We start from the raw sequence: 576,716 nt of genomic DNA on the forward strand, positions 1-576,716 counted from the left end.
TTACATTCTTGGTTAGGTTGATTCATGAGCATTTCATTTTTTTAGATGCTATTGTGAAAGGTGATATTTCCATAATTGTAACCTTGGGTTTTTATGTTGTGTACAAGAATGCTATTGATTTTTTAGTGTTGACTTTGTATCCAGCTACGCTGCTGAATTTATTACCTCTAGTAGTCTTTTGAAGTTTTTTGGGTCTTCTATATAGAGTATCGTGTCATCTGCAAGTAGTGATAATTTTAACTTCTTCCTATCCTATATTTATTCCTTTTATTTCTCTCTTGTGTAGTTGCCCTGCCTAATATTTCCAGAACTATATTGAATAGGAATGGTGATAGTGGACATCCTTGTCTTGTTCCTGATTTTAAAGTGAAAGCTTTCAGTTTTTGTCCATTTAATATAATGTTGGCTGTTGGTTTTTCATAGATGGCCTTTATGAAATTGAGGTAGACACCATGTATTCCGAGTTTCTGAAGGATTTTTATCATAAACTTGTGTTGGACTTTATCAAAAGCTTTTTCTGCATCTATTAAGATAACCATGTTTTTTTTTTTCTCTCTATTGATGTGGTGTATTGTGTTTATTGATTTGCAAATGTTAAACCATCCTGCATTCCTGGAGTGAATCTCACTTCGTTATGATGTATAATCTTCTTGATGATTTGTTGTATTCTATTTGCCAGTATTTTATTGAGAATCTTTGCATCAATGTTCTTGAATGAGATGTCTTTCTCTGGTTTTGGTATCAGAGTAATACTTGCCTCCCAAGAATGATTTAGAGAGGATTGCTCCCCTTTCAATTTCATTGAAGAGTTTAAGGAGTATTAGTGTCAAGTCTTCTCTAAATTTCTTGTAGAATTCAGCCATGGATCCATCAGGACCTGGAGTTTTGTTTGTTCATAAGTTTTTAATCACATTTTCAATTTCTACAGCTATTATTGGGTTATTCAAAATCATTATCTTCTTGATTGAGTTTTGGTAGATCGTATGTTTCTAGAAACTATTCATTTCCTCTGTTTTTTCTACCCCATATGAGTAGAGATTTTCAAAGTAGGTATTCATGATCTTTTGAATTTCAATTGGATCTGTAATAATTTCTCTCTTTTCAGCCCTTATTGCATGAATTTGAGTTTTTCTTTCTTGATAAAGTTGGCTAGAGGTTTTATCAATTTTGTTTATTCTCTCAAAAAAACCAGCTCTTTGATTCATTAATTCTTTGGGGTTTTTTTTTTTTTTTTTTTAGTTTCAATTGCATTAATTTCTGCTCTGATCTTTACAATTTCCTCTCTTCTATGACCTTTGAGTTTTAGTTGTTCTTCCTTTTTTAGACACTTGAGATGTTTCATTACGTTATTTGTACTTGTTCCATTTTATTGATACGACATTTTATGGCTATATATTTCTCTCTTAGGACCACTTTCATTGCATCCCACAGGTTACAGTATGTGATATCCACATTTTCATTGAATTGTAGGCATTGCTGTATTTCTTGATTAATTTCACTTGTAATCCACTGGTTGTTAAGAAGGTTGTTATTTAATTTCCATGTATTTATGCAGGTTTTGCAATTTCTTTTGCCATTAGTTTCCAATTTCAGTGCACTATGGTCAGGTAATATGCATGGGATAATTTCAATTCCTTTGAATTTACTTCAGAATGTTTTATGGGTTAGTATATGGTCTATTTTGCAGAATGTCCCATGAACAGCTGAGATGAATGTATATTATGAGTCGGAATACTATATAAACATCTAATGAGTCCATTTTCTCACAGGTGTGATTCACTTTAATTATTTCTTTGCTTACTTTTTGTCTAGTTCATCTATCTCTTTATGACAGTGGGGTTATGACAATTGTGTTCTTGTGTGTTTTGTTTTTCATGTCCATTACTATTTGTCTTGTATAGTTGGGTGCTCCTGTATTTGTGGTGCATATATATTTATAATTGTTAGTTCTTCCTCTTGAAGTTTTCCACTAGTAAGTATGTAGTGACCTTCTTTATCTCTTTTAATCATTTTGGGTTTGAAGTTCACATTGTCTGCAAACTGAATAGCTACCCTTTTTTTTTTTTTCTTGGCTTCTGTTGCATGGAATACTGTTTTCTATCCTTTGACTTTTAATCTATAAATTTTCTTTGAGTCAGATGTGTTTCTTGTATACAGCATTGTGGGATCCTGTTTCTTGATCCATTCTGTCAATCTGTTTCTTTTAATAGGTGCATTGAGGCCATTTACATTGATTGATATAACTGATATGTACTGGCTCAACTTTGTCATGTTTTATTTCTGTTGTTGGTTTTCTGCTTTTTCCTCTTGTTTGTTTGCCCTGCCTGATGGTTTCTTTCTGTTGTTGTTCTGGAAATTGTAGTCATTTTTTGTCTCTAGTGTGTCTTTCAGTATTCTTTCTAGGGTTGGTTTGGTGGACATGAATTTCTTCAGTTCTTAGTCATCGAAGTATCTTGTTTCTCCATTAAATTTGAAAGTAAGTTTTTCTGGGTATATCGGTTTGGGTTGAAAGTTGTTTTCTTTTTTTGTGTGTGTCTTTTTCGTTTTTTTATTGGTACCGGGGATTGAACTCACGACTGCCTGCTTGCAAGGCAGGCGCTTATGCCACTGAGCTAAATCCCCAGCCCCGAAAGTTGTTTTCTTTCAGGGCTTGAAATACTTCATTCCAAGCTCATCTTAATTTAAGGATATGTGCTGAAAAGTCTGCTGTGATTCTAATGGGCTTGTCTTGATAGGTGAGTTGTGTCTTTTCTCTAACAACTTTTAGTATTCGGTTTTTATGCTGTATTTCTGGGATCTTAATTATTATATGTCTGGGTGTAGACTTACGTTGTGACTGTTTGGTGTTCTACATGCCTCACTTAACTTCATATCAGATTTTTTTCCCATGTTTGGAAAATTCTGCTATTCTGTGAATAGTTTTCTGATGTCATTTGCGTTGACTCCTGCATCTTCATTGTCTTATATTGTTTCTCTTGGCATCAACTTGAAGCTGGTGGATTGTCATTTCATGCTGCTTTGTTTCTTTTGTTTCTTCTTCTTCTTTTTTTTTTTTTTTTTTTTTGGTGCCAGGGATCAAACTAGTGACCTCATGCTTGCCAGGCAGGCACTTATGCCACTGAGCTAAATCTCCAGCCATTCATTTGTTATTTTAAAAAGTTCTATCCTTTCATGACCGCTAGCTACAATGCTCTCCTCAAGATCCGAAATTCTATATTCAGCTTCATTTAAACGGTTTTGGCAGCTTTCAATAGAATTTTTTTTGTTTCTTAGATGTCTCTCTGTCATGGTTTATGTCTGTGGCCCCCAGGCCGCAGGAGTTTGCATTGTGCATTTGTGATTGGTTCATTGTCTAGTGCTTGGATTGATGGTGTCAGTGCTATACCCACAAAGGGGTGGAGCCAGGATGTAATGTAAAGGCAGGAAGAAGGTATGTCTTGCTCTTTTGTTGGTTTTGGCCTTGCTGTTTGCAGCTGCCATGAACTATGGCCCTGCCATGTCAGCCTGCCTTTGAGCCAACTAAGTGTGGACTAAAACCTCCAAAAACTGTAAGAAATGAACCTTTCCTTTCCCAACTTTGGGCTTCAGGTATTTTGTCATAGCGATGAGTAAAAAGTAACTAAGACAGAATTTGGTACCAGGAGTGGGGCCGTTTGCGGTGACTATACCTGACCATGTTTTTTGAGAGGCTTTGGAAATGTCTTGCAGGCAGAGTTTAAAAAGGTCCAGATATGTCACCTGGATGCATAGCGCTGGAGCAGTTTAGGCTGTTCTGTATCAGAGATTCTGGTCAGAGCTCAGGAGACCAGAAGGCTGATAAAAAGCCTCATGGTAAAGACCAGGCTTGGGAGATTTTTGCTGGGAAAAAGGACTGTATTGGTTGTTGGACTCCCCATGATGTGTATAATGGCTTGGCAGAAAGTTTGTCTGCATTTTGCTCCTGCCCAGAGACTTTGCCTGAGACCAAAACAAAGGGCAACAAACTGATTAATCTAGAAAAAGGAATTTAAAAAGCAGTAGAATATTGAGGCTGTGGCATGGCTATGGTTGGGAGCTTTTAGCCAGCTTTATGTTGCAAATCAAGAGCAAAGAGCCCAGCAGGATAATTTGCAATACTGTGAGTTTGGCCAAAAGGAAAATTCCAGGAAGGCTGTGGATTGTAAAGACAGAGTTGAGATTTTTATTGCTGAGGAGAAACAGATATAAAAAGATGGCCCCGGGGCATCTCAGAAAATGGGTCCCCTCCTTTGTAGGCTCACTGCAAAGGTAAAAGAAAAGTGGCAGAGCACAGTGCTCCAGAATGGCGATGGAGGCCACATGAGGTTCCAAAATGACGGCAACATAGAGAAGCTTTTCTTCAATTTCTGAGGGTAAGATAGCTTCCACCTCAATTGCAAAGGGCCTAGGAGGCCCAGCAGTGTGCCCCTGAGAGGGCAATTTGTAAAGATGTAAGGGTGAAGCCTAAGGTGCAGTGGAGACCCCAAAAGTTTGAAAAAGCCAAAAATGTGGATGATCCAAGGAAAGTTGCAAAAAGCGAGCAGAGAGGATTTAAGAGAGAAGCTGCAGGAGCTGAAATCCCTAGAAGTGCCGAGGGGGTAGAATCACTCAAGGCTTTTGGAGCTTGTAACCAGATTGCTTCAGATGTTCTAGACTTAATGTTTGTCCTGCTGGATGTTAGACTTGCTTTGTTTCCCATGCTTTATATTTCCCTGTTTGTAACTTTTGGATTGGTAGTGTTTATCTTTGTGCCTTTGCATTTCAGAAATGTTTAACCTTGTTTCATTTTTACAGGGAGTTACAATTAAGAGTTTAACATAGATCTTGGAGGAGACTTGAGACTTAGACTATTCAGCAATGCTGAAACTGTTAGGACTTTGGCAACTTTGGCAGTGGACTAAATGTCTTGTTTAAAGGATGTATGTGAGTCTTGGGGGGCAGGGGTGGAATGTCATGGTTTATGTCTGTGGCCCCTAGGCCTCATGAGTTTGCATGGGCATTTGTTTTTGTTTTGTTTTGTTTGTCTTTTTCCTTTTTATTGGTACCGGGTATCGAACTCACAACTGCCTGCTTGCAAGGCAGGCGCTTATGCCACTGAGCTAAATCCCCAGCCCCGCATTGTGCATTTGTAATTGGCTCATTGTCTAGTTCTTGGATTGATGGTGTCAGTGCTATACCCACAAAGGGGTGGAGCAAAGATGTAATGTAATGGCAGGAAGAAGGTGTGTCTTGCTCTTGCTGGTTTTGGCCTTGCTGTTTGTAGCTGGCATGAACTGTGGCCCTGCCATGCCAGCCTGCCTTGAAGCCAACTAAGTATGGACTAAAACCTCCAAAAACTGTAAGAAATAAACCTTTCCTTTCTCAACTTTGGGCTTCAGGTATTTTGTCGTAGCGACGAGTAAAAAGTAAGACACTCTTTGAATTTGTTTCATGGATTCTGCGCATTTTCTATCTTGTTCATTCAAGGTTTCAATCAGTTTCCCATGCTCCTTTACTTTTTTTTTTTTATCTATTTCTTCTCTAGCGATGCTGAGCAACTCCTTTACTAAGGTTGTTATTTCTGTTTTTACATGATAAATTATTTCTAATTTGATTTCCTCTATAACCTCATGGATTTGTTTCTTTATTTTACTTGCTATCTTTTCACAGATTTCTGGTGTATGACTTTTAAAGTCCTCTATTTCAGTATCTCCTATACTTTTTTTTTTATGGTCTAGATGTTTAAGTTTACATTTGGTTTTTTATTTTGTCATTTTCACCTTTCGGCTAACATTTGGTCTTTCAATCCTACTAGTCTCAACTATTGTTAGTGTATATCTTTGGATTCTACTGTGTGGTTGATGTTTGGCCTACTGTGTTGATGTTTGGGTACCATGATGGAAAGGTGGGCCAGTCACCTGAATTCTTCCTAAGCTGATTAGCCTAATAGTATTGATGTAAGTCAACCTTTAGTCCCTGCTGTTACTATGTCTTCTGGTTGTTCCAGGTCACCAGATCTCCCTGTCTATAGTGTTTGTCTCAGCTGGTACCTAACTGTGTCACTGGGTGTCTCATAGCCCTTTTAATTTTCTCCATATTGAGGGAGGCCTTATTGGCACCCTCCTCAACCAACCTGATGTTCTGTTTGTTGAGGAAGGAGTCACCCACACTCTTGCCAAGTGCACCAAGGTCCTACAGCTAGAAGGAGCGTCACCACTGCTCCTGTTTACCCACTCTAGACCTCTATTTTAAGGGCAAACTCACCACATGGATGGAAGCCTGCTGAAGTCCTCTGTTTGAATGAGGGGTTACTGAGTCTCCCATGCTGGGTTGATACCCAGCATGGTTAATTCACTGCAGTCCAGGTTCTGTGAGGAGGAGAGGGAGCCGAAGATCAACAGCAATTCTAGATCCAGGAGGTGAGGAGTCCCTGAGGGCAGGGGACAGCAGGAGCATGAAAGCAGTGTAGCCAGGTTTGGCCAGCCCTGATTGCCACTGGAGTATGCTGCTGGAGGTCTGCGGGTCCAATGTATTTTATGTTGTTCTTTTTTTATCTTAGGACTCTCAGATTGTTTTTTCGTGTTCCCTTACTGTTTTCAAGAGATCTTTTTGTGATTGCTAACCATGATCATCTCTTCTAGGTCTGATATTCTTTCATACAGTTGGTTTTGTAAACTTTCTTTTTTTTTTTTTTTTTTTTTTTTTTTTAGTTGTAAAGGGTTTCTTTTTCCCTACAGAACCAGGAGCATTTTTTATTGGTTGATATATTTTTTTTTAAAAATTAAATGATTTTTTAATGAGTAAGGGAGAGGATGAGATAAAAGGGGGCATAACAACATAACAATACAGGTTAAAGCATAACACTTGCAGCAACCTAGTGCTTCACCACCAAATAACCCGACTTAATAGTAGTTAGCATAGTCTTTTTCTTTGAAATATTTGAATATAACTTCATATGCTATAGCATCAAATATATCGACTGTGTAACACCATTCAAGTGGATGAAAGCATTGTAGAGTATTTAGAACCAGCTAACAGATAAAAAAAAATGATCAATGGTTTCAATATTATCTCTTTGCCTATGGCAATTTTGTTTATACTACCACATACAATAAAGTCCAGCAAGTTATAACCTAATAAAATCAATGGAGACAAAAGAACCATAGTTTGGTACGGCTTTAAGACAAGATGTTATTAAATCAGCACTAGATGTTATTATCTTATTTTCTTCAAAGTGGCTGTTCATTGCATCACCGGCCATGATATCAAACAGCCCAGAATAAAGCCATTCCAAGTAATGAGTGAGAATTTTATAAGGCTTCAAGGCCATATAATGGGGAATCATGGTTATCACATACTTTTATATATTTGATTCATTTCCTACACTAGGGAAACTATTCGGAGTTCACAGATGAGAGTTTGATTTAGTTCACTTATGAGTATGGTTTCAAGCTGCACCCATTTATTGATAAATACCTCAATGTGATCCTTCTTTATAGCTGAGGAGTACTCCATTATGTAGAAGTGCCACAGCTTTTTTATCCATTCCTCGGTTGGTGGACATTTGGGTTGTTTCCATGATCTAGCAATTACAAATTGTGCTGCTATAAACATAGGTGCGCATATATCACTTTGGTATGATGCTTTCAGTTCTTCTGGGAAGATGCCTAGTAGTGGAATAGCGGGAACAAATGGGACTTCCAATCCCAGCTTTTTGAGAAATCTCCAGACTGACCTCCACAAAGGTTGTACCAATCTACACTCCCACCAACAGTGTAGGAGAGTTCCTTTTTCCCCACAGCCTCTCCAGCATTTGTTGTTGTTGGTTTTCTTGATCCTGGCCATTCTTTCAGGAGTGAGATGGTATCTCAGTGTGGTTTTAATTTGCATTTCCCTAATAACCAATGATGATGAACATTTTTTCATGTATTTATTTGCCATTTGTATTTCTACCTCTGAGAAGTGTGCATTCATCTCAGATGCCCATTTTTGGAATGGTTCTTTCAATTTTGGGGGTCTGATTTTTTTTAATTCTTTATATATTTTAGACAAAAGTCCTTTGTCTGAGGGGGAGTTCACTAAGATCTTTTCCCAGTTTGTGGGTTTTCTTTTCACTATGCTGGAGATTTTTTTTTTTTTGACTTACAAAAACTTTTTAATAAGAGGTAGTCCCAATTATTGATTCTGGGAAGTATTTCCCATGCAGTTTGAGTCCTGTTCATGAATTCTCTACCTACCCCTATGTCTTCAAGGTTTCTACCTAATTTGTCTTCCAATAGATTTAGTGTTTCTGTTTTAATATTCAGATCTTTAATCCATTTAGATTTTAATTTAGTACATGGTGATAGGCTTGGGTCGTTTTAGTTTTCAGCCAATGGAGAGCCAGTTTTTCCAATACCATTTATTAAAAAGACTGTCGTTCTTCCAGTGAACCTGCTTGGCTCCTTTATCGAAGATAAGGTGGTTGAGTGTGTTTGTAGTTGTGGTTGTATCTTCTAATCTATTCCATTGATCCTCTGCTCTGTTTTGATTCCAGTACCATGTTGATTTTACTACTGTTGCTTTGTAGTATAACTTCAAGTCAGGGATTGTGATGCCTCCTGCCTTGCCTTTGTTGCTTAAAATTGCCTTTGATATTCTAGGTCTCTTCTGGTTCCAGATGAACCTTAGGAGTGATTTCTCTAGATCTATAAGGTATGTTGATAGTATTTTTATTGGGATTGCATTGAATCTGTATAACAGTTTTGGGAGAATGGCCATTTTCATAATGTTTATTCTTCCTATCCATGAACATGGGATCTCTTTCCATTTTCTGAGATCATCTTCAATTTCTTCCTGAGTGTATTATAATTTTCCCTTTATAGGTCTTTCACTTCTTTTTAAGAGTAATTCCTAAATATTTCATTTTTTTGGTTGCTAGTGTGAAGAGTGTGGCTTCTCTTACTTCTCTCTCTGTTATTTTGTTGTTAGTGTATAAGAATGCTATTGATTTCTGAGTATTTATTTTGTACCCAGCTACATTACTGAATTTATTTATTATATCTAAGAGTCTTTCAGTGGAGTTTAGGGGGTCTTCCATGTAGAGTATCATGTCATCTGCAAATAATGACAATTTAATTTCTTCTTTTCCTATCTTTACCCCTTTTATTTTTCTCTCTTGTCTAATTGCTCTGGCTAGTACTTCCAGTACTATATTAAATAGGAGAGCTGATAAAGGGCATCCTTGTCTTGTGCCTGATTTTAAAGTAAAGGCTTTCAATTTTTGGCCATTTAGTATGATACTGGCTGTTGGTTTGTCATAGACAGCCTTTATTATATTGAGGTAAAGACCATCTATTTCAATTTTCTGTAGAGTTCTTATCATGCAAGAATGTTGGACCTTATTGAAGGCTTTTTCTGCATCTATGGAAATGATAATGTGATTCTTACTTTTGGCTTTATTGATATGATGAATTACATTTATTGATTTACGTATGTTGAACCATCCCTGCATGCCTGGAATGAATCCCACTTGGTCATGGTGTATAATCTTCTTGATGATTTGCTACATCCTGTTTGCCAGTATTTTATTGAGGATTTTTGCATCTGTGTTCATTAGGGAGATTAGTCTGTAATTCTCTTTTTCGGTTGGGTCTTTCCCGGGTTTTGGTACTAGAGTAATATTTGCTTCCAGGAATGACTTGGGAAGAATTGCTTCCCTTTCAATTTCATTGAACAGTTTAAGGAGTGTCGGTATTAGGTCTTGTTTGTATTTCTTGTAGAATTCTGCAGTAAATATGTCTGGGGGCCTGGGATCTTCTTTGTAGGTAAGGAATTAATTACATGTTCAATTTCATTGATAGAGATTGGGTTATTCAACAGTTTTACATCCTCTTGATCTAGCTTTGGTACTTAATATGTTTCTAAGAATCTATTTCTTCTGTTATCAAACTTTTGAGAGTAGAGGTTTTCGAAATAGGTGTTGATGATCTTCTGTATTTCTATTGAGTCTGTAGTGACTTCACCTTTTTCATTTCTTATTGCATGGATTTGAGCTCTTCCTTCCCTTCTTTTAATAAGGTTGGCTAGAGGCTTATCAATTTTATTTATTCTTTCAAAACCAACTTTTTGATTCATTGATTCTTTGGATTGTTTTCTTAGTCTCTATTGCGTTGATTTCTGCTCTGATTTTTATAATTTCCTCTCTTCTTTTGGCTTTGGGCTTAACTTGCTCTTCTTTTTCTAGCTGTTTGAGGTGTAATATCATGTTATTTATTTGCATTCGTTCTGTTTTCCTGATGTGGGAGCTCAGTGCAATAAATTTTCCTCTGAGGACAGCTTTCATTGCATCCCATAGATTCCGGTAAGTTGTATCTGTATTTTCATTTGTTTGTAGGTATTGCTTAATTTCTTTTTTAATTTCCTCTGTGACCCACTGATTACTCAGGAGTGTGTTATTCAGTTTCCATGTGTTTGTGGGATTTTTGCAATATCTTTTATCGTTGATTACTAATTTCATGGCACTATGGTCCGATAGCATGCAAGGGATAATTTCAACCCTTTTGCATTTATTTAAATATGTTCTGTGAATTAATATATGGTCTATTTTAGAGAATGTACTGCTGAGAAGAATGTGTATTCTGTTGTTGTTGGGTGGAATATATATATATATATATACTCTGTATATATCTATTAAGTCCATTTGTTCACATGTGCAGTTCAGTTCTTTTATTTCTTTATTGATTTTCTTTTTGGTTGATCTATCCATTGGTGTCAGTGGTGTGTTAAGATCTCCAGTCAGAATTGTATTACTACTAATTTGGTTTTCCATTTCTGCTAGTACTTGTTTTATATAACTGGGTGCTCTGGAGTTTGGTGCATATATATTTAAGATAGTTATATCTTCCTCTTGTAGTTTTCCCCTAACCAGTATGTAGTGACCTTCTTTATCCTTTCTAATCATTATTGGCTTGAAGTTGACTTTGTCTGCAAACAGAATAGCTACCCCAATTTTTTTTTTGGGGGGGGGTCCTGTTGCATGGAATGTTGTTTTCCATCCTTTGACTTTGAGTTTGTGAATATCCTTTTGAGTTAAGTGGGTTTTTTGTAAACAGCATATGGTTGGATTTTGTTTCTTGATCCATTCTGCCAGTCTGATTCTTTTAATTGGTGTATTGAGACCATTTACATTAATAGTAAGAACTGTTACAAATTGGCTTATTGTTGACATACTATCTTTCTGGCGTTGCATGTTTATCTTTCTGCTCTGTTCAACTGTCTGCTTTGTTTAGTGGTTTTTTCCTAAATGTATCTAGGCTGTCTTTCAGTATTCTTTGCAGGGTTGGCTTGGTGATCATGAAGTTTTTCAGCTGATCTTTGTCATGGAAGTATCATATTTCTCCATCAAATTTGAAGGACAGTTTTGCAGGGTACATCAGCCTAGGTTGAAAATCATTTTCTTTTAGGATCTGAAATACATCACTCCATGCTCTTCTTGACTTTATTGTTTGTGCTGAGAAGTCTGCTGTAATTCTGATAGGTTTTCCTTTATAGGTGATCTGTCTTTTCTCTCTGACAGCCTTTAATATTCTATTCTTTTGTTCAATTTCTGAGATGGTCATTATTATATGTCTGGGTGTAGATTTATTTTGGTTGTGACTATTTGGAGATCTATATGCTTCATTGATCTTGATACCAGTTTCCAATCTCATGTTTGGGAAATTTTCAGCTATTACTTCTCTAAATATCCTCTTGACATTCTTTATGTTGTCCCCTTCTTTTTCATTTATCCCTATCAATCTTATGTTGTTTCTCTTTGCGTGGTCCTGTAGGTGTTGAATTGTTATTTCCTGATTTCTTGTTATTTTTAAAAGATCTTTTCTTTCCTGTTCACTTGTTGCAATCTTGTCTTCGAGGTCTGAGATTCTATCTTCACATTCATTGAGGCGGTTTTTACAACTTTCAATGGAGTTTTTGATTTCCTGTATATCTCTTTGCATCTGTTTTGTGTATTCTGTTTGCTTCCTATACTGTTCATCCAGGGATTCTACCCTTCCATTTAGTTCCCCTAATTTTTTAATTGCCTCTTCTTTAGCTATGTTTAGCATCTGCTTCATTTCTTTTATCAATTCTTCTTTCATCTGAGAGAATATTTCTAGTTTGAATTCCTTCAGGGCTTCCCATACTTGCTTCTTTATTTCGGTTACCATTATTTCAGGTATTTCAGTCAGGTGGCATGTTTTTTCTTCTATGCACATGGCTCCTGGGCTTTCTTGGGGTGAGCTGGATGTTTGAGATTGCATTTTAGACTTTCATTTTGTCATTTTCCTGTATTTGGTAGCTTCAAGTGTTGTTCCAGGTGTGGGAGAGAGATCCACCAGCCTGGGATGGGGTACCCTGCGATGGCCCCACTCACTGGACCCAGCAGGGAACTATGGCCTGCTCCTCAGGCCAGGAAGAGTGTCTCAGGCTGGTCGGAGCTCCCAGCCGCTGCTGCCACAGTCTCTGATCTGGCCTGGTCCCTGGGTCTGGTAGAGACCTGGCCTGGGTCCCCAGGTCATGGCGAAAGTTCCCACAGGCTGGGCGGAGCTCCCAGCCGCCGATGTTACTCTTACCCTTCTGGTCTAGTCTCTGGTCCGGTGGGGAGCCCCTCTGGTCCCCCAAGTCAGGGAGACCTGGCCTAGGTCCCCAGGTCAGGGCGAAAGTTCTCACAGGCTGGGCAGAGCTCCCCATCGCAGTTGTTACTCTCACCCTTCCAGTCTGGTCTCTAGTCCAGTGGGGAGCCCCTCTGCTCCCCCAAGTTAGGGAAAAAGTTCCCGCAGGCTGGGCGGAGCTCCTAGCTGCAGTTGCTATAGTCTCTGAACTGGGCTGGTCCCCGGATCTGGTGGGAAACCAGCCTGGGTCCCCAGGTCAAGGCAAGAGTTCCCCCAGGCTGGGCGGAGCTCTCAATCACAGCTGTTACTCTCACCCTTCCAGTCTAGTCTCTGGTCGAGTGGGGAGCCGGTCTGGACCCCCAAGTCAGGGAGAAAGTTCCCGCAGGCTGGGCGGAATTCCCAGCTGCAGCTGCTATAGTCTCTGAACTGGGCTGGTCCCCGGGTCTGGTGGGAAACCAGTCCCCGGGTCAGGGTGAGAGTTCCAGCAGACTAGGCAGAGCTCTCAGCCGCAGCTGTTACTCACCCTTCCGGCCTGATCTCTGGTCCAGTGGGGAGCGGGTCTGGTCCTCCAAGTCAGGGAGAAAGTTCCCGCAGGCTGGGCGGAGCTCCCAGCTGCAGCTGCTATAGTCTCTGAACTAGGCTGGTCCCGGGGTCTGGTGGGAAACCAGCTTGGATCCCCAGGTTAGGGAAAAATTCCCGCAAGCTGGGCGGAGCTCCCAGCCACAGCTGTTATTCTTACCCTTCGATGGGGAGCCAGTCTGGTCCCCCAAGTCAGGGAGAAAGTTCCTGCAGGTGGTGGTACAAGCGCCTCCGACACTGCTTTGGTTTTGTAAACTTTCAATGGAATTTTTAATGAATATCTGGATAGTGAATTTCTGGATGTCTGTTTGACTATGTTTAATGGATTATGTTTATTTCCTATGTTAGGCATTCATGGCTGCCATTTTCCTGTGATCCTCAATGTTTTGTTGTTGTTGTTTGTTTGCTTGTTGGTTGGTTGGTTGTTTTTATGTCTACTCTAGGTTTTCTGAATTAGTCCTTCATTATGGTCATCTCTCTTTTTTTTTTTTTTTTCAACATGGGAGACTCTTCTCTGATTTCCTCTGTAGCTTCATACTTTTTATTGTTGCTATTGCTCTCATTCCAGAAAATTCAAGTGGTTGACTTGTAATCGTCTGTATTACTTTGTCCCCTAGATTTGTCCTTGGTTTGCTGGAGATATGGGGTTGCATTTTTGCTTCTGCATCTTGTCATTTTTCGATTATTTTATTTTGTTTTCTGTGTTGGTGCTCGCAAATTTCTTACAGTATATAACTTTATTACTAGTATCAAGGCTTCTCTGGGGAATGTCTCTTCCTCAGAGAGGTCTTCGAAACATAAGTGATTCGTGGTTTTTGTGTCTGTCCCAATATTCTACCTTCCCAATGTAGCTAGTTACTCAGTACCTGGTCCTTCAGTAGTGGACTATGATAATGATTATGACCCCTGTCACAGTGTTTTTATTAAAGGGAAAACAACTGATTACAACAGATATGACATCCTGCCTAAAGCAGTACAATTAGCAATAGCATCAAGCACAGCGTAGAGCCTTACAGTCTGTGACAATTATTAATTTGGTACTTGTAGCTACAGGGCTAAGATCTACAGTTGTATAACAAAATTCAACATTAATCAGGAACTTGCATGCAATGTTTCCCCTTAGTAGTGAGATTTTACCCAATGATGGGGAAATTTAAGAGGGATAGGCAGAAAAACAAATGAAGAGAAATACAGTAGAAGCAAGGTTGGGAAATAAAGGATAATCACCCAAGCTTTTGGAAACTGGCAAAGGGTGTAGGAGAGAATGAATGATGCAGAAAGCAAAAGATTATGAAAAGGAACGAAAGACTGAAGACAGTGTTCACTTACATGAAAATATAAAGTCAAGAAAGGTAGTTGTGTAAAGAAGGAGATGAATAGAACACCAGTAGAATAAGGATGAAGACCTAAACAATGCAGGAAAGGAAAAACAAAAACACTTGTTTGTGTCTCAGTTGCTGAGGCATCCTCAGACTGAGACAGCCCAAAGCTGCTTGTTCAACTGATTCCTCCTCTTCTCTGTTCAGGTTCCAGTATCATGACTCTGCTTATGATGCTTATTGCAGGATGGATGGGATGGGGTTCAGTGACCTGACTGCTGCAGAGACAGCCAGTCCCTCTTCATTCTCCTCTGCCATAGATGGATTGCAAACCTCACACTCCTCGTTGTGCAAGATTGCTTAAATTCTCTCAAGTCACTGGTCATAGGGCAGGAGCGGTTGTTCTGTTCTACTCACCATTGTTGCAGTGAAGCTGCTGCCAGCACTGCTGTTGTAGTGCCTAACTTACTGACTCACTGGTTCTTCTGCCCACCTTGCAGACAGCTCAAGGCTGCTGGGTCGGGAAAAGTCTCTTTTCCAATGGGGAAGGGGGTAGGTGTACTATAGGTGTTTATGTTCTTGCATCTGCCTCCTCACAAGCTACTAATTGCAAGGCAGGAAGGGTTGTGGATCAAGTCTGCTGAGTTCCCTAACCTTGTCACTAGGGCTTTCAGTTGTATGAAAAAAAAAAAAAAAAGCTGATAGCCTATTATGAAGAGAGCAGTACCAGTAAAATTTGATGCCAAGCTGCCACATCCTCTGTGTAAAGTAAGGCAAAAGAGACACTGAGTGCAGTGAACTGCAAGGCTCTCAATCTTCCCAGGGTGAAGACTGTAAAGAGCAGTGAGATGGTGAAGAATTAAAGACAAGATACGGCTATCTGGGATCAGGTGGAGTCTTCTGATGAGACGAAAGGAACTGATCAACCATTGCAGTGTGTTTATTGATACATTTAGCAAGTTAATGTCATGCAACACCCCATGCCTGGCAGTCTGACTTCATGGTAACCTAAGAGCTTGGTGTTCTCTGGACTGGAGCAGCTCATTCACATGGCTTGCCTCAGGCACTCTTTGTTCTCCAGATGGCCTTGCTCCAGTTCCCATTGTGTCATCAATCTCCAGCTTCAACTTCTCCCAACAAGCCTTACATCCCAAATCTATCTTATTTGACTTGAGTTAGCCACACTTTTGCAGTCCATTAGTTTCTTGGAGAATTCCCAATATGACAATTTTTGCTCAGCATGTAGGAACCATGGACTGGTTCACCAGTTTGTAAAGTCCTATATCTATGTTTTGCTTTATTTACAAGTCTCTTATTTCAGATTGACTTTGGCATCAGGAGGTTTGTCCCTTCCTTTTCTCCAAATACCTGTGTTTTCAGTTGATCTTCTATGAGTAGCTCCAGCAAATACACTGAGTTCCTCAGAGTACTCAGGTTTTCTGCATCTCTTCAGTTTCTCTGAGTAGCTCCAGACTGGCTCTTGTTCTGTTCACCTATATTAAATCATCTTTCTCCTTCCTAATATTTTTAGCATAACCATGCATCTCAAATATCACAAAGGCGTATTGCTAAATACTTGAAATATTACTTTAATTTCTCATTTTAAATGTCAATTCAGTAGTCATATTCTCTTGTAACACAAATCTCTTTTTCTTCCAATCATCTTGACTAAGTTAATATTGTTTAAATATGAGAGTGTCATTATTTAAACTGGAGCCAATAAACAAGTGGTTATGCCAATTAGTACTATACGATGCACAAAACAACCTTTATCCTTTAAAGAAATGCTTTGTGTGCACTTCATTCTATGAAATGCTGAAGGTCAAGAGCATAACTAAGATGTTTCAATTACTGCCCTGCAACTGATAATGCTTACTTGAAAAAGGCTAACATGTACACAGTAAAAACTTAAGACAAAAAGAAATTACTTGTTTTAATAGAATTTTTGTTTATTATGAACGGTGCAGAAATGTTAAGGAAGCTTTTTGACCACCACAAGTTACATAGCTGGCCATTCCTTCTTATTTTTCATTGTCCCTGGGCTTAGAAGGAAACCTGGTAGAATATAACCAAGAAACGCCTTGTGTTTTTGTAGAGAAAAAGCAAGTGGCAGTCAAAAAAAATGTATATGGTGGGATCTCGGAACTGAACAATGTGAAGTACTTCTGCTATATTTCTATGAAGTACAGTAATATTCTTACAGTTTTTTGAGTAAGTACTATTTCGGCTTTTCCCCTTGTATCATAGGGAGATTCATTCTTACTCTTGCCATTACTGTTTGAGGTAAAAAAACGTATCAGTCATTGACTCATATACTTCGTGTAGAAGCATTGAAGAGTATTAGACTGCCCAAGTAATACATACCAGTGAAAAATTATCTTGACCTGTTTTACATTTTAAACCTAAAATTTGTTAGTGTCTCTAATGGTCATTTGTGATATTTATGGATAACATCTTCTGAAAATCTTATGTATACTCTAAGGACAGTCATTAGAAATAAAGCTGTATCATTTACTTTGTCTTGTTAAGGAGTTAAGGTCATTAATTCTTCCTTAACATAGTACGTGGTGTTCATAAATGTGCTTTCCTTTCATTCTTACTATATTTAATGTAAGATAATATCAATAAACCCTTCATGTGCAAAAGACAGATAATCCCTCCAAGTTGTGACAAAAGGAGTTGATGTGCATTCCACATGGATTAGAACTGTCTCTATGATTCTGTTAGTTTATCTCATTTTTCACTCATTCGTATGTATATTATTTCTTTCCACTTTATTCTTTTCAGTGTCCAATTAAAATTTACCACTTCCTTTCCATTTCAGATGCATTTTGAACAAGTTTTTATAAGTATATTGTTCTAGTTCTGAGCTCAAAATAACTGAATCACCACTTTTCTTCAAATTACTCTAAAGTTGCCTGAAAGTCCTGGACTCAATCAATCCCCCCGTCTCAGCCTCTGAAGTAGCTAGACTCTGAGGTGTATGCCACCATGCCTGGCCTGAACTGTCCATAAAGTGGCTGTCAATGAAAATATGACCTACTAGGAACAAACTTTTCTAGTTTATGTTTCCCATTATTGAGAATTATCAGTATGGAGAAAGGTGGGTCAGTCGGTATAAGTTATAGAAGAAGTAAGTTCTGGTGTTCTTTTGCACACTACTGTGAATATAGATAAAAAATATATATATTTCAGATGTGTAGGAATTAAAAAGAAACCAAGTACTTTTTATGAGAGAAGAAAAGAGATACTTTGAGAGTACCTCAGAAATTAAGCTAAATTCTACCCATTATATACTCTCTGTGTCTAACAGTGAGCAAGATGACTGACAATGTTTTTCTGCATTACTGGACTCAATTTTCTAATATCTTCTTGGGGATTTGTGTGTGAGGCTCATGACAAACGCTAGTTGGTAGCTTTCTTGTAACATCTTTGACTTTAATAGGATACTTCTGGTCTTATGAAATGAGTTAGAAACTATTCTGTTTCTGTCTTCTGAAGAAATTTGGCAGAATTTTTTTCCTCAAAGGTTTGTTAGAATTCAGTATTAAGAACCCACATGGAGTTAATATGTTCTGCTTCTGTAATATTTTTAATTTTGGATTCAAATTGTACTAATTATGTATTTAATGTAGTTGCTTTATTTCATCTAAGCTTTCAAATTTGTGTATGTAGAACTTTTCATTATTATCCTTTTAATGTCCATGGAACCTTCATCATGTTCTCAGGGATATCCCCTCTTTCCCTTCAGATATTAGTAATCCTGTTGTCCTTTTTTCTTAGCTGAGTAAAAGCATATTCATTAATCATTTCAAAGGATAATAAAAATATAATAACCAAGACTATTAATCAGCCTCCCTTCCTCTATTTTGCTAGTGGCCAGGAAATAATAAAGGAAATACAAACATAAATATGTAGACAATTTTTCTAAGTCTTTAGCAAACATATTTGAGCTAGTTAAATGAGACTTTTTTTCAACAGGAATTTTTTCTGAAATTCAAATGTATTATTAACAAATGACAAAAACCAAGGAAAAATCCAATAATTCTTTTAATGTTTTAAAAATACTACCTCATCTTTGCCACAAGCTAAAAAATTTTCAGCACTTTTAAGGAAAATTTATACATAGCTTTCAAGTTCAAGAATTTAGAAACTAAGTTTCCTTGTTTTATAGCTAATAGCTTATCATAAGCACCGGTTTATGTGGATAGAGGAATATCACAGTTGATCATGTTTTATGGTAGAGACAGAGCCTGGGTAGAAAGATCCATCTGAAGAAAAATTATCTAGTGAGGAATCTTTTGCTTCTAATGAGTTTAGTCAACTTTCTTTTCTGGAGTAAAAAGTAATTTAAAAAAATACCTGACTCAGAGCCCTGTTAATGAGGCAGGTCAACAAGTTCTACTCAGATGACTGTGTAATTCTGTTCACTCGGTACCATTGGGGTTGAAACTCCATATGGGTTGGTGACAGTAAAAATGGGCAGGGCATCACTAGAGCATGTTTTGTAAATCAAATACAGCCAGTCGGTACATAGATGACAGTAAGGTGGAGAAAGGGCATGAAGGGTGAGTTCAGTGTACTACAAGTCAGGAACTCTTTTAAAATTTGGCTTCCTAGCATAGTGCTTTTAATCAAATGAAGGTCATTTGCAGTTACTTCTAATCAGGGTCTAAAAAGATATAGTCAAAGATTAAAATTTAAACTAAGAAGTAGTGTGACTACTCATACCTTTTTGGATCCTAGGCACATAATTAGTCTCAATAATACAGTGTTAGAGGTCATATATTTAGTGAACATGGGAGATCAGATGGTATACTATTGAAAATTTTCTTGGCCCAAAATTAATCTGACAGTGCTAAGCTGACAGATCATTTATTATTAAAGGAGAAATGTTATTAAAAGTAAACATTGGTAATACTGTATGAAAATATTTTATATACAGTTATAGTATAGTGTCAAAATTAAATATACACAATCCATTAATTAAAAAGCTAACATATATTATTCTCTTGAAAATATACCTCCCAAATTGAAAACTCATTAAGACAACTTTTATCATACATAAATGTCAAAAGTAACTTAGTACAAAGGCTTAGCATTCCTAGACTAAGAAATTTCTACCTTCTGAAATGATCCATTATTTCATTTAAAAATATTTGTTATACCATTTATTAAAGGCACTGTGTTATATATTCATATTTAAATGTATTTCTTAATCTCTCCTAAATATTTTTGGCTTCTTTATGTTGTTGCTTCTTTAAAGTATATACTTCTCTTGTCTTCACGAGCATTTTTCCATCAATGTTAATCCTAAAACATCTCCAGTGTAGATGATGTCAATCTTTATGCCAAATACAGTACACTGACGCATGGTGGACCGTAAAATTCTTCTGATAACAAAATGATGCTAATTTAATCCTTATTACCTTTATATACTTCATAGATTTGATTTCTTCTGAAATATTTAAACAGGTTTTACAAGCTTTATTGCACATGATACTTTATGTGGATTGTCTTGCAAAATCAGTATAAACTTAATACTGATTGATATATGTCCACATAGCTATAAAATAGTTTTTTCACCACAATACTCAGTTTCCATTGTTTATGTCAGTTTTCTGGTACTACAATGTCAGTTTCACAATTTTTCTCATTATTTTTACTAGGTTGTCTTCAGTAACTTCTAGGAGGCTTTCTACCCTCCAAAACTGCATAAGCAAATTATTGGAGGATGCAGCCAGTTCATATATTCCACTCATATTTTCCAGTGTTCTTTAATGCCCTCTCAAAATCTTATTCCAACAAGTTTTTATCTTTTGTAATAGTGTCTTTAGGAAACACTGGTCATTCTTTTTCGGTTCCTTTGAAACAGTTTCTTCCTAGAGAAATAGATTAAACAGTTATAATTTTATAGTTTTATCTGCTTAATAATCATATAAATTTGATTTCACTTTGTTTTACATATAATGAAACTGAGCCTCAAAAAGTATAAACAAGCACCAATGTCACATGGCGAATATAGTGGCAAGACTGGAGTTTATCTGTCCTATTTTTAATTTAATCATAAATTGAGATCACTCTTAGCTGTATACTTAGCAACCCTAAAATATTTTAACTAATACCAAACATTAGATTAGAAACAAGCAGGAAAATTTTCATATTATTTGCAGTGAGAGTTTGAGGACATTTATAAAAAATACAAACTGAAGTTTACTTGACTTAGTAGATGTGTTTGACTAGGAGAAACACAGTTGCTCCTTTATGTCTGTAGTTGCCACATCCTCAAGTTCAACTAACAACAAATTGAAAATATTTGGAGGGGCTGGGGGTTTAGCTCAGTGGCATAAGCGCCTGCCTTGCAAATGTGTGGTCCTGTGTTCGATCCCTGGTACTGGTAAAAAAAAAAAAAAATTTTTGGATAAAATGCACTTATACTGTCTGTGTATGCACAGTTTCTTGTCACACTAAAACAATCACAGTGCATGTATAAACTATTAAGGATTATAAGTAAACTAAGGATAATTTGAAGTATGTGGGAGGAAATATGTAGGTTATATGCTATATTCTTTTATATAAGGGACTTAAGCATCCATAACTCTTGGTTCGTGAAATGGAATTTCCAAATTAATCTGCCATAAATACTGATGTATAACTGTATAGATGTAAAAAAAAAAAACCTCAAAAAGTCTTGATTTTAGGTGTGGAGTCCTGGGAACATAGATGTTATCACACCTGTCTATCTCAACTTTTTGAATTCTTAGTCACAACCTTTTTGGGTTTTTGTTGTTGTTGTTGTTGTTGTTGTTGTTGTTTTGGGTTTTTTTGTCTTTTTCTTTTTTTTTATCGGTACCAGGGATCAAACTCACACTGCCTGCATGCAGGCGCTTATGCCGCTGAGCTAAATCCCCAGCCCTAGTCACAACCTTTTTGGAACTTTTATATTTCTTCTAGCGCATTTCAGATTTTCTACTTCCAGTGGAATTTCTCTGGCTTCCTGACTCTTAGAATGTAAAAACTCATCCTTCTTTAAGAATAATAAGGAATTTTCATGTCCTCTTTTATCTACCAATCAACAACATAATAATAACAGAAATGTACAAGAACCCAGTCACATTTTGAATCATTTTGCAGTATCCCATTCTATTTAACACACCTTTTAAAAACTTAATCAGATTCAATTAAGACTGCCTTTAAAATTCATAAATATGTTCCATACATCTGTATAATTTTGTAATAGTTCCTAGTAACTCATATATATATATATAATAGAATACTTATATTCTATACAAGGAATGCACAGTTTTTATAGTATACTCCATTGGATATTCATTGGATTTTTTATTTCATAAACACTAGCAATTATAGCTATTTAAAAAAAAACTAACATAAAGGCACAAAATTGTAAATAAGCTTGGGAAATACAAGACACCAAGAGGAGACTGGCCTTCATCAAGTAAATAAAGCAATGGTAAAGTTGTTCAAGTTATAAAATCTGCTGTCATTACAGATAATCTTTTCCTTTTACATTTTGTTGGAAACTATTAGTACTCAAGCAAAGCAAAACAATTATTTTTCATACCATAAAAAAATTTTTTAAAAGGTTCTTAAGAAACAATTTGTGTGTCAGCTGGTAAAATCCTTGAAGAGGGAGACAATAGCAAGAGTAATAAACATTATTTAAGCATTAAAAACCCTTTAGTACTAAGCACATAAAACAAATTAAGCCATTAAATCCTTTTAGCATCTATAGTGCAGATTTGCAGATGAGAAAATCGCCTAACATCAGATAATGTCTTTCACTTTTGATTTGTTGTTTTTAATTCACAACTTTTAGTGAAAAATAAGGAAAAATTTACCATATTACTATCAAAATTATTAAATCAAAACAAAACTGATGGAGTTATATATACCTCGGTTTAATACAAAAAAAGTTATAAAATATATTTGGTTTCCTGTTTTATTTACTAGGATGTATACAATGTAGACATAATATGAATTGCAGTAAGTTATACAGATAAAAAAAATAATTTACTATTTCCCCTACAATTTATTACCCTAACTTCCTTGAAAATGTGACAATGAAGAAATTCATTTATTTTCACTCTCACAAACTGTTCATTTCCCTTAGTCAGGGTATAAATACATACTTTGCAACAAGTGGAGATTTTCTTCTTCTACAGTAAATGTGCTTCAGCTTTAAGTGATCACAAAACTTAGAATTCTATAGTAATGGATATTATATGGTATCTTAGCACTAGTTTACATTTTTGCTAAACAGTCCCAGCTTACCTTGGTGCAGTTTATCAGTTTTAATGTGCCCTGTGAAACTTTTAGTAAGTGTAGCTCAAAATCTGCAGTGATATTCATTTTAACAAATTGCTCCAACTTATAAGCAGCACGATTTAGAAAAGCAGCTTCCTATTAAGGGACAAAGAAGAGCAGTGGTTGAAATAAAATATTAAGAATATAAGTTGTCTTAATGATCCTAAAGCCAGAACTGTATTATTGCTAAGTAATGCCCAACCTCCTTTCCAGCACTCTATTCCTGTTAATCACGTGACTGACAAGTAACAGGACTGAAACTGTTTAGCTCCTAGGCAACGGCTTGAAGCGCTCAGAACTTGGTTTAATGACTATCTGACTCTTAAAGTCTTTTTTTCTAGTCTGTGTGACCTTATCTTTCATGAATGAAAACATTACAAAGTCTATTCAATATAAAACCAGGATGACTAAAGGAGACGGCTTCTGGAAGCAGTGATGATGAAAGGTATGTGCATTTTTCTTACATATATTACTTTTGATCCTTTAGAGTCTGGGAAATAGCTGGTATTTAGAAAATAAAAGGGCCAGATCGACTAACATGTAAGCTTTTATATAATTAAAGTAAGCAATTAAAAGTAATGAATTTAAAAATATGAGATGCCATAAAATAACTTTGCTTTTGTGAGTTTGAAAAACACTATCCAATAGCACAAAAATTCTCTAGAAAGAAATAAAACAAATTTTGGACATTTTATACACTAAAATATTATGCCAACTAGAAATAATACTGGTTTAAAATTAAGGAAATATTGAAAATATTTTTCAAGATGTCTACAACTAAATTATATTCATGACTTATATATGTGTAAACAATCACTTAAAATAAATCTTTCCCTGCATAACAAATAGTAGAGAAAGACATGTGGTTTTGAATGGAACAGTCCTGGTATTTTCAAGGTGACATTATAGCAGAAAAATAAAGGTATCTATTAAGGATAAAACAGCAGTAAAAAGGACACAGAACTATAACTTTATAGATCAGTAGGAATTGTGTGGTTTAGAACAAAAGAATGTTATTAATATAATTAATGTCTACCAAAGGAACAAAAAATACAACTAAAACTTTCTATGAGATTTGAATGACAAACTCCAAGTAATTATCATTATTACCTTTTTATCAGCACATGAATGTTTTTTAAAATAGTTTGGTTCTTTTTTCAGGCAATTGCTGTCAATGTGTAGCATTTTGTCCTATAATAAAAATATAAAATGATATTATTAAAACTGAGGACTTTCCTAAAATATAATAATTATAAAATAATCATATGATCTAGTATCTATGTGTGAATTTTTAAAATGAAGAAATTTTTGCCTTAGTCCGCTTACTTGGCATGAAGAATAGTTTTCTGTAGTCTAAGAAAAAACTATGAAGTCTGATAGAAATATACACTAAATATTTTCTCCCTCAAAATGCCTTTCCATTCCTGCTTCAAACACACTTCTCCTATCATTCTTGCTGTTTTCTAAAGCAATGTTACTAAGTGCCACCCAATGGAAAGACAGGCTCATCAAAAAGATTATGGTATGACCTCAGTCACCTTCTTCATCAGATCTCACACTTGAGACTTCTGGCTCCTCCCTGAAGTTAAAATAACTGTGAAAACTAAACATTTTGAATTGATTCAGGATATCCTGGAAGCTAAGACAGACAGCACAACTTAAGACACAAAACTGCTTCAAAAAGTGGCACAAATGATGGGATATGTGTTTGAAGTCAGGAGTACTCTGAGAGACATTAATGGCATGTGTCTTTTACTGTAATACATTTTGAAAAAGAACCATCTATCGTATTTTTCAGTGACACCATATATTCACTTTGTATGTTTATAATGCCTGATTCCATAAGGTAATTAAAATAATTAGCTGAGATTGTGGCTCTTGCAAGGAAATAAAAGTACCTATTTTAGAAGGTATACTGTATTGATAAATATTATAAATTTTGAAATTAAGAAGCTGAAACAGAATTAAGATGTTATTTCACCCATTCATGGTCTCACAACTCTTCAAATAGGAAAGAAAATTTACAATGAAGGAAAAAAACATCTTGATAAAGATAAGGTTGAAATTCATTCTTCAGCATTTATAAGTAATCTGATTTGTCTAGTATGGTGGAGGTGGAATTCTGATGTGAAATAGTGGGTTTGAGTACTACTATACATTATAAATGTAGACCGGGAAAGCAGACCATTACCAGTAAATGCTTTGTTTGTTTGACTGTTTGCTTGAGACAGGATCTTGCTACATAGTTCAGGGTAGCTTTGAACTCACTATGTAGCCGTGGCTGGCTTTGAACTCATGGTGATCCTCCTGCCTCAGTCTCCCAAGTGCTCAGATTACAAGTGTTCACCACCACTCCCAACTCAGTATATTCTTTTTCTCGTTTGTAAGGAATGTAGAGTAAAAAGTCAGGCTTACCTGGATCAAGAATTTAGCTGATACAGTAGGAAGAACTTTTCTAAGAGTTAAGATTCTTTCATGCACAGGATTGGACCAGCAATATCCAGCAACCTAGCAATTCTATGCTAACATAGTTTTTAGGGAGATTTTAAGCAATATTAACTGACAGGATATCATCAAAGGGTAAAAAGTAAAGAACAATAGCAGTTCTAAGGCATAGCCTTTACATCTTCATCTACCTGTCATAAAATTATGCATCATTCCTGTCAACTATGAAAAGCATATATGGATACTATAGTTTAAATCTAAAATGTCCCCCCAAAACACTCGTGCCTAAAGGTGGGTCTTTTTCAGGTGACTGGATTATAGGAATAATATATTCTTCAGTGGATTAATCTGCTGATAAGTTTATTTCTCAGTATGTTGTTAGGAGTTGGGACCCATTTGGAGATGTAATGGGAAGGGCATGTTCTTGTTGCTGGCTGTTTTCTATGTGTCTGCTTCCTGGCTCCCATGGGTTGAATGCTTTGCTCTGCCAGGTCCTTTCTACATGCTGTTTGTGACTTGGAGCCAGCCAGCCATAAACTGAGCCCTATGAAAGTGTGAGCCAAATAAACCTCTTCTTTAGATTTTAAGTGTCAGGTATTTTTGGCCCAGTGATTAAAGTAAGTCTCTGGACTTATCCTGTCTTTAATACCTATACAGTATTTGTTTTAACTGACATGGAAATGATGACTAAGTGAATAATTTTTATTTAACCATTCAACATTCAACAAAAAACCATTATACAAGGTTTTCTGCAAAACCTGATATGGAAACCGAGAAGAACACAGTCTTAGTTTTCTGTGCAATTTAGTAGAAAGGGTGGTCACTGCATCCTTTGGGTATGTTTATATTCTTCATACCTTTGAAAAAGTATTCTTTAGGACATTGATTTGTTGGTACCAACTATCTAACTCATACTGCAAAAGTGTCAAGTGAAAAAGATACATTTAACCATCTTTAAGTTGCCGTTATACACATTCCTAAAAATTGAGTGCAGAATTAGTATTTGTCAAAAAAGTAATTTTTCTGCTGACTTCCATTTAATCTTAAGAAGGACACTGAAACATCCATCAATTTTTCTTTGGTAAAATATGACTAATTTTGCGACGATTGTAGACTTTATGTAAATATAGCTAATCTGCATAATTTTTTCAACACACCAAACAGTATTAGAATGTGACAATTACTGTCCATTTTTGAAGTATTTTATCAAATTACACAACACTTGAATATTTTAAAAACTTTGTTAGTCTTACCAGTACTCCAGGTGTTTAATAAGATTTTTTGTCAGATCTACAGAAACATAATGATACATCAGTTTACTAAATACTAGACTTGCTTTATCAAGTAGTTGTTGCAAAATCTAAACTTAATATTATACTCTTCCAAGTTCATTTTATATCAAGGTCACAATTTTTATTAACTACCTTATTTTAATACAGTTTATGAGTATAGTTAACACAGGACTCCGTGAGTACCACCAACTAAAATTTTTGTAGTTAAGTCCTATGAGAAAAGCAACTCAGGAAGAACCTTAGGTAGTCATCGCTTGATTTAGCAAAAAGTAGAATTGCTCCGTGAATGTCAAGATAATATTTTCTTACAGGAATCTAATATAAGTGAAGATTACTTCAAATTCATTGTGAAAATGAAAAAGAAAAGCCAACATCATATTGACTATGAGCTACATTACTTTCCATAAAACATGGTGCTGTCATTCCTAAAATATGTAATGTTTTTTCAGTTTGGAGAATTAGGTCTTTAACATCAGCAGTTTTCTATCTTTGAAATTTTAATTATTACACACTTAATTCTTTTTAAAAACACTAATCTTGTATAAAATAGATCTTCTATTTCACTTTAATAATCATCCTTTTTATTTTAGTTCTTTGTTACATGTGCATAGTATATTATTTTATAGTATAGTTTAGTACAGTCTTTATGCGGTAATAGATAATGAACACAAGCAATACCAGATTCTTATCTTCATGTTGAAAGTCAAGAGTAAAAGGGGCCAAAAACAGTTGTGGGAATATATTTCAAGCCTCTGCTCTGGTTTTTATATGCTTATTCCTTGTGGGAAGTTGACACATGTACATAACACATCTTAATTTCTTTTTTTAATCCATATATATAGTGTATAATGTTTACATACCTTGCATGGAATATATATATATATTCCAAACTTTTTTGGGGTCCTTTTGTTAGTATCAATACATAGAATTTTCTTTTTGATTTTCCAAAAGAATGTTCAGGCAAATTATTATTCAGCTAATTTTAAGATCTCTATACCTCTAATTGGTTGAATGCATTCATTTCCCAAGGCTGCTATAACAGATTATCAAAATCTTCATGATTCAAAATAAAGATTTCATTGTTTGTCTCTCTTGTCTTCTGGTGGCTTCACCACTCGTTGGTTTCTTGTCTTAAGGACATACAGCGTGTCTTTGTCTCCATGTTCACATTGCTATTTTGGTGTCTCAAATCTCCCTGTGACTTTCTCTTAATGACACCTGTGGTAGCATTTAGGGACCACCTGGATAGTTCAGGATAACATGTCAGAATGCTTGGCTTTGTTACATCTGCAGACTCTTGTACTTTATAAATTCCAGGAACTAGAATTTGATGTACCAGGTAGCCGTTAGTTAGCCTACTACAGAGAATACATTTCTCTGGCCCTAGATGTTGGGTTTGACCAAAGAATTTCAACAGTGGATATTAACAGGTTATACAATAAAACAACAACATTTATTATTATAAATTTTCTGTGGGCCAGGAATTTAGGAGCAGCTTGACTAGGAGCTTTCAGATTTTCAACTTCCATAAGGATGCAGCTAAGATGTTAGCCTTGTTTGTAGTCACCTTACTGGGAATAGAGTATCCACTCCCTCTGGGTCTCTGTCATACCCGTATTGGTAGAATACCTCACCACGTGAATCTTTTCACAGATTATTTTAGTGTCCTTATAAACTGGTGTCTGAGTTTTCCTAAAAAACGTAACACAAGAGCAAGGGGGAGGTTTTATGCCATTTATGGCCTCGTCTTAGAAATCACACATTGCCTTTTCTCTCTTACTCTATTGCTTTGATTTAAATCATTAATATCAGTCTACATTCAAAGAGAAGTAAATTAAACTTCATCTCTTGAAAGGAGAAGTGTCAAAAATTTGTGGACATATGTGGACATAAAATTACTATACATGAATCAGAATGAAGTACAAAGGTTGTCAACTTTAAGTAATTATTATACATGTGAGAACATACATGCAAAAATCCTCAGAAAATATTAACAAATAAAGTAGAAGAATGCATTTTCTTTGCTGCATACATTTCCTGACACTATAAGATTAAGAAAGTTTTAATTGACTCATGTGTTCAGTTGGCGTTTGGCTTACTCCAAGCTAGAAACACCATGGGTGAAAGACAAGGAAAAGCAAAGCTGCTTAGATCATGAAGGCCCAGACACAAAGCAGGGAAACACTTCCAGACAAGAACAGATGATAAAAAATTTATAATGCCCAAGGTAACACTATGATGACTCAACCAGATACATTTAGTGAGCGCTAATCTGCTGGGCATTTTTTTTAAAACCTAATCAAGTTGATACATCAGGATTAATGGTAACAATCTACCTCTTAACAACTTTAAACCCAAGCACATTTCCTTAAACCATTCTTAATCTATAAAAACAGAAGCAAGTTTATAATCCTACCTAACATAATACTGTACAACTACCCACATATAATTGTAAATGAAATAATCCCTCCTCCAATGTCTTAACAGTCCTAACACCACCCAAAAGTCCAATTAAAACACTCTTCTGGCATTCGGCACAAACTCATTGTGTAAATTCCTGTGAAAGCAAAAAACAGGTTATAACTAAAACAGCACAAAGTAAATACTGTATTCCAAAATAGAAGAACATGGGATAGAAAAGAGACCAAAGTAAGACTGAAATCCATCAGGGCAAATACTAACTTCTGTAGCTCTATATACAGTATGTGGAACACATAGTGATGAGCTGTAAGTTACAAAAGCTCATATGGCCCCACTCCTATGGCCTTGTTGGTTGTAGCTTTCATAGAAACCTAAGCCTGTCCTTTAGTTTTCACATTCCTGCCAGCATTCTAGTCTTCTGAGCTCCCAGAAGAATCTCCCAATGAGTTCTTCTTACAGCATCCTAAGGGTTCTCTAGCCTCAATCTACAAACCTTTCTAACTTTCTCCCACAAAACAGTTCCAAAGGCTTGTAAACCACATAGGTACAGTCATAGTAATAACCCCACTTCTCTGGAATGAATTTTTGTATTAGTCATCTTTGTCTTTTCTGGACAGATGTGTGACATCTACAATTTAAAAGAAAAATTGTTTAATTAGATGATTTTTCAATATGTTAAAGGCTGGATCCAACCCACAAACATCATGGGAGAAGGATGTGGAGGAAAAAAGCTATTTAATTCATGGTGGTGGGGTGTAGAACAGAGGAATAATGACAGAAGAATGGATGATCATATATCGCACTCAAGACCACACCTTAACCTATCCAGATACACCCAAGGAATACTTTCTAATCTATGTATTTCTTAATTCAGTTATGTTGAAGTATCAAGATTAATGGTCATAAATATACACCTAGCAAGTGGTATTTATTCCAGGTATGCATAGTTTATTCAAATTCAAATATCAATTTATGTTTAATCATATCACCAAGTTAAAGAAAAGGTACATTATCATGTCATTGTATGTGAAAAGAACTTTGGCAAAATACAATCTCACTGTATAGTAAAACCTCAACAATCTTGAATGGAGATGAACTTTCTAAATTCACTAAAAAAACCTAACAAACAATTTACATTTAAAATCATCCTTAATGGTGAGAAATCTAAAATTTTTCTGCTAACATGGTACAGTTTCCCCTCTCACTACTGTTTTCAATGTATTATTGGAATGTATAGAAAACATGCATAAGATCTATATGAGAAAAAAAACCTCTAAAAGATATCAAAAAAGAAAAAATAAATATATAAATATTCCATATTCATGGATAAGGAGACTGCAGTATCAAGATGCTGTTCTTTCCAACTAGTTCTAGGTTCATCAAAATCCCAATTAAAATCCTGGCAAGTGACTTCATAGGTACTCACAAAGTGATCATACAGATTATGGTGAGAGGAAAATTGCTGAATAACAAACAGTATTGAAAAAGAGAAAAGTTAGACAGGTGAAGCTACCCAACCTCATATTTACTATAAACTTAGCCATCAAGATAGTATAGTAATGGGGGAAGAATATAAAGCAACACAAAAAAATTACTTAAGAGGTGTGGGTGAAATAACTAAAATACTGAAGTAAATAAAAACACCTAAGAAAAGTAACATTCAGATTACTTTTCATATGTCCAAGGGTTCAGTATCTAGAAATTGCAGAGAATGCATTATGAATATTCATTCTTAAAAGAAAAAATGATAAACTCTATAATCAATGAATTTATATTTAAAGAAAAATCCTAGGTCCCTTGTTTAGAGAATAGAAAATATATCTATACTTACATATTTAATATTAAAAATGGCAAGATTCATATCTTTTTATTTTAACTAATGCCTAGCTTTTTAAAAGTATATTTAAATATTTACAGTGCTAGCTATAACCTGGCAAAACAGATAAAAACAAAGACTTTTGTATCTCTCAAACCAAACACTATACTTTTTTCTTTTCTTTTCACATAACCCAGGGTGTAAAAGTTACAGCATCTGTCATCTGTTTTTTTATTCAAAATCTACACAGAAAACATAATACCTTCTTACTCAAAAGGTATGTATTAGGCATTCGTGCATATAAAATATATAAATATATACCTACATAGGGTTCATAGGGTATTTTCCTTTTCAGCTTTATTAAAAAATCATACTATACTCTTCAATTTTATTATTTTCACTCTGTATGGTGAATCGCATTTTAGGTCAAATACATCTAGAACAAGTTATATATATATATATATATATATATATATATATATATATAACATGATACTGTACACTGTGTGTTGCCACATTTGATTCACACTTCTCGTTTATGAAGACAATTATTTGCTTATACAAATAATATTTGCTCATATAATATTGTTATCTTTATATGTGTGTATGTGTGTGTGTGTGTGTGTAACTTTTTGCCTGATGGTTCCTTTTCTGTAGAAATAGTTTCTAAAATTGAAATTGGATGAATAAACTAGTATATCAATTTTTAAAGTGATCGGACTTCCACTAGCAATTGAGGGAACCTATTATTTTGTTGTACTCTTGTCAGTATCAAAGGCTGTCAACCTTTCACATTTTTGCCAATCTTGATATGTGAAAAATTTTGTCTCATTATATCTTATATTTGCATTTTCTTGACAAATAAATTATCATTTTATGTTGACAATTTACATTACCTTTGCTATAATAGCTTGTTCTTACTTGCTATTTTATGTTGTCTCTTAGTGATTTTTGTGAATATTTTATATTAGAAAATTTAATTTTTCATTTTAAGTGTATTAGTTATATAGAACATACTTATATGTGTGTACACATTTTTAATTTCAGAGTTTAAAAATAATTCATATTTTCAGATACTACAATTTCTCTTTTTCTTTTGTAATTTGACATGTGAATGGTAGCATTTTATTTTCCTTTTTGTGTTGTGATTTGAACACACTCCATAGATTCATTTAAAAACCTTTTCCAAAAATTTACTACAACTGTATTTCCTATCAGCCTTAATGGGTACACACTACTCATGACTGACATAAGGAGGAAGAGATTTTTCATATTTCACTTAATCTCAGTCATTATTTAACTACATAATTTATATATTATTAATTTTAGGTAAAACGTTGCTGTTGTGTTCCTGTATTTTACACATTCATATAACCAAATATTTCAGCATTTAATATTGGCTGTACTGTATCACCATTTCTCTACTATGAATATTTAGTAAGATCTTTTTCACTTGTAGTAATCTTAGAATCAAAATTTTTTGTATTATTTTGGACAAAAATAGTATTCTTGGTAAGTCTGTATATTTATTTTCTTTGCACATCACACAAAAACTACCCAGGTCAAGGAATGTGAACAATCACTAGATATAGTAGTTATCAGAGGACTCAGTAGAGACTTGTTCACTGGAATTAAACATTGGTGAATAATTGAAGGTTAGTCTAAATGGAATATATCTCCCTTCTTCTACAAAGATGACTTCATAAAAAATCATCTTGATATATTGTCTTGTTTTTGACATATATATCAAATATATATCAGGTATATAAAATATCAATATATATATATAATATCAAAACAAAATATCAAAATATATACACTGTCAAAAATATATAAAATATCAAAATACATATAAAATATCAAAATATATACACTATATATATTTTTTTTTAAACACAAGAATCAGTCTCTTCAATTCTGAAACGTTTGTTTCTATTTCACTGGTTATCTTTTTTCACAAATATTTTAGTATTTAGAGATAAGATTCCTGTTCTATCTGTAGTATCATTACCCTTCTCTTAACTAAAAATATACATATGCACATATATACACATATATAGGGAAATTGAAAATAGTATATAAACATAATTTTTTGTTTTTTCTTTTAGTAGACTTTCATACATTTTTTTATCCACTGATTACAATATAATGTCACTATCATACATTATTGGAAAACTTTAACTTCCTATTTGGTGGAAACATTAATAAAAGCATCTGTTATATTTGAAATTTCTCATACTTTCATCTATTATGTGTTCTGCAATAAACTCTGTAGGTTCTTTCACTTAGTCTCTACAACTTGCTGTCATGATCTAGGTATCGTGACCTTCATGAAGCCACTATTTTCCTGGATAAAGCTGTTTTTCTGATGAGAAGCACTAATGTTTCTATACCAGTTGTGCTCCTATTCCAGACCAATCCTATATGTCAAAAGAATTTTCTTGGATACTGTCAGGTTGGTGAAACTGCAGCTACCTCCATTTTAATGCACATTATCTTACGTACTTTTTATCTCTTTTTTTGTTTCATAGTCATGTGTTTTTTATGGAATTTAATCTCATTCTTGGCTCTGGGTTGGGATCTGGTTGATCTGAGACCTAGATATTAGATTAATAGGAATTATCTCATTGCCCTTTCTGGAGCAATTTGTTCATCTAAGGACAGTCTAGAGCAGTCTGATTTGGTCTTTACTGGCATAACACTTATTTCACAATTCTATGACTGTGATAATCCAGGAACTTGGTTAATTTAGGCAAGTAAAAAATATGTATATATATATATATATATATGTATATACATGTGCATATATATGTATATATACATACATGTATACATGTACATGTACATATATGTACTTATGAATATATATGTATCTTAGTTGACTGCTGTATGTATGCACATGTACGATATGTACAAATGTACATATATATATATATATATGTATCATGGTTGCTACTGGAAAACCATGACAGAAGGCAAAATGATACATGAAGAAATTCAGACCCAAAGGATTTTTAAAAATTGCATTTCTGATTCACAACTGAAGACTCAATGGCGGTACTTTTCTGTTAGAAATGCCAATATTCAGTTTTGTATGTACTTAGAAATATCCTGAAAAAGCACACTGTCCTGGAGTGTTTCATAACTGATTCCCTGGGTTCTGTCTACTCTAAAAATGATCTCTCCTGTTGCAGTCCCTAAGACCAGTGAAAATCTATGGCCTGCTCCCACCTCACTTACCTTTATAGGCCAAGCGTTCACCCATAGCATTAACACATTTGGTCTTTAGCTCTTAGTCTTTCAATATACTCTGGGAATTACTAATTTCTAGAATCAAGGAGAATAGAAACTTCTTTCTCCTACTTCTAAAAAAATTATTACATTTCCTATTTTAAGAATCATTTCTCCTCAAATCCCTGACAATACCAAACAACCTGTATTACCACCATTTCTTTCTATAATACCAAAAGGAGTAGATTCACACACTAAATGGGAAAACTAATTCTGGGCAGAACTAGCACAAAAACATGTTTACAAAGTTCATGGTTTTTCTACTACACTAAGTCTGACATATAATTAATGAGAGCTTGATGAAAAAGATTCAGTCCATGAAGTTTAATAAGTATTAAGAATATAAATTGTATAGCAAACAAAAAACTACTTACACCAAAAAGAACAACAAAAAATGAAACAATATTGTTTTCTAAATTATGAAACCTGTGCATATTATATAGCTTCTGGTACTTTTTAATATACTTATTCATGCATGGGTATACTTTATAATATTTACTCGGATTTTATGCCTCAAATATAATGATACCTGCCGTAGTAGAAGCCAAGGTAAAATGCTACATTCAAAAGATTACACTTGACTGCTTTCTTAAACAAAGTAGGACTTAAGCCTAATTTTAAATGGTACTATATTTATATTTCAGTGTATAAATAATTGAAATGAAAGACTGGGGAAGTAGGAATTCCTAGAATGGAAAAGCACAGAGCAAAAAGCACTGTGATACAAAATGTAAAGCCTGTTTGGGAAATACTAATTAATACAGGTTTATTGTGCTGTTAAGGGCTTTATGGAACAGTACAGAGTAGTAACAAAGTTAGAAATACAATCAAAGAATACATTATGTTTCTCAAATGACTCTGACAAGGAATTGGTCCTATATTAAGTAGACAGTATATAGTAATGATGATGATCAGGGAGATAGCATGATCTTCATCCTGCTTTATGATGATTAATAAATGTCTGAGAAGTAGTCATAATTTATTTCTGACTTAGATGCTAACCCATTTTGCCTGCAGAAGCAAAATAGTGATGGGTAGATATGAAGTATGAGAGGAATAGAGGATAAGGAAGAACAAAGAGAGGAAGTAGGGGAAGGCTTTTTATAAAAATTTTGCCTCACTGGAAGTGTACAAGAGGTATATTCCACCTAAAATTTGCTCCACTTAGCAAATATCTTATTAAGTGAACAGACAGCCTTCAGTTTAGAATAGTCATTGTGAAACAAATTATAAAGTAATCGACTTCAAACTTTTAAACCATGTTCTACCAAACAATTCAGAAAGAAAAAAAATACATATTGATACTTATGAGATGACTTGTGTTTACTTTGTCTAATATTTTGAATTTCTCCATAATAAGTCATCCTTAATGGATGAGGGTTGAGGGTAAACAGCAAGTATTTGCAATGATTAAGACAGCAGCACCTTGTCAATCCCCATATTCCTTGGCTCTTTCTCATTTAATAACCTATATTGCTAAATGAACAGGTGCAGAAGGGGGAGTGGCTGGAATTTTGGCTTTAATATTATTTCTTTGTTATGACCATAAATATTTATTTTTGATATGCAAGAAATGTGAGATAGTGAATTTAATAACCTAACATCCCCAAAATATTTCCTAGTAAGTTTTATGCTGAAATTCTAATATGAATATATAGTACTAACAACTTTAATGGAAACTTCAAGTAAACAAAAATGTGATTGTGTTTCTTAAAACAGCATACGTTATATTGTATGTCTCTATACATAAGCTTAGAGAATTAAATGGCTTAACAATTGACTTTGATAATAACTTTCTATGCACACCATGAATAAAAGATAACTAGACTAATATAATATTGGAAATGACTATATTTTCAAATATGATATATCAGATAAATATCATCATATAGTTGTTCCCAAAATGCTTTTATGCTGAATAATTTAAAAATACTCTTGAGATGTTTAGTTTCTACTTGTGAAAATACCTATATAAAATTTATCCAATGAGGCTCAATTTAAGAAAAATCAAACACTTTGTAAATTTCATTGGAAATATTAATAGTGTAGTATAAGAACAAAGGAAGATCTCACAAAAAAAGCAGTGAGTAAATCTTGATTTTTAAACAAAGGTTTTATTCGGTATCAAATTGTATATGCATTGGATTACTTTATCTTGGAGGTAAAGGTGTATTTTCTAGTGGAGAGATGCTTCTACAATGTATCTTAGATACTCAGTGTGGTATTTCTTTAATTTTTGTTAAGGTGTGGTTATGTAAGGTTAAAAGTGTTGCAGGAATTATATGATTCAACAATTGGCAGATTTCCATAGATAACAGTGTTCATATCAAATACAGACACTGCATAATTATGGAAGACCTGGCAGCATATCCACCTGCACTTGGAACTGTGCCACAGATCACCAAAGTATGCGTATCCTATTCTGGGTGTGTAAAACTGTTATCCTAAAATACATCAGGACATCCGTTCCCAGGACCTTCTAAATAAGCTATAATCCTACATGAGAGTAATGGAAAGAACATTGAACTAGAGTTTTTGGACAGCTGTTTCCACCCTTGAAGTGGAGTAATTTTCTAGTAGGAATAGATCTCAGAGGTTGCATAAGTTCAAATTATATATTAGGAAAGGGAGGACGTGATGATTAACTGACTTGCACAAAACCTCATGTCCCAAATAACACAAAAGCTGGGTCTCTGACTGTAGCATTTTCATTACAGTACAACTCTTTGTATTATTATGCTGGCTTAATGTAGCCTCTTCTGGAATTTTCTTAAATATAAAATGAATATGTTGGACAGAAGCAATGCTTGTGACACAAAGTAGCCCATGGTGTAGTAAGGTTCTACCAGTTGATTGGAGGCCACTTAGAATTGGGCAGTATGATGCAAGATAGTCAGGAATCAGGCCCCACTGGAGATTCATGTAGTAATTTCAGAAAATTCACAACTAAGTAAAATTCTGAAACAACAATACTTCTATATTCTATAAATGTAAAATCATCTTCTGTGTTTAATTTTAATAGACTTTCACTCATAATTCAAACATTCACAGGCATTTTTGACTATACATTTTTATTTTCATTTGTTATTAAGAATGTGGCATAAAAACATAGCTTTGGTATATACTTATTTCTAAAATAAATAACATTATACCTGTCACCTATTGAATGTTTATTAAATTCCAAGCACTGGCCCATGAGCCAGCACTTTAATCCTTATAATAAACCCACGAAGAGTGGGTATTTATGTCATTCTTATTGTAGAACTAAAGAAACAAAAGCATTGAAAGTTATTTTATCCAATGTAACACAGTTATCAATTTGCAGATTCAGAGTGAATACTGAGATCCACAGAATCATGACATATCACTATAAGTTTCTCATCTGCATGTTAAAACGTATCTATTCATTATGGTACCTAGAAAATTTCCTACTCTCTAAATTACATTTCTACTTTCATGTCACTCAATACCAATAATAATCTTTAAATTAATACAAGAGCATACATAGCAATTACCATAAATAGAAAAGCAATGCAAAAACAAATATTAGCTTGATGGTATCCACCATGTCTGGATCAGTTATATGTCTGAGATTCACACTTGTGACCATATGGTAAAGAAGCTAGATTCAAAACAATTTGCTAATGCTAACGAAGGTATCATTTCAAAACAAAGATTACTAGTATAGTGGTTCTCATAAAATACCTGTTAAGTCACAGGAGTATTATATATATCACTGTACTAGAAGATGAAGACACTGACCTAATAAAATGATGAGTAGGTGTAAAATGACCAGTCTTGACAAAAATAGATGCCTCTAAACAAAGAATTCTATTGGAGACAGTCTTGCTATGTAGTTCAGGCTGGCCTTGAACTTGTAGCAATCCTCCTGCCTCAGCCTCCCAAGTGCTAGGATTACTGGCATGAACCATCACACCCAGCTAAAAATGAACTTTTGAAGGAGCCTTCCTTTGTGACAGTCATAAATTTCATAATTGTATTGAATCATTGGCATTCACCTCATTTCTCCAGCCTAGAAAGATAATATTTTCCTTTCCAGATGCTAAGGGCCATTTCAGTCTCATCACTCCTTTTAAGAACTCTACCCATTAAATTATTATGTATTGTTTTATTTATTTGATCTTAGCATAAGAACTTCATTTTACCAAACTTCAATTTTTTCATTGCATTTTCATATAATAAAAATGACTGATTAAATGACAGTATCACTCGCCACTTCCCCTGTAAATTTTACTACAGCTTTCCAATGTTAACACCCATAATAAGTCAACAGTATCTTGGTTCAAATGTGAATTTTAAAATAATCTCTTTTTTTCTGAATGATTCCCATCTCCAATTTATTTTAGATGATCCCTGTGAATTATTTTTCTGAAAGTCCTATCTAATTCTACCACCCTCTACTTAAAAAGCATTCAGTGTCTCCCTATTACTAGATCAATTCTTCAGCCTGGAAGGTAAGGGTTCCAAGATCTGATCATACCCTAACTTCCAGTTTCCAAACAACGCATTTCCACCTGAGTTCAAGTGATGTAAATATAGCTACCAAGTCTCCAAGTCAGATTAGTTGTGTTTCCCAATTACTTTTAGCCACAGTTATCATCATTATTCCATTGTAATTGTGGATCTTTACTTCAGTCTAGCCTTGCTTAGAAACTTTGAACTGCTGGTCTTGAATCCAATATAACAGTTTTTATACTGGTGTATATTAACAATTTTATACAACTACTAACAGATATTTCATAAATGTATGCAAAGTTGTATAGAAAATACAAGAGTCCAAGTTTTGACTCAAGTATAAAATGGAATTTTTTCTTTATTTTCTGATAAAATGAAATTTTCTTCATTTTTCCCACCTTAAAATCTGTTCATTTTTAGTGTATGTTAATACTGTACATGTCCCCTTAGTCATTAGAGTTCTTGGAGAATAGAATGTATTCATCTTTGAATTGGCTTGTTGCAATTAACAGAGGCTTAATCGATGTTTAATTAGCTGAACTAGTAGGGAACAAGTTGCAATTTATAGTGATCTAGAATTGATTACAGACCTATCAACTTCTACTTGCTGATCATTTTAGTAGACTTTAATCACTAATCAGTCTTCAGGCTAATATGCAGTAATGGTTGTATATTATCTTAAAAGTCTAATCAGAAATCAGCAAAAGTGCCAAATGTGAATTTGTAATCAACAGTGCTAACATGCTTTACTTTCTACCTGCTTACTACTATCCTGAACTTTATAAACTGATTTAAGTTTTAGGAATCGTTGGATTTTGTTGAGACCATGTGAGGAGCCAAGTAGTAGAGTGAATATATTCAAAGATTCTGTTGAGATGCACTTGGATAGTTACAGTCAGGAAAAAAAGGTAAAGATTTACTGAAAAGAGATGTCAAGCAAAGCAATACAGTGAACTCTGGTAGAGCAAATTGTCATGCAGAATGAGAATGGAGTGCTGAGACAGAGAGTGTTTTAAGAGCATAAATAACTCTTCCAAGCTGCTTCAGAAAGTTGCAAGAATGATGGGGAAGTGTGTTTGAAGCAAGACAGAGTATTCTGAGGAGAATTAGTGGTGATGTGTTTTATATTATAATTATTTTTTAAAGTTCAAACATTCCCTGTATATTTTGACCATACCTCATATACAGGAGTAAAGGAAGAGACCAGTATAATTCTGAAAGTGAGCTTATGCTCATTAATAGACTTTTAGTACATTTATACATCTTTCTGTTTTGGATTAAAAACTGGTGGCCAACTAACACCAGCTGAATTAAATCAGCATGGTGGTGAGTGTAGATGTTCCACCTGAGGAAAGTTGCCAGGCTAGAGATGTGGAGAAGAAGAGAGAGGCATTGCGGGTTCTCTTAAGTGTTGCTGTTTCAAGCCACTTGTTCTGGAGGAGCTCCTCACGACTAGCTTCCCCAACATGAGTTCAGCCATTATCATCAGAGGAGCTTGGGACCTTGTTAGTGAGAGTGGCTGTGGTTCACTTTGCGGGAGCTCTGGTGCTTATACTAAGCATGGCTTCCTGGCTCTGGAGAGGAAGATGTATGCTGTTTGATCTCCAGGAGAAATTGTCACACTGGCTTCCTGGCATATAGTCGACTATTCTTATCTTCAGAGGAACTTGGGATTCCCATGTCGCTGAGGATGGCTGTGGTGCTTTTCAGAGCATCTTGGGTCCTTGTTTTGAGAGTGGCTTCTTGGCTCCAGTGTAGAACTCTCAACCTACCACCACGGCTCCTTCAGCCCGCTGGCACAGACTTTCTAGCTTCCACCACTGACCTTTGGTCCTTCCCAGTGCAGATCCATAAAACAGACTGGCATGAGTCCTTCTCATGGGCTCTAGACCTCCAGTTGGACTTGTGAGAGGCACTGTCATGGCTCTAGGTTTTCATCTGGACTCATGCAGGACATTCCTATGGGATCCAGGGCCTTGGCTAAATATTCTGGTCTTTAGTGTTGTGGACAGATTTCCTGCACTTTCTGGTGTTTAACTCTGTGTGGACATCATAAAATAATATTATAAATTCTGTGTCCTGACTGTAGTTGTTCTCACAAACCCCTGACTACAACTCTTTCTTTGTTAGAGTTTATGTCTGGTAGGATGCCTTCTGCCTTTTTTGGTAGGTATGTCTGCCTTCTGCCTTTTTTTCATTTCTCTTTCTTTTCCTCCTTACCTCCCTTTCTCCCTTTTTTCTTAAAAAAAAGGTTCATGAGTGTTCTTTCCTGTGCATTTTGACATGCATCATCTTCTGCCCATGCACTTTATATTTGGACAATCTTGCTAGGTACAAAGCTTTGTCATAGTCTATTCTCCACAAAATAACTACCTTTTCTTAGCGATATTCTCCTTTTTCTTGAATTAAGCCATTTTACCAAGATATATCTTACAATTATTCTGCATCATTTTTTATGTTTCAAAATATACATTTCCTGGTAATTTTTTGTCTTCATTTAGTAGAAATAAAAGGCTATTTTACTCTCCCATTTGATGAGTTCTCTTTTGCAAGAACAACTTGGCAAATTGGTTTATTGTTTTCTCTCTTTTATTATTGTTTTGGGAAATGTTTGTCTTTTTACTTTGCATTTTAGTGACTACAGAAAATCTTTTATTTCTTCTTCTTCTTCTTTTTTTTTTTTTTGTCTTTTTCGTTTTTATCGGTACCAGGGATCGAACCCAGGACTGCCTGCTTGCAAGGCAGGCGTTTATGCCGCTGAGCTAAATCCCCAGCCCCCTTTTATTTCTTCTTTATCTTTCAAATGACTTGTAATATATTTGCCACATCTAAAATGAGAAGAGTGTGTAGTTTTATATTTCAGTGTGTTTCCTTAGCTGTATATTATCCCTTTCCAACTCATTCTGTTTTTATGATTTAATTTTTCATCAAATCCATTTTAACTTTAAAGAACTATAGTAAGATGTATTAAAAGATATTATACTTGTTTCTTAGACTCTATTGCCTTCTAGAATGAATTCTTTTAGATTCAGATTTACTTTGCTATGATATATCTGCATAAATGTCATGCTGTTTTCATCTGAAAGTAAACCCCACTGTGCTGACACTTTGACCCCATGATGTCATCTCACTGATGAAACTCTCTGCTCAGAACTTTTGAATTTTTTTAAAAAATTGGCAGATAACACTTATCATTTAAAACATATTTTATAGTAAATACATTGTGTTAAGATTAAATCTAACTGATTAACAATTCATTACCTCCCATAGATATTTTTGTGATAAGAGTACATAATGTTCACTCTATTTACATTTTTCAAGAATATAATAAAATGTCCATTACTGTAGTCATGTTGTTGACAAAAGATCTCTTGAATTTATTTCTCTTATCTATCTGTAATTGTATATTCTTTGGACAATCTCTTCCCAGCACTCTTTACTTTCTTCTTACTCTCTAGTAAAAATTATATTATTCTGTATTTATATTAAATCAATTAGGTTCCACATATAAGTGATATCATGCAATATTGTCTTTCTGTGTGTAAATTATTCAACTAAATTCATCAATGTCACAAATGATAAGATTTCATTATTTTTATTATCTAAGAGTATTTCATTGTGTATACATACCACATTTTCTTTATCTATTTATTAATGGAACTTCATTTGATCCTATTTCTTGGCTTCTGTGCATAGTGATGCAATAACTTCAACTTAAAAATTTCTTTTTTTAAAAAACATACATTCAGTGGTGGGAATAATGGAATATATAATACTTGTAGCTTTAATTTTTAAAAAAAGCACATGATTGTTTGCTAAAATGGCTGTACTAATTTACAACTCAAATGACAATATATTAAGTATACATTTCCTTCACATTCTCTTCAACACTTGTTATTTTTTCTTTTTTATATTAGCCATTATGACTGGAGTGAAGTGGTACCTCATTGTGGTTTGATTTCTATTTCTCTCATGATCATTGACAATTTGTATGTCTTTTTCTGAGAAAATCTATTCATCTTTTGTCCTTCTATTGAATTGTTTGTATTTTTGCTTACTGAGGCCAGACTATGACATATTCTACCTGATGTTAAAAGCCTAGGAACAGTAGTGTAGGTGAAAAGGGAAATGTGGCACAGGGAGGTGGGAAAGCGATGAATAATTGTGGACACAGAATGACTTTCTCAAGAATATTTTAGAGCAACTTTCAATTCAAAAGAAATGGAAAGGAAGGTAAAGATATTTGTTGTAGTTCTTCCCCACCAAACACGCACAGCCTCCTCCCTTATCAACACTGGACACTTTTATCAATGCCGAGTTCTCTTGTTAACAACTTATTTTTTTAAAGTATGTTACTGGGTGTAGAGAGCTGATGATGAAACAGTCATCACTTGGCCTTTGCATTTCCTCCCAACTGAGAATACTTTGCTTCGGATAGAAGGGATCATACTCAGAGAAGCATTAGCCCAGGTTACTTGCATTGCATTTACTTTTGCTGAAGTAAAGTATTAGTGAGACATTTTTTTCACAATCTGTATGAATTTCCTGTGATTGAAACAAATCTTAAAACAATAGAAATCTAGGGGCTGGGGATTTAGCTCAGTGACATAAGCGCCTGCCTTGCAAGCAGGCAGTCGTGAGTTCGATCCCTGGTACCAATAAAAAGGAGAAAAACAAACAAACAAAAAAACCACAACAACAAAAAAAATAGAAATCTATTTCATCTCTGAGACTAGAAGTTCAAAACCAAAGTGTTGATAGACTACTTCCTTCTGGAAGCTCTGAGGGAAATTTTGTTCCATGCCCTACTTTTAGCTGGTAATGGCTGTTGGTAGCAACCACTGGCACTTTTGACATCTATCTGTAACTCCAAGCTCTGCCTACGACTCCACATGAGCTTCTCTATTGTGTCTCTTCTCTGCTCTTCACTTCTAATAGCATTTATTACTGAATTTAAGATCCATCTAACCCACAATGACTAATCTGAAGATTCATAATTAAATATAAAAGACCCTTTCTCCAAATAAGGTAATAGTCAAAGTTTCCGGGTAGCATCTTTTTGGGGCACCATTATCAATTCACTGTGCTGACTATGTTTTATGGGACACTTTACCATGTAGGTTCTTAGAATGCTCTCCTCATTCTCTGGGCATACTTTTCAATGGGTTTGGGGACAATAAAGTATCTTTTCCTTGATTTGAGTTTCTATTTTATGTTTTTGTTAAATTTAAGCTTTCAACTTGACATCATTTATGTATGTTTTAATCTGTAATTGTATATCAACAGCCCCCTTTAAAACATGAAAAAAAATGACACATACCTACGATGTTTTGTTTCTCCTATTTTTGGCAATTAAGAATAAATGCCATAAACATGAGCTTAGAATTATAACAAGAAGACTGAAAATGGAAAGAGGAGTTAAAATGTGAGGAAAGAAGGTAGGTGGTATGGGGAAGGGAACTATAAAAAAGAAGCTGTATTATGTACATGTACCTACTCTCCATCATCGATGTAAACATTATGTACTGCAAACATTTACTAATATAAGAAAACAATAAAGATAAAGCATGGGTTAAGTCAAAGAAGAAAAGCATATAGTTTCTATGACCTTAAGTATGCAAGCTTTAATGTATAAATAAGTTTTCTGCTCATCTGAGTAAATACTTAGGAGAATAAATTACTGTATTAAATAATTAGCTAATTTATCTTTGCAAAACTTCAAACTTTTCCAAAGTGACTGTACCATTTTGCATTCCCATTGGCAATGAGTAAGTATTTCTGTTCTGTTTCTTTGATAGCATTTAGTACTGTCATGCTTTAGATTTTAGACATTCTCATAGTTATATGTTAGCTCAATGTTTTAATTTACAGTTCCCTAATGAAGTTGTTTTCTCAAATGCTTATTTGTTGTGTATATATCTTTTAGGGAGTGACATTTATTCAGATATTTTTACCATTTTCATTAAATTATTTTATTATAATATTTTAGTTTACCAGATCTTTGGATATTTTGAATATAGATTCTTTATCATGTATATACTTTACAAATACTTTTTCTCATTCTCTACCTTTACTTTGTATTCTACTTACAGTGATTCAGAGCAGCATATTAATGAAGACAAATTAGTTTTTTCTTAACAGATTTTGCTATTTGGTTTGTATCTAAAAAATCATTGTCAAGTCTAAGCTCATTTTGATTTTTTTCTATATTATGTTCTGTTGATTTTATAGTTTTAGGTTTTGTATTTAGTTCTGTGATCCACTTTGGTCAAGTTTTGAGAGAAGTATGCCTAATTTGTATGTGTATGTTCAACTATCCCACCATGACTTACTTAAAACACTATCATTTCTCCATTGAACTGCCTTTGATTCTTTGTCAGATACACTGACTTGGGTCTATGTTGCAGTCTCTATTTATCCCTATAAGCTGTGTATCTTTCATCAATATCACAGTGTTTTGATTACTCCAGCTTCAAAAAATTAAAATTTTGGCAATGTCAACCATCTATTTTTGTTCTCTTTTTAATGATCAAGTGGTTGTCTCAATCATTTGACATTCTATATAAAGTTTAAAATTAGATTGAACATATCCACAATATAGCTTTCTGGATTTTGATTGCAATTCCATTGAATATATAAATCAATTTAGAAAGAACAGATAGCCAATAATCCCCTAAGGTAGATCAAAGGAGATTCTAAATTAATAAACATTTTTAATTAAAGACAATGCCAAATTTGAATTTGGAAAAATAACTGAAATGTTAATACAAATGACAAATTTATAGCAAGGCTGGGAGATTAGCCAGGAGCCTATGAAAAGCCATTGAAGTGGTCTCAGTGATACCCAGTGACTTACCTGACTTGAGACGGTAGAAAAAGTAAACAGAGTGAATAATTCACGTAGATTTTACAGAAATATACTAAATTACAAGATTTGAAAATAGATGAAATGAAGGAGAGTGAAGATATTAGGGATGATTCTCTGCTTTCAGGATGGGATGACTGGGTAAATGCTGATATCGTTGACTAAGCTAGAACACATTAGCAGTAACAATAGCATGATGTGACACAGTACAGATGGGTAGATATTGCTACTTGATTTTTGAATTAAAATATTTCCAAAGAAATATATCTTCAGGAACAAAGTGCTTTATCAACTACTTGAAACAATTTCTAAAAATTATGGTGTTGATTTATAATTCATATAATATGAATTATATGAAAAAACAGGCACATATAATGTTGAACATCCAGTTAGACACAAAGATGAATGAAACATAAAATTGTAGTTAAAATGCTCATAAACTGATATAGAGAAGACAAATGAAGATATATAGAGTACATAAAAATCATAAACCATTTAAAATGAAATTAAGAAAGTAATTCCTTTTCAGTAGCATCAGAGGTATAATATACTGAGAAATAAATTTAACAAGAAAAGTATAAAATTTATATTCTAAAAATCACAACATGGTTCAAGGAAAATAAAGGTCTAAATAAAAGGGAAAGCATATATTCATGAATCATTTTTAAGCTTTTCAGAAACATTTTAAAATAATACTCATAGAACAGTACTCCTCAAATTGCTTCCTTGGTACAACACAGTCCTTCTCAGCATCTCACCTGGCCTCTTAGTATAAACAGACAAACTGATCCTGACTTGCAAACTCATTACACTATGTAATACAATTATAGAATCAGGAATAAATATATGAATAATCTCTTTCTCTCTCCCTCCCTCCCTCCCTCTCTTTTTTATTTTTCTCTCCACCCCCATTCCCCTGTCCCTCCATCTCTTTTCCTTTCCCCACTCCCACCTTATGAATACTAAGCAAATACTTTACTACTGAGCCTCTCTTTGGCCTAAATGACTCGTGCATCTCTGGTCAACTAATATAAATCAGAGTGCCACACATCCAAGGGGAAAATTATATGAATGAGAAATTTAGTAGAGACAGATAACATAAAACAATCAAAAGTCTTAAAGTGTAACATTTGAATCAGTTATGTAAAAAATATAATGTACAGCTTCTACAACAGACTAGACCAAGAAGAAGAAATAAAAACTTTCTAAATTTGAGAACAAAACATCTCAAACGAGAAAAGAGAAAATGAGTGAAGGAAACAAGCAATGAAGGAAGGAAGAAAAAGAAAAAAATGTGAAGCAAGTCCATAAGACAAATGGGATAATATTAAGTGAACAAATACTCACATTATGGAAATTCCAGGAAAAGAATAAGGAAAAGCATTGAAATCTTATTTAATGAAACATTAGCTCAAAATTTCTCAAGTCTTTGAATTTAGATATGGACATCCATATCCAAGAAATTCAAAGAACTTCAAGTGAACTCAACCAAAAATAATCATCTGCAAGGAATTTGACATAATAGGTCCAAAGTATAAGATAAAAGGAAAATTATAAAGACAGTACATGACAAATCACTTAAAGAAGAATCCACATTAACAGCAAATCTCTCAACAGAAAACTTACAGACCAAAAAGTAATGAAATGACGTAGTTAAAGTCCTAAAAGAAAATCCAGCCAGCTGGAAATATTATTCCAAAACTGTTCTTCACAAATGAATGAAAAATTAGTTGGTTTACTGAAAAGCATAAACTAAGAGAATTCATCACCTTAAAAACTATGGCAGATGCTTAGAGGTAGTCTTATACTAGATACAACATGGTGATGACTGGGATCATGAAAATCTCACTAGCAGAGAAACAGGGACAGACAGAGATGAGAGAAAGAATTAAACTTCACAATGACAGAAAACTACAAACCTCAAAAATAAATCATGAGGAACAATGGAACAAAGAACATACAAAATATTAAGAACACAAAACTGATAAGATTACATTTATACTTATTAATAATATCATTGAATTAAACACATTAGCCCCCAATCTAAAGACACAAGCTAGCTGAGTGGATAAAAGAAAGCAATACCTAACTTTATGCTGCCTGTGATAAACATTTCACTGTTAATAATATGCACAGGCTGAAAAGAAAGGTTGGAAGGCGTACCATACAAATAGAACCCAAAATTTCGTAGAAGTTAAACTTACATGAAACAGACTTTAAATACTAAAGTATAAAATGAGACAAAGATGGTGATTATGTATTGATAAAGGGTAAATTTAACAGAAGACATAACAAATGTAAATATATATACTCCCATCAAATATATAAGGCAAATAGTAGATCAAAAGAAGAGATAGATTCTAATAGAATAATAGTTGTAATCATCAACACTCTGTTTCATGATGAACAAAAATATATAGACAGAACATGAACAAAGATCAAATTATTAGCAACATTTAATTCAATCAATGTCAAAAATATCATGAGATGTAAAATTGACAAATTACTCCAGTTCATACCACCCTGAAAGTCTTACACCTCTCCATGATGTATATCAATTTCCTAAGACATTACTCCTTTGCAATATGATTATGTGGAAGAGATAGAAGGAAATAATTTAACCAATTTTTTCATCCTATGAATATTTGGAAGGCCTTTTTTATGCCACATAAGGTTTCAACTTGACTAAAAGGGGTTAATTATCTGTTGAATCAATGTCACATTGTATTGATACATCTCTTAAAATTTGTAAGAAAATTAACTTTGGACAATGATATGATTGTCTATATACAAAATTCCAAAGAATCCTCAAAATACTTGAACAAATAATGGACTATAGCAAGGTTTCAGGATATAAGATTAATATACAAAGCCAACTGCTTTTCTATATACCAGTTGGAACAAATGGAATTTGAAAAAAAAAACAGCATTACTTTCAATAGCATTAAGCATGACATATTTAAGTATAAGTCTAATAAATTATAAAGAGGGTTTATATGAGGAAAAGTACAAGATTGACCAAAGATACAAATAGATGTTCTGTGATTATGGCAAAAAGATACTATATTGTTAAGAAGTTAGTTAAGATGTGAATTTGTACATCTCAATAAAGAAAATACATAGATGCAGTAAGAACCTCAAAAATTACTCATCATTATATATCATTATGTAATTGCAAATTAAAAAAAAAGATGAATAGGACACTCCTATTATAATGGCCAAAATTCAAGCCTTGATGCCTCCAATTCTGGAATGGGTAGAAAGCATTGGAACCTCGTTCATTTCAGCCAAGAACACAAAATGTCTTCTTTGGAAAACAATTTGCCAGTTTCTTACAAAGCTAAACATAGTGTTACAATTTAGTACCAGGCTCCTAGGTATTTACCCATATGAGTTTAATACTAATGTCCTCACACAATACTGTACCTGAGTATTTACAGAAGCCTTTATCATTGCCCAAAGTTGGAAATAACCAAGATACATCCTTCAGTCAGTGAGTAGAGTATTGAACAGAATATTATTCAGCAGTAAGAAAAGTGAGCTATCAAGCCACAAAAAATTTATAAGAAAAAAATTATGATACACATTTCTAAATGAAATAGTCTAGTTTTTAAAAGGTTACATACTGCATGATTCCAACCACATAATCTTATAGAAAACAAGGCTATGGAGATGGTAAGCACATTAATTCTTTCCAAGAGTTTGGGGAAATTAAAGAAGAATAGGGAGCACATCGGATTTTTATATCAGTGAAACTATTCTATGTGATAACATGCTCATGGATACAGAACTTAATATACTTATCAAGATCCAGTGACTATGTAACACAAAGATTATTACCTAATGTTAAATATGAGCTTTAATAAATAATTGTGAATTGAAACTCATTCATCAATTATAACAAATGTACCACACTAATGCAAAATGATAATAATAAGGGAAACCACACAGAGGGGAAAAGGGTATATTGAAATTCTTTACCTTTTGCTCAAATGTTACACAAATAAAAATCTGCTCTAAAATACAAATCTGTAAAAAAAAGTCATCTATAGCAAATAAAAAGTAACTTACAGAAACATACATCATACACATGTACAAAAAGGCAGACACACATAATACATGTATTGGCACATATTCAGATAAATACACATCTTTTTTCACCATAATTTTCATATGTTATATATGCTGTTATTTTCTCTTTTCTAGTGTAATGAATGTATATAAACTAATGTAAGTGGGAATTAAGAAAGTAAATGGAGAGCTGGGGATTTAGCTCAGCTGCATAAGCACCTGCCTTGCAAGCAGGCAGTTGTGAGTTTGATCCCTGGTACCGGTTTAAAAAAAAAGAGAGAAAGTAAATGGAGGAAGTGGTGCTGAATCATGCTTATATAAGTTTTGGTTGTAAGGGAAACAAGGGATATGGAAAAATGTGTTTTTAAAAGACATAATGAAGCCAGCTATAAAAATGAACACTATGCATAATATTTCATTTCATTTTATCCTGTAGTTGCTTCACTTTATTTTTTCAAGGATTATAGATGGATACTTTGTTATAACAGTGCATACCAAAAATATATTTCAGGTTTTCCCAAACATTGAAAAGGTAAAGAAAACGAACAAACAAGCAAACAGAAACACGTACCAATTCATCGATGCTGACCAGTATAACATTCTTATATCCTTTACCTTCTTTGTCTTTAAGATGACAGTTAGATGAAGTTACTGGTAACAGAACAAGGATCAAGGGAGGAATTCCAAAGATATACCTAAAAGAAACTAAATGCAACAATAAATGAGAATGAGCTAAGTATGATGCATGTTACATTTGATTGTGCTTTATCAATGGTTTGGGGCACTTCTAGTGATTTTTAAAGTGTATCTCAGTTCTTGAATAATGTAGGCAGAATCCTAAAATTTTCAATTGTGTACAACCAATGTGGGCAACATTTTGGAGTTCAGATTTCATTTACTTTTTTTTCATAGAAACTTCTCTGAGGGAAACTGTAGGACAGGTGTGATGAGATCAAAGAATACTTCTGAAAGACATGCACATGTATCAATATCTTAGCCAATTTAGATTTTTGTTGAACATACCTATAAGACAAGACAACACAGCTATTTTTGTACTTTATGTGTGGCATGTGGTTGTTATGTAAAACTTTGAAGGTAGCCCATGGATGGAATATCCAGTTCCTTTCTGGCAGTGGCACTTTGGAAAGTTTATCTGCACTATGATATTCTTTCTTTTAAATAGTGGAATTTAAGGGGTTTTCCTTTCCCAAAATTCTTACAAAGTTAATCACATTTTGGAGCTCCCTTTCCTGTCTTTCACGCTTTTGTGTATCAGTATGCTCAGAAACCAGGTTCTGCTCAGCTTCTTGTCATGTTAGAAAAACCCAAGAAGCAAGTTTACATCCTTTAAACTAACGATTTGTCTTTCTAACTAGGGACAACTAACCAATCAAAAGAGTGAAGTTATAAATGGTATCATTTAAGATGTAAAAACATACTGAATGGAAATCTACTGATGCCTAGAAACATTAAATCTGATTTATTTCTTCATAAGCCTTCCACAGAGTCTTGTTTATAACGTTCTGTGAAACCCGACTTATTTTATTTTTTATTTATTTTATTTTTTGGTACTTGAGATTTAACTCATGACTTTGTGCTTAGCAGGCAGGCACTTGTGCCACTGAACTAAGTCCCCAGCCGAAAATCCAAATTATGTTAACAATATACTCCCAGTTCATTTCTCAAATAAATTTTAATTGTACTTGTTCCATGCAAAATTTCTCAAATGTGTGTCTTTTCTACTTAGAGAGTACAAATAACACTCTCTAAAACCCAAGAAACTAATATCGTGACAACATCCTGTAGACTGTAAAGATTATTATAAAATTTATAATAATATTGACATGTTATATGGTTATTATTATAAAAAGTTATATATTTCCTAACAAAGAGTCCTTTGTCTACATTATTTCCTAACAAAGAGTCCTACTGTCTACATTCATACAGTGACCCACTGTATGAATGTAAACAGTAGGTTAGGTAGCCATTATGAGAACAAATTTACTTCTCTTTATATGTGACTGACACTTGTTACAGAGAATCAAAAATTTAGTATTGAGGCATGCAATGCATTTCTAGCTTTGCCAATAAATAGCTATATACAGGATTAGCAAGAACTCATTTAGCTTCAAGATTAATAATAACTGATCGCAATAACCTTTGATTCATTATGTACCTTGTGCCAAGGACATATAGGTGATCCTGGATGCTAGCCTGAGTTTGCCACATCACCAAAATTTGACCAGTAATGGTCATAATATTTTGGCAACATGTAGTTGCATTGGTCTTCTCAATGAAAATCACTTCCCTATGATACTGTTTGACTCTCTCTCTCTCTCTCTCTCTCTCTCTCTCTCTCTCTGTCTGTCTCTCTCTCTCTCTTTCTGTCTCTCCACCTTTATCCACAAGATCAGCAAACAGTAGTCAATTGCTAATTATTTATTGTATTTTGACATTATATTGGATCTGTGTAGACTGTATAAATCAGGGTTTTTAAAATATTTTCTCTGTAATTTTCCAGGTGACCAAAAGTTATACTTTGGGAAGAACATATAACAAAAAAAAAAAAAAATAATTGCAGAACATACACCTTGAAGTGAACTTTAAAGAAAATATAATAAACATTACTGTGAAAGGAAAATATTTTTATTATTATCTTTAATTTTATCTCAAAATGAGTTTTTTTTCCTATGAGCAAGAGTTGTCTTCTTCAGCTCAGTTGTCAATCAATGCTCCTAAAATCCCTCTCAATTTACTAATTCCTTGGAAGGCGTTTTATCACTACTTTCTAATGGTGGTTTGGTGAAAATTCAGCCTTTTTGTGTACTACAACTACTATCTCAGTTCTAAAACAATTTACTTTGCTTGTAAATAAGAGTGTTCTGTTATCCCTACTTTTGTTGAGAAAGTGAGTGAGATCAGGAATACAGAAACTTGAGAGTTTTTGTCTTGGTATGTCAATTAAGCTTCACATACCAGATTTCTAAAATAAAATCATGTAATATTTCTTTAGCATTCAAGTGCCTCAGTTATAAGAATCTGCTTGGTTGGGGGCTGGGGATTTAGCTCAGCGGCATAAGCGCCTGCCTTGCAAGCAGGCAGTCGTGAGTTCGATCCCTGGTACCAATAAAAAGGAAAAAGACCAAAAAAAAAAACAGGATCTGCTTGGTTACCTAAATACAGAAACTCTTCAGATTTGAAATTTTATCAGAGACTGTTTTTTATACACACGTAAGGCCAGGGAGAAACCAAATATCATAGGCTTCCAACTTTGTCATTAATGATGTATGGTTTTGTAATTGCAAGTGTTTACTTCCATACCACACACAAAATATGTATAATATATTAAGATTGTATGGTTTGAGCACCACAATGGGAAAGGAACTCAACTTTCGTTTTGTTTGTATTTGTTTCCTACTACACTGGCAACCACCTCTCTCTCTCTCTTCATGAACTTTTCATTAGGTCACAGAAAAGACAAACCATAATGAACAATGCAAGACAAGTGTGGGCTTGTGGAATTGTCTTTAAATCTCCTGAAGGAATTGAAACTGGAGAATTGTTTTCAGTAGGGAATTTGGTTAAACCAGAATGATGGCTGTCTAAAAATTCTTGTTGGTTTTTAATTTAAGCCAAATAATACATTCTATCCTCAGTTGTTTAAGTTATGGGGTCAAAGTGAACATAAATAAATTGGTTTTTACAATCCACCAAATCCAGACTTTTATCAGTGTTTTAAGATTAGCAAAGGTTTACTGAACATCTATTACATAGACTTACTTTCACTGGGAAGTTAGTGTCACAACTACTTTATGAGGTACATACCTACATGGTATTTACATTTTGCAGGTGGAGACTCTGGGACCAAAGAACATTTTCCCAATATATATTGGGTTTAGTAAGAACTAAGATTCAAACCTAATTTGATCAGGTTAAGGATTCTAGAAACTGAAGTACTACTTACACTCACTGCTTTTATAAAAATAACTGTGGATATGTAGTCAAGAGAATAATAAAAAAAATCCTCTGCATGAAACAAGGTACTTCTTGGCCAAGCTCTGAAGTTGTATCATATGTTCTTATTTCAGAGAAAGAAAAAAAAAAAAAAAACACTAAATATCTGCTCTTACTACAATAGGTAGTAAGGAATAAAACTAGTATAAAACCTTACACAGATGAGGGTCATTATACATGTTGGTCTCATAAAGTAACACCTTTTATATTTTTGTTTAAGATGAACATTGATGTGATGCCATTTTCAATTCTTTATAACTTTTCAGGTTTCCTAATCACTCCCAGTTCTCTGCTTTTATAACTACTTCATTTTTCATCCTCAAATATGATGAAATTACACAAGCTATATATAGTACAATTCAAGACCACATAGTGGGTCCTGATCTTCCTAAATACCTAAATACCCTAAAGTAATAGCAAAAAACCAAACAGTCCACAGTAATCCTAGCACAATCTTGATGGAGCTTAAACATCTAGTGAAATCTCTTGGAATTAAATTGCCGAAAGTCAATCATCATAACAAATATTAAAACTTTAGAATTTTAATATTTCATTCGCCAATCATAATTTATGATGTATGACTCACTATGTCAGCAGATAAAAGTCTCAGTGTTAAAAACACACACCCTTGCTTTCTTTTGTCTTTTTACCTCTGGATCAGATAGGTGCAACCCGGGGTGGACCAGAAAAGTAATGCAACAGAATCAAAGGTGTTGAGAAGCAAACAAGAACATGTTCCACCTCTAATTCAATATTAAGCTCCTGGAGAACACCCTTACAAATCTTCTGCCATAACTGTCTTTCTGCTCCCCTCTCCTTCGTTTTGTTACTGAGCTGGGCTTCTTATTATGACAATTCTTGGCACTTTTATACCTGTGAGAGGGGAAATGACTCTGGATGTAACAGTAGCCAGGGAAGCCCAGGGACCATCAAAAGGAAGAGCAGATGGCTGGCTCCCTTTCCGCAGCACTCTCCCCCAACAGGGCTCCTGTTGAGGAAGTATTTATTGGAACATTCTGATTTCCCTGAGCAGCTCCTCTGCCCTCACATCTCTTTCTCTTTTATTCCTGTAGTTTTCAAAGCTAAACTCGCAAATGGACCGCATGATTCCCAGTGGAATTCATCTCACACCAATTCCGTCCATTTCCATTTTTTGTCTTTGTTCTGCGCAAATAAAATACATGAGATTTCACCAGGCACCTAGAATTTTAGACGTTTGTGTATTTAATCCTGACTCCATCAAGGAGTCAACATACATAAAAACAAGGCCTGGCTTTTCTCAATGCTCGTCCCAGACTTGGGTTCCCAGCAATCATTACAAGGTACAGCCCTAGTCGGAAACTCCCAGCATTGCTCAGGGACAAAAACGGGGTTTTCCAGAGATCTGTCCCTTGGGGTTTAAAAGCGCGTCCCCAGGGAACTTCGCTTTCAGTTCTCTAGGAAGTTTGGAGCTGCTAGAACCCAGCCACTTGCTGAACGCAGGCTGCCCGTGAGTAACTCTGCGCAGTCAAGAGCACGGGAAGGATTGATCGGTCGTGCTGTTGCTGGGGGGTTGCGCTGGCGAGGGTCAGACACTGCGCTGCTTGCCTCTGATTCCCGCTGTGACCCAGCCGCCGGGGAGCCACACCGACCGACGCAGCCGCGCTGGGGTTAGGGACCCAAATGGGCGTCAGGTAGTTTCTCAGTCAAGGTCAGCAAGCCCAGGTGCAAGTGGCAAGAGCCACGTTCCTGGGGCGCGGGTAGTGCCTGACCAAGGAAGAGGCTGTGCTCAGAGGCTCAGAGCAGGTCCAAAGTGCGAGGCCGGGCTATTCCCGGACGTGCACGGGCGCGGGGGCGGGGGGCCGACCGCGCGTCCCGGAGTCCCAGGCGCGCCAGGCGCGCGAACTTACGCGCCAGGGAGAGGAGCGCTTACCATGGAACATGGTCTGCGGGAGGCTGGCATAGTCATGATGACCGCAACTGCAGCAGGAGCAAGCTCTCACCACCCATAATCACGCCCAGAACCCTGGTCTTCTGCGGGCTTGCCAGGAGTCGATGCTGGGCAGGGCAGGCTCTGCAGCTGGTTCCTCTCTCCCACGCGGCCCCTGCCGGTTCATCCATCCCAGGGGCGGCACACATCACGGCCTGGCTCTGCGGTTTGCTTTTTCCATAACTTCCGTAGGATCACCCGGTAGTGTACTTTCAGTTTCTACTTTGCGCTTGGTCTGCAGGTTCAATCTTTGGGTTTATCCTCTGGGTTTCTTCGCCATGCACCTGTACCAGGACCTGAGCTCGGTGCAGATTTTCGGAGTACTTCAGGAGAAACCAGCTGGTCTTGTGAATCAGTGTGATTCGGGCTAAAAGACTTTCCTGATGACTTCTCACCCCCTTGGCAGCTCTGGGCGACTGGAAGCTAAAACCACCAGTTGCTAATATGTCCACGGAAGCCACAAATATACAAGGCAAAAGCTGGGCTCTTGTAAGTGAACGCCACCAAGGAGGCGTCGCCGCTTCTGCCGCGGATGTGGCAGACGTTGCCAAGTCATCTTGTAAAAAAAGGAAGTGAAGAATGATTAAGAGGTTCACGCCCTATGCCCCTCCAATCTCTAATCAGTTTTTTTTTCCTCTCTGTCTTCTGTACATGCACCTGCTCAGGTGGGACCTTAAAGAAATAGAGTTTTGTGGGTCCACCTCATCTGGTAGGTAAGTGCTATCTTTGGACAATCAAAAGCCTCCAAAATTAGTGAGAGACATAGAAAATTAACTGTAGTAACTATGACTCCCACATGTGAATTTAACTGATTTGTCTAATAAATCAAACTGCATTTTGAGTGTGTGTCCCTGAACAGGGAGTTTTAGCTAGGTCTGAATTACGTACATATTTTATTTTAGTTTGGTTTCTTACATTCCGTAGAGACCTGCTTAGATGAAGGTGGATATTAGAAGCCAAAAACAGAGATTATAATGGCTATAATTTATTTAGCATGGGCCATATATTGTTGAGTGGAAAACTTTCTATGAAGTAAATCGTTTTCTTATCTGCACTTGACAGATGTGGGAGCAGATTTCCTTAAGTAGCACGACATAGTTCACTTATCTGGCAGAATTAGAACAAAATCTTTCTGCATTTGGCTCCAAATTCTATGCTTGGAAACCCTGTCTTATAGGACTTTGTGAAACAATGTGGCAATATATTGATTGAAGAAATTGATTGAATAGGTAGATAGAATATAGGACGTTGGTAACTTAGTGTGGAGATCTCAAGAAAGGTTCCTGGAATTTGTGATTTCTAAATTGAAGCTGACCAGAGAAAATTTGGAAGTGGTTAAAAGTCTTCTAGATTCCGTGAGGATGTAACAAATAAACAGGTAGAATGAAAGAAGGCAGAAAGGGAAAGAGAACAACGATAAATTAAAGAGTGAGACAAAGGGGTTCGAGCCAGTCCACAGTCTTGCCCAGTGACCACCAAAGCTAAGTTTTACCTATGCCTCATCCTCAGAGCAGCAGGATGTCTGGTCACCCTTCCCTCTATCTGGCCACTTGCCACTGTGTACCATGTCCGCAAGGCCCTGCGTAATCAGGGTCCTGTCCCCATTCCTCACACCTACTTGACTTCACCGTCCTGCTGCCACTCTGGCCTTTCCGCAAGATTACTTCCATTTGGAATGGTCCAGCACATCGTTGGCACTCAGTACTGATGAGTGACAGAATGCAGTACAGCAGGGACATGAAGACTGTGTGGGAAAGTGTGTGAAAGCAGAAAGAAAACAATAGGAAAGAGGAAGAAAACGAGTAGATCAGGAAGACGGAGTGGAAGGAGGGAAAGCCAAATGTTTCCATTTTACTGGAACCCAGATGGGAAGGTGGAGAAAAGAGAGAGGTGAAGATGCAGTGACTGTTAATGATAAACTCTGTACTCCACGTGACCTGAATGGTTGTTTGCTTATGTAGAATCTCTGACAGGGGCTTTGAAGTATGTAACTGCTCATAGCCTGAACTGATTTTTCTTCTTTCTGTGGTAGAACTTTTCAGGGGCAGAGTAAAAATGTATCCATCAACAACTTTCACAAGAGGAAATCCTCCTTCTTCTGGTATGCAAACACCCTGAAAGACAGTGAAATAAAGGCTTTTGCATAAGCTAGATTTGGGGGAAAATGAAGGGAAATTACTTAAAAGTCAAGGAGAAGACATAAATGCTTCACTGCACTTTGCACCTACATATGAAGAATTTCTTTTGAAAATGTTCAGAAAGCATTTGGAATATTTATGGTTATATGAAAATTAATTCATTTTAACTTCCTCAAAGTTGATTGTTCTATGAGAAAATTAATGTTGTTTAGAAAAAATTCTAATATGAAATTTAAATTGGCTCTTGCTATTTTGATACACTAAATTACTTTTTAGTCAAAGTTTCAAAGATAAAATGTTTTTTCATTTTTAAAATGTTACTGATTTATGATTGTAAAATGAAGTGGTTGACATCATACTTCCTCATAGAACTGACTGATTGATGAACCATGCAGCCAAGCCAATAAGGAGGCAAAATAATGTAAATTTCATGAATTATAATCAATAAATATTAAATGAGAAGATAACATTCTCAGAATGATCAGTACAGCAGGACAGAGACAAAATGAAATAATATGTCAACATAAACAGTAAATTTTCCCTAAAATGTACAATCTTCAATCAAAATAGTCAATTATAGCTAACCTGAAAATATTTTCTTACCCAATTTAAAAGCCTGTTTTTATGGTCTGAAATCAGATGTCTACCTAGTATAATATCTAAGATAGTTTCAGAAGTTTGTATGATTTAATTTTCCCCCAAAAAATGTTAGACTTGTTTGAAACACACTTACACACATAAGCACACACACAGACATTAGTAAAGATATGTAGTTCCACAGGCTCCTATGTTTTGAAGGGTCCGTGGTTGGTTTGATTCTCTTCTGTGACTGTTTTGGAATTCTTACTTATTTTTAGATAAGGATCTCATATTTTCACTCTGCACTGGACTCTCAAATTCTGTAACTTGCTGTGCAGTCACACTTATTAAGTTATGCATTACAGATAGTAATATGTAACTTTAAGGTGATTTCAGTTTGATAGACAAAAGAGATAAATGAATAATTTCTTCAAAAGGGAAAAGGATCAAGAGTAGCAAGGAGAGGGAAACGAAAGGAAAGCAAGGAGATTAAAAAAAAAAAAAGAATGAAGATGCATTATGTACATGTACCAGCTTCCCGTAATGAATATAATCATTATATACTGCAAATATGTACTAATAAAATTTTAAAAACCCTCAAATAAATAAATAGACAACTAAAATTAAGGGGAGAGTAGGATAAAAATATTTTACATATAGAAATTGCCCCCTCAAGTGTGAGATCAAGGTAGAGGATGGAGAAGTAAAAGGAGTCAAAGTACACTGTATGTAGTTACAAACCTGACAAAATGAAACCTATTCATCCATGTAACCAGCATGCACTAGTAAAAAAGATGTGAATATATTTAAATAAAGAATGAAAATATTGTGAACAAGAAAGAATGATATGCCTTTAATCAGGGATTTAAACTAATATAGAACCATTTGTAGTAGAGATTCATAAAAGGTTAATGTATCTGTCCAATGGTTAAAAAAAGTCTACAAGTAACTAATTTGTAATTCTAAATCAGATCTGCTTGATTGCCTAGTCTGAAATTAAAATTTAATTTTTAATTTCATCAAATGACCACTGACCATCTATTTACAACATAGTTATGGTTTTTATCATTGCATTCCTTAATAAACCATACATTTGTCAAATGTAAGTTGTCAATATTGAGATTTTACAGTTGTAATGTTTGTTGTTTGTATTATGTTCAACTGGTTTGAGTTGTTTTGCACATTTTTTTCTAGCATCATAAGAGGAACTGGGAATTGTGTTGCTTTCTAAATGTCTACGTGTAAGCCTTCCGTGAAATATTTGTTTCTGGAAGACTTACAAGAGTCCAAAAGAGTCCAACATAAAGAGTCCAAAACTAAAGCATAGTTTTATGAAATGAAATCCAGCAGTAAGAGTAGACTCTTAATTTTGATTATTATAAGACTGAAAATAGTTCTGTAAGATTAATCAAAACAACCATATCAGAAGGTCAAAAGCTCTGTAGCAGATACATATGTTAGCAAATCATTGATGGCTACAGCCGTGAAATTACTCAATTTACATATTCAAAGAAGGAACTCATGCTAGGAGGAATCTTGAGATGCAAGCACAGGGGAAAAGATTGCCCACCAATAAAACAAACAGATTGTGGCAGCAAAGTAAGAAAGTTGGAATTCAGAGCCCCAACAGGCAGTGGAGGACAGAATTTCAAAATAAAGTAAGTAATCAGTGTTTCAAAAAATCAAATCTCAGAAAGACTGAGTAAGATACAGATTGGAAGGTGTATCCACTTGATTTGGCAAAGCAAACACTGCACATTATCTTCAAATCAATCGATTGGGAAAGAGGATGTGGGAATAAAAAAAAGTAAGAGGGGCGTATTTTTAGAGACGTTTAATAGAAAGGAATGGGTGAGTGGTTTTGAAACACAAATTACAAGTTTTGTTTTTGAGACATACTTGGGCATGTTTATATATTAATCAATAAAATTAGGTCTGTGGTAGGGGGATTGATGTAACCAAGAGGATGGGATGGATTTATTGCCCTTATACTCCTCATTACCTTTGTTCTTTAATTTCATTTCTTAAGCTGCAAATGTAAACATTCAGAATCCATTATATATTTAGTGCCTAATTCATACTCCTTTTTGAAGAATTCCTAATGATACTTACTTGTGTAATATTGGAATAATGGTTGACTTTTTGAAAAGAAAACTGTAGTATGTCCCCAAATGCTTTTCAGATTCTTTACATGCTGATGGGCGTGTTGTTGGCAATCAATACTTACTCTCCTATGCTAGACTTTGCAGGGATTATGGTTTTAACTACTACCTTTATAAAAGATTAACCAGAGAAGCTTTCACCTACAACAATTTTCTTCAATACAAAGTGTCTGAAGAAATTGGAAAAATGTTTTGCTTACATCCCTGGATAGATTTTCTTTATGTTTTCAATTACTATAGAGATAGTGATTAGTTCTTCAGAACCCTTGGACAGCAGGAACTGTGTCTCACTTAACCTAAATTCACGTCAGTGCACAGAATTCCTTTCAAGTTATAAACTTTATCCAAGTATGACTGCAAAAAGGGAAACATCAGAGTACATGAGTTTCGACTTTTCTTACCAAAAATCGTTGCTCTGCATGGAGCTATGTTAACATCCAGGAAGGATACACTGACATGTACTGATTGACATTGATGCCCAAGGTTCTAGTAAGCTCATTAGAATTCTAATATTTAATAGATAATTCTAATATTTTCTTAATACAGACGAGACTGTTAAAAATTTGATTACTGTCAGTTATCAAGTATGCATAATCTGCCTCTCTTTCCAGTAAACTAGGTTTGTTCCAGTAAATTAGGTTTGTTCCAGTATACGTGTTATGCCGTGGACTCTATACCTACTAACATATAGATATAGATATAGATATAGATATAGATATAGATATAGATATAGATATAGATATCAGCTGTAATAAAGTTAATCCATAATCTAGAAATATCTTATACATCCCCATATTTCTACAGTGTCAATCATTGCTCTGAACAAATTATGTGTTAATTAACTGGCATTCTAAAAACCTGGAATAGCCATTAATAGGAAAACAACACAATAATTGGATTTTTGAAGAGACCAAAATACTAAGCCACTAGGTTTGGTGTGACAACGATTTTTTTTCAAACAATACGGTATCATACATTTCTTGACTAACATGTCCTGTTAAATGACAGTTGTATGCTTTGATTTCTTTTTTTTTTAATAAGTGAGCACTTCTAATAGTTAACCAAAAAGTTTTCTAGTCACATCTCCCTTATTAGATTTTTTAATGGCCAAATTAGTTTTTTTTCTGTAAGATATTGCTTTAATCAATGGCATGAAAAATTTTGTTTCTAATTAGTTGCCTCTTTTCAAAATGATATGAGGTATCATATTTAGTCTCTGAGCTGTTGAAACTTCTATCTAGATTAGAGAACTGGAGCTACTTTAAATCTGTTTCTTAACTAACCTAAACTCTTAAGTTTTTATTGTAAAATATTTTACAAAATTAAGACCACCAACTGTGAATATATCTTGATATATGAATTACTTTGGATTATATATGTATTATATTTTAACTCCCTTATTTAGATGATCTTATGACCAAAAATAAAAAGAAACCAAATAAATACTATTGTATACATTTCAGTGATTTGACCACTGAAGAATGATTCAGATTCAAACTATAAGTTTTTGTCGTCATTCTTCATTAATAATCAGGTTTAAATTGGTGACTTTAAAATGAAATCCAAAGACAATCCATACAAAACAAGAAAATTGAGGATTTTTAAGAGTTACACGAATTACTGCCCAAAGGCTAAAGAACAATTCAATTTCAGAATATTGACTCTAGAAAAGTCCAAAAAATATCAAACTGTTCAAATTCATGGTTTTGTTGATATTGATTTAACCATGGTTAGTTTTTGTTTCTTATCTACAATTTTAATTTTTCTGATTCTTTTTTAGTCACTGAGGTCCTTAATAAATTTGTATTTTATTGGCTGGAATTCAGTTTAGTACAATTTCTTCTTTACTTCTTCCTGTAAAATCTTATTGACTACCAATCTCTTGAAGGATATAAATAAACTTTATTGCAAACCTGTTCCTACAAGTAGACATCTGTAGAAGTTCTATTTTGGTAATTTTCCATTGCTCAAGTGCAGCTAATTCAATATACTGTGTAAGTAAATGAAGTTAATTGTAATTTTGCTTTTTCACAAAAGGAAGAACTGACCAAATAGTGTTTCTGAAGTATGTTGTTGCCAAAGAAATGCATTTCTTCCACTGAAATGCACCATGAAAGTCTTTTCACAGTTCACTATTTTGGCAGCATATATCACTAGACATAAGGGCGACATGGTGAAGACACACAGTGGTGTTCAATTTCATTCTTTCACTGGCTCGTGAGATTCCCTGAACAACTTTTACCTGCTGTATACAGAATATACATGTACTCTATACATTCTATGAAGATACAAAAAAAGTGCATAAGGATTGATTCTGTCATCCTGAACTGCATCATTCAGGTTCATTTTTCTCCCTGAATAATCAAATTCAGACTTTTAATGCACTCAAATCCTTCCCAACCCTGAGGATCCCTTCTTTTAGTTTAGTACATAGTTAATCAAGCAATACTATGTGTCAAACGTTACTCTTGCTACTCAAACTACGGGAATGTAGAAAAATGGAAAACAATTTCTGTGAACCTTCTTTTGCATATTAGTGGAAGAATTAGAAAAACAGAATAATAACTAAAAGTCATTTAAATATTAGAAATGTGTTAAATTCAATGTAAAAAAAATCACAGGATCCGGGTAGAGGATTTGTTCATGGGAACAGGGAAGAACATTGTATCTTTAAATTAGGAGAAGGTGACTTTGGAGCAAAGACTTGGAGGTGAATGTGTGACTGTGTGCAGAAATACCTTCTGGAGACAGGAAAGCAAACTGGAAGGCTCTAAGTTAAGGACAAACTTGAAGATTTGCAGCTATGCACCACTCATACCTTTCTTGTTCCTTGCTAATGTACCAGACTCATGAATAGCTTACAGTTACTGTTTCTAGTACTGCTCATTCTTTAACCCACTGTGCTCTGGTTTCTCACTTGTGCAAGGCCAGCAACAATCAAATTGGCTCATTGTTGACAGCATTATCACATAAATAGACTTTTTATAATTATAAAAACACGACATGTAATGTATAAATATTTTTAAATGGAGAGAAACAAAATTTTAAAAAGTAAAACTTCATCTAGTTTGCTTGTGAGAATAGCCCCCGCTCATTCTACATAATTTCTATCTGCTCATATAAATGAGTATGCATATGTATTTTAACCCAAGTGAGATCCTAACATTTATATAGTTCTGCAACATGCTTTGTTTAGTCAATAGTCTCCACACTTAAATTTTAGTAAGTTTTTTTCCGTATCTCTTACCCAGATATTTAAATTTCCAAAATCAACCCTAAATTTATCATTATAGTTGATCAGCATTTGTTTCCCTTAGTGGCTTATTATATTAGAAGCTAACATCTGAGGCTTGGCAAGTTTGCACATGCCTGGAATTCCAGTATTCTGGTAGCTAGGTAAAGAGCATCACAAGTTTGAACAAGCTTAGGTAATATAACAAGATCCTGTCAAAAAAAGATGGAGACGGCATAGGGATATAGCTCTTAGAGTGAAGACCTTGGGTAGAATTCCTAGTATCACGCAGACACACACACACACACACACACACACACACACACACACACACACAAGCAACCACTAACCATTGAAAGTGTTCATTAACGGCAAAGCTATTTTAGTGGTCATAACTTCATAACTAGAATAAACTATGGGTTTATATTGCTCTTTCTGGTTACATTTTAACATTTTGCCTCTTTTTCACTTAATTTCTTCATATTTATAATTTTGTTGATTTTCTCTGCCACCAAGAATGTTGAATTGTAATATTACTAGCTAAATTATATTTTAACAACTAGGTGCTTATAAATAACTCACTATAATTATAAATACAAATATTGTATCAAACAATAAAACTTCTAAGGGAAGCTTAACCTATTCTTAAAATTCTTTCTGTTTCTTAAAGCAGTCTTCAGAGAATACGTGTAACATCAAAATGTTGTTTCCTACAATAATTTAAAATGAATCTTTTCATTAATGATTCTTTTACTGACTTAATACAAAAATCTTCCAAACATCTGTCCCCCAGGGTTCTGTTCTTCACACTATCCACTCATGATGTACTTCCCATGTCATCTCACCCATGCAATAGTTTTAAACGCAGCTCCTGTTTGCTGGTTGTATCTCCAACCTAGTCATATGTGAATTCAAGGTTCAACCTTGATTTATAGTAGAGTGTGGCATACTCTACCCTTCTTAAAGGTATCTCAAACTCAATGTGCTTGAATGGGTACTGGTTTTCTATTATCTTTCTTCTCAGCTATGCTTTCCACAAATGAGTACTTTATATTTGCATTTATCGCGCAGGCTCTAACCTAGAAATAATATTACTATCAAGCCCTATTAATACCAACTGTTTGGTTGCAATTGTTATCTCATGTATTCTTGCCCCCTTTGTTTATGTTCTTCCTCCCTCTCCTTGAGTACAAACTCCCCTTAACAGAGGTTTTTGAGAAAATTAACTGCCACTCTCAGCATAAAGTTTTTCAGTGGCTTTTTATTTTATAAGGGTCCTACCCATGGACATTGCCTGGCACACAAAATTCTTCAGCCTTCTCCTACCATCTTCAAATTACGAAGTCCATCAGGAATCTCAAGCCCTCGGTTGGCTCAGACTTTTACATTCCGCCTGTCTTCACGTACTGACTTTTCAGCCAGACACCTTTCTCACTTAATCCTTTAGGTTAAGTTCAGTTTTTTTGCCATTGGGGATGTTCTGTTTAATGTCTTTGTATAGGATAAGTCCTCATTTTGTCAAATGCTTGCTAGCTATATTGGAATTGTTTTAACAACTGATTAAAATGTTGTTAGTAATATGAAGTGGTGAGGTTTGCTTCAGATTTTTGTATTTTATTTAAAATATTTTGATCGTTTTAAACCCTATTACTCCTTTCTCCCTATATACCTCTCTCCCTGGACCCCTTCTCAAGCTTCCAAAGTCTACCTTCTATTTTCCTGATGTCTCTTCTTTATGTTAACTCACTAATTAGGTTCTTAGTTTTCTCATGTAAGAGAAAACATGAGATATTTAACCTTCTGAGTCTGGCTCAGAAGGTTTTTTTACTTTACCATTTTATTTTCATGATGGTTTTGAGTTCCATTCATTTTCTGCAAATGGCAGGACTTCATTCTTCTTTATGGCTGAATTTCATACATTTTCTTTCTCCATTATTCTATTGATGATCATCTAAGCTATTTACACAACTTAGCTATTACGAATTTTGCCACTATAAATGTGAGTGTGCATGTATGTTTTGTATGTTGTAACGTATGTTGTCAATGTTTTGGCAACATATTAAGTACAGCTAGAGCTGGATAATGTAGCATTTCTATGTTTTTTAAAGAATAGCCATACTGATTCCATTGTTACTGTGGTAGTTTCCATCCTCATCTTATCTACACAACATGAGATTCTGGAAGGTATAGACCTCTCTTTCATTTGTTATATCTTTTGAGCCTAATATAGTGCTTGTCTTATATTAGGTATTTGATGTGTGTATGCTGAATGGATGGGTTTGATTTTGAATACATCATGCATATCTGATATCATCAATGATAACTAGTATATGCTATTTTCATACTATAACTTTAAGTGTAAGGTATATCACTGGCCAGGACGAGCCCACTCCAACACACTATTCAGTAACCACAGACCTTATATGATATAGATAGGACGTGACTGTAAAGATGAAACAAGACTTTCTTTATGAAAAGGTCTCTGGATGAATTTACTATAATATCAAGAAAATATGGAAGGTAGTTTAAATATGGAACAGCTTCTATGAGATGTTAATTTAAACATTACCTTTTAAATAATACAATCACATTGCAAATGTTTTTATTTTTATTGTAAGAAATATTACTCCCTTATTCCTGCCCAAGACAAACAAATAAGGCATTTCAAATTGAGGAGAGTGACTTTAGCAAGCATTCCAGAATTCTTTACTTTTGTTTGCAATATTTGGTCTATGGAAGTTATTTAGTTTTAGCAATATTTATGAGTGGTTTCTAGGTGGCATTGTAAATAGAATTTTCTAAGTGTCTTGGCAGATGGAAGGTTATGTTGCATAATTTGAGTCATAAAATATGTTTCATATACTAGTGTGGGTGTTGGATTTGCTGTTGGTTTTGAAGTTTATTTGTGTATCATGATTGTGAACTAAATGAGTTCTACCTAAATTGGATGAATGATAATTTGACAATTTTCATATCACATTCACTGGTGAATATTTTCATTTATTTGTAATTAATTTGGTTAAACTTCTTCATAATGTCCAATATGTTTTGAATGATTTCACAGCCCACCATGTCACTCATATTTCATATTTTAGAACTGCTGATAGGGTAGTAGCCAGAGAATGAAACTATGCTTTAAAACAATTCATGTTGGGACACATGCAGGTGGAACAACAATATAAACATCTGTAATGTACATACCTCAATTATTAATATGATGTCATGAATATTTAAATACACTCAAAATTTTACTTCCTCATATTTTTACCTTCAATATATCTTGTAAATTTATTTGTCTATTTTATACTCATACTACTGACTCTCAAAATATTTCTTGGAAGCCTATCTAAAAGTAGTTTTTAATGTCTTCAGAACATTCTTTTAAACATATTTTTTGGGGTTTTTTTTTTGTACTTTTTTTTTTATCGGTCCCAGGGATCGAACTCATGATTGCCTGCTTGCAAAGCAGGTGCTTATGCCAGCCCCAGCTTTTGATTTAATAATGGATTTGATGTTTAAAAAATCAGTTCAAAAGCAAAAATGATTTTGAAATTCTAAAAAAATATAAATTTAATTTTGGAAGGATCACAAATTCAAATGCCCTTTGGGTCCATTCAGGTGATGTAAAGTGAGTGCCTAGAGCCTGGTGGGCTCTCTGAGGGCTCTCTACAGACATTGGAATGGAGGATCAACATTGCCTGGCCTTCTGACCCTCAGCCTAGGCTGAAAATTTGCATATTTTACTAAACCAGCTCAGTTTTTAAATAGGGTATCAGTTCTTTAAATACTTGATTCACAGTCTATGCTTTATAACAATACTCCTTTATAGAACTTATATTCTATACAAGGTTACTAATTTTTCCTGAATTCAGATTTCTTTACATCAAGTATCTTCTTCACTAATTCATCTACAGTATAAGGCAAAGAGTGAGAGCAGAATAAAAGTTACCATCTGGTGTCCCCATATAAATACAATTTACCCCTATGTTATGCTCATATTTTTCTCAATAGCATATATCAAGCAAGGTGGATTAAGCAAAGTGGGCTGTATCTTTACTCATTTATTGTCTTTTGTCTCACCAATATATCGTAAGCTCCATGGAGAGTTTTCCCCCCAACGTTTCCCCAGTTCTTAGTAATTATAAGCAAATAGTAGACTCTTGGTACATAGTCATTAAATGAACAAATTTTTCATAGATAACCAACTACATGGGGAAAATAACCAAAGAGATTATTGATAGTTAACATTGCAAGAGAAACTTAATCAGAAATGCAACCAACAGTAAGTGGGACTGGGCTCATCCTGCCCTTTGAGAAGCCATTGTGTGCATCTTCTCTCAGTTCTGAACTTGGAAATTCATTGCCTGAAGTCAGACATGAAGGAATCCATTTCATAAAAAAAAAAATACAACTATTGTGTCATTTACCACCATCCACTAGATATAAGAGTTAAGAGGGGCTAGGGATCAAGTTCAGTAGTGTAAGCACCTGCCTAGCCAGTGCAAGCTCATGAGTTTGATCCTCTGTACAAAAAAAAAAAAAATCAAGAGTTATGGGATATTTGCCATAGGAAACACTTTCTAATATTTGGAGTTTTCCAACAATTAAATGGCCTATCTGACATAGAAATTTAGTTCTGCATTGAACAGTCACTTTTTGATGCTATAGGTTGTATAACTTACATTGCTGCGTAAATTTCTAGATCATGGATCATGAGATATATTGTTCCTTTGAAAAATGACCTGTCCTTTTTCCTATGGCTGCTTTAAAGATTCTTCCTACCATCATTGGTATTTTTTAAAGTTTTAGTATCCTATGTCTAAATATGGATTTCTTTCTGTTTATCCTACATTAGATTTGATATCTTTTAACAGTAGAAAACCTCAGCTATTTTTTCTTCAGATATTTTCTCTACCACATTCTCTGTATTCTATTGTTGAGCTGTTGTACATTGTCACTGTCCACTGAATGTCTCTTACCTCTTCAGCATATTTTCCATCTTTTGGTATTTTGTAATCTTTTTTTGGTTTGTTATTATTTTCTTTAACTATGTCTAATCTAGTGATAAATCCTAGACATTTGTTTCAGTTGTATTTATCTGTACTGATCTTATATTTAGTTCTTTTCAAGTCTTATATGTTAATTGTTATAGTCCCCAGCTGAAATAGTTCAGCTTGATTTTTAATTTTTTAATTAAATAAAATTTTAGGATTATAATCTTAAACTTTATTATAAAATCAATGTATCAAGTATTAAGTATATGTTTCTTTCTACTCATTTTCACTGATATTTGTTTCATATCACCTAGTGTACTGGACACTGTTTTTTAACCTTTATTTGTAAAATTAAATGTCAAAAAAATACTTGTTACTTGTTTTTCCCATGTACAGTAATTTAAAGGACTTCCAGTCTGGGGCAATCTTAATCTGAGTTCATGCTTTGACATTGCCTTGGTCACACAAATGACGAAAGTCATGCTTAAATTCTATGCAAGGATTGATTTACTTGGTTAAGACTTACGAACTTTAGTTATTTCTACTACTACTGAATGTTGCAGCTGCTGCTTCTGAATGTTGTGAAGGCACAGCTTCCTGGTATTTCAGTTTGAAATCATGATTGTTCAGGCTGTTTGTGTTTGATAGGACTCAGATTTTGACTTTAGCCTTACAGGCCGATGAAGTCACAAAATATTCAGTTCACCCTCAGCATACTTTCTTTGCAGAGTCAGGCTTACTTTTTTTGGGTTCTTGTCTTTTCTCTGGATTTGTCCTGACAATTATCTTTTTTATTTTGTGTTTATAGATGCTATTAAGATTTTCACAACATTTAATTCAATTTTTAAAGTTTTCCTCATTTGGAAATTATTCTGAATTCTTAGTTTTCCATTAATCTAAGCCAAACAGAGATTAGTATTTCAAGAATTTGCTTTAAAATAGTCTCATTCTTCCTTAACTCTTAAGCCTAAGAAATAGTTTGACTGATATATACTCTTACGTGGGAAATAATTTCCTTATTTGTTGTAGGTATTCTCTCTGGGCCTCTAGATTACAATACTGTTGAGAAGTCTAATTCTTATCGTGGTTCCAATAGTTTGGATGTGACTATTTCTTCTCAATGAAAGCTACTAAGATCATTTCTTCATCTCTAATATATTAGAAGTTATCACTGTATGAGTTTTATTTCATTCATTATGCTCTAGTCCCTCTAAGTGTCAAGATACATATCCTACAATTGTGGCAGACTGTTTTGATATCTTCTTACTCTTCATTTTCCCCCTCTGTCTCTCTGGATCTCTCATTAATTAGATAATATACTTCTTGGGATGGTTTTTAAAACTTTCTTACAGTTTCTCTCCTATTATACTTGCTTTATGTTTTATCACATGAAGATTTCCTTGTTATTTTTCTCTTTGAATGAATTTTAAATTATAATTTATAGTTTTAATTTCAAAGAGCTTTTTTGTATAGCAGCCTGCTTATGTTTTGTAGCTGAAACACAGTCTCTTATTTTAAGTCTAATGTTCACTTTCTGCATATATTAACTTTTTATTTGAATGAGTTTGTATTCTATTTCCTTATTTTGTTCTCTATTTCTGTTTTTGACAGCAGAGACATTTTTCCAGTCTCTGGAGAGGTGGTTGGCATAAACCAGACTACCTAGAGAGATCTGGAAGCCTTAAGTCTTCTGCCTGGAGGCTTCTCCCTAACATCCCTTAATTCTGCTCCTTATCACAGAGCATATTCCACTATGCTTGCTGTACTAAAGTTTACCTCTTCAGGCTCTGTTCACCCAGAAGATAAAATTGCAGACCCTTGTTAGGGAATGGGAAGATGAATGGAAACACTGACATTCTCTCTGTGTGGGAAGGTCATGGACATGAATCAAGCTAAGGCTTTCACTCCTAGGTACACTTCTTACTCCCACTATCTCCAGAAACTAAAAAGTGGTTTCTATTAAAAATGGTTTCTGGTCTCTACTGACTTATATCAGTATTTCAGGGACATTTGATAACTTCATTCACTCTGATAAGTCAGGTACCAGGCCTCTACATTTAAAAAACCCACCGATATGTTTTATCTGTTATCTTTCCTACTGTTCTTATTAGTGTGGCATTTTGTAAGTTTTATTTCTTTAAACGTTGGGGAGTTTCTAGTCACAGAAAAAAATCAATATATGTTTCAGTCTGGCATACTTTCAAAAGAAGATGAAATTAGATTTTTAAATGATTTCTAAGGGCTGTTACCCATTGTCATATTTTTTTGTTTGTTTTTTTGGTGGGAAATGCATCTTTATGCTTGTTTTCAGATCTTTATTTCGAATTTAAATCTCTTTTCTATTTCATTTGTACTACTAACACTAACAGCTATTACTGGAGATAACATTAAAAACAGATATTTAAATAACACTTGATTACAACTCATTTTTCTAAGAACTTGGTATATTTTCTCATTTAGGCATCAATCTTGTGAAATAGTGATCAGTCATCTGTTTTCACAATGATGCTTCATAATAAACCACTCTAAAACTTAAAAATATAAAGCATCGAAATGCTAGTCATTTGCTTTTTTTGTGAGTCAATATTCCAATTTAAGCCAAGTCCAAAGACTCCTCCGTTGTGTGCATTCAGGAACTCCTCAGATGAATCGAGATGTCCAGGATGACCCAGATAGGACTTTGTGACCCATTGCCATACAGGCTTTCACTTGTCAGAAGGTAATTCTGGGCTTATTGCATGGTCACTATAGAGAAACAGTGGAAGTGTGCAGTCTTCTTGAGGCTCCAGCTCATACAGCTCACTACTACTTACTTCTTCTGTAGGGCAAAGCATGTCTAAGCACCACCCTAAGGGTGAGGACAGGGAATATAGGGAAAGCTACAAAGATACAGTATGAAGTGAAAGAGTAGAGAAATGAAGTTATTTTTGCAATTGTTTCCCACAAATAGGTACTATAATTACCCACATTTTAAGAGAAACTCACATCTGGAGACATTAAGTAATACAGTCACTGTCATGACCTAATAGAATAATGGTATTAGTGTTTGAACTTGGGAAGCTGAGTTTCATTTTGCCCTGTCAAATCCTATAGTGTCCTGTCTTTTGATTGGAATATTAGAAGAATGGTAGAGAAAAGACAACAGATGCCAAAAGGTTTTTCCAGTAACTCAACAGAAAGAAAGAATGAGAAAGCCATACAAAAGAAGGAAAAGTAAATGTTATTGCAAAATGTTCCTAAAATTCTACTTCCTTTGTGAAACAAGAAAACTTTTGCATGTAGGCTATGAAGCTTTGAAAGCGAGGAGAGATGCTGTTGATTGTGGTCCACTCAGTGGAGACTACCTCTTGAGAAGACTTATATTTTCCTATGACAGGAATGAGGCCACAATATATGTCCTTCCCCATATGTTCGCATGGATCATGGTATGAATATTTGGGAAAACGGATTTTGCAACTTCTCTAAGTTATAATAACTATAAATTTGTAGTTTGTTAAATTGGCTTGTATTTCATTTTTGTACATGCATACATGAGAAAATGATCTTCCCTTTTTGAGCAGGTATCCCCAATGTGTTATGTAGCTGGCATTTGTAATTTTTAATCCATATTTTTACTATTTCCTATATTAGTGTCTTCCTTGATTCCCCAGTTTCTGGTTTGGTTTTGTTTTATTGTTTATTTTTATTTTTTTAGCTTTACTTTATATAACACGCAGAGTAACCCATCAAACTGCATATGCAATCTTCCAAATTCTTCTGTTTAAAAAATCTTTAGTAATGCCTATGAACTTCAGAGCAATGCTTTAACTCCTACTTTAAATCATTTCTTCTCAGAGCTTTATAATGAAAAAGACCTTCTAAAATAGGATAAACTGGTTTTATGATTTCTTAATTTTTTAAATCAAGAAATTCTACAATTGGTTGTTATTTATTTTGATGCACATTATTTGGTAGAGAGATCATTTTGTAATGAAATCATCGCCTTCTTAGAACTTGGTTGGCTCTTTCTTTTAATGAAAAAGACAGTTTTGGTACTTTGATTTTGAGTTATCCCTTAAGATACCTCTTTGGCTACTAAATACACATTTAGTGCTTTCAGATAACTTGACCACTGGGGACTCCCCAGCAGGTCTGTTCACTAGAGATGTGGACAATACCAAAGGAGAACTTGAGGAAACAGGCCCTTCCTATCACAGGGGAAATACACTTCGTGGTGTAAGTGGTCTATAACTAGAGTGGGGAAAAGTTTTCTTCCTCAGTAGCTCTTTAGCAAATACTCAACTTCTTTATGTTCCTGTAAAATAGATTGAGGACTGAGAAACCTTTAATGAGGTTAATTAATAGGAAAAACTCTTAGCTTTTTTTTGTATCTTTGAATGTGAAACAACCTAATAATTTATAATTTTGGAAATTTTTAATGTGCTTGGAGACAAATATAAATAAGAAGCAATCTCACTATTTCTCATGTTATTTATTGTAAGGTTTATACTAGGATGTGATAATACTTATCTGTCTAGCAAAGTACATGTAGACATTGCTACAAAGGTTTGATGAGGATCACAAGATCCATAACAGTCTACAGTACTAAGATTTTGCTACTTGCCATCAGAAGTGTGTGTCTGAGTAGTGGTGGAGGGGAGAAAGTGCTGTGTGTTTGAGTGTATGAATGTATGTATGTATTTGCAGGAAAGAGACAGGTGGAGAGACAGGAGAGCGAGAAGAGACAGGGAGAGAGAGAGAGAGAGAGAGAGGAAGAGAGAGAGAGAGAGAGAGAGAGAGAGAGAGAGAGAGAGAGAGAGAGAGAGAATATCCTGGCCAGAGTCAGGTTTACTTATCAAGACAACTTCTGCTATCATAGCTGATCTTCCATTTTCATGAGATGGATTCCTCCCACCCTGCCTGCCTTTTCTGACTTGCCTTGGAAAGACTCTCTAGTGATTCTGGGCTGCAACAAACTTGGGAAAAAGGGAATATGGGTCTTCCTTGTACTGCCAACATAAACAGTTGGTCACAGAAGCCTGAATTTGTAGAAAATACTAGGGATTCCAACGTGACTTCTAAATCCTACTTACTACCTTTATAGATATCTCAAGAGTAGCCATTGAAACTCTATGTGGAATTGATCTGTGGGTTTAATATTAAAAATAACAAGATAATTTTCATTAACATTATTGTTTTTTGAATTCCCTTGTATTTTAACACCTGTAAGAAAAATTTTAAAGCTTTCATGCATAAAGAACATTATATGCTTTCAAGGCCAGTTTTCTAAATATTGCCAAGGTCACATTGCTAAAATTCTCATGACTCAGACCACTTCTTTAACTAATTTGACTACATATCCCTAAGGTTATATATTTAAATACGGTTTATTGATTACAAATTATCACTAGGTAGAGTTCTAGACAATGGTAATATGGCATCAAGCAAAGTAGCAAATATCTCTGTCCTCAGGGGAGCTTTTGTGCTGCCTGGAGAGGTAGACAACTAAAAATGGTAAATAATGAAGTTGCATGATATATAATAAAGCTCTAAGTACAAAGACTAAAAATAAAGTATCGGGTTTTAGACTATTCAGAGATTTAGAGTTCTTATACCAATGAAGGTAAATTTCACTGGTAAAATGATATGCCAGCAGAGAGTGAGCTTTTAGGTATTTGTGTTAAAAAGAGGTTAGACTCTGGAACTAATTTGAGGTAAGACACCCCATTTGCTAACAGATTGGATGTGGGATGTGGAACAGCAAGTGAAACAGCCCCTTACCCACTTCTTCCAGGAACATCAGGAAATCCATGTCAACTAAAGCAAAAGGATTAAGGGGAGGAACAAGAGAAGACCACAGAGAGAGGATACAGGGCTTTAGAGACAATTGTAAGAAACAACCTTTTAATCTAAAGTAGGGAGCTATTTATTTCAATGTTATTAAGCAAAGGAACAATACAAATTACATGTAAAATGTTTGGCCCTGCTGCCTTGTTGAGAACAGACTGGAGTACAGTTAAATGAAAACAATAAAACCAATTTGGAGGACATAAAAATCCAGGTGAGAGAAGTCAATGTTTAAAAACAATAAGTGTTAGAGAGAAGTTCCTTCCTCTATATAATACAAAGTTAGTCATAAAAATTTGTTAACAGATTGGATACAGGTATGAAGAGCCAAGAGTAAGTCTAAAGTTTTATATGTGAACACCTGAAAGTATGCATTCCGTTAAGGGAGAGGAAAAGGGGAAACAGCTTTTGAAAGAAAAGAAAAATCCTGCTTTGGACTTTTTAATCTAAAGGGTAGTTGTCATGTTAGACCCTCAATTTTGTGCATATTGATTTGAGTAGAATTTTGAGCTGCAGATGTAGTTTGAAAGTTATATATGAATGGATGAGAGTGAAAATTATGAATCAAAATAGAGTCATTTTTCCAGTGAAGGAAGTTACAGCAGAAGTTAAAGGGCTGAGATGTGAAGTAGCTAGGCACTAACAGGTCTGGGGGCAGACAAAAGGCTCCAGTGGAAACTTAGAGTAACCTTGAGGAGGGAGGAAATGAGGAGCATGTCTTGGTCCGATTGCAATGCTTCAGCTAATTAAATGACGTAAATACTAAGAATCTGTGGCGCATTATGCTCTGCAGAACTTGTAAGAGACTTTATTCTAAGCATGGTTCTGCAGAGGGAGAAAGGCCAAGGAACAAGGAGGTACACAGGCAAAATATGGAAGGAGAGATCCTCAAGAGAGCTGAATGTATGTGGTCTTAAAAAATTAAATATGGAAAAACAGCAACATACTTGTGTGCTGACTGGAGGATCAGGACTAAGAAGAGACATTTAAGGCACTGTTTTTCTTGGATAAGCTAGGAAGAAGGCATTCTAGCCCACAGTGGAGGAATTGGCCTTAGATGAGAATGCAATCATTTGATCTATTCTAACAGCAAATCAGAGTGCATGAGGGTGTTTATGTGGCATATACAATGATAGGAACCTGTGGGAGTGCCTTCTGATTGGCTCTTTTTTTTTCTTCTTAGCATTCACACAGGAAGCATAGCAGGATAGAAGGGGCATTGGAGGCAAGAGGAAAGAGAGAGACACTGCTAAGTCACCCAAGAGAGCAGGTGAGGGCTGGGAGATGTCCTAAGCACTGCAGCTGAGGGCAGCTTAACACCCTGAAACTAATCTATCATTACTTCAGCTCTACCTGTTGCCTCTCTTGCACCTCTGCATCTTGAGGAGGCCGGCAAAATTAGTGTTCTTTTCTCTGTCTAAACTACACAGCTTGCATTTGTGTAGTTTGTATTATAAGCCCCTCACTAATTGTTTGCATGTTGCAACATAATCCATTATTATATGAATAATTAATGTTGACTATGGAGGCTATGTTCGGCTAAGCTCGGATTTATAATTAAATTTTTGAAAGACTTGTTTGTTTCTTAATGAAATTTATGGTCTGGAAATACGGATATAATTATTTTATTAATAAAGCAGTATCTTTTATTCTGGATAGTTTCATGAATGAACCAAAACAATATATATGCTCATGAAGGACAGAGGAAATATCTTCTTTAGTGGTTTTTGTTTGTTAATGGAGAAGATGAAAAATAGAAGCCAGAAGGAAAGCTGGAAAGGAGACTATTTTTCCTACTGTTAAATTTGTTGGTTCAGCAGAAAATATGATCATGAGGTTGTAGCACAACAGCCTGTATTCAAGTAAGAAAGCGACATGCAAGAGCTTTCAATACTAAGTTAGACTGAATCCCAGAATGTTCACTGATGGATCCTGATTCCAAGCTCAGAGTATTAAAGTTGTAAGAGTTTTATTAATGCTCTACAATATCTCGGATTAAACAAAAATTGTAAGTGCTGAGTATAACTTTTTAGTATAAGAAAGAGTGGAATAAATAAGAGAAACTGAGAAAAACTAAAAAGTAACATGAAGTCTTAAAATAATGAATAACATTTCTGAATTTTAATTGGCTTTGTAATGGACTAGAGACCTTAGATTACAGCTTATGAAGCTGTAACCTTATCTGCAAATGAGGGTTTAAGTTAAAAGGCTCTTCTAATTGTAAAAATATTCTATGAAATATTTAAATTGTATCAACTATCAAAATGGTAAATTTTGTTAATATTCTAATGTGTTTTGTTTTTGAAATGTTAGCAAAAATAGGTCTGGAGTTTTGATAATAAAATTAATAAATTTTTTAAAAGCACCTTAGACAGGGTCGGGGATTTAGCTCAGGGGCACAGAAGCCGGCAGTGTCTGGCAAGCTCCAGGTCATGAGTTTGATCCCCAGGAGCACCCCTCTCAAAAAAAGAAACAAACAACAAAGAAAACAGTCTAGACAGCTATAAACAAAAAATCCACTTCACATTTCTCAGTAACAATATTTTGGTATCTTGTAAAGCTATTGTATAACAGCTGTTATAGTAAACATAATACATTTATTTTATTTTAATTAGTTCATTCATATATGAAATTAGATTAAAAATATCAACTTCTTAACTGGCCGTATTTGCTGAGGTTTATTTTAAATTATTTTTAGCCAATATTTTTTTTCTTTATCTGAAAATAATATTTACAAATTACAACCCCTTACTTATGTATTGTCTCCTTTCAATTAACTACAGTTCTTAGAAATAATTTTTCAATAATGTTTGCATTTCTAGAACAATATTACTAATAATGTTGAAAGAAATTCTGACAAGTCAAGCTTATTTTTTAAAAAATCAAGCTACAAATCTTTGTTAAGAAGTTAGGATTATTGTATAATGTATGTTTGGTAGGTTCTGGATACCAGTAATCATGACAGAGTATTTTTTCCTTGATTTCTTTGCGGGAGAAATTGTATTATCAAACACTCTTGCATTAAGGTATTGTTAAATTCTAAGAATAAGTGTCAATTGGTCGTATAATAGAATCTCAGTAGCACAATAAATTACAAATGTTTTCATGTCATTATTGATCTTGGCTGTTATATTACAGTCAGATGGGTTTATGGTTTCACTATTTTTAGGCCATTTGGTTAGGTCATTTTATATAAATTAGTATAACAATGAAATAAACCTAACCAAATGGCCTAAAAAATTTCATTGTTATACTAATTTATATAAAATGCCCTGAATCTTTCCTTCTCCCTCCAAGCTCATAGAAACAAATTCTTCCTTAAAGCCTGGATGAACACTCGGGTATCATGCTGTATACAGTAATGGCTTTGTCAGTGCTTTATTTTATGACTGGTTTTGAGACAACTGGTTCATGTATCATTTTTAAGGCAGAGTTGCTTTCAAAGAGACTTTCAAATTTGCAAGTGTATGACAGGATACTTTTTATAAAGTAAAGATAACTTCTCTGGGAACTTGAAAAGAAAGACAACTTCCTATAAATAATAACTACATTACTGTATAAATTTATAATTCCCATAACATTAGAGTTTCTCTAAGTTTTTGTTCTTTTTGGAAAGTAAATATTTTTGGAGATAACATGTTAAGTCTATGTTTTCCATGTTTTGCTTTTTGTCATTCTTTTTAAAACTTTTTTTCTCCCTTGTATTCATTTTAGACCAAAGATTGTGCAAAACAGATTTCACTCTCAAAATAGTGAGGGTAGTTATTTTATGCTTCCCCTTCTGTTTCTGTGGCTGCCATTTTAACCCATTCTTCCATTCTTCAAATTTACATATAAATTCAATTAGGCATCACCTGAGGCAGGTAGAAAAAGAACAAAAGAGCAGTGTGATGAAAGGCTTTATTGGAGGAAAATGTGTCACATTCAAATATAATATTTTGTGTCAACCCTGTGAATAAACTGCCATAGTGGGGCAAGCAAGGGGTGTTTTCATGTTCTTCATTGATCATTAGAAGGAATCCCTTTGATTTTGTATTAGCAACCTAATTTAGCTAGATACCTAATTTAGGTTGGAACACAACTTCAGAGTCCAAAGATTCTTAGTTTAGTGACCTACTTTCTCCTTTCTATATCTTACACAATCAGGTTTTCATTTACAAGAATTGCTCACTCTTGCTCCTGAAGTATTGGGATTGTGAGGAACACTTCGCCACTGCCATATTGGAAAAATATGTTACACTTGACAAGTGTGAAATATGGATCAAACAGTGACAGCGTACTGAGGAATGGCTGCTCATCTGTCTGTGTTTGCGTAGCGTGGGGCAGGGACAGCTCATGGCAGAAGCCCGTCTTTTCCAAACTCTGTATTTCTAGCCTTCTTCCCCAATTACTCACTGTTAGTGAGAAATGGCAAAATGTGTTTTACTTCCCTGAAAGCTTCACATTTTCAGGAAAGGAAGTTGTACGTGAACTTTTGGTGTTTTTCTTTTCTCTGATTCAAATTTACTGCATTTGGTAGGGTTTGCTGCCAAAAATTTAGTAACATATTATTGGCAGTATTTACTAATTCAAAGCTGAAAACATTTTCTCAGTTTTATTCTTTTTGGTTATATCTTGGATATACATATCTCAGTTTCTAGAATAACTTCACAAGAGATTTCTAATTTTTTCTCTTTCATGTAAACAAATGTGAAGGAAACAATCTATAGAACACTTGATTATTTGAACTGTGAGGAAGATAACATTTTATGCAGCTGGTCTAAAAACATGGTCCTCAAAAGTTAGCTCCAACTCTTGTTAACTGGACTGACAAGAAAAATCTCACTGGTAAATAAATGTTAGTAACACAAGTAAAAATAAATTAAAACATGATTGTTTCCTGAAGAACTTTTTCTGGACAATTAATATGTAAAAGATCATTGTGATTTTAGAAGACAGACATAATATGCAGTATTTCCCAGGACTTATTTGAGTTCATTATCTTTATGAATTATTTTCTATAAAACATCACAAAAGAAAACTAAATTAGTAGAACATATCTTGGAAAATACTCATTTAACAGCATCATTTCCTAATTGTAAAGTAGTTGGGACAGGACAAATTCTCTAAATGTTATTTTTGCAAACTAAACCCTGATGGCTATCTCTCTCTTTTTTCCTTTGTCCCATTATTTTTCTCCTCATGCATGCAACAAATGCTTTGCCTATTACACAGAAAAGCTACTCATACTTTTCCATGGAAATGGACAGATTGCTTGATTTGTGGTCTCATATAAAAGTGAAAGTAATAATTACTGTAAAGGAAATAATGTTTATCTCCGACTTGAAAGAATAAGTGTAAAGACAACTGGGTTTTAGCTCAGTGGTGTAAGTGCCTGCCTGGCAAGCTCAAGGTTGTGAATTCAATCCCTGGTTAAAAAAAAATAATAATGTGAGGCTTGAATGAAGAATACACTAAAGTTCTATAAAAATTCCATGAAAGCTATAGAGCAACACTTTTAAAACCTGCTCTTGGAACACACTGAGAATTCTGAGAGTCATTGTGAGATATGTTGCAAGTTTCTAGTGTTTTCTGGTTTGTGACATTGTATAGTTTTGTAAAGACAAAAACATGATGAGTTCCAAGTTATCTTTATAATAGCATCATTGTCACCCATTTGATTTCTGATCTGGCTTCTCCATTCTCTTAAGAGAAACAGAAAAAGGAAAAACTTTCAGCTAATGTCCTGAAATGGAACATGTGTGTTACTGCTGTTTGGCATCTTATGTGATTTGGATGAGCCCCTCGAAGCTCATGCAAACTTATTTGCCTGTTTACAGTGTTAAGAGATGAAAGATTTTAAAAGTGATTAGACCAGCAGAGAGATGTACCCCATGATCTTATGGAAATGGGTTAATCATCATGAGAGTGGGTTTCCTAAAAAGAATGAGTTCTTCCTTCTTTCTTAGATACAAATGCATTGTCTTTCCCTTCCAGAATGGGATAATACAGCAAGCAGGCCCTTTACTAGATGTCAGAGCCTTAATAGTAGATTTCCAGGCTTCCAGAACTATAAAAATAAACTTCTGTTCTTTATAAAGTTCCTAATCTCAGGCATTTTGTTATAGCAGGACAAAAGAACTAATACATAAAATTGATACTAGAGAAGTGAGCTGTTGCTGGAACAAATACTTGAACATAAAGCTGGAAATATCTTTGGAAGTGAGTAATGAGCCAAGCCTGGAAGAATTTGAAGAGTGCTATGAGAAAAATTTAGTGAGTGTTGAGAAAAAGAGAACAGTTGTAGGGAAATTCTAATCTTAGCAATTATTTAAATGGTGAAAAATGAACAGTAAAGGCCTTTCTGGTTTCTTAAGTAGAACTGAGGAACAAGTATTGTAAACTAGCATAAAAATTATCTTTGTTACAAAATAACTACAAACTTAGCCAAATAGTGTCCATCCCTGAAGGTTTTATGGAAGGTAGAATTTAAAAGCAATGAGGTAGGATGTCTATGGAAGAAATTTGTAAAGGAGCTTCTGGCTTTTTTGAATTGCATGTGATAAAGTGAAGCAATGATTGAAAATAAAATTTATAATTAAAAGGGAGACAGAATGTAAAAATTTGAAGAATTTGTAGCCTTGCCATCTAAAGAATAAAAGACTAAAAATGGGAGCGTAAGGATACATTCAAATGACCCTTTGAAAAAGAGATCAGCACAGTCAGAAGAAAACCAGGTGGCATTCATCAAGTCCACAGGAGAGTGACCCTAAAGGCATTTCGGAGATATTTGAGCTGCCTTTCCCATGACCCGCCCAGAGCTCTAGGAAGCCAGAACGATTTTGGATTCGGAGCTGGGGTGCCTTCCATGGGCTTGTGGCCCAGCACTCGGTCCTAGGACTCTGCACTCTGCATTCTTGCACAGAGCTCCTTCATGCCCCAGTTGTAGCTCAAGAGGCCTCAGCGGCAGATTGGGCAACTGCTCTGGAAGACACAAGTGTTAAACCTTGGCAGCATCTGCATGGTGCTCATTCTGCTTGTTTTTGCCAGATCCTTTCAATCACATCATCTGTGATGGTGACATTGAGTATGGCAAAGATTTTAATAGAATCCATTTACCATCATTTTAGTCATCCCCCTCGTTATCCTCACCATCATCACTAACCACGATGAGCAGCAGCATGTGTTTAAAAATTCCACGAAATTTCATACTTCATAGAAAGATATTTCAATGTAGATTGTAGCCTTTTACTTTATTTAAAAATTTTTACAAGGCAAAAATGAATATTATATTATGTTCATCCACCAGAGGGAGCCCCCAAATCTGTCTGAAAGGAAAAAAAGATTAAAATAAATAAGAGGAAACTTTGTACATTTTGTGGTTGATAACAAAAATTTTAATTAACTCTGTCATAGTGGTGCAGGCTTACATATCAGCTCTTTTGAACATAAAGTGTCTAAAGTCTTTTTCTACTACGTATACCACTTCATTTTAATTTATGGTTCTTAAATAATTGTCTATGTTTTTGTCTTTTTCTGACTTTGTAGTTTGAGTTTTGGTGTTATTTAGCTGTATACTTTAATACTTTAATTTGGGAGTCAGATTGACAGATTCTATGCCTTGAAAGTGTAATTATACTAGCTCTTCCCTTCTAGGTCCTAGTTTATCTTAAATTGTATTTTTATATTTCTTTTTTCTGTAATCTGAGAATAAATTCAGCAATCACAGCATCTTCTTTCTGTTTCTTTGTTTTGATCCATTATTTGATTGGCTGGATTTCATTGTCAAATACTTTATTTAATAAGAAAGGTCTTTGGATTCTTGAATCCTGGATATTTTTCATGTTTGGAAAGATTGTTGCTTTAAATATATATAATAAAGAGATTGGGTATAGTATTGTCAGATTATATTTCTTTCCTTCATCTATGATTTTCTCTTTAGAATCAAATGTTTCAAACGTTTCAAACTCCACAAATATAATATGGGTGTGGATTAGAGAAGGAAATCCAGCTGTTTTCTGTAAGCATAGCAAGTTCCTACAGAGTTATCTCTCCCCATTCCTCAAGGGTCAGTCTTAAAAAAAGATCCTTTTGAGTAGCAAATGCCTTGTAAGTGAGCCTAGACCACACCTCCTTATAGCTTTCTGGATCTCTTTCTGTTTCTGTCTCTCTGCTTCCCTGTAGGACTTGATTGAAATATAATTAATACATTAAAACTTATACATTTGAAAGTCTGGACACAAGTACATCCATGATACTGTCACCAAAATCAAGACAATGAACTTATCCATTATTTCAAAAGTTTTTTTGTGTCACTCCCTCTGCTCACACATTTTTGTACCTTCGGTCTGAAGAACACTTATTTCTGTAGGACAGCTGTGGATAAGGGTAGTTCTTGAAAGAGCTCTGTGTTTATGCATTACTTCTGTACCCCGTTTTAAAATATCCCCAAGTTTTCTCAGTAACATAATTAACCCTATTTTGTGGCTGTGGAAATTGTGCACAAAGGTTGAGGCAATAACCCAAGGCCACGAAGCAGATGAGTGAGCCCTGGAGCAGGTCAAGGACACTACACTGCTGGGTGACATATTGTCTTGCATTATTTCACATGACTAGGAGCTGGCCTGCGTCTTTCCCTCACATTTAGTTAAAGTCAGCTATTTTAATTCCCAGTTCTGAACGAAAGTCAGCGAGGTTTCACTATCATTAATAGAATGTTGTTTTGGAGAAAGAAACAAATTATAAAAATGAATAGAGACGAAATAGATTCATTCAGAGTCAGTATTGATACTTTTATTCTTCACTTTCTTTAACCTCTTATTCTCAACAGCTGTTTACAAACATATTCAGTGTGTTAACAAAAAGTCTTGATAAAGACACTGCTTTGGCATGAGATCTTAGATAAACATTGTTTGATATTTGCATAACTTTGTACTTAACTAAGTACATACTTTTTTCTGGGTATTTTAAAAGCTATTATTTTAAAAGCTATTTGTTAATAAAGTAAAATATTAAATATAGAGAAGTTACCTTTTTGACTTGTATTTTTCTTCAAAGCACAATTTAATTTATCATTTAAGTCTGGTCTTCAGTGAGACAAATGGGGTCACTTCTCTTCTTGCTGAAGAAATCTAAGCAACAGTGTTGTCTCTCAGAGCTCCTGCCTAAATGTGATTGTTCCCTGAGCCTGAAATTTTCCAGTTGTTCTCAGAGATGCTCAAACACATGACCCAGCCAGCCCCTGCGATGCTGTGGATCCTACAGACGCATGGAGCCTCCCATGTGTTATTTTCTCTACTCTTGCCTTTCTGTTCTCCTGCCACATGTCCCGAGAGAGCCACAGGAATGGCTTTTACAGGGTTTCTTCACAGGCACATCCGGGGCCTTATATGACTGCTGCCTCCTCAACTTACTACAGGGGGCAGACATTGACTGAAAAAAGTGTTCAAAAAAAACATGCTCTAGGCAAATTCAAAAATGTAAAAAGAAAACAACATAATACAATAAAATAAATTTTTAAAGCATGTTTCTGTTGCCACCTTTAATCGTACATCTTTGAGAAATGGATTTTGTCCACTTATTCAAAAGTAAAACAAATCTTCATTAATGTTGAAAATGTATGGGTATAGAATTTAAAGCTAGGATGATTTAAAATTTTTCTTTAGAAGACTACATCTAGGTAGTATTCATATGTTTTTACATTTTGTATTTTAAATTTAATAACTCTGCAAGTATATTTCACTCAAATGTCCCAGCTTTATACCCCCACCTGAATAATGCATTGCTTGAAGAATGTCCTTCCTAAAGGAGAAAGCACTGTGAACATTAATTTTAACTTCCCTCACTAGCGAATGGTTTGTGTCATTTAAAAAAAACCCTGCACAAATGTACATAAAGCATTGCTACTGTTAATGAGACAAGCTACCTTCAAAATTAAAAACTCTCAAGTCTATGGAAAACACTGTAAAAAAATATCACTTAAGAGATGGCTGAGCACAATCTTGCCTGTCGTATGCTTTTTTTGAAACATGGTAGTGGCAGGTATTGATCCTATTGCTCATCTTTTAGACTCTGAACTTGGGCCTCCCTATGAATTATTATTTATTGATAATGCATGCTATAAAAATAGAAGTGCATAACAATTTTTAAAGTAAAATAAAACTTTTTTTACAGTAGCACTATTCTCTAGGGTAATATTTCCATACTAATAATAGAATATTCCCCCCTACTCATACAGAATACTTAGGCTAGAAGTATATATACAGTGAGATGCATCAGAGAACTACCTAAGACTCAGTTTTCTCATCTACAAAACGGTTACCATGACTTTGCTTTGGTGTCTGAGGGCAGCGGAAATGGCACATGTACAGTGCTTAGAAAAAGACCTTTAGGCACTTGATAAATCCTCAGTGATAAACAGAAATAACTGTATGCAAAGTTGTCACACACAATTAAACAAATTACATGAAAATTCAAGATGAAAATAACTCAGAAACAAACTGCTATGAAAGCCAGATTGTTTTGACCCTTTATTATTAGATTCAAGTTAGAAAAGTTCAAATCATGTTTTTTAAAATAAAAAATATACTTAGAGTTTCTGAAAAATTTTCTGGATTCTATAGATAATTCTTGACAATAAAAATATCAATTTTAATAATAAATTGCTATTTACTAGCAAAGGACTTGTATGGAGATTGTTAAGGTTTACTTTCATGCATAGAAAACAAATTGAGATAATTCTATACTTCTTACATTTTGTGTAACTTAGTGGTAGAAGAATAACTACTCATAGTTTTGCTTGTGAACGTGATTAGAAGAAAATTTAAAAAAACGTGTCTAATTGTAAGTCTGTTACTGAAATGTGAAAGGCTGTAAAATTGTGTGGTGCAAAGCAGTCACTATCTTAATTTTAATTGGATATTAGTATCACATAACTATGAATAAACGGTAAAATTCTCCCATTCATACACTGTCATACTCAGGAATAATTTTGCAAATATTTATTGTAACTGCGTTTAGTCATCCATAGGCAATTACATGTAATTGAGAATTGCCTTGGTTCTGGTGAAAAGTATATTACAATACAAGGTTTGACAGCTGATAAGACAGGTTGGGCTTCAGCATGTAGGTTCTTTGGGATACAAAGGTCCACTGAAGTGTGACATGGTGTCTAGAAAAGTCTCTGTAGTGGCCAATTGGAAATGAACTGGCCCTGATACCAATGGTGGCAGTCAACATGCAAGTGGTATGTGTATGTAGACCTCTGAAAAGTATTCAGTGAAAAGCACTAACTCCAAAGAAAGCTATCTAGCTTTTTATAGACATCATTCAATCACAGAATCTGGAGTTTAGGGACTTGGTGCCTCCAAGTCTATGTGGATCACAGAGGACAAAACAGAATGCAGACCTTTTGGGAAGGAAGTGACCACACTAGAGTGGAACTCAGTTACTGATGCTACTTTATTTATTTATTTATTTATTTATTTATTTTTATTAGTACCAGGGATTGAACTGCCAACTGCGCACTTGCAAGGCAGGCATTTATGCTGCTGAACTAAACCCCCAGCCCCAGCTTTTTTTTACTGACGCTAATTTATAAGAGTGGCCCAATTTAAGGATTAAACACGAGAACAGTATTTAGCTTCCATACTTAGGGAAAAAATAGATTTGAAACCTAAGTAAAGCCTACACATACAGATAACAATCTAGCAGTACATGATGGACACTATCTTCACCAGTATAGTGCAGTGGATAAATGTATGAGTATCACAAAGAATTTTATTTAGTGTTCTTCACAAAAGCAGAAGGCATACAAAACCACAGTAGGGTTTATTAAAAGTCAAATGGGGCCATTTAGTTGGTATTCAATGGATTTATTATGCTAAGGAATTTTTGTTTTGTACTGTAGTTTCCACATAACTATTCTTGAAAAGAGCAAAAGTTGTATTCAGAAGTAAACCTGAATATTGAAGTCTGTTAATTAGGAACAAAATATTTTCCATTCAGTAAATCAGGTGATTGAATGAAACATAACCAAGTTGTAGCACATAAGGAGCATTTTTCTAGCTTGCTTTTCTCTTTTTGAACAGATGGCTTTATGCTCCAGTGGTAGAATTAGAGGGAGGCAAGATTTTCCTCTGGCACACATAGTTCCAATCAAGAAGAAAGCAGGCAAAGCAAAGAATGGGTCTTGATCCAGTGTTCCGGTGGAGTCATGTCTTCTGCATGCTGTGGGCAGCCAGATAAAGGGTAAGCCAAGTCTTTAAAGACTCATTTCTGCAGAAGGTAATGTAGGAGAAGAGCAGGCCTGACAAAGACTTTGTGTGATTATGAAAGGTTCTACTATTCTCACTCTTCATCCCAGGACAATGGGACCTTCTAATATTTTTTCTGATAATCAAGATTATTTAGATTTTGATATCGGAATTGTTCCTCTATGACAAAATATCTGGAAAAAATGGAATAGATATTTTTCTTTTTTGAGGGAAAATGTTATCACTGAAGATCTCTACACTCAGTCAAATATTGGTTATATGCTTGGGCACCAGAAAGTTCTCTTCTCACATGCAAACTATGAGAAAATTCACTGACTGAAGAAAAGCAATCATCAGTCAAATCAGACATTAATTAAAACAGTTACCACACAATGAGGAAGTTATGGTATGAAGAGAGTCAGTAGGCATTGAAATTAGTTGGATATCATTTTATTTAATCAGCTGCAATAATCCAGGTAAGTATTAGGAGATTAATTCTTTAAAGAGAAAATACATGTCATGCAGTAATAGCGTATTAGACCTAAAACTTCAGATTATATTTAATTGTAAATAATCAGTAAAAGAAAGTTGGTGAACAAAGGAGAGGAGGAAGCCAACGGATAATACTTCAATACTGATGCAGGACATTATAGAGACATATGTTACAATATATTTTTTAAATGTTAATTTTAGCCAATAAATAGAAACATAAAAATAGAATGGTTTTTATGTCATTTCTGAAATTAAGCAAACAAAGTAATTATATAGGAAAACAAAAGAAACAGAAAGCTTAAAATACTCAGTGCATGAAATACAGTGCTGTTCAGAACTAAATATTTCTCATGTACAAATACAAATTAAACTCACTATGAACACACAAAGATTAAAATTTGGCCACTTCAGAATATCTAAATAATCACACAATCAGTAAAATATGGACAAAGTGTATTCAGCAAGCAACAACTAAATAAAAGGATGTGACTTAATATCCTCTAAAATACAATTCCAAAACAAAACTAGTGTATAGAGGAAAATGAAATAGCCATACATACCCAAGATAGATATATAGTGCCAAACTCTAAATGGGAAATACTATTGTTTACATCAGCAGAGCAGAAACTGCTGGAGAAAAAAATATATAAGGAAGTAAAACAATGGAATTTGTGTGTGGGAGGGAGTACATGTCATCACCATCTCCAATTTTTGACCAGTGATTTGTCACAATTTAGAGACACAGACACTCTAAAAGTGTTAAGTTTTAAGAGTAGAATATATATTCCTTCATGTTTCCCATTTTAAAAAAATTTGTTACATTCACAATTTTGTAGAGAACAAAAGAAATCTCAATAAATTCTCCATTGGAGAAATATTCAGGACAATATTTACAAAAATACAAAACATCACTCACAAGTTTTTAGAAATTAAAAAATCATACTCTAAAGAACTTCTGAAACAAAAATGAAATTCGATTTAAAATTCCAGGCTTGCTATTTATATGACCTTGAAAAGTTGTAACACAATGTACATTCTATGAAGGTAAAATATGATCAGTGATTTTTAGCTCCATTATATCATATGGATCTCTTTGAGGTAAAAAAACAGTGAGTTAGAAAACTGATTGGCTGGCCCTGTATCAAGGCTGGCAGCTTCCTGACGCGGTTGGTTTCAAGCAGGAGCCTAAAGAGACGTCTTTCTATGGCCTGTTGGCCATTTCAGAACTTGGGCAGTGAAATGATCAATTCATTAGAAAGAAGCAGCTTAAAGTAACCACTTCCCCTCTGGTGAGCAGCTGTGAGCTGGCAGGTTATGGCAGCTCAGGATGGGAGGAGCTCCAGGAAATCAAACACCACCACTACCACCACCCCTTAAGTGGCTGTGAGCCTGGTGGGCTGTGGCAGCCCAGGATGGGAGCCCCTAGGATTTACTGGAACCTGCCACCAAGCTGGGACCTGGAGCACAGGGAAACCAAGCAACCCCTCCCCACCTGCCTGTCTTGTTTTGTTGAACTTCAATATACATCAAAGTATGGACAGCTATTTTGAAGAGAACCAGAGACTCTACAACAGCCATTAGTGACTACTTCCCTATTGTCTGGTTTTGAAGACCCTAAAACCCCTTTCTCATTCTGTTCGGATCACTATATTGTTTTGTATGAAAATTCTCTGCATGCGAAGACGTGGACAACTATTTGGAAGAAAACAAGAGACAATATGATAGACAGTGAAGATCTCAGGTCATCCAGCTTTGAAATTTATATCTCTTGCATTGCTTTCTTATGTCCTATTTTGTTCTGCTTAAATTTACCCCCTTTAAAATAAAAATTTTAAAAAGTTAAAAAAAAAAAACTGATTGGGAAATAGAACCAGAATTCATAACCACCCTGGAGAATATTTCCATTAAAACAGGAAGAATTCTCAGGAGACCAGGCTTTGCACTTAAGCAAGGAGAAACAGATTGGAAATAAAGCCGTTAAAAAAAAATGAAGCGAAAAAGCCTGAAATATTAGAGAAAAAGTATATGGAAAAAATAAGCAGAAAGAGCTGCTACCATCACAGGAAAACTTCTTGTGAACAAAGGTAAAAAATAAAGAAGTCTATTTGTTTTGGCTATTAAGTTCAGAGGGTAAACAAACGCCAAAGTTGCCACTAAGAATGGGCAACCACATCAGCTCAGAGTTCAAATATAAACAGTGTGTGTGGGTTAGGGAACCACAATCTGAGACATGAAATAGCAAGCAAAATACGCACAGTGAAAGTTAAATAATATATACCAGAAAGGATAAAATCAGCACCATGAAGTAAGATGCTGTCTTATATGGGAAAAAAACGTAAATCTTCTGAAAATGGAAGTATCTTATCTCAGCCAGGTGAAAATTCCACAGAGAACGTCCTCTGAGTATAAATTTACAATAAAAATCAAAATACATAAAAAGTTAACCACAGTGAGAATAAATATAAAACAGAAAATATAAGAAATAAGACAATATCTCATGTTTATATCTTGTACCCTTACTAACTATTCTGAAGATAACAATATGCAATGTATTAATTATTTTTATTCTCCTAGTATCTTGTTTGAAATTAAGTTCTATTTTTCCTTCTTTTTATAATAAAAAAGCATAAATATAATACAAAAACTCAAAAGGCTTTGTAATGAAAAGTACAAATGAAAATGTCTAATAGGACTTTTAGAAGAGGAGAATTGAGATGAAGGAAAGGAATGATTTAAAAAGATAAAGCCTAAGATTTCCCTTAATTTATTAAAAGCATAAAATCTTGTCCTCAAGAAACATACATAAATTTTAAGCAGATAAAATGAAGCTAAAATCAATAGTGTGCTACAATTTCTTAAAAGTGCGCTAAGTGTGCTACAATTTCTTAAAAAAATACCAGCAATAAAGAGATATTTGAAAAACCACAGAAAAAGACCCTATCAATGAATACGCTCAACAGAACATGTTTTAACAACAGTGGAGAATTACTATTAAAGTACTGAAGAAAATAACTATTTATTTTTACCCTCTTCAAATACAAAGGTGAAAAATATGAGTATAAAAGAATACATGAGTTTATCACTAAGTTCATTCAAGGATTTCGCAAAGGACGTAGTTCAGAAAGACAGGAAATTACCTTAGGTAAAATTTGAAAGCAAGGAAACAATAACTACAGGCTAAGTATGTAAGTAATAAAAATAAGCATACATAAGTACATGGGAAAAGAAAATACAACATATTAAATGCTAAATAATGATGTCTATATTTTGGAATAAATGATTTAGACGTAAAGCCCTTCACAGAGATGGCATGAAAGATGCAATGATGTTGATTAGTGGTAAAGTTTTACAAGATTTCTCTCCTCGTTGGAAAAGAAAGAAAAATTTTTACTTTTAATTTCAATACTGAAATGTTGAAGATAACCACTGGAAAAATAGAAATAGCATATATAAATTTTAAAAAAAATATGGGATAGGAAGTTGGAAAAAAGTCAACCTTATAGAAGATGTAAAAATGAAGAAAGAGGCTATAAAATCAGGATAAATAGTGAACATACATCAACATGGAACAAAACATCAAACATGTGTCTGTAATCATAACATATATAAATGAGTAATTCTCACTAGTGTAAATAGATTTATACATTATATTTACAAATATCTGCTACATGCAATTTAAACAATTTAAGGATACAGAAAGATGACAAGAAAAAATATACCCAGGAGATAAAAGAAACAATGCTATCTTAATATCAATAAATAGTATTCATATTTTAAGGTAAAAAATAAGAATGAAAAGAACCACCACTAAAAAAGTAAGTGCTGAATTAGTCAAGTTACTAAATTATGATTTCCTTGTGTGCAACTGGAATTTAATATACCTTTCTTTTTGTCTCTTGTGTGGTTGATGTTTATAGAAATGTTTTATACTAAATTCTAATCATTTATAGTTAAATCCACTGGAAATATTTTCTCCTAGTACATTTGTCTTTTCAAACATTTAGATTGCCTTTAGAAATTGGTTTAGATTTTTTCTTTGAACTAATTTTGAATGGAGTATTATGATCCTTGCTTAGAGGAAGCAAATTTACATTAGTCATAGCATGGTATACAGTAGCATATGATTAGAAAGGTTACCTAGTTTCTTGTAATGAAATTCTCAAAGCAACCATTTGACTTCTGTGGTTAGCTCTTATCACTGCAATAATGACAAAAACCCTATGGCATAGGATGGGTGCTTTGCAGTGCAATTAAGCTCCTCAGAAAGAAAAAGGGTCTGAAGTCTAGGGTAATTGTACAGTAGAGAAAAAGAAGTATCTCAGCTTTTGGAAGCTGGCACAGACTTCTGCATATTCAAAATACCAATGTGGAGTTCAAAATAATGCAATTATAAATGGAGATATGTACTAATTTTAATCATTTTGTGCCCATTATATCCATGGACCCATTTGCATGGTTACCCTTTTATTCTGAATATATGAGTGGAATAGATGCACATGCGTTTGGCAAAATCCATTCTTTGGCTTTCTGATTCAGCAATAGAAATGACCAGTGGAAGCTGCTGAAATTTTCCCTCCCTGCCAAGTCTTTAGGCAGAATGACGAACCTATTGAACCAAAAGCAACATTGTGCTCATTATACTCCTTTGGGGGAATTTCAGTTGGGAGGACCAGCAGGAAAGTCTTCAAAGACACAAGGCAATGATGCTAGTCACATCCCATTGATTGCTTTCTAGTTTTTGGTGGAATGGAAGAGGTGATGGGTCTTTTAAAAAGGCTTTAGTACTTCAAGTGATAACTTCAGTTGAAGCTTCTGTTCCAGATTTGGAAATTTTTTTCTTAGAAACTGTAACCAGCCATTATTTTGAATAAGCTGTTTTATAGGATAGAGCAGACTTAATATATAATGAATGTGGATTTGAGATGTCAAAGTCTAAGGAAAAAGTGAACAATATTGATAGTGTGCCAAGAGTCTCTCAAATCTTTACTCTTTAATTCTATTATATTTTTTACTGCTTTGCATGCCATGGCTTTATTGTGAGTTTGGGTCTAATCATTTTCATTTGTGACATTTATTTTTGTTTTACTTCCTTCAAGATATTGGTACCTGTTTCCTTTGAATAAATATCCAGAAGTGCCTGGGAATTTCTATTTTCCAGCATCTCCATTTATTGCCAAATTTCACAAATAAAGATATAAAAATTTTAACTTCTCTGCTGTGAGTCTTGGCTACATTCTAAGGTTCTTCGTGGGGTTCAGATAGAAGCTACCACCTGCAGGGCTTTGTCTAAGATTGAACTCTTGCTTGGCTTTGACTGTTTCTTTGCAGTTCATCTCATTCCCTTACTGGTTTCCCTGGGAATAATCCCTTAATAAATTACCTGCACATAAATGCTTACCTCAACATTTGTTTCTGTGGACACCAACCTGTTATATCAGCAAAGTAAATATTATGGAAAAAAGATTTGACTTACAATAAATTGCAGTGAAAATTATGAAATATCATGACTAAGACCATCACATAACTTATAAAATGTTAGTGTGCAACATTAAAAAGACTTTACAATAGAAAAGGTATGATTTTATGGAGATTAAATATCATGTAAATACTTTCTCTTAAAAATGAAAGCCATTATTGAGTAATTCTGTAGCAAATTTTGAAGGATTATCAGTCAAAACTATTCACACTGAAAGTATTATAACAAAACTTTGACATTAATTACTTATAATAAATATATCACTTTTAAAAATATATTTATGGCTAAACGTATTCTTTATAAATTTAAGAATAAAATAACTTCAGAGAAGCTCATCACTAAAAAATGTAGAGAAGTATGTTGTCTTAGAATTATAACAGCAAATGCATATTTAGAATCATATATACACATGAATAGTATGCATATATATTCATATAGAAATCCTCACAACGTCTTTGAGATTTATGAACAGATTTATATAAAGGGAAATCTATATATAAGTGGCTAAAAAAGCATGTTCATAGACATATAAGCAACAGTTGGCAGAGTTGGGAGTTAAACTCTGGTATTTTTGACTCAGAATCTTGGTTCTTAGTCATTTTCACACACACACACACACACACACACACACAGTACACTAGCAACAGCAGCATCCACAACATCTTACCAAAATCAATAAAAATTATGACTCATCCACAACAGGTAAACTTGTCATATGGAAGATGCATTCCTGACCAACGGAAATATTCCACACTTCTTTTGAGCAATGAGAATTATATAAAATGCATCTGCTCAGAGCAGTAATCCTGAGAAACAGCACCCACATGGATGTACAGTTGCTGGGTTTCTGAAAACATTGGCTTCAGGATCTTGTGCTGTATCAGTTATCTCTGTGTCTTCTGCTGACCCACTGTAAGGTTAGCACTCAACACACGTTTCAGAACAAGAATGAGAGTTAGTCTTGGCTCTTCATCACTGATCAGATCTTAGAATACCTAACAACATTGACATTTATTGTTTTATTAAAATTTAGATCAAATAACAGATGGCAAATGTCTTACTGAAAAGTTTTTCAGTTCCTTTCACCCCAACACAGAAGCAGAATTGCTATAAAATATTTCCATCTATTTTGTTATGCTGTGTGCATTGAGTTGAGTGTCCTACAGAATCACTACAGACATTAATGGGTTTCTCAAATGAAGTGGATTCTGGTATAAAAACCAAGTTAGATTCAGGTTCTGAATTTTAACTCTTCATTGATAACCTTTAAAATCACATTTTCCAAAAAGACAGCACCTTATTCAAGATATGCATCTTGATAATATTTTTCTTTTAAAAATACTTTGACATCAGGTATTATTTATATGCTGACAATTATTATTCTTTTTAAATAGGCTTTATACCTATGGTTAAAAACTAAATCATCTTTTAGCATATGCATTCTGCTGAAAATAGTGGAAACCATAATTCTATCAATTGATCACAAAAATTATACTTAAATACATACATTTCCTTTATGTACATGGTGCTATTCATGTTTATTGAGATCAAATATTTTTTAATGTCAGAATAGGCTTTTTCTTGTGTATATTTTAGAAAAATAAAATAACAATAAGTAATTATTCATCTTTTTGTATATCCATTTTATTGTAACCTGTGACTAGAAAGAGGTGAGACTAATTTACATCAAGTCTCTTTATTGGGTCAGCTTACTCTTAAAGCTGATGGGCCCTAAAGAGAGAGAAAACAGAGTTAAATATAGCAACAGATACATGTTTTTATTTGGCATAGTGGGAGGATTACCAATGAGCATGGTGACTGTGCATCTCTTCTGATGAAAAATTGCTAAATGGTGAGGAGTGAACATTCTGGCAGGAACAGGAAGCAGACACATAATTCACAAACCAGACAGTGAGGGAGAAGTCCCTGAATAAAAATAAGCACGGATACAGCTAAAAATAAGCGTGGATAGCAGAATGCGGTGACGGAGGCAGCTGACCAGCGAGAATCCAAAGGCAGGCAAGCTCTGAGCGGATACTCAACAGCAAAGTAAAACCTGGATGTCTGACTAAACAAAAGTGATACAATTATTTCCCAGAAGAAGAATTAAAAGAGGCACATTAAAGTAGGAAAATGTATCTTCACTTTTTCCTCATGCATATCCAATAAAAGCTAGAGCTATTCAATAAGCTCTGGCATTCAATAAGAAGAAATTGTAAAAAACTGTTCTAATCTATGATCATTAGACATAACTGTAAAGGAACTGAGGCCCAGGAAAATTGAAGTGGCTTTCCAAGGTCCTGAAGTTCAGTAGCAACACATTTAGTTGTCAGTTTATGTACAGTTGTTTGTACTTTGGATCATAATATTCTGCTTCCACAGTTTAATACCTGTTAGAAGTATTTCAATTAGGAATTTGTAATATTACTGAGATTTCTTCAACTACAAACATTTATTATACTGCCACTAGGTGCAAACAATTTGTTAGGAAGTAGGAAGTTGACAGAGATATTGTTGTTTCATTGAAAAAAGAGGTCGTAAATTAAAGGACCCTAATATAGAAACACATCCAGTCTGCTGATAGCATGTTTTCAACTCAGCCTGACCATGAAACTTACCTCTTTGATAGTAGAAATTAAACCCAAATATGAGGTATTTGTACTGAGCTACACTTAGCAAGTTTCCCAGGCGGGGTTTGAAATTGTGATCCTCTTACCTTAACCTTCCACTGTGCTGGGACTACAGGAGTGCACCATTATACCTGGATCATATATATTTGTCTTGGAGTCTCAAATTCTAAGGTCTGAAATAGAGGCTTTTCAAATTACTAAATAAGTATTCAAGACAATTATTATGATCCAGCAGTTTGGGAAAAACTATTCATAATGCTGAAATTTTATGCATATCAGAAATGCCTGGAGAGGCACCAAGGATTTAGCTCTGCAACTCAAGCACTTGCCTGATAAGTGGGAGGTCGCAAGTTTGATACCTGGTTAAAAGAAAGAAAGAGAGAGGGAGAGAGAGAGAGAGAGAAAGTGAGGATCAAGAGATGGGTGGAACAGGGAGGGAGAGAGAGTGAAAGGGAATGAAAAAGGAAATTAAGATATGTTGATTAATTATTCTTGAGTTTGGCCTTATATATGGATTTTTTGGTAAGCTACCCTCCATTTTATTCTAAGATGAGAATTTGAATACCACTTCATTATCCCTTGTGGACATGATGCTCAAGGAAGATGTCACAAAATAAGTGACAACCTATAAAATTTTAAATTAGTACATATTGAAAACCTACCTTGGAACTTGCATTTTTCATGTGCAGGATTATTTATTTTAACCTTCAAATAAACCTATCAAGTTAACATGATAATTACCTACATTTTGTAGATAAATTGTAAAATTTAGAAAATTTACTCAAACTCATAGATTTTGAAAGTATTTAAAACTATATTTACCTAAATCTGGGTCATGAGCATTTTCCACTTGGTCAAACTAGCTTTTGGATAGTTTGAAGAGTAGAAAAGTTTCCAACTGTCAGAAATTGGTGTGAAAGGTATTCTAAGAAGAGACACCCACGTCAACAAAAGAAATCTAAGCACACAAGTTGGAAAACTGGTTTCAGATAATGGAGGCTTTGACTTCATTGAATGCTCAAATACTCAGGAGACAATCTTTCATTAATTCAGCACATTATTTTATGACAAATATTATATATTAAAGTTTTAAAGAAGAATCACCTTTGGATTATGAATTCTAGGTTAAATATTTACTAAGACTTTAGAGGTTAAACTTGTTTCAATTTTTATTTGCTTGTTTCTGTTAATGTATTACCCAAAATTATAAAGGAAACATTGAAGTTCATTTCATAATTGCAGGCAGAGTATTGAAAAATATAGAATAATCACTTTTTCTAGAACTTTAAGAGACCGAGGATATTTTTTTTTCCCAACAAGTGGAATTCCAGAGATTTCTAGTCTAGACAAATTCTATAAATATTTATCCCCAAAGAAAATACTTCTGATGGGTAACTACGTCATATATACTTGCCTTTATTTTTGACACAGTTTGAGGTGTTTTTTTATCAGCCAAGTGAAAATGTTGGTTATCTAAAAATACCTAATGTTTCTTTTCACAAGAAAGAGTTTTCATGGAATCTATAGACTAAAGGAGCCCTTAGAAAGGAGTGAACATTTGAGAGTGAGAAAAAGAGTGCATAAAAACTCTGAATATAGAATCTTTGATTAAGAAGAGTTTCCTGAACACTGAGTCATATTTTCTATGTCACCTGTGGAGTTGCTGTCATTTACATGAGTCACATGCATAGAGGGGCTGCAGTTTATCTCTAAAATGCGTGGTATTGCAAATTTATTCTATACAATTCTATTGTGGATTACTTTTTCTATTCAAAGGAATGAAATGTTCATAGTATTATGGTTTTAATGCTTGATGCTATGTTTTATAGAATTTAAAATTTTGTATGTGCATTCCATTGTGTTTCATTCCTCAAACACATCTTAGGTATCTATATCATTACAAGAAGTGCGTACTGTGTTAAAAGGACACAAAGCAAATAAAAGAGCACATTCTCTAATCACACAATCTGCTGTGAAAAGCAATTGAATAATCTTATAAACATATAACCATTACATGTTGAATCTTATTTATTATTTATTATTTATTATATTATATGAAAAATACAAAAGTGACCCTATTAAAGAGCTCTCAGTTTATAAGAATACATTGCAATTGAACATTTCATAGGCACAAGATAGACAAATACATAAATGGTTAAGATTAGAGATTCCCAATTTAAATAAAAATATTTGTAGAGAAGTAATAGTAGAATTATAATCTAGTGGAAAATGTTGATTTATTAATAATCTTGACATAATTATGCTTTTAAAATTTTTATAAAACATTAGAAAGCCATTTAAGTTAACAAATATATAGAGAGGTAGATGTTCTGGGTACAAAAATGAAATCATCACAGATTTGGAGGCATAAAAGTTCATTTTCAGATCACAATGAATAGTCTGTAGCATCAGAATGGTGGAAGATTTGCATTAGAGTTGTAGGGCACAGGATACAAGATAGGGGTCAGATTTTAAAGACACTGCATACCATGCCAAGACACTTTGAATTTATGTCTTAGACATAAAACATTTTGAGTAGAAAATGCTGAGATCAAGTATTCATTTTAGGAAGATAAACATGGTGGGAATATAGAGGTAAAACTGAAATTGATCAGAGAGATGAATGAGAAGGCACTGGCAGAAAAAAAGGGCCCACAGTGTCAAAAGGAAGCATACATTGATTGAAATAGGTGAGTGATGAAAAAAAGAAAACATAAAATCTTGTCGAGTCTCCCAATATAACAGACAAGGGCAACTTTGTTATTAAAAAAAGCTGGAATTTTAGCTCGAGCTCTGATATGAAAAGGCTATTGCTTAATTATTTATTTAGAAATTGTATGGGTTCATGTAATGCATGAAATGTAAATTCATCTATGTTCTGACATGTAGAACTGCAAGTAAACTAAAATTATGTAAAGGTAAGCCAAATTATCTGTACATAGGATGTGAACAGTGCTTTTAGCACATTGTTTGGTACAGATTGGGTAGTTCTGTAGAGCCGCTGTGATCAGGAAAGTGATCACTTTAGGTCCACTCTGTCTCTTAGCATTGCTATTAGATATTTAGTTCAATTATTTGATGGAGTAGGATAATGAGGAGAACACATAAGAACTATTTTTATCTAGCTCTAGATCTAAATGACACACATATAGATCATTTGTTAAATGGCATTAGTGAATTTAGTTCAGATTAAATGGATTTCTAATTTGCAAAGAAGTGGAAATGCTTTACCATTCTACTGATGTCCATTAGGTAGGTAGATTGTTTTTAGTCAGTTAAAGGTTTTATTTTTTTTAATTTAACCAATACAGTGAATATAGTTATGGAAAAAACTTACTTATAAAAAGCCATATTTGTAACCTGATTAAACTCAGCAATCAATATGGTATTTTGTTTACCCAAGGTTTTGCAGACATAGTATAAAGCCGCCTTCCAAGATCAAGTTTCTTTGTGGATTTCTAGGGAGTTTCCATAAAACAATCTCCCACAAAAACCTTTCAGGCAGGTTGTTTAACATTAAGTGTAACAGACTCTACACTTGACTCTTTATCCAGCATGGAGACGAGATGGCTTCTGATCTAGTATTACACTAATAAAAACATGTCATGGGTCAGTAAGAGCAGTTAAATTAGATGGAGGACTTGCTGTGTGTGTGTGTGTGTGTGTGTGTGTGTGTGTGTGTGTGTGTGTCTAGGCACTAGCTTTATGATTCAGAAATCTAATCTGCAGTGTTCAGCAACTTATCATGAATGCCCTGAAGCTATAGTTAATGGAGACCGATATTTCTATCTTAAATGTGTTACAGTATACTTTTGCATAGCATAGTGTAACAGGATATTTTCAAGTTCTTTAGTTGTCAAAAAAAGATTCTGATTAATCAGTGGGTTATTAAACTCTCAGTGGGTAAAAGGAAGGTTTTTAAGAAATAGTAGAAAAGTAATCATAACAGAACTGATAAAATAATTAAGCTTAAAAGCAAGTAGTATTATGAAATTAAATTGTCTTGCCACTGTGAATTGAAGATGTCCTGTTTCTTTAGTGATAATTATGGAAGTAATAATGCTTAAAATGTTTCCATTATAAATTTCCCATTATGAAATTAATACAATCTTGTCAAACTCCTAGAAATAAAATAGATGCAGCATTGCCAATTTTTTCATAGCAGATTTTAAGAATGTTCTAATATTATTTCACATTCAACCTCACAAAATCTCACAGCCAAATGGCAGGTGGTTAAGGTTGGGTTATCAAATTGGAGGCAAATAATACATTCCTCATAGATTTGGCCCTTGGATTTTCCCCTTATTACTCTATGGCTGTTGGTATTGTTAGGATTCTATGGGAAACTCTTTGATACCTTTAATGAGTAGCTATCTTAGGTCTCCTCCTCTCTTCCCCTCTTTTTCTCCTTCTCTTCCTCTATTTCTTCCTTTTTTCCATCTTTTTCTCCTCTCTCTCTTCCTCCCTTCCTCTTTCCTTTTCTTCCTTCTACCTTTATTTTTTTTTAATTTTTGCCTTGAAATAGTTTAAGGTTCATCTCACTTCCTTTCACTCACAACAAAAATCTTGGTTATGAAAAGGGATTGAAGTTAGGCTCATATTTATCACCTCATAATGAACTAAAGTTAAAATGGTTCAAAGATCTAAATATTAAAACTGAAACAACCTACTGGAGGATAAGGTAGGTAAAACTAGAAGTCATAGATGTAGGCAAGAACTTTTTGAACAGGAACCCAAATGCACAAGAAACAGTATAGTACTAAAAACCAACAAGAAATTGGGATTATATCAAATTGAAAAGCTTTGTATAGCAAAAGAAATAGCTATGCAGAGTGAAAGACAATAACAAAATCATGGCTAGCTGCACATTTGTCAAAATAGTAATATAAACAGCATCTTAGTTATATTAATATGTAAGCACAAGATTCTGAGCTCTGAGTTTGATTTCTAGTACAAAGAGTTCTAGGTATTGTTTTAATACCTAAAACAATAAAGAACTCAAAAATATTAGACCCCAAGAATAAATGACCCAATCAAAAATACATAACAAATGAATACATACTTCTAAGAATTATGAGTGACAAATAAATAGATGGAAATATACTTGATCTCACTGGTCCTTAGAGAAATCCAAATTAAAACAACATCAAGATTTCATTTTATACTAACAAGATTAGGTAACATCTAGAAGTCAAACAGTAATAGATGTTGACCAGGCTTTGAGGGATCCTACATTGTTGGTGGAGCACAATTTATAACAGCTAAATATTGGGAGTGGCCTAACTGTCCATCAACAGATGAATAGATACAGTAATCATGATGTTTATATACAATAGACTATTGTACAGCTACAAAGAAGGTTGCATTTGAGTCCTTTGTAAGAAAATAGATGTTCTTTGAATCCATAATAAGTGAAATAAGTCAGGCACATACGCTTAAATATCATATGGTTTCTTTTACATGAGAAACTCAAAGAATAAATTAATTTAAAAGCACAATGAAGATACACAACACAAAAGAGGGAGGCAGATTTTTTTAAAAATGGGAGGGAGATTAAGAGATGTTGATGGGGAACAGGATGTGGAAAGAATTAACATGTGTAATGTATTTTTTGGCACTACCATGATGATTTTATCACAGTAGCTTTGGTAGTACAATTTCAAGTAAGAAATAGTGATATCTCCTGATTAGCCTTTGTTGCTCAGAATTGCATTTGATCTGAGGATCAGTGAAACAGAATGGAAGATGAAGACACAGCTACACACACACTCAGCCACATTATCTTTGATAAAAGGGTCAAAAATTCACTAGAAGGAAGAGTGCCTCTTTAATAAATGGTGCTGGGAAAACTGGCTCTCTTCATGCCAAAAACTACAACTGGACCATATCTATCACCATGCACTAAACTAAGCTCAAAATGGATCAAAGAACTAAATATAAAACAGAAACACTAAATGTACTAGAAGACAGAATAGGTAGAAATCTTGAACACATAAAGGTAGTCGAAGATGTCATAAATAAAACCTCGACTGTATGAGAAAGAAATGCTATAAAGAATCAACAAATGGGATCTCACTTTACTAAAGGGCTTTTGCACAGCAAAAGAAATCACCAACACACTGAAAAGACAATCCACAAAGTAGGAAAAAGTTACAGTCACTGATTACTCAAAGGACTCAAACTAACGCCCATTCTATATTGGGCATATAAAATTTTTTAAAAAAGAGATTACCAGGAAACTAACGCCCATTCTATATTGGGCATATAATTTTTTAAAAAAAATCATACCCCTCAAATTCAAAGGCCCAATGCAAAAATGGGTATCTAAGATGAACACACATTTTTCAGATGAAGAAATACAAATGGCAAATAAATATATGAAAAAACATTCAATATCATTGATAATTCAAGAGATGCTGATTGAAACACTGAGGTTCCATCTTACTCTAGAAAGAATGAGTATCATTAAGAAATCAACCAATGACAAATGCTGGAGGGTCTGTGACAAGAAAGGAGCCCTTCTCCACTGTTGGTGAGAATGGAGACTGGTGTAACTGCTGTGGAAATCAGTGTGGACAATCCTCAAAAAGCTACAATGAGAAGTCCCATTTGACACAGATATTCTCTTTCTGAGTATCTTCCTGGTAAAATTAAAAACATCATACCACAGCAATATAAGTGCTCCCATATTTATAGCAGCACAATTTTTAATAGCTAAATCTTGGAAATGACCCAATTTCATATCAATCAAGAAATGGGTAAAAAAGAAGTGTCATTTTTATACAGTGGAGTACCACTCAGTCATAAAGATGGATGAACTTGAGGCTTTTATAGGTGAATGGATGCAATTTGAGACCATACCCATAAGTGAAATCAAAAACACCTAGCCAGTGGATTCAAACAAACTGTAACAGACAGAGAGAGAGAGAGAGAGAGAGAGAGAGAGAGAGAGAGAAAACTGGGCCTCCTACATATGTTTGTATGGAAGGAACAAAAAGTATGGGAAAAGGGAGTAACAAGAAAGGGTCCTCAATTCCCAATCCTGAGAACATTGATCCAGGAAATGTAAATGCAAAAGAGAATGAAGACAGAAAACATGCAATATCAGACACGGCACCTATAGACATAAAGTGGTATCTCCGGAGCCTCATAGACAAGTTCAAAAATGAAGTATTTAATGAAATAAAGCAAGAAATAAGTAGAATAGTTAGAGAAATGCTAAGCACCACCCAAGAAAAAAACAGATGGTGGAATAGAAGAACAGAAAACAAGGGGAGAATTGTTTGATGGAGAAAATAGAGAAAGCATAGAATACAGGAAGCAGGTTCAAAGAGATTACCAGGAAACTAAAAACTCTATTGAAAGCTGGCATAACAGAAAGAAACTAAGGATAGATTATCAGAACTGGAGGACAGATTTGTAAGGTAGGAGCATGAAATGAAAAATTTCTTAAAAATAACAAGAAAACAAACATACAAAGACTAGAAGGTGATAAGAGGATCTATAACTTAAGAATTAAGAACTTAAAAGAAGTAGGGACTCAAACAAATGAACTACAAAAGTTATTCACAGAAATAATCCAGGAGAATTTCCCTAATTTAGCAAAAGGTAAAGATACTCAGATGTATGAGGCATACAGGACCCCAGCCACCTACAACCCAAACAGAGCTACACCCAGGCATATAATAATCAAAATTCCAGAAATCCAATATAAGAACAGAATATTAAAAGCCATCAAAGACAAGAAACAGATCACTTACAAGGGAACACCCATCAGAATTACAGCAGACTTCTTGGCACAAACCATCAAATCACAAAGAACATGGGGGGAAATAATTCAAGCTTTGAAAGATAATAACCTCCAGCCAAAATTGATATATCCTGCACAACAGTCCCTAGAAATTGATGGAAAAACAAGGTGCTTCCAGGATAAAGAGGAACTAGGAGAATTTGCAACCACCAATTCAACTCTACAGAGATTACTGCAGGATATTTTAAAAATGAAAAATACCAAGATTCCAGAAAGAGTGGCAGAGCGGCCACAATGAATGGAGCAGAAAGTGAAATGAAGAGGACAAACTGACAACTAATGACAGAAAAAGAGCTCAACAGAAATGAGGCAGAGAAGGTTGGATGGTAGGAACAGCCATTTTGGAGAAAACAAAACATCATAATAGGTAGTGCTGATTTAATATCCTCTTGTTTTAAAGTCCCATCAAGCTTTTATTCTTCCATCTCCATTGATTTTAACGTGTTGTATCTTATTGGATTTTATTATATGTGATAATATAAACAAAAACTTTTATAGACAAGGAGATTATACAGAAACCATTGTTCATTTTCTGTTAGTTGATTCTAAATACCCTGTAATACTGTCATTCTCTTGAATGGTTTTACATTGTCTTGATATGTTTGATGCTACAGTATACAAAGTTATACCCAAAGATTTTAAGGGAAGAGACACTATGGTAACTACTATTATGTTGAGATTATCTTGTGGTGAAACACTATTTTGCTTAAATGGCTATGTTTTGACCTGCGCTGTTTTGTTATTATGCCCTCTTTTTTAATCTCAATCTCCTTTTTATTATCTACTTTTTCATTTTCCTTTTAATTAAGGGAAAAATAAATAAAAATAGCAGGATATATTATAGTAATCCACTTTGATTTCCTATTAACTTGATTTGAAACTCTGTATTGCTCTCACCATCTTGTTTTGACTGATTTTCCTCTATTCTGTTATGCTTGATAGTACCAAGTTTGAAAGTATAGGCAACAACTATGAAGACAATAAGATTTGTTGTGACGCCCATTCTGGTCGACTGTTATCTTCTTTTGAAGTCCTCTAATGTCTCCAATGTTTTGGTTTTATTGGTCTTATTCTTTACTGTTTTATTCAATTTTATTATAACTGATGATGTAGGCAATTCTTTTTAAGATAACAAGAGGCATTATGGTAACCATTGTTGATCACCTTGTATTTTGTTTTTACATTATGTATTATGTCCATCCTTTTGATTTGACTGACTCTGTCCTGGTATGTCACATTTGGTTTTACTTTCTTCAAAAAAAAAAGTAATAAGAACTGTGGGAGTATTAAAACCCAAAATGTGTAATTGTCATTGTATAAAAGAAAGGAAAAGAAAGTTCTCTAAAAGATATAACTTCATATATATTTAAGTGTATAAGATAGATAACCATATTACTGAGTTTTGTTGGATCATTGAACAAAACTGTTTGCAGTCTCACTGTTTGAAATTCCCCTCTATATGCATTAATTTTGCAACTTCAACAGCTATTTCTAAGATGACAATATGTAATTTCCTACTGTTTATTTTTTCTGAAATTCTGTATAACTTGTACCCTTTTTCTGTTTTTTTTTCTTTTTTCTCCTTAAATAAAATTTAAAAAAAATCAGGCTCACTTGTGTAAACATCATATTGTCTCCCTACTGTGAGACACTGAAAGGGCAAATAAGATACAATCAATATTGTAAAATGGGAAGAAATTGTTGTTCAAAAGGAAAGAGAAACTGGGATGAGAGAAAGGAAAAAGGAAGGAAGGGAAAGGAGAAAAGTATACATGATAATTAAGATCATTATGCTACTAGTTCATTGAAAAGAAATGTTTGTGGTACTACTGTTTGGAGAAGTTTTCATACCTATATTTTGTACTCTGCCGAGTATATCAATATACAATGTATTAACTATTATTGCTCCTACTATCTTGTTTTGAAATTTTGTTTTTTTTCTTTAAGAAAAAAGATGTGTAATGTACATGTACTAACTCCCTACAATGAGTGTACCCACAAACTTGCACTGATTTTAAAAAGGAGGCTGTTTATTATATTTGTGAATATCAAAATTTAAAAAAATAAATATATTCATCTGAATTTCCATATACAGAAAAATATTAGTAAAATCCACTCAAATTGTCTCCTTTACTTGTGTCCAAATTCCTCTTTAGGACTGTCCTCCCAGGCCTCCTGCCAGTGTGAGATCTCTCTAGTACCCTGGGTCTATATAGTTTATGACTTGAATATCATACCAGTCTCCCCATCAACTCTCCATCACAGCACATGTCTTTTTGTGTTCATTTCTCTGTAGCTAAGGAAAACCTATTAGTTTCATTAGAAAATGACTGAATTTAAGGAAGTGATTTTTGTATCAATGAATAATCATTTTGATAAATATTGCCACCAGGGCTGGAGATATAGTTCAGCGACTTAGTGTGTGCTATACCTAATAATAAAACAAACAAAACAACTCTAAAAGGTGCCCAAAGGAAATCAAGTAGGGATTATGAATTTTCAGATACCTCATCTAGAAAAGAACTGAAATTAGAAATCTGAAAGCATTATTTAAAGACTTTATGACCTTTAAAGTTTCATAATTTTGACTTTGCTTCTTGCTTGTTCATATTTATGGGTATTGTTATTTCATAATGTAAAGTGAAATCAAATGCATTGATCAATATAGCATGAAAGAAAGTTTTTATGTATGTAAAGGAACTTTTTTTATTATGTATGTAAAGGAACTTTTTACATTTTTAAGATATACTGATAATTATTAATATCTTCATTTTGAAGAGAGCAAGTAAATATACGTTTGCAGAATGTGTACTTACATGATAATATTGTAATAAAGTTGTACTGAAACTTAAGACACGCATTGGAGTATAGGAATAAAATGACTTCATTTGTGGGATCTGAATTTAGTTCCAAAATTTCAAACTTCAGTTTTAAAAGGAAAATAGATATTCATGTGGAGGAGGACAAGGCTCTGCAATTGGCAAAGGTAAGGATAGGTCAAGTGGAACTAATTAGTATTTCAGTAGAACGCATCATCCTGAAGGTGATCTGGGCTTTCCACCCCATTCTTATTTTCAACAAGAATGTTCCATGGAGTTTTACCTTTTATTGATTATTCTTTCTAGATTAAAAAAATTCTCTCTACACAGAAATCAGAAGGTTTCCATAGTTTTTAATAACCAAAATAAAGCAAATGGCCCTATTTTCCCTTATCATTAAAATAAATAATCTAAACTAGTATTTTGTAGTTGTGCTGATTTTGGAAAGTACGTGCTGTAAGCCAACTTGTAGTCAGAGATGTCACGTGGCAGGACTGCAGGTGGTACTCCTCACGTGGCACTCAGGGCAGCCCAGATTTGATGAGTCAATACTTTAATCAGTTCTATCTTATTCTTATTGGAATCATCAGCATCCAGGCCATTTACTAAGCATACCAAGTTTAATTTAGAGACACAGTAATCATTTCACTATGAGAGATACTAAGATTTCCTAACGACTCTTATGAGTATCATTTCCATTTTGGAAGATGAATTAGTCAGGAACCAAAGTGAAATTTAAAAAATAAAGCATGAGTAGTGGGACAGAGGACATTATAACAAACTATTTCCTAGACTGAAAAATATTTGTTTGAAGAATCATTTTTCTTTGAAGGTAAACATAGAATAAAAGTTGAAGTAAGGGATGCATTCTTCCTTCAAAACTTCTCATGAGTAAGAGAGTCCTCTTTGACTAAATCTTCTTTTAAACAGTTCTTCCTTGACCAGTCTACATTAATCATTGGTTACTTTTAATCTACTTAGTCTAGATTTTTGCTTCCTTTTAACTGATGCACAATAATTATACATTTTTATGGAGCACAATGTGATGTTTTGATATATGTATACATTGTATAATAATCAAATCAAATTAGCTATCTTTTCCATCACTTCATAAATTTATCATATTTTTATCTATTCATTCAATTTAATATTTAATTCTCCCCATAGAATATTTCATAATCCTATGGTTTTGATTCATTTATTAAATGATGTTCTACTAAAATAAGCTGTAAAATTATGGAAACTTTTATGTTCTTTATTTCAATTGCCTCCTTAATATTTAGAATAATATCTACTATAGAGAAAAGTGCAGTTATTTGTTCAATGAATGAATGAAAGTAAGACTTCTAGTTGCCTTGTGGAAGTCATACATTGTAGTAACTAAGAGCAAGTTGACCATAGAACCAACAACCAAGCAAGATTATTTAAATAATTCACAGAGCCTAATACAAAATCAAAGTGAAGCACCTCATGTTAAAATTTATTAAGAATTTTGCATTAATAGCAGTTAAACATTAAATCAAGTGTAGGCTTTTGAAAATTTGAATCTTTCCATGTAACTACAAAGGTGGCATTCTCTTGTTGCTGGCCTAAATGAGGTGATTTACCTTTCAGGAACTTTCTATGCATATCAATCATATTTCTTTGTAGCATTGCTTTGAAAATTGAATTGATGTATGTTAAGCTTTACAGTATGTGATACACAAAAAGCAATATCTAAATCTTTGCTCTTGTTATAATAAGTATTGTTGTAAATAACAATATTGCTATTGATACAACTTATTCCTAAAATATCTACTAAACACCAGAGATTTAACAAATTGTGTTGCATATAAAGAAAGAGAAAATTTTTTATTGTATGGAGACCATCCACATACGTTTATGGCATACTGAGTCATAAAGTTTAATTTCTTTTTTAATTTTTATCAGTACCAGGGATCGAACTCATGTCTGCCTGCTTGCAAGGCAGGCGCTTATGCTGCTGAGCTAAATCCCCAGCCCCTAAAGTTTAAATTTTTTCAATAGTATTTAGTTAGATTCAATTGTTGGTAAGTATAAATATGAATCATGTTACATGTCTAACTCAGAATATCATACAGATAGGAAATTTTGAATAAAGTTTTTGGATAAAGCTTTATTTACTAAATTAATTAGTTTTAATATGCAAATACATACATAATTATATGAACTAATATAAAATAAGTATCTGGTAGTAACACTACCTAATAGAAAACTGATGGGTCTACTTTGCCATTGTCAGATGAAACCAAGAAGATATTTGTTTTTTCTGTTTCGCTTTTGCTATTTCTCTTCTTATCTTGCTTTTTTCGTGTCCAATCCTATTCTTTAGTGTAGATATTTTCTTGAAAAATAAACTTGAATTGTTATAAAATTATGATCTTTAGTATTGCTACATCAACTGTATAGGATTTTAAGAAATGCTAGCAGGTTACTAGGTGTGGGTGGGTCATGGAGATGTGGCCCTGTGTTCTACAGCTACTCCTTAACCCCTTCCTCTCAGGTACTCTTCCTCTGCTCTGTTTCCTGAGGGCCATGAAGTAAGTAACTTCCATCATGATGTTCAGACTTGGGGCCAGCCACCTATGACTGAATCCTCCCAAAGCAAGAGCTAAATTAAACTTTTCCACCTTTAAGTTGTGAGTGTCTGTTTTGTCCAGCAATGGTAAAGCTAACTACTATGGAAAATGCACAGAAATTCTAAGATGACAACATGTAAGTTTATCAAATTTAAATTTTGTAATATTTGTTTTAGACCTAACAACACACAGATGCAGTAAATTCAGCCATTCAACAGCCATTCAACATTTTTATTATATGCCAGTTGCTAAATTGCAAACGATAAAACAAAATGGTGAACCAATATCCCCACTTCCAGCAGATTACATTCTAATGGGGAGAGTAAACCAATCCAAGCCAAGCCAAACAAACCAAACCAATCAATTGTCAGTCCAAATAAATGATATGTCAGGAATAAGAAGTCCAATGGGAAAACGTATACAGAACAAGGAGGAGAATAGCAGGAGAGACCTTAGAGATAAAGATGCCTAGGAGAGTATTCTCTGAAGAGGTGGCTGAGGAGGTTCTGGAGCTGAGTTTAAGACAGACAGCAATCCATGTGGCAGAGTGTTCCTAGAAGGTAGAGGAGTAAATTCAAAACAACCATATATATAAGGGGAACGGGGTTTTGATCATTGAAGCAGCATCAAGGAGAATAAAGTTATAATTATTTTCTAAGAGACTTAGGAAGCCAGTGAATGCTTTGATCAGGATAGTAGTATGATTGAATTTATCTCTACAAAGAAACAAGTCTCACTGCCAGTTAGAGAACAGTACCAGACAGGCACAGTTTGAGGCAGGAAGATGAGGAAAAAAACTACTACAGTGGTCCAGGAGGAGAGGCAATCACAACCAGGGTGGCTGTAAAATATGTAAGCAATGACTCAACTTCACAGGCATATTTTTATATTAGATCCAAAAATTGACTGATGTATTGGATGTAACATGTGGGAGATAAGGAAGAGTTGGAGTGATTTCCAAGGACTTTCGTTTGAGCACTTGAATGAGTAGATTTCTTATTATTATTAAGTAACTCTTAGAAATCCTGGGAAAGGAGTAGTTTTACAATTTAACGTTTGTGAGGGGCTCTTCAGAAAATCTGGTGTTTGGTTTTAAAATACTAACTTTCAGAAAGTTTCAAAGGAGCTCAAAGTTTAAAATTTCCAGAGATATTTAGAAGTGGGAGCGTTCCTTTATAAACTAGAGGAAATACCTTTTACTTAGCCCTTATTATTTCCATAAAAATAATGTTTACCTTGCCTATGTTTAAACTTAACTTGAGTATCATACTAGATGTATTGTACTGCATTTTTCTCAATATTTTATCATGTAAAACTTATCTATGTTATATATGTGTTTATTTCATTAGCTTCAGTGACAATATATCATGCCATTGAATGATTAGTATTAATCTCTTCTAATGTTATTTTGCATAGTCTTTTTAATCATAAAACCTGCCACAAATATTATTGGATATGTATTTTCGTGTTTATGTAGTAGAGTATCTTGAGGAACTATATCTAGGATGTAAATAACTAGATTTGAATATGTGTATTCCTTTGGCCAGGCCTAGTCAAATTGCCTTCATATCTGTTGCCTCATTTCATTCTCCCATAAACTCCATGAGAATTCATTATTATTTATATCATCATCAACGTGATTTTAATATCATCAGACATTATTTTCTTCTGCTACTTTAATAGATACCAAACCAAATTATTTTTATAGTGTTTTATTCTGCATTTCTTTGATTTCTATTAAGGTGTATACTTTCATAGTCTTTTCATGACTATTTTATTATTTGTTTTTTGTAAATTTTCTGTTCATATAATTTTCTGATTTTTCTAGTGAGTTGCTTAAGTTTCTTAATGATTTATGAAAGTGCTCTCTCTTTTCCTCTGGATGCAAATTCTTGATTAGTTATTGCAAATAATATCTATGAGTCTTTTGCTTAAGTTATATTTGCTGCAATAATATAAAGTAACTTAAAACTTTATGAAAACGACTTAAATATGTAGAATTTTCCATAAAAGAAATGGGCTATTTTGTAGAGGTTTTTAAAAATTTCAGAATATTGGTATGACAACTTCTTGGTAAATATATTCATGAGAATACTTCAAGATTATTTCAAAGATACAATTTCACTTGTGGATTATACTCATAACTTGATTCCCCTTGATTCCAATTACTGATAAGCAGGAATGTATTTTTTGAGAAGTTTTCTCATTTATTTTTTTACCTAGTAAGTAGTTTTTTGAGGGAAGATAAAAGGTTTTAGTAAATTACAGAATCACACAGTAAATGCTACATGTAACTATCTACAGAGTACCAGGGAAAGAATATTGAAAAATAGCATTCAGAAGTAAAATTCAATGAAGCAGAGAACGTGAAGTTGTGATTTGGTCTATTACAGGGTATATACGATAAATATTAGTAGCAGAACCAACCAAGCCTGGGCAGATGCACTCACATTCTGTCCCATGAGTTAGGGTTTCTTATTCCATCCAAATCCTGAGGAAAACAAAGGGTCCTGTGTGCCTAATTATGTCCAACAACTGTTGTTTGGACTCTTGTTTGAGCTTTTGTTTGTTACCTCTGGCTGTTTTGCTATATCCAGGTTTCCAAAATTGCTCAATGTTTCTGAGGTCATGTCTGAGAGTAAAGTAGAAAGAAGAGAAAACAGGATTCAGGACTGGATGAAAGAAGAATTGTTATATTTTCTTTTGTTTGTACATCCCAGAACCAAGAAATTTGTCACAAATTGTTTTTAATTAGCCTTAAGACCCAATGGTTCTGTGGTAGATTACCTCTCAGTAGGTGACTAATGCTGTTCTAGTCTAGGTTAAAGCATTAAATTCACGAGAAAATCCCTTTTTCTGACAGCACACAATCAACTATGCATCCTGCTGAAGTGTACTGCAGCCTCCAGCATTCCACAGTCTCTTTTAACATTCACCTATCCACAATATGTGCCATTCACAAAACAGCATGAGTGATTTTGACATAATCTTGTACTTAGAATTGAAACCCATCAGGGTTGCTTTCTGAAGGATTTTCATCCTGTGAATACAAGTCCACCTGGGCCAAAAGATAAAGCTCTTCATGCATCATGAAAATGACACACATAGATTCCACTCCACATTTGTCATTAAAAGTACCAGTTTGTAGCTCATTGTCACCCAAAGATTGTTGCTGTGACTCCTTAGAGAATTAAATTGCAATTTGAGAACCTCAATAAGCCAGTGTTAAGTTAGTATCTTCATTTGCTTTTTCTTCATCTTGTCACTGGAAGATTAATGTGCAGTGTTTTCTGCACCCAAGGTAGCCTGTCTTACAAGTGTGTGGTGTCTAAACCAAATTCCATTTATAGGCAGAGAAACTTGCTAGTGTGCAATCCTGATCCTTTCACCTTTCCTCTGGTTTCATCTGATTTCAATTTTTTTCCTAGCAAGCAAACATTTAGTCCTGCTTAATCTTCCTTCCGCAATTTTCCCACCCTCTGATGTCAAATCAAACACAGGTTTGATGCCAAATCTGACACAAATTGTGGGGAAAGAATTCTGCAAAGGTAGAACCTAAGACAAAACACCTGTAGGGTCACTTTTACAAATGGGATCACTAAAGAGCAATACCCCTGGCTGGGGTAATAGCACAGAACCTTTAAATCACAGAAATTAGACACAGGAAACCTGCCAGGTCACCTTGTCTACCACTACAGCAGATTTATGTATTTCATGTGAAATGGCATGAGCAGTGAAGCATTTACAGTAGCCCTGGGGAGACGCTACTGCTTGGTAATACATCTCCCTGTTGAGAAAATGTCCCAGGAAGCAGTCCAGCTTTTCTTTTGCTTAATTTCACATTGTTCTACAGTGCTGTATAGCCTTTTAAAAATGTAGCCACGTTTTCTTTTTCTCCTTCACCTTTAAAACCTACAATCTTGCAATACCACATTATTATTGTCTTCCTTTGTAATTATTTGAGCCACTCTACACAAGTTTGAATCTTAAAATACCACCTTATAAATTACTTCCATTGCTAAATCTGGTGCTTTTCTAAAGAGCTGCTCATTACATTCCCATTCATTCAGATTGGAAGCCATTGCTTGTAATTTCATTTTGTGTGCATGTGTTTGCTTAATTCTTATAGAAAATGGAAGTGGTGTTCAACCCAGTGACTGGAACTTGCAATTCCATTAAAATCCAGTGAAAGTTATAAGTTCAGCATCCCACAAACCTAAATACTCACTGGTCGATACAGCTACTTGTGTGTATGTGTGAAGTAACACTGACTGAGATTGAATGATTTTTGCTCTGCAAAAAGCCTGAGCATAACTACATGACTGTTCCATTTGGAAATGTTCTTCTATCTACATATATTTAAAATGCTATGTCTCATAAAATCTTCTATAAGATAAAATTCTATGTTATGAAATTGATCAGGAGAGTGAATATTCACTCAGGGGGCTGGACTATGCAAACTGAATCTTAAAGACTTGATTTTGTTCCAAGATTTTCTGCCTTGAGAGATGATGAGGGCCTTGTATTCACTCTTCCTGTGTCCACTCCAGTAGCCAGACCCTGTCTTGTTAGCTTCACATAGCTTCCTGATTCTTGCTTAACAACATGAGCGAATGTATGCAGCCCTGCCCATAGTGTCCAGGGGCATGATTGTCATTTTTAGGTAACACATTAGTAAAGGCATTAAGCAACGAAGGGACTTCAGATTCAGAGGGTCTGAGATGCAACTTACAGCTTGAATTCTTAGAATTTCAAGTTTCATCTTCTGCTAATTTTTGGTCTGTCTCTATTTACGTATTTTTCTCCATTCATGAGTCCAAAGTATAGGCATTATGATGTCTCAGATTTAAGACTCTTTTGACCTTAAGAAAAGTAATGCTAAAAGGGTTACCCCCGAAGACTTTGTGAAAGGTAGGGACTAATTGTATCATTAAACAATAAAGTTTTACGAATTTTTGTCTTAGAATCAGAATCCTTTTGAACTCCTCCTCAACTCTGAAAAAACAACCCCAATTTCAGGAAAGTTTCTCACTGGTAGTACACTAGAAGGAAGAGAGGATGGAGAGCAGAAGCAGGGAAAGGGAGGAAAAATAAGCAAAAGAATTGTTGGTGGAAGAGAGAGGGAGGAGAAAATTATATGTTGAGTGCTTACCATGCAGAATAGTGCTTTGTACATTACCTTGTTCACTCATTACCTAAATGATGTCTAGGTAGGTAAATTGAAAACAAGTCTGTCTCACTCCCTTGGCTCATGCTCTTCCACCCACACACACTGCACTATTTTTCAAAGACATGAGGATTAATGAGACAATAATGTTGGTAAAGTGTTATAATTTCCTTTGAGAGAAAGGGCTATAAAATTTTATTGTTATTGTTATTCTTATTATTGAAGCTCAATGAGTGCTTTAGTAGTGCAATGGATGTAACTAATATTGCTCTCATTTATTCCACTTATGGAAGAGGAGTCTAAAATAAGAGCAGGCAGATTTACTGTGTTTTAGCTGGTTATTTAGTGAAACTTTCTAAATGGGGACTTTGAGGGCTAAATGTGTAACTAAAGTCACAGATGGTCTAGGGGGGGAAGTTAAGATTGTAACCCAATGCGTTCTCTTTCTAATGCTTGGCTCATCAGGGGGTAAGAAAAAAATGGATTAAGGTGAAAAGGCTTGAAACATTCAATCTTTTCACTCTACAAATATTAAAGAGAGAAACTGACAATAATTCTACTCATTTGTGGAAATAATGAAGAACTCGTTTCAAATAATTGGCTTTACCAGGAAGACATAGTTTTCTCCTTTTCATGAAAGAGAAATAGTTGTCTTAAAATTTAACAACTTATGAGCTGGGGATTTAGCTCAGTGGCATAAGTGCCTGCCAGGAAAGTGCAAGGTCATGAGTTTGATCCCTGGTATCAAAAAAGGAAAAAAAAAAATTAACAACTTATGTAAAGGACAGAAAATCATTGCAAAAAGATATGGACATATACATATTCAAGTACAAACATGAATTTTCATAAATAGGTATATTTTGGTCATTTTTAAAAGTTTTTACAGTCAATTAATTCAGTGTCTTCCTCCTCGGGAATCACCAGCCTGAACTGTAATTTAAGAATGGAAGAATTATAACTCAACCTGAGTTGTTATGAAGCAATTACACATTTGATTATCATTCATCTATGCTTGGATTTTTATTGTGCTCTGATGTTTTTCAGTACACACTATATTTTTTTAATTAGTTGAATTCTATACTTTATTCAGTTCAGGCATCTAATTGAAGCAGGAAAGAATGCCCATATGATAGAACTTCTTTATTTTTAGAAAAACAACTAAAGCCTAATTTACACAAGTTCCCCTGTAATGTATCATGATTAGTTAGAAGTGCTCAGAATTAATCTAGTTCACATTTAACTACAATATTATTCCCTTTTATTGATTGCACATTTGTACATACAAGCCTTTGAGTAAATTTATTTTACGTTGATTTTCTCTAATAGTTTCCCTACAGAGTCAATACAAAACTAAAAGAATTTTTTTCCTGGCTTTCAATTGGAACAGGTAACATGAAAGGACTCAGGAGTCTTTGTGACTCTTTTTTCTGTCCTGTGTGCTATTCCTGTGCAAAAACAAAACACAGCCTTTGCATTCTGTTGAGATGCACATATATTTAGGGGTTAAATTTCACTGACTGATGCAAAATCTACTACAGTAAATTATTCCTTTGTTATAATCTTCATCTCTAAAGCTTCTCCTTTGCTGGCCAAGTCTTGTTTTCCTACTAAAATGGTCTGTCCCCAGAGTTAGGGGAAGGGATGAGTACAGGAGGGAAAATATAGGAAATGTACAATAAGAAAGAAAAATAGACATCATGAAATGATTTTCTTTTGAAGCATTTTTGGAACTAGATATCTCAGACTGGAAACAAATTTATACTATGTGCTCTTCATGGTCCCTGCTTTTTTTTAAAATTTAATTTTATTTAAAGAGAAAGAAAAAAAGCGACTCAGAAAAAGGGTAGAAATAATACATAATATTAAAAAAAGTAAGAAATCACTAGTTGATAAATTACATATTGTCCTCTTAGAAATAATTGTTCAAATTACAAAAGTAAAGCATACAAAGTGGACATTAAAACAGTGACTCTGCAAATAGTTCTGTTCAACAATCCAACAAAAACTTAGTAATATGGTTATCAATCCTACACATTTAAACATACATGCAGTTATATCCTTTAGAGCACTTTCTTTTCCTTACTTGTTTACAAGAGCAATTACTCATTTTCAGTTTCATTACTCCTCCAGTTTCTACTAGTTTTTAAACTAGAGACACAATGTGATATTTACAAATACGATTCTTACTGATTTCACTTATGAGGATAGTCTCAAGTTGTCTCCATTTGCCTATGAAGGCCTCCAGATCATCCTTTTTATAGCTGAGTAATATTCTATTGTTTAAAAATACCACATCTTTTTCTGTGGTTCATGGGCCTTTAGGATGTTTCCAAGATTTAGCTATTGCAAATGGTGCTACTATGAACATGGGTGCACTGTGACATGACCTTTTTAGTTTCTCTGGAAAATACCCAGGAGGGGAATAGCTGGATTGAATGAACTTCCAATTGTAGTCTTCTGAGAAATTTCCACACTGATTTCCATAGTGGCTACACCAGTCTACACTCCCACCAACAGTGGAGCAGTGTTCCTTTTTCCCCGCAGCCTCACCAACATTTGTTATCTGTTGATTCCTTGATGGCAGCCATTCTTTCTGAAATCTCAAAGCTGTTTTAATCTGCATTTCTCAAATGACCAGTGATGGTGAATATTTCTTCATGTATTTATTTGCCATTTGTATATTTTTATCTAAAAACTGTGTGTTCATCTGAGATGCCCATTTTTGGAGAAGGTCTTTGAATTTGGGCGGCTTGATGTTTCTCAATTCTTTATATGTTCTGGATATAAGTCTTTTGTCTGAGGGGTTGCTGGCTAAAATTCTTTCCCATTCTGTGGGGTTTTTTCTTTCTGTTGGTGATTTCTTTTGAAATGCAAAAGCCTTTTAATAACAGGAGATCCCAGTTGTTGATTCTTTGAAGCGTTTCCCATGCAGTTTGGATTTTGTTCATGAATTCTCTGTCTACCCTTATGTCTCCAAGACTTCTACCCAAATTTTCTTCCAATAGATTTAGTGTTTCTGTTTTAACATTTACATCTTTGATGCAATTAGATTTTAGTTTTGTGCATGGTGATAGGCATGAATCTAGTTTCAGTCTTCGGTATGTCGAAAGCCAATTTTTCCAACACCATTTGTTAAAGAGGCTATGCTTCTTCCAGTGAACATGTTTAGCCCCTTTGTCAAATATCAGGTCGCTGAGTGTCTTTGTAGTTGTGTTTGCATCTTCTAATCTGTTCTATTGATCTTCAGGTCTATTTCTTTTCCAGTATCATGCTGATGTTATCATCGTGGCTTTGTAATATAGTGTCAAGTCAGGAATTGAGATATCTCATGCCTTGCCTTTGTTGCCCAGAATTGCCTTTGCTATCCTAAGTTTCTTCTGTTTCCAAATGAATTTTAGGAGTGTTTTCTCTAGATTTGGGAGGTATGTAAATGGTATTTTGATTGGGATTGCATTAAATCTGTGTAACAGTTTTGGGAGTATGGCCATTTTCATAATGTTGGTTGTTCCTAACCAAGAGTAAGAAATATCTTTCCATTTTCTAATATCCTCTTCAATCTCCTTTTTTATAACGTAAGTTTCAGCACATAGGTCTTTTACATTCTTAGTTAACTTGATTCCTAAGTGTTTTATTTTTTAAAATGCTATTGTGAAGGGTGATATTTCCGTAATTTTTCTCTCAGCGAGTTTTTTGTTTGTGGACAGGAATGCTACTGATTTTTGAGTGTTGACTTTATCCAGCTACTGCTGAATTTCTTTATTACCTCTAGTAGTCTTTTAATGAAATTTTGGGGTCCTCTATATAGATTATCATGTCATTGCACATAGTTATAATTTAAATTCTTCTTTTCCTATCTTTATTCCTTTTATTTCTCTCTCTTGTCTGATTGTCCTGGCTAGTACTTCCAGAACTATGTTGAACAGGAGTGGTGATCATGGACATCGCTGTCCTGTTCCTGATTTTAAAGTGAAAGCTTTCAGCTTTTGTCCATTTAGTATGAGGTTGGCTGTTGGTTTGTCATAAATTGCCTTTATAAGATTGACGTAGACACCGTGAATTCAGAATTTCTGAAGGGTTTTTATCATGAACATTTGTTGAACTTTATCAAAAGCTTTTTCTTCATCTGTTGAGATGACCACATAGTTTTTGTTTTGGCTCTGTTGATGTGGTGTATTACATTTATTGATTTGCGTATGTTGAACCATCCTTACATTCCTGTAATGAATCCCACTTGGTTATGATGTATAATCTTCTTGATGATTTGCTGCATTCTATTTGCCAATATTTTATTAGAATCTTTGCATCCGTGTTCATCAGTGAGTTTGGCATGTAGTTCTCCTTTTTGTTTGGGTTTTTCTCTGGTTTTGGTATCAGAGTAATACTTGCCTGCAGGAATGATTTAGGGAGGATTGCTTCCTTTTCAACTTCATTGAAGAGTTTAAGGAATATTAGCATCAAATTTTCTCTAACTTTCTTGTAGAATTCAGCTGTGAATCCATCAGGACCTGGGCTTTTCTTTGTTGATAAGTTTTTAATTATGTTTTCAGTTTGAATAGCTGACAGTGGGTTATTCAAAATTGCTTTATCTTTTTAGTTGAGTTTTGGTAGTTCATGTGTTTCTAGAAATCTGCCCATTTCCTCTGTGTTTTCCACTCAGTGTGAGTAGAGATTTTCAAAGTAAATATTCATGATCTTTTGAAATTCCGTGGGATCCGTAGTAATTTTCATCTTTTTAGTCCTTATTGCATGAATTTGGGTTTTTTTTCTTTTCTTTTTTTTTGACATGGTTAGCTAGAGGTTTGTCAATTTTGTTTATTCTCTCAAAAAGCCAACTTTTTGATGCATTAATTCTTTGAATTGTTTTTTTAGTTTCAATTGCATTGATTTCTACTCTAATATTTATAATTTCCTCTCTTCTTTGAGCTTCGGGTTTACCTTGCTCTTCTTTTTCTAGAATCTTGAGATGAAGCATTAGGTTGTTTATTTGTGCTCATTCTGTTTTCTTGATATGACAATTTATTGCTATATATTTCCCTCTTAAGACTGCTTTCATTGCATCCCACAGGTCATATAGTATGTTGTTTTTGCATTTTCAATGAACTGTAGGTATTGCTTTATATCGTCTTTAATTTCATCTGTAGCTCACTGGTTGGGCTAGAGATTTAGCTCAGTGGCCTGAGTGCCTGCCTGGTCACTGCTTTTTATTTGTTGGTAGTTTTCTTCAGTGGAAAAAAAAATCTTTATCAATCATATCCTTTCCACATTTCTGGCTATCTCCCCAGGAATCTTAGTCTCATTAAAACTTTACTGAGTCAAATTTTTTAAAAAAGGAAGAAAATCTTTTGGTTTTATAGTTTGACTTGTGTACTTTAGATAGTGGGGTGTTTTATTTTTCCAATATTCTAGTAAAATAACTGAGAGTAGGTACATAAAATGTCTGTTAAATGGATTCACTGGGTTGGTGATCAATTTAAGCAACCATTTTTGAGTATCTCATGTGGTCAGTCTTTGTGGGTCAGGGGGACACAGTCTGTGTGATAGAATTTACTGTAGTCTAGTGGAAGTTGCACATAGGTAATAAATGTGACATGATAAGTTTCACTAGGAGACAGAAATGGAAAACATGGAGACTCACAGAGGAGAGAATGACAAATCCACATTAGGATCAGGGCAAGCTTGAAAAAGTGCTAGCACTAAATTGGTTCTGAAGTATAACGAAGGAACCCTCACACCCCCAACGCTGGCCAGGACTACAAGGAGGAAAAAGCTTCCAAGCTTATGTAAAGACTTCAAGGTTACAGGAACTTGGTACATGTACTAAACAATTAACACTTCAAGGAAAGTGGTATAAAATGAAACCAGCCTAGGGAGTTTGGGTTTTATTCTGTGGTTATCAGCAACCAACAAAAGCTTTTAACCTACCTGGAAAGTAACATGCTTGATGTTTTTTCTCTTGAAAAAAATCCTTAAAGATGAGTGTTATAAGAGTCTTGTCCAAGAAGCCACTGCCTGCAACTTCAGTAGCTAAGGGAGGTACAGTCTTTAGTTCACACTATTAAAACAATGTAGCATAGGTTGGGTGGTTTGCAAGAATGTATTTCTCAGCGTTCTACAAGACAGACATCTGAGATCCGGGTTCTAGCACAGCTTCCAGGATGCAGACTGCTGTCTTCCTGTGGCTCACATAATGAAAATGACCGAGCCAGTTCTCTGGTTCCTATTCAACAGAGCACTAATTCCATTCCTAAGGGCACAGCACTCAGGACCTAATTAGCTCCTGATTATCTCTCTGGTAACACCCCCAGATGTTACCATTGCAATTAGGAGTTCAACATATGAATTTTTTGAGCACATAAATGTTGAGTTTCTTGTCGATATGGTTTACAAGGACTCTCAGAAGTAGTAGAGATAGGAAGCAACAATCTTTAAAATAGACTCAGCAGACTGTGATGATTGATTCGTTACAAAGTTGATAAAACTGAAATTCTTGTACTCATAAGTCATTAAATTCGGAGCACAAGATGTAAATACCATTTTTATTTATTCAATACAGCTTTAAAGTGTCTTTCATGTACCAAGAGCTGTATAGGAATTTGAGAGAAGAAATATTTTTTCCATTAAAGTGGACCTGTACAATAACAAAGTTTGTTCTAGTAGATAATTAAAATTTTTGACTTAAGAGTCTACAAAATACATGAAATTAAAATCATTGTTGGAACTTGCCTATAATTAAAGTTAATGAAAATATCTCTAAGTGACAGTATTTGGTCCAAAATTGGAAGGTCTTACCTCTGGGAGTCTTTAAAACAGAAAAAGCCACAGGATTAATAGATAATGGTTAGAATATAAGACAAGTATCAGGATAGTTTCTAGACAGAGAGAGGCAAGGCATGGTGAACACTGCCAAGTGTTATAGCCATGTTGTATAGTTCTAAAAAAAGATGATTGAATTTAGAAACTGGAATAATATTGTTGATTTTGGTGAGAACATTTTGTATTGTCTGATAGTGAAGACACTCACATTTAAAGGTCTGGAAATAAAAGGTTGTGGCAAGAAGGATTCATAATATTTTCTTGAAGATGATAGTTTAGAGAACAAATAAAGTTACCATCTGTTAATGTCACATTATCAATAGAATTTTGGAATTAGTATGGAGGAAGGAAGGGGCAGAGTAGATCTTTGCAGCTACCATTCTTAAAGCAGCCAATGGGAAAATAGATTGGCATGGTGCCTATTACATACATTTCAATTATGTCATACAACATCTTAGCAATGTAACCATAATGCAATTTTAGTCATTCACTCATTGATTCATTCTTTCATTTGTTCAACAAAAATCATGAAGCACTTGATAAGTGTTATACACACAGATGGTATCCATGTTCACATGTCTTGTGTGTTTAGGGGAATGGGAGAGAACATTAGTGGGAAGAGAGGAGGCTAATATAAAAAGGCTTTCAGATGCAGAGACTAACATTAGAAAGCTGGAGAGGGCAAAAATTTATTTCCTGTTCATCCAAGTTGGTTAAGTACAAAGAGGCTAGTGTGTATAGTCTAGTAAGGTTGGTAAGTTACTATTATTATTAGTGTGTATGGCATTTAAAGCAGGAGAATGATAGAGAACACTTCTGTGTAAGTCTGGGCAAGTTATGGAGGTACGACCCTGGATACTGTATCTGATGCCTCACCTTTTACTCTCTGGTGTTGCCCTGCCCTTCTTTCTAGCTGGTAAACTAACTACTGTATCCTTCCACCATGATGTTCTTACTTGGAGCCAACCAACCATGTTCCGAATCCCTGGAACCATGAGCTAAATTAAAACTGTCTTTGAAATGGCGGGTGTCAGGTATTGTGTTACAGCAATAGAAGAAACAACAGCTAATGCAATAGAAAGCCAAAATCAAGAGTTGACTGTAGAGGAGGTTTTGCAACAGATTTTTTTTTTTAATTTAAAACTGTGACTACATCAAGATGTAGAATATTAATGGTAGCAATAGAAACATCATATCCTATATTTCTCTCTCTGAAAATATACCTAACCACTATATTTTCAAAAGTGTGATACAGATTTCAAAAAGAAATCATTTCATTAGCAATAGCACATTATGAAGTTAATATTTAATCTTATTTATTTTTTGTTGATAACGGTGTCCATCATTTATGAAAATGACATTAATTGAGTATTATTCCTGTACAAAGGTATTGACAGAGATGGTTTAAAGATAGCAGATTTCTGTCTGGAGCTTCATCTAGATCATTTTCAGTTTTGAAAAAAATTGACTGTGATGGTCTGGAGAAACAACCTAGACTTACATTGAAAATAACTATAAACTCTTTTCAGCAGACATATTTGGAGGTAGGTGAATTGAAAACTAGAAATGTCATAAAAAGGAACATAGTATTAGTGGAAGTAAGAAAAAGGCTGGAGAAAAGGAAGATAGAGAGAGAGAAAACAGGAAGTATTAGCAAAATCTGCAGGATGAAAACTGTTATAATTCAGGATTATATCTTTGAATAAACTGAATGCTTATTTTGTTTCTGGTTTACCTTGTGTGACACATGGTGTTAATGTATTGTATAGGAAAACACACGAAACCCAACAATGTGTTTTGTTTAGTTTTTCTGTGACATTCTTTTTTTTCCTAAAGACAGAAATCATAGGTGTTTATCATTTACTTTAAGACAATAAGTGCAAAACAACAGAAAGTTAATGCAGAATCTGTTTGTGTGATTGCTAAATGAGAACTTTCCTTGGGAAATATGGAAGAGAAAGGTAAGTGACATAGGGGAATCACCTTGAATGCTGCCAAACACAGCCCCAGCTCCACCTGGAGATGGCAAAGGTGGTGGTTCCAGGTATACTCAGACATCATGAGAACATCTTACAGTTTGCCATGTCTCTGATTTGGAGGATACAGCAACAAGTAATTTCCTAGCTGGTTTCTATGTCAATAACTAAGAGTCCCTATCGGGAGCCAATGAGGACTTCACCAATTCCCACTCAAGAAGGCTTTCTGCTAGGTGGAAGGAAAATACTTCAACGTGAGACCATGGGCAGATTCCTAGATACAGAAGCTCAAGGTGATTGGGCTGTTGTAAGCTGCTAACCAGTTGGAAGGAGGCATTATCAGAGGTCCCTACTGAGATAAATATTTCTGAAAATCCATAAAACCATTTTATGAGTGATCCAGAAGACCCCATTACAGTCCAAACAGTCTCTGAGAACTGTTGTTATCCTCAGCCTTTGTGTGATACCCTAAGTTTTTCATCCTGAAATGCCCAGAAGCAACAGCAAGTAGGGGACAAACCACAAACCAGTGCCTTGCACCTGAGATGAGTCTACACTGAGGGATCAAAATACTTTCATTGTGTTTTAAACAAATTTTGTTAATGTATGTTTGCAATAAATAATAAACACATTTATCTGAGGAGCCAGCGATGTACATATCATATTTTAAAACTTTTTACTTCTCCTCCTCTCTGTCCTTCTCTTTTCCTCCATCTCTAGATCCCCTTCCTACCTGCCAAAGGTCTTCCTCCCTGTTTTCTATTATCATATTTTAATTTTTCTTTAAATATTTGTACCCTGGCTTCTTGAGAGAAATCATGTAGTATTTAATCTTTTGTGTCTGCTTTATTACACTTAGCTTTATGGTCTCAAGTTTCATCCATTTTCCTAAAAATGACTCCAATATGTCCTTTGTTATGGTACAGTCATACTGTATTATGCATGAACTCCATATTTGCTTTACACATGCATCTATTGATGGCTAAATAGATCGCTTCCAAGATTTAACTATGATGAGATGTGCTGCTATTAGTAGGGGCATGCATGTGTCACTGTAATGTGATGTCTTTTAACTTTGTCACGAATATATCTAGAAAAGGAATAGCTAAGGCAAATGGGATTTTCATTTTTAGTTTGTTTCCACAGTGGTTATTTTAGCTTACATGCCCACCAAACATATAGAAGGGTTCCTCTCCCCACGCTGTAGTCCATCCAGCATTGGTTGTTTCTTGAGCTGCTGGCTGTATTAACATTCTTTCTGAAGTAAGAAGAAATTTGTGTTGTTTTATTTGCATTCTCTGATATAGCTGAAGATGCAGAACATGTTTTCCTGTGCTTATTGGCCTCTTTTACTACTTTCAAGTTACATGTAATTAACAGAAAGCTCAGAATTTTCATCTTGGACTTTTATGACCATTTAAATAATTATGTGTTATCAAATAGCTGCTATTAAAGGGATAGTTAACAAAATAAAATTGCTTTATGTTAGTATCTTACAAAGTCTATTTTATATTATAGGACATTAAATCATCCTTCTCTTATGATATCAGTAAGCACATGATGTTATATCTGAGAAACAAAAAAAGAGTGGCATGATGGTAAGTTTCCCCAAGTTCTGTATGCCAAATATGAGAAAGGGATTGGAATTTGACAGCTGTATCTCTTTGTCAGCTTTACTTGTTAGAGACTTAATTTTCCTATATGTAAAACAAAATCACAGTTATCTTATTTTAATGAGCATCATTTTGCCTATTTTCAGATTTTCTCATCAATGTACTGATATATGTTAGCACAAAACATTTTCTTCTCTGTGATGCTATTTTAGATGGTAAATCTTCAGTTATAAGATCTCATCTATCAAACCCAGCCTCTAGTCTCTTTATGTCTTCTCTTTTCGTGTCAATCTACTGTATTTGTGTTTTGGGAAATGTGACTCTATTTTATTAAAGTCTATTTCTGCATGCATCTTCTATTTCTTTGAATTTCTAATTTTAAAAAAAACTAATAATTTAGACATTTTATCAAATCATTCTTGAAATGACAACAGTGGTCTTTGTCTCAGCCTCTGGCTCTGTCACCGTCCCTCTCTCTGTCTCTCTTTTTGTGTCTCTCTCTGTCTCTGTCTCTTACAGTATTTTAATCTCTAAATTAGTAACGTGCATCTGTTTATCTCCTCCCTCCCTCTGGTGCTACCCTCTCACTCTTTCTTCTCCAATTTTTTTGCACCCTGTTCCTTCAGACTCGACATCTTTGACATTCAATGTCATCTCAAAGAGCATAAATAAAATCACTTGTTTTGTTTTTTCTTATTCTCCTTTTATGTTCTTCTTTTGGTCAAATTCCCCCAATTATTCTTCCAAATGATGTTGTAATCTGTCTACCCTTTCACATCATCATGTCAGCTCTTTTGCTCTTACCTAGGTTATCATCATAAATCTTAAAGGGCATTCTCATCACTTGGCTTTAACACTTCAAGCTGTGCTGTTAACTGAACTTTCTGAAATCCATATCTGGTTCAGTCATTTCCCGGTAAAAAATCTTCATGCTATCCCACAGTACGACTTGCAACTTTCCACTTAGCATTTTGAGACCATTTACAACGTCCGTCAACTGCCTTATCCATGTCGCCTCCTATTCTCCATATGAAGGCTGTTTTGTTCTGTTGTCGTTATTTTTTCCATAATTAGTCACACAGCTTCACCCTGCTTAGTTATATGGATGCTGTACCTCCAGAACAGCCTTGCCTTTCTCATCCAATTGTTAAATCTCATCCCTCACACTCCGTTCACATATCAAATATTGAATTCACTTCTATAAGCAGCTTCCTGTAGAACTCTAAGCAAATTATCCACCCCAAGTTGCACTTTCATATGCTCTCCTATGTTCTATTTTCTTTAGTTTGTGGTCTGAGAAATAACCAGTGCCTGATGGCTGAAATTTCCTGATCCTTATAAACCCCAGTGAATAAAGTGAGTGCTCTGGGTTAGTTATTAAAATAGTTAATGGAATTTCAGAGTACGCAATGCACCAGGCACTAGATGCTTTACAGACATTTATTTTATCTAAGCCCAACAACCCTACAATTTTTTTTTTTTTTTGTAGAAAGACACTAGGTTTATTCATTCTAAGTTCCCAATGTCTAGAACTGTGCTGGCCCCTGCAGAAGCTCAAGAGCTCTGTTTAGACCAATGGAATGAATGAATAAATGAATGAATGAGCTCTAAGGAAGAAAGCATCACCACAATTTCAACAGAGCATGTAACAAGTGAAATTAAGCAATTTGACAATTACGTATAAAACATAGTAGTTGAAACCATGTCTGATAACACCATACTCAAAGCCTTGTAAGCTTAATGTAATACTGTTTTATCAAACTGGGCTATGAAATAATTATTTAGAATCAGATTTTGGAAAACTCAGTGTAGAAATGAGTCTACATGAAGTAAAACAAACATCATTAGGGATGAAAGACAGCACCACTGCCAACAACGACATTTTAGTCTGAAATAAGATTTAAGAGCCGCAAGAATGTTTAAGTGGATTTAATTAATGCCTACAAAAATTCAAAATCAGAAAGAGGTGTTTAAGGAACTCCTTGCCCCAGTACTAAGAAAGAGTGTTTTATAACTCAAAATAGGGGAAAAAGATGTGTCAGGTAAAGCCTGGGCTTCATAGTGGGAGCAATTGTACTTTGCATTACTGTGTAAATTATATCATTGTATTTTTGACATTTACAGTGAATACATTAAAGGCCATTTTATTGTGTCTTCAAATATTCTACTCATTATCTTCTTCACATACTAGGATTTTCAAGTGAACTAGTAGAAATGCTGTTTTAAAAGTATCTTTAAAGTGTATGGACTCTCTCACATTAGTAGAAATACTTAAAGTCTGAAGAACTGAACAATACAGAAAAGATAATTTTTTGTTTTAGATTTGTAAAAAATCAAACCAAAACCAAGAACACTGTATTTGATTATCAGTAAAGCATTCTCAGTAAAAAGTTCTAGCAATTAGGAAATAATAGACTGCTGAGGTATAGAAATTTCCAGAAGTTTTTTGAGAAAGGCCAGTTCTGTCATCTCATTTTAGCTCTCCCGCACTCTCAATGGAATAATGGAGTCATTAAGAAAACACCTCTAGACCCAGGCTACATTAACCAAATCATGGCTCAAGTGCTCAATAGCTGCAGTGTCTTGCCAGTACTTGATAAATCAGTTGATCTCTGAGTGCCTTAATTGACCACTTCTGTAGAGGCAAGGACACAATCTCATAGAGTTGTTACATAATAAAATGCAAGGCATTAGAAAAGTAAAAGTAAGATTAGTTAATGGGTTGTGTGTGTGTGTGTGTGTGTGTGTGCGTGTGTGTGTGTAATAGGAAGGTAATGCCAGAAAGAAAATAGATGTAGATCTTATGACAACCCAAACTCCAATGTCTGCTTTTACATAGAAAGTTTGTTTAAGTATTATAGTAAGTAAGTAAGTAATATAATTTTATCAGCAGTCCATTATGAAAGCCAGAGGGCCTGTAAAAATGAATAGGGAATGGGCTTTGTCTTCAAATGACAAATCATATGGACACAACAATCTAAAAGCAGATAGACTTGAAATTGTTTATTTTTTAAAAAAACATGAAATGCTATCTCTTGACATGAAAACAACATTCCACTAACTTTGATAGAATTGAAATCTCTTTCCTCTTCCATTCACCAGTCAAGGCAATGGAGAGAACATGCACTTATGCTTTCCATCAGCTTTGTTCCTTATTTAATTCCTGTCTCCATAGAAAGGGGGCACTTAGCCAGTCTGAATAATAGCTCTAAAAGCATTGACGAAACAGTCTTCAACTAAAATCAGAACTTCTATCCATTTAGAACAAAATATAATTGTTTTTGCAAACCTCCAGCAAAGCAGGTTGGTAAATCCTATATTTTATCTAAAACCATCACTTTTGTCTTTTAACTCAAGGGGATTTATGTGTATTATGCATCCTCATTTGAATGTCCTGTCATTTCTTGCTTTACATTTATGACAATAGCTCAATTTGGTGAAAATTTCAATGTGGTTATGTTTGTAGTTTTGATTCATACTGGGTTTCTTGGCAGTGGAGTCCATCAAAGGAGTACATTTTGCTTACTTGACAGTTCAAAGAGAGAATTTAGATAGAATGCTTTTACTCTAAGCCAATGGGTTTCAGTGATGTGCTCTTTTCTCCAGTAGGCCAGCTTTTCATTTGCTCTAATGTTCATGAATGAGGAACTAATGACTGTAATGGTGACCTGTGAAAAAACTTTAATGGATTATGTTAAGTACATTTCCTTCCTCATTCTTAGTACATTTTATATTAGATCTGCTATAGTTTAAATGTTATCTTCTAATCTTTTTATCCTTGGTATTTTAATTGGTTCAGTACTCTGTAATGTTACATTATATAGTATAAAAATTACACATTTCTGTGAATGTGTAACTTGGTTATTTTGCAGAAAAATAACAGAGGAACATGGAACCAAAATATGCTAAGGCCATCCTAAATAGTCCTTTACCATGAAAATTAATGTAACCATCCATCAGTTCTCCATAATAATTCATTCAGCAGAGCAGCGAGAAGTCTCACATTTCATATTTAGCTATCACTGAGAATGTGTTAAAAGCTTTTTCTCAGACACACTGTCATTTCTACAAATGTCAGGCTTACAGACATGACATGCTTCAGAAGCTCATTTTAATTTGGATAATAACTAAGAGCTTGTCACATGCTAAGTCACTGGAACTATTTCCTACTCAATTTTCTGGTAAAGAAAACAGTAAGCCCTCCCAAGCTTCTTTAATTTTCCTTCTCAGCATTCACCAGCAAAACATGCTATTTTCTATTATTAAAAAAAAGTTTTGGGTATTTTAGGTCTTCTGTATTATTATGTGTCATTTTATTCCTGTTATTAGAGGCTTCTTTTGACTTGTTCCTTAATAGCAACTTCTTATTAGAAACTTAATTCTGCATCTCTCCTGAGAAAGAATGAAATTACTGTATTGATATTTATTTTTCAAGGAGAAACAAAATTTCAAGAAGAGCCTGTGCCAGCACAGAATGTGCAGAAGCTCCTGGGTATATCATCAGCTTCCATAAAGTTTGATGCTTCTATCAAAATGGACTCTGAGAGACTGTCTTAAAGAGAAGATATCTTTGTTTATAGAAGGTGAAAACTAAATAAGAAAACAATATTGTCCCTGAGTCTATGCTACTGAGAGTTATGGTTTTGCCTTAATTAAATATGTTTAATAGAGAAATAAATACTTCCTAGTCACAATTATGTATGCACAGATTGATTTATCTCAAAACAATAGGTAACTTGTGTTCTAGGAGTGTCCCGTAGACATTGGCTCTCCTCCATTGCCCAGATCTCTTCAATGTCTTCATCAAAATCCCAAAACTTAGGAAAAAGCTGAATTTTTAAGGATGGTGTGAACATTGGTGACAGATGGTATTCACACACTGTGAGCATTTGCAAACAGGACTTTGAAGAAGGATCTGAACCTGACCAATTGGTATTTTAACCTCATAGTTTGAATTGAGATGTAAAGAATCTAAGTGATACAAAGAATCAGGGACAAAAAGATTATTATTCCAGGGACAGTGGAAGTGGCCACAGGATCTCTATTTAGCACCAGAAATGAGTTGACCTCTTGAGGTGTAATGTTTGATTATATGGTAACAATATGAGGAATGACATTATTAGTGCTATCTTTATGAGACTGAATCCTTATTTTGGTGGTGAATCTGTTTCTAAGTTTCCTTTAGTTCCCAATAGTTATCAAAGGTGAAACTTCATCCTTCTTATGAATTCCAGGAACCAGTCTAAATGACTATAAACCATTCCTTTTCTGTTACAAAAATATTACAGCAGATTCGATCAGATTTACTTAAGCAAATTATGTTAGTTTTTTTTAAAAATTTCAAATGTGTCAAAGCATGATTTTTCATTAAATTAAGAAAAATATTTGGAAAGTAAAGTTAAGAAAAATTACATAGAAATCTAAAGTCCATTTGTTATTAATAGATTCAACAAGTAGTCAACAGAGTGATCAATCACCATTTGACTAGTACTATGGCAAGGGGCCAGAATGTGACTCTGCGTCACTAACATAATTCTTGGTAGTTCATAAATAAAAGAGAAAGTGAGAAGGAAAAGGGAAAGAAAAGATAAGGAGAGAGAGACAAAAGTTGAAAAGTCATAAGGAATAAAGAAATTGAAACCTTGAACCAAAACTAGAAAAGATACTGCCCTAGGAACCCCAGGTAAATCTAAGTGATTTACTTTTTATAACTATGACATGAAAAATCATATTGTATTCAGTGTATGTGTCTACAGTACTTTGGGTGCCCTCATAAGTTTAAAGGTGTATGATACCTTTAAACCCATAAATTTAAGGGTATATGATAGTTGTCTACATGTTTTTGTTAAGATTTAAAAATAATAAAAGAGCAAATCCAGAATAATGTGTCTATTTTATAGGAAAGTACATTGTCAAGTACATTTCTAAACATGGAAAAACACACCAATTTTAAACAAATAATCCAGTAAACTAACGAGTGTTTCACAGAGTATTTTGGAAGCAAGCAGCAGTAGGAGTAACTGCCATAAAAATGGCAGAGCTTACTAGAAATACGGTGCATTATCCCAGGACCCTTACCTCAAAAATAATTTTTAAAATTGCTCTTACTCCCTCTTTTCCTGGTTATAAACAAGGAGTTTGGACGTGTGCCTTAAAGTAGGAAAATATTGGTAGTCTTAATATTTATATAGTCATTCTTTTGATTTCTTTTTTTGTAACTGTTTCTCAATGTGTCTTACTAACAGTTTTAAGGAGACAGCTCTTCACTGTCCAGGAGTGTGATGGCAGGCTATTTAGTTTCTCTGTCTCCAGAAATGTTAAATGTCAAAACAAATGTATAGTTATGTGATTGCCAGAGTATTTACTCATAGATTTCCAAGCACCCCATTGGAAAAACTTTTATTATTCCTTTACTCTATACAACCATCTCCTTTACGTACTATTTATGTTTATGATATCTATATAGAGCTTATTATAATATTTGTTATGTCAATGCTATAATAAACTCTATAACTATTTTACTTTATGTCTTTCCAAAAACTCTGATTCATATATACTTCTTTTCTTTATGTTTCAGTTGAGGAAACTGGATTTACAGATGTTAGATAAATTGCTGAAGTCAACAGAGATGGCAAATGTTTAGCATTCACATGAAAATATAAGCATATCATAGTCTAGACAAGCAGATAACCTTTGAAGGACAGCATGCTTCTGGAAAGATTAGTGGGTTTTCCATTGCTGCAACAAAATATCTGAAGCACAATATTTTAATTTTTTTTTTGTCTTTTTTCTTTTTATCAGTACCGGGGATCGAACTCACGACTGCCTGCTATCAAGGCAGGCACTTATGCTGCTGAGCTAAATCCCTAGCCCTCAAGCACAATATTTTATAAAGAAAAAGGATTTATTTAGATCAGTTTTGGAGGTGGAAAGTCCAGTTTGTAAGGAGCTGGCCCCTGCAAGGGCTTCGTGGAAGACAGCATTACAGTGGAGCCATATGCAACAGTAAGAGTTCAAACGGTAAGACAGGAGTCTAAGATACAGGAAAAGGACCAGCTTTAGTCTTTTATAACAGTTTTCACTAGGGAGGTCACCAGGGTCCCATGAAGACTACATTTTCTTTCAAGGGTGATGTCTCCAGGTAACCCAGTCACTTGGCACTAGACCCCGAACCCCACCTCTTAAAAGTTTCACCTCTTAAAATCATTACTACAGCAAGGAACAAGTTTCCAACATATGAACCTTTGAGGGACACACACAAGCCATAGCCAGAGCACAGTAATGCAGAGGATACAAGCTGGGAAAGTAAAACCTTCAGAACAACCCCTCTGATGTCCTTAATTATCCATATGCCTTAACCAAAATGCATGGTTTTCCTGTGAGCTTGGAACTCTCTGCTACTTAAAGCTTTTGGGAATCTAGTAAAGCACTGAAGTAGTGAGGAAAGGTCTGCCACCTAACTCAGATTACAATCCTAGCTCCTCGCGATTTTAGGCAATTTTATCAAATTACCTTGTTTCTGCTTTTTCATTTGAGAAATCGGTATAAGACTATGGGGAACCACTTAGACTGCCTCGTAGCTCAGGAGCTCTAAGGATACCCGAGGACGTGACCCCATTTGTGTAGCGCACATGCACAGGGGGATACAATTAGGTAACCACAACAACACAGGTAAACATGCAAGCACTCGTTACTGCACTATTTAACAATGTAAATATGAGTTAGCAGCCTGCATAAGAATTGCATAATTAAGACTCAGGCAGCTCTTGCTGTCTTGTGCTCTGCTCTGCTCCTCGGTACTTATGGTTATTGCTAATGTCATGCACACGTGTCTTCTTTAATCATGGGATCTGACTCAAGAAAATTTCTCTTGGACTCCCAAGCAGGCTAACAAGGGGAGAAAAAAAGTGAATGAGGAGACACATATAAAAGAGAGAGTCTGGAGGCACAGGACACTCAACATCCCATTCTGTAGAAGAAGTTTAGAGAATTCTCTTCCCTCCATCTTAACACCAACAAGCCTCCCTATGTAGCAGTGAACCATAGTTGAAAGAAAAGCAAGATACTCTCTTTAAGAACAACTTAAGGAATTCCAAAAATAATACTTCCCAACCCATGTTATAAGGTCAGTATCATGCTCACATCAGAAGCAGAATAAGGCACTCAAAAGGAAAAAAAAAAAAAAAAAAAAAACACAGGCAAACATCTTTCAGGAACATGAATGTACAAATTTTCAATAAAATATTTTCCAGTCAAAACTATTAAGGTACAGAAGATTGTATTCTAACCCAAGGTGGGATTTAGTCTATGTATGCAGAGATTTTTAAAACCAGTAAATGTATTAAACCATATTAAAAATCCAAAGAATAAAACTCAGGAGATTGGGAAGATGAAGCTCAGGACTAGAATACTTGTCTGGTATGTGCAAGACCCTGGGTTCAATCCCAGCACATAAAGGAAAGAATGAAGAAAGAAAGGAAGAAAATTTATTGTAATATTTCAACTGATGAAGAAAAACAATTTGAGAACTTCAAAACTCATACATGATAACTGTTCTCTTATTCTACTATGAATAGAAGAGGAAGCTTCTCAGTTTGATAAAGCACATCTATGAAGACTAGAATTATATAACATTTAACAGTGAAATGCTTGTACTTTTTTTTTCCTGTGATGAGGAGCAAAGGATATTTTTTTTTTACCAGTCCGCTCAATATTATATTGCAGGTCTTAGGTAAGATATTCAATGAGACATGACCAATGAATAAAACCTAAACATACTGAGGGAAGTATTAAAGCTGTCTTTATTCAAAATAAATTTTGAAAAGAAAAATTCTGTAAATGATAGGTATATATAGAAAGATAGTATGGTGCAGCAATAATGCAAACTTCAGTATTCTTGTATTGTTTTCTTGTATTCTCAAAATGAACAATTTAAAATTGAAAAGAAAATTACAATAAAATTAAAGAGTTAATTAAAAATAAAGTTAGGCAACGATCAAACAAGTATTGGTAGTTTACATATGTAAAATGAATAAGACATTAATTAAAGAATAATTAATAAAGAGGAAGACATTAATAAAAGAATATGTAAATAATTGAACAGATATTTTGTGTCCATAGGTTGAAACATAGAAAATCAATATTGTATAATTTTCCTAAGTTAATATCTATGTCTATAAACAAATGTAGTCATATATATATATTTGAAGTAGATAAATACAGTGAATATTTGAATTAAAATCATATTTACAGTAAAAAATACATTATCACTAATCTCCCTCAAAATGGTCCCCATTGCTTTGCACATTCCATCATTCTTGCTGCTTTTTTGTTTGTTTTTGTTTCGTACTAGGGATGGACCTTGTGCAGGCACTTACACAGCTGAGCTAAATCCTTGGCCCCTTCTTGCTGCTTTCTAAAGCAGTCCCAAAGTCCTTTTTTATGAATGTATTGTTATGTCTTTTTTGATGTCCTGAATCAATTCAAAGCACTACAACAATTTATGCCAGATAAAAACTTTACAATACCTCCTCCAACTTACTCACTGAATCTGGCACTGTGTGACTCGTGACTCTTCTCCAAAGTCAAAATAATCATGAAAGGTAAATAGTTTTAATTGATTCAAGACATCAAGGTAGTCATAACAGTGCAACTAAAGATACAATGAAAGATTTCCAGAAAAGCTTCAGAAAATGGCAAGAAAAACAACATGTGTTCGAAGCAAGGGGAATATTTTGAAAGGATTGATAGTGATACAACCTTTCACAGTAATAAATTAAAAACTTTTTAAGTATATGAAGTTAAATACAGTCAAAACCCCAGCAAAATAAGTTCAGACATCATGAATCTGATTCTAGAATGCACATGGAAATTCACTAGACCTAGAATGACCAACAATATGAAAGGAAAAACAGTTTATAGGAAAACTGACACCAATTTTGAGACTTAAAAGTTTCATTATTTTATGAAAAAGTAAATGCACACAAATGGAAAAAAATAGAGTCCAGAAACAGGCCTATACAAGTGCAACACAATTAACTTGTGTTTTCAAAAAACGATTAAAAAGAATCATATGTTTTCAACAAAAAGTACTGAAGTATTAGAACATCTCTGTCAGGACAAACAATCTTGAGACAGACTTTTCTCAACAACAAAATTAACTCTAAATGGATTATCAACCCAAATGAAAATGAAAAATGATGACTGTTTTAAAGGAAAATAGATAACCACAGGGTTAATTATTATTTTTCAAATAAAACACCAACATTATAATCCACAGTGAAAAAGAGTTGAAGAGATAAATCGTTAGTTGAAAAGCATTCGCCTTACTTACATATTGCATTGTTAAAAGAATGAGAATGCAAGGTGAAGACTCAGAAAACATTGGCAAAACAAAATGTCTGTACAGAGCTTGTATTCAAAACAGACAAAAAGTTTAAAGATTCAGCAAGGAAACAGCTTACTTTAAAAAGTAGTTCAGAGCACTGACTAGACACTTGCCAAAGAAGAAATACAGTTGTCAAAAAGCATATGAAAAGATGCTTAATGTCTAGTGTCATTAGAGAACTGCACATTGCAATCTTAATTTAATGTCAATGTATTCCTACTAGAAAAGCCAAAATCCAAAATAACCGACAACTGCAGTGGCTGGGGATGGAATAAAAATTAGGGATTGTCATTCTTTTTATAAATAAAATATTACAGAAAATTTGGAAGACAGTTTGGCAGTTCTTTTCAAAGCTAAGCAGTTTTATCATATTTAGCAATCATACTCAACATGTTTATCCAACTGATTTGAAAAATTATATACACATAGTACCTTGCATAAATGTGTGACTGGTGACTTTATTCATAATTATCAAAAACTGAGAATAATCAACATAAAATTTAATAGGTAACTGATCAATACATTGTAAAAATTTTTAAATAAATAAAAAGTAAACTATAATACATTCATATAGTGAAACAGCATTTAGTGAAAAAAGGAAATGAATTCACATTCATGTAAAAACATAGATCAGCCTTAAACAAGATTTTAAAGAAAAATAAAAACCAGTCTGATAAAGCTGTGGAATATATATGATTCCATTTTTATGAATTCCTGGAATAGAGAAAAAAACCTCTTGAGGCAACAAATAGAAAATTGTTCCAAGGAATGTGAGGGAGAAAATGTGGAACAGGAAATGCCTACGGTACTATTTAGGATAGTGAACCTACTTTTTGTGATTCAGCGATGGTGGATACATGGTGCTCTCCATTCATTGAGCCCCGCAGAACATTGTAGTACAAGGGTGAAACTAATTTGTATGAAAATTAAAAATCCTTCAGGCAACCAGTGATCCCAGGATACAAAGAAAAATGTGATAAAAGAGTTTAAACATGTTATAGACCTGAAATGTGCCCTCACTGAGTAGAGTAAGGGAACATTTTTGTCTTGTATAACTTTGAAAATTAGTAGAAACTGTGACAAAGGCAAAAGGAACTGTACATACCAAGGATGTTCTAGCTGATAATGTTTTCCCCTCTAGTGGTCCAGAAAAACAATTCTGAAAGTGCGACCTATAAATGTTTACTACAAGTGTACAGATTTAAACAAATGCTTGATGGATAGTGTGAGACAGATTTCTCACTAGAGAAATAGGAATTCACACACATTTAAAGGGAAAAGTCTAGCATGATTCAAATGGAAATGAATTCCAGTTTAAATTATCAGTAAGAAACAATTTAGGTTGATATATAGACTATTACTATCTTTAGTTAGTAGCTGAATAGCATGGAAATTTGTTTCTCACGGTTCTGGAAGCTGGAAATCCAAGAACAAGGCATCGACAGATTTGGTGTCTGAAGAGAGTACACTTCCTGATTTATAGATGTCTTTTTGTCGAATGATTATATGGTGACGGGACAAGACAGCTTCCTGAGACTTTTTTTTTCTTAACAAAGGCACTAGTCCTGTTTATGAGGCCTCTGCCTTCAGGATCTAATCATTTCCCAAAGTCTCCATTTCCTGATGTCTGTATGTTGGTATCAGGTTACAACCTATGAATTCTGAAGGGACATATTGTAACTCTGTAAGTTGCATATAGAAATATTTGTATGACTGAGTATAATTTGTATGTCTGAGTATATACATGGATGACATGTACACATTTGTTTCTTTATTCTTTCACGTCTGAGAACCTAGGAAAATAACCTTAATGCAAAAAATATATCTAATTTCCAGATTTGTTTTCTAGTGCTGCTTTTCAATAAAGTGAAGCAAACATCACTCGAAAAATTATTGATTCTAGAACTCGAGCAAGGGCTAAATAAGATGAGCCAAATGACATAATTTCCAGTGATCACGGTTAAAACTATCTGAACAACAGGGCTGGGGATTTAGCTCAGTGGCACAAGTCCCTGGCAAGTGAAGGTCGTGAGTTCGATTCCCAGTACCAAACAAACAAACAAACAAACAAACCAAAACCTATCTGAACAATAAAGCAAATGAAGTAATACTAAATTATAACTCAAAGTATAAAATAAACAATTCTGCAGGTAATTTTTAGAACATAAGAAGGAGTAGACAAATTTCCTATGCAGATTTACACTGAATAATTCATGTAGCCATTATACCTTCCAAGAGATGGAACATAATTTCTTACTCTATAAACGTGAACTATCTCTAATAACTTGCTTACAGATAGCACAGTGTGGAGAGGAGTATGAGAGGCATAATAATGCGGTGTAGAAACAGCCGTGTGGTCGAGGTTAGTGTCAGTGGAGACAGGTCATGTTTACAATGAGCATCCAAAATACCTGAAGTCAGGAGAATCACAGCATTTTTGTGTTCTTCCCCCAAATCTATGATCCGAGAGTATCCTAAGAAACACTTCAGACAAATCCTGAGGGACATTCTACAATGTACCAAATCAGTATTGCTTAAAACACAATGTCATCAAAGACAAGTAAAGGTGAAGAACTGTGTTGCATCCTAGAGAAACCTAGAGAGAAACAGCAACTAAGTAGAACATAGGGTCTTGGCTAATAAAAAGGAGAGTAGGCAAAAACAAACAAAATGTAAGCAAATAATGAACTTACTTCATAACCATAATCATCTACCAATATTGATTCGCTCCAGAGGTCCGTACATATTTTTAAAATTTAAAACTTAAAACTATTTTTCAGATTCAGAAAAATTTCATTTGGCACAAATCGTGATTATCACCTTCATCCCACTTTATTGCAAATATATGTATATGTTAGTTTGGGATTATCATTCTATAGCTACGCCTGCAGTCACACCCTTTTAATAGGGTTACAAAACATATGACATATATAACATCACCTTTCTAAATTCCAAAATATTTAGAATTTTGGAATTCTATTTTCTCCAAAGGTTTTTGAGAAAAATTGTAGATCTTTAGTATCTCTCCTACAGTGCATTGTGAAATTTACATAAGATAATTCACAGGACAGACAACCCAAGATTTGGAACGTAGCATATATCAAATAAATTATAATTATTATCATCAATTAAATTTCCTAATAATCTCTGAATAAAATTTTCTATTATATTTCCTGAAATCCTAGAAGGTCCCAGTCATTTGGAGAAGGTGAAGGAGTTCTGGTACCCAAATTAGGAAAGATATTTTTCCAGTGGAGATCCATGCCTCTAAGTATAAATACTTGCATTATGAGTAATTAGAAAGAGAATAGTTTGTACTTGTGCATTTAAACTCTTAGGCTATTTGTTGGATCTGTGCAAGAGTGCGATTGATTGTTGGCACTGAGCTGAAACAAAGAATGTGCCAACTCTGTGGCTTAATTTCTTTGTGTCTCACACACTGTGCGTGCCCCACATTCAGATTTAATGTTTTGGTGCATATTTGTTCTCAACTTGTGAGGTTATTATGCATAACACAGGTCTTTCTGCTTATGTTTTTAACAATATAGTTGTGTACTAACAGTTTCTTTCCCATAAGAGTTATAATCAGACAGAAAATGGAGTGAATCCACCTCTAGATCATCACCTTGTTTTGGGGATGATCCAGGTGGACAAGATTTGTTTTCATTTAGAGATAACCAAATACAGTGAGGACATATATATTGTTGTCTCTTCTTGGCACCTGATTCACATGCTTCCTTTTCTTCCTGTTTGCAAGCCTGGTGTTCAGGGTGACTTAGTTATGATCCAATACCTGGAAATCTTGGTTCATGTGATTCTTCCTGCCCTGAAAACAAAATTCCTTTATTATGACGCTTTTATTTCTTCCTTTTTGTACATTTCCTTTTCATTGATCTTACTCTCTTTCTCTTGTTATGAAGTCACATTTTTACTTCATATTTTCCTCCATTTGGAGGGAGCCATTGCTGTGTGATACTATGAAAATAAAACACGATTCCAAGTAGTTCTTGTATTTTCTGTTAAGAAAGACTTTGACGACATATGTGGTGGGTATCGGTACTGGTACTGGCCTGTTTCTTATATCTACCTAATTAGAGGCAAAGATGTAATTTACCTTTTGTGAGGTTGTGTCCTTCATGTCTTTTAAAATGAATTGTAAACCCTAACATGGAATTGTACAAGGTGCTTACTATGGCACTGAAGTGGGTATTTGACTCTAAAGCAAAGAATATGGCAATGTTTGCAATGTTTTCAGCTGTGTGTAGCTATTGTGGTTTCAGATAGCTGTCTATAAAACTAAGAGCAATTACATGGATTAATTTCCACCTCCCAGCCTTAGCTCTCTTCTCTCATTTCATGTCTTAAAGCTCAATCCACTTTGTAACTAAGAACCTGAAATTCTGCTCATCGAACTTTAGCCTATGGCTCTGTGCCCTCTTATGAGTCACTTAACCTTACTAGGAAAGGAGGATTCAAAAATAAGTTGTAAAGAGTAGATGAAACAATGAATAAGTAGACTTGACATTACTAGGAAAGATGTAGTAGTGGAACTGGAGGACTATATCTTACTGTTTACTTTGTAATACTACATGAATTTATACTTTCCCTGACACTTACCTGTTATCTGCAAAATTTATCCCTTCCTAATTCCAGTTAAGAAAGGAAAAGAAAGAAAAAAGGAAATAAAAGAAAACACCACTGGGCAATGAGACTGGATCTATTTCTAGAGGGACAGATTACTTCTCTTTTGTCTTTTAAAGGAAGAAATTTTAAAATTTCACTGTTACACTTGTAAGCAGCTGAAGTTCTTAAAAATACTTTAAAATGTACCAGCAATTAAGCCTGGGTGTAACTTTAAAAGGTGTGGCTAATGATCATATTATTTTTGTTTTTTTCTTAATACATGTTTGTGATTCTTAATACATATTCGTGATGCATAGTAAATGTATTAGCTATGGGAACTGGTAATTTACATATTGCATTTTAATCCTCTTACTTCCACTCTTCTGACTCTCCCTTTTATTTCCTTCATTCCTTCCTCCCCTTCCCATCTGCACAAAGTTTTGCCTGTTTGTTATGATCTATATTTTATTTTGTTATTTAAATTACTTATACTTTGTGTTTCTCCTATACAATATTTAATCATCTGTATCTAATTTATTTCATTTAGCATTATAGTTTTAAGGTTCATCTATTTTTCTATAAATGGCTCAAATTTATCCTTTCATATGATAGAGAAGTTCTCCATTGTGTATAAACATTTTTAAATCCATTCATCTTGATGGACACATATGCTGCTTCAAGATTTGGCTACAATATCAGATGACTTTGATACATCTGGGGCTACCTCAGTGATTGGTAGGGTAGTCACTATTTTATTAAGCCTTTTTATCCATCTGACATTATTCCTTTCTGGAAAGAAGACAATATATACGCAAGAATTTCTCTAAAAATGAAGCTGAAATAACTGATACAATTGCATAAATAGTTATCCAAATAACTCTAGTTAAGGTGCATGTGAATGTTATGATTTATTAGGATAATGACCAACATTCCTTTAATTTTCTGGATAATTCCTGGTGTTCACTATATGACATTGATTTTTTTTATTTAAAGAGAAAAACGAAAGGAAATAAAAAACAAAGCAGTAAAAGGGTACAAGTAATACAGAATTTCAACAAAAAAATATACAGTAAGAATTCACTAGTTAATAGGTAACATATTGCCATCTTAGAAACAGTTGTCCAAGTTATAAAGTTAAAGCATATAAAGTGGACATTCATACAGTGAGATTGCAGACAGTTCTGTTCAATGATCCAAAAAAAATCTCAGTAATTTGGTTTTCCATCCTACACACTGAAACATGCATGCAGTTGTATCCCTTAGACCACCTTCCTTTCCTCTCTTTTTTACAATAACAATTACACTTTTTGCATTTTATTACTCCCACAATTCTTATTACTTTTTTTTGAAGAGAATAAAACCAAATGTGACTAAACAAAACAGAGTCAGTTAGAACAGAAGGATGGGCATAGTACATGATGCCAAAATAGAATACCAGGTGATCAAAAATGGTTACCATTGTGCCTCTTGCTATTTTTAAAAAGAGTTGCCTATATCATCAGGTATAATAGAATTGATCAAAACAGTACAGAACAGAACCAATAAAATCTACATTGGAGACCTTACAGGACTTCAAAAGAAGATAATAGTCAAACCATAATGGGCATCATAGTAAATCTTATTGCCTTCAAAGTGGTTGCCTATTATCCTCAAACTTGATACTATCAAACAAAATAGAATATAGGAAAATCAGACAGACCAAGATGGGGAGAGCAATACTGGGGTTCAAATCAGGTCAATAGGAAAACAAAAACGTTACTATAATATATCCCACTATTTTTTAAATTTAGTTTTCCCTTAATTGAAAAAAATAAGAAAAAATAGATTAATTTTAAAAGGAGGGGGGGAGATTGAGATAAAAGAGGACATTGTAACAGAACAACACAAGTCAGAACCGAACAATTTAAGCATCACTGTGTTTCACCACCAGATAAACTAACACAATAGTAGTCACTATAGTGCCTCTTTCCTTGAATTATTTGAGTATAACTTCATATACTATAACATCAAGCATATCAAGACAGTGTGAAACCATTCAAGAGAATGAAAGAATTACAGGATATTTAGAACCAGCTAACAGAAAACAAACAATGGTTTCTATATTATCTCTGTGCCTATAAAAAATTTTGTTTATGCTATGCATATAGTAAAATATAGCAAGATGCAACATGTTAAAGCCAATGGAAACAGATACAACAGCTTGATGGGACTTCAAAAAAAGATGATATTAAATCAGCACTAGCTTTTAAGTTGTGTTGTTTTCTTCAAAATAGCTATTTGTACTATCACAGATACTAAAATCAACAACCCAGGTTAAAACCACTGCAATTAATGAGTGAAAACATTATATGGCTTCAAACCAATATGATTGGGAATCATGATTACCACATACTTTTATGTATTCTTATCATTTCTTACACTAGGGAAATATTTGGTATTTATACATGTGAGTTTGATTTATTTTACTTATGAGTATGGTCTCAAGCTGTGGCCATTTATTTATAAATATCTCAATGTGATCATTCTTTATAGCTGAGTAGTACTCCATTGTATAAAAATACCATAACTTTTTTTATCCATTCCTCAGTTGATGGACACTTAGGTTGTTTCCAAGATCTGGCTATTACAAATTGTGGTGCTATAAACATGGGTGCACATATATCACTGTGGTATGATGCTTTCAGTTCTTCTGGGAATATGCCTAGAAGTGGAATAGCTGGGTCAAATGGGGCTTCTAGTCCCAGCTTTCTGAGAAATCTCCAGACTGACTTCCACAATGGTTGCACTTGTCTACACTCCCACCAATAGTGCAGGAGAGTTCCTTTTTCCCCACAGCCTCTCCAGCATTTATTGTTGGTGGTTTTCTTGATCTTGGCCATTCTTTCAGGAGTGAGATGAAATCTCAGTGTTTTTTAAATTTGCATTTCTCTAATGACTAATGATGATGAACATTTTTCATTATATATTTGCCGTTTGTATTGACATTAATATTTCTAATCTAATTTAATATTTCAAAAGACTTTAGCTCTGGATTTAAAAACCATACAACAAGAATCATGTTAAAAACTAAATTTGATGATATAAAAACTTTCAAGTGTTGCTATGAAGGACAGATTGGTAAATCTTAATAGGAAAAGAAATTTTGGCCAATGCAAGGAAGGTCCCATCAGCATCTGTTTGGAAGCCAACCATCTGTTCAGTTGGTTCAGTTTCCTTATTTTTAGAGCTACCAAAAAGTAACTTTTCTTTTTATATGAAAGTTTTGAAGTTCTTAAAAGATCAATATTTCTGTCTATATGTCCTACAAACACTGTATGTTCAAAAGCCAAAGTTTTCAATATAATTACTACACAGCAATACAACATGCAAGCCCAAGGTCTTCGGTTTGATTCCTGGTACCAAAAAACAAAACAGAATGAAAATAGTACATACTTATTGCTTTAGAAATTCTCTTAATTTTACAAAAAAACAAGTTTGAATCTCAATTATATCAAAAAGAGATGCCAAGATTAACCACTTTTGCTGCCACCTGCTGTTCCACCAAAGAATTGAATCAATTTTAAATTTTTTATCCAGCCAAATTATTATTTTCAGCATTATAATGTAATTAGGCTCAAGACTCTTTTGTACAGAGATTGTTTTTTTTTCCCTTAACATTTGGAGAAACAGGTTTCCCACTACTCACACATGACCACACAGACGTAGATTTTTTTTCCTTGACATATGCAGTAGACATTTGAGAAAACTGAAAAGAAAAAAACGAAGAAAGCCTATGATTTCTAAACAAGCTCATGATATCCAAACGGGTTCATAAGCTCATATTTACAAAGGAAAACCACTTAGCTCAACTGTAACACTCTTAGTTGTAGAAGTAACATTTAAATTCAAGACTCTTCCTGTCCCCACTATCTTAAGTGCTATGTACTGAGCACTTTACAAAAGAAAACAACCCTGGTAATTTAGATGTGAACACAGTGTGGCCTCTGCTTTAGAGCAATTCAGCATTTACAAGAAAAAGATAAATTATACTGTAAGTAGGAAGTTTCTTGCCTATATTGATACAGTTGTATTGCAGATGACTTAGAAAATCTTAAAATATGAGATTATGATAGTTAAAAGGGGAAGATTGCTGACAGCGGTGGAGAAGAGACTGGATGAGACAATTACAAGGTTGAGACTTAATGACTGAAAAAAATTGAAGAAAAGAAACAATTACATATTCTGAAAGGATGTTGGAAGGGAGTGGTAGTTGACAGGAGATAATGTTTATTTTATTGAAAAAAGGTAACAGAAATTCATAAAATAATAGGAAAATAACAATAGTTAATACATTGTACAGTGTCATCTTCAAAGTAGTTGCTCAAAGTATAAAATATGTCATAAAAATTCTCCAGTGGATATTAGCATGAACCTTCCTTTTCAGTGAACTAAGGGATGCTAATAATTTAGCTGATTTACATTTTTTCTTTTCTTATTCCCTCCTTTTTCTACTTAGTCTTTCTAGTCCTATTTCTGTTTAAATAATTACTTCTCATTTCACAATATCTAGTGTACATTCTAGACCTTATTTACTTTTTCTATTTGTAATACCAGGGAGACAATTTGATGTTTAAATGTTTGTTATTTCACTTTATTATAGTCTCAAATTGCATCTATTAATTTATAAAAGTCTCAAGTTTATACTTTTTGTGGCTTAGTAGTATTCCATTTTGTAAAAAAACTACATTTAAAAAAATCTATTTATCAGTTGATGGACATTTTGGATTGTTTCCAAGATTTAGTTATTACAAATTGTGCACATATATTGCTGTGATATAATGTTTTTTATTCTTCTGGGAAGATACCCAGGAGAGGAATAGCTGAGTTGAATGAAGCTCCTAGCATTTTAGGGAATTTCCATACTGGTTTCCACAGTGGTTGTATCAGTCTGCACTCCTACCAACAGTGGAACAGGGTTCCTTTTCCCCTAAAGAACCTCCAGCATTTGTTATTGATTGACTTCTTGATAATACATATTTATACTAGAATAGTAACTCAGTGCTGTTTCAATCTACATCTCTCAAATGACCAATGATGTCAAACATTTTTTCTTATACTTATTTGTTATTTTTATTTCTTCATCTGAGAAATATGCATTCATCTCAGATGCTCATTTTTGCATTGGCTATTTGAATTTTGAGAGTCTCATATTTTTCAACTCCTTCTACTTTCTGGATAAAAGTCCTTTTTCGAAGGCACAGCTGGAAAATATTTTTTCCAAATTTGTGGGTTGTTTTTTTTCACTCTGTTGGTGATTTATTTTGTTGTGCAAAAGTCTTTTTAATAAGATGAGATCCTAGTTGCTGATTCTTTGAAGGATTCCCAGTACAATTCGAGTTTTGTTTATGAACTATCTACCTATACCTATGTCTTCAAGATTTCTCCCTATTTTTGTCTTCCAGTACATATATTGTTTCTTTTTTAATATATTTATATCTTTGGTCTATTTTGACTTTAGTTTGGTGCGTAGTGATAATCTGTGGCATGTAGAAAGCCAGTTTTTAACCAACCATTTATTAAAGAGGCACTCTTTCTTCCAGTGAATATGTTTGGTTCCCTTGTCAAAGATAAGGTAACTGAATGGATGAGTGTGTTTGTAGTTCTGTCTGCATCTTCTAAATGTGTTCCACTGGTCCTCAGGTCTGTTATTTTAGCCAATACCATGCTGATTTGTAACACAGTAGCTTTGTAGTATAATTTCAAGCCATGGGTTGTGGTGCCTCTTGCCTTGCTTTTGTTGTTCAAGATTGTCTTTGATATTTTATGCCTCTTCTGATTCCAAATGAATTTTAGGAATATTTTCTCTAATTCTGTGAGATATTCTAAAAGTATTTTGATTGGGATTGCATTAAACCTGTAGAAAAGTTTTGGAAATTTGGTCATTTTGTCAGTGTTGGTTCTTCCTATCCATGAGCAAAGAGTATCTTTCCATTTTCTGATATCTTCTTTAATCTCCTTTTTCAGAGTACTGTAACTTTCAATATCTGGATCTTTTACTTTGTTAGATGAATTCCTAAGTATTTCATTCTTTAGGATGCTGTTGATAAGGGCCTTGTTTCTTTAATTTCATTCTCAGTGAGCTTATTGTTTGTGTGCAGGAATCCTATTGATTTTTGAATGTTTGTTTTTTATCCAGATACATTACTAAATTTGTTTATTAAATCTAAGTCTTTTGCTTGAGTTTTCAGGGTCTTCCATGTAGAGTATTATGTCACCTTTGAATAATGGCAATCTAATTCCTTTCTTTCCTTTCCTTATTTCTTTTGTTTTGCTCTCTTATCTAATTTTTCTGGCTAACATTTCCAGAACTATATTGAATAGAAGTGGTGATAGTGGACATCCTTGTCTTGTTCCTGATTTTCAAAGGAGAGCTTTCAGTTTTTGTACATTTAGTATGTTATTGGCTGTTTGTCATAGATGGCCTTCATTAGATTGAGGTAAAGACCATCTATTCTGATTTTCTGCATAGTTTTTCTCATGAATGAGTGTTGAACTCATTGATTTACCTGTATTGAACCATCCTTGCATTCCTAGGATGACTCTGATTTGGTGTACAATTTCAGGATGATTTTCTGCATTATGTTTGCTAGTTTGTTACTGAGGATTTTGCATCTATGTTTATTAAGGAGATTGGTGTATAGTTCTTTTTTGGTTGGATCTTTTTCTTATTGCTTTTGTTTGTTTGTTTGTTTGTTTTTTGTTTCCTGAGTCAAACTCAGGACTGTGCACATGCAAGGCAGGCACTTATGCCACTGAGCTAAATCCCTGGCCCATCTCTCATTTTTGTATTACGGTACTACTTGCCTCCAGGAATGAATTAGGGAGCATTTCTTCACTTTTCATTTCATTAAAGTATTTGAGGAGTACTGACATTAAGTTTTCTCTAAGTTTCCCATAGAATTCAGCCATGAATCCATCAGGACCTGGGCTTTTCTTTGTATGTATGTTTTTAGTCAAGTTTTCAATTTCATTAACTGATATTGGGTTATTCAAAAGTTTTTCATCTTCTTTATTCAGCTTTAGTAATTCATATGTTTCTAGGAATCTGCTCCATTTAGGGTTAGTGTGCTCTTTGGGCTAGTTTATGGTCTGTCTTAGAGAATGTCCCAAGTGCAACTGAGAAGAATGTATATTCTGATGATGTTGGGTGAAACACTGAAGACATCTACTAAATCTATTTTTTTTTCACAAGTTTGGTTCAGTTCTGATATTTCTTTGCTGCATTTTTGTCTAGTTGATCTCTATGACAATGGAGTACTAAGTCCCTCATTACAATTGTGTTATTACATATATGAATTTTCATGTCTATTAATATTTGTCCTATATAGTTGAGTGCTCTTATATTTGGTCCACATATATTTATGATTGTTACTTCTTCTTCTTGAATGTTTCCCCTAACCAAGCATGGAGTGACCTTTATCTGTTTCAATCATTTTTAGCTTAAAGTTCACTTTGTCTGCAAAAAGAATAGTTACCCCTGCTTTTTCCTGGGTTCCTGTCACATGGAAAATTGTTTTCCATCCTTTAACTTTTAATCTAAGAGTTTCTTTGTGATGTATTTTTTGTATGCAGCATATTGTTGTTTCTTGATCCATTCTGCAAATCTATTTCTTTTAATTGATGAATTGATTCCATTTACATTCATGGTTATAACTGATACATATTCACTTCTCTTTATCATGTTGTTTTCCTGTTGTTGGTTCCCTGCTTTTCCCCTTTAATTTCTTGTCCTGCCTGGTGCTTTTTTACTGACGATGTTCTTGGAATTGTGATCATTTTTCTCTCTATCTAGAATATCTTTCAGTTTTCTTTGTTGGGTTAGTTTGGTGGTCATGAATTTCTTCAGTTTTTCTTTGTCATGGGAGTATCTTATTTAATCTAAGAGTTTCTTTGTGATGTATTTTTTGTATGCAGCATATTGTTGTTTCTTGATCCATTCTGCAAATCTATTTCTTTTAATTGATGAATTGATTCCATTTACATTCATGGTTATAACTGATACATATTCACTTCTCTTTATCATGTTGTTTTCCTGTTGTTGGTTCCCTGCTTTTCCCCTTTAATTTCTTGTCCTGCCTGGTGCTTTTTTACTGACGATGTTCTTGGAATTGTGATCATTTTTCTCTCTATCTAGAATATCTTTCAGTTTTCTTTGTTGGGTTAGTTTGGTGGTCATGAATTTCTTCAGTTTTTCTTTGTCATGGGAGTATCTTATTTAATCTAAGAGTTTCTTTGTGATGTATTTTTTGTATGCAGCATATTGTTGTTTCTTGATCCATTCTGCAAATCTATTTCTTTTAATTGATGAATTGATTCCATTTACATTCATGGTTATAACTGATACATATTCACTTCTCTTTATCATGTTGTTTTCCTGTTGTTGGTTCCCTGCTTTTCCCCTTTAATTTCTTGTCCTGCCTGGTGCTTTTTTACTGATGATGTTCTTGGAATTGTGATCATTTTTCTCTCTATCTAGAATATCTTTCAGTTTTCTTTGTTGGGTTAGTTTGGTGGTCATGAATTTCTTCAGTTTTTCTTTGTCATGGGAGTATCTTATTTTCCATTAATTCTGAAAGATAGTTTTGCAGAATACATCAATCTAAGTTGGCAGTTTTCTTTCAGGACTTGAAATACTTCACTTCAAGTTCTTCTTTTCTTGAAGGTTTGTGTTGATAAGGTGGTTGTGATTTTAGTGGGCTTTCCTCTATAAGTGATCTGTTTGTTTTCTATAACAGTTAATATTCTGTTTTTGTGTTGAATTTCTGTGATGTTGATCATTTTATGTCTGGGTATAGATTTATTTTGGTGATGGCTATTTGACATTCTACATGTCTCATTTATTTGTATGTCTGATTCTAAGTAGTACTCCATTGTACAAAAATATCACATCTTTTTTGTCCATTCCTCAGATGATGGGCATTTTCATTGTTTCCAAAAGTTAGCTATTACAAATTTTGTGGCTATAAAAAGAAAATAAAGTTGAGGCTTTTATAGGCAAATGAGTACAACTAAAAACATACTCATAATTGAAATAATTTAGATTTATGTATGTAAATACTGTATTGTCACCCTAGTGTAATACACTGAAAGAGTATATAGGATAATCTACAATAGACATGGTGAAAGGGAAAGAAACTGCTCAAAGGGAAAGAACAACTGGGATGGGAAAATAAAGAAAAGAAGAAAGAGGGTAAAAGTAAACATATATACACAAGATGGCTATGATAATTGTACTATTATTTCTATTAGTTCATGGAAAGAAAGTGTACTTATATTGTTTAATCTGTTTTACATGCCTGTATCTTACAACCTGAGCAACTATTTTGAAGATTATATTATACAGTATGTGACTATTATTAATTCCGTATCTTGTTTTGAAATCCTATATCATTTTTATCACTCTGTTTTGTTTGTAGTGTTTTGTTTTCTTTTAATCTTGTTAAAATAAAATGAATGTTAAAAATAAAAGATTCTCTTCCTATACCTTGGAAGTTTTCTGCTGTCACTTTTGCAAAAAGTCTTTTTATGTCACTTGTGTTGACTCCTGCTACTTGATTCACACCTATTAGTCTTATGTTGTTTTTCTTTGCTTCATCTTACAGGTATTGAACTGTCATTTCCTGCTCCCTCGTTATTTTAAGAGATCTTTCTTTTCATGATCCTCTCTTCAAGGTCAGAAAGTCTGTCTTCAGTTTCATGCAAGCAGTTTTGCCAGCTTTAAATGTAATTTTTAATTTCATCTGTTTGATTCTATTCCATGAAGTCCATTTTTGCTTATGTTGTTTATTCATGGTTTCCATCATTGTCCTTTGCTCCTCTGTCTTTCATTTATATCTAGTCTAGATTTTTCTAAGTAATTCTTTCATTACAGTTGTCACTTTTTTCTACCTAAGACATTATTTCTGATCTGATTTCCTCTATAGTCTCATGGATTTGTTTCTTTACTTTGGTTGCTATCATTTTGAATATTTCAAGTATATGTCTTCCATTTTCCTCTATCTTGAGGTCTCCTTGACTTGTTCTGAGTGGGCTGGAAACCTGAGATTGCATTTTACTTCCATGTCTTGTCATTTTCTATTTGTAAAATTTTCTGCTTTGTTTTCTGTGTTGGTCTTTGTAAGTTTTTTTAGTTGGTAGCTATATTACTAGTATCAAAGCCTCTCTAGGAAAAGTCTGTTATTGAGTGATGTTTTTTGTGTGTAGGAGGTTCTTGGTTTGTGTCTGTCCCAAGATCCTACTCCCTCAATTAATTTTAATGAGATGTTGGTATCTGGCTCAGTTTCTGGTCTTTTGGTGTTGGGCTGTGATAAGGTCATTACCCCAGGGCATACCAGTATTGGTACAGAGCGGAAAACATCTGATTATGATCTCTATTACCTCATAGCTAAAGTATCACAGTTAGCAATAACAATAGAATCTAGCCAGTTAAGAAACTGACAAACTGTGGTAAGCATAATTTTGTACTTTGAACCATAGGAGCAAAATCTGTAATTACATAACAGTACCACTCATAAGTTAGGAGCTTGTATGCAAAATGTTTCCTTTGGTAGAGTGATTTTACTCTATGTTGGGGAAATTAAAGAAGGATAGTGTAAAGCAAACATAACTGAAAAGAAAATAGAAGCAAGACGGGAGGACCATGATGATCACTCAAGTTTTGAGAAACTAGAGAGGGGGCAGAAAAAAAAGAATGAAGGAGTGAGCAAGGGGTTATCTGAAGTTGATCTCTGTGTTTGGCAGGTAGGATTAATTTTTTGTGGCTGGAGTGCTCCCGGCTGCTTAGAAAAAAGAAAATAATAATTAAGAAAAATAAAGCAAAAAAGAAAAAGAAAGGAAGGTAAAAAAACAAAGTAAGTGGGATGACCCCTCCCACATGCTTCTAGTCCATGAGTCTTTGCCCCGAGGCACAACACTAGTTCACCTAACTTACCGTCTGTTGGTTCACATCGTTGATGTGGCTTTGGACTTTTCCTCCCCACTAGTGCACTGTGTGCATCCTAGTCAGGGATGTGGCTGGATTCCTCAGGTCACCTAGTCTAATCATTTAGGGCAGGAGGCAGTCACCTGCATTTCTCTAATCAGGCTGAGTCCTGGATTCTTCCCAGGCAGGTTAGTGAGTCCTACGATACAGATTTTTTTTTTAAACTGTAGTTCATCGACAAAGAACTCTACGCAACTATTGCAAGTATCTGAAATATAACCTACGCAAGCACCCCCTAACTAAGTACAATGAATAAACAAATAGAAGTCATATTAAACAGTTCTAATGTAGGTATGACAAAATATCTTAAATTAGTGTCATACAAATGCTAGATTATTTTCAACTCTTGTATGTTAATATTAACAAGAAGCAGAATATTAGGATGGAACAAATTTCTGCTTTGTTCCTTACTTTTGGTAGGGATTGTTTCTTATTTGATTATCTTCCAGTCTTAAATGGCCAACTCTATAAACTTATGTTTTTTTTTTTTTTTTACTATTTTATGAGTGCTGAACAATAACCATACTCTCAAGATGTTGCTCTCCTTTTTCTTCTGCTTCACACAAGAAATGAAATCTTTAGAAAATAATTCAGTTTCTATTTCACCCCCCGAATTCCAAGGTGAAGTGATTCAGACTTTTCATTCTCACACGAAGAGATAATATCTGAAATTATATTTCACTGCTTTAGTAATCATTTTAAGACTTTTTACACAGTCTCAAACATCCTGTTATGATCACTTTAGATATATCTCTGTGAAAGTTGATTTGGATAGTTTGTCATCTGTCTTTCTTTTGTGTTTTTTTCTGAAATTCATGCACTTTTTTCCTACTTGCACTAAAGAGATCTTACATGACATGTCTAGGGATTTTGTGTGTGTGTGTGTGTGTGTGTGTGTGTGTGTGTGTGTGTGTGCATGTGTGTGCGTGTGTGTGTGTGTGTGTTCATTAGAATTGCCAGTGGCAGTACAAGTTGCACTCTTGTGCTTTTTTGATGCTACAGTTTAGGATTGTTCTCTCTCCTATTTTTTAACTTTATTCTGATAATTGCTTATAAATTGTGCCCCACTGATTCATTCGGTCACACCAACTATATGCTTATTAAATCTTTTGGGTCTGTTCTACTCCTCATGTCTTTTTACTTCTTAATTCCAGTTCTACAGACTGTTATTTTCATTATTTAATTCATTCATTCATTCATTAATCCTTAAAAACTCTTACTGGAATGCATTGTTCTTTTTTCATTTTTTAATTTATTCATCTAAAAATAAATTGCATTTATAACTCTAGAAAATCTTTTTGTAGAACTATAATCTTTATCTTTAAGGACTCCCCTTTTCTCCCAAATTGCCTGAAAATTTTGTTCATCTTCTCTACATATTCTGCTTCAATGGACATTACTAGTCTTTGCTTTCCCAACTTGATTTTCTTCCCTTCAGTGAAATAATTCCTTATAATAGTCCTGTATTGTTTTAGTTATTAACTGTAGGTCAAATTCCTGTAAGTGGTATAGATCAAGGAGTTGGCCTCTTTACATGCATAGAAATAGTAGCTATTTATTTTCTTGTGGCTGACTTCATGAATACAGATAGTTCCCTCTCTGCTGACTCTTAGTAAGCGTGTGCCTATTCAGTTGATTACTGTGTGTGGGTTGGGTGCTATCCAAAGATAGATTCATAAACGGCAAATGGTCAAGAAGAGCTCTTCTAAAGACCCTGAAGAATTCTACAAATGTGAAGTATGAAATTATAGAGGGAAACTGAAAGAAAATATATCAGCAAAACAAAAATTTTGACATACAGTACTAGTTTAAAAAGAAGATATCCTCCAATGTTCATTAAGAATACTTCATTAAAAGTTGATACTTCCAAGTTACATAGATTTCAAAATTAATAAAACACAAGAATGTGTAATCTAACTGTGCTGTAAATAGTTCAGCTCTTCAACTTGTAATAAAATTTTAGCTCCCGTTGTATAAAATGTCTGGAAAAAGTCTTAAAAAGGAATATTTTACATTGATCATGGAACAATATATATTAAGAATGCACATAATTTCAATTGCTTTTAGGCATTGTTTAGGTGATTTATATAGCATATTCTGTATTCCTCACCTAAATATTATTCTTTTTTTTTTTTTTTTTTTGGCACTGGCAATCAAACTTAGGACTTTGAGCTTGCCAGGCAGATGCTGTGCCACTGAGCTACACCACCAGTACCCTCATCTAAATATTAATCTTTGTATGCCCACATCTATATACCTATGCATACACAATATGAATGCACACATATTGAAATATTACACTGCACCTCAGTTGTATGTACAATTAATAGATAATAAAAACAACATTAAAAAGATATATTCTATTGTCTGTATTTTATACTCATATTACTCATTTTTATAAAATGTCCGATGCTATGGTTTGGCTCTTTAGTCCTACTCGAAGGCTTGAGTCTCCATCCTGGGCACTGAAGGAGTCTTTGAGTGGTTCCCAGTGGGGGAAAGTTAGGACATGCCGTGGAATTGGGTATCAGGACCTTGGTTCATTTCTTCACTCTTTTTGCTCCGTGGCTACCATAATAGTAGCAACTTTCACTTTCAAACACTTCCACTGTGATATTACTGCTTGCCACAGACCCCAAAACAACAGCGCTGAGCACCTATGGATTGAAACTGCCAAAGCTGTAAGCCAAAATAAATCTTTCTTCTTTTTTACCTTCATTACTTAAGTACTTTGTATATTAACAGAAACCCTAAAACCCCAAAATGGGGAAAACTGTTCTAAAATATCATGCACTAAATTAAAATTAAATTACTAGGTCATCACATACAAAAAATAAAAATAAAATATACATAATACCAATGATATTAGATATTAGGCTCACTTATAAATAAAACAATGTAATATACTTTCTTAACAGTTTCAAGATATTTTGCCTTGGTTTTAAAAATAAGCGAACTCACTTGATCCATAACAATAACAAAAATCTGAGATACTAAATCTGTGTATATCAAACATTCATAAAATAGTTCTTGTTTCATTTAAAAAATCCAGTCTGCGTGATTATGAGTGTGCACAGTTATGTACATAAGAGGACTCATGAAAGTATACTAAGCATGGGGCTTCACACAAAAATTACTATTAAATAAATATCGAGCCAAGAAAACATTAAAGAAACTGTACAGAGAGAAAATAAATTCATGAAAATCCAGTCCAAGCCTGCTCAGTTAGATGAGATCACTAAGTCCAGGTGGTATGGCCATGGGGTGGGCTGCTCATTTAAAAGATTCCTATTGCATGGGGAGGCCTAGAAACCATGGTAAGGTTTAAAGAAATTGTACATTTAGATTTCTAATGCTAGAATGCTTTCCATCAGCCGTTTCTTTTGCCCTGGAATTCTGTTTCCATTACCGGTTTCAATCTGCCTTTCTGTGATGTATTCGAACTACTTAAATTTCCCAGGAGTTGTTATAGCTGAGTAGACTAATAGCTGTTTAGGAGTTTAACCATGTCCCATTACATTTACTGCATTGCATCCAATTTGAACAAGTATAACAGATATAGATGTTGACTTGGATTAAAGCAGGTGATAATCATGTCTAAAAAGGAATAGTGCATGTGTGTGTTGCATGCTGTAGGCTATGTGCTGTGTGTGTGTTTGTGTTTATGAATGAGAAGAGTGAAAAATTGAAACCCAAATGAAAATCTTGGTAAAAATCTATTAAATAATATATTTTTATTTTTACTGCACATTGTAGCTAAATATATTGATTCTTTTTTTTTCATAAATCAGTATGTGGTGAATAGATGCTGTTGTATAGGCTATGTTCTCTACAGTTCAAGCTGGCTTATATATTTTCTACTCAGCAGTACCATCCAAAAATATGCCTCTTGTAGCTTCCTTCTGGTGATATTCTGTGACATTATGTGATGATTGATTGATTGACTGATTGATTGATTGCAAGTCAACTAAGAGAAGCTCAACTAAATCGGCTCAGCAATCTATACCCGAGGGCGAGAAAGACCTACCTGTAGGCAGTTTGTCACCTGAATAGTATAAAGCGAAAATGAGAAGAGATCTATTTTCTGCTTCTTGGAGGAACTCTGGTCTTCACCTTCACCTTGGACATCATCTCCTGGCTTCCAGTGCATATTCTTCAGCTTCTAGAATAGATCCTTCAGACTTTTGGTGTAGTATTCAGCCGTCTATTGCAGACACATTGGCCTCCTGATACAGATTCACACAGGATATTGCAGTGAGCTCTAGACTAGACCTTTAACCGGATCCTTCAATCTCCTCTGTACTCTTCCACATCTAACTATGTGAGTGGTCACTGAAACCAATCTTGTAAAGCCTTATATATTTACATATCTTATATTATGTCTGATTCCCTGGTAAACATTGGCTGATACACCCTCCAAAAGCATACCACCTGTACTCTGACTTCTGAAGTTACTGTGAATTAATTTTCTCATCTCTGCATCACTGGATTTTGAAAGAAAGAGATTTATTTTTTTAAATATTTTAAAAATTGAAATATGTTATGTACATGTAACAGTCCCCTACAATGAACATAAACAATATGTACTGCAAACATGTAGCAATAAAAATAAAATCGATTTTATTAGCACCTTTGCATTATTATGTTCACAAATCATAATCAAACAATATAATCTAATCACTTAGGGTGGTTGGGCTTTGCGTATTCTATCTATTGCTATTATGTATACTAACATATATTCTTATTCCTAAGCAATTAGATTTCTACCTATTACTGGATAGTTTAATTTTATCTTGAAAATATTCAAATAATTAGATCAAATTGTATTTATGATTGTAAATATTATATCTTTGCAATCAATTTTTTTGTGCTGGAAATAGAAATTTTGTATTTAAAAGAATATTTCTTTGTTACTCTCTTGTCAGTGTTGATAGCTCATTTCTTTACCTTGGAATTTTTCAGTCTGTATCTACTACTTTATTTTTTAAATCAACATTCCAGTAGAGAGTCTACTTTACTTTTTTAAAAATTTGATTTAAAGAGGAAAAAAGCAAAACAGAAAAACGGGTAGAAATGATACAGAATTTCAAAAAAATAAACACTAAGAAATCACTAGTTGATAAATTATATACTGTCATCTTAGAAATAGTTGTTCAAGTTACAAAAGTAAAGCAAACAAAGTGGACATTCAAACAGTCAGATTGCAAATAGTTCTGCTCAACGATCCAACAAAAACAGTAATATGGTTATCAATCCTATACACTTAAACATACATGCAGTTATATCCTTTAGAGCAGTTTCTTTTCTTTTTTACAATAGCAATTACACATTTTGGGCTTATTATTCCTACAGTCCTTATTACATTTTATACTAGAGAAACAATGTGATGTTTATAAATATGATTCTTATTTCATTTATGAGGATAGTCTCAAGTGGCCTCCATTTACCTATGAAAGCCTCAAATCATCCTTTTTATAGCTGAGTAATATTCCATTGTATAAAAATACCACATTTTTTCATCTACTTTGCAGTTGATGGGCATTTTGGCTGTTTCAAAAGTTTAGCTATTACAAATTGTGCTGCTAGGAACATGGGTACACATATATCACTGTGACATGACCTTTTCAATTATTCTGGAAAAAAATCCAGGAAGGGAATAGCTGGATTGAATGGAGCTTCCAATCCTAGTCTTCTGAGAAATCTCCATTCTGATTTGCATAGCGGCTGCACCAGTCTACAATCCCACCAACAATGGAGCAGTGTTCCTTTTTCCCTGGAGCCTTGCCAGTAGTTTTCTTGATGGTAGCTATTCTTTCAGAGTGAGATGAAATATCAATGCTGTTTTAATTTGCATTTCTCGAGTGACCAGTGATGGTGAGCATTTCTTCAAGTATTTTTTTACCATTTGTATATCTTCATCTGCGAACTGTGTGTCCATCTCCAATGTCCATTTCTGGAGAGGGTCTTTGAATTTGGGGGGCTTGATGTTTTTCAATTCTTTTTATGTTCTGGATTTAAGTCATTTGTCTCATGGGTTGCTGGCTAAAATTCTCTCCAATTCTGTGGGGGGTTTCTTTTCATTCTGTTGGTGATTTCTTTTGAAGTGCAGAAATTTTTCAATAATATGAGATCCTAGTTGTTGATTCTTTGAAGTGTTTCCTGTGCAATTGCATTTTGTTCATGAATTCTCTGCCTACCCATATGTCTCTAAGACTTCTACCTACCTTGTCTTCTAGTACAGTGCTTCTGTTTTAATATTTAGATCTTTGATCCATTTAGATTTAGTTTTGTACATGGTGATAGGCATGGCTCTAGTTTTAGTCTTTGGCATGTGGAGAGCCAATTTTTCCAACATCATTTACTAAAGAGACTACCCTTCTTCCAGTGAACATGTTTAGACCCTTTGTCACATATCAGGTGGTTAAGTATCTTTGTAGTTGTGTTTGCATCCTCTAATCTGTTCCACTGATCCTCAGGTATATTTCTTTGCCAGTATCAAGCTGATTTTATCACCGTGGCTTTGTAATATATTTTCAAGTCAGGAATTGAGATGCCTCATGCCATGCCCAGAATTTCCTTCATATTCTAGGTTTCTTCTGTTTCCAAATGAATTTTAGGAATATTTTCTCTAGATCTGTGACGTATGTAAGAAATATTTTGATTGAGGTCACATTAAATCTGTATAACAGTCCTGGAAGTATGGCCATTTTCACAATGTTGGTTCTTCCTAGCTAAGAGATAGGAATAATCTTCCATTTTCTAATATCCTCCTCTATCTTTTTTTTCAGTGTAGCATAATTTTCAACATATATACCATTTACATTGTTAGTTAGGTTGATTCCTACGTATTTCAATTTTTTAGATGCTATTGTGAAAGGCGATATTTCTATAGTTTCTTTCTCAGTGAGTTTTTTGTGTACAAGAATGCTATTGATTTTTGAGCATGGATTTTGTATCCAGCTATACTGCTGAATTTGTTTATTTTCTTTAGTAATCTTTTAATGAAGTTTTTTGGATCTTCTATATACACTTATCATGTCATCTGCAACTATCTTTGCAACTTTCCTATCTTTTTTCTTTTTATTTCTCTCTCTTGTCTGATTGTTCTGGCTAGTATTTCCAGAACTATATTGAATAGGAATGGTGATCATTCCTATCATTGTATTGTTCCTGATTTTGGAGAGGAAGCTTTCAGTTTTTTTCCTTTTAGTGTAATGTTGGCTGTTGGTCTGTCATAGATGACCTTGTCAGGACTGAGGTAGACACCATGTATTCTGAGTTTCTGAAGGGTTTTTTTTCATGAACCTGCGTTGGAGTGGTAAATTAAGATCCAAAAGTTACAATAGGTATATTAAAAGGGAAAGAAACTGTTTAAAGAGAAATTATATTGCTCAATCAATCTTGCATGCATATATTTTGTAGCCTGAGTAATTACTTTGAGGATAATATAGCAAGCATTGTTAAATTCCTGTCATCTTGTTCTGAAATCCTATACACCATTGTTTTTTGTTGTTGTTTTTCGTTTGCTTGCTTCTTGATTTTTTTCCATTATTTTTTAAAAATCAAGGCAGCTTCCTTTGTGATGTTCCAAACTCAATCGAGATGCCATTTAGTGGTAAAATGGTTAAACAAGCTCTGATACTTCCATATCATGCAGTATTATTCAGTAGTTAAAAAAAGAACAAATATTCATACTTGTGACAATTGAGTAACTCTCAAGGACAATATGGTAAATGATAAAAAAGCTAATCTCAAAAAGTCAGATATTATATGATGCTATTTATGCAGTATTCTTAAAACTTACAGAAATGGAAGACAAATTTGTTGCTATGGGTATGGAAATGGCACTAGGAAGATGGGAGTGACTAGGAAGAGGTAAAACAGGAAAAAGTCTGTGGTGATGAAATGGTCTCACTTTTTGAATACAGTCATGCCAAGAGCAAACTCATTGTTAAGTGTGTGATTTTTGAAGAGAATAGCACAAACAGATAATTTCCCCAGCTTGAAAGTTAATCACCGAGGCATTAAAATTATGAAACATTAAACATTTAGGTTTTTTCTCTTTAATTTAATCAGACAGCCATAATAGTAGAGTATAAGTGCGAAGTTCACCACATAGTTGATCCACAGCCAATAAATTTTCTTTTCTGTGTGTCCGCCTTTTTGAATAAAGATATAGTGGTACCTACATTAAGAACTATGTGAGAATGAAATAAGATTCATATAATGGACATAGCAGAGTCACTTGCATATTGTAAATCCTCAATATGTGTTGGTATTATCAATTATTTATCTTTTAGTGAGTGATATATCATAATTACTAAAGTTTGACATTATATTTCTATAAATAACATCTATTTCATAGATGTAGCAATTAGTTATAACAAATGACCATTATCTGTGGCAGGATTCAATAATTTTAAATAATACTTTATAAACATAATAATTTAAGAATAGATACTATTATCCAATGTAGAAACAAACTTTTCTTATATTAGTCTCACATATTAAAACTTAAGATTTAGCATTTATTTAATGGATAAAACTAAAAATATCTGAGAGATATACGTACTTTCCATTTCATAGTCTTGGAGGTTCAAGCCATTTTTTTCATAGTAATTGTCACATTAAATAAATAAAATCTGTGATCCTTGTAATTAATCATCTAAATATCTGGAACAGAAAGACAATTTTCTGGGAATAATCTTTATAAATCAATATTTCTTACATATAAATATATGTAATATTAAAAAAATTATTGGCCCATGTTTACAGTACTCAATGATTACAGTCCTCATGGGCACTTGCTATGTGTATATAACATCTTAATTCTGTTTTTTGACAAGTCTAATATAAGGAGCAATAAGATACCAGTGATGGACCAAGGATGTAACTCGATGGTATAGTTAGTGGTTCCCAGCATTTGTGTAAGGTCCTGCATTCAGTCACTAGGAAAAAAGTCATGATATTAGTTTAAATCAAAATATTTAAATTAGAAAAGTATAGATAGGTTTTTTATGTAACATGTGGTAAGTTTAAGGGATTTCTACCATCCACTAAACATTCTATTTAGAAAGAATAAAATAAATTAAATTATGTAAAAATAATTTTTAACTGAATAACTTGATTAAGATCATACTGTTCTTATTTTAGTGTATGTTCGTAATTTGTAATTGTTAGGTTTATCTTGATAAATTAGTATATGAATTTAACCTATTGGGACCTTTCTTCTCTATTTTCTTTTCTCCCTTACTTCCCCCATTCTCTGATTTTGTGCCCATCTCCAAAGGCCTACTGTGTGTTTAAATGGTAATCCTGTGTTCAGTTTTTTTTGAAGATCCTTCATAATGATTTCAATAGTAGCTTATATTCCCACCCAACAATAAAGAAGAACTCATTTTTCTGACATCTTCACCAGCATTTTTTGTGTATGTGAAGATGTACCTAGTCAATATCCTTCTGACTAGGATAAGATGAAATCTCAATTCAGTTTTGTTTAGTTTTGATTTACATTTCTGTAACTGCTAAAGATGTTGAACATTTTCTCACATATTTGTAAGCACCTTGTACTTACTCTTTTCAGAAATGTCTACACAGTTCATTTGCTCATTTTCAGCTGGTTTACTTTTTTGGTGATTAATTTGAATGCTTTATATTTTCTAGAGATTAATCCTCTATGTGAACAGTAGCTAATGATTTTTTATCTATTTTATAAGCTGTCTTTTCATTGTTGTTTCTCTCACTATGCAAGAGCTCTTTCATTTTATGAAATTCATGATTCTTTTCATTGATTAATTTTCTTTTGGAGTCTTATTCAAGAAGCTTTTGGCTGTGCCTATGGCTTCAAAAGTGTCCCTTACGTTATCTTTCAGCAATTTCACAGCTTCTTATTTTGTATCTAGAGATCACTGACTCATTTTCATTTATTGTAGTACAGACTGAGAAATACAGGAATCTATTTCCAGTCTTCTGCATGGGTATATCCAGTTTCTCTAGCAAAATTTATTAAAAAGGTTTGCCTTCTCCAGGGTATATTTTTGGCTCCTTTTCCAAAAATCAGATGGCTATAGGTGCACAGTTTGTTTTTATGTCTTCTGTTCTATTCCACTGGTATATACATGTTTTTTCTATGCAAATAACATTTTTGTCATTATAACTTGTAGTACAATTTGAAATCTAATATTGCAATATTGCAATGCCTCTAATATTGTTATTTTTCCTCAGGGTTTTTGTTTTGGTGCCAAGAATCAAACTCACCATCTCCTGGCCCTCGTCGGGATTTTTTTTGAAAGTTTGGGTCTCTCCTGATTCCATGTGAACTATAGAGCTATGAACTATGAGCTATTTTCTTGAGTTCTGTGAAGTATGGCGTTGGTATTTTAATAGGAATTTCATTGAATCTGTAGATTTTTGGTAATGTGACCATTTTCACAATAATTGTTCTTTGGATTCATGTAAAGGGAAGTCTTTTCATTTTCTTTTCTTTTGACTTTTATGTATTTTTCAACTTCTTTCTTTAATGTTCTGTAATTTTTACTATACAGGTTTATCATCCCCTTGTTTAGATTACTTCTTATATATTTAATTTCTCTGAAGCAATTGTAAATAGAATTGATTTGCTGATTTGTTTTCTGGTGAATTAGTTTTAGTATACAAGAGAATCTTTGATTCTTATGAATTAACTTTGTATCTTATTACTTCACTGTTTTTTTTCATGAGATCTGAAAGTATTTTGGTGCAATTTTTGGGTCTCTTTGTAAAGAATCATAATATCTACAAACAGAGATGATATGACTCCTTTTTCCATTCATATCCATTTTCATTCTTTCTCTTTCTGGCTTGCTCTGCTAGTCTTTCAAGATCTATATTGAACAGACATGTTGTTTCTGGTTTGAAAAGTAATTCTTTCAGTTTTTCCCCAATTACTGTGATGAGAGTAGCATGATATTTTATAAAGTATTCTATGGTGATTTAGGAAATTGCCCCCATCTAACATGTTGCTGGATATTTCCACTTAACTAGACTCACAACGAATCTCCAAAAGACTCTCTAGTATCCAGTGAGGCAGATTTTCTGAATCTTAGCTTAGTGATGAAACATATATCAAGTGATATTTGGTGATTACCAGATATCAAGGATTGATTACAGAGCAGGTGAACCTGCTGCAGAGCTCTACCTTGGCATTGGTTCTACTGAAAACCAGCAGCATTTTGTGTCATTCAGTAAATAGGTTGAAGTGGTTCACTCTGAAAGCAGTTCCTCAAAATCTAAAAAAGTTCAATAAGCAATGCAGTGCCTTTTGTGGTTATGGAAGAGTAAGATGTGAAAACTTAATCTTCACATTACATCTGTTTCTCATCATTGACCCTTAGAGTTTTCATTAAGATAGAAAATCTTTTAATTTTCTACCTTTTGAAATGAAAATGCGTGGGTAAATTATTATTTTCACCAGGTTCAATTAGCCTAATATCACTAATGTAGCAGAATAGTTTGATATATTATTGCAGGGAAAAGCAATCAAGGTACCTGTGGATTAAATTATGACAAAATTAAAGAATTTATCCAATAAGTAGGACAGTAAAAGTGTATTGTTGGCTTTCCCAACTGAAATAAAACTGATTTTACTTTTCTTTAGGAACATAGTTCTAAAGTATCATTTTTTAGGTGAATAGCTGTAAACCAAAAGCCAAAGGACATCTTAATTTTCTCAACAATAAAATCACATCTGGAATAGTAGCCACAGTTGGTGGTGTCACCAGACTATTCACACTAATCAATTGTGATTCTCCCAGATCCATGTGTTTTGAGCACAGGCCTAATGGATGTATTGAACAAGGATGTGGTAGAAAGTTTCCATTTTTTTATGTCCTTCAGGACTGCAGGAGTACAAGTAGAGACAGTTACAGTGGTTTCCACTTTATCTTTCCTTTCATAACATTCCTTATTTCATAGGCCAGGAAACATATAGAAATTCTCCAATTTCTGAATACGGCTAGAAATCAGAGAAATAACCACAGAACAGATTTGGGAACATATTGGCTCCACTTTGGGACAGACCTCAGCTAAAATTTTGTTGGCCATCTGACCTCTATGAGTCTCTTCTTCAATTTGTTGACCATTGTCCACAAGAATTAGTGTTAGTTCACAGCCAGTGTCCAGTAATCTCCTGAAGTGTGATTATTTTCCACTGTCTAAAGCAAAATCACATTAGTAAATAGCTACAGATCCCTTTAAAGAAGACAAAAGTTATCTACGTGGAATTTTGACAGTGCTGTAAGATTTTCCTCGAATGTTTCTAGATAGTCTTCCTTTCTTTTTGATACAGGGTCCCACTCTAGCTCAGGCTGGACTTGAACTCATTATGTAGTTTTCCTGCTGGCCTCAAACTGGTAGTAATCTTCCTACCTCAGAACTGAGTGCTGGGGGATCAGGTGTGCGAGCCACCACATCGGGCCAGTCTACTTTCATTAAAGAATGAAATTTTTAGGAATATAAATTGTGACAATCTGCAAATTTCTCTGCTTCACTATTTTGGTGACTTAAGGTAGAGTTCTGTCCACTAGACTTTGAATTCTTCCAAGTAAGAATTTAGTAGACTTCCCATCTATTTGTTTCTTAGGATACCATAATCAATTACCTAGAGCCATAGACCTCTGGTGAGCTGCAGTATTATAATCACTCTTTTGAGTCTGCTGTTCAGTACAGTAGGTTTATCCATCTGAAATTTGATATCCAATGTCAGTCAACATCTCTACCCTTGCTAACACTTGACCCCGACCCCATTATGCCCAGTTCACGTAGACACTTTCATTAAACAGTGGCAACGTCCATTGTAATTTCTGATTTACAGCCAAATATGAACACAGATCACTCAAGGGATGCTAAGTCTCACTTTATATCACATCACAATTTATTTCTTACAGTTGTATTAAAAGGTCCTTGGTGCACATCACTTACATCACAGTTCTAACATTATAACCTTTCTACAACTTTGAGTCTTTTAATCTACAACATCTAGGCAGTGCTGGCATTTTGACATAATTGAATTTCTGTCACCTCTGAGGTCTTTGTCACAATCAACAAACCAAACAAATTGCTAGAACCCATGAAGCCCATCAATCTTCTAGAGTCCATGTCAATAAGTTCAGTTACTCAATTTTACATTCCACCATGATGTCATACTTCTAAACTCCATGCCCACTTATTTCTTTATGTATAAATTCGTGCAAATGAGCAGTTCTTTTCTTGTGTGTTACATTTTATACATTACTGTTCTGAGTTCCAAATCTAGTTCTAGACCTTAAATGAGAGAAAGAACATACATCTAGTCATAATCTAGATGCAGAGATAGCTTGTGGAACCACTATCTCCTGACAGTAATCATGGTAATCAGCAATGCTCTGCAAAGCAATAATGGATTATTCAGAAAGAGCAGAACCAACTTCCTTAGATAGAGGAGGCATGGCTGCTTCTATTGGCAAAGAAAACTTTTCAATAATTAAGAATTTGATATTCTCATTTTCATTGGCTTCTATATATATGGTATAATCTGATTTCAGTTTTCAGGATCCCATTCCTTCCCAATAATTTTAACAGAAGATAACAAGTGTTGAAAATTCATTTTGTATTGTAATTCAGTCACTGAGGGTTTAATTTTCTGAAATATGAATTATGTGACTGTAAAAGATAGGGATTTATTGCAAGGGATGAGGTGAAGCTTTCAGGTCATTTATGTGGATCTTGGAGTGGAATTTGAAATCTTGAACTCATCCCACTTTCCTACTACTCTAGAACATTCAAGACTAATGGTCCAATTCCATTATCCTCCTTAGTTTTACAAAGCAGACATAAAATAGCAAATACATGGTAACTTCTGTACTCATTTTCTACAAATATATTATTAATAGTGTCTTTTCTATACCTCTTTGCCATATTATTCCATGGATTGTTAATGCCTTCGTCATTGGAAATAGTCATTTGTTGTAATTTTAAATTTCATTTTGAAAGACAGAATATCATTCTGAAAATTATGTACTTTTAAAACAATGTCCAGTACCAAAAATCTCTGTTAGAGTTCATCCAGAGAAAGAGAAGTAGGAGATATATGTAAGAAATCATTTTTTAGGTGAATAGCTATATACCAAAAGGCAAAGGACATCTTAATTTTCTCAACAATTGAAGCAATGGTTTATATGACTGTGGGGACTGACTCTACAGAGCAGGACATTAAACAGCTCAAGCTGGAACTCTTGGATTTGGAATTCTGTTGCAAGAAACAGAGAGAATTGCTTGTGTCTGAAGTTTCACCACTGCTTTTAGGCTCTTCAAATGATTGATTAAGAGCCTACCAAACTGTCTAGGACAATATTCCTTACATAAAATTAACTGATTATTGACTTCTTACATATTCAAAGCACCTTCACGTTAACCCTTGGATTAATATTTATGTGGATATCTCAAGTCTGTAGTCAGTGAGGTTAGCACATCAAAAAGTCTATCAGAATTCTACATCATAAAACTTCATTTTTTAAAATTTTTATTTTGAAAATAATAAAACCAAATGAGAAAAAAATTGGGTCACTCAAAATGAAAAGATAGACATAGTAATGATTTAAAACCACAATACAAGGTGATCTACAATGGTTACAATTATGTCTCTTGTTATATTAAATAGAATTGCCCATATCATCCGGTACAATAAAATTGAACATAGCAGTACAGAATAAAATCAATAAAAACAAAACATTGGGGATGCTATAGGACTTCAAAAGAGGGTGATTGTCAAACCAGAATGGGTATCATAGTGAATCTTTATTGTCTTCAGAATAGTTGCCTATACACTCAGACTTGATACTATCAAACATTACATATTCAAATAAAATCAGTTAAGACAAGAAAGCAATCAAACAAAACATTCAAATAATATCAGTCCAAAAATGGCAGTGAAAGCAATACAGGGCTTCAGATTAAGTTAATAAAAACTTAAAAATGGTTACTGTAGTATATCCTGCTATCTTTGGAATAGCTATCTATGCCCACAAATATAGTACAAGTAGACAAATTAGAAGAGACTATAACCAAACAAAACAGAATGACGAAAACAATATGGATTTCAAATCATGATACAGGATTAACAATGTCCTCTGCCTTTCCCTTTTCAAACAATGCTCTTCTTTTTTTTGTTTTTTTTATTGTTTTTGTTTTTTATTTAATTTGTTTAGTTTTTTTTCATTTTAAAGAGATTAAGACAAAAGAGGGCAAAATAAAGCATATCAGAACAATGTAAGCAACACAGTACTTTACCACAGGACAACCCGATATTAACAGTAGCTACCATAATGTCTTTTTCTTTGAAATAGTTGAGCATACCTTCACATACAGTAATATCAAACATAACAAAATAGTATAAAACCACTGAAGAGAATGAAAGTATTACAGGGTATTCAGAACCAAATAACAGAAAGTGAACAATGGCTACTATATTATCTCATTTTCCATAAAAAATTTGTTTATACTATTACACATATTAAAATCCAATAAGATACAACATGATAGAACCAGTGGAAACATAAGAACAAAAGCATGGTAGGACTTAAAAGCAAGATGATAGCACTAGCTATTATAATCTCTTCAAAATATCTGTTCATATCATCACACATAATAAAATCAAATACAACAGAATAAAACCATTCCAACTAATGAATGAAAACATAAGGCTTCAAAGCAAAGTAATTAGGAATCATTATTACCATAAAATCTTATGTACTCTTACCATTTCTTACACTAGGGAGACTATAAAGTATTTATACATGTGAGTTTGATTTATTTCACTTATGAATATGGTCTCAAGTTGCATCAATTTATTTATAAATATCTCAATGTCATCATTCTTTATAGCTGAGTATTGTACAAAAATACCATTGTACAAAAATACCACGTCTTTTTTTTATCCATGCCTCAGTTGGTGGACACTTAGGATGTTTCCAAGATCTGACTATTACAAATTGTGCTGCTAGAAACATGAGTGTACATCTATCACTGTGGTATGATATTTTCAGTTCTTCTGGGAATATGCCTAGAAGTTGAATAACTGGGTCAAATGGGACTTCTAATCCCAGGTTTTTGAGTAATGTCCAGACTGACCTCCACAGTGGTTGCACCAATCTACACTCCCACCAACAGTGCAGGAACACTCCTTTTTCCCCTGAAGCCTCTTCAGCATTTGTTGTTGGTAGTTTTCTTGATTCTGGCCACTGTTTCTGGAGAGAGATGAAATCTCAGTGTGATTTTAATTTGCATTTCTCTGATGACTAATGATGCTGAACATTTTTTCATATATTTATTTGACATTCGTGTTTCTTCATTTGAGAACTGTGTATTCATCTCAGATGCTCATTTTTGGGTTGGGTCTTTAAATTTGGGGGTCTAATTTTTTTTAATTCTTCATATGTTTTAGACAGAAGTCCTTTGTCTGAGAGAGAGTTCTAAGATATTTTTCCCAGTTTGTGGGTTTTCTTTTCACTATGCTGGAGATTTCTTTTGACATGCATAAACTTTTTAATAAGACCTGATCCCAGCTATTGGTTCTGGGAAGTAGTTCCCATGCGGTTTGATTCTTGTTCATGAATTCTCTACCTACCCCTATAATTTCAAGATTTTTAGCTAATTTTTCTTCCAACAGATTTAGTGTTTCTGTTTTAATATTTAGATCTTTGTTCCATTTAGATTTTAGTTTAGTACAGGGTGATAGGCATGAGTCTAGTTTTACTTTTTGGCATGTGGAGAGCCAGTTTTTCCAGCACCATTTATTAAAGAAACTGTTGTTCTTCCAATGAACACGTTTGTCCCCTTTATCAAAGATAAGGTGGCTGAGTGTGTTTGTAGTTGTGGTTGTATCTTCTAATCTATTCTATTGATCTTCACATCCATTTTTATTCCAGTATTCCAGTTGATTTTATTACAGTAGCTTTGCAGTATAACTTCAAGTCAGGGACTGTGATGCCTCCTGCCTTGCCCTTGCTGCTTAGAATTGCCTTTGCTATTCTAGGTCTCTTCTGATTGCAGATGAATTTTAAGAGTGATTTCTCTAGCTCTATGAGGTATATTGATGGTATTTTCGTTGGGATTTCATTGACTCTGTACAACAGTTTTGGGGAAATGGCCATTTTCACAATATTTATTCTTCCTATCCATGAACAAGGGATGTCTTTCCATATTCTGAGATCTTCTTCGATTTCTTTTTCAGGATATTATAACTTTCCCTGTATAGATCTTTTACTTCTTTCATGAGATAAATTCCTAAGTATTTCGTTTTTTAAATACTAGTGCGAAGGTGTGGCTTTTCTCATTTCTCTCTCAGTGATTTTGTTGAAGGTATAAGAAATGCAATTGATTTTTGAGTATTTACTTTGTATCCAGCTACCTTGCTCTTCTTTTTCCAGATGTTTGAGGTGTAGCATCAGGTTACTTATTTGTATTCGTCTTGTTTTCCTGATGTGGGAACTCAGTGCAATAAATTTTCCTCTGAGGACGGCTTTCATTGCATCCAACAGATTCTAGTAAGTTGTATTTGAATTTTCCTTTGCTTGTAGGTATTGTTTAATTTCTTCTTTAATTTCCCCAGTGACCCACTGATTCTCTAGATCTATGAGGTATGTTGATGGTATTTTAATTGGGATTGCTTTGAATCTGTATAACAGTTTTGGGAGAATGGCCATTTTCACAATATTTATTCTTCATATCCATGAGCAAGGGATGTCTTTCCATTTTCTGAGATCGTCTTCAATTTCTTTTTTCAGTGTATTATAATTTTCATATATAGATCTTTCACTTCTTTTGTGAGAATACTTCCTAAATATTTCATTTTTTTGGTTGCTAGTGTGAAGAGTGTGTCTTCTCTATTTCTCTCTCTGTGATTTAATTGTTAGTGTGCAGAAATGCTATTGATTTTTGAGTACTGATTTTGTATCCAGCTACATTGCTAAATTTATTTATTATATCTAGGAGTCTTTCAATGGAGTTTTGGGGGTCTTCTATGTAAAGTATCATATCATCTGCAAATAATGATAATTTAACTTCCTCTTTTCCTACCTTTACTCCATTTATTTCTCTCTTTTGTCTAATTTCTCTACCTAGTATTTCCAGTACTATGTGGAATAGGAGCAGTGATAAGGGACATCCTAGTCTTGTGCCTAATTTTAAGGTAAAGGCCTTCAATTTTTGGCCATTTAATATGATGCTGGCTGTTGGTTGGTCATAGATGGCCTTTATCATATTGAGGTAAAGGCCATCTATTCCAATTTTCTGTAAGGTTCTTATCATGAATGAGTGTTGGACCTTATAAAAAGCTTTTTCTGCATCTATAGAAATGATTGTGTGATTCTTACTTTTGGCTCTATTGATACGGTGAATTACATTTATTGATCTATGTATGTTGATCCCTGCATGTCTGGGATGAATTCCACTTGGTTGTGTATAATCTTCTTGATGATTTGCTGCATCCTGTTTGCCAATATTTTATTGAGGATTTTTGCATCTATGTTCATTAGGGAAATTGGCCTGTAATTCTCTTTTTTAGTTGAGTATATCTCAAGTTTTGGTCCTTGAGTAATATTTGTTTCCAGGAATGAGTTAGGAACAATTACTTCCCTTTTGATTTCATTGAAGAGTTTGAGGAGTGTCAACATTAAGTCTTCTTTATATTTCTTGTAGAATTCTGCAGTGAATCTGTCTGGGCCTGGGCTCTCCTTTGTAGGTAAGGACTTAATTACATTGTCAATTTCATTAATAGAAATTGGGTTATTCAGGTGTTTTACATCTTCTTGACCCATCTTTGATAGTTCATATGTTTCTAGGAATCTGTCCATTTCGTATGTCTTTGGTATCGACCTTATGAGAGTAGAAGTTTTTGAAATAGGTGTTGATGATCTTCTGTATTTCCACAGAGTCTGTAGTGATTTTATCTTTTTCATTCCTTATTGCATGAATTTGAGCTTTTTATTTCCTTTTTTAAAATAAGATTGACCAGGGGCTTATCAATTTTATTTGTTCTTTCAAAGAACCAACTCTTTGATTCATTGATTCTTTGTGTTGTTTTCTTAGTCTCTTTTGCATTGATTTCTGCTCTGACCTTTAAAATTTCCTTCCTTGTTTTGGCTTTGGGCTTGATTTGCTCTTCTTTTTCTAGATGTTTGAGGTGTAGCATCATGTTGTTTATTTGTGTTCATTCTGTTTTCCTGATGTGGGAACTCAGTGCAATAAATTTTCCTCTGAGGACTGCTTTCATTGCATCCCACAGATTCTAGTAAATTTGTATTTGTATTTTTGTTTGCTTGTAGGTAATGTTTAATTTTCTCTTTAATTTCCCCTGTAAGCCACTGATTGCTCAAAAGTGTATTATTCAACTTCCATATGTTTGTGGGGTTTTGCAGTTTCTTTTATCATTAATTTCTAGATTCATGGCACTATGATCTGATGACATGCATGGGATAATTTTAACTCTTTTGCATTTACTTAAATATGTTCTGTGGGCTAGTATATGGTCCATTTTAGAGAATGCCCATGTACTGCTGAGAAGAATGTATGTTCTTATGTTATTGGATGGAATACTATATACCTATCAATTACGTTTGTTCATAGGAGTGATTCAGTTGTGTTATTTCTTTGCTGATTTTCTGTCTGGTTGATCTGTCCCTTAGTGTCAATGGGGTGTTAAAGTCTCCTGTTACAATTGTGCTATTGCTTATTTGATTTTTCATTTCTGTTAATACTTGCTTTGTATAGCAAGGTGCTCTGGAATTTGGTGCATATATATTTAAGATTATTATTTCTTTTTCTTGAAGTTTTCCCCTAACTAGTATGTAGTGACTGTTGTATCCCAAAAATGAGCCCCCAAAATGCTGTCCAAAAATGGGGAGAGATGTCTTATTTATCCTGGCACTAGCAACACAGTCAAGTTGGATTTCGCAAAACTGTGTAACTAGCTTATAATTTTGAAAGACTTTTATAGAAAGGACAATTAAGAAGACTTTTGTTTCCCTTTGCTTGAGGATGGAGAAGTTTTGCAGGATTTATAATCTTTGGTCAGCTAAGGAATGAGGAAGACCTTTGTTTCTCTTTGCTTGAGGACAGAAAAGTTTCACAGAAATTTACAATCTTTGGTCAGCCAAGGAAATGAGGATGACCATTGTTTTACTTTGTTTGAGGACAGACAAGAGTCCCAGAAATCTAGTCCTTTGTCAGCTAATTTTAGCACTTAATTTTAGATAACATCTGTCCTTTGCAGAGGGGAACAATGGTTAACATATTAATCAGGTCACCCAGGAAGATGGAGCATACAGAACAGTCTGAAGGTGCTACAGTTATTTTATAACAATGTGGTCAGTGCCCCAGGGTGTCCAGCTGTAGAAAATAGTTGCATTTGCAAAGGGAATTAACAGGTAATTTGGTCATATAACTTGGGCATTGGCAAACATAAGAAGGATGACAAAGCTCTTTTTGCTAGTGTACAGCAGTGACCTATATCTCTTCAGATCATTTTTGGTTTGAAGTTCACTTTGTCTTCAAACAGAATAGCTACTCCCATTTGTTTAGGAGGGGTTCCTGTTGCATGAAGTATTGTTTTCCATCCTTTGACTTTCAGTCTATAAGCTTCCTTTTGGGTTAGATGGGTATCTTGTAGACAGCATATGGTTGGATGTTGTTTCTTGATCCACTCTGCCAATCTGTTTCTTTTAATTGGTGAATAGAGACCATTTACATTAATGGTTATAACTGTTATATATTGGTTTACTGTTGACATGTAATCTTTCTGCTGTGGCATCTTTATCTTTCTATTCTGTTTAATTGTCTGCTTTGCTTAGTGGTTTTTTCCTATGTGTATTTAGAATGCCTTTCAATATTCTTTGCAGCGTTTTTTTGTTTGTTTGTTTGGTTGGTTGGTTGTTTTTTGTTTTTTGTTTTTGGTGGTCATGAAGCTCTTCAACTGTTCTTTGTCATGGAAGTATCTTATTTCTCCATCAACTTTGAAGCACAGTTTTTCAGGGTACATCAATCTAGGTTGGAATTCCTTTTCCTTTAGGATCTGAAATACTTTATTCCATGCTCTTCTTGACTTCATTGTTTGTGTTGAGACATCTGCTGTGATTCTGATATGTTTTCCTTTAATGTGATCTATCTTTTCTCTCTAACAGTTTTTAATATTCTATTCTTATGTTGAATTTCTGGGATGGTAATTATCATATGTCTGGGTGTAGTTTTCTTTTGGTTATGGCTCTTTGGAGTTCTATATGCTTCACTAATCCTTATGTCAGTTTTAATTCTCATGTTTGGGAAATTTTCAGCTATTACTTCTATAAATAGCTTCTTGATATCATTTGTGTTGTCCCCTTTTTTTTCATTTATCCCTATCAATTTTATGTTGTTTTTCTTTGCACTATCTTGGACCTGCTGAATTATTTCCTGATTCCTTGTTATTTTTAAAAGCTCTTTCCTCTCCTGTTCATTAGTTGCAATCTTGTCTTCAATGTCTGAAATTGTATCTTCACTTATGTTGAGGCAGTTTTGACAACATTCAATGGAATTTTTGATTTCCTGTATATCTCTTTGAATCTGCTTCATGTATTCTGTTTGTTTCTTCTATTGTTCATCCAGGGATCCTATTTTGTTGCTTTGTTCATCTAATTTTTTAACTATCTTCTTTAGATGTGTTTTATCATTTCTTGTTTTACTTGGGATATTATTTCTAATTTGAATTCCTTTACAGCTTCCTAGAGTTGCTTCTTTATTTCAGGTACTATTATTTCAGGTGTATGGCATATATTTTCTTCTATGTACATGACTCCTAGGTTTTCTTGGGATGGGCTGGAGGTTTGAGATTGCGTTTTGGTCTTTCATCTTGTCATTTTCCTATATTTCCATGTTTCAAGTGATTTTCCAAAGCTTCCCTGGGGTGTGCTGGAAATCGCCTTCTATGCCCTCAGCTCCTGGGACTGAATGGAAGTTTTGCTGAGCATGGCTTAGTCAGGCCCACAGGACCTGCCGCACCACCCCTGTGTTCCAGGAAGCTGGACAGGCTCCTAACCACTGTGGGAGATGGTCCAAATCTCTCCCCAGGCTAGCACTGCAGCACTGGAACTCACCTCATATGCCCTCAGCTCCCTGATTGAAGAAGGTCCCTGGGAATGATCTAATCAGGCCCACAAAACTTCCAAAGCCTAGTCTAGTGTGGCTGGAAGCTGAGTGGGTGCTTAACTGCTGGGACTGATGATCTTAAATTCTCCCAGGATCCGTGCTGGTGTGCTGGAACTTGCCTCAGGCAGCCCAGTTCCCCAGATTGAAAGAAGGTTACTGGACATGGCCCAGCTAGGCCCTCAAAACCCACAGAGCCCAGTCTAGTGTGGCTGGAAGCTAGGCGGATCCTTAACCACTGGGGGCGATAATCTTAAACTCTTGGTTCTGCTGTGCTGGAACTCATCTCAGGCAGCCCAGTTCCCCAACAACGGCTACACTTTCACTTTCACAGGGCACATTTTCCATCCCACTAACTCCTTTAGTTTTTAGATTAGGAAGGCAACTCGCTAATTACCTATGTGGTTTTGAACCTTTTTACCCCTGAGTTTGTTCTCAAGTTGTGTCTATTTACCTATAAGAGCCTTAAGATTTTTTTTCCTTATAAACTGAGTAGTTCTCCATTCTATAAAAATGTTATGTTTTTCCAACCAAACAGCAGCTGATGGGTGAGCTACCCCATTTTTTCTGGTTCCTTGTCACATAGAGCATTATTTACTCATCTTTGACTTTCAGTCCATAAACTCTCTTTCAGGTTTATTATATTTCTTACATAGAGCATCTTGATGGTCTATATGGTCTATCTCCTGATGTTTCTTTTTATTTGTGTATTGAGGCCATTTATGTTAGTCATTATGACCAACCTTCTCTGCCTCATCTCTGCCGTGCTATTTTTCTGCCATTGGTTATGTACTTTTCCCCTTCATTCCACTGTCTGTCCCATTCAGTGAGCCCCCTCTGCCACTGTTATTGAAACCATGGTCTTTTTTCTCTCTCTGTCTCTAGAATGTCCTTCAGTATCTTCTGTAGGGTTGGATTGGTGGTCACGAACTCTCACAGTTCTTCTTTGTCATGGAAGCATATTGTTTCTTCACTAATTTTGACAGATAATTTTGTGAGGTACATCAGTCTGGGTTGGAGGTTTTTTCCTTTCAGGGCTTGTGATACTTTGCTTCAAGCTCTTCTTGATTTAATGGTTTGTGTCAAGAAGTTTGTGATGATTCTAACAGGTTTTCCTTTATAGATGATGCTTCTTTTCTCAGACATCTTTTAGTATTCTGTTTGTGTGTTGGATTTCTGGGATCTTGATTATTTATATGCCTGGGTGTAGATCTATTTTGGTTATAGCTGGCTGGAGTTCTGTATGCCTCATATATCATGATATCATTTCCTTTTCCTAAGTTTGGTAAGTTTTCTTTATTTCTGTAAATAAGCTTTGTATTTCATTTGTGTTTACCACTGCTTAGGCACTCACATTTTTTAATTTTAAGTTATAGATTCTCTTGTTATCTTCTAGCTTTTGCATTGTTACTTCCTTGTTATTTATAAAAGATCTTTCCTTTTACAATTGCAGACTGCAAACCTATCTTCAAGGTTTGATAGTCTAGTTTCTTTCAAGCAGTTTTTCAGCTTTCAATAGAGTTTTTAATTTCTTGGTAATCTCTTTTAATGTTTTATGTATTCTAGTTTTTTCATATTCTTCATTAAAAGTTTCCCTCCTTTTCTCTGCTCCTCCATTCTTGTAACTATGTCTTCTTGAGAGGTGCTTAGCATTTCTTTTATTATTTTTCTTATATCTTCCTTTACTTGTATTACTATTTCTGTTTTGAGTTCTTTTATAATTGCATGAAGATGTTTTTTTTTTTTTTTTTCAAGTTCTGCTTCTTCAGAAACTGCAGGTTTGCAAACCCTGATCTCTTCTGTGTTTACCTCTCCTGGGCAAGTAACCTTTGGGTTCGAGGCTAGAGACTTTCTTTTATTTCTTCCTCTTGTCATGTTTCTGCTATCTTCCACACAAGTGGGTAGTGGGTGTCCCCAGCCCTTCTTGTACTGGTTACAATTACTCTGTAGTGTGCTGACTGGGATTTCTGCCCTCCACAGTCTGCTGGTGATCACTGAAGTACAAACAGAGCAGGACAGGCTGGCCCCTCCCTTCTGAGCTGGTCAACCCCTGGGAGTCTTCACCATGTTAGTGTGTCCAGATGGGGCAGTTAGGGGTAGTTTCAGGGAAACCCCACCCTTACCCATTAGATGGCACATGGGGCGCAACTCGTCCAAGGAATTCTCACCAATCTGCTCTGCATTAGAAGGGGCTGACTGAAGCCACTGTAGTTCTGGTTCTGGGATTATCCTGCCCAACTCCAAAATGGCACCCAGCCAATCACCCACTGCCACAGGAGGACTGAATTCACTGCATTCACAGCGAGACAGTGCAGATCTCCGAGCCAGTGCTGTTCTCTGCTCTGCCGCTCCCCTCCACTACTGCATCCTTCTGCTAAGGCCCTTGGGCTTGCCAAACCTTACTTCACCACAACCACAAGTCTTTAGATTCCAGCAGCACCTTGCACACTGTGGGACTGGCTCCAGTGAGAGAGTCTCAGGCTAGTCTTTTGTCCATTTTTTTCCTTTCCTTTTCTTTCCTTTTCTTTTCTTTTCTTTTCTTTTCTTTTCTTTTCTTTTCTTTTCTTTCTTTCTTTCTTTCTTCCTTTCTTTTCCACTTTAGTTTCTTCCTGGGTTGAGAGGATCCATCTCCTTCTATCTGGTCTTCTCTAAGATTGTATATTCCATTATCTGAGCAGCTTCTCTCAGAGAGACTCTTTATTTTGCTGCTTACTGATCTGCCATCTTCCCAGCTTCTCCAAAAGTTTGTTTTCATCATAAAATGAGTAATAAGCAACCCACTAGTTGGCACCATTTTTCTTGTTTTAATGAATTGAGTTTTCCTTTCGGTTCTTAAAGAAACTCCCACAAATGGCTACATATTAGTAAATTTAGTGCAAGAGAGTATATAGCATAATTAAGTTAAATATCTATAGGAGAAATGCTATTCCAAATGTTAATGATATGTAGATATTATAATGTTAAATATGACTGAAAAGTATTTCATATTGCATGCCTATTATTATATTTTATAAAATAATTGAAATGTCATAATGCTAAATGAAATAAAGCAAGAAGGAATGTCTGCATGATTGAGCTCCTTTATTTTGTAGAAAAAATTTAAGTTTAGATAAAACAAGTGCACATGATAAGTATACAATTGCAGATTCACAAATAATTGCAGTAATTTTGTGTAAAATGTGATATAGAGGAAATGTCTCTAAAATCAACTTTTAGTGTCCCCTTAAAGCATATAATAGCAATTACATTTTTAAAAATTTGTGCATTGAAAAACTGAAAAGGTTGTAAATACTCATTTTTAATTGTTCCAGAGAACATATTTTTCTCTTTTTCGCTTACTTTTGACTTTTAAATTGAATTAATATTTTTGGTATTAAATTTAATTCATTTTACAGTGAATAGATGTTATAAACATATTTTAGTTTTCATTTATTGAGGCATATCCATTATTTTCACATATGCTTAAAATGTTGAAATTATTTAATTTTGGCACATTCTTAGTTTATTTAAAATTTTCCTATAAACTCTGTCTAAAATATGTATTAGAATTTTCTTAAAGAAACTGGTTGACAATGTTTTCCTCATCAGAAGGGATTCATGAGAGTGACAGAAAATCAACTCATGCAAGGAGGTTCTATCAGGAGATTTGGAACATGGAAGGAAACAGATATTGGAATATGGAGTTTATTAGTCTCTTGCCCATTACTCAGACTCAAATCCTCCTAAAACTTAAAGGAGGAGAGACTATGGAAGTGTGTATTTCTGGTTCCAGTCATGCTCCAGTGACCTCCCACCTCCAACAAGGCCTACCTCTGAACATATAAATTAGACAGAACATTTCAGTTTATTTCATAACATTCTCTTCCTAGTCCATTAAAAATTCATGTTCAGTCTCATTACATTAAACATATGTAGTCTATTTCTAGAAGTTGTCAAAGTTTTAATAGTTTCAGGAGTGCCAAAAATTCCAAGCCTAAAATCTCCAGGTGATGAACAAGGCAAACTCTTGGCTGAAGGCCTCTATAAAATAAAGCAAGTTTATATATCTCCAATATACCATGGTATAGGGTAAATATTCTCATTCCAAAGTGGAAGAATAGAATAGAAAGAAATCAGACTCTATCAAATCAAAACCCAGGAGAAAAAAGGAAATCCTGTAACTACGTGTCTAGCACCCAAGCAGGCTGTGGGGAGAGGTAAGCACTCTGTCCTGCTGATGACAGTCCACATAACATTTCTTTGGGAAAACACTGCCTGTTTTTTTTTTTTTTTTTTTTTTTTTCAGCAGCTATGCCACATTCATGTGGCATCTCTAACATTCTGGGGTCTAAAAATGCGACTTTGACATCACTTTACACATCAGCTTTAGGGTCTTTTGTCAGTGACTCTGATCTTACCACTCAGGTTTTGTCTGTCCTTCTTTTGAAATCTGGGTGGAAGTTTCCATGATCCCACATTCTGCATTCTAAATATCTTGAAACCAGCATCACATGAATGGCATCCAAGTCTGCCTTCAGCTTGAGGAGGAGCTCCTTAGACCATGGCTGCAGTGGTCTCTGGGGGAAAACTTCCCTAGGTGGTCCTGAATAAGCAGGGTACCTGGGACTCTCTTTTCAAAACAAAATCTTTCAAAAGAGATTATCTTTTTTCATTCTTGAGTTTGGAAAGGATGAGATCTGACCAATTCCTGAAGGATGCCTTCACTATCTTTTGTAAAAAGTACTTGAGTTACTTTTAATGCTAATCTTTTAGTAACTGTTCTCCTTGGATCCGATTTTTCAGGCATTTCCTTTCTGTTGAAACACCAAACTTTTCACATCTTTAAGCTCTACTTTTCCCTTCCAATTTATACTATAATTATAGCTAAAAGCATCCAGCAAGACCTGTACCACAGCCTAACTGTACGACTGCCTTGACATTTCCTGTGCCAGAGCAATTAGACCACTGCCATTAATCTCAGTCTCCTGTAAAGTCTTAGACATTTGCAAAATCTAGACAAACTCTGTGTAACACATATGGCCTGTAGTCTAGTTACTAATTAGAGTTCTTATTCCCAGCTGAAACCTAATCATGGCCTCTACTACCTGCATTCCTATCACCATTCTGATCTTATAAAATCTAAGTAGAATTTCCCATAAGCTTATAGCATTCTAGGGCCTCTCCAGCCTACATCTCCAAACCTGCCCCAAACTTCTTCATGGATCACTTCCAAAGGCTTCTGAACTACATGGTCAGGGATAATCACAGCAAAGATTCCATTATGGTATCAAAATTTATATAATTAGTGCTCCCTAGAGCAACAGAATTGATAAAAAATATATGCATAAGTATGGAAGGGGAGTTATCAGGTAGTCTTAGTGAATCATAGACAGAAGAGCTCTCAATGGCCCTTGGTCCATTAGAAAGCCAGAGAACCAAGTAGCTGCTCAGTCCAAGAAGAACATACAGTAAAAAAAGGATCCAGGATGAAGCACCAGTTCAAGACTGAGGTTCTGGAAACTCCTTGGAGAATCATTAGTGCTAGTAACTGTTAGAGGGTTGAAAAAAATGGAGACTTGTAGTCTGATGTCCAAAGGCAAAGGCAGCAAAGGGCACAACTACTGGGAAGATTAGATATCTATAAAATGGGTGTGCTTTCTTCTTCTTTTCCTTTTGATTCCATCTAGGCCACAAGCCTACTGGTTAGTTCTGCCGACACCTGAAGTGCATCTTTCCTCCTCAGTGTGCTGACCTATGTGTAAAATCTCCCTGTGCAGACACACTCAGACCTGTGCTTTACTGACCTGCCAGGCTTTGCATACTCCTGTGGAGATGACATGCCAAAATGAAGAGTTATACTGAGATTTCTTTTTTCCCCATCATTCTACTGTTCCCACTGAGGAAATGTGTTAAACACAATGTGTTTCTTTGAGTTCTAATAAATTCTCTTCCCCTTGGCCACTAAGCTTATTGTTAGTAATTGATAAATGCAGTTTTTATTTGCCTTGGAGTTCTTCATGATTTCTTATTATAGTCAATAAATACTGCCCTGAATTTTATACAAAAAGTAATTTATATAAAAATATATTTGTTTTCAAATTACCAAAAGAAAAACATGTTTTGAAATTATCAACTGATAATTGGTAATATTTGTAGATCTATGAAGAAGATATTAAAAATAAGACTATGGACTTGTGTTGCTTTCACACTGGAGGTGTGCAGATTGCCTTCCAGCTGGGAGTAGGAGAGTGATAAACTATATCATGCATTAATAGCACAAACAGTCTGCATATTGCTGGTGAGAACATGGAATAGATGAGGGTGGAAGACAAACTGCTGAGGGATAAAATGACTGGATAGCTGTTATAGAAACAATAATGGCGTTTGAGATTATGTATGTATCGAAATTCTTATGACTGCCCTAAAAATTTGTGCAAGAAAAAGTGCAAAAGGCTACAATACTCCACTTCTAGTAATGAGAAAAAAATGTGAAAGTCTTGACAGTGGTTCTGAAAAAACTCTCATCTCCTTAATGCTGGAGCAAATAAACTGAGAACCAATATCGAGACAGGATTATGAAAGTTACAGTTTCAAAGTCCATGAGAAATGCAATTTCATCAGGTCTCATGGTAAGAAAAGGGCACTGCAAAGGAATGAATGCGATTCCAGAAAACATGATGGAAAATTCTGGCAGCTAGAAGACTGATAATTTTGCATTTCAAAATTTCCCTTGTCTTTCATCTTAGAGCTCTGTGATTATACTCAGCACAGCGAAATACCATAGCTTACTCTTGTCAAGTGGAACTATTGATAAATTTTTTCTCCCTTAATCTCAGATGAATCATGTTCAATCACAAGGTCTTTCCTTTATGAAAGTCAGTATGTGAAAGCACATAGACCAACTTTGTTTAACTGCAAGAATATCTTTACCACTCAAGTTTTTCCATTTGAAAAAGAAAATTCTAAAAATATTCCTGAGAGTTTAACCTCACGGTGCATAATGCATAATGCGTAATGCTATTCTCTTGAATAGCTTTATTACATGAAATCTGATATTTTACGATTTAATTTAAACCCCCAAATCAATGGAATTAATCAGATTGGGATTTTCTAATGAGACTTGATCTACTCAGGTAAGCTCTTAAAAGGGTATAGAGTAGGAAAATGCGAAGAGTTAGAGACAAACTCTGTGCAGCTTTGAGGATAAAAGCAAATAATTATAGATAAATTACAACAGAAGGAAGTCACATTTAGAGTCTGAAAGTCTCAGCACTACAACTGCCAGGAATTGCATTCTACCAACAATTGGAAAGAAAACCTCACATGCCAAATGAGCAGCCAGCCCAGCTGATGCATTAATTTCAACCTAAGAAGTTGATGAGACAACACAGCTGAGCCATTTGTACTTCTCACCTATGGATCTATGAGATAGTATATGGATAATGCATGTGTTGAGCTGCTAAATTTGTGTTGGTTTATTTATTTTTTTGTACCAGGGTTCAAACCCACAACCTTGCACTTGCCAGGCAAGCACTTATGAGACTGAGCTAAATCCTTGCCCTGTGTTGTTTTATTATGTAACAATAGAAAACTCATTCAGTGCCTGTGATGATCTGTCCTAATTCTGTGGGAGATGATACAGGGTCATTGTTTAGCAATGGGTTGTTAGGTGATAAGACTTTTCCACTTCAAAAAGGCTAAATGCCACACAAAAACCACACCTATATTTATAGATACTAGAATTTGAAAAGCTGGTAGAGATCAAATATAGCCTCCATAACTTTATGTGAGGAAAAATGGGTATTAGAATAATTAATGAGTTTGTTCCAAATTATGCATCCAGCTAAAGGCCAACATACATCAAGATTTCAGTTAGAATTTTTGTTTCTTTTAGTCAAGAGAAGTAAATGAAAGGGAACTGAGAGATAAAGGGATGGGAGAAGAACAATCAGAAGAGGGAACGAAATAAAATAATTAAGATGTGCTATGTACACAGACTAACTTCCCATGATGAATGTTAATTTCTGTGTGCTGCAAACATGTACAAATAAAATAAAGAGAAATAAAAAAATTTTTTAAAAATATTTCTAAAGTTTACTAAAAGCTAAAGAATTAGTGATATGCAGAGAGTGACTCAGATACTGTGATACATTGCCCTGAGTCCAATAGCAATAAAGGATTTGTTTGTCCAGTGGCTGAAAGTACTTCCAAGAGCCATACTTCAACTTCTAGCCTTCCCAGATACTGTTTCTCTGAGCTGGAGAAACTCATTATTTCTCACATCGTGTCTATTTCTTCGTTGGCAGCCCAGACCCAGTGACTGATCAAGGAAGAAATCAGAAAATGGCTTCCTCCCACAACCTGAGACAAACTTCAACCAAACTGAACTCCCCTAAGGTTTGACTGTATTTTTCACTGAAGCTAGTCAAAGCCTAACTTCTCTGTGTGTCCAATTTTATTCTTCTTTGCATATATGAAACTGTAAAAAAAATACATGACATATTTTACGTTGATTATTCAGGGAAGATATAGACCTCAGCAGACACAGGAATGATTTTGAAAAATTTTCCTTTCAGAAAAAGAAACATCTATCTAAATTAATGAAGTAAACAAGTGATGTAGACAAGAGTCTTTCTATCTGAAGCTCCACTTTCTACCTAAGAAAAATATTTCACAGGAAGAAAAGATTTGAGATCTGATGGTTGGCCCAGAAAAGAGATGACCACTAGAGATTGCAACCTTGGTGACCTCATCTATGTAGTTAAGATCTCCACCACTACCTTCGATAGCTTCATTGTGCCCTGGAAATCCAAGCTGCAATCCCTTTGTTTAGCTGCATGTAATTTTCAGCTATCTCACCTTTCTTGGAGTCTCATACAATATGTGTGTGCCTCCTGTGCTTAGGCATATAAAATATTCATGTGTTCTTTTTATCTGTCCATGGTCAGTTTATTGCACAGACTAAAATTATTGAAACTTGAGACAGAAAATTAAATTTAAAACTGTTTTGTAAATCCAATAATACACCTTAAAAATATTCTAGATTTTCAGGGTGTATTTTCTCACTTCTATTTTATACATGAAAGGACTAGATAATCTTTCAATAATGATGGAAGCAAATCATTTTCTTTATATTTTCATTGAAACATACAACCTGAAAATATTAATTGTGTTTTTGAAAATTCCATTTCCAATTGGAGATCTCTTTAATTTCAATCAATTTAAAATGTGTAATATCATATTAAATACATGGATGGGATACAAATATTTAACTAATAAAACAAGTTTATTATGCTTAAAAGTATTCTGGACACTAATGTCTACTTCACAGTCAACTTTTCAGGGGACTCAACCTGTGACGGGGTAGACATGATAACATCTCTAAAATTGATAATGTGAAAATTATGTAAGAATGCATTTAAAATCACTTTACTTTCAAGAAAATTTCCAAAAATGAGTTTATTATAATTCATAAAAATGAACTTGAACTAATATTTACATAAGACATAAATTGTTGTGCTAACAGAGACATTACTTCAATTATTAACTACAAGAATGCATTATAGACAGGTGTAATTCCAGCACTCAGGCTAAGGCAGGAGGATTGTTGCAAGTTCAAGACCAGCCTGGGCTACAAATTGAGCTCAAGATCACCCTGAATGACATAGCAAAACTCTGCTGCAAAAAAAAATTTCATGAATGTGTATTTATTTAAAGAACAACTCTAATAACTCATTGAAAAATGGGTATACAAAGACTATTACTGGTCAGACATTATGCTCATCTATTATCTTCATGAAAAAATGTTGTGGCCATGAGAACTCTTTTTCTGGGGGGGGGGGACAATGATGAAAGAATGAAGAAAATAAAGATAGAAAGCTAGGGTCAAGTTGAGCCCTTCCTCCGAATGGGAGGAAAAGACTACTCAATCTCCACAATGTGTTTATTTATACATTTGTCATATTACACCACTTTGCTTAACTAGCTCACTCCTTTTACCCCATTTTCTTGGGGCTAGAACACCTGTTTGCCTCTAGCACTTGGTGCTCTCAGGGGGCTTTTTTGGCGTTCCATGCCTTTTGGGCTCTCCTCTGCGCTCTGTGCTTTCTGCTCCACACGTGTAAGCAATCACTAACTCAGTAGCTACCAACAAAAAATATGTTTTATACAATGAAAATAGCATATCCATAATTCTGCTCTATGCCTGGCTTACAACTGTTGTCTCTGTGTTCCAAATGGCTTGGTGTCTCTTCTGTATTTTTCATATTTTAAGTAACTACTTTCACTAATAGTTTCCTTAAGATAAACCAAGATGGTTTTGGTGAATGTCCACTTTTTACTGTCAGGGCATTCTCAAATAGTAGTATGTGGTACATATATTGTGAGCCATTTTCAAATTGACAAGTGGTAGAGTCACAAAAATAGCAATAAATTGCTTCATTTTTCTTTATCCTTTTTGATGCATTTTAACTAATTTCTCACTTATACAAATAATATTCATTTAAGATGTCTGGTAAAAATGTTTCACATTATATCTCTATACAGTAAAAAAAAAAACAAGAATAAAAAAGCAATAAAGTGCTGTGACATGGATGAACCTTGAAAATAGTACGAAAAGAGAAGCCATTCATAAAAGATCACATAGTGTATGCTTAAATTTATATGAAATTAACAGAATAGGCCAATCAAAAATAAAAATGTTAGTAGTTTTATAGAGTGAGGCCAGAGAGAGGGATGAATCTTGTGGATTTGAGTAGTAATGAGAGAAACACTGGGAACTGTTGCTCCTAGGTCATTTGGTGACCTTACTCATGGTACCAGGGCTGAGAGGCTGCCACTTAATGTGCTCATTGGAAGAAATGGAAAGTTATCACTTGGATTTGTGGGAAATATGTATTGGGAGATAGAGAATGAATAGTTCTACTGTGGAATACATAAAATATTACCTTAAAATGTTTTTGTTATTTTTATATCCTTTGATTCAACATGTATTCATCCTTTCAACAATAATAATAAAAGAAATGTAAATATAATAAAAAGGTAAGAATATATTCCCAATGTTCAATAAAGTTCATAAGTATAACAACTGAAAAATATTTATGTATACTTATTATTACAATAAAATATATAGCTATTCACTGATCACATGAACAGTTGCTGTATCTCAGCCAAAAAAAAAACTACTACTAACTACTTCAAAGACTAGCACTTATCTTTAAAAGACTATACACCAAGGCGATGAGATGATATATGTAATTTCGTAATATGTATGTATACATTTCATTTTTGAAACTGAAGTTTCATTAAGATCAGATGATTGTTCTTCTAAAGCAATATACTTTACTGGTTTCAAGGATTCTTGCATATATGAAAGATAAGAACAACCACTCTTGATACATAAGTTCCACTAGCAGATAAACTAGCAGTTAAAGAATTTCATTATTGTTGAATACCTCGAATAGAAACTCAGTTCATTTCAATGATAGATTGTTTTCATCTAAGTTACGGACTCAAAGTAAAACTTTCAAAGTTCACTTCTGAATAATAGTGAATGATATTGTAAATTGGCTTAAAAGTTCAAATGAAAGATTGTTGTTTTCTCTACAATAGTATGAATATAAAGTTAGATAAATATAGGATGTGGGATGAAAACTATAATCCTACTTACTTTTTGAAGCAGAATTTCCCTTGGAAGCTGTGACCACACATGATTCATAATTAACATCTCATTAATTATAATAGGAACTTAGTTATCAAGGCTGATTTTCTTCACAAACACACCCTCAATCATGGAGACTCTGCAGTTCCCTTATGGTGGCCATTGTTGATTAAACTTAGCTTTGAGAATTAGACTTACTATGTGATTCAACTTTTATGTATTTCAGTATGATGTCAAAATTATAAGAGATTGCATCAATTGGAAATTTTTAATATCAAAGTTTGAAAACAGGAGGAGGTTGAAATTAATCAATTTGTCAGGAAAAGAAAAATTGAGTCAATTACATGACAGCCCAAACAATGAAAACTGTTTAAATTTTTGAAACTCTTGTATTAGACTCCAGAATGTTGCAACTTGTGGGGTATATTTTAATAAAATTCCTAATATGAAGTACAAACTTATATACTAAAAAGACATGCAATTGAAAGCACATTTAAGATGATATGAACATCATACATTAGTGCAACATCTGCAATGACTTACCTAATAAAATGTATGTTGAAAAGTACACTAAATGGGAGAAAAATGATAGTAACTTTTATAAATTTGAACAAAAGTGTGTATGCATTTTAATTTCAAAGGAAAATTTTTAAATGTAATATATGCCACATTAAGCAAAAAGTTTCTAGAAATTATCAGGTACATTAGTATATGTAAGGAGAATATTTTCTCAGCTAAAAATACTGTGCCTTATAAAGACCAATCAATCATGAAGCATAACTCTGAAGCTTGCCAGAAGTTTTATGCAAAAGTTGGAAGCAATTTGATTTTTCAAAAATATTTTTCCAGAAGTAAAAATAACACAGTATTACATATGAGGCTAACAATTTATTTAAACCATGAATATATAAGAATAATAATCATTCTGCATATATGTTTTAATATTTTTATGTAATTATACAAAGATTTTGGTTTTAATGAACACAAATTATTTCTTAAATACTTTATTTTAAAATATTTTATTGAATTTTTATAGGTCTCAGTTCCCCTTGTCAGGAAATACCTATTTTTAAAATGTACAAAAGTATAATTAAGATTTTTCTTTTTTATTTCAAAAGTATTTTATGTGTATCTCTACATTAGAGACAAATAAGGGTACAATAACATTGAATTGCTACATGAGGGTTGAGAAAGTACAAGATTCTTTAGTAATACAAAAAGAAAAGTATTTGTCACAATTTCTGGTATGGGAAAGGTCATGGGATGCTGTTTTAGGAATGACTACATTAAAAACCTGAAAGATAAGGAAGTGTTGCTCGAGTGAATAGACAGGGAAGCATACACAGAGAGGGTCAATACCAGAAAACTGGCTCAGAAGCAAATCAGACTCTGTTCTTGAGATAAGCAAGGCCTTTAAAGTTGCACAAAATAATTTAGAATTAAACCAAATGAAAGCGGAAAACCATTACAGTATTTTAAACAGGATGGGGCCTGAGGATGATATTCTGAAAGTTGTTTAGAAAACTTCTTTCAAAGTACCTAAGTTCCCTCGATCTGACTCATAGATTTTCTAGTCCAGCCTGGCCACCAACCTTGTGTTCTCTTTTTCTGAAAGGCTTCTCTCAGCTTAAAAATTGCAGAGTTCCACTCTCTAAAATTCTGGATAAAAGGTTCCCTTAATATTGGGTCACTTCCTTATGGCAGTTTGCAGATATAAATAGATTATTGTGTCTATACTTTTGTGGCTTGAGTATCTTGGGCTTAATGAAGCTAAACAGACTGAAAGGATGAGCCCAAATTGGCAAAGCAGTAGGAAATTTTTGAGAAATATTGAAGTTGAATTTGCATGGACTCAGTTGTTCTCTAACAAAGCCTAACACAGTGTACCGTACACAAAAAGTACTCAAGTATTCATCAAACAAATACAGTCAAAAGCCTTGAATTTGTCTTAGACCTATGAAAGAAATTTTAGAAAACCACTGTTTTATATAATTTTCGTTATGCTTATTGTGATTGTTTGGCTTTAGTGAATGACGAAAATAATGCTTCCCTTAGTTGAGATTCTTAGAAGATTTTATGAATATTTATGTAGCATGCTATTACTGAGTCATCACTAACAGTTAGACAGAGTAGTAATAAAAATCATGATTTTCAGTGGCAATAAAATACTTGTAGTTTTGGGATAAATGTTGATCATCGTTGTTGTTGGTTTGTAATCACTGTATTTGGTGTCACCTTGTTCTCAGTGGCTCATCAATACCCTTTCCATCCTGCAATCCAAAATAAATTTTTCTGAGTTGACAAAGTTGCATCACCTAATGTATTAGATGACTGGCATTAGATAACATTCTTAACTAAATAAAAAAATAGTACATTGTTACACTTGACAAGGGACCATGTTCTGTTTGAATGAGCAGAAAATGTGAATTAGGTAAGCAAGTGGCACAATAAAAATGTATCAAATGAGAGAATTATTAAATTCTTGCTATTTTAAGTTACCAGTTCTTTGTTATGGCAATGCTGGAAAACTGACACAATATACTCAGGTAGTATGACCCTCCCAAGAAATTCTAAGTATTAATAGAAACTGTAATATAGACAAATCTGAAAAACATGATAAATAAAAGAAACCAGATACACAAGAATATGTATCATATGATTCCATTTATAACAGAATGTCCAGCGTACACAAACATGTAGAGACAGAAATATGAGTAGTTGTATAGGGCAGGTGTTAGAGCTGGGCAAAATAGTGACTCCAAATGAATATGCAGCTTCCTTATGGGATGGTGAAAATGTCCTAGAAATCAATTGTGTATGGCTTTACAATTCCGTGATTACATTATTGACCATTGAATTACATATTTTAAGAAACATGTCCTATGTGAATTACATCTTAATAAGTATATTTTTAAAAGAAGATAATTGTAGAATACAGTTATGATTGTATTAGTGGGCAACAGGCTATCAATGAAAGAGAGCTTTATGGAATTTCATAAATATGACACAAAATATTAGGCTGTTCACTCATACATTTCTTCAGTCAAAGACATTTCCTGACCCGGAGTCAGACATTCTACTTCAAATATTTAAAAAGAGTTGATAAGACTAATTTGAAGTAATAACGATTAATAGGATTCAGGTAGGATTTCTAGGTATTTGAATGTACTACAACAGAGGAGACCTCTCAACCAACCCTCCTGCAATTTGACAAACTTGCCACCAATAGTGATTTGGGAGCATCAGTACTTAATTTTTTCTATGAAAATTTCCTTTATCTCCCAATATTAACTGAAACATAGTTTTCCCTCAAGGTACTGTTTCTCAAGAGATTACTATATTTACTTCCATGTACTGAATTTCAACAGAGTAATGAAAGCTAACTTTTATATTGTTTATTTTCTTCTAAGACCTACTCTAAATAGTAGAGTAATTTAATAATGTAATTTCCTTTCCTTGCTTATGAAGACAATTTTACTAATATTATATTTCACTTTTTTAAATTTCCATCAGAGAATTCCATATTTTTAAAACAAATTTCAAATCTCTTTTAATAATACATAAACCTAAATTTAGACAAAATCTTATTTTCAATAAAAATGAAAATATTAACTAAAACTACTGTGTAAATATTCATTTCTCCCAATTTAAAATTTTCAGCTATCTCTTCTTCTAGCCTCATATTCTAAGGCTTTTTCATTTAAAAATTGTTTTCTTTCCATAGTATTATGTTTTATTTTCTCTCAATACTAGTGTACATTAAGATCTTGATGCATGTTGGGTTTTGTTTTCACATATTTACATGTGTTATTTTTGCTTTGTGAAAGAATTGCCCTTTCCTTCTATATTCCTGAAGCGAAATCCAGATAAATTATTAGCTCAATAAAAAGTCTTTCCAAATCCCTCATAAATACCTATATTTGGGCATCATTGTCTTCTTCATCTATAAGAATAACTACAATAATATTGATTTAATAACATTATTTCACATTTTACCATGATTATATGGCTATTACTATTCAGAAAAGAAAAGATGGTCTTTTTATCAGGTTTTCAAAACCTAACATGATGTCTGGCATACATATGCTCCATAAATATTGATCAAAAGAGTAAATAATTGAAACTATGAATGAATGAATGTATGAAGGAATGGATTCAAATAGAATAGCAACAAAAATCATATGCCACAAGCCATTGACACGAAGAATTTAGGCTTGATGTTTGAAGACCAAGAATATACTTCTGATTTTTCAAAAAATAAAGAATAAAGTAGCATAATAATTCCAGAGAACAGAGGTATGAGTCAGAGAAGAGAGACAGTGACTCAACAGAAGTGTGTTATTAGGAAAACATGATTACACAGGACAAAAGCATTAATTTGAACACTTGAGAGAGACAACCAGTTAGGGGCACACCCTAGCCAAGATGGACAGATGGAATGATGAAAAGAGTATGTGAGTCCCTTTGTGGTTGCCTCCTAAGACCAGGCTGAATAGCATTGTTTAGAAGAGTGACCTCAGCTTTATTAGCTGTTAGTGTGTGACTAGAGTACAGATCACTGGAATCGATGTGTGATTTCACCCTTGATTTTCTCTCTTAATAAGCAAACAAAAAACTGCTCATTAATTGTTAGCAACCAGAAAAAAACATTTTTCTAACACTGATTCATTTCTATTGAGAAAGTAAAATGACTGTTTGTCTTTTGTTTGCTTTGGAAGATTGGTGCACTCCTATCTGATCATATGATTATCCATAAATGTGTGCACATATATATAATTTGATACAATAGAAAGTGTGATCACAAGTGTTTTATTCATGTTGCATTAAAATTAAGTTTATGGATCTAAATCTTAAAATTTAAAAACTGAACAAAAAACTATACATCCTGTATAATCATATTACTGACATCACAATATTTAAGCTCAGTAAAGAGAATGTGGAAATAAATTTCTTCTTTGACTAATTTTATTACTTTATATGAAAAAATAAAAATCTTTTTATTCAAATACTTATGTATCAAATTATAATGTGGTAATTTTAAAATAATTTTAGAATAGTGAATTTCAAAACAACATAGAAGACTTTAAGGCACAGAATACCTTTACTTTTTTTTTAGTGACTGTCTTTAAATACTTCATCTTCTTGATTTAATCTTACAATGATTTTTATATTTTTATTTTATTGTCTTTTTAGATATAATATGCAATGTGGTGATAGATGCATAAGATACAAAGTAGAATCATAAATACCTATAAACTCACTGCACACCATTAGATCTACATGATATTGTCAGAGATTCTTTTCTAAATACACTTGAACTTGAGGAACATGTTTACAGGGACATATGGGCACAGTAGTATTGTCTTCCACTTTTCATTTTAAAGCTAGATATGGCTGCATCCTGTGTTCCACCTACCAGTGACCTATGAATGGAAATGATGGAAAGGCCAGTATAAGCTTTCTCCTCTTGGAAGGATAATTGTGGAATCTTCTCTTTATTGTGCTGGAACCTTGGTCAGTTTAGGTCTAAAATTGTCTACCAGGAGCAGACAGCCCTTACTGACATGCTTTACACACATAGTGATAGTGAGAAACAAAATCTCTTTTAAATGATTGATTCTGGAAAATTGTTTTGTTACCAGAGCTTAACTTAGCCTATACTAATTTATAGTAAGTGGATACAAGTGAGAATTTTTTCTATATTATATTGGACATACCGTGTTCATGCTGTGAAACTCTCTGTATGTGTTTCATCCCAGTAGTCATCTATCAATGAAGCATTACTTTTAAAAAATCTCAGAACTGTGCAAACTTTGTATGCTTTATTTTTTAGTGTTCTTCAGTATTTTGTAACATACTTCCTTGATCTTAATCTCCAATTTACCAAGATTAAAACAAAAGAAGAAGAAGAAGGAGGAGGAGAAGAAGGAAGAGGAGGAGAAGGAGAAGAACGAGAAGAAGAAAGAGAAGGAGAAGAAAAAGAAGAAGAAGGAAGAGAAGAAGAAGACGAAGAAGAAGAAGAAGAAGAAGAAGAAGAAGAAGAAGAAGAAGAAGAAGAAGAAGAAGAAGAAGAAGAAGAAGAAGAAGAAGAAGAGAAGGAAAAGAGAAAGAGGAAGAAAAAGAAAAAGAAGAAGTCGTCAAAAGTGAGTCTGTTAAGGTTTTGGATATGAGTTTGAATTTTTTCCAAAAATGATCTAATAAATTTATAATTTCAGCAGCTTTGAACAAGCATGCTTATTTCAGCCCATTGTCGTCAACACTGATAACTACTGAAACAATCCTTCACAATTTAAAAAATGGCAAATAACTGAATTATTAGTGATAATAATGTTTTTTTTCCTAACTTAGTGGTTTGCATTTCTATTTTTATGAATCTCATAATTCATAACTTTATTTTTCTTGTGAATTTGTGAGATTTTTTATTTATTACATATATTAACTATTTTCTAGTCACTAATTTGAAAAAATTATGACAATATTTCATTGTGTTAACTTGATTTATGGTATTACTTTTAATAAACAGAAATTTAAATTTTTATGTGACTAAATCAAATGATTTTGTATTTGTGACATCCCTGGGCTTTTAAAACATAGTTACAAATATATCTTCATGTTGAGATTCAAAATATCCTTCCATATTCTTTCCCATTCTTGTGATATTTTTTTTAATGTTCAAACCCTTGACACAGCAGAAACATATTTACCTTTAAGGAGTGAAAAAATGTATTTTGCTCCAAATATTTAAATAACTTTTTAAGAAAATTGATCGACACTTGTATGTTAGTTCTAATGTATTTATAATGTTCTCTATAAAGTACTTATAACTGTATTATATTATACATTTTCTAATTACATGAATATAAATGTCTTAGATAATATATGATATCATAACTTTTGTATAATCCTTTTAACATTCTTGAAGCTATCTATGTATTTAGTACTTTACAACAATAGAAAAATCTTCCAAAAAATGTTTAGTAGCTATGATGGCAGACATCATTTAAGTTTCATGACTTTTTGAGAACTTTATTTAATTTTAAATATTTTGAGAACTACCAGTGTCTTTGGACCTGGGGACACACGAACAAGAGATGAATGTCCTTTTCTGTGAAATTTAGCTTTTTATTGGAAGGAGATAACAAAAACTAGACAAATTAGACAAGATAATTATAGGCGGTGGCTGGACATATGTGAAAATAAATTAATGTAGAGACTGTGAGATGCTGGGTGACTGAGGAGCAGCTTTGTGGTTTCAAATGTAAGGAGAGGCTTCCCTAAGAAGCTACCCTTTAGGAAAGATAAGATGTAAAACAAAAATGCTGGGAAAAGTGGAAATAAATTAATAATACCTTAAGACCATTAAGGCTAATAATATTAAAAAACTAAGAGGATGATTGCTATGTCTGCAAATAAGGGGGAGAGGGAAGGAGCCATGGGGGGAAAGTTTAAGGTAGTTTAATTGGAATAGACTTGAGGAAGTTTGCCAGGCCAATCAGAGGACTTAGGTGTTTTGCTTACAGTGTAAGGCAAATTCTTGATTATGATTTACATCTGCAGAGAGGATTACTCTGGATGTTGTACTGAGAATGGCTACATTAAGTTGAGGGAAGCAGGGAGGTCACTGCGATGTATGTTGGATTTTAACTGAGCTACTAAGAGGCATGGAGTAAGGCGGATGGACTCCATATACGTTGAAGGTAGAAGTATCATGACTTGCTAGTTACTTTCTGATTGTAGTAAAGGAAAAATAAAAATAGTGATTTCTGTGATCCAAGTTAAGAACACGTAGAGAAATAATGCAGCAAGATGAGAAAGATGTGGATAACAGATTTGATGCTGACCATGCAGCTGTGCACTTTGAGTTTAGTACATGTCATCAATTTGATAGTATAGAGTATATACTTGTGTATAAAAATTTAGACTTTGGAGGGAATTAGGGCTGGACATTAAAATGTTTTTTACTGCCTTTCTGGAGGGCATAACTGACTGTTAGAATACTTTCTCAGTATAAGTAAGGCCCAGTGTTCAAATCTCAGCACCAACAAAAAATATACTTACTGTCTTAGGTATTTCACCACTAAGAATGAAGCTTGTTAATAGGTAAAACTTGACCTACTTAATGTAAAATTAAATATTTAAAAACATTATTATATTTGCCAAAAAATATTATTGGTATTTTTCTTCTGCTCTTTCTTCTGAGCTGCTGAGTAGGAACTTAAATTTTTTCCCCGAATTACTGATTTATTAAAAAGGCTATGTTTCCATGAGTACAAGCAGTTTTTCTCAAAGACCACCAACACTTTGGCCTTACATTTCACAGATTTTTATATAACTTTATTTCCCCTCTAATCATAGAAACGATAGTATTTATAAACAATGTTATTGGTCAACGTAGAATTTGTAGCATGTCTTTTGAATTAACCTAAGTCTACCCTGATGCCTACAGTGTAGAAAGATGTGTAGCGTTGGTAACTTACAGTGTTCCCAATTTCTTCCTCCCATCTCTTGCAACATTGTCATTCATTTTATTTAATCGTATGATATAATAATCCATTAATTTTAATAGTTATTTTCACGTCAATTAACAGTAAGAAAAATCAAGATTTTATTTTCCCTTAATTTATTTTTTCTTCAACATTCTTTATACAGATCTGATTCTTTATAATTAAGTTTATTGGTATATTTTAGACATATATGATTACATTCATCATAGACAATTTTTATTTGCACATGATATACATGGGGGGAGGGTCAAACTTAGGACATTGCCCTTGCCAAGCTTATGCCACTGAGCTATATCCCAGACCCACATGCTGTATTTTGATTTTTTTTCTTGATTTTTTCCTGCCTTCAAACCATCTTCCCTTGCCTGGTTACCAAGCTTTGTTTCCATTTTATTATTTTTAATTATTTTTTCTTTATCCCTTCTTCTCTTTATCCCTTCCCTGAACCTAATTCTTCTTTGTTTTTGAACAATTTCATCTCATTTTACAATATCTGTTGTACATTTTGGTCCATATCAGGGAAACAATGTGATGTCTGGTTTATTTCACTTTAGAATATGGTGCTAAGTTACATCCATTTACCTAGAAATGCCTTAAATTTATCTTTCTTTATGGATAAATAATGGTCCATTATATAAAAAACCATGTGTTCTTTATCCATTTCTCAGTTGATGGGCATGTGGGTTGTTTCCAAGATTTAGCTATTAAAAATTGTGCCACTATAAATATGGGTGTGTATGTAATGCTGTAAGATGTTTTTAATTCTTCTAGGAAAATACCCAAAAGATACCAAATAACTGGGTTGAATGTGATCATAGTCTTGGTTTCCTAAGAAATTTCCACATTGATTTCCTCAAAGATTGCATCAGTGTACACTTCCACTACCAGGGGAGAAGCAGTCCTTTTTCTCAATTATTATTGGTTGATATTTTGATGATAATCGTTCTTTCTGGAGTGAGATAAACTCTAAGCATTGCTTTAATTGCATCTCTCTAATAACCAGTGATATGAAACATTTTTTCGTACATTTATTTGCCATTTGTATTTCTTATTTTGAGAAGGATGTATTTATTCATCTCAGATGTTCATTTTTGGGTGGGTTCTTTAAATTTGAGGAATCTGACTTTTTTTTTTTTTAGCTCTTTCTAAGTTCTAGATATAAGTCCTTTGTCTGAAGGACAACTGACTAGAAATTTTTTCCACTATGTAGGTTGCATTTTCACTGTTGTTGATTTCTTTTGTTCTGCAAAAGCCTTTAATAGGATGACATCCCAGTTATCAACAATTATTCCAGTGTGATTTGGGTTTTGTTCATGAAATCTTTGCCTACAGCTATGTCTTTAAGAGTTCTGCCTATTCTCTCTTCCAGCAGATTTAGTGTTTCTGTTCTAATATTTAGATTGTTGATCCAATTCCATTTTATTTTAGTGCATGGGTCTAGTTTTAGTCTTTGGCATTTAGAATGCCGGTTTTTCCAGTACCATTTATTAAAGTGACCATCTTTCTTTCATTGATGGTGTTTGGTTCCTTTGTCAAAGATACAATGGCTGAGTTGTCTTTGGAGTTGTTCCTGCAGCTTCTAATCAGTTCCATTGATTTTCAGGTCTGCTTTTTTGCAGTACCATGTTTTTATCAGAATAGCTTCGTAGTACAATTTCTAGTCAGAATTGCAATACCACCTATCTTGCTTTTGTTGCCATGAATTTCTGTTTGTATTGTAAGTCTATTTTGGTTCCAAATGAATTTTAGGAATGTTTTCTCTAGTTCTGTGAGGTATGCTAATGGTATTTTGTTCAAGATTGCATTAAATCTGTGTAACAATTTTGGGAGTATGGTGATTTTCACTATGCTGCTCTTTCTATCCATGAACAAGGGATATCTTTCCATTTCTTTTTTTTTTAATTTATTACTTTATTTGTTAATATTAAGATAAAAGGTAAAACAAATTGTCACAACAAAATAATGAAAAAGTAACAATTGTTGATAAATTACACATTATCTTTAGTCACTCAAGTACAAAATATGGGCATAAAAATTACTTCAATCAATATTAGCACAACCTTTCCTATTCAGTGAACTAAGTGACACTAATGGTATAACTAACTCACATTTTTTTTCTTTTCCCTTCTATCCTTTCTCTTTTCCCCTATCTTAATTTCTTCTTTTTATTGAACAGTTTCCTCCCATTTCACAGTGACTATTGTATATTTTGAACCTTATGGTTTCACATATGTCACTGTGGTGTGATGTTTTCCATCCTTCTGGTAAGATACACAGAAGGGGAATACCTGGGTTGAATGGGACCTCTAATCCTAATTTTTTGAGGAATCTCCACACTGATTTCCACAGTGTTTGTACTAATCTACTCTCTAAGGAACAGTTGTAAAGGGTTTCTTTTTCCCTACAGAACCAGGAGCATTTTTTATTGGTTGATATATTTTTTTAAAAAATTAAATGATTTTTTAATGAATAAGGGAGAGGATGAGATAAAAGGGAGCATAACAATACAGGTTAAAGCATGACACTCTCAGCAACCTAGTGCTTCACCACCAAATAACCCGACTTAATAGTAGTTACCATAGTGTCTTTTTCTTTAAAATATTTGAATATAACTTCATATGCTATAGCATCAAATATATCAAGACTGTATAACACCATTCAAGTGGATGAAAGCATTGTAGAGTATTTAGAACCAGCTAAAAGAAAAAATGATCAATGGTTTCAATATTATCTCTTTGCCTATAACAATTTTTGTTTATACTACCACATACGATAAAGTCCAGCAAGTTACAACATAATAAAATCAATGGAGACAGAAGAACCATAGTTTGGTACAGCTTTAAGACAAGATGTTATTAAATCAGCACTAGCTGTTATTATGTCTTATTTTCTTCAAAGTGGCTGTTCATTGCATCACCGGCCATGATATCAAACAGCCCAGAATAAAACCATTCCAAGTAATGAGTGACAATTTTATAAGGCTTCAAGGCCATATAATGGGATATCATGGTTATCACGTACTTTTATATATTTGATTCATTTCCTACACTAGGGAAACTATTCGGAGTTCACAGATGCGAGTTTGATTTAGTTCACTTATGAGTATGGTTTCAAGCTGCGCCCATTTATTGATAAATACCTCAATGTGGTCCTTCTTTATAGCTGAGTAGTACTCCATTATATAGAAGTACCACAGCTTTTTTATGCATTCCTCGGTTGATGGACATTTGGGTTGTTTCCATGATCTAGCAATTACAAATTGTGCTGCTATAAACATGGGTACACATATATCACTTTGGTATGATTCTTTCAGTTCTTCTGGGAAGATGCCTAGTAGTGGAATAGCGGGAACAAATGGGACTTCCAATCCCAGGTTTTTGAGAAATCTCCAGACTGACCTCCACATCTTTCCATTTCTGATATTCTCTTCAATCTTCTTTTTCACAGTATGTGATTTTCAGTACATATTTTACTTCCTTTGTTAGATTGATTCATAAGTATTTCATTTTTAAATGCTATTATAAAGGGTGTTGCATCCCTGATTTCTTTCTCAGTGAGCATGTTGTTTGTATACAGGAATGCTATTGGTTTTTGAGTGCTGATTTTGTGTACACCTACACTACTGAATTTGGTTACTAAATTTCAAAGTCTCATTGGTCATGTCTGTGGGTCCCCACCAATGCCTGGTTGGTCCCACCTGCTTGCGTGTATGCCGATGCCTAGGCCTGACCTTTCTTGCTTAAATTTAATTTTTTTTTTTTTTTTTTTGGTTTCAAGTTCATAGAATTTTCTCAAGAAAACAAGTGTGGTGGCTTAATTATATACCTAGAAAGGATGACATATATAAGCAAAAAGTCATGTGACAATAAAAAAAAACTGGATTAAAGAAATTGTTAAAAATATGTGAAACATCTAAATTTCTATTTTTAAGTAAAACAGCATTTTCAAATTAATGAACTAATTCTTGACCTGTACTAACTTTTATTTTTAGCTAATATTCTTCAGTACTTCAAAAAGGGTATGTTAGTCTGCTTTTCCACTACTAGAACCAAATATCCCATCCCTGCAATTTAAATGAAAAAATAGGTTATTTGAGTCACAGTTTGAAAGGGTTCAGTAGACGGTCAACTAGCTGCGAGGCAAGAGTAATGGATTAAGTGTGTTTGAGTCAAAGGAGGGTACTTTGAGGAGGTTAATAACAATGTCTTTTACTGTCATTTAAATATTGCTGTATTTTTTATTACATTCTCTACTTAGCTGCAATCTCAGTGATGGTGCATGCTTGCAGTTTCAGCAGTCTGTGAGTATGAGACAGGAGGATTCCAACTTCAAGCTCAGTCTTAGGCAACTTAGTAATTTATCAAGATAAGTATTGAAAATAAAAAGTAAAAAGGGCTACAACTTAGTATGAAAGCTAAGGGCTCTATTCCCAGTACCGGAAAATAAACAAGCATGTTAGGAATCCACTGTTAGGAGAGAAGAAGAATTCACTAGTATTTCACCTGGTCATTTAGGTTTCAGATTTTTTTCACACACAAAAAAGAAATTGGATACATATATTTTGTTTATGTTCATGCATGATACAAGATGACTGTAGCCTTTTTAAAAATTTATGAATGTCTAGTTATTCCAACTTAATTTCTTCCACATTCTAGTTTTCTATATCTGTAGATCTGCTTCTGCACGCTACCATTAGTCAACTTGTCTACTCCTATAACAATATGCTCTTTAAATTGCTTTAGATTCATATTAATTCAGATGCAAATATTCCTTCATTATGTATTATTAAAAATAAATTCTACTTTTGGTTTTTCACCTAGATTTTGAATCATCTCATTATGCTCCATGATGAATCACATATATTTTTATTTATTTTGAGAGAAATTTGGAGAAAATTGTAATTTTTTGGCAAGGCATTTCTCATTCACAAATTAATCTTTTCATTATTCTGTTTGAAATATTCTTAAGTATTAATATATTTTCTGAAGTATTTCCTTAGGATACTATTTTCTGTGTTTAGTATTATCACAGTTAGGTTATGCAAAATCCCACTGAATTTTACATATTGAGCCATAATATTATTGAACTCTCTTATTTACATGGATTTAGTATGCTTGCAATCATAGAATCTCCTATTAATGAAAAACACTTTTCTCCCTTCGGACCTGTATAATGTATTCTATATCCTTGCCTTAGTGCATTGACAATAATTCATATGGAATATTTTCCAAAATTACAGTGGATTAAAATGATGTAACTAAAGGAAGAAGGTAGAAAGAGAAAATGCTTGAGGAAAAATTGAAGAGAATTTTGTATTTAGGGTGTCAAAAATGAGCCAGAGAACAAGATCAGAAATAAATCTGGATATCATAGTGCTACGATACTAGGGGGAAGGCTTTCAAGCAAAAAGCTCTCATACACAAGACCCAAACTTGCAAAAAGTCAATCTTTGCTGAGAAACATCTGGTAGATTTTGTGATCCTTGTTCATCAGGAGGACAGTTTTAGAAGACTGGTTAAGATAAAAGTCAGCTTCTACTAAATAAAGTACTTTTAAAAAGTAGAGTCAAAGGTAACAAAAACAAACAAACAAAAACTCTTCTGCATTTTTCAAAAGAAAAATAAGAGAAAATGGGACAGTTACTTAAGGGATAAAATTGTTGAGAAGGGGTTTTCTTTAATTAAGGAGTACAGAGGCTCAGAATTTACCTAAGGCAGAAAGGAAGTAGTTATTGATAGCAATACTAATGAGTTTAGTTTAAAGAGGATGAAGATGGTATCAAAACACAGGAAAAATTTACACTGATATAAAGAAGGAAAGTTTCTTCCTCACACTCTTACAAGAAAGGAGATAGGAAGAGTGAAGACACAGAAATGTTAAGAGGATTTGAATAAAAACCTCTGAAGGCTCTGGAATGACTGCTGAATTAATGTAACCAAGAATGCTATATCAAGAGGATTCTTAAGCACAACTCCCATATTCTCATGATCAAGACACGCTACAAGAAGGACCAGCTACTCGATGGAAACTTGGCTCTTGTAGTACCTTTCTAGGAACTGGGAGCACAGGATGCTACTGGTAAGTTAAGCAAAAAAACTCATAAACTTTTAGAACAAGAGCTACAAACCCAAATGGCAATGATATTAAGATAGCTAAGGACAAACACGGAAAAGTCCACTTGCAATTTATAAACATTCAATTTCAACACTCCTAAAATATCTCTAAACATGTGCGACAACAGCTCAGTAACATCACAAACGACAAAAGCCTCAAACTGGATATAATCCAGTGTCACTAGTTTGTAGCCATAACTCTGAAGGGAACAGCGCCTTGGCTTAGAACTAACAGCAGCATTCATTGTTTTGGCTTACCCATATCCTTCGTATACCCATATCCTTGTACAGAGTCTCTGTTCCATGCTATCTCCCTGCTCAGTAACCAAAGCCTGAGCAAGTTGGAATCTGCCTAACAGATGGAATCAACAGTTGTTCTAGTATTCTCCGGGCCAGGCTCTCTGTGGGGAAGAGAGAGGTTTGAAAAGGAAGTGGGTTTATCCAGACCAACATCCACAGGTCAAATAGAAACCAACCTCAGACATCCACTTAAAAGAGTAATACAGAACAAAATAAAGCTCACACATGTAGCAATCTTTGGAAATTGAGAGGTTCACATCATAGAAAGCATACAGTGCTCAGGATGGGAAGTATCCCATGTGGAAGCCTAGCTAAGCCACTTCAGAGAATATTCTTCCATTTTCTGGCATTTAAAAAGTGAAGCTGCTAGGGGAGAGATAGTATCTTGCTCAATATTTTGGGTCAACATCATTGGATCTTTGTCTTTGCCCCAGAGGCTTGACAGCAGGTGTCTCTGCTCAAAGAAGACCAAGGAAGTGCTGAACCAGGTTACATCCTGAGGGATTCCCAGATGTAGGAGAGAAATCTGAGAGGGACGCAAACCCCAGAAAGTGGGAATAGTTGGAGAACAGTGCTACTTTGTCTCCAGCTTAACACCAGGAAGCTGTGCTCTGGAGGAGCAGGGATGTACTTTAACAGGATTTAGAAAAGCAAGTTAAGAAGGTTGTCTTGAAGAATGGATTCATTATAGTGGGGGAACATTGCAAAGGAAGTAGAATTTAAGTAAGGGGAGGGGATTGCTGAACTAATCTTGCCTTTGGGTCAGGTAGGGTTTTCCAAGCATGTCCTGCTTTGAAAATTTTGTTTTTGACCATACTTATAGGGAAGTTCTAGTTTTCTTAGATTCTATTAAGCATTGGATAATAGGAACCACTATAGAAATCACTATATTAACTCTTATAAGAGCTACAATAATATCAAATGAAAAAATGTATAAAAAGTGATTGAAATATTATAGAAATTTGATAATTAATAAATATTAATACTATTGCTAAGTATCATTGTCACCAAATTTAAACCTAAACTGAAATTTTGGCATCATAAACTCACAACTGATCCTCAGCTCTAAAGACAAAGTACAGAGCTTTTCATATAATTACAATTCAGTAGAGATTTGCTATGTTAGGGAATTGTGCCAGCAATAATAGTAATCACTCAAATGATTAGAGACCACAATAGACAGAAAACAAACTCCTTGGCTTTTAGCATGTTACTCATTAACAGCGTGATTTGTGCTTTTTCCCCCAAGATATTCAGGGACTAGACCTATAGATACCCAAATAGTAGCTAAAAGCAGAATATCAAATTGACCTTCCTTTTATTAACTTAAAACTTTAGGTTAGATCCTGTAGCTCTGCATACAGGGATATTAGTAGTTAAGGAATGCTTGTTCTAAGAACTGATAAAACAAAGTTGACTGACCTTGAATTTATATAACTGATTTTGTCCTCTTTCAAGATGAAGGACAATAAAATCAGGGATTTCGAGGGACATTTAACTTTAGCCAGAGATCTCTAGTCATGCCCTCAACTAAAGTCACCTTGGATTCAAACAGAGGTTAACCTAAATAGAAACAATGACCTCATGGAGACCAAATGGCGCCCTCAAGCAATAGGATTTCTCCTGGTACCGATTTGCACAAATGGAACTGCCCACATCTACTCAGCCACAGGCCAGTCTGAACCTCTTCATCAGAGAGCATCCTAATACAAGCTGCAGTCCTTCCCCTATTTTCCCTTCTTTCCTAACTTTTTCTAATAAATCTGCCTGTGCCACCCAGTGATGCCTCTTCCATTGCTTTTCTGTGACCAAAAAAATCTCTGCGAGATGAAGTGAATTCCCCATCTCCTCTCTAGGAGAAATCCTCAGACCCTATCCTGTAGTTATCACCAGGCACTACCTATTTTTCTGCTCTTCTCAGGAAACTGGCAATAAGTCAGGACTATATCCGTAGTTCTGGCAAGTCCTGTATTCAGACTTGATTTTTGATATACAGCATAAAAAGCACACTGCATATTTCTAACCAATCATTGGATTTGGTATCATGAAAATCTGTGAATAACTTGATGAAACAGTTTCAAAGTAGAAAGGAGTTGGAGACAGAATATACAAAACAGACAATTTTTGAAGAAATTTTATTGTAAAGAACAGAGGAATGGATAGCGGTAATTTGTGAAAGTGGGATCAAGAGATTTTTGTGTTTTTTAAGAAGACAAGAGAAACCGAGAAACCAGGGCTGGGGATTTAGCTCAGCAGCATAAGTGCCTGCCTTGCAAGCAGGCAGTCATGAGTTCGATCCCTGGTACCGATTAAAAAAAAAAAAAAGACAAGAGAAACAACATGATATAATCTAATGAAAGTTATCCAATAGGAAAGAGACTAATATAAAATAAAAGGAGGAATTCCAGAAGCCATATTCTTGAGCAGCCGTGAGGGGTGAGCCTAATGTCCAACCAGCTGGCTTAGCATTCAGAGTACCAATTATCTATCTATGACAGGAAAGGAAGGTTGAATATATGGTGCAGATGCTATTCAGTGAGAACACATACCATGTTTTGAGTATGCACATCACTGTAGTAGTTAGTAATGAGCTTGGATGATATTCTTTCTTTTTTTGAAACAGGGTTTTGCTACGTAGTACAGGCTGGCTTTGAACTCATCTTGTAGCCCAGACTGGCCTGGAACATGTGATGATCCCCCTGCCTCTACATCTGGAGTTCTGGGATTATAGATGTGATTTAAAATACCCAGCATAGGCTGGCAGTATCCCTGGCTTTGATGATATTTTAAAAGATAATTTGATCTACACAAGAAAACAGATTTAAGATGTAAAATTAGCTACCAGTTATACCTAAGGAATCTTTGTTAGAGCCAAACTACCGTATTATCTTTCCTCTCCAAAAGAAAAAATTTCAGAAGGAAAAAAAATATTTTCTTCCCTTTCAGAAGGAAAAATTGAGCAATATTAATAACGTTCTTTTTAATAGTCATACTCACTGGAAAAGCATTTCCAGCTCTGTGTTTGCTGAATAGTCATGGTTTGGAAAACTAGCATTTGGGTCAAGTTGCCCTGTCATCTGCTTATGTAGATAGAAGTTTTTGGAATTCAGTCTGCCAATTTGATTGCTATTGTTGATGCTGCTTTCATGCAACAAAAGGAAAATTGAATGTGGCAGAGACCTTATTTTTTGCAAAGCTAAAAATATTAAGTATTTAGCTTTTCACAAAGTAAGTGTTAGAGTCATGATTAAAAACTATTGGCTCAGTAGCTCCTGAAATGTGATATAAAAATAGTATGCTCCATTAAAATGTAATTTTTAATTAAAAATAACTTCAGTTGAATAACTCTTAAAGCAAAACACTTCGTTGTTTCAATTTCACTTTTTAACTTAATGATGTTTTGCTGTTTTGGTGGTGGTGATCATAGTGGTAGAAATATGTGTGAGAATGTGTTTTCATGTGTTTGCCTTAAAATTTATTTCTTTTGCATTTTGTTTCGTTTTGTTTGTTTTGGTGATTTGGCACTAACATGTTTTGGCTAGAATGAAAAGCCTTGGACAGTAAATAAAAATGTTATCCAGATGGTGGTGTAGGTGACACATCCGTCTTCAATTTTCTTTATTTATTTTATTCTGTAGACATGATTCTTAAAGACATTTTCATAGAGAAATTCTCCAGAATGTACAGAACACACACAGCTTGAAATAAAACCTCTTCAGAGATCAACATCCCATACCAAAGTGATACAAATACCAATGAACCTACACAGACATGTCATTATCAGCTGAAGTCCAGAGCTCATGTGAGAGCTCAGTTTTAGTATGAATAGTCCATGAATTTTGACAAATGTATGGTCAAAATTCTATACAAGTGTATAGTATTTACTAATTCAGTATCATGGTGAATAATTCAGTGGCCTAAGAATCCTCTGTGTTCTGTCTAATCCTTCTTCCCCATATTGCCTGATGTTATGGTTTGAATTTCTTATTTGTTTAGATATGATTAGTATTTTTAATTGTTTTACATTTCAATTTTTATTAGTACATTATTACAGCACATGATGCTATAGTCCTGTGTGGAGTTGATACATATGCATAATAGATCTTAATTCTTTTTTCATCCTGGCCCCCTTCCTTCCCTTCTCCTTCCTCCATCTCTGGATGCCATTTGAGAAAGACTTATCTCTTTACTTTTTACTATCTATCCTTTATTTTTCTCTTTGTACTTTGGATTTCTCATATGAGAGAAATCTTGTGATATTTGAGCTTGTGTTTCTGATTCACTTCACATTAAGGTCTCAAGGTGCATTGGTTTCCTACAGGCTTCAATATACGGAGTGCTTCTACTGAACCCCATATATCTTGATAAGTTGTATTTGATAGAACTGTGGGGGACCAGCGGCGGCTGAAAAGATAAGAAGTATGAAATATAAATGACCTTTATTTTGAGAATGCGGGGAGAGACACCCCCGATCCCCTGAGGCACGGCATCTCCCGCCCAGGTCCATGATCTCTCCGTGGAACACGTGGAGTGGAGGCATATTTGTAGCTTAGGTTTGGGGTGGAGTCTGAGGGGGCATCAGGGATGCACAGGTAGCCCATTGGTATTCTTTTGGCACCATAGGTAAATTTCTAGGGGTGGGGGAGATGGAGCTCCTTGGTTCTGCCTGAGGCTTTACCGGCTACAGTGTCCTGTCTGGGCCAAAACTCTTTCAGTATTTTTATTTACACTTAGTTCACAATGTTTTTAATTTTTGCCTGCACTTTCTTTTTAACTTGCGTATCATTTGGAAATGTGTTTTTAGTGCCCAAGTATTAGGGGATTTTTAGCTATAGTTCTGTCATTGATTTCTATTCTATTTCTATTTGACTCTCAGAATAGACTTGCATAATTTCTATTATTTTAAATTTATTAAGATACATCTTACACTCAAATATGTGGCCTATCTTGGTGGGTAGTTCATGAAAACTTGAGAAAATCATATCTACTTTTGTTGGCTGAAACAATTCACAAATACCAATTATATCTGTTTGATTGATAATGCTACTGAGTTGAACTATGCTCTTACTGTTGAATCTATATGATTCTTAAAAATTTTATTTTTAAAAATAAGTATTTCTTTCAGATTAAGAAGATACGATATGTTCATTCCCATGCCATTTAGTTAGTAAATATTAAATGTTTAATATGTGAAAACAACTTTGAATAAATTCATGAACAAAAACAGGAAAGGTTTTGGGTGATCTGGTATGTTTTACAGGAAACACATGTGACCAAATATAGTTTGTTATATAGACAGCAGTAGATTCCACTAAGTTCAAAGTTCTTTGAATTACTCTCTCATGAAAATTTCATGCATTTCCTGATAGCATACAATAGTAGTCTTGAGACAGTGACCAAAAAGGGTATTTTTCAATGAATTGCTTTTATAAATATGACTTCCTTTGGAAGAAATATACAGTTTCTAAGACACCATTTTTCACTTCCTTAAATTCATTCTGATGATATTTCAATATGAAATTTCTGAAATGTCATTTCTATAGATTTTTATGTCCATATAACACACTGTTATATATACATTTTCTCTCTTACCCCCAAATTTATTAAGAAAAATGTGACTTAATTAAAAGGAATGGATGAAGAGAGAGAGTTATTTCAGTTACAGTTTAAGCAAGATATTTTTGGTGACTTTTTATTGATAGGATGATTCCTAGAAGGCAGGCCAGAGATGGAGAAGGACAAAGAGCTATATGCCAGTGTTCAGCAATAGGCTGATTTTTACCTCTCCTCATGATTACTCAGGGCTCCTCCAGGGTAATGACAGGTAGAGATGACAGTTAGACAGATAGGGAGACCCAGTGACCTGAGGCTCTTTAGTCTCCCTGGACCACCTGGGAAGAGGAATCCGAGTTCTGGAGCCTCTGCCTCCTAGAGTGCAGTCTCACTTCCAGTAGCACCCTTTATAGTCAGCGGATGGCTTGGGGGTCTCTTAAGGTAGTCCCTCAGAAGGAGCCACTGAAGCTGGAGGTTGATCACATGTGTGGGGCTAAAAACCAAGACCAGCCCTGAAAAAACAGAGAGCTGAAAACAAGCCATGTAAACAAGTTGTTCTAGCACCAAGGCAGGCAAACATGTTGTGAAGCAGTGGAGTTGAAACTGACATTCCTCTTTGGAGGGTGTATATAAACTGCTACAGTGGGTGAGTGGTTCCTTCACTCGCATGACCAGAGTAAGGCTCTGCCTGACCCCAGGTGTGTCTCTTCTTTACTTTCTCATCCTCTCATCACCCTTCCCCCTGGGAACATCTAGAGCTGCAGTTAGTCACTACAGTCCCTCTTAACATGGCCTGGCTTTCCACAGTAGCAGCAGCTGAGTCTAGTGATTGAGCTCTTCTTAGAGTCCCGAGAATCAGACTTACAATCTGTTTCTTTTAAGGCTACAACAAGGGCGGCTACTTTTTGGTCTTCTTGATTTCTCTCTTTGGCTTTCTCCTTGTCCTGATCCTGAGAGATTTTATCCTCTCTAAATACTATAATATATACATCCAGGTTACCAACTATTGATATAGGGGAATGAAACGTGCAGTCCACTAGATGTCTGGTATAAATTTATGTTCTCAAAATTCAAAGAATGAATTTTAGAAATAATGGAGGTTAAAGGCAGAATATATTTATTGAGAGAAAAACAGCTTCTGTCTGAGATAGAGGCAGAAGGGATCCTGAGTGAGTTATCAATGATTCTACTTTTTCTAGGGGTTTTTGTAAAGAAAAACCATGAAGTGAGCCAGGTCTATGGCGGGGTAAAAATGGGAACTCTCTTTTTTTTTTTTTTATTTAAGAGGAAAAAGAGAAAAACACAAAACAAAACAAAGCAGTATAAGGTTACACATAATACAGAACTACAAAAAAAAAAAAAAACATAACAGTAAGAAATCACCTGTTAATAGATTACATATTATCATCTTGGAAATAGTTGCTCAAATCACAGTATCAAAGAATACAAAGTAGACATTCAAACAGAGAGACTGCAAACAGCTGTGTTCGATGATCCAAAAACATTAATATAGTCAGCTATTTAACACCCCTAAACACACTTGCTGTTATATCCGTTAGAGCTCTTTTTTTTTTTTTCCTCCCTCTCTTTTTTACAACAAAATTTACACATTTTGGATTTTATTACTCCTTAGTTCTTATTACTTTTTTGGGGGGGGGGAGAGAATAAAGTCAAATATGGCAAAACAAAGCTGTAAGTCAAAACCAAGGCTAGACATAGCACGTGATGTAGAACAGAGTACAAGGTTATTAACAATGGTTATCAACGTTGTCTCTTGTTTCCTTAAAAGGAATTGTCTATCTCATTAGATATTATAAAGTTGGACAAAACAGTAGAGAACAAGACCAATAAAACTTAGGCATTGTGAACATTACAGGACTTCCAAAGGAGACAATAGTTAAACCAGAATGGGCATCTTTGTGAATCTTATTGCCTTCAAATTAGTTGCCTATACCCTCAGACTTGCTACTATCGCACAGAATGGAACAGAGTCTAATCAGTCAAAACAAGATCGTGGGAGTATTACAGGACTTCAAAACAAGTTAATAGGAGATCGAAAAGAGTTACTATTATATATCCTAATTTTTTAAATTTTTCCCTTAATTAAAATAAACATAAGAAATAGCTAAATAATTTTTTTAAAAAATAGTAGTTACCATAGTGTCTGTCTTTTTCCTTAAAATATTTGGATAAAACTTCATATACTATAGCTTCAAATATTTCCATATCAAGAAGCCCAGAATAAAGCCTTTCTAATTAATAAGTAAAAATTTTATAAGGCTTCAAGGCCACATAATGGGGAATCATGATTATCACATATTTTTATATATTTGAATCATTACTTACATTAGGGAAACTATTCGGTATTCATACATGCGATATTGATTTATTTCACTTATGAGTATGGTCTCAAGCTGCGCCCATTTATTGGTAAATATCTCAATGCGATCCTTCTTTATAGCTGAATAATACTCCATTGTATAGAAATACCACAACTTTTTATCCATTCCTCAGTTGATGGACACGTGGGTTGTTTCCAAGATCTGGGGATTACAAATTGTGCTGCTATAAACATAGGTGCGCATATATCCCTGTGGTATGATGCTTTCAGTTCTTCTGGGAATATGCCTAGAAGTGGAATAGCTGGAATAAATGGGATTTCCAATCCCAACTTTTTGAGAAACCTCCAGACAGACCTCCACAAAGGCTGTACCAGTCTACACTCCCACCAACAGTGCAGGAGAGTTCCTTTTTCCCCACAGCCTCTCCAGCATTTGTTGTTGTTGGTTTTCTTGATCCTGGCCATTCTTTCAGGAGTGAGATGGTATCTCAGTGTGGTTTTAATTTGCATTTCTCTAATGACCAATGATGATGAGCATTTTTTCATGTATTTATTTTCCATTTGCATTTCTTCATCTGAGAATTGCGTATTCATCTCAGATGCCCATTTTTGGATGGGATCTTTGAATTTTGGAGGTCTGAGTTTTTTTAATTCTTTATATGTTTTAGACAAGAGTCCCTTGTCTGAGAGAGAGTTCACTAAAATCTTTTCCCAGTTTGTGGGTTTTCTTTTCACTATGCTGGAGATTTCTTTTAACATGCAGAAACTTTTTAATAAGAAGTGGTCCCAGTTATTGATTCTGGGAAGTATTTCCCGTGCAGTTTGAATCCTGTTCATGAATTCTTTACCTACTCCTATGTCTCCAAGGTTTCTACCCAATTTGTCTTCCAATAGATTTAGCGTTTCTGTTTTAATATTCAAATCTTTGACCCATTTAGATTTTAATTTAGTACATGGTGATAGACATGGGTCTAGCTTTAGTTTTCGGCAAATGGAGAGCCAGTTTTTCCAGCACCATTTATTAAAGAGACTGTCATTCTTCCAGTGAACCTGCTTGGCTCCTATATCAAAGATAAGGTGGTTGAGTGTGCTTGTAGTTGTGGTTGTATCTTCTAATCTATTCCATTGATCTTCAGCTCTGTTTTGATTCCAATACCATGTTGATTTTACTACTGTTGCTTTGTAGTATAATTTCAAGTCAGGGATTGTGATGCCTCCTGCTTTGTCTTTGCTGCTTAGAATTGCTTTTGCGATTCTAGGTCTCTTCTGGTTCCAGATGAAATTTAGGAGTGATTTCTCTAGATCTATAAGGTATGTTGATGGTATTTCTATTGGGATTGCATTGAATCTGTATAAGAGTTTTGGGAGAATGGCCATCTTCACAATGTTTGTTCTTCCTATCCATGAGCAAGGGATGTCTTTCCATTTTCTGAGATCATCTTCAATTTCCTTTTTCAGTGTATTATAGTTTTCACCGTATAAGTCTTTCACTTCTTTCGCAAGAGTAATTCCTAAATATTTCATTTTTTTGCTTGCTAATGTGAATAGTCCAGTTTCCCTTATTTCCCTCTCTGTGATTTTGTTGTTTGTGTATAGGAATGCTATTGATTTCTGAGTATTGATTTTGTATCCAGCCACATTACTGAATTTATTTATTGTATCTAAGAGTCTTTCAATGGAGCTTAGGGGGTCTTCTATGTAGAGTATCATGTCATCTGCAAACAATGACAACTTAACTTCTTCTTTTCCTATATTTACCCATTTTATTTCTCTTTCTTACCTAATTGCTCTGGCTAGTACTTCCAGTACTATATTAAATAGGAGTGGTGATAAAGGACATCCTTGTCTTGTGCCTGATTTTAAAGTAAAGGCTTTCAATTTTTGGCCATTTAGTATGATGCTGGCTGTGGTTTGTCATAAATGGCCTTTATTATATTGAGGTAAAGACCATCTATTCCAATTTTCTGTAGAGTTTTTATCATGAATAAACGTTGGACCTTATCGAAGGCTTTTTCTGCATCTATAGAAATGATCATGTGATTCTTATTTTTGGCTTTATTGATATGGTGGATTACATTTATTGATTTGCGTATGTTGAACCATCCTTGCACTCTTGGGATGAATCCCACTTGGTCATGGTGTATAATCTTCTTGATGATTTGCTGGATCCTATTTGCCAATATTTTATTGAGGATTTTTGCATCTGTGTTCATTAGGGAGATCGGTCTATAGTTCTCTTTTTTAGTTGGGTCTTTCTCAGGTTTTGGTACTAGAGTGATATTTGCTTCCAGGAATGACTTAGGAAGGATTGCTTCCCTTTCAATTTCATTGAATAGTTTGAGGAGTGTCGGCATTAGGTCTTCTTTGTATTTCTTGTAGAATTCTGTAGTGAATCCATCTGGGCCTGGGCTCTTCTTGGTGGGTAAGGACTTAATTACATTTTCAATTTCAGTAACCGAGATTGGGTTATTCAACAATTTTACATCCTCTTGATCTAGCTTTCGCACTTCATATGCTTCTAAGAATCTGTCTATTTCTTCTGTGTTATCAAACTTTTGAGAGTAGAGGTTTTCGAAATAAGTGTTGATGATCTTCTGTATTTCTATTGGGTCTGTAGTGACTTCTCCTTTTTCATTTCTTATTGCATGAATTTGAGCTTTTTCTTCCCTTTTTTTAATAAGGTTGGCTAGGGGCTTATCGATTTTATTTATTCTTTCAAAGAACCAACTCTTTGATTTGTTGATCCTTTGGATTGTTTTCTTAGTCTCTATTGCATTGATTTCTGCTCTGATTTTTATAATTTCCTCTCTTCTTTTGGCTTTGGGCTTGACTTGCTCTTCTTTTTCTAGCTGTTTGAGGTGTAGCATCAAGTTATTTATTTGTATTCGTTCTGTTTTCCTGATGTGGGAACTCAGTGCAATAAATTTTCCTCTCAGAACGGCTTTCATTGCATCCCACAGATTCCGGTAAGTTGTATCTGAATTTTCATTTTCTTTTAGGTATTGTTTGATTTCTTCTTTAATTTCTTCTGTGACCCACTGATTACTCAAGAGTGTGTTATTCAGTTTCCATGTGTTTGTGGGATTTTTGCAGTATCTTTTATCGTTAATTTCTAATTTCAGAGCGCTGTGATCCGATAACATGCAAGGGATGATTTCAGCTCTTTTGCACTTGTTTAAATATGTTCTGTGAGCTAATATATGGTCTATTTTAGAAAATGATCCATGTACTGCTGAGAAGAATGTGTATTCTGATGTTGTTGGGTGGAACATTCTGTATATGTCTATCAAACCCATTTGTTCACAGGTATGATTCAGTTCTGTTATTTCTTTACTCATTTTCTGTCTGGTTGATCTGTCCCTTGGTGTCAATGGCGTATTAAGGTCTCCTGTTACAATTGTGTTACTGCTAATTTGAGTTTTCATTTCTGTTAATAATTGTTTTATATAACTGGGCACTCTGGAGTTTGGTGCGTATATATTTAAGATAGTTATCTCTTCCTCTTGGAGTTTTCCCCTTACGAGTATGTAGTGACTTTCTTTATCCTTTATGGTTATTGTTGGTTTAAAGTTCAGGTTGTCTGCAAACAGAATGGCTACTCCTGCCTGTTTTTGGATTCCTGCTGCATGAAGAATTGTTTTCCATCCTTTGACTTTCAGTCTGTGAGTATCCTTCTGGGTAGATGGGTTTCCTGTAAACAGCATATGGTTGGATTTTGTTTCTTGATCCATTCTGCTAGTCTGTTTCTTTTGGTTGGTGCATTGAGACCATTTACATTAATAGTTATTACTGTGAAATGTTGGTTAATTGTAGGAATCTTATCTCTCTGCTGTTGCATCTTTATCTTTCTGTTCTGTTTAATTATTTGCTTTGCTTAGTGGTTTTTTCCTTTGTGTATCTAAACTGTCTTTCAATATTTTTTGCAGGGTTGGTTTGGTGTTCATGAAGTTCTTCAGCTGTTGTTTGTCATGGAAGTATCGTATTTCACCATCTATTTTAAATGATAGTTTTGCAGGATATATCAGTCTAGGTTGGAAATCATTTTGCTTTAGGATCTGGAATACTTCACTCCATGCTCTTCTTTACTTTATTGTTTGTGATGAGAAGTCTGCTGTGATTCTGATAGGTTTTCCTTTATAAGTGATCTGTCTTTTCTCTCTGACAGCTTTTAATAATCTATTCTTGTGTTGGATTTCTGGGATGGTGATTATTATATGTCTGGGTGTAGTTTTATTTTGGTTATGACTATTTGGAGTTCTATAAGCTTCACTGATCCTGATGTCACTTTCTGATCTCATGCTTGGGAAGTTTTCAGCTATTGCTTCTCTAAATATCCTCTTGATATCCTTTATGTTGTCTCCTTCTTTTTCATTAATCCCTATCATTCTTATGTTATTCTTCTTTGCATCATCTTGCAGTTGTTGAATTGTTGTTTCCTGATTCCTTGTTATTTTTAAAAGATCTTTCCTTTCCTGTTCACTAGCTGCAATCCTGTCTTCAAGGTCTGAAATTCTATCTTCACTTTCATTAAGGCGGTTTTTACAACTTTCAGTGGAGTTTTTTATTTCCTGTATATCTCTGTGCATCTGCATTATGTATTCTGTTTGTTTCTTATATTGCTCATCTAGGGATTCTATCTTTTTGTTTAGTTCCTCCAATTTTTTATCTGTGTTTTCTTTAGATATATTTAGAATCTCTTTCATTTCTTTTATCATTTCTTCTTTTATCTGGGATATTATTTCGAGTTTGAATTTCTTTAAAGCCTCCTGGAGTTGCTTGTCAACTTCAGTAGCTATTGTGTCTGATATATGAGGAGGATGGGATATATTTTCTTCTAAATACATTCCTCCTAGGGTTTCCTGAGATGGGCTGTAGGTTTGAGGTTGTAATTTGGTCTTTCGTTTTGTCATTTTCCTATATTTCTGTGTTTCAAGTGTTATTTGAAAGCCTCCTCAGGATCTGTTGAAAATCCCCTTCTATGTTTGCAGCTACTGAGACTCTGGCACCACTCTACCCCAGGCCATTGGGCCTGCAGAACCGATGGCCCTCCTCTGCTGGTTCAGAACTCCGGGGTTCCAGACAAGCTGGGCCTCAGGGACACTGTGCGCCCACCTGCCCCTTGGTAGATCCACAGCTCTTGAATCGCAGCCAGGTTAGGGTACTCACCACAGGCCTCAGTGCCTCAGGAGCCTGTGATCCCTCCCTGCTTGCAGAGATATCCACAGTCCTCCAGACAAAGGAAGGGCCTTCTGCGGGCACTCCGGATCCGCCCAGCTGTTCCTCTGCACGCAGATGGCTAGGCGCGGCTGGGCTGGGGGGGGGGATAGTGTAGGCCCGCCCACCCGGTGAGCTCCGCAGACCTCCAGGTGTAGCCAGGATGGGGAGGCGGCTGTAGTGGCGTCTAACCCACTGCTCCACTTCACTGCACCCAGAAGCCTGGGGGGTCCGGAACAGTCTGAGATTTGGGCAGACTGTGCTGGCCACTCACCACAGGCCGAGGTGCCTCAGGAACCTGGGATCCCTCCCTGCTTGCAGAAATATTCCAAAAATGGGAACTCTCAAGTTAGACATAAGGTAGGACAGAACTATGGACAACCAATAAAATTTATTGTTCAGGTAAAATTGACCAAATCAGGGACAAATGGAAAAACAAATCACAAAACAAGTGGGCATTGTTACAGAACAGTGTGAGTCCTTCTGTAGAGGGTTGGATGATGACTTCTGGCTTCCCCAAGGTGACCGCAGAATATTGATCCCTGATGTCTATACTTAGGGTGTGGTTGCATTTGTTTTGCCTTTTGTCTTGAAATTTGACCCACATTAGGAGGTGTCTGTCTCCTCCAAGATCACAAGACATCTCCTTTGGGTCAGCTCCCTGGAGGGCCTAACCCTGTCTGACTGCCTATAATATTTCTATCTAACGCAGTTGCCAATCAATCAAAATGATGCTGAGACTAGTTTTTACAAATATAATACATATCATTGTTCATGTACAAAAATTTAAGACAGTTTTCCATTGGTCAAAATAATGTATTAATCTTGTTCTTCATAAATCATCAAAAATTTAGAGAAAATTACCACTGGAACTACAGGGACTTATGACAAAATGTCAGACTCCCTCAATAAAGGGACCTAAGATGGGTTACAAGTGCTATCCCTCAAAAATAGTTCCTAAACTTACCTTTCAGCTCTAATGCTTATGCTGTGATAATATATACCTTTGCATACATACTTTGATTATTCATGCTTTTGTTAAAATTTGTTCTTGCCTAAAGGATACCAAACCCCAAGCAATCATACAAGTAAAACCAATAACAAATATACTAGATTCAGTTTGGATTCCTTTTACTGGGATCTATCAGATCTTGTCCAGAGAAAATATTATATGGCACATCTCAAGGCCTTAATTAAATATACTTGACAAGTATAAATGATACCAATACTTGGTCTCTCCCCTAAATAAAAAATAAAGCTAAGGAGACAGGCTGTCCTCCAAAATCATGTAGCATTAGATATTCTAACAGCAGCAAAGGGTGGTACTTGTACAATTGTGAAAACTGAATGTTATATATTCATTCCTGATTCTTCTGCTAATATCTCAATAACTGTGGGATATTAGATGACAAATAAATGACATGTCAGATTCTAAACTCCCCTGGATCTTACCCTTATCTTCCATATGAGAAGCCATTATTAGCTCCTCTTGGTGGAAATCTTTCTTAATTGTACTTAAAATTATCCTGTTGATTCTATTATTTGGCCCATGCACACTTGTTTCTTTGGCTTTGTCTCTTGCAAATTTAAAGCTGTAGACCCACCCAAAATGAAACTGCTGGGTGCCTATCCAGGGCCTTTAGATAGACTTTCTGTAGAGTATCTCTGTCTGCCTATGAACAACTATAACCCACTTCAGTCTAAAGAAGCCAGAACCCTCAGGGCAGTTGAGATCACTTCTTCAGAGGGGGAGAATGTTATACACATCTTAAGTTAGATAGACTATTATAGGCAGTCAGACAGGGCTGGGCCCTCAAAGGAACCAGTGCAGAAGACCAGATACCTTTCAAGTATGGAGGAAAACATCTCAAGTCAAAGACAGAACAAATGAAGCCAAATCCTATGACCAAACATCAGGGACTGTATTCTAATTAGGTATGCACCACCTTGAGGAAGCCAGAAGGAGCCCTTAACCCAATCCCCTATAGGCAAAGGCCCTATTCCAACTTGCTACATGACTTGCTTCCCCATTTCATCCTAATTTAATCAATTTCAGCTGAGCAAATACACTTATAATCTTATTGGTTAATAGTTCTGTCCCACTTCATGCCCACCTGGTGAGTTTCCACTTTTCCCCATTTTAGGCCCTCCTTGTCTTTTGGTTTTGCTCTATAAAAATCCTCAGAAAGTAGGATCTTAGGCAACCCACTGAGGACCCCTTTTGTCTCTCTTTCAGAAAGAAGCTTTCTTTCTCTCTGTAAATATGTTCTCTTAAAACAACAACAACAACAACAACAAAATGACTTGGCTAGAGTGGGACAAACAGAACTTGCTCCTGCTCCATGTTTGTTCCATTCCTGGAATGGGAAAGTTATTCTTGTTCACAGTTGAGTGTTGGCCTGTTGAACTGAGAAAAAACTAGTGTGCACAATGCACATTTTTTTAGGAAGAGGAAAGCACAGTCTGCCTTACAAGCACATGTAAGCTCACCTCTTATCTCTTTCACAGGCATTAGAAGTTGAGCCTAAGGACAAATGCTGTCTGACTGATTAGCAGCATTGGTCATCAAATTTAGGTAAACATGCACTTTGGTTTTATTATTTTTCTTTGTTATGCCTTTGAAGACCTACTTATCCTATCCTAGTGTGCATGGAGATTCTAGGAGCTAGGGCTCGGCAGTGTCTATCTTAACAAGTTAGCCTAATTACTGCCTGTCTCTGACATCTACACTGAAGTTAAAAATATTTCTGTATCTAAGGGAAGAATTCAGAATCAGGTACACTCATCACCTATGAATCATCACCTATGGAAAATTGAATTAGTCCCATTATACTTACTTTGGGGGAAAAGTGAAAGATTAGACAATAGCACAGTTAGCAAAGGACTAGTTTTAGATGATCCTTTACCAATCTTGCCACTAAGTGTCATGTTATTATATTCTATTTATTTTGGCAAAATGGAAATCATTTGAATTTTGCTAGTTAATCTTTATAACCTACATAATTAAAGATTCAATTCATCAAATGTCTAAAAAGTGAGACAGGCATTCAGGAAAATAACCTGTTCTCTTTTACTCACCTATGGAATCCCAGTATTCATAGTGAAACATCTCAAAATTTTTCCAGAACGCATCCTTAATCATTAAGCAGATATCAAATTGTCTAAGGAGATATTTGACAACATCATAGATTTTTCTCAGCTTTGTTTTGAACCAACTTATGTCCCCTGACAAAACTGTCTTTTAATGATACAATAAGTTCTCCAAATTTTGTTATACATTTTACATTGTGAAAAGGTGTGGTGTGTGTGTGTGTGTGTGTGTGTGTGTGTGTGTGTGTGTGTGTGTTATGGATTAAAAACTGGTGGTCAATGACATCTGAATTAGCATGGTGCTGAGCATAGATGACCACCTGAGGAAAGTTGCCAGCATAAATAGAGATGTGAAGGAGAGGCTAGGTATTGTGGGTTTATCTAAATGTTACTGCTTGAGCCATCAGTTCTCCTGGAGGAGCTTGTCATTAGCTTCCCCAGTGTGAGTTCAACCATTGTCATCAGAGGAGCTTGGGACCTTGTTGGTGAGAGCAGCTGTGGTGCACTTTGGGAGAGCTCTGGTACTTCCATATAGCATTGCTTCCCGGCTCTGGAGGGGAAGATGTGTGCCTTTTAATCAGTCAAGCTGGCTTTCTGGCATGTACTCCACTGTTCTTATTGTCGGAAGAGCTCGGGGCCTCCATGTTGTTGAGGATGGCTGTGGTGCTTCTCAGGACAGCCCTAGTCTTTGTTGTGAGTGTGACATCTTGGCTCCAGCATAGAACCTCAACCTATCAGCACCCCGCTGGTATAGACTTTCTAGCTTCCACCACTTTGGGCCTTCCCAGCACAGATCCATAAAAGAGACTGGCATGAGTCCTTCCCATGAGCTCTAGACCTCCAGTTGGACTTGTGGGAGACATTGTCATGAGTTCTGGGTCTTCATCTGGACTCCTGCAGGACAATGCTGTGGGATTCAGGCCCTTGGTTGAATATACTATGTTTTTAATGTTGTGGACAGATTTCCTACACTTCCTTGTGTTCACTCTGGATAACCATCGTAAATAATGTTATAAATTCTGTGTCCTGATTCTGATTGTTCTCCTGCACAGCCCTGACTACAACAGGGTGTTGTTCTAAATATCTGTTTTTCAAGTTTCTAAGTTTAACCTAATTTAATTAGGTAAGGCTTTGATGAAACAGTCTGTATTTACTTTACACAGTTGTCCTGGTGGTCTACATTAAGTAGTAACCTTATCTTCTGAATTTCAAGATTTTCAGGAATATAGAAAAATAAGAGCAGTTATCACTATTGAGTAAAATACATAGTTATTCTTGCTTGGAGAGGTCAGTTTAACATTATGTACCAAAACCTAACACATGTGAATCATTCTTTAGGCCAGGTGATTGCAATTTTAAGAATTCATATTACATAATCACTCATACATGTTTAGACTAAGAAATTTATTCAAATAAAAAGAATGCCCAATCTAACATTTATGTACATAAATAAATATGGTGAGGTAGGAAGAGCTCAAAAATTAGTTATGGATAAAATCAAGCAGGTTATTGAGAACTATTGTATGAACATATAAGAAAACATTTATTTATTTATTTTTGGTACTGAAAACTGAACTCATGACCTTGCACTTGCCAGGCAGGTGCTTATATCACTGAGCTAAATCCCCCGTCCTAAGGAATCATGTTTATATTTACGAAATTCTTGCAGATTAGAAATGGGAGTCAGGGAAATATTTTATGTTTAGCTTAGAAACTTGAATGACAGATAATTAGAACAACACCCTGTTGTAGTCAGGGGTTGTGCAAGAGAACAATAGAATCAGGACACAAAATTTATAGTATTATTTATGATGGTCATCCAGAGTTAACAAAAGAAAGTGCAGGAAATCTGTCTACAACACTAAAATGCATATATATTTTTTCAATATATATGTATTATTTTTTAAACACACGACTTTACTTTACCAAACATAAGAGTCTTAATCCTATCAGAGAGTATCATCAGAAGCTTTAGTAATCAACCACCTCAAATCTGACACTGTTTACTAGGTTCCATTGATTGGTGAATCCCCGGATATTTTAATTGCAAATAAATTCTTAATACATTTATGTAAATTGTCATCAACACCAAGAAATTTTAAATTCAAATAATTATGAAAATACCCAGTTTAATTATTTAAAATTAAAGCCATGGGGACATTTTATTTTTAAACCATACAATTGACAATTAAAACAGATATATTAAGTATTACAATGCCCTGGTGATATGCAAATTATCACAACATTCTGGAGGAGATATTAAGCATAGTCAATCCAAAAATTCCCAGGATAACTCAGAGAAAGGCAAAGACTTCCCTACAAGACTTTGATCACATTTTTATTTGAAAAATTGGTTAATTAAATTATATTCTTAATAGGATTTACACTGAGCTGAAGAAAAACTTGCATTCAGGAAGGGTCTGTGGCTTACTAAGGAAATATTCATGATTAAATGCTAAGTGAAATAAGGAAACAAAGTTAAATACATTATGATGTGAAACACAAAAAAAGACAATAGTATATGTGCTACATATCAAGCATTCACATATGTATGAATACATGATATATGTACAGTCCTCCACACATACTTACCCTGTGTTATAAAAATCTAAATTATATATTTTATATTTAAAAAGTAAAAGAGGGCCGGGGAGTTAGCCTAGCAGCATAAGCACCTGCCTGACAAGCAAGAGGTCATGAGTTTGATCCCTGGTATCAAAAAAAAAGAAAAAAAGTAAAAAAGATTAAAGGAAGAAATCAATAATTTCAGGGTGGTGCATTGGATTAACTTTTATTTCTGTTTGTATAACACATTTTCTAAGCCTCTACATAATTCATAAATACAGTTTCAAAAATCTACTATTATGACCTTGACTTTTGTGGATTCTACTGTGTATTTTTCTCTTGGCTTCTGTTTCTTGGATCAATTGCAAGAATTTTTCTCTCTCTTGCTCTGTACTACTTATTCGTGCTCACAGCTGTACTTTCTCTTTGGTGTGAGGACTTCATACTCAGGAAATGCAGAGCCCAAGGTCAGCAAACTGAGTGGCCACAGGCTGAGCTCATAATTACAGACCTCCCTGCCTTGATGGGTTCTGCTGACGTATTTGACATACTCAGTCCAGCTGCATTTCCTGCACTGGCTCTCTAGCACCTACGCTCCATCGTATGTGCTGGGCTCCAGGCTCTGTTCTCTCTACATCTCAGGATTTGCCTACCTCCTGTAACAGAGCTGCAAGCCTGCTTTTTTTAGCACACTAAATAATTTTATATCTTGATACATTTAAAACAAGATATACCACTTTTTAAAAAAAGGAACCTTTTTTTGAAAATAATAAGCACCTTTCTCTGAATTTTATTCTACAGTCATTTTTTAATCTTTATCATCAGAGGCTAAGGTCAGGAAAGGCTGAAACCACTTATGAAGATATTCTGATGACTTATAATTTTTAAAGTAGTATATGAAATTTATTAAATATGGTTAATTATAAAAACTCTTTGGCCTTTGATCTAGAGATAACTGCAATTGCTATTTTTCTTTATATTTTTCCAGACTTTTTATATGCATGTATACATGCATTTGTCTATCTGAGTATGAGATTTGTTTTACTCAAGATTATAGTACTAATACTTTTTAATTTTTTCTCTTCAATAGGTTTGAGAAATCATTGATCAATCTTTAACCTCAAAGAATTCTCTGTTATATTTTTTATAACAAACGTTGTTCATGAAGGTGTACTTTAGACCATATAATCTGTTTTCCTTTAAAAATTTAAAATATTCCAAGTGAATAATACTGCATCTGTTTCAATTGATTATTCTTCTATTTTTCAATTCAACTTCAAAAATTATCTGTATTAACCACTATTCTGTCTAGAGCATCCATTCTGCGTATTTCAGGAAAGGAAGCAAAAAGAAATGTGTTCAGATGCATTGAATATCTGCTGTGGCTAGACCCTGCTCTGGGTACATTGTACACGAGTTGTATTTAATACTTGAGGCATTTAAGTCATTGAGGAGATTATACTGTTTGTCATGATACATGTGATTCTGAAAGGCTATGACCTTGCTATGAAGAAATAAAGTCTGATTCAAACTTCACTTTAGTTTGCCCTTAATTTCTGCCTCCATTTCCTCTGTCTCCTTCATAATACTTGAGCTAGGGAACCAAGATCAATCGACTCAATAAGATGTGAGGAGTTAGATCAGAGCATTGGCATTGTTCACTATCATTCTGCCTACTGAGATGAATCTCACACATCAAAGAGTGTATATACATCTCCAAGGGATAAGTATATTTAGGGAATTTATTTTATTCATGTATGAAATTTTAATATTTTAATTTTTTATAGAATTGATTAAGTTTGAGATAGTTCATTAAAACTATTATGCAAACTCTGTAAACTCTGTATGTCTTTTGTCTCATTATCTGTACCTCATTCTCTCCTTGGCCCAACTTATCTCTAAGCAGATATCTAAAACAAAGATGGGTCAATACCTTCATCGCTGATACGCAGAGCAAATGAGTTTGGGTATTTCTAAAACCTCCCAGGATTATTTTTAGGTAAATAAATAATGAAAGTTAAATAAAAATGTGAAAATTAGACACTGAACAGTTTAATAATTAAAATGCTTATAATAAATGAAAACCAACTTTTTTTATAATCCATGGTGAAGCTCAGAAGACTTGGGAAATTTACTACTAAGAGTATAGTAAATATGTATTTATGAATTAATTTCATTGAAATTTAGAATGGAAAGGCTCCCCCTGTATCTGTAGAAGTATGTTCCAAGAATACCAGTGGACACCTCAAACAATATATACAATTGAACCATATGTATAGCATTTTCCCCATACATGCATACCTATGGTAAGTTAAATATAGTAATTAAGTACACTAAAAGATTAAAACAATCATTTATTTTATACATTGTATTGTCCAATGTTCAGTTGTTTTTCCTTCCTTAATACTTTCATCTTCTCAATTGAAGAAAGCACTTTGGTACATCTTTTTGGTATAACTGCTTGGCAATTATCACTACTCTTGTGGTTTGGGGACATTATTAAGCAAAGTAAGAGCCACTTAAGCATAAAAATATAACACTGTGACTACTGATCTGGTCACTGGATACTTAAGCAGTTGATAAATTCTAGACACATTGTTTACACACACCCCAGGTAGGACAAGGATAGTGTAAGTTTTGTGATGCTACTCAGAAAGATATGTCATTTAAAACATTAAATTTTTGGCATTTTAAAAAATTTATATTTAAAGAGGAAAAAAAGCAAAAGAGAAAAGGGGTAGAAACAATAAATAATTTCAAAAAATAAACAATAAGAAATCACTAGTTGAAAAATTACAGATTGTTCTCTTAGAAATAGTTGTTCAAGTTACAAAAGTAAAGCATACAAACTGGGCATTCAAACAGTGAGACTGCAAACAGTTCTGTTCAGCAATTCAACAAAAACTTAGTAATATGATTATTCTACACACTTAAACATACATTCAGTTATATCCTTTAGAGCACTTTCTTTTCCTCTCTTTTTTATAATAATGATTACAAATTTTGGGATTTATTACTCCTACAGTTCTTATTTCTTTTTATATTAGAGACACAATGTGATATTTATAAATATGATTCTTATTTCACTAATGAGGAGAGTCTCAAGTTGTCTCCATTTACCTATGAAGACCTCAAGATCATCCTTTTAATAGCTGAATAATATTCCATTGTATAAAAATACCACATTTTTTTCATACACTCTGCAGTTGATGGACATCTTACTTGTTTCCAAGATTTAGCTACTACAAATTGTGCTGCTATAAACACGGGTGCACATATATCACTGAGATATAACCTTTTAAGTTATTCTGGGGAAATACCCAGGAGGGGAGTAGCTGGATTGAATGAAACTTCCAATTCTAGTCTTCTGAGAAATCTCCGTACTGATTTTCATAGTGGCTGCACCAGTCTACACTCCCACTAACAGTGGAGCAGTGTTCCTTTTTCCCCATAGCCTTGCCAACATTTGTTATCAGTTGATTTCTTGATGGCAGCTATTCTTTGCAGGGTGAGATGAAATCTCATTGCTGTTTTAATTTGCATTTCTTGAATGACAAGTGATGTTGAATATTTCTTCAAGTATTTATTTGCCATTTGTATATCTTCATCTGAGAACTGTGTGTTCATCTGAGACGCCCATTTTTGGAGAGGGTCTTTGAGTTTGGGGGACTTGATGTTTTTCAATTCTTTATATGTTCTGTATATAAATCCTTTGTCTGAGGGGTTCCTGGCTAAAATTTTTTCCCATTCTGTGGGTTTTCTTTTCACTCTGTTGGTGATTTCTTTTAAAGTGCAGAAACTTTTCAATAATATAAGATCCCAGTTTTTAATTCTTTGAAGTGTTTCCCATGCAGTTTGCATTTTGTTCACGAATTCTCTGCCTGCCCCTATGTCTCCAAGACTTCTACCTACCTTGCCTTCCAATAGATTTAATGTTTCTGTTTTAATATTTAGGTTTTTGATCCATTTAGACTTTAGTTTTGTGCATGTTGATAGGCATGGATCTAGTTTCAATCTTCAGCATGTGGAGAGCCAATTTTTCCAACACCATTTATTTAAAAGGTTATTTATCATTCTTCCAGTGAACATGTTTAGCTCTTTTGTCAAATATCAAGTGGCTGAGGGTCTTTGTAGTTGTGCTTGCATCTTCTAACCTGTTCCTTTGATCCTCAGGTCTATTTTTTTGCCAGTCCCATGCTGATTTTATCACTGTGGCTTTGTAGTATGGTTTCAAGTCAGGAATTGAGATGCCTCCTGCCTTGCCTTTGTTGCCAGAATTGCCTTTGTTATTCTATGTTTCTTCTGTTTCCAAATGAATTTTAGGAGTCTTTTCTCTAGATCTTTGAGGTATTTTAATTGTATTTTGAATGGGATTGCATTAAATCTGTATAACAGTTTTGGGAGAATAGCCATTTTCACAATGTTGGTTCTTCCTAGCCAAGAGCAAGGAATAACCTTCCATTTTCTAATATCCTCTTCTATCTCCTTTTTCAGTGTAGCATAATTTTCAGGATATAAATCTTTTACATTGTTGGTTAGGTTGATTCCTAAGTATTTCATTTTTTTTTAGATGCTATCGTGAAGGGTAATATGTCCAAAATTTCTCACTTGGTGAGGTTTTTATTTGTGTACAGGAATGCTATTGATTTTTCACAGTTGATTTTGTACCCAGCTACACTGGTGAATTTGTTTATTTCCTCTAGTAGTCTTGTAATGGAGTTTTTTGGGTCTTCTATATAGAGTATCATGTCATCTGCAAATAGTGATAATTTAGCTTCTTCATTTCCTATCTTTATTCCTTTTATTTCTCTTTCTTGTCTGATTGTCCTGGCTAGTGTTTCCAGAACTATATTGAATAGGAATGGTGACAGTGGATATCCTGTCTTGTTCCAGATTTTAGAGTGAAGGCTTTCAGTTTTGTCCATTTAGTATAGTGTTGGCTGTTTGTTTGTCATACATGGCGTTTATAAGAGTGTGATAGGCACCATGTATTCCAAGTTTCTGAACGCTTTTTATCATGAACAGGCATTGGGCTCTATCAAAACCTTTTTCTGCATCTATTGAAATGACCATGTGGTTTTTGTTTTTGGCTCTGTTGATGTGGTGTATTATGTTTATTGATTTGCACGTGTTATACCCTCCATTCCTGGAATGAATCCCACTTGGTCATGATGTATAATCTTCTTGATGATTTGCTGCATTGTATTTGCCAGTATTTTATTGAGAATCTTTGCATCAATGTTCATTAGAGAGATTGGCTTATAGTTCTCTTTTTTGTTGGGTCTTTCTCTGGTTTTGGTATCAGAGTAATACTTGCCTCCAGAAATAATTTAGGGAGGATTGCTTCCTTTTCAATTTCATTGAAGAGTTTAAGGAATATTGGCATCAAATTTTCTCTAAATTTCTTATAGAATTCAGCTGTGAATCCATCAGGACATGGGCTTTTCTTTGTTGGTAAGTTTTAATTATGTTTTCAATTTTAATAGCTGATATTCAAAATTGCTATATCTTCTTGGCTGAGCTTTGGTAGTTCCTATACTTCTGGAAATCTGTCCATTTCCTCTATGTTTTCCACTCTATTTGAGAAGACATTTTCAAAATAGGCATTCGTGATCTTTTGAATTTCCATGATATCTGTAGTAATTTCCCTCTTTTCAGTCTTTATTGTGTGGATTTGGGTTTTTTCTTTCTTTTTCTTGATAAGGTTAGCTAGAGGTTTGTCAATTTTCTTTATTCTCAAAAAACCAGCATTTTGATTCATTACTTTTTGTATTTTGGGGGCTTCATTTGCATTGATTTCTGCTCTAATCTTTACAATTTCCTCTCTTCTATGAGCTTTGAGTTTACCTTGCTCTTCTTTTTCTAGAAGATTGAGATGAAGCATTAGGTTGTTTATTTGTGCTTATTCTGTTTTCTTGATATGACAATTTATTGCTGTATATTTTCCTCTTAAGAGCATTTTCATTGCATCCCACAAATTAAAGTAAGTTGCTTCCTCATTTTCATTGAATTGTAGGTATTGCTTTATTTCTTCTTTAAATTCATCTGTAGCCCACCAGGTTGTTCAGAAGGTTGTTATTTAAGTTCCATGTATTTATGCAGCTTTTTCAATTTCTTTTGCCATTAATTTCCAATTTCAGTGTGCTATGGTTAGATATTATGCATGGATAATTTCAATACCTTTGCATTTACTTAAGAATGTTTTATGGTTTAATATATGGTCTATTTTGGAGAATGTTCCGTGCACAATTGAGAAGAATATGTATTCTGATGTGATTGGATGGAACATTCTGTAAACATCTACTAAGTACAATTGCTTGCAGGTATGATTCAGTTCTATTATTTCTTTGCTGACTTTTATCCAGTTGATCTATCTCTTTATGACAATGGGGTTTTAAGGTCCCCTGTTATAATTGTGTTCTTGTGTATTTGGTTTTTCACGTCCATTAGTATTTGTCTTATATAGTTGGGTGCTTCTGTATCTGGTGCACATATATTTAAAATTGTTAGCTCGTCCTCTTGACTTTTTCCACTAACAAGTACGTAGTGACCTTCTTTATCTCTTTCAATCATTTTATGTTTACAATTCATGTTGTCTGCAAATAGAATAGTTATCCCTGCTTTTTTCTGCTTTATTCCTGTTGCATGGAATACTGTTTTCCATCCTTTGACTTTTAATCTATGAGTTTCTTTTTGGGTCTGATGTGTTTCTCATATACAGCATATTAATATTTTGAAAAAAATCTTGCTTGCAAGTAACTCAAACTCTGGAGAGTGAAATGGCAAGTGAAAACATAGATAAGGAGGCAATGTGGACCAATTATTTCATTTTCTAAGTTGCTCATGGTCACATATCTTATGTGCTACAAATGTGATTAAATGAATCTTATAATATTGTAGATCCTGTAGCTAGAAGAAATCATTTAGCTCAAATGAACAGAAACTACTTTTGCTTCAGTTTTGTTCTTACATCAATCTTTTGTCAAATTCAAGCAAATATAAAGAAAATGTACAAATTCAACTGTTGATTAAGTTTTCAAAAAGCTTGCATACAAATTCAACACCCCCATGGTTGCCTTATCCTTTCTCAATGACCACTGTTATGATATCTAACAGCATAACTTCATTTTTATTAGAAGAATAGAAAGAATAATTTAATAAAACAAATTTATTGCCCCACATTTATCAAATATCAGTATTTTTGCTTATTAAAATATCCTTTTAAATATGTTAAAGTTCATCATAATTTTTATTCAAGGTTTTTAAAATTTTTTTGCTACTTTTTGCTTTTCTTGATATGCAGTTCTGTTCATAGAAGCTCATTCATGGTCCAGAGACAGAATCATTCTCCAAAAATATCTCTTATATTATCCTTGATAAGAATTCACCAACCTCAACATATTTAATCATAGATAACTGATTTACTCTAATTCCCTAGACTTTGCCTTTTCTAAACTATTAACTTAGTGCATCCAGTATGTAGCTGGCTTTCCCCCATTAATGTAAATGCAGAATCTTGGCATTAGAGAAAGTGAGGAATTTCTTCCTGAGTTTCTGTTGACTGTGTCTGTTGTACAGAATCCTTAGTTGGGTGGTTAACTGTGTGTATCTGATGTGTTGACATGCAGAGTCTTGCTTACCCTTCAGAAATTATCTCCTCTCCTCACCTCAGAAATTACCTCCTCACCTCAGGGTAGCCAGTTCCTAGAGATTGTAAACATAGCCCTGCAGAGAATGTGCCTTCTTCCATTTCCCATCAAGTTCTCACTTTCTGGACCACTATTTCCCTGCCCTAATTACATGTCGGCTACATACAAGAAAGTTTGATATAGTCCCTGCACACAAGATCATGCCGAAATTATTGAAACTAGCCAATCCTAGGCCAGTCTAAATTTTTCGCCACAGAAATCAAAATGTGGGGTGAGAATGTAGCTCAGTGTTTGAGGTCTGGTAGAGCATGTATGAGGCCTTGGGTTCAATCCTCAGCACAGAGAGAGAGGAGAGAGAGACAGACAGACAGACAGACAGAGAACAACAGATGCTCTTCCCTATGCTTTCCCTGTACTTTTATCTCCTGACCAGCAAACCACCTTCGTGCGTCACCTGATGTGACAAGCACCTTCTTTTCAGCACTATGCCTGACAGTTCACTATCTCAGTGACAGTTGGCTTTTCTTCTGTTGGTCTAGCCATATCTGAATAAAAACCTATGTATTAATGATTTATACCACTGGGGCCTGAAAAATGGGAGAAATTAAAAACAGAAAAGACAACAAAGAATTGAAGACACTTCTGAAAGAGAGGATGGATAAAACTGAAAATATTAAACACAAATGAAAACATGAATGTGTATACAAACCAAGAAATTTGCTGCAAAACAGGAGACAGGATCCTAATACTATTTATCAAGTTCAGTGCATCTGTTCTATTTCTATAAACTGAAATATACAACAAAACTCCAATACCAGGAGCACTGTATATTCATAATTATATACATCAAACAGTGTATATTCTAGTTAAGGAGAGAGATTCACTGATACAAAATTACAATTCTGTGTAAAAATTGAAAACAACAGCATAATTTGTAAATGACTCCAGTGATTAAAATGTTATTTTCAATGGGAGAGGTATTTTCCCTAAATAGAGCTCTGGAAGACATTGAAAATGTATTACCATAAAACTATTTCTTATGTTTCAAAATAATGCATGTTTTTCTAAACTAGTGCCCGTTTTCTTATTCTGAGTATTTCTGTTAATAACAACAAAAATTGATGGGATCAAATCAACATTTTGGTAAGACCTGCTCTTTGCTAACCAGACTGTGTGTCGACTGTTTCATGGGTTATTGTATTTTGGGGCTTCTCTGTGAGTGAACAGCATGGTCCCCATCTTGCACATGAAAAGCTGACCTTGGGGAGATAGAGAAATTTGCTCATATCTCCAATCAGGATTTATATGTAAGTGTCAGCCCCAAAGCCAGTGGCTTTCCTACCACTGAAAACTATCTCCACCAATAAAATCACTGTCTGTGCTTCTGTAAAATAAAGTAATAGAAAGCTCTTTTCCACTAACAACTGGGAAATACCGACTAGAAATTTTATATCTAAAAAAAATAGTGCTCTTCATAAAGTTATTATTCTCTGCCTTTATTTCACTAGCCTAAAGACTTTCAAGTATGACCTAGCATTTATGACGTCTGTCTCTTCCTCCACTTCTGCCTCCAGGTCAGACAGTGCACTTAGTTCTTGGTTGCTTTTTGCCTTTCTCTGTAGTCTATCTTTCTAATTACTTCCCTTATTTCAGGGAGCAATCCTTGCATTTCATATTCCAAAGTGCCTTAAAGCATTGTCTATTTGATAACCGTTTTTGTTTCTCTGCTTAAATTGTGGACTATTTCCTCTAGAACAAAATTCGAACTCTGTAGATAAAATGGGAAAATTTCTGCAAACACCCAAATCCACCGCATTTCTATGTCATTCCTAGAATGGTTATTTCTGTCTGACAATGGAGCTCTGGGTCTTCAAATTATATGTAGCACCTTTTCCAGGAAGTCTTTTCTGTGCTCACCCAAGATGACAAAGGGTGTTAGTTCCTTTCTTTTGTGTTTTCTACTTTCCATACACATACTGTGCATCTTGCTGTGCTATAATTGTTCTACTTACTTATCCTCAAGAACAAGCCCAGTGCCTGAGTGAGATCTGCGTAAATGTCTCTTGTAGTGAAACTAATTTAAGGGAATTCAATTTATAGATAAATTGAGTTTTCCTTGTCTGTATCTGTTAATGATCTTTTTCTTGGAGGCTACTCCCCTCATCATTCTTCTCCTGACATATATTTTGCTTAAAAGAAGATAAGGAGTAAATTCTCACCAAGTGACTCCTTTTCTCCACTACTGTCTGCTCATCTTAGATGGACAGAGGTCATATTTGGTAGGTCAAGGTGGGGAGGAGGTAATAAGATGTTGGTTGGGGATTCTAGTGTTCTTCTGTCTGTTGGGAAAAATCAATGTAACAGCAGCACTGTTACTCTTGTAATACTGAATTTTAATTTTCCTGAGTTGTACCCTATCAGTCCATTCTCTATAGCTATAAGAAAATATTTAAGACTGAATAATTTGTAAAGAGTAGAGGTTCATTTAACTCATGTTTATGGAGGCTGAGAAATCCAAGGTATGACATTTAGTATCTGCTGACAGTTTCTTGTTTTGTCACAACGTGTCTGAAGACATTGCATGCTGAGACAGAGCTGGCATGCTAACGCTGGTCTCTTCCTCTCCTCGTGAGTCTGCAAATGCCAACGGGAAGACCCAAAGGTCCAACCTTGAAAAATCATTGAATTGTGAATTCTAGTATTAACTTTATAACACATGAATTAATGAGGACACATTCAAACTATAGCAGCAAGATATCAATTTTTTGCAATGGAAAATCACACTGTATGTACTATCATACTGTAATCTTATATACATCTGGCATCATTCTGTGCTACCTCCTTACACACAGTCCTTGTCTTCCCTAGGGATTATGATCTCTCATCTCTTCTCCATGTTCAGCATCTACACAGTAATATAATTATCTTTTAATCTGGGCAATGTCTCATTTGTTATATCTGTAAAAATTTAGCCATGTGAAAATGTAACACTTCCAATATACTCCAATAAGAGTTGAAGATGATTAAATAGTTGAGGAAAAGCAGTTATGCAGTAGAGTAGAACAAGATAAAAGCAAATAAACTAGTAGAGGATATGTGCTTTGTTTCTTTCACTATATATTATAGTGGGTATATTATCACTTCTTTCTTTACGGTACTGGCTGCCCATTTGAAAACAGTTAAATGATGAGTTTTACACTGTATATATTTTACCACTATAAAAACCAAAATTACTATAACATAGAAGTCAAAATCTTGGATTAAACAAACTATTGATTGGTATTAAATTCTAGTACAAATGTTTAACAAGATATAAAGATATATATATATATATATATATATATATATTTCATCTTATGAATTATTTATTTTACATGATCACTGGAACAAAGCTAACGATTTCAACTTCACTTTTAAAAGCCTAGAGATAATTCTTTCTTATGAATGGAGATCTCTGTTAAAGCCCAAAATTTCATGTCATATTGGGACAGAAGTAAATTCCTAGACCAGTCCAGACTTCAAATCAACACTGATTACTAAGGTGGCATCTGGTCTTCAATACCATCCAAGCATGAACAATTCATTAAACTAAAACTTGATGGTAAAACCAAAAGGGCTCTGGTAGGTAGAGGACTCTGTAATTTATTTGTGTAGCCAAACTCTTATTCTACACAGTTTTAAGTATGACATTAAAAATCAAAGTTCAAGGCTGTAGCGCAAACCAAGTGTGGAGTTTTAGGTTTAGAGGAGAACAACAGTTACAAGAACAGCAAAAACTCTGCTCATTTACAAATGAGTCAATTAGAAAACAAAGCAGCAATGCTCAAAAGTAGGGCTGTCTATATAGTGAGAACCCTCAAACAGCAATAAAGCTACACACAATGAATCTGCATACAGAGATTTTATCAAATTTTAAAAGAAAATGACTTCAGACAAAGATTTTTGATCTTCGAACAAAACAGACATGTTCAGATTTAAATCAAATTCCCAGAGTAATCAACTTCTGTTTTTCAGCAACTAGAAAGTGCAACCTCAAAGAGCTCTACTGACATTTCTAATTTCTTCATTCTAAATAGTATAAAACAGAGCAATCTAGACTATGTGGTCATTGGGTATTACAAACGGTTTCTCTAACGCTATGCCTAAATCATATTTATGTTCTTTCCAGATAGCTTTAGTGTAATATGCAGCAATGTTTATCCTGATTGAAATTGTAATCAATCACCAGTGCTCTGTTGTGAAAATCAGTTGGCATGCAGTTGAAACAATCCATAGGTTCTAACTTGAAAATCCTAGGAAAAACAAATCTGAATGTATTAATCCCAGTATTATAAAGATCTGCCCTATAAAGAATTAATGACTATCCTAATACAAGTTTTACCTTTCTTGAGCTTACTGGCCTGTAATTTATGTCAATGACAGCAGCTGTGACTTCATCCTGGGATTCAAAGGCCACATGGCTTTACCTGTGGGCATACCTTTTTCATTACACTTTAAGCACACTGAGCCTGGGACAACTTGTTAGCCATAAAATAATCTAAAATCTCATCAATAGACACAGTAAAGACCATGTTCTCAACTTTAATTACTGTAGGTCCTAGTTTTCCAAAACTAGACACAAAGCCATGAGGACCACCAATATGAATTGGGCCAGGGTCAGATCCAAAGGCTGGTGGCCTACTCAAATCCCTGGGGGCACTTCCAAGACAAAGAGGGCCACTTCCAAAGGTAGGGGTGCCATCTAAAGTACCAGGGCAATTTCCAAAATTCTGAGGCCACCATGCAAATCTTGATGGCCTACTTAAATTACTTGATCCACCTCCAAAACCTGGAACTTCTAATTCTAGACCATGCAAATCACTGTGACTAACTGAAGGTTTACCAGGCTTAGCATCACCAAAGGCCTCTTCTAACCCTAGAGAGGGGAGAAGTTCAAAAGTATTTGAACCACCAAAATTATCTGGAAAGTTAAATGGAAGACCATCATGGCCTCCTTTGATCCTACTGTCACGAAGTCTTGCTCTTCACCTTCTGCACTGGCATTCCTGGGGTGGGCATTCCTGCACCAGGTCTTCCCACCCTGGGCATTCCTACACTGGGCACTCCTGTACCAGGCCCTCCTGCATTGGGCATTCCTGATCTGGACATTCTAGTACCAGGCATTTCAGCTTTGGGCATTCATAGTACTGCAGGATTATCTGACACAGGCATCTTTAACCCCTTTCTTCCTTGAGCAGGGGGAATTTTTTCAGCTTCCCTCAGATCTTCTAAGGTACCTACATGAACAAAAGCTTCTGTACCATTAAGTTTTTACGATGTAAATGTTCAGACTTATGTGCAACATCTTCATTTTTAAACTGAACAGATACCTGTCCTAGACCTTGGCCCTTGTTATCAATAAGAACATGCACAGCATTTTCATCAACTGAGATTCCTTCAAGAAACTAAAGAACATTCATCTTGGTAATGTTGAATGGAATATTTGTTTCATGGACACAGACTTAGGTAGAGTTGACATCTCCCTCTGGATTTATATCATTTCTGGAGCCTTTTCCAAATTGTTTCTATCTTTTCTAGCATATCTTTCTTAGTAATTGGATGAACTTGAATACAGTGATTGCCCACATATTGTTTATGGCAATACAGAGCAGCCTTATAGTCAGCCTCATTCCTGAACTCTATGAAGCTTTCATTTCACCAGTTGCTTTCTCTTTGCGTCACTGTGCTACATAAATACTGTCTTCACAATATCCAACTTAAAAAAAAAAAAAAACAGTGACATGTTTGTTTTTGCTTCAAATGGTAGCCTTTTTAAGTAAACACAAAACACAAAGACCTTGACCTTTTCTTCTCGCTGGGAGATTTTGACCTGGGGAGTGTCTGAAGAGGGTGATGGGTTTGTCCAGGAAGCCTAATACTTTGCTTAAAAGTGATATGGTCTCCAGCAGCAATCCATTGTCTTTCTGTGGCAGTGGGTTAACTTCCAAGAGAAGGTCAAATCATTAGGATTCTGATTCATTTCAAAGCTTCAAATGTATCTTGTGGGGATAGAAACTTGACAAATTTATTCCCATTATTTTGACCTACATGATCTTTTAATAAATACACTGCACTAACATGGAACCCTTGGGAAAAGTCTATGGCATCATTTTCTACTGCAGAAAAGGGCAATCCATGCACACTGACATCCAGACCATCGAGATTGATGGGAAATTGTTTCATATTGTTTTGCGAGTTCATCTGAACAGGATTAACAGGATTCAATGGACCCAGAAACATAGGTTTCAGATTGTTGTTCAGATTTATAGGTGCTCCAGAGCCATTCATTTCAGCAGGTAGAGATGCCACAGGTGGTGGATTCAAGGATGGCATGCCTGACATGGGTGGCAGGGGGTTCATGGGCAGCACAGAAGGGCCTGAGAGAATCAGGGGGACAGTAGGCACTGGAGACAATGTACTGGAGGAGGAACTGGTACTGGGGGCATGGATAGCATCAGTGGCAGAGATGGCATTGCTGGTGATAGAGGGACTGCATTCATTGGAGAGGCTGTACTTGGAATAGTAGAGCTAACATTGGGCTCCCAAAAGAAGTTTCCATACTTTGAGGAGCAGTTCCTATGTTGGATGAAGAAAATGTCTGTGTATTTTTATGTTTCTTTCATGAACACAAGTGGAAGTAGTAACTACACTTGGTGAAGAATTATTAAAATTGGATACAGGTGTAGGCAAGTTTACCTTACCACTCACTCCTGAGCTAGGTGGTGGTTTGGATCTATTAGCATTTGCTGATTGTATATCTAAATTGGAAGTTTCAAAACGCCTATGACTCAGTTCAATCATATTCTGCATTTCTGTTTTACTACTCAACAATAGTGTTGCTTTTAACCCTTTAATTGTACTACCTGTGCACATCACGCCAAGCCTTGCATCTTCATCCATGACAAAAACAGTGAAAGCCTCACCCAGTTTACCCCTGCAAAATGCATGCTTCCTCAGGCATGGCCAATCCGGAGAAGAAGAGGCGAATGTCCATAGTTCCCACCACAGCTGGGAGAACTTGCGAACGGATGACCACAGCCATGCTGCACTGAAACCACATACACCTGAGAAAACAAGAGATATATTTTGTAAACAAGAAGTAGAGGCCAAATCAATCCCATGAGCAACCAGTTAAAACCAACTTTTAGACAGGGAGAGCTTGTGTACCCAGACAGGTACTATTCCACTCTGCCCTGCACTGGCCCACTTCAGTGCCTCTGCCCCATGGCCCACGCAAGCTGAGTGGCTTCCTGGAGCCCAAAGCAGCAACTACCTCCTTCACCCTTTCCATAGCATAGCCGCCAGCCTAGATTGTCAAGTAAATTATAGGTATCAGTTCATGTGAATTAACAATTTGACTGGATTAACAGATGCAGGGACAGGTAGTTATACCATGGGTGTGCTGGCACAGTAGTTTTACCCACTAATCTTCATAGCTGAATGTTCTATTAAAAGAAAGACATGGGTCATTGGGGTGTGCTTTTTATTATCATTTCTTAAAATATCAGCCAACCTCGTAAATGCAACATGATATTTTATTGTGTCTTTGATTTGCACTAAAAATTCATAATAACTGTCTTATTTTATGATGAAAAACTGGAAGCTTTTCCTGCAAAAAGTAAGGCAAGGATGCCTGTTTTTACTACTTCTATTCAGTGCAGTAGTAGAAATCTGAGCTGGAACACATATTCTTCTGCCTATGTGAATCACTAATGTAAACTACAAATGAAAATCAGATCTGTTGAAGTTTTGATGTTGGAAAAGCCTAGCTGGAGATGCTTTAGTCCATCCTGCTTCAGCAGCTGACGCGTCCTCCTGAGAACGGGAACTTGTGGGCTGTGCATAACACATTCAAACCTCAGCAGCGCCTGAACCAAATTTGCAAAGAAATTTATGCTTGTGTATCTTATCTTTAATACACATACTGAAAATCCATGTAAATTAGAAAGATCCTTGGACTAGGATTCATCGGTCTTTTGCCCACACTTCCGTCGTTAAAAACATTTGTGTCCTTTACATAATTACTATCTCTGAGGTGGTGAGTTTTACCTGCAAACTGGAGAGGCCCTTCCACTTTAACTTTGAAAAGTCCATGATCTACTACTGATCCACCCCGAAGTGAGTGACAGTAGCAAGTCAGCCAGATTGATTCACAGTTTGCAAATCACCTATTTTAAGTATTGTTAACTTGTTTAAAAAAAAAAAAAAAACCTTACACTTAGTATAGAAACAATTAACCAGTGAGTGCTAGTGATTAACTTTTAGCTCATTAGCTGGATTGCATTTATAAAAGGTGGTATTGCATTAGAAAAGATAAGTGATTGAATTTTCTTATCACACATAGATAATGTTTCCTAAATTTTTGATGCAATGATTAAACATACCACACAGAGTATACAGTGAGACTTGATTCCTCCCTTCTGTCCATATGGGCTCTAGTATAGAATACTGTTTACTAACCTCTCCTTGACTGATGCTTTTTAATAAAAGACCCCATTCTTAGGACAGCCTAATCCTCCCTTTCTGCCTTTCACACCAGTAGCTGCATTCTATTCAGCTTTGAGGCAAGGCTTACCTGCTCCCACATCTGAACAGTGGTTCTATGAAAGCCATGCTGGCTTAGAAATCCAATTTACTTCCATTTCCGTCATGGGGTAAGAAATATGACTACATACTTGGCTTACTATAGCTTTCTTCTCCTCCTACGTGTAGCGTAATGATAAAGCATTTCTCCTCTGAACTTTGCATAATACATTTCTGGGAATATGGCCCAACAAAGGCGTTTTATTTATTTATTTTTTTTACCTTGTCTGTAACACTCTGAACAGCTGCAAGTGGCAGAACTGGTATTGTGTTCAACAAAATTTACAATCATAAGACTTAGTTTTATGTTTACTGGCTTTCAAGGCCTAAGATCTTTGGAAGATACCCTACTTCCAGTTTCATGTATAGTATCTGGACCTGGACAAGTGCCTAATAGATCTTAGTAGTCACTATTCTACAGAATATCTGCAGCTATCAGCAATAGAACTAGTTAGGGTTTGCATTTCACTGATTATTTATCTTTTTTCCCTGATTATTTTAAGTGGTGGGCTGCTGGGAGGCCTGCTATTCATTATACCTGATGTATAATTCTGCAAACTGTTCTTTGTCCCATCCTGTGGTGCTACTTGGTAACATAATTGCTCTTATTTTGAATACTTTTCTTTTTTTTTTTTTTTTTTTTTTTTTTTTTTTATCGGTACCGGGGATTGAACTCATGACTGCCTGCTTGCAAGGCAGATGCTTATGCCGCTGAGCTGAATCCCCAGCCCCTATTTTGAATACTTTTAAGAAAAATTTCTTAACGAATGACAATAGTGAGTTCTGAGCTGCTCTTTGGGTACATTAGTATATTTTTGTTTTGTTTTGCTTTTTTGTTTGTTTGCAGGATTATCTTGTTCCTAAATTTTTGTCTCTCATTTTGCTCACAGCACAACATGGAAACTAAATTTCATTAAGTCGCTGTTTCCATTCATGCTTATTCAAAGCGGTGCATGTTTCTGGACCACACCCTAGGAAATTCTGATTCACTGGCACAAGGTGGAGTTTGCAAGTACATAATCTGAATATAGTCCAGAAATGAACATGATGTGCAACTCCGATTAACAAAAGCTGAATTAAATCAGGGCAGAAGGAGAGCATAGACTATTATGAAGCTCAGCAGGTTTCTCAGAATCATTTTTGATTTTTGAACATTTGCACACAGTTTCATAGAGATGAGAATAGAATTTTAATTCAGGTTATATTTCCATGGGAACAAGAAACCCGGTGCTCCTTCATGTTTGCAGATATCTGTAAAATGGTATTGTATTGTTCACCTCCAGCTGCTGCAATGCAGTACACACTACTGAAATTAATTTGCTGCTTCTCTTTGTCTAAAATAGAATACAGTTTGCACATTTGTAATGACACTGAATAGTGTGTCTGTGCAAGGTTTTCCATCTCAATGGATTATCCTCAAGAACAGAGGATTTTAGGGCTGATGTCGACCTCTTTGATTTTATAAAGAAAGAATTGAAAGAGTTGGTGAATAATGACTTTGTCTAAGGTCACACATCTGGGTGGAGTATTTCCTTATAATATGTTTAATTAGCTCCTATTTTTTCAGAACAAAGAAACTAATACATTTAACCAAAAGTAGCAAAAAGAAAAAAAATAATTGGCAAAGCACAATAGAACTATCTGAAAATTTCAAAGAATACAGCATATTTATTATAATCCATCATTCAAGATACTTTTCTTGTTCCTTTGCTTTTGTGTAAATCCTCTAATTAAAACCTATTGCAACTTGTAAAATGCAAGGCACAACCAATTCTGCTATTTCCCTTCAGTTCTCCAGAAGAACATCTCATCAATCACTGTTCAGTCACCACAGATTAGAAAAAGCAACTTGAATTTTCAATTTCTAACCAATATGTGAAACCTGTAAAATATAAAGTAATAAATGGAATACCTGGTTTTAGAGTCTTTGATCTTAAGATTCCTTTAAAATATCAAAAGTATTTTTCCATTCCAAATCAATAAGGTGATACACACCTACCCTATTTAAGAAATTTCTGCTATATTCAAGGGATATCTTTGACTTGATCTTATGCACTCATTTTATGATGCATTTTGGTTCATTATGCATTTGTTATTTCACATTTTGTTCCTTGTGAGAATTATCCTATAGTCTTGTCTTTAGGAAGTACTAAATATCAGGTGACCTACGTGTTTCCTAAGAAACTTGTCTAATGGTACCTTCTGTGGAAGCTTGGGGTATGCAACTGGATATGTATCCCAGTTACCATGGAAACAAAAAAGCACAATTGCGTATTTTATGTTTGCTTTAAGATCTCAAACCAGAAAACAGATAGCAGGAATATCCTTAACTGAACACAGCCCTAATTCTATTTTCAAATATGACTGAATTTCCCCAGACTTTACATAAAAAGCTCTGAATTAGAATATGAGAAAAGTCAACAGAGATGAGTCTTTTTTTTTTTTTTTTTGGTGTAACACAAAGACTTTAGAATCAGATTATTTATCACACATCTATTAACTAAAAGGCAGGTCAGGTCATATCTCATCTATATGATGAGTTAGTTCATTATTTGTGAGGTAGACCTTACTCCTCTTTTGCTGCTACAGATCTGATGATAGGAAAAACTCTGGAGACTGAAGTTTAAAGCTTCCATAAATCAAAATATCTCAGTTCAGCCATTAGGGTGGTGCAGCTTATGTATCTATTTTTTTCATATTTATTTTCTTCTATTATAATGAATTTAACATTTCCAAGGTAATGGCATGGGCATAGAGGCATCTAATATGGAAAACATGTAAGTCAAGCAACACCCTAAATTACTGGTAATGAATCACCTCTCCTACATTTTCCTGGTTCCAACAGTAGGCCTGCTTTCCATGCTGTGAATTCATTGGCAGGTTCATAGAGCTTTTTATATTTCAAGAGCCCAAGCACAATGTAGGTAGCACGGTTGGGGCTGATGGCCCTCTCCCTTCCACTCATCTGAACCTGAGCAACAGCCAAGGGCCAATCCCATAATTTTCATCCTAATGTCTACTACCTAGAGATGGAGATAAAATGCATTTATACCATATTATCTGGCATGACCTATAATAACTTGTTCCACCGGAGTTCACTGACGTTTATGTATGTAGACTTTATCTGACACATCCAATTATAACAGAATGAATTATGGGAAAGGACATGCAAAATATATATAGGTGACATGACTCAATACTCTATCAACCACACTGTCAGTCATGCTTTGGAAGACCCAATGGGAGATGACCTAGATGCAGACTACACCCTACATTTTAAATTCTTAAAAAGAGCACTTTGCTTTCAGCCTGCACGAGCCCACTGCTCTGAGCACACTGTCTCCTAAGTAAATATTAAAATTTGCTGTTTTTTCCTTACTGCTACTTAGCACATCCAGTTCTTTCTTTATCACACATAAAATAAAAATCTATCTGGAAACCTATCATCCACAGCAACAAGCATATTGCTGAGCATTATCTTATCTCTTTGATTACCTACAACTATCCAGGCACTCTATTGAATGCTTTTATGAAATTCTTCTTATTTAATTGGAAAACCTTGTAAGCATTGTTGCAATTTAAAGGCAACAAATGTGGAAATGTTATATACTTTGCAGAAGGTCACAGAACCAAAAATGGTAGAAATGGGATTCAAATATGTGTCTGTCTTTAAAATTTTGTCTCTAATCATGTGTCACTTGCCCTCTGAAAACACAGCTCAGACATGGCACTGCTGGGAGTTGCTAGAGACTGTAGGAAGTCTTGGTCACTAGGAGAATGCTACGGAGAGGGACTGAGGGACTGCCAATCACTTCTTTCTCTCTTCTGTTCCAGGCCACAAAGTAAATGAGATTCTTCTACCACACATGCCCACCATGATGCCCTGTCTTACCAGAGGCCCAAAGAAAACAAGTACCTGACCATGGTCTGAAAACTCCAAAACTGTGAAGCAAAACAAGCCTTTCTTTTCCTACATTCATTATCTTATGGATTTTGTTATAGTAATGGAAGGCTAAGACGTAGAAAATAGCTTTAACTTATTTCAGAATGTTAACTTTTACACCTCTCTTAATTTTTAAATTTCTAGTGCATGATCACTTAATTGCATTGTTCAACTTTGAAAGAATAAGTAAACCTCTTCTAACGGGTAAGTTTATAAAGTCAAAGACCTTAAAAATAACAAATAAAACATTCTACATTGCAGTCATTATAATGATTTCCTTCTGAATCTGCTTTGAGCAGTAATTCTCAGTATTGGCTGCCCAAGACAATCATAAAGAGTTCATTAATTAAACCAACCAACAACAACAGTTAAACCAAACTATACTGGCTTCAACCAACCTAACGGCTATTTTGATGCTAGTTGTGAACTTATGACCCATGTGCCTCAGTGGGCTGTTTGTGTTATTGAAAGCACCAAAAGTTTTGCTATCACTGCCCTAGGTTTCTCTGGTTTTTCTGAAGTCATCCAGTACTCATACGATGGAAATCCTACTTTCAAAAATGTTCACAAATAAAGTTCTTTGCTTCTAAGTTGACAAATTTGGAAGCAAGTTGAGTTACTTGACAGTTATTTTGTATTTACAAATGGCCAAGGTAAGGGAATTATGAATATGAGAAATGCTTACCAATTCTTTTAATTCTTCATGTAACATAAATATCTGAGGACTAAAATGTAAGAATATATAATTGCCGAAGGACAAAGAAACATGGATCAAAATAAAATTAAAATGGATTTAATTTCATCAAGTACACTTCTTCCTTTGACAATCATGCACTAATTGCCATAGAAATTTTGGATCCAGTGATTTTTAATTATGTATAAACATTTATTTATGACTGTAATTATTTTGTGGGGCACAGATTTTTACTCCTTATTTCAAGGTTCAACAAAATCAACTACTTAGACATATTTTGTCATCAGTATACATGAATATGGATTGTCATCGGTAACTTCTATAGGGGATTCAGAACCAAAAATCAATAAACAGATCTCATTGTGATGTGTTAGTATTAGGGATAAATGTATACCTTGGAAATCTCTGAGACAAAAAGATAATGACAACATACATACTCCCTGATTTTCAAGACACTGTTAAGAGATGTTAAAGACACAGTTATGGAAGTACAAAATACATAAGGAGAATATATATTTACAGATCACATATCTAACAAAGATGTTGGATCAAGAACATTTTTTAAAACTCTCAAAAGTCAGTAAGACAATAAAATCCATTAAAAATGAGCAAAGTATTAAATGGATATTTCCACAAAGAAAAAATACAGATATAAAACAAACACAGTAAAAAATGTCCAACATCATTTATCATTAGGGAAACTAAAAATACAATCACAAAGAGATATACTAATTTACTATGAAAAGACCTAAAATTAAGAGGTTGATAATATTAAGCTCCAGCTAAGCTATGAAGAAACTGAAATTTCATCAATTGCTGGTAGGAACATCAAATGATGCTGTTATCTTTTAAAAGAGTTTGGTAACTTGCTAACTTTAAGTATTTACTTAACAAAAGTCCCAACAACTTCACCACTAGCTAGATATTTACCAAAGTGAGATAAAAGCTATGCTCACACAAAAAATTTACACAAATATTTACAATCAGCTTTCTTCATAATTGCTGCAGATTGAAAATCACCCCCATGTTTTTTTAGTTTGAGATCGGATAAATAAATCTGGTAATCTACTAATAGAATGGCTACTTACTAACATGTAAACTACTGGTAAGTATGAAAATATAAATGATTCTTAAATGTGTTCCACTAAGTAAGGAATCTAACTTAGTCACGGAACTTAGTGTTCCACGAAGTCACGGAATTAGAAGGTTACATTCTGTTATTAGGTTTATATGATATGCTGAAAAGAAAACAAATCTATAGGTTAAACAGATGAGTGGCTACAAAGGATTCAGGGTTGATGGAGTGATTGATTACAAAGGATCAAAGGGGAACTTTGTAGAGGAAAGGAATTCTGTAGAGTTTGCCCTAGTTTTCATACAGGATTGTTTATGGGATTATCTATAAATACCAAATTCATACATGCTAAGATCTCTTATATAAAATGGCACAGTGTTTTCATTTTACCTTCACTGATACATACTTCAAATCATCTTATTTATAGTATATAACATAATGTAAATGCTAAATACATAGTTACTATATTATTTAAGGAAAAATGACAAGAAAATAGCATGCATCTATCTGTTAAGTACAGATAGAAATTTCTTCACATATTTTAAATCTGTAGTTGGCCGAATCTTCAGATGCAGAACCTCAGATATGAAGAACTGACTGTATTTTGATGGTTTTTGTGGCTACATTATAAGATTGTGTTTATCAAAACTTGCAGATTTACGCTTAAGTAAAGAAAGTAAATTTTCCTGTAGTAAATTATACCTCGGAATTTTAAGTGAAAAAACAAACAAACAAACAAAAAATTACTAGTATCCATGGTATCATGAGCAGTTGCTTCTTTGGTGAATATGATTCTGAATAAATACACGCAGAGAAATTGGCCCACATCAATTTAGCTCTTCTTTGCTTTCAACTCAGCCTCTACACACTAATGCCCTGAAAAGAATTCTGCCCGGTGCTGACTCATTCGTACTGAAACATCTAATTTCCACAGAACTTAGTTTAACTAGAGACATGGAGTAAACAGAAGGATGTGTTTAGGATATTCCCTAGGATATTTAGCCCACAGAAATATAGCAGCTAAAGCAAGGACAAATAGTGCTCCATCACTATGGAAATGACTTAGGTCATACACAAGGAAGAATTTCCCCTATGCAAGTGTGATGAGACATTAGAATGGTCGGGCTTTCCAAGACTCTAGTAAAACAATAAAATGATTTGACGTTCGTGAATTTTGTCACTTAGTTACTGAACACATCCTAAGCACAAGACCTCAGGCTTACTGATCTAAAAGAATAAAGTAAAAGAACGTCTATCTTCTATTAAGGGAGAAAAACTAGAGTATTTAGTTGCAAAAATCTACATGCAGGTAGCTCAAATTATTGCTTTAGAAGTTCTGGCTAGAAACAAATATCATTTGTAGAGATTCATTCCTTCCAGTAGAATAAGTGTTGCAATGGCTTTCAGATAAGTATGCATTCAGTAATTAAAGATGCAGCATGATCTGAAATGTCAGTGGTTCAAGTCTATGAGGTAACAAATTCTCTAAGAGCCATGCAGACCAATTAGAAGTAGAAATAAATATTTAGTCTTTTTCATAAGACAGTTTATTTCACTATCTCTTTAATTAGGAAATAAATAGAAATTAGTGCACTTTACCAGTTACCATTACACTACCTACTTTCCCATAAATTCTGTATAGAAACTTCCACACATTCACAAATATAAGACTGTGAGATTAAAATGTCCTGTGATATGCTGTTTCATACAAAGCTATCTAATGCATTCTCTTGGATCCTTCTTTATGTTCTTTTGAAATTACTTTTTACATAAACATAAATTATGTAGTTAAGTCAATTAATGTAGAACATAAAGCAAATGAGAGTCCTGAATTACTGTTTATGGGCATGCTTTTTTGTGTTTATGACTGTATAATTCTCAAAGTGCAAGCTTGTAGTGCCATCACTTCAGGAATCTGGAAATATTCTGGTATGTGCTGTAAAGAGTATAGCATCCTTGTTTACGTGAAGGTGTGAGCTGAATTCTAACAGATACGCAGCAGCCCATGCAGTCTGTCTTACTTAACATTCATCTCATGGCTGCCAGTGGGCACACTGTTCTATTCTCATTCCACAGTCTTTTTCCACTTATTCAGGCTTCTGTTGGCATTTTGGAAGTAAAGCATGATATACTGATGTTCTAGACTGTAGTTAACAAATACCCTTAGTACTCTGGGTTCATTTGAGATTAAGGCAGGCATGATGGGTTAAAAGAGGAAGGATATTTCCATGTGCTAGGAGTGGGCTGAAAAGGTGCTTTACTGTGTCGCTGATGTTACCACAATAAACTATAGGGACAGATAATAGTATCCTCACCATATAAGCAATGCAGCTGCAATTAACAGTGTGATTTGAGAAATATCTAAAAGGATCAGAAAGATTTTCATCTCCAAAATGGCACTAATCCATCTTTCCATTTACATTCCTAAGCTACTTGCCTCCAGAGAGACTCTTTCAGTCTGAGGTCATGTTTTGTGGTATCACCCATGAAGGACATATTTGCTACCATGACCTGAGAAGCTTGCAAGTGTAGATTCTTTATCCTACTTGTGTTACCAGATTGCTGGAACTTGAGACTTGTAGATAAGATATTGGATTTTAGTAGCTACACTGTATTCTTCATTTTCCTGATGCTTTAATTATATATTTAAAATAATAATGTGACCATAATAATACAAAGTGAAAAGTTGGTATAATATGCTTATGCTCAGTCTCAGTAGTTTTTAGTATAAAAATAAAATAAATATATAACTTATTATTTACCTATATATTGTGATAAGAATGTGTGTTTTTAATAGTTCTATATTTAATGTTGTCTTTGAGAATAAAAAACATTAGACTATGGGATTTTAACAAAGAATAAATGACACATAAAATCATTAAAAATTTAAAAGTACACATATATTAAATACTTAATGGTTAGTATTATTAAAATGAAACATTAAATATGAAAAATATTAATTGCCTGACCTGATAGTTTTGAACTTCATTTCTCAAAATATCCTAGATGTAGCAAACTTTTTTTGAGTTTGGTTTAATTGCTAGAAAGCATCCAGTATATCAACCTGGGAATTAGAACACATATCACTTCATGTAACCCAGTTTCCTCTTTCACCAAGGAAAATATTTTGCTTTCTTGGTTTGATTTCTAATTTCTAGTAAAAATCGACATTACTGGTGCTAAGTAATATTCATATACAAAAAATATACAAATACATGCAAATAACTGATTTTGGGGTTTTACAAGAATAAAAAATGATGTAAGAAAATTGCTTTACAGCAAATCATATGCTTTTAAGAATTTTTTTTTGTTAAGAATTTGTTTTGTTTTTGAAACTTGTTTTTTGAGATATCAGAATTATTTATATTTAGAACATTATGCCTAAACATTTATTGAGATTTATTTTAAATTCAAGAATGACTTATTCTAACCCGTAAGCAGACCCACGGACTCATACTGAAAACACAATTATCAGTATGACTGACTTACATGATCTTGACTAGTGAGCTGGTTCTCTTCTACCTCCTGTTTTTGCCTCAGATATTGTTGACCTTGACTTGTAACTCTGGACATTAGTTATTTTCTGTTCTTAGCTGACCTAACTGGTTGGACTCTTTTAAACTAGGATTGTTTCTATTTCCACTGTTAAGTCTTGCTTTTTGCAGAAGAATTATGATATCTTTTTCAGTGATTCTGATGTTTTTAGATGATTTTTCAAACTATTGATGTAAGCATTCATTTCCTGGGGAAATGAAGGAATTTCCACATGGAAACATTGTGCTCCACAAAAATAGATGGGATTCCAAGCAATAGTCATTGTGGATTAGAGAGCTGAAGGATCCAGTAGTTTCTCAGTCTGAGAACACAGAAGTTACAGAAGAAGAGGGGTGAAGGCTGCAGCTCCGGTCCACGACTGAAGGCCTGCAAGCTTACTACGCAGTTGCTGATATAAGTCTGCACTTAGCGGAGCTCTTGCTTCAGGTCTAATCTAGAGCAGGTGAAAATCTGTTTGTTAGGAATCTGCAGGGGATGGTTCCATCCTGGGGATTATTTTATTAAAATGAAATAGCAGTTATCAACGGACATAAATAACATTGCTGAGTCAGTTATAGCTGACATGTTAGAAAGTGAGAAATAAAACCTAAGAATTTGATTATAAATACATCAAATTTTAAAATTAAAATTTTTAAAGCAAGAAATATGGTAATGATAGGACTACCATAGAGTTTGCAGTACTTAGACTAGTAGTTCCTGAAATTTGGCTTCCGGACGAGCAACATCAACATCACTTTCTGAACCTGTTAAAAATGCTAATATTATGTTCTGTAACAATGAATCATGATAATCAACTCGAGTGAATTGAGAAATCCTTGTAGACTACTAAAGCACAGTGCTGTACAAAATGAGGGGGAAGACCCGCCCCAGAAGAAGGTAGCACCAAGCAAACAGCGTGTGCTCTGGATGGAATGAAGAGAAAAGAAGGAAGTGAGCCCATTTTGCAAGAGCTCCACTATCTGTGATTGCGTTTGGACATTAGCTTTCAGTTTTTCCAGGCTTTCAGTGTCAGTTCACATCACACCTGTAGCTGCTGCCAGTGAGACCATCTGAGTCACCTCAAAAACATGAGGTCTGAGAACAATCAGGCTGACATGAAACTTCCTAGGGCATGGCAACTAATGGTAACGTGCTTTTAAAACACTCTGTCCAAATAATTCCAACAGAATCAATTCTGGACTTATTAAGTCCTTTCTATGTGTCCATGCTGTTAGGTATCAAGACAGCTTAAAGGATGCACATTGGGAATGCAATTTATGAAGCTTCATTTATGACAGAAAAACTAACAATAGAATTGAGAATAACTAATTCATATAAAAACAATTGTTTATCAGTGCTTTTTATCCAAAACATTGGATAGCCAATGTTTTTATCCAAACATTTTTATCCAAAACATTACATAAATGTGAGCTCAGAAATTAATTTTGAGAGTCAAAATGCTTGTATCTTTTTCATATACATAATTTGATAACTTTCACTAGGAAGGAACACATTTTTAAAGACACAGAATCAGCCGGAATGAACTGGAGCTTTGGGAAACAGAGAAGTTTGGTGGTTACTACTGCTATGAGTCAAATATTTATCACTTTTCATGTTTCGGCAGTACTAGGATTGCACTTCCTGATTCTCTTTTGTTGGGAGGCCTACCAGTTTTCCCTGGGGGAAAAGACATATACAAACAGAATACTTTAAGGTTATTTAATAAAAATTTTATTGCTAGGTTGTAGCAGATTTCTCAGAACGCAATAAAAGCCCGTGCAAGCAACAGGAGAGAGTTATCATCCATAAACCTGGAGTGACAAAGGCCAGGGGAGTGGCTGTGCAACTTACGGAATTCAGAGAAAGTGGCTAGAGAGGCTGACTGACTGGAAATGCATCTGTGCTATTAGCATTTGACACAGAGAAGGAAAGAGACAGAAAGCGCCTTCATTACTTTTTTAATTGACAAGACGAAACACTCAACATTCGAAGTTAAGAGAGGAAAGGTCTACTTCACCTCACAGTTTGGAGAGATTTCGGTCCATAGTCAGCTGATGCCCAGGCAGGGCAGCATGGCATAGGGACGTGGTAGGGGAGAAACAGTCCATGACACAGTGAGCAGGAAGCAGCAAGCAGGAAGGCAGCAGAACCAGCAGCAGCAGCCAAACCTGCCCTTATGTTTCAGCCACCATCTCTACTTTTGGGGTGGTGGCACCCGTACACAAGATGGTCACTCTTAATCGCAGCATCACACCTTAGATCCAGCCAAAACTGAAAAATTCCACCTATGGCAGCATGAAGCTTTGTGGGGGGGAAGGGAACATCTAGACACAACTCATAACAGAGGAACAATCTCAGAAAAGAATGAGCTAAATAACAAATGTTACTTAAAGAAAATACAATAACTCAGAATTCATGAGATGAAGCCTTGTAAGAGGCAGATGATTCATACTAATAACTGCTGAGGGGTAAAACTGCAACAAATTTTGACTAGTCAAGTCAATTAGAATTAAGCCTTGAGGCAAGTTAAAGATTTGCATATGACTGTCATATTCATTGTAAAATCTCAGAATGAATTAAAGAATCCTAGAGCAAAGGGTCAAATAAGACTATGGTATCTGGGAAGTCTATTCATTTGAACAAAATCTCAGAGGAAAAGGAGACCACGCATTTGAGTCACAGCCAAAATCTGAAAAAGATTAAGTATTTTTAATTAAGCCAGAAAGAAAAAGAAGGTAGCAGAATATAAGATGTAATAAGGAAAAATAAGGAATCCAAGTAAGTAAGACTAGAAAACAGCTTTGGGTGTGTGTGTGAGGCTATTTGCACATGGAGGTGACCTAAATAGGGAGGAAATCTGCAAAGTTTTAAAGAGAGTTTTACTACCAAATAAATCATGAGCTTGGACTAAAACTCATGTGCTTTACTAAGAAGGTGATTGTAATTATCCTCCCTTGTTCTCCCACCATACATTAGATATAAAGTTTGAAGGCAATGTATCAGTTCACTGATCTTCAGATCAAAAGGAAGATCGACATACACACGCTTAAGGTAGAGATTACTATGTGTAACAGTCTCACAAAAACACATGTACATTTGAGACATTGGGCTGAGCTTGAGGCCAATACCGAGCGGCAGCTTGAATTTGAATCCCAGGGGGAGTGGGCAAGTCTTTGGTTACTGTAGAAGATGGTGGAGTTGAGTAAATTGATGGACACTGTTTTGAACTGTAATATGCGTAAATGGTATCTAGCAAAATATTTCTGGTTCTGCTTCTTGTAGGCACTCAGTAACTTTTCAGGCTTGGAGTTTTGACCGTGGCTGTATGAGATGTGACTAGTTCTGGTCAATGAGTTTTGTGGCAAAAAAATAAAACATGAAGCTAAGTAAAGTGATGCATACAGGTAACCCTAGCACCCTGGGCTAAAGCATAACAACAACTTTGAATCCAACCTGGGAAACCTAGTGACTTAGTGGGACAGTTTTTAAAAAAAAAATAAAAAATAAAGACAGGAGCTCAGGATGTAGCTCAGTGCAAAAGCCTGTGTTCAAACTTTAGTACCATGAAAGAAGAAAGAAAAGAAAGGAAGGAGAGAAGGAAGGAAGGAAAGAAGAAAGGAAAAGAAAGAAGTAAGAAAAGAAAAAAGAAAGAAAGGAAAGAAAGAGAAAGAAAGAAAGAAAGAAAGAAAGAAAGAAAGAAAGAAAGAAAGAAAGAAAGAAAGAAAGAAAGAAAGAGAAAGAAAAAGAAAGTAAAAGGGAACATGAATATTTTGTGGCGGCAAATTTCATTAACTGACACAAGATTCTTCAAAGTTCTTAAATTTCATCACTATGTCCAGCAATATTCTAGATCCCTTGGGCAGAAAATCCAGGGGAAAAAAAACAACCTTTACTCACAACAGGCTTGTGAAGAGAGTGAGAAATTACCCCACGGTGTTTTAATTATCTGAAATTTGGGAGACAGTATGTTATTGTAGCATCATGTAGTTTTTCTTAACTGATAAAAACAAAACAAAACAGATACTAATTCTTATGGGCAAGTAAGATTGGAATAGAATATCCTTTAGGAAAAAGACTATTTTTCCATCACTGATGCATCTTGAATCCACAATACTAAGTGAAATAAATCAGATATACAAGCTTAAATATCATAGCTTTTGTTATATGCGAAAACTACAGTACAAAAATAAGTCAAAAAACAAAATAAAAGATGGGCAGTAGGGAACAAGGAGACAGATCTTTTGTAAGTGGAAAAGATATCAAAAGAAAGAGAAAGAAGAGGAGGATGGAAAGGAGGCGTACAGGGTATCTTATGTCCACATACCAGGTGCCCAAATGAAGGTATTATTTATGAATTACAAACATACACTAATGAAAGGGAGTATCTTTCATCAACATCTCTCTAAGGTTAAGAAAGGAATTTATGGATCATGACTTATTAAAGATTATATAAACCTATTTTTTTATGCTTTGACTCAATAGAATTTTAACATGAAATTTCTTCTTTTCATTGTACAAATAAAATGTGATGTAGAAAGGAGTATATAATTTTATAAACAAACTTACTCATATCAGTTCTATAAAGATGACATGCAGTTGATTTGGATATGGAATTGTTAAAGACGTGTATCATGTAAAGCACTTTTGTATGGGCATCAACACCGGCCAAATATGACTTGAGCAGTCTGTATCTTTTGTAGTGCTCTCTGCACGAGATGTTCTCCTACACAGGGTCAAAATAAAAGTACGTCTCAGACAGAGTACAGATGAAGTAGATTTCTATCCTGTACTGATGCTTCATCTCTATTCATGAGAACTTCGGGGATGAGTTATAGAAAGAAAATGTTTCTTTCTGCCATTCTCTTTAAGGCTCAAAGACTCATTGGAATGCAGGACAGAATAAATAGCATTTCAAATGTGTAGGGGTAGGAAAAAGGCTTTTATTTCAACATGAATTGTCACAGAAGGAAATGAAGCTTGCTAAAAACTATCTGCGAGGGAAATATGACAAAGAAAATATTACAGTACTATTTTCCAGGCTTTATCATTATAATTCTTTTACTGATGCTATTATACTGACATTGTTGCAGAAATACCATAATTGGTCAATGTATTTGAAGTGCAGGTAGAATAATTTAGTATAAATTATTATGGGTAGTGCCATAAAATAATTTAGATCCTGCTTTTATTTCTTTCTTCATTGTGTCTCAGCTCATCACAAACTAATTCCTGTACAATTGGGAGAAATGAATATATGTGAATATAATGTCATAGAAGTTTATAAATGAAATATGTAAGAAATAGGTATTGATTTTTCCAACTATTTATCTTATGAATGTTCCAGGGGTAATAATTAAAAGCAAAACAATTTTAACATTACTGCATTTGATCAACTTTTTAAAAATTTGGAATGGCAAATACAGTAAGATTTTGAAAGTGAGGATTTCTATTTAATATTTGCTTAGGAGAAAACAAAAAAGTACTAGATCAACAATCATGTATTATTCAACATTAAATACTTATAATTTCATAATTTCAGCATGAAAAATGATGTTATTTAAATTATATCCAGAAAACAAAATATATCTGTATTTAATAAACTGGAAAAATATCTATGATTTACTATTAAAACTTTAGAAGTAAAGACTAGGATGTAGTGCAATAAAATTTTTGTAAAAGTTCTACACCCATCTACATATGGACTTTTATATAAATTTATGTGATATGTGAGATGTTTTTATGTGCACAGATACGTAGGTGTGTGTGTACAGATTAACTGTTTAAATTTTTCTCCTTATAGTGTTGCTTGTCACTACCACATGAGATATCTATGTGCTTTAAAAAAAAATAATAGAGAAAATGTAAATGGCTATAAAAGAGAATGTAAAAAAGGTCAGTGGGGAGATCAGTGGCCCTACTGGCTCTGTGGTTGCTGAGGCCTGCCTGTTTTTCTCCTGTGTTTTTGTTCCTCCATAGGCATAATTAAAATTATTACTTACAATATCAACCCGAATACAGACCTACGCATTACAGTTTTAAATTCATTCTTATTCGAAATGAACTTACAAAAAAAGTTTTACAAGAGCCGGGCGTGGTGGCTCATGCCTGTAGTTCCAGCACTTGGGAGGCTGAGGCAGGAAGATCGTTGTGAGTTCCAGACCAGCCTACACTACAAAGTGAGCTCAAGACCAGCCTGAACTGCACAGAGATCCTGCATCAAAAACACCAAAAAAAAAAAAAAAAAAAAAAAAAAGTCTTACATAAGTTTTTTCACTTTTAAAATCATTTAATGTTTTAAAGGAGCTTAAAAGTGTTCAATTATACAGAGAATATATTGTCTTTGTTCCCTTAAGCTTTGACAAAATATTTTATTCAGTTTATTCTCTGTAAACCATGAATGATTTTCACATTTGCCCTTTAGAATAGCAGTGTGTGTTATGAATATTTTTAGAAAATTATGCAGCTGTTTAAATAACAATAATGCATTTTCTTCAGCAATTTTTGCTCTTTTGAGTTTCACAAGCTCTAAAGCACACTTAATTTGGAGATTAGAACTTTGAATAACACAATTATCAGTGCAATTACAGACTGCTGTGGGAATTATTTATAAGACAAAGAATGAGGTCAGCACAAACTGTACACTGGGTTTCTGCAAAGAAGGTGTGGGTGACAGATGATGTGTGGTCCATGTGGAGACTGTTTACAAACTTTTTCATGTGTTTCGCGTTCACGCATTTGCAACAAACAGATTTTTTGCAAACCTACAATATTTCTTGTGCTGACAGTGCTAGTCCTACACAGGCAACCAGGGTAGACTTGTCCCTGCCTCATGGAGTTTTAGGAATGAGTCAAATATTACAGAAGGTTTCTCACCTGATCATTATTTACTTGCTGTCCCTAACTCCTTGATTCTCTCTTTTAATCCATAAAATTTACTAATAGAGGCTCCAGCTGTGACCGTGTAGGAGCCAGCTGAGGACTAAAATGTCTACTTCCTTTTGCTTTCAGCCACTGAATGATTCACTTACCAGTTGAGTTTGTTATGCTCATTTATTTCAGCTGTGCTTGTTATTATAATTATTCAAATCAATTACAAAACTAATAAGAATGCAAATAGAAAACTGTTCCTTAGGATTTAAGTAGAGTGTTTTGGAAAGAGTTGGTAAAAGAAAATTATGGAAAATAATCACAGAACCTAGCACTGGAGATCAGGAAATGCATCTCTGAGCAATTATATTGAGTCAAAATGGCAAGATCAAGGGGAAAACAAAGTATAAGTCATTTTGGGAATAGAAACAAGCAAAGGAGCTTTCCAAAATAGAAGGACTAGTATGTGAAATCTGTTACGTTTCTGAAAGACACATAGAGAAGTGAAAAAGTAAGGGCTTCCCTTACTGTGGCAGAAAATAATATATTAGGGACAGTAGGAAGGATGAGGATCTCTTTTTTGTTTCTAAGCTTGTTTTATTTACTTGTTTATTTACGTAATGGAAAAAAATAAAATTTCAAAGCAAAACAGAAGGAGAATACCAGTAGTTAGTACATTGAAGTGTTGTAGCAACTCCTAAAGGATATTAGGAAGACCTTGAAGGGTGCAAGGTGGTATGGTCAGACCCACCTCTGGTAAAGGTTGCACTAACTATAGAATATAGAACAGACTGAGGAGGGCAGGTGGTGCTTGACTGATCTTTTAGTTTACTTGAAGGATTCGAGGTAAAGAATGAGAAACTAAATTAGTTCAAGGGAGTGAGTTTAAAAGAAGTGGTGTATTTAAAAGACTTAGGAGGATGAATGTTATGCTTTTTTATACTATGTACATATACCTCTGTTTTCTGAGGCTAGGATTTGTAGGCTGGCGAACTTTAACTCCATCATACAACATAGCAAATTGGATTTTTATCGGGATAAATATAGGTATTTTTCTTTTAGTCCATCACTGTGTCAGAAGGAATCCTTTGTTCTTTTCTCAGGAAGAGATGAGAAGGTCATGAGATATACAAGTGCTCTATGATGCATCCCAAATTTATATTAATAAAATTTTTTTAAAAGAAAGTGAGTTGATTTCAGTCTGTGATAACTCTTGTTGCAATAGGAGCCAGAATATTTAGAAGGTAGATTTTCCCTTACTGTCTCCTTTATGGGCATAACAAGTCTGCCTTGATGAAATGTGGCTCACAAGCTCTGTGTGCAGCCTTTTCACAGTCGGATTATCTTTCTTGCCCTCTTACATGGTTTAGAGATGCACAGGGACATGTGCCATGCTGTGAAATCTCAGCACTTTTGCCTCTGTGGACTCCTTCTGCCATTAAAAAAAATAAAATTATGTTTTATGTCTGTGTTTGTATAAAGACCAATATAACTCATCCTTGATGATGCTAATTTTTAGTTCTTGTTATAAAATAAAAAACAGTTTTGTGGGTTTCTACATTTGTCATGGGCCTTCTGCAATTTGCCTGCTGTGCCTAATGCATGGATGGGCCCAGGTCATCTGTCTTTCTAAAGTGAGGAAGGAAATCCAGGCACCTAATCATTTTTTTTTTAAGCTTTTAACTTCTACCTGCACCTGTGCCTTCACAGCTCTGTGCTGCCTCCATTTCCTTCCAAATGTCTGGGAATGCAGTGGTTTCTTTCATATTGACTCCATCCCTAAAGGCTGATGATCTATATTCGCTCCTCTAGTATATTCTGTTTGGTTTTTTTGCAGCAGCTTTCAAATGCTGAAAATTTGTTAACAACTATCATTTTCTGTCAGCTCCTTTTTTGTTTCCTGCCTGTATTTTTATCCATTTACCTTGACTCTAGTCACCATGTGCTTATAGAAAAATGCCTTTGTGCAAAGTGCCCACTTTCCCTGAAAGACAGCTACAGGGATGCGTCACAGCCCCCAAAGGCATAAATGTGACATCTTAAAGAAGATGACTTTCTCTGGATGGAGCAAGTGGAACAAGAAATGCTCTGTGAATGGAGTCACAGTGCATGTCACTTTTCATTGTCATATTCTCACTTTCTACCAGATTTGGAACCTCTCTAGGATTCTGATGTACAAATAATTTTCATTTACACCATAAATACTATAACTTCCTCTGGCAATTGCACCGGTTAGCACTTCTCGACCCTATCTTCGAGAAATGTGTTAAAATATTTTTTTCAAAAAAATCTTCCTCTTTTAATAGTAGCTTCCTTTATATTTATTTTGCAATTATAAAATGTACACTTTTGTAAAAGTTTTGTTATGATTTCAGTGTCTTCTTGGGAGATGAAATAAAATTCATATGTTCATTCAGTAATTTTGTACTAGAAGCTCTTGAATAAAAATTTTAAAGCAAGATAATTATAGGTAAAGGGAAATGAGTACAATTAATCAATTTTCAATCATCTCCAGAAAAAAAAAAAAGAAAATTGGATCCTGTGTGAATGTGACCAACACATAGAGATCAGTTAAATTATTCAGGGTAGAAAATTAATTTAATATCTGAGAATAAAAATGGAACTAGTCCTAATAATTAACTCTATAGATGTATGCTGCAGAACTCTTATTCCAGAGAATAAGTAGCTATAAATTATATGCAACTACAAGGTGTGATTGAAATATTACAATAAAAGACATATTGCATCAATTTTGTCCCAAATACTCCCCCTCACTTCAAACACATTTATCCCATAATTCTTGTCACTTTTTAAAGGCAGTTTTAGTGCCTTCACATGATGTGAACAAAAAGTACAGTGAATGCTGCTGCTCAAAGCCATGCTAATGGAAAGGCAGGTTCCTGACTGTCCACTTTATTCTCTGAATCTGACACCATGCAACGTGTGGCTTTTCTGCAGTCAAAATGACCATGAATGGTAAATATTTTGAACTGATTCAAGATATCAAGGCAGCCATGAAAGTACAACTAAAGACAAGCAAGACGACTTTTAGAACTGTTTCAGAAAGTGGCAAGAATAATAGCAGAGGTATATTTAAAGCTTGGGGGAACATTTTGAGGGGGATTAGTGACAGTTTGCCTTCTAATGCAATACATTTTGTTTAATTTAAATATTAGTATATTTTTATCATATGTTGTATATAGTAAATACAAACAATGCTAATGGAAAAAATAAATTTTATAAAAGAAATACTACCTAATAGTTATATATCACTGAGTAAGAAAGCAAAGATTCTACTGAGAAAACTTTGAATCAACAAATTCGTATTGCTCTTTTATCTCATGCAAGAAAACAAAAGTTATGTGTTAAAAAACATTTAATTAAGCATTAAATACAGTATGAAAAATCATTTAGGAAAGAATTTTTATAACAGAAGTATAAAACATTATAATTTTAAACTATTAAGAAATTCTTAATGGTAAAGTGTTGAGTTCAAGTAGAAAGAGAACAATTATCACAAATAGGTCCCATTATGTCTTACATATTTTCTCCCATAAAGAGTAAAAATGTAAATCTCATTAGACAGTAAAGGTATAGATCATCCAGAAGATAACATGAGAACTGTAACCACATAAAATGTTCCATTAAAACTGTGCAAGAGAAATATAAAGTGAAAAACAACAAGGAAGCGGAATAAATAAAAAAAATTACAGCAAGGCAATCATCACAGTAATCACTTTGTATTTAAATTGTTTAAATGCAATAATTAAAAGTAATTGTCAGAATAGACAATTCTGACAATTAAATAAAAATTGACAAAATTCTGACAATAAAAAAGACACAAACGTTTGCTTATAAGAAATTCACTCTAAATATAAAGTCTCATATAATCCAAACTAAAAACAGTGGAGAAAGATGTACAATGCCCACACTAACAAAAAGAAAGCTGGAGTAAACACATTAATGCCACAAAAAGCACAGTTCTGAGCAAGTAAAATTATCAATGATAAAAAGGAACACTATAAGAAAATAAACTAGGAGTTAATTCTTCAAGAAGATAATACTAAGCACAGTAATGAAAAATAAACAAATTCACTATTATATTTATAGGCTTTACTGATAGTGTTCAAAAAAAAAAAAGCAATAAGCCTCCAAACACTATGAACTTTTTTTTTTTTTTTTTTTTTTTTGGTACCGGTGATCAAATTTACAACCACATGTTTGACAGGCAGATGCTGTACCGCTTGGCTATATCCCCAACCTAACTCTTAAGCATTTTTCTCTGAAATATTCCTTCCATAGAATCCATCCACAGAATGCAACATAGAATACATTTCCTTCTCCTTCTCCTCCTTCTCCTCCTCCTCCGCCTCCCCCTCCCCTCCCCTCCCCCTCCCCCCTCCCCCCTCCACCCCTCCCCCTCCATCTCCTCTTTCTCCTTCTTCTTCTCCTTCTCCTTCTCCCTCTTCCTCTTCCTCTTCCTCTTCCTCTTCCTCTTCCTCTTCCTCTTCCTCTTCCTCTTCCTCTTCCTCTTCCTCTTCTTCTTCTTCTTCTTCTTCTTCTTCTTCTTCTTCTTCTTCTTCTTCTTCTTCTTTTTCTTCTTCTTCTTCTACCAGGGATCAAACTCAAGACTTCATGCTTGCCAGGCAGACAATTAAGTTAAATCCCTGCCCTCATTTTCTTCTTCTTAAGATTATAGCATTCAAAAGAGTAGGCCAAATTCTAGGTCATGAAACATTATTTTGCAAATACAAAAGAATATACATCATACAAATAAATATGTGCATTCTTAAAATATATACATTAAACTAAATATAAGTCATTAAATTTGCAGACTGTACCAAGAATGGTGCTTAGAGTGAAATTTTTAGCATTCAATGCTTATACCAAAATATAATGAATATTTTAAGCCTATAATTTAAGCATCCACTTGAAAATGCTAAGAATTTTGGAGAGAAAATTAAGTCTGAAGTAAGAAAATGGAAAGAATAGAGTAAAAGTCAGTGTAATTATAACAGAAAAACAATAGAGGATATTCATGAACCTTACTCATTAAAGATCATTAAAACTGGTTAAAACACTGACTAAAGAAGAAGGAAAACAATATAAATTGCCATAATGCAATTTTGCAGGAGAAATTATTGCCTCTAATTTCACCAACATGAAAAAAAGGAAATACAAGAATATCATGAATAAATGTATGACCCCCAAATTAAGTTAACAATACAAACAATTAGGAATGGAATGATATTCACCATCCATAACACCTCCTGGAATAGAAGCACAGGGAATGCTTCACAATTATGAAACCAGCACCATTCTAATTAACAAAGCCAGGAAAATATTTTTTTAAGGAGACTAATACAAAAGAGGACATAACAAAGCAGATCAGATCAGAACAAGCAACAGAGTATTTTACCACAAAACAACCCATAATGAACAATAACTACCATAATGTCTCTTTATTTGAAATAGCTGAGCATCACTTCATATATGATAGTATCAAACATAATAAAAGAGTATAAAACCACTCAAAAGAATGAAAGCATTACAGGACATTCAGAACCAAATAACAGAGAACAAACAACGGCTACTATATTATCTCATTTTCCTCAGAAAATTTGTTTATACTATCACAAATAATAAAATCCAATGAGATATAATATGATGGAAGCAAAGGAAACAGAAGAACAAAAGCATAGTAGGACTTCAGAGCAAGATGATATTAAATCAGCACTGGCTATCACAATGTCTTGTTTTCTTCAAAACAGCTGTTCATACCATCACAGATAATAAAATCAAACAAACCAGAATAAAACCATTCCAACTAATGAATGCAAACATTATAAAGCTTATAAGCAATATAATGGGGAAGCATGATTACCATAAACTCTTATGTACTCGTACCATTTCTTACACTAAGGAGACTATACAGTATTTATACATGTGAGTTTGATTTACTTCACTTATGAGTATGGTCTTGAGTTGCATTCATTTATTTATAAATATCTCAATGTGATCATTCTTTATAGCTGAGTAGTACTCCATTGTATAAAAATACCACAACTTATTTTTATCTATTTTTATCCTCAGTTGATAGACATCTAGGTTGTTCCAAGATCAGGACATTACAAATGGTGCTGCTATAAACATGGGTTCACATATATCACTGTGGTATGATGTTTTCATTTCTTCTGGGAATATGCCTAGAAGTAGAATAGCTGAGTCGAATGGGACTTCCAATCCCAGCTTTTTGAGGAGTCTCCAGACTGATCTCCACAGTGGTTGCACCAGTCTACACTCCCACCAACAGTGCAGGAGAGTTCCTTTTTCCCCACAGCCTCTCCAGCATTAGTTGTTGGTAGTTTTCTTGATCCTGGCCATTCTTTCTGGAGGAGATGGAATCTCAGTGTTGTTTTAATTTACATTTGTCTAATGACCAATGTTGATGAACATTTTTTCATGTATTTATTTGCCATTTGTATTTCTTCATCTGAGAACTGTGTATTCATCTCAGATGCTCATTTTTGGATTGGGTCTTTGAATTTCAGGGGTCTGATTTTTTTTTTTTTTTTACTTCTTTATATGTTTTAGACAAAAGTCCTTTGTCTGAGGGACAGTTCACTAAGCTTTTTTTTTTTTCCAGTTTGTGGGTTTTCTTTTCACTATGCTGGAGATTTCCTTTGACATGCAGAAACTTTTTGTAAGACATGATCCCAGCTATTGATTCTGGAAAGTATTTCCCATGTGGTTTGATTCCTGTTCATGAATTCTCTACCTACCCCTATGTCTTCTAGATTTTTACCTAATTTTTCTTCCACAGATTTAGTTTCTGTTTTAATATTCAGATCTTTGATACCTTTTGATTTTGGTTTAGTATATGGTAATAGGTCTAGGTCTAGTTTTAGTTTTCAGCATATGGAGAGCCAGTTTTTTCAACACCATTTATTAAAGAGACTGTTGTTCTTCCAGTGAACATGTTGAGCCTCTTTAGCAAAGATAAAGTGGTTGAGTGTACTGGTAGTTGTAACTGTATCTTCTAATCTACTCCACTGATCTTCAGATCTGTTTTTTTTCAGTACCATGTTGATTTTATTATAGTAACTTTGTAGTATAACTTCAAATCAGGGATTGTGATGCCTTCTGCCTTGCCTTTGCTGCTTAGAATTGCCCTTGCTATTCTAGGTCTTTCCTGGTTTCTGATACATTTTAGGAATGATTTCTCTAGATCTATGAGATATATTGATGGTATTTTCATTGGGATTGCATTGAATCTGTGTAACAGTTTTGGGAGAATGGCCATTTTTACAATAGTTATTCTTTCTATCCATGAACAAGGGATGTCTTTCCATTTTCTGAGATTCTCTTCGATTTCTGTTTTCATGGTATTCTAATATTCTCTGTATAGATCTTTTACTTCTTTCATGAGATTAATTCCTAAGGATTTCATTTTTTTGGATGGTAGTGTGAAGGGTATGGCTTCTCTTATTTCTCTCTCCATGATTTTATTGTTAGTGTATAAAAATTCTATTGATTTTTGAGTATTGATTTTGTATCCAGCTACATTGCTGAATTTATTTATTATATCTAGGAGTCTTTCAATGGAGTTTTGAGGGTCTTCTATGTAGAGTATCATGTCATCTGCAAACAATGATAATTTAACTTCCTGTTTCTTATCTTACCCCTTTTATTTCTCTCTCTTGTCTAATTGCTCTGGCTAGTATTTCCAGTACTATGTTGAATAGGAGCATTGATAATGGACACGCTTGTGCATGATTTTAAGGTAAAGGCCTTCAGTTTTTGGCCATTTAATATGATGCTGGCTGTTGGTTGTTCATAGTTGGCCTTTATTATATTGGGGGTAGAGGCCATCTATTCCAATTTTCTATAAGGTGCTTATCATGAATGAGTGTTGGACCTTATGAAAAGCCTTTTCTGCATCTATAGAAATGATCATGTGATTCTTACTTTTGGCTTTATTGATATGGTGGATTATATTTATTGATTTACATATGTTGAACCATCCCCATGCCTGGGATGAATTCCACTTAGTCGTAGTGTATAATCTTTATGATTTGCTGCATCCTGTTTGCCAATATTTTATTGAGGATATTTGCATCTGTGTTCATTGGGGAGATTGGCCTGTAGTTCTCTTTTTTAGTTGCGTCTTTCTCTGGTTTTGGTATCAGAGTAATATTTGCTTCCAGGAATGAGTTAGGAATGATTGCCTCCCTTTCAATTTCATTGAAGAATTTGAGGAGTGTCAGCATTAAGTCTTCTTTGTACTTGTAGAATTCTACAGTTAATCCATCTGGGCCTGGGCTCTTCTTTGTAGGTAAGGACTTAATTACATTTTCAATTTTATTAATAGAAATTGTATTTTTGCAGTATCTCTTATCATTAATTTCTAATTTCATGGCACTATGATCTGATAGCATGCAAGGGATAATTTCAACTCTTTTGCAATTATTTAAATATGCTCTGTGAGCTAATATATGGTCTATTTTATAGAATAAGCCATGTACTGCTGAGAAGAATGTGTATTCTGATGTTGTTGGGTGGAACACTCCTTATATGTCTATCAAGTCCATGTGTTCACAGGTGTGATTCAGTTCTGCTATTTCTTTGCTGATTTTCTGTTTGGTTCATCTGTCCCTTGGTGTCAATGGTGAGTTAAGATCTCCTGTTATAATTGTGTTACTGCTAATTTGGTTTTTCATTTCTGTTAATACTTATTTTATATAACTGGGTGCTCTGGAATTTGGTGCATATATATTTAAGATAGTTATCTCTTCCTCTTGAAGTTTTCCCCTAACTAGTATGTATTGACCTTCTTTATCTCTTCTGATCATTCTTGGTTTGAAGTTCACATTGTCTGCAAACAGAATAGCTACCCCCGCTTTTGGGGGGGGGCGGTTCCTGTTGCGTGATATATTATTTTCCATCCTTTGCCTTTCAGTCTGTGAGTATGCTTTGAGTTAGATGAGTTCCTTGTAGACAGCATATAGTTGGATTTTGTTTATTGATCCATTCTGCGAGTCTGTTTCCTTTAATTGGTACATTCAGTCCATTTACATTAATGGTTATAACTGTTATATGTTGGCTTATTGTTGACATGTTATCTTTCTTCTGTTGCATCTTTATCTTTCTGTTCTGTTTAATTGTCTGCTTTGCTTAGTCGTTTTTCCCTAAGTGTATCAAAAGTGTCTTTCAGTATTCTTTGCAGAGTTGGCTTGGTGATCATGAAGTTCTTCAGCTGTTCTTTGTCATGGAAATATCTTATTTCTCCATCCATTTTGAAGGACAGTTTTTCAGGGTACATCAGTTTTGGTTGAAAATCATTTTCATGTAGGATCTGAAATACTTTGCTCCATGCTCTTCTTGACTTCATTGTTTGTGTTGAGTGAGAAGTCTGCTGTGATTCTGATAGCCTTTCCTTTATAGGTGATCTTGTTTTCTCTCTGACAGCTTTTAGTATTCTATTCTTATGTTGGATTTCTTGAATGGTGATTATTATATGCCTGGGTGTAGCTTTATTTTCGTTATGGCTATTTGGAGTTCTATATGCTTCACTAATCCTAAAGTAAGTTTCCATTCTCATGTTTGGGAAATTTTCAGCTATGACTTCTGTGAATAGCCTTTTGATATCATTTGTGCTGTTCCCTTCTTTTTCATTTATCCCTATTAATCTTATGTTGTTTTTCTTTGCATCATCCTGCAGCTGTTGAATTGTTATTTCTTGATTCCTTGTTTTTTTTTTTTAAGATCTTTCATTTTCTGTTCACTAGCTGCAATCTTGTCTTCGAGGTCTGAAATTCTATCTTCACTTTCATTGAGTTGGTTTTGACAACTTACAATGGAATTTTTGATTTCCTGAGTATCTCTTTGAATCTGATTCATGCATTCTGTTTGTTTCTTAAATTCTTTATACAGGGATTCTATCTTTTTGTTTTGTTCCTCTAATTTTTTAACTGTGTCTTCTTTAGATGTGTTCAGCATCTCTTTCATTGCTTTTATCATTTCTTCTTTTACCTGGGAGATTATTTCTAGTTTGAATTCCTTTAAAGCTTCCTGGAGTTGCTTTTTTTATTTCAGTTGATATTATTACAGGTATTTCAGGTATATGGCATATATTTTCTTCTATGTACATGGCTCCTAGGGTTTCTTGGGATGGGCTGGAGGTTTGAGATTGCATTTTGGTCTTTCATTTTGTCATTTTCCTATATTTCTGTGTTTCAAGTGTTTTTCTAAGGTTTCCCCTGGATGTGTTGGAAATCATCTCCTATGCCCTAGGCTCCTGGGTCTGAATGGAGGTTGCTGAGAGTGGTCCAGTCAGGCCCTCAGGCCCTCCTGTGCTACCTTCAGTGTTCCAGGTGGGCAGGCACCTATCCACTGTGGATGATGGACTAAAGCTCTTCCTGGGCAAAGACCAATGCTCTGAAACTCAGGTCACCTGCTCTCCACTCCCGTAATTGAAGAAGGTCATGTGGGTAATCTACTCAGGCTGCAAAACCTCCCAAGGTGAGTCTAAAGTGGCTGGGCTCTGGGCAGGTCTTCGAGCTCTGGGAGCAATGATCTTAACACAATGTCCCAGGCTCGGGATGGCCCATTGACTCACCCCTGCTGCCAGCTGAGTTTCCGGGTTCCTGGTCCCGGAGAAGGTTGCTGGACGTGTGCTAGGCAGGCCTGAAACCTACCAGGTGAGTGCAGCCTAGTGTGGCTGGGCTCTGGGCGGGCCCTTGAGCTCTGGGAGCAATGATCTTAACACAGTCAGTAGACTCTGGATAGGGAGCTGACTCACCCCAGCTACCAGCTGAGTTTCCGAGTTCCTGGTTGTGGAGAAGGTCACTGGGTGTGTCCTGGGGAAGGCCTGAAACCTGTCAGGCAAGCGCAGCACTGGTTGTGTTGGAAATCATCTCTTACGCCCTTGGCTCCTAGGACTGAATGGAGATTGCTGAGCATGGCCCAGTCAGGTCCTCAGGCCCTCCTAGGCCACCTCCAGTTTTCCAGGAAGCTGGGCAGGCACCTAACCACTATGGATGATGGTCTAAAGCTCTACCTCGGCAATGACCAATTCCCTGGAATTCACTTCACATGCTCTTATTTCTCCTGATGGAAGAAGGTTGCTGGGTATAATCCAGTGGGGCCACAAAACTTCCCAAAGCTAGTCTAGCTAGGTGGGTACTTGACCACTGGGAGCGATGATCTTAAAGTTTTCCAGGGCTCGGGATAGCATGCAGGACTCACCCCAGCTGGCAGCTGAGTTTCCAGTATTGAAAGAAGGTCACTGGGCATGGTCCAGGGAGGCCTGAAACCTGTAGAGCCTAGCCTAGTATGGCTGCGAACTGGGCAGGTTCTTCACCACTGGGAGCAATGATCTTAAAGTCTCCCAGGGCTGGGGATTGCATGCAGGACTCACCCTAGCCAGCAGCTGAGTTTCAGGAAAAGATTTTTGAAAACCTATAAATCAGTATATCTCATGAATATGGAAATAAAAATTTCAACAAAATATTAGCAAATTAAGTAAAATAACAGGTAAAAAGAATTACACAACATAATCAGCTGAGATTTATTCCAGATATACAAGACTAGTTTACTTGAAAATCACTTAAAGCAATCTATCATATCATTGAGCCAAAAAAGTAAAATTATTATGACCATATCAATTAACATAGAAGAAATAATTTAAAAATTCAACACCCCTTTGTGAAAACATACTCAAGAAATTAGTAATGCCAGGAAAACATTCTCAACTTGATTTAAAAAGTAAGTTTCTATATGGAAACTATAGCTAATATTATACTTTGTAGGAAGAAATGGAATAGACTTATAATGCACTTTTTCAGGCCTACAATCAGTGACATACTGATAATTCTACCCAATGCAGTAAGCAAGAAAAAGACATTGTAAAGAAAAAAATTGAAAACTGCTTTTGCAAATGATTTGAAAGTGAATCTAGGACTCAAAGAATCTATTAAAACAAACAAAAAGTCCCACTAGATTTCATAAGTGAGTATGATGAGTTAAGAAGATTGTATGTCAGTATAAAATTTGGTTGTTTTCCTTTGTATGAACAATGAAATGTTTGACGTTTTAAAATCTCATAGCATATGAAATGATGGTTGAAGTATTGACTATTGATTTTCAATAAGACAATTAATATCATTGCCAGATATATACCAGTATATAATTTATTTCAAGAAGTTGATTTTTTCATTTGTTGTGGCTACCAGACAAGTCCAAAATCCATAGAGCAGACCATTAGAAGGAGCTTTCAGGTGTGACCTGAAGCTGCTATCCATAAACAGAATTATTACTTGTTTGGAGAAGCCCAGAAAGTCTCTTCAAGCCTTTGCAAATCACTGAAACAGGGCAACTCATACTACTTAGCAAAATTGATTTTTACTTATTTATGTTATTATCTATAAAAAAACTTAGAAACACCTAGATTAGGGTTTAATTGAAAACCAGGAACAACTCTCTATCCAGTAGAATAACCCTTTCTTTCTTTGGTGATTCAGAGGCATGAGGAGAAAAAATGGGTGGGTGACATATTCAATTTTCAGTCCAATGGTAGAAGCATACTTCTGCTAGAACTAAGATTCCTACATAAGCAGGGACTAAGGTTGCAGAATGACAAGCAAAAATTTTGCTGGTGGATCACCAAGGGTAATAGTATAGAATCACTTTCAATTACATGCCTTGCTTTCTAGAATCATGAACTCTAGCTATAGAAGAAACAGCACCATGCTTTAGATATTGATTTAGAACACACATGGCATCCTGGGGGACATTTTCTCAACCACTACAGGTATTTTCCCTTGTGGACATTTTACCATAGACTTCAGTTGGTTGTCTAGTTGCTGGCAAAAAGTGGAGCTCTCGTTTAGTTCTAGTGTGAAAGCAGAAGCATTAAGGCACTTTGGAAGACAGAGTGGCAGTTTACCACACATCTAAACATAGGTTAACCATACAATCCATTGATCGTAGCAAATTTTTTAAAGTATACCCACACAAAAACCTGAACACGAATATTTGAACCAACTTTATTCACAATCTCCCAAACTAAAAGCAATCAATGTCCTTTAACAGACAAATGGATAAATAAAGTATAGGACTAACTAATCAACCCACACATGCATGGGCCAATCATCAGTCCATATTTCTAACTGAAAGCAGCCAGTCTGAAAGATTATATATCATGACAATGCATTCATATGGACTTTTTTACAGAGTAAAGTTACTTAATCAGATTAGTTATTACTATAAGTTTGTAGATGAAAGCATAATAACTGACATAATACTTTGAGGGGATTTTTAAGGCCATGAACCTATCACATATAAACATGCACAGACACACATACAGTACTATAGAGTGGATATTAGGTATTAAACATTTGTAAAAAGATTCACTGGGCTTTGTAGCAGAAAATATGCACAAATTTTCAAAAATCATTTAGAAAATCAAGAATGATGAATGCAAAGAAGAATATGAAAAACTGATCTAACTGTACATGGAGAAAGCAGTCTCACCGATTGGAGTGGGGAAATGTGTTGATTTTTTTGTAAAACTAAACCAAAAGAAATTGTACATAAGCATGCTACTGGTTCATAATTTTTTTCCCCTACTGAAGCAAGCCAATTAGGCTTAACAGGTTAACAGTTCTGAAACGGCTATCCATTGGCTTGCTTGTTGAAAATCCATACATCATTTGTACATGGACTGTGAACAAGCAAGTAAATGGGATAGTTGATGGTGGGAGTCAGGCATTTGATGCTGTACTGGAAGACAAAGGGAGAAATTTAGAACAATCTCTCTCGCATGCGCTCTCTCTCTCTCGTGTTAAAATATATATATTTTCTTCATTGACTGAGAGATTTGAAAGTAGCACTACCCACAAGCAACAAGTGTGCTTAGCACACAGGTTGTGGTTTCCAATGCCATTCTCTAGTAAAAGGAACCAGGGCTCCTTAGATACAAGGCTAAGATCATGACAGATTTTAGATTATCCTGAAAAAACTTGTAATTGCCAGAAATTAATGAAGTGTTCAACAAAACCACGAAGTGGGGGTATGTCAAAAGAACAGAGACCAGCTGAAAAAACTTGTAATGTCTAACTCTGAAAATCCTTGAGCCAAAAAATAACGTAGCATTGAATCATATCCCATAGTATAAAGCAAATATTGATGAAGGGACATATGCAAATAAATGCAGAAGACACAAACATCTTATGCAGAGAAAGTCCAAGTAATTTATATAGTTTCCATAACTGCATGTTTTTCAGGATGGGTTACACATAGTGACTTTCTTTTAAGAATGCAGCATAGAAGACAATTTTTGTTTAAAATAACATTTCCGTAGAGAAATCTGACAAAGACTGCTTTGGCTAGGTGATCAGGGTCCATATCAACAATAAAACAGTATCATGTGGATCACATATGCTTTGATATGATGTAAAGAAGATAGTATTTTACCTTTGTAATCTTTTCCTCCAAATCCATAGTAATACATCTTGAGAAAAATTATCAGAAAATTCCAAATGAAGAAGCCTACCTGTCCTCAATGTCACTAAAAGTAAGAAGTCAAAGAAACCATCATACCTAAGCATAGTCTAAGGAGGTGTGACATGTAATTTTGTGTTGTGGATAGAATGCTTAAAGCAAAAACTAAGGAAATTCAAATAATGTGTGGACTTCGGTTAATAATAATGTATCAGTATTGGTTCAGTCTTGCAACAAATGCACTAAGAAAAGATCTTAATAGAAACTGAATATGAAGGGTAGGGAAACTGTCTTCACTGTGTCACAATATTTCTATGGCTTTAATTTATTCTACCATAAAAAGTTAATTTAAAAAGCAAGAAAAATCGAGCAATAATTTGTAGTGATAGTTAATAGGCCACTTGAAACACAATTTTCTGCTTTTGTGTAAATATGAGCAATTCATTAGATTATGGGCATAAAGGAATATGAGAAAAATTGGAAAACTATTTCTGAAAGAAATCCAAGGAGGGGACAAAGAAACACTACTAGGTTTATTACTTTCCAAGTTTTAGACTGAATATATAGGTGATAGATCAATAGATTTAGATGCTTAGTTACTTTACATATGTACAGTTACATAGTATTTTATGTTTCTCATAAATAAATTCTACCCCAAAGAAGATAAAACAGGCCAAAATAAATGTCACTACAAACTTGGCTACTTTTAAATCTGTTCAAATTTGTTAATTCATTTAATCAAGATATCTTCACTAACAGTCTTTTACATATACAAAATAAGAGATGATTGATTTTATTATACATTAATGAAAAAATTCAAATGCTGAAACTAACTCTGAACCTCATGGCCCACTCTCCTCAGGTGTCCGTGTGTGTGTGTGTGTGTGTGTGTGTGTGTGTGTGTGTGTGTGTGTGTATGTGTGTATGTGCATGTGCACATGTATTTGTATGCCTAGGTGTGGACACATATGCATTTATGTACCCATACACTATGCAGGTGGAGCAGGATTAGAATTCAGGGAAGACTAACTTTAGAGCATGACTTTCCATTCTTCTTTTTCCTGGCATACCACCAAACTCTCTCAAACATGTTTTTATGAACCTGGGTTTAGGGGTTGTGTTAGTGTCTGACCTGTTTATTTTAAGATCCTCTGTGTCTCTCAGAGCCACCATCTGGTAACAGCTGCATTTCTTCTATATCTCTACTCCTGATGCACAAGCCCACATTGCAACTCACACCGCATATCTGCGATCTTTAGATTCAGTTAGCACCACATTCTCTAATCCAGGGAAATCACTGTTTCCTGCTTTGGTTTATTTCTATGCTACTTTAAAAATACCGTATCTTCTTACATCATCAATAATTTGATATCCCTATGTTAAACACTTGAAACGGTTTCTGTTTTTCTTGTTACACCCTAAGAAACATGGAGATTAGCTGCAGATATTATCATGTATAACTTAATCATTGGCTTTACTATCTAGCCAGAGGTTATTTTACTTTGAAATTATAATTCATTGAATTGATCATCAGTGGCAACAGGAATGAGGCAGTAACTGAAAAACACTCAAAAGATTTCACATTATTGGGAATACTACCTTAGAGTGAACATAAGTTAGTGATCCAGCTAGTCACTACTGTTAAATCACCAAGCAAATTTGTTCATAGTACTATGAGGATTATAAGAGATTCACTACTATGCTGATAGATGTTATCTAGGTCTCTTGCTTATTGTCATATTATTTAGTTGAGACCTTAAATATAGTCAATACTGTATTGTAGAATTTTAGTTGATATTGCATTCATGTTTGTCTGATATTTGAATGATCAGAAAAATAGCCCAGGAAGTAAATTACAAAAATTGCTATTCAAGATTACACTAAATCACCTGCCATTTCTTTAGCTGAGACTATTTTTCTATTCACTGCAATTCTTGATAATACGACACAGTTTGAATGAAGTTATATAACTTATGATATGTGCTTATCCCTTCTGATTTTCTTCTCTCTAAATGAATTATTTTTCTCCATGTGTAAAATAATGATTATAATTTATAGTAATAATAATGAAAATTAAAGTTAAATAAAAATATACAGTTTCCTCTTTTCTTTTTAAAGACGTTTGGCCCAGTTGAAATGATTTCCAGTGAATTTTGAGCACTCTTTAACAGGTATTCCTAAGGAAGTGGTTTTCTTTTTACACTTCATAAAATACAGGGGGAGAGCAAGCCTTGATTAAGCCATATTATGCAAAATTAGAGCTATGCAAAATGTTAATTAGCCTAAATTGTTGGAATTAGGGAGAGGGAATGAGTACGAATATGTACATCACTCTGTCTATCATTAGCAGGGTAGGAGTTCAGGGTACAGCTGTTGGTACAGTACCTGCATGAGTAACAATGTAGAATTGTACCTTTAATGTTTGAGACAGATGATCTCATGTTAAGAGAGTTCCGACCACCTACACACACACCACATGACAACTTGTAACGATGGTAGGAACGCTTACTACCTTGACTGTGGTTGTGGTGTCAAAGATATAAGCATATATCCAAAACAATTAAATTTCACATGTCAAACATGTACAAACTTTTAAAAAGTGTAACAAAGCATCTCAACTTTAGTGCTATTACAAAAACTCCATCATAACCAATGGAAAGGAGAAACAGGTAGGCTGTATTTTCTTTTTCCTTTTGCATTCATTGCGTGACTGGTTGCAGCCATCAGCCACATGGCTGTAGACGGTAGCGGTGCGTGTGGGAAAGGCATGAAGGACTATCATCATGCTTGCCTACCCGAATCTCTTAACAGCATTTTCATGACTATAAAATGATAAATAGATTTAATTTAACATTATGCAAAAGCAGTTTCAGTGTAAAAGAGTTTGTTTTGAAGCTTTATTTTCTCCTTAAATATATGCCAGTAAAAAGAATACAAAATTATTCATAGCAGAATACCTAAATAGACATTGTTAATAATTTAGTCATTGTTAATAATAATAACTTCTAATATCTTAATGTGTAGATATCTTCTAATATCTTAAATGTGTAATCCAGATGTCCTTTATTTTATAAAAACAAATAAGATTATAATTTTCTCTTAAATATTTTATTGGAATATAAATAAGTGTGAAAATAAGTGTGATAGTCAACGGATTCTTGTTACAAATTAAGCACAACCATAATCAGGAATCATTAAAAAATCAAGAATGTAACAGAATTCACAAAGACATTGTCATTTACAATATGCATTCCTTTGCATTTCCCAGAAGAGAAATGCATTATAATTTCTAAGGGCTCAGACTACTTCTCCAGTGTTTGCATACATGAAATAAGCCATTATGGATTTTTGTCCTTGACATTGTTATTCAGCATTATGTTTGTGTATTTTATTTATATTGTTACAAGTAATTGTAGATTATTCATTCCCATTGCCATATTCATCTGTGTAAATATAAAATAATTATTTTATCAATTTCTTTATTAAGGGAGACTTGGGTAGTTTGAATGTTTTAGCTACTTCAAATAATTTTTATGAACATTTCAGTATACATTTTTGATGAACACATATACATTTCTGTTGACCATTACCTGGACAAAGACTTGATGAGTCTAAGAATCTGTACATGTTCAGCGTTCGTAAATACTGCTAAAGATATATCCATAGTGATGTATCAACTGGCACTCCCAGGAACAGAGTATGACTTTTGCTCTTTACCTTCTATCATCACTCGGATTTTTCTAGGTTGGTTCACTTTGTTTTGTTCACTTTTAGCTATTCAGATGGGTATGCATTGGTTTCACGGTGTGGTTTAACTTTGCATCTCTTTAATGACTAATAGAGGAAAACATGCTGTTTTTTTTTTTCAAGATTTTCATTGCCCATTTGGATGTCCTCATTTATATAGATTGTATTAAAATATTTTACCTATTTTTCCTAAGTTGTCAATTTCTTATCAATTTAACATTTTATAAATATATACTTATATTTTAAGAAATATATGTATATATTCATGGCTTTATATTTTTTTGGAAATTAGTTCTCCGCTGGATTAATATCTAATCTTATTTTGCTGTCTTAATATTTTTTGATGAACAGTTTGTTTTTAGTATTGGGCAACTTTTCAATATTTTAAATTGTGTTTTTGTTTCACTTATTTTTCTACTTCAAGATCTTAAGAGTGTTTTTACCCTAAGTACTCTCAGTGTTTTTAATATTTATATCTCCAGTACAGTGAAACTAATTTTTTGTGCAGAGAATGATAATTTGTCCTGTGTGGTCCAAGACTCAGCAAACTTCATATGAAAAGCTGGCTGTATATTTGACAGTTGTCAAATATCCAATTTTTATTTCAGTCCTCTTTCACGATGCTAAGATTTTGTTTATTTTCTCCACTACCAAGTCCAAGCTTCAGCTTGTACTCAGATGTAGAAACAATCCTCAGTCCAATTAGGAACAGTTCTTTTCCTCTTTTGGAATTTCAGTTCATCCAGACTCCTTCCTTAACTCTTGCACACTGTGTCTGCACCCATATCCATGTAAATATTCATGTCAACCACTATGAGTGTGTCTATGAATCTGTCTGTACTTATATCTAGATGTATATGTTTGTATTTAATATTTTCTCTTTACTACTATCGTAATTATTTGCAGTGCTCAAGATAGAATCTAGAGCGTTAAGCACTCTGGGTTAATGATCTATCAAGGTACTCCTCCACTCCTATACTTTTATTTATAAATTTGCTCATGTTTCATGATCTAGTGTGTATACTCTACAGTGAAAATTCATATTTATGTTTATTTTAAAATATCATAGCAATTATTCCAGTATTATTCATTAACCTTATGTATGATTTATTTGGATCATTTGAACTATCTTGCCCCTTAACCAAAATATACTTTGACCCTGATGAAATGAGTTGCAGTGTGGCTCCTCTGACATTAGGCCTTGGGACTTGACAATACCAAGCTCTGGTTACAGAGAAAACTCACTGTCTCCTGGTCAATCTCATTTGGATACAGCTATAAGTGAGACTAAAGATGTATTTAACTGTGTGATTGCTCCTCCCTATTTTCCTTAACCTGTTCCTTGCTTGCCTTGGCATTTCATAAAACTTTTGAGATCTGTTTGTTTCTCAGAAATATTCTGGTTAAAGGGAACAGAAGAAATTAAAAATGATGTTGTTGTCTAGAAAGTGTCATTTTTAGAGGAGGAACGAGGAAAGCAAAAGAAAAACTTTAGTCTCTGCATTTACTAACAAGCAAAATATTTTCTTTTCTTAGAGACCACATGCTATGGGTCCTTCTCATTTGCAAATATTAATTCCATTTGAGCTACCAAGTGGTTTATATAGCAACCATCTCTTGGTGACTTGGATAGAAACTGCTGATATACCCTAATGTTTTTTCCACTCCTCCACATAGACACTGTGATTGGAAGCATGCTCAGTAGCTACAGCCTGGAAGCATTGGTCTGTTGAATGAGTGGGGAACATCTCCAAGACTTTACCAGAGTTCTGCTGAAAATAAGAGGGATGAGCCATATTACTATTAACATGGGACTTCCTGGTCCTTGTACATCCAGTGTGCTGACTGAACTTAGGGAACGGGTAGGAATATACAGGCTTTATCCTGCTCAGTATTACAGATGACTAGAACTGAGGGAAGTAACCCAAAGGACTCATTACATCTTCACCCTTCTGCTATGTTATCCAAGACTACGTTTGTGGGAAAAAGTTACAGAACAATGAAAGTCGTAACAAGCATTTCTCCATCTGAACTCTCCTTCCATTAGTGAAAGCTTTTGCATTTTGGAACGAATATTTTCTGATTTTGCAGAAGTTCCATGCTTTTCTCTTCAAGAAGGCAAAAAGACACATAAAAGGAAAGTTTTGTTCAAAACATCCAACAGATCGAGAGGTCACCAGAGCATAAACAACTCAACTCTCAATTTCTGGAAATGGGATTCTGCTACCTCTTAGCATTGACAAAAAATCCTTCATACATAAATAAGATGAATAGTAACTAAAAATTAAATATAAAAGCCAGAACTCAGTTTCTTACAACTGTACCATTTGTCATCTGTTTTCTTTACTTCTCTAATCTGAAACCCTACTCATATTTGCTTACAATTTGGCACAGTACTTGACCCAAAACTAGTCGTATTTCTCAAGACTCCTTCAATTGCAAGCAAGAGACATGGATTTTTAGCCAATTTATGCAATAATTGGAGAAATTACTAGAGCACGATGAAAAGAAAAGCCAGATTGTATAGTTTTGGGCCCTAATCCTAAACTGCAGGAGTCAATGCAGGAGTCAAATGCAGACTCCATCTTTGGATGACTGAGGCAGAGATCTTTAGCCCTCAGCGTCACAGAAGTCTCTATACCTGCATTCATGGAAACGTAAGAGAAGCAGAGACCACTTGTCTCCTTTTATGAACCATAGGTTTGCAAAACTTCCCAAATAAATCTATTCACTCGTTTCACACTGAGGTTGTAGCATTGTTCACACAGCATACCATACTCGCATAGCCCACCGCAGAAAAGCCGACTTCTGAGTCAGCCTGAAAAACGGCTGGATGCAGGAATATTATTCTTTCTCATTTTACAACATTCTCCTATTACTACTTTTGTCCTTGGTTTCACTTCTTAAGGCCCTGGTGGGCTGCCTGAGCCTGAAAACCTACTTAGATATAAATATCGTTAAACTTCCATCCCTAAAACTTTGTAACAAAAGTAAGTGGGAAATTCATTGCCATTAGTTGTGGCTATAATGAAATATCATGAATGGAAACTCTGGCAAACTTGTATTTTGTGACAAAATGATCAGTTGCTGTTCTCAGGGAGCAAACGGTGGTGATACCTAGGCGAGGGCACGCTCATCTATCCCTCCTTAGGAACTCACCCAACAAATACTAAGTGGCCATGTGTAAGTCTCTGTGTCTGGACCAAGAGATATACAAACAAGTAATTAATTACTATTGAGCTCAAGTGACCCACTAGCTGGGTAAGGAAAAGTAACAATGCATGAAGTTGTATCATTAGCCACGGTTACTAATCTTCAAAATATTCTTTGGAGTAACTTCATTACCAGCCTTTATTTATTTATTGTGTCATTTTATTTTCATACTTAAAAAGCCACACATAGAAACTTGTAATACAGCTCTGTAAAACTAAGAGAACTATCGGGAAAGGGAGCATGATAGCCTTATAATCAATAGCTAAAGAAGCTAGAGAAATAAAAACATAATAAAATGCCTCCAAAATTAGCATTTTCCAAATGTGGATTTTATAAATATAAAACAAATTCACAAATAACTGTGAGATCTAAATAAATATCTAATTAAAAAACACAAACTGAATACCTCCAGTCAGAACTGGCGCAACACGGGAAGGAGATGAAATTGGATTTACTCCTATGTATGTTGAAAGAATGTGTCCATTAAACAATTCTGAAGAAATGTACATATTTTTCTAAAGTGATAAGGCAGAAGACTCATCTCTGTAGATACAGTGCCTTTAATACCACAGCTTCCAAGACATTATGGATCACAAAATAAATCAGAGTGAAAATATACTTTCCGAGGCATCTGAACACATATGAATGATCACAAAATCCATAATATGTCTAAAATACCCATCAAAATTATTATATACTGAACAAAATCACAGCAAAGGGAAATCTTTTTTATATTTTCTTGTGTGCCTAATATTAAAATCAACACAATATATACTTCTGTGCAGCCAGTTATTATTGCTTTATATATAGATGTCTGCTAGAGGATGATGTAATGCTCCACTTTTATGAAAAATAGCAAAAATCTAATTTTTATCCTAAATGGTATATTTCAGGAAAAACGAATTGTTTATTTTCACCATTTATTAGAGTAATATAATAACTCTTTGTTTCAGCCAACCACTTGTTACATTTATTAAGTACCTATTATGTGCTAAGTAAAATTTCTAACTGTGGGGGTCAGAGGTGAACAGATATTAAACAACTCATTTACTTGGTACATTTAATTCTTCTTTTACATGGCCCTTTCCCAGGTTTTTGTATCTTTTAGAATTGGTATTGGTAGCCATTCCCTCCTACATTAAAATGCAGTTTTCATAGAAACATTGCAGCAAATGACACTGGCTTGGTTTGAACCCTGATTCACTGGGATCCACTACCCTATGGATCCCTCCATCACAGTCTGCCTTCTGGAAGAGCTCCAGTAACAGATCATTCATATTGTGCACAAGAGCAATGACTTTCTATTCAATGTATGTTTTTGAAACATACCTGAACGAACAAATCATGAAATCTATTTTCACTCAAGATCTTTTTATCAGTATCAATATCAATGAAAAGTAGTCATTGTTACAGTTTATAGCCTCTTTTATTGAACTACTTGAAGTTTGAAATTCCATTCCTTGAGATTTTACCTATTAATCCATGCCCACTCCCTGGGCCCACACAAAACCTTCTGGTCTGGCTCCTGGGTGATTGGTAATGTGACAAAAGTAATATGTCTTTAGAGAAAGAAGTGGAGAAGTTTCAATTATTTTTCTAATGGTGGGGAGTAATCAGATGAAGGACTCAATTAAAAGATGACAAAGAAATGCTTTAAAGCAAGGTTTAAAAGTAGAGCAAGACAGTGGGATACAGATGAAGCAAAACAGTTACAGCTCTGGAAGAAAAATCCACTTAGCCTGTTTGAACAACTGATAGCTGTCCAGGAGACAGAGCTATAAATGGTGCAAATGTGTATGTTTCTCTGATTGTTTGGTATCTGCTTCAAGGTCTCTACCTGTGTGTCTAAGTCACTTTCTGGAACAAAGTTGGATATAAATGATAAATTAAATATGGCTTAATGATTAAATGGAAGTTCTTTGGCAGATTTAGTGAAAACATTTATGTACATGTTTCTTTTCCTCTCCTTTTCAATTTAAAAATAGAGCAGAATTGTGAATGTTAATATGTCATCCCATGTGCACATATACTGACATTAAGTTTTTTAATGCCTTCTGAACACAACAGTCCTAGAACTCTGTTGTTTCCATGGCAACCATGTTTTAAGACGATCAAGTTTCCAGTTTGATAGAGCTAAAGGGCTCCATTAACGCCAGGTTTCAATGATACTGAAATCATAGTGTCAGGAGAAGTCAGTAGAGAATACACGGTTCAGATGAATCCCACACAACATTTATTTTTCTACTACAATAAGGTTTAAAAGCCAATAAAACAAATTGTTAAAATGGTAATTATTATTCTATAATCCAATATCATGTAATAGTGACACTGAAATTATGTAGCTCAAACTTTTAATCTAATATCATTCATGAAGAAATATTATAATCAGAACCAAAATTCTGTATGTGATGAATTGCACAGCTTGACACAGTCATTGTGCAGTTTTATAAAAAGGATAATATGTGTAGTAACGTCATCTTCTCCTCTGTGCAATAAAACACAAACACTTACATAAATTTGCATTTGCAGAGAAACTAAGCTGGAAATGTTTTCTAAAAAAAGAGATGCTCTTTGGTCCATGAAAAAAATAGATTCCAAATGATCCCCAAGTTTACTACGATTATTGTAACAAAGAAATACAAATTGGGTGGCTTAAACACTAGAAGTGCATTGCATTTCAGACCTGGAGGCTAAAAGTATGAAAACAAGGGGTAGATTTCGTTTGACAGTTGTGTCAAAAAATGTAGTCCAGGATTTGCTATAATTCTAACACTTTACTAGCAACTTTGGTGTTCTATGGCTTGTAAACATGTTAACCCAACTTGCTCCAATCTCTACCGATGTTCACATGCTCCCCTTTGTCTCTCTGTGTCTGCATCTTACTGTCTCTCCCCCTTTCTTTCTCTCTTTGTATTTCTCTTCTCAAAGTTGTTTCAAGGATGCCAGTCAGTTGTACTGGATCAGGGGCTTGCCTTATTCAAGTATGACATCCTCTTAACTAATTAAAGCAGCAATGAGCCTATGTCACAAAATAATAATAATAATAAGGTCACAGTCTGAGATGCTGTATTCCACGATGCGCCATAAATATCTGAATTCAACACACAGCACAATGATTATATTTTATCCCTAGAGTAATTGTATTTTTATCTCACCTAATCCTAGTTAATAATGTAATCAGAAATTTAAATACCCTAAATAAATTTTTCAATTTTAGTGCACTTGGGAATCAGCTGATTACTTTGTGAGAATGCATAATTGATCCTCCAAGCCTAGTTTGAGGTCCAAGATTCTTTATTTCTAGCAACACATAGGTCAAGTTCATGATTGCCTTTGCCTATACACTATTTCAATCAACAACAAAATCAATGTTAATAGAGGCTCTAAGTCTGAAGCTCGTGTTACTTCTACTCTAACACGCTGCTTCTAAGAAGAAAATAGACAGAAAGAACAAACGGGGGAGAGGAGAGATGAAAAACAATAGGAATAGGATTTTTGTGAGTACTTCTGTCCAGAGCCATTTAAAAGATGCAACGGAATCCTTCACCCTAGAAGCAAGAAGAACACCTGCATTTTGTTCTAAACTACATTGTATTCTATTCCTAAATAGAAATATTCTTAATCCTAATGTTTGAGTGAGCCATAAACTAGCTATGTGATTAGTGTGTGACCATAGCCCTCATAAAGGTGGTTAGTGTGTGATGCAGTGACAAAACTTTATCATTTGTAAAACATGATAAGATTCAACAAACTACATAAAGGGCTGACAGCAAGTGGATTTTGTGGGTCAAGAAGCACAATCAAGGCTTTTATGTGGTGTTGAAGTTATATACCCAAAACCCAATGTACCTTTATGAATTACTTTGATACATTACTGTGATTACCACTGTGTCATATGATAACACATTGTTGGGTCCAGGACTGAACTGTAGACTAGAACTAGAACTCAGTCCTCCAAGAAGGAGGCAGAAGGCCAGTACGGAGGCATCACGAGAAGTGTTACATGGGGCTGAGACCCAGGGTGTCTTCTTGAGGGAAACTGGGAAGCACCAGGCATGGAGGGAACTCAGTCAAAGCAGCAAAAAATATTCAGGATAAGTTCTAGGGCTTGCAAATCACATTGCACAGTGCCTGGGGCACAGTAAATGTTGAATAAATGTTACTACATTATTATTATTGTTGTCCTATCGCAGGAAAACAGCCTGAACTCTGGTTAGAAAGAAGTATAATTTAAAGTAATGATACCCTTTTTATAGATGCAAGAAAAGGGAAAAATAAAAGACAAATAGCCTAAATAAAGGGCTTTCATCATGAGCCAACTGCTCGGTTTAACTGAGTTGTATTCTCCAGCCGTGTCACTATAAGACATGGCCCTGTCTATCATCAAACATCTGTTATTCCCAAACATGCTTCTGTAGAGTTTGTGGCATTTAAAATGTATACAGGTCAGAAAATGTTTTCCTGTGGATGATTCGCCACTAGCAGAACTGAAAATAATAGAAGATTGTATTTCAAGGCATTCTAAACCTTCAAAATCAGCACCCATGTTCTCACTCAAAAACTATGTTTATGAAAGGAAATATAAAACCCTGAAGCAATAGAGATGTTTGGTAATTATTTGTTTTTAGGATTCTGTTATTCACAAATACACATAGTCAATCAGGCTTGCAAATGCAGGTGTGCTGCTAAATCCAGTAACAGGCATTTGTTCTTCCGTGCTGCCACTGTGAGCATTGCTAGCATTTTCTCACCCCACAGGGTAGCCAGTGTCTTTAACGTGGTTGTGTGGGACTCCCCTGGGAGAAGAAGGCCAAAAGGCAACACTGGTTCTACAGCTTTGTACACAAAGGACAAACAGCACATCTTTTGTAATGTTAATGAGCATGCATAGCATGGGTAACTCACTGAATAGCAATGTTTTCCAAAGTAGGTCTGCAGAACAAACTGTTTATTTTTGTCATTTATTTATGAAGCTTATTTGGCTACAGATTTCTTTCCATAAAAGAAGAATAAAATCTTATAAAATACATGTACAAGAATATCACATAACCAAAGTCAAAACAAAAACTATAGTTCACCAATGGCCAACACTTCCACACATTTATTTAGAAGATAAAGAAGCATGAGTTCATGAGTCTAACTTGCTCTGTCCAGGTCACTAACAAGATATTTTAAGCACTGAGATGTTACTCAGTAATATTAATAATAATGAAACAATGTTCATTCTCAAAATACTATTAAGTACCGTGCTGGGAGTCATAGCTGATAAAATAAGACAAGAAAAGAAAAAGTATACTGAAAAGGATGGAAAACAAATTATCTTTGCTTGTAGGTTACATATTTGTTAATATAGAAAATGCTAAGGAAACTAAAAATATTTTTTAAGCTCCTGGAAATAATAGTTTCATTTCATTTCATTTTATTTCATTTCATTTCATTTTTGAGACAAGGTCTCATTGTTTAGTTTAGCCTGATCTTGAGCTCATTTTGGAACCCAGGTTGGCTTTGAACTCTTGGCAATATTTTTGTCAGCATCATCAATGCTGGGACTGCAGGAATGGATCACCATGCTCAGGTCCAATAAGTAGTTTTAGTAAAGATGTAAGACAAAGTTAATACACATAAGTCAATTGCTTTCTCAAATACCACAAATAAGCAGTAAAATAACAGTAGGTGTGAAAGAGCTATATATTGTGATTTCCACTTAATGGCCTTCTCTAGAAGAACTATGTAAGCATAAAAGATCAGTGGTTAGGTGGAGGACAAGGAGTTTTAGGGTTATGGAACTATTTTTAATGTATTTTAGTGACAAACACATGTCATTGAACATTTGTCAAAACCCATTAAATATATAACACTAAGAATAAATCATTATACAAACTATGAACTTTAGTTAATAAAAATGTATAGATTTTGTCTCAGTTTAAACAAATATATTATACCAATGCAAGATGTTAATAATAGGGAAGCTGGGGAGCCAGAATGAAGTTAACTATCATGTGGGAGATCTGTACTTTCTACCTTTTTCTTCTGTAAATATAAAAATTGTACAAAAAATAAACTGCCTTATTTTTTTAATTGAAAGGCAAAGACAGTGATCTGTAGAGCACTCTGGGTCCCTTTGAATTCTATTTGGATATAAAGTAATTTTCCTTCTCCCATGATGTTAAATAATTCTCCCTAATATTAGATCAAAAACTTGAGGGCAAACATTATTTTTAAGTAGAAAACTCCCATTATTCAATAAAAAGAGCTTGTTGTTCATGTAATCAAATTATGTCAAATACTAAAGTGGATATATTCTAGTAAAGATAGAGCTCAGATGTTCCAGTAGCAATGGTTGTAATTCTACCCAACTCTTTGCAGTCCTTCTGGGGAGGCAAGGTCTGTCCAAAGTGCTGGCCCAGGGCTGTGCCTAGGGTGGGAGATGATGAAGAGGAGAGACTCAGAAGTGACAGTCAGGATCAGGTATCACTTCACTCAAGACCAGGATCAGGCATCACTTCACTCAAGACCACTCATTTCCATTCTAACTCTGTGTATTTCTATGTATTTTCTTTAATTGGTTAAGATTAAAAATAGAACCATATGCTTTCTTTTGCCTTTCATCACTCCTCACAGTTTTATAAATACTGAGTTATTAAGTGGAGTTAAGTCAGGAAAAAAGCCTATTTTAGATTTTAGAAGAAATTTAACAGTTTTAAAAATATGCATTCTTAGCAAATTTCTTAGTTATATTTTACACTTCTCACTTCCTTTGTATTTGGCATATGTTTTGGCAGAGAAATGTTCACCCACTGTGGTGGATTAACTAACAGTCAAATTGGAATACCCATCCGAAGTGAAGCACTGTAGTTCTGGGTGTAGGAGGCTTACTTTAGGATCGTTGCCAACAGCATACATGCAGAACTGGAAAAGAATTTGATGTGCTATTGATTCTACTGGAAAAGTTTGTCATGGTGGTTTTCCTGATATGAACTCAGCTATTCTCATCATTGGAGGAGCTCTGGTCCTCACTCTTGTTAAGCATGACTGTGGTTCTCTTTGGGGCAGCTCTGGTACTTAGCTTGAGCATCACTTCCTGGCTCCAGTGCAGATCCCTCACCCTGCTGGCACAGATCTCTCTTCCCACTGGCACAGACTTTCTAACTTCCACCACCAACCTTTGGACCTTCTGAGAATCAGACTTTCAACTGTCACACTTTGAAAATACAGAAAAACAGACTTACATGAGACATTGTCCCAGGTTCTAGGCCTCTAGCTGAATTTGTGGAGCACACTGTCATAGCCTACAGGTCTTCAGGGGTCTCCTGCAGGACATCGCTCTGGGATCCAGGCCCTCAACTAGATTCTCTAGTGTATGGATAGGTCTTCCACACCCTTTTGCATTTATTCTTTGGGTGAATGCTATACAATAAATCTATAATTATGTGTCCTGTATTAAATCTTTTCCTTTGTAAACCCTGACTGTAACACATAGCTACCAATTAAATGACTGCTTAAATTATCAGAGGTTCCTGGGAATAAGATGTATAATTGCTTTTCTCACTGTTACGAATAGTTTTCATAGTATTGTTACAAAGCATAGATGGGAATCATATTAGAGATTTTCAATCAAATGTGCTACTTAGAACCCTGCTGCTCAAAGAGACCACCTGCAACCCAGGACCCTTGCTGTGGCCTGAAGTCTGTGTGACAGGAGCAGGCTGTGGGAGTATTTTCACAGTAGCTGCAGGACCAGCAGCTTTCCTGCTTGCCAATGAAAGTCTATGCCCATTAGCAGGTACTTCACAGCCTTGTCAGCTGCTGGATGGAGCTGTGAAAGGAGCAGGCAGGTGTAGATTTGCAGGCCTCGGAAGAACAGGTAAACCGAAGTGGGAGCACTTTTTGACAGGTACAATGAGCTCCACCTCTCAACATCTGACACTTGTTAGTAGCTTATGAGGCCTTTTAGAAATATCTATGCTATATCTGCACAGAAACTGCTCCAAAATTGCATGTGATTTATGACTTTTATCTTTGTTTGAAAATACTTAATATTAAAAGTTCAACTTGATTAGAATTTATTTGTAGGTTCACTGGAGATAGAATAACATTTTTAAAATACAAAAATACTAAAAATTTTAAATGTAATGTTGATGAGCTTAAAGTATAAAATGGTTGTAAAACGTCCTAAAAAGTTTTATCACCTATTTGTACAATTTTTGGTGATGATAGTGCTAGTGAATCATTTTAAAAGGTCATCATTAAAAGTTATTCATAAGAGCTGGGCAGGGTGGCAAAGTAATCGGGAAGAGTGGGGCAGGACGGCAAATTTAAAGCCAGTGCATGCAATTTAGCAATTTAGTGTGACTTAGTCTCAAAACAAAAAATAAAAGAGACTGTACACATAGCTCAGTGTAGAGGCCCTAAGTGTAATTTTCAGTATCACAGGAACAAACAAACAACAAAAACTTAAAATGAATCAAATACTTTAAGACCAAAAACGTTGATACTACCAGGAGAAAATATAGAGAAAACAATTCAGGATTGTGTTGAATGATTTCTTAAGTAGGCCTGCAATAGCTCAGAAAACAAAAAGACTTGACAAATGAAACCATGTCAAGTTAAAATTTATGCACAGCTAAGGAAACAATCAAGAAAGCATATAATAGTAAAATGTATTTTCCAACTATCCATCCAACAGAAGATTAATATTCAGAATATATAAAGAACTCAAAAACAATAAAAAAATAAGCAATCAAAAATGGATAAAAGATCTGAATGTAGCTGTCTCACTAACATAAAAATTGTCAAATGAATACATAAGGCTGTTGAACATCTTTAGCCACTAGGGAAATGCAAACCAAAACTATGTTGAGACTCCATCTCACACTAGTTAAAATGAGTATAATAAGAAACACAAAACTTGATGAATACTGCCAAGGAGATAGTGAAAGAGGAAGATAGTGAAAGATCTTTTAACACTGTTGGTGGGAGCATAAATTGAAAAGTCCACTATGGAAAACTGTATGGAGTTTCAACAAAACAAAATTAAAATTATCATATGATGCAAACCTATGATTTGTGGCTATATAGCCAATGGAAATTAAATCAGCACACAAAGCATAGAAAAACATAACCATTTAGTTTGGCAGTATTCATAGTCACCAAGATGATGAATCAGACTAGGTGCCTATCAGCAGATGAATGAATAGAGAAAATGTACCTTATGATAGAATTGGAAAGAAGTATGAAACATAAATGACCCTTATTTTAAGAATGTGACCCCTGGGGTCTGACCCACCAAGGTCCGGGATTGTCCCCAGGGGCTGGCATTCTCTCCAGGGTCTGGCAATCTCTCTGTCGGACACGTAGAGTGGGGGCATACATGTAGCTTAGGTTTGGGGTGGTGCCTAAGGGGCATTAGTGAATACTACTTTGCCCATTGGTATTCATTTTGTACCACAGGTAAATTCCTAGGGGTGGGGAAGATGACCGCCTCCAAGGCTTCACTGGCGACAGTGTCCAGCCTGGGGCAAGATTCTTTCATTCCCATCTTTTGATTATTATGAGGAGATTGCTCTCTTTTACTGCTTCCTGCTGGAAGAGGGCACTGTACTGGGGCTTAGGGGAGTCAACAGGATGACAGTTGATACTCATGTAGAAGCTGGTGCCAGGTGTTTTAGCCAGGACAACTTTATCACTGGTGAACACACGTGTGTTAGACTGGAAAACCAAAGAGGCAAGGTATTATGGGTAGGCATGGTACTATCATATTTAAGGACCCAGATGAGGTAGAAGGGAAGGTACCTTTGATTTAGATATGTCATTTTATCAGGACCATGTTGGATAGAACCATTGCCATGGTAAGGTAGAATTCTGAAAAGTAAATGTGAGGTTAAGAAGAGTGAAATTATGAGAGGTGATTACTCCCCCATCTGAAAGGGTAAAAGTTAAGAGGGTAGGTAGGTAAGATTGTCTCTGGTTTGCATGATTGGGAGTCTTTAGGAAATACTGTTGAGAGTCCTGCTGTAAAAAGAATAAGAAATTAGGAACCAAATTGGATAACAAAACATGACAGCCTGAGAGTTGTGGCTGTGATGCCTTGGTGAGGTGGAAATGAGTAGGCAAAAGGATGGTTAGATCTAAGGCTGGAAGGGCACCACTTAGCCTGAGTGATGTGAAACTAGAATAGCAGTCTAGCAACTTTGACCACTGTTGAGGTTGCCAAGAAGACCAGATATGGACTGCTCCATCTTGGTTGTGGTCCTTGGGATGATTTGCTGTAACAGGATTTTAGTAAGTATGTTAGCAGTCTCCCTGGTTGTGGGAAAGGCTTTTATGTATCCTGAAAAAGTATGAACAAAGTGAGAAGACAAAATTTATCTGTCAGTCTTGACCAGGGTTGTGTCTGAGAAACTGGTGAGTAAGAAAGGAAGGGGGTGGTATATATCACTGAGGAGAGGTTTACTAGCGATAACAGGTGTAAGCTGTCCAGGCCTCAGTTTCTGGGTCAGTCTGTATAAACACAAGGGAATAAAAAGCATTTTTAAGATTTAGGACTGTAGAGTGAGTGGTAGAGGGAAGATTTGGCACCACTGGTGGACTGGGAAGAAGCATTCTGGAACCTGCATGAAATAGGCCCTGTTTGTAAATGGCATGGGTTGACCCTCAATACCCCCTAGAGATTGAGGACCCTCAATACCCCCTGGAGATAGCGCCTGAAAACTCAGGAAGAACTCTGTACATATGGCCTCTATGTCCACAAGTGTATAGAATGTCTTACCTGAGACTTTTAAGTGGGACTTGGGACCCTGAGATGGAGACCTTAAAGTGGGCTGTTGTTGGCCCTGAGCCCCATCAGTCTTCAGCAGCAAGTTTAAGCAGATCTGTCAGCGATGAATCTGGCAGTGTTGGCATTTCCTGTGAGGGCTAGAAGTTAGGATGGCTTACCCACTCTCTGGTGGCTAGGACAGTCCAGTAGCCCTGGGGTAAGATCCCAAAGGAACACCAGGATGGGGCACACTCTTGCCCAATGTCCTGCTGCATTTGAGGCATTGTCCATAGGGCGGGGGAGGCAGCGCCACCTTGTGTTGGTTTACCTGTCTCAGAACTCCAAGTGTCACTGTTATCTCTATTGTTGAAAACACAAAAAGCCATATTAAGGAGTTCTCTATGGGTTTGAGGGTCAAGTTTTGCCCTTTTGTTTTGGGATCTGGTCTACAGTAGAAGGTATCTATAAAATTTAATTAAGTATGTAGGAGTCAAATACAATCAACAGGGTATTTATAATTTTAGTAATGGCTTCCCATAAGGAGGATAAGGTCCAGGGAATTTTAGGAACTGACATGTCATTTATGTCATATATAAGTATGTCTTCATATTATTAAAATGTCTAATGCCATCGGATTTTTGGAGGATGGCCTGTTTTATTAATTTTTCCTTTTTATTTAGGAGAGAAATCAGCTACAGTGTCATTTAACGTCTAGTGGTTTTCAGCAAAAGGAATTTATAATTATCTCTTAATTTTAGTTGTTAAACATCTAGAAGATTGGTAACAGTACAGCATAATATAGGCAATAAGCTTAATATCAACTAGGAGCATTTTTAGAAGATTGATAACAGTACAGTATAATATAGGCAGTAAGCTTAAAATTAAAACATTAAATGGCTATTAACCATGAGCATTTTAACATTTGAACGCTGAAGAAATTTGTGAAACATCTCTAAGCATATGTCTGGATCTGAAATAAAACATTTCCCATGGCTGGAACACAAGAAAAAGGCAGCAGAACCAATCATAATTTTATATTTGAAAGCACAAATACACCATCAGATCAGCAACAATGAATTGTCTTAGTCATAGGAACTTTAGTTGAGGTATCTCACATAAGGCTATAGAGATTATTGAAGGCTTTAATTGTTAAGGCTGGTAAAATTACCAGGTGGCCACTTCCCCATTTATTAGCCAAAGTCTTGTCTATTGTCTTTTGATCCTGGTTTATTTAACCTAAATAAACCTTGATTAAATGGTTTGAGAATGTAAAAAAGGCTGGTGTGGACCAAGAAATAGCATCTCCGAGCCGCGGAGCTGCTGGTCATCTGTGTTTGTGCTCAGAGCAGCGCTTGCGTTTGGGGGGTGGGGGCTGGGACTGTTTGGGAGACACGCAGTGCCTAAGGTGGGGACTGAACTTGGAGGGTGGGTGGGGCACGCCCAGGGTGGAGTGGTGCACGCAGAGTGGGAGGGGCTGGTGCCAGGGTGGCAGCACACAGGGCGGAGTTGGAACTGCTCTGGAGACGCGCAGAGTGCGTTGGGCAGTGGTGGTGGGGCGGGAGGGGTGCTTAGCACATGGAGGTGGGGCACAGCTGGAAACCGGGACACCGTGTGGAGCTGGGGCACGGCATGAGAGCCCAGAGCAGCCTGCACATACCTCCTAACACTTTATTCTTAAAATAAAGCCTTAAAGATAGAGAGTTTTGTAAACTTGTTGTCAGTGTGTTAAGCTATAAATAGGTATGGATTTTGGGGGGACAGGAAGTGGTCCCCAAGATAAAATCTGGTGTGGGGCCTGGCCGAGGGAGTCACAGTCAGGTGAAGCAACGGACCATGGCCCAATCAGCTCATATCATCATCTTTACCTCATAGGCTGATCAGTAATTTGGTTCCAGCTTGTGATTCCCACTGGGACCATGAGTAGATTATCCATGGACTTTAGTATCAGCTCTGCCTGTGAGAGCTTAAAAAGCTCTAAAGGACTTGAGAGTTTTCCAGTGTGGGGCCCGGCCCACAGAGGAAGGCTCTGCCTTGGGCTGTCTAAGGACGTGAGAGTGTCACGCGAATCCATGGAAGGTGGAGAAAACTCGTGTGGGGCCTGGCCCAGGGGCCTGAGTAATCTCCAGGGGCACTCACCTGTAGTAAATGCATTAGACCGGTGTTGTTTGCAAACCAGCATCGACAAGTTTAGCAGCTCCCAAGTGTTGAGAAGTGAGGAATTAATCCAGGATGCAGTCCAATTCGGGAGTCAGCAGGGGACTCAGAATGGGAATTCCAGAAGTCACTCGCCTGCTGATCCGAGTCACACGGCACCATCTGATAGAACTGGAAAGAGGTATGAAATATAGATGACCTTTATTTTAAGAATGTGGGGAGACACCCCATGACCCACCGGGGTCTGGCATTCTCTCTGGGGTCTGGCAATCTCTCCGTCGGACACATGGAGTGGGGGCATACATGTAGCTTAGGTTTGGGGTGGTGCCTGAGAGGCATTAGTGATGAGCAGGTAGCACACTGGTATTCATTTCACACCACAGGTATTAGGGGTGGGGAAGATGACCTCAAGATGGAGCCTCTTGGTTCCTCCTCCAAGCTTTACCGGCTACAGTGTCTGGCCTAGGGCAAGATTCTTTCACCTAATACTTGAGTCATTTATAGGAAAACGGATGCACTTTGAAACCATAAAGTTAAGTGAAGTACCAAACTTAAATGTTGCATGGTTTCTCATATAAAAATTCAATGTATTTATATAAAGTATGAAAAACACGGATAATAGGGAAAAATTGACAAAAATCCAGTGTATATAAAATGTGCCTTGATTTAGTACAATTGTGTTTCATGCTTTCTATGCTCTTTGGCCTATTAGTCTGTTTTTCTAATCTGAATAAATAGTAATTAGTATTATTTATTTATTTGCCTTTTTGAGACAGGATTTCTGTATGAAGTTCAGCTGGCCTTGGACTCACTTTCTAACCCAGGATGGCCTCAAATTCACAGTCATCCTCCTGCCTCAGTCTCCCAAGTGCTGGGATTACAAGTGTGTGCCACCACACTTGGTGATAATTAACTTTATAAGGTCTTAAAAATAAATGAATCTGGTGCTGAAAAAATAAAAGGAGGGCGGTGGGAGGAGGGAAAAAGAAGACATTTGAAATTCTCCTACAGTGAATGTAATCATTATATATCATGAACACATATTATTAAAAATTAAGAAAAGAGGGCTGGGGATTTAGCTCAGTAGCAGATAGGCCTGACAAGTGCAAGGTCATGAGTTTGATCCCTCGTACCTAAATAAATAAATAAATAAATAAATAAATAGGAAAAAAGAAAACACACCATATATACATGAAAGAATGTTTTTTAGCCATAAGGAAGAAGGAAATTCTTCCATTTACAGGAAAATTGATGGGAATGGAGGACTTCATAGTGAGTGAAATAAATTAGACGCAAAACCGAGTCTACATGGTTTTTTTTGCATGTTTTTTTCTTGTATGTGGAAGTTAGAAGAAAGATGACCTGAAAATAGAAGAGAAACTATTAGAAGATGAGAAGATATAGGAGGTGGAAAAGAAAGGGGAAAGGAGAATGAGGGAAAGGAGGGCGGACATGTGCACTGCCTGATAAGTGTATGAATGGAAACGTCCAGTGGGCCCCATTACACGCTAATGATACATAAACAATATTAAACCTAACTTAAATTACCTGCTTTCTGTTATAGTTTGCATTTTAAATTTCCCCAAAAGAAGAAAGAAGCTTTCATGTCTTGGTTTGCCTGGCCACTCTCAGAGAAAGGCACAAAGATATTGAGCCTTTGGCTGTGATCTTAGACATATGTAGTTTTTATCTGATTCCTTTGGGCTAGCCATGTCCTAAATTTGTGAGTGTTTCAAGAATAACTATATCTTTTGCAATTTTCCTACTGCCATGTAACTATGTAAAACTCGCCTGATAATATATATTGTTATTTCTTACTCTATCTTAAAATTTTATCTCCCTAAATTTATACCAATTAACTATTGTCAGTAAAGTGGTAAAAAGTCAACAAGCACAAGACATCATTAGCACAAAATGAAACGCATCTATTTTTCATTATAGCCCTACTGTGAATCGGCTGGGTTACGAGGCGCCTGTATACCTGTGATGGATAGAAGGCCAGCTGCAGTGTGCCTGTCCAGAATGGCCTCAGCCCTCTTGGCCAGGATGACTTCACCCTCTCTATTTAGTTTTGCATCCTTTTGTAGACTAAGTTGCCCAGCTGTCATCAAAGAAGAATAAGCTGAGAGACATGAGAAAAAAATCATAATTCCTTGAACTGTAGATTTGAATCAGCTCATTCTCACACACTTGTGTTGCATGTTCCTGGTCAATTCAGGATAACAAGGCAGCCATGTGAAACATTTTTATTATAGGTATTATGATTAAGAGTCATCAATTCTCATTTATAGTGGCAGAGGGTCTTTATAAAACATATCATCAGACATGCACATGTAAGTGTAAACATGAAAAATGAAGACAAAACTTGCTAATTTTGGCTGGGGGTTTAGCTCAGCAGCATAAGTGCCTGCTTGGCAAACACAAACGCAAGATTGTGTTTGATCTCTGGCACACACACACACACAAACCCACAACAAAAACTTGCTAATTTTTATCTACATAATGATATAAAATTAATAAATACCTTTGAACAACAATCAATAGTTTTAATAAAATGAATTATAATAATCAGGTATGATGGTGTGACTAGATCATCTATAGGAAACTATACAAGTTCCTTAGCTCAAGATGTACTGAGTTAAGGAACTTGAATAATACATGTTAAAAAACAATATATATTTCTATCATTTGAAGCTTTCTTCCAAAAGTTCTACCCTATTGCATGGTTGATATAAGGCAAAATAATTTTTTATATGTCAGACAGTGAAAATCTGAAAACCTACAAAGTTAGCAGTTCTATGCCTGATTATCTGATGAAGGTAATGAGTACTTGATTTATAATCTTACTCCTTTTACTAAGCACTTGTTCTGATCAATTTTGCTCTAGGGAAAAAACCCATCTGTCAAAAGGTGGAGTTTAATTTGGGAGAGAGAAACTCTGCTAAGAAATTCAAATGCAAGGATTTATCCTTTAGAAAACATGACTGAGCATTAGATAAATCTGCTTTACCTTCTAACTAATTCTTTACACAATGATTTATTGTTGAGCCTAGAGAGAGACACACTATAATTCCTTTGTCTTGTTGGATAATACATAATAGCAACCACTTTCCCTAACTTCAGGTGGGTGAGTGATTTCATTTCAGAGCCAAATATCCTCATCATCAAACCTAAATACCGCCTTAGAAACTACAGAGACTCTATATTTTTAGAAAATAGTGTGAATTAGAGAGAATGTGCAAAAAAATTATATATTTTATAAAAATTAAATTCATTTTAGTAGCAAATTCAGAAAAAAATGCTCTAAACAGATACTGTGTACCATTCTCATAGGCATACAATTGAAATTTACATACAAAACGTGTTTGTATATTTCAATAATGGGAAAAAAAGCCCTATAACTGGGCCGGGGATTTAGCTCCGCGGTATAGGCGCAAACTAGTGAGCACGAGATCATGAGTTTTATCCCCAGTACCAAAAAACAAAACAAAACGAAACAAAAACTATAACTCAGTATAATATTTAAAAAGTAGAAAAATGTTCAGCTACAGTAAATAGACAATGTAATTAAATGATGACATCCTAAAGGAGGTTATTTATGTAAGGAAGGAGAAAGAAAAAAAAGCCCTTTGAGGAGGCTACAGATTCTAAGGATTTTGTCAATATCCCTATTCATTTAGTCAGACATACCAAGAATTACTGGAAACACGAGGTTCCTGGGCACAGGGTGGGAAGCAGCCCATCTCGGCCGGCTTCCTTTGGCTACAGAGTTCCTAAGGGGGAGTCACGCTCATCCTATCAAAAGTGAGGTCTCCCCTTGCATCGAATCATTTCCTGCCAAAACACGGTATTTTTATACTTCAGTACTGAAGAGCAATTCATATTATCTATATCTTAAGAGAAAATATGGCATAAATTTATATATACAGATTGTACTTTTGAGCCAAATATCTTTAAATAGAATATATATATATATATATATATATATATATATATATATATATATATATATATTATGGAAATAGGAAAAATCAGTAGCCAGAGATCTCCATTAATGTCTCTATCTAGCTGTGATGGGGGAAAAAATGTTTCTTGCAGTAATCCACTATAATCTAACATGGTATTTCTTTACTTGGCTGGTTCCAATACCGCTTGTTAGGATTCTGAGCATAAATTTAAGATTTGTTGCAACCCACTTGCTGACCTTCGATGTCTGGTCAGTACATCCTTGCACCGTGCAATATGCCCAGCTGTCTCTTTGGTTCATGTTAGTGTATTCGACTTTTCCCTCAATAGTTTGTACAATCCATCCCTTTTAGCATCATTAAATATTTACAGCCTTTTGAAGGTCAAGCCTGTTTCACTTGATTGCAATTGTATTATCGTTATTACTGTTGTTTAGAATGTTCACAGGCAATTTAACTCTTAGAGAAACGAATCCTTTATCACCATGTTCATAATGCTTTGTTTCTCTCAAGAAAATGTTTTAAAACACCTCTCATGCTTTTTATTTTACAAATTTAGAATACATTTTCCTCCAAAGAACAGATTTAGACACCAAAATCTAATGCCTAGACCGAATGTTACTCTATAAGGTTGTCACATAATCCCTGAGCAAAATGAAGAACCCATAGAAAATTCTAGCTACTTTAGTGAGTGATTAGAAAACATTTTCTGTTTTTAAGGGATTGTGAGTTTGTGGTGAGGCTTTTGATTTGCCTCTAGTTTAATGAGATTTTTTATATTGAGTATGTATAAGTACATTTCTTATTCCCTACTAATCTGGGGGGAAATATGCTGTCTGCTTAAGTCAAACCATGTGATAAATTGAAATATGTTTACCTTCTTTTTTAAGTCTTTCTTATTTTGTTCTTGAAACTCTTACATCGAACATCTTTACTTAGTATAAAAGTCCATACTACTCCTCTGGAAGGCATGAGCCAGGCACCCTGCTTGTATTGCTCAGACTGTGATTTTCTAAAAGGGAAAACGGTCTCTAAGAGTGGCCCTGGGATTTCAGGTATAAACTAAGTGTATTGTGGGAAAATGTGAACATGTGGCCATCTTTCTGAAGCACTTACCCTATAAAGAAGAGAAACTTTCTACTAAGTGAAATAAAATACATACATATATATGTATATAGATATATTTATAATACAAGAATAGAGCATCTTTTTAAAATTTGATTTAAAGAAAGACTAAACAAAACAGAAAATCGGTAGAAATAATACATATGTTCAAAGAAAAAATAAACAGTAAGAAATCACTAATTGATGTTTACATATTGTACTCTTACAAATAATTGTTCAAGATAAAAAAGTGGAACATACAAAGTGGGAATTCAAACAGCGAGACTGCAAACAGTTCTGTTCAACTATCCAACAAAAACTTAGTAATATGGTTATCAATCCTATTCACTTAAATATACATGTAGCATATCCATATCTTCATTTATGTTGAGATTAAACAAACTAAAGAAGGCAAAAAATCATTATGAACAAAGAATAATATTATTGCTTGGATTTCACATCATGACACTCCATGATTAGCACTGGGTACTGTAGTGTCTTTTTAAAAAAATTTTATTTTAAAAAACAGTAAACAAAACAGAAAACAGGTAGAAATAATACATACTTTCAAATAAAAAAGTAACCAATAAGAAATCACTAGTTGATGATTACAGATTGCTGTCTTACAAATAGTTATTCAAAATACTAAAGTGGAGCATATAATTTGAGGATTCAAACAGTGAGACTGCAACCAGTTCTGTTCAACTATCCAACAAAAGCTTAGAAATATGGTTATCAATCCTATACACTTAAACATACATGCAGTTATCCATATCTTCAATTATGTTGATATTGAACTAATCCAAGCAGGCTAACTCTGAACAAAGAATAATACTACTGCTGGGTGTCACATTATGACACTCCAGGATCAGCACTGGGTACTTTAGTGTCTCTTTTTCTTAAGTATTTGTTCATTTCATCCTGTTTCATAAGATCAGTTCTCATAAACTTTTTATAGATTCTACACATGAATGAGTCTTAACATGTATTTCTATCCTTTCTGTATTAGAGGAAGAAGCAAAACAAAACAAAATATACTCCTATAAACACATGAAATGAAAAAGACATATAAGACCGTTGTACAAGGAGTTCTACCATAGTTCCTGTGTTGTCTCTTATTATCGCCAATAGAATTGGCTATGTCATCAGACATAGTATAATTGAATATATCAGTATGTAACAGTATTAATGAAACACAACTTTGTATATAGTATAAAACTTCAAATACAGGCAGTAATAAACCAGAATGTGTATCGTAGTGAGTCTTGTCATCTTCAGTGTAGTTGCCTATACTTTTAGACTTGATACTATCAATCAATCATATGTTTTAAATAAAATCTGTTTATACCAAACAGCAATCAAACAAACCAGATTTAACTAAGATCAATCATGATAAAACAGTATAAGTCATATCTCAGATACAACCCCATGCAATTAATAGGCAAGGAAAGTGACAAAGAAAGGATCAAGAACATTACTGAAAATTCCTTTATAAGTCTATGTTTCATGAGTATTAGAGTCATTGTTAACTTTTAACCTAAGGAACTTTAACATTAAATTCTAATTTCTAATTAAATCTAATTTGAAGTCTTTTTTTAAAAATACAGACAAATATTCATCATTTCACTGTTTTTCAGTCCAGATTTCCAGAAGCCAAATCTGAATGTCAGACTCATAACTAATCTAATGTCAATTAGATCTAATGTTATGAGCTTGATTCCTGGTACCAATAATAATATGGTACCAGGAATCAAGCTTACGACCTCGTGCTTGCCAGACAGACACTGTGCCGCTAAGTTACATCCCCAGCCCTCAATAATTATTTTTAAATATGCCTAAAATTACATTTTGAGAAACACCAGGAGTTTACATAAATACCATCTACATGTCTATGTAACATTCAAAGTACAGACTCAAAGACAAACCCATGAAATTAGGTTATAGCACAGTTCACTTGTAATGTCTTAATATAAATGGCATTAAATTATTTCTCAATGTCAACTCAGTTAATGGAATTCTTTAATGGTTTAGTTGTAACAGCAAGCACAAAAATTTCATACCTTAACTTTTGGACAAAATTTCAAACCACTAACACTGTACATATAACCTGAAATTTTATTCTGCAAAAACATCACAATTATTAAAGATATGAGACTGTCTATCCTTGACTTGGTGATTTCAATTACAATTAAACAGGTATCTGTACATAATGCACAGTACATAATGCCTGGATGTGTTGACCACATTGAGGACTTGATTTAAACTATAATTATAATTTAATTAACAGTGTCCTAAAATCTGGGTAGGTGTTAGACTTCTGAACAGATGAAACCTTTGACTTGTTATACCCTAGATTACTACCCCAAGTGTTACAAGAGTCATTCATTTTATACACTTGGGCTCCCTGTGACCCTTCCTCAGTTTTTTAAATTCCCTTCATTAGTATGATTAAGAGAATATTAGAGCTGGTTACAGTAGTGCATGCTTGTAATGCTACTTGGGAGGCAGAGGTAGGGGGATTATGTGGTTGAGGCTAACTTCAGGACCAGAGAGAGAAAGAGAGAAAGTGAGAAAGAGAGAAAATAATACATGACTTGATTAATTTTTTGTCTTCACCTCAGTGCTCCACTACTAGGACTTGATTAACTAGAGAGAGAGAGATCAGTTGACATCTTCAGCAAAATATCCCAGTAAAATCTTCCCCTAGCTACCTACTGATTTATCCCATAGACTATCTGCTTTCTACTTTAGTATCCAAAAGTCACTAACACTTCCACCTTCCTAAACACCTTTTCAATCATGATGATGGAGGTTGGAGAATTACCAATTTCACTTCTGCTGCTAACTGCATTATATTAAGTGAGTTATTTATGAGTGTCAGTGTCTCACATGATCATATTCACATGCACACAAATACACACATGATTAAAAAGTTCCCATACTACTCAATAATTGCATCTAATGAGTTTTAATAGAAGTGAAGGATCTCCACATCAGATGAGCAGATATCGTGCCTGCCCCATTCCTGCCTTGGTCTCACGCTTCCTTTCTCATGCTGAGTGGATAGAGGATTTTACTAAGACGTCCCTGCCTGCACAAGAGAGGCTGGTTATACCTGAGAAACTTTATTCTCATTTTACTTCAGATATCTTATATTTAAAAAAATTATCTTCATGTAGGATGAATTCACACACATAATCCATGTCCTTACAAGCAAATATTCACCTGGTTTTCAAGCTCAATAGCCATGACAAAATCATATCCTATTGTAGAATTCTTTGCTTCTTGAGTTTTGTTGAATTTTGTCCCTACAAATAGATTTTCAGTGTCCTGTCTCACAGCAGAATTACTTTGGTCAAGGGCCTATCAACTGTAGGTTCATACAACCTTTTCCAGAAATTACTTTTAAAATATTTCAAGGGTGAGACCTAATAGTACTGTGGAATTTCAAACAGTGAACTTCTGGAAATCTAGTTGTGTGAAAAATAGAGTACTTGATAAATTGTTTTTCTTGTCTCACTCACTGTACTCAGCGAAAGGCAGAGGAAATAAGAAAAGGATTTAATCTTTTGGATTTATTACTAAATTATAAGGAAGAACGGAAGTATGATGTATATATGTCAGAACCTTAAGAAAAATAAAAGTTTTGTTCTAAATTATCTAGAATGAGCATGAGTAAGAGTATTCAGACACATCTTGTACTTTCCTTAGGGCATAAAATTTAAAATTTATGAGAAAATTGGTCTCTAAGCCATGTCAAAATGCCACTCTAGTCACTCTATTCAAAAAGAGTGATAAATTCTAAAATTAAATTACACAACAATATGAAAGGGTATAAACAAAAAATAACATGTCTATGTAGTTGGTTTATGATCTTTCATTTAAAAGACTCCATATTAATGTCTTATAACCAACAATAAAATAAAAATAAAAGTATGTTATAAAACCTAAAGAATAGGTCCAGAGGCTAAAGCTCAAGCTTAGAAAAAAAGCAATGAAAATACTACTTTCATTGGATTAAGCAAGAAAACAAAAATAAGAGACAAATATTAATTTTATAAGTTGTAAATGGAAGAAGGAAGAAATATTAAAGGTATATTTTTTATATTTTCAATATTTAGCTGAGAAACCACGTGTAATTCTACCAGGAAAAAATCTGAGGACATTATTATTTTCATTTTACATGGAAGGAATTGAAGATCACATAGGGTGGGTAATTTGCAAAAGTTAAATGACTAGCAAATGAGTTATTGATATCATAGTTTCCTGGCCCCAGAAGAACACCAAAATGAACTACAAATATCTAAACTACTTTTATTTTCATAACCAAAGGGAATGATCTTCTAAATAACATGAGTAAAAATTTTAATTAAAACAAAATTAAATTTTAAGTATATGAGAAGATAATAAAATAATACTTTTAACAATTGATTGCACAAATCAAATTATCTCCCAGATGACTGAAAAAATCTTAGGGTGCTATACATACATCTACTATAGAATGGATCTCATTTGATTCTGTTAGCTTTAAGGAAAATCTTCAAGTCCAAGCTCTCAAACTTTCAGAAGAAAAATCTGCTGCTTCTTTAAATGACTGCTAATGTTCCTTCAAAGTTGTTACTGTTGTTTGTTCGCTTTTTTCAGATAAAGTTCTCTAAAGAATCACTAAAAAACCAGCACAAGTGAATAGATGATTGTGGTTTACTCCTCTAGATGACTCAGAATAAACTTCACTCATAATCATTTTATAATGCAACATTGTCCGGCCAGGAGCCATCCTTATCTGACATTTTTGAACACACTCTGCATGAAGAAGCATGATCTACAACTGTTTTCATCTCTACATATGATGCCAGATCTTTCCAAGATGAATGTGTCTAATGCACCCATGAAAGCCGCTTTGTTTTCTTTGTTGGGCACTCTGGTTAGGGAGACGTCCCTGGTCTTCTTTCTTCACCAGTTGTGGGGAAAATTCTGCTGAACTATTCTTTCAATTAGTGTAAATCTATGCAGAATTACATTGACAAAGGACATAAACCTCTGCCATTCTTGTATAACTATTCTGTTCAAGTCCTTGGATAAAATAAGCATGTTGAGGTAAAAACAGATGCTAGAAGTTTCCATTTCAGACCAAACAAATAAGGAGGCATGGCTCTTCTGCAATGCCCTTGAAATGACAAGGTTTCAAGTAAAAGAAATCTCAAGTCAAATGGCTTAAATTTCAAGGTTTTATGAATATTAGCCCATGCATTAGGAAAGCTAGGCGAGGCGTTATGCTAAGACAAATTCAAAACTCAGTGTTTCTATTCACTTCTATTTTCTATAAGCAAAATTGGTCTGCATGTGTAGCAAATGTCAGTGGCAGTGTTAGTATTTATACTCAGACTGTAAGTTGAAATCAAAGAATGAAATTCACTTTCTAAAATAGTTCAAAGTTTTCTCAGTGTATCTAATTGTCCAGGAGTTCTCTTTGGAAACAGTTGTATAACCACAAACTTGTGACATTCTAATGTGCAAGATTAATCAGACTCATGCAAGACTAATCAGAACCTAATCAGTCTCTGAGGCAAAACATTAAATTCATTGGAAACATTTTGGTTAAACATGAGAATGAGTTCTTAGCTGAAACTAAACTGTTCTGTGCATTGTGCACACAAATGCCCCTTACCAAATGCCATCTACCACAATTTAATTATCTCAGAAAAATTTGTCAATTTTTCTTCTCTTTCACACATGAAGGAATCAAATGAATGTTCCTGTGAGTGCCATATAGTGTTGGACAATAAAGGTATTGTAATTATGCCCTTAGCACACATTTGCAAATATATTTTTTGGATTACTTATCCACTTAATATTTTCTTTTTTACTTTAAAGAGAATAAAACAGAAAAATCAAGAAACAAACAATTAAAAACAACAAGGGTAACAAAAAAATAGTGATTCAGGATTTCAGAACAAGATGACAGGAATTCAACACACTATTGGCTATTGATTGTTATAGTGCATACTGTTGTCTTCAAAATAGTTGCTCAGGTTACCAGTTACAGACATGCAAGATTGATCAAACAATATAATTTTCTTTTCAGCAGTTTCTTTACCCTCTACTATATCTATTGTAGCTTTTGGATCTTATTTACTCTTTTAGTTTCTTATACTAGTGAGACAATGCAAGCCTGATTTATCTCACTTATGGGAATGGTTTCTAGTTACTTTCACTTATGTATAAAACCTTGAGTTTATCATTCTTTATGGCTGAGTAGTATCCCATGACATAAAAATACCACATCATTTTTATCCATTCCTCTGTTGATGGGCATTTGGATTATTTCCAAGATCTGGTTATTACAAATTGGGCAGCTATAAATATGAGTGCACATATATCATTGTGGTATGATGTTTTCAATTCTTCTGGGAAAATACTAGAAGTGGAGTAACTGGGTGGAACAGAACCTATAATCTTAGTTTTCTGAGAAATCTCCATGCTGAATTCCACTGTGGTTATACCTGCCTGCACTCCCACCAACAATGGAGAAGTTTTTCTTTATCCCCACAGCTCCATCAACATTTGTTATTGGTTAATTTCTTGATGTTAAGCCATTCTTTCTGGAGTGAGGTGATATCTCCGTGTTGTTTTAACATGCATTTCTCAAATGACCAATGATGTTGAACATTTTTTCATATATTGGATATTTTCTGCCAGAGATTTTATGCCTCTGTACTCTTCTTTTCCTCATCATCTTAAACATTATCTTGAAGTTGAAAGATTTTCAGTAAACAAAAAATGATTGACTGAGTTACTAAATAAAATATCAATTTTCTACTATGTTTCTTGAAAGAAAGTGCCATATTATATATCATGGGTATGCAAAAGATAACAGATATTCTGGTTTTCCCAAAACTTCCTATTTAATTTATGAATCACTGAAATGAAAATCATCATTTTTTGTACAAATACATGCCCAGAAAATATCAACTGGTCATCAAAACCACTTCACATATATTACATTCTGTTACATTTAAAGAGAGAAAACTGTTTTATCTAAGGTTGAAAGAAGAAAAAACAAACAATCTTTTGTTCCTGCAAAAAGTTGGCACATATAAAAATAATTCTATATTTTTGATACCACTACAATATAGACTGGGAATGAAATTAAATATGCTATATTTTCATCTTCTAACTAGAAAGCATTTTGAGATAGTGTAAACCAGAATGTTAAAATTCAAGGCTCCAAGGGACTGAGAGCTCAGAGGCATGGTGCCTGCCTGGCAAACATGAAGTCCTGAATTCAGCTCCTGATTCCAACTAAATAAATTTTAAAATGTACATAAAATTAAGGACTCTGGTTAACAAGCAGTTGTTGCAGTGATTGTATTTTCTAAGTTATTTATAATGTAATTTAAATTATATTAGAGTATAAAAATGACCTTTGAAAATTTTTGCTACTGCAGAATTATGAACAGAAAACTCATTACCATGCTTTTTGAGAACTGATTCAGTAAATTCCTGTTTAACAATGTTTGCTTTATAACATGATTCTTTATTAGACAGTGGAGTTATCATAAAGGGTTATTCTGAAATTCGAGTCTGGGAAAGTTCTAAAGAAGAAAATAGAACCAATCATTGACTGCATGATTAAGAAGTGCCGAGCATGGTTGAACATACTTTGCATGCACTGTCTTATATAGTAGTTATAATTAATTCTTATTTGCAAGTGAAGGAACTCAGATAGTGACATCAAAATTCAGTAGAGTGATTTTCATTGTGTAAAAACTGATTGAATGTGTTTATTAATCAATGCGGTATGAGCTGTCAAAGTATATGATGGGTAATAGAGGAAGGAGGCAGAAAATCAAAATGTATTTAGTAGAAATAGTGTCGCTGATATGGTGTAAAATGATTTACATATAAAGCCTCTTTAAATATCAAATTACGTGTGTAGATTTTAAATACAATAGTGGAGGCAACAAATCAGCAAAATAATTGGCATATAATAAGCCTTCAAGAAGTACTGATAATTTTGTTACTTTAATTCTATCTTACAGATGAGGAATCAGGTTGTACACGTTGCTTGAGTTTATAAAAAGCTACTAAGTAATAGCATTTGTGCATTTTATTATAAATTCCACATTATTTCAACAGCACTGGCTGAAACAGAAATGTTACATCTAAGACATTTAAGAATGGACAGTGTAAAATGTGTCTTATTCTGGCATATGTTTACTGCTTGCACAGAGTGAGAATTTCCTTTATAAGGCAGCTTTTGGCATTTACTTTCACCTTGAACTATCAGACAGTTCATAAACACTGTTACATTTTAATCTCACTAAAATCGTGTTTATAAGTGAGTTAACCAAGGGAAGGGGAGTGGCTTATTCAAAATCACAAAATGAGAAGGAAAAATTATTTAACTTTGGACACTTTATCAATTTTGCATTATCCTGAGATAAAAAGTGTCATCTTCCAGCTCAGAATTTATGTCCAAAGTGTAATCAAGTGTATTGTCTCAACCCTTCCCATTCTATCTTGAAGTTTAGTGGTTCATAAAATAAAACATCAGCCTAATATATGATTCATCTGACTAAAATAATCAGTCTACAAAGAACACCTTAGTCATAAACCTAGATACAATTCCATACCATGGATTTATGTTTAAGAAAACCGAATCAAAGGAACTAAAGATGGTGGATTGGTAAACAGTAGAGTACAGAGGCTCCCTGAGGGAGACAACTCAGATGCTGGAATAAAATATCACAGAAAGGTCCAGACAGAGCAAGATAGATCCTTTTGACCCAGGAAGAAACTAAAGGTAAAAGAGCTGGTCAGGATGGGCAGGAACAAGGAACAGCAGTGACTTTAGTTGGTTACTCCCTTCCCAGAGTGGATTGGTAGGATTTGCTTGGCCTGTGTCATGCCATTGGCCAGGACCCAGTAAGTCATCCCAAACCAATTCTGTGTGTATGGCACACACTAACACAGTCAAGATTCCCATAGATTGACTGACCTGGAGGGGAGGGGCCAGCATAAGCTGCCCCTATTTGAACCTCAATGACCAATATCAAACTGAAGAGGGTACAAATCCCTAGCCATATCCTTCAGAAGAGCCATAACCAACAAGAAAAAGGGCTGGGACCTCCTCTATACTCCTTTATGGAAGTAACCGAAAACATGACAAGAAAAATAAATAAGAAAAGGTCCCCAGCCCCCAACCCTGAGAACATTGATCCAGGAGAGGTAAATACAAAAGAGATTGAGGGGAGCAAATAATGCATTATCAGACATGGCATCAGTGGACATAAAGAGGTATCTTCAGGACCTCATAGACAAGCTCAAAAGTGAAATATTAATGCAAGTAAAACAAGATATAAGTAATATCTTAATAAAAGAAATGGTTAACAACTCTCAAGAAGACAAAAATGGAAGAATGGAGGAACACAAATAAAAGGAAAGAAACGTGTGATGAAGAAAACCTAGGCCACATGAAGCAGATTCAAAGAGATTACCAGGAAATGAAAACCTTCATTGAAAGCTGGCAAAACTGCTTGAAAGTAACTAAGGATAGACTATCAAAATTTGAAGACAGGTTTGCAATGTGTGAAAGGAAATATCTCTTAAAAATAGCAAGGAAACAGGCAATAGCAATACAAAGTCTAGAAGACAACAAGAAGATCTATAATTGGGGCTGGGGATTTAGCTCAGCGGCATAAGCACCTGCCTTGCAAGCAGGTGGTCGTGAGTTCGATCCCTGGTACCGGTAAAAAGGAAAAAGACAAAAAAAAAAAAAAAAAAAAAAAAGAAGATCTATAATTTATAAATAAAGAATGTGAACGAAGAAGCAGGGGTAAAAACAAAGGAAATACAAAGCCCATTCACAGAAATAATTAAGGAAAACTTCCCAAGCATAGGAAAAGGAAATGATATTCAGATGTATGAGGCATATGGAACTCCAGCCACCCATAACCAAAACAGAGCTACACCCAGATATATAGTAATCAAGGTCCCAGAAATTCAATATAAAAACAGAATATTAAAATCTGTCACAGAAAAGAAACAGATCACCTATAAAGGAAAACCCATCAAAATCAAGGCAGATTTCTTGACACAGACCATCAAATTATGAAGAGCTTGGAGTGAAATATTTCAAGTCCTGAAAGAAAATAATCTCCAGGTCAGATTGATGTACCCTGCAAAACTGTCTCTAAAAATTAATGGAGAAACAAGATGCTTCCATGACAAAGAGGAACTGGGGAATTTGTGACCACCCATCTAATAATACAGAGAATACTGAAGGACATTATATATAGAGAGAATAAAAGTACCAGGATTTCAGAAATGGTGGGGGAGAGGCCTCAATGAATGGGCAGAAAGTAGAATGGTGAAAAGCAGACAACTAATGGTGGAAAAATAGCATAGTAGAAATGAATCAGAAAAGGTTGGCTATAATCTCTACTATAGATGGCTTTGATAGAGTGAAAAAAAAAAGGAAACACGAGGAGAGTAGATCAAGAGGTAGGATCCACCGAGATGCTCTGTATAGGAAATATAATTAACCTGAAAAAGGGTTTATTGCCCAAAAATCAAGTATAAGAAAACAATGCTCTACGTGGCAGGGAACCAGAGAGAAATAGGGACAACTCAATCAGCACCTGCAAATAGGTTGGAAAGGCAGGTTTTGTAGGTAAAGGAATACAACTTGAGATCAAGTCTAGAATTGAAAATGTTCATAACCACTTAGGTAAATAGCAGGTTGCTCCTACCAATCCAAAAACTGAGGGAGTTGGTGGGACCCAAATGCACAGTGCACCCTGTGGGAGTGAAAGGGGAGGAATAGTCTAAAAAAAAGAAGGCAGAGGATATTGTTAATAGTGCATCAGGATTTAAAACACACATTATTCATACCACTCTATTTACATTTACATAGATTATATTTTGTTCCAGCTTGTCTACTTGTACTAGATTTGAGGGCACAGACAGCTAAACCCAAAATAGGAGGATATAGTATGATAATCATCCTTAAGTTCCTATTAACTTAATCTGAAGCCCTGTATAACTTATACTGTTTTATCATGACTGATCTTAGTTTAATTTGTTTTGTTAGAGATCAACAGATATCTGGCTTTGGTATCAACAGATTTTATCCAAAATTGTTATGATTGATAGTATTAAGTCTGAAAGTATAGGCAACTACACTGAAGATGACAAGATTCACTAGGATACCAATTCTGGTTTGATTATTACCTGCTTTTGAAGTTTTACACTGTTTACAATGTTTTGTTTTTATTAATATTGTTATGTATATCATTATATTCAATTATACTATGCCTGATGAGATAGACAATTCTATTGAAGATCGCAAGAGACAACACAATAACCATTGTAGAACACCTTGTACTGTGGTTTTATATGAATTTTTTGTTTCATGTTTTTATAGGAATATGTTTTGTTTTGTCTTGCTTTGTTTTGTTTTTCCCTCTAATACAGAAAGGATACAAATACATGTAGAGAATCATGCATGCATAGAACTTACAAATAGTTTATAAGAAATGATCATATGGGGCAGGGAATTTAGCTCAGCGGCATAAGCACCTGCCTTGGAAGCAGGCGGTCATTAGTTTGATCCCCGGTACCGATAAAAAGGAAAAAAAAAAAAAAAAAAAAAAGAAATGATCCTATCATGCATGATGAAATGAACAACTACTTTGAAGAAAAAGAGACACTACAGTACCCAGTACTGATTCCATAATGTCATGATGTGAAATCCAGCAATACTATTATTCTTGTTTAGAGTGATTTTAGTCTGTTTTTTTGTTTAATTTTAACATACATGAAGGTATGGACAGCTGTTTGAAGAGAATCAGAGATACTATGACAGCCATTGTTGACTTCTCTCGTCTGATTTTGAAGACCTAAAATGCCTTCCTCATCTTGTTCAGATTAGTGCTATACTATGTTTTTTTGTGTGAATGCTCTGCATGTGAAGACATGGTCCATTATTTAGAAGAAAACAGACAATATGATAGATAGCAAAGATCTCTGTCTTGCTTTGAAATTTATGTCTCTTGTGTTCTGCTTTGTTCTTTTCTGTTCTGTTCAATTTTACACTCTTTAAAATAAAAAAGAAGACTGAATCAATTAAAGTATGGTTCCTTTAATTAGATCTTTAGTATGTTGTTATCTGGAATGATTTGAATGAATAGCCATTTAATATATATTTATTTACTATTCAGAAAGGAACTGAAATGGGTGTATACTTTATGTAATCTATTGCAGAACATAATGTTACCCAATTACAAAATAAGACCAGAAGAGAAGTGGCATTATAAAGCCACATAGAAGTCAATATATTTATGAAAATAGGACTTATAACTCCATACCTCTTACTGAGTCTCATAACTTTGTGCAATATGAATATTCACTAGGTTCAACATATTTTGTGAAGGTAGAAGCTTCACAATATCAGATAGCTGATATTGTATGAAAAGTACTATTTTAACAAGTACTAAGTATGGGACTAGACACATATTTTGTTTCTAATCTATAATCTTAAACTCTCTGAGTACCAATTCCTTCATTTGAAAATTAGAAACCATGGAATTTGACTGTCTCATAAATTTAGTTTAAGAATCAACTACATCACGCAGGTTAAAGTATACACATATAAGAAATTCTTTGAACATACAGCAGAAAAAGATGAAATCAAAGTTCAGAATGTTCACATCAGTTTATGGAAGACTTCAAAACATGGGTGTAGACATAACTTGAAGCTCTAATTATCTATGGAGTGTAAACCTAGTTGAACCAAGAAAATCAATTCATTCATGGGTCTCTAAGTTCCACCGTAAGAAATAAGCTTCTTTGTTTCAAATAAATAATTTTTCTATGGTGACTGACCAAATAACTGATCATTTTTCCATTATTTTCCAAAATCAGCATAAAAGCACAAAACTACTGTTTGTATTTGGAAAAAAACATTCAGAAGAAACATAAAAATTGCAAGAACTCTGATTAAACTCTCAAGATATTATTATTACTATGGATTTTAATACATATTACAAATTCCTTGATAGCTCCTCGCCAAGGAGTTTGAGTTTAACTTTTACATTCTTGAATATAGACTGGATTAAATGACTCATTTCTGGAAACTTAGTAACTTTATAGTAAATAAGATTAACAAGTTCCCTTGACAGAGAGAGACAGAGAGAGACAGAGAGAGAAAGTCAGAGAGAGAGAGAAAGAGAGAGAGAGAGAGAGAAGAGAGAGAGAGAGAGAGAGAGAGAGAGAGAGAGAGAATGAATCATGGAAGGAGAAGGATAGATATATTGGATATTGCTTATTCAAAATTCTACTTCATGCCTTAGCTTAATCATGAAAAACCATTATACAAACTCAAATTTAGGAACATTATAAAATACTTGACCAATACACTTTAATGTGAAAGAAAGGAAAATATTTATAAACTGTGACAGGTTGGAAGAAATAGAGGCATTGTGAAGACAAATCCTGTGTTAGAACAGAAAAAAGATGGAAAAATTGAAGTACTCTAAAAGAAATTTGTAGTTGACTAACACTAGAACAGTATTAATTTTTCAGTTTGATCATTTTAACTTTGCTAATGTAAGATATTAACATGAAAACAGGAGGAAAAGAAAGGTCTCTGTAAAATATTTGGAGCACCTCTTTCAGTCTAAAATCATGTTAATGTACAAAGTCAGAAAATAAATCAAAATAATTTAGTACTAAATGTCAGTAAATGCTGTCAGGTAAAATACCCAACACCCACAATTTGAAGGAGGAGGAGTTTATTTTGGGTCATGGTTATGTCCACAGTCAGCAGCTCCAAGGAAACAGCATGGTGGAAGGGTTTGATAAATGAAAGTTGCTCACATTGTGGTGTTCAGTAACCAGAAAAAAAGTGAGGAGGAGAGAAGGAAGCTACATTCCTTCTGGTGAGCCCAAGTAAACTACCTCTTCCAACTAAATCCCCTAATGCCAAGTCAATTCTATTGCCCCCATCATGCCATTTCCTTCCAAAAGCCCTGCCTACCCATGATGAGACCTTTGGGGGACATTTTCAACCAAACCAAAACTGATGCTGATGTCACAATATGCCATTTATAATCTGAGACATGTGGGGCTTGCCAATTCTCAGCCTTTGAAGGGGTTAATGTACCCATCAACTAGTTGCTTCCTATGAGACCCCTTCTATCACAAAGAAGAAAATAAGAAGACTTGAAGAACAAGCTCAGTTTTTCTTTTTCAAATTCAAATTATATGAAATCACAATTCTTCCCTCAATAAGAAGTGAAGTGAACAAAGAGAAATATGGTGCAGTATGCCTGCAGGAATCACAGTATGCAGAAGGAACATTACAATAAAAAGATGCATTCTTTTGATGACAGGTATAATTTCCAAATTGAATGCAAAAATATTTTTACTTGGACTTCCGGAAGAACATGGCGGACCAATAGCGGCAGCTACGGAGGCTCTCTGAAACACCCAGCTTAGAATTCAGGAATGGTGCTGAGTAAGGAATCATAAGCAAGAGGAGATATGCCCCAGTGACCCAAGAATGAACTGGGCTGAGAGAAACCAACTGGGAATGCAATCCTGGTGCTATAACACGAACAGATATAGCCTCAACATGGAAGCTGGAGCCTGCACCATTGGAAGCCACGATTTGGGTTTCCCGCCACTGCTGCTGCGTCTGCATCAGCTCGGCAGGGAGAGAGATGCGCGGAAGCTCTGAGAACGGGAATCCGTGAATGGAGTTGAGAGTGGGATGGGCGGGGAGCCGTGCATCCACCTCCGGTGAGTGAGGGAAAACTGGGACTCTTTCACGGTCTAGGAGACTCCAACAGAGGACATTCTGGGACCGGGCAGACTTGCGGGAACAGGGCGCTGCAGTGACTTCAGTCACCAATCCCCCTCTCAAGTGGGATTGGTGAGCAGTGCCTAGCCCACGTGACCTTGCTGGCTGAGACCCAGTAGGCTAGCACAGCCCAGGTCCCAGCTCCTGAAGGTAGATTGACCTGGGGGGGCGGGCCCCACATAGGCTGCCTGGTCTGCAACTTCCTGTTGCGCTGCAGTGGGTGGGAACACCTAGCCGGCACAATTCAATCAGACTGTGGCTGACAGGGAAGGAAGCTGGGCCTCCTATATATGCTTGCATATATAAGGAACAAAGAATATGGGAAGAGGCAGCAACAAGAAAGGGTCCTCGGCCCCCAATCCTGAGAAACAGGCAACAGCAGACACAGCACCAATAGATATAAAGCGCTATCTCAGGAGCCTCATAGACAAGTTCAGGAATGAAGTTATTAATGACCTGAAGCTAGACATAAGCAGAATAGTTAGAGAAATGCTAAGCACCACCCAAGAAAAAACAGATGGTGGAATGGAAGAACAGAAAAAGAGGGGAGAATTGTTTAATGGAGAAAATAGAGAAAGCATAGAATACGTGAAGCAGGTTCAAAGAGATTACCAGGAAACTAAAAAGTCTATCAAAAACTGGCATAACAGCTTGAAAGAAACTAAGGACAGATTATCTGAACTGGAGGGCAGATTTGTAATATGGGAGCATGAAATGAAAAACTTCTTAAAAATAACAAAGAAACAAACAGCAATAATACAAAGACTAGAAGATGATAAGAGGGTCTATAACTTAAGAATTAAGAACATAAAAGAAGTAGGGACACAAACAAATGAACTACAAAAGCTACTCACAGAAATAATCCAGGAGAATTTTCCTAATTTAGCAAAAGGTAAAGATACTCAGTTGTATGAAGCATACAGGACCCCAGCCACCTACAACCCAAACAGAGCAACACCCAGGAATATAATAATTAAAATTCCAGAAATTCAATACAAGAACAGAATACTAAAAGCCGTCAGAGACAAGAAACAGATCACTTACAAGGGAACACCCATCAGAATTACAGCATACTTCTTGGCCCAAACCATCAAATCATGAAGAGCGTGGGGGAAAATAATTCAAGCTTTGAAAGATAATAATCTCCAGCCAAGATTGATATATCCTGCACAACTATCCCCGGAAATTGTTGGAAAAACAAGGTGCTTCCAGGATAAAGAGGAACTAGGGGAATATGCAACCACCAATTCAAGTCTACAGAGAATATTGCAAGATATTCTAAAAAAGAAAAATACAAAGAATCCAGAAGTAGCGGCAGAGAGGCCACAATGAATGGAGCAGAAAACAAAATGAAGAAGACAAACTGACAACTAATGACAGAAAAAGAGCTCAACAGAAATGAGGCAGAGAAGATTGGATGATAGGAACAGCTATTTTGGAGAAAATGACATCTTAAGAGGTAATACTGATTTAGTATCATCTTGTTTTGAAATCTCATCAAGCTTTTTGTTCTGTCTCCATTGGTCTAAACAGGTGGTATCTTATTGGATTTTATTATATATGATAGTATAAGCAAAACCTTTCATAGACAAGGAGATTATACAGAAACCATTGTTCATTTTCTGTTAGTTGATTCTAAATACCCTGTAATGCTGTCATTCTCTTAAATGGTTTTACATTGTTTTGATATATTTGATGCTACAGTATATGAAGTTATACTCAAAGATTTCAAGGAAAGAGACAATATGGTAACTACTTTTATGTCGGGATAATCTTGTGGTGAAAAACTATTTTGCTTAAATGGTTATGTTTTGATCTGCGCTGATTTGCTGTTATGCCCTCTTTTATCTCAATCTCCATTTTATTATTTACTTTTTTAATCCTTTTAATTAAGGGAAAAATAAATTAAAAAATAGCAGGATATATTATAAAAACCCACTTTGACTTTCCATTATCTTGATTTAAAGCCCTGTATTGCTCTCACCATCTTGTTTAGACTGATGTTCCTCTATTCTGTTTTGCTTGATAGTACCAGGTTCGAAAGTTTAGGCAACAGCTATGAAGATAGTGGGATTCATTATGACGCCCATTCTGGTTGACTATTATCTACTTTTGAAGACCTATAATGTCTCCAATGTTTTAGTTTTGTCGGTTTTGTTCTTTACTGTTTTGTTCAATTTTATTATAACTAATGATATAGGCAATTCTATTAGAGATAGCGGGAGGCATTATGGTAACCATTGTTGATCACCTAGTATTATGCTTTAACATTATCTATCACGTCCACCCTTTTGATTTGACTGACTGTTCTGTTATGTCACATTTGGTTCTACTCCCTTCCAAAAAAGTAATAAGAACTGTGGGAGCAACAAAACCCAAAATGTATAATTGTCATTGTACAAAAGAGAGGAAAAGGAAGTGCTCTAAACGATATAACTGCAGGTATATGTAAGTGTATAAGATAGATAATGATATTACTGAGTTTTGTTGGATCATTGAACAGAACTGTTTACAGTCTCACTGTTGGAATGTCCACTTTATAAGCTTTAATTTTGTAACTTGAACAATTATTTCTAAGATGACAAATGTAATCCATTAACTAGTGATTTCCTACTGTTTATTTTTTTTCTGTAAATCTGTATAACTTGTACCCTTTCTCTGCTTTTTTTTTCTTTTTCTCCTTAAATAAAATTTTAAAAAAATGAAAAAAATATTTTTACTTAAGACCAACCAAAAGGTGACATTAGCTGGAGAAAAGGATAGTGTCGTTAATTAATTACATGCAAAGGACTGATTTCCATATTTAAAATATATTTGGAACTCTAAATAGTACTGAGCTAAAAATTTTACCTCAAACAGAACTAAAGACTCAGGATGTTAGACTGCAAACAATTCCAAAAATAATTGATATCCAGCTTGATATTATAATTTTTTACCAAATTCATTATATTTTAAGTGACATTTCTTTCAGAAAATGTGTTTATTAAAACAAATAAACAACAGCGAAAAAATAAAACAGTGCAGGGTCCCGGGGAATTTAGTTAAGCAGCACAAGCACCTGCCTGACAAGTATGAGACGTGAGTTCCATCCCTGGTACAAAAAAAAAAAAAAGTGCAAAGGGCATTCCAGTTATACTGTGGCAGTTTAATCCTGTTGTAGTTCATGTTTCCTAACAATTGCAATTCTAGTTATTTGGCAGAGAAAGTTCATAAAGTACAGAGGATTCTATAAAATACACAAAGGTAGACAGATTGTAAAAGCAGCTAGAAGGTGGTTGAGCAGTGTGCATGATATAGCTCCTGGATTTTCCTCACATGTGGAATTTCTTTGTTCAATGAATAAAAGTTGAATAAAGCAGCCACATTTCTAGACGAACGACCAGAAAAGGATGAGACAGATGCATTTATATATTGGAGAACTTAAAGGGGGTGAGCTCAAAAAATGTTCCATCAAATATGCAGAATTTGAACTGGTAAAAATCAATGATAAACCTTTTGAGAGTTTCTAGAGAAAAATAATAAATTGGCTATTAAAGAATAAAAATTTGAATGAGTATAGCTTTCTCATCAAAATTCATTGGAGCCAAAAAAGCTTTGTTTGATAAAGGGAAACTGAGGAAAATCATCATTAGCAGATGTGCTATATAAAAAATTCTAAGTTATTAGATATGAAAAAAAACTACAGAGAAAAAATTTTATCTTCAAAAGTAAAGCAAGTTTCATAGAAACATCGATAAAGCTAGGTAATCATAAAATAAAACTTTAAAGTAATTTTTTTTTTATTGCCAGGGTAGCATAAGCTCAGAAAATAAGGAATTGACATCCATTGAAAAGACAGTTTCCAAGAGGAGAGGACACTCTTATCACACAGGGACACAGAAAGAAGTATCCAGGTTGGTCTGGAGACACAAGGGTGAAAAGGAAACACAGTCAAGAGTTTTATTGTGATTTTCTACTGACAGAAAAAGAGCTCAACAGAAATGAGACAGAAGATTGGATGATAGGAACAGCTTTTTTTGGAGAAAATGACATCTTAATAGGTAATGCTGATTTAGTACCATCTTGTTTTGAAGTCTCATCTAGCTTTTGTTCTTCTGTCTCCAATGGTCTAAACAGGTTGTATCTTATTGGATTTTGTTATGTACGATAGTATAAGAAAAAACCTTTTAAAGACAAGGAGATTATACAGAGACCATTGTTCATTTTCTGTTAGTCGATTCTAAATACTCTATAATGCTGTCATTCTCTTAAATGGATTTACATTGTTTTGATATACTTAATGCTACAGTATATGAAGTTGTACTCAAGGACTTCAGGGAGGGAGTCAATATGGTAACTATTTTTGGGTCAGGATTAGCTGGTGGTGAAACACTATTCTGCTTAAATGGTTATGTTTTGATCTGCCCTGTTTCGCTGTTATGCCCTCCTTTTTCTCAATCTCCACTCCATTATTTACTTTTTTATTTTTATCCATTCAATTAAAGGGAAAAATATAGCAGGATATAATATAGTAACCCACTTTGACTTTCTATTATCTCGATTTGAAGCCCTGCATTACTCTCACCAGCTTGTTTTTGACTGAGGTTCCTATATTCTGTTTTGCTGGATAGTATCAGGTTCGAAAGTTTAGGCATCAGCTGAGAAGATAATGAGATTCATTATAACGCCCATTCTCGTTGACTTTTATCTACTTTTGAAGACCTACAATATCTCCAATGTTTTGGTTTTGTCGGTTTTATTCTTTACGGTTTTGTTCAATTGTATTACAACTAATGATATAGGCAATTCTATTAGAAATAGTGGGAGGCATTATGGTAACCATTGTTGATCACCTAGTATTATGTTTTTATATTATCTATTATGTCCACCCTTTTGACTTGACCGATTCTGTTCTGTTATGTCACACTTGGTTTTACTCTCTTCCAAAAAAAGCAACAAGAACCGTGGGAGCAATGAAACCCAAAATGTGTAATAGTCACTGTACAAAAGAGAGGAAAAGAAAGTGCTCTAAACTATATAACTGCATGTATATTTAAATGTATAAGATAGAAAATGATAGCACAGAGTTTTATTGGATCATTGAACAGAACTGTTTGCAGTATCATTGTTGGAATGTCCACTCTACAAGCTTTAATTTTGTGACTTAAACAATTATTTCTAAGATGGCAATATGTAATCCATTAACTAGTGATTTCCTACTGCGCATTTTTTTATTCTGTAAATCTGTATAACTTGTACCCCTTCACTGTTTTTTTCTTTTTTCTTTCTTTTCTTTTCTCCTTAAATAAAAATAAAAAAAAAAAAAGAGTTTTATTGTGATTTTCATGGACAAGAACAGACAAGGCACAACAATAGAGCTAAGCAGCTCATCAAGTCTAAGAAACATCAGTGAGTTATGGGACATAGGAGCTGTCAAGTTGTCTGGTACTTGGGGTGAGTAAAAAAGGGGTTAGAGGCCAGAGTATGAAAGCCTTGTTAAAGCCCCAGAGAGGAGGTGTTTGGCCAGTGGGCACCATTGGATTGACTGGTTTTCATATGAGAAGTGCACCTGCAGGTGAATTATTCCTTATCTCTAGGAAATGGCTGGTCCTGGGTGGGGCTTCAGGGTCAGTAGGTTTCAGACAGCAAAATGTTAAAATAAGAAGATATGAATAGTACACAATACATGTTATTGTAAAAGTAAAACTGCCAACATTGTTCGGTTGAACTTCAATCTGTAGTGGAACACGTAGAACAAATATAACCCAAAGGTCAGTGATAGAAGGACACTAAATAATAACTGCAAGGATTCTCCTTTTCTGCTGAAAGTACTACAGCCCTAAATAGACTCAAATATTTGATATATAAATTGAAAAGATATTAAAAATAGGAGATTATACAAAAACAATTGTTCATTTTATGTTAGTTGATTCTAAATACCCTTTAATACTGTCATTCTCTTGAACGGTTTTACATTGTCTTGATACGTTTGATGCTATAGTATACGAAGTTATACCCAAAGATTTTAAGGGAAGAGACACTATGGTAACTACTATTATGTCAAGATTATATTGTGGTGAAACACTATTTTGCTTAAAAGGCTATGTTTTGACCTGCACTGTTTTGTTGTCATGACCTCTTTTTTTTTTATCTCAATCTCCTTTTTATTAACTACTTTTTCATTTTTATCCTTTTAATTAAGGGAAAAATAAATAAAAATAGCAGGATATATTATAATAACCCACTTTGATTTCCTATTAACTTGATTTGAAACTCTGTATTGCTCTCACCATCTTGTTTTGACTGATTTTCCTCTATTCTGTCATGCTTGATAGTACCAAGTTTGAAAGTATAGGCAACAACTATGAAGACAATCAGATTCATTGTGATGCCCATTCTGGTTGACTATTACCTTCTTTTGAAGTCCTCTAATGTCTCCAATGTTTTGGTTGTATTGGTCTTATTCTTTACTGTTTTGTTCAATTTTATTATAACTGATGATATAGGCAATTCTTTTTAAGATAACAAGAGGCATTATGGTAACCATTGTTGATCACCTTGTATATTGTTTTTACATTATGTATTATGTCCATCCTTTTGATTTGACTGACTCTGTCCTGGTATGTCACATTTGGTTTTACTTTCTTCAAAAAAAAAAAGTAATAACTGTGGGAGTAATAAAACCCAAAATGTATAACTGTCATTGTACAAAAGAAAGGAAAAGAAAGTTCTCTAAAAGATATAACTGCATATATATTTAAGTGTATAAGATAGATAACCATATTACTGAGTTTTGTTGGATCATTGAACAAAACTGTTTGCAGTCTCACTGTTTGAAAGCCTCCCCATATGCTTTAATTTTGTAACTTCAACAACTATTTCTAAGATGACTATTTAATTAACTAGTGATTTCCTACTGTTTATTTTTTCTGAAATTCTGTATAACTTGTACCCTTTTTCTGTTTTTTTTCTTTTTTCTCCTTAAATAAAATTAAAAAAAAAGAATTATAGATAAGCAATGCAATAATAAAACTAGAATTTTTTTAAAAAAACATTAATTTAAAAAAACAGGAAAAAACAGTTGAAAACATAGAGGGAGACTAGAGCTGTATAGCTCAGTGGTAGAGAACTGGCCCTCACAAGAGGCCTGTTTGATTCCTGTCACTCAAAACACAACAGTAACAACAAAAGTTGGATATATAGAATTAAAATTAAAATTCAAGTCATATTGATAATTATATTAAATGGTAATTGTTATGGACCAAATCCAGCCATTTTTGTAAATAAAGTTTAATTTTTAAATTATTATTATTTTTGTATTAGCACTTATTAATTACAAGGAATTATGTGTTTTATTTTGACATTTTCATACAAACATGTAACATACTTTGATCACATCCTGTCTCCTAATCACTCCCCTCCCATCTTCCCCGACACTCTTCTCTGCTCTAATAGTCCTCTTTACACTTTCATCTCCAGAATTTTGTTCTAGAGTCCTCATATATATGAAAATATTCAATGCTTGTTTTCCAAGTCTGGATTATTCAGTTAGCATGATGGTCTCCAGGTCTATCCATTTTCCTGAGAATGATATGAATTTGTTCTTCTGGACTGAATAACACATTGTATATATGCTACATTTTCTTTATCCATTCATCTGTTGATGGGCACTTAAACTAATTGAGTAGCCTGGCTTCTGTAAGTAGTATTACAATAAACATGGGTATGTAGCTATTTCTACAGATTTCTGACTTTGATTTCTTCAGGTATATACCAAGAAGTGGTGTACCTGGATCATATGGTAGTTCTCTTTTAATTTTTCTAGGGAATTTTCACACTAATTTCCATTGTGGCTAAACTACTCTATACTTCTGTCAACATTGTAGACATGTTTTTATTTCCCTACATCCTCACTAGTATATTTTTCTTGTAGTCTGACTGAGGTGATATGAAATCTGAATGCAATTCTGAATCCATTTTCACAAAGGCTAAAGATGCTGAGTATTTTTATGTAATTACTAGCCATTTGTACATCTTTTGAGTCATGTCTGTTTAGTTTAGTAAATAGAGCAACCACTTGATTCATTTTGTATTATCTATATCATCTGTACTATTGCCTTTACACTGGAACTGCAAATCATATTGATCAAAACTAGAAAACACTCCAATACATGGAAAGAGATATAATGCTCACAGTTTGAAAAACTCACTGTTAAGATTATAATTCTCCCCAAACTCACATGTCTATGAAACATATTTCCAATTTTTCACCAACTTAATAAATCCATTGCAATTTTGTTTGGAAATGCAAAGAAAATAGAGTAACAAAAGCAAGTTATAAAAATATTGGATTTATTATAATCCAGTCAAAGTATCTTAGTATTCATGAGATCAACATATCAATGGAACAGAATATGTATTCTGGAAATGGACCAACAATATGTTTTTAATGAATTTTCAACAGTGGTTCTAAGGCAACTCAATGGAAAAAGAAAATCCCCTTGAGCATATGGTGCTACACCAACAGAACATCTCTGTGGGAAAAAGATGAACATATCATATACAAATATTAAGTGTGTAGATCTAAACTTAAAATGTAAAACTGTAAGGGGATGGGGATTTAGCTCAGTGGCACAAGCACTTGCTTTGCAAGCAGGCGGTCATGAGTTCGATCCCTGGTACCGATTTTTAAAAAAAAGTAAAACTACAAACATATAAATAAAAATAAATATTTGCAATTTTGAGATAAGCAAATATGTTTTATCTATAAAGTAAAATATATAACACGAAAGGCATAAAGAATCGATGAATTTGGCTTCATCAAATTAAAATAATTTTACTTCAGGAAAAATATCACAAACTTAAAAATATCTGTAAAGCATGTGTCAGACAATGATTTTGCATCAAAAAATCAACACAATTCAAAATAAAGAGATAATCCCAATTAAAATGGATTGAAGTTTGAAAAGACATTTTACAAAAAAATACAGGAAAATGATAATAAGCATATGAAAATATATTCAACATCATAAGTCATCAGAGATATGTAAATGAAAATAACAGTGAGATACCATGGCATAACTATTAGCACTTTTAAAAAAATGAAAATAAAATCTGACAGTACAGTGTTGGTGAGGATAAAAACAACTGTCATTCTCATATGCTACAGTTCAGATCAAAAATGTCCCCCAGAGGCCTCACGTGCATGCAGGCAGGGCTTTTGGAAGATGACTGGACCATGACTGGAATCAGGAGACAGGATCTGCAGGATCTGCAGGAGGCAGGACCCTGGGAAAGAGCTGGTATCGTATACAGACATCAAGTGTGTAGATCTAAACTTAAAATGTAAAACTAAACCTATAAATAAAAGGAGCACTGGGAGAAGAACCTTTTAAGGTGGATCCCTCCCAGATCATTCCTAATCTCTGCTTCTTGGTGGCCATGCTGAAATCAACTTTCCTCTGCCAGACCCTTCCTCTGTACCATTTCTACCTGGAGTCTGCTGACCAGGGACTGTAACTATGAACCAAAATAAAATTCCCCCACTTTAAATTGTGGGTGTCTGCTATTGTGTCTCAGAAATAAGAAAGTGACTAAGACATCAAAAATTTCAGAAAGAATCCTAAATTGGTATAGTGCCTCTCCAGATAGTAATTTGGTGGTTTGTAACAAATGTAAATATCCATTTATCATAGGATCCAGTTGCATACATTATATATACATATAAGAGAAATAAAAATATGCACATTTTAAACATTTTCACATTTGTGTTTACACCAGCTTTACTTGTAATTGTGCAAAAATTAGAATCAAACCAAATTTCTAGTAATGATTAGATAAGGAAATAGGTTATGATGAATTCATACAATGTAATACTACCCAACAATAATTAGGGGTGAAAACTATTGAGATGCACATGAATGAGTCTCAAAATCATTATAACAAGTGAAAGATGCCAGATCCAATGTGATGCCTATTGTATGACGTCATTTACATAAAATTCTTGAAAAAAAAATGTAGAGAATGAAAAGTGGACCAGTGATTGGATGAAATGAGAATGGAGAAAACGATGGATTACAACATAGATAGGGAAACTTTTGTGGGATGATAAAAACATTCAATATCTTGAAGATGCTGATAGTTTCAAAACCTTACAAATGTCAAGATTGATCAAATTATACACTTCAAGTATACACACAAGTATGTTGAATTATATATCAATAACATTTTAGAAAGCAAAAGAGGAAAGGGGAAGTTATTTTTCAATTCGAAATTGTCACACAGCAGTATTTATTTTCTAGTCTTCCAGAAATCTGGCAAGCTCAATGTGACAACAAAACCTTGTAACTTCAAACAGTTGCAAGTGGCAAAAAACACTTTCTTTTGCTAAACAGGGTAGTCAAGAGACTAACAAACACCTTTACTCATAGTTTTCACTCTCTGTGCTACGTAGAAAAGTATTATTTTCTTAATTGATACTTAGAAACATGAATGTGCTATACCTTGCATGAATAAAAATGATTAGCACCAACATAGTAACAATGTTACCAAGATTATTTTCACATTATTCTTGAAATTACCAGTATAAATCCATTTCTTTAACATTCCCATGTCAACAATTTTCTTCACTTTATTCTTCCAATTTTGCTCTGGCATTTTTAATATAATGCTTCTCTCTACTTTCTTCTTTCTGGTGAAGTAGTATTAACTTTGAAAAGCTGGTGCTGGGAGCCAGTGAATTATTACTTGAACTATCTGGTATCACCTAAGTTCCTTGTATGTGAGGTTTCACTTAACTAGCATAGATTTGGGGTGATAGAAACATATATTTTGAACCACTAATCAAAACTGTACAGAAACTCAGTGGATCATTTTTCTATACGACTATCACTTTCAAGGAGACAAACTTTGTTAATTAGTTACCTGATTGCTTAGTATGAAGGATAAAAGTGACTTCTGCTTTTATTGTTTAGTCTGGCAATAAACAGAAAGTTTCTGTACATAATGTTTAGCCACTCACTCTTTGCCAAAAAAAAAAAAAAAAAACAATGTTGTATTTAAAGTGCCAAAGATTTCCTGGTAATAGAAGTCAAAACTTCCCGTAAAGATCACATGTAACTTACGTTTAGAGTAATTACACATTATGGAGATAACTCTCTGAGTTTTAGTGCTGAAAGTGGCTCAAAGGTTACCTATTTCCTACATGAGTTAACTGCAGCCTGATAGCTAGCAACATGCCTAAAGTGCAAAACTGAGTCATTAATTTTATTCTTTTTATTCAGTCCCCAAATTTCCTACTCCAGCCCTTCATCTGTACTTTATTAAGTTAAGGGATTCTATCATAATAACCTATTTTAAATCTGGTATTTGTATTTTGACTATCACAAGCAGTACGATATATAATGATACATATTGAAAAATCTTACATGTAAATATTCATAATACTGTTATTAATAGCATCCGCAAACAAATATCCATCAATTGATGAATGGATTAATAAAAACAGTGTAGCCGTACAATGCCGTATTCTTTGACAATAAAAAGGAATAAAATACTGGCATATAGTACAAATGAAGCCTTGAAAATATATTGCTATGTAAAAGAAACTTGTCTCAAGAATGCATATGTTGTGTTATTCCATTTATGTATAATATTGAGGATGGGAAAGCCAAAAACAATTTCCTAATAAACAGATTGATGAGTGTTGTCTAACTGTGAAGACAGAAAGCCAGAGCACAGAGAACAAGAGATGAGTGTGAGATTTCTTTTAAAATTTATAAAAATGCTTAAAGTTTACACGGTGATATTTATGAGACTGTGAACATATTAAAATCTATTAAAATGTATACTTTGTGTAAATTGAATGGTTTGTGAGTTATAAGCATATTATACGTAAACTTGGTTTCTTGAGACAAGTCTTACATTGTAAGTCAGTCAGCGCTCAACTCACTATGTATCTCTGGCTGACCTTGGACTCAAGGCAGTCCTCCTGCTTCAGTCTTCTGAGTGCTGGAATTACAGGGATGCACACCATGCCCAGTTTCATTATAGTTTTTTAAAGTATAGACAGTGTTTCATGAAGGCAGCCTGTTAAACTGTGCTTGATATTACTGAGAATTACAAATTAGTAATATTTGCAGCAAGAAGGTTACTCATGATGTGAAAAGAGTTGGAGAACATGCCCTCTTCTGAAATAAATGAAGAATGCCAGTTAAATGGTAACAGCGATCACAGGAAAGAGTTTTAGAGTATTTTACTACAGAAGGTGACTTAGTCAACTTTCTATCTCTGTGACAAAATACCTGAGACAAACAACTTATAAGAAAGAGAGAGTTTATTTTGGCTCGTAGTTTCAGCCCCAATGTTGATTGCTGCCATTGCTTTGGGCCTGTGGCAAAGTGGCATTGTGGTGGGAGATGTGATAAAGGAGGCCACTTCATGGCAAGGCAGAAACAAAGAGAGAAACTGGAAGGATGCTAGGTCTCAGAAGCACGCCCTCAGTGGCAGAGCTTCTTACAAACAGTTCCCACTTCTTAAGGGTCTAATCCCTTCCCCTAATGCCACAGGTCGGCAACCAAATTTCTAACATGTGTGCCTTTGCAGGTATTTGCAAGCCTTAACAGAAGGATTCCATAAAATCAATTTATAACTGGAAGTCAGAGTACAGCTTTTTTAAGATGAGTAATATTAAATAATGATTTTTTGCATATTTAGATAATCTAGAAAGATAAAATAGAATCAGGGACAGAATAGTAATTTCAGAAATAGCAGATTACCTAGAATGGCATAGGAAATGGCATACGATGAAAAGGAAAAGGCTTTCCATCTGACAGAAGCAAGCACTTCTTATATTTTCACAGGAGAGAAGGCAAAAAAATGGATTAGGTTCAGATGGGTGGAGTTTCACTGATGAGCAGAGGAGAAATTTTCTCATTCACATTACATAGCTACACTATTTCTCTTATGATTAAATAGTGAAAGGTTTCACAAGGAGACCAAGTAATCAGAACATCCAGAAGATGAAGTTTGCCTTGTTGAGCTTTGAGACTAGAAATTCAAATTGAATTGTTAGCACCAATGTAAAATTTTCCATGAATAATGTTTTACTCCTGTGATGTGGGCAGGCAGTAAGTACTCTGTTAAAACATCTGGAGTATTTCTCACATGCTTTCACAGTGGAGAAAACAAAGAGCAAGTTACATGGAGTATTTTTCTTGATAATTTTTGACCATGGCAGATAAAGAAGGAAAAGAAGTTCTGAGATTATTAATCAGTATTGAAAGAGCTACATCATCAAGACAAGTAGCCAAGAAAAAATACAATTTTTGGTGTAGAGTTATTAAAAAACAAATGGAAATATATTAGGTAGTATGTTTAAATAATGGCATATTTTAAAAGATGTTTTTAAAGTCCTGCAATATTATAGGTGAAAAGTATAGGGTACCACCATCAAAAACGGGGTCCAGTGGAGAGGATAAAACTGAGCAGGTGTGAAAATCAAGACAGTGAAAGAGGAAGATGTTAAATTAACCATCCACATAGAAATTTAAGTCACAAACATTGATGAAGAGATCATGGGAAGGGATAATAAATCAGATTTTTAAATCTCCAGGGATGAGAGAGTAACCTGTAACTTTGTAGATGCTGGCAATAAGTAAAGAGCATAAGGGTTATCATCTGAAGAACTATGCTTCAGAGTATTTGCATCTTTCAGAACTGTAGGGAAGAAAAATAGTCTTTTAAATGTACTACCTTTATTGATTACATTTTTTTCATTTTGTCAAGTTTTAGTAATTTTATTAAATTCTATCAAAACATCAATTGTAAATGTTATTGAATTTTCCTGAACAACATAGTTAATCCCAAAAGTCATGGCATCCAGTAAAAAGTATACAAAATGATACAAATAAAGATAAATTAGAAATTTTAAAATGTAGATATGGACAGAGAAAATCAGAAAACAGAGACCTATTGTATTAGAGTTTGGGAACTTTTCGCTGATTGTAGTCTATATGCAATTTCCAAATTGATTTTTTAAAATAGTAAAATTTAGCCAAGAAAAATTTAATAGATGTGATGCACAATTCTGCAACATTTCCAACAGAAGGTGAAGTAATCTTGAGTGACAATGGAAAGCAAAAGAAACTCTTGTTTCAGAAACTCAAACTTCAGAAACTGAAGTTCGCCTAAAATTATGCTAATAGTAGATCTTTATTTCTAGAATATTAGAGGAAAAATTTAGAAAAGGTAAAGAATGTTCCATGAAGTAGGTTGCGATTATGACTTGGAGCCATGATTATTGATTGTGGAACCAGACTTGAATTCAGTGAATATTATAATCAAGACACTATATGTTCTTAGCTCAGTGTAATAATGGCTCAGATTATAGTCTTCAAAATCTCACTGAAAGTCAGAACCCTGCTGTGCTGCTCCACTCTTGCAATTTACAGTGAAAGGCCAATGAAAACTAAAAGTCAAAGTCTAAATAAAATTAGACAAAATTAAAAACAAAATATAATAAAATTCTCCAAGACAATTTGTGTCAGCAGGCTTCTTGGTTAGCATCAGCACCGAAATTAGGTTCCACTACGAGCAATAAGAATCAGTTTCACAGATATCACCTGCTATTTGATTAGAATTTGAGGTATTTTAAAAAATGCATTCTTAAATGTCTACAACAGAATAATGTAGCTGGATGAATCTATTATGTTGCTTTCCTCTTCTCACCTCTTGCTTCTTGGTACTATTTATTTACATGCCAATTAAAAAACCAAAATGAGTCTTTTCTTCAAAAACCTTATATTTCTCTCTGCCATTTCCCCTTAGATCCCATAAACAAGCTGATGAGTAAATATATGACAAAGTATCAAATTAAAATTATTTATTATTTAACATTCAAGATGACATTCTTAATAAATGAATTCTGGAAAGATTTTGAAGAACATTCAATGGTGTATGGCTCTTTGTAACCAAATAGACTTTGAAAAATGATGAAATATCTATATATGTACACACACAGCAGTAGGAGTTAAGGTGATGTGTACTCATGAAACACAAGTAGGTTATCGTTTGGACTGGAAATGCGGCTCAGCATAATAAAGTACTTGCCTACTACACATGAATCTTTCAGTTAGATAACTATGGCCACAAAGAAAAAAAAAAGAAAAAGAAATATGAAACTAAGATATCTTCTTAGACTAAATCTTTGCTAGCACTAGGAACAGAAAACAGAAACTTTTGAAAAAAAAAGCTTTGAATTAATATGTTCTGGATGATGTGTCCTGAAAGACATCATCCACATTCAGCTTCTTAATCCTAACTGCAGCTACCTCAAAGGTTGGCCCCTAATATACTGGGACCATACTTCTCTAAATTTGAGGAAAATGTTCAGATTGACTTTGGGGGATAGAAAAATAAGTTTTTTAATATTTATAATTATGTTTTAAATGTACTTCATAACTTTAAAATTCTAAAGTTTTCATTTTGCTCATCTGGAAGACAGTTGAACAGAACATATCATTTAATTTACTTTAAAAAAGTTTCCAAATTGTTGGCCAGAAAATTGATCACATTATTTTTTAAAGCATAAAGAAAGGTTCTTCCTCTAATGCCAAAGAAGTTTGAACAAAACTGCTTATTTTCTTTTATTTTATCAACTAAGTGTACCTCTGTCCCTGTCTACTGTTTTTCTCTATAAGAGTGTTTTGTGTTTTTAAGGTAAATTTGTGATAGAATCACAAGAACATAAAGGTTGATGAGTTTATATTTATCTTTAATCTTTCTAAATTATTCTTACTTTATATGTTAGATGCTTTTAAACATGAGTGATTGCTAAAGTAATATAAATTCTATTGGTTTTAAGTCTTATCCATGATGATTGCATTAACTATAAATGCAGTTCTACATATATTTGCCCAAATCGATCAGGAATAAAGATACATGAGGTCGTTATATTTAGGAAAATTTCATTGAGAAAAACAATGATTACACAAACAACAGTATTATTTCTGAATGTGATATATATGAAAAAGAAACAGATGAAGTTATATAAGTAACTATTGTATTCAATGAGGGACTTATGAAATATCCTCTGTAAGAGATGATAGATAAGCAGCCATTTGAATACAGCAAAATAAGTCACAAAAACATTTTGGAGAAGGGCGGTTTAGGCAAGGGAACAGTAAATGCTGTGCTCAAAGCTGAGGATGAGTTATACATGTTTGAAAAACAGGAAGGTGGCTAATTAGCCAAATAATTTTGACCAAGAGACTTAATCACAGAAAAGGAGATTATTTGTGAACATTGTATAGTTTGCTGGTGTAAGTTACTGATTTTTGTATTCTAATGCCTCAGCTTCAACCCTATAGGAAAGAATGGAAAGTAATGAAAATAAAAAGTGGTATACATTCTGTTTCATCTCTGTGCCTATTATCCAGTTCATATTAGGTGTTTGGGAGATTATTATATATCCAATACTCCATATAGATCAGACAATCAAGTAATACAGAGCACGGAGATAACAGTAACCTGAAACCATGCACATCCCGTAGCAAGACAGAAGTGTATAACTGAGAGAAGAACCATGATATTGACAATGGACACTCAGTAACAAAACTGCATCTCTGAAAACAATTCCACAAAATAGGTTTCAATCTTCCTTTGATACAGGAAGAGAAGCAGACTCCTAAAAGTATACATTGAACTCTAAGCATACTAAAACATAGCTTTAAATCAGTCTAGATCTGTTCTTTTCATGTCTTAAGCCCTTCAAATATTTTAAAAAATGATTTTCTGAATTGGTTGCCAAGATCTGAAAGTTAAAAAATTTTACATCTCTCTCTTGAATTTCAAAAATATGGCAACACTGGAGATTAGATCTATATATCTGTAAGACAGCTGGCTGGAGCTGATTAAATGTCATGTCAATAAACTTAGCAATTTGCCACTTCCCCAGATACTCGCTGTCTTCTCTTGATTATTTAGATCAACTATCGATTCCAAGTTGTTCAAATCAAAGTAGATTCACTCATATTGTTTTTCTTGGTACCACTCTTCTTCCCCTCTAACCTATCTTTGTACATATCAGCATCAATTGTACAACCTTCCAAAGTATAAATCAGATTATAACTGCCCTTCTGTTTAATCATCCCCAATGACTTCCCATTGTCCATAGAATAAAATCTTGAACTCAAGACTGTGCTGAAATTTTAAAGCTGGACACATTTTATCTCAATAATTATAATTCATACAGTATTCAATTTTAGTACATTTTTAGTAATCCAGAATAGCTATTGTGTAATATGTTACTTGGTATAAAAATAATAGAAATACTCACACAATACTAATATAATATTGCTTTGTCTTCAGTAATCTGCTTTTATTGGTACTGGAAGAATATTTTATTTTAAATATAATTTAAATATATTTAAATTTTAATTAAATTTCAATTAATTTAAATTTTATTTTAAATATAATGTGAAATGAGATGGTCATTTGAAAAAAATTGACCTATTACAAGCCATTTTTCTTTAATAAAAGTATTTTTATATGACAGTAAGTAAATTCTTGGAATTAAAATTAACTAACTCCTGACAATAAATTATAATCCATCCTTTACTACTGTTGTTGTTTATAAAGTTGTCTTAAATAGTGCGTGGCGTGTCAAGTGTTGGCTAAAGTTTCAGCCATGTGACTTTCACTAAAGACAATTAATTAAATTGATATTTGCCAAAATAATTCCTTGGAAACTTTTTAGACCAATATGAGTGCCAAAAAGGCCAGAAGTTGAGGATCTGATAAAAATGTTACTTTTCTTCATCTCTTTTTCAAAGTAAGAGCACTAGTGGGATGGTTGTGATTAAATCAATTTAAAAGACTCATTTTATAAACTGCCTAATTAGGAAAATATTATTTCTCTATGTCTTTATGAAATGTTGATTTTCAAAGATACTTTATAATGTCTTAATTACTTTCTTGTTGCTGAGGCAAGTACATAACATCCACAAGTGTAAGAAAAAAAGGTTAATTTTGGCTCAAAGTCCATTAAGGTTTTAGTCCCTTGCCAGCTGCCTCCAAGGCAGGGTGGCTTGAAAGGGGACATTTCATAGGAAGATTTCTCATGGCATGGCAGATCAAGAGAGGAGGAAGGAAGAGAAATCCTTCCATGCCATGACCCCAGTAACCCAACTCCTCCACTAGGCTTCATGCCCCAGTATCACATTAAGCTGTAAACTCATCAGTGGACTAACCCACTCATTAGCATCACACTCCCATGATCCACAAAACTCCACCTCTGAACACATGAGGATTTGGGGCACACCTGCTGTGCCCCTTTCTGGAAGGTTTCCAGAAAACGGATTATTAGATTTGACTTGTAATTTTAAAAAGATGACTCTGCCTACTATGCAGAATATTTTATTATATTTCGGATTAAGTATCATAAGTAAATATTGTGACTTATTCTATGTAGCTAACAGAAGAGATGGTCTTAAAGAAGATGGCTATATAGTTCTATTTTAGGGGTAGAATAAACAGAACGTGATAATTGTTTAAAGAGGTTAACTTAATTGAAAAAAACACGGAATTAGAGGATGTTATTTGGCTGTTGTAAAAACCCAAGATAACAGAGTTTAGCTCTAAAATTATAAAAAGAAACATTCAGCAATTTCTACACTAGGTAACACAAACTAAAATTAGGTTGATTGTGTTTATTTATTTATTTATTTATTTTAAAGAGAAAAACAAAAACAATGATACAGAATTTCAAAACAAGCTAACAAGATTAGCAAAGGTTAATACATTGCAATCATAATGTTCAAAGTAATTTCTCACATTATAAGATATAGAAATGAATAATTAATCAAACACTATAAGCACAAACAGTACTTTTCAGTTAACTAATAGAAATTAGGAGTGTAATTGTCTTACATATCTTTTATTTTAAAGTGAATAAAACAAAAGAGAACAGAACAAAGCAAATCATAATAGACTAACGCAAGCAACACAGTACTTCACAACAAGACAACCAGATATTAATAGGAGCTACCATAATGTCTGTTTTCTTTGAAATAGTTGAGCATATGTTCACATACAATAATAGCAAATATAGCAAAGTAATCTAAAACCATTCAAAGAATGAAAGTATTAAAGGACATTCAAAACCATATAACAGAAAATGAACAATGGCTACTATAATATCTCATTTTTCTTAAAAAAATTTGTTTATAGTCTCACACATATTAAAATTCAATAAGACACAGCATGATAGAACCAATGGAAACAGAAGAACAAAAGCATGGTAGGACTTCACAGCAAGATGATATTAAATCAGCAATGGCTGCCATAATGTCTTGTTTTCTTCAAAGTAGCTGTTCATACCATCACACATAATAAAATCAAACAAAGTAGAATAAAACCATTCCAACCAATGAATGAACATGTAAAACTTCAAAGCAATATAATGGGGAACGATGATTACCATAATATCTTATGTAGTCTTACCATTTCTTACACTAGGGAGACAAATGGTATTTACACATGTGAGTTTATTTCACTTATGAGAATGGTCTCAAGTTACATCCATTTATTTATAAATATCTCAATGTGATCATTCTTTATAGGTGAGTAGTACTCTGTTGTATAAAAACCACATTTTTTAATCCAGTCCTCAATTGATGGGCACTTAGATTGTTTCTAAGATCTGGATATTACAAATTGTGCTGCTATAAACATGGGTGAACATCTATCACTGTGGTATGATGTTTTCAGTTCTTCTGGGAATATGCCCAGAAGTGGGATAGCTGGGTCAAGTGGGACTTCCAATCCCAGCATTCTGACGACTCTCCAGACTGACCTCCACAGTGGTTGCACCAGTCTGCACTCACGCCAACAGTGCAGGAGAGTTCCTTTTTCCTCTGAAGCATGTGTTGTTGGTAGTTTTCTTTATCCTGGCCATTCTTTCTGGGGTGAGATAAAATCTCAGTGTGGTTTTAATTTTCATTTCTCCAATGACTAATGATGCTGAAAATTTTTTTCATGTATTTATTTGCCATTTGTATTTCTTCATCTGAGAACTCTGTATTCATCTCACATGCCCATTTTTGGACTGGGCCTTTGAATTTCAGGGGTCTGATTTTTTTTTAATTCTTTGTGTATTCTAGACAGCAGTCCTTTGTCTCAGGGGCAGTGCACTAAGATTTTCCCCCCAATTTGTTGGTTTTATTTTCACTATGCTGGAGATTTCTTTAGACATGTAAAACTCTTTAATAAGATGTGATTCCAGTTATTGATTCTGGAAAGTATTTCCCATGCAGTATGATTTCTATTCAAGAATTCTCTACCTAACCCTATGTCTTCAAAGTTGCTACCTACTTTGTCTTCCAATAGATTTAGTGTTTCTATTTTAATGTTTATGTCTTTGATCCATTTAGACTGTAGTTTAGTACAAGGGTTAGGCATGGGTCTAGTTTTAGTTTTCAGCATATGGAGAGCCAGTTTTTCTAGCACCATTTCTTAAAGAGACTATCTTTCTTCCAGTGAATGTGTTTGGCCCCTTTATCAAAGATAAGAAGGCTGAATGTGTTTCTGGTTGTAGTTGTATCTTCTAATCCAGTCCATTGATCTTCAGGTCTGTTTTTATTCCAGTACCATGTTGATTTTATTACAGTAGCCTTTTAGCATAACTTCAAATCAGGGATTGTGATGCTTCCTGCCTTGCCTTTGTTGCTTAGAACTGCCTTTGCTATTCTAGGTCTCTTCTGGTTCCAGATGAATTTTAGGAGTGATTTCTCTAGATCTATGAGGTATGCTAGTGGTATTTTGATTGGGATTGGATTAAATCTGTATAACAATTTTGGGAGAATGGCCATTTTTACAATGTTTGTTCTTCCCATCCATGAACAAGAGTTGTTTTTTCCATTTCCTGAGGTCCTTGTCGATTTCTTTTTCAGGGTATTATAATTTTCCCTGATTAGATGTTTTGCTTCTTTTGTTAGAGTGATTCCTAAGTATTTCATTTTATGGATGGTATTATGAAGGGTGTAGCTTATCTTATTTCTCTCTCAGTGATTTTTTTGTTAGTGTGGAGGAATTCTATTGATTTTTGAGTGTTGACTTTGTATCCAGCTACATTACTGAATTTACTGATTATTTCTTTTTTAAAAAAATTTTATTTAAAGAAAAAACAAAACAGTAAAAGGGTACAAGTAATACAGAATTTCAAAAAAAAATAAACAGTAAGAAATCACTAGTTAATAGATGACATATTGTCATTTTAGAAATAGTTGTTCAGGTTACAAAATTAAAGCATACAGAGTGTACATTCAAACATTGATACTGCAAATGGTTGTGTTCAATGATCCAACAAAAACTTAGTAATTTGGTCATCTATCTTACACACCTAAACACACTTGCAGTTGTATACTTTAGAGCACTTTCTTTTCCTCTCTTTTTTACAATAACATTTACACATTTTGGGCTTTATTACTCCCGCAGTTCTTATTACATTTTTTTGGAAGAGAATAAAACCAAATGTGACATAACAAAGCAGTCAGTCATAACAAAGGATGGACATGATGTAAAAACAGAATACAAGGTGATCAACAATGGTTACCATAATGCCTCTTGCTATATTAAATGAATTGCCTATATCATCAGGTATAATAAAATTGAACAAAACAGTACAGAAAAAAACCAATAAAACTAAAACATTGGAGACATTACAGGACTTCAAAAGAAGATAACAGTCAAACCAGAATGGGAATCATAGTGAATCTTATTGCCTTCAAAGTAGTTGCGTATACCCTCAACCGATGCTATCAAACAGAACAGAATAGAGTAAAATCAGTCAAAACAAGATGGTGAGAGCGATACAGGGCTTCAAATCAAGCTAATAGGAAATTAAACAAATTACTATAATGCATGCTGCTAATTTTTAAATTTTTTCCCTTATTTAAAAAAATAATAAAAATAAATAAATTTTTAAAAAGGGGAAGATAGATATAAAAGAGGACATAACAACATAACAATACAGGTCAGAACAGAACAATTTAAGCAACATAGTGTTTCACTATAAGATAACCCGACTTAATAGCAGTTACTATAGTGTCTCTTTCCTTGAAATATCTGAGTATAACTTCGTATTCATAGCATCAAACATATCAACACAGTGTGAAACCATTCTAGAGGATGAAAATATTACAGGATATTTAGAACAATCTAACAGAAAATGATCAATTGTTTCTATATTATCTCTTTGCCTATAAAAAATTTTGTTTATACTATCACATATAATAAATTCCAATAAGATGCAACATGCTAAAACCAATGGGGACAGAAGAACAACAGATTGGTGGGACTTCAAAACAAGATGATATTAAATCATCACTAGCTATTATGATGCCTTGTTTTCTTCAAAATAGCTGCTCATATCATCACAGACAATAATATAAAACAGCCCAGAATAAAACCACTCCAATTAATATATATATATATATATATATATATATAGAGAGAGAGAGAGAGAGAGAGAGAGATAGATTTTTTTTTCTTTTCCCTTTCCTATTTTCTGCTTTCCCCCATCCAGTTGTTCTTCCCTTTTAATCTTTTCTTTCTCATTCACAGTATCTATATACATTTTGGATCTTATTTACTCTTTCAGTTTCTTACCCTAGGGAGACAATATGGTATTTACACACACATATCTGATTTATTTCACTTATGATAATGGTCTCTAGTTGCATCAAATTGCCTAACAAAGCCTTGCATTTGTCATTATTTATAGCTAAAGAGTACTCCATTGTACAAAAATACCACATCCTTTGTAATCTATTCCTGGGTTAATGGAGTTTTGGGTTGTTTTCAAGATTTACCTATTACAAATTGTGCTACTATAAACGTGGGTACATATTTATCACTGTGGTATAGTTTTTAAAATAGAAAACTGAATCAAATGGAATCTCTAACCTTAGTTCTTTGTTTTATTTGTTTGTTTGTTTGTTTGTTTTGAGGAATGTCCACACTGATTTCTATAGTGGTTACACCAGACTATATTCCGACCAACAGTAGAGAAGGGTTCCTTTTGACCCATGGCCCCACCACATTTATTATTGGTTGATTTCTTGAGGTAGCTGTTACTTATTTCTGGGGTGAGATGGAATCTCAATGTTGTTTCAATTTGCATTTTTTCATATATTTATTTGCCAATTTGTATTTCATCTTCTAAGACGTGTATATTCAACTCACATGCCTATTTTAAGATTGGGTCTTTGAATCTGAAGAGTCTGTTTTTATTTCAATTCTTTGTATGCTTTAAACAAAAGTTCTTTGTGTATGAGGCAATTGGATAAAATCTTACCCACTCTGTGGGTTTCCTTTTCACTCTATTGGGGATTTCTTTTGATGTGCAAAATCTTTTTAATAAAATGAGATTCCAGTTGTTGACTGTTTGCAGAACTTCCTGTGTACTTTGAGTTTTGTTCATGAATGCTCTGCCTACCCTTATGTCTTCAAAATTTAAGTCAGGAAGTTATAAAGATCAGGATAGAAACTAATGTGATTGAGACTCAGAAAACAAAAATTGGCTCTTTGAAAGGATAAATAAAATTGATAAATCCTGAACCAACCTTAGCAAATAAGGAAAGTAAAGGGTGAAATTCATTCAATGAGGAATGAAAAGGATGAAAGTATTATAGATCCTGTGGAAATTCAAAAGATCAATACCTATTTTGAAAATCTTTACTCATATGGGATGGAAAACAGAAGAAATGGACCAATCCCCATAAATGCATGAATTATCAAGGCTGAATCAAGAAGACATAAAAATTCTGAATAAACCAATATCAGATAATGAAATTGAAAATGTAATTAAAATTTTACTAATCAAAAAAAACCCTAGTGCTGATGGCTTCACAGCTGAATTCTACAAGAAACTTAGAGAAGATTTAACACCAATATTCCTCCAACTCTTTAGTGAAATTGAAAAGGAAGCAGCTCTCCCCAACTCATTCTTGGAGACAAGTATTTTCCTGAGACCAAAACCAGAGAAAGTCCTAATGAAAAAGGAGAACTATGAGCCAATCCCCCTAATGAACATGGATGCAAAAAATTCTCAATAAAATGCTATCAAACATAATGCAGCAAATCATCAAGAAGAGTACACATCATAATCAAGTGGGATTCATTCCAGAAATGCAAGGATGGTTTAACATACACAAATCAGTTAACGTAATACACCACATCAACAGATCCACAAACAAAAATCACATGACTGTCTCAATAGATGCAGAAAATGCTTTTGAAAAAGCACAACATTTATTCATGATACAGAAAATTGGAATAGATGGTCATTGCCTCTCAATCTGACAAAAGCCTTCAATGACAAAGTAACGGTCCACATCATGCTATATAGATAAGTACTGAGAGCTTTCCCTCTAAACTGAGGAATATGACAAGGATGTCCACTATCACCACTCCTTTTCAGTATATTTCTGGAAACATCATCCAGAGAAATTAGATGAGAGAGAAATAATGATAAGGAAGGAAGAAGTTAAATTATTATTATATGTGATACTCTACATAGAAGGCCTCAAAAACTCTTCCGAAATATTTCTAGATTTCATAAGTAAATTCAGTAGCATAGTTGGATACAAAGTCAACACTCAAAAATCAGCCGGAGATAAAGCTCAGTGGCACAAGCACCTGCTTGGCAAGTGCACATTCCCGAGTTCAATTCCCAGTACAAAAAAAAAAGAAAGAGAGAAAGAAAGAAAGAAAAAAGAAAGAAAGAAAGAAGAAAAGAAAAGAAAAGAATTAATAGCATTCCTGGACACAAGTAACAAACAAACTGAGAGAGAAATTAGGGAAATCACATTCTTCATGATAACATCCAAAAGATGAAATACATAGTAATCTATCTAACAAAGAAATTAAAAGAAGTGTTTATGTGTGAGCCTATTTTCATTACTTAAGAGTCTGCAGAGTCTACGGACTGTGTGAGTTCAGGAATGCGTGTCTGTGTTTGTGTTTAAATTCCATAGCAGTACTGGTGCATAATCCCAGTGGAAGAGTTAATTGAGGATAAGTTTGGGGCAGCTAAAAGCTTCAGATAAATTGGGGAAGACAATGTCAGCTCCTAGACTATCTTCTTGGTCATGTAATGAAGTAGAACTTCCTCCTGTAGGCAACAAGGAGCCACTAATATGTTCTAAGCAGAATTATGGCTTTGCTTACTGGGTTTTCATTTTGCACATTTCTCTGTGACATCAAAAAAGAAGAGGAATTTGAATAAGCTAGACTGGGGCAAAAAGGCCAAGAGCACAATTTTAGTAGACTGAAGTTGTTCAGCAGAAAGTTACCGGAGTCTACTCTTGAACTGCAAGAATGGGAATGGACAGGAGGGAAAAGCAAAATTAACATGAATTGGTGACCAAGTAGATATGAAGTGTTTAAAAGTAGAAAAAATTGTAAAAGTCAATTAAATATTCCATTTACTGGCAATAAATTAATGTGGCAATCTATTGTGTTAGGTTCCTATTTAAGAAGTGTCAGGTAATAAAATAGTGTCTGAAGCAGCTTTGCTCACTACATATTGCTCACATTAATTTTCTAATATTAGAATGCTATCACAATAATGGCATCTCTGAGAGATCATTGTTAGCATAGCCAAGGTTCCTCACTTTCAGAAGATCTAGTTTAGAAGGATGAAAACATGACACATTAATTAGGTTCAAAAAATTGATGTTTTCAGAAATATTTTGGCAATTGCCCCACTGCAATCAATTTCTTGTCTGGAGAGAAGATAATCTCATTTGTTGATTAAAGAAGGATTGATGTGTTTTGCAACAGCTAAAATTGACTTTCTGTTGTATAAATTGAGAATCTTGACTTGTGAGGGTCATGTAACTGCCACTTCCTATAGAATGAAGAGGTGCTGAAAGTCTGGGCCACCTGGAATCCTGAGATATTTTTATATTTCCAAGTGCCTGCCTGTATTTTGCTTATCTTTAAAGCTGAGATTGGGTGCAATTTTTTACACAGTCTTCATTAACTTGAACTTGTTTTACCTTAGGTTAGTCCCTCTTCTATTCTGTTTCCGTAGTATAGCTTGGTTGTCACACAGCAAATGCCAGTGATGTATTTATTTGTGCATCTTCACCTGTAAATTGAAGTCGAGGTATAGCGTCTAACAAATACCTAGCCTACAGATAACATTCTCTTTACATCCTGTCTTTGACAATCGAGGGTTTCTTCACTTCTGTTTTCCCAACTTCGTTTGTTATCTTTGAAGGTAATGCATAATTTGCTTATATTTTGTACTCATTGTTTATGTATTTTTCCATATCAGAATGTAAGCTTCCCAGAGACATGATTCTTATCTAATTGGTTTTCCAGAAGCCAGTGCTTGGTACACAATAGTTGATCACTAAAGATTTGTGATTTGAATGAATGAATTCATCAAAAGATTATTCAACTAAAGAAAGGTTAGTCTAATAAAAGGAGCTGTCACATTACTTTAACAGATATTTTCTCATTATTTGTGTGACTTCAAATTTCTCTTGAATAGAAACTTACTCAAAATTTTGACACAAAACATTTTATAAATATGTCTGTACTAAATTTAAAAAATAATCTACTAGAAAGAAATATACATTACAAAAGGAAATACCAACAGATTAGTGTCCAAGTGGGAGCACTTAACATTACAAGCGTCTGAATGGATAGTGTAGTTATTTGCTCATATTCACTTGAATATTCCTATGAAAACTCAAAGTGTTTTACTTCAGAACTCTCTACTACCCCAATTATAATCTCTGGTCTCTACTTTTTGGACTGAAATTTCTTTTTCATGGATAGAAATTTTTATATGAAAAAGTGATTACCACCTAATCAGAAGATATTAGCTTGCTTGAGTTATGAGTTAAACTTTGCTGACACCACAGCAGTCTTTCTTTCTCAAACTATTTTACCTACCAATTTCTTAGTTGTTTCTTTCCTTTCTTTCTGAATACTTTCTTTCACAGACCATTTTTCCTCATTTTTTTCATTACAAAATTGCTTTTTTAAAATATATCATAAATATAAGTATGTCCTAAATTTTGGCCTAATTCCTCTTGTTCTCCATACTATTTTATTAATACATATTTATGGTACATAATGATTGCAATTATTATAGGGAAACTTTTGCACTCTCTATACTTTTATAAATAGTCTCAGCAATTTCTAAGAGCTCAACTTTCCCTTGTGATTCTCATATATTTATGTTCATAGTTTATCCAACTGCATTTAAACATGCCATTTGATAAGGTCAAGAACAAGAAAATTAATATCCTAAAACTTAAGTTATGCTTTCTCTCAAAGCACATTTTTCCACATCTTATTGCTGTCACTGAATGGTATCAAACATCCAGATACTTAAGCAACATTTCACTCATTATTTTCATTCTTTCATTCAATCAATTGATAAAGCTTATCAGCTTCATTGTTCCCAGAATTATGTCATTTTATCCACAAAATTTTATGTGCAAATGCCTCTTTTTATTATGTCTACTTTGTATTATTCTTCTTAAATTTATTGCTGTCACAAAAGCACTTTAATAATTCTATAAATAAAATTTAGCAACTTGACCATCATGCTGTCTAGATCAAGTTCCATTCTTGTTACCCTGTACTAGAGTCCAACATTCATAGTAAGTCTGGAATGTGATACTACTTCACACTTGTTAATATGACTCATAGGAAAGAAAAATGGCAAGTTTTGACAAGGATGTAGAGAAAAGGTAACATTTAAATATTGTTTGTTGGAAAATAAAGTAGTACAATCATTTTAGAAAAAAGAATCACTATACAACTAAGCAACCTTGGATATGTACCTAAAGCAATTGAAAGAAGTATAGCAAGCAGAAACCAGAGAAAAGTAACAGAGACAGGATTTGGTACGAGAAGTGGTGTGGTTGCTGTGACTAAACCTGCTCATGCGGTTTAGGAGCTTTTGGAAATGATTTGTGGGAAGAGTTTGGAAAGGTTTGGTGATGCTGACTGAATAATGACAGCTAGAACACCTTATTCTGTACTGTATGGGGGATTCTAATAAAGAGTTCAGAAGACCAGAAGGTTCATAAAAATCCCACTAGCAAAAGCCAGACTTGAGAGGTTTTTGCTGAGGAAGAACTACTCTGACTGGTAACAATGTGCAATATGCCTTGGATGAGAGTGTTTCTGCATTTTCGTGTACAGAGATTTTACCTGAGACTACAGTTTAGGGTAGCAGACTAATCAATCTTATAAAAGAAAGTTCAGAGCAGTCTCATGTTGATGTTATGGCACAACTGCTATTGGAGATTTATCCAGGTCTATGTTGAGAATTAAGAGCAAAGAAACCATCAGAATGATTTAAAACATGAGTTTGTCCAGAAAAGAAGCTTCAGTAAAGCTGTGGACTATAAGATAGAGGGCAGAGTAGAACTTGATTATTGAAAGGGAATAAAACATAAAAGATAGCCTGAGGGTATCACAAGTCTCTACTCTACAGCCTCAAAATTACAAAAGTGAAAGGCTTTGCTTTGAAAAGAAAGCCACAGAGCACCATGTTCCAGAATGATAGAGGCTTCAGCATGTTCCAGAGTTATGATTGCTGCACCATGTTCCAAAAGAGCAGCAGCACAGAGAATTTGTTCCTCAGAATTGGATTCAGAGTGCTCAGTGATCCGGGCACTACACACCTACAATCAAGAAAAAAGTCTGGCTGCTGATTCAGCTGGTAACAGACCTTTGCATCATCCACATAGTGCTGTATATAGATAGGCACATACAGAAGAGAAGAGTTATGCTTCTCTTTAGGGTTAGTAATGCTTCCACTCAACTTTCTGGAGGTCTGCTAGTATGCCACTGAGACAGCAGTACATGAAGTTGTGAGTGCGAAGCCAAAGGTGCAGTGAGGATGCCAGAAGGTTTTAGAAGCCGGGGATATGGATTGTTTGAGGACAACTACAATGAAAGAGCAGAGCAGGCCACAAAGAAATCTCATGGGAGCTACAACCAGCATCAGTTCCACAGGGCGAAGCCACCTAAGCTATTTGGAATTCACATACTATCGTAGGTTGCCTTAGATGCTGCACATGGAACTATAGGACTTAATATTTGTCCTGCTGGATTTGAAGTTTTCTTAGGTCCCATTCCTTTATATTCTCCTGTTTGTAACTTTTGGAATGGAAACATCTATCTGCTGCCTTTGAATGTTGGAATTGTCCTTCTTTTTATTTGTACAGGGGTTGACCGCCAACTGTTTCCCTTAAATCTCAGAGGATACTTGGAACTTGGACTTTTCAGCAATGGTGAAACTGTTAGGACATCAGCAACTCTTAGAAGTGGAATAAATGGCTTCTGCATGGAAGAAGAAATGAGTCCTTGAGCTCCAGGAATGAAATGTTATTGTTTGTATCTGGATGTACCCTCAAAGCCTCATGCAGTAGACAGGCAGCCCTCTCTCTCTCTCTCTCTCTCTCTCTCCCTCATTACTTTTTCTGTCTTATGCCATCATGAACTGTTGTTCCTCTGCCATGTTCCACCCTACCTTGGAGCTGGTTATGGACTCTATAAACTATAGACTGAATAAACCTTTTCCCCTTTAAACTTGGATGTTGAGTATTTTGTCTCAGCAATGTTGATGGTAACTAAGATATCTATTATATATATATTAAATAATTTCTAGGTTAAATGATAAAATATAAATAATATATATTTATACATATATAGTTATATAAGGAATAATGAGAAAAATTATATAATGTTCAATACAGATGAAACTTCTTCAAATACTTTGATGCACAATTGTTGAATTTATAGATATAAATTCAAGAATATATAGAGATGACTATAAGTCATAGTCATATGATTATGACTTATAAAAAGTCATAGAAAAAAGAAGGAGGGGGGAGGAGTAAAGATGGTGGATAGATAACAACTGGCTACAGAGGCTCCCTGAGATAGTCAACTTACAATTCAACATAATACAGAGTGGGGAGCCCCAAACAGAGGGAGATAAATTCTTTCATCCCAAGAAGAAATTAAGGTGACTTGCTGACCATCCGAGGTCCTGTTGCAACTTGCCAAGGTCCCACCTGACTTGCCAAGCCATCCGAGGACTCACCACGTCAACTCACTGGAGGTGCAGTTACATTGAGTTCGGGGATTGGCAAACCGAACAGAGAGGTGAGTTGACAAGGTGCCTACATCGACCTGTGGTGAGTGATGGGAGTGGAGTCATTCCAAAAATAGGGGGGCTCTGTGGACAACATTCTGGGACAGGGCAGGACTGGCAAGTACAAGGGGCAGCAGTGACTTCAGCCAATTGTTCCTTTCCTGAATGGGATTGGTGGAGTGAGCTAGGCCTGGGTCACGTGACCTGGCTGAGGTTATCTGAAATCAAGTCTCTACAGCGGTGGCGCACACTAACCACACTAACCCAGTGAAATCTCTGAAGTTTGACTGCTCTGGAAGGGAGGCAGCGCATGGTGCATGCCACAGCAGCTTGACTGATATAGAGGAGAGGGGCCAGCATACACTGTACCTATCTGCAACACACTAGCACATGGCATTGGGAAGGGTCATCTATCCAGGGTGCTTCAGAAGAATTGTAAACAACAAAGAAAGAAACTGGGGCCTCCTGGAAGAGGCAAAAAAGATGGGAAGAGGAAGCAACAACAAAAAGTCCCCAGGCCCCAACCCTGAGAACATTGACCCAGGACAGGTAAATACAAAGGAGAATGAAAACAGCAAACACGCACTATCAGACACAGAGCTAGTGGACATAAAGAGATATATTTGGGACCTCATAGACAAGTTCAAAAGTGAAATATTTAGCCAAATAAAGCAAGATAAATAAATAAATAAATAAAAGAGATAATAAGCACCCCTCAAGTAGACACAGACAGAAGAAGGGAGGAACTCAAACAAAGGAGAGAACCATTTGATGAAGAAAGTAAAAAATATAGAATACATGACGCAGATTCAAAGAGATCACCAGGAAATTAAAAACTCTATGGAAAGATGGAAAATCAGCTTGAAAGAAACTAAGGACAGATTGTGCAAACTGGAGGACAATTTTGCAATGTGGGAGTATGAAAGGGAAAGCTTTTTAAAAATAAGGAAACAAGCACTAGAAGATGACAAAAGGATCTATAATTTGAGAATAAAAAATATGAATGAAGAAGCTGGGGTACAAGCAAAAGAACTACAAAGGTTATTAACAGAAATCATTAAGGAAAACTTCCCAAACACAGGAAATTATATTCTTATATATGAGGCATACAGAACTCCAGCCACCTACAACCAAAACAGAGCTACACCCAGACATATAAAAATCAAGGTCCCAGAAATTCAATATAAGAACAGAATATTAAAAGCTGTTAGAGACAAGAAACAGATCACCTATAAAGGAAGGCCCATTAGAATTACGGCAGACTTCTCGACACAAATCATCAAGTCAAGAAGAGCCTGGAGCAAAATATTCCAAGCCCTGAAAGAAAATAACCTCTCTCCCAGATTGATACACCCTGCTAAATTGTCTCTAGAAATTTATGGAGAAACAAGATGCTTCCAAGACAAAGGGGAACTTGGGAAATTCGTAACCACCAATCCAACTCTACAGAGAATACTGCAGGCCATTCTAGAGTGAGAGAAAAGTACTAGGATTCCAGGAACAGTGGCAAAGAGGCCTCAATGAATGGAGCAGAAAACAGAATGAAGAAGATAAGCAGACAACTGATGACAAAAAAAGAGCATAACAGAAATGAGGCGGAAAAGATTTTATTCAAAACTAATATGATTGATAGTATCAAGTCTGAGAGTATAGGCAACTACACTGAAGATGACAACATTCACTACAATATACATTCTGATTTGATAACTTCCAGTTTTTGAAGTTCTATAATATATACAAAGTTGTGTTTTTATTAATAGTGTTATGTACTGATATATTCAATTATACTATGTCTGATGATATAGCCAATTTTATTGGAGATAACAAGAAACAACACAGGAACCATGGTAGAACTCTTTGTACAATATATGTTTATTGTCATATACGTTTATTTAATTTCATGTGCTTATAGGAATATGTTTTGCTTTGTCTTGCTTTGTTTTGTTTCTCCCTCTAATATAAAAAGATAGAAATAAGTGTTAAGACTGATGCATGTTTAGAATCTATAAACAGTTTATGAGAATTGATCTTATGACACAGGATGAAATGAACATTTTTTTTTAAAAAAAAGAGACACAAAAATACCCAGTGATGATCCTGGAGGGTCATAATGTGAAACCCAGCAATAGAATTACTCTTTGTTCAGAGTGATATTAGCCTGCTTGGGTTTGTTCAATCTCAACATAATTGAAGATATGGATAACTGCATGTATGTTTAAGAGTATAGGATTGATAACCATATTTCTAAGTTTTTGTTGGATAGTTGAACACACTGGTTGCAATCTCACTGTTTGAATACCCTCTTTATATGCTCCACTTTAGTATTTTGAATAACTATTTGTAAGACAGCAATCTGTAATCATCAACTAGTGATTTCTTATTGGTTACTTTTTTATTTGAAAGTATGTATTATTTCTACCCATTTTCTGTTTTGCTTAATCTTTCTTTAAATTAAATTTTAAAAAAAGACACTACAGTACCCAGTGCTTATCACGGAGTGTCATGATGTGAAATCCAGCAATACTATTATTCTTTGTTCAGAATGATTTTAAACTGCTTTAGTTTGTTTAATCTCAACATAAATGAAGATATGGATAACTGCGTGTATGTTTAAGTGTATAAGATTGACAACCATCTTACTAAGTTTTTGTTGGACAGTTGAACAGAACTGTTTGTAGTCTCACTATTTGAATTCCCACTTTACATGTTGCATTTTTGTATCTTAAACAACTATTTGTAAAATGACAATATGTAAACATCAACTAGTGATTTCCTGCTGTTTATTTTTTCTCTGAACAGACAGAAATACGTGTTAAGACTCATGCATGTGTAGAATCTATAAAGAGTTTATGAGAACTGATCATATACCATATGATGAAATGAACAGATACTTTGAAGAAAAAGAGACATTAAAATACCCAGTGCTGATCCTGGAGTGTCTTTATGTGAAACCCAGCAATAGTATTATTCTTTATTCAGAGTGATATTAGTCTGCTTTGAACATATGTATTATTTCTACCTATTTTCTGTTTTGTTTAGTCTTTCTTTAATAAAATTTTTTTTTAAAAAGGAAGGGAGAAAAAGAAGGAGGTTGAAAGTAACCAATCAACATACCTGAGGTCAGTAAGAGGAAAGGAGAAAAGATTTAATTCTCTTTGTTGCTCAAAGTTTCAATTAGCCTGGAGAAATAAAATTTTAGTGGTCATTTGTATTACATGGGGGTTAGAGTTAATTTTCATGTATTATATGTGTTTAAATTGCTAAAAGAATAAAATTTTAATGTAACCAAGAAAAAATAACCTGATAAGGTAATCAGTATGTTAACTTGATAGAATCTGCAAACCAAACAAATGAAGATCCAAATATCATATTGCACCCATCACTATGCATCATTATTTGCCAATTAAAATGTATTAATTGAATATACTTTCCCTGTTGACTTCAATTTCAAATCCATTTTCACTCCAATGTTAAAATCTATTAACATATTTCTTAAAAGTATCTGAAGGTCCCATACTCTATCCTTTTACTAGTCCTTTGAAGCTATTGGTTAAATTTGTATAACTTATCTCAAATGATGTGCAAGTGTGCAACTCTAATACATACATAACGAAGAATTCATTGGACCTCTGGTTCAGCTGAGTTGGAGAGAAAATCTCAACATGAAGCCAAATGCTCATTCTATTGAAATAATCATACCTCTCATCTTGTTTCTATTAATTCTTTATATCTCAGGTTAGTTTTTACTTCATTTCATAATTTATGAGCAGCAGATTAGATAGTCATGTGCTACATTTTTGTAGTAATTTGTATTTTCTATGTTATCATTCTTTTATTCTTTCAAAACTATAGACAACTCTAGCAGACTGAAAGTTCAATGAGGAAAAAATCACGTCTGGGCTAGAGATATAACTCAGTGGTTGAGTGCTTGTCTAGAAAATGTGAGGACTTGATTTTAATCTCCAGCAAAATCAATCAATCAATGTCATCTTCTTTATAGTTGCATGCCAAAATTTACAATGTCTTGCAGGTAGTTGAAGTTCAAGACATACTGTTGTTTTTAATAACATTGAGTGACAAATTAGGAGAATTTTTCTATCTTCTTTATTATCTTTGTTAAGTCATGAATTAAAAGCATCCCATAATTGTTTATCTTAAAGTTTATCTTAAGTCAACCCCAACTTTTATATTATACTTAAGAAATAATATTGTCTTGTAATTGGTTTTAATGTTTTGTTTTGGCTTCTTCCTGATTGTGGATGGTTTTAAAGAAATCTGGAAGAAGTTCTTTCAGACACAAATTGCCAGATGTGATTTTAGCCTTGAAGTTCTCTATCTATAGATGTGTGGGCTTGGATTTGGGTTTATGGAATTAATACATTCCTCTAATGCTTTTAGTTAAATTGAAATATTGCTTTGGGGCTAAAATATGAATCTTTCTACATAAGTGCTTGAGAAGTTCTCTGGCATTTTATCAACTGCACAGGGAAATTATTTGTTTTTCTCTGTGAGGATAGAGTTAGTGTCCTTAAAAGCCATAATCACTAAATGGGGAAAATACAGTTTTAGAAGTAAATAAAATTGTGAGCTGAAAGACAATAGCTGGATTATATTTAATGACCAATAAGTTATTTTTATTACTAATCATTTGATAAGACTATTCATGGGTAAAATTTAAAAAATATACCAAATTATCACTTTAACATTCATTAAAAGGCAAACTGAGCAAATGATCTAACAACAGCTAAGAAAGATTTTATTTGGGAAAAGTTATAGATACAGTTTGAGACCAAAACATGTTAAAATATAGGCCTTTTATAATTGTTTATTTTCACATTTAGTAAGTCTGATATCACTAAGGATATAAGAAAACCCTCTGCTGCTTCTAGGACTCAGGAATTCTCATTAAGAAAAAGTAAGATGACAATCAAATTTTGTAGTAAGTCTCCCATTCTTAATAGTTACAGAAGGATAAATCACACTAAGTCTTCCTTACATTTTTTCATGTGGAAATCAGACAACAGAAGAGAAATACAACATCTATCTTAATATTTTTTCAGGTCAGATTTTTCTTGTTTTCCTCCTTAATAATAAAATGACAACTTTGGAAATATTTAAGTAGAGATTATTCTGATATGTTAATAAGACTATTTCTTTCTAGAAGAAATTATTCTAAATAATCCCTTGAGTATATTCCAATGCATTTCTGTCTACAAATTGCTCCAGAATGCGTTAGAGTCACATGATCATTTTTGCATTCAGAAATCACCTTGCTAGGAAGCAAAAAGAACACTTATTGAATTTGTTTTGCACCAGTAACTGTGCTAAGTCTTAGAAATGCAAGCATAAAATAAACAGATGCATGTATCTCTTCTCATAGAGTTTATAATACTGTGGACAGATGTTAATAAAATAGCCACAAAACCATAGCTACATGTTGATCGAAATGATTTCTGTTGGGAAGCATAATACTGAATACCACGAATGTACCTACTTAAGTCCTGAGTTAGTCCAGTGTAAAATCTGCAGATCAACTAGACATTCCTCAATAGCCTTCCAGGAGTAAATTGATAGTGACTATTATTCACTTAAGAAACTGAAAAAGTCATAATGGGTCACAGAGAGAAATGGAGAAACAAATATAAGTCAAGGAGATAGAAGCTAGAAAGAATGTCAGGCATGGTGGTGAATGCCTATAATCCCAGCATTCATGAGGCTGAGGTATGAGGATGATACCAAGTTTGAAGTCATCCCAGACTACATAGTGAGTTCAAGGGAAGTATGAACTATACAGCAAGGAAAGAAAGAAGTTGGAAAGAAAGAGCCAGATCATGAGGGCTTTGGGGTTATGTTTTGGGTTTACATCTTTATTCTAAGAATAATGGAAATCTTGTAAAGCTAATGAGGACAGGGAGATATAGTATAGGCAGACTGGTTGAATGTGTCAAATTAATTATAAAACTGTAAAGAGTAGTTTAAATTTAGAGTTTTCCATTCTTGAATTTATTATTTCTCCAAGATTTTAATCCACGCTAACCCTAGAGGAACTAGGGTTTGCATATGGAAGAAAGACCGTCATGCAAATATTTGTTGAAAAAAGACATCAACAAATATAAATTTTTCACTTTCAAATCCTCACACCCATGAAAAGCACAGGCACTCAGGATAAAAAGATGAACAAATAAGACAGAAGTACTGCCTTCCCATAAAAAAAAAAGGAATCAAGGAAGAATTTCTGGGAATTTGGAAAATATAATGATAAGTTTATATGGTCAAAGCTAACTGATAAGCTAGGCAATCTTATCTGGAGAAAGCAAGTAAGCTGGATACACTGTCTATACTTCGTTAATTGCACTCATGCTCAAGACAGATCAGTTTGACCACATTGTTTCTGAGTCAAACACTTCAACTACTTGATTAGAGGCTATCAATTACATTAGAAACAATACAGCACATCACCTTCATCTTCAAAATTGATGCAAACATTGTTAGATATGTCTCCATCCTAGGGATCCCTGTCCTACCTTGAAGAGAGTATCACAGAGCTGAGTCACAGAAATTACTGCATCTCACAGTTAGCTGACCCCAGCTATATGAGCGAGCCCTGTCAATAGCAGCAACAAGCCAAAGATATGTGATCAGTACTAAATGCTGTGTGTCACTGAGGTTCAGTGATTGTTTTTTATGCACCATTAGAGCAGCAGTCATTAACTAAAACAATTCTAAATCAATTTGTATGCAAGGAGAGCCATGTCCTTAGAAATTGTCAACAGCATCATGTCTAGCTTCAGGTGTTCATACAGATGACATCTTATAGTTGTGAACCCAGATTCATGGCTTACTATTCCTTGCCATGAGTTCCAAACTTGGACATCAGACCACATTCACAAAATCTACTTTAGAGTATCCAATCACATAGTTCTAACACAATAAGTTCAAATCAGAACTCTTGCTTCACTACCACACACACAAAAAAACCCACTTTTTCCTTAATTTTCTACATTTCAGTAAATGTTATTCTCATTAACATAGTAATTCAGAATGGTAGTCTAGCAGTCACTTTGACCCCTTTTGTTAACAATCTGTGTTCAAAATATCAATAAGATCTAGTGACCATCTTCCAGATTTACCCCAAATCCAATCTTCTTGTGTGCTCTTCTCTCTACTAAATCCAAAGTGATTACTACCAAGCCTTACTGTTCTCCTGGCCTCCACTTTTGTCTTAGTACAGTTAGTCTCACTATGAAGAAAAATATGCCCTAAAACTGTAATTCAATTCCCATCATTTTCTTGATCAAAGATCCACATGCTCAAAACAAAATACAGTGTCCTTACTGTGGCTTATGAAACAACATGATCACTTCCCTCATCCCCCATTCATTTTCTTGTCTCTATTTACACATCACTTGCTGAACTCTTGTCCTTGGTTACCAGGTTCTAGGATGATAGAACTCTTGCTATATGTCAAATGGGTACATATCAAACTTGCTTTCACCTCAGATTGTTTGTAGTCTCCTCTTCATAGAAAGAGCTTCACTCAGATATTTGCAAGAACTACTCACTCACCTAAATGACATATGTATTGAAAAGTACCTACTACAATATGTCATTTGAAAACATGGATTAAAACCATAACTCTTATCAAGTAATCTACCTCTATTACTTTCCATCCCATTGTGTGATGTAGTGGTTTATATTTACATTTGTTTTGATTTGTTTCTTGGTCTCCATAATCTGTTAGAACATAAGAATCATGAAATCAGAGATTTTTTTATGGCTCACCACTATAACTCCCAGACCCTGATTATTTTGTTCCGATTATTTAACAAATAATAAATTAGTAAATAAATGAATGAATGATTGTAAAATAGTTCTAGAAATTTCCCTGGGAGCCGCTACTCTTCTCTTTGTAACTGATACTTGCACACCAACTTTGGGTTAATTGTAATAGGTTAACCTCGCTCTTTTTCTACTGTGATGGCTAGAAGTGATCCAAAGTATTTTTAAAAATGAAAATAAGAAATGCAAGAAGATCTAATGGTATCTAGTTTAACTGGATTTATATACTAGGGCACGGGAGAATAATGTATATCTTGCAGGGCATGGACCCAGGCAGTAGGAGTTACAGAATGAAAGACGTGGTTCTGCAGTGTTTGAGGGTTTCCATGGGAACAGCACAATATCGTGCTATGTTGTAAGAATAAAATATGTGGTTGCAAGAAGGTGATGCTTTAACAAACCACATGAGAATGATTCAAGAGCCTAAGCCTATAAAAATTAATGATCAGAGAAGAATGTCGACTAGTAAATCAACAACCACATTATTAAAAACAAAGATATAATTGGCTACATATGTTCACACTGTAACAAGGCAAGCATCACTGCACTCCTTAAACCAGTTACACATTTAAACTTGCACCATGATGACTCATGGAGAGGATACTGACATGCCAGCAGCCTTGAGGTAATGACACTTTTCCTTTATTAATACTTAAATGACATCTACTTAGCAATTAAGAAAATGACTAACAATGAGAAAAGGTACCTACAATAAAATCATCCCAGTGAATTACTACTATCACATTTGATTATAAGTAAATCAGACTTTTCAAATAACGGAGGCCAGGTAACAATTCATATAAAATTACACTACTATGTATTTGAAGCTCACCTAATTGCCTCATACTCTCAGGATAGGAGAATAAGAAAGGAAAAGGAAATAAAAAAGAGAAGAAAAATGAAATAGAAGCAAAGCGTTTGTAAATAAAAAGGGGAGGAGATGAGGAAGGGAGGGGAGGGGAATGGGAGAAAAAATAAGAATCAAGACATCATGTACAGGCAAAAATTTTATATGACGAATGTGATCACTATGCATATGTAAATTGTACTGATAAATTATTTTAAAATGTCTGCTTTTATTTTTTTAAAAAGCAGAAACAAAACAAAGCATTAATTTTTATGTGCCACTAAAGGATTTGAAAAAGAAAATAAAAATGAATAATTACAAAAACTCCTTTGTAAAAATTTTTGTAAGTCATCACAATTTTGTGGGTATTTTTTATTTTGAAGAGAATAAAATCAAAGGAGACAAAACAAACTAAAGTCAGTCAAAACAAAAGGGTGAAAATAGTATATGACTTAAAAACAAAATACAAGGAGATCAACAATGGCTACCATAATGCCTCTTGTTATCTTCAAAAGAATTGCCCATATTATTAGGCATAATCAGATTGAACAAAACAGTGAAGAACAAAACCAATAAAAACAACACATAGGAGACATTATAGGATGTCAAAACAAGAAAATAGTCAAACCAGAATGGGTACCATAGTATATCTGATTGTCTTCAAAGTAGTTGCCTATACTGTCAGATTTGATACTATCAAACAAAATAGAATAGAATAAAATCAGTCAAAAACAAACAGTAAAAGCAAGACAGGGCTTTGAATCAAGTGAATAGGAAATCAAAATGGTTACCATAAAATATCCTGCTATTTCTGGAATAGTTGTCCATGCCATCAAACCTAATACAAGTTGACAAACTGAAACAGAATAAAACCAAACTAAACAGAACAGTGAAAACAATGTGGGTTTCAAATCATGCCTTTCCTTTTTAGAGAATTCCTACCCTTTCACTTTCACTTTCACAGGGTGTATTTTACATTTTATATCCCATTAACTCCTTTAGTTTTTATATTAGGGAGGCAACCTGCTATTCACCTAAGTGATTCTGAACCTTTGTGCCCCTATGATCTCAAGTTGTATCCATTTATCTACAAGAGCCTTAAGGATTCCTTTCTTTATAGCTGAGTAGTTCTCCATTATATGAAAGTGTCATGGCTTTCCAACCAATCTGCTGCTGATAGTCAAGCTACCCCTACTTTTGGATTAAATGCATTTATTATATAAAGCATATTGATGGACCCTATCTCCTGATCCACTCTGCCTGTGTTTCTTTTTATTGGTGAATCAAGGCCATCTATATTAGTGATTATGGCCAACCTTCTCTGCCTCATCTCTGCCATGCTATTTTTCTGCCATTTTTTGTCTTCTTTTCCCCTTCATTCCAATGACTGCCCCATTCAGTGAGTCTCCTCAGCTACTGTTCATGGTCTTTTTTTCTTTCTCTCTAGAATGTCCTTCAGTATTTTTGTAGGGTTGGTTTAGCAATCATGAACTCCCTCAGTTCCTATTTGTCATGGAAGCATCTTGTTTCTCGATTAATTTTGAGAGATCGTTTTTCAAGATACATCAATCTGGGTTGGAGGTCATTTTCTTTCAGGACTTGGAGTACTTCAAGCTCTTCTTGATTTGATGGTTTATGTTGAGAAGTGTGTCATGATTCTGATGGGTTTTCCCTTATAGGTAATTGGTTTCTTTTCTCTGACGGATTTTAATATTCTGTTCTTTCTGGTATCTTGATTATTTCTGGGATCTTGATTATTATATGCCTCTGTATAGTTCTATTTTGGTTATAGCTGGCTGGAGTTCTGCATACCTCACTTATCTGAACACCATTTCCTTTTTGTATGCTTGGGAAATTTTCTGTAATTATTTTGGTAAATAGCCTTTGTATATCATTTGCATTTACCCTTGCTTCTTCATTCACATTTTTTATTCTTAAATTATAAATTCTCTTGTCATCTTCTAGCCTTTGTATTGTTACTGCCTGTTTCCTTGTTATTTTTAAGAGATCTTTCCTTTCTCAATTGCTAGCTGCAAATCTGTCTTCAAGGTTCGATAATCTATCGTTAGTTTCTTTCAAGTAGTTTTGCCAGCTTTCAATTGAGTTTTTAATTTCCTGGTGGTCTCTTTGAATCTGTTTCATGTACTCTAAATTTTTTTATATTCTTCTTTGAAGATTTCTCTCATTATTCTATGCTCCTCTATTCTTCCATCTCTGTCTCCTTTAGAGGTGTTTAGCAATTTTTTTATCATGTTTCGTATTTCTTCTTTTACTTGGGATAGTACTTCTGTTCTAACTTCTTTAGGGTTGTTTCTTTATTTAAGTTGCTGTTGCTTCAGAAATTGCAGGTGTGCCTCCCCCAATCTCTTCCATGTTTACATCTCCTAGACCAGTGCTGCTTGAGTTGGAGGCCAGAGACTGCCTTTTGCTTCTTCCTCTTGTCATGTTTCTGGTTCCTTCCAGACAAGTGGGTAATGGGGCATCTGGCACTTCCTGTGTTGTCTTCAATTACTCTGAAGTGAGATTGTCTTTTCTAGCCCATGGTGGCTAGGGATATCTAATGTTGACCATTGGGTGCACTGGTATAGGGCTGTTTGCTGTTTTTCCCAGTCTGCTGGTGGCTACAAGAGTGCAAGCAGGGACAAGGAAGGCTGGTTCCTCCCTCCTGGGCTGGTTAACAGCCGGGAGCCCTCACCACATAAAATACCCAAACTATGTGCAGGGCAGGTGGAGCTGGTTGGGGATAGCTTTAGAGAAACCTCTACCACAGCTGTTGGACTGCATACAAGGGCTGGACTCAGTCCAAGCAATTTCCACCAGTGTGCTCCAAGCTAAGAGTGAATGAAACTGTCTGCAGTTCTGGCTCTGGGCTTATAGTGCCTGACTCCAAAATGGTGCCTGGACAATCGCACACTTCTGGGGGAGGACTGACTCTCCCACACTCACAAGTACAGCTCTCTGGTCTCTGCTCCCTTCTGTTGAGGCCTTTGGGCATCATCAACTTCACTATGATGATGAGTCCACAGGTTCCAGTAGCACTCTCACACAGTGGGTCCAGTCCAGGTGAAAGTGCTGCCAATTCCCACCTTCTTCTGTGTAAGTTTTTCTTCCTTTATTCTCTCTGTGGACTCTAATTCTCACTTTAGTTTCTCCCTGGGTTAAGAGGACCCACTTCTTTCCTTCTTGTCTTCTCCAGAATGCTATATTCCAGTATCTGGACTGTTTCTCTCAGAGAGGCTGTTTTCTCTGCTGCTTACTGTTCTGCCATCTTCAATCATTTCTCAGTCACCACAATATTGAAGACTTCTGATAGGGATCCAAGAAGACTCAGAGAAATACAAATAAGCAGCTATGAATCTGTCTTGCCAAAATATTTACTGGGTCACAAAAGTTTTACAATCTTTTCTAAGACTTACCAGTATTTCAGAAGTAAAATATAGCTAATGGTCTAAGACAAAAATATCTTTTTAAAATTCTCCTTAGCGATTGACTTTTCATAGATCAATTTTTTTATTATATCTGCATAAGATGTTAATTTGCATAGTTAGGTCAAATAAAAATAGCTAATTTTTCTTGAATAATTTCAATAATTATTACACTATACATTTTTGTACATTGGCTTTACTCTTTATTTTTTTATATTTATTAAGTTTATTCATACAATTTAGATATACATAATGATCACACTAATTCAAGAGACACAAGTCACACTTCTTTTCACATCTTTTTTTTTTTTGGTGCATTGAAGCAAAATTTTGGGCAATGACAACTATTGTTATCATAGTTTAGGGCAAAAGTTCCAGCTCCAAGTGATTCAAATGAATTAGTCTTGTCATTCATCCCCAAATACCAATCAAATTAATACCTTCAGTGATAAAGGGCAGGAAAGGACCATGCTGAGAATAGATGAAAAGGTTCAAGATCTATCATCAATGACCTACCAGAAACTGTGGAATTTTATATTTAAAAATAAAAGGATGATGAAGGTAAGGGTTGGGAGTTTGCACAGGTAGAAACATGAGTAATTCTAATCAAGCTATGATCTGGTTGATCATTAGTTCATTAGTTCTTTATGAGATTCTGGGAAATCCATTATTTCTTGTTTTGTGGTTTTGTTTTGTTTCATTTTTTTGTTTTTTGAAGCAGGGTTACACTATGTTGTTCAGGCTGGCTTTGAATTCACTGCGATTCTCTTGCCTCTGCAACCCTAGTGCTGAGATTATAGACATGTGCCACCACACCCAGCTAAGCCATCATTTTTTGAAGAGGTAATACCATTTTCACAGTAAGATGATGTATCCTGCTTGATAAGGACTAGTGTTGACTCCTATCATGGCATATTTGCCCCATTTAGAGGAATGGGTAACATGCTGGCTTGATCTGACAGTCTCTGCTTTTACTGAAATCTGAGGTAACTTCAGGTTAAAGACAATGACTTTAGTCATTCCAATGGGTCTGGAACTGGCCATTGCAAAGAATGGAAACCAGATAGTCCTGCAAATTCTGTAAATTGCTCTAGTTAGTATTATCTGGTTGCCTTCAGTTTTGAAGAGGGATGAAATTTTTTAGTTAATTTTGGAGTGATAGATTTTGACCTTAGATTGACAGTCAAGTGATTAGCACGCCTATGTGCAGGACTGAGCAAGGATCTGACTCAAAGTTTTAAGATAATAAATGAGACAGAAACAATAATCGAAGATAGAGATGCCAAGTTTCATCCTGTGTTTAGTAACCTATTGGACATCTACAAGTCTAGCCTCTAAATCCTTGTTATACTGTCACTTGAGATTTTCAAGCTGTAGTTTAGTTCCTTGGGAAGTTTAAATTCACTATGTTCTGTATGCTGTTGCAAATCAAGAAAAGAATTCAACATACAGTAGAGATTTGGTAACAAATTCAGAAATTGTTTTGTCTACAAAATACAAAAAGAAAAAAATTTTAAAGTGATTACTCTACCTTCAGATTTTACTTTCTGATCAAGTCTTAACTTCTCCAGTAAGACTACAGCAGAATCCATTTAGTTACCACCCTTTCACAAGTGCAGTTAGATGACTTTTCCCCCTAATAAATCCCCTAAATAAGTGTATCAAATAATTTGCCTCCACTAAACCTTACCTTGAATTCTAATGTTATTCTCTATAAGAGCCAAATTTCTACAATTACTGACAAAATTCTAGAGAATCTTCCTAAACTAGGTTCACTGTTTCTCCCTCTTCCTAACCTCTTTCCAGTAGCTGCCTAACTACTTGGCATATATTTTTCTCCTTCTTTCTTCTTCTTGCTCCACTCCAGCCTTACCTAGCCCTTCGCCATCTTTCAGACTTTCCCAATACACTTTCATCTCAAGTAGTTTGCACCTTCTCTGGATGCTGTTTCCAAATATAGCTTCATGATTGCCTCCCAAGGTTTCCTCCAGTGTTTGACCTAATATTACCCTCTCAGTGATGCTATTACTAACCACTCTGTTATTCAGCTTTCCCATAACTGAGACAAAATACATGGTTCCCATAGACTAAGAAAAGAGGGATTGAATTTTGGCTGATGGTTTCAGAAGCTTCAGTCCATAGTGCCTCCAAGGTAAATATATCATATCATGGCAGAAGGGTATAGCAAATCGGCTTAGTTCATGGCAACTAGGAAGCATAGCACAGGATAAAGATATTCATATCATGGTGGCCAGAAGCAGAAAGAAAGAAAAGTACCAGAGAAAATAGGGGATGGGGACCAGACATAGTCCATAAAGTTATGCCTCCATGACCCACCCAGACACAAGCAGAAGTGTGTTTTACTAATCCCCTAGATACATCTCTCAGGCCAATCAAGGTAACAATCAGATTAATGTTTACAAATATTATATTTCTATTTCTTTATTTATTTGGTCTCCTGTACCCACACAGGCATACTACATAGAATACAAGTTGTTGGAAAACTACCTGATATACAGTAGATACTCATAAATATTTTTGAATGATGATATATTATAACATACTAGATGAATGTTGGACTTGAATTCACAATTAATTCAGACATACACACACATAGACAAATTTCCAGACACAATGCCTAGCTGAACTCTGCCAAAAATATTTATTTATACTTTACACCCAATTCATGATTTTTTCCTTTTTCAATCAATTATTTTAGCATCATGTAGTTGGAGCTTCAAGCTCCACTTAAAGTACATTCCATATAACTACCTCAGGGATGCAAAGAAAGGATTAATAATCACTCTACAGAGAATAATTTACAGACCATATATGAGGAATCCTTTTCTTTAAAGAATATTCAAATTAGGGGAAGTAGGTGCATATCTCTTTAGAATAATACAATTCTAATTTTGTTAGGAGCCATGACTATTAAGATGTTTTGTCTCTACAATTTTATAATTGGTGGTTGAGTAAAAGTAATGCAATAATGTTCTTTATTGGACTTGTATAAAAGGGAACATTTTGCCTTTGTCCATAACATACTAATAATTTGTTTTTTCTTTTATGATTTAAGAAATATTAGACCTAATCTACTCATAGATCACCATGTTTTACTGTTAATCTCTGATGAAAAACATCAGTGTTATAGCAAAGAGATTCATAAATATTAAAGCTTCCATATGAAAATTGTTCTTAGTTTTATTTTCTTCCAATGTCAATTCACCCATCTTCTCATTGCCTAACATGTTGCATTATCAGATAAAATTTTCAACAACTATCACTGTTGTTGTTTTAATCAAATAAAAGCCTACTATAAATGTAGTTGAAGGTGTTTAATATTAAAAAATCAAGAAAATATTATTTGTATTTCCCCCAATTTGTTGATAAATATTAATTTTTCTTTTTATCAATTCAATAAAATATTTGTTGAACATAATCAACAAAGCAGAAAATATGTTAGGAGCTGGTCAAAGACAGACATGGTCATTCTTTGTCCCAGAAACATGTAGTAAATGTGGATGTGGAATAACCACTAGGCACCCTCAGGATATGCCAGATGCAGTGACTCCTTCTTCATCATGAATATTGCAAGGGTTGCAAATTTATTTAAATGAGAAAGATCATAGCTCCTAGAGGGACCTGAGTTTTCATAATATTTTTATATGACTGGATGTCAGCATTGAAATGAAAGGAATGAATTTTCTTGTTACCTCCAAACTATTGATTTTGATTTTTGAAGAATCCTAACTAATATAAGTGATAGGTCTAAGGTCTTTAGCTTTGGTGAAGTATAGCATTTTCTTTTCTAACTTGAAATGTAGTTATTGTTTCCCTACAGGCAACCAGCTTAAAACTTTGAAGCATCTGCAAGAATCATAAGCCATTTCTTAAAGCTAAATAATACATCATCCAGAAATTATTGGATTATCTCAATAAGTCTCCATAGACTTCCATCATAAACCACTATCATACAAAGATTTTCAAAAGACAAGCAATAGTACCTTAGAGCCAAGTTTAGATGCACAAATAGCTTCTACTCTTTCCTCTCCAAATTTGGAAAAAAATCTGTATAGTACTAAGAGTTGTTGGAAAACAATAGTAGCTATAAAACTCAAATTATTTACAAATGCTTAGTGAGATTCCTCCCTAAAAAAACTAACTTGGAAGCATTTATTTCAAACATACTAGTATGCAACATTTTCTGAAGACAAGGATGAACAAAACAGACTTGATTCTGAATGAAGAAACCTAGAAGGGAGGAAAATTTTTTACAGAAGACAGTAAATGTTATCATTAAGATAAGTTCAAAGTATTGCAGGCATACTAAGAATAATCCTTTGGATTAAGTATATATCTTAGTTACATGATACAAAATTAGTAATTAATTTTTCACAGCAAAATTATTAATAATGTTTTCAACCTCAGTAACTGCCCTAACTTGGACAATAAATCATGTGATCAAACTACGTAAAGCACACTGGAGTTAGGTTAGTGAGGTGGTAAGGACAGCTGAAAGAGGAAAGCCTGCCCTCAGACCAACTCATATTTGAGAATTACGTATATTTTAAAGGAGGAAAGTGTTGCGATTCACCGTAGATCACAGGTTCCTCTGAGACAAGTAACAAAAGAATTACACAGAAGTCAGATGATGAAAGGCCTTTCTAAGAGGCTTGGACTTAGAAAAAATCTTGAATGAAATGAAAGCCTTTGAAAGCTAAAACTTAAAAGATTAGATACACGTTTTACAAAAAGAGCGATGGTAACTTCGTAAAGCCTAAATCATGGATTAAACACAGAGAAGCCCATTCAGAGATAGTTGTAGTATTTCAGTAAAAGAAAAATAAGTCTTTCACCTACAGAAACACTGAAGTGGAAACAGAGAGAGAAAATGTGAGAGCATGAGAATAGTCTACAAGACTTGGTGACTGATTCAATGTGGTAGGATAAGTGCTTAGGAAAAGTGAAGACTTTCAGAGTCACTGAGTGCATGTATTTACGGACACGAGAAATGCAAAAAGACAGGCAGTTGTATTTATTACATTTGGGAGGAAGGGCAGTGAGAATACAATGAGATGGAAGTGTACTATGAAATACTTATACAGAACATTCCTTTAAGTAATGGACTTTGAGCCAGATTATAATTTCCCTGAGGAAAACAACAATTATTTACATTTTTTGCTTCACTGTGACCCCAGTGCCAAAGAGCTAGCTTTATGAATTGGTTTAACTAATCATTATTAAATGAGTTAATGACTAAAGTGTTGGGTTTTAATTCTCAACACAGCCACTTAGAAGATGGGTGAATCTCACCTTTGGCTAGATAAGTAAATTATTCTTCTAAGCTTTAGTTTCCTCAATGGAAATCAGAACACAATAAAATATTATTTCCTATATTTTTATGACTAACAATTCAAATATTTATATGGATGTGCTTTGTTAATAATGAGTCAGAACATCAGAAATTGCTATTATTATGCTACTTGCTAGGATCTTCCAGAGAGATAGGACCAGAAGATGGATAGTGGGTGGATTAATGGATGGATAAATGAATGGTTTAGATTTACTAGGGGAATTATCTCAGAGGATTATGGAAACTGAGAAATATCGTAATCAGTAGGGAAGCTAACAGCATAGCACAATCTAAGACATGGGAACCAGAAAAATTAATGGCATAATTATCAGTCTGAGGCCAAAAGTTTAAGAACTTGGAGGCCCGAGGGATCTTTGCTGTGAGTTCTGGAGTCTAAAGGCTCAGGGATTCTGCAGTTCCCATGTCTAAACACATGAGAAAAAGATAGCCTGGCTCCAGAAAGAAGAAACAGAAATCTCTTCTTCTGCTTTTTGTTATATCTGTGCCCTCAGTCTATTAAATAGCACTTATAGAGCCTTACTCAGTCCACTGATCAAATGCAACTCTATTTCAGAAAAATCCTCACAGATATAACCAGAAAAAAATGCTTTGCTATCTGGATATACCCTCATCCAGTCAAATTAACACCTAAGGTTAAACATTATAAGCATATTGTATGCAGTGAATGATTAATATATGCAGCTCACCCACTGATAAATCCAATTCTAACAAGTCTAACCCATGCCATGTAAACACCCAGAACTTGTCTCATCCTTAGGATACAATCCTAATACTATGAAGCTGGTAGGGAGAATCTATTGCTAATAAACTAAGCACATTTTTAAATACCACTATATATATATACATCTATGTATATATGTATGTATATATACATAGTGATATACATATATATATATATATATATATATATATATATATAGTAAAATTGTAAAATCTCACTCTAACCAGTAAGATAATAAGCTATCGTCTTTTGGTATATATCTATACATGCTGAACTATATATGAGCTCTATGTGATGTAACTTTCCATTAAATCATGCCATTCCATTCTGGAACCTTTCCATAACTCTAGAGTCATGGATATTGGATCACTACAAAAATGAGTGGAAATATGAGATTGGATTTCTCAAGCAAATGATGTGTCTTCCCAGAAAGGCTCTAAAATAAAACCTGGCTCTCCTTTTAGAATAAAACATCACAAGCCAGCATAAAGAAAAATTCATGAGTTCAATTTTTGGTGTTGGTTATTATGTTCAGTACCTTGTACATTCTAACATGTTCTCTGCCACCGAGATACAAACCTGAGCCCCCAAATTTTTAATTAATAAAAATAATTTCTCAATGAAAGTTTGAAAAAATGGTTTACCATTTGAGGTGGTTATTAAAACATCTTCCTTTAAAATTGATAATTAGAGGAATAAATTAAGCACTGCCCTTCATTTGCACAAGAACTCTTGCTTAAACCAATAGCTCTGTTATTCAGAACAGTCTTTCTTTATACAGAAAAAAATGGAAAGCTAATCTAATAATGTAGGAGCAATGATAGAGTTCAAAAATCATCATTCTGCACTTTGAAAGTAAACACTTGAAAGAAGTACTATTTGGTGTTATGAAGAAAACCAAAAAGTATTTTTGAAGAACAGAACTTTCGTTCAGCTCCACTCTACCTCACAAATTACTTTCCATACTTAAGAGGAGACTTGTCATATGCAATTACAGTATTCAACTCTCGTCATTCCCACCCTATTCTCAACATTAACATCATTAATGGAGGAACAAGTACATAAGAAGTGTCCCTTGATGTAAAATAAGGTAAAGTATAGGACATCACTAAGAAGTATGCTAGACAAATTTGTTCAGTTTGAATAAATACGTAACATAATTCTACACTTTCCTATAAAATGATCATGAGGTAGTAACTAAATTTATTTTGCTCAACAAAGCAGCCACCAGCTACATGTGGTGATTATTTAAATTCAAATTGAGCGTAAATTTTACTTTGAATTAATTATAGTTAAATGCAAGTTGAATTGATCAAACTAGTGTTTCAAGAATTCAGCAGCCACATGGATCCAGTGAATTCTGACTGTTTAGCATACTTATGGAACAGTTACATAATTAAAGATAATTTAGTTGGACAACCATGAAAAAGAAAAAATGGAGAAGTTATGATCTTCTGAAGGATAAAATCTATTTAACAAATCAATGTCCTTGGGACCAAAACAGAAAAATCTTGCAATAGATTACAAAATTTCAAGTTGCATAACAAAGAGATTACATCTGGTTTACTTTTTCAAAGCAAAAAAAAAAAGAGGGGACATCTGGACAATTTGAATAATAGCTATGTAAAGATATGATGAAAATATTCTAATATTGAAAAATAAAGTGTGACTAGTGATTATTTCAGATAGGTGGGAATGTGATATTTTTCTTTTACTTTTAAATTCCTTTTTCTAAATTTGTAAATTTCATTTTTTTCTTTTCATCATAAAATTTTCTTAATCATCCTGATTACAAGTTTTACGGTAATTTAGGTTGATAGAGAAATTGAGCAGAAGATATTAACATTTCTCATATAAGCCCTGACTACACATCTATCTTCTGCCTAGTCCTAACTGTGAGAAATCACAGATGTTCCTCTTGATCCCCTAGTTTTGTCTTTTCTACAGTGCCTTTTGGTTGGAATTACACAGTATTTGGACATATAGCTTTATTTCTTGTCATTTAATAATGTAAATTTGTATAGCCATCTTCTTTTAGTACATGTTTATAGTACTAAATTATTTCATTCATCATGAGAAGTTCATGCATGTACATAACATTTTAATTTTTTTAATCTTCTGTCCCTCCCTTCCTGTCCCCTTTTTTTCCCATGTCTTGGATCCCTTTTTTTGGTTCATATTTATAGGACACAATAATCATGTTCCTTGTGGGGAGTTGGCCCATGTGTACAACATATCTCAATTTCTTTATCCCGTTCTACTCCTCCCTCCATCTCTTGGTTCTTTTCGCATATAGAAAAGGTCTATCTTGATATATCCTATTATCTATTTTTCACTTTGTTCTTTACTTATATTTTGAGTTTTGAAAACAGACAATTAGATATTTAAGCTTGTGTGTTATATTTATTTCACTTTATTTTGGACTCAATGTATATTTTTTTCATGACTCAAGTTTATCCTTCTTTATGGCTCCAATGTTTATTGATGGCACATTTTCTTTACCCGTTCATCTGTTCTGTCTTTTTATGTCCTGATAGTTCATTTCTTTTTGGCCTGAGCAATATTCCACTGTCTGAAAATACAAGTTTATTCATCCATTTCTCTTTTAAAAGAGATCTTGGTTACTTGGAAGTTCTGGCAATATAAACAAAACTGCTCTAATCATCTGTATGCATTTTTTGTGTGACTATGAACTTTCAGCTTTCTAGGATAAACACCAAAGAGTAAAATTTGAGAATCATGTAGTAAAACTATGCTTAGTTTTGTGAGAAATTTCTAAACATTCGTCCAACGTGGCTGTACCATTCTTCGGCATTCCCACGGAGACAGGGGCAAAGCATAGCTCTAAGTTTTTCCTGTGATGGCTGGAGAAGGGTATGGAGATATTGTGCCCTGCGTTATTGTTTCTTTTCACTTCCTTAAGGTCCCCTGCCATAGACCCCCTGAGGAGAGACAGGTATAGCTCTCTTTATTGTCTTCCCCACACACCCAAAGTTGCTTCTTGGCTGCTCTCCAAGGCACTCTGACATGAGGTGCAGTTCCACTGTTAGCCCTGTTGTCCCTCCCACACAGCTGCACACCAGATGCTGCTTGTCTTTGAAGAAGTGATGGGGAAAACACTTGCAATGTGATAGAGATCATGGAGAGATCCAGACCCATTATTAACATAACCCCTCTAACCCTCAATGAGCTATAATTACAACTGCTATCTGCTCAGATTTCCCTGTTTCAGTCTTGCCAATTTTCATGGAGTCGTGACAACTGTCAGTCAAGTAGTCTGCACCTGCATCTGTCCTCCTGATGCCCCTCCTAAGGGTAGCCATGAAACATCTGTGGCTGTCTTAGACTCCAAGAGATGCCCACTCTTGAATTTGAACCAAACTGGAAGTTTGTACCCATCAGTAGACTTGGATCGGAAGGTTTGAATTTAGGTCCCTTTGGACCAGTCACAGGCAGCATTTCCCCAGGCTTTCTCAGGTTGGTCTCAAAGGACTTCCACTGGTTACTGAGACCCAGTGCTACAGCGTAAGTCCTGTCCAAATAAAGCCTTGCTCTGGCAGACCTGTAAGTCTGATCCTGATTTATTATCAGGTAGTGAGCTCAGAAAGTCCTGTAAATCTACTCAGGTAATGCTGAGCAATGTGGACAGAGCAATTACTTTTCAAGAAAGAGCAACAAATACTAGAGGTTTCTGGACATTAAGAGCTCCTGAGATCCACATTCAGGAAACACAGAGAACAGTAACCTGCATCCAACACAAGCCAGCTTCAAATAGCAGCAGCTGGTAGACATAGAGACCAGCAACCAACAGTGTCAATTATTGGCACCTAGCATTAATTGGTGTTGACTAGTGCTGATTTGAGACTTCTATCTGAATCATGCAAAAGAACCTTCAACTGATGAGTGATTCCACTAGCACCAAATGGGATTCCCTACAGCTTCACATCCTGGACAGTCTCTGCTGATGTCAGTGATTTGAATGTTGAGCATCACTGATGCGTAGTGGTATCCCCTTGTTTTTTCAATTTGTGACATTTAATATGACATTACTTGATTCATCTTTTCGTTTACTTGTTTGCTACCTGTGAGATGTTATTAATATTTTAATGGTTCTATTTCTCACCTGACAAAAAATAATTTTTAAGGACTTTTCTTGCCCTATATCGACCCTTTTCACATTACTTGTGGTAAAAAAAGAAGCAGTTTGGAAAATCTCTGTACAGCCAGATCCAAAATGCATTGCAGAGCAGAGATGCAAAAATTTGAAATATAATAACAAAGTGAAGCGATTTCAGAGAAGATGTTGGAAAACAAACCATAAAGGGCAATAATAAAGCAATCAAATAGTGACAACAAATACTTAAAGCTAAACAAACATAAATGGAAATCATTAAAGTGATTAATAGTTTTTGAGAAACACTGAAAACAGATTTCTTTCATTTCTGTTATTCTGCTAGTTAGCATACCATTATTATCACAGACACATGTTCAATTCATTGTTCTAAACTTGGAGGCCTTTTTTCTTTCTATTTTTACACTAAACTTGATTTTTTTCTCAACCAAATTGCTCTCTCTGACAATAAATGTGTTTCTGAGTAAGTTTATGCTCCCGCATATCTTGTACATGCTATACAGGACAGACAGAGAATTTGTCTAACTACCTGCCTCATTTTGGGTCTATTTCATTCCCTGTTCTCATGGTCAGCCGACATGCCACAGTTATATATGGTCATCATGAGTTCTCATCAAGGTCATTGTAGACCACACAGGCTCCATGGTCCTCCCCTAATATATGGGCATTCAAATTCTTTTGCTGGCAACTAATTGCTTTGTGGTACACATACTTAATGGCCTACTCAAAATCCATATGTCATTCTTCCTCTCTATGATAGAGTTCCATTTCACTTGGGGTCTCAGTAGAGTCATTTAAAAGAAGGCTAGGTTTGTTTAAAAGAATGCATTTGCTCGTTTTGTGACAACATTAGATCTACCCATGAGATTAGGGGCAGTGGCTGGGTTAGATTTATGGAAAAGCCTTTTGAAAGGACTGTTGTTCAGTTCTTCTCTTATTGTTCTTTGAACTTGTGTAGCAGGTATGGATGCCATCTTTGTAAGCAAAAATGTCAGATACTGCAGATGGAGGAGGGAATTGGCAGTGGTGAACAAGACTCAGAGGGCAGGCTGTGTGTGCCACTGCTCACTGAATGTCCTGATTTGTTTGCTCCTTGCTACATTTTTCTTGTTTATCATTTTTCTTCACTAGAAAATAAGGGCAAATTGGTATATTGCAGAGAGAAAAATTTAAAAACTCACAATATGTATTCAAATCCAACGCTTATTATTAGGTAAACACGGCCTCTAGCTGGAACCATACTACTTGATAGCCCATTTGTGTTTAATGTAATTTTAAAGATTGCCTGATTTAGACAACATAAATTCATGTATCTAATATTTATGCTTTTTGGCTGGAAGCTTCCTGAAATAAAAAGCTGCTGTGAATGTATTTTTTTCAAGTAAGAAGATAAAATGTTTTTCTGACCTAGATCAAAATCAAGATTAAAATACAATCATAAAATATATAAAGATCAATGTGACATTTCATTTTTCCCTAATTATTCAGAATAATATGGTAAACTTGATAAAATGGGATTAAATTTTTAATCTAGAAAATTTATCTAAATATTTACTCTCTGAAATTGCATTACTATTATCTTAATTGAGCTTGTTAATGTTCACTTAGCTACTGTTAATGAAACACAGCAGTATGTAACCCTTTAAATAAATATTATATTACCCTTTAAAGAAGATGGTCTTCTGGTTTTACTGAATTACTTTGGAATCTTAGGCACTGGAAAACTTATCATTCCCCTTAAAGTAAATCAATAGATCAATAGAAAGCAGACAGTATAGACATTATTTATATCTGTAAATAAAATGATTTCAAAAGGTTTATAGTTGTATAAACACTATATATATGAATTATGTATAATCTCCAGTATTTAGATAGATAGAAAATTGTGCATGCATATTTAGCTCCATTTGCAACTGATTTTTCGTTCTAGTTGAGCACCATCTCACCTACACATCACATGCACCACAGTGGAGTTTATCAATGTCTCTGCATCTCCAATGTGTTTTGTATGCTGATCTTTTATACCAAATTCTCCATGGATGTGACTTGATTGTCTTACAGATTCTTTCTACATCTGTTGGTCCAGAAACTAAATCAAATAATTATACATGCTTTCATCTTTCATTCAGTTCTTTATAAAGTTTAGTATCTGTACAACAAAAACCCTGTAGGCAACACATGTGTAGATATACGAAGGCACTAGAATAGTTCTTCACTACTAAAAGGAGTTTTACTGTGATCAAATAAATATTAAAATTAAACATATTTTCCTACAAGCACTTTCCTTCATCACACATATTCCTGGTTTATCAATAACAGTGAAGATTTTGTAACTTTTCTTTAAAATTTTAAACTCAATGTCATGAGATTCCTTCAAATTTTAATACAAGAATACTTGCAAGATGGCAGATTAACATGGGCTATTGACTTTCTTCCATAATTTTAATATCTGTAAAACAATGCAATGAAAATAATGGCCAAGAAATAATACTAATATAAGAAAATGAATTAAAAAGAACAAAAAAGCAATGAATTACTAATAACAAACAAATACTGTACATTATCTCTGGGGATATAGAGCTCTTTTTGAACAAGTAGGGTAGAGTAATGTGAAGGATAGATTGTTTTAGTCTTGAACAGAAACAAATCAGCACACGCACACATAAAAAGACAAAATCCTGTTTTAACTTTGTTCTTACCTTCCCTCTGTGCTTGCTCGGAATCATCTTCTTGGTGCAGGCTCTGGTGGAACTGATTGAATATTCAACATTTTCTTTTCTAATGTCTCTGCTCTAGTGAATTCCCGGTCTACTGCATAGTCACCAAAGGGAGGGAACTTTTGTCTATGAGGAAAACATTGACTGGAAAGACACTTCGTAGGGTTATAACAAATGATGCTAAAGCTTTCCCTTTAATGGAAATACTTTTCTATGTTAACTACCGTTTAAATATTTACTTTCTCTATATCTTTCTGAAATAGTCTTCTGGCTTATTTATTTCTTTTGACACTGAATTACCATTATTAAAGAATTATTTTTGGACTCTTATGTTCTACACTATTGAAATATAGCATTTAAAATGTTTTGATCCACTTTTGCAAATCTGGCTACAGCCAGTTAATTCCCTTTTTTGATCATCTAATTGTCTCTTCATTCATTCACCCAACCCACCCAAATCTGTACTAAAGCTCTCACATTCCAAGTAACTATGTGGACATAATACCCACCCTACACCCAAGCATCCAATGACTAGACAGCCGCACGGTCCAGAGCTCTCCGAAGCTTTTTAATAGGTCATCCTACTTCAATCTACTTGCCCTGCCATGATCTTTCCTTCCTACAGAAACCAGACTGAAAACCCCCAACTCCCCTCTCTCTCAGCACTAACACTGGTGGTTCTCAGAGGGGTCCTCCACAAGGGGTACTGTAAGTAGAAACAAATCTCACAACTCTTTAGTTTCTCTGGAGGTCCTTCTGGTTTCATCATTCCTCTCCCAAGGTAACATGGTTAAGATAATTGATTAGCTCACATTGGAAAGTACAGATGGGTTTCTTGAAAGTAAAATGTTATGTTCCAAAGGAGTCACTTTTTGACGTTAGAAAAAAATTAAGATTTTGTATGCCTATCAATTGATAACTTACTGATCTCCACCTCCTTACTAAGTTTATTAGTCAGGTTGATTTAGGGGCAAAATAATATATAAAAAATACAGTGTAAAGAATTGTAGTGAACATGTAGAATGCTAAAATGCCAAAATGTATGTTTAGTATTTTAAACTTTATCAGCAATATTTCAGTATCAAATATGGAAATATAATTAATTTTAAAATTTATACTTGTATCGTAGATGGGATAAATTATGAAATTTCAGGTAAGAGCAGTTATTTTCTTCCTTCTAAAATTTCATAAAGAATTTGACTACCTTTTCTTTTTATCTGTAACTCATTTGTTTCTTTCATTTTGTGTCTTAACATTCTTAAACACTTTGGTAATTTTTTAATTAAATTATAATTCCTGCAATATTTTGTTTTAATCATCATTATTATTGAAATCATGCCAATTGGTACTAGGTAAATCATTTAAAAATATTTTTAATCATGTTTTTGTTTAGTTTCTACAATGTTTACCCTTATTAAAATAATCAAGAAATTCTAATCTACTTTGGAATTTTGTGAAGTTAGAATCAAAGCAATATTCCCCATTATCAATTTGACAATGTTTCTGAAGCAAAAAACAAAACAAAAACCTTATGTCACCATCAGATATTATAAAAACTGATGCATCTACAAGAGAAATGGATGGATTTTTTTTGTAGTATTCATTACAAATTGTAAGATAAGCAGATGAGCAGAAGTAGTAATGTGAGAAGTCTTTAAGACCCATGCGGGAGGAGCAGCACCCTGTCCCATGATGGAGCTGACCTGCACCGAGGGAGTGGTGTCACTCCCCCAAGGGAGCATGACACAGGACAGTAAGGCAAAGACTAAATTAGCAACTGGATCCAGCACAAGCACATAGAGAGAAGGAAACAGCTGTACTCCACGACTCTGACATTGAGTCCTACAACCCATTGGGATCCTTGCCTTGTGGCCTGGCAGAGAACAGGAGAGTTGATCACAATCCTGTCAACCAATAAGAGGAAGGATTAGCTCAGTTAAAATGGTAGACAGTCTGGAGGGAGCAGAGGGACCTCTAGTGTAAGGGAGGCTGTTCAAGGACCTGTAGGCTGTAAAGGTGGACAGAAAATCGTTACTGCCTGGATCCCGTGCGTGTAGATCATGCAACGAAACTAACGCAGTAACACAAAAATTTTCATTGACTTAAACTTTTAAAAAAACTTTCTATTTAGTTTTAGTATTTTTCTAAGGTTTGGATTTCTCTCTCTCTCTCTCTCTCTCTCTCTCTCTCTCTTACTCATCTTCTATCTTTTTCCTTTAAAACCTTCTTTTCCTTTTCGCATTTGTCTCCTATTTTTGCTATTTATCTTTCTTTTGTGTAGGGAGCCAAGCAACAGCCCCATTGCTGCCTCCCTGCCTCTCTCTCTCCTATGGGCACTGCGTCTGCCTACATTAATCATAATCCTCTCCTGCTTACCTCACATACCCAGACGTGTCGGTGACCCTGTTGTATTCATCCCCATAGCCTCTTCCTGTCCCACCTCCCGCCCTTGGCCTATAAAAGATGTAATCACTTCCGGAATAAACAGGGGACTTGATCGGATTCTCTCGACTTGCTTCCATCTCTCTTTGTCTCCCCTATGTCTTTATTTAATCCCCGTTCTGCCTCCAGATACAGCCCACGGATTGATCCGCAGGCCGGATCACTTTTGCTGTATTTTTCTTGTTTGTTCTGCTTAGTGACACTTTTCTAAAGCTATTGATTTCTTTTTACTCTTCAACAAGGTGCTTTTCCTTACTTTTCTCTTCTCCTTCTCATATCTTATCAATTAATTTTTGAAATTTTGCTTTATTTTCATCCTCTGGCTCCCATTCCTCCACCTTTATTAGTGTAACTAATATACCTCATAAATCTAGATAAATAGTTAAATTTACACTGTTGCTGTTGAATAACTGCTATTTTTAGTAGAGGTAAAGTTGTTCCACTCAGTAGCTGTTTACTATAGATCACCATCAGGCCACTATTTGCTTTGTCTTAATGTTCATACTATAGTTATAGATCTCCTTTCTGTGCACAAGGCTGGTACTTTATTGGTCCTTAAGGTGTGTCAATATTCAGTTTATATTCAATACTGCAATTGATAATAATTTGATTCGTGTAGCTAAAATGATATAGCTGTTGCAATTAATTGGTTTTCTTTTTTTTAATTTTATTTAAGGAGAAAAAAAGCAGAGAAAGGGTACAAGTTATACAGATTTACAGAAAAAAATAAACAGTAAGAAATCACTAGTTAATGGATTACATATTGTCATCTTACAAATAATTGTTCAAGTTACAAAATTAAAGCTTGTAAAGTGGACATTCCAACAGTGAGACTGCAAACAGTTCTGTTCAATGATCCAACAAAACTCAGTGATATCATTATCTATCTTATACACTTAAATATACATGCAGTTATATCGTTTAGAGCACTTTCTTTTCCTCTCTTTTGTACAATGACAATTACACATTTTGGGTTTTGTTGCTCCCACAGTTCTTATTACTTTTTTGGAAGGGAGTAGAACCAAATGTGACATAACAGAATAGAGTCAATCAAATCAAAAGGGTGGACATAATAGATAATGTAAAAGCATAAAACAAGGTGATCAACAATGGTTACCATAATGCCTCCCGCTATCTCTAATAGAATTGCCTATATCATCAGTTATAATAAAATTGAACAAAACAGTAAAGAACAAAAGCGACAAAACCAAAACATTGGAGACATTATAGGTCTTCAAAAGTAGATAATAGTCAATGAGAATGGGCGTCATAATGAATCTCACTATCTTCACAGCTGTTGCCTAAACTTTCGAACCTGGTACTATCAAGCAAAACAGAATAGGGGGACATCAGTCAAAAATAAGATGGTGAGAGTAATACATGGCTTTAAATCAAGATAATGGGAAGTCAAAGTGGGTTACTATAATATATCCTGCTATTTTTTATTTATTTTTCCCTTAATTAAAAGGATAAAAATAAAAAAGTAAATAATGAAGTGGAGATTGAGATAAAAGAGGGCATAACAGCAAAACAGCGCAGATCAAAATATAACCATTTAAGCAGAATAGTGTTTCACTACAAGATAATCCTGACATAAAAGTAGTTACCATATTGTCTCTTTCCTTGAAATCTTTGAGTATAACTTTGTATACTGTAGCATCAAATATATCAAAACAATGTAAAACCATTTAAGAGAATGACAGCATTACAGGGTATTTAGAATCAACTAACAGAAAATGAACAATGGTTTCTGTATAATCTCCTTGTCTTTAAAAGTTTTTGCTTATTCTATCATACATAATAAAATCCAATAAGCTATAACCTGTTTAGACCAATGGAGACAGAAGAACAAAAGCTTGATGAGACTTCAAAACAAGATGATACTAAATCAGTATTACCTATTAAAAAGTCATTTTCTCCAAAATAGCTGTTCCTATCATCCAATCTTCTCTGCCTCATTTCTGTTGAGCTATTTTTCTGTCATTAGTTGTCAGTTTGTCTTCTTCATTTTGTTTTCTGCTCCATTCATTGTGGCCTCTCTGCCACTATTTCTGGATTCTTCGTATTTTTCTTTTTTAGAATATCCTGCAGTATTCTCTGTAGAGTTGAATTGGTGGTTGCATATCCCCCTAGTTCCTCTTTATCCTGGAAGCACCTTGTTTTTCCATCAATTTCCAGGGATAGTTGTGCAGGATATATCAATTGTGGCTGGAGATTATTATCTTTCAAAGCTTGCATTATTTCCCCCCACGCTCTTCGTGATTTGATGGTTTGTGCAGAGAAATCTGCTGCAATTCTGATGGGTGTTCCCTTTTAAGTGGTCTGTTTCTTGTCTCTGACAGCTTTTAATATTCTGTTCTTGTATTGAATTTCTGGAATTTTTATTATTATATGCCTGGGTGTTGCTCTGTTTGGGTTGTAGGTGGCTGGGGTCCTGTATGCTTCATACAACTGAGTATCTTTACCTTTTGCTAAATTAGGAAAATTCTCCTGGATTATTTCTGTGAGTAGCTTTTGTAGTTCATTTGTTTGTGTCCCTACTTCTTCTTTTATGTTCTTAATTCTTAAGTTATGGATCCCCTTATCGTCTTCTAGTCTTTGTATTATTGCTGTTTGTTTCTTTGTTACTTTTAAGAAGTTTTTCATTTCATGCTCCCATATTACAAATCTGCCCTCCAGTTCAGATAGTCTGTCCTTAGTTTCTTTCAAGCTGTTATGCCAGTTTTTGATAGAGTTTTTAGTTTCCTGGTAGTCTCTTTGAACCTACTTCACGTATTCTATGCTTTCTCTATTTTCTCCATCAAACAATTCTCCCCTCTTTTTCTGTTCTTCCATTCCACCATCTGTTTTTTCTTGGGTGGTGCTTAGCATTTATCTAACTATTCTGCTTATTTCTAGCTTCAGGTCATTAATAACTTCATTCCTGAACTCATCTATGAGGCTCTCTAGATGGTGCTTTATGTCTATTGGTGCGGTGACCGCTATTGCCTGTTTCTCAGGATTGGGGGCCGAAGGGCCTTTCTTGTTGCTCCCTCTTCCCATATTCTTTGTTCCTTATATATGCAAGCATATATAGGAGGCCCAGCTTCCCTCCCTGTCAGCCATAGCCTGATCGAATTGCGCCGGCTAGGTGTTCCCGCTCACTGCAGCACACCAGAAGTTGCAGACCAGGCAGCCTACGTGGAGCCCACCCCTCCAGGCCAACCTCAGGCTCTGGCATCTGGGTTGTGCTAGCCTACTGGGTCTTAGCCAGCAGCATCACGTAGGCTAGGCACTTCTCACCAATCCCGCTTGAGAGGGGGATACGTGGCTGAAGTCGCTGCAGCACCCTGCTCCCGCAAGTCTGCCCAGTCCCAGAATGTCCTCCGCTGGAGTCTCCTAAACTGTGGAAGAGTGTCAGTTTCTCTCACTCACCTCACCGCAAGTCAATGCACAGCTCCCCGCCCGTCCTGTTTTCAACTCCGTTCGCCGATTCCCATTCTCAGAGCTTTCGCCCATCTCTCTCCCTGCTGAACCGATGTAGACGCAGCTGCAGCACGGCGGGAAACCCAAATCATGGCTTCCAATGGCATGTGCTCCATCTTCCACACTGAGGCTTTTCTGTTCCTGTTATAGCACCAGGATTGCATTCCAAGTTGCCTTCTCTCAGCCCACTTTGTTCTTAGGTCAGCAGGGCATATCTCCACTTGCTTATGATTCCTTACTCCGCACCATTCCTGAATTCTAAGCTGAGTCTTTCAGAGAGCCTCTGTAGCTGCTGCTATCTGTCCGCCATGTTCTCCCGGAAGTCCATTAATTGGTTTTCTTGAGATGAACATGAATTTTCATAGAATTTGTTAAGGGTATGATTGCCCAATCATATGGTGGTAAAGCCTTAATAGATTATGTTTCTAGGGATTTAATAATTTATTCTAGTTTTTCAAGTTTGTTGTTTTACAATCATTCATTATAGTCTTAATGATCCTTTACATTTTTGTATTATTAGTATAAGGTTTCTTTTCATTTCTGATTTAATTTAGGAATTTTTCTTTCTTAGTTTAGCTAAATGAAATCTATTCATTTCACTTTTCAAAAATCAGTTCTTAGTTGTATTTATATATTCAATTATTTTTCTAGTCTACTTTTGTTTATTTTCTGATCTGTGCTATTTCTTTTTTTCTCCTAATTTTGACCTCAGTTTTACTTTGACTAGTTTCTTCAGAGATATTTGAGATATTTGTTTCTTTCTGATACAAACTTCAAATGCATCACACTTAAAACTCATCCCAAAGGGAATATTTCAGAATCCATCTTACCAGGCCACAATTACCTTAATATCAAAGCAGACAAGGACAATACAGAAAAAGAAAAACATAGGCAAATATCCTTAAGAACAAAAATACAAAAAGCTTCAACAAAATACCGTAAAATCAAATACAGCATTTTAGTAAAAAGATAATTCATTACTATCAAATACTTCTAATATATACATATACATTATTTAAAACATATGAGAACTCAAACTACTTAATGACAAGAAAACAAGTAATACTACTAGAAAGAGCAAAGGATCAGAGTAGGTATTTCACAGAAGAGATGCACAAGTGGCCAGCAGATGCATATAACAAGTCTCAATATAATTAATATTCAGTAAAATAAATTTAAAACCTAATCATCTCTTAGAATGGTTATTATTTAAAAGATGAATTATAATTTCTATTGTTAACTCCTAAGGATTTATATGTTGAAAGTTTGGTCTTCAGCATGATAATGTTAAGCACTGGTAAGATCTCTAACAGGTAAGGCCTGGTGGAAAGTCTTTATGTTATTAGGGAGATAGTCTTAATACAAGGAATTAGTGTCCCAGTTATTTCTCAGTACCTCTGTCTATTCTTGAGCTAATGCTAGTGCTTTACTTTTGAACCTGCAAAACTATGAAACGGATGCACATTTTTGTTTAGAGAGTAGTCAGCCTCAGGTATTTCATTATAGTAATGGAAAATGAACTGACAAAAATACCAATCATGAGCAAATAGAGCAAGGGAATTACTATGTATACATGATGGGAATATAATTCAGTAAAGCCATTTTGTAAAACAGCATGGAGGTAATTAAAAAACTAAAAATAGAATTGCCGTGTGGTTCAGCAAACACATTTTGAGTACATACCCAAAAGAACTGATACAACCATGTTGAATAGATATATTCATTTCTAAATTCATTGCAGCATCAATCACAATAGCTCAAACATAGAAACAACTTAAGTGCCCACTAATATATGAAAAGATTTTTTAAATGTAATATAAGCACAAGTATATCACATGACTTTTAAAAAGCAGCAAATTCTGCCATTTAAGACAACATAAATGGATCTAGAGAACATTATACTAAGTGAAGTAAACCAGGCAGAGAAATATAAATATTGCAATAACCTATTCATGTGGGAAATCTAAAAAAAGCCAAGCTCATATAAGTACAGAATAGAACAATGCTTACCAGAGCCTAAGTGGGACAGAAGAAGGAGTAAAGAGAGATACTGGTCAAAGGATAGATAGTTTTAGTTAGAATGGAAAAATGAGTTCTGGTAACATTCTGTACAGCACATTGCTTACCGATAATAATAATATACCTTTTAAAAACAGCTAAGAAAATTATATTTTAAATGTTTACACCATAAATAATAAGCATGTGATGTATAAGTAAATCAGCCCTCTTTGTTCATGCTCTTACATGTGGGGTGTGATAAAAATATGTGTTTAAATTTTTTAAATTATTAAATAAGAGGCAGTAACATTGATATTAACCTCCCTCAAAATATTGTATCTCACTTCAAATGCATTTATCCTATCAATTTCACCAGTTTCTGAAGCAATACTGAAAGTTCTCGGCAGTGTCTTTTGTTATGCTGTTGTGGATGCCTCAATGCCTTGAACCAATTCAGTATGTTTATCTTTCATGCTCGCTTTGACTCTGGGAAACAGCCAGTACTCACAAGCTGCAAAATCCAGTGAATAAGATGGTTGGAGACACACTGTCATGTTTTTAAACCCTGCCTTTCCCTCGGAGGGCATTTGCCCACAGTAATTGCCATATTTTTTAATCGCACTTTGCAAAGGTGTTCATAAAAGAGGACTTCCAGAACTGCTGGGGAAAGTGGCAAGGAATGATAAAATGAGCGAAGGAAAGGTTCTTAGGGAAATTAATCATTCACTGTGTATTTTGTTCAATGCTTGCGTACATTTATTAAAACATGGGGGCTGGGGATTTAGCTCAGCGGCATAAGTGCCTGCCTTGCAAGCAGGCAGTCGTGAGTTTGATCCCTGGTACCGATAAAAACAAAAAAGACAAAAAAAAAAATGTCATTGACCCTTATAAACACGCACAATTATTATTTGTGATATAGAAATAAAATAGTCTTTTCCTAGGAGTTTTATAATTCTTACAGTATATGTATAATATATATAATTATATTGCAGAGAATAATTCACTCCACATAATAATTTTCGAACTTGGCTGCAATTTAGAAAATAGGTGCTTTTAAAACATCTAGTGGCCAGACTGCATGATAAAGCAAATGTATCAGAACCGTTGTGTGTGGATCTAGTCATTAATATTTACAAAAGTTGCCCCTATACGCCTATGGTTGAGTTCTTAGAATGAATATAATGATACTTCTTATCTATTTATTAAGTCCATTTTCATAAGTAAGCCTCCATCTGCTTATCTTACCATGTTAAGCTATGATTTCACATAATGTGGACACACAAATCTTACTTGTTTTGTAAACAATATGTATCAAAGCAAAACAATTTTCAAGATTTTATAGGGAAACTTTTAAAGTATGAAATCTAGAAACAATTCATCTGTACTGAATCAAAATCGTTAGGTACATATTTAATATATATATATGTATATATAGGTACATATTTAATTTAATATATATATATTCAGTAACAATGATACTATTATATGATTGGGTTTTGGCTCACCAATTTTGGGAGGTAGTTGTTCTTTCATTTTTTTAGTTCTTGTAGTTCTATAATATAAGATAATTTAAGATATTTTCTGTAGTTTCCCTTTAATTACTAATTCTTTACACCTGTCTCATCTCAAACTCATATCCAAGTGGTTAATTTCAGTTACTATTTGCTTTACTCTTAGATTTCTTTCTCATTTATAGAATCTAATTCTCGACCAAAATTCTCCGTCTTGTCATTAATTCTTTGAACAATTTAATCACTATTGTAGTTCTTAACTCTACATTAGGTTATTCTGTTTATATCTCTTGTATTTTGCTTCTATGATGTTTTGTAGATTAAACTTTAAGTTGAAGATATTCACATTTTTATATTTTTAACAGAATCTTGTATCTTTTTAATACAACTTTTGTTTCAGAAATAAATTGGACATTTAAGACTAAAACATATTTGATAATCTTTTCTTGAATATCCCAGTATATTCTGCTCAAATATTACAGGAAACTGTAGACACCCAAAGAATATAACTATACTCATTGTCAATAAAATGAATCTAGTAGTTAAACGTAATCCACAAACTCATATGTAGTAGGTAAGGATAATACTTCTTTAGACTTCATGAAGCATTTTTATATCTATATTTTATCTAATCTCAAAGAATTCTAGAATATATGTACACATTTTACATAAAGTTCCATTTCAAAGATTTGAAAACAATCTCACATCAAATAAATGTTTCAACATCACAAAACTACCTACTTTGTGTCACAACCAGTGTTTTTAATTTCAACTCTCCAGTTTTCCTATTACATTTTTCTTTCCTTTCCTCATTTTGGAATGCAATAGAATACATAAATAAACTTTTCCTATAACCCTGTTTGTTTGTTCATTTGTATTCTCCAAGTTGCTTCTGGTTTGAAATTCTGTTTCAAATCAAAAGCATGTAGCTGTCATCTTGGCTCAGTTAAAACTTTTCCCAGATCATTTTGGGCTGTTATACCTAAATCTTGAATCTACTTGAATTTTAATCTTCACTGTGGCAGCAGAGTTGTTGATGGTACATTACACATAAAGTTTCTAACCAAGTAGATTTACAGTCCATAAGGCTATAGAGAAGACACTGTTATATACTTAACAAGCTCTAAACCACCTTCTTCTCACAACTCATTGGTATTTTTTTGTTGGGTTGCTTCTATGTAGATCCTTCTACCCTTGCCTTTGGACTAAAATATTCTCTCTTCTATAGAGACTTCAAGAATGCCAACTATTGCCTTTCTCTGATGTGTTTCCAATGAACTTTTTATCAACAATTAGCACTTGCTTTTCTTTGGGTAACAATCTCTCTCACCCACATTGCATGTACTTCTTTCAAGGCGTGATCATTCTTCCTAGTTCCAAGTATAGCACCAGAGTTTTACACATGTACACACATGCACACATGCAACCAAACACACCCACTCACTCTCACTTACTCACTCTTACAGTGACTAATACAAGGCTGAACACTTGTCAAACTAGAGCAATAAACAAAAAGCCTGAAACTTTTCTGAAATTATGAAGTATTAAATCCCTCTTTCTGCTAGACTTATCACATTTATAATGTTTACACCTAAAGCTGTTTCTAGATAGAAAAAGCTTATTTGAGAATAAAGGAAATATGGTAAAAAGCATAACTAAGAAATACAAAGAGATGTTAACTCTTGATGAAATCAATCAGAGTTCTTGAATTCAACCTCGCCCAAAACTGCTGTTCTAACTCTGAAACAGATAAGACTTCTTTTCCTCCATTAATATTTAGTCAAATTTGACTAAGGTTTCTCAAATGTCATTCTAACTTGTGTTTTCTCTTTCAGACTCTTCACAGAGAACTAGTGACACATTTCTGTGGCTCTTTATATACACTAGGAACTCCTGTTAGGCATGAAATATTCATCTATCTTATGCAACTGCTTAATAAAGCATATGCCTCATAAAATATGCTCAATATCTTTGGGGAAAAGCAAAGAAAGATGGAGGAAGTCTGTGAGAGAGGAGGAATAGGATTGCCATAGAGTCCAGTTTTCAGAAAGAATCATGTCTTCCCTTCTTATTCTATTGTCCCATCACAGAGAGCAACCAAGGATATCAAAATTTGCCTTGTTTTTTCTAGCTGACCACATTGCCCTCCCACAAAGGTTGACAATGTACCATAAATTTTATTGATAGAACGGAGATATATTCTCTCTTATTGCCAGAACAATATGCTGGATGGTTCATCCTCATTTTTTAATTCAGAAAACATAGCCATTATACTTAGTCACTGCAAAAGAATTACATTCACCAAGTAATAAATCTTGGCTGTCTGTAGTGCCCACAGGCCAGAGCATTTCAGGATGTGATGAAATCCCTGTTGTATTGACCCCAAAGTACAGGATTCCCATGAGTAGTGACATGCCAGTGAAAATCATTTGAGCTTGTAGAAGTAGTCAGAAAGAATGATTAAAAATGTGGTACCAAAGCTGGGGTTAAATGTAGCTAATGGGAAAATAATGTTTACTTTCTAATATTGCTGCTGAAAGAGGCTAAATTAAAATGTCAGATGCAATGGAAGAGGTAAAGTTTTCCTGCCTTAAAAGAATCCACAGTAACTGTTCTAGTTATTAGCTATTTTCTTGTTTATTGATCTTTATATTGATCTGCTATAGCAGACCCCAAAGGCAGTCCAATTCTACTTTAAATGTATCTTTAATTCTCAGCAAGACAGGAATTTCTATGGAGAGGAATATCTGTTCTTATACCCTAAGCTTTATTATTATGTGAGTAACAATTTATAAACATGGTTACAGTTGATACTAAGGCTCATAATAAAGCTCGTTCACATTACACAGGAGAAATTGAATTTTAGGTATCAGCTTATAGATTTTTTTTCAATGCTTCCTGACCAATCATTGACTAGAGATATGATTTAAAAAAAAAAAAAAGAAAATCAGAAATCGTGGTATAGCTAATGATTAGATAATTAGGCCCTGGTACGAGGCTGCTTGTGTCTAAAGCTTGCTTTAACTGTTGTAGGACCTATGGGTATGTCATGAAACTACTCAGAGCCTCGGATTTTCCATCCTACAGATGAGAAGGAAGAATCACAGCACCTACTTCATGTGGCTGTGAAGAGAGCTAAAGACATTAGTGCACCTGAAGGTCCTGGAACATTGCCTGGCATCAAAGAAGTATTTAATAGATGTAAGCTCCTGCTGTGTTCTATGATTGTAGCTGTGTGTTGGTGCGAATATTTATCTTTATTTATATACCTTTGTTTCTAACTCTATGTCTTAACATATATAATGGAAATAAATGCTATTCTCTCTTGGGAAGTAACTTTCCTCAGAAAAGGAGAACACAGTAATACAAATCACAAAAGATCAGGATGACCTGTGCCTTCTGACCAAGCCTTCTCCATTATTCAAGCTTTTAAAGAGGCCTAAAATTACTTGCATATAGTGATCTCCACATAAACAATAGGACATTACTGATAGCCACTTTATGGCTATTGAAGAAAGCAGACGGTGGATCCAGTGTTAAGGCCTAATAATCACCTTGGCTACTAGGCTTCCACAAATGAATTTGAGGCCATGGGGACTAACTGTGCTTTGGTCTTCTCATTTATAAAACAGAGATCACAAAGAATTTCTGCATTACGGAATTGTTGTAAAAATTTAATGAATTAACTCACAAATGTAGACTCTGTATAACATTTTATAAAATCCAGTCTTCATTTTAAATTAACACATGTTCATTGTGACATTATGCAGCGTTTTTTTCTGTTAATTTAATCACTAGGTAACTGATATTCCCACATGTCAATACATCTAAGTATTAACAAATTATCATCATATGTAGCTTCTGAAATATTTAAACATAGGGCAACACTTAAACACTTTAATTTTCAGTGATTGTTAGGAAAAGTAGAAAGTGTGTATCCAATCCTAAATGGCCCTTAATTCCATTTGTTTAGCTAATGGCTTTTAAATAAGCCACTAAATACCATGTATTTGTAGTGTCCTCGATCAGCAAAAGCCATACCTATGTGCTTCCCTGACAACTGAAATCCTCTTATCAGAATCAGACAGTTTACAGATATCAGAGAATAAAAATGTAGTTACCAGTGGTTAAATAAAAGCTATAACAGGACTAATGGAATCCAAAATGCCAATTCTATTCTTTCTTCTTGTCCTTCCCTGCCCCTCTCCAGCATCCTGGCATGAGGTTTTTTTGCATCTAAGAGCAGAGGAAATGATTAACATTTTATTGCAGTTTCCAGTTGCCATGGATTTTTTTTTTTTTTTGAGGACACAACAAAGCATGGGCCATGTATTGATTTGTCTCACAGAATTGCAAGGATTTTGCTGAAGCTGCACCCAACTTTACTTTATGAGATGAAGGAATTGAGAAATCACTCCATGATTTGGATGAGTAAAAAATAAATCATCAGGAATGATATAGGAGCTTAGGGTTTGTAGGCTGCTTTGCATGTGTGATTGAAGAATCATGCATTAAAAGCTAAATCATGTATTATCCTTAGCGCTTTAAGCTTTGTCTTATGATTAGCTTATCTCTAAATGGATTCACTAGGATCAGCAACAAAGGGACAGTTGAAAGTTGTAATTAAGCCAATTGGTAGTTATATGCATTATAAATTAATGAGATACAATGAAAGCATTTCTCAAAAGTATGTTATTTTATGCCTTATGTATTTAGAACACTGACAGAAGGTTTTATTCAGAGCATGTCAGAAAAAGTTTCATCCCTAAAAAGAAATATCATTCCATGGTTTTAGAAATCATGAGCTTGTTTCAAAAGACAGATTTTTGTTAAACTGAGAAAGTCTGTGTTATGCAGTAATTTATAAGGACATGAAAATTGTTTCCAATTATCCTGTGATTCTTTTGTGCACCACTTCTTCCATCACATAAATATGAGTAAACAGGTGAAAAAAAGGATAAGCCTGTTACACATAAACTCTTCTTTTAATTTTGAGAGAATATCCAAAAAATATCGTTGTGAGAAAGTGCTATTAGGATAAATATTTTTCACATGACCAGGAGTATACCTACAGTGATTTTCTATGCAAGATATAGTTTTCCAAAAATTGTTTTGGTAAAATTAAAAAAAAATTATTTTATCAGGAACAAGTGTTTTCACTGGAAAAGAAATTTCTGAACTGCACATCCACTGCAGGTGGATTAAAGACAGCAGAATCCTTGGAGTGTCATGGCTCCTTTGCCTCTAGCTCTGTTTATCTGCAGTTCCAATTGCTGAAAAGTGTAGCAATAGTGATTCTCACTGACAAATCTACCTGATTGAAGAGAAAGGATTATGGTAAAGATGTCAAATGATGGTGTGATAGTTAAGCTTAATTTTCAGCCTGATTGGCCAGGAGATTGGTGGCACTGACTCCTGGGTGTACCTGGGTAGTCACAAAGGTGTAGTTTCGGGGCCATGTTTAGGCCTTGGGTACTTCCTTTCAGGTGCTGTTCTTCTGCTATTTAGTGGGAAAAAATGCTTTTTTCTCAGCCTTTCCCTTCTGCATCATGGTTCTGCCTTGGAGCCCACTTACCACTGACACAATCCACTAAAACCTGAACAAGAATAAACCCTTCCTCTACGAATTGTGCATGTCAGGTATTTAATCAAGGAGATAAAAAAAAACCTGGCTAATACACATGACTAACAGCTTGGATAGAGGTTAGTGACAGTTTAGTAGGTTCAAATTCATATCCAGTGACTCCAACCTAGATACTGCTGCTTTTGGAGCATTTGGTATATCAGGGACTCATAGTTCAGTTGTCTGAAATTTAAAGTTAGAATTTCTGTTCTATCCAAAAATAAAAACTGGGTTTTCTGTTGAGCAGAATAAGGAATCATGGCACTACTTCAAATAAAATAATGATAGTACTTTCATTTCTGTAAATAGTTGCCTCCAATTCCTCTTTACTCTTACCATTCTTGGTAGCAGAGAAAAAGAACAGTGTGATTCCATCTCACTCCAGAAAGAATGGCAGTTATCAGGAAATTAATCAATAACAAGTGCAGGTGAGGCTGTAGAGATAAAGGAGCTCTTCTCTCCTGTTGGTGGGAATGTAGACTGGTGCAAGCACCATGAAAATCAGTGTAGAGATTCCTCAAAAAACTAAAACCAGAGGTTTCTTGTGATACAGATATTCTTGATATCTTCCTGAAAGAATTAAAAACATCATATCATGGTAATGTATGCACACCCTTGTTTATAGCAGCAGTTTTTTAATAGCTAAATCGTGGAAACAGCCCAAAATGCCCATCAACCATTGAATGGATAAAGACATGTATTTTCTATATGCAATGGCAAATTACTCAGCCATAACACAAGTATAAAAATTGCATTGCTTCTCTGGTGTGATAATCAAAAGTGTAAATAAGAATTAAAATGTATACTAGATATTTTCTAGGAAGAGAATGCTCAGATGAAGAGGGGAACTATGAAGAAAAGAAGAGGAACGGAAGGCAGGGAAAAGGAAAAATTGAGAAGAAAAGGAAAACTTGTAAACAAAGCTTTCGTACATAAGATGGGAAAGGGGGATAGAAGGAAGGGTCGAGTATCAGCAAAAGAGAAATTGAGATATATCATGTAAATGTACAAATTCCTTATAATGAATGTGGTCATTAAGTATATCTAAAATGTACCACTAAGCTTAATTAGTAAAAAACTGTAATGGCCCTGAAGGAACTATGCTTCATCAGCCTACTCAAACAGTTGTTCTTTTCTACATATGAAACCATAAGAATGAAGAAAAAGTGATACCTTTCAAATCTCCTGTCCCAAAAACTCACTATTTTAGTCCCTACAAGCGATATCTCTTGTTACACCCCAAAGCAAAGGAAGGGGATGGGTATCCCTTGATCTAATGAACAGAAACAGCGTGGGTCACTTCAGGTAACCGCCCCAAGTGCACTGGTAACGCACCGAAACAATGACTCACCCTCTTTCACAGCTGCATTCTTCTCATGGCGGAAATTGATTCTCTTCTCCTTGCCTGTCAACTTATCCTCTACAAAGCACCTAAAATTGGAAAAAATCTCTAACGGTATCTTGCTACTCTTATAAGAAATAACTTTTACATAGTCTTATCTGTGAAATTTGGAGTGCATGGTTCTCATGACTATTTTGTCCTTGTCATTTTTTATTATTTAAAATATCAATATATTGCTCCGAACCTTGTACAATCTTACTAGAGTTGTGTGTTGAATAACCTGTCCCTTCTGGATTCCAGAAGGACTGCTACTGAATCATGTTCATTATTTCATCAAAAGACACTTACTAAGCATCTACTTTGGGATTAGCACAACACCAGGCAAAAGCGAAGGATAGTTCTTCTGCAAAAGTGATCTTAATTTCACTTTGACATTTTTGAATCTTCTTTGCCTGTTTTGATGCCATTATAAAAGGTATTCTACTGTTTTCAATGAATATTTCAGAGTCAAAAAGAATAAGAACATTTGCTATAGATATGCCATTAGTCTGCTTTAGTCCTAGTGCCGAAAGGATTATAACCTTCCATCTTATCAGATAAACTGAATACATGATTTTTTTCCTTTCAGTTTTTAAACAGGCATAAGTCACCTCCAAATTCTCATCGACCATATGAGTTAACTTCAGAAGAGGTTAGCCTCTGATGGTGTAATTCATGGTACAATTTGCTTCCAGAGGAGGATTCTTAATGCATGTTTTTATTGTTTTTATTTATTTTATTGTATAATTTATTAATGCATAATGTTTTTATTATCTTTTTTGACATTTGTCTCTTAAAAAAAGAACCTTCTCTAACACAACAAAAAGAACATTTCCCACCCACCCTCTCAAAAGCAACAGCATCAAAGAATGAAATTGTAAATTTAGCAAAAGACATATGCTGGAACACCATTTTTATATTAATAACCACTCATGAATTTGTTTTCAGCCTCATTCTTCTAGTAAAGTCCCTTTCTTCTTATTAACTATAGTATCCTCTTTTTGGTGATCATCCTGGGAATGTCAAATCCTAATGTTAGCATGTGTTGTGTATTTACTGTAGCCTTTTACAGTTCAAGTCATGACATGAATACAGTGACTTGTTTGACTCATAGAATCTTACAGGATTTGTATCTTTGTAATACCAGTGCTAAAATTTAACCAGACACACACCTTCAGAAAGCTTTTTATTACATGTTACAAATCTTCTCCAAACTTTTTTCTCCTGTCCTTCAAATAGATAAGAATCGATGTCCTATAACAGAACAGAAAAGCACATTTCTGGTCTTTGTTTTCCTTTCCAGGTTTATCAGCTTTCCTCTGAGATCCATAACCTACGTCACAGGTGATCAAGCCACAGGCTCCACCTACAGCATCCTCCCAGGGTATCCAATAGGATGTGCTGAAGATTTCAAATTACTTAATTGTGTTTATTTAAAAAATTGAAATAAAGTTCTTTCTTTGTTTCTCCTCCTCCTCTTCTTCTTCCTCTTCTTATATTGAGGTTATCAAAAGTGTAATTTTTGAACCTTCCAAATTTCTTACATATTTTCCCTCTTCTCTTTGCTTCTTACTGGACAAGGCTCAACACCCCAATTATTTTTATCTCAAATCTCCACTGAGACTTCTTGTCTGGTGGTATTTCCTATGCTTGTTGTATCTATTTGTCTGCACCAATGCAAGACCAACCAGCTTAAACTGCCACTTTCAGTATTTTATTTACCTATTAAAATACAAATTTACTTTATTCTCTGTCAGATTTAAATCCTTTCTCTTTTTTGAAAGCCCAGTATGGTAAGTTTCTGTGATGCAATTATATAAACGCACACACACACACACACACACACACACACACACACACTCACACACACACACACACTCACACACACACACCCCTTTATGAACATTCAGCTATATATCGTATTTTGTTTTAGACCTTTTCTTTACCTCAAATACATGACAGATTTTTATATGTAAATCTTTATTCCTTCACTCTTTGTGTTTCCTTCATCCTTTTCCATAAAACTTTCTACTGAACTATTCTGACTCTTCCAAATTATGACCTAATAGTCTGTGAACATTTTCTGACTTCCAAACTGTTCCCTCTCTTCTCTGATGCCAATGTTAGTAGCACTTACAGGGTATGATCAAAACATACAGTGAATGTTTACATTTTGAAAATTATACGAAAGATATTTTGTCATTAATACTAAAGATATTTTGTCCCGCCTGAAATACTCCCACTTCTTTCAAATGCTCTTATTCCAGCATTCACATTACTCTCTGAAGCAGCTCTGGAAGTCGTCATTTTGGAATGTCTTTAATTGTGCTGTGCTGGCTGCCTGAGCATCATGAATCCATTCAAACTATTTAACTTTTGTGGCTGTGGCTATTTGACTTCATCAAATAGTGAGCAGTTGCATGGTAAGGTGGATTAGGACACACTGCAAAGCTTTTCCAAGCCTGCTTTCTATCGGATGTCACCTGGCAGCATTCATACCCTATAAAGACCTGAAAGAGGATCCAGAACTGCCTCTGAGAGTGGCAAGTCTTTGATAGGATAAGTGCCTTCTGCATGAAGGAAAATTTGCCTTCTACTCTAATAAATTTTTAAAATACAGATAAATGTTCACACATATTTTGATTTATTTAGTATAGAATTGTTCTCTAATTGTTTCATGTTTATTGAGCATATATACTTTGATTGAGAGATTCTAGATTCTTTCATTTATTAGTTCATCCCCTGATGCGAAGCACTGGTCATGAATGGTGCAAGAGAAAGACAGTGGCTCCTGAAAGAATAATAGCTGAAGGACCATAAGCAGGGTACGCCCTTCTAGGCCGTGGCACCCTTAGCAGGCCTTGCTAGTTTGTCTCAGCATCCTTCTCCTACTGATTTGGAAGATAACTCCACAGACCTTACACTACTGACTATCAATCAACTGGATTAATAAATCAACTTGAAACCTATTTGATATAACTGATTTATGATCTAAATGGAAGTGTGTGTGTATGTATGTATATGTATATATATATATAGAAAAATCCTCATAATTTAGTTCTTTAAAAAAGTGGGAATGGCATCTTATTATTGAGTTTTATATCTAGTACAACACTTGAAGAGTTTCAATAGAGATTATTTCATTGAAATGGACAACAAATTATATATTAATATTTAAGCCCCACAGTCATTGTCTACTGCAAAGTATAATTTGTTCAGAAAGAAACTATAATGAGAACCAATAGTTTTATATTGATTTAGTCCTCCAGCCACACTCAGTGATACAGAGCAACGTAATTAGCAGTAGTATCTTCAGACACAAAGAAAATCAATTCCTATGCATATGAACATGTAGCTACAATTCTTTTGAGTTTTTCACAATACCAGAATTGATAAATTATATCTGTAACTGGAAAGCATAAATGCATCCTTTCATAATACATCTTGTTAAATACTGAAAATGCTATGAACTCAGAAACAGAACCACAAAAAATTTTTATTACAGTACAAGTAATGCATAAAAGTTTGCTAGTCCAATTTCTAAATCATAACATCTTGAAAGTGTTTTGTATGTATATACGAGTTGTATTAGACATGAAAGTAAAGAAAATATGAAGAAAAATATAGAGGCAAAGGGTGGGTAACAGGTATTGACTATGTACTAGGAGAAAAGATTTTCTAATATCACTATTTTACATTCTTTCTAGGATTCACATTCACAGAGGCTTTATTTTAGTATGAATATAACAATTAGTATGTGGTTGTGAGAAAAATGTATATTAAAAGAGATGCTACATAGATACATCTTTGTACACAAATATCTTGAATTATTGAAATGAAAACTTTTTTCTATGAAACATTAATAAAGATGAAGCATATGCTTAGCTAGATGTAGTTCTACAGTTGTTTTTAGTCTTCAAAACAAAAATAACTTCCATAACTCATAGGAATTCTGATTTTTGCTTTCTCAACAGCTTGGCGAGGTATGAATACAAACGTCCTACTCTTTGGTTGAGGAGTCAGACATCATCTATGGTGGACTCTACAAGAGCTCAGGTAAAATATTTAGTTTTGCTTATTTTTTTCTTTATTCCAATTTGATGGTAATAGTTTGGCTTCTAGATTTTTCTGAGTCATTCTCAGGGTATTTTGTTTGTTTTGCTTTGTTTTGTTTGTGGCCTACACTGACATAGGTGGTCCCACTCAAAATTAGAAGTTCTGCTCTTTTAAATCTTGATATGTAACTAACTCTAACAAACCAAAATATTATTGTAATTTCTAATAAGCACAGTTTTGTCCACATAGAACCAAGAAAGTACACTGGACCAAGTAGATACATGATATAAATATTTGTAAGGTGAAGATAGTCACTTATTTTTTACTATTTTTCTTTAAAAGCAAGACATCATTAAAATGAATGTAGTATTATATCATTTATGTACAATAGTTCATTTTTTGAACTATACATATGGCAAATTTTTAAAAAGTTGTTCATTCATATCTGTGAGTTCTGCATGCACAGATTCAATCAAACACTAACAGGAAATAATAAGAAAAAATTACAGTTGTATTAAACATGCACAGAATTTTTCCTGTAATTATTCCTAATCAAAATAATACAACAACTATTAGAATAACCATTGTATTAGATATTAGAAGTATTTTAGAGATGATTTAAAATATAAGGGAGGATATGCATAGGTCATATGCAAATATAGCTCTATTTTACATATAATACCTGAGCACCCATGGTATCTTGTGCTTACAATAATTATTCATCACAATTGTGTAGGTAAGTATATTTAAATTTTTTTGTATTTGACTCTCCATATTTAAGCAATTTTAATATCCTAAAGATTTTTTCCCCTTGGTGTAGTACAAACTGACCCAGTTTGAAGCATTTGGAATCTTAGAATACTACTGAAATATTATATCTGTGTGGCTGTACAAAATTAAGTCATTGTGATGTTTCATAATTGAAGTGTTTCACAAGGATCCTGTGCTGTCCTGATTCAGCTCTGAGCCTGGTATCTGAGGACTAGTTGAGGGAAAAGAGCTTGTAGGCCAAGAAGAGGTAGAGTTAAAAATATATGAAAAAAATAAAGGAAATTAGTAAGTTTTTAAAAAATCCTCTTGACACTTTGATATTTGGAAACTATCATTTAACATTTTTACTTTAAATGAAAAAATGCTTAGCAATTTAGCTTAAGACAGTGATACTAATAGAAATTGCCTGAGTTCATCCATCACATTGCAAGAAATCAAAGCTTAGAGACCAAGAGGGATGTAACTGTGAATTCCACATACTGAAACTATTTTGACTCAAGAGAGGAAAGTACATTTTGAAATACTGTTTATACATTAAAACGTACAAATCTGAAAATCCAGGCATGGTGGCATGTCCCTGTAATCCCAGAACTCTGAAATGCTGAGGCAGAAGAATCGTAAGTTCAAGCCTGGCCTTGGCAACTAAGCAATTAAGGAAGAGTGTATCTCAAAATAAAAAGGGGCCAGGAGCTGTAAGCTACATGTTTGTCATTTGCTTTTTTAAAAAAGAAAGAAAACAAAAGAAAAATTTTTAAAAAGGTCCAGGGATGTGCCTCAGCGTGAAAGTCCTTGGTTAAAACCACAGTACTGCCACCTCCTCCCCCATAAAAATATGACTACTTAAGGGAAAAAGACAGTGTCCTTCACTTACCAGTTACTGCTACAGAAAAAGACTTAAAACTGAAAAGATATAAAATTCCTGGATTACAATTCTCATTCTGTTATTTATTAACTGTATAACTAAATTGACCTCACAGGGCCAGGTAAACACAGGGTGAGATAATGTCAGTAAAAAATAAAACAGGTTACACTGATCATTACAAGATAACCGAGAGGCAAATATTTGACTAGGATTTTAACAACCATGTCATAATATTTCATTTTTAAGATAACCTTAAAGATGCGGACAATGAAAGCAAAAGAAAGCAAACCCACCAATCTGGAACAATGTTAGACCAGCCTTTTAACATTTTCAGAATGAAAATAAATAGATTTACAGTAGTCCAAAAAAGGTGAATAGTTTACAATCACCTGCATCATGTAAGAATATCACCACTGAGGTTCTCTTCTGTTAAAAAAAAAATACAGTATGCAATATGTAATAAAAGCTTTTATTTCCAGACATTGTGTTCTTATGCAATTCACTTTTATGCACATACAATCGACTGCTTGACCTTAAACACATTTCAAACGAGGAAGAATCTGGCCAAGTAAACAATTTCACTATGGGACTAATAATGTCTGCATCAACTACTGTGGTCCTACTACATGGGCGCCCTCTCAGCACAAGTACAGGAAGAAATACGAAAACAATGATGATCATACAGATCAAGGAGAAAAAGAAACTTCCCTGTTAGCTCAAGGAATAGCTTGCACACCTTTCTTGTTGGCTGCACACCTTTCTTGTACTAGTAAGAAGCTTTTAAAAGGTTGTTGACTCCTGCTATTGTTATTAATTTTATTGCATTTTAAAATTTCCAAAAACTATTGGAAACCTTGCTCAGCTGGAGCCTCTGGAGGCAAAGTTATACTCAGAAAAACAGACTGGTAGACCAAAGATAATATAAAACAAAAAGACAATTGTACTAAGTCAAGATACACTTTTAGATACACTATCTGTGCTAGATTGCAATATCTTTTTCCCTTGTTTCTCTTTTTTCCTATTATCTGTTTTTATTTTGCATATATATGTTTTTCATATTAAAACACAATATTTATGCTTGTATGTCTGAGTTACTCTACTTAATATTATGGTCTCAAGGTGTATCCATTTTTCTAAAATGACTCAAGTTTATCTTTTTTATGACAAAGTCGTCTGCCATTGTTTATAAATACAATTTTTATCCATTCACCTGCTGATGGAAATACAGGATAGTTCTGAGATTTAGCTGTGAATTGCACTGCTATAAATAAGGATAATCATGTATCAGTATGATTCAAATTTTTTGGAAAGACACCTAGAAGGAGACTATCTAGGTCAAATGGAATTTCTACTTTTAGTTTATTGAGGACTCTCCACACTGATTTCCAAAGCGGCTGTACTGGTTTACAGTCCCACCAGCAATGGAGAAGTCTCAGACGCATAGCCTCACCAGCATTTGTTATTGCTTGATTTCTTGATGGTAGCCTTTCTTACTATAGTCAGATGGAATCTCAGCTTTGTTTTAATTTATTTTTCTTTAATGGCCAGTGATGGTGAACATTTTTTCATGAATTTATTGGCCATTTGTATTTCTTCATCTGAGAAGGGTCTTTCAGATGTCAACTTTTTAAATTGGGTGTTTAAATATAGGTCTCTCTCTCTTTTTTAGTTCTTTATATATTGTAGATTTTGGTCCTTTGTCTGAGGAATAGCTGGGAAACATTTTTCCCCATTCTGTAGGCTGTCTTCATTAGTAGTTGTCTCATTTGTTAGTAGTTGCCTCGCTTTGCAGAAGCTTTTAAATTTGATGCAATCCCACACTATGGTATTATTTCTTGTACAATTGGAGTTTCGTTCAGAAAGTCTTTTCCTATACCTATGTCTTCAAGAGTTTAACCTATTTGTCTTCCAGCAGAGTAAGAATTGCTGTTCTAATGTTTAAGTCATTGATCCATTTTGATTTTGGTTTAGGTGCATGGTGAGAGGCATGCGTCTAAGTTCAGCCTTCAGCATGTGGATAGCCAGTTTTCCAAGCACTATTTGTTAAAGAGACTGTCTTTCCTCTAGCGAAGAGCCCCTTTGATAAAAACAACATTGCTAAATGTGCCTGGAGTTGTTTCTGTATGTTCTATGCTGTTCCATTGATTCAGGAATCTGCTTTTTGTTTCATTTTTTTCTTTTTCTTTTCTTTCTTTTACTTTGTGGTACTGGTAATAAAACGAAGGAACTTGCTCTTGCCAGATAGATGCTGAGCTCCTGAGCTATAACTTTTGTTGTTGTTGTTTCACGATTCAGTTTCATTGCCAATAAAATGCTTCCTCCTCTGGCTTTGCATATAAGTTGAGGTCAGGATTTTGATGCCCCCAGCCTTGCCTTTCTTGATCATATTGCCTTTGCTAGTCTAGGTCTCTACTGGTTTTAGGATTGGTTTCTCAAGATCTGTAACGAATGTTATTGTTATTTTTACTGGGATTTCATTACATCTTATAGCAGCTGTGGAAGTACAGTCTTTTTGATTTAGACTACATTGGTTCTTCTTATCAACGAACAGAGGATAGCATCCCATTTTTTGATACCCTCTTGAATCTCCTTTTTCAGAACATAGGAATATTTTGGTTGTCAAACTTAATTCATTCTAAATTCATCTTCAAACACCAAAAAGCTCAAAAACTGAACATACTATTCGAATGCTTGAGTTTGTATTGCAAGCTTACTAAGATTGCATGTCATATTTTTTCACCTGTCTAAATTTTAAATTTAACTAGTCACCACAGTCATCCAAATACTTGGGGTCTGCTGACACTTAAAGAGTATTTAACATTCTCTTGAAGCCAACACTGGACACTAATATTATCACATCATTGTAACTAAAGTATCTGCATGAATGAGCACAACTTCTATCTGTATTTAATTACTTGTGCAGTTTGTAAAAGACCCCTATGCAAACTCAAGTATATATGCAAGCACACTTCCTCTTTTTAATAAATACAGTTAAAGCTGACTCTAAGCAAGAAAACCAACTTCCAACATTATTACCCTCGTAGCCTTCTTAGCTCCTTTAGTCTTACCATAACAAATGCTATCTTCAGGAAGAACTCTTCTCTGGCTAGTCTTTTAATTACTTTTGGTAGTTTGCCTGTGCTTAATTAATTCTCTAAGTTTGGAAGCTTTCAGTATTTTCCCATATTCTGAACTTTTTCTGAAGCTATCATCATAGCTCATAGTTAAGTCTCCAGGGGTACCAAGAAGCCATCTTTTCTAAGGGCTTACTGTTGTCCCTTCTGCCTGACCCTCCTTCTTGCCCTGTGTGTCAGGGGAGAGACACAAAAAGAATTTTAATTTCAGAAGACACTGAGGTAGAGGTAAATCCATTTCAAATTCTTTTTTTCACCAGGCATAAATGTAATAGGTTATTTTATATGAAACTTTATTTCTCAGTATGCTAATTAATCAATTGTTTTCACTCTTTTCTTTATATTCTTATTCACAATCCCAAAGACACCTGTAGGATCACAGAATTTTTGCAATGGTTGTATAAGACAACTTAGAAACATTTTTAGTATTAATGAATATTACTCTTGAAATTGTATACATGTAAATACATGTCAACATAAAGCCTAATACTCTTTACATTAACAATGATATTGCATATTAAGAACCAGCATTGAGACTCTCGTTTTGATTAAAAACAATCATTAAAAATTCATAAAATTCCAGAAAAGTCTTAATTTAGATTTATTTAAATTAAATCTCATAATTGATATTCATTAATTACAAATTACATTTTACTTTCATATTTGATAGACAAATTTAAATACTGTGAAGAAATTAACTTTCTTCACATGCAGGAAATTGTTATATTGTTTAAATTCACTTTATGATTTGGTATATATTATTCAAAATTTATAAACCTTGGGTAAAATAACATTTTATTTATTGATCCTTCATACTATCATTATAAAAATATAAGTATCTCAATGGATCTATAAATAGAAATGTGAGGGGAGTATTGGAAAAGGGGAAAGGAATTAAATGTATTATATGCACGTACCCACTCCGCACAAGGAATGTAGACATTATCTGCAAACATATAGGAAGAAACAAGAAAGGGTTCAAGAGATGGGTAGAGGAATACAAAAGGAAGGAATAAGGGATTTTAAAAAAAGAAATTAAAATATGTTAGGTATGTGACTAATTGCCCACAAGATGTGTAAGCATTATACCAGCATGTATAATTTAAAAAGTAAAAAAGGTATCTATTATAAAACCATGATCAGACAAAAAGGTATACTATAAGTACATAGGAATTTATAAGTTGTATGATATGATTCTTGCTCATTTAAATCTTGCAGTTTTAAGAATACTGTTATGCACAACACAAATTAAATTCAATTATAATTCACATCTTGCCTATATTCCTTATAAAACCATAGCTTCCAATAAATCTTCTTCAGTGATTATTACAAAAATGTGCTGTTCAATAAACAAAACATACTTAATGGTTTAATACGAAGTTTTAAAATATTTAGCCATCTTATCTGTGAACTTTTACTTCTAATATGATCTTGATATCTCAAGTATTTGAAGCAATGGTTAAAAAAAAAAAAAAGATTCATTTCCCCTTATCCTGACCTTTACACATAGCCAACGGGCCTAAGTGTGATGGATGTCCTGACCCTTCAAAGTGAACTGCAGGTAAATTTCCAAGACTTGCCCTATTCACTGCCTGCTTTTTAAAATTCCATTTATGTTCCATTGTTAATTCTTAGTTCTCTGACCCCAGGCTAATTCCCCATCTGTAAACTAGCTGTTTTTACATTCCCCGGGGTGTCTGATCATTAGTTTTTGATCTAAGAATATATTTGATTCAGCACATTAGTTGCAGCTTCCCTGATGGCTAGAGTAGTGGGGATCACTTCGGACTGCTAAGGAGGCTGTCCTTACCCTGGAGATCAATAGGAACCTAACAGAATTAGCCAAAATTTCTACTGTGAGCAGGAGTGACAGGCAATAACACATAAATCCTTTATTACAATGAAAATGAAATGAAAAAATATTTTACTATAGAAAGACAAGTTTGTTCTCTATATATGAAAAATGCACATATGCAAAATTCTATTGAAATTTCTACATCTGTCATCTACACTTACAAATATGTAGGCCTCCTTAGGGAATCTCATTTCTTTAGTCAAATTAAAGGAGGTTCTTATCTCCTGAAATAGACAGGCTAAGTACTATCTGCCACATGTATTTCTGTGCCTTGTCTTATTAAATTTTAATGTTTGATTGCTCAGTGAAATATTGAATAAATCAGTGCAAATAAGTATTAGCATCTAAAATTTCATGTCTTACATATATATCTGACACCTCAGTACTATTCTTTTGTACTGTAGAGAAATAACAGATAATTAAATTATCAAAATACACAGGAGAAAAACAAGATAGGTACTAAATACCACCTTTTCTTTGTGAACATTTGTCATCTTTGAGATCCTTAGCATCTAAGATTCTTTTTATGTACAGATTGTGTCTTTTCTGTTGCTGCAGGAGATCCTGATTACACACTCCCTGTGCTTCTTTCAGTTGTGGAACCAAGAGTGACCTGAATTCTTCTAATTAAAGAGTAGTAGAGGGAGCTTCGTTCCTGAGTCAAGATGAGAACTCCAATAATGGAGACAAGATCTTACTTTCAAAAAGTGTGAACCAGTAGGCACTTTTGGAATTTTAGCTAGTGAGAATTCAGATTGTTTGTTGCCTATTTTGTACAAAGTCAATGGCATTTTGACAATCGCTTACTACTAATTAGTGCTAATTCACTCAGAAACACTGATTAGTGCCAGAAAACTGAGTCTTTCATATTTTTTTCCTGCTTCTTTGTGTCTTTGTTTCCCCTAAACCTTGTAATCTGGTTTTCCACTTGCCTAGCAGGGATTCAATGCTATTTGATTTAAGAGAGACAACATTGATTTCCTTTACTTTCAAGAATATCTCTAATCTAAGTTACACTCAATGTTTCTGAGAAATACTATTTTTATTATGAGATTGATAAATCTGATACAGCCAGAAACTTACAATAAAATGAAACTTTATGCTGATTAACCAATATATATAAACCAAGAAGACTCAGTGATCTGGTTGCAGTAAGGATTATAATTTTAAGAACCTCAGATTTCCAAACTTAAAGCTCCTATGTAATTCAGAGAAAACTGATATTTGCTGATATGCAAAAAATTCTGGATATCATTTCTCTAGTCCTAGAGTTTTTGAGCTAAATGCTATTTCTTAGGTAATAGTCCTTAGTTATTCTTTCTATTAAGGTTATTAGTTAAGTATCTGGCTTGTCATCTAGAAATGGTGTCATCCATTGGTGCATTGCTCTCTGGTGGTGGCCATCTGGCATTCAGAAGATTCAGTATGCAAATTTGCCTCTTGTTATGGTTTAGATCTAAAATAGCCCCAAAGCCTCATGTTTTTGGAAAATGACTGGACTATGAGGGCTTATAGCTGACTTGCTCTTAGGAATTGACATCTGGTCAGAAGAGACTGGTCACCATGGGCATGACCTGGAAGACATGTCTCATTTTGGGCTCCTCTCTGTCTAGAAAGCTATTTTATTGAGCAAATTTCCTCTGCTCAGGCTCCTCCAAAATGTCTTCCTACCTATAAGATGTGAATATTCTGTATTTTGTCCCAGTGACTAAGAGAAGGACTAAAATATCTCATTAATAAACAACTCTTCTGGCAGAGCCTACATTCATATTCAAATAACCACTTTGAATGGTTATGGGTCAACTGGGAAAACATTGAAGTGTCTAGAGAAAAATTAGCTAACACACAAGGGATAGGTCACCTCGTTCGAGTGTGCTGGAAGACCAACGCCTTAGGGAATGTTTTCTCATGGGCACTACTGCAAGCAAAAATGATTCACAAATTTCTGCTTTTCTCCTACATTCATCCACATTTTTTCCCAGACCACTCTATCATTTTCTTCCCAGATTGGAGCTCCAAAAACAAAGCAACTGCTCCTTTCCATCGCCTAATGTTTATTCTAATCTCACACCATTTGTCTCTCCATACAAAATGTTTGACCAGTCATACTCTTTACATTTCAACTACAGAAAATACTTCATCTCCTGAGTGAGATTGTAGAAGAAGAGCAGTAATTTTTTTCCTAATACAAACATATGACAGGAACTTGCTCGTGAAATCGGTCTAAGTCCTTTTTTCCTTCATATTCAAACATAAGGAAGCTCCCAGAAGATTATCGGTGTAATTTTAGAGGATGACATCCTACAGCCAAAAGAGGAATAACTGGGAATCTGGGCTGTTCATGTAATTCACTCATGTCTTTTATTCCTCCTTGTGTTTAATGTCAAATGTAACATTTTAATTGCGTAACAAATTGTCTTCTAAGGTAATTTATCTGGTGATATCTACTCTATGATGGGAGCTCACAAAATCACTTTGATTTTGTGGTCAGACACTTACTGACTGACAAAGTCTAAAAGAAACCAGGAGATGTGTTTTCCAATAGATAGTTATTACTTGATGAGGAATAATAACTTTACTCTAGATTCCAAGGTATCTGTGGTATGTTATAAGATCATTTTGAAGCTCTCTGGATACTTCAAGCAGCATCATTATAGAACAAACAAAACATCCACTAGACCATTGAGTAAAAGTAATATCAATGGTTACACTAAAACCCAAATCTAATGCAGAACCTTCTCTTATTTAGAACTGTTAGCATTTCCTGTCACTAATAAATGGGCCATATCAGTAGTTGCAAGTGAAGTACTTTTTTCTTTTAATAACAGAAATCTTTTGCCACATACATAGTGATAGCAATCATAGTATGAATTGTAGATCAACAACTTATCACTATCCTTAAGGAGATATCCCAATATGCTTTAGAGCACTGCACTTCAGTATATAATAGCAAAGTAGCAGGATCTTCAATATTTCTTCTATTGCCTACTCTCTGGCATATATTTATCTTACTTAACCATGTGGTTGCTTGCATTACTTTCTCAGGTGCTCTAAGAAGCATTATATGTTACACACAATGTTAGAACCCTAGAGTATGATTATAGAGAGCAGAAGAGAGAGCAAAGATGTGAATGCCTTATAAATGTCAACTGCCTGTGGCTCTGATGAAGAGATTTTTATATGTCGTGATGATGTATTAGTCAGCTTTTCCATTGTTGGGACAAGATACATGACACAACTTAAATGAGGAGAGGACAGGCTTATTTTTGATTCATGTTTTCAGCAGTTTCAGTCCATGTTCAACTAGCTGCCAGTCAGAAACATCACGGTAGAAGGGCATAGCAGAGAAAGGCTGCTCAAATCAGGGCATCTAAGAAGCACAGAAAGCAGAGAAGAGCCTGAAAGGTAGAGGCCAGGAATCGGGAATCAAAACAACTGAGTAGCGTGGACCAGACAGAGAGGGAAAGGAGCAGAAGAGGGAAGTGTAGCTACAGTGGTATAAATACACACACTCTGGCTGATTTCAAGCTTCTCGATGATATCACTAAATGTAATAAAATAACATTAATGTTTTGACAATAGAAGGGCTAAATATCACTTGTCACATGACCTATGTCAGACCCAATTTATCTGTAATATTGCAATGTTGTTTGGATGTGCCCATCCGTATTAACAGTCTCATATCTAATGAGGAAAAGCCTGGCGAGTTTTCTTTATCCAGAGAGCAATTATCCAGGAAATTGCTAAAATACCCTTTGAAGAAGAGTCAGTAGAATGTTACTAAGGCTTTGGAAGCTCTTCATCAGAACCGAATTTCTCTCTCACTCAATAGATGTGGGTCTACAAATGGATTTGGTTTCAGAAATTGTGTGAGGAATCACAAGTTTCCATTATAAAAATCAACATCACTTAATTCACCCTTCTACCTCTTTTTGCTAGTCTCTTCTTGCTTCTCCTTTTTCTACAGCTTTACTGAGATATAATTCACACACTATAAAGGTCTCCTTGTGTACAGTTTGATGGTTTAAATTTTACTCACAAAGTCACAGTCTTATCATTTTCCTTTCCCTCTTCAAGCAACCTCTAACTTGCCTATTCTGTCCCTATAAACTTGCCTATTCTGAACATACATAAGTGAGCTCATATAACATGTTACTTATGGTAACCGATTTCCTTCACTGAAGTACATTTTCAAGGTTTGTCCATGTTGAAGCATGCAGTACAGTTCTTAGCTATTTTTACTACCAAATAATACTATCTTTTTAAAAATTTTTATTTTGAAAGTAGTAAAAATGCAATAGCACAAGACAGAACAAAGCCAATCGAGACAAGGCAGTGAAATTGGTACAGGATTTCACAGTAGGATACTGGGATAGTAGTAATAAGTACTATGGTATATCTCTTAACTTCACAATAGCTGTCCAGTCAATTAGGTATAGCAAAATCAAACCAAAAATAGAACATTATAAAACCAATTGAGAATACTCAATAGAGCAAAAGAAACATAACAAAACAGTGAAAACAACCTATGCCTTCAAACAGAAGATAGAAGGAAATTGGCCATATTTGCTATACTACATATGGTCATCCTCCCAAGAGATGCTGAGACATCTATCCCCAGTAGCTATGGGAGGAGGGGGCAGATAGGGGAAGGGTGCTTGGTTTTCAGCCCGCTGGCAGTAGGCTCACAGGTAAATGGTTCTCCTCCAGGCCCACGCTGCAGGCGCTTACCAAGAGGACAGGTGAATAAGCTGCCTGAGTCCCACCATGGCCAGATCTCGGGAGTTCTGGTTCTCCTCCAATATTATCTTTTTATCAGTAGGTGGATATTTTGAGTTCTTTCTAGCTTCTGGCTACTATAAATGGTAAGTTAAACCAACTCAATCCCAAACAATGATAATGTTTGTTCTGCTTTACAACCTCCCTCTCTGAAGTGCTCTGCACCATCCGCGGTCTATTTACCAATCAACTTTCCTGTCCTCAACCAATTTTTAAATACACTTTTAATGGTCATGTTACCAAGTTTGGCAGAGACACATCCAAGTAATAATCACATGATAAAAAAATGAGCTGGAATTTGACAGTGGTTGTTCTATGACACACAATTCCTATCATCTTATTTTGAAATTCTGTATCACTATTTTGTTGTTACTATTGTCATCGTTTGACTTTTGCTTTTGTTGATGTTTGTTGTTTGCTTGATTTTTTAAACTTTTCTGTACTTTTTTCTCTGTTTAACATAAATAAATAAAAATTTAAAAAATAAGCAGTTAGATATCTGATTTTATTAGTCATGTAAGAACTTTAGTCATAGGATACCATAAGTTTTGTAATTGCATTTTTAAACATTGGATAATAAATATCATCACTATTTGGTCCCTATAGGCCCACAAGAGCTTGTAATATTTTTTTACAAAGGTCTACAAGAATGTGTAATTAGCCAAAATATTTGGCCTTTTCATTCTTACCAATATTAGTGATATCATGAACATTTCTTATCTTTTTCGCACCCATCTTAATGTTTTTGTAATATAAATTTATAGGGAACAATTATTGGTAAAACATGAAAAACACTCTAAATTAACAAACAACAACTGTATTCAAGATTGTCTGAAAAACTTCACTTTTCCACTAATGTTGCATAAGAGTAACTACTTCCTCACACCTTTGGATTGCATTTTATCACTGTTCAGCATAGGTGTACAATGGTAACACAAACAGTAAGTATAGGCACTAGTCAATCCAATCAAATCCTCGCTCGTGTGTGTGTGTGTGTGTGTGCGTGTGTGTGTGTGTGTGTGTGTGTGTGTGTGTGTATGTGTGTGTATGTACATGTGTGCACTTGTTTTCAGATTAAGGCACCCTGCTATCATGAAGCAATTTGTATGATTCTTTGCTCTATTAAACAGACAAAAAAGAGAGTAGCTACTTAATCCTCATGGATTTTCTATGACCAGCTTCTTGATATGGTGCTTTTACCCCTTCCAAATGAAATGGTAGGTTTTAAAAGTACCAAATGGTGAGGGGACATCACTGCTTGAGTCAGGATACTTATCATTACTAAGCTTTGATGTGCAATCGAGGTATGCAATATAAATGTAATGGGTTTTTATTGATTATGAAAGAGTTGCAGATGTGTTTATCAAAGTATCTTTGTTGAGATAAGCAGAATTTTTTTAAAGTTATAAGTTCGCTTTCTCCAAGCTGAACATTTGCTATTATCTACAGAAATGAGGCTTATATAAATTTTAAACCCTCCACAATACACATAGCTCTGAACTGAGAATACTAGCATTTGTTGAAAATGGCTGCTGGTAGAACAGGGATGTATTTGCCATCAAGTCTATGGCATCTTACCAAGACACAAGAGACAGAACACGGGTACTTCTCTCACACCTAGAGTATGGTAGTTCACATCTTCCTCTTGAAATATGGAAAGAAAATGTATTCTCTGGTATGTTTATTGTTAATCACTTATATCTGATAGAGTTTCTGATCACAAGAAACAAATACCAACCCTTGATCAGTATAAGCACAAACATATTGTGCTAAAAATAACACTGGCTACTTTACAGAACATTAATGTGGAGGTGTCACAATATATTCAAGGGAAAAGCAAATTAGATTGCCAGATTTGAGGAAAAAGAACCAATAAAAATCTTCCCGAAACATCCTTATATTTTTAAACACAACCCGATGCTCATATTGCTATTCAGCCAACAACACACAAAGTGGACACTGTCGCAGTAAGTGCTGCCACTATAGGCTCTCGCCCTCACTCTCAAGCTCTCTAGTGCATCCCTGCCTTCTTCAAGGCCAGAATGGGGGTACAGTTCTGCAGAACTCAAGGAATCACTGGCATTTATGCTTCTATTTCAAGTGGCTTCGTGGCATATTTTGAAAGGCTGGGCAAACTTAGGCGGAGAATACAGGACCTAGAACCAGAAAGAATGACAAGTATTCACTGCAGTTTCAAAATACTAGGAGTGTTTCTTTAATAGGGCTAATGATAAAATATTTCCTCACAACATTTTGTATTTAACTCTTTGAGTGGTGAGATTATAGTTCAGTGGTAAAGGGCCTCTCTTGCACACATAAGGCAAAAAAAATGAGATTCACTTGAGTGATGAGTCTATGGTCCTGTTAAATTTTTCTCATTCTCTTTTTGTCAACATTTATACTTACTTTTGTGCAGAGGACCAGCATTAACTTTTAATCCAATCTGAAATTTTTGTTATGTATTTTCCCTTAAAATTATTGTGATAAATACTATAATCAAATGTATGCATGCATCTTTATTTATATTTTCTAATTGTCATACTTAGTTGGCTTTTATTTTTCTCTTTCATCCTTCTGAAGATTTTCCCCTCTGGATTTTTTTCTGTTGATTATTTTACATTTTTAGTTACTTATTAAATTTGTGTGTTAGTATTCTGTTCATTTCTCAGGTATTAAATATATTAATGCTTATATTATTTCCTGAACTAAACTGGCATCTTAGCATGTTCTCACTTCAACTTACTAGCTTGGCAATAGCCACAGAATCTTTCATTCCCATACAGACTGCTTTTTGTCTAAAAACTCTGTTGGTATGCAGTGGATATTTAAATTGTCCTAACTAGTTAGATAAAATTAAAATGTATCTTCTGGTTCCCATCAGGCACATTTCAAGTGGCTGCTTCATATTATTAGTGACTTGCATATTGTAGATTGCGGCTAACAACTATTCCTGTCACCAAAGAGAAACAGATCACATAACTCCTTTAATTGTAGATGATGAACACTTTTTGTATTTGATTCTGACCTGGACAATAATAAAATATGCAGATGCATTAGCTCACCCTGTCTCTCAGAGTCACAGTGAGTTCATTTCTTCTCTTGCCTTATTTCTGTGAAGTTAAGAAGTCATACGTATATTCAATTTATGAATTATTTGTCCCTAATACCATCTTTAATTTCTACCTATCTGTCAATTTTAATTTTTCTGACATAACATTCTAGGTTGTATACTCACTGCTGTTATCATTTTGAATATAACTCTGTTGTCTTCTTAAATCTGGTTATACTTTGAGAAATTCTGTGACAATGTCAGTGGTAAACTGAAACTCTGGCCATATTGTTAGCTTTTCTCTCTGTCCGTGTCCCTTGATTGTTACTGTGCATTTCTTCACACAAAAATCACTGTGGACTCTAGAGTTTCTTCCGTTTTCTTTTGTCTGTGTGACTGATTCCATTAATGGAATATGGAGTGGGATTCAACTTCTAGAGTTTCCACTTCCCTTTTTGTATTTCTTGTGGCACCATAAATAGAATTTTACTATGATTTCTGATGCCACTTCACTTTAGAGCACAGAATGAATAAATGTAAAGCCGGTCAGAAACCAACTTACAATAAGAAGCAAATGTAACTTCTTAGAATCAACCAACTGAACCCAGGCTAGATGGAATCCAGCCAACCTGGAATTCATAAGTAAATGCTTCTTGACGTATATTACTCAGATTTTTGTGCTTGTTTGTTACATGCTATTGTGAAACAATAGTTAACTGGTACAATATAATTCCTTCTCTGTTGGGTAATTATCTTTTCTCTAAGTAAAATCTAAGAATTTTGTTTGTCCTCATCATGTCCAAACTTCGCGATGATGTGTCCAAGTTTTTTTAAAAACGTTTCCCTAGATCTACTTATTTAGGGCTTTTAAACATTGTAATTTAATTCTGGGAAAAGATAGCTATTATTTTTTCCAATATTTTCCTATTGTATTTTTCATCCCTATATAATTCCAATTATACAAGTATTCTCACTTCCAATCCTACCTTCACCTATGTTACTTTGCTTATTCTTTTCATGTATTAATTTTCTGCTATTTTCTGGAAGAATTTGGAAGATGATCTTCATCTTATAAACATATTTAGTTAAAGTTAATTCATATGCACACATATCTTCTGATTAAAATTATATTAAAAGGCACATAAAAATGTATTTTTACAATAATTCTAATTAGTTCTACTTATATTCCTCTTCTAAGATTATCAGCTGTCATTATTCTTCACAACTCTCAGGTAGTTGTGAGGTTGTAAAAAAATAGTCTAGGCTTTAGCTTGTCTGACTCTAAATGAGTTTTGTAGGGAAATATTCTCCAGGCAAAGAACTTAGAGCACTGCAATCTGAATCATTCACTGCTTTTCTCCCACCTCAGGCAAACCTTGACCCACAAAACCACCAAGTACTATGTAGTAGGCACTGAAATTTCTTGAGGACCCACCATGCTTCTATGTTATCTAGTTCTATGAATACAAAAGCAGGTGATCTTCCAGGTCCTGCTGGTCACCTTAACAATTGATTTACTCAGCTCTCAGTCTGTGTTGATTTTGCCTTCACCTCATTCTTGTTCAGAATCCCTGTGATCAGTGTTCTTGATTCATGGGATTGATTGAGCAAGCAGTAATCCACCGAGGTAATATGGTTGAAACACACAGACGTGAAGAGGAAGCTCTCTTTGCCTTAACTGCATGGCCTCATATTAGGATTTCTGCTCCACGCCTCCTTAATCCCCACTTACGAAGCATGGAGCCCAAACATCTAACTTCTCAACATTATCTTCCTTTGTGTGTTAGTTACTGAGCTTGATTCTGCAATCCACCTATTTCTCAATTTTTTATAAGTCACGTCTTAAAATCTACTTGAGGAAATATCCAAAATCCTCCTGTGGTTTACTGTCATATTGCTCAAATATTTTTACATATGTGACAATTCCCAGACATACTGAGGAAACTTGTTCACTAGTTTCACAAGGAAAGTCCCCAAATGATGCATTCAAATTAAATTTAATAATTGAATTAAAAACAAAACTTGCAGCCACTGGAGGAAACTGCTGCAGACAATTTGTTGATTAAAGAATAAACACCGAATATCACATTATCATTTCTGTAAATGGCCCTTTGTTGACAGTCCCATCTGAACAGCTGACATTTCCTCAGTTATTTCTATAATATATATTTTTGCTATTTTATTGCTTTATCTCAATTGGAAATTATTCTAGTTTTTAAACGTTTTACTTGCCTCTCTTCATTACATTGTGAACTTTAAAGAATCTGATACTTTTTACTTCCTACCTTTAAAGTATCAGTTGCACAAATGGATACTTAGTATTTATTAAATGGATAAATGCTTCTTTTCTGAGGATTTGATAATCTTACAATTAGTTGATTTCACACAAAACGTACATTAAACACAATTGGTAGAGCTTTTAGAACCTTTCTTGGTGTTCCTAGTAAGCCTCTGTCTTAGTCCATTTGTGCTGCTCTAACAAAATACTGTAAACTGGGTGGCTTAGAAACAACAAAACTGCATCACAGTTCTGAAGAATAAGAAGGACAAGATCAAGATATGCGCAGACAGGATCTGGAAAGAACTATTTTCTTGTCTGGAGATGATGCCTTCTATCTGTGTTCTCAAATGGTGAAAGAAACTGACTACCTCCCCAGTGACTTTGAATCATAAAGACTCAACCCAGTGGCCCCCAAAAGTTCACCACCTCCTAACACCTTCATCTTGGAGTTAGAATTTCAACTTATGAATTTTGAAGGGGACACAGACATGAGAACCACTTGCATTCCTATTGTAGTACTTCTTTTACTGTGTTGTAATTATATACCTTTATTCATTAGATAACGAGGTAATTATAATTCATGGGAATCACTTAGCAAATGATGAGTATGTGTGTGAATGCATTCTCTAAAGAATGCTTATAAATCCTAATATCCAATTCCATCCCTTTTCATACCACTTCTTACACGTGAACAAACAGCTTCCTATTTCAGGCTTCCATTCAGATCCAAGCACTCTTCTTCTATGCCTTGTGCTTGTTACATCCTCCCCTTTCCCATGCTGGCGTGAATTTACAGGTGAGTGCAGTTGTCGTCCCTATTAAGTGTATGGATGAGGTCCTTGGATTAATATTCATCTTCAAATTCTCAGTATCCACTTTCACTTTTGGAATGTAGTAATTATTTAACAATGTTTATTAAGCTAATAGCCAAAAGAGCTAAGACCTAGAACAAGGAAATGAGAATAAAAATCAGTTTCACGTGTATATTTTAGGAATGGCTGTAATCTCTGTGACACCAAGACACATGGATCCATCTTTCATTGTTGTCTGTTTATTAAAAATTGAGGCTAGTTGTAACCTTCAGATTACAGCTGTCTCCTCTCACTGTGTCCACTGGGAAGTGAAAGCCAAGTTATATTCAAAGCAAAGTGAAACCACTTTGAGGTCATGTCCCTGTTTTTGGACACTAGGAAAGGAGATAGTGTCATATTTGATTGTCTCTAAATCACAACTATTAAAAATCCCCTTGCTTTGAAACAGTACTGTTAGGATCCCAAAGCTGCAGCAGTGTAAGGTTCTGTGGGAAAATGCCTTATAGAGAGAATTTGCTAATACACAGACGTGCTGCAGACCAGCGATCACACCATCATGGCACGATCCTAATTCTCTTTCCAGATGCTTCACTAGGAGCGGTGAGAGTGAGGATGTATTCATACTGTGGATGGTTTCTTCCTTGAAAATTCAGCAAATGATGCCTCAGTGTGTAGTTGGTCTCTAGAGAGATACAGCACTCAGAGAAATGCTTCACTTGGCACAAATTCAAGGACATTTCAAATATAAGGAGAAATTCTACATCACAATAAAAGGAAATTTTAGATTTTTGTCTAACGTTGTCCACTTGCTTGGAGATATGTTTTTAGTCCAGAGTCCTGTGTATGCTGCAGTTTGGGGAGAGTAATGGAGACGGAGGTAAGGGTACAGCTACATGCCAGACTGTAAAATCTTACTCAGAAGACCAGACAATGCGCTTTGTAGAAACTAAAGCAGCCTGAGGGTCCTCACAGAATGTGGAGTGGATAAAAACACATGTGCTGCATCCTGAGCCATCTTCAGCTCTCTATTAAATGATAGAGTTTTATTTTTATTTTCAATATAATTTAACAACATCGTATTTAAATTACTGCCTTGTATCTTCAGTGGTACTATACTTTATTTTATATAAGAATCTCCTTGTTGGTAACTCTGTCATTTAGAAATAGAAGTTTATTTTCACTTTATTGAGAACTAAGCCTTGATGTAGGCAGTTCCAGCAAGTCTTCCCTGACAGCCAGTTTGGCTTTCCAGACAGTGTGTGGAGGTTTTGCCCCCAAGACATTTGCTCCAGACATGTCCCTGCAATTTGAGATTGCATTAGCACCTGTCCATATTCATATTTGCAGCAACCCAGAACTGAGTTGCGCTCCCTTCATGTTACTTCAAAAAATGAGAGCTTAATTTGTAGGGAAAAATTGGTTCTGTCTGTCTGTGTATGATAAGGTAAACCCTTAGGCAAGATCATTAAGCCCTAAGTGGAAGAAGGAATTGGTCTTGCTGTTGAACCCTAGGGCTGTTTTTGCTTGTCTTATCTTTAAGGCAATGGTGGGGCTTTGTGCAACCATTAAGCATTTTATGATTTTCATGGATTGACACAGAGGTTGGTGGATCAAGGAGAGGCTTTTGCTAGGTGAAATTATGATATAATCAATATAATAATGATATAAAACTAATGAAAATAGGCATTTCAGTTTGTACACTTTTACATCTCTATCATTTTCTCTCTGTCTCTTCATGCTTTTAGTATTACTTTATGTTTCTGATTATATCTTTAATATTTGTTCTTGTTTACAAATGCTTGGATTTATTTGCCCCTCCAGTCTTTTATATTTTATTCTTATTTTCCTGTTAGTTTCTTTCTCTACTAATATAATCACCATCTCTCATTCTATCTTTAATATATCACAAGTTATTTAGTTAACAAATAAATTAAAGATATGAAAGGTTTAAACTGATAGGGCTGTGATCTTCTATATCAGCCTACTAGGCTGTAAAGAAAGTCTGGACAATGTACTGGTGAAGAGACGAAGAAAGCTCGTTCCATCTGCTGCTTCCCCTCCCCTTCTCCCTTCAAATCCAACTAGGTTAAGTTTTAACTTCCTAAAGGCCATAAAACAAAGGCCTGAGGTACTAGCTCCTGACATCCTGGGTCTTCCCTATCTGGTAGCCCCGTCACAAATTGTGTTAATTGCATCAGATTGTATTAGATTGTACATTCTTCACAGAAATAGCTTCGTTTATATCATAGTAATACCTGTAACTGTAAATGTGTGTCTTCCTTTTTCCCTGGGTAAAAGATTGATATGTTAATCAATGCTCTCTTCTGTAAAGAATTGTAAAATCTTACCCAATTGATATGTTAACCATTGTTGCCCTCTACAAATAAAAAGGTTGTGGTGCTAAAGTAAGGTAATTATGTCAGGAAACTCAGAGATAAAGTCTGCTGACTATGCTAATCAAGATTGGGAAGTATGTCAGAACCAAGCCACACAGGAGCTAGGTGACCTAAAAATAAGCTGTGCAAAACAAGACAGTTAATCAACTCTGACCCACTGGTCGCCCCTCATGATCTGACCAATCACAAATGGACAAATCACCAACTGTTCTGCTCTAACTGCTATGATTGGCTTCTGTAACAATGCTTGCTTGCTTTGCGGTTTTCATCCTTAAAAACACCAGCCTTGCCCCAACTCAGGGTTCTCCGTTTCCACCTGTTTGGAGGACCCCGTGTACACGGAATAATAAAAACCCCATTGTTTTTACATGAGAGCGAGGCCCTTGGAGTCTTCCTCGCGACACCGGTCTAACATCTTGGAGGCCCCAGCGAGATAGCACGTCTCACGGAAGGTGACCTCAACGGCTCTGCGGTGGGTGAGTACGACCGGTCGCTTCTTATTTTTACTCTGAGGATCAATCTACCGGTATTTTACGCCCCGAGCCAAACGGCTCCAGTCTAGGGGCAATTTTTGTTACCTGTTTTTGTTATCTGTTCTCTGTTCTCTGGTGACCGGGGGACGCCCCACACGGTTTTCCGTGGCTCACCGTCTGCGATAGGATTTTCCTATCGGTTTGGGGCCCAATCTGTGGTCCGTCAGGGCCAATTCGGAGACACCCTCTGAGGTGACTCGTTCGGGGAATTTCATTCCCAATCTGTGGTCCGTCTGGGCCAATCTGGGGAATTTCATTCCAAATCTGTGGTCCGTCCAGGCCAATCTGGAGGCACCCCCTAAGGTGACTCGTTTGGTGTGAAACTAATGCGTGAGAGTGAGGTGGCCGGCCTGTTTGTCCTGTGTGTTGTGACTGTTGTGAACGGTTATTTGTTGTGTCGCGCGTACGCTAACCACTCTTTGTCTTCAGAACACCATGGGACAAATGACATCGTCCCCATTGTCCCTCACCCTTGACCATTGGTTGGAGGTTCGAAAGAGGGCTCACAATCTCTCCTTACAGGTTAAAAAAGTAAATGGCAGACTTTCTGCTTGTCTGAGTGGCCCACATTCTCCATGGGTTGGCCACTGGAGGGGACTTTCCACCTTCCCCTCATCTTAGCAGTTAAGAACATCATCTTCTGCCCCGGACGAGAGGGCCATCTCAACCAGGTCGCCTACATCTTGGTATGGCAGGACATCAGGGAGGAGCCCCCACCGTGGGTAAAACCCTTCCTTCCTCCGCCCTCTCCTTGGTTGCCTGTTTAAACTTGTTACTAACTTAGGGGCTTGTTGCCCATTTCTGTTGCAGGATCCATATGGCTTATTAGATTCAATTACTTCCTTTAGCTCACCAAACTGTGCAAGAAGCTCCCTTTGTTTGTGTCTTTAATGTTGTGGCACCTTGTTTAATATGTAAGACTTCAATTGATTGCTTTCAACCTCGGCATGCCTTTTAAAAGGAGTATTTTTTCTCTCTGGTGAAAATGTAAACATGTGCACATATATATGTATATCTATGGTTGTTAAGAGTCATGTCAACTTTGCCAAGTAAAAACCAGGCGGTACTCTATTTGAGCCAGTTAAAAGGCTATAGTTTTGTTTTTAAAATACAACATTTTTATGTGGTAAATAAGTATGTTTTGGACTACTAAAAGGTGACTTCAAGGGTTTTGTTGAGAGTTTTGATGTTGTCTGAAAAATGAGAGAAAAGGTAATTGACTGGTAATAGTAAAAAGAGGGACAAAGAGAGTGGTCTTCAAGTAAAGGTGTCTGGCTATGCCAGAATGTGGAAAAAGATTAAAGCTTAGTTTGAGAGGTATTATTGTAAGTTGTAGAAGGCTCAAGAGGATGTAAATTTTATTTGTCTTGGTTTATAGTACTACAAATAACAGGTTTGACAAGAAGTAAATGTGTTCAGAATTTGACAGTATTAGATCAGTTTTGGTAGAAGTATACATAAGATTGTACTTTGCTGCAAAATGTTTTCATTAAAATGAGATTATAGGTGATACTAAAAATAAGATACAAGTTCTTACATGTGCTGTGAACATCTGGGAGATTATGCAACACAATTTTGTTACCTGTAAAAAAGCCCTTTTTGTTAAGAATATAATTTTAGTAAAATGATGGCCTGTCACGTGACACCCTTGGACAAGAAGCAGTGTGCCATCCAGATGAAGCCGGCTCTCTGATCCGGAATGCCAAAACCATGTTCTCCTTTTGTGCCACCCTGACTGGACATCCAGAGGTAAGAAGGTTTCCCAATATTGCCAGTTGTTCTCTTTGTAACTCAGTGGGCCCCACATGTTAGACAAAAATTGCAAAGGTTTAAGAGGTTTAAGAAAATGCCCCTCAGCCAGTTAATAGAGATAACACAAAAAGGTCTTTGAGAACTAAAAAATTTACAAAAAGATAGCCAAGATGTTAAAATTGCTCTACGAGAGAAGACTTTTAAAAAACAGACAAGACTTTCTGGAGACAGTTGGATACTGTAGGCTAAATTTTACTAAAAAGCTTGCCTCTATATGACTCCCATAAGGGAGAAACTCAAAATTCGCTGAACTGGACTGATAAATGTAAACAGGCCTTCCAGCAGCTCAAGCGGGCCTTGACAGAGGCCACAGCCCTGAGACTCCCTGACGTTACCAAGCCTTTCACCTTGTTCATAGATAAACTCAGAGACATTGCCAAAGGAGTCCTAACTCAGGACATTGGCCCTTAAAAGAGGCCTATAGCCTACCTCTCCAAAAGACTTGATTCAGTAACAGGAGTATGGCCTCCCTGCCTTAAAATACTAGCTACTGTGACAATGTTACTTAAGAAAGCGAAGAAACATGCTTTGGGCAAGTGATTTCTGTGGTAACCTCTCACAGTTTAGAGACTCTTATCAAAACCCCTCCTAAAAAAAGGCTCTCAAATGCCAGAATTCTACTGTCAAGCCCTGCTTCTAGACCCACAGTCAATGATATTCAAGACTTCTTCAGCTTTAAACCCAGCCACCCTTATGCCTGATGATGATCCGGAGGAACAAAGGACACCTCTCTCCACGAGTGCGCTGACATCCTCGAACTGCAGCAGAACCTACAGGCTGATCTTACTGACCAGCTTTTGGGAAATGCCGACAACTGTTCGATGAAAGCAGCCTCATCCAAAACGGCAAACAAATGGCCGAGGCAGCAGTGACCACCAAAAAGGAGGTACTCTGGGTTAAGCGGGTAGAGCCTGGCACTTCTGCCCAAAAGGCGTAGCTTGTTGCTTTGACTGAGAGGCTAAAACTAGCCACGGAAAAGAGGGTAAACATTTTTTACTGAAGATATCCCTTTGCTACTGTACATATACGTGGAAGCCATCTAAAAATGCTCCACAGATTCTAGATTTGCTGGCAGCTGTCTGGCTGCCTCAATGGATTGCTATTCCTTACAAGGCTCACCCAACCAGAGATAAAAAATAGCAACCACATCAGAGGGGTCAACCAAAAAAGTAACTGCTCTAATACTAGTCCTCTGACCTTGTCAGAACCAGTCTACACAAAAAAAGACCTACAGTTGGCATCTCAACTTGGAATAAAGTCTCCCACCCCAAGGAGCTGATACCAGTTACCTGATAAACAAGTACTGTTACTAAAGACACTAGGGCGGGAGCTGTTTCACCTTGCAGAATTGTTCAAAACTCAATATTTTATTCCAAAACTCTACAAACTGACCACCTCTTCGAGCTCCAGATGCCCACAGTGCTTGTTAGTCAACTCAGCCGAGAGCTCTGCGTTGGAGACCACCCAACATCAAGAAATTGTTCCAGGAGAACATTGGGAAATAGACTTCATGGACATGGTAAAACTTAATTTACAGGGACACTGCTATCTCTTGGTATTAATAAACATTTTTACTGGCTGGGTAGAGGCTTTCCCTACTAAGTCTGAGTCAGCCTTAGTGGTAATTAAAAGGCTATCGCATGAGATCATACCTTAATTTGGCCTCCCACTATCAATGGGGTCCGATAATGGCCTGGCTTTCATAGCCCGAGTCACCCAAAAGTTAGCCCAGGCATTAAAGATTAATTAAAACTCCACTGTGCCTATCAGCCACAAAGCTCAAGGCAAGTAGAACATATAAACCAAAGTCTCAAGGACATTTTAGCTAAGCTGTTTTCAAAAACTGGCGATAATTGGATGAGCCTTCTTCCCTTTACACTGTTAAGAGCTAGATATACCCCATATGTTTCCAAAATTTCCCCCTTTAAAGCCATGTTTGGGAGGCCCCCGCCATTGGTTCCAAGATTGTCAGAAGACAAATTAGCTAAAATTACTAATCGAGATCTTAAGTCCCTACAGACACTCCAACCTGTGTTGGCCTGGATCCACCAGCTGTTTAGACAAAAACACCTAGACCTGCCTTCAGAGACGCCTCTCAAGGCCCCAGGGACTCCAGTCTTGGTTCGATGTCACCACCGTGACTCCCTTAAACCCCGCTGAGAAGGACCTTTCACCGTGGTGCTCAGTACCCTCACTGCCATCAAGGTAGCAAGAAAAACTGCGCGGATTCACTACACTCATGTAAAGCCACTAAAAACAGCAAACAACGAGGGACATACTCAGTGGACTACACAACAGACTGGTAACCCTTAAAGTTAAAAATTGACTAAAACATAGATTATGCTGGTTATAAACTGTTTTAGCTTGCTTGTTTTGATAACATTGATGCCGACCTTACACGGCGGCTTTGGTCCCCCTGTAAACAAAAAAAACCTATTGTTAAAGATCTTTATATGAGACCCCCCTTCAAGTAAAACCAAAATGTTCTCTTTCCGGGAATCAATTCTGCCCTATATCCTCCCTTTATTGGGACCCCTGGCCGGATTCATTATAGTCATGGCTATAGCCCCTTGCCTCATTAACCGAGTAACCCGGTTTGTGAGGGCCCAGATTTCTCAAGTAAAAGTTATGGTGCTACGTCAACAATATGATCCCTTACCCATACAGGACCTTTAAGATTAAAAGTCATCCACAAGAAAAAGGGGGGAATGAAGAGACGAAGAAAGCTCGTTCCATCTGCTGCTTCCCCTCCCCTTCTCCCTTCAAATCCAACTAGGTTAAGTTTTAACTTCCTAAAGGCCATAAAACAAAGGCCTGAGGTACTAGCTCCTGACATCCTGGGTCTTCCCTATCTGGTAGCCCCGTCACAAATTGTGTTAATTGCATCAGATTGTATTAGATTGTACATTCTTCACAGAAATAGCTTCGTTTATATCATAGTAATACCTGTAACTGTAAATGTGTGTCTTCCTTTTTCCCTGGGTAAAAGATTGATATGTTAATCAATGCTCTCTTCTGTAAAGAATTGTAAAATCTTACCCAATTGATATGTTAACCATTGTTGCCCTCTACAAATAAAAAGGTTGTGGTGCTAAAGTAAGGTAATTATGTCAGGAAACTCAGAGATAAAGTCTGCTGACTATGCTAATCAAGATTGGGAAGTATGTCAGAACCAAGCCACACAGGAGCTAGGTGACCTAAAAATAAGCTGTGCAAAACAAGACAGTTAATCAACTCTGACCCACTGGTCGCCCCTCATGATCTGACCAATCACAAATGGACAAATCACCAACTGTTCTGCTCTAACTGCTATGATTGGCTTCTGTAACAATGCTTGCTTGCTTTGCGGTTTTCATCCTTAAAAACACCAGCCTTGCCCCAACTCAGGGTTCTCCGTTTCCACCTGTTTGGAGGACCCCGTGTACACGGAATAATAAAAACCCCATTGTTTTTACATGAGAGCGAGGCCCTTGGAGTCTTCCTCGCGACACCGGTCTAACACTGGGAACTGAAACATTTGTTGTTATGTCTTCCCACAGAGTCATTCATTTCTGCAGTATTCTACCAAATAAAATCAACAGAAACTCCTCAAAGATGCCAAGTTATGCAACTTCCTCAAAATCATACAGTGCCTATTGCTCAATGAGTATGTGTTGAATGCTAAATAAGAAACAAATTAGTCTGTGCTCTTCATGAAAAATACTGCCCTCTTCTTCAATACATAATGGATAAGACTAACCATAAATTTATGGGAACTTCAATGGTCAGAGAAAAGTTAGACTGGCACCCACATACTTCCCTCATGTACTGACAAATACCATTTTCATGTTAAAATATTTCCTATTATTTTCTCCCAAATTGCTGACACAGTAATCTTGAGGGTTTAATTAAACCAAGTAATACAATTTAGATGTTTTTCATCAAATTCTGACATGTTTAAAATTCTTAACATGATATAGAATTTGCCCTGGAAAAAAGGCAACCTCATTTCCTCAATTTCTCATCTGTGCCTTGTGTGATATTTTTAATGCTTGCTACCTACATGTAATAACTGGTCAGATAATAAAAAATAAATTCTGAACTTTACCCCTATTTATTTCAAATTAACTCCCTTACTAAATCAAAACACCAGAGCAAAAACAAAACAAACAAACAAAACCCCACAAAGCTCTCTGTTGATGGTAAAGCCAAATTAATTCTGATGATCATTCAACTGCATGCATAAGATACCTTTTGTCATTCAGGTCAATACTTCTGACCTCTGAACACAGAGAGTGAGTGCTAAAGATGTGTCTGTCCCTTCTTAAACCAGCAGGAGCTGGGAAGAACTCATGTTCAACCTCATTAAAACCATTTTCTCATTTATTGCACAACTTTCTTTCTGTGGAACTCAGGATGAAAAGTCTGGCTCCCAGCTGCCTAAGAGGGGCAAGACTGAATGCTGACTTCCCCTAATTTCAGGGAGCATAGGAGCATCATGTCTAAGGGGACAAAAGAAAAGAGAGTAGTTTTGGGTTCTTCTCAGCTGTACTGAGAGGTGACTTTGCAGTTTATTTGCCAGACTTTGAACTCTGCATTTGGCTCTGGGCTGCCCTGGAATTGTGGGATGTTTATGAAATGCCCAGATATGTTTGTAATTTGCAATAGCCATTTGTACTTGGAAATCAATACAAGGGCAGAAAAAAGTAAACTATGTTGCCAAATATGCAATTACTCTTTTCTATAGTTCTTTTTATCTCTTGAAAATGATTGCTTTGATCTCAAGTGATGACATGTATTTGTAGGAAAACAAAAACCATCTTTGCTATTACTTATTTTCTTAGGATACATGTGGCCAGTGATTCCTATCATTGTCAATACTTTGCCAAAGATCACTGTTCCCAAAAATGCTGTGAACCTTATATTTCATTTTATGAGATTATTTTTTGTTGTTTTTATGAGAGTATTTTTTGTTATATAAAAATATAGCGATTATTTCTTAAGGCTCTCATATCTGGCTCCATACTATGGATTCAATCTGTGTCTTTCAATTCTGTTAATCCTCTAACTTTTGTTATTTCATGCCTGGCTGTCTATGCATGTTGTAGATTGTTTTAAATTATGCTATTCTTGATCTCCTCCTTTAAAATATGTCCTCATCCAATCTAACTTTTTGCCATTCTTCAATGCCTATATCAACTGTTTATATTCTACAGAGCATTGCCATTGATTTTGGTTCATACCAACCTTTCTCTGGATTTATGGACGCTACATTTTCTCACCATTTTTATTGCAAATCACATGCAAGTGACAGCTAACTTGTGCTTTTCTTATGCTCTCTATATACTCCCCCACACTATATAAATTCACACATATTCACACAGTAATTAGAAGTCATATTACATACACATATACATATAGATTCATTGTTATATAACATATGAATATATGAAAATAATATATTACTTATAAACCAACAACATTATTTTGCCCTCTACAGGGTTGTCTTAATTTGCTTGGGCTGCCCCAACAGCACACCACCAATCATGAAGCATATAAACAACAATAATTTATTTCTCATAAAGCTGGAGTCTGTAAAGTCCAAAATCAAGGAAAAAAAAATTTAGTGTCCAATCAGGTCTACTTCTTAATAGATAGCCAACTTATATGTGTGTTTTCATATACTGAAAGATCTGAAGAAATCTCTGGTATCTTTTATAAAGCACACTAATTTCATTCATTAGTGCTTTATACTCAGGACCAAATCATCCCCCAAAGCCCCTAGCTTCTAATACTACAAACTTAAGGATAAGAATTTTGCCACATAAACGTGAGGGAGTTATGACATTAAGCCTTTGCATTGGCATTAAAGTGGCATGAAAAACCAACTCATGTCCTCTTCTCATCTGTGAACTAAATAAACATTTCTTTCCTTAATTTGGAGTATAGGGCATTTTGTTTCAATGATGAGAGATAAGTAACTAAAACATGTTCCAACTCATTTTTCCATTATGCTCATTATGTCCCTAGGTATTTGCCCGGCTAATATCTGGTAGACTGATTTCCCTCCTTTGCTAACCAACAAGTATGGCTTAATTTTTGTCATTTAGTCTTGAAAAATGTATTTACTGACAACGAGTTCCATGAATCACAATCTCTTAGCTCAAACTTTGGAAATTCTAATAATAATAAAGTAAAAGAAAGATTTGGAAGCTAGAGGTCTTGCAACAGTGCCTTTCAAGTGCTATATAAGGAATGGTCTATGCACAAAGCTGACCAACATTTGACTTAAAGTTTCACTACTCTCTCCAAACTGTTTCTGGAGAGCCAATCAAAATTTTTAGAAAGTGTGGCAAATAGTATCATCATTGCTTGGGCCTTCTCTGTATTATTTTGCTTATTTTAGAACCAGAAATTCAAGATATCCATTCCCGGTGCCTATATCTGAAGTGAACAGACTTGAACTTGGGAACATTCCCTGCATGGAAACAGGGACTTCATCTCATGTGAACTGCAGATGCCCAAGGGGATCCTCACTGAAAGCTAGATTGTAAAGCCACTCAATCTTAAGATTTTCAGTCTCTGAAACTGGGATATTTAAGCAAATCTCTTTTCTTTATAAAGTATCCAACTTCAGGCATTTTGCTTCACAATGGAAAAATGAACTGATACATTGCCACACTTTCTTATAACAATTTCTTTATGCTTGTCTTTGCCATTCTCAATAGAAATGAGTGGGGCTCAGAAAGATATGCAAAGAGTACTGAAACAGAATATATAATTCAAAATCAATTTTAGCTAAGGTCAAAACAACAGGGCATTTTTATAGCTAGAAAATTAATTTTATCATCTACCAACATCACTTATGTTTAGAATATCAAACCAAACTCAATACCACCAAGTTCCAGAAATAACAAGCCTCATATTATGTTTATTTTTGTGATTTGAATTTGCTGAACAATAGCATCTGATTTTCTTTGAACCTCCAACTTTAGTTTGTATGATACTATCTAGGTCAAATAAAATATTATTTTCCATAGACAGAATTTCATTAGCTTTTTATTGTGCATTATGTACTCATTTGCCCTCATGTTTATTTCATAAGCATAGACACCTTTGTCTTTGGGAGATGTGTACTCTGAGTTTGCATTATGGAAATGCAGAGTGGCCTGCAATGGCGTTCTGGGTCAGGTCAGAGATTGAAGGGTCCCAGATGGCTTCAGAATCTTGCAGCAGGCAGGTCGGTTGCTAGGAGACTACATTGATCTTTCCTAACCTCTTTGCAGTTGACCCCATCTACTTTCCAAGGATTGATTGTTGTCATTTATAGCAAGAAGCAGTTACAACCTTTGTTTTGTCTTCAATATTTATAAAGTTAAAAACTCATGGAAGCACAAAATGTTATGTGGAGTTTCCTTGTTATACCTATAGTACCTGTAATTAGGAATGTCTTTAAATGTAGTGTTCTAGTTTTGGCTATGGTTAAAAGGAATATACATGCTCCTACCTTAATATAAGTGTATTGTGATTATGAGAGCAAATTTGTTTATATTAACTGAAGTCAATTTATTTGTTTGTGATCAAAGCAAATGTGTTGTATGCCTGCACTGCCCACTTCGTTGTCTTAGGAACACAAAGTTCTAATTAGAATAGTTTTTCTCAAGCAGATTCTATTTCCAACCTTAAAGCATTCCACTAATGGAAATAAGAGACTTTGTCATGCCATAGTGCTGTGAGGTCTGGCTCCTAAAGGTCAAGTTGGACAGCGTGGTCAATAACTCAATGGCTGTCCAGCTAGAATGCTGCTTTCTTCACCCAAGTCATGCTCCAGGTGGAGGAGCTCACTAATTAGAATGCTACCGGAGTCAGTCAGGTGGCAGCTTTTACACAGTCAGGTCTTCTGATTACATCCCCTAAATGATTAAATGCCTGATTTAAATATAGTTCTGCCTTATATTTCAGGGTATATTAAAAGAATCAGATGGAGAGGGCTTTAAAGAGGATAACTTTCATTAGATCTGTGTAAGACTCCATTTAAAAATAGATATGTCAGCAGTATTTCACCTAACTCACCCTGTGTGTAAGAGGAGGTTGTATGGAAACAGCAGTCTAAAAAACTTGACTTCTTTGCCCTTCTGGAAGAAATAAAGATGTCGGCAGAGGAGGAGCTAGGCAGATCTGGGGTGCCCTCACTGGCCTCTCTGCGTGTCTGGAGGACTCTGGATTTCTACGCCCAGACTGCTGGAGTTCCCTCAGGCTTCCAGGTGCAGTGAAGGAGAGAGGTGGGTTTGAGGCTTTCACATCAGCCTCCCCATTCCCGGCTTCATTTGGAGACCTGCTGAGCTCCCCATAGGTGGGCTGGCCCACACTACCAGCCTAGCCCAGCCTGTTTAGCTGCCGCGCCTGGCCATAGGTCTGCAGAGGAGGAGCTGGGCAGATCTGGGGTGCCCTCACTGGCCTCTCTGCATGTCTGGAGGACTCTGGATTTCTGCGCCCAGACTGCTGGAGTTCCCTCAGGCTTCCAGGTGCAGTGAAGGAGAGAGGTGGGTTTGAGGCTTCCACATCAGCCTCCCCATTCCCGGCTTCATTTGGAGACCTGCTGAGCTCCCCATAGGTGGGCTGGCCCACACTACCAGCCTAGCCCAGCCTGTTTAGCTGCCGCGCCTGGCCATAGGTCTGCAGAGGAGGAGCTGGGCAGATCTGGGGTGCCCTCACTGGCCTCTCTGCGTGTCTGGAGGACTCTGGATTTCTGCGCCCAGACTGCTGGAGTTCCCTCAGGCTTCCAGGTGCAGTGAAGGAGAGAGGTGGGTTTGAGGCTTCCACATCAGCATCCCCATTCCCGGCTTCATTTGGAGACCTGCTGAGCTCCCCATAGGTGGGCTGGCCCACACTACCAGCCTAGCCCAGCCTGTTTAGCTGCCGCGCCTGGCCATAGGTCTGCAGAGGAGGAGCTGGGCAGATCTGGGGTGCCCTCACTGGCCTCTCTGCGTGTCTGGAGGACTCTGGATTTCTGCGCCCAGACTGCTGGAGTTCCCTCAGGCTTCCAGGTGCAGTGAAGGAGAGAGGTGGGTTTGAGGCTTCCACATCAGCATCCCCATTCCCGGCTTCATTTGGAGACCTGCTGAGCTCCCCATAGGTGGGCTGGCCCACACTACCAGCCTAGCCCAGCCTGTTTAGCTGCCGCGCCTGGCCATAGGTCTGCAGAGGAGGAGCTGGGCAGATCTGGGGTGCCCTCACTGGCCTCTCTGCGTGTCTGGAGGACTGTGGATATCTCTGCAACCAGGGAGGGTCCACAGGTTCCTGAAGCACTGTGGCCTGTGGTGAGTACCCTAACCCGGCTGCGATTGAAGAACTGTGGAGCTTCCAAGGGGCAGGTGGGCGCACAGTGTCCCTGAGGCCCAGCTTGTCTGGAACTGCGGAGTTCTGAGCAGGCAGAGGAGGGCCACTGGTTCTGTAGACCTAATGGCTTAGAGTAGCACGGCACCAGAGTACCAGTAGCTCCAAACATAGAAGGGGATTTTCAACAGATCCTGAGGAAGCTTTCAAGTAACACTTGAAACACAGAAATATAGGAAAATGACAAAACGAAAGACCAAATTACAACCTCAAACCTCCAGCCCATCTCAAGAAACCCTAGGAGCGATGTATATAGAAGAAAATATATCCCATCCACTTCATATATCAGACACAATAGCCACTGAAATTGACAAGCAACTCCAGGAAGCTTTAAAGAAATTCAAACTCGAAATAATCTCCCAGATAAAAGAAGAAATGATAAAAAAAATGAAAGAGATTCTAAATATATCTAAAGAAAACACAGATAAAAAATTGGAGGAACTAAACAAAAAGATAGAATCCCTAGAGGAGCAATATAAGAAACAAACAGAATACATAATGCAGATGCACAGAGATATACAGGAAATAAAAAACTCCACTGAAAGTTGTAAAAACCGCCTTAATGAAAGTGAAGATAGAATTTCAGACCTTGAAGACAGGATTGCAGCTAGTGAACAGGAAAGGAAAGATCTTTTGAAAATAACAAGGAACCAGGAAACAACAATTCAACAACTGCAAGACGATGCAAAGAAGAATAACATAAGAATGATAGGGATTAATGAAAGAGAGGGAGACAACATGAAGGATGTCAGGAGGATATTTAGAGAAGTAGTAGCTGAAAATTTCCCAAGCATGAGATCAGAAACTGACATCAGGATCAGTGAAGCATATAGAACTCCAAACAGTCATAACCAAAATAAAACTACACCCAGACATATAATAGTCACCATCCCAGAAATCCAACACAAGAATAGATTATTAAAAGCTGTCAGAGAGAAAAGACAAATCACTTATAAAGGAAAACCTATCAGAATCACAGCAGACTTCTCAGTACAAACGATAAAGTCAAGAAGAGCATGGAGTGAAGTATTCCAGATCCTAAAGCAAAATGATTTCCAACCAAGACTGATATATCCTGCAAAACTATCATTCAAAATAGATGGTGCAATACGATACTTCCATGACAAAGAACAGCTGAAGAACTTCATGAACACCAAACCAACCCTGCAAAAAATATTGAAAGACAGTTTAGATACACAAAGGAAAAAACCACTAAGCAAAGCAAATAATTAAACAGAACCGAAAGATAAAGATGCAACAGCAGAGAGATAACATTCCTACAATTAACCAGCATTTAACAGTAATAACCATTAATGTAAATGGTCTCAATGCACCAATCAAAAGAAACAGACTAGCAGAATGGGTCAAGAAACAAAATCCAACCATATGCTGTTTACAGGAAACCCATCTAACCCAGAATGATACTCACAGACTGAAAGTCAAAGGATGGAAAACAATTCTTCATGCAGCAGGAATCCAAAAAAAGGCAGGAGTAGCCATTCTGTTTGCAGACAACGTGAACTTTAAACCAACAATGACCATAAAGGACAAAGAAGGTCACTACATACTCGTAAGGGGAAAACTCCAAGAGGAAGAGATAACTATCTTAAATATATGCGCACCAAACTCCAGAACACCCAGTTATATAAAACAATTACTAACAGAAATGAAAACTCAAATTATCAGTAACACAATTGTAACAGGAGACCTTAATACACCACTGACACCAAGGGACAGATCAACCAGACAGAAAATGAGCAAAGAAATAACAGAACTGAATCACACCTGTGAACAAATGGGTTTGATAGACATATACAGAATGTTCCACCCAACAACATCAGAATACACATTCTTCTCAGCAGTACATGGATCATTTTCTAAAATAGACCATATATTAGCTCACAGAACATATTTAAGCAAATGCAAAAGAGTTGAAATCATCCCTTGCATATTATCGGATCATAGCGCTCTGAAATTAGAAATTAATGACAAAGGATACTGCAAAAATTCCGCAAACACATGGAAACTAAATAACACACTCTTGAGTAATCAGTGGGTCACAGAAGAAATTAAAGGAGAAATTAAACAATACCTAAAAGAAAATGAAAATGCAGATACAACTTACCGGAATCTGTGGGATGCAATGAAAGCCGTTCTGAGAGGAAAATTTATTGCACTGAGTTCCCACATCAGGAAAACAGAACGAATACAAATAAATAACTTGATGCTACACCTCAAACAGCTAGAAAAAGAAGAGCAAGTCAAGCCCAAAGCCAAAAGAAGAGAGGAAATTATAAAAATCAGAGCAGAAATCAATGCAATAGAGACTAAGAAAACAATCCAAAGAATCAATGAATCAAAGAGTTGGTTCTTTGAAAGAATAAATAAAATCGATAAGCCCCTAGCCAACCTTATTAAAAAAAGGAAAGAAAAAGCTCAAATTCATGCAATAAGAAATGAAAAAGGAGAAATCACTACAGACCCAATAGAAATACAGAGGATCATCAATACCTATTTCGAAAACCTCTACTCTCAAAAGTTTGATAACACAGAAGAAATAGACAGATTCTTAGAAGCATATGAAGTACCAAAGCTAGATCAAGAGGATATAAAACTGTTGAATAACCCAATCTCTGCTAATGAAATTGAGAATGTAATTGGGTCCTTGCTCACCAAGAAGAGCCCAGGCCCAGATGGATTCACTGCAGAATTCTACAAGAAATATAAAGAAGACCTAATGCCGACACTCCTCAAACTATTCAATGAAATTGAAAGGGAAGCAATCCTTCCTAAGTCATTCCTGGAAGCAAATATTACTCTAGTACCAAAACCTGAGAAAGACCCAACTATAAAAGAGAACTATAGACCGATCTCCCTAATGAACACAGATGCAAAAATCCTCAATAAAATATTGGCAAATAGGATCCAGCAAATCATCAAGAAGATTATACACCATGACCAGGTGGGATTCATCCCAGGAATGCAAGGATGGTTCAACATACGCAAATCAATAAATGTAATCCACCATATCAATAAAGCCAAAAATAAGAATCACATTATCATCTCTATAGATGCAGAAAAAGCCTTCGATAAGGTCCAACACTTATTCATGATAAGAACTTTACAGAAAATTGGAATAAATGGTCTTTACCTCAATATAATAAAGGCCATTTATGACAAACCAACAGCCAGCATCATACTAAATGGCCAAAAATTGAAAGCCTTTACTTTAAAATCAGGTACAAGACAAGGATGTCCTTTATCACCACTCCTATTTAATATAGTACTGGAAGTACTAGCCAGAGCAATTAGGCAAGAAAGAGAAATAAAAGGGGTAAAGATAGGAAAAGAAGAAGTTAAATTATCATTGTTTGCAGATGACATGATACTCCACATAGAAGACCCCCTAAACTCCATTGAAATACTCTTAGATACAATAAATAAATTCAGTAATGTGGCTGGATACAAAATCAATACTCAGAAATCAATAGCATTCCTATACACGAACAGCAAAATTACAGAGAGGGAAATAAGAGAAACTGGACTGTTCACATTAGCAAGCAAAAAAATGAAATATTTAGGAATTACTCTTACAAAAGAAGTGAAAGACTTATACAGTGAAAATTATAATACACTGAAAAAGGAAATTGAAGATGATCTCAGAAAATGGAAAGACATCCCTTGCTCATGGATAGGAAGAACAAACATTGTGAAAATGGCCATTCTCCCAAAACTGTTATACAGATTCAATGCAATCCCAATAGAAATACCATCAACATACCTTATAGATCTAGAGAAATCACTCCTAAATTTCATCTGGAACCAGAAGAGACCTAGAATCGCAAAGGCAATTCTAAGCAGCAAAGACAAAGCAGGAGGCATCACAATCCCTGACTTGAAGTTATACTACAAAGCAACAGTAGTAAAATCAACATGGTATTGGAATCAAAACAGAGCTGAAGATCAGTGGAATAGATTAGAAGATACAACCACAACTACGAACACACTCAACCACCTTATTTTTGATAAAGGAGCCAAGCAGGTTCACTGGAAGAACGACAGTCTCTTTAATAAATGGTGCTGGAAAAACTGGCTCTCCATTTGCCGAAAACTAAAGCTAGACCCATGTCTATCACCATGTACTAAATTAAAATCTAAATGGGTCAAAGATCTGAATATTAAAACAGAAACACTAAATCTATTGGAAGACAAAATAGGTAGAAACCTTGGAGACATAGGAGTAGATAAAGAATTCATGAACAGGACTCAAACCGCACGGGAAATACTTCCCAGAATCAATAACTGGGACCACTTCTTATTAAAAAGTTTCTGCATGTCAAAAGAAATCTCCAGCATAGTGAAAAGAAAACCCACAAACTGGGAAAAGATTTTAGTGAACTCTCTCTCAGACAAGGGCCTCTTGTCTGAAACATACAAAGAATTAAAGAAACTCAGACCTCCGAAATTCAAAGATCCAATCCAAAAATGGGCATCTGAGATGAATATGCAATTCTCAGATGAAGAAATGCAAATGGCAAATAAATACATGAAAAAATGCTCATCATCATTGGTCATTAGAGAAATGCAAATTAAAACCACACTGAGATACCATCTCACTCCTGAAAGAATGGCCAGGATCAAGAAAACCGACAACAAATGCTGGAGAGGCTGTGGGGAAAAAGGAACTCTCCTGCACTGCTGGTGGGAGTGTAGACTGGTACAGCCTTTGTGGAGATCTGTCTGGAGATTTCTCAAAAAGTTGGGACTGGAAATCCCATTTATTCCAGCTATTCCACTTCTAGGCATATTCCCAGAAGAACTGAAAGCATCATACCACAGTGATATATGTGCACCTATGTTTATAGCAGCACAATTTGTAATCGCCAGATCTTGGAAACAACCCAAGTGCCCATCAACTGAGGAATGGATAAAAAAGTTGTGGTATTTCTATACAATGGAGTATTATTCAGCTATAAAGAAGGATCACATTGAGATATTTATCAATAAATGGGCGCAGCTTGAGACCATACTCATAAGTGAAATAAATCAATCTCGCATGTGTGAATACCGAATAGTTTCCCTAATGTAAGTAATGATTCAAATATATAAAAATATGTGGTAATCATGATTCCCCATTAGGTGGCCTTGAAGCCTTACAAAGTTTTCACTCATTAATTAGAAAGGCTTTATTCTGGGCTTCTTGATATGAAAATATTTGAAGCTAGAGTATATGAAGTTTTACCCAAATATTTCAAGGAAAAAGACACTATGGTAACTACTATTAAGTCAGGTTATAAGGTGGTGAAGTACTAGGTTGTTGAAACAGTCATGCTGTGACCTCTATTGTTATATTGTTATGTCCTGTTTTATCTCAATCTCCCCCTTATTGTTTCAAAAAAAATTATTTAGTCATTTCTTATGTTTGTCTTAATTAAATAAAAAATTCAAAAAAAATTCGGATATATAAATAGTAACTCTTTTCGATTTCCTATTAACTTGTTTTGAAGTCCTGTAGTACTCCCACGATCTTGTTTTGACTGATTAGACTCTGTTCCATTCTATATGATAGTATCAAGTTTGAAGACATAGGCAACTACTTTGAAGACAGTAAGATTCACTAAGATACCCATTCTGGTTTGACTATTGTCTTCTTTGGAAGTCCTGTAATGTTTACAATGCCTAAGTTTTATTGGTCTTGTTCTCTACTGTTTTGTCCAACTTTATAATATCTAATAAGATAGACAATTCTTCTTAAGGAAACAAGGGACAACGTTGATAACCATTGTTGATAAACTTGTACTCTGTTCTACACCATGTGCTACGTCTATCCTTGGTATTGACTGACAGCTTTGTTTTGCCATATTTGACTGTATTCTTCCCCCCCCCCAAAGAAAGTAATAAGCACTAAGGAGTAATAAAATCCAAGATGTGTAAATTTTGTTGTAAAAAAGAGAGGGAAAAAAAAAAGAAAAAGAGCTCTAACGGATATAACAGCAAGTGTGTTTGGGGGTGTTAAATAGCTGACTTTATCAATGTTTTTGGAACATTGAACACAGCTGTTTGCAGTCTCCCTGTTTGAATGTCCACCTTGTGTTCTTTGATACTGTGATTTGAGGAACTATTTTCAAGAAAATAGTGTGTAATCTACTAGCAGGTAATTTCTTACTGTTATGGTTTTTTGTTTTGTTTTGTTTTGTTTTGTTTTGTTTTGTAGTTCTGTATTGCGTGTACCCTTACGCCGCTTTGGTTTGTTTTGTGTTTTTCTCTTTTTCCTCTTAAATAAAAAAAAAAAAAATGGTATCAGCGCAAACCCTATGTCCTTACAAAATGCAGTGTTGACCCAGTTTACCAGTTCTAATCTTTTTGGAGCTAATTATATGCAGAAATATGGCAGCATTTTCAAAAGTATTTCTTGGTACAGTATGTTAAAAAGATATGTTTGTGCTTATTCACCACATAAATGCTTCTCAACTAACTTCCTTTGTGCTGGGAAGGTTAAAAATTCCATTTAGATGTGGAGATGGGATACTTTCTGAATATGGTATTCACAAATATTATTTTAGTTGTATTCAGTTTGCTCCTTGTGTGTATTCTAAACTCGAATTTAGATTCTTGTGTCTGAATTTAGTAATTCCAAGGGGTGTAGCTTTTGGTGCTGATTTTCACCGGCTCTTTATTTATTGCCATGCTGTAGGGGCAGGAGGAACAGATACCTTGGATTCTATTTCCTTTGTTTTCTCATCTCTGAGTTCCTGCCTTTCCTCAATATTGCTATCAAGTTTTCCTCTATCCTAGCTAACATTCTGTCTGGGACTTCAAACCCAGAGTTGAGAATAAGTGGAAAAACAAAGTAGTAGTTTCTCTTTATTTCAGGTATTGTCTGACATGACCTCTTTGGATGGGCTTGAAGTGAGCTTCAAAGACCATAATGAAGTGTCTAAGCAAAAAAAATAAAAAAAAAAAAAATAAAGATGTCATGGGGATTTTCATAAAAATAATGATATTAAATATCAGATGTTTATATTATATGATAGATTGATGATAGATAATAGGTGATAGATGCATAGCTATTGCTTTAGTCATTGATCATAAAAAGCCTATTATCTATTATTATTTTCAATCAAATGAGAAATTTGAACTACGGATGTTTGAAACGATTTGTCAAGATCTATTCAACTAGGAAGAGGTGCGTGGAGCCAGACTTCAAACCCAAGCAGATAGAAGGCAGAGTCACTTTCTAACTGTATATTACTGAGTTAAGACATGCTGGGATGGCGACCCATGGACCTGACTCACAGGGTGCAAAGTTTACTCAGCAAACTTCCTGTATAATCATTACCAACCCCAGACATTCTCATCATTCTACTTGACTCACCGTTGGCCCATGATGCATTGCTCACAATAGCCTTCTTCAAATCTGTTGTTAAATGGAAAGCACAGATGTGGGGATGGAGTTGAGACAGCAGACCTCTCCTCTGCAGAGCTTCCCGATGAGCCAGGAACCACCTCCAGATCACTAATTTCTGGCAAGAGTAGAGTCCCCAGGGTCTCTTTCCTCATACAAATGGTGACTCTCCTAACTTGAGTCTCCACATGCCCAACTAACTTGTATTCTGTAATTCAGTTACATTCATCTTGTCTTTCTGCATGCACCATTAATCCTCCTTTAAAAATATAGAACTGAATAATGTGTCTAAGGCATTAAAAAAGATGCTGGAAATTTAGGGTCATCTCAGTCTCGGAGTGGGAGCACAAAGAGCGCACTGCTAAGAATTAAGCTGGCATTTAAATGTTACCAATGTAATATTAGTGTGTAAAAGCTCTTTTGTGGGTGCTAATTCAGTTACTTTTATTCCTTCTCCAGATTATTGAAACATAGACTCTTGAAATCCATGAAATCAAAATGAATTTTGGGTCTTTCTAATTCACTATTTTTGTTTTTATCTGAAAAGAATAATGTACTAAAGGATAATACCCTAGATAATTATTGAGTATGGTCAGCAAATAATCTATGTAAAATAGATAAGCCAATTTCAACAAAAAGGATTTTGTAAATATCTCAATGGCTACACTACTAAGTTATGACAATAATGGTTAGCATGCATTGAGGGCTAGCAGGATGCCAAGCTCTCCTCTAACCAGTTTGTTGTAATATCTCATTTTATATTGACAACTACCCTACAGAGTAGGTAGTATTATTATCTGCTTTTGGCAGATAATGAAAAGAAGCAAAGAGGTTAAACAATTTACCAAGAATACACAGCAAGTCATTGCTACAGATAGAATTTGAACTAGGCAATTATATATTAGATGTACAATGTTTATATTTATTTTAATTATTAGTGAAATAACTTTCACTTTTCACAGTGCGATCTTCATTGAAACGTGTTTTCATTAACGAATTGATGGTTCATTAATAAAGTGGTCTAATTGGAATTTTAAGGTTAAGTTTTGATTAAAAATGTAATTGTCCTATTTTCACCATAGGTAAATTTCATATCAAAATTTGAGCTGAATCTACAGAGTGCTTCTTGTGATAGATGTTCTCTTTATCTCTAACAATTACTCTAGGATTACTATAATACAGCTAGAACCAGATAATTCTGTGTACATTTGAAGACATACATATATATAATATATTCCATTGTAATTATAGTTTTATATAGTTATAAATAGTTTTTATAAAAAGAGTTGTAGAGCTAGACATATATAGTATCAAAAGATAGAATGTGTGCGTGTGTGTGTGCGTGCGTGTGTGTGTGTGTGTGTGTGTGTGTGTGTGTGTAATCCCAGAGAAATTCACATCATTACTTCCAATGTGACATTTTGGGACAGTCAGATGCTTAGATTTCTAGTTAGTTCTCCTTAAATTAGCCAACGAAGGGATCGTGATATCTGTAGATAGGTTGTTACATAAGATGAAATTTTATTATTCTCTTAAGCCAGTTTGATCAAGTTTCCCAATACTTAGGCAATTTATCCCTCTACAAACTACAAGAGAAATGGCCTACACTCTAATATATGAGTTCAGTTTTTGGTGACATTGCTTGAAATCAACACTGAGAACTTGTCAAAAATATAAATTGTTAGACAGTCACTGCATTTATAGGGTTTTATCAACTGGATTGAGCAGATTGCTGTATTTGTTCAAAGGACCCTATTTTATCCTAACAGAGAGAAAATTGTGTCTGGAAGAACACTAGACAGGATACAGTTATCTAAGACCCAGTATTAAATATTGCACTTCATAGTTAAATGATCTTGAGAAAGTCATTCAATGCTCTTATTCCTTAGATTCTTGATGAATGAAATGAAAAACTAGACCATGAGATATTTAAACTCCATTGCAACTTTTAAATGACTTATATCTCTAGAGTACTGGAATGAGCTCAGGAAAAAAATCATGAGTGGGAAATTGAAAGAGACAAATTTTCTTCATGATAATTTTAAATTTACATAAAAATACAAGAAATAATATAGACAATTCCTACCTGCCCTACGCTTAATTTCATCTACTACTAACATTTTAAATTAGGCTCTGTCACAATGTACCAATACTAATACATCATTATCAACTGCAGTCCATGCCTTATTCAGACTTCCTTGTTTTTACCTAATGTCTTTTATCCATTCTAGGGTGAGAGCCAGGAGAGATTATTACTTTTAGTCCCCATGGTTCCTTCATCATTTTTGGCTATGCCACATTCTCTTACTCTACTTGATAACTTGACAGTTGTGAGGACTATTGATGAAGCATTTTGTACAATATCTTCTACTTGAAGTCTAATGTTTTCCACAGCTAGACTGGAATTATGAGCTTTGGGATGAAGACCAATAACTCATTTCGACACACCCAGAGTATGTACTCTCAACATGACTTGTGACTACTAGTGCTGACCTTGATCACCTTACATCTCTTTTGATTTAAAAAGTAGAAAAATTTCTTCTACATGTCAGATAGTATAGTAGAGTTTGAAAGAGTAAAAATAATTCTTGCACTCACCATATAGCTAAATAAGGAAAATTAACCAATTTAACAGGATTGGTCTATACTTTGGCTTGAAAGTCATTTGAACCTATCAGTGTTTCTAAGTAGCTACCAAATTGGATCGAGTTTTTAGAAGACTCATGTGATATGACTTTCTCAAATATTTCTGCCCTTTCTTACATACACACATAGTGTTTATCTACATTCTTCAAGAACCAGGCTGTACCAGTGACTCCTTTTGACAAAAGAATCAGAAATGAGGCTCTAAAATTTTCAAGGTTAGACAGGAAGAACGCCTGGCTATTTTTCTTATTCCCTCTTAGGATCCAGCCACTAACCTGTGAGGAAGTCCGAAAGAACACATTAAAGGCCCAGGTAGAAGACAGGTGCAGAATAATAGTCACAGTCGTATCATTTATAGGAACTCACAACTGGAATAGACAAATGTTTACCAACACTAAAAATGAATAAATAGATTGTAATATAGTTATACAATGGAAATATTATGGGAAATAAAATAAACTACTACGTGTAACAATTTATATACCTCAATTATAATGCTTAGTTAAATGATCAGATTTGATGTGTTAAAATCATTTTATACTCTTAGATATGAAAGTGGAAGATGCCAGGGAAGTCCTTCTGTAACATCAGTAATGTTCTATTTCTTCATTTTGGTGGTATTTATACACTTGTGTAATAAGTAACAAGTCACTAAGCTACTTGGTAACAAGTCACTAAGCTACTTTCTACTTTATAATCAAAGTACATTTATTACAAAAACAATTTCAGATTGAGCCAAAACAAAAGATGTTTTCTTAGCCAGAGCTGATGATTTTTGCCAGTACTTTAGGCAATGGCAAAAGAAATTGGAACTTTTGTGGAAGAAAATATTTCTGTGTGCAACCAAGCTAAGCAGTAGAAATTGGATTTAAAACTCTCTATTATATATAATTTGCATTTGGTGTCCTTCTTTTTAACGTTTTGAGGTCTCTAGTTTGAGGGAGGTCTTGCTTTGTGATTGGTCTTTATGGGTGGGCCTGGCTCCATTTCCTTGTCACTCACGGACTTCATTCCATTGCAGTAAATGAATTGTCTTGGGGCCAAAGCATTTCAGGTGGAAATGCTCAGTTACCTTTTCCTTCAGTACATTTGTTTTCTAATTTACATTTCTCTACCAGGTTTAGGTCTTTAAAAGCCATACTGTAACCTGACAGCCTTCAGTCTAAGGCATAAAGCTTCCTAGCTTTCCCAAGGTAAACAACCCCGTTTGCTTACCAAATGTGAAGTATCAGAGAGGAATCTGACTCTTTCTGAAGCCATTTCAACTGATTCAGGGGGTGCACTCTCACCCATTCACTTAGGGCCATTAAACCTGACAGCTCCCACCCTTCAAATCATTCCTGTGGCGTTAAAAGTCTATGTGCATTTCATGTCATCTGGCTAAGTTATAATGGTTCTGCTTGGCTCTTTCCTCTCCACAAAGATCCTGAATGGCTCGCTCCCTCTTGGTAATTGTGTGCCCCCCATGTATTCTTTTACTGCGCTGCAGAGCACAATTCTGTACCATTTGTTGCCGTTTGAAAAAGAATGTAAGTGTTATTTAGCTTTTTGCTCTTGATTTTACAATATTATTACTATACTAACAGCTGAAAACTCATGAACACAAAGCAATAGTGATTTATTAAGAGATTTTCAGCTGATTATTTTCTTTTGGAAGAGCTTTGCAGAGCATCGGGTAACACTTGGGAATCAACATTTCAATCACACAAACACACAACTCTTAGAGAGTTTTTTAAAAATATAAATTACATCTATGAAGAAATGAATTCTCAAACTAAGTGAACTTAAAGATCCAGTTTAAATCTATCGTTTTACAGCTGAATCAAAGGACAGACTAGTAAATGATCACTCCTTCCAGCAAAAGAGAGACAAGACCCAACATTATTAATCAGGCAAGTTCTACCTCACAAGAAATATAAATAAATAAGAACTAAAACACAACAATAAGGCAAGTTACAAGAATCAGTTAATTCTTAATATCTAAGAAATTTCCACTTGAAATTAGTTGAATCAAGTTTGCAGTGCATTTGTTTTTAGGCAACCTTGGTCTTCCTCAAGAAGTGATATTATCCTCCTTTCAGTTTAGGCTGAAAAACTGGGGTGACTTTAGTACTAAATATCTGGAAACAAACATCTATAAGTTTCTTCATGACTCAAAGAGGTCTGGAAATGGCAAAGGTTAAATCCATCCAAATGGAAAAAGCTTAGGGAGAAATTTGCCAAGCTAAAAACAATGTATAATATGGTCAAGAAAAAAGATAAGGAGAAAATATAAAAGAAAGGAAAGAAGAAAAGAAAAACATTAAAAGAAAAATCAATGAATAGTTATGGAATGAAGAATGGAGAGAAAAGGGAAGGTAATACATCCAAGTTATCCTACCATGAAGAGGTGAAGGCAGATTAGTCTATAACATAGATTACACTAAGAATGGCAGTGTTGTATTGTAGATCTCTCTCTGAGGCTAATCCTGAAGCACATTTGCACTGTGATGTGCAACCTGGCTATATTATATATAATATCTACAGAACTACAAACATCTTTTATCACCACTTTAAATGAATAGAAAATTTATGTGAAAAAATAGCCACCCCTAAAGAAATCTAATTTCATTTCAAATATTACTTTTGTTTGATGTTTTGGCTGCTCTGTCAAAAATATTTCAGCATAACTATCTTTTTTTGAATGTTGAAATCATAGTGAATATTATGGTTAAGATATAAAATGTCCACCAAAAGTTTCATGTGTTCAGGAGTGGGGTTCTGATTGAATTATGGAGGTACAGAGTCCACTGATTAATCCACTGATGAGTTCACATCTGAGTTCCCTATTAGAAGGTGGATGAAGGAGGTTGGTCACCAGGGTGTGGCCTGGGGTGCATTTTTTCCTCAGCCATCATTCTTCTCTCTCTGCTCCTAACTACTATGGGTTTAGCAGGTTTCCTTTGCCAGGTTTCCTGTCACGCTGTTTCCGTCCTGGCCCCAGCCAACCATGGACAGAACCCTTTGAAAATATGTATCAAAATAAACGTTTTCTTTTCTTAAGATGTGAGTTCCAAATACTTTGTCAACAAAAACATGATTAACAAAATTTTGAAGAAAAATGAGCATGAACAGGTACATGAATAACAAACACATATAGTATTGAGTGTGATGTGTTAGCAGTGAATTTCATGTGAACGGAGGTGATTACTCCAGAAATAATTGTGAATGCTTTCCATACTGAATAAACAATTGTAATAAGCACAGTGGAACATTTAGGGGTATTAAAAACTATTAGGAAGTGGAGTAAGAGAAGAAAAAGACACGAGCACCATTCGAGGGTGAACTGAAAGATCAGGTCATTAGTGCTAATTTTAAAATATGACAGACTATTGATTTATAAAATAAAATCATATAAAAAATAAAATAATCAATGCTTTGTGTATGCATTGCAAGTGACAACTTGTTTTTATCTAATTTTTTAAATGTAATAAATTAGTTAAATCTATTACCAATTATTTGATTATCATGCATATAAAATCTCTGATTTTTTTATATACACTTTAGTAATTTAGGCTAACAGATCTAAACTGATTTTAATACTTGGTTCATAATATGCTAGTATTATTCTACCATGGAATGGTTCACTTTTATCCATCATCTATTAACTAACTTTTAATACCTCAAGAAATACTCCAAAATCTATCAACATATTAAAACATACCAGCATATCAAAATATTAAGGATAGCTAGGTGTATGTTCAAATCCCTTTTCTTCCTCTGCCTCTTTTGATGTTAATATAAGGTAATTGCTTAGCATATCTTGTTGTTTATAAATATGTACATAATTTTGTTAAACAGTACATGAGTTGAATCATTGTCACTCCTGAAGGAAATCGTAGTGCACAAACAATACTCCTCAAGTAGGAACAGAAATAACAGGGGCCCAATAGTCACTTAGAAATGAAATAAACTTGTGTTGCAACTCTGTTGCTACAAGTTGATGAAAATTCTTATTGTAAACAGTTAATTCAAATAATTCAATTTAATAAATAAAGTAGGCAGTGGTATCAAACATTCATGGATATAGGTAGTCCCCATCAATACTGTATTTGTGATTTGGTGATTTGTGTATGCTGTGGTATTTGCATCAATAAGGGTTCACTACTATGACAAATGTAATAGAAAATACATATTAAATCCAGCATTTGTGCACTGAAGATCTAGAGGATCCAGTCAAGATTCAAAGGCCTGGAGCTGTGTAAATCCTTATCAAGAAACTGAAGGGTCTGTGCTGGAAGACTGAAAAGTCTGCACTGGCAAGCTGGAGATGGATGTCCAGAGGTAATGGTGAAGGTTGGAGCTTCCTGGAAGAAGCAAAAGCAAGACTTCCTTTCTTTCCCTTTTTACTCCATCCATGCTACACGCCTATTCGTTGGCGACTCCCATGTCCCAGGGATGGGCCTCCCTCCTCAGTAAATCAACCATCCAGACACACCTAGTGTTGGGCTAAACCAAAATGCTAGTTGTTTCATATTCAAGTTGATACCATAGTTAACTATCACAACTATAAACATGTAAAACTTTCTATATATGCAAAGAGCTTTCAATAGACATAGCCATTCACAGGTGTTACATTTTGAATATGGAATTTCCCCCAAAGCCTTGTGTGTTCAAGACTTCTTCCCAACTGCTGATACTACTAGGTGGTGAAAGGAAGTTAAGAAATAGGGCCTTGCTGGAGGAAGTAGGTCACTAGGGATGTGTCTTTAAAGGGCATGTTTTGTCCCTAGTCCCTTGTTCTCTGTCTCTCTTGCTTACTGGTTGTGAAAACACAAGCAGCTTTGCCCTGCCACGCTCTCTTCATGATGATTGCTCTGCCTCACCACCAGCCCTGAAACAATGGAGCCAAGGAGCCATAGACTGAAACCTCTGAAACCATGGGTTAAAATACATCTTTCCTCCTCTAAATCAATTTTTTGGGGTTGGGTATTTAACTGAGTGGCGTAAGCTCCTGCCTGGCAAAGGCAAGGTCGTAAGTTCTATCCCCGGTACCAATAAATAAATAAATTGATTTTCTTAGGTATTTTGTTAGCACAACAGAAATCTGAATGATACAATAGCCTCATAGGATTGTATGATCTGTATTTGTAATCTGAGGTCTTCTGTAGCAGACATAGGTTTTCATCAGACATGCCTTCTCTTTCTTCAGAGCATTTCTCTCCATATTTTCCAGTCCAGTTTGTAAGTACCTGTGGCCATGTGCCTAGGTTCTGGTTAAGGGAAATAATACACACCTTCTTTGAGACTGGCAGCCTCATGTCAGCTATGCTCACTTTAACTCTCTCTGCTAGCCGAGGGCATTGAAGCCTTGTGGGATGGTAGGAAACCAAATTAGAAGGAGCTTTTATCCCTGAATCACTTTATAGATGTCTGCTACTGAACAGTCACATTAAAGAGTTATTGAGCCATAAATAAACTTCTACAGTGTTAAACCTCTTGGAATTATTTAGGGCTTCTCTGTTACCATGGCTAACATTTACTATATCTAATATTCCTCCTACTCTTGAAATAATCTAAATTCAAAAATTGCCCTTTCTTAGCATGACAGGAATTTTAATTATGTGAGAATCTGAGGTTTGATTTCTGGTTTTGTCCTCCTACTCATTTATTTCTCCAACAGAGATTTTCCGCGCATACTCCTTTTTGTGCTCATGAACAGTAAGTAGAGGAAATAGACAGACTGACTGTTCTCAGGAACAGTCTAGAATAGTGAAGGTGAAATTTTTAAAACCAAGTGCCCCAAATGCAGCTTTAAACCTGATTGTTGCATAGTGCTAACACTGCACTTTAACCTCAGGGCTCGGCTGCTGGGATGATACTGGGGTGACTTGGCATTTTATGCCCACTGCGGCACACATTCTGTAGGTTCACTACCACTGGTCTACAATATAAAGACACATAAAATTGGTGAGCATGTTACTATAAGCTATGGTTTAGACCAAGAATGTCCTCCAAAATTCTCAGTTACAAGTTAGGCTTTTAGGAAGTGATTGGGTCATAGAGACACTATGGCTGACTTGCTATTAGAAAGTAGGGCCTGGTTGGGGCAGGTTCCAAGTGCATGACCTGGAAAAGCTTGCCTCCCGTAGCCTCCTCCCTTTTCTCTCTGCTTCCTGGTTTTGGTGATGTGACCAGCCCTTCTCATGCGAAGTCCTCACACTCTGCCATTCCTACCCTGAAGCCAGCCAACTGTAGACTGAGAACTCTGAAACTATGAGTCAAAATGTGTATATATATATATATACATATATATATATATATATATATCCCTTTAAATTGTGGTGTCAAGCATTGTGCATCAGCCAGTTAAAAGTGACTAAAACAACATGTAACATGTTGTTAGAAAGGTGGAGCTTAGTGAGAGGCAAAATGATGCTTTGGAGAGCATGATGCCTACATAACATAAATAAAATACCATACAATAATGAGTTGAGTATTTCTGAGGAATACCAAAAAAGCATATTATTGAGATTAAGAAACATTTATTTTAACAAAATGTGATTTTATTTCATTATATTAGTGGCTATGGATTTTAAAAAATAGTGATGCATAAGAAAAAATAATCTTTAACTGATAACAGCAAAATTTTTGAAAGGGTAAATGAGACAAATGAACTTTATGCAATAAATGCCTATCATTTAGTCAGTGCTCAGACAAGGGTAAACATATACACAATTTTCTGGTGCATGACATTCCTAAAATTTAAAGTGTCAACACTAGACAAAAAGAAATGTCATGTCACCAGTGAAATAGTTTCTTAACAGCTTATAATTAGCATACTAAGGTTCCCAATGAAAAGCCAGTAGAAAATATACCCACATCCTCTTCAGAACAAATAAATCTATCCATATCTCTTTCTACATATAGATATACAGATTTTCTTCAACTTGAAGTGAATGTCTTACTTTTCTCTTGTTTCTGAGACAAAACATCTGACACCCAAAGTTAAAGAGGGAAAATTTATTTAGCTCACTGTTTGTGGAAGTTTCGGTTCATAATCAACTGGCTCCTAGGCAAGGTGCAATGGTGAGGGGAAGCGGTTCAACACAGCAGAAGACAGCAAAGCAACAATACTAAAGAAAAAAAGAAAGAGCAAGGGCCTCTTTTCCTCCCTTGTAGTGTAAGCAGGCTATCACCTCCTATGGAGGGTGTCTCTAGCACTCACACCTTCTCCTTACCCTCTCTGCTTAGACACTTAAACTTCTAAAACCTTCTCAAATTGATAGTGTATCAACCATTATAGTGACGCTATGTTGATAAGCTGATTGTGAAAATGTCATCAATCAAAAATGCATTAAATACACATAATATACTGAACATCACAGCTTAGCACCACAATACCCTGGAGTGTGTCTGTAGTTTTCCTTCACGATAATGCAGCTCACGACCACTATTCAGTTTAGCAATAGGAGTGTACCACTTGTCTCTAGCCCAGGAAAATATCAAAATCCAAAGTGTAGTTTTTATTGAATATAGTTCCCGATTGCAAAGTGGAGATTTCTAAATTGCCAATCCTAAGTAGCTATCATTTATACAGAGAGAAAGCCTGCCAAAATATGCATACATATTTCAGGAAAATAAAAAAAACAGTATGCTTTATCAACAGATGATGTTACCCTTATATCAGGGAACCTAAAGGATGTCATATATAGCGAAAACCCCACTACACTTAGAGAAGAAATTGAAAGTTCCTGTGCAAAAATCTCGATGACCAAGGTTACCCAAGCAGTTCTCTGTACTACTAAATGTCTGGAAGCTAGCGGTCCCCACACTGACCACCTCTTGTAACTATAGAGGCCAAATGGAACTCGTATTAATCTGACATGTCAATGTATAGTTTTTCATCAAAGAGAAACAAACCAGGGAAAATAAAACAGAATAAATCCAATCAAAACAAACCAGTGTAAGTGACACAGGACTTCAAAACAATACAAAATCAACATTTGTTACCATAATGTATCTTGTTGGCTTCAAAACAGCTGCAGATACATTCAGACATAGTAAAAATCAAACAAAACAAAACAGAATAGAATCAATAAAAACAAAACAATGTATGTAATAAAGGACTTCAAAGCAAGATAGGAGCAAATCCAAAACGGGTACCATAATATATCTTATCTTTAAAACAGCTGCCTATGCCATCTGACAACAAAATCACACAAAACAAAACAGAATAAAGCCCGACTCAACAAAACACTGATAATGATACAGGACTTAAAACAGGATAATAAGGAATTAGCAATGGCTACCACCTTTAGAAGGTGATACCCTCATAGATGCCACACTACATACTGTTATCCTCTGACTAGATGGTCAGACCACTGGCCTTAGACCTGCAAACTCAGTGAATCATCAAACACCACAAGCATCAAGTTGCATTTCACCTCAGTAGCCATCATCAGAGTCTGTGTTTCTCCACATCAGCCTGCCACTTACGGGGGCATGGGGTTGGCTCTTTTTGTTTCCTAGCCCAGACCGTGTAAGGGGCTGGAGTCTGGCTGTCCCCACAGTGGCAGCAGCCCACACCCGGCACTGGTTCTCAGGAAAGGCTTGCTTCTTTGTAACTTCTCATTCTCTTTCCCTGCATCAATAAATTTATTATTAAAATATTTATACAAGTTTTCTTTTTCTGGAGTGTGCACACATTTTTGGTGGGCTCTGTATATATCTGTGATGGGGAGCATGCAATATCATGTATTATATAAAACACACACTATTATGATTCTGACCTAGCATATGAAATACAATTGTGATATTATATAATTTTGGTATTAATTACATACATTTATTTACTATTCCAGAGTTTAAAGAAGGGAAACATTTTTTTCACCTTATGAAAAGGTCTGGTCCATGCACCTCAGGCATGTACACAAACCTTCTCTATGAGATCCTCAGGGATCCAGGGTTCCCTTTGCTTATCATTTCTCTACCAGTTTATGCAGATGGTGGAGAAACTGAAAGGCAGGAAGTGGAAGGAAGAGCACTCAGCAGCTCTCTTTGAAAAGTAGATTCTGCAACTGCCACACTTTTCTGTTGCTGTCTCATTGGTAGATGGCCACACTTAGATGCAACGCACAGAGGTGTTGAGAAGGTGGATAGGCAAACTCTAAGAAGTGATGCACAAAACAAACATTTCTTTTCTATGTTTTGAAAGAAATAGAAGATCTATGTTGGATGAAACCAATAAATCTGCTACACCACAATACTAAGGTGTATCAGTAATCTACAACTTGGGCACTGAGTTCATCCTCATTGCCACTGAAGGCAATAGTTTCCATTTGTAAAATGATAATATATTATGATAAGATCTTCCAGCTTAAATGGGGAAGAAAATTACTTTTCAAGAGAAAGTGTCTACCCATCTTATCATTTACTGTGCAATCTTAAGTCAGTTAGCCTCTCTAAGCATCAATTCTTTTATCTACAAAAGATCATGAAGATTCCCATATAGACATGCTGCACTATATTTTAATACCAGTAGCAAATGCTAGTGGGGCTGTGGGGAATAAGGAACTCTTCTCTAGTATAGGTGGAGGGTGTAACACTGGTACAGCCACTGTGGAAATCAGTATGGGGATTCCTCAAAAAACTAGGAATAGAAGTCCCATTTGACTCAGTCATTCCCCTTTTGGATATCTTCCTGAAAGCATTAAAAACATCATATTACAGCTATATATACCTACCCATGTTTATATCAGGACAATTTGTAATAGCTAAATCTTGGAAACAACCCAGATGTCCATTAACCAAAAAAATGGATAAAGATGTGGGTTTCTTTTATATAATGGAGTACTACTCAACATAAAGAAGGATAAATTTGAGGCATTTCTAGGTAAATGGATGCAACTTGAGATTATACTCTTAAATGAAATAGATCAGAGTATTGTCTCCTTAGTGTAAGAAACTGAAAGAGTAAATAAAGACCAAAGTATATAATAGATATCGTGAAATGGAAAGAAATGTTAAAAGAGAAAGAAGAACCATAGTGGGGAGAGAGGAAAAAGAAACAAACAATTTCAAAAAAAGATAAAATGGAAGCAAGCTTTGTAAATAAGGAAGGAAATATGGGCTGAAGCGAGGAAACAGGATTGGGAAAAAAGAGGCATCAAAGTTGTATCATGTACTAATTATATCACGTACAATTATATCAGGAACAAATTTCTCATGATGAATATGATCATTATGTATATCTAAAATATACTGATAAGTTTCATAGAAATTTTTAAAATGTGAGACAAGAAAAAACTGTGATAATAGTGATGTTTGTACCACAGCAACACAAAAATAGGGAGCACTGTCTAAATTCTGTCCCAGTTCCATGTCTTGCAAAAATTCTCAATGATTTGAATATAATGTAAAACTGTTTTTGCTTTTTAACACAGTCAAGAAATGAGAAGATTAAAAATAGTGTTTCAGTGATGCCAAAAGGGCCTATTAATTAAATTCTGTAGTTCAATCCATAGACATTACTGACCTCTATTTAATAAACAAATGCTTAATAAAAAGCCAGTGATGGGCTGGGGATATAATTCAGTGCCACAGTTCCTGCCCAAGTTCAATTTCCAGTACCAAAAAAAAAGAAAAGAAGAAGAATTAAAAAGTCTGTTTTATTTTAGGATCCTTGTTCTAATATCTAAAAGAAATAACTTACTGAAACTCTCCCATTGCAACTCTTTAGTCTATTCTACTTATTTCGTCTACCACAGTGGAATTCAGCAAGGACCCAAATTTGCAGGGATCCTGTTATCTTGGTTGTCAACAGTGGCTATTGCTTAGATTCCTCCCTCAAGCTGATAGCTTTTCCTTTTATCTTATTTCAGAATCTTCCTTAAAAAGAATCTGGAATTATTTCTGAAAATAAATATTCCTACGTATCCCCAAAGCCTTATTAAATTAGAATCTGAAGAAAACTTACCATCTGCCTATTACTAATTCACCCATTGGTCCCCACTCATCCACTTCATCACTAACATTTTTTACTCTCATGCATTCTTTCCTAGGATTTAATAGTGATCTTATAAGGGTCAACAAAATAATTAATCACTCCCTTATCTGAAGAGTTTTTCAGTCTTCTGCCTAACTAAATTTATGTTCATATTTATATCATATGTAAGATAAAAGTACAGTGACTGTTTAAATTTTTTAAAGTGTATCACAGTGAGAGTTACATTGCCATTAATCTCCCTCAGAATACTTACCTTCACTTTGAATACACTTATCCCATCACTGCTGACACTTTCTGAAGAGGCTCTGAAGTCCTCTTTCAGAACCAACTCTAACCTAGCTAGTTTGACTTTGGTTGTGAGACCCAATGAATAAGGTGGGTAAGAACAAGTCATGTTTTACAAACCTCCTTTTCACTCAGCAAGGGCACTCAGCAGGGGATTCACTATATTTTCAATCACGCCTTGTGAGCCAAGAAAGAGAACTTCCAGAACTGCTTCAGAGAGCAGCAAGAATGATGGGATAAGTGTATTCATGGTGAGAGAGAGGATTTTTGAAGCAGATTAGTGGAAAAGTGTCTTCTACTGTAAAATTTTAATTTAGCTATTTACCTATCATATATTGTATATTAAGTATTTCTCTATCATCCCTTGTATATTTATGAAAGCAAAGAAATCAAAAACAGGCAGAATTCATTCCTAAAGCTTTCCATATTTGTTGACTGCCCAAAGAGTAACCAGCACCAGCCTGTATGAATTATAAGATTGAGCTACAAAACGTGGGGAGAAACCTAGGACCTCTAAAACAGGGGTTCCACAACTTCTGTTAGAAACCAGGGCTCACAGTTGGAGATGAGCAGTGAATGACCCAGTGAATATTCCTGTGTGTGTACAGCTTCTCCCTATGGCTTGCATTACACCCGAGCTTTGCCTCTGGTTGGATCAGAAGCAGCATTAAATTCCCATAGGATCACAAACCCTTCTGCAAGATGTGCACCCTAGGGATCTAGATTGACCACTTGTTATGAGAATCGAATTCCTAATGATCTAAAATGGAGCTGAGGAGGTGATGCTAGCATTGGGGTGTGGCTACAAAAATATATCAGCATTATCAGAGAGATCTGACTGGACAGAACCATAAAAAGTCAATTGCTTGTGGACTTTGTCAGTGAGTGACAAGTAACAATTACACTACATCTGGTGGCAGTCTTTATAGTGATAAGAGTGTTGCTGAATGTAAATAGTACAGCTGCATCTGGTGGCAGGCTTTAAATCAGAACCTACAACTTACTTTAGTCCATATATAACTTGCTTATTATTATAGTTACCACTTTCAAAGTGCCTCTTTCCTGAACTGCACACTTGTCTGTCATGGTTTTGGTAAGCTAACTTTAGAGAGTAACATGTTGAAAAGGAAACTTTCTTTGAAAGGGAGACAAGACCCAATGATGAGGTAGCAGAAGAACCTAAGACCGGCACAGAAAGAAAACTACAGTTAAAATAAAATCCTGAGAGTCTACTTGAACTATGAGTTTGTCACGAAAGAAGTTCACATTCTCCAAGTCTGTTTTGTGTATGTGATGCCCAGTTACCCAAATAAGTCATGCAGCATTCAACATGGTTTCCTCACATGGAGACAAGTATCCTGCATTACAAGACAGTTCTTGGTTTTTTTTTCAAAGGAACATGAACATGAAGAACAGAAGTATTTTTCTTTTTGTGTGGGGATTGTTTTTTTATTTTTTTTTTTTGAGACAGGTTTTGCTATGTAGTGCAAGCTTACCTTGAACTCGTCGTGTTCCTCCTTCCTCAGCCTCCCGAGTGCTGACATTACAGGTATGTACACCATGCTCAGCTCACAAGCAATTATTGAAGGCCACAACTTCATCAACTTTTTGCAATGAGATCATCATTCTTAGTAGCCAACTGAAATGCTAAAGTTAAGGAGCCCTTTGCCACTAATAAAGAATTAATCTTGTCTGCTACTAAGGATCTGTCATGAACCTATAAGAGAAACTGCACTTTGAAAGGTGGCATGTGTTCCTCTTTCAGCTAGCACCATACTTAGACAAACTGGTGAACTAGCAGAAGATATTGAGGCCTTATTGTTAGAGATGATTAACGAGTCACTGTGGCACTCAGTCTAGGCTGAGAAGTCTACAGCTTTGACAACCACACAACCATATTTGCGTATGTGTGATCTATTTTTCAGGAAGAGGTGCATTGGGTGAATTTTGTCACTAACACCACAGCTGCAGAACTGTTGAAGTCTTAGAAGGACCACATACCAGGAAAACTGAATTGATCTTTTTGTGTTGGATATGCACAGATAGAGCAGCCTTCATTATAGCATAAATTTCTGGTTCACTACTTGTGGCAGAGAAGTTGCTCCTGAATGCTAATTTATACAATGTGTCATCCAAAACAAATGCTGGCTAACCAAAAATGTCATCTGAACCTAACATCATTTTGCAGAATGCTATTAAAATTATTAACCACAGAGGCCAGAGATTTAGCTCAGTGCCATAAGCACCTGTCTGGCAAGTGCAAGGTCATGAGTTTGATCCACAACACCAAAAAAAAAAAAAAAAAAAGAAAAAAAAACCTCCACATGTTAACCACATAAAAGCACACACCCTTAACTCACATCTTCACATCTGTTTACACAGTTCTATGGTTCTGTGAGATGTGTACAAAACACACATGTCTTCTCTTACATGGCTTTCCAAAGATACAAAATTGCATGAGTTTTTGAGAGCAATGGAGAAATCTCTTTTAGTAGAACAGTTATTACTGGTAATGCATTTCAGTGACACAGAATGAGTCACAAAAGTATCTTATTCCAGTGACATATTTTACCTACTCAATGAACTTAACCTGCTATTTCAAGGGAGAATAACTGTTTCAAGTCAGCCAATAACATGGTTGCATTGAAAGCCAGACTGGAATTATGGGGAAACAAATGAACATTTGGGATTTTTAATATAGTTTAAACATTAGTAGAGATTTTGAAAGAGACAAATCTAGGATCATTTTTCTCCAAGGTTGTGAATCATCACCCATCTCAGCTTTCAAAAGAGTTTGATCACTAATTCTCCAGCAGAAAAGACGGCTGAGTGAGACAGAGCAGACCCATTCGTCAGTAAGCCAGGTGAATCAACTCAACTAATTGAGAACACAGATGAAGGTGGCCTTAAGCATATGTTTGAGCAATTTCAAGTCTCCGTTTGTTCTGAATTAGTTGAGGTAAGGTATAGACATAGACACAAAAACATTGAAAGCCTGCTTTCACTTGCAACCATCTATCTTTGTGAGGGAGGGTATTTTTGGTTTTGGTTTTGGTTTGTTTTTTGTTTGTTTATTTTCTGCAAAGACAGTAACCAAAAAACATTACATAGTAGTACACTTGGCATAGCAATACACTATCTCCAAGTTATCTCAGAAGGGACCATCTAGTTTCAGGAAAACAAGACAGGAAGCCCATTAATTCTGCATTATATGTCACAATTCAATAATAACAAGGCACATAACAAGTCTAATACGCTGGAATCATTCTGAAACTACCCACCATCACCACTAGTTGTGGAAATATTGTCTTCCATAAAGCGAGTCTCTGATGTCAAAAATCTTGGGGACCACTTTTCTAAAACAGAAAGGGCACAATTTCAAGTTTGTCAGCATTCCACCAAATCTAGGAGCATTGCTTACTGGGCAAAAACTCAACATGTTCTCTGTGCAGAAGAGAACAGTGACCTTTGAGCACATTTTGCTTAGCCATCCCCTAAAAGGCATATTTAGCTGAGCTGAGTCATCTGGGTTGGCACAGATCTCCACTCTTGAATAAAAGCAGTTCAACACTGGCTTTGTAGAATGTACCACAGCATCTACATTATTCTCACACCAAAATCTTAAGCCTATCCTACAAACTGCCAAACTATTTTCACATCATCCTAAATAGATTATGAGCTCTTTGAATGCACAGACAATCTCTTAGTTTTATTCTTTATTATAATGAAAGGTGAATGGCATAAAATATATTGTTAACCATTCTTAAAAGTAAAGTTTGTGGCACTACATACATTTACAGTGTTTTACAACTATCCCCACTCATCTCTAGAACCCTTTTCATTGTGCAAAACTGAAATTCTATCCCCATCAAGCAATAACTTTTTGTCTTTATGATTTTGAATACTTAGGTACATCATATAGGCCAGTTTAAAGAACTTGTCCTTTTTCTTATTTAGTTTTGTATTCCAGTTGATTAATTGGGTTTCACACAGAAAAAGTTTCCATTTTAAACTGCAATCTTTGCATGTTATCAAATAATATGCAATGAAAATGTTTTAAAAATTCAAGAAATTTGAAAGGAAAAATAAATCAAAACATAACACCAAAAAATTATGAAATTCTTTAAGAAACTGAGTAGAATAATGCATGATAATAATCTCTTTGGGAGTAAAGAATTCCTTTTATCTGATAACTTGTCTATTATTCTTATACCAAGTCTTGACACTGCACTCTTCGCATCTTAGTAAATTGTCTATTGCCATTGGTACACCTTTCACACTCCTTTGGAGAGCCATTTCCACAAGACCCAGACCTTATTAATTATGGCCCCTCAGATCTTAAGGTATCTACAGGTAATGAATGTTCATCTATCTGGATTTTCTTTTACTAGAACTTTTAAAACTCAACCTATCATATAATAAAATCTTATAAATAGTTATATTTATATTTTAACTTAAAATGAGCTATGGCAGAGGGGTAGAAATAGATAGAGATGCTATTTCAAGAAGCTTTCCAGGAAGGCTTTGCTCTGGAGAAGTGGCACATAAGGAAAATCGGAATGAGCTGTGAGCGGCCATCTTGAAGAACTGGGAGGAGTTTTTTAATTCTCAGTGGAAATTTCAAAAGTTTGAAGCCAAGAATGTGCTTGAAAGTTTACCCATCAAGAAGGCAAGTGGGCTAGAATAAAGTGAACTGAGGGCATAGGCATCTTGTCAGTCACAGCACTTATAATTTGTGAGTTGAGAAGTTACTGGAGTTGGGGCAAAGGGGTCACAGGATCTGATCATTTATTTACCCCTTGGATATAATGTAGCAGTCAAGAGTTGACTCAGAAAGGCCAATGAGAAAGTGAATTTAGCATGAGTAAAACTGAGAAGTGGTACAGGACATGGTATGAAGTGGTGAGACATAGGATATATTTCGACAGTGACACAGATGCAGGTTGATTGGAAATGACTCCTGAGGAAGAGGAAAGGAGTTAGAATAGCTGCCCACCCCAGAATAGTTCTATGGACTATGGTGGCATTTACTGAAGTGTGAAAGATGGGTAGAGAATGAAGGGGTATCAGAAATTTGTGGCTAGGGATCAAGTTGCAGTGTTTAATACATTAAGTTAGAGACACCTATTAGACGTGCTGAAGTTGAGCAGGAAGTTGACATAGTAATCCAGAGTTCAAGGAGAGTTCAGATTAGAGTTATACACTTGCCAGACATAATCACACAGAGTGATATTTAAAGCTAAAGACCCAAATGCAATTACCTGTAGACTGAATGTAAATATTTAAAGAATGTATTTCTGTTAGTCTAGAATAACCTTTGCCTTTCCTTATTTTTCATACAATCAGTGTTGCTGACAAAGTAGAAAAAAAAAAAACATATGTCTACATCTATGTCTGTCCATTTGTTTGTCTGCCTATCTGTTGGTCTATTTGTCTACCTCCACAGACCTACTACAGACAACTGAAGGGAAAAATGAGTATGAATCCTGCAGTGCCTTGAATAGATACACTAAATTTCTCTGCTTTCTGACAAGCCAGTACATTTTTCTGTAACTCATACATAATTGAAAGGCCAAAATAACTTACTGTCATAAAGAACTTTTTATGTGACAGTAAAAGATCCTCTTGCACAGGTTAATATTGGCCATAAACAGCACACTGAAGTCAAAAGTAAATGGCACGAGCAAGACATTTTATTAGATTTTAAATTAGGACAAATAAAATTACAACCTGTTATGGTTACCAATAAATTTAATACAACTAAGCAAATATTCGTAGTGTGTCTTTTTGTGCCTGGCACTGTGCTATGGGTAAGGAAATGAAAACATTTGAACAAAATCATCTGAAAAAAATCACAGACTGGATTTCACAACCTAATAGGAAGGAATTTTAATTCAGTAAACTGTATTATTGCAGTCTTTAATTACATTTTAAAATAAAAGCTGTTAAGGGTAGCAAGAACATGTTTTTATAAAAACATATGTTAATGACAATGACTTAATCTGAGAAGTTAATGATGAAATCCAGGGAGGATAAGACATGAACCTGCTGGAAAAAGTAAGTCCAGAATAGATGGAGAATTGAAAACAGGGATCTCATCATAAGGCTTTCATCCTGCCCATATAAACTTTGGAAAATACCTGAAATTTGTCCAAATGACTTAATTGTGCATATATATATATATATATATGCACAATATATATATATATATATATATATATATGCACAATTAAGTCATTTGGACATGTATATATATATATATATATATGTATGTATATGTATGTATGTATATTTACCTTTTCACTAAAATATTACAGAAGTTTAGAATTCTACCTCCAAATTAAGTAAAAGGTACTGTCCTTGGTGCTACTAAGTTGTAAGAAAAGTAAAAGTGAAGTAAACTAAGCCCTTACTTCACTATGCACTGAAATTATCCCTCCCAAAAAGCTACAGAGATGCGCTGAAATTGTAAACCTCATTGTTAAGATGCTGGTAAGTATTTTGATAGGTATCTCATCGTAGGTCAATCCCGACACTTAATCTGCAAAAGAACTTTCCAGGGGGACTGGGGATTTAGCTCAGCTGCGTAAGCACCTGCCTTGCAAGCAGGCAGTCATGAGTTCAATCCCTGGTACCAATAAAAAGGAAAAAGACAAAAAAAAAAAAAAAAAAAAAAAAAAACTTTCCAGGACCATCATCTAGAGCAATGTTTTCAATAGTAGTTTATGTGAGATGTATGAAGAGCTTCTAAAACTGTTCATAATCAGACCAAATCAAGAATAATTGAATGGGATTTAGCTCAGCCTGGCAAATATGAGGTTGTGACTTCAATCCCTGGTAAAAAATAAAAAGCCTAAAAGAATGATTAGGCTCTAGAGAAAAAATTCCATTATAGGGATTTCCCAGTGTTCCTCAGCCAACTCTAACAGACAGCCAATGGCCATATTTGGGAATTTGAACCATAAAATTAGATTATCTCTTTTATGTATAAAATGAATGACCAACAAGCTTATCACTAAAGCATTGATGTCAATACCCACACACACATCTACAGACACACACATGCATAACATTTTGCCAGTGACATTTAAGTCAACTGAATAAATGTAAGTGAATATAAATATTCAAAAGTACCTAGTATGATTTGTTTTATAAAAATGTTAGAACTAAGAGCCTACAGGGTTGTTAAATAAAAGCCAATTTTATTGAATACCATAACTTTATAATAACCATTTTATCACTGACAATATATTGTTATGATAAAAACAATATTTTATTGAGTATACTGTAGCCTATAATTTTTTTGTGAAAGCAAATCAAATGTTAAATGGAAATTTCAAGGCTTGTTTTTATAGGTCAGAAGTAATATAGATATTTTAGGTTTAATATTGCACTAATTATAATATTCACCCTATCTTCTAAGGGAAGGACCATTAAAAAATAAAACTACTAACAACAAATATAAATAAGAAAAATATTTAATTATATTGTTAATAAAAATGTAGAAAACACAGATTAGATGTAAATCATAGTCCAGGTTGGAATTCTTTCTGGAAACCCAGCAGTAAGAGATGATCTATCAATAGAAAAGTCATTTATCCTTCTGTGGAGAAGAATTGGTAAAAAAAAATTTAAAAAGGAATACTTCTTGCAGACTCTTTTTTCCAAAGGACTGAGGTAAAAATTTGTTTTTTGAAAACAAAAACTATGTTTATAAGTATTCCCTACTATAAATGGGATACTTTAAGGTGTTAAGACATTTCATCTAGAGAAAACTACAAATAAAACTTGGATTAAGGGCAACATATTACTTCATGAAATACACTTCTTTAGATGATTATGTTCAATATTAACTTATTATTTATAGACATAAAAAGTCATTCCTCAAACAACACGAAAATCTGCCGCATATAAAATATTTGACATTCACTTTCCACATGGTCTTGTTTTCATTGTAAGCCTTTTTGCATTTCTTTGTTTCAAGGTTGCTCTGGTAGAGGCTTATGCACAGCCATCACTGCAACAATTCCAGTATCTGGGCTTCTGGGAAATACCAGACATTGTGCCCTGAAGGGGAGGTTCGTCTTACGCTAAGTTGACCCTGGTGTCAGTGTACTATTTTTTCATAACGTGCCAATTAAACCATTGATTCAATAAATCCCATCAACTAACTGGATGTATAATTGGATGGACTATCAAAATGAGTATATCCACCCTTATGATACAACCCCAACTGAATATTTAGGAAGCATGTAGATTTCCACCAAAATAGTACTTTTAATATCTTCTGTGGAGCTGTCCTGGGTCTTTCTACCACTGCACCCATTAATGCCTTGCGTATGATAGGGAATTAATAGGGATTACTCAACAATCGAAGTAAGATCATATGATATACTTAATCATTCACACTCATCAAATCTTATTTCTGCACTATAAATGATCCTTGGATCTATTCACAAATATTTGAACTATGTAAAAACAACAAAACAGTTAGAAAAACAAAAGTATAGGAAATAAAAATAAAGAAAAGATGGTTCAGAGTTTCTAAATATGCAATCTATGTGAATGTTAATAAAAACAAACAATAAGAAAAAAAAAGATATGTGGTACCACAAAACAGCCTACAAGTTGAAGTAGACAATGTCAGAAATTAATCTGATACCATTTGAACTCAAGAACTGACCACTGGCAAAGTGCCAGATATTGCTGGATTTGATGAAAGAAGAGCCACCACAGAAGGACACATGACCATTTGTAGATGGGCTTATAGCGTTGGTGTAGGTAGCAGAAGTTATGGTAGCAACTATAATAAATTTGAATATTTTATTAAAACTATATGACTATTTTATCAGATTCTAAGAACAAAGCTGTCAGGCAAATCTGCATATCTTGAATAAGCAAAACAAGGGTTATAATCATGGGTATAAGGCAATTATAGCCTCCTAGGAGGAGATAGGTTAGTAAAAGTTGTCTAAAATTCAAAATGAAAACCCAAGGTCACAGAGAAAAAAATATTATCAAAAATCTCAGCACAGGGCAAAGACCATGAACAAAATAAAATTGAATGGTTCCCACAACCCCCTCAGGCTCCTGCTCCATTGCACATCAAATTGAACCATTAGCCTGAACCCTGTGCAAGTCCATTCCAAGGAAGCATGAGTCAGAGGGTCACTACTGTGCTCTCACCAGCCCAACAGTCTCATTTTCCACTTGAGCCTGTGAATGAAACTCTGAAACACACTGGAATGAGAAGAGAGAAACCTAGGTGACTGTATTTTCCTTAGATCATGGAGCTATGTAAATGACTTAAATGCATGCCTCATGCTTTATTTATCATGTTCAAGTGATAAAATTTTAAGAGCAGTATCAGGTAAGGCAGATCAATGATTTTAAAAGCCTTATGTGGCTCTGCTATCTTTATATCTACAGCTTCGTAGTATCACCTAATCTCCAAGTTCTCCTTCTTTACAATAAAAAGTCCAATTTGTTTCCTCACTAGAATTCATAGGAAAAATAAGAGAAATGATTGCAAAGGGCTTTTCATGAATAACATATTATTAAATACTTACGTCATGCATACTAGAGTGAGCACAAAGATTCAGACTTCAAGGCAATATGAAGCCTAAAATCTAAGACATTAAATGAGGTATACCAAAACCAGAAAACCAGCAAGTCTAAAAACAAGGCTACCCACTCGCTGTGATTGTAGCCAACAAGAATTCACACTCCCTGAACGAGATTAGAATGTTTTTATTCAGCATGGAAAACTTCCCGGAAGTTACTCAGCCCACTACATGATTCTGAATGATTTTACAGATGGAAAATAAAAGGTGTCTGCCTGCATGCCATATGGAACTAGCAGGACTTAAACACAGTCAAAGAAAAATCTACAAAGTTGTAGCTATAACATATTTTCAAGCTATACATAAATGATGAAATGTTGCAATGGCAAGTACTGAAAAATGCTGTTTATTCATGAAAGTAATAAACTGAAAGGGACACTCAAAAGGGAGGGCAAGATGACCTGTGCATTGCGTATATTCATTCTTAGTGGCCGAGAAGCATGCAGTGCAGAAGACTGGCATCATACAGGGAATGCCAACATGAAAGAATGTCTCTTAAGAACAACCAGTGGTAGCTGTAGGTCACACACCTATATCCTAGTACTCTGAGGCTAAGGCTGAGAGGCAGGAGGACAGAAAGGTCCTGGCTTGGCAGCAAAAATGATCTCAAAAAACAAAACATAACAAAAAAACCAACAACAAAAAAACCAAGCTATGGGAATGTACATCAGTGGAAAACCTTAGGTTCAATCCCCAGTGCTGGTCCAGGTGACCAGTGGTAGGCCCCATCTGTATCAGTCATGGGATCCAAAGCCAGATTGAGAAACCTTAGTATCTCCTGCTGTGTCAGCTGCTTCCAAGACTGGCCAAAGGGGAGCCCAGGACCTGACTTCTCTGCAGAATTTTTTAAGGTGAACAGAGGCTAGAGCTTCTTCCTGTCCTTGAAATGATCTTCATTTCTAGGTCAAGAATATGGTCCCTTGTTTTCCTCCTTCTATCATTGCCTTCTTTCTTTATTGTTTTATTTGTTTCTTTGGTAAAACTTTTAAACTAGTTTCCAGTTTTTTTAAAAATAAATGTGAGATAAATAAGTGTAAAGATTCATAGATTTATTTTTCAAGACATTTCAAGGCTCTTAAGACTATAATAATCTTTAACAGATCATAATTTTGAATGTCAGAATCATCTTTCTCATAACATGTCTTCTGGAGAACAAATTATAATAATTACTGTGACTCTCTAGGGTGATGGTCAGGTGTTCAGAAAGACAAAAGGAGCATTAAAAACTGTCAGAGAACACCAAATTTCAGTCAGACAGGCATAATGGATTTTAAAACATGGTCACTCTAGTTAACAATAATGTATGCTGTACTTGAAAGTTAGAGAGATTTTAACTGTTCTCACAATAACAAAAAAGAAAATATGTGAAGTAATACATATGATAACTATCTTGAATTCCCTATGGTACAAAAGCCAGGCACAAAAAGATAAATATTGCATGATCTCCTTTAAATGAGGAATCTGAAAAAAGAACTCATAGACATAGAAAATACAATACTAGGGGAAAGAAGAAGGCTACTGAACGTGATGGCATTGATCAAAAGATACAGCATTTCAGTTACATAGGATAAACTTTCGTGACCTGCAACATAGAATAGTGATTATGATACATATGCATTTAAAAATTGCTAAAAGAGTGGATTTTTAAATGTGTTCAACACAAAAAAAGTAAGTATGTGAGTTGATAATTTATTAATGAGTTTGGTTAACCATTCCATAATGTAAACATGAATCATAACATCACATTTTACTCATATATATATACATATATGATTAATACTAATTGAAACTAAAATTTTATTCATTAATTGAAACTAAAATTTTAAAATAAGTTTTATACCATAAATGAATAAATTTTTAATTTTCCATTAAAATAATAATTTTGTAAATATTTTTTCCACTCTATAAGCTTTTATCGCAGTGCCTATTATATGTTAATCTATGGATAAATCACACTTTTTTCTTAATGTATAATTATATTACCAATGTTTAGTAGCAGTGTTAAGCTAGTTCTCATCAAACAAATATACATAACTTAAATTTTGATATGTTATTATCTTGTCTTATATATAAATAAGCTATCATTTCTTTTCATTTTATTTAAATCAAAATATTAATCTTCAAAGCATAATATAACTCACATAATTTAACAAAATTGACATTTGTGATCTCTGACACTAGAAACAAGAGCCAAGAGGATGCAGAGCTCCCTAGGACCAAGGACTTCCATGTTAGACTCTCTTAGGTGTCACCCACCCTAAGGACAACTGGCCAAAGGACAAGCCTAGGGTTGCCCTCTGCACGTTGTCAGACTAAGTTGAGTAGATTGTTCAGGGAGGTTCTGGGCATCAAGATGAATCAGGTCACTCTACAGGGGACTCTCTATGAAATCAAATCCAATGAATGTTGTAGAGAAATGATTACTGAACAACAGATTGCTAGTCTTGAAATACTCAATAAGAGACTTCTTCATCCAGAAAGCATATATTTTTTTTGATACTGTAGAATCATAGGAGCTATGATTACATCTCAGAATGTTCCTCTCAGGAGGAAACCTGATCACATGATCTTTGCTGGTATAAATCTGAACTTCAAGTTTGAAATCCTGCAGAACTGTGATGACAAAACACCCTCCACTGCAGACCCTAGGGGTGTGACAGGAACACTGTTCCCCTGCCCTTCATGTGTCAGAATGGGTCGGGGTGACGAAAAGTGGTTGCCCCAGTAACCAGCATCAGCCTTCAAGCCTGGTCCTCCAGGAGAAAAACCTGTCATGTTGTTATGGTGAGTGCTTTCCATGACAATCTGTTATTCTCCATTTGGATTAATTATGGTTGTAGGAAAGGTTTTGCCTCACAAATGAACCTTATTTAAAAAAAAAAGCCCCAGAAGGCTGTCCCCATTATTATCGCTTGTCTCATTTTTTCATTATTCAGCTTGACTTGATGCATGCCCCATGGGTTACTGTGGGCAGACATTTCCAGAAAGTTCACCATAGCTTTTGAAGTAAATAAATAAACGTTCTGCTCAGGACCCAGTCTCTGGATCTCATTTTGAGTACAGATGCTCTTTGACTCAGGTAGGGTTATATCCTGATAACCCCACTGTAAGTTGCAAATGCAGTCGATACAACTAACCTGCTGAACATCCTAGCAAGTACAGTGCAGTACAGAGCATCCGCTGTTTTCTTCAGTGATTGGCTGACAGAGGGCCGTCTGGCTTGCTCTCACAGGCCAGCATCATGAGAGAGTATTATACACATTGTACCATTAGCCCAGGAAAAGATTTAGATTTTTAAAAATATGATTTCCACTGAATGCTTATCACTTTAACATCATTGTAAATTTTAAAAATCCTAAGTTGGACCATAGTAAGTCAGTGATTGTCTGGGGACAGATGCTTGTACCATATCTGGAGACTGCATTATGATTCTTCCCTTACAGTTGTCTCCTTTTTGTTTATCCATCTAAATGAAAAATGGATTATGGTTAGAAAAAGAATTGGAGATGATGTGGAAATGCATTTTAAATCTTTATGAAAACAGTTGTAAATCAGAGTTACAGAGGACAAGGAGGGAACTGGCTGGCTGGCTCATACTACTTTTACAAATTAACTTTTATCCTTCTATAAAAAGTAAATAATGTAATAAAAATTTAAATTTTATAAAATTTAATTTTTATCAATAATGAGCAAGTCAAATTTAAAAATAAGACACATATGAAAAACAATCCCCAGTGGCAGTATATAAGTCTTTCTAAACTGAAGACAAGCTCCTACCTGGGAAAAAACATATTATACAAAGTGGCTAAGCTTTGTATAAAATGCCTTTTTAATGAGGGAATGCTTGAATTCTCCACTGGATATCTTTTGAGCAGAGGTTCCTAGATTTTAGTTTGCACTAGAGTCACTAAGAAGTCTTGAAAATGCAAGTTGCTGGACCCTCTCTCTAGAGTTTTAAATTCAGTAGGTCTGAGTGTAGCAAATGAGTTGACTGTTTTACAAGTGTTCATGTGGCTAGTCTGAGGATCACACTTCAAAGATAGAGGGATGCTCATGGCCAAATCCACCTCCAGACCCCATTTGTTCTTTCTTGAGAGGAAAGAACTAATCCTATTGGGAGAAAATACTGGAACAGGGTCAGTTTAGTTATTTCTTCTTTTCCTTTGAGTTTGGCAAGGCAGACTCTTTCTTCTGAGAAAACATTAGAAAACTACCAAAACATGATTTTCCAAAGATATATATTACATCAGGCATTATATATATATATATATATATATATATATATATATACTTAAGGCATTAATGAGAGGAATGGTAATTGGTAAAGCTGGTTCCAAAGATTATAGGGAAGGTAAAAGTATTTATAATCAGTGAAAAATATACTCCTTTGAAAAGATTGCAATGTAAGGTACAGAAGTGGCTAGTGCTGTGTAGTGCAATCCAAAATTTAGGACTATCTTTTCTGCTTGTTATAAAACTATTTTTTCTTCAGACTAATCATTTACAACATATAAAACCACAATAATATTTCACTTTACAGAATCTGTAAGCCTTAATCTGTGAGAAAAACTAAATTAAATAACATCTACACTATATATAATGTGGCTTAGCAAACTACACCCAGTGGGCCAAGCCTAACTACCATCTCTTTGGATTCTTCTTTTTTTTTTATAGTTCAAATAAAATTTACAAAGATCAGGCTCAATGGTATATGTTATTCACGGGTCTAAAAGGGGAAGATCACAAGTTCCAGGCCAGCCTGGATTATGAAACATAATCCCATTTTAAAAACAATAAAATTTACTGAAACACAGACATACTCACCCACTATTAGGTTTATATTGCTTTTCATTTTCAACAAGAATTAAAATAACCCCCAAATATGACATGGCAATGTTCCAGCATGACATTTAAAGTTCATGTGGCCATTCTTTTAATTCCCTGTCTTTGGATAGTGTAAAGTAGAACATATAAGTAATAAATGAAGCGTTCATACCAATGGGAATTCAGAAAAGCAAACTATCAATTTAACTAAGCTGAAACTAAATTTCCTAGAATTTCCATCCCTGAGACCAAGATTTGTCACCTCAGTTTGATTAAACATCAGACATGTTCCCCCCTAACTCTGTCCATGAACTCTCTTTTCTTAGAATTATTAATTTTAGAAAACTGTTTATTCTATATTTTTCTCCCTTATGGAAATGTAAAGCTATTCATCTGAAAAGTAGACATCAAAGAAAACAGCACCCCTAACTCCAGGCACCCTGAAAGTGTGTGAGCCTCACTTCAGAGGGTTTCCTGACAACTATACACTGAATCCTATCATGGATATAAGAAAAAGTTGACTTTTCCTTTGAGGAAGCCTAACTCCCACACCTGCTCTAAGTTCTCCTATCATTTGTTAAAGTGCAGTTAAGTTCAGACTACATTTAGATCACCCTATCCTATTACACAAACTTGAATAAAGTCTCCGAACTGCCTAATTTTATCTTGCACAATTTTTGCTTTGATATCTGCATATTTCCCTACTGAGGTAGACAAGAAGATATATTTTTTGGACACACAGAAGGCAGAAGTGAGACAGTAACCATATTTTTCGCATACCTAAGATTATATAAGTCAAAAATTGCTGCTGCATAATTCCCTTAGCCCCTGCTGTATCTCTTTCAACTTCCAGAAATTCTTGGCCTGTGTTTGCAGTAAATGGGGCATCAGCTACCATTGCAACAACTTCATCTCCTGCCAGCTCTTAGTAAATTCTCCAAATCCTGGCCATCAGCTTCTCCCACTGGCTACTGGTGCAATAGAAGGTGGAGGTTTCACTAGAGATTGCAAGAGAAAGACACTTCAGCTCATCTTTGTTGATTTGGCTTCTTTGTCGTTTCTAACCCACTTTGTATCTGCCTTTTGGATTTTGTCTTTGAACCTTTTATTATGTGTTCTGCTACCTTCATGCTCCAAACCTCAATATGAAAGTAAAACTTGTAGTTAAATTGCTATAAGAAACTATAATTGCACAGTTAACAGCAACTGAGTCAGAACATGACTAAAAATATCCTGGTTGTGAAGTTTATTATAGTACTCCTCAAACTGAAGTAGGAGAACAGCTCTCAAATATTTAACTTGGCTTGTATAGATATAAAAATTCTAGCTCTAGTTTACACTTTAGCACCTAGTGAACGATTTTTACACGGCTCATAACAAGGAGACATAATAAAATGTGTTCTCTTAAAATTCTTGTCCTTAAAGTTATGTAGGCAACATATAAATTTCAGTCTTAGGAACAAATAAATTCATAGAACCTTTGCTTGAATTATTAAAATTAAGATGTTTTCCTTCCAGAAACCTTTCAAACGGCACTATTTACAGAGTCAAAGTCCCTAAAATGGAAGAAATGACTCACACCCTTCCTACCACACAAATGGAAGCTCATGATATAAATATTATAGTCTTACTTGAAAGTATATGTGGCTTTTTTCCTGAGTTTCCATGCATTTCATAAAACAAATAATCATTCTTTGATAAAATATTACAAATTGCCTCTGATTTTAAACTAATCCTCAGAGATCAAAATGTTATTGTGGTACACTAAGCATAGTAGATGTTCATGGAATTCTATGATCACTAGAGTTTTGCCAATCTCACAGCAAACCAGTGACTCTCCTACTTCTTCCTGTGTGTAATCTCCCAGATTCCAGAATGCATGATTGGAACAGATATGTACAGCAACTGGAAGAATCCCTGTTTGGGCCCATCCCAGTGACCTCAAGTGACTGGGGAACCATGTGCACTCAATGGCATAAGTCAAAGGCATACACAGTGAACCCCAGTGGGTTCTGCATGTGTAACCATAGCACTTCACTTGGAACCTGCTAAGGTCCCACCCAGTGGCCCTAAGCAGCTGTGGAGCTTTAATGTGCCATGTGGGATGAGCTGGAGGCCTGCACAGCACAACTATCTAGCTTTACAGCCTAGGTATACCACTCAAAATCTGATAGAGTCTTGCCCAGCAACCTCAAGGAGCCAGAGAGCTTCATTACCATAACTCTAACCCTAACCCTAACCCTAACCCTAACTCTAACCCCTAACCCTAACCCTAACCCTAAACCTAACCCTAGCTGAAGGACTTCCCAGTGTACTTCCCACATTTGAGGAGCCTTTTCAGTGCCCAGTAAGGCCTGGATAATGACCTCCACTCAACTGTGGCACCTCCGCACAGTACTGACAAATATCCTCAACCCAGGAAGCAACTGAGACCTTGTATTCAGCTTCTCCAGGCAAATAAGGGAAAATGACAAAATGAAAGAGCAAAATGAAACCTCAAACCTCCAGGCCATCCCAAACTAACCCAGGAAACACGGAAATAGAAGAAAATGTAAGCCATACACCTGAAACACCTGAGATGAGAGCAACTGAAGTAAAGAAACAAAACCATGAAGCTATAAAGGAGCTCAGATCAGCAATAATCCCCGATAAAAGAAAATATGACAAATGTAATAAAGGAAATGATGAACCCATCTAATGAAGATATAGTCAACAAATTGAGGAGCAATGCAAAAAGATGGAAACCTTGAATGAACAATATAAGAAAGAAACACAATGCATGAAACACATTCATAGATATAGCCAGGAAATCAAAAGTCCCAGTGAAATATGGCAAAACCACCTCAATGAAATTGAAGATAGACTTTCAGACCTCAAAGACAAAATTACAGCTAGTGAACAGGAAAGATTTTTTTTAAATTTTTTATTTAAAGAGAAAAAAAGCAAAACAGAAAAAGGGGTAGCAATAATATAGAATTTTTAAAAAATTCAACACTAAGAAATCACTAGTTGATGAATTACATACTGTCGTCTTAGAAATAGGTATTCAAGTTACAAAATTAAAATATACAAAGTGGACATTCAAACAGTGAGATCTTGAACAGTTCTGTTCAATTATCCAACAAAAACAGTAATATAGTTATCTATATTACATGTTTAAACATACATGCAGTTATATCCTTTAGAGCCCTTTCTTTTCATCTTTTTTTTACAACAGCAGTTACACGTTTTTGGGTTTTATTACTCCTAAACTTATTATTACTTTTTACTCTAGAGACACAATGTGATGTTTATAAATATGATTCTTATTTATTTCACTTATGAGGATAGTCTCAAGTTGCCTCCATGTACCTGTGAAGGCCTCAATATCATCCTTTTTATAACTGAGTAATATTCCATTGCATAAAAATAACACAAGGAAAGATATTTTTAAAATAACAGGAAACAGGAAATAACAATTCAGCAGTTGCAAGATGATGTAAAGAAAAATAATATATGACTGATATGTGTGAATGAAAAGGGTTACAACACAAATGATATCAAAAGACTGTTTACAGAAGTAATATCTAAAAATTTCCCAAACATGGGTAATGAAACTGACATATAGACAAATGAATCACACAGAACTCCATTTATCCATAACCAAAATAAATATACACCCAGACATATAAGAATCAATATCCTAGAAATTCAACATAAAAACATAATATTAAAAGCTATTAGAGAGAAGAGACAAATCACTTATAAAGGAAAGCCCATCAGAATCACAGCAGACTTCTCAGCACAAACAATGAAGTCAAAAAGAGCATAGAGTGAAGTATTTCAAATCCTAAAGGATAATGACTTCCAACCCAGATTGATGTAACCCTGAAAAATGGTCCTTCAAAATTGATGGAGAAATAAGATACTTCCACAGCAAAGAATACCTGAAGAACTTCATGATCACCAAACCAACCCTGAGAAGAATACTGAAAAAAGTTCTAGATAGACATAAAAATAACTACAACTTTAAGAACAGCAACAGGAAAAAAAAACTATTAATCAAGGAAAACAATTAGAGAGGAAAGGTAAACAACTAACAGCAGAAACATAACATGACAAAAATAAACCAATATATATCAATTACAACTATGGATATGAGTGGCCTCAATTCATCTGTTAAAAGAAACAGACTAGTAAAATGGATCAAGAAACAACATCCAACCATATGCTCTACATAAAAAAAATCCATCTAACCCAAAAGGAAATTCATAGACTCGAAGTCAAAAGATACAAAACAATACTTCATGCAACAGGAACCCAGAAAAAACAGAGGTAGCTATTCTGTTTGAGGCAATGTGAACTTCAAACCAAGAATGGTCAACGGTGATAAAGAAGGTCACTACGTACTGACTAGGGGAAAACTTCAAGAGGAAGAGACAATAATATAAACTATATATGCACCAAATATGGGAGCACCCATCTATATAAAACAAAAATTAACAGAAATGAAAGCTCAAATAAGCAATAACACAGTTATAACAGGAGACCTAAATACACTATTGCCACAAAGAGACAGATCAACTAGATAGAAAATCAGCAAAGAAATAACAGAACTGAATCAAACTTGTGAACAACTAGACTAGGTAGAAGTGTGCAAAGTTCTCCCCCCAACATCATCAGAACACACACTTTTCTTAGCAGCACATGGAACATTCTCTGAAATAGACAATATTAGCCTATAGAACATGCTTAAGTAAATGGAAAAGAATCAAAATTATCCCAATCATTAATGGATCATAGTGCCATGAAACTAGAAATTAATGACAAAAGAAACTGTAATGACTTCATAAACAGATGGAAATTATATAATACACTCCTGAACAATTAATGGGTCACAGAGGAAATTAAAGAAGAAATTAAAATTTATAAGCAAATGAAAATACAAATACAACTTACTGGGATCTGTGTGATGCAATGAAAGAAGTCCTCAGAGGACTTTTCCAATGAATTCCCACATCATAAAAACAGAACAAACACAAATACACAACCTGATGCTGCAACTCAAACATCTAGAAAAAGAAGAAAAGTCGAGCCCAAAGCCAAAAGAAGGAATGAAATTATAATGATCAGAGCAGAAATGAATGCGATAGAGACTTAGAAAATCAACACAAAGAATTAATGAATCAAAGAGTTAGTTCTTTGAAATAATAAATAAAACTAATAAGCCCCTAACCAACCTTATTAAATATGGAAAGAAAAGACTCAAATTCAAGCAATAAAAAATGAAGAGGGTGAAATCACTGTAGACCCTGTGGAAATACAGAAGGTCATCAATACCTACTTCAAAAAACTTTACTCTCAGGGGTTTGATAACACAGAAGAAATAGACACATTCCTAGAAACATGTGAATTACTAAAAATGGATCAAAAAGATGTAAAACTGTTGAATAATCCAATTTCAATTAATGAAGTAAAAAATGTAATTAGAACTTTATAAAGGAAGAAAAACTCAGGTCCTGATTGATTCATTTCAGAATTCTACAATAAATTCAAGAAAGACTTAATGACAACATTCCTCCAACTCTTCAGTGAAATTCAAAAGGAAGCAATTCTCCCTAACTCACTTCTGGAAGCAAGTATTACCCTAATACCAAAACCAAAGAAAGACCCAACCAAAAAAGAGAACCTACAGGCCAGTCACCCTAATGAACATAGATGCAAAAAGTCTCAATAAAATACTGGCAAACAGAAAACAGAAAATCATCCAGATCATAAGCAAAGAACAAGTGTGATTCATGCAGGAATGCATTGTTCAACATATGCAAATCAATAAATGTAAACCACCATATCAACAGAGCCAAAGACGAGAATCACATGATCTTTTCAATAGATGCAGAAAAAGCTTTTGATAAGGTCCAACACATTCATTCATGATAAGAACCCTATAGAAATTCAGAATAGATGGTCTTTACCTCAATCTGATAAAAGCCATCTGTGACAAGCTAAAAGCCAGTATCATATTAAATGGTCAAAAAACTGAAAGCTTTCACTCTAAAATGAAGAAAAAGACAAGTAGTGCTGGAAATATTAGCCACATCCATTAGACAAAAGAGAGAAAAAAAGGAATAAGGTTAGTAAAAGAAGTTAAATTATTTGCGGGTGACATGATACTCTATGTAGAAGACCCCAAAACCTTCAGTGTAAGACTTCTAGGTATAATAACCAATTTCAATAATGTAGCTGGTTACAAAGTCAACACTCAAAAATTAATAGCATTTCTCTACATATACATCAAACTCACTGAGAGAGAAATAAGAGAAGTCACACCCTTCCCAATAGAATCCACTATTGTAAATGAAATACTTAGAAATCAATCTAACAAAGGAAGTAAAAGACCTATTTAGTGAAAATTACAATACTCTGAAAAGAGAAATCGAAGAGGATCTCAGAAAATGGAAAGACATTCTTTGTTCATGGATAGGAAGAACAAACATTGTGAAAATGGCCATTCTCCCAAAATTGTTATACAGATTTAATGCAATTCCAATCAAAACGCTATTAGCATAATTCACAGATCTAGAGAAATCATCTCTAAAATTCATCTGGAACCAGAAGAGACCTGGAATAGTAAAGGCAATTCTGGGCAACAAAACAAGGCAGGCGGCATCACAATGTGTGATGATATGAATAGCTACTTTGAAGAAAACGACATACCATGGTTACCGTTGCTGATTTCCTGTCATCTTGTGTGAAGTCCAGTAATGCTTTCATTCTTTGTTTTGATTTGTTTTTGTATTATTTGATTTCAATATGTGTGAAGCTATTTTGAAGAGAACAAGAGATATTATAGGGTAGCCATAGTTGATTTTCTTATTTTCTGATTTTGAAAGCCTATAATGCTTTCATTCTTCCGTTTTGAATGGTTCTGTACTATTTTGCCTTATTTGAATTCATTGTGTGTGAAGCAATAGACAACTGTTTTGAAGGAAACAAGAGACATTACGGTAACCACTGTTGATTTCCTGTTGTCCTGTTTTGAAATCCTGTGTTGATTGCATTGGTTTGTTCTGATCTCATTTGTTCTTTTCTGTTTTGTTTTATTGTCTTTAAAATAAAAATTTAAAAAAAGAACTTGAAAGTTACAAGGTAGTGATTTTTTACCATATCCTGTTTAATGTGTACCTTTGGCCTGTGTGGAAAACAGGTGCATCTTAGAGAATGACAGTGGCTCTCCATAACCTTAAGCAGATGGTGTCTCCAGTTGCAGTAACTCTATCAGATGTGATTTAGATACAAGAGAAAATCAACATATTCCCTGGCATATGGTATGGGCTATTAATCTGGCAAATGTTCTTTGCTCCTTATCTGTTAGTCAAGTCCATTGGAAGTAGTTTATTTTCAGTTATCTAAGGCAATAATAAGTCATTACTATGTTACCTCAGGACCATATTACTTTCCTAGCTTATGTCACAGTCTAACCCATAGGGACCTTGGTTGTTTGTGTCCAGTAGAATGTCATGATGGTCCATTTTATTGACAATTTTTAGCTGATTGGGCAGGATGTAAATGTAGTGACAATTTTTTCTAGACATTATTAGTTAATATGATAACTAATGTATAGGAAATAAATTCCACAAAAATTCAGTCTTGCTACCTCCTTACATTTCTAAAGATCAGATGATCTAAGATATGTTAAGGTGTCTTCTCCAAAATGAAGGCCAAGTAGCTGCATTTGACCACTCTTGCTAGTAAAGAGAAGACACTAGTTAAATTTTTTTGAATGCTGAGTATAAAATACACTTCATTTGGACATGCTATTTGACCATTTACCTAGTAATCTGAAAAGCTTCCAGTTTTGGTGAAGGTCTAGAACAAGAGAAATCCCCACAATATGTACAGGACCAAAAACTGATCTTGGGCTACATCACTCAAGATAAAACTGTGCTGAAAGTGTCTATGACTGATAGGAAGACCTGATAGGATGAACCTCTGGTCGACCTTAAAAGTGATAAAGAGCTTATTTTTAAGATTTTGAAGAAAATGCTATATTTTCCTTTGCAGGTAATTACTGTTCTTTAAAAAAAAGTTTCCGATTTGCTATTTGGCTTTAGTGACAACCTAACATCTAACCGTGCACCACAAAATTGCCATATCACTTCAATTACTCACCTTTGTATTATCTGACCAACCAATCCATAATCTTAAGCAAGTACCCAAGAAAGTAGTACATCATCATCATACAGAAGTAGTAGACAGGAGATTGAGCTCAATCTGTTTCTGGAAATACTGGTTGCATAAGCAAGTGGTCAAGGTGCCCATAGCCCATTTTTCTTATCTGTTGCCTCCTCTATCTCAAAATATACCTACAACCTCACGGAGAATCAATTGTGAAAGGAGAAAAAATGAACCTTGTGAAAATTTAGTTCTGCATAAAATACTGGCACAATACAAAGGTGGATGGCCACATTACTATAGGTCTGAAACAGATACATGAAAAAGAGTAGTGAAGAAAAACCCATCCAGGAGTCAGAATGCTGAACATTACACTTGGTTGGTTGTTTTGCCTGAAAAGAAAAGTGATCAAAATCATGTATCAATTCTCTTTCAAAGTTTTTGCTGTATGACTCAAGTACTTGGACAAAATGTGCTTGATGAGAAATCTGGGGAAGAAATATGAGAATGACTCTCTGAATTGATGCACAGAATAAAAATACATGAGTCAAATGTTAATGTTCACATAAAAGCATTTTTACTGGAGAACGACTGTATTAGTTACTTAGAATAAATGATTAATTCAGTAAACACTGCTCATCATTTTTTGTCCTGCCAATTGTCTCATGAACAAAGTGGCCATGGTGCAGAAATATGAGTTTTCCATCTGCCGCACTCACTGCTGGGATGTGTAATCTGCCAAAAGAAACTCAGGATATCATCTGTCTCCAGGAAATCACACATCCACAAAGTGTAAAATTAACTCTACACAAGCCTACATCATGGATGGGGCAGGGCTTTGTTTTCACCAGAGCCCATATAATCTGAATATTAACTTGGTATCCATATTTTCAGCAAAACCTTCACCTGTGGATCCAGGAAATCTCTCTTACACATGTTAGTATTTCTCACAGTAATGCTTTTGAGTGAGAGCTTCACATTATAGTAAATAAAGTATGATAATTGAGTCATCTATGGAATTCGCTGATTTTCAACATTTCCCATCTGTCTGAAGTCTCTTCCCTATTACAATGGTGTGATAACCTTTTAAAGTCTCAGGTACAGTACCAGTTGATTGAAAACAGTTTAAAAAGACTTGAGTCCATTCCTCTTGGATATATTTTAAAATAGCAACTAGCATATCAGCAACCAGCAAAGGAAAACAGAATTGAGTTTTCCATCTGCTATAGTCACTGTTGGGAGGCCTAACCTGCCAAAAGAAACTTAGGATAACATCTCTCTCCAGGGGGTCATGCATGCACCAAGTGGAAAATTAACTCTACACAAACCTACATCATGGATGGGGCAGGGCTTTATTTTTTTCACCAGAGCCCACATAAGTGTTTCTTCTAGAAGCAGAATTCATGAGTAAAGATAAAAATAGAGATGCCACCTTTTATTATTATCCAAATCATCTAGCAAAGAAGTGTTTGCCATCCCTGAAACATTGTGTTATTTATCTAAAAGTGTTAGTTTTCAATAACTTCAGTTAGACATCACAGTGTTTTTATTACTCCTAACTTTGTGACCATAATGATTAATGATTAATTCTAACTATCACGAAGAAATTAGGTTGTATCTGTGCAGTGAGTAGAGTGTTTTGAAATTTAGAATATATATGCGTGTGTTTTCACAACTCTTCCTTCTTCTCTTCTATTTCTATCATCTAGCAAAAGAAAGAAATGCTAACAGTAAGTAGACCTAAATATGTTTTAAATTGCCAACTATCAAAAGATGGACTAATTGCCAACTATTAAAAGATGGCCAAAAACCTGTATCACCTGAGGCTCCTTATCTGGAAGTTTTATTGAAAATGGTTAAAATAGGTACATGGAAATGGCAGGTTGCAAGGGACAGAGCATAGTGGATTTGCATTGTACCAATTTACATAATCCTAGCACAGTTCTATTATCTGCATGGCTTCAGCTTAACATGGGCTACAAAAACATTATCTGTAGTCTTCAAAAGCAGAACTGAAGAAGCACCCACATTCAGTTTCAGATCAAAAGGCCAACGCTGGCCCTGGCACCTGGACTCCACCCATTGTCATTATCTGACTCACCTTGTTGATATGGCGTAGCAGCCAGTCTCAGAGTCTCTCCAGGTCTCACCTGGTATCTTTCTGCTTCTCTAAATCCTGTCCAAGTGCTTGTTTAACTCTGTGATGAAGTCTACTAGGCTTCGTTCAGGACACCTTCATCACCAAAATTGAAGATTTTGTTCCCAGTGAAGTGTTTTCCTGAACAAATCCGTATGTCAGGGAAGGGGAAAAATTTGGTATAGATAAAGGAATTAAATATAGCAAGTTATGAAACTTAGGTCAAGAAACTTTTCTTCTTCTGGTCAGCAATCAGCAAAATGGGTTAGAGTATTTTTATCCTGAAGACTAAAGTGCCTGAGACCAGAGAAGTTGCCCGTAGGAAAAAAACAGGAAAAAAATTGCTTGGAAAGTCGACTATAAGTGTTCTCACCACAAAAAGAAATGCTATGTGAGGTGATATGTTAATTCACTGTAACCATTTAATAATATAAATTTATTAAAATATTACATTGTATACAAGACAGAGATATAGTTTCTCCTAGTCATTTATACCAATAAAGCTGGTTACATTTTTTTAATGAAAAATCAACCCTGCAAAATAAGAAATGTAACAGTCTTTTCTAACAAACAAAGTCAAGGACATCTTGCTAAAGACTTAACAAGCAGAAATCTGAGTTCAGAAGTAGAACACACACATCTTGGTCACTTTTCTCATTGTTCAGATAAAAATACCCGACACCCAAAGTTAAAGGAGTAAAGGTTTATTAAACTCACAGTTTGCAGAGTTTTCAGTCCACAATCAGCTGCCTCCAAGGCAGGGTGGCTCGGCAGGCAAAAGGTAGCAAAGAAACTATCATAGTTCTTTCTATCTCTTATGTATATCTGGGGTACTTAGGGCAGGTAGCACTCACATCCTTAATTCCAAGGCCCTTGATTTTAACATTGCACCAACTGAATCAATTCCAGCATCACATACTCTAAAACCGGTCAGCTCTGAGAAAGCTCCACCTACACTGTATGAGGCTTTGGAGAGACATCTAAATTCAAACCATAACAGCACATTTCTCCTGATTGGAACTATTTTAATAACAACTGCCATTAACTGAACAAGGTATAGTGCTAAGCACTTGGGGCATATCGACTCATGCAACCTTACGTAGTGGGTGTTGTAGTCTCTTGTTATACATACAAAGAAACTACACTTAGATTCAGTAATTCATTAAAGCTAAGTAGTTATAATTTTAAAATCCTGTGTTCATCCAAAGTTCTGCCTGATTTCAGGATTTTTCTGAGAGCTACGTGACCAGACAGGCAACACTTACTTCAATGCTAGGACATTAAGCCACAAATTGATTACTTCTTACATTATGGCACCTAGTGGCTAATTTTGTTCTGATATCAGTGAAGGTATAAGTGTAAACACGAATGAACAAGTTACAAAAAATTACAGAGATAGAAAGGAGGAAACTAGGAATAGAAGAACCAAAAATTCCAGAATCCACATACAGCACTATATATGCATATAACTGTGCCTGGAGCATGTCCAAACAGCATAAAACCTATTTCCTTATATTTATATAAACTATAACCTAAAAGCATGAATTCCAATTTTTCCATATTTATTGAAATGAAGATAAAAATACTTCTTTGTGTATATATAGTGACAAAAAGGTAAAACACATAAAGAAACAGAAGTGTGTGGTTTGAATGTCAAGTCAATATAGAACACTCCCCCAAGTCTCATACCATGCATTGGGTGGTGGCTGATCCTTGATTCTGGAGCCAGACGGCACATGTTAGAGTCCTGGGTCTGTCACATTGTAGCTACAATGAATAACTCAACCTTTCTGTGAATCCAGGTTTTCATCCAGGAAATGAGGTGGTAACTGTGACAAGGTTTTGTTATGTTTACACTTACAACGTGCTTAACAAAATATTTAGCACATAGCAAAGCATCGTACTAAACAAGTGTTTGGTAAATTACGTTAAATATTTCTGACACTTGTGAGAATTTACTATAGGCCTGGAGCAAATCAAGTGGTACCTCTTTGTCAAATGCCTTTCAGTGATTCAATCCACAAATACTTTTTGAACACCTTACAGATTTAAGGTAGTGCACTCAATCTGGAATAGAGTGATGAAGAAAACTTACAGGTAAATATGACCTTGTGGAGATGACATTCCTCTTATCCTATACTATCAGCATTTCATCAGACTGCTGATATATTATTTGCCACATTTCTATGCAAATTTTATTTAAATAATTATTTTCCTCACTGAAGTTCTTTATGCAGCTAAAATATGTGCCTCATTATTTTTACTTTCACAAAAAGAATAGGTAATTAATAGTTGCTACTTAAAGAGAAGGAAGACAGAGCAAGAGAGGGAAGTATAGAAAAGAGAAGAAAGAAAAAAGGAAGAGAAGAAACAATATGAAGATGGATGAGTAACATTAATTGTGAACTCCAACCTCTTGAGCTCAAATCGCAGCTAACACTTAGTACCACATTGAGGCGGGTTTTGCCAATCCCAGTGTCATTAGCTGTTAAGAAGGATATGATAACACCACCTAGCTTAATGAAGTTTCATGTAAACTTAAAAGAGCTAATGGCTGAAAAGTATACAGCATGATATATGGCACATAATGAATTAGTTATATAATATATTAATATTATAAGTTCATGAGCAAAATAAGCCAAAAAATTTTGAAAATGATGATACAATTCCACAAGTGTAAATGGTCTTGAAATTCCTTGACATGCGTATCTGTATGTCAAAGTGTTCCTATGATTTGGAGTGACTGAAGCAACTAAAAAGGAGACCAAAATATGCAGTCTATCTAACTTACTCTAAATCACTTTAATGCAATGTGAACAAAAAGACTGCAGTTCTGGGTCTCTGCCATATTGTGATACAGATGAATTGCAGTAGGGTCGATGAATCAAATACAATTTAGTCCACCTCAACTAGATCCAGCTGGAGGCTGTTTCCGCACATGAAGCAGAAAAACCATTATAGATGATAATTTCTGCTCCGATCAGTCAGTCTCAGTCATTCTGCTTGGCAGGCAATTGGTCTGACTAAAATGACTCCGTGTGAATGATTCTGAAATGTGGAGAAAGCACAGCCTTTAACCTATAATAAAGCAGGGTCAGTACATTCTTCTTAACTCAACAGAGGATGGTTATTAGGCATTGAGGCTGGAATATCTCCTTTTACATTTCTAGCTGAGCCTCTCAGAAAGCCACAGGAATGCTACTGAATGAAGGTTAAGGGGGACCTCATTTCTCCTTGAAACTTACCATGTATTGTTTAGTATCCAAAGGTGTGCCTCCAGGAGCCACACATATGCAGAAGTGTGTTCTACCTACCCTATGAGTGAATCACAAAACCAACCAGTTTATACTCTACCATAACCCCACAGACCCTTCTGTTGGGCCATACAATATTTACTATAAATGTTTGTTATTTTGAATCACTACATTTTGAGGACATTTATTATTTAACAGAATACAGACCATTACCTAGAAATAGTGTCATTCTTTACCAAATAGGTTAAAGCTAAACCACATTTCATTGTCTTGGGGACTAAATTGTAAAAAATTATTAATGAAAATTAGAAAAGTATTATTAAAACAGTGGAGGCTGAAGCATGGTGAGGAAATAGTTAACAGAGCATTGGGAAATTGAGGATTAATTTTAGGCATTTGCAAAATAATTGGCAAACATTATCTACCATAGATTGGAAAATCAAAAACAATGTCTAATGAAATTCTGGAACTAGCAAAGAGATAACTTTGAGAGAATACAAAGACAAATTTAAAAACCTGTTTAATTTGCAAACAGAATTGAGAAAAATATAGAAAAGCAAATCTTGTTAGATTGGAAAATAAAATTTTCCTCATGACCAGTCTCCTCAGAAATGTTAGGGACCAGTAAAAGATATGTGCTTCTTGTATTTTCCTATTTTCAATAAAAAATTTTATTACAATTATATTGTACTTGTATTATTGTAATATGTTAGTTAAGTAAGAGCAAATAACTAATATTTTTACACAATTGGTCCCTCGATCAATAGAAACCACATCCAAGAAATCACATTTGGATATGCCAAAATTACAAGATCACGATTATAGACTTTCATGCTTAGTGCCATAATTGGAAGAATCTTGTAAGTTTCCTGGATGGAAATGAGTTTCCATATGTGGGACTACATGGGACTATGAATATTTATAATCAGTGTAGCTAAGGGCTGTCTATGAAAAAATATAAAAGGAGCCATATATGTTTCCTTTTTACATCTGAACTATTTCCACATGAAATTACAGTCTACCATCCAGAGAATCTAACCATCCACTCTTAGAAACTAAGCTCATCAAGTAGCTTGTTTCAACTATTGGAATTTCATTAATCAAGATGTAATGAGAGTCTTTTAAAAACTGTACATTAGAGCTTGTTCTACTGCTGTGCTTAGACCCCAAAGACCAAATGCAACAGCCTGCTGAAGGTGAAATTCCACGTGGAATAGAATTCAGGTGTTCGTTCAGTGGTATTTCAGGAATGAGCCATTAGGCAGTCACATGCCAGACAAGTGAATGAGAATAATAAATGCCACCTGAGTTTTAGACACATTGGTGAGTCCAGATAAGACCAAGAGATTACCATTCAGCTAAATCATGTCTAGTTGTCAACTCTCAGAATCGTAACTCAATAAAGCTTGTTTTAAGTCTCTAAGTCTATGAGTCACTTGTTATATAGCAGCAGCTAACAATATAAAAGGGCTTCAAGGGCCAACACTGGTGCCAGGGCCTGTCCTTGGGATCCACATATTATTTTTCCTTGACTTTGTTTGTTTTAAAGAGATTAAAAAGAACAATAAGATAAAACAGAGTTTCAAAACAGGTTAATAGAAGAGTTACAGTAATTAATACATTGTATATTGTTGCCTTCCTAATAGTTATTCATTGCACAAAATACAGGAATGATATCTTGTCTAAACAATATTAGCACAAACTTTTCTTTCAGTGAACTAAGAGAAACTAGCTATATAACTATCTTAACTATTGTGTGTATAAATAATTTTTCTTTTACCTTTTCTTCTTTTGTGCTTTAGACCATCACAGTTTTATTTAACTGTTTCTAACCAATTCATAATATCTATAACTCATTCACCATGCAGTTTTTACACACATAGGTCTGATTTATTTTGCTTATGAGCATGGTCTCGAATTGCAATCATTTATGTATAAAAGTCTCCAGTTTATCTTTCATTATGGCTGAGAAGAACTCATATATATATATATATTAAAAAACAATACATTTTTTTATTCATTCCTCATTTGGTGGGCATGTGGATTGTTTCCAAGATTTAGCTATTACAAATTGTGCTGCTGTAAACATGGGTGCACATATATCATTGTGGTTTGATGTTTTTAATTCTTCTGAGAAAATACTTTCATCTGATAAGTGTGCATTCATTTCAGATGCCCATTTTTGGATTGGGTCTTTGAATTTGGGGAGTCTGTTTTCTTCAATTCTTTATATGTTGTAGATAGAAAGTCCTTTGTCTGAGGGTCAGCTGTTATAATTTTTTTCCCATTCTATAGCTAGTCTTTTTACTGTGGTGATGATTTCTTTGGTTGTGCAAAAAGTTTTTAATAAGACAAAATATTATTTGCCGATTCTATCTATATTTCCCTTGCAGTCTAGGTTCTGCTCATGAAGTCTCTGTCTGCACCTATGCCTTTGATATTTCTACCTATTTTCTCTTCCAGTATATTTAGTTTTTCTATTTTGATATATAGATCTTTGATCTATTTTGTCTTTAGTTTAGGGCATGGTGATAGAAATGGGATTAGTTTCAGTCTTCAGCACGTGTAGAGCCATTTTTTCCAGCACCATTTATTAAAGAGGCTATCTTTCTTCCAGTGACCATGTTTGACTCCTTTATCAAAGATAAGGTGGCCCTGCATCTTCTATTCTCTTCCACTGATCCTCAGGCCCAGTTTGTTTTTGTTTCTGTTTTGCTAATATCATTCTGATTTTAATCACAGTTGCTTTGTAGTGTAATTATAGATCTGCCATTATAATGCTTCCTGACTTCCCTTTGTTGTCCAGAATAGCTTTTGCTATTCTAGGTCTCTTTTGGTTCCAAATGAATTTTAACAGTGTTTTCCATACTTTTTGCAAGGTATTGATTTGCATGTGTTGAGCCAATCCTGCATCCCAAGAATGCATTTTACTTGGTCATGATGTATAATCTCCTTGATAATTTGCTACAATATGTTTGCCAGTATCTTATTTATTAAGGATTTTTGTGCCCATGTTAATTAAAGAAATTGGCTTGTAGTTTTCCTTTGTGGTTGTGTTCTTCTCTGGTTTTTGAATCAGAATAATCCTTGTTTCCAGGAATGATTTGGAAGTAGGAAGTACTGCTTCCCTTCTGATTTCTTTAAAGAGCATTATTTCTTCTTTATATTTCTTGTAGAATTCAACAGTGATTCATTCAGGGCTTTTCTTTGTTGCTAAATTTTTACTACATATTCAATTTCACTGGCTGATTCCAGGTTATTTAGAACTTTTATATCTTCTTGATTTAGTTTTGGAAATTTGATTGTTTCTGAGAATCTGCTGTGTTTTTCATTTCTCCTGTGTTTTTCATCTTACAAGAACATAGGTTCTCATAGTAGGTATTGATGATCTCCTGGACTTCCGGGGGTTGCTTGTAACTTCCCCCTTTTCATTTCTAATTGCTTGAATCTGTGGGGTTTTTTTCCCTCTTTTTGATGAGGTTGGATGATGATTGAACAATTTCATTTATTCTTTCAGAGAATCTGTTTTTCAATTCAATGATTCAATTGCTCTTATCCTTACAATTTCTTCCCTTGAATGAGCTTTGGGTTTGATTTGTTCTTCTTTTTCTAGAAATTTGAGGTTCAACATGAGTTTGTTTATTTGAGCTGACTCTCTTTTCCTGATGTGTTAGTTCATCACTATAAATTTTTCTCTTAGAATTGCATTTATAACATCTCAGAAGTTTCAGTACATTGTATTGGCATTATCGTTTAATAGTATATACCGTTTAACTGTGTCTTTAATTTCCTCTGTGACACATTGGTTTCTCAGAAGAATATTGTTTAATTTCCATCTGTTAATATAGTTTTTGGGATTTCCTTTGTAGTTGATTTCCAGTTTTGTTGCACTGTGGTCAGATAGTATGCATGATTTCAATTCCTGGACATTTACTTAAATATGTTTAGTCGCTAATATGTGGTCTATTTTGGGGAATGTCCAGTGTGCAGCTGAGTACATATTGTTTTATATGTAGGTTGTTTTAGGATTTCAATAAATGGTTATTAGACCTAATATCTAGTCCTCAAATTAAGGAAATCTGCACCAGGATAATAAAAAGAAATGAATTAGCATTAACTTTATAGCTAGCTAATGCAGAAAAAATTTCATGTAGAGATAGAAATTCCAGAAAATAGGTCATAATGAATATTACTTGAAATAGAAAACAGACTTCCACTTGTCTTTAATCTGTTGCTGGTTCTAAAAAGGATCTTAAAAATACTATTGAAGGTACATTTCTGACCATGAAGGCACAATGCACAGGTCACAGTATTGCATTTCACGGCTACCCACTGATAGTCGTGAAGTAAACTGAAAGGAAGAAATAAATTATTTATGTGTGAAAGAATAAAGTGAAGACAGAGATAGTTATTCATTGTTTATAACTTTTTCAAAATTGTCAATATTTTGTTGGTTTCAAGGGATCCCTGCATCCTCTCCTTAAATATGTTTTAGTAAGTGCTTTTCATTTCAATTATATTTTGAAATATTATTGTGGTTTATATCTAAATGTACCCAGAAGAGCTTCATGTGCTCATTGGCAGAGATTTTATAAGGTGATTAAACTCTTAGGGATTAAAGGAACTTGCTATTAGGAGATGGAAATCTAATTGGAAAAGGCTGGTCACTGGGTAATTGGTCTGGAAGGGTTTATCTCCTCTGCTGCTTCTCCTTAATCTCTCTCTCTTTCTCTCTCTCTCTTGTCCTATCTCTCTCTCTCTCTCTCTCTCTCTCTCTCTCTCTCTCTCTCTCTATCTGTTTCTCTCTCTGTCTCTCTCTCTGTCTCTCTCTGACTGTCTCTCTCTCTCTCTCTGTCTCTCACCCCACCATCCATGACTCCACAAGTAGCTCATGTCTGCTCTCCCTTTCTGCCATGCTGTCCTCTCTTGGAGGCAGTGGACTAGAGACTGAAGCCTCTATATAATATTCTAAGACAAAATAAGCCTTTCCTCCTGTAATTTGTGTGCACTGGGCATTGTGTCCCTGTGATTAGAAAGTGCTTATAATGAATTCATTTAAACTCTCTATGTCTTTGATATCACACTTTATGCAGAGTCTGGAATGAGGACCTTTTGGATTCATTTCCTTAATGCGTGCTTTGTGACTCAGTGGTACATATTAGGTATAAAGTAATATTAATCACTTTCCAAGTACCCAATACTCACAAATTAAAGGAGGGAAAGTTCATTTTGGCTCATGGTTTTCAGAGGATTCAATTTTGTGGCTGGTTGGCTCCAATGCAGAAATGATATGGTAGAACCACTTGGCAGAGGAAAGTTGCTCCGTTCATGTCAACCAGGAAACAGAAAGAAGGTAAAAGCCACAAAAAACAACTACCTTTCCACATCACATCTCCAGTGACCACCCTCACTCATGCCCCAGCTCTTAATGGCATGTTGAGCCATGAGCACATCAATGGATTAGTCAACTGAGGAATATTGTATCCCTGCAATCCATTCACATTCCAAAGGCCCCACCTTGGAATACATGAGACCCCTTTGAGACATTTTAGAGCTAAACCATGACATTTTCCTCCTCATCCCCAAAAGGCTCATGTCCATTTCACTGTATAAAATATACTTAGTCCACCTCTAAGACTTCTCTGGCATCAATACTATGTATTAGTCACTTTTCCATTACTGGAACAAGATATCTAAAACCTGCAAATCAATGTACAGGAATATCTTGGTTGATGGTAGTTTTCAGAGGATTCAATTCATGTTGATTGGCTCTAAAACAGAAATGGCACGATGAAATGGTATTTCTCAGGTAGAGAAAAACTGCTCAAACCATGGTACAAGAAGAGGAGTGAAAAGAAAGAGCCAAGGGCAACAATATATCTTGCCAGAACTCCAACAATCCTTCTGCCCACCAGCGCACTTGGTCTTTGAATTTATCAACGAATGAATCCACTGATGATTACAGCATCCCCCAGTATTAATCACACTATAGAAACCCCATCTCTGAATCCAAGAGACCTTTGGGGGAATGTTTTAGAACTCAACTATAACAAGAAGAATGAACCAGGGCTGCCAGGCAGAGTAAACAGCACAGTCTCTGACCTGTTATTCCATCTTTTCCTCTTCTTGCAGTCACATTCAGAGGTCTACACCCAGGGGTTTCCCTATTTGCTGAGCCAAAAGCAACAGCAGCAGCAACAATAAGAACAATAATAGCAGCAGCTTTTTTCTGCAAATGATATTCAGTGTATTGGCAGAAATGGCTAAATATTTTTACTTAATATCTTCAGAAATTTTACAAGGCTATTCTATGATATCTATTTATGTATAAAACTATTGAAGCATAAATGAGGCCTGTATATAAGTGTACGTTCATTCATCTCCATAGTCCTTTACATGCATTATGTGATGTTTTATAGCTTTATGAAGACAAGAATCATAATCTTCATCTAAAATAGTGAATCACATTGCACACACTGTCTCAACTAGTTTTTAAAAACCCTTCTGAAGCAGGATTTTTTTTCATGTAGAGATGAGGAACTTGAGGATCAGCTCAGCAAAGAAATGGATCCAAGGTCCCTTGGCTAATTTATGGTAAAAGTAGCATTCAAATAGATGTCTTAAGTCTAAAATTCATATTCCTATGCTTCTTTAAAATTTGAAGAACACATTATAAATCTCAAAAGTGATTTAGAATCCAAAGAACACATTATAAATTTTAAAAATGACTGTCCCTTAATGTAAACACATTTCCTCGACAGCCAGAAATTAGAGAGGAGGATGACATTTAAGATATGTAAGTAGAGAATAAAGAGAGTTGACAAACCCTACTCATGCACTGTTAGGATCCTGTAGAACAAAAGTTAATAGGGGAAATTCAGAGTTAAGTTTCCTTCTCACTTGCTTACAAATGAGGTTAGAAATATATAAAAACAGAAGATAAGTATATATTTTATACAAAATTGAGATAACTGTATTTCAGTATAAAAGACATGATGTATCCCAGTTGTTAAGCATAATAATTGCAAATGTACAAAAGATCAAAATGTATTATTTTAGAAAACTTAAAATGTGGAATATTTTGCTTTTTAAAAAGATCTATGATGATGAGCAATGTTCTCTTAAATATTCAGAGTTTAAAATTAGAAATAATAAATTAACCCCACCCAAAGTGGATGAATTACTTTAAATGTAAAACTGCGGTTAATAGCCACATAAAACAATATCCCACCCTAAAAAGAGAAGAGAGAAGAAAATAAACTTTAAAAGATGCTATATTAAAGAGATAGAAATGATCAATAAAAGCAAACTTTTTAAAAATACTCTAATAAAATAAACAATCAGCCAGAAGGACTCACTAATTTAAAGACAAATATCATAAATAGCAACACTAGGTATTTCTATTAACACAGAAAAATAGACATATCTGTAGATGCAAATGGCATTTTAAAATTACACATGTATAATTTTGGATTTTTAGGAGAAAAAATTTAAATAATATTGACAAAAGAAACAATGCTCACTTTTAAGAGAAAATATCTTTTACTAATACTGACAAGATAAAAAAGTGAATGCCCTCATAAAACAATGACCACACTGAAATGATATATGACAAATCAATCCCTTATTCCTACAAAAAAGATATGAAGCTCTTTTGATTTTAAATATAAATATTTCCAATATTTCAAGCAACTGATATTGCCTATATTTAAAACAAACCCAGAATAGAAATTTGTTTGATAAAACTCGCACTTTAATATTGAAACTGGAAGACAATCTAGAAAAGGAAATGCAAAACACAATTTTTCTGAGCATGGCAGTATGGGAGATGAAAGTATCTGCACATTAGAGAACTTCATGCAATTACAAAAGAATTGGTTAAGAGGAAGACGTGGAAGCTTAAAAAGACGGTGGCAATCAAGGGAGTGATCACATGAAGAACACAGAGTTGATATGCTGTAAATCACAGGGATATGAAGTCTCTGGAGCAGACATTTCTGTCACATATTCAAAAGATAACACTAAATAAGGGCTTCATTACTCTGAATTATTCAGATGAATCTGAGACAAGCATATCTGGTAGAACTAGATGTTTTTTAATTATAGAAGAAATTTTTGAGAACACACACATGTATATATACATACATACATAATGTGCACCACACTGTGCAGGACAATGCGTCCTACGATACCTTCAGGTGAGCCCTGTGTGGAATCTAGTTCATACAAGGCTGTTCATGTCAGAATATGGGGCCATGTTTCATCTTCATGGACAATTTCAACTGGGATCATGTCCATATAAAACCAAAACAACTATTATGTCAGTCAACAGAGTAAGTTGCCAATTAACATTCACATAACCAAACAAGTTGTTCAGCTATCATATATACATAAGTTTAATTAATTGACTGAATGACTATTCTATTGTACAAAAATATTAATGATTTAAGATCTGATTTACCAGTGCAAGACCATGTAAATTATGTTGTATTTTATTAGATTTTAATTTTTCAAATCATTTTATTAGTGCATGCTTGAAACAGCTAATGGTTACACTTAAAAACTTTTATTAAAGGAACAATTACAAGGGATTTTTAAAAATGATATCTAAACAAAATATGATTTTGTTTAATAAATTTTAAATTTATACACAGATTGTACATAAGATATACCTGCTTTGGTCGGAGCAAGTGAATACTAATTCTAGCAAAGGTGTCTTAAACAGCACAAAAGGTACACAAAAGCTGGTATAAGCTGAGTGTCTTTCCCGAGCTGTCATTCTCTAAGAGATGACTCAGGCTGTTACTCAAGTACCATCCTTTCAGTAAATGGCCTGGGAAATCTCTGCCAAGGAATGACGCATCAGGATGGGGGCTTTCTTGTCCTTCAGATCCTCAGCCAGAAACAACATGCATTAATTTCACTCACAATTTATTTTCTTGAACTCACCATGGGACTCTGTATACTAGTAAAGGATTTAGAAGGCAGATTAACGCAGTGTTTTTAGAAAAGACCAGTGGATCAGATATGAAAGTCATTAGTAAACTCTACCACAGTTCCCTCTGTAAATATTGAAATAACATTTTCTTTTCTGCATATCAATTTTCCCACTGATTTCCCAATCTTATAATAATTCAACACTGAAGCATTTGCTTCCTCTTTTTAACATGAAAGATAAAGTTATTTGACAAGTGTCATGATTTTGCTTTTTTCTACAAATTACATGTTTTAAATATAATGGCAGTGCTTCAAGACAGTTTGGTACATGCCGGTAATAGTTTTTAATGACTCAGAAAAAATATAATAATCTGCTGTGATCAAAACTAATCTGCCATAAAGAGTACAGAAATATCTAATGACTTACCCTGTAGAAACAAACCCAAATTAACTGCCTTGTTGGTTACATCACATAACATACTCTTTAACACTGCTCTTATTTTGTGTAGACACCTAGCAAAAGTGTAGTCTCAGGCACACAAGGCTGGTGTAAGTCAAGTGTCTTTCCTGAGCTGCTTTTCTCTAGAAGATGACTCAGGTTGCTATTCAAGTACCACTTTGAGTAAATGGCCTGGGGAGTCGCTGCCCAGGAGAATGAGACTTTGGGATGAGGACGTTTGACTTTTTGGCTTAATTTACATAAAAACTATAAATGTTTTAGTCACTTTCCTGTCTCTGAGACAAAATACCCAGCACCAGCAATGTAAAGGAAGAGAGATTTATTTTTAAAAACTCATGGTTTGAGAGCATTCACTCTATGGTGAGCTGGGTCCCAAGGCAGAAAGGGCATAGGGGAAGAGAATGGGCAGGCAAACTGCTCAGCCCATGCAGGTCAAGAAGCAGAAAGCAAAGAAGAGTTGGAGATGAGAATAATCATTCCCCTAGCTCTTTCAATCAGGTTCCACTAATCAGGTCTATTGTTAGTAAACTACAAATTCAGCCATAAGCTCATCAATGAATCTACCTATTGATAAATACAATGTCTCCACAGTCCGGTCACTGTCAAAAACCCCACCTCTGAACACATGAAGTTTGAAAGCACATTTTTGAACCTGAATAAAATCAGTGAACAAGAGGAAGCTTGCTGAGCCTGTGATTTGGAGTTGCCATGGCAACTCTGTGGAACCTTTTTTTTTTTTTTTTTTTTTTCACAGAACCTTAGTTATTCTAATAGCAATATGTGGATTTACTGCTAAAAGAGACATTCATCTTTGCAGTTAGTCCAAACCTACATGGGTCAGCTCCTTTAAACATAGTATTCTTTTTTTCACGTATTCAAAAGAAATCTTGTGCTTTGTAAACACACATACTTCTGCATGTTGTAATCATTAATTGTTATGTCAGGTAAAAATATAAGTAAAAGTACCTACCATCAGTGATTCTGCCTATGTATCAGACTCTGTTAAAATGTTTCAACTCAGTAAATTCTCATCGTCTTTAACAAAGGCATTTCAAAGGTGAATAAACAAATTTGGAAGAATTTTTTGCCATTTTTAAATCAAACACACAATGCATGCATTATTTTGGTCATTTTTCTTCTGTTCAACTCTTATGGCAACAGGTTTTATGGTGCAATTATTTTATTTTAAAGATAATTTAGTAAAGTGGTGACAGATAACAAAGGGTATAGTTTACTGGTCCCCTTGGCACAGGTTAGTCTTCAATATTCATTATCAAAAACAAACTTGAATGTTCAGATAACGCCTCCTCCTCTTCTATAACACCTAGCTTGATATACCATCTAATTTGTGATGATGTATTATTTCTTAATCAAGTCATTAGTTAAGAGCTACAAACAAAATACCAAATGATTTCAAACTGTGGCTGCTAATACTCATTATTATTATTTCTTTACCTGTAACCTATAAGTAATAGGCTAGTAAATTATTTCCCAACCATGAGAGCCACAAAATAGGTTAGCACATGAATGAGATTTTCTAGAGCTTTCAAGAGATCCATTCACATTTGCAGTCCAACAATTTCCCTATTATACACAATAATAAACACAAAAGCACTGAAAAACCAATTTAAATAGGCAGTGTGGATGAAGACAGACATAGAGTTGAAGCTAGAAAATAAACAAGTAACAAAGGATATAGATTTTGAAAGAAATTTGAAATGAGGCTATTATTATCTGTCTTAGTCACTTTCTCACTACAAACGCACAATATTCAACACCCACTTGAAGGGGAAGAGGTTTATTTTGCTCAGAAGTTTAAGTCCATGTTTAGCAGGCTCAGATACAGAAACAAAATGGTGAAAGGGCCTGCCACAGAGGATAGCTGCTCAGGTCATGGCAGCCAGGAAGCAGAGAGAAAAGGGAGGAGGCCGGAAGAAAGACCTTCCCTTCCAGTTTCCCATAACCCACCTCCAGCCAGCACCTCCTCCTAACAGCACTGTTAGCTCTGAATTCATCTGTGGATTAACATCATTGACACAATTCAATCTAACCCTTCCGAAGGCCCCACAAAGGTCACTGGGGACATTTTGGATCTAAATCATAACACTATCATAAATGAAAAATGATTTGTAGTTATGTAGAGCTTATTTGAGCTGACATTTGAATGTAGTGTTGTACCCTTAAATGCTTTAGCCCAGATAATTTCTAGAATCTTCTTTGAACAACATTTAACTTCATCACTGTATAAGTAAGAGTTTGGGTGAAGATGTAGAACCAATATGAGTGGAGTTGTAAGGTTAAAACTGCATGTATATTTTAATGCTAATGTTTATGGAGATGCTTAGGAAAATAATAAACCTATTTCTATTTTTCCAAGTGTTTCCTTACATGAAAATTTGTATAGCTGTTGTGAAAACACAGAATGTATTGATGCTCCAGATTTAAACCTTCACTTGAGCAATTGCTTTCTGGAGTTAATACCATCAAAACCCCAGGGGATTTTTATCCTCATCTCTAACTCCCTGAAACTCATACAGGGGTAAAACAAAAGAAAATAAGTCTATTTTTGTTTTACTTTCATGTTTCATCACTTGGATTGCTCTTATCTAGAGAACTTTTCAAAACCAGTCCTAACTCCCATAAGTTATCTCAATCCTGGATCTTCAAGTTGATTGTGATTTGGCTGCCAGTCAGCTGGCTCTAGCTGAGTTTGATTTCTCTGCAAGAAGCTCAAGAACTATTTTAATAGATCTTAAAGTCTTCTCGCAACAACTAACACATTATCACTTCTGCCTATCTGTATCAGTTGATGCATGTCACTGGAACTCCCAAAAGAATAGGGTAGGGAGAGAAGAAAGGAAGAATTGTGAATAATGCCACCTTAAACAAGTAGTAATAAATTCCATTGTCCTTCTTCTATATATCTGCATAAATAAAATGATCAGTCAAGTCTCCCAAATCTGGTTATTCATCAGAATATTCATCAGGTTTTAAAAACACAGAATTTACCATAGTAAATTCAGAAACTTACTAAATGAAAATTTGCAGAGCAGCTGATGTGCTTTTTTTTCAGCTGCATCTGCATGATTATAAAGCACAGTTAAAATCTTCTAATCTATATCATGAATTTCAGCATATGTTATTATTCACATTCCTGTACAACAGTTTAAAAACCTACCTACTTTAGATGTCACTTATCTAACTTTTAATTGATGTATATTCTCCCAAATCAAAGAGTCTAACATAAATATTCTAAAAGTACCCTATAGATAGTAAAAATAAATTATAAGGACAAACTCAGTACCAAAAAAAAAAAAAAGCTAAAATCATAGGGCACACTTAATACCCTGAGAATAAAGATGCATTATCTTAAAATTGTAGCAAAGTAAAAAATAGGAAAAATAGATATGACCCTAGAAACAAAAAATTAAATTAAAATGCAAAATGTTAAAAATAGAATGGCATTAGACTTTTCCAAATTAACACTAAAATCTTGAAAGCTTTATAGAAAAGACTATACATACTGGATTTCAATCAAGAATTGTGTATCAGAAATTAAGTAAGGATAATATTAGTCGCAGTTCTACATCTTTCATTTTTACTAAAGAAACTCCTCAAAGAATTTTCTATCCATGCAGTTTATATTTTGCCATCTTTTATTTTCTAGAGACATTTTTCTAATTGGGTTAACATAGCCTTCACTATGTTAGCATAGCCTTCACTATGCTATCAAAACTGTCCCTCATTCAGGTCACAAGTATTCTTCCTAGCAGTAAATCCAAAGAATATTTTCAGTTTTCTTCTTTTTAATGTTTTCCATAGAAATCAACATTGTTGATCACAGTCTCCTGGGAGTTTTTCCTTTCTATAATCCTGCCACATAGTACTCATCTAAATTTCTTCCTTTCACTCTGGGTGCTTCAGATCTCCTCTGTTGATTTCATTTTTCCTTACCCAAACAATAAAATAAAGTCTAAAGCCTGAAACTTTTGCTCTTCTCACTCTACGTTTTCCCTGGTGATATAATCCAGTGCCATCATTATCTGAAGGTCACTCTCAAATTATATCTCTAATCCAAAACTATCATGGAATTCCAAGCTATACGACCAATCTTCTATCTAGCATTTTTTTCTCAGATATTTTGAAAGTACTTCAATCTAAGAATATATCATTGGAAATGTACTTTTCTTAAAACCAGGTCTACCTCCATGAAAGATCTCATTGTATGTTCAGACATGTGAGGTGTAGAACTAAGAAGCATGTTGATTACCTTCTGATTAGCTTTTGTCAATAATCCTTTCTAAATCCTTGCTGTATTTGTTCACTTCCCTTCATGTTCACACACACTGCTTTACTCAGGTGATTGTCATCTGTTAATTAGAGTCCAATAACCCAAAACTGGTATACTGCACCCAGTCTAGGCCAGCAGTAGTTCATTCTCTTTCTGCATCCAGAGGCTCTTGTGAGTTCTTTAAATACTATCATTGCTCTAATGACAAAGTCTAAAATCCTTATCTGTTGCCTACAGGGCCATGCATAAGCTAGCTCTGTCGATTATTTCAGTGTCATTGTGGGACCACTCTTCCCCTTGTTAAATAAAGAAATATTCACCTATTTTTTTCTCCAAAGAACACATAAACTATCTTCCCATAAATATTTGTAAGCCATACTCTCTTCTGAAAATTATCTTCCTTTCCTCACTGAATTTACTCATAGATGGACCTCCTCTCTGATCTCTTTTCTCTCTCTCTCTCTCTCTCTCTCTCTCTCTCTCTCTTTCTCTCTTGCTTGTTTTTTTTTACATTTGAATGTTGAGGTGAATCCAGGGCTAAGCTTGTGCTCTGCCACTAGGTTCCATTGTCATCCCCTTCCCTGAATTTTTAATTTAGTCAGTTTTCTGATTATACATTCATATCACCTGGTCTGTTTCATTTATAATATTTACAATAATTGTTTGTCTGTTTATCTTGTACTTCCTTGATTTCTTCCACTAGAGTTTATTAATTACATCATTGCAATAAGTATTCCTGCATTAGTTTTATCTTGGGTAACTAGCACAATGTCTGCCAAGTAATAGATAGACACTCAATGTGTATTCAAAATGGAAAAGTGAACACATTAGTCATAGAAAGTTATATAACTCTAAAAGCCTAAAAACTAGGTGTCTAACTGTTATAACATATTGCAGCTGCACAATATTAATGATTTTTGAGAACAATGCTGCACTGGGGGTTTCCACAGAAAAAAGGAAAATGTGTATATATTTATAAGAGGGAATTTATTGGATTGGCTTACACAATCAGAAACTTGGTAGCCCATAGATGGCTGCCTGCAGGCTGGAGAGCTGCTCAGTCCAAAGAGCTGGAAGTCTTAGAACAACAGGGACCAGTTATGAAGTACCATGTAAAGTTTAAAGAACTAGAAACTTCCCACAGAACCACTGGTCCAAAGTCTGTGTCCAAAGACTGATGAAGATTGAGCCTCATGTCTATAGGTGACATCAGTAGCAGAAAACTCACCAGCAAATAAAGGTTCAAATGTAAGGAATGTGTGAGTTTACCCCTTCTGCTCTTTAATTTCATCTATATTCCCAGACTATTAGATGGTGTTGCCTATTTTCAGGGCAGGTTGTCTCCTCTCAATTTGCTCACTGTCAGCCAGGCTTCCCTAGAAACTTCCTCGCAGACTCACCCAAAATACCCTTGTTTTAGTTACTCTTAACTCGTTGTTGCTGAGACAAAATATCTGGTGCTAAACATGAAAGAAGGAAAGGTTTATTTCTCAAAATTTTGGAGGTTTCAGTCCATCTTCAGTTGGCTCCAAGGCAAGGTGGCATGGCAAGGCTGCAGTTCATTGTAGTCACAAATTGCAAGAGGCCAACTAGAAAAAGAGAGAAACACACACCTTCTTCTCAAGGACACATCATATCTTGGCTCCACCCCTGGGTGGGTGAAACATTCACACCACCAATCCAAGTGTTAGACAACAAACCAAACACAAATGCTAGATTTGTGGAGTCCATAACTGCATGAGGCTTGGGGTCACTGACATAAACCTTGATAATCCTTGACTAATTCTCTAGGTGTCCCTCAACCTCGTCAAGTTAACAATCAAAATGAGCCCTCCTAAATGCTCTGGAACACTTAATCAAACAAAAGTAAATAAAACAAAAGTAATTTAGTAAATACGTGAAATTTATTTAACAAGAAAGCAAGAACAAAATCAGTATCATCTTGTTGAATTGTTTTAAATTTTCTGACGAAACAAGTACACTCAAAAAAAACACATCATTTTCACCAATATGAATTGTTATGTATTAAACCAATTCTAAACCAAGAAGATAATAATATTTCTTCAGGTATCTTAGAAAATATTCAGCACTTATAGTTTGTACAAGGAAAAGAAAATAATTAAACTGCATGGCATGAAAGAAAGGCTCATGGCCTGAAAATCTAAAAATTAATTTTGATTCTGCCTTTAACTAATGAGTTTTTCACTAAATTTCTTCCTCTTTCTTCTGATCAGTTTACAAAATAAGCCAGTTCATATCTCTATGTCCTGCCAGCTCCAATGGTGTATGAATAAACAGTCACTTTCTTGATGGTGCTGGGAAGTCTACTAAAGGTCCTGACCCTCTGGAGCTCTACCAAATCAACTGCTTAGAAATTGCTTCATGATACAGATGATTTATGCTAACATCATTTCAAGTGAGAGGATCTGTCAGAGTCTATTCCTTTAGTTTAGTTTAGCTTAACTTTGCTTTTAATGTTAGTAGTCCAATCATATGATTTTAGTTTAAAGGGAATGATCCTACTTCAAAAGCATTGCCTTTGCCTCCTGGCTTGAGTCTCAAGAGGTAATTTTAATCTTTATTTTAGAATTTCCGGTCAAGATACCATGGTAAAGTCATCCTTTAATGTTTCTCACAGTCCAGATACAGAGCATAGCTATATAAATCATAAAAGGAAAGTTTTAATAAACATGTACAAACAAAAGGCAAATGTCTGTTTGCAAGAAGTGAAAACAGAAAAACATTAAAAGTGAGATTGAATCTATGAGCCTACTGGATCCAAGGTCTGGAGACATACTTTTCAAAATCAAAGTTTTGATTGTTGAGGGAAAAGGTCAGGAGTCAGAGTTACTCAGTGCAACTCAGAGCTAGATACAATTTTGGGAGGTTCATAATGAAGAAGGTAAGAGAATACAGTGTCAGATCATAGGCCTGATGCCTCTCACACACTGATTGAATCCACTTTATATCCCCAGTCACCTTTCCTTGACAGCCTTGTACCTAAGTTGAAGATTAAATAATTTTTGGGATTCCTGGCAACTGCAAACTCTCTAATAGACAAGGAAAAAATTAAAATTCAGAAGATAAAACTAATATCAGATCATATTTGGAAATGACTTTAAATGTGCTTATGATTTTCAAAGAGGTAAGTTAAGGAATAACATCTATGAGAAGAACAACAATATCAAGGCAAAATTGGCTTAAAGGAAGGACAGGCAATATATAAGAAAATATTGGAAATGTTAAGTACAAAGATATTTGTTTGAAAAACAAATTGAAATGATAAATTTTAGATAAACCCCGAAGAGAATTAATAAATTGCATCAACACTCTTGACAGTTTAAGTAGTAAAAAACACAGTATTGTCTTTCTTAATTTTTGGTATTAGCTATTTAAGCAAGGAATGTTTCATTCATTCATACAACTACTTGTTTTTTCATTAATCTATGTAAGAATGAACTTTTCTAAGCATTTTATCTTTGCCTTAAAAGGTGAGACCTGTAAGCAAAATTTCCTTTGCTGATTAACCTCATTGAAAACAGTGTTTGAAATATTTTTATTATTGTGTCATACTAATTTATAATCCCTCAATGAGTAGTATTTATCTTACAGTATAGAGAGATCTCTTAATTTTTATTCCTGCTTCCTGAAATGTTTATCTAAATATCCAAATAAAGTGGAAGACTAGGTGAATTATTAATACCAGAATTTTTATGAAAATGCCAAAAGCATTACAGGGAGAATTTTTTCAGTCTTTGACCTATTTTTCACATTTCCAAGTTATTTTTATTTTAAAGAGAGTAAAATTAAACAGAACAAAACAGATCATAAGGAAACAATTTTATGAAACACAGATTTCAAAGCAAGACCACTGGAAATCTTCACTGTCTACCATATTGTCTCATGTTTTCTTCCAAATAGTTGTCCATATCTTCACACACAGTAAATACATACTGAACATTATAGTACTAAACTAATCAGAAGAGGATGATGAAGGCTTTTTAGGTCTTCAAGACCAGACAATAGGGAAGTCAACAATGGTTGCCATAATGTCTTTCATTCTCTTTGAAATAACTGTCCATATCTTTACTTATGTTGAAATTAAACATAAGAGACTAGATTAATATCACTCTGACCAGTGAATAATAGTATTGCTAGATTTTATATCCTACTGCTACAGAATTAGCACTGGGTATCTTAGTTGCTCTTCTTCCTCAGAGTATCTGTTCATTACATTGTGCAATATATAATCTGTTCCTGTAAACTGTTTAGAAATTCTACACATGTGTGAATCTCTACATGTATACCTATGCTTTCTTTATTATAGGGGAAAACAGATCAAAACAAGACAACAAAACAAATTCATAGAAAAACATGAAATGAAAAAGACATATAAAACCACAATACTAGGTGATTTAGAGTAGTTACTATGCTGTCTCTTGTTACTTTCAATAGAATTGTCTACATCATCAAGGATAATATAATTGAATATAGCATTACATAGCAATTTTAATAAAAATACAACAATGGAGACATTGTAGAACTTCATAAGCAGTTAATAATCAAACTGGAATGGGTATCTTATTGCATCTTGTCATCGTCATAATAGTTACCTCCACTTTTAGACTTCATGCTATCAAGCATACCAAATTCAAATAAAATCGGTCAAGACAAAACAGCAGTCTAACAAACTAGATTCAAACAGGATCAGCCATAGTAAGATAATGTAAGTAATACAGAGCTTCAGTTTAAGTTAATAGGAAATTAAGGACAATTACCATAGTATATCCTGCTATTTTTGGGATAACTGTCTGTGCCCTCAAATCTAGTATGAGTAGACAGACTGGAACAAAAAATAAAATCAGACTAAACAGAGTGATAAGACTAATGTGGCTTTCAAATCCCGATATGCTATTAACAATGTCTTCTGCCTTCCTTTTTTATATAATTCCTCCCCTTTCCCTTTCTCGGGGTGCTTTGTATGTTTTGGATCCCACTAACTCCTTTAGTTTTTAGATTAGAAGGGCAACTCTTTATCTATCTCAGTGGTGCTGAATCTTTTCACCCTTGAGCTTAATCTTGAGTTGTATTCCTTTACTTACTAAAGTCTCAAGGTTTTCCTTCCTTCCTTATAGTTGAGTAGTTCTCCAATGCACAAAAGTGTCATAACTTTCCAACTTATCTGCAGCTGCTGGATGAATTGTTCCTATTTTTCTCTGGCTCCCTGTCACATAGACCATCGTTTACTTTTGGTTTACTAACCTTCTTTCAGGTTGAGTATATTTCCTATTCAGAGCATCTCAATGGATCCTATCTCCTAATTTACTCCACCTATGTTTCTGTTTGTTAGTGTATCAAGGCCATCTATACTGGAGATTATAGCCCACCTTCTCTGCCTCATCTCTGCTATTCTATTTTTCTGCTATTATTTGCCCACTTTTCTCCTTCATTCCACTGTCTGCCCAGTTCATTGAGGCCTCTCTTCCCCTGTTGCTGCAATCCTGGTATTTTTTTCTCTCTCTCTCTAGAATGCCCTTCAGTATTTTTTTAGGGCTGGATTGGTGGTCAAAAACTCCCATAGTTCCTCCTTGTCTTGGAAACATCTTGTTTCTCCATTAATTTAGAGAGAGTTTTTCAGGTTACATCAGTCTAAGTTGGAGGTTATTTTCTTTCAGGGGTTGGACTACTTCACTCCAAGCTCTTCTTGATTTGTGAGTTTGTGTTGAGAAGTCTGTCATCATTTTGATGGATTTTCCTTTATAGGTAATCAGTTTCTTTTTTCTGACTGCTCTTAATATTCTGTTCTTGTGAATTTCTGGGATGTTGATTATTATATGTCTGGGTATAGATCTGTTTTGGTTATTATTGGCTCTAGTTCTGTATGCCTCATTTATCTGGATATCATTTCTTTTTCCTATGCTTGGGAAGTTTTCCCTAATTATTTCTGTGAATAGTCCTTGTAATTAATTTGTGTTTACTCCTGCTTCTTCACTCATGTTTTTTATTCTTAAGTTATAGATCCTCTTGCCATCTTCTAGCCTTTGTATTGTTGCTTCCTGGTTCCTTGTTATTTTTAAGAGGTCTTTTCTTTCATGATAACACATTACAAATCTATCTTCAAATTTTGAAAGGCTAACTTTAGTTTCTGTCCAGGCATTTTGGCAGATTTCAATGGAGTTTTTAGTTTCCTGGTAATCTCTTTGGATCTGTTTCATGTATTCTAAATTTTGTTTATATTCTTCAACAAAGGTTTCTCTTTTTTTTCTGGGTTCCTCCATTCTTCCATCTGTGTCTTCTTGAGAGGGGCTTAGCATTTCTTTTATTAACCTTTTTATACCTTGCCTCACTTGGATTAGAATTTCAATTTTAAGTTCATCTATGAGGTCACGAAGGTATTTCTTTGTGTCTGCTGATGCTGTGGCCAATATTGCATGATTGCTGCCCTGGATCTCTTCTGTATTTACTTCTCCTGGACTTATTTTCCCAGGGTCAGTGGCTGGAGACTTTTTCTTATTTCTTTCTCTTGTCATGTTTCTAGTTTCTTTCAGAGATGTGTGTGGTGGAAGTCTCAGGCCCTCTCTGTACTGCTTACAGTTTTTCTAAAGCATATTGGCTGGGGGCTTGCTGCCTTCTCCAGTTTACTGTTATCTGAGATGCATGCATCTTCTCTGAGCCAATCAACCAGCGAGTGCCTTCAGCATGTTAATCTGTGCTGTGTGGACATCACAGGTTCAGGACAGTTTTGTTCCTGGCTATTGGGTCCTGACCAGTTGCATGACTCAGCCCAAGCAGGTTCCACCAGTCCTCTTTGTGCAAGGGGTAGCCAACTGACACCACTGTGGTTCCAGGTTCAGGCCTATCTTGCTCAACACCAATATGTTCTCCAGCTAGCCACACCCACCACCATGGGACCCAATTTCCAGCCCTCACCATGAATTAATGCCCCTCTCCACCTTGGCTCCACTCTATACTGCACTACATCCTCCCACCAAAGTCCCTGGTCTCACCAACTCCTGATTTCAGTGGCTGCAGCTTCAGTGTGACTGTGAACCCTCCAACTCCATGGTGTGACTAGATAGCACAGGACCAGTCCCAGTAAGCATGATTTGGCCTGGCTTTTCATCTTTTTTTTTCTTCCTTCCTTTCTTTTTCTTTTTCCTCAGTTTCTTCCTGGGTCATGAGAATCCCTCTCCTTTCATCTGCTCTTTTCCATATTGCTAAATTCTAGCATCTGAGTTGTTTTTCTCAAAAAGGCTCTCTACCATGCTACCTATCAAACCACTTCAGAATTCCACACATTTCCAAGTTTTATTAACATATTAATGAGACATATTAATAGGATTTACTACAATATTTCCATTGACCATAGCCAGCTACTATTCCCCCACCCCCACTTTAGCATCCTGCTCAAACCATGGTAATGACTAGTTGTATGAGCCAGCTTTCCTGTCTCTGAGATACAATATACAACAAAACATTCAGCTTAAAGAAGAGGTTCAATTTGTTCCATGGTTTCAGGAGATTCAGTCTATCAACACATGGCTCCAAGGCAGCAAAATCATGAGGGAAGGGTGTGACAGAGAAAAGATTCTTAATTCATATTGAACAAAATGCAGAGTAGGAAAACACTGCCATAGGGCAAGGGTCCAAGGATTATACACAGGACCAAAAGTGATTTCTCCATACCCATGCACACAGAGCTGGAAATGTGCTTTACTAATCCCCTCAGTGGCTTTCAAGACAATCAAGTTGACACAATTCAGCTTAACTCTCATACTATCCTTCTTTCAAGGTGATGCTTTTAGTTTCTCCATGTTGGAGAAAATATGATCTAATTGTCTTTCTCACATATGAAAGGCATAAGATGCAGGCAAGGAGCACCTCAGGGACAGCTGTCCTGCTTGCCTAGAATTTCTTATTGCTTATGGTTACCAAGAGGCTTCAGATCAGTACCATGTTTTTTTTAATTAATAAAAAGCAAAACAGACAAGAAGGCTAGAAATGATACAGAATTTTTTAAAAACACATTAGGAAAAAAATAACTAAGAAATCACTCATAGTTGATATATTACATATTGCTATCTCAGAAGTAGTTGTTCAAGTTACAAAAATCAAAGCATTAAAAATGAACAGATAATTGAACAATGACAGCACAAACCATTCTGCTTGATAAACTATCAAAAACTTAGTAGTATGGTAACCTATCTTACACACTTAAACATACAGTTATATGTGTATACCTACAAGTTATTATTGTTTTTGAGCACTTTTTGTCCCTTTCATTATTACAATATCTGCTATACATTTTGAATCTTGTTACTTTCAGTCTTTATTATTCTTTATTTTTTAAAATAGTGAGACAATATGATATTTATAAATGTGAGTCTGATTCATTTCATTTATGAGGATACTCTCAACTTGCCTCCATTTACCTATAAAAGCCTCAAGATCATCCTTTTTATAGCTGAGTAATATCCCATTGTATAAAAATACTACAAGTATCATGTTTTTGTCTGATGTTCCAGAGCAGTGCTTCGCATTTCTTTGATTAAAATTGCTTATCTGGGCCATTCTGCTGTGCCACACAGGACATAGGACCTTCAGCAGCACACAAGGACAGGCCCCCTGAACCCACCCCTTCTGCGCCCCTGCTGTTCTGCCATCCAACATGGGACACAGGACCTCCAGCAGCACACAACCCCAGGCCAAGCAAGCCTCTTCCACACCCCTGGCATTCCAGCGCTGCCCTCTGGGACCCCCCCCCCTCACCTCCTGGACCTAGTATTGCTATTGATCTTCAGCTTCCACTCCTCCCCCCAGAACCTTGGACTGCAGTGGATTAGCCATGTTGTGTCAATGAGAGACTCAGTAGCCTCTCATGCAAACAGAAAACTTCAGCAGACTTCCATCAGTGAAGTGAGTTTGCCCCTAAAATAGGAATACAGTTTGCCACCTTCAGTGGGTAAACAGAAGCAACAAACAAGGCCCCTCCAGAAGTAGAACCTTGGTGAGCTTGGCAAGAGTGTAGGTGAGTCCTTCTTCCACACAGAGAACATCAGGTAGGTTGAGGAGTGTGCCAGTGAGGCCTCCCTCAACCTGGAGAAAATTAAAAAGGGTTATGAGATACCCAGTAACACAGTAGAGTTCCAGCCAAGACAAACACTATAGACAGGGAGATCTGATGACCTGGAACAACCTGAAGCTATAGTAACAGCAGGAACTAAGGACTGATTTACATCAATACTCAGGCTAGTCAGCCTAGGAAGAACATAAGCCTCACCCAACAGGCACTGCAGGAGGAATTCAGGTGACTGGCCTACCTCTTCACTGTGGCACCCAGTAGTTGGACAAACACCAGTCACACAGTAGGAACCTAAGATACACACTACCAATAGATGAGACTAGTGGGATGGAAAGATGAAATATTAGCCTGAAAAGTGAAAATGACAAAACGAAAAAGCAAAATCCAATCTCAAACATCTAGTCCATCAGGAGCAAGTAAAGGAGACATTGAAATAGAGGACTTTAAGAGTCACACAACAGAAATATCTGAAAAGATAGCAAGTGGAATAAAAAGACAATCCATGAGACTATAGGTGAAATCAAATTAGAAGTAATCTCCACTTCCGGGAGAACATGGCGGACAGATAACAGCAACTACCGGAGGCTCTCTGAAAGACTCGGCTCAGAAGCCAGGAATGGTGCGGACTAAGGAAACATAAGCAGGTGGAGATATGCTCTGCTGACTCAGGAACGAACTGGGCTGAGAGAAACCAACTTGGAATGCAGTCCTGGCGCTAAAACAGGAACAGAAAAGCCTCGGTGTGGAGGCTGGACCCCGCGCCATTGTAAGCCGCGATTTGCGTTTCCCGCTGCGCAGTGGCTGGCTGCCTCTACAGTGGCTCAGGAAGGAGAGAGACGCGCAGAAGCTCTGAGAACGGCAATCTGCGAACAGCAGAGAGGCGTGCACTGACTTGTGGTGAGGTGAGTGAGAGAAACTGACACTCTACCACAGTTTGACTCCAGCAGAGGACTTTCTGGGCCCAAGCAGTCCTGCAGGAGGAGGGCGCGGTGGCGACTCCAGCCACACATCGCCCTCTCGGGCAGGATTGGTGAAAAGTGCCTGGCCTGCGTGACGCTGCTGGTGGACCTGGTAGGCTGTCCCAACCCAGATCCCAGAGCCTGACGGTGGCCGGGAGGGGAGACGCGTAGGCTGCCTGGTCCGTAACTCCCTGGTGCGCAGCGGTGAGCGGGAAGACCTAACTGGCACAATTCGATCAGGCTGTGGCTGACTGGGAGAGAAGCTGGGCCTCTTATATAAGCTTGCATATATAAGGAACAGAGAAGAAGAGGCAGCATGGGAAGAGGCAGCAACAAGAAAGGCTCCTCGGCCCCCAATTCTGAGAATCAGGCAATAGCAGACACCGCACCAATACACATAAGGCGCCATATAGAGAGCCTCATAGACCAATTCAGGAATGAAGTTATCAATGACCTGAAGCTAGAAGTATGCAGAATAGTTAGAGAAATGCTAAGTACCACCCAAGAAAAAACAGGTGGTGGAATGGAAGAACAGAAAAAAAGGGGAGAATTGTTTGATGGAGAAAACAGAGAAAGCATAGAATACGTGAAGCAGGTTCAAAGGGACTACCAAGATACTAAGAAGTCTATCGAAGACTGGCATAACAGCTTGAAAGAAACTAAGGACAGAATATCTGAACTGGAGGGCAGACTTGTAATATGGGAGAATGAAATGAAAAACTTCTTAAAAATAACAAAGAAACAAACAGCAATAATACAAAGACAAGAAGATGATAAGAGGATCCATAACTTAAGGATTAAGAACATAAAAGAAGAAGTAGGGACACAAACAAGTGAACTACAAAAGCTACTCACAGAAATAATCCAGGAGAATTTTCCTAATTTAGCAAAAGGTAAAGATACTCAGATGTATGAGGCATACAGGACCCCAGCTACCTACAACCCAAACAGAGCAACACCCAGGCATATAATTATAAAAATTCCAGAAATTCAATACAAGAACAGAATATTAAAAGCTGTCAGAGACAAGAAACAGACCACTTACAAGGGAACACCCATCAGAATTACAGCAGATTTCTCTGCACAAACCATCAAATCACGAAGAGCGTGGGGGGAAATAATTCAAGCTTTGAAAGATAATAATCTCCAGCCAAGATTGAGATATCCTGCACAACTGTCCCTGGAAATTGATGGAAAAACGAGGTGCTTCCAGGATAAAGAGGAACTGGGGGAATTTGCAACCACCAATTCAACTCTACAGAGAGTATTGCAGGATATTCTAAAAAAAGAAAAATACAAAGAATCCAGAAATAATGGCAGAGAGGCCACAACGAATGGAGCAGAGAACAAAATGAAGAAGACAAACTGACAGCTACTGACAGAAAAAGAGCTCAACAGAAATGAGGCAGAGAAGATTGGATGATAGGAACAGCTATTTTGGAGAAAATGACATCTTAATAGGTAATACTGATTTAGTATCATCTTGGTTTGAAGTCTCATCTAGCTTTTGTCCTTCTGTCTCCAATGGTCTAAATAGGCTGTATCTTATTGGATTTTGTTATGTACGATAGTATAAGCAAAAACCTTTTAAAGACAAGGAGATTATACAGAAACCATTGTTCATTTTCTGTTAGTCAATTCTAAATACTCTGTAATGATGTCATTCTCTTGAATGGTTTTACATTGTTTTGATATACTTAATGCTACAGTATACGAAGTTGTACTCAAGGATTTCAAAGAAAGAGACAATATGGTAACTACTTTTAGGTCAGGATTATCTGGTGGTGAAACACTATTCTGCTTAAATGGTTATATTTTGATCTGCGCTGTTTCGTTGTTATGCCCTCTTTTATCTCATTCTCCACTCCATTATTTACTTTTTTATCTTTATCCTTTTAATTAAAGGAAAAAAAATAGCAGGATATATTATAGTAACCCACTTTGACTTTTCATTACCTTGATTTAAAGCCCTGTATTACTCTCACCATCTGGTTTTTAACTGATGTTCCCCTATTCTGTTTTGTTGGATAGTATCAGGTTCGAAAGTTTAGGCATCAGCTGTGAAGATAATGAGATTCATTATGACGCCCATTCTCGTTGACTTTTATCTACTTTTGAAGACCTACAATGTCTCCAATGTTTTGGTTTTGTCGGTTTTATTCTTTACTGTTTTATTCAATTGTATTATAACTAACGATATAGGCAATTCATTAGAGATAGCGGGAGGCATTATGGTAACCATTGTGGATCACCTTGTATTATGTTTTTACATTATCTATTATGCCCACCCTTTTGACTTGACCGATTCTGTTCTGTTATGTCACATTTGGTTTTACTCTCTTCCAAAAAAGTAATAAGAACCGTGGGAGCAATGAAACCCAAAATGTGTAATAGTCATGGTACAAAAGAGAGGAAAAGAAAGTGCTCCAAACTATATAACTGCATGTATATTTAAGTGTATAAGATAGAAAATGATATCACAGAGTTTTATTGGATCAATGAACAGAACTGTTTGCAGTATCATTGATGGAATGTCCACTTTACAAGCTTTAATTTTGTGACTTGAACAATTATTTCTAAGATGACAATATGTAATCCATTAACTAGTGATTTCCTACTGTTCATTTTTTTTCTGTAAATCTGTATAACTTGTACCCTTTCCCTGCTTTTGTTTTCTTTTCTCCTAAAATAAAATTTAAAAAAAAAAGGTGAAAAAAAAAAGAAGTAATCTCCCACATAAAGACAGAAATAACAATCTTAGTAAAGGAGTTGCTCAGCACAGTTATAGAAGAAATAGATTTTAAAAAGTACAAGGGCATGGGAAACTGATTGAAACCTTGAATGAGCAATATAGAAACCAAGCAGAGTCCATGAAACAAACTCAAAGAGATATCCAAGAAACAAAATATTCTATTGAAAGTTGCTAAAACCATTGAAATGAAGCTGAGGATAGAATATCAGACCTTGAGTATAGGATTAGCAATCATGAAAGGATAGAACTTTTAAAAATAGCAAAGCACCATGAAAGAGCAATCCAGCAGCTTTAAGATGATTCCAAGAGAAAAGTGTAAGATTGATAAGCATCAGTGAAAATGCAGGAGTCAATGTAAATGACATAACTAAAATATTCGCAGAATAGCAGAAAATTTCCTAAACATGGGGAAAAACTCTGATATGCAGATAAGTGAGGCATATAGAACACCAAACAATCACAACAAACATAAGTCTACACTCAGACATATAATTAAAATCCCAGACATACACCAAAAAACAGAATATTAAAAGCTGTTAGAGAAAAGATACAACTCACCTATCAAGGAAAACCTATTAGAATCACTGCAGACTTTTCAGCACAAACCCTCAAGTCAAGACAAACTTGGAGTGAGGTGTTTCAAGTCTTGAAACAAAACAACTATCACCCCAGATTGATGTACCCAGCAAAAGTTTCATTCAAATTTAATGGAGAAAGAAGATACTTCTATGACAAAGAACAACTAAAGAAATATATGCTCACTAAACCAACCCTAAAACGAGTATTGAAAGACATCCTAGATAGAGATAAAAATGACCACAATCTCCAGAACAACAGAAAGAAACCACCAAGCAGGACAAGCAATTAAACATGGGGGAAAAGCAGAAAACAAACAAGTGGAACATATCATGGCAAAGTTGAGCCAGTACATATTAGTTATATCCATAAATGTAAATGGCCTCAATTCACCTACCAAAAGAAATAGGTTGACAGAATGGATTAAAAAACAGGATCTCACAATATGCTGTATACAAGAAACACAATTGACTCAAAAGGAAACTCATTGATTAAAAATCAAAGGATGGAAAACAGTATTCCATGCATCAGGAACCCCCCCCCCCAAAAAAAAGCAGGGGTAACTATTCTGTTTGTAGACAACGTGAACTTCAAACCTAAAATGATGAAAAGAGATAAAGAAAGTCACTACATATTTGTTGGTGGAAAAATTCAAGAGGAAGAACTAACAATTTTAAATATATATGCACCAAATACAGGAGCACCCTATTATATAAGACAAATACTAATGGACATGAAAAACCAAATTGTCACAAAGCGATAGATCAACTAGACAAAAAGTCAGCAAAGAAATAATAGAAATAAATTATACCTTGAGCAAATAGATGTAGTAGACATTTACAGAGTATTCCACCCAACCACATCAGAATATACATTCTTCTCAGCTGCACATGGGACATTCTCCAAAGCAGACCATAGAATAACCCATAAAACATTAATAAATAAATAATAAATAAATAAATGCAAAGGAAATGAAATTATCCCTTGCATATTATCTGACCATAGTGCACTGAAATTGGAAATTAATGGCAAAAGAAATTGCAAAGCCTGCATAAATACATGGAAATTAAATAACAACCTTCTGAAAAACCAGTGGTTACAGATGAACTTAAAGGAGAAATAAAACAATACTTACAACTCAATGAAAATACAGAAAAAACATAGCATAATCTGTGGGATGCAATCAAAGCAGTCTTGAGAGGGAAATGTATAGCAGTAAACTGTCATATCAAGAAAACAGAATGAAGACAAATAACCTAATGCTACATCTCAAGCTTCTAGAAAATGAAGAGCAAGTTAAAACCACTGCTCATAGAAGAGAGGAAATTGTAAAGATCAGAGCAGAAATTAGTGTACTTGAAACTAAAAACAAATACAAAGAATTAATGAATCAAAAAGGTGGGTTTTTTGAGAGAATAAACAAAATTGGCAAACCTCTGATTAATCTTATCAAGAAAAATAAGGAAAAAAACCCAAATTCATGTAATAAGATCTGAAAAGAAGGAAATTACCAAAGATCCCATGGAAATTCAAAACCACCTGCTTTGAAATACCTGCTTCGAAAACCTCCACTCACATAGGAAGAAAAACACACAGGAAATGGACAGATTTCTAGAAACATATGAACTACCAAAGCTCAATCAAGAAGATACAGCAATTTTGAACAACCCAATATCAGCTATTGAAATTGAAAATGTGATTAAAAACCTACCAACAAAGAAAAGCCCAGGTCCTGATGGATTCATGGCTGAATTCTACAGAAATTTAGAGAATAGTTAATGCCAATACTCCTTAAGCTCCTCAAAGAAGTTGAAAGGAGGGCAATCCTCCCTAAATCATTCATGGAGGCAAGTATTACTCTGATACCAAAACCAGAAAAAGACCCAGGCAAAAAGGAAAATTATAGGCCAATCTCAATAATGAACATTGATGCAAAGATTTTCACTAAAATACTAGCATATAGAATGCAACAAATCATCAAGAAGATTATTCATCACAACCAAGTGGGATTCATTCCAGGAATGCTGGGATGGTTTAACACATGCAAATCAATAAACATAATACACCACATCAGCAGAACCAAAAACAAAAACCACATGGTCATCTTAATAGATGCAGAAAGAACTTTCAATAAAGTCCAACAACTTATTCATGATAAAAAAAAAACCCCTTCAGAAATTCAGAATACTCAGTATCTACCTCAACCTCATAAAGGCTGTATATGACAAACCAACAGTCAAAAACTGAAAGCTTTCACTCTGAAATCAGGAACAAAAGAAGGATATCTACTATCACTACTCCTATTCAGTGTAGTTCTGGAAATATTAGCCAGAGCAATCAGACAAGAGAGAAATAAAAAGAAAAGATAGTAAAGGAAGAAGTTATCACTATTTGCAGATGACATGATTATATAGAAGACCCAAAAACTCCATTAAAAGACTCTAAGAGGTAATAAACAAATTCAACAGTGTAGCTGGATACAAAGTCAGTGGTCAAAAATCAATAGCATTCACGTACACAAACAAAAAGCTCACTAAAAAAGAAATTATGGAAATACCACCTTTCACAATAGCATCGAAAAAAATGAAATACTTGGGAATCAATCTAACTAAGAATGTAAAAGACTTATATGCTGAAAATTATACTATGCTGAAAAAAGAGATTGAAGAGGATATTAGAAAATGAAAGGATATTCCTTGCTCTTGGCTAGGAAGAACCAACATTGTGAAAATGGCCATACTCCCAAAACTGTTATAATTTAATGCAACCCAAATCAAAATACCATTAACATACCTCACAGATCTAGAGAAAACACTCCTAAAATTCATTTGGAAACAGAAGAAATCTAGAATAGCAAAAGCAATTCTGGGCAACAAAGGCAAGATAGGAGGCATATCAATTCCTGACTTGAAATTATACTGCCAAGCTACTATGATAAAATCAACATGGTACTGGAAAAGAAATAGACCTGAGGATCAATGGAACAGATTAGAAGATGCAACCACAGCTACAAAGACACTGAACCATTTGATATTTGACAAAGGGGCTAAACATGTTCACAGGAAAAAGGATAGCCTCTTTAATAAATGCTGTTGAAAAAATTGGCTCTTCACATGCTGAAGACTGAAAGTAGACCCATATCTATCACCATGCACAAAACTAAAATCAAAATGGATAAAAGATCTAAATATTAAAACAGAGACACTAAATCTACTGGAAGACAAAGTAGGTAGACATCCTGGAGACATAGGGGTAGGCATAGAATTAATGAAGAAAATGAAACTACGTGGGAAACACTTCAAGGAATCAACAACTAGGACCTCATATTATTAAAAAGTTTTTGCACTTAAATAGAAATCACCAACAGAGTAAAAAGAAAACCCACAAAGTGGGAAAACAATTTAACCAGCAACCCCTCAGACAAAGGATTTTTATCCAAACATATAAAGAATTTTAAAACATCAGGCCCCCCAAATTCAAAGGCCCTCTCCAAAAATGGGCATCTGAGATGAACACACATTTCTCAGATAAAGACAAATGGCAAATAAAAACATGAAGAAATGTTCACCATTACTGGCTATTCAAGAAATGCAAATTAAAGCAAGACTGAAATTTCATCTCACTCCAGAAAGAATGGCTGTCATCAAGAAATCAACTGATAAATGTTGGTGAGGCTGTTGGGGTAAAGGAACACTTCTCCACTGTTGGTGGCAGTGTTGGCTGGTGCAGCCACTATGGAAATCAATATGGAGATTCCTCAGAAGACTAGGATTGGAAGTTCCATTCAATCCAGCTATTCCCCTCCTGGATACTTTCCCAGAAAAAACTGAAAAGATCATGAAACAGTGATATAAGTGCACCATGTTTATAGAAGCACAATTTGTAATAGCTAAGTCTTGGAAACAACCAAAAATGCCCATCAACTTGCAGAGTGAATGAAAAAAATGTGGTATTTTTGTACAATGGCATATTACTCAGCTATAAAAAGGCTGACCTTGAGGCTTTTATAGGTAAATGGAAGCAACTAGAGACTATCACCATAAGTGAAATAAATAAGAATTATATTTATAAATACAACATTGTCTCTCTAGTGTAAAAAGCAATAAAAACTGTAGGAATAATAAGGTCTGAAATGTGTAACAGCTATTATAAAAAAGAAAGGGAAGGAAAGTGCTGTAAAGGATATAACTGCATGTATGTTTAAATGTGTAAGATAAATGACCATATTACCAAGTTTTTGTTGGATCATTGAACAGAATGATTTTCACTCTCATTGTTTGATTGTCCACTTTCTGTGCTTTAATTTTGTGACTTGAACAACTATTACTAAGATGACAATATGTAATTTATCAAGTAGTGTTTTCTTAGCATTAATTTTTTTTGAAATTCTGTATTATTTCTACCCTTTTTTCTGTTTTGTTTTTTTTTTTCTTTAAAAAAGTAGAAATTACTTATCTGTATGATTCATATGCTTTCATTGTGACTGTAAACATAACCTGTTCACATCATTCCCCAACTTATTATCATCATTTACAACTGTAGAGGCATCTCTGCCCTAGAAAGTACACAGTAATTCTTTGCATCATTCCCGACAAGAAAGTTTAGAAGATGATCAGTACCTAAATACCTTCTCTGAGTCTACGTAGTGCTGTCATTTTAAAGTTTAATTTCTCTTCTAAACAATGTTCATGTATCTTTGTTATATGAAGTTATCACCCCAGAGATAGGTTAACACAAATAATAGGAAAAGAATTAGAGTCACAGAAATGCTGATCTTCCTCTCATTCCTAAAGTTTTCTTACAAGCTCTAGATAGAGCAGACTGCTTAGGGAGGTGATATTATGTTTTTTTAGAAATTCCAAACAAAAAAATGGCAAAATAGGGCATAAAGAGATCATACAATGAGTGAGACAGTCCTAGGCTATCATCAAAGCAATCCTATAAAAGAGGCATCTTTGTTACTGATATTACTATTCCTATTTTACAGATAAGAAAATTAGGTTTGGTGCCATGGTCAAATAGAATGTCCAAAAAGTAATAGGTCCAGGATTCAAATGCAGGTCATTTCTTAAATCTAATGTTTTATACTCTATCACTGCTATTTTCTCCCCAGCAGAAGATATTGAAGCTGACAGCTAAGCCTAAGGTAATAGTTAACAACGTAGAAAACATATCAGAGAGATTTGTAGAAACTGAAAGTATTTGAACTTGTTGAAAGATGATAAATTAAAAAAGATCAAGTTTAATTTCCGTATACATATTAGCTTATTGTGCTTATGAAGATAAAATCAGGAAACTGTGGTGTTAACAGGGGTAAGGACGAAGGACTTCTAAGGATCAGCAGTCATTGTGGAGATGAAATAACCAATGAATTGGGAAGGAATCTGACCATAGACAAAAGAGAGAAGCAATGTGAATCACCCAACTAAAATAGGAAGGCACAAACTGGAAATGGCATGTCTATGATTTTGTGGTAGTAGAGTGTGTAGCAGTTAGATAGGGAACTTCAGAGAATTCACAGTGCAAGGAAAAATAAAGTTTTTGACAAGAAACAGCACTAAGCTCTGGGCCATGTCTATTAAAGGAGCATTATGTAAGCCAAAATATAATTCATACACCGGGTGAGAATGCTGGAAGGAAGATGGAAACCACTAAGGTCCAAAAACCTTTATGACTTTTGAGAACATAAGAAGTTCAGATCATATGTAGAAAGTAAGAATTTAAAATCCCAGATATGGAGAAATATTAAGTGTAAATAAAACCAGTGAAGACACAACATCTAGTGTATAGGAGGTAAAGTGTTAGGTTGTAACTTGTACTGCTCACGATAATGGATCACAAGGTAGAGGCAAGGTCCACAAAATCCAGTGTCAACATGAATGACAGCACCCAGAGGGAATCAGAAAGCTGCAAGAAGTGAGCATCTTGGGAAAAGGTATCTTATAAGACACAAGGGTAAAGACATGAAGCAGCAGCTGAAACCTTTGAAAATTCTAAATTCTGTCTCATGAGGTGTGAGACAGAAAGTGGCTTTTAAATGCTTAGTTATATGAAATCAAATCAGTTATTTGGGAAATTACGTATCTTTTTCTTTGGATGATAAGAGATGAAGCATTCTAGAAATGCTGAAAAGTTTGAGAGAGTTCGTCAAGGGCAAATCATAAGGAAAACTAATATTGGGAGGGACTTGGAGCAGGAGGACAGAGTAGCAGTAGATTGAAAGGAGAATGGCCAGAGGACTTGGGTGGTTTGGTCCTTGGAAATCACCTGTGAAAACAGGAAAATGTGTTAAGTCTTCTGGTCTTGAATTTCCCAACTGTGCTAATAGTCGTTTGGAGTCTATATAGGTAGAAAACAACAAATCACATGGGCCTATGCTTTTGCATGCATTTCGTCACTGGCCTATTGAATATAGATTCCTAGGAATTATTAGCAGGAAAAAAATATATGAAATCAAAACATAGATTCCTGTTGTCTCAGCCAAGTGCATAATACCCAGATACTTAGGCTTTGTATTGTGCACACATCTTGAGAATTTTACTAAGACCTGAAAATGAAAGCTAAATCACTAATCAGTATAATTTTGATCCATTATTGAAGTTTTGTGAACTTCTCCCCTTCTGTACAGGATTTCCCTGAGGAGAAAATACATTAACACAAATGAGAGTCTGGGAAATTTTGAAATATTAACAACTTAACCGTTTACCCAGAGCATCACTCATGCAGTGCATTTGTTTACATACTGACTGTCTTGAGCGTCTCTGGGGCAGGTGTCATTTCAAAAATCCAATCCTATATTGAATAAATTGGATAAAGTTGACATTTTTATATTTCCTGTTATATTATTTTATAAAAATTAATGAAAATCAAATATGTAATTTTTGGTCATCCTTTATTTAAATAATTGGACTGGTAAGTGGTTAAGATTGGCATTGGAAATAATTCTTCTCCTCATGTATCAGCTATGATAGGCAAATGGTCAGATTTGCTGTTTCTGTAGTATTTTCTAGGAGAATATATGACTTTTTTTAGGAAAAATTCACTGTTTATTACTCAATTATCCTTACTAGTAGAAAGCTTTCTATTCAGAAAGCTAACAAACTGCTGCAGATCACCCTCCATTCTCCATTCCCTGCACACACTTGATGGCGGACATTTACTGTGGGAGCCAATGTGAACATTCATGTCTCATTAGAAAAAGCAAGTCAGTATTCCAAGGGGCCGCTTAGAGAGAGGAAAATCGCATCATATTTCAAAGCATTATGAGCCTATCATTTGTTCAGCATTTCAGAGGCTGTGGGCACAATTTTAAGAGCTGTAGACTGGCTGTACAATAACATGCTCACTTCTGTGACCAAATTCTCTGTGCCTATTTCACTACATAGAGTCCTAACTGTGATACTGTCTTAATCCAAAAAACAAAGCTAAAAATTCATTGACAACGAGAAACTCACTGTTTGGATTTGTGTTCCCTCGTAATTCATTTACTGGAGTCTTTCTTAAATTAAAACTGTATGTATTTAGGAAATTAAAACAGGCTACAATGGCAGATGTACACATAATGAAATGATGTCTATAATCAAGCTAATTAACCTATCATCATCTGTTACAGTGTAAATCTAAACTATTCCTTCAAATTCTACTGTTTTGGGAAAGTGACCAGAGCATGGGGTTGCTATACTCCTCACTGAATTCAGCAGCTGAATACACCATTAGGACGTGGAATCTGCTTTGAGGTAGGCTGCAGACATGACTGAGAATAGTTCGTTCCTGTCCTGATTCCTGGACGCCATGGGATGAGAAGCTATCCTCTCTGCTTTGTACAAGTATCGTGTGCTAATCTGTTGCACCACTGGAGCTCCTGTCCTCTATGCTTTACATCCAGCCAACCATGAGTCAAAACAAGCTTCAGCTCTTTTAAGAATTTGGTACAGAGTATTTTGTCCCAGCAACTGGAAAGTGATTAAGACAACTTCTTGATATGCTTATCATCATTGCTCTCCCTTTCTCCCTCTTTCCCTCTATGTATCTGTGCATACATCACAAGAACCCTTGAAATCTACTCTTCTAAGCAGATTTGCAGTATCTGATGCAGTCAGCTGTATGTTAGATCCTTATATTTACTCATTGTATCGAACTGAACTTTCACCAACCTCCCCTCGTTTCTCGCCCCACCCATGGAAACAATTGTTCCACTCACTGTTTCATGTTTTCGACTTTTCCCTACATCATATACTAGGGAGGTCACACAACAGACTGTTTGTCTTTCGATGTCCAGCTTATTTCACTTAGCATAAGATCTTGGATAACTATAGAAATAATGATTCAGAAAAATAATGGGTAAGACATAATGAGCATAAGCTTTTACAGTCAAACACTCTCATTCAGTCATGGTGTGACTTTGTACTTCAATTTTTTCATCTACAAAATGAGAGTGGTGATAAACTGTGCCTCAAAGAATAATCATGAAGATTAAGAGATACTAAATGAGAAGCCATAAGAGTCATCATGGGCCAGACAGTAAATACATAGGAATTAGTTTTATTACTCAAGGTCACTTTTTTTGTGGATTTTTTTTTTTTTTTTTTTTGTACCAGGGCTCAAACTCACAGTCTCGTGCTTGCCAGGCAGGCACTGTGCTGCTGAGCTGTATCCCCAGCCCAAGGTCATATATATTAATAAAAACAGTTGAGTGAAAAACTGCTCTAATCCATTGCCTCTTATCCTTAACTACTAGAGCAAGCCACCAGGATGAACACACATTCAGTGCATTTTTGTCAAATAATCAACCTCTGGAAGTTAAAACAACCCCAATTTTATTAATAAAGACCTAAGCTTTCCATCTTCCATCAGGAAAGACACCAAATGGTTGAATGCATTGTCTTGAAGCAGAGTTCCATCTTGGAAGACAGAAGAAATGAAACATGAAATGAAAATCAGCAACTGGATCAGAAACAAATAAACATCTAATGTTTTTCAAATGTAAATGAATAGACCCCACATATCCACAGAGGCCCATCCCTATAAATAGGAGCTCAACCAAAATCACAGGCCCTGCAACTCCTCCTAAAGTTTGGTTGCAAGCCACTCTCAAAGGGAAGGCTAATCCGCATGTCTTCCTACCATAAGGAAAGCATATACTTTTCAATTTATCCTATCTATTCTAAGAAGAAACAAAGCATTGAAATGCCTCAGTGTTCAACCCTCACCAAATAGCCCTCTCCCTTATTGCCAAGAATTCTGTCATAAAGATGACTAAGGTTAATGTTGCATTTATTGGATGCAAATGGGTACAGACTGAGTAGGCGTGAGTCACATTCAAGTTCACTGGACAGGAGAATACAAAAAAATCACTTAAAATTCAAAACATGTATTAAACTAATTTTTCTAAAAATGTGAGCAAATGCACTTTTAGAACAAGTTCATCAAATAGATGAAATACATAATAAAGCCCTTCCTTCTCTTCCTAACGTATGTCTGCATCCAAGAAGATACATCAAATTAGCACATGCAATAATTCTGCCAAAGTAAAAACAAAAAGATTACCCCAACAAACGCTTCATTTCTTTGCATATCAGTAAGTGAAAACCTCTTTTCAAACTAGTATGTTTCACCTGCTGTCCAAAGTAGAGCTTCCCAAAGCACATTACAAAATGAGTTCACTTAAGGACTTGAGAATCTGCTGCTAATGGACCAATGGATACTTCTCCATGAATGTGGGAAACATGTGTCATTCTCTTCTCTTTCCTGTCCTTTGCTTTCCCTCCTCTTTCATTTTGATTGGACCTATTATTATTTCCATTAACCTGATTTTAATGATTTCACAGATGGAAGATATATGTGTGTGCAATCCTAGGAATGTCTTGGCCCATGTTAGATACTGAGTTCTAATAAACTTAACAAGAAAAAGGTTTTTATTAAATTTTCCAAAATATTTTATGCAAAAAGCACTACCACAGTAAGAAAGGCTAATACAGTGCCACAGTTAATATTCTTTCAAGATCTAGTCTTCCAAAATGAAAATACAAAAAATTGATAATGGGTTTGTTTGTGGAAAGAAATTTAGTGCTAAGGACACATTTGTAGTTATATGCTTTATATGCTAGAAGATATTTTTATTAATACACATTGCAAGCTTCCTCCTGGGGACTGAAAAAAGAATCTTGTACAGCATCTCTCTTGGAGTTTCATTTTTAAAATGATTTCTCTATCTGCATATGTGTGTATACACAGATGTCCCCATTTGTGTGTCTCTGCTGTTCATTCTTATAAATAGCAGATTGAGTTTTACATTTACTCAACTCTAACAGATATAACATAAATTTCACCAACTTTTCACAAGAAATTAGTTCATATTTAAATTAATCTCCCAAATTCTGTTGTTTCTTGTTTCCAAATGATAATATGAGAAAACCGAATTTTCCCCTAGACTGTCTTTTTTTCCAAAATACTTCTTAGTTCTCCAGAGAGCAAACAAGAATCTAACAATCTGTTTTGTTCATTCTTCCTGTCCACTAGGGCCATATGAGATACATATATATATATATATATATATATATATATATATATATAACAGCTTCCATATCTCTTAATGCCACTGTTAGCAGCAGACCAGCACACTACCAATGCAGGAAATGTGGCCACTCATGAAGAAGGGATTTAGTGCACCGGAAACTCAGAAACAGGTGAATCAGAGTGAATGAACATCAGAGTGAAGAACAAAGACAAAGGTTGCTAGTGTCCTTAACCTCTAGAGGATTTGTGGTAAGCAGATGTCATTGTCATAGTCCTAATCCATGAATCCCAAGAATGTTAATCCACAAGGAAATAAGACTTTTCAAATGTGATTAAGGACCTTGAGATGAAAGATTATCCTGTGCCAACCTTATCACAGAAATCTTTTAAAGTGTAGAGACTTGTAGCTGAGCTCAGAGTCAAAGGGGGACAAGACAAATGATTAGAAACATTACAGAACTGACTTTGAAGACAGAGCCAGGAAGCCATAAAGCAAAGCAAAGTATCTGGAAACTAGAAAAGTCAGGGACACAGTTTATGCACTAGAAGTGACTTCCAAGAACATCTAGAAGGGACTACACCCCTATTGACAGCTTGGTTTAGCTCAATGAGACTTGTGTTTGATGTTGTACTTACAGAAATATATGGTAATAAATTCATGGTATTTTAAGTCTTCAATTGTGTGAAAATTTGTTATATAGCATTTGTAAAGTAATGCAAGCCTTACCCAGTTCAGAAATTTGGCCCATTTCTTCTGTTACAATCACAAGTAGGGCTCACTTGTCAGAGATCAGCACATCATGGCAAAGCATGGGCAGAAACCAATCATTTCTTCCATTTCCATGACACTGAAACAGAGGTGACTGCCATGCAACATGAGACAGTTTTCTAGTTAATTTGGTGACTTACTATCCACAGTAGCACATTTACAATTTCAAAATCATCGTTTCATTTTAACCTTCACTTTTAATACTAAAATGAGTCTTGATTCTAAATTATCTCATTTAAAGTTTCTTCTTAACGGCTCTAGTACCTTTCCAATGAATTCTTTCTGGTGACACCATTGAACAGTAAAATCTTACAGGAGTCACCTAGACCGGCATCCTGGTTAAAGTCATGGCTTTTTCACTAAAAAATAAACTTCAATATCATAGTCAACAAATTGTTCATAGTGACTGAGCAGAGTATCATCATTTCAGATCCTTAGCAAAACATACAAACTTCAATTTTGCAGTTCAACTTTATCAAAAGTCAGGGCATAGAAACTGTTATTATGGAATAATTTAAGAATTTCTTTCTTTAATTTGGTGTCCAAAGCCAAGAAAGTGTCCTATTTTTATAGTCTGAAAGAAAAATTTCACTCATATTGCAGAGTCTGAAAACAAACTAGTGTTCCTTCTTTTACAGACTACAAATTTTGTGGGTAACTGTATTTGCTCCTTCTTTGATCTTTTATAATATTTTAAGACAAAAGTGTGGTCTGTCTCAGATCTTATCATTGGCTCGATTGTGTCCCAGTTTTAATCTTAGTTTTATTAGTGTCCTCCTCCTCTCTCCCCTTTCTTTGGCCATCTCATTTGTCTACCTCAGCCTTTTGACCGTATGCCCTTTCATAAAAATTATATGGAAGTTCCATTAACAAAATGAAAGAAATAGTATGAATTTTTGGCTCTGTAGAGCCCATTTAATAGTAGTATTGTGTATTTTTTACATTTTAGCTTAATATTAAAACTAAATTTGAATCAATTACTAGATCAGTTAGTGTCAGTGAACTCCATATAATTGTATAATGCAACTGGTTAAAGAATAATTTATTTCATGCATCTAATTGTAAGAGAAATTGGCAGCTAAGAAGGACTTGAGTTCTGGCATAAATCATGCTTAAATATCTTTTCTGTTAATAATCATCATCTACTTGTTATGCTTCTAGTAAACTTTAGAGGAACATGAATATGGACATTCTCCCGCTGATCAGTCTAATTACCTAGCTGTTCATGCACTTTCAGAGTTTTTCACTTAAATGAAAATATGTGAGTAAAATTTCCTGAATCATAAGAATTAACAGATTATAAATCTTGTTGGTCAGTTGTACCACAATAAAGTGATCCAATAACTTTTTCTTCTCAGAAAAAAACTGTCGCTTTCTAAACCTTGCAGGTTATTATTGTAGCCAATGTTGATTAAATGAAGTGGATTTCAGTCAATGAAAAGCATCTATTTTTGTACTTGTGCTTTTACTATTAATACTTAATTGGTGGTTTCAGACTTTCCTTTGCTGAATGTCTGATATATAGACTTGGTTTGATATGTAATAGATACAAAGTTCATTGAATGAACACATCAGCCCAGAAAGGAATATTTACACTTCAAGTTTTAAATAATGCCAGAATAAAATATTTATAATAACGAAGGAAGAAGATCCTTTCCAGGAAAGTTAAATAAGACAATAAAATTAGAAGTAATGATGTTAATATTCATTACCTTCTTTTTTAATATTCTGAAACGTCTACATGATGATAAAATGCTATTGTAAGTGATATCAGTGTTTCTAGAATTGTAAGCATCATAATTTGGCATATGTACCACAAATTTTTATCTGTTAAAAAATAAATTTTCTTTCAGGCATGAGGATAAACTAAATTTTAAATTAAAAACTTAGACTTAAAATGTAAGCCTCTGGCATGGTAAGGTTTTAAAATCATAGTCAAATAGATATTTATGTTTAATCCATTTTTTCATCCTCATAATAGTATAGTAAGTTTCTAGATGGTTTTTAAAAATGTAGGAGAATTTAAGTAATTCTAATGATTCAAATTCATTTTGCAAACATTTCCTAGGCTATGGCTTGAATGCTTAACATGTCTTTTTAAAGACATGCTACCAACTAAATCAAAAATTCTCAACATACTTCTTTATGTACAAAAGCTCCAAAACTGTCCCGAATAAAATTGACTTGCTAATATTCTTTAATATATTATCTCATATTTACATATTTACTTAATAGATTTGCACATAACTCTCAAATAACTGTCCGAGTTATGGTGGGATTTAAAATTTTACTTGTCTTTCAGATAGTACAAAATAATACCCAAAGCAATTTTCTAAGTATTTGTCTTATCTGATTATATGCATACATAGTTGACATTTGTTGAATATTAATCATACTTTGAAAGAGCAACAATAGGTTTGTGTTCATTCTAGGTATTACTCATTTCTAGATAACTTTGGAAAGGATGATCTTTTCTCAAATTTGCCACACAAAAAAATACCCAGTGTTTCCTTTCCCATCAAAATGTTCAGTATTCTACATCGATGACTCTGCTGTCATTGCCTCTAAAGATATTTCACTTAACTTCTACCCTAAAAGTTATAGTTACTGATGTTGGAGAAGGTAGAATGCTAGAATCTCTGTATTTCTGAAATGATACAAATACTCAGAAAGGGATTATGTTGATATGCAAGGGATTTCAGGGGGACATTGGAAATAGGTGCCAACACGGTAAAAATAGAACATTCAGAACTCTTCGTGCTCCTGTGAGAACTGTAACTTACCATTGGATATACTCTCTCATCCCATAAAGATAAGCAAAAGAGATTCTTCTGAGTAGCTATTAATGTCTGAATCTGCACAAAGCGCCCAGAGCCATATCATGACTTTTCTTCTCTTTGTATGTTTGCAGACTTTTATGACCCCTTTCTACATCTAATGGAGATAGTGTAGCAGCAATTTACAATTGGTTTTTAAATGATAAATATCTGTATATTCCAAGCTACATTCCTGGGAAAACAAAGTTAAAAAGTCTTCTTAAAAGTATCTATATGACAAAATTAAATTCTGAAAGTAAATGCATCATTTAGCATTTCTTTAAGCCTCTGAGAAAAAATTACTTGCTCCCTAACTCTCCAAAAAGTGCTTCATTAGCATTCCTGTGAGACTGGCCAATAACAGGGTGAATATAAAAGTGCTTGAGGAATAGAAAATAACAAATCCTGATAACTAACTTTGTTTACTATGTTCTTAAGCTTCTTTTACACATTACCCATGAAAATTATATAACAATTTCCATTGAAATTACTTAATTTCCATTGATATAGCTTAACTTCCAAAGTTTTCTCAGATCCTCACTCTCTGATATTTCTAATAACTGCATGATATACCTTGTTTCCAGAAAATGTTCATTTCAGACAATGATATAAGGAAACATCTTTTCTTGCACATTGTATTTCTAAAGCTAAACTGTGAAAACCAACCCATGTAATTGAGTTTGTGTTTTTAGACAATTAATTGAATTCAGTATTTATATAGGAAAGAAAGTCTAGTAAAGAAATATTTATTCACTGCACATTTCTTCTGTCTTAATCCTATTAAAAGCAGTTTCACTGTGTACTGGTTACCAACTTGTTTAAAGTCTTGTGAGATGGAATATCACACACATTAGATTACATTTATTACTTATAAGTAGGCAGCAAATGGGTTTATTACTTACCGCTAATCAGCAGCAAGGGGCCAGAAAAGCTAAGGATTCATTTTGTGCCAGACCCCAAAATCTCAGAAAAACTCCCTGGGACAGTTATCCCTTGAACTGTAGCTGAGAGACCCCAGAAAGCAGCTTTCTTTGAGTTTTAAGGCCCCTCAAGACACAGGAATCACTAGTTAAAATAATGAAGACATCTTATTTCTAGGATAACTGGAACAGTGCTCCTAACTGTGGCCAGCTCCTGCTTATCTCAGAGTGCTGCAGATAATTCAGAGCATATTCAATAGTTACTATTGAAAAATAGCAATAAGAAAACGTTCCTGCAGTTTGTGGCATGTGAATTTTAATTACTTGTGTTAGTGATTCAAATGGAATTTAATTATTTTATAAGGAAATAATGTCTCCTACTACAAACTTCTCTATAATGACTGCACTAATATAGTGGTCTTCATTACTGTTAATTATCACTGCCACTGTAGAACACAAGTATACAAGAAACAAACCAAAGAAAGATTATTCCATAAGATTGTAGTTTTTAGCATAAATCAATTAGATGGAGAGAGATTGAGAAGGAATGTAAAGAACATTTTTGGAAGATTTTCAAAATTCAATCATGATCAGTAATGCTCTGATTTACTGCATCTCTTGTCTTTTGCTTTCTCGTTTAAATGACCTGTGCTTCATTTTAAAGCCAATCCTGGAAAGCTTTCAACTACTGATGCTATTTAACAGGAAGGAAGACATAAACAAAACTCAAATGGGTATTTGACATCCGTAATGCTCAAGCATGGGTCAGAGCTCACTGGGTGATTTCATGCGGTCATGCAAATTAAGTTATACACTATCTGAAACGAAGATTGAACAAAATTGAACAATAACTCTAAAACAATTTTGCCTTATTCACTTTTTTATTTTGTTATTACGCAAGGAATCTTTTACCTGTCAATGGTAAAGGCTAGTTGACAACAAACTTTAGCCTTCTCCATAAAACATTTACATAACCTAAAATTAAAAAGAAAATAATTATTTCATAGATTAGTGATTTATAGAGTAATATGGATGAGATATATAGGAAATGGAATTCTATACTGCCAAAATTTTCCCAGAAGTAAAAGGGCTATTATAAGTATATGAGAAGATATTTAAGAGGTTCACAGTCACAAATAAATTAGGCATCCATATTAAGGAGCAAATAATCTCAAATGATGAGCTCCTTACAGCAAAAGTTCAGATAAACATGATAAGTTCTAGAGAATAATTTAAAAGTATATTAACACAGCTTTAAAACCTATTTGAGCTTCAATCACTGGAAGGGAGATTAAGTTTTGTTTAGCTTTTTGAAAATGACAGATTTAATACAGGTTATAAGAAAGCCAATGTATGATAAATGAAAAAACTTTCTAGCAATTAGGCTTTTCTCCAGATGGAAGGTCTGCTTCATAAATTCAGACAACTAGTTCAAAAAGATTCTTCCTGTGATTAACTGGTCAAGGATATTCCTAACAGTCACACTTACTGACTGTAAATTTAGCCTAACGATCTTCTCCATGGCTTCTAATATTTAAATTGCTAATATCTAGATTTATTTCAAACTCAAGAATGATTAAAGCTACAAAACACAATTCAAAATCCCCATTCCTGTGAAACCTCTCAGTTTTCTTATGTCACTCATTATCAGTGATGCCTTTCAAACCAAATTCATATTATTATCAGACATCTTGCTCTATGTCATACAATTTTGTGTCACATAAAATCTTAAAACTCTCTGAAGACAGATTACTATCTAGTTCATAATAGGTCTACAATAAGTATTGATTGTTGAAGGAAAGATTTATAGTAGTAATTTTTTTACTTCTCAATCTCTTATTTCATAGTCAACTTATGTTTTCTATTAAAAATAAACTAAAAACAAAACACAGTTTCAGGCACATGGGATCAATATTATTTGATGACTAGCACTAACATTTTATTTTTTTACCTTTTCTTTTTTATCAGTACCAGGGATCGAACTCACGACTGCATACTTGCAAGGCAGGTGCTTATGCCGCTGAGCTAAATCCCCAGGCCCAATATTTTCAAAATTATGTCACAGGCCTAATGTGAGAAGTACACCAGTGACAGACTGTCAAGGACATACTTGAAAATTCTTTCCCCAAACATACCTGAAAATAAATTAAAGGACATTAATAGTACTAAATAAAACTAACAGAAAAGAACAAATGAGGAAAAAAAGACAAAAGAAAAAAGAAAACAAAATAAACAAAAAAGAAAAATTTTAAAAAGATAATAAGAAGGAAAAAAGAATTAAAAGTCCACAGAAGCTGACTATCCTAGGGTTCACCAGGTCAGTCAGTGCTTACCTGCTCTATCTAACCCGCACATATAAGACATTTCTCTTCTAGACATGCTGTATTGAGGTTGGGGGAAAATGACATAGGTAATCTGAAACTGTCCTTCTTGGTTTCTTTAGCGCATCTTTTTTTATATTCATGCTCAACTTAAGTGGTGTAATTTCTTACCTGGTTGTCTTAGAAGTTGAAACACAATTTCATGTTTGAATGATGGTGGTTGTTCAAACTAATATTTCTCTCCCAGGATAAGCATGAGAAACTCACTCCATCATCTTGGTATGTCACTCAATTTTTTATCTGTTGAAATCTACTGTGATCATTCATTTAAGAAACTGAGCTCAGTACAATACCAATTAGATGTGTCTCCTGAATTCTAAGTTTAACTTAAGATAAACGTATTAACTACTTCCCATAGAATTCTTAGTTTTTCATGGAAGGAATGTTTTCCGTCTATGCTTGGCTCTCAGGAGAAGGCAGTATAACGTGGTAGTTAGGTATGTAGACACTAAGATCAGCAATGGTAAGTTTGTCTTTGCTTGGTTAAAAGGTGACTTAGATGAGGTACTTTACTTTTCCGTGTTTTCTGTTCTTCATCTGAAATCATATAATATTTACTTTATGAATGTGTCACAGACTAAGGTTATGATTTTATTAAAACAATGAAATTATCAGTACATTTTTACCATAGCACAAGCACATTAAAATCATAAATGTCTATTATTTAAATGTACTGAATGATATAGTTTATATAAAAATCATGGGAAATTTTTCTGAAATAAAATGTGAATACAGTTTACATTTTACACAAGGGCTTTATTCACCTAAGGAGAAAATGTGCTAATTCTATTATTTCATGCTCTGCTTAAAATTCAGGTCATTGCATGTACTGAAACACTGTCATTTGGTTTACATTTCCCAAGCCGGGGTGATCAGGATACAGTCTATCTCTCACTTTAAGGCCAAGCAAAGGTTGTGGAATGACAAATGGTAAACACCAGCCTGACTCAAATTGCTTTGTCTAACTACCTGGGAATTCGATAGACCAAAAAAGAGCTTTAAAAAATTATCTTTTGAAACCAATTCACAAATGTTTGGTTAATGATCACCAGCAGAGTTGATGCACAGCAAAATGCTTCCAGGGAGCCCGGTAATTCTTTTTCAGTGAATGCTGAGGAGGTGACAGGAGAAAAGAACTACATAAAATAATGTGAAAGCACCAAAGGCAGCCAGTTAGAAACTGGTACTGAAAGGAAAGAATCCACACAAGTATGTGCCCAAAAGCAGATGAGAAAACCAGTAAGTGAAAGAAGCCATGTATCTTCCTGGAATAAGCATATATTACTTGAATGATTGTCACTTCAACTACAAAAGCCTTGGATTTGCAGCACCAAGTTTATTTATAAATATTAAAATGAGGTTTTTCAAAGGATGGTCTGGAGGTGTAGCTTAGTGTTACAGTGCTTATTTAGTATACAAGAGGAGCTGGGTTCAATACTTACAGCAGAAAAATAAATGAATAAAAAATATAGAAATATAGAGGTTCAAAAATAGTGATGACCCTAATTTTTTTTATATTGTATTTTGAAAAATTGAAATATGAAGCAGAATATTGACAAAAGGTCCCTGGAGTTGATATTACTGATGAGTTTATGTATTACGTATAATGCTTTGTGTATTCTAAATTTTCTCTAGTGAGCATAAATAACTTTCATAATGAGAAAAATGATAGTCATTAGTTTTACACCATACATCAGTATCATAAGTAAAGCAAGATAAAGTGTATTTAGTGATTTTTTTTAGATTGGTGTATACTATGTTGCCTGACAACATTTTCTCATCGTTCCCTATGATGATCATACCTAGTTACACACTGTAGTAAACTTTCTCCACTTATCTGTGCCATGGAGCACAAAATTTAAGATATTTTGTGATGCATACGTCTGTCAAGGTTTTTCTAGATGATATCAACTTAAATCTGCATATTGAGTAAAGCAGATTTCCCAACCATGCTTGTGACCATTAGTCAGTTGAAGACCTGAATAGGAAAAAGAAATGAGGAAAAGGTTGAGTAAAGGAAAGAGAATTTTCTCTCTCTCTTCTTATCTTCTCTTGAGTTCAGACTGGCTTACACTATCAAACCTCCTGGGTCTCCAGTTCATGAGCGATAGATCATGAGACTTCTCAACCTCCACAGTTAAGATTGAAAAAGATGAAAGGGAGAGAAATGGAGAGAGAGAGAGAGAGAGAGAGAGAGAGAGAGAGAGAGAGAGAGAGACCCAGAGTTCTTATATGTACTCCAAAATAGTAAAAGCAAAGACCAGGTCATCTGGAGTTTATCCCAAATCATTCACTCATTTATCATGATTGATTTGCCCTGCCTACAAGTTCTTTTGTGTTATAAGATAAAATTGAAAGTCTGATTCCTCAATACCAATTCTCAGTATGGGGAAAGAGGAAGGTGAACTAAAGCAAACAATTAAAAAAGAGTAGCAAATGCAGAGGTATATATAAACAACAGAAGAAATGGAGCAAAGTCAGAAAAGGGTGCAGGGGGAAATGCATAGAATGGTATGAAGATTTCTAGTCCTTTAAGTAAAATTTAGGAAAAGCACAGAAGTAGGAAATTTGTCCTGAGTAGAGAGACTGTTGAGAAACAATAGTCTTCTTTCTTTCTTTCTTTTTTCTTCCTTTCTTCCTTCTTATTTCTGATAAGCATATCCTTGTTTCCCTTTGGACAAGAACAGGAAATCCTAGCTAAATACATGATGAAAGGATAATCAAAAGCAAAAATTCATGTTCCTCAGGAGTAAGTAAAACAAAGGGCTCATGGACAGTAACAGTTTTTTTAAATCAAGAGCTATGCAAATATGAATGAATATATATATGAATATATAAGAATGTATAACTATATATAGAGAGAAAGAGTAATAAGCAGTATTCAAATGGATAATCACATAGCAACGAGGATAGCATAAGCAGAAGAAAGTAATCAAAATGATTAATGCAAGCCATTTCAAAGTGAGTATATGCAGAGTGAAATGTAGAGGATAGAAAGCAAGCAGGAGGAAATTTGGTAGCCAGTTGAGCATCTAGAATAAAGTAAAGATTACCCTTAGTGGAACAGTTACAAAAAGATAATATACTAAAATGAATAAGAACAAAAAGAAAAGACACTGCTATTTATGAAATAAAATATCTTTTTTTATTAAGAAAGACTAAGTATAAATGAAAATAAAATAAAAAGAGAAAGTAGAAGAAGTTCAAGAGGAGGCAAACCCATCATCTGCAAGTTCAGAAGCAGTGCCGTGACTCCAGAAGATGGATAGGTGAACCCCTGGGGTTCTCTCACGTAGCTACACAGTTGGGAACCCTTCTTCCAAGGTTTCCTGATCACAATCGCAGCAGTGAAGCTTTCAGGAGTTGTAGGATTTGTGGTGAAGCTGCACATAAAAACATCAAAGGGTAAGTCAGACTCTAAATTGATCTTTTTCATAGAAGTTTAACATAATCATATACGAACTGTGCAATAGTTATACATCTAAGTATCACAAACTGGTAAATACACATCGAAGCAAGTAAGAGGGTTTTCTCGATGGCGCTGTCAGGCAGCTGACATAAGGAAAGTATTTACACTACTATTAACAGGAAAATAGTCAAATAAGCAAGAACATTGACAAAATGAAGACACTTAAAAATTTGTAGAAAACTAAAATTTTGACAACAGTGAAAAACAATCATTAAAATCATCTTTGCAAAGATAATCATCTAGAAAAGATAACATAAGTAAACACGTGTGTACGTATATGGAAAAAGCAAGAATTTTTACAATATTAAGTGACATAATGAAATCTCAGCTACTTAAAAATTCATAGAAAAAAGAACCAAATGTAATATACCTTGAAAATATTTCTTATGTTATTTCTGAGCAAGTAGATGGTGCCTGGTTTTTCTACTCACTCAGCCTGCTAAATGCCACTCCTAGAGATTAATGCCAGACCATGACTCTTGTAGAAAGTTATCAGGATTGCTCAGCACCCAAAACACCATGAAATGCATTAGGACTGTAAGGCTTCTACACTTTTCTTGCCTACAGTTCTTCTACATGGCCTTTCAAGCCAGACAGCCCCTTCTCCTGGAGTCAGAAGTAATACATTACTAATATCCAGACGCTCTCCAACAGCTTTAAATAATGCTGATGAGTTAGTTCTTGCTTTGATTAACTGAGTTTCAGCTAGTCCCTACCTTTCATTCCCCAGGCATCCCTGACTAATACCTACTTAAGTATCTACCATGGTATTTCTAAAACGATACACATTTTAAACATTAATGTTCCATATTATGTCTTCAAATGAATCTGAAATCTGTGAAGACTTTTTAGTGATGTAATGATTCCTCTCATACTCTATTCTGAGTATTCTAGTTCTCATGATAGTTTCTGTACATTACATTAAATAGTTCTCAAAATTTTGTATGTATTAAGTGTCTTTGCACTGAGGCAAATACCAGGCAGTACTTTCTATTTAACATTCTAAAAGTGCTCAGGCGCATATTAAATGAAGTTCTATAGGATAGTTATGCCATATTGCCTATTAAGATAGAGTTTAAAAACTAATTACATATTCAACCGTGCTTGTTTACTGAACCATAGAAATACCTAAATAAGCAATTTGTAGTTATCCAGTGTGAAATAGTTATCCTAATAACACTTAATTCATGCATTGGAGAAAAAAACCTTTCTTTAATCCAAAGATAAAATGGAAGCCAATACTTTCTTTGATGGCTAATGGAGCCCAGTTTAGTTATGCTAACAAATGCTACCTGTTTCCCTCTAATTCTTCTATTTCCCTGTTCACCTAAAAATTATACATCTAATTACAGAGGTTATGGTTAGCAGTTTACATACCACCTGTTTTATTTCTATTAGTTTGTCCTTATACATCACTGTGTATCTTCAGTCTTTATATTTAAGCATAAATATTTTCCACCTTTCAGAAACTGGAAAGCAACATACCTAAGAATTTCAATTTTTTACTGCCAAATCTTTTTGAGGGGGTGGCCGTTTACCTACCACTTGCAAACATTCCAAGTACAGCATTGCCACTTGTGAAATAAAAATACTTGGTCCTTTCCTAAGCTATCCTTTTTATGAAGTATTTTTGTTTGAATGTATCATAATCTAAATGTAGAGTTCATTCCCTAATCATCAGTAATTGGTACATAAAGTCTGAACAGACAGAACTGTATCACTTTAAATCGATGGTTGTATAGTACCCAGTGCTAGATCCTACCTTTACAAGCTTAACCAGTATCCGTCAAACATTTCTTTCTTTTCTAAGATCAGAAGACAGTTGAAAAATTACCTTTGATGCAGTATCTATGAATACGAAGAAAAGATGCAAGCACAATGAGATTAGGAGTCCATTATTGGATTAATGACCCAATTTTGCCATTTATCACTGCTGCCAACTGTGCTCCATGGTCTTCAGCAACACACTGAGAGTTTTTGAACCTCAGTGACTATAGTTTTATTGCATTTTAAGTATTTCATGTTACATTAGAAATGTTTCAAAAGTCCTATGTTGTTTTAAAAGTGCAGTATCACCTACTCTGTCATTGTGTCTATCAGCCAACTGGTTGTCACCAAGTTTACCCAGGAGCCAACAGGGATGAAAAAGAGACTTTCATACAGACCCGCTGCACCTCCTAGCTACAGAACCACCTATGGATTCTCGGTTCTTTCAGGAGAAATAAACTCATTAGTAGAAGCAGTAGTGTGAACAGAATGATTTTGTTCATGTCCTTTTCACATTGGTCACTGCCATCTACTCCTGGATTCCTGTCATCCTGAATTTCACACAAGCAGAAAACGTGACTGAGCAAAGTAAACAAAATTCAGCAAGTTAACAAAATGGCATTGTGACATTCTTTAAGACTGTTTTCATATTCTTCAAAATTCCCCAAACTTTAGATAACAGAGGAAAAAATATTGACTCTCCTTCATTCTGGAAATACAGCAATCCTTTAATATCTGGCTAATCATCTCCAGGACCCTCAGAATACCAAAACTCAAGGACACCCAGGTCTTCTATATAAAAATGGCATAGAACTTGCATATACTCAAGCACATTCCCCCTCCATTATTTTAAATTATATCTAGAGTACTTGTAAAATACAACACAATATAAATGGTATGCAAATGATTGTTATGCTATATTGTTTAGGGAACAATGACAAGGAAAAACAGCTGTGCATGTTCAGTTCAGTTATAATTTTGTTTCAAATACTTTTAATTCATGCTTGGTTGAATTCACAGATGTAAAACAAGAATTTACAGATATGAAGGACCAAATATAATGACCAGAGGCAATAGTGTAAACAGTACTTTCAGATAAAATATGCAATCTCTTAGATTTTTAGACCTCTACTGGTAAAGGTTGGTGGTTATTGTGCCTACACAAAGATTGAAGCAAATCTTTGAACTGAGTATATTATCCTCTGAGATTTTGGTTTCCATAGTGATGTTCTTTGTTCTCCAAGTGGCTGCTCACCCTGCTGGAAGAATTCTAGCTGCCTGAATAAGTTTTGGTTCATGTTTTTATCTGGGTTTGTATCTGGTTGCTGACAAACCTAGCCCATCTGCATTCCAAATCTGTCTTACCTTAACCCTGTGCATTCTGATCCCCAGCAACTCTGAACAAATCCAACATTCACACACCAGTGTGTTGAGGTACTTACTTCTGTCATACAGAAGATCCTCACATGTGAAAGCATTTTCAAATCTACTGTCATACTGCAAAGTATGTCTTGAGTGATTTTCAATCTCATTGTAACAATTTATTCCCATTCCTGCCTCATTTCCTCAGACAAATGGGTGCTATGAATTGGCCAAGGAAAATGTCACACAGGTAAAAGGCAAAAGAGAAAAACATACTGATGTTTTCCTTAAAAAATATGAATAAAATTGAAGGGTCTAAAATAAATGCCGCATTCATTTTTTACGTCAGCTCTCCAGTTCACTCAAGAGCACACTGAAGAAAGTCAAAGGACAAGGAGAAGCAGCAGAGCAGTGCCCTGGTGCTGAGTGAAAGAGGACAGACAGCAGCAGTAGGGAGGACCTGGCAAGTGTGGATCACAGGAGCACAGAGAGGAAGCCATTTTCATTACAATATTTTATTACAAAAATCTATCCTTGCTTTTGTAATTTTGCTTTCAAATTATTTCTCCCCAAATCAATAAAAGCCAACTACAAATCAAAGAGCATTCCACTGGCTTGATTTTTAGAAAGCTAGAATGGAGAACTTAATGAAAACCACCTTAATTGACCTCAAGTGCATTTTTTTTTTTTGGTCTCTGTCCACCTCCAGCTGACCTTTGCATCTCTTCATGTGCAGACACATGGATGATTGTAGAATCATAATATTAAAATTATAAATGTCATTTCTATATAGTCATCATAGTACTATACTTTTCCTGATTGAATTGTGACTGGCATTATAGACCACAGTTGAGTTCTTCTTTATTATCTTTTATTTCTTGGTATTTCCTCTGTTTCTCTCCCTGGCAGGTCATATAAGTATGGTTCTTCCAATATCTTTTTGAAGATCCTGTCAGGATGTGTTTCAAGTAAAAATGCTATATTATAATGCTTTTTGATTTTTTTTACATGAGGTTCAAACTGATCTTTCTATGTTTATTTCCCTTTTATTGAACATTAACTCCTGGGGCTAAGGTTAGTAAATATCCTAAATTGTGTCATAGCATGTCCTAAGCCCTAAAATATTTACAGGCAGTGCCTGATGCAATGAAAACTAAATCAATGACTAGGAAGCTTTCCCAATGGAATATATTTGCTGACCTGTTGTAATAAAGTGCCACAGATCAGGTAGCTTACACAATAGACATGTGTTGTTTGACAGTTTTGGAGACTAGAAGTCCAAGACCAAGGTGTTACCAGGTCCTTCCCTTCTGAAGGTCTTGAAAGAAAAATCTGTTCCATGTCTTTCTCCAAGCTTCTATTGTTTGCTGGTAATTTTTGTCATTCTTAAGCTTGTACATCTCTACCTTCATGTTTACACAATGTTCTCCCTGTGTTTCTCTATATCCAAATTTTCTTCACTTTTGAAGATAGCAGTCATTTGGAAAGATATCATATTAATTATATCTGCAACCACTGTATTTCCAAATAAGGTTACTTTCTGGGTTTAAGACTTAGGATGTCAAGTATACATTTTGGGAAGAAGCAACTCTTTCACAACTCTGGATATCACAAGAGAAAACAACTTAGGTTGATTTAGACAGTGACTTCAAAATTATTTTCAAAAAGTATTCTTTGCAGGAAATTCTCCTATATTTACGATATCACAATATTTAACCTACGTCATGAAATTGAAGGTATAATTTCATCCTTAAAATAATTCCAAGTTTCATCCTCAAGTTAGTCCTATCAAAAAGTCTGATACCAGTCATTAGATATATTTTTTAAAACCTGAAGTGTTTCTGTGCTCTTATAGCCTCAATATTTATATACCCCCAAATTCTAACCACTAAGGTCATAGTTTTAAGAGGTAGTCTTTTGATTAGATCAAACTAGATCACAAGAGTGGAATTCTCAAAAATGAAGTAGATGCCCTTATAAAAGAAGATATCTCTGGTTCCTTCCACTGTGTAAGGGCACAGCAAGATGACAATAAACCAGGAAAGGGCCTCATCAAATCTTCCCGTGCTTTTACCTGGACACTGCATCCTCCAGAACTGAGAAAGGAGTTTCTGATATTCATTTATTTATTTATTTATTTATTTGGTACCGGGGATTGAACTCATGATCTTGCATGTGCCAAGCAGGCACTTATGCCATTGAGCTAAACCCTCAGCCCAAGTTTCTGGTATTTGTAGGCCACCAGTTTGTGGTGTTTTGTTATAGTAGCCAGAAAGACACAGGCCCAGTGCTTTTTGAAAGATGTCCATTTCTTCATGAGACCCAGGAAAACAGGTACCAGCACAAGGCTTGGAATAGAGTAAGCTTATGGAACGATAGAACTGATTGAATGATGAGGCACAGGAAATTCATTTTTTGAAGGAGAAGTGAGACAGCCTTCACTGTAAAGGGCAGGATCACATATTTAAGCACTTTGATTTCACCTTGCTCGGTTGCAATGCTAGGCCTAGTGAACTTCTTTAGATTATGCTTAGTCCTAGCTTCACATGTTAAAAAATGAAAAAATTGAGAGCCTTAACAGTATGACTTGCCTTACTATTATTATTAGTATTAGTACCAAAAATTTAGCTTCTCCAAGCCTAGTCAGTTGCTCCATGCCAGCAAGAGCCCAGATTTTTCCCACTCCAAGTTAGATAAATCACACAGTTATGGGACTGAATTTTATTGATCATGATGTCTTTATTATAGAAAATATAAATAAATAAGTTTTATAGGTTTTAATCTCATCCATGAGTTAAGATTTACCACAAATGATAGATAGATAGATAGATAGATAGATAGATAGATAGATAGATAGATAGAAATATACATGGATAGATAGGTAGAAAGATAGAGATTTTTATTGGAAATGCCTAGCTCACCTGCAATAAGCCAAATTACAAAGCATTTATCAAACGAAATTCAACTGTTAAAATGTATATTACCAGCAATACTAGACAACATCTCTCTTACAATGCAGTTAGTCTTCACTTATTGGTCAACTCAATTTTAATGCTTTTTAATTTTTATTTTATTTTTAAAATACTACAAATTGAACCAGCATGAGCCCTTCACGCTAAGCTATATCCCCCAGTTATTATTATTATTGTTGTGTTCATTGTGAGATGTCTCACTAAGTTGCTGAGCTGTCCAGTCTGGGCTTAAATTTGCAATTCTCCCTCTCAGCCCCTCATACCTCTAGGTTTATAAGCATGCTCCATCATGCCCAGCTGATTTTAGAATTGTTAAAGGCAGGAACCATCTACCATTGTTATCAAAGCCTGTTAAGTACTGAGACCCTACTAAAAGTTAGTGAAAAGTTGAATTATAGTGGTATCTTAGCTCACAAAGTTAGTTCTTTCCATAATTCTGCTGGCAAACCATACTACATAAGAACTAAATCAAATTTCCTCCTAAGTTCCACATTGAACCTACCCATTGAATTCCATTTGTCTCATCCCACTTGGTTTGTATCCAGAATAACAGAAAGAATCAAATTTGTGAACTGAGGTGCTACTCTAATTGGTTGACTAATTAATTAAAGGTGGATGGATGAACATAACAATAAATGATAGTAGAATTCTTGATTTTAATACCAACGTGGTAGTTGAAATATATTTATTGCACTTTTTATTCAATTGCCATATTACTTTATAGGAAATATATATCTCATATTTAATTGAAGAAGGTGAATATTAGAGGAAGGTCCACATCTGTAAAAACTAATGTAGACACGACTGGGAAGTAAGCAGCTGTTCCCATACTGTAGATGAAACCCGAGAAATCTCCTCCCGGTCATTGTGCCTTCATTTAGTACAGAGTTCACCCTTTAGATGCATGAACTTCATACTGATGGCTGTGAGCAAGGATTTGCATTTTGATTCATTTCTCTTTTATCTGAAATCCTTAAGGATAGTGACATAACCTTGCTCCTCTCTGTTGTCTCCATGGTGACAAGAACTCTGCCTCTCTTCTCTGTTTGAAACATGTTGTGGACTGGACCCTATATTCACGATTTCCTTTTGTGAACAAGCAAAGCTTTGGCCAATTAGCGTGAATGCAGAATTACATATTTTGTCTAGAAGATTTCAGTAAATATACCAATTGGCTTCTTGAATACTGAGCTCTGTCAATAATTCTGCAATGATGAAGTTTAGAGGCATTGGCTTTGTTCCCTATTAAAAAAAGATAAATCCTATGCAAAAACTACTAAGGGTTCTATATAAGTAACTGTTGGCATGTTCTGATTTAAAGAATATTATTCTGCTCCTCTAATGCCTTGGTTGCTAAAAATCCCTTCATTTTAATTTAAATACCCCAGCTAAATGCTGTATGGCAGGAGTGCAAGTGCATATTCAAAAAATAGGACACTGAATAGGTGATATTTCAACTGAACAACGAGGTGGAAAGCAGTGCTTTCACAGGCAGCATTGCGTGGGTGACTGCCAGAGGATTAGACATGCAGGGCTGCCATAGAGATATAGGGAGCCTGGAAGCATCACTGGCACCCAAAGATGGGAAAGGCATGGAGAAAAGCCCTGAAAAATGATTTAACGGAAAAGATATTTGAAACATTCACCTATTTCACACTTTTCCTCAAATACAACCTGGAAACCACCATTGCTTTTCCATATGCGAGGGAATAAAGCAAGTCATTCTAATCTGTAAAAAAGCTTTTTTAAATTCTTCTGCGTTAATGAAGAAAGCATGAAATGGTTACACAAATTGTAATATAACAGTGACCAAGTTTGTATCATTTTCCTATTCTCTCAATGCAGAGAAATGCAGGTATCCATCTCAAACAGTTCTATAAAACCATACTGAATAAATTGAGCGTATTATTGTTTCAGGTCTACAGTCCTGTCTGTTTAGTCTAATTTCCCCCCTTAGTGTTCATGGGTAAGTAGGAAGGCAAAATGGGCCCACAATGGAACAACAGCCACAATTTGTCAACATTTCCAGATGTCATGTTTTAGTGAGCGCACCAAAAATGCGGCCTGTGAACAACAAAATCAAGTTAAAATTGAGATTTTTGCTCTACTTTCAATGGCTAACTCACCTTAAACCTTTAATTAACAGCCCAGGTTAGATGATTTCATTTATTCTTCTTATGCTTACACTGATGCCTGGCCCTGCACCAAGGATATGAGTCCTTTGCAGTCTTTTCATAAGCTGTTTATTCTTTTGCTTTTTCAGGAGATGTCATTGAGGTCATTCCTGATTTCAACCACTATTTCTTCTGACCTCCAAAGCAATCCTTAAAGAAGAGCATAGTATCTAGAACAATCATTCTCTCCTCTTTCCTACGCTGTCACCTACAGGTTTCTCATTCAATTATCCTCACTCACAGCACACCCTGATATTGCTACTGGCCCTTGTGTTTCCCATTAGGAAAAAAAATAAATAAACCAGAGGCACAGTAATGTGGGAATAAAACCTTTTCATTCTCAAACAGAGCATTTGGGGGAGAGAAATGAAATTAATTGATTTAAATGAAATTACAGGAGGGAATAGTTTTATAGTGCTCCTGAAGAAGGCAGACACCTCAACCTTCGATGACATTGCATGTTTAGGTGGAGTTCTCAAAGCCCCCATGGTCTTTCTCATCCTCTCTGTGAAATACACATCTCATTATCATCTTCAGTCTCCATACATGGGGGTACCTTTTACTATGATTATAAAGCAAATTTAACTGAAGATTATGTTAGTGACCACTCCACACATGGCTGCTCCTCACCTTTTGTAGAGAACCCTAACATCGCTCTAATAAGGTAAGTTATTTTTCTGTCTTAATAGGCCTGATTGATGGTAAGATTAATTAGTTCTCTTGATTGTAACTTCCTTGTATGCCTATGGACCACACTGATTAGCAACCTGATTAGTTGGTCTCCTATCTCCTAGTGCTTTTAACTAACACGGTAGCACTACAGGTGCCACCAGTTGTCTCAATACCTGCGTATAGACTTCATATCTCCTCCAAGTTCTCCCATCATCCTGGAGAATTCACCAATCAAGTAGACAACACATCCAACTCCCAAGCCCTCAGTTCTTCAACAACCTCAGATCCAATGGTGCACACCTCTATTCACGTCAGTTGTTGTGTCTATGTCTTTACTCTGGCCATTTTCTTTATCTGAAATCACCCTAATGCCAAAATATGTTGTTTTCTGATCAGAATACTTTTAATATCATCCTTGAAAAATTTTGTTAGCTTTATGACCTCCAGTATGTTCCTTTTTCGCCATCTAGAAGTCACACACTAAAGTATTGCTTGAATAAACAAATGAATGAACACAATTGTAAAATGAAAAGAAAAGTGCCAATAACCCTAGAACCACAATATGTCTTCTTCTACTGAACAGAAACATCTAGATCCTGTGGTGAGTCTGCTCCCGAGATGCTGTGTTGCACTTCTGCGTCCAAACACAAGGTCAGCCTCCTAGCACTACAATATACTTTGACACCTGGCAGTGGGTAGAGTTGGGGATGAAAGGCTCAAGGAGAATCAGGAATATGTTCTTCATCAGTCACTAACAGTACAGTATAATTTTTATTTGAAACATGAAAATAAGCCTGAAAGTATGACATTTTAAAGCTGAAGATAGCAAAAAAATTAGATATATCATGAAGTTCCTGTCTTATTTCCCCTACTTATTTTTATCCCCTAATTAAAGATACATAATTCCTTTCCTTTGACTGGCTGATTAAAAGATAACACCATTAAATGTAGGTTTAATTGAAACTGTAGCTGTAATAGAGATAATACTTGTAAAAATGTCCAAAAGATCCTTTTACTGGATTAGGTACACATTTTAGTAAGCACCATTAGGATACTTCTCAGTTCTTCTCCTAGAGGTCCATAAACTTGGTTGTATTGTCATTTCTATGATGTTTAAACCTGAATCTTTCCCTTCATTTTAAGAGGAAAAAGACATCTCTCTACACTTCATGAAATTATTAAAGAATTAAAAATCAGATAAAGTCATTTCCAATATGAACACTTTCCTGACTTCATTGTCATTCAACAAAATAGACTCATAAACCTGATAAAGTATTTTAACAACACTGCAATGAACTGTAATGACCTCACTATTCTCTTAAGAAACTATAAAGTAGTTTCTTAAGGATATTAAATGTGTCTTATCTCTAGAATGCAATGACACAGTGTATAGTAGGGCTCAATATCTGTTTACTAACATCTATGTCTTGGTTATTTTTCTCTGTAGTTGTTGAGACAAAATACCTGACACCCAAAGTTAGGGAAAGAAAGGTTTATTTTTTTTACAGGTTGGAGGTTTCAGTCCACACTCAGTTGGCTCCAAGGGGCAAGGAGGCCTGGTGGGGCAGACATTCATGGTCGGTCACAAACAACAAGCACAAGCCTTGCAAAAGAAAGATGTACCTTCTTCCCACCTTTACACTGTATGCAGGCTCAGTCTTGGGCAGATGTAGCACTCACACCATCAATCCCAGTGTCAGACAATGAGCCAATCACGAATGCTAAGTTCAGCCACACTCATGATTGCATGATACTTGGGGGGGGCATCTGATATAAACCATAAGCATCTGTATGAGTGGATGATCAGGCAGCTAATTAATTAATACAATGCATATTTATGAAGCACTCACTATATGCCCACTTATTATTCTATGTGCTGGCAATATGTCAGTGAACAAAGCGGGTAATAATCCCTGGCTCCACAAAGCTTGTAATTTTTGCTTTGTAGGAATGGAAAATTAGTAGCCATGGAGGAATGTCAACCAGATGTCCTTTCAAAGTGAGTCCACTGTGAAAAGCTACGAAGTGAGTTAGGCTGCTTCCAGCCAATGACTGAACCCTGAAAGATTGCTAAAGCTGGTGATTGCAGGGCATGAGACTCCAAATGGTCAATATTTTCTCTAGAACTCTCCATAGGACCCCTGGTCAAAGTTTTTGCATATCCATGTTGTAGTCTCAACATCTTTCTCCCCTCATCTCCTGTCTATTATTACATCTTTTTCTACAGAAATCAGGTCTGCAGTTTATCCAAAGTTTCTCATACCTACATCTTTATTTTGGAAAGGTCTTTGCCTCACATTTTGAATTCTACCTTGGAGTATGCTTCCTGGAGGAACTTGGCTAACAGAAGAGTAAAAATAATTTTCTCACTCCAGTCTTTTAAGCATGACTAATACAGAAGAGTAAAAATAATTTTCTCACTTCAATCTTTTAAATATGAAATAGACTTTCACACTTACCTGACTGCTCATCCTGTTTTTACTACTGCTTTTCCTCCTTGGATTTTAGGAGCCCACAATGTAAAAGATAAAGCATTACTAGTATGATAAAACAATTAGGCAGACATGACAGAAAGCAAAACCATTAGAATCATAATAAACTGCTAAAAAATTTAGTAAGAGCCAATTTCATACGTCTCTTCCCTCTCTGCATTTAATACCATCATGGTAGCTGGAAATTCACTATTCATGTATAATAGTAAACGCTATAAATCAGAGTTGTTTGGTTTTAGTGTGTGTGTGTGTGTGTGTGTGTGTGTGTGTGTGTGTGTTACCAGACAATTATTTTATCCTTATCTTTCTTTTTTAGATCTTATTCAGGCGTTCTTGGTCCAAGAAAAAGAGTATGCATATTTTCAAGGCAAATATAAAAAAAAGATCAAACAAACTTTGCTGGAATTTCTTGAAAATAAAGCTAAGCTAGTTCTAGTTACAAGTGGTTCAATAATTTCTCCACTGCTTCCTACCTTAAATATTCTTGTTTTGTATTCCCATCCCTCTCCCCCTGTCACCTTCCTTCTCTCTATAGCAAGGATGCTTCCAGTGCAGCTTGCAAGTGACCTGTAGAAAGTAGCTTCTGTATTTTGTCCCTTTTATCTGTGTGAATGTGGAAGCTCTGTTTAATTATCCAGAGAATATATTGTTGAAAGAAGATATTTTAATATATTCTTGGCAATTAATCATATTCCACTGCCTCCTACCTTGCACAATGAAATACATAAACAGCATTGCTTATAAAAATTCAAAACATAACATTCTTGACCATATGATTAATGAATGTAGATTAAGTGACATTCATTATTCTTTAAAATATATCTCCTTTGATTGTTTGTGTCCTATATTTTTGATATTTACAGAATGTAAAATATATCCAGTTGAACTACTACAGAAATATTTTGCTTATTTTTCTTCCTTTTGGTTTTGTCTTCTTTGTTTTTGTCATATATATATATATATATATATATATATATATATATATATTTAATCAGTACCAGGGATTGAACTCACAACCACCTGCTTGCAAGGCAGGTGCTTATGCCTCTGAGCTAAATCCCCAGCGCTTTTGTCTTATATTTTAAAACTAAAAGTTTTTGTGGTATCTTTACAGTGCTACATAAAAAAAATCTGGTCTTCTTATTTTCTGTGATCCTAATAAAATACTTTCAGGAATGATAATAAAAATCCATATTTTACCCCCATGATCTTTACAATGCATTTGTATGAATTCATTTTAGTAAGATAACTGCCAACTTCCTTCAGAGGACAATATAATTTACTTCTTGCCCTTTAGTAGTAATGAGAAAACACATTTTCCACAATTTATTTGACAAAACCTAACATTTTTGAGTATGCTAATGTAGAAGAAGCCAAACAAAATATGTGCTGCTCAAATGATTTTACTCACCTATTCCCACACCAAGGCAGAGCTCATCCACTGCACCTATGGAACACAGAAACGCTTAGCATTGAAATTTTTATGAATTAAAAATATTTTCCTATTGAGTTCTGGATTTTTTAAATGTGCTACATAAAGTTTTTAACATTCTAATGTGCTTGGAAACCCTCTTGAATTAAATGACACAAAGAAGACTGAGATATTTTTTAATTTTTCTAATTTTCCAGACTACTGTTTCCTGTATTTTATAGAGATTTTATAACTTTCTCCTTTTTTCCTGATTTTCCTCTAGTTTTATTGCTGAAACACAGTGATGTTTTGGCTCATGAAAGCTTTTTTGTTTTTGTTCGTGTGCGTGTGTGTGTGTGTGTGTGTGTGTGTGTGCGTGTGCGTGTGTGCACGTCTGTGTGCAGGCAAAAGCCTTTGACAAAATGTTGTTTTCCAACTGCATCAGGTGATTAAGACAACCAAGTGTTCATCTTTCTCACACAAACACAAATGTGGCCAACTTTTCCAGAATTGTGGAACAAATTATGTTCATAAACTGAGGTACCACTGTATATGCAAACACCTTAATAAAATAAATTGGAAATTAAGTTAGATAAGTTCCATGCACTCTTGCTGTTTATTGAAACCTAAACAAATATTCCTAAAATATTAGCAGCAAGAGATAAGACAATTTCTTGTGTTGCTTTTTTTTTTTTTTTTTTTTTTTTTTTTTTTTTTTTTTTTTGTGGTACTGGGGATTGAACTCATGACCTAGCACTTGCTAGGCAGGTGCTTATGCCACTGAGCACTAAATCCCCACCCCAAGATAAGACAATTTCTTAATTATCTGTCATCCTCAACTCAGGCATTGTAAAACCATCTCATTAATACAGAATTTTGACAAATGATAACTTTGACTTCACATGTGAGGAAAAACTATATATTTTACTATCAAGAAGAAAAAATCATAAATAAAAATTTCCTACAGTTAGTATACTGAAATGTTCTGTAATAAAATGTGTTTTTAATAAAAGGTACTGGAAGTTATAACTTTGGGTTTAAAATCAGATTAACTTCTTAAGGACAGTATAGGTTCAGACCACAGTCTATTTCTCTGACCTCAGATCTCTTCATTTTATTAAATAGGAATAAAATCCACTTTTCATAGGAAATGATATAACTATGGTTGGTCCACAATATACAGATATTTTCTGGGTTGAAATTTTAGTTCAATAACCCATTCCATTATCATGGGTAAATATTTCAGTGAATTCGGGAAATGCTTTGGCTCTGTTTTCTCATCTGTAATGCAACACATACCTGGTAGTCCTGTTGGTAAGAAAGCATCTAATACCTACCAGCAGATTGCATAGCCTCAAAATATGTTACCCACTCTTAATGTGGCTGAGGGAACAGGTAGATGAGATCACATATAAAAAATGCTGACTAGTATCATTCAAATGTCATTAATATGAATCTTATGCAGCCTATGTATGTTGTGTGTACTATATATAACATATTATGTAGTCTGTTCATGCAATTTTAAGACATTTTTCATATCATTACATTTAAAATACTAAAGTGAATCTTACAGCTGATTTTTACGTTTAACATAGTGATCATTTCCCTGAAAGCCAATAAACATACAGCACTTGTGGAGAAGGAAATAAGGCACACATGTCTATGCAATACATATCTATGCAAGTATCAGTCAGGAAATTTCCTTACTTATCTTTGTTTCCTAAGCCTATTGTTTGCTCATTAAATATTTGTTAATGTTATAAATAAATAGTAGCGGGACTAGCCTATGTAGACTGGTCTGTCTTTGCCTTTAAAATGGATACAAACCTCCTCACATTTGGAATGGTTTCTATTCTAAAACCCAAATAGCTGCCGGTGTCAACCTGGAGTTCATCACCTTTCAATCTCCATTCAGCAGAGCGGTGTGCGCTCGGTCAGCCAGGCTGCACTGGAGTCTCACCCTTTCTTCCCCTGCACCTGCCAGAATGGCACTGGCACAGAGAGGACAGTCAATGAGGCACAGCAAGGCTTGTGCCTGTGGAACAAGGCAGGAAGGCATCTGTGAAGCTTTTCTGTATGTTCTCCTCTATTTGAGGTCTCAATAGATCCACTAATTTGAAGGAAAAGCTATTTAACATTGCATTGAATCCATGCTGTATTTGAAATGGTGCAGTCAAATAATTTCAGCTGAAAATTCAAGAGTAGTTGTTGCTTGTTCTTGGCTTGATCTGACGTTCTGCAGCATGACCATCATAAGCAGAAACTGCTTTTTAACCCATCTGTGTACCTCCCAGGCATAGTACAGTGTCTCATCCACAGTAATACTGCAGAGTTGAATTATTAAACTGAACTAAGTAACAAATTATTCATGCATCTTCTGATTTAGTTCACCATTTACTGAGAATTATGAACTAGCTTCTGGAGGAAAAAAAGTCTAATAAGGTTTCTTTCCTGCCACAGGGAGGCTTACAATTAGTGTGGGAGATAGACACATAAACTAATAATTACATTAACAATAAAAAACACTCTAACACATTTATATATGAAATGTTATGAAAGCACATAAGAAGTTACGATTCACTAACTTACTGAGACTGTGGAGGGAGGCAAAATGAGGACGAATTTGAAAGATGACTGTGTATTCAAGAGGCAGAGGATTCGAGCCAAGAGAAAAGAAATAGTAATTTGGATGGGGTACGAATGCACAAATAATATTATTAAAACATTAATAGCTAATACTTGTGTTACACAGTGTCAAGCTCTGTTGTAAGCCTCCCACTCACACACACACAGACACACACATACACACACACACACACACACACACACACATTTTATTTAATAATCTTAAAATCTTTTAACAGAGGCACTCCTACTGCTCTCACTTTACATAAATGAAGTCAGAAACATTTAAGGAACTTAACAAAATTAAAAGGTACATAAGTGGCAAATGGATAGAGTTGTTAGTGTTTTAGTGGATGTGTAAAAGTGAGGGTTGCTCTCCTTGAGTGGTTGTTCAGAGTGTTTACCTATAAGGGATACTGAGAATTTATAGGTTCCAGTAAATTATTCGAAAGGTCATGATATGAAGAAAAACATATTTACGTAGATTTCAGTTAGAACGATTCTGGATGTGTCAGCAAAGAAAACTGATTAGTAGTTGAGACTGGCAGTGATAACCCGGAGAAGAATTCTCAAAATATCACCCTCCTGCTAAATATCATTTTTACTGGGATAATACTAACATCAGATAAGGCACACAAATCTTACATTTTTACATGGATACATTTTGACAATTACATATACCTGTAAAATTATCTCTGTTGATAAAACAAGAAATGAAATATCTCTACGATCCATAAATTCTGTGTGCTCCCTCCAGCTAATTCCCTCTCTTACACAATATCTGTTCTTTCACCATTAATCGTTCTACTTGTATTTAGATTTTATATAAAAAGATGTATATAATATAGAGATTTTGTGCCTAGTTACTTCCATTTAATATACAGTTTGGGGATTTATCCATGTTGTTGTAATGGTTATTCATTTATTTTTATTGTTGAGTAGAATTCCGTTGTGTGATTTTATAATCATGTGTTTATTCATTGTCTTATTAAAAGAAATTTGTTGTAATTTCCCAGCTTATGAACATTATAAGTAAGGCTATTACAGAAATATTTGTGCAGATTTTTTCTGCTTATCCTATGGTTTGCCCTCCTGAATCATGTAGACATTTGATCCCCAAAATCATATCAATAGTCTAACAAGGATGGAAATGATATGAGTATGGTGTTTATACATAGGGTCTTTGGAAAGTTAAGGTTAGATAAGGTCCTTAGGATGAAATGCTTATAATTATGTGCTGAAGGTTTTGAAAAAAGACAAAGAGAGACCAAATGTATATATGCATGCTCCTTGACTCTGACCACATAATGCTCTGAGCTGCCTCAGGCCTCTGTGAACAAGAAAACGTCACTAGATGAATACCCAGACCTTGCACTTCTAGGACAATTAGAAAAAAATAAACTTCTTTTCTTTTTAAAATAATCTGCCTTGTATATTTCATTATAGTAATAAAAACAGACTAATACAGTGGTCATACATTTTCCATTTCCTTGGATAAACAATTATATGTGAAATTGCTACATCATAAGATCAGGGTATCCAAACTCACTCTTTTTTCCTTCTAACTCTCTCTTATGAAAGGTTTGTCCACTGGAGATATAGCTCAGAGGTACAAGCACTTGTCTGGAAAGTGCAAGATTCTGAGTTCAATCCCTGGTTTAGAAAAATAATCTGTTCAATTATTAATAATTTTAGTTTTATAGAAAAACTAGATAAATTATTTTTAGCTTGAACTCAATTGTGCACAATACCTGGAGGAGGGTTCTCCTTGAGGATGTTATATCTGATGTTAGATCTGATGTTCCCCTTTCTCATAAAATGCTTAGACACATAACTGAATAATCAAATGAAAGACTATAAGTTTGAATGAATATCAATTTATTTTTAACTCTTGTTGCAGCTTTATTTTTTAAATTTTATTTATAGAGAAAAAAGCAAAACAGACAAAAGGGTAGAAGTAATACAGAATTTCAAAAAAAACAGTAAGAAATCACTAGTTGATAGATTTGATATTGTCATCTTAGAAATAGTGGTTCAAAACTAAAGCATACAAAGTGTACATTCAAACAGTGAAACTGCAAACAGTTCTGTTCAGTGATCCAACAAAAACTTAGTAATATGGTTATCTTACACACAAACATAAATGCAGTTATATCCTTTAGAGCACTTTCTTTTCCTCTCTTTTTTACAATACCAATTACACATTTTGGTTTTATTACTCCGACAGTTCTTATTACTTTTTTTTTTGAAGAGGATAAAACCAAACTTGACAAAAAGAAATAGAATCAGTCAAAACAAAAGGATGGACATAGTACATGATGTAAAAACAAAATACAAGGTAACCAACAATGATTACCATAATACCTCTTGCTATCCTCAAAAGAATTGCCCATATCATCAGGTATAACAAAATTGAGCAAAATAGTACAGAACAAAACCAATAAAAATGAAACATTGGAATCATTACAGGACTTCAAAAGAAGATAATAGTCAAATGAGAATGAGTATGATAGTGAATCTTATTGTCTTCAAAGTAGTTACCTCTACTCTCAGACTTTATACTATCAAACAAAACAGAATAGAGTAAAATCAGTCAAAACAAGACAGTGAAAGCAATACAAGGCTTCAATCAAGTTAATAGGAAATCAAAAATGGTTATCATAATATCTTTGGAATACCTTTCCATGCCAACAAATCTAATACAAGAAGACAAACTCGAACAGAATAAAACCAAACAAAACAGAATGATGAAAATATGAGTTTCAAATCATAATAAAAGATTAACAATGGTCACTGCATACTATTTTTAGACAATTCCTCCCTTTCACTTTCACAGAGTGTACTGTGCATTTTGCATCCCACCAACTCCTTTAGTTTTTAGATTAGGGAGGTAGTGTATTATTCACCTACATGATTCTGAACCTTTTTACCCCTGAGCATGATCTCAAGTTGTATTCATTTACCTATAAGAGCCTTGAGGTTTTCTTTCTTTATAGCTGAGTAGTTTTCCATTGTATAAAAGTGTTATGGCTTTCTAGCCAATCTGCCCACTTTTATCTGGTTCCTTGTCACACAGAGAACTGTTTTCTCATCTTGACTTTCAGTCTATAAACCTTCTTTTGGGTTAATTGTATTTCTTCTGTAGAGCATATTGATAGACCCTATCTCCTGATCCACTCCGCTTGTGTTTCTTTTTATTGATGAATCGAGGCCATCTATACTAGTGATTATAGCCAACCTTCTCTGCCTCATCTCTGCAATTTTATTTTTCTACCACTGGTTACCTACTTTTCCCCTTCATTCCACTGTCTGCCCCATTCAGTGAGACCCCTCTGCCACTGTTCCTGAAACCATGGTCTTTTTTCTCTTTCTCAAAAATGTCCTTCAGTATTTTTTGTGGGGTTGGTTTGTTGGTCATGAACTTCCCCAGTTCCTCTTTGTCATGAAAGTATCTTGTTTCTCCATTAATTTTGAGAGCTAGTTTTGCAGGATACATCAGTCTGGGTTGGAGGTTATTTTCCTTTAGGACTTGGAATACTTCACTCCAAGCTTTTCTTGATTTGATGGTTTGTGTCAAAAAGTCTGCCATGATTCTGATGGGTTTTCTTTTATAGGTGATCAGTTTATTTTACCTGACAGCTTTTAACTTTCTGGTCATGTGTGAATTTCTGGCATCTTGATTATTATATGTCTGGGTGTAGATCTATATTGGTTATAGCTGGCTTGAGTTCTCTGGGCCTCATATATCTGAATATCATTTCCTTTTCTTATATTTGGAAAGTTCTCTTGAATTATTTCTATAAATAGCCTTTTTATTTCATTTGTGTTTACCCCTGTTTCTTTACTCACATTTTTTATTCTTATGTTATAGATCCTCTTGTCATCTTCTAGCCTTTGTATTGCTACTTCCTGGTTCCTTGTTATTTTTAAGAGATCTTTCCTTTTATGGTCACAAGCTGAAAACCTGTTTTCAAGGTTTGATAGTCTATCTTTAGTTTCTTTCAAGCAGTTCTGCCAGATTTCACTGAAGTTTTTAATTTCCTGGTAATCCCTTTGAATCTGTTTCATATGTTCTAAATTTTTTTATATTCTGCATTGAGGGTTTCCCTTATTTTTCTATGCTCCTCTATTCTTTCATCTGTATCTTCTTTAGAAGTGCTTAGCAATTATTTTATTATATTTCTCATATCTTCTTTTACCTGTTCATAGTATTTCTGTTTTAAGTTCTTTTATAGCTTCATGGAGTTATTTCAGTTGCTGTTGCTTCAAAAACTGCAGGTGTTCAACTCCTGATCTCTTCTGTGTTTATATCTCCTGGACCAGTACTGCTTGGGTTGGAGGCCAGAGAATACCCTTTGCTTTTGCCTCTTGTCATGTTCCTGGTTTCTTCCAGACAAGTGGAGAGAAGGGTCCCTGGCACTTCCTCTGTTGGTTATAATTACTCTGAAGTGTGTTGGCTAGGTATTTCTGTTGTTTGCTGCTTTCTCCAGTCTGCTGGTGGCTTCTGGAGTTTAAGCAGGGGCAAAGTAGGCTAGCTCCTCCCTTCTGAGCTGGTTAATCACAAGGAGTCTTCACCACATTAGTGGGTGCCGGGTGGGTGGGGTGGGGTAGGTTAGGGATAGCTCTAGGGAAACTTTAGCAGTGGCAATTGGACTGCTCAGAGGGGCGGGATTCAGTCCAAGCAATTTCCACCAGTCTGCTCTGAGCTAAGAGTGATTGTATGAAGCCAGCTACAGTTCTCATACAATTGGGCAGGATTATCTTGCCCAACTCCAAAATGGCACCCGGCCAATCTCCCATTCCCATAGGAGAACTGAGTCCCACACACTCACTGCCAGCCAGTGCAGTTCTCTGGTCTGCTGCTCCCCTCCACCTCTGCATCTTCCCACCAAGGCCTTTGGGCTTGCTAGCCACCAGCTTCTCTGTGCCCATGGTGTCTCCGGGTTCCAACAGCACTGCCGATGCAGTGATTCCAGCTTTGATGAAAGCACTGCCAGCTACCACCTTCTTCTGTTTAAGTTTTTCTTTCTTTCTTTCTTTTTTATTCTCTCAGTGCATTTCAATTCTCACTTTAGTTTCTTCCTGGGTTGAGGGGATCTACTTCTTTCCTTCTTGTCTTCTCTAGAATGCTATATTCCAGCATTTGGACTGTTTCTCTTAGAGAGGCTATTTACTCTGCTGCTCATTGTTCCCAGACCTTCTTGGAATATCAATTTATTAACTTGAAAGATGTGACAAACTTTTGTATCCTGGCTTAACCATGCCATGTTTACAAATGTAATTTTTCCTTTGAAGATCTTAAGAAGTTATATTAAATTTGTTTCTATTGGCAGTAAGTTTTAGTCAACATTGGTGGTAGACTAGCAGCTAGGAAAAAATTCAAAGAGTCTGTTGTAGCTTGGCACAACTGATGCCATCTTGAGCCACGCATTTAACTAGTGCCCTGTATTTGACTGAAGAGAATGGAAAACTACTCAGGGCACAAGTCCCATGAGAAAAACAAAATGAGCTATACCCACAGGAGAAAAATTAACCTACTTAACAAAAGAAGCACGATACAGGTGTCAACCAAATATTAATGTAAGATTCTAGCTAAATTGTTTCTAACAAAATATCTTTTTTGGGTCTCAGTTTTAAAAGCTCTATAATTTTCCAGTTCGAGACCACTCAGTGAGACTCTGAAATGAGGATGTAGAGGTTTATGTACAAGTGGCTTATGAACTCAGCTAATTAAATTTCAAATTTATCAGTTTGGTTGCTTGGATTTCTATATTGTTGTTGATGAACCCACTTCAGGTCCTGTAACAGTCCAGGTGAAAAGCAATGTAGTCAGCATCTTTGAGAATTGTTAACACTAAATTTAAGATACACACAAAAAACTGCACCCATACTGATGCATTGTAGCAGAGAGCTGAAGCACCTCTTGCCTACAAGCCTTGTGTCTTCTCCCCACTATAGGGCATATCTGACATGACTCATAGCTTTTCAATATACTATAGCTTTCAACTTTCTATTCAAAAGCTTTCTAAACTGTTGGCATGCCCAATATAGTACCTGTCTTCAATGTTATAGTACCAGTTCTAGAAAATATAGAAGACAAAAATATTCAGCTGAAAAGACATGAGAGGGATGTGAATGTCAAACTCTGAATGAGTCTTGCTTTGCCTGTTTTATTGTGTTTCTCAACCACTTTCATGAAAACAGGAAAAGACTGTTTGAACCTGAATTTTTAAAAATCAGATTCAGAAAAAGAACAGAAGTCTATAATGTTTCAACCCAAAAAGTCTTTATCTTTGCCCTTTCCGTGATGTGACAAGCATTGCTGTTTTATTAGCTGGTAAGTCAGACCATGAGCTCTACATTTGACTGACATAAAAGTAATTGGCTATGGTTTAGGTCACTTTGGTACAATGTGCAGTGTCATTATTTATTCAGTGGTATTGACCCACAACTCTAGAAAAGATGAAAAGACTAAAAGAAGAAGAGGAATTGAATTAGACCCACTTCTCACATTTTTCTCTGCTTTGCAACTATAATTTTCCTGGAAATTCCGTTATTCATGTTTATCTCATCATATCAACACACTGTTGTTTATACTGTCTGCCTTAGATTAAACTCTTGAGTACCTATTAAAATTGAAAAGAAATTCTCAATTACTCTTCCATTATTTAAAAATCAGAGATGTTAGGCATTTGGTACTTGAGCAGAATACAACCTCTGATTAATTGACTGTGAAAGTAACTGTAAAAGGCAACAAGACTCAATGGGTTTCATAAAACAGGATATTTGACCTTTTATGCGCATCATTGGCTAATAGGGAGCATTGGACTCTGAAATTTTGGAACAAGAGCTATGGGTAGATCAGGAAAGAAGGTGACTTCATTTGGAAGGTAACAAGCCTTGAAGTTATCAGGGGAGATGGATGCTGCCTGTTCCAATAATGCTTTCATTGATTTTTCAAACCATTTATCTAACAGCTGTGAGTGCTAACTGCATTGCAACAGAGTCAACAGGAAAGGCAAGGTATATATATAGTAGTTCTGGTTGGCTAATTCAGCCAGCTCTGAGAAGGGCAGCCACGCACAGCAGAAAGCAGTACGTGAGGACTTTAGCTGAGGAAAAAAAAAAAAAAAACCACTATCTCCACAAAACAAAATTTGATGCTGCATCCTCTGTGTTGGTATATTTTTCATTAAATTAAAAGTCCAGGCTTAAAACAAAACTTACTGATGTGATGTGAAGATATTTCAGGCCTTAGTTTATATAGGGAAAAGGGTACAAACTGATTATGAAATCAGAATTATCCATCTAACTAGCCCAGGGAATACAGGATTTTACTGGGGAAAGAAATAAAGGACAATATGCAAGATTTGTTTGCTATCTGTATGTTAATTTATTTGAGTCTGAGTATCTATGAACTTATTTGGCACCCTCAGAATCATAACACTTCCCTGTGCTAAATGGAGTAAGAACAGTAATATCAAACCCTCAGTTATCTCAATAAGAGCAGAAAAAATCCAAATTTTAAAAAACAAACTACACGAAAATGTGGAAAGTCTATTTATAATACTGGTAATATGTCAGCTAATTTCTGACATTAAGATAGATTGTTTCATATTTCTCTTCAAATTGCCTACAGAAAAAAATAGTGAGTAATGGCTTACTTACTTTGATGTTATTTTATTTTTCAGACATCAAACCATATAAACATTGGTCTTCATAGCAAGCATTGTTATCAAATTGTCATTATAAAGCCAGATTTTATAAAATGATATTACTGATAAATAATATTAATAATCGGATTGAAGATATCTTCCAATTTCAAAAATCTTTTTGGAGTGTTTCTTTATGAATCAGAGTATAACTCAACTTTTCTGCAATGTTAAATTCCATGAGCCCAAAAGTCACCTCTTTTGGGATGGACCGAAATGTAACAAAACAGCAGATGATTGGATTCTGTTCATTAATTTTTTTAAAGGTTAAAAACTGCTCATTCTATAACATGCAAAAAGTAGAATTGGAATGAATATATATATATATATATATATATATATATATATGTAAATGATTTGCACACGTTTTTCATAATTGTACATTTTAATGAGGGGACATTGGTTTATGTTGTTAGACATCTCCATCTCCATTTCCTTTCCATTCTACACCTTCTATGGAGATCGGTGTCTGAGCATAAGCAGTATCAGCATTTTGTTAAAAAGCATGAACTCTTTAATAAGAAAAATACAATTTCAAAATCTTTCTACTTCTTTGAAAGAATATGTTGACTTAAGCTAAGTAATTTTAACATTTCAAGGCCTCAGATTATTCACAATATATATATATATACTTATGTATGATGTTTACATTACCAGGCTGTTGTGGTGATTATGATGATACTTTTAGACCATCTAACCATCGAGCACAATTACTGATTTATGATTGTATTCGAGTTAAATACTTAACCATTTTATCATCTTCATACTAAAATTCTATGAGAGATTCTATACAGTAATATTACCAAAGGACATTTTCAGTAATTTATAATTCATATATGTTGTGTCCTTAGAAATTTTTTTCATTTGAACTGCAATGTTGATTTCCTTTTGCATTGCTAACTTTTGTTCTTTTATCTTTATACAGTTTATATATTTAATATGTGGTTTGGAGACTGGAAGAAGATGGCGCCTTGCTAGGAAGCTGGGTGGAAAGCCTCTCTGGGAAAAACAGCACAGATGCTAGAATTTGACAACATGGAAAGGGCTGGAGGAGTGGAGAGGGATTCTCATGACCCCAGGAGGAATCTGAAGGAAAAAGAAAAATAGGAAGAGGAAGGAAAAACGTGGGTGGAGGGCTGGAGCCAGACACACTCACTGAGATCCATTCTGCACTGTGCTGGGAGCACCACAGAGTCAGACTATTCAAGGTCCTGCTGAAGCCATGGCTGCCAATAACAGGAGTTGGTGAATTCCAGGTTCCTGACAGGAGGGCGTGGCGCAGTGTGGAGTGGAGGCAAGCTGGAGAGCTGCATTAATTCTCAGTGAGTGCTGGAAATTGGGTCCCATGGCAGGTGTCGCCAGGAGGAAGACATCTTGGAGTGGGGCAGAGCCCAGCGCCACGGTGCCATCAGTCAGCCTCCCATGGCCCAGAGAGGACTGGTGGATACACTTGGGCTGAGTCACAGCCCTGGTCGGGACCCAGTAGCCAGGGGCAAAACTGTCCCAACCTTGTGACGTCCACCACAGCACAGCCTCAGTTGCTGAAGGCACTTGCAGGTTGACTGGCTCAGAGGAGAGGGGCTAGGCCCCATTGTCCCTGTGTGCACCTCAGATAATAGCAAATTGGAGAGGGCAGCAAAACCCCAGTCAGCACACTTCAGAAAAACCATAAGCAATACAGAGAGGGCCAGAGACCTCCATGACATATCTTTCTGAAAGAAAACAGAAACAAAACAAGAGAAAAAAAATAAGAGAAAACCTCCAGCTGCAGAGCCTGGGAAAATAAACCCAGGAAAGGTAAATACAGTAGAGATACAGTGCAACAATCATGCAATATTGGCCACAACACCAGTGGACATAAAGAAACACCTTCATAACCTCATAGACGAACTTAAAGCTGAAATTCTAATCCAAGTGAGGCAAGATATAAAAAGATTAATTAAAGAAATGCTAAGCCCCTCTCAAGAAGACACAGGTGGAAGAATGGAGGAACCCAAAAAAGGAAGAAAAACCTTTGGTGAAGAATATAAACAAAATCTAGAATAGATGAAATAGATCCAAAGAGATTACCAGGAAACTAAAAACTCCATTGAAAGCTGGCAAAATGCCTTGACAGAAACTAAAGATAGCCTTTTGAAACTTGAAGAGAGATTTACAATGTGTGATCATGAAAGAAAAGATCTCTTAAAAATAACAAGGAACCGGGGCTGGGGATTTAGTTCAGTGGCATAAGCACCTGCCTTGCAAGCAGGTGGTCATGAGTTCAAATCCCGGTAGTGATTAAAACAAACAAAAAAAAAAATCAAGCAAACAAAAAATAACAAGGAACCAGGAAGAAACAACTCAAAGGCTAGAAGATGGCAAGAGGATCTATAACTTAAGAATAAAAAATGTAAGCAAAGAAGCAGGAGTAACCACAAATGAATTACAAAGGCCATTCACAGAAATAATTAAGGAAAACTTCCCTTAGGAAAAAGAAATGATGTCCAGATAAATGAATCATAAAGAACTTCAACCAACTACAACCAAAACACATCTACACCCAGACATATAATAATCAAGAGTCCAGAAATCCACCACAAGAACAGAATATTAAAAGCAGCCAAGAAAAGAAGCAGATCACCTGCAAAGGAAAAATCATCAAAATAATGACAGACCTATCAACATAAACTATCAAATCAAGAAGATCCTGGGGGAAAATAGTCCAAACCCTGAAAGAAAATAACCTCCAAACCAGATTGATATACCCTGAAAAATTCTCTCTCAAAATTAATGGAGAAAGAAGGTGTTTCCAAGACAAGGAGGAACTGTGGGAGTTCATGGCCACCAATCCAACCCTACAAAAAATATTGAAGGACATTCTAGAGAGAGAGAAAAAAAAATACCAGGATTCCAACAACAGTGGCAGAGAGGCCTCAATGAACAGGGCAGACAGAGGAATGAAGGAGAAAAGTGGGCAAATAATTTCAGAAAAATAGAATAGCAGAGATGAGGCAGAGAAGGTGGGCTGTAGTCTTTAATATAGATAGTCTCGATACACTATCAAAAAGAAACACAGGCAGAGTAGATCAGGAGACAGGATGCATCGAGATGCTCTGAAAAGGAAGTATACTCAACCTGAAAGAGGATTAACAAACTGAAAATCAAAGATGATAAAATGATGCTCTATGTGACAGGGAATCAAAGAGAAATAGGGATAACTCGCCCAGCAGCCGCAGATAGGTTGGAAAGTTATGACACTTTTGTGCAGTGGAGAACTACACAGCTAGAAGGAAAACCTGTGGCTTTAGTAAGTAAAGCAGTACAGCTCAAGATCAAACTCAGGGGTAAAAAGGTTCAGCACTACTCAGATAGATAATGGGTTGACCCCTTAATCTAAAAACTAAAGGAGCTAGCGGGACCCAAAATATACAAAGCATCCTGAGAAAGGAAAAGGTGAGGAACAACCTAAAAAGGAAGGCAGAGGACATTGTTAATAGTGTATCAGGATTTAAATGCCACAGTAGTCTATCTCTCTGTTTAGTTTGCTTTTATTTTGTTCTGGTCTGTTTATTCATACTAGACATTGATTTGAAGGCACAGACAGCTATCCCAAAAATAGCAGGCTACACCACAGTAACTATCCTTAATTTCCTATTAACTTAAACTGAAGCCCTATATTACTTACATTGTCTTACTATGACTGATCTTATTTGAAACTGGTTAGACCGCTGTTTTGCCTTGACTGATTTTATTCGAATTTGGTATGCTTGATGGTATCAAGTCTAAGAGTAGAAGTAACTACTCTGAAGATGACAAGATTAATAAGATACCCATTCCAGTTTGATTATTAACTGCTTTTAAAAATCCTACAATGTCTCCAAAGTTGTGTTTTATTAAAATAGCTATGTAATGCTATGTTCAATTATATTATGTCTGATGATGTGGACAATTCTATTGAAAATAACAAGAGAAAGCATAGTAACTACTGTACATCACCTAATATTGTGGTTTTATATTTCTTTTTCATTTCAAGGAAATGTTTTTCTAGGAATTTATTTTGTTGTTTTGTTTTTAATCTGTGTTTCCCTATAAGACAGAAAGAATAGATATACATGTAGAGATTCACACTTGGGGAGAATTTCTAAACAGTTTATGGGAACAGATTATATAATGTACAATGTAATGAACAGATACTCTGATGAAAAAGAGACACTAAGAAACCCAGTGCTAATTATGTAGCATTATGATATAAAATCTAGCAATACTATTATTCACTGTTCAGCGTGATAATAGTCTAGTCTCTTATGTTCAGTTTCAGCATACGTAAAGATAAGGACAGCTACTTCGAAGAGAATGAGAGACATTACGGCAGTCATTATTGACTTCCCCAATGTCAGGTCTTGAAGACCTAAAAAGCCTTCATCATCCTGTTATGATTAGATTAGTTCTGTAATGTTCAGTATGTATTCAATGTGTGTGGAGATAGAGACAACTATTTGGAAGAAAACTAGAGACAAGAAGATAGTGAAGATCTCTAGTGGACTTGCTTTGAAATCCATGTTCCTTAAAATTGTTTCCTTATGATATGTTTTGCTCTGTTTTGTCATATTTAATCTTACTCTCTTTAAAATAAAAAAATATGTTGTTTGACTCATTAAAGTTAATTTTTGTTAAACATGCACCATTAATTATAGACAACAAATATCCCATATAATGTTTTAGCTTAAAATACTGTCTTCTGTTTGATGATACTATTGCTTCTCCCATTTCCTAACAGCATATTGCGAAATATATCTACCCATCTCTTCATTTTCAATCAAATTGTACCAGGCATTTTATTATGTAAGTCATATGACCAAGCTTCTTTAATTCATATGAAATGTTGCTGCCTCTTAATATATCTTACTTTACATTTAGCTTAAAAACATTTTTACATTTTGACTCCTACCAAAAAAGCAGAAATACCACTTGTAACCACACAAAGCATAGAAGGCTTTAGGAGATGCGCCACACAATGCTTCAGTTAAAGCGAGTGTCTTTGCCAACACTGTTGTCGCCCAAGCCAAAGCGAGGGCAAAAAAGGACACTAGTCTGAAGTGGCAGGTACAAAAGGTAAATTAGGGATGGATGAGGGGAGTGAGGAACAGAATTAAAGGCTATGTGTCAAAATAATCAGTTACTTTTTATTTTGAGACTAAGCCAAGTACAATAACGATTCTTCAGATTCTGGTTTTATATTGCTTTTGAAACATAATTTGAAAAAAAAATATGGTTTAGAGATCTCATTTTGATTTGAACTTCACTGACATAGTTCTTTTTTATAAATTTTTGTTTGCTATTCTTTTTCTATTTTGCTTTTTGGCTATCCAAATTTATTTTCTAACTTCTATAAAAATTTAAAAGACGTGTTCAGATTTTAATGTGTCCATGATACTTGTGTTTTTAAATACCCCAAATATTATTAACCTAATTTTTAAAATAAAACAAGTAGAATTTTTGTTAGAGTTATTGAAAGACAATCTCAAGGTTTTTATTTTTTTATCTTCCTAGCCAAAAGTTAGTCATTCCCATGCATGTTCTTTGTTTTTTTGAAATACAATTCAGGAACATAAACCCATATCTTTTTAAAACATTCCCATACAATTACTTACAAATTTAATTTTGAGATGAAATTTTATAATTATTTAAGTAATTTATTTGCTTGTTTTGAGTTTAAATATTTATAGCAAATTATTTCTATTTGTAATTCTTAGAGTCTAAAATTCCTACTTTCTGTCTTATCCTCACTTCTAGATTCTTAACTTCAACAATCAAAAGGCCTGTATTTAACAAGAATAAGTTGATAGAATATGTGTTTGTATTTGAATAACCACCTCAATTTTACTGTACATTTCACACGTGAAAATTAATTTGGCTGTGCAAGGATATGCTAGTTGCTGAATTTTACTTCACTGTTTTCTGAAAACTAACCTTGTGGAAATAGATCTGAAATCAGTATACATCAAACTTATCTTTAATTTACTTTATGTTTGTAATGTGTTTAAAATTATATTCTGAAAATAGATACATAAGAAAGATTTTCAGAAATTTCTCTTAGTATGTAATTTTCAGTTCAGAAACAATTTCTGCTATTATTCTTTATTATATATTCTGCTTATAAATTCTGTCTTCTGTTGCGTATATCTATTATTTTTGCCTTCTCTTCTTCATATTTATTCTCATGTAAGTGTATTTTTCTATGTTCCAGAGACATATCCCAGTTAATCTTTTCTTCATGGATAATAGAATTTACTGCTTCTGCTGTTTTACACCCAACATGCTATTCATTCACAAACTTTGCTTGTATTGTTCTGTTCTTAAAACTTGTTGCTATTAGTACAGTCGACATTTATTTATATGTTTATTTTGAATCTAGAAAGTTCGTGTTTCACTTGCTGTACAGGAGACAAGACCCCTCTGACATTAGAACAGTGATTCTTGCGTCTTCTGTTGTGGTCCCAGTATACCTATTTGCTGTCATTCTCCTCTAGTTCCACACTTTATTCACTTTATTAATAGGACAGTTCCATTTAATCAAGGTGCTGTCATACAGGCAGCATTAAAAACTGCAAATTTTCCTAGGCTTTACTACAGTTTTGAGTAGAACTGTGTATAAATCTTTCAACAAACCAATTCAATATAACACAATGTACTGTAAATCAGAAAGGAAAAATTAAAGAAAAGTTTTGATATTGCAATTGCAGACAATGTCTCATCATCAGTTTGTAATAGATGGTCTTGATCAAGGGTAGCAAACCGCAGTCTACAATCTGGCTGCCTATCTATATTTATAAATAAAATGGCTTTTTTACAACATATACATATTTATTTATGTTACCTAGGGCAGTTTTCAACTATAATAGCAGAAATGAGTAACTGTAAAAGAGACTTGTGTCCACAAGATTTGCAAGGTACAAAATATTTACTCTGTGTTCCTTTACAACAAAAGTTCCTCACACATAATCTCAATTCCCTGAACTGGTCATAAACAGGAATGCTAAGAAAATCAGACTCTTTATTTTACTGTCGTCCATAAAATATGTGGTCTCTTTTCCAGGAAGCAAGATAGCCTGGGGCATCAAAAAATATCAATCTGTAACTTATCATCAAGGAATTCTTGTTAAGGTTGCCAGACAAAACACAGATGCCACCTTAAATGTTATCTCAACCGTATCTCATGAAATATTTGTATTATGAAATTTAAATTAACTTGGCATCATATTTTTTAAATACTAAATCTATCAACCTTATTCCTGATGTATATCCTATGGCTATAAGCAGATCAAATAAAATACTAGATCCCCTCGTAGTAAGGTAATCAAATTATCCCGTGGATAGAGAAACTACCTACGTACCAGTATTTTTCATCACCGGGTAAGAGAAACTCCAAGTCAAAATGGATTAAACAGTGAAATGTATCATTTCACAACACAGAATCAGCTAGGAAGATGCTGTACCTCAGCATACTCGATTTATATTTCTATCATCTCTGCCGATTTGCCTTCCTGCGTACTAGATTGATCCTCAAGACATAGTAGAATTTCCAAACATTATAACCAGAGCTACAACTTCCAGAGTCTGTAATCAAATTAAAACCGCATAGGAGATACTATTTGCCAGAAGCATGGTAATAGAACCCCACTTGAAGTCTCAGGGCTTAGAATTGATCAAAGAAATTAAAACACCATGAATTTCTTGTATTGAGAAGGATATTAAATCTGCCATAATAACTATCACAGTCCACTTCTTTGACCAATATCTTTACATATTTTTGAAAAGACTGAAACCTAAAAAAAATTCATATCTTTTTTGAAGAAAGAGCAAATTCTTTTCTATATCCAGGCTCAAGTGCAAAGTCTGTGACTTACATTTAGCCTTCTCCATCAAGTCCAGATCTGGCTCCCATAAATCAAAGGCCAAAAGATAAAAGATGAACCCCTAAAATAACCAGTACAAAAGGCATAAGGAAACACATAACTATAATAAAACTTCCCCTTTACAATAAAGAGAGAATGGCAAATTAAAACTAAGTCATTGTCCAAATATATATGTTCTTTGGAAGAGACAAGAAAATAATCCAAGCCCCAGGAAAAGTGTGTTTCTTGATCAGAATTGTTCTGTACTGTGTATATAAATCCTTGCACATTTCTCTCTATAACTGTACCTCTGTGAATAATACAAGATCAACCTTATAAATAAAGTTTCAGTGCAGCACTTTAAACTGCTGTAATTCATATATCCAGATGTATCACCCTTGAGAAAAACAAGAACATTTGTCCCTGAAACATCCCTTTTACATTCCCAAGATGTTGATCAAGTCAAACAGACATTCTAAATAGATGAGGACCAAAATGTCTGAATCAGTGTTATCTGAGGGATACTGGAAACTGGGCAAGTTAGTGTTGTCTGTAGGAGCTGCCTTTCTGTTTAGATGCTGACCCAGCCATTCCTTGGAACGTTGGCTTAATAAATCCTGTGTCTTACAAATCACCCCAGGTGTTTTCTTCAGACTCTCTGTAACCTATTCCAGGGGCCCAGCACATCTGGGCTAAGGATCAGACAAGACTATTTCCAGGAACAACATAACAATCTGTTATGCTTCAAGTATTTTACTCCGTTCCCACAATTAAAGACCTGGTTTGAAGTGTAGTCTTTGAATATAAAAATGATAGTTCCTTGCTATGTACTTCCATGTCTTTTCCATCTTTCTGGACCCTAGATTAGTCTGATCTTTTTCATAAGGTTGGCTCCTTTCCAAACAGAGACTCACTAACAGGAGGTACATAAACAAAACCCCAATTCCATGACCTGCTAATTATCTGCTCACCACTGTTGCTAAACTAACTTGAGCTAGATGTAGAGTATTTGGATGCTCTAATCACGAGAGGAGTTGGTTATAAATCAAAAGTACAAATGACATTTGTCTTAAAAGCCATGTTTTTCTCCTATATGGAATTATTTAGATCACTTTCATCCAAATCTTACATTTTCCTTTTAGAAATTTACCAAGTCCATCAGGAAGTATCAAATAATGCTAACATCCCAAACTTGGTCTGTGGTTTTCCTAACTGTAAAATCTGTACAGGAATTGATCTAAATCCCAAAGAGGGTAGTTTAAATGAATTTTGACACCTATATTACTACTATACATAACCCATTTTCTGGGACTAGACTAGTAAGGTACTGTAGAGAAGGGAATTTTCACATCTCACCACAATTCTCTGCCCTCAGCAAATATATTCTAAAATACTTTCTTTGGAGCATTCTGATTCATTTTGCAACATTCTGTATCACCTCTTGCAGGTAACTAAGTATTTGTGTCTACATCAAAATTCATGTGTTGAAATCCTAACCCCAAATATGATGGTACTAGATAATGGAACCATTGTGAGTTAATTAGGTCAAGGGATTAGGGCTTTTGGGATCCCAGAAAATGCTCTGGCCTTCTTTCCACATTGTCCTAACACACAAAAAGGTCATGTTCAACTCAGAGGAAACCCTTACCAGAACCCCATAACCTTGACACCCTGGCCAATGATTTTCAGGTTCCAGAACTGTGACAAATAAATTTTCACTTAAAAGCCACCCAGTGCTTGGCATTTGTTTTAGCAGTCTGAACTGATGAAGAATGTAGAAATATTTCTATATCAAGAAACATAAAGTGCTCACTCAAATTGACTTACGGAAATACATTTATCTCACTTACCTAAAGTCCAGGGTTTTGGTGGGGACAAGTGTGGACGTCAAAACACCGGTTCCTCTTCTCTGTCATGCTCTCACTTGCACTGTCTCTTCAGCATGGGAGCTTATTCCAGCAGTTCCAAGCATTTCTTGCAGACACTACAGTGTTCTCCTAAATAAGAGAACAGCTTATTATTCTTCTGGTTTTTCAATAAAGGGCAGCCACAGACCCAGAAACACCCTAACAGCTTTTTCTTTTTGTCTCAATTGTCAGGATTTGTCACATATCTAGGTCTGGACCAATCTGTGAAAGGACAGTAGACACTTTGCTCTTTATAGAAGACAAATTATAGAAGGCAAATATTACAGCAGCATATCAATGCATTAGAATGTAACACAGTGACAGAAGTGTCCTTGTAAAGATAACAGGGATGCTATGATGTCTTTCTCCACCACAGTATCAACAGTTAGGATTATTAGCCCTCTTATTAGATTTTGAAAAGTACTAATATCCTATATTTTACTCACTGCAAAAATAAATGTTATTACATTAGGTGATTTTTCTGTCCATGTTAACTATTATTTAGTGGTAGACATAGGAACTAATATGTCCTTATATTACTCTTCCTACAAGTTGCCACAAATTAAAAAAAAGAAAAATATGCAATACAACCATTGTTAATTTCCTATCATCTTGTTTTGAAATCTTATATCACCATTGTTTTTGTTATTGTTGTTACTGTCATTTGCTTTTGTTGTTGTTTTTTAATTGTCTTGATTTTTCTGTCTTCTTTAAAATAAAAAGAAAAATCTTCAATAATAAATCTAAATTCATTAACACATTTTTGGTTGCAAGATAATTCAATGAAACATCTAAACATCATTAGCAAGATCTGTCTTTTGAAACTTAAGGGGAAAAGGGCACATTACATTTTAGAAGTTATAATTTCTACCTATATAAAAAGGAACATGAGAGGGAGCCTGAGAGGACTTTCTAGTCCATCAAGGTGATTATTTTCCCTGGTAAGCACTATCCACTACTAGAAGGTATGGATCGGTATCTCTCAAATTTTATTCTGCTGTCTACCTGACTTAAACACACACGCGCACATACACACACACACACACACACACACACACACACACACACACACAGCAAATATCAGTAGGATCCACAGAAACCTTTTGTACCTGACATGGCAGGAACAATGCCCCAACCAGGAAGGCCATAGGCCAGGTATTCTTTGAGTCTTAAGAGCCTCTGGAGTATGCAAGATTACATATGCCCACACTGAGGCAGCTCCGTAAAGGACATCCTTGGGTACCGGATGCCAATTTCACAAATTCCACTTTTATGAGAAGGCAAAAATCCAATGAACACACCACATTGCACATGGTGGGCTCTGATGGGCAGGGTTTGTAAACAGACTATGGAAAAGGAGCTGGAAGATATGGTCTCCAACTCCAGCTCTGTCTGTGACAAAACCCCTCTTGCCTTGTGAGTCATACCTTAAACAGTTAATTTCCCCTACCAAACGTAATATATCCTGCAAGCCTTCCCAGAGCAGCAAGAATGCAAAGGTGAGAGAAAAGAGGCTGCTTGGCTCTTAAGGAGCTCACGTTCTTGTAAGAAAAATGAAGAGACATACTGACAGGAATTGACAGACAATTGCATTGGAAGAGGCAGATACTGTTCTGGAGCTCAGTAGGCAACAGTAGGACACTGGGAGACAATAGTCGGGGACTGCTCTACTCAGGTGACAGGTCCCCACAACCCTGAACTTAGTGTTGGAAGACAAGGACTCTCTCAAACTTTTCACTTCCCAGCACACTGATCTTATGTCTGTCACAGAAATTGTAACCTGCATGAATGGGTGCACGTTCACATCTGCCTGAGTAAGGAAATGATCAGCTCGAAGGGTTAGAACATGGCCCACTCAGCAGTCTGTACAGGGATTGTTAAAGTATCAGGTCCCTGAACAGTACCCAGCATACATGTGTTGAATCTAGGAATGGTGGATTTTCAGTCCTAAACCTCAGCTGTATTTCTGATCAATTCAAATTCAGCATATTTAATGTAAAAATAATTTTATGATCTCCCTGAATTAGTCTTTCTCTCTGATTTGCCTATTTCTGGAATTACTGTCCATATCACCATCTTTCAAAAATGTCTGAATTTCCTTTCATCTTTTGTCTTTTTTTAGGGCCTATGTCCAATTATCAAGGGCATACTGTTGACTGCCCTTTCATAGAATCTCTTTTGCTCCCCAAATGAGCTCTCCTTGAGGTTACATCTAATGCCACACTATTTCAGCAGGTTTTTAATTTCTATTAACCTTACATTTCTTTTCCTTACATTCTATTCTGAAACTCACTACTATTTAAGGCCTGTACTTTTGACTCTAATCTCAAACAAAATGAACACAGAATCCTATAAAATAACTTGTGCAAATCATACATCTTTGTATAATTAAGTTTATTGGTACAATTCAGATATACATAATGATCACATTCATCATAGAAAATTTGTACCTGTGTATAACATACCTTGATTCCTCTTTTTTTCCCATTTCCCTTCTTCCTCTGCTTATTTACAAAAATATATTTCCATTACATTCTTTTCTCCTGAAAATAGCAGCATGCTTCTTCCAGATGAGCAGGAAAGTGAGTAGTAGTATTGTGTGTGTGTGTGTGTGTGTGTGTGTGTGTGTGTGTGTACTTAGTGATATACATGTATGAGTAATATATGTATATAAATGTATATATATAATCACATTTCACTATAATTATAGAAGTAACATCCCATCGCCTTTGCCACATAATCAACATGAACACAAGCGTAGTGTCCAATCTCATTTTCTCTATTCTACTGGTTCAAAAAAATTGCAGATTCAACACACACTCAGGGAGAAGGGATTACACAAGGGTCTGATAATAAATCATCTGACTACATTTTGAATGCTTTATTGCAAACAGCTTCTATGCCTCACCCTTCCTTCTCCTCCCACGTCTGGATAAGTTGATAAAAAAAGCTTCTGGTGCCTTATTTTGCAGCCAGAGGAAAGCGCATCCCACAAAAACCTTGCTGCCTGTGGGAACCCTGGCCCCAGGCCCACCCTAACTGTCAGAACAACCCTGAGCAAGGCTCTTTCCCTGCTGTCTTAGACCCTGTTGTTAAGAAGTCTTGTGCTTTCTTGATCTGTGTGTGATATCATCTATTTTGACAAGTGAACCAATTGGGGTGAGTTTCATCCTGTTTCTGCAGAGCATTTTACAAAGGCATGAATACCAAAGCTGGCTATCACTGGCAATCCCAGCGGGTCTGTTGGCTGTACCACGTTTAATGCTGCAATAGTAAAGATAATACATACTCCTGCTTATGGATGGGAACTGTGTTACCAGAAAATTCTGCATTGATATTATGCAAAAATTCTGGATGCCTACAGATATAGGACAGAGATACTTCTAAGATTTCATAATTTAGGCAAAACTCACAAACTTGGTTTTATGTGCAATTGGCAAAAAAATGAAAGAGAAAAAATGAGAAATTTCAAAATATTTTGAATTAAATATGTATGTAATATGTCTCAAGTTAAAGTCGAATATAGAATTAGTATAGCAAAGGAAACATGATTACATTTGTGCTACAACTTTAAAAATAAATACAGTGGCTGCCCTAACTGTACCTGGTTAAAGGGAAAACTCTGAACAGGTTCTCACCAGTTCCACCTTGGACAGGAAGTAAGGAGTGTTTTTTCATCTCCGTCTCCAGCAAGGCATTCAAGATCCCCACTGTTCAGTCCATGAAATTTTAAAGTATTTAGAGTTGTGGAACTGTATGGTTTGCCCAGTGGCAAAGAGTCCGCAGGGAAAGGAGGAATAGGTACTGTAGAGTAGCTGGGAATGAGTCCCCTGCAGGCTGCTTCCCCGCAATTGTAATAGAAAAATTCAACCTTCTCCTCTGAGGAATTAGGCCAGTCTACGTTTCTTTTCTGGCTTAAGGCTCACCTTCCCACCTCCTTGTGATTGGATTTGTATCTTTCTGAACCTCTGTTTCTCTTTCAGTGTAGACTTCAGAAAGCAAAAATAGCCCTCCCTTTCCCCCAAGAGGACCTAAGAAAGTAGAGAGGGAGGACAGAAACACAGAAAAGAAAAGATCAATATTTTAAGTTATAATTCTGGCTCTCAAAATAGAATCACTTGTTTCAAGTTAGATGCTCTTCCTAATGAAATTATAAGAAATCAACTGACAAAAAAATCCTTGAATAATACAAGTATTATGAGTATTACAGTTCTATGGGGAGCTTACTGTAGAGAAGTGGTGTGTTTGTTTTATATAATTACAGTGCTCATGATAATGACTGTACTCAAGGAACTTAAGGTGTATTTATTTAAATTTTATTTATTATGCTTTATAGTAAGTACTTTAAAGACCAGGAAAGTTTTAGTGCTTATATACTTGTTTGTTTTTGTTTTTATTTTTGTTTTTGTTTTGCACTGGGGGTCAAACTCATGACCTCGTGCTTGCCAGGCAGGCACTTGCATCATTGAGATAAATCCCTGGTCCATATACTATTATTCTTTACCTTTTAGCTTGCAAAATAAATTCACTATATAAAATCTTTTGAAAGCAATTTCATTTACAGAGAAATATAAAAACATTTCCCTAGTGAGCAGTAATAGATTAACTTAGCTTTTGGTGAGCAACTAGTTAATATGGCATGCTGTGACTATGCTGCCTGGTATCCAGCTTTCCTTTGTTGCAAAGTTGTATTAGTTAGCTGTTGCTGTGTAACAATCCACTTTAAACTCAATTATTAAACTATAAGTTATTACTAGGTATCACGAGTCACAGGCTTGGTGTCTATTGACTTTGACTGTGCTTGCTCATGTATTTGCAAATCAGCTTTATTCCATATGTCCTTCCCCTCACTCCCACCCCTAGGACCTAAGGACTAGCTTAATTATATCCTTTTATTGGTAATGACAGATGGAGTCTCCTGTTAACACTATTGATATTTTAGAGTAGACTTCTTTTTCAAGTCACACTTTCCCTAGAGAGATGTTCAGCAATATCTTGTCCCTCTACTCATTATATGCTAGTAAACTTTTCTGAGTTATTGCAATGAAAAATATTTCAGATACTGCTAAATTCCCCTGGGAGCACCATTTCTCTTTATCAAGAATCACTTCTTTAGGGATTTTTGTTGTTGTTGTTGTTGTTGTAAGTAAATAGAAATGTGTAAAATTCATTGTCTTGGTCATTATATAGGCATACTAACTACCACATCTGCCTAATTCTATTGGCCAAAACAGGTTACATGGATAACCTAGAATCAACAGAAGTGGCAGGCCATTCTGCTAATGGTAGAGTTACATGGAAAGCATCATAAATACAGGGAAGTAAGAAGTATTGAACTCTTAAAACAATAAATCCATCTTGGCAGTTATTAGTTCAGAACGTCTCTCTGATATAGACTGTTCTCCAACGCTATAATAAGATTTTCCTATTTGAGATCTTATTAAAATGAGCTTCTAGTATTTAGATACTCCTTCCTTTTTGGTCTGATTATTTATAATGTCTGTTACATACAACAGATATTGAATAATAAGATGACTATTTTACATAAGATTTTTCAATATAACACATAAAGTAATCACATCTAAATAAAATCTTTATTCTGTAATGTTATATCAATGATAATCATAGTAATTTCTTACCTATAAAGCTACTTATGCTCACAACTAACTGTACACATGCAAAACAATATAGAATAACTTGCCTGGTTTCAGAACAACACAAATACTATATGAATCTGAGTTGTACATTTATGTACTATACACTAAATTAAATAATTTAAGGCTAAAATATTTTCCATTTAGAAAAGAAAGCAGCTTGCAGTATGTTCTAGCAGATGAACAAATTGAAATCAATTATGTTTCATACATTTAGGTAACCCTCAAAAAAATTGTTTTATTTTTTTGAAGCCCATTATATTGAGTCACCAAGTACATTTAGTTGAATCATATTAAATTTTCCAATATTCAAGTGTTTTTAAACTTTCAGACATGGCAATTTTATGTAGCTCAAACAATATCATTTTATTTCAAGCCAAATATCCAATGATAAATAGAGAAATGTAAAAATATATGACAACAATATAATACAGTTTATAAAGCAAAACAAGACAGTATTTTCCAGGAAGCATGTACTCCTTTTTAATAGCTTTGATCATATTCCAAATTATAAAAATGAGATCACCTAGAAATTAGAGCTGCTAAGAACAACTGGGGGTGGTGAGGAGACAGAAAAAAAGAATAAACAACAGAAGAAAAATTTCCTTTAGAAATAGAACAAAGAGGGATCAAAAGGGTTTAAAAGAAATTGAGGTTAAGTATTCTGAAATATTCCTGTACAAAGATGGAGTAGAAGGATTTCTATTATTGTTTCTGACTCTATAAAGCAATGAAGTCTTACCCTGAAAGCAAAACATTAAAGATTAAAGAGTTTTCTTTTGAAGATGGGCAAAAAACGAGTCGTGCTTTTGGGTAAGTTTCCTAAAAAGAGATTTTAAAGAGAACAAAGTGATAAAGAGACAGTATGAGTGTGAGTTTTATTGAATTCCTTCTTAATTATCAGAAAAGATGATTCAACTGTAAGCTGACCACTGAGGGCTGAGACTGTTCATTCTCAGAAGAGTAAAATAGACAGCATCTTTAATTTAAAAAGATGCAAAGACCAAAGACCAAAACTTTGTTACCTTGGTGATACCAAAGCTTAGTTAATCATCAGACTTACTTAGAATCAGTTCTTTCAATAGGAGAGAGAAAAAGAAAGGGAGAGACAGAGAGAGCAGAGATACACAGAGACAGAAACACACAGAGATAGAGGCACACAGAGACAGAGACAGAGACAGAGATAGAGACAGACAGAGACAGAGACAGAGACAGAAACAAGACTAATTCAGGGAACAAAATTAGAATTTGAGCTTGAAGTTGAAGAGTTTTATTTTTCCCAAGGCTTTATGACTCAATTTGATTCTTCAAGATTGAAAACCCTCAGTTTAAATATAGGTCTTATTGTTTTCATTTATTTAATTAATCATATTTTACACATCACAAGCCAAGTCCTTTTTTTTCCCAATTTTTTATACTTTTTCTCACTTTGGTATTCAAGCCAAATTTTGTCTTTTCTTTTCTGTGCTCTGAGATTTGGTTTTACATTAAGTTAATAAATGAGTAGTCGGGGCTGGGGATTAAGCTCAGTGGCATAAGTGCCTGCCTTGCAAGCAGGCAGTCGTGAGTTCGATCCCTGGTACCGATAAAAATGAAAAAGACCAAAATAAATAAATGAGTAGTCAAAAACTCTGACTAGTGGAGAACCAGAAGCAGCTACCTGAGACCTGGCCATGTTGGAACTTAGGCAGCTGCACAAGAAAGCAATTTGCCTGCCCTCTTGGTCCTGGCACCGGCTGGGAGGAGAACAAGGCAGCTGCCAGTACGTGCACTGAGAATCAAACATCCCCCCAACCCCAGCAGCAACTGGGGACAGAGTTCTGAGCATCTCTTGGGAGGATGACCATATGCAATAGGGGGGATTTCCTTCTATGTTCTGTTTGAAGGCAAACGTTATTTTCACTGTTGTGCTTTGTAATTATTGTTATGCTCTATTCAGGGTTCTCCTTCAATTGGTTTTACAATGGCCTGTTATTGGTTTGATTTTGCTATACCTAATTTACTGGACAACTATTGTGAAGATAATGAGCTATACTATGGTACCTATTACTACTATCCCAGTATCCTGCTTTGAAGCTCTGTACCAGTATCATCACATTGTCTCAATTGGCCTTGTTCTGTCTTGTTCTGTTTTATTTTTACTACATTCTAAATAAATTTTTTTAAAAAGATATGTAGCTACTCTGACCCTTCACAGACAGAGAAAAACAAAATGTTCCTGAATTTCAAGGCTGCTGAAATCCTTTCTAGCCTTCTTATATCTCTATTTGATACAGAACCAAATTTGACACATAAATTGATATGGAACATATTTCAGAGTAATTAAAGATGTTTTGGAAAGCAAAAAAAAAATCTGACTAGCTGGTTTGTGTTTAAAATACCACTTGTCATGAAGGAAAATATTAAAAATAAAATGAACTGTGTTTATTTTTTTATACAAAATGCACAGCTGTCTAGAGCTTGTAATGCTAAAACATTTAATAAGTGGTGGTGTATTAATTAATTTTATTCTCCTTAAAGGATCAAGAAGAATACTTACACTGCTCAAGGGCATATTAGCGAGTCTCCCTGGGACCATCCATTTCAAAACCCTATGTGTCCCTCAGGAAAGTTAGCATGTTCCTGTGGAAGAATTTGCAGAGGGGGTCTGTGGAGCTGCACGAGTTTGGAAGAGCCTCAGAAAGGGAGCTAAGAGAAAGTTCTTGATTCACAAAGATGAGTTATTGAATTTCTTTTTATTTTCTTTCTTTTCTTCTTTTTGTTGGAGGAAAAAATAGCTATAATAGGAAGAAAAAAGTTGTTCTGATGTTACACACTCACTCTTTTCTTGTTGATTAATTCCAGATCAGACTAAGAAAGGAAAAAAGGTAGGCAGAAAAAAGACAATCTCAAGTAACACTAATTTCACTTCCAGGTCTTTATTTGAAGACAATCATCAACTATGGTACAAAGATATAGATAAAGGAGGTTCATCAAAGAGTTAAAACAGAAAAATAAAATTGAAAATAACCTATTATATAAAGAGAGGAGAAAATGAGGTAAATTAGCATATCTAAATATTGGGACACATTGCAGTTATCAAAAGTGATAATTACAAGAAATTTTACTGATATAGTAATAGTCTTTATAAAATACTAAGTGAAAAAAGCAAATACAGAACTGTATTTAGTACCGTGGTAATTTCTCCTAAATATAAAAGAGACAAATCAATAAATAGCATTCAAACAAATGATTATATATTCTTTCCCACAGGAAAAGGCAGACTAATATTATTTGTGGACAGGATCAGCAACATAATTTCTAACTTTTATTTTCTTCCTTGAGTTCAAAACAATGTTTGACTTACCTGTGAAATTCATAGAAATCATTCACCTTATCAAGAACAATTTAATGTTGGAAACCTGTAATCTTCTGGCTTTAACATAATTTATTTCATAGGTCTGTTTAAATTTCATGTCTCAGAGCATACATTATTTAACAAAGAGGTGCTGGACAGAAATTGTAAAAAGGAAGTAAACATTGAAGATAAGAAACCAGCTCAATTCTGTAAGAATTTGATCCTACTTTGTAAAGTTTTGCTAGGATAAATTTCTATCATACTTCTTTTGTGCTTACAAAAACACTAACTTCTGGATTTCCAATGTTGTAAGTAAAATTTTTACAATTAAAAAAGGAAAGAAAATATCAGAATGATATGTAATTTTAAAGGGCAACAATTATTATTTCTGGATGGTGAATTATTTCTGGATACTCGATTTGATTTTCTATTTATAGTTTCTTTACTTTCCAGTTCTTTGGTAATAAACATTAATTACATTTATAATCAGGAAAAAAAGTGAAAGAATACAAATAAACGGAAGAATCGCCCTGTTACTCATCATGACACTTGGACAGATGGGATGAATTTATACCTGCATGCTTCTATGGATTTTTCCTAAGGTACCTGGTCATTTCACTGCCTTTATAAGTCTAAACTTCTATCTTCTAAATTTCTTTATTTTTATTGACGATTTCTACATCCTAAGCCAACAGAAATGTCCTAAAGTATTAAAATTATAAAAATAACAGCTTCATACTTCCCATTTCTGTAAGTTCAGCTTTGAACATCTTCAAGATAAAGTGTCTGCAAGACAGATAAATGTTTTCATTAAAGAAATAGTCAACTTCAAGAGATATGTTAGGGGAGGAGAAGCCAGCATGAGTCATTGGCTAAAGGTACTGATTGAAAACAAAAATCAAAAAACTTTAAAGTCATCTCTAAATCCCCCAAATGCCACCTGTGGAAAGATGATGTGGAAAGCCAAGAAATCCCTGGAAAATACTTTTGCCTATAATCCCACTCCAGAAGACTCAACAGAAAAACTGGACAGAAGAAGCCACCTCCTTACCTTCAACAGCAAAATCAGAAACCAAGGAAAGTAAAAGACAAAGGAAAATCCCTAAAAGGAAGTACACAAACTTGCCAGATTTGAGATCAAGTGTACTTGGAACTGCCTGATATCCCCTTTTTTATATATTTTAAAAACAAAACAAAAAAGATAAAATGATACAGAATTTCATTTTAAAAAGTAGGAAATTAACATTAGCTAATATATTGTATTAACTATTATCTTAGAAATAGTTACTCAGGTTAAAAGCAAACTCACATGTATAAACATCATATTGTATCCTACTGGGAAAAAAACTGAAAAAGTAACAAGATCCAAAATGTACAACAGACACTATGAAAATGAAAGGGAAAGAAAGTGTTCAAAAGGAAGGAACAACTGGAATAGGGGAAAGGAGAAAAGGAAAAAGAGTATATATGTATATAGGTATACATATGTGTGTGTATCCAAGATAGATAACTGTTCTGCCAATCTCTGTAAGTCCATCAAGAACACTTTGTGCTTTCACTGTTTGATTGTTTCATCCTTTTTTCAATCCTAAATCTTACAACCTGACCTCCTTTATCAGGCCCAGCTGCTGTACGGCTCACAGCTGTGCCTTTCTTCAGAGCATACATTCTGCCAATCAGAGCCACCTGTCTCAGCGTGATCCAGACACCTACACAAAACCCTGGGTCCAGGGGCAGCCAGAAAGGAAAAATCCACTGATTAAGCATGAAAGCCTCGCCCTCTTGCTTCAGAGCAGGGCAACTTCTTGGTGCCATTTTTACTCCCAGATTCCCAGGGGAGTGAAATTGAAGCGAGAGGTCCTCTGAAGGTCTCTCTTTCCTTACTTCCCACCTGTCTCTCCAATTTTCTGAGTTCCTGTCATTTTTCTATTGAGGATTCACTCATTCAATAATTTGGATAAGAATCACTATTCCAATGGAACAAACTTAAGATACTAGTATGAATTTAACTCACTAGTGCATCAGTGAGTCCTTGCTTTCAATTCTCTAAAAGTTCTGATATTTACCGAGAAAAAGGAATTGTTGTGCATTTACCATTGTCCTCTTTTTGAACTGGAATTGGAACTGTGATTCAAAAAGAATCACAAGATTGTTCTATGATGAATACTGGATGTGCCAGAGGCAGATAACTTCCTTTCACAGGTCAGCAGAGCTTCGTGTGATAGGCAGCCTAGGGATGAATTAAACATATTCTATGCATGAGGAAAAGCATAGGGGTATCAGGTTAACCAAACTGATATAGAATGAAATGCTTGGACTCTCCTAAATGTATTAGAGTTCTCTAGAGAACAGAACCAAGCATGTGTAAACATGTATTATTTATATAATATTCTCTTACAGTAGTAGAGACTAGATAGCCCCACAATGGTCATCTATAGGCTGGAGAGTCAGAGAAACCAGTGATTGCTCAGTCCAAGAAGCTGCAAGTTTCAAAATAAGACAGATAAAGAAGGCCTGGAAGCCCCATGGAGAGTTTCTGGTTTAAGTCCACATTCAAGGGCTAAAGAACCTGGACTCTGATATCCTGGACACAGCAAATGCACCATTCAAGAAGGATCTAGTATGTGATTACATGTGAGCTTCCTTTCCTTCTGTATATTTTTCTTGGTGCTAGAGATTGAACCTGTGACTTCAGGCTTGCTAGGTGAGTGTTCAACCACTGAACCACACTCTCAGACATTTTTTGACAAAGTCTCACTAACTTTCCAGGGCTGTTCTTGAATTTGAGCTCCTCCTGCTTCAACCTCCCAAGTTACTGAGACTGTACAAGTGTGGCACCATGCCCAACTTTCTTCTGAGTTTTTCCTGTCCTTTATAGGGCATGCAGCCTGTAGGACAGTGTCACCCACCTCAGTTTGCTGATTTACACAAGGTGTGGAAACTCCTTCATAAATATACCCTGAAGTATGCTTCACCAATTTTTAGGTGACTGTCCATCCAGTCAAGTTGACAATCAACATTAATCACCTCACAACCCAATATTCACTTTTGTTTATTTCCTTTCAAACAAGACTCTGACTTTGTGTGACATAGCAATTAGGCCAACTAGAATTACATTCTCTACCCCAAGAGGATAGGGCTCTACATGATCTAGTTCTGGACTGTAAGATAGAATAGGAGATATCAGGACAGAGCTCCAGAAAAGATAATAAATTGGAAGGGATACAGCCAGTAAAGCTTCTGGCATGCCTCCTTGCTGATGGAAATACATGATCATCTTATGCCAGGAGGAAAACTATGAAATGGAAGCCACAGCTAAGAAAGTCATAGGAAAATTATAGTCATGATCTTGACCCTTTCTTATTGAAGTCATTGTATGTCGGTCAGGGTTCTTGTTGATCAAATACAGTGTTAATTCATAAGACATACCAAAAGAAAACTGATCAAAGAATATGGGAATTTACAAAGTAAATATAAATTTTCAGTGACCAATAAAAATTTTTAGTCTTATTTTTGAGTAAAAGATTTTCAATGTTTAAAAGTATACAGTATCAGAAAGCTTTGACATGTTAGCTATTCTTGCATTTTTCAGGAAAATATGATAGAATCTTGCTAAAGGAGGATTTAGTGATATATCTGCATGTAAAACAATAATCTCCATGTTTCTGTTGCAAGAAATCGATCTACCTGAATACATTTATATTTTCTCCCTCTCAAAATGGTCATAAAATAATTTTGAAAGGCATTATTAGCAAAGACTTGTGTAAATAAAAATCTAAAAGAATGCACAGATGAGTTATTAAAGTTAATAAGTGAATTATAGGCATACTTTTTGTCCAACTCAGAAAATAAATGTACATTAACAATGAAGTAAACAGTTTCTTACAATGTAATCATATACCAAGGAGACCAAGTCAACAAGTGTTACATTATTGACTTTCACAGACACAGTATTCAGCCACAAGAGCCAGACTTAAAGTAGTTACTGTATGATTGCAAAAATGTTACGCAAAAGGAAACAAAACTAATTTATGGTATTTGTACAAACAAGAATTAGAAAGATGCGTTCTAGAGGAGACACTAGATCAGAGGCTCTTCTAGTGCTGGCAATGTTCTGTACCTTGATCTAGGTAAGTACAGTATATGTGTTCATGAAAATTTAGCAACGTGGAGGATCTATGGATGTTTCTGTAGTCATCAATTTTACTTAAAACATATAATAGCAATGAAGTAGTCAAAAGCATCATACAAAAATCATATAGTGGATTGGCACTCATCTAAGATTAGGGGATTATACAAGTCTACATGAAAAAATTTTTAAAAGCTATATGAGGAAGCCACACAGAGGCACTCCAGGTCATGGGGCCCTTTGGGCTTCTATACTTGCCACTTTATGGATGCCTTTTATCATCAAGCCCAGTGAGCCTCGAAATGACCACAATTCCCCCTGAACCCGGACTGTAACTGCACTAGAACCCAAACATGAGAACTTTCAACCAAGTCTTTTCAAAATTCCTAACAAAACAAAACAGGTATAAAGCTGTTTTAAAGATGCCTAAATTTGAGATCCTTATAAATAGTGAAATTATTATAGTAGCTGAAAAGACAGAATCCGAGGTTCTATTATTTGGAGTCATCTAAAGGTAGAAAAAAGAAAATGGGTAAAATTATTTTTAATGAGAACAAAAATACAAGAAAATTCCACAGTGCTCAAGGAAAACACTGAGTCTTACTTAGAAAGGGCTCACTGAGTGTTAAGAAAGCAAACAGCAACAGATGTCTTTTAGACACATAGCTGTGAAATCAGAACTTCCTCACTTACCCTGCTGGGTCAATCAGATGAGCGAGGGATCAGACCACAGGGTATAGTCAAAAAGTTACCACCATTACTTTCTATTGGAACTGGCTAATTGTTAAACTATTCTATAATATAAATGTATGATTATTAGAGCAATGACTAATAATTCCATGGTATAGCTATATAATAATCACATACTATGTGATCAGTATACAGAACATTGATCAACTATTACAAGCTACCTCCACATTTCTTGGCATAGAAAAGTAGTCACAAGCTAAGACGTCAAGGAAAAAGAGCAAATTACAGAAGAGCTTCTGAATTAGTTGTTGGAGAGTTGCAAAACAAAAATCAACATTTGCAAGATAAGGCAATAAAATATGGAGCAAATAGGCTGAGTGAATAATAACCAGCCATGCAACAATTTTCTAAGCTAGAATTGACAATAAAACATATGATTTTTCTTTTCATTTGTATGTGAGCAAGTTAAAACTAAAAAACAACTTGAATCTTTGTAAAACAATAGGGCTGCAGTTATAAGGCCCCGTGAATGAAATTCCACGATGCTGAGATCAATAGGGGTCACAGATCTTTCACCAACATTGCCTATATCGATCCAGGAGCTCATGGGGAACTGGAACGTTTTAATCAGTGGAGCGTATTCCACCTCCCAGCTGTCACGACCTTGAAACATGGTTAATGAGGTAGCTCTCCAGATGAGGTAGAATGCAAAGCTAAAATAAACACTTGAATAAATCAAATAACTTTCCTATAAATTATTGTTAAAATACGCACTAATTAGCTTACTTCTTTCACTCTATTTATGTATATACTGGTAATTACAAAACTATCTTTATAACATGAAAATGCAAATTTCCTTATAACTTGTTACCACCTGTAGTCAGATACTAAACTGCTAATTAAGTAATAACTCTCCTTTCACTGTGCTGTGGAGTCTTTCTCTTGATAATAAATTGAAGAAAAGTACACCAGATCTCAAATGTTTAAAAAAGTAATTGCAGATCAGATGGTATAATTTAAAACACCATACACTGTTTAAAGTTTGTGAACTGTATAGACGTCTGAGTACTGACCTCCAAACCTGTCTTCTTAATCAATCAATGCAGAAGTTCACCTAACCAACCACTTAGTTAATTTTTCTTACTAATTAACACTTCTGGCTCTTATTTGAAACTTAAGTGCAGATACTGAACACTCTTCACTCCTTAACTATCTTATATATGCTTAAACATCTCCTTTTGCCTTTGAATTGCAAGCTTACGGAGTTTATTGCACTCAGCCTCAAATCATTTTATATATGTTATATTGATTACATTTTCAATGAAATAATACATAAAAATTGAAGCATATAAATATAAAAATAAAAGAAATAATTTAGAAAGCTCTTTCTCTGAGTTTGACCCTTCTCCATTTTCAGTGAACCTGCATTGTGCCATAGAATGAATATTTGTGTCCTCCAGAAACAAATGTTGAAATCCTGACCCTTTAGGTCATGGTATTGGAGGTAAAGCTTTGAAGGTCAGTAGGCCCAAGAAGCCTTAGAAATGGAATTAATGTCTTCTCAAACAGGCTCAGTGGGCCTCCTCTGTCCTCTCTACCATGTGAGGATGCTGTGGGAGATGTGACATCATCTATAAACCAGGAAGCAGATGCTCACCAAGCACCAAATCTGCTAGTATCTTCATCTTGAATTTCCCACCCATCAGAACTGTGAGAAATAAACTTTGGTTGTTTATAAAATATCTATCCTATGATATTTTTAATAGAAGCCCAAATGAATCAAGATACTGGCTAGGAGATATGGGTTACAAGGCACAGAACTGTAATCACTGAATCCATAATCATAGCAAATGCCCAACAAACTCAGAGAAATAAATTTATTGTACTACTTTTAATTTAGGTTTTCTGTTTGTTTGTTTCGTGCTTGAGCAGAGCTTTGCTAAGTCACTAAATTACTCAGGCTGTGCTCAAACTTGTGATCCTCTTGCCTCATAGAGTGCTGGGCTTACATTCTATAATCCCAGCATGCCCAGTACTATGTTGATTCAGACACAAAATTTTATTTTAAATGTTTGCTCATCTGCTGAGGTATTTAGGCTGTGCCATAGAAACAAATACCCATGTTTTAATTACTTAACATAAAAAGTTTATTTTATATACTATATACATCCATCAGAGTATGTCTATACAAATAAATCTTTAATGAATATAAATATTTCTAGTGAGCACTTGCAATGTATTGAGCCAACGTCAAAGTCAGAGAGAATTCAACTTATTACAACACCAATTGCAATTGCATATGGTGGAAAGTAGTTTCCAAAACTACCCTTAGTTTCAATAATTTACCAGATGGAATTGCAAACTCACTGGAAGCTGTTTTAATCAAAGATATGGCTCACAAATAGGAAATGGTACAGTTTAGAATCTACCAAATGAAGAATACATAAGAAACAGTCTAAAAAAGGTGTTAAGCACCAAGATTCTCTTGTCATCCTCCCATGGAATCGTAGAAGCTTTACTTTACCAGCACTATGCATGACAACTCAGAGTACGGGCCCCAAGGAAGGCTCATCCCAGCTTTTAAGGTCCAGAGTTTCCACAGGGACTCAATACTTTATTTTCCTTTAGACTACAGCCCCACTAGAAGTACTTTATTCTTTAGGCCCTTTCCTCAAGCAAAGAAAGGTATCCCTATCAAACTGAATATCCCAGGAGACAAGAGATTATTTTTCAGCATCCAGTGATACACGCCAGATCTCTCTTTGGGTTAAGTCTTCATCACACAATACTTTGTATTTCATATCTTAGTGACTTTGGGTAACTGATCAAATACATGACCCAACTTTTTTGGTAAGAGGACTCCTACTAATTCACCCAGTTAATGTTTTGTGTCAACTACATTTAATTATCTCAATTATGTATTGTTCACACAGAGTCAGTACAAAGCCTCACAACAGGAAAAGTGAGCTCTTTGATAATACAAGAATAACTTTTGCACTCTGAGGGGAAATTTCAGGTAGCATTCAATCAAGATGAATTTCTCTTAATATTAAAAGTCATGATTCACTTTGATGCAAGTCATGCTTCTAGACTTCAATACAAATTCATTCCAGAAGTAGTAGTCATTCCTGAGTAAGAGTCATTTCAAAAATACTACATTAAAAGAAAAGAAAGCTTTCAAGTTGCCCATTGCATGAATCTGTGAGAAGCAATTAGGAATAATAAAGAATTATGTTTGGTGAAAACTCAGCATTCAAAATATGAGCAATTACATATAGCTACAGTAAGATCTTGGTGCAGTTCAAATAAAAACTTTGGTAATATAATCAGATAGTCCACATGCCAAAGCTTACACTGCTGTCATATTTGTTAAGTGTTTGTAGAATTAGAATTGAGGTATTTTGAGAAAGTTCCCTAAACTATTTGAGACACGAATATAGCTTTCAAAAGAGATTTGTAATTAAACAAGCAGAAAAGACAGGGAAGGATAAACTCCTTGCTTATCAGAAAGTGAAAACGTTGCAGTTAAACCTAAATCCTGAGGGTTTGGTTTAGAAAAAAACAACACTACATTATCATTTTTTTGTCTTGAAAGAAAAACACAATAGTACATGTGCCACGTGTTCACCACCACTGCGTTAGACTATAACAGCATTATTACCCAAGGCAAAGAAGCAAGTTGTGTTTGTGTCCTGAGAAATGTAACAGATCTATTTTGGTAAAAAGGAGAATCCTGGCTTACAGTGGAAAGAGAAGAAATAGTTGGGATTGGGAAGAGAAGCAGATTAACAGTCTGGATTTTAGCTGTAAACTAAAGAAAACTCTAAAGTTTCTGGCAATTACATGGTACATGTAAAAATTATGTTTAAAATGTTATTTATGCAAAAATAAAGAAAAATTCTACAAGCTATAAGATGCCTTTCTCTTGAAAATGTGATTAGCTTAAACTCCATAGTATGTCTTGAATAGATATCTGTAGTTGTCGCCTATTTCAATTTCAAACACATATAATTAAAAAATATAATTTCTTTTCCTTCACCAAGTGATTCCCATCATTAGTCTTCATTACAGTGTTGAAGAAATATTTAATCTCAATTAGTGTGTACTGTCATTTCAAGTATAAATCTCTCAAAATCAAGATTATCTTGTTTTCTTCAGCTTCATAGAACTAAATCCATGTTTCAAGAAGACTGATATATTAGCATGTCATGACTAAGAAGAAATGAGCACATTTTTCACATCGGCCTAGTGTTAACTGTGCTCCTTATAAGATTGCAATCTTTGTTCATCGACATCTCTTCCTGCTAACTTCTGCTGCTAAAATCATGATCTTTTTATGGAGTTTGGCTCCTGTGCACCTACCTTAAATTTACAGATAGTATCCCTTGCTCATTACCATGATAAATCTTCTAATTGGTAGAAAATTTCAACTACTTGTATTGTCTTCTTCAAATAACTAGAAATTTCTATATACTCTAACATGCTACTTAGAGACCAAGATAACCCACTTTGGTGGGTGGAAGGATAGGGATCACAGTTGTTAGTTGAAATTCTGTCCTTCTGTGCCAAACTAGGGCACAGATTATTTGCACAAGGTTGTATGTAACCTGATAGGCAAAACAGGTATGCTCTCTTCTCAAATGCACTATAGCTGCAGAATGTTTTTGTCTCTGAGTTGTCACTTAGAGATTATCTCCTCCTCATTGTTCTATTGTTTTCCCAAATCAATTGAAAACAATTTCCTTTATGGCTAGAAAACTGCCTTTTACAATATCATTCAATCTTTTCCACAATATTTTTGATGTTACGAACTTTTTCTGAGGACTTCAGATCATTTTTAAATTTTCTTCAAAACATTCTATTAGCAAGACTCTTGCAATTGATAGTCTTAGATGAAGATCAGAGTGGTTAGATACGTAAAATCTGGAATTATTTCTCCAAGGATTGAAACTTTGTTCCATCACTTACTATCTGTACTAAGTGGTACAAATTATTTTAAGTCATCATTATAAAATGTAAAGAATAATTATCTGCATTCATTATTCTGATGAGTAATTTATATAGTATATGAATCTAAAACTGGCACTTGTCTTATATGTACTCAGTAAAATTGAGTTGCATTTTTAAAAGACTATTAAATGTTTTATAGATTGTATAAACTGCAGGTATCTCAACAATCTCTAAATCAAGGTTATCTAATCTCAGCATCATTGCAATGTGGGATGACATTTGTTCTTTGTTGTGAAAAGCTATCATGTGGTTAACAGCATCTCTGACTTCCACTCATTTCACCAGTAGCAGCAGCTACCCATATGTAACAGAATCTCTTGACCCGGCCCAATATCCCTAAGAATGAGCAAAATCATCCTTCTTGAGAACCACTGCACTAGATGTGAGTCAAAAGCCAAGAAGTTGAATATTTTTCCCTTCTCTTTACTTTACTTTTAGGTAACAAGCCTTAGATTGCAGTCTAATTTCAGCAAATGGCCTGAAGCATATTATGGAATTATATTAAAAAGTTAATTGCTCAATATTTTACATTTCCTTCAAAAACTTATTGAATTATAATCCCACCAGAAGGCAGTAAATAGACAAAATGATGACTTCAGGTTTTTCAGCTTTGCCTTCTTTGGTTAACACCCCATGAGTAATATTTCTGTTACTAGTTTAAAAAGTGACTAATTCTACCGCTATTCAAGATACTGTATTATAAGTCATTAACCCCTTTTTTCAAAATTCAACGCTGTATAATGACCACCAAACTTAATTAGAAATGTCATCTACATGCATATTAAACAGCCCATCCACATTTCATGGCTGAACAAGATCTCTGCTTAATAATCTAATTTGTACTGCAATAAAAATAAAATCAGTGTCTGAATGTTACTGGTAGTTTACAATTTAATTTACTAGTAATGTTTTTCTTCATGTAACATAAGCCTCTCCACTCACTGCATGCAGTTTTTAATGCAAGTTTTATTCAGTGGTTGTTTTCATTCCACAAATCATTGGAATTTGAAATCTGATTTTTTCCTCTAAATATGATTGTGACTTAATGACTTACCTCAATATGACACTTCAGTCTAGCTTTTAGTAATTTCTACACTTTCTCCTTCTACTCTTCCTCCTTTATGAGGCCTTCCATTTACTTTAGATCACTGCCAAACTACCATCAGAGGTGTATAGCACTCAAATTAATATAATGAAATTTTGAAAGTTAAAATTAAGAAAGGAGAATAACTTATTTTGGTGTGACTTTGGTGAAGTCCTTAAACTCTCTCTGTTTTAGGTTTCTCATTTAAAAAATAAATAAAATAGTAATACCTATCATACTGTTGGTAGAACTGATTGTGATCTAGTATGTGTAAAGTGATTAGAGTAATATTTGTCTCATCATATACATGATATGTGTTAGTTATTGCAAATGTAGAGAATGAAATAATTGAATTAAAAATTATGTGTCTTAAACTATATAACCTTATAGCTAAATTAAAGTTAATCCACAATTGTGATTCTCATTTCAGGCTACCCAGTAGATGCTTCCAAAATAAATTAGAATCTTTCAAGATGAGCCCTTAATGTTGTTGTCAAAACTCTCCAGATGGTGCCAGACAAACGGAAAGTTCTGCAAACTTAGGGGGTAGCAAGCGATTTCCTGTGCATGGGAAATGGAAATGTAGGCTGAAGCCTAAATGGGGAGAACTCCAGTGCAAGGAAAGGAGTTGCAAATTTGATTGTGTGGACAATGACCAACAATTGTTTTTTTTTTTTTTTTCATTTCTTTTTATTTAACAGTGTATTTTTATTATTACGTGTTTGCAATACATAATGGCCACATCTACTGTGGAGAGTTTGTACATTTACATAACACATCCTAATTCATATTTTTATTTTTATTTTTTTAATTCCCTTTCTTGCCCCTTGTACCTCACTGCTTCCTCCTCTAAATTCCCTCTCTCCATTTCATTCCTGTCCATATCATTAATTTCAACTCATATTTATGACCTCTGGTGTTTATATTCATTGAGGTTATTAGTTTCCTGTACATGACACATCTTTAATCTATTTATTTCCCTTTTACCTCCCCGTCTTTTGAGGAGAAAGCTAGAAAGGAGATAGCTGGGTCTTATAGAGTTTCTCATTTTAGCTCTTTGAGGGATCTCCTTATTGAATTCCGTAATGGTTTGCTAGTTTGTATTCTCAACTTCTAACTATGGAATATTTGAAATTCAAACCCATCTGCCTTATATCTTTAATGATTTTTTTACAATTATGGACATCAGTATAGAGAGCCTTCAAAAAAACTAAAACTAGAAATTCCTTTCAACTTAGCTATTCCCTTACTGGGAATCATTCCAAAAGGGTTAAAGACATTAAAACAATAATACATTTCTGGGGCTGGGGATTTAGCTCAGCAGCATAAGCACCTGCCTTGCAAGCAGGCAGTCATGAGTTCGATCCCCAGTACCAATAAAAAGGAAAAAGACAAAAAAATAAAATAAAATAAAGTAATGCATTTCCATGTTTATACCAGCACAATTCATAATCGCTAAGTCTTGGAAGCAGCCTACATGTTCATCAGCAGATGAATGGATAAAGAAAATGTGCTGTCTGCTGCAAAGAAGGATAGTTTTTAGTCATTTTTAAGAAAACAGATGCACCTTGAAACCTAATGTTAAATGAAATAAATCAGGTACACAAGCTTAAATACCATATGGATTCATCTCACAAGAGAAATTCAAAGTATAAGTAGAGAACAAAATAAAAGAGAGATAAAACAAGATAGATCTTTTGCAAATAGGAAGGTGACCAAGAGATGGAAAGTGGAAGAGGGGAGAGAGGCAGACAGTGAAAAAAAGGAGTAAGCTGTGTCCTGTGATCATTATGCATTGCAAACATAAGCTAAAAAAGAAAAAGAAGGTAGGGAAAGGGGATCTAGAGATGAAAGGAGGTAGAAGGAGGGGAAGGGAAGGAGAATAAAAAGAATAAAGATATGTGAAGTACATGTGCCTCCTCCCTAAGATGAATGTAAATATTATGCACTGAACACATGGACCAATAAAAAACTTTAAAATGAAAACCTCTATTTGAAAAGTAACCAATAATGTTGCTTCTTTTAAAATCCTGAAATCTAGTATTCAGGGCTGTAATATTTTTGTTTCTTATATTTGACCAAAAGTGAAGCGTGTTTCCCAAATACTCAGTTAAACTCTTTACCTTTTAATACACAAATAAAATATTTGGGTTTTCCTTATTAAAAGTCATTTTTACTTTCTGATTACATTTTTAATCAGAAAGTAATGAATATGTAAATAATCTAATACACATTATTTCTAATTACATATAATCCAACTGTATTAAACATTAAAAGAAAACTGTGATCAATGATGTTAATATTCACAAAATATATCTTATTGTTATAATTATTTTAGAAGTAATTTCAAATTTCTAAAATCCCAGTCAAACCTAAATTTACTCTGGTCTTAAAGATTTCAATTACCCTACTAGACTAAAAAGTACATTAACACTAAATGTGTCGGAGAAAATCTCTAAAATTTAATTTGTCTTAATAACTATTGTTGGGGAGAAATAGTTTCAAAAGTAATTTATATAGGATTTCATGAAGGGTATCTTCAACCTCTATCCTAATATATCATATAAAGTGCTTAAAATTATAAATTTATAAATTCTGCTTAAATTTTGTATTTTCTTTCTCAGAACTTTCCTTAATCTGCAAAAGTCACTCGTAAAAATAAGACATATTTACATACAAATATTAAACCCTCTTGTAATTATATTATTTATTGTATATAGAACCCATATCTATATGTTTTCATTATTCAAACAACTATAAATCTGTTATAATAACCTGGTAGGATTGTTTGAAAATGCAGATTCTTAGGACTCCGTCACATGTAACTTATTACTGCATCATTGAAGTTTGAAATTGAGTTCCAAGCACAAATTAATTCATAGTAGCAACCAAAGAAAAATACTCCATCTGGCATATAAAATATTTAACTATTAGAATAACAATTCTACAATTTTTTTACACTTTACAAAAACTCCTCTTGAATGTGCATGTCTTAAAAGACATATTTTGAAATTGTTCATATTTCTTGCTCCCAAAAGAAGGAATAAAAAACTTTGTTTTTTTCTTAAATTTTAAACAAGGTAATTTTCAAAAGAAATTTATTAAGAACTTCACAGAAAATCATTTCTTTGCAAAGGAAATTTATTAAGAACTGCACAGAAAATCATTCCTTAGCAAAAGACATCAGTGAAACATGGTCAAAATTATTTTAATACATTTTTCCCCAAAATGAAGACATAACATACTAGTTACAGGGGAAAAAGTTTTTAAATGAAGAATTCTCATAATGGCCAGATATTAAATTTTTTCTTCTAATAATACAATGTATACACATACAGACACACACAAAGAATGTTTTAAAAAGTACGGAAAACATTGAAAAGATTTTTAAACTGTGTAGAAACTTATGTGAGTGATGCAAAAGGGTACAAAGTGGTGAATTTTAAAATGAATGAGGAGGAAAAAAATAAACTTTGCCCTTTTATGAAAGGAAAATTGGGAAATACCTCTGGTATCCTAATAGAAATATTTAGATACTGATTTAAATCACAAGTTATTCAAAATTAGTCCAAAACCCAAAGCTCTCAAAGCTGTACTTTTTTGGCCCTGCAGTACCAGAAGATAGCTTCGTAAACAGAAAGGCACCTGAACTCAGGCTTTGGCTAGGAGTTGAGACCTCGCTCTCCTCCTCGCTGGTCCTATAACACTGAGAAGTTCATTTAACCTCCCTGACTTGATACCTTCTCTTTGAAAAGATATTGATAATACCTCACTTACAGAAATTTGCTTAGGATTAACAGAAATAATGTTGAAAAGTGGATGTCATTCAACAAATCGATCACTATGAGCAGGTTGAGAAACAGTCTGAAACTGAGCTCTCCTGAGCCATTCTCTGGCAAGTAGAGTGCACCAGAATGCCAGCAGGGAGAGAGCCCAGCACAAGTCCTGAGCAGTGAAACACACACCCACATGCAAATAACATAATTTAAATAAAGTTGCTGCTAACTGTCCTCTTATTGTGTTTTCTATTTCATCTTAGTCACTCTTCTGGTTGCCAGGACAAAATACTCAACACTCACGAGCTAAAGGCTCACAGTTGGTAGGGATTTACTTCCATAGTCAGCAGGCTGAAGGCAAAGTGGAGTGGCAAAGGGGCATTGCAGAGGGGAAACAGCCCACAGCAAGGCAGGCAGGAAGCAGTGGGGCTGCCTTCCATCTCTTCCTGTGTAGTTCATCCAGGGCATACGCCTATCAGTTGGTGCCACCTACACCCAGGTGAGGCTTCCTGTCGTCTGCACCCTTCAACTACACTGAACCAGTCACTGGACTATTCCAGTTACCACACCCCTTAATCCACAATCGCACACCCATCATTCAACTACCTCTACAAAGCCCCACCAATGGGCAGATGAGGCTTTGGGACCACAGCTGGACAAAAACCGTAACAATCTCCAATACTTTTCCTACTTTAACAGCTACAATTAAACCTCAAATATGATCTCTTTGTTCTGTTAGAAACTATATCCTCAAGTATGGAAATCAAACACAATTGTAAATGTCATATTTGTAATCTTTCTGAATCTTTACAACCTATCCTCTCCCCTTCGCTATTATGTCTAAGTGCCATTTCTAAGACAGTTTTCAGGAACTGCTCTTCCTAAACGATTACCCATATTGACTCTGCAAGTTTCCTATTGGTGCGGGCCATAAAGCACCACAAACTTAGTGACTTACAACTACGGACACATATAATCTTATCATTTCAGAGTCAGAGAACCTAAATGCGTCAAAATAAGGAATGAGCAAAGCTGCATTGCTTCTAGAAGCTCCAGGAGAGACATTTTTGTGTTTGAAATATACTAGCGGCCACCTGCATTCCTTGGTTCATGGCCCTCTCCTTGTTTTGAAAGCAGAATCTTCAAAGATGCACAGCATCGTCAAATTTATCTGATTCTGCTTTCATTACATCTCCTTCTCCAGCTTTCTTAAGGAACCTGTGACTACATAAGGTCCACCTAAATAATCCAGGACAATAACCCTAATGTCAGGGTGCTTCACCCATCTTCAAAGTCTTTTCTACATATAAAACAACATATTTACTAGCTCCTTTTACAGACATATTGGGAAAGTTTATTTTTCTGCCTATCACTGCTCTCTGCAGTTCACCTGGTTCTGCAAGTGTTGCTTAAACCTTTCAAGTTTGGACATCTTCTTCCTAAGAAATACTTGAAATTGCTTTTAATTTTCTACTATTTTTATGTTACAGTGTTATAAGGTCAACCAAAACATAACTAAACATCTAACAATAAATTATACATAATTGATAGAACATGTAAATTAAAAATGTTTATGGATTTGTGTGTGTGTGTGTGTGTGTGTGTGTGTGTGTGTGTGTGTGTATGTGTATGTGTGTTTGGGCTTTTGTCCTATTTTGTGTACCCAATGACAATCTGTTATGGCTGCGTAACTATAACTAAAGTGTGGTTCTGTGGACATGCAAACTGGTTAATGGACATGTTTTTGTCTTGGTTCCAACCAGAATATTTATCACTCCTTGTTGGAGACCACTATGAAGTGGCTCTGAGCAGGATTTAAATTGTACTAATTGGCTTTCTATGTTTATCTGTGAGTCTGTCCTAGGCCTAGGCCCCTTGCCTGGCGACAGGAGCTGATTCATTGTAACCTCTATGAACCTCCATGAATCACTGGTCCTAGCAGAGGCCTATAGTGGCCTGTGAGGCCAGAGATACCTCAAGGGGCGAGATAAGGCCAAAGCTGTGGACACTCTGGCTTCAACCCCAATTTACAAGGTAGAGACTGCAGCTGCAAAGATTGCTCCTGCAGTTTCACTTCTACCAGGCCTTCATGATGAGACAGTTCTAATAATTGACTAGATTCATGAGTTGGAGACGTCCTGGAGGTGACTCCCAAGGTCCTGCTCATTGCCTGCATTTTCCTCAGTCTCTCTGCCCTTTGTCCTTGGTCCTAATATAAGTGGACTGATCCAGAGAATCCTTTGTCTTTACCCTCGAAGTCTTGAGCTTAATTAAAGGGTTTTGACCCTCCTGGAGCGCTAAAAATCATCCAATTTATCTCTTTTTGTTTAACCTCCACCATATACTTGTTTGGGAGATCAGGGATCTAGGACAGAACCCGATAATTTCTCATCATCCATGCTATCTGCCATCTAGTTTCAGTGGTACCAGGATCAATACCATCTCTGAACAGACAACTTCTTAAATCAGAGTTCAAATGCTGATTGCAAAGACTTCCCACTCCCTGTCTACAACTTCAGTTCCTGGGATTTATCTGTTGTATTTTTCACCTATATTCCTTTTTCAAGGAGACAATTATGGAGTGGGGCTTAAGAATAGCAGACATTAGAGCCAGTGTCCCTGATCATGAATCCGGATGTGCTGATTATGTCTTTGGACAAAGTGGTGCATCTCTCCCTTAGTTCCACCGTCTGCAAAATGAAATAAGTATAGAGGGTATATTAGAGCTTGTTGGAAGGGTTAAAGGAAATACCTACTTGTCTTTAGCTAATAACTAATTCTCATTGTTAGTTAATATTTGTTTTCCTACATGCTGTTGACCAAATTCAAGAGATGCAATACATGTTTATGCACATATGTTTTCAAATTTAGAAAAACAGATGCTTTTAGTGACTAAAAGATGAAGGTCATATATTTGTTATGAAGCGCTCTTAAGTCATGCCTATGAATTGAGATTTGAATATGCAATTTCAACATTCTCATTACCTTTCATAAGATTCCTGTAAATTAAGAACAATAATCATGGAGGCAAAAACAAAACTTAACTACTTCCTAAACTTTACTACTTCCTAATTCCAGGACGATGTTAAAAGTTAGACCAATCAGAGGTAGAGTAAGAGAAGTGGAAGGATCATAACAAAGAAATCCCTAACATAAACAAAAAACTTAACATTAGCAAGAAATAAAATCCCAGCTCTGCAATATCACTGGACAAAAACTTTCTTAGTCTTAATCATCATCACACCAAAACTTCCCGTGGAAGTTTTAAGTACAGATTCTGTGAAGAGTTAGCCCCAGGGAGCTAAAAAGATATCACTTTACTTAAGCAAATACAAATGTATTCATGAATTTGAACCAAGAGTTGGAAAGAGAGGAAAGGTGGGGAAATGTAGGGAATGAAAAACAAAAAACAATAGGAAAAGAAATTAAGATGTATTATGTCACATATACTAACTGCCCACAGTAATTGTAATCGTTATATACTGCAGACTGCTAATAAAAAATTACAAGTCAAGTTATGGTGGGCCCCTTTTACTAAAATTGAAGACAAAATCTAAATACTTTAAAAAGGAAAAAGGAACAGGTTCATATTTGTTGAGGGGGTGGAGACAAAAGTAAAAGTGAAATATTTCTGCTCCTGTCCCCCTAAGAAATATTAAATAGAAAAAGTTAGTGCTTTTTCATGGTTTTATTTCACTGGAATTCAATGGATTTTCTTGGTTATTTTATAGTGAATCTAGAAAAAAGTGCACAAAGGACTTGGGCTCACAAGTCACCACTCTATAGAAAAAAAGAAAACTCAAACATCTTCTGGACCAGGTCCACAGTCTATTTGGGAGAAAGGGGCTGGCTGTGCTACAAGGAGTGATGGGAACTGATGGATGTGCATTCTACCTACAAGAGACAGCCACCGCTCTACTGCATTCTTCCTTGTTCTGTTGACAGCATCTCTATCTATTGATAGTATCACAAAGGTCTAAAGATAATCCAGACACTCATTAAATCTAGATTGCTACTAAATGTTCAACTATTTTCTCAACATTTTAAAATGATAGCAACATATAAATCTTTTTAGGATATCATGGAGTCCACATAAAACATACGTGTACATGCACACCAGATGGCCATCCCATGAGGGATGAGTCTGTGAGTGCGCGCCACATAACCTCAGAGTTCCAAGGATCAGTTACAAAAGTCTACTTTCCTTCCTTACCAGTGTCACACAAGAAATGTCTAGATATGTTTAAATATAGCACTTATCACTAATTAACTGTAAAATACTCCTCCCCATAAATTATGAGTGAAGGAAAGGTATGTGAGAAATCTACTTAAATAAATCAATATATTTTCTTGCCAAATAGTTTTCAAAAGTTCATTGCTTTCTCTGTCAGTGTTTATAAAGTAGTTTTTAGCTGCAGATAAAAGTAACAACTAAGCAACCAAAACTGACTTGCATTAGAATTCCCACTTCTTACTAAAATGGCATAAAAATCAGAAAAAAATATGACTCTGACCATTGTACACTTTAATTCAATTTAATTCAAAAAGTAACAAATATACTTAGAAATCCTCAAATATTTGAAACAAAAATGAATATTTTCAAGTATCCACAGAGAGTGTACTGAAGTAAATGAAAATTAAAAAACAAACAAAATATTCATATACGTATATATCATACATAAATATTATTTTTAAAGGAAATGGAACGGCTCTTGAAAGTTCCCAACCTGTTCAAAGTTATTTCTAGCAGGTTATAATAATGCTTTGGTGGTGTTTTTCTTATTGGTTTATGTTTGTAGTAGAAAATGATTATCTCTCTTGAGGACATTTTGTTGCTTTGTGTTATGACCTGTGTCTAGATGTCCCTCAAAGCTTCACGTGGTCATTGGTCATTTTCAGAGTGGCTGATCTAATGTGTATGTGAAGCTGGGATGAAGGATGTGATGCTAGGATTGAGTGTGAGTCCCACATGCCTTAAGGGCGGGTAGCCAGGATAAAAATATAAGGGACAGCAAGGGCAGTTATTGGTGTTCATTCACTCTCTTTTCTTTTGCCTGCCATGAACTGTTTCTTGTCTACAATGTCTCTCTGACGTGCCACCCTGCCTTCGGCCTAGACAAATATGAACTGTACCCTTTACAAACTACAAGGCAAATAAACTTTTCTTCCTTTAAGTGTTGGGTATTTTGTCTGAACAACAAGAAACAGTAAATAAGACACCTTCTTTTACCATGTTTCTATTGTTTGTTGTGCTTTTGCTTTTGCTCTTCCTTTGGTTTGGTTTGGTTTGGTTTGGTTTGGTTTGGTTTGGTTTGGTTTGGTTTGGTTTGGTGGTGGTGATGGTGTGTGTGTGTGTGTACATGCACGTGCTGATGTTTGCAGGTTATTATAGTGGGAAGACTATGTTGCTAGCATGTGAACCTCCTTAGTTAATGTCTGCTTTTCAGTGATTCACCTCATAAGCCTTTGCATCTATCCCAACATCCAACAACCTCTGCTAATTTGGGAAGGAAAGATGCAGTGTGATTGTTCCAGTTTATAGTTCTTGAGGAATAGACTGCAGTATTGTTAATGATATAAAGGCAGTCCAGGTTTTGTCATACAGAGAAAACTAATTAATAGGAACTATGCCACCCTGGAAATAGCAACTAAACAGTAACAGCATCAACAAAAATAACAGCACTAACAACGGTAGCATTAATAACAAGCTGGCTACTGACCATGAGAGTCAATAATGTACCACCCTTAACCATAGAAAAGAGATATATAATTTTACATAAACATTAAACAAACTGAATATTGACATGTAGTACACATGACTATAACTCCACTAACAATACAAAAGAATTCAAAATTACTAACAAACTAACCTCATAAAATTTAATAAATCATATTGGTTATGTTAGTAAAGATAGAGGAGTTAGGGGATGGGAGAATGAAAGTAAGAAAAACATTAAACAATGGAAGATAAGAATAAATAGAGAAATTAAGGCACAGGAAAGGGAAATTAATTGAATTAGATAAAAGTAAAAGAAAAGAATAAACAAGGAAGAGAAGAAAAAGAAATGCAATTAAAAGAGGAAAAAAGCAAATCCCAAAAACACAATGAAAGAGAAAAGGAACGCAAAAAATTCCACTATTTTTGAATGAGTGATCCTTTCCTGATAAGTTTTTTCTGCCTAACTTTCTGGCCTGTGGGTTTTTGGGATTCACACTCAGAGGATCCTCTGTCTGTACACCCAAGACTGTGGGAACCAGTGAGCCAGAGCTGTGTTCTGGCTTATGTTTGTAGATAGGGAAAGCTCAAACCATTGACCTGTGTTGGATGTAGGCAGAAAGATGAAGATTTAAGGAGACTGCTAGACTTTCAGGTTTTCCCTGAAAGCCACAAACACCAGGCCTGGCTTCTCACAAAAGAGATGTAGCCCTATGTCCTTCTCACCCTCAGTTTATACTTCCCTGAGGCTCTCTATCTACCTTATAAGCTCTCTGCAATGGTCTACCATGTCTATCTCTCACCCACTTACTGTAGAAGCATAATACTTGAAGTTGTTTTGTGTTATTCTGTGGCTCAAACTTAAACCATCAACTCCTTTTCACAATGGCTCCTGAGTAAATACCCTGGAAATATGATAGATGCTGCAGTGGATTTATTCTCTGACACTAGTCTGCCATGTGAAAGAAGTCACTTTCAGGGTAAAATCCCACACTGTTTCTGCAATTTATAATCACTAAAGGTTTCTCTTATCCTGGACTGTTGTTTCTGCTTCCACCACCGAACGCTGTGGTCTTATCTTGTGTCCACAGAGACAGGTTCCACTCCCAGGGAACCCCAAAGTGACCTTTTCTAGAGTGTCTCACCCAGTTCTATTGTGAGCCATTTCTTCAGCTTTTCTGCATTTTCTATTTTCCCTGTCGGCTCCCTTCCAATTCTCAGCCGTCTATTTTCATTTTTCTTTACGTCAGGTTGTTATTTTTGAAGTGGCTAGGTTCTGGGTCCCAGAGAGCTGAATTTTGTTGCTCATCACTATTCAGCCTTTTTCTCAACCTGGTTATAACAAATTTTAGGTAGCTTGTTTCACACTCAGAAAGGCATAAGTGCTTAAAATATGTGTATTTATTTTGGCATCCAAAATTAGTTGGAATTATGTGACTTTTTAATACCATTATTAATCTGAGGGAAATGAAAATAGGGCTTTTGAAAGTTCATTTTTGGAGTATTCTCTTGTGCTTTAATTGCATCTAGTCAACCAAAAGTCATAGTCAAGACAACCATGAAAATCGTCAAGAGAATTTTATAAATATGTTTTAGAGGAAATTCATAAAGTTGCTATGATTTACTTTTGATAAATTCTGAATACAGACAAAACCACTTGTCAGACAACAAGCAAATATATTCCAAAAATGGAAATTCTAACAATTACCAGCAACAATGATGGCCAACACAAATCCTGACTAGAAACTGGACAGTCTTTAATATAAGTCTCATTTCTGACACCAAAGAAATGGAACAAAACTCTAACTCTTCATGTCTTATCAAGTGGGTAGATATAGGCCATTGACATCTCATCAATTCTGGAGACAGAATTTACTCCAATCATTTCTTCTATTTCCTATGTGAGAAAAGGGCCACAAGAGTCCAACAACTACGAGAGGACTAGGAGTTCTAAACCGACCAATGTTGGCACCTCTTCCTACATTAACAAGTAGTAAGACCTACACAGATTCTTCCCAGTGTTTATTACTCTAGGGGAAAGCAGATCTGGGAAGCAGGAGGGTGTACCACATGTCTTGTTTTGACCACTGTAACACAAATAAGAGAAATGCTCGTCTTTCATACACTTTTTCTTCTGAATATATACACTCCTTTTTTCATTACAAAAACTAAGCTATTGATTTGGAATAGCTAAATGATTAACTGCTCCATTTTTGCTTTTTTTTCTGCACTGTATTCAGGCTACTATTTGATTGAGTACCTATTTGATTGAGTACCTACAGAGCATTATGTTTGGCAAGACAGTACAGCCTGCAGGTGGAAATGGATGAGCAGTACACCGTGAGTCCTCTTTGGTAGCTATAAATAATGAAATCTAATGCTTTAAGATTCTGCTGGTGAAAAACATTTCACAGAAGATACTGTCTGGGCATACTTAGTTTAGCTTCAGCTCAGCCTTGAATGTGACAGAACTGAAGTGTTCCATTGCTTTCTTTGTATAAATAAACAAATGTTATCCCTAAGTTTGGCATGACAGAGACTTCCTTTTCAAATTTGTATGACTTTATTTCTTTTGTCTGAAAGGAAACTTAAAAGAACCACACTCTTTCATCACTTTAACAAGTTTACACTCAAATACATTGAATTAAGGTATTTTTCAAAGGTTTAAGTATTTTAATTAGTTTTTCAATCACTAGACACACTCTGAAGTCATCCTGAGAACAGAAATTAACAGCTCTTGGCTGGCTGGTGCTTGACACAATCTGCTTCATAGATCTCATGTTGCAATTTTCAAGATACTTTGTAGTTTTCTGGTCAAAGGGGGCAAATTCTTTTTTATCCTTGTATTCCTCCAGCACAGTCCACATCTTTCCAAAGAGCCTTCTGTCCAATTTGACTTGTCAACTAGGCATCAAAGAAAAGCCCGCAGCCAAGCTCTCTCACCTGGCTAATGGGAAGGTATACATCAGTTCTGCCCACTGACAGAATACTAGATTTTTAATGTCACCTCCTCTCCTGCTTCAGCCCACACTCTCCATCTTGAGGTACCACTTCAGAAAACAAATCTGTCTCTCTTTCCCCTCAAGTCATTTTTTCTCTTCAGACTTCTTCCTCCCTCCCATAGAAATGTGATAATTCATTTTGAAAGTAAGTGCCATGGAGTATAATACATACCTATTTGTAAATAAACACAAGGAATTCTCAGAATTTTGTAAGACTAACTGTAATGCAGCATGGTAAAAGTTGAGCTTATAATTTGCATTTTTCTGTTTATTGAAGCTAGTATTTCATTTGGTATTTCACTGTTACTTAGCTGGAGGACTGGCATTCATTTTCCATTCACAGTTCTTATACCTACTGATTACAGTTTACTGCTTCTTAAAAAGGACAAGTAGAATGTTCAGAAGAATAACCATCAACCTAGTTCTGAGCCTTTTTAAAAAATAAATACAGACCTTTTTCTCTCTTTTAATTAAAACATATATCTTCAATATTTATATGATAGAAAAGTATGGTTGTGTTTATCAGCTTTCTGTCACTATGACAAAATACCTGGGGTAATCAACTACAGAGGAAAGGCTTTTTTTTTAAGTTCGTGGTTTCACTCCCTGTTTGCTTGGCCCTGATGTTTGGGGCCTGTTCCAGTACAGAACATCATGGTAGGAGCACATGTTGAAGCATAACTGTTCATCGTACAGCCAAAAGGAAGGCAAGAAAGGACATCAAGTCTATTATCCCTTTCAGGCCATACTCTCATTGACCTATCTTCCTTCCACCAGTCCCCATCTCCCAACAGCTTCACACACACACACACACACACGCACACACACACACACACACACACACACACAATAGCTCAATAGGCTGGGGAACAAGATTTCACATACATCTTTTAGAGGATACTCCAGATCCATACTGCAGCAGTGGTATTATAAATAAATCCATTTTTATAAATCTATGCACAGAAACCACTATGTTGTAATTATTTTACAATTATTATAACAAGAGAGCCAGAGCAGATAACCTACCATTTATTCATACATCTCGCAATTTCTATAAAGTTGTATGTGATGCTCATAGTTAATATTTTTATAAATATATAGACAAATGAAAGTACATGTACTTCTGAAAATAACATGTATTTGAAGGCTTATACATTAAGAATAATTCACATATACTAAATAAATATATAGAATATACATAATATGTAGTATATATTACATTATATGTTTTTGAATTAATCTTACTTAATCTTTCCTAGAATTTAGGGAGTTATATAACACACATTTTTCAGATAGGAAAGCGAAGCTCAAGTAACCTACTTAGGGTCATACATCAAGAGAGATAGGACTAAGCTTTGCTATGCTAGTCTATCTCAGGGAACAAAATCTAGTAAAATGTATGCAGTGGAGAGCAGCGAAACATCTGCTCTACCAAAGTCATTTGATTAGAATGTTGGCCAAAGCTTAGGGTGACTCAGATGCCAGGCAAGTTTAAACATGGCTGAGTTAGAGACAAGCAAAATAACCACAAACAAAGGAGGAAACCCACTCAAGAACAGGGAGTGAATTAGTGTCTAACACTTCTAAGAAAAGGCTCACATGACCAAATGTCCAGCTGTATATAATTATGCAAAATATTTATGAATAAAAGTGTTCTAAACTCCAAAAAAAGCAGGAACATTGGCCAAACAGAATGAACTTAGGTATTATGTCACATAGTGTTATTCTCTGTAAAGGAGAAACAGCAACCTTTGAAGCATCCTGACCATTTTACTCACAACATGTTGGGACAGAGACGTATAAAACATTATAAATATTCTTCCTCAAGATGAAAACAAGAAAGCTAATTTCCTCTGTTTTTATGCCAAAGTAGAATCACTATCAACAACAAAATATCAAAAATAAAAAAGATAAGCTTACAAAAGGAAAATTCCAGGACAAAAATAGCATACAACATAGTTACTGCTGAATCTATAAAGTAAACAACCACAATCAATGCAAAGAGATAATTAAAGCATTCTTTCAAATCATCATTAATGACACCAAACTGCATTAAACCTCAACATGCAGCCCAACTAACGACAAAGGGGTCCCATGACCAAACTTCAGACTTTACATAATTATGCAAAATATTTGCAAGTAGAAGTGTTCTAAACTCCAAATAAAAGGAGGCCTCTTACTACCTCAACCAAATTCCATTTCTGAGAGTTATTGCAGAGAAAAAGGGTTATGAGGAGAGAAGTGATAGAAATTTTAATCAGCTTCCTTTAAAGACCCTTACTGCTTATAAAATTATAAAGCAGTCTTTCATGTGTTGATTAAGAGTCTGAGACAATAGAAGCAAAGCAAAGATATTTTTCAAAGACATTTTAGTATTGCTCACTTAAAACAGCAAATCATCTAAGCAATGCGAACCACTGCAATTTTTGCCAAATGCACAGAAACATCAGAGCTAATCAACTTTCAGT

At 34.9% G+C, this 576,716-nt stretch overlaps 2 protein-coding genes, 1 long non-coding RNA gene, 1 other non-coding gene and 1 pseudogene across 21 annotated transcripts; 3 read left to right on the forward strand and 2 right to left on the reverse strand.

Moving 5' to 3' along the window:
• Nucleotides 1-18,539: 18,539 nt before the first annotated feature.
• On the reverse strand, nucleotides 18,540-56,016 carry Il7 (interleukin 7). 2 transcript variants are annotated; one of them, XM_023561719.2, is made up of 5 exons: nucleotides 55,435-56,016; nucleotides 50,124-50,213; nucleotides 23,942-24,022; nucleotides 22,799-22,927; nucleotides 18,540-20,388 (listed from the first exon to the last, which is right to left on the reverse strand). In XM_023561719.2, the coding sequence occupies exons 3-5, from the start codon at nucleotides 24,014-24,016 to the stop codon at nucleotides 20,284-20,286; spliced, it is 309 nt and encodes a 102-aa protein (XP_023417487.1). In that variant the 5' UTR covers nucleotides 24,017-24,022; nucleotides 50,124-50,213; nucleotides 55,435-56,016; the 3' UTR covers nucleotides 18,540-20,283. The 2 variants fall into 2 exon arrangements, with proteins under 2 accessions (XP_023417487.1, XP_003479961.1); XM_003479913.4 differs by having other exon boundaries at nucleotides 50,080-50,213.
• LOC106025858 (histone H3.v1-like) lies at nucleotides 22,926-334,051 on the forward strand. Of its 17 annotated transcripts, none has more exons than XM_063257485.1 (6): nucleotides 53,388-55,011; nucleotides 56,157-56,204; nucleotides 57,524-57,592; nucleotides 86,491-86,650; nucleotides 180,552-180,642; nucleotides 189,793-190,669. In XM_063257485.1, the coding sequence occupies exons 4-6, from the start codon at nucleotides 86,616-86,618 to the stop codon at nucleotides 190,072-190,074; spliced, it is 408 nt and encodes a 135-aa protein (XP_063113555.1). In that variant the 5' UTR covers nucleotides 53,388-55,011; nucleotides 56,157-56,204; nucleotides 57,524-57,592; nucleotides 86,491-86,615; the 3' UTR covers nucleotides 190,075-190,669. The 17 variants fall into 17 exon arrangements, 7 of the variants coding, with proteins under 7 accessions (XP_063113556.1, XP_063113551.1, XP_063113557.1 ...); XR_010050194.1 differs by lacking the exons at nucleotides 56,157-56,204; nucleotides 57,524-57,592; nucleotides 189,793-190,669 and adding exons at nucleotides 123,954-124,033; nucleotides 128,484-128,631; nucleotides 333,516-334,051 and having other exon boundaries at nucleotides 53,403-55,011; XR_010050193.1 differs by lacking the exons at nucleotides 56,157-56,204; nucleotides 57,524-57,592; nucleotides 189,793-190,669 and adding exons at nucleotides 123,954-124,033; nucleotides 128,484-128,631; nucleotides 180,822-183,339 and having other exon boundaries at nucleotides 53,403-55,011.
• LOC111754663 (small nucleolar RNA SNORA2/SNORA34 family) lies at nucleotides 88,278-88,414 on the forward strand. Its single transcript, XR_002789345.1, has one exon. It is a non-coding gene; the product is annotated as a small nucleolar RNA SNORA2/SNORA34 family (small nucleolar RNA).
• Nucleotides 229,350-232,314, reverse strand: LOC100734689 (RNA-binding protein 12-like; annotated as a pseudogene).
• Nucleotides 334,052-377,116: 43,065 nt separating the features above from the next.
• On the forward strand, nucleotides 377,117-388,733 carry LOC111754607 (uncharacterized). The gene is made up of 3 exons (XR_002789298.2): nucleotides 377,117-377,306; nucleotides 379,897-379,978; nucleotides 387,159-388,733. It is a non-coding gene; the product is annotated as an uncharacterized LOC111754607 (long non-coding RNA).
• The last annotated feature ends 187,983 nt before the right edge of the window (nucleotides 388,734-576,716 follow it).

Source organism: Cavia porcellus, unplaced genomic scaffold (assembly GCF_034190915.1).
Source record: "Cavia porcellus strain 051 isolate PalLab524CR breed Dunkin Hartley unplaced genomic scaffold, mCavPor4.1 scaffold_10, whole genome shotgun sequence".
In the NCBI taxonomy this organism is placed as follows: domain Eukaryota; kingdom Metazoa; phylum Chordata; class Mammalia; order Rodentia; family Caviidae; genus Cavia; species Cavia porcellus.

Bases quoted from the DNA above. Each gene is read 5' to 3' on its own strand.
- LOC106025858 (XM_063257481.1), top strand. From the start codon at position 86,616: ATGTCTTCTGCATGCTGTGGGCAGCCAGATAAAGG. The intron at 86,651-180,551 runs GTAAGCCAAGTC...CTTCGTTGGCAG, and splicing joins TGTGGGCAGCCAGATAAAGG to CCCAGACCCAGTGACTGATC. The intron at 180,643-189,792 runs GTTTGACTGTAT...CAATTTACCAAG, and splicing joins CCAAACTGAACTCCCCTAAG to ATTAAAACAAAAGAAGAAGA.
- Il7 (XM_003479913.4), bottom strand. The intron at 24,023-50,079 runs GTACGTGTTTCT...TTTTTATTATAG, and splicing joins TGGTCAGCATCGATGAATTG to GACAAAATGCTACACATTGA. The intron at 22,928-23,941 runs GTAATAATGATA...GTCCCTTAATAG, and splicing joins ATTCATGTGCTGATAAAAAG to GAAGCTGCTTTTCTAAATCG.